Here is a 542,673-nt window from a genome sequence, read left to right on the forward strand (position 1 = left end):
CTAAGACCACAAGGCAAAAAAAAAAAAAAAAAAAGGAGCAAAGCTCACTAACCAGGCTGTTTGTGAGACGTGGGGCCCTCAGAGGACACTGCAGCCCTCCCCGCCTCCTCCTGCTCTAACATGAAGCTCCTGAGATGTGATACCAAGAACCAGATACGACACAATGAGCTCATAGCCCTTTGTGATGTTTTAGCTTACTCGGTCGTCTCTCCGGCCCTTTGAATATGCAAGAAAGGCATCAAAACTCACGTACCGTGGGTCAGGAAACAGGCTCAGCAAGATGGGTGGCAGAAAGACATGGACCAACCCTTGAGTAGCAGATTTGGGATGGCAAACCCACATGTTCACGTTCAAGGTGAGTTTTTGCGTGGTGCCAAGATGCGTCTCCGTGATCCAGGATCTCAGCAGCATGAAGAACTGGTCCCACCCTGGTTAATCTGGATTCAAGTATTACAATTGTCCACACATGGCCCCAAATGGTCTTCGCCTCTCTAGCAGCTACGTGACAGTAGGAGAGAGCGAGGTTCTGTTAGCAAGCGGTCCCCCAAATCTCTATTTTACGGATACCACTGCGACAATTGAGTTTACGTCGCTCCTAGGGAACCTCCCACTTTCTTCCGCCCCACTGAGCCCAACCCTGAGCTCCAGCCTGGGAGGGCCTTTGGAACGATCACCGTGTCATCCGGTGCAGTGGCGACTCCCGGTAGCACCAGGGGCCAAGCACCCTTGAGAAGCACCCGTTTTGGTCATAGACGGGTTGAGGCCACGGGGGAAAACACAAGGCTAAGGACTGAGCCCGAGGGTGTGGGTTCCAAGCGCAGCGCCCAGAGGAAACATGATTGCAGAAGAGGGACATCAATGTGTGTTCAGATGCCACCGTGACACCATCCCTGGGCCAGCTTCGGGTGTGCGGTGGGAGGTAGAGCATGAGGACCAGTCCCCTGGGCACATAGTCCCTCTAGGCAGTGGGGGAGGGGCGAAACTGATGGGTTTGGGGGAAGGAGACACAGGTGGAGACACACCACCCCCCCCGCCCGTCTCATCCTAACATGAAATCATTCTAATTTATTGCAGACCTGCTCAACGTCCCAGTGAAGGTCATTCAATGTCACTGCTTTCCTCCACCTTTGCCCCATTGTGGGATTCTGGTCTAGAAAAATCCCACCCCGGGCCCCTCCTTCTGGAGGCTCCCGGTAAGGGCAGTAGACCCCCTCATACCCACAGCCACCTTTCTCTAACTGCTTAGCCCACTCTCCTCTTCCTAGTACCATTTCTCCCCAACAGATGGTGTTTATAGACAGGGAAAGAACAGGAGTTCTTGAGCTGCAAGGCTGGCAATCAATACCCAGAAACCCACCCTCTGGAGGTGGCCGCCAGAGGAGGGGCTTTCACAGATGTGGCCGCCAAAAGAGCTCAGGGCTGACGCCAGCCCCCACCAAGCCTGGGACGGGATGCATCGGGGACGCGATGACAACCTATTGTGCTTATAGCTGGCCAGGGGCGTAAACACGTGTGTGTCTTGCGGGTTTCTCTTCTTTGGCCTTCAGGGCTGTGTGTGTGCAGGTTTTATATCCTCGCAGCCAGGAGCAAACAGAGACCGGCTTTGCCCTGAGCTGTAGTTCATCCCGCCTCGAGGAGGCATTTATTGAGCCGTAGTCTCTGCGTGTCGCTGTGGGATCCGGGAGGAAGGCCAGCGAGCTTTGGCTGATGAGCCGGCTGTGCTGTCGGGGCGGCCTGCCCTCTGAGAAATGTCCTGGGCGATGGAAGAAATAGGATGGGAGGCAGAGAGGGAGCGGGGCGGGCAGCGTGTTTGTGTTCGTCTGCTGGGAACCACAGGAATAGCCGGTAGATGTGGGATCACACACGTGCAGGGGCGCCTCCGACACCCGGGGGTCTTGGGGGCGGTTGGGAGGGAGGTTTGGGTCGGAGAGGAGAGAGGGGCCTGATTTCGGAACCAGCTGCTGGGGGAGTTTGAACGGAGGGGTGTGGCAGTGAGTAGGGAGTAGAGGTGGCATGGGGGCCACAGGTGCTGAGAGACCATGGGAAAGGACACAGGCCCCCCCATAACCCCAGGACGAGGCATTACTAGCTGCAGACAGGCTTCCTGGTGGGTCAGGGGCCTGTCTGTAAGAGGTCTGGCAACGCGTGGGAGTTTGAGGCGCCCCCCCCCCACACACCTCAGCCGGTAACAATTTCAGAAACCCCTCGATGCCCGCCTCTCCTTCCCCGTGAAAAGGCAATGTCTCTTTTGGTCACCGCCTCAAACGTCCGCGGCAAAGACAGACACCTTTACACTGTAATTTGCGAGAAGGCCTGAGACACAGCAGGTGCCACGGCAGGGACAGCCCACAGGCTTTGGGTTGCAGCGAGGCCTGGAATCCATCCCAGCTTGGCCGTTCGCTTCCTAGGTGACCGCTGTCACTCCCTGACACCGGAGAAGCCTCGTCTTCTCCGATGGGGGACCCCAATGTACACCTTCCTTACGGGATTCCTGTAGGGGTTAAAGGAGCCAACGCGCTTTTTGGTGCGGTCATATTGGTCAGCCACCGACACATAGCAATTGTTGGCAGCCGGCCCATGCCACTGACTGGCAAAGTTCATTGATCGACAGGTACATGACAGGATCTCTATTTATAGAAGAGGACAAGCTAAGAGAGCGTGAGAAGATACCGAGGGGCTCAAAGGGGGAGAAGAAGAAGGGGAAGTTAGCAAAGACGACCACGGCTGGCAACAGAGGGCAGAGATGCGTGGGGTTCCCCACCCCGCCCAGAGGTGCGTCTGGATCCCATGAGCCACTCAGTGAGGGATCTTCGGGTTGTCAGTCACAGAAGCAGGTGGCTCGGCTTCCAGTCTTTTCCGTGGATATTTCACTTGGGTAAAGGAAACTCACTCCCAGGCCAACTGCTAATTAAACAGAGCCCAGGTTGAGACTTGATCTCTGGCCTCAAGCCATATGCAGTCAGAGTGGGGAAGTCAAGTGCCAGCCGAACACGGAGACCAGCAGGTTGAACTGGGAAGGTGCAGTGGACTCTCGCCCCCTGCGTTGGGAGCAGGGGCCCTGTGGCTGGGACAGCGGGAGGCCACCAGGATGAGTGGCATTTCTGGCTGAGCCTTGGAGAGTAGGGTCAGTACCACCGGAGCACATGGAAATAACATTCCTGCGGGCAGAACAGCAAGAATAAGGGGGAGTCTGAACAATGGTGGGGAGACCTGCCCCCGGATGAAGTTGCTTGTGTCTCAGGGTGCTGGGGACACGTCCGTCCCAGCTGAACCTAGCGAAGATTCTGGCAAGGGGCAGCTCAGAGTCAGGTTCCTGGGGGTATGGGGGAGATGCACTTGTCTCCTGAGGGGCGGGGAAAGAGCTGAGAGAATAGAAGGGGCAGGAAGGTCAAAGCAGGGTTCCCCCTGGGCCGAGGTACCACCTCAGAAAACACAAGGACAGGACATGCTCGGGGAGCACGCAGGATGGGGCAGGGGTCTTGTCAGGTGAAAAGGTGGCGCTTGCGTCAAGGAAGGTGGAGGTGGGGAAGGGCCAGGTGCAGTGGAAGGTTTCCTGATTGCTCTTTAAAGTGAGAACAGGGGCGCCTGGGTGGCACAGTCGGTTAAGCGTCCGACTTCAGCCAGGTCACGATCTCGCGGTCCGGGAGTTCGAGCCCCGCGTCGGGCTCTGGGCTGATGGCTCGGAGCCTGGAACCTGTTTCCGATTCTGTGTCTCCCTCTCTCTCTGCCCCTCGCCCGTTCATGCTCTGTCTCTCTCTGTCCCAAAAATAAATAAACGTTGAAAAAAAAAAAGTTTAAAGTGAGAACAAATTCTACAGCTAATAACAACGATAAGGAGGCACCTGGGTGGCTCAGCCGGTTAAGCATCTGACTCTTGATTTCGGCTCAGGTCCTGATCTCACAGTTCATGAGATTGAGCCCCATGCTGGGCTCTGCGCTGACAGTGCAGAGAATGCTTGGGATTCTCTCTCTCCCTCTCTCTCTCTGCCTCTTCCCCACTTGCACTGTCTCTCAAAATAAGTAAATAAACTTAATATATATATAATACATATTTATGTGTTAATATATACATCAATCAACTCTCCATAAAGATCACGAACTTCTGGGAAGTCAGACAATAAGTCTACACAAGGAAAAAAAAAAAAAGACTTTGACCTGGTATGTTGTCTGACTCTATTTTGTGGCTCTTTCCCTCCATTGCATCAAGCGGGTGTAGACGACTGTGTCCATTAACGCATATTCAGTTCGTATCATCCCAGTCCTTTGGAAGTCACTGTAGCTACGATGTTGTAAGTTGAATGACGACAAACACGTGGCAGTTTTCCTCTTTTGTTTTTGTCATCTCCCCACATACCACTTTAATGGCAAAGCAATGAAATTGCCAGCATGAAAGCCATTGATGTCCCCAAGCTCCCTCCTGGATCATTTTGCCTGAGGTTGGAAAAAACAAAAACAAAAACAGTAAAGCATCTTCCTTCAACCTCGGGGGACGTATTCCTTGATATTCCTACTCTTAATTCAACTGAAACTGGTTTATCTGGTTTCTCCAGACTATAGGAAAGTTAAGAGGTCGTGAATTTTTTGGGCTCCAATTGAAGAATTTCCTCATGAACCAACTCTACTGTTAATTCAACCTGCTTCTCTAGGATATGTAAGCCTCAGATGAAGAATGAAAGCTCAACACCAAGGAGACTTAGAGTCTGAGTTGTGATTACATTTACGCCTCGATTCAAAAATTATAGAAGGTGCCTGGGAGCCCCTCCAGCCAAGCTGAAGCTGGGTCTATAACCCCCACTCCATTCATCAGGATTAACAGTTAATTTCAATTCAAAATCAGGACAAGCAGGCATTCCAGAGAGCCTCCCCAGGCACCCTGGACCCAGCACGCTAATTTCCTGACAGTCAGCAACAAGCTGTTGTCCCTGAGAAGTCCTTAAATGGTGAGAGGCCCAATTATTTCAGGTAGAAGTGAAGCCGGTGAGGCAGTCCCAGGTCCCAGTGACACAGCGCTATATACAGGCGGGTTCTGGGATTTGGGAAATGACCAGAAAATCCTCAATGCGCACATATTCAGATACAGCAATTCCACTGTCAGGACGGGGCCCCGCAGAAATGTTCATCAATGCCGACGAAGATCATGCTCTCGGATGTTTATCACAGTGGTGTTTGCGACACCAAGGCAGTCACGTAAATGACCACCAAGTGGCAGTAGGTTAAATAAGTGACAGTCCGTTCACACGCAGGGGCAATAGTCCTGCAAAAGGAGAAGACAGGGAAAAAACCTTCGGCATACTGACTAGTGAATAAAGCAAGCTTCGGAATAGAATGTGATCCCCGAGAAAGGACGTGTACCATGGTGGGTGAGAGTATACAGTCTGCAGGCAGACTGCCCGGGCTCGAATCCCAGCTCCATTATTTACCAGCCGGCCACCCCGAGCGTGAGAAGGAGGCCTTGGTCTCCTCATCTGCAAAATGGGGATAATGAAAGTGCCAGCCTCCTAAACACACAACAGGCTTTCAGACAAAGTATCACACTATTAGTAACGAGCAACTCCGGGCAGCTAGACTTGGAAGAAAGGGGGATTGAAATGGTTACTATGTGAGCTTCCAGACTGTTTTACATTCTTTGTAAGAATGCTTAAACAGACTTTTTTTTTTTTTTAATGTTTATTTTTGAGACAGAGACAGAGCATGAACGGGGAGGGGCAGAGAGAGAGGGAGACCCAGAATCCGAAGCGGGCTCCAGGCTCCGAGCTGTCAGCACAGAGCCCGACGTGGGGCTCAAACTCATGAACCGTGAGACCGTGACCTGAGCCGAAGTCAAACGCTTAACTGACTGAGCCACCCAGGCGCTCCCCTTCCCCCCCCCCCTTTTTTTTTAATGTTTCGCTTAAACAGGCTTTTAAAAACATTTCCTCTGAACTAGAGGCCATCTATTAACAGACAACTGCTCCTGCCACAGACTCAGTTGACTGAGGATTAACGAAGGGTGAAGATGTTTATCCGGGACCTGGAGACACTGAGCTGCTCCTAGGTGACGGAGGCCCTGGTCCTGGGGAAAGCCAGGCCCATTGAAAAGCGCAAAATTCGCAGCACAAAGGACTCTCTCCAGCCCCTGCTCCCCTCCCCCCACTTCGAGGCATGACCAAACTCTGGGAGCTTTCTATCAGCCCCTAACCATGTCCCTAGGATGACCCTAGTTCTCTTAAAATGCCAATCTAAGAAAGCTCAACGCTGTCAAAAGAATTTACTATTTGTTCCCACTAAAACATGACCATAGGTCCCCGGCGTTTCTCTTCTGGGAGCAGTTACCTTAGAAACATTGCAATTATAAATCCCTTCTCTGCCCCTTTGAGATGTAAGTCTTCTGCCACCCGGAAATGTGTCCTCCGGGATCTGGGAGTCACCTCCACGAAATGCAGGCGTCCGGGGCTACCCCTTCCTTGACTCCCAGTCTTGACGGGAGAGTAGGAGCCCAACTTTGGTGGGCGCCTTCCAACTTGCAAACTATCTCCGGTCGTAAAGATACAAGAAGCGAGAAGCGTGTTTCTCCACTGGATTAACACCCAATAGCAAACACAGATGGCCTGAGCACACTGACCCCCGCGAGCATGTCCTTCAGTATTTCTCCTTTAGCACAACCCAGTGTTGAAAAACTCTCCCACTTGTTTCTCGGGCTTTTGGCTACGATCAAGCGTAAACATTCTCCCACCTTCTATTTCAGTTCTATACCAAGGGCTCTCCCCTACTGCACTCCCTTTGGCAGCTGTCTGCCTCTGTGTCTCTTTGACACCACTGGTGGTGGTGGGGGGGGGGGGGGACGGTCCAACAGGAAGCCATGACCACAGAGGAAGGAGGACTTGGGAATTACCCAAATGGTATCTACTGAATCTCGGCCTCCCAGTAAACCGCGGAGGAAGAAGAAGGTAGTGAGGGCTCACTATGCAAAAGCCAACTGAAATGTGCAAAAGTTTTCCTCCCCCCCGTGTGAACATTTGAAAAACTCCTTTCCTGAGTACTTTGCAAAGTACTGGGAAATGTGCTCAGCTCTCAATAGACTGCATCTCGCGAAACCCTCAGAGCAATCCTTATGAGGTAGGTGCCATTATTTTCTGGGAATCGAACCCTCGGGAAGATTATGAAATTTGATCAAGGTCACACAGCTGGCGAGTAGCAAACCCGGCTGTCAAACTCAGCGTCCCCTGTCTCGGTAAGCTTTTGCACAGCTAAGACAAAAAACATGAGAGCACGCAGGTGAGGTACAGCTTAAATTCCCTGTTCGTTCTAGACAGTTTTCTCTCCATGGAAGGTGGTCTTGGTATACGTCATCGAAAAATGGCCTTACTACAATGATAGCAACAACACACATCTCTGTAGTGAGATGTTCAGCCTTATTCCCCCCCCCCCAAAACTGGGTTTCAGGCCCCTGAAACGGGAGTGGTCATTGAATAGAGCACAGAACCCTCCCTTCTTTTCTCCATAGAACCTACTGGTCTCTGAAGTGTCACCTCTAGGATCTGACTCTCCAGCTAGAACATCAGCTCCCAAGGGACAGGGGTTTTGTCTCTTTTGTTAACTGTCTACAGTGTCTCAGAAAGCGCTGGGCCCATGGATGGCACCCGGTAAATATTTGTTCACAAAAGGAAGAAAGGAGGGGCGCCTGGGTGGCTCAGTCGGTTAAGCGTCCGACTTCAGCTCAGGTCATGATCTCACGGTTTGTGGGTTCGAGCCCTGCATCGGGCTCTGTGCTGATGGCTCAGAGCCTGGAGCCCGCTTTGGATTCTATGTCTCCCTCTCTCTCTCTCTGCCCCTCCCTTGCTCATGCTCTGTGTCTCTCTGTTTCTTGAAAATAAATAAATGTTAAAAAAATTTTTTTTTAAAGGAAGAAAGGAAGGAGAGGGGGAGGGAAGGAGGAATAAAGGAAGGAATCTGAAATGGGATTTAGAAATACACTATCTCTAATTTCATCCCCACCCTCACCTAAACTGAACGAGGAGGGGCCGTGGTCCAGTCAGGTAAGGGACTAGCCAGTAGGGAGGAGGTCTCTTTACTCCTCAGTCAGGAGGGTGATGGTGATGGTGAAAGAGAGGGCCAACTTCTAGAATAGCCTAGATGGCACAAGGTTTCTCAGCTTCAGCACCATTGACATTTGGGGCCAGAAAATTCTTTGCTGTGGACTTTTCTATGCATTTCAGATAATTAGCCACACCCCTGGCCTCCGGTAGGAGGTGATGACGGTAACACTGCCCCCCCCCCCCCGCCTCACCCCCTACCTCTGAGTTGTGACATCTAAAAGAGTCTCTAGACATTGCCAGATATCTCGGGGTGAGGGGATGGAAGCTGGAGATGGGGGTGGAGGGCAAGATTGGCCAAGGTCCGGAACCACTGGCTTAGAAGATGACCTAACGCCTGGCTGCTAAGCAGGTAAAGAGGGGGTAATTAAGCTCCGGTGCTTAAACAGAAGTGGGGGACACTTCAGGCTTTTGGGGGGTACTCAAAGCCACTGCACCCACTGTGAGGAGAACAGGAACCTTGGCACCTGGTAGGGTTCCAAACTCCAGAAGCAGAGGAATATTCATCAACATGATGACTCAGGAAATGAATGTTCTCATGAACTGCCTGCTGTTCCAGGTAAGAATTTAAGACATTTAATAAGAAAATTGATCTGTCCACACATGGTGAAAGAGAATCGAACGAGCAACAAGCTAGGCGGATTCAAAAGCCTCAAATCATTCTCTCTAATACCGGCACAGCCATTTCTGAACACAATTACGGCCTTGAAACCCCGCAGGGGAATTCAGTGGAAATCATTTAAATATTTATTTGATAGGAAACCTCTGCCCCAGGCAATTCATCGAGCAATTAAAGAAGGAGAGCCTGGAAGTTTTGACGGAACGTGGTCTTGAGTTCTGCTGACAAATGGTCAGGGCAAGTAACGATCAGTGGCATCTTAAATTAGATCTGAGTGTGACTGAAGAGTCAAGGGTCCCATTCGCCTCCGTACAGGAAGCTGCATCATCCAATACACCGGGCTCATTAACAACCAGGAGGAGAGAGGAAATCTGACTTTCAATTTAGATTAAATTTGCAGATAATGCAAAATGAGTGACACTCATGGCAAGTACAAAAGATACATCCAAGTCAAAATTACCAGAGGAACTGGACATTTGAGAACCCTGGTCGGAGCTAAATAAGACAGCGGCGCACGAGAAAAGGGAAAGCATGTCACCGTGGGGTCTGATTACATTTGACGGTCTGAGTAATCAGCGCCCGCGAGGGACGGGTCGGGGCGATGCTGGACAAGCTGAAGGGACACTTGGCTTTCCTCCAAGGTACCTTGGAAGGCTGGCTTCATAACAGCATATTGTGGTTTGTTTGTGTTTTGAGAGACAGAGAGAGAGAGATGGGGGAGGGTCATAGAGAGAGGGAGACACAGAATCCGAAGCAGGCTCCAGGCTCCCAGCTGTCAGCACAGACCCGGACGCGGGGCTCGAACTCACAAACCGCGAGATCATGACCTGAGCAGAAGTCGGACGCTTAACCGACTGAGCCACCCGGGCACCCCTAGTGTATCGTGATTTAAGATTTTGCAGCAGAGGACGTGGGAATGGCAGATACAAACCCGCTGTCCCCGCAATCTACACTCAGGGGTGCAGAGTTTTCCTAAAGGCAAATGGAACTCTGGTGAGGTCCAGACCCTCATCTGGCTACAAGGGGATCCGGTGCTTTCAAACCATCATTCTGTCTCTATCATCGCCATCATCAATACCACCACCTCCTGAGTCCCTACAGAGAGCCCAGCCTCCGTTGGAAGAGCTTGATTTAGCTTCACAAAAATCTGTAACAGAGGCTGGTGAACATCTATTTGCTACTTTGACACGTGCTTTAACACAGGCATACTGAAGAAAAGAGCACTCGAGAGAACATACGAGACAGGAAACTAAAGATTGGCATAACGGAAGAGATTTCTCTTTTCCTGATAGCTGAATAATCTAAAAAGCACTTTAAAATGCTTAAGTCGTAGAGGACACTTATCTTGATGAGCACGGAGAAATGTATAGAATTGTTCGATCATTACATTGTACCCCTGAACCTGTTGTACACCTGTAACACTGCATGTTAATTAAGCTTCATAAAATAAAATAAAATAGGGGCGCCTGGGTGGCGCAGTCGGTTAAGCGTCCGGCTTCCGCCAGGTCACGATCTCGCGGTCCGTGAGTTCCAGCCCCGCGTCAGGCTCTGGGCTGATGGCTCGGAGCCTGGAGCCTGTTTCCGATTCTGTGTCTCCCTCTCTCTGCCCCTCCCCCGTTCATGCTCTGTCTCTCTCTGTCCCAAAAAAAATAAATAAACGTTGAAAAAAAAAATTTTTTTTAAATAAATAAAATAAAATAAAATAAAATGCTTAAGTCGGTTTTTTTTTTAGTTGGCTTGTTTTTGTTTTTGTCTTTTTAATGCTCACAACAACGCTTACAAAAGAGAAAACAGATGCTGAGCAGATAAGTGCTTTGGCCAAAGTCACATGTAAATGGGGAAGAAGGGATTAACAACCCATATTCCTTGGGGAACAAACTGCACCAGGAGGAAATCAGTGAGAAAACCTAGAAGATTCCCAGTAAATTTGAGAAAAGAATGCGATCCTAGTTGTAGGTAAATTCTATTTGTTGGCTGTGGTCAAAGAGACATGACATTTGCCTTTGATATGCTCCTATGTCGTTTTTCAGAATCTGGCTGTATTGCCGAGGGATTTGTTTGGCGGTCGGAAAAACCTTATTAACAGTGGCTTAAACAGGGGTTTATTCGTTACACGTGACAAGGAAATGGAGGTGGACAGATGCTAGCGATGATGTCTCGTTTCAGCCATGTCGGGGCTGACGTCTCTGTGTCTTTCTGGGCCTTCCTGCCATGGTTGCAAGATGGCTGGTAGAACTGGGTGGAACGAGGCAGGAAGAAGGTGGAAGGTTAGTGCTATCCGTATCCATTCCCTTTCTCATGATGGCAGAAGACCTCCTACAGCCACAAGCTGACTTCCACGTAAGTCCCAGTGGCCAAAATAGGTTACACAGCCCCTCCTGCCCCCGGAGAGACTAGGAAAGTAGGAAGCAGGACTGCCATGATTGAGTTGAAGCGGCCACGCTCCATCACGGGAGGCTGGGGATAGCAAGACAGAAGGAAATGGCCATTGGGAAGCAACTCAATGGATCTACAACAGCCTCCTCGTCTCCTCTCTTCCCTTCAGCCAAACAACCTGATTCCTGCAGTGCCTTGATCTGAGTAGCTGACGTGCGGTAGCTAAAATGGGAGTCAGGAGGGCGCTCAGACGTGCCTGTTCACAATAGTTCACTTCCAGTAGAGTTTTTCGAAGGAACTTAAATCACAAATCTGTAGAAATGGCTTCTGGAAAGCCATCCCCTTGCAGGGGCAAACATCCATGAAGAAGTCTGAATGTTCACGGGAATAAAGGTCTGGCAGGCATTTATTTCTGGGCAGTAGATAAAGTAGAATCAGAGGCCCTCCAAACATAGAGGAATAACTTGATGGATCACTTAAATGGGGAGGATTGGCTTCTGTACCAGGAGATGATGGTGGGCGGTGTTTTAGAACCTTAAACACATACTTACCTAGTTACCATACGACCAAGCAATTCCACTCCCAGGTACTTACCCCAGAGACATGAGAACATATGCCTGCTACACAAAGATATAAGTGTTCACAGCAGCTTTGTTAATTATAGTTAAAAAAAACAAACAAAGAACAGAGCAAAACAAAACAACCCCCCACCCCGCCCCGTTGGAAACAATCCAAATATCCGTCAGCTGAGGAATAAGGAAACAAATGGAAAGACAGCCAGAAATGAAAGACTATTTATCAGGAGAGACGAACATCCGATACATGCAACCGTGTGTCTAAATCTCAAAAGCATTACGGTAAATGAAAGATACCAGATGCAAAAGATTATCGACTGTAGAATGCCAGTGATACGAAATTCTAGAGAAGACAAACTGATCTGTGGTAACAGAAACTGCAACAGTGATTTACTGATGCTGGGGGTACGCTCGGAGGGGACGGAAAAGTTCTTGATCGGGGTGGTCGTACACACTTGTCAAAACTCAACAAAGTGTATCCTTAAAACAGGTGCCTTTTAATGTGTCAATGATACGTCAGTAAAGTTGGTCTAGGGGCGCCTGGGTGGCTCAGTTTGTTGAGGGTCCAAATCTTGATTTCGGCTCGGGTCATGGTCCTAGCGTCTTGGGATTGAGCCCCGCCTCTGGGTTCTTGCTGAGCATGGAGACTGCTTAAGATATTCTCTCTGTCTCCCTCTGCCCCCTTCCCCCACTCATGTGCTCTCTCTCTCTCTCTCTCTAAAAGTTAAAAAAAAAGTTGGTTTATATTTTTAAAAAGTTGGTTTATATTAAAAAAAATCTCCATTTTCAAATCAGTAGACTTTAAAGCAAAACAGATCGCTCTCCATAATACGGATGGGTCTTAGCTAATCAGTTGAAGGCCTTAGTAGAAAAGGACTGATCTCCCTTCAGCCAAAGGAATTCTACCTGCAGTCGGCCTTTGGACCCTGCAACTCTGCCCTGAGTCTCTAGCCTGCTGGCCGAGGCCATCAGATTTGGGACTTTTTAAAAATTTTATTAAAAAAAATTTTTTTACATTTATTTAGTTTTGAGAAACAGAGTGAGACAAAACATGAGCGGGGGAGGGGCAGAGAGAGAAGGAGACCCAGAATCTGAAGCAAGCGGTCAGCACAGAGCCCAACGCGGGGCTCGAACTCACGGACCGTGAGATCATGACCTGAGCCGAAGTCGGACGCTCAACAGACTGAGCCACCCAGGTGCCCCAGATTTGGGACTTTTAAGCCTCCAGTACTGCTTGAGCTAATTCTTTAAAATCTATAGATGGATAGATAGATGATAGATAGATAGATAGATAGATAGATAATAGGGAATCTGTATATATTCATATATATACATATCCTGTTGGTTCATCCCGCTGGAGAACCATGACTAATGCAGACAGGTAGAAATTAGGCGTGAAATTAGATAAAGCTCTGGAACCTTAACGTACAGCTTGCTACACCAGGGTCAGCAATGAAGAGTTGTGTTTTAACAGGGAGGGCCTGTACCATATCCAGGGTTCTAATGCCAGCTGCTTGACCATGGACGCTTGTCTGCATTTTCTAAGGCTCTCCCTCCCGAAGAAAGGGAAAAATAAAACCATCTACTTGTTAATAAGAGTTAAATGAGATATCAATACAAAGCAACGCTCGCTTTATCGGAAATACCATGACTACAAGAGGGTCACACAGAGTTAAGCCTCCTGACTTCCGGAGCACTTCTCTTTTCTTTGTCTCTGGATACCTACGTAGTGTCCCCTCCTTTGTCTTAAGTGATGACCAAAGTGGCCCCAATTTGAACCTGAAGAGGACCAACACTAGTTTAAACTTGAATTAGAATTCTGATTTGGGCCGAAAGGACCCTCACGCTATTATAATATTAGGCGCTGTGATCAATCATTTTAAGTAGCTTCCACCTAATTCATTTGAGTTGATGTTATTCTCCTCACCACTGTGGTCAGCAGGCTTCCAGAAACGCCATGCGAGCCACAAGACATGGTTCTGCGCCAGGCCCCACTCCTTCGCCGGCGTTCCCAAGAGGCCGTGTGGGTAGGCTCCGTGTGTGCACTTGACCCACCAGGCACCCTCGTTCCCATCATACTGTGATGTATTGGTCTGAATACCTGGGTGCCACAGAGCTAGGCGCCGTTGAGGAGGAGCATAAGAGAGACAGATAGATGTACCTTGATTTGATAAGTCAAATCAGATTAAGCTAATAGCATTTCAGAGACTGTCCCGAATAATATTTTTCTTAGGAACTCACTACTAAACTCAGTTGCAACTTTGCCTGGCTAGAGTTGGAAGACCATGACCAGGAGAAGCCAGCTGGTGGGGGAGAGGGGAGTGGCAGGGGGGATGATGGTTCGGAGAGAACTATGCTCTACGTTGACGCGGTCAGCTTCTCACATTGTCTAGAAAGCGCTTTCACATTCACGGTCTTTTTTATTGTTGTCCTTACAAATATCCCAGGAGAGAGACAGGGTGGGGAGCATAGCCTCTGCGGATAGATGCTTAGAAGGAAGAGCCGGAGTTGCTCAGGCTCAGAACTTTCCCTCCTAAGGCCTCAGTGCTCACCTCTACACGGTCTGCGGTGTGTGGGGGGAGGTAACGTCTGAAGCCCCCCAGCCTTCCAGCCAGAGTTGGCCCGAAACGGGCAGCATCTCATACTCCGGCTTTCATTTCCCTAGGAGGCCAAGTGACGTAAGCATATATCTATGGAAAGTTCTGGAAAAGAGTGCCTCTTGCCCGCCACATCCCTTGACCGGTGCTCAGCTCCCTCTGGGGCTGATCTAAGCAAGTGATTCCTTCGTGGGTACCCTCAGCAGCACCTCTGTCTGGCGCTCTCTTACGTTTAAAGGGGACACAGTCACACTGGAGGTTGTCCAGGTCAGTGAGGATTGGGGAGGGGAGGAGCAACCGTTGCATTTGGGGCCTATGGATGGCACAGGGAATATCCCCTGTGGGGAAGAGTTAGGGCAGGCCTGATGAGCTTGGGAAGCGCGCAAGGGTGCGTCGGAAGGACTGGGCAGGGCAGAATAGGACCACGTGATGGGGGGGTGGGTGGAGCCGGAAACCCTCACGATAAGGAAGAGTTTTCCAACGTCAGTGTTGTCCCAAGAGGAGATCGCGTGAGTTCTCCAGCATTGGAGGTGTTCAAGTGGGAACACGAGGCGTACCAGATGAGGGAGCAGTTAAGTTAGACCCGAGGTTCTCAGCTGACGATGATTATCGCCTGTGATGGGCCTATTTGCAATGTCTACAGGTACCTTGGTTGTCACAACCGAGGGATGGTACTCGCATCTCATGGGCATCTTACCAGGCCCAGGTCGGCCCACACAACAAAGAGTTATCCGGCCCCGAGTCTGAAGAGTGCCAAGGTTGAGAAACCCTGGAGCAAATAAACTGCCAGTCTGGAGTCTAGGGTAAGGGCCCCATCTGTCCGGGGGCCTGGAAGACCGCGGAAGGTAACCAGTGAAATGCCAGGAATATCTGGATTTCAAGGAGGATCGCCCAGTAGTATGTATGTTCAAGTAGAAAAATCTCAGAAACATATTTTCGGTTTCAGACGTGGTGGGCTAGATTTTTGAGACTCCGGCCGTCCCTGCTGTAGCCAAAACTCCGAGCCTCTCCAGAAAGCAAGTGTGTATGCTCCCACCACTTCTGCCTACTTCCCCGCGTAAGTTGGAAGGCGATGTGCAAAAATCTAGAAGCAGGGTGTGGGGAGGGAGGGCGGGTAGCTGACAAGCAAACAGAGGAGTCTGCGGTGAGATTTCACCCAAAGGCCTCTCAAAACTATCCCCAGCGTCTCTTCTAAAATTATTTTTAGGATGCTGTTTATGCCTTCTGGGTGATGAAATTTGTCAAAGCCCAGAAAAGTTCTGGAACTACAAAGAAATCCATTTTTACCAGACTTAGCACACTTAGAGCTTGGGAATCAGATGGATCTGAAGTCGACTCTTGGCTCTGCTAATTACCATCTGGTCATTGGACAAGTCATTTCATTCTGCTGGCCCTCACTTTCCTCATTTGTAAGACGGGGTAAGTGACATCTGTGTCACAGGACAGCTGTGAAGGCCACACGAGTGAAGGTACACACAACCAGGCACAACGCCTGGTCCATCAGAGGTGTCCACTAAGTGGCAGCTATCACTTCTATGATTGCCTGCCCCCTCAAGGGATCTAAATAGCACGGGATATCGGGTGAGGCCCTGAACAAGGAAGTTAATGCTTCCTTGAAGCTCACGACGTAAGATAAAAATTAGCTTGCCCTAATTATATTTCTCCATGATTAAAATAAATCAGCAGCTGCCCGTCGATAGATACACATGACCTCATTTGACCCCCTTAACAAGAACTCAGTTTACAGATGAAGAACGCTAGGTGACTGGCCCGAGGTCACATAGTGGCTCCTGCGTGGCTGAGGCTGAATGAGAACCCACGCGCACGGGGCACACAACTGCCCTGTTGCCGGCCATCTCGCCTCTCAGCCTTCTTCCGTCGTTCGGCCCTGGGCCTGGAAATCCTGGGGTATCTCACTGCAGCAAGAGCTGCCCTCAAAGCCTGCCACAGACACCAATATGTACATGACCCGTTACAGCGAACGTAGCCCCTACCCCTTAAGAAGAGACTCCCAACCTGGACAGTGGGGGGGGGGGGGCAATGAAAGAGATGGGACCTGTTTCCGTATTTCAAAAAGTCGCCCTAAAAACACACCTTGACTCTTGACGAAGGTGAAAAGATGAACTAACTAACGTTGCACCGATTTAAGCTGGAATTTCGTTGATTCCGTGTGGTAATACTGCTTATGTCAATCAACGTGGTTAGAAATTCCGATGGACAGTTCCTATGCCCTCGATGAGTGAAAATGGGAGATCTTGACAATGTAATCTGCTTCGAAATCTGAATTCGATGGGAGGAATTAAGAAAAAATGCCCATGGCGGTGAAATATCTGGGAGTCACTAAGCTGAAAGGAAAAATACAAATCATGGAATATTAGGCACAAGACAACGTGGACCTGAGGACCTGGGGACAAGGGTCATGGCGTATGACATGCTGGGTGCTAATCTTCCCTTCTTTTCAGGGAACACTGCCCTGCTCCACGCAGACCCTGCCACCGATGTCCCCGTGTGTTCCTAGCCCCTGACAGGAGTTGCCTGGACATTCTGGACACACTCCTCTAGAAGCGGTGTGGCTGGGTCAAATAATAAGCCAAGTTGATCACATTTCTCTCTTGGAAACGGGGAATCAGGAAACTGAGAGGTGGAGTCAGTTTCTAGCAGAGGTGGAAGACAGGAGGCCGTGTGAAAAGTTGTCCCCTGTAGCAGGTGCTGGGTCGGGGTGGGGGGTGGTGGCGGATAACTCTCTCGTAGCGGGTGGAAGCTGCGTGGGAATGGTGACCCGTGAGTGGGCAGGAATGTCAGTCCACAGCATGGAGAATGGAACAGAAGTGGCGAGGAGGGAATACTTCATGGGCAGCGGCTCTAGGATTGGGGTTAGTCCTAGCTCCCATAAAACCTAGACGTATGTTTCACCCCCTGTGGAGTAGCGAGCCCACTGGGGGAAAACAGCCATGGGATTCCTTGGAAAATGCCAGCTGGGGGTGGACAGAAGAGCACCCAGGGGTGTGGCCCTGCCCGTCTCCCCCAGGAATGCCAGGGCTTGAACTCACAAACCATGAGATCGTGACCCGAGCCGAAACCGAGAGTTGGAGGCTTAACCGACTGAGCCACCGGGCAGCCCTGGTCCCACTCTTTACATCCACACTCACACCGCTGCCTCATGGGACTTGCTCTGGCCCATGGCGTGCCGGGTAGACAGATGACTGTGTGAGTTGTAAGTCTAGACATTAAGAGAGCTCGTATGTTGTCTCTGCCACTGCCAGAAAAATATACTCTGGCTAGCCCACTGGTTTCAGAGGGTGAGAGAAACGCGGAGAAGAATTAAATCAAACCTTGGCCAGGAGCCAAGACCAGCAGGGCCGACGCGGGATCAACGGAGCTGCCCTGGCCCACCGGCACACACGTGAAAAGTTAATGCCACTGAAACGCTGTGCCTGTTTTGTTGCACAAAACTTCCGTGCAAGTAGCTACATGGTAAGATCCCTTTGCAAAGATTAGATTGAATGTTCCTAATTTGGGCCCCAGTGATGAGTGAGAGTATCGCGCCCCATTGAGCCTCCAGGGTGCTGATCATAGTAGATAGTAAGAGATTCCCTAAGGGATCTAGATCCTTGGGGCAGAGGAGCTGGGCGACAGGTCCAGTCTTTCCTGTCCATGGAGAGATTCCCCTTTTTGCCAGCCTTGTAGGATTTTGTTTTACTTTATTAAATACAATTTGCAAGGCTCTCCTCACACCTGAGGTCCACTAGGCTGGTTCTGGCAGCTGTCCACCGAGGTGCCATCGGGGCCAAGCAGCTGACCATCACAACTCCCAGTCTCTGTTACGCTTCCCCGCGACCCTGGGGCTGCATTTTTGCCAATGAAAGAGGACAGGAAGAGGGAATCGCTGCGTGTGGGCTGGCGTATCGGGAGAGGGCCATGCCTCCTCACTTTCCCCTTCCTGCCGCCTTGCAGCCCAGGCCACGGAGTCAAGGAGAGCATGCTAGACCGGTACTAATGAAGTGTGGTCCATGCCCCAGCGGCTCATCCCTGACTCGTTTGTTACTCATCTACAGCACGATAGAGAGCTCGTGCCGGAACGCAATGCAATTCCATCACTAACACACCGTTCAGCTCAGCTGACATTTTTCCCCCGTGATAAGATGTTCTCGATGAAGGAAGCAGTGCATTGATTTACATCTTGGTGCCGGCTCCTCTGCCTCCTCGCAGAACAGCCCTGTGAGCAGCGCCACACCGGGGAATGGTACAGGTACAAGATGGAACGCACCCGGGTTCCCGAACATCCACGTGGAACGGAGTGGCTTCCCAACCGAGAACACCCGCTCCGGGCTATAACGAAAAAGACAAACAGACCCGTCTTATCAATGTGGCATCGCGCGGTGAGATGTCGTTCTCGTAGCATTTTAGCTTTTCCCTAAGTCAGCAGAGTTAACCATCTCTACCTGGCAGGGCTGTGGTGAGGATTTTAAAAGGCATCAGAGAAGGTACTCAGCCAGGATCTGTTAGGTCGCATTCACGATCCTCGCTGAACCAAACATGCTATGGTTTCCTTCTCTAACTGGATCTGTCGGATCTGTTCTTGCGCCCAGGAGTGGGCCAGACACTGTGGACACAGCCCTGAGCAGGACGGACACGGTCGCTGCCCTTATCACTCATAAGGGCAAAGCAACTCACGAGTCCAGGCCCAAGACCGGGTGTAGACGGCCTGTGCGCTGGGATGCTTAGAGGAAGGCCGGAAGTGAATGGGGGTACCCAGGTACTTCCTGGCCTGCAAACGACACAAGAAACAGTAGTTGGCCTGAAGTTGAAGAGTCGCACTTTCGGTACAATTGTCCCTCACGTTCATGTATCTACAGCCTTTTTCCATGATCTCATGGGAGAAAAGCATCATTTAAAGATCTCAAAATAGGAGCGCCTGCGTGGTCAGTGGGTTGAGCGTCCGACTTCGGCTCAGGTCACGACCTCACAGCTCATGAGTCCGAGCCCCGCTTTGGGCTCTGGGCTGACAGCTCGGAGCCTGGAGCCTGCTTCGGATTCTGTGTCTCCCTCTCTCTCTCTGTCCCTGACCCACTCGCAGTCTGTCTCTGTGTCTCTCAAAAATAAATAAACATTAAAAAAACTGTAAAGATCTGAAAATAATCTTGATTAAACTAAGAAAGGGACATTTTTCTACAACCTAATCTGGAAAGATGAAAGTTTCACGCTCCCCCACCAAAGACCCAGGGTTGTCGAGGGCGTTTAGACCTGAACGGTTCTTAGGTTAGTCGTTCGTGAACCAAGTACGCATCGAACACCACTATGATTCAAGTTCTCTTCAGGAACACAGGCGGACAAAGCCAAGTCCCTGTGTTTATAGTAAAGGTCATGGCCAAGTGGGAGGTAGCCAGCCTATGGATGACCACCTGACGGTCGGTCGTACCTCTGCTTACTGATGGGATGAAGAGACTGGGGACCCAGGAGAGACGGGAGTCCAGGCCAAGACCAAGCGTGGGCTTTTCCTCAGAATTTTCACTGGGTCATTCTCTCAGGATGGTGGTACTGTCTTTCCTTGGCTGATCACTGCGATCGTAAAATTAGCATTTTTTAAAATCTCATAGCCAGACACGGGCATGGAACTACTCGCCCAAGCCCAAGGATAGTCAGTGGTGCCACGTGCACGTGAAGCCCTCTAAGAACCGCACAGATACAGCGAATCACCAGTGGAGGAAAATGTAGGATTTCGACTTCATCGGCGCCCACACCAGAGGCCCGGCGAGGAACACCCGCACTTGGTGCAGGAGCACGCAAACGAACCCCCCGCTCTGGCAGCCCGAACGTGGAACAGCATCCTACCAGCTTCTGTTTCTTGTGACATTGCTAGGGCGTTCGCCCCCTCTGGGTCCGGGGCATCGGGACGGGAGTCCCGCCCTTAACCATTCTTCAGAGCTGAGAACACAAGGAGCAGAGGGGAGTTGAGCTACTCTGGAGAGGTGTGTGCCTCGCGGGTTAGGGACAGCTCGAGCTTTCTGGTGGACGCAGCCTAGGGACCTCGGCATAAAAGCAGCTTCTTCACGAAAGCAATATGCTTATGAGAGGGGCCAGGTGCATAATAACATTTCCGTTAGCTGGGTTCCCACAACCTACCCGTCCCCGCTCGTCCTGCAGTTCATCATACAAGCCGGCAAGGGCGGCTCTGAAACCCCAGGCGGGGTGAGGCTGTTGCTGGTGGCGGTGGTGAGAAGGGGGGTCCGTAAGAGGGAGACGAGGGTCCTTGGACTGGGGCCGCCACGAGGGAGCTGGTCCACGGAGGGGGAAAGGCGTGAGAATCAGAAGTCCCTCGCTCTCCTGGAGCCCCGCCCCCCCCCACCCCCAGTAAAGCCCAGCCTGGAAGCGTCCATCCTCGGGGGGGGGGGGGGGGCCTTACCCCCTCCTCCCCGCCCCACCCCTGCGATCCGGCCTGGGGTCGCGGCTCCCCCCTCGCAGGATCCGAAGGCAGCTAACAGGGCAGACCCCTTCTCACCCCCCCCCCCACCCCCGCCCCGGTGGCGCCGGGGAGGAGTTTGGGAAATCGTGTCGGAGCGGAGGCGTCGAGGGTGGGCAGAATGAATCCCGCGTGGGCCGGGCGGACGCGACTCCGGGTCGGGGCGCTGGGGGAGGCGGCGAGGGGCAGGGTGGACACAGCCTTGCCCTCCCCCTCGGCGGGAAGACGGATGGTCCCTGGAGACGCCTGCCCCCACCGCCCCGCTCGGCTCGCCGCGCGGAGACGTCAGAGCGCTCGGGGCCCCGGCGCGGGAGCCCCCCGCCCCGCCCCCGTCCGCGCCGCCGTATAAAGTCGGGGCCTGGCGGCGGCGGCGGCGGCGGCGGCGGCGGCGACGCTCTGCGAGTCCAGGTCCTCGGCCGCCGCTCCGTGCCGAGCGCGCACTCCAGCCTCCCCGCCCGCACCATGCGCCGCCGCCAGCTCCCCCTCGTCCTGCTGGCGCTGGTCCTCTGCCAGGCGCCCCGGGGCCCCGCCGCCCCGCTGCCGGCGGGCACGGGCACCGCGCTGGACAAGATGTACCCGCGCGGCAACCACTGGGCCGTGGGTGAGTGTCCCGCGCGCCGCAGCCCTCGGCGGGACCGTGGCCGCCCGGGCCCCGTCTCCCCAAGCCCTCGGCGTTTCTGGGGCGCCGGCTTTGGGCGGCGGGGAGGGGGGGAGGGAGGATCTGCCCCGACCTTTCCAGCCCGGCACCCCCCTCCCGCCCCCCACCGCCTTCCGCGTCCCGGGAAGACGTCCCCGAGCGGCCTCAGGCCGGGCGGGTGGTCCTTTCCCGCTCTGTTCCCGCTCCCCCGCGGGGACCCGGGCCGGCGCGCGGCGCCCCAACAGCCCAGCCTTCCCTCCGCGCCGACCCCACGCCTCCTTTGACCCGCGCCGTCGCAGCCTGTCCTTGAACGACGTGGGGAGCCGGGTCCCCGAGCGCGTCCCGGGGCCTTGGGGACCCCGGCCGCCGGGAGCGGGACGCGGGCTGCGCGCCGGAGCCCAGCGAAGCCACAGGTGTGGGAGCGCGTCCTGGGGTCCCTGGCCGCTCAGCGCGCGGGGTTGGAACGCCGCCGCGTGTCCGTGGCTCTCTCCAGTTCCCTCGGTCCTCCTGTCGCGGCGGCCGCTTCCTCTCCCCTGCCCTTTTGGCCGGCCCTCCCTCCCTCCCTTCTCGAAGGCTCGGGGCGCCCGCTCCCCGCGCCGATCCCGGCCTCTCCGTCCCCCGAGACCCCGCTGTCCTCCGCCTCCCCAGACCTGCCACCTCGCCCTGCCCCCTAGCTCCTTCCTCCTTCCCGCTGCCCACTCGTCCCGGCCTCCGGGTCCGGGCCAGGAGGTGCGCTGTCCCGGCCCCGAACCCCGGCGGCGAGGACCGGGCGCGGCGGTGGGGCCGGCGACGTCCGGGGGGCGGGCGGCGGGGCGCGCACCCACAGATCCCGCAGCCTCGCGCTGGCCCGGCGTCGCCCCGGGGGTCTCCGCCGCGCCAACCGCAGGCTCCGTCTGGCCAATACGTAACGTCCAGCTTCCTCAGACACCTCCCCATAGGGCCACCTCCGACAGCCCCAACACTTCCCGGGAAGCTGGTCCATCCCGAAGAGGTTTAAGGGGTGGCGGTGGTGGTGTGTGTGTGTTTCCCTATTTCTCTAGCCATCTACTCAGAGTGTGGGAGGGTGTGTTGGAAAGACACTTGCTAATCCAAGTATCGGGCGGTTCACAGATGGTGTGAGGACCAGGACGGATTTCTGGGAAGAGGTGAGGCTGGAACTGTCACGCCCTCAGCTCCACTGCTGGGTGTGCCGGCAGAGAAATCCAGAGCTCGGTGGGGGGTGGGTGGGGGGGATGTGCAACGGGGTAGTTAGTTTCCATCGTCGCTACAAGAACTGTCTGCCAAGTTTGGGCAGCCCCGAGGTGAAGGTGTTTGTGATCTCGGAGGGACACCCGGAACCCAGCAGGCATGGAGAGGAGAGGCCGGGATGGGTGAAGGTGAAAAACCCCTACCCTTGAAGAGAGAAGGATATTTGCAAGGCATTACAGAAGCCAAGCCTAGAATTGATACTTGAAAGGGGCTTTTGGGAATTTAGAGGGAGTGGCCACCGTCCAGTCCAGCCATCAGCCAGTGCGCTCTCAGATTTCCAATCTCCTTTTGCTCCTCCATATTTTTGTACTAAAAAAAGGCTTATTATTAGGTAACCCTTGCAGGCTAAAAGCAGAACAAGAGAGTTATTTGGGAAGCTAGAGTCAGGTCGTTTCTGATGCAAGCCAACCTCCATGGCTGTAGTCCCACAGCACATCTGTCCCCCCACCCCACCCCACCCCCCACCCCCCAGGACTTAGGGTGTCTGGCATTTAAACACCCTTCCTTCCTGATGGTGCTTGGACTTTCCTAGAACACACCGACCAGCGGCCACCCCAAATTTTCTTATTTTCCTATTTGTTCTCGAATGCACTCTTTTTCTCTCTTGGCTGGCTGCGCAGAGCTGATTAGAACAAGAGACAGAGGGAGGTGAAGTAGAAAATCACAGTTGGGTCTAAAATAACATTGGGATTGAGAGAAAGTTTGCTTTGGACAGACATGCTCTCCGTGGGAATCTGAGCACTCATAAGCATGAATGGTGTTGTTAGGTTTTAAATTTAGCCCTCCACTACCATAAGTAAATGTCTGTCCTCCTCAATCCCTGAAGACTTGCAGTTTCATGTTAATTACATCAAAACGAAAGCTACATATTGCTGTCCATGAGGAAGCTGTCAGCACCAATTTGCAGGTTTGTTAAGGGAATTGCTTCTTGCAGCTGAGAGAGACATGGTGTGGCAACGGAAAGCAAGTTAGCAGATGGAAAACTTAAATTCTTATGTGGCTTGATGTTTATGGAAATGTTTTGTTTGTGCGATGAAAATAGAGGTCCACACCGACGCTGGTAACTCTCCCCTCCGCTCCCATGAAATGCTCCTGGCAGTGCCTCTAACTTTGATGCCCAAGCGTGTCCTGGCAGGCTGCGTTCGGAAACACCGGGGTTCAGCTGCAGGTGCCTTTCCATTGTAGGGCTGCCCCCAGAAACTGTGAGATGTAGTTTAAGGATCACTCCAGAAAAAAACCCAGCTCTTAGAAGTGCTCAACACTTTGTGTCTTAATGGATATTTTCCTAAGTTGAGGTGATCGTCAGATTTGGAGCTCAGGAAAATTGCTTTATGTTTCAAACCTGCTATTTTAGTGGTATTTTTAAGCGATTATAAGGGACAAAAGTTGTTTTTTGGTTTCTTTTTTTACTTCTGGCCAAGGTTTTATTGTTTTCAAGGGCCTGTCTTTTGTCTATGCTGAGGTCTCTATTACTATGATATGGACACGTAACAAACGGTGATGGGAGAAATAGAGGTGGACGGGTCATCCATATCCACGTTGCCATGGAGACGGTTATTTCGTTGGTAGTTGCCAGCTCCAAAGTGAAATAGGACCCAAGGAGTGTGTGCATCCCTGGGACGTTGTGGATGGTGCACTTCCAGTCCTCATAAGCAGACCGTGGATCTGGGGGTAGGAGTCTGAACACCACCCACCAAACGTGCAAATATGCACACTGTCACAAGGTCCTATGTTCAATCAGCCACAGAAGGGAGGATTGCTTTATCTTCCCGTTTCAGAAAAGTCCACCAAATTATTCGGGCATGACAACAATGTAGTTCCTATTTGTAAAAACATCTCCGTTGCCCCCCCCCCACCCCCCGCTTCATTGGCAGTAACACCTTTCTCAGTTCTAGCATCCTGATGAGAGCAATGAGGGAGAGCAAGAGGGACCGAGGTCATCACTGGAGCATCAGGTTCTAATCCTGCCTTCCCATTATCGTGATTCAATTTCCTCCATGTAAATAAAGCCAAATGCTTCGCTGCTTCCTGAGCAGTTGTGCCCCGTAATCACTGTTAGGGCTAAGAGCAAGGTTATTTCGTGGCTACCCGGCCCCCCCCCCCCCCCCCGGTGACCAAGCAGATAGGTGAGGTGCCAGGCCTTCAGGATTCCACTCGTTCGGTCGGGAGCACGTCCCAACTGTGTGGGGTGGCATGTCCTAAGTGGGCTGGCAAGTGTTCAGACGGCAGTTCAGTAAAACCCCTTGTGAAGGCTCCCCGATACCCACCGAATTAACGTCTCCGAGTCACCTAAGGAGTCACGATCGACCGATATATGATCCCCGGTTCCTCGTTCTAACATCAGCCTTTTGTAGGCCTTACCCTTCTCTCCAGACCCCAGACTGATTTCTTCCTGCCTTGTATTTTCAGGAAGTTCAAAGACGCTTCGAAGCAGAGTCACGGGGTAGAGTCTAGACTGTGAGCTGATTTTAATCCTAGGGTCTTCGCTTACGCGTGGGTGACCTTTGACAAGTCTCGTTTGCGTCCAACTTATTGTGGGGTAGATCGAGCGAAACGTCCTGTAAACACCCGCCTGCCGTAAAGTCACAGCAAGGCCGTCGCTGTTGGCGGACAGAGCTCTCGTCAGGTTCACTGACTGGGGTCTGTTACATATTATTCCCACGCCGTTTACCTTAGATGCTTCTAAGGCCGGGCAGCATCGGAACCGCAAAGAGCTTTCCTTGCGACCTTTCAGTCAAAGGCATCGTTGGTCTCCTAGTCTCAGGAGTTTAAGAGTCCGATAAGTTCCAACTGCAGAGAGACGGGGGTAGGGGAGCACTGACGAAAGTCAGATAATGTGAGTATTATCAGCACGGGGCTAAGGTGTTAGCAAGCAGAGCAGACCTTGGATTCCATACCCACATCTGACGCTATGGCTATCCCCACTTGCCTACATGAATTGCCACGTTTCTAGTGGCCTGGCCTCCCGCACAGCAACCTTTATTCATTTATGTGGCGGGAACGCATCCCTGGAGCCATCGGTAGACTTTCACGGAGTCTTGTAGACATCTGCACGTACGGGGCTGCTCCGTGTTGCTCGGAACCTGTGTCGAATCGGTTTTTTTCATCACATACCCAACAAGTGAGAATTTCTGAGCGACCTTTCTTGGATTCAATCTCAGCCCGAATTCTAAGAAAGTTGAGATGAAAACTTCCTTTGGTGCAGTTGTGTTAGAGGTAAGAGGAGAGTAACTTGTTTCATCACAAGGCTTTTCTTTTCTTTTTTAAAAAAAAATTTTTTTTCAACATTTATTTATTTTTGGGACAGAGAGAGACAGAGCATGAACGGGGAAGGGGCAGAGAGAGAGGGAGACACAGAATCGGAAACCCGCTCCAGGCTCTGAGCCGTCAGCCCAGAGCCCGACGCGGGGCTCGAACTCCCGGACCGCGAGATCGTGACCTGGCTGAAGTCGGACGCTTAACCGACTGCGCCACCCAGGCGCCCCAAGGCTTTTCTTTTCGGTAGTCCACAACTGACCGAGGAAGATGTTGAACCTCCGTCACGCGGGTGGGAACAGGAGGCGGCGCGCCCAGAATCGGCGGTGGCATTTTAGATATGGAAGGTTCCTCAGGCCTCATCTAGTCCCACCTGTTCATTCGATAGTTGAGGAAATTGAGCCCCGGGGATGCTCAGTAACTTGGCAGAGGTGACCTAGCCCGTTAGCCGAGGTGCTGGGGCCAAACCAAGGTCCCCTGAGTTGCAGTTTTCAATTTCGTCCAGCTGATCGCACATGTCGAACAGGGAACAGAAGACGCCAGACGTTTGCCAGAACTAACTTCTGATAATAAAACGCTGTTTATTCTGCACCTAGGAGGAAGCAGTACCAAGCTAGAGGGGGCTCCTTTGAAATTTCTGGTTTCTCCGTTCCCCTGGGCTCAGTCGGTGGCATTCTGTTTTTGTGTTTCTTTTTACAGGGCACCTGATGGGGAAAAAGAGCACGAGAGAGTCCCCGTATGTTTACGAAGGGGGGCGTCTGAAGCAGCAGCTGCAGTATATTCTTTGGGAAGAAGCTGCAAGGAATTTGCTCAGCCTCATGGGAGGAAAGGGGACCGGAAACTATCAGCCGCCTCAAAGGGAGCTCCTGGCCATCCGCCAGTCCCCTTGGGATTCCCAGGATGGCAGCGCCTTTAAAGTTGTAGGTTCAAAACATAAAGGTACAATGTGCTGGGGAAGTGGGGTGGGGTGGGGGTGTTTGGGGAGAGTCACGGGGAGGTTAGGTGTGAGCAGAGAAGAATAAAATTGTTTAGATGCAGGCCTCCGCAGCCACTTAATTAGGCAGACATCCATGCACGCCGAGAAACGAACAGACCCTTCCTTGTTCTTTCTTTCCACCAGAATAGGCGATGTTTCCTCCTTGCATCTCAGAAGGGTATTGGTTCCATACTCCAGTTTAGGAGGTTTATGAATCACTGCGTTTAATAGCGATTGCGCCCTGATGAGATTTGTTTTTTTCAGCCCGCCGGGCCCTCCCAGAATATTTTGATGGTGGGGCCAGAAATTATTTGAGTCAATTCCGATGTTTGTTTTGGGTGAGCACTAGTGGGAGGGGCGCTTCACACAGGCTTTTAGAAGAGAGCATTCTGGTTTGCGACCTTCTACGCAAAGTGGCACTCTTGTAGAAGGGAAGCGAAAACAATCATACCAAATGGGCGTTGCTTAGATACAAAGGCAGGAAATGGGATGGGAAGGAGAAGAAGATGTAAAGAGAGGAAGCAAGGCAACGGCAAATGAGGTGATTCTCATCGCCCTTGAAGAAGTGTCCGTGAAATTTATATAAACGGCAAAAATAATAAAACTGAAATTCTTGCAATCCTAGTGATGGGCAACTTGTACCTTAAACTAAGTACTGGCCTGAGCAGTTTGCCCGCATTTTCTCTGTGAATGCTCACAGCAGCCTTCGGAGGAAGATTCGAGAAAATCCTACAGTTCTCTCCATTTTAAAGGTGAGGAAACAGAGAGTAGGCACATAGCTCTTCAGCGGCGAGAGCAGGGCAGGGGCCGGCGCTGTGTCCCTTGGATGGTATGCTGCCCTGTGAGACGTCTCCTGGGGACCGGCTGGTCCTCGCTGACCTCAAATATGAAGGATGCAGGCTACAGAAGTAGCGTGAAGGACCTCGGGAGGAAGACTCTAGTAGCCTTCATTCACAAAGAAAATCTGGATTCAATCAACGGATACAGAAATAAGTAGCAACTTTGCACAAAGTCCTGAGTGATGCTCTCGCTCACATCTGCGGTCTAGGTGTCACGACCGGCTCCCTTCTTTGTTGGGGGGGTGACATGGCCCCGAGGGCTTGGGGGGGGTTTGTGACTGACTTCTCAGCCCCTGGCTGAGGCCTTTTCTTGGTCAGCTGACTTTATGGACTTCCTGTGGCTGGACGTCCAACAGCAGTGCCTTCTCCTTTGAAGACTAATGACAATTGCCATCACAAAACCCTACAAAGCAATTTCACAGACGCTGAAATGGACGTACACTCACAGCTCATGCGTTTTGTTTAAATTTGATTTTAATGTTTATTTATTTTTGAGAGAGAGAGAGAGACAGAGCGTGAGTGGGGGAAGGGCAGAGAGAGAGAGGGAGACACAGAATCCGAAGCAGGCTCCAGGCTCCGAGCTGTCAGCACACCGCCCGACGCGGGGCTCGAACCCACGAACCGCGAGATCGTGACCTGAGCCGAAGTCGGGCGCTTCACCGACAGAGCCACCCAGGGGCCCCCCCGGCTCATTCATTTTTGAACGAAACTACAACATCCCTTTGAGTTGCTTTATTCCTCCAAACCCGGCCCTGCATAACTTTGGAGGGTTTTCAAAACAAATTCAGCTCTGTCCTTAAAGATCAAAATTTTCCTGCCATATTCAGAAGAACATTCTGTAAGCAGCGAAGCCAATTATGAAAGAATAGGTCTAGAGAGATCTCTGAGTGGTCGTAGTACAGGGTGGGTTGAGTGGGCAGTCACAGACAGTGAGTGTTTCAGGGGGACAATGTTTATCAGCATTCATGTGACCGGAGGGGAAAAAAATCATCTTTTTTATAATCAGGCCTCGCTTTCCTACTATATCTTTTTATGTTTTGGTCTTCTTTACAAGTTTAGAAAGCCCATTCCATTTCATTCCACCTTAGGTTGAATAATTAACTATTGCACACGTGGGTACCATTCTTTTGGATACATTTCCCGGCGATATGAAAAAAGTCAATGGCTGGAGTCGTTGTTGCCTAGACCAAAAGAGTCTGTTACCCTCCTTGCTTTGGAAATTCCATCTTCGTGAAAGAATGTGGATGTGCAAATTGAAAACACCTTACAGTTATCTTAGTCACCAAGAGGGAGTACCACGAGAATAGATCTATTAGAAATCCATACATCGCTCAGTGTTAGAAAGAGGTTTAATAACTTAGCCAAGCATTGCCAGAAGGTGGCAGCCGGAATTTTCAGGGACTGAAGGACTTTTCTTAAAATTAAATTCTACTTGGGGCGCCTGGGTGGCGCAGTCGGTTAAGCGTCCGACTTCAGCCAGGTCACGATCTCACGGTCCGGGAGTTCGAGCCCCGCGTCCGGCTCTGGGCTGATGGCTCAGAGCCTGGAGCCTGTTTCCGATTCTGTGTCTCCCTCTCTCTCTGCCCCTCCCCCGTTCATGCTCTGTCTCTCTCTGTCCCAAAAATAAATAAACGTTGAAAAAAAATTAAATTCTACCCACATATGCTCTCCTCACCCATTTCGGTAATAAAGCATCAAGTCCTCTTGCCAAGTCTCCCAGAGCTGTAGTCAGAAACTCTGAGCATCTTCCTATGTTTTGGTGACAAAGTTATTTACTTAGTTCAGCAAAGATTTATGTAAATGTGCACTGAATCTAGACCACTCTATCCTGGCAAATAAGCTCCAGAACTTTATTAGTAGCTATGGCCAATCATTTTCAAGGTTAAGCTTAATCTTTTTTTTTTTTTTAATGTTTATTTATTCTTGAGAGAGAGAGAGAGAGAACGGGGTAAGGGCAGAGAGAGAGGGAGACCCAGAATCCGAAGCAGGCTCCAGGCTCTGAGCTGTCAACACAGAGCCCAACCTGAGGCTCGAACTCATGAACCGAGCGATCATGACCTGAGCCGAAGTTGGACGCTTAACCGACGGAGCCACCCAGGTGCCCCAACCTTAATCTTTTAACTGTACCCTATCTCAAAAAAAAATTAATGGAACGTTTACCCTATGGTTTCTAGCACACGAAGCAATGTTCAGGTCAGCCCGAGGGCCTGATCCATAGCCCTGGATGTGGCCGTGGAATGTCTTGAGTTTCAATGAAGGTTGAAGCTGGCCTGTGGGTTGCCGGACCTACAGCAATGTTCCCTGCAGCCTTAGTTTTTTTCTCTTCTTTGGTGGACCTGAAAGGGCCTGTGAGTGCATTGCAGAGGGTGTTACGGAAAGGAAGGAAACTTTTTGAAGGCAAGTCTGCCCTCACTTTTAAGGGATGACTCCCACTGCCCCATCAAATCAACATAGAGAATTGAAAGGTTTTATTTTGTAACATGTGAAACGCTCCAAGGGAAGTTCCAGATACAGGAGAAGCAGCAACATGTCCTGAAGAATAACTAAAAATTCTCCGATTGCCCCGACAGTTGCTCTGAGGCAGCAGAGTGAAGTTACCCCCCACCTCAAAGAGAGCTCCTCCCGCCCCAATAACGGGCAACCCCCCCCCCGCCCCGCCTCCAGGCGTTGATCTTCCTAGGTTACTAATTCCTCTTTTCCTTGTAGCTTTACTTCCATTCCCTTGAGCCAGACAGCTCAGATTCAATATTTTGAGCCAATGCAGGGGCTTCCTGGATTCTTCCCCTCACCCTCCCCTGGCCCCTTTTATGACCCGTGGCTCATATTGCGAGATGGATGGTAGCATCGTCAGGCAGACTGGCGAACCCTTAATAGTGCAGCCTGGGCTTGTGGAGAAGAGCAAAACTAATTGGTCGGTGTGGGAATTGAACCCCAGGCCCTGGCCTCATTAGCACCTGGTCAAAACAGTTGAGCCACAGAGCAGGTAATAACTGGTCTGAGAATATCAGTAATTCCTTTATTAGAAACAAATGGCTGGTCTAACCATTGGGGAGCCTGAACTGTCTGAGAATCTTGGCAAGTGTAATAAGCTCTTTTTGAAAAGCGTTTTCTCATCTCAGCGTATAGAGGGTGCTCTATGGGAACAAAGACGTATTTCAAAATTAAAAAGAGCCAAAAGAGGTAGGGGGCTCCAGAAAAAGAGGAAGTGAGTTTCTCTCTCTTGGGGGGGCGGGCGGGGGGACGGCTGTGGTTCTCCAGCGTGAATGTACTCAGCATCATTTGGAGGATTTCGGAAAGCCCGGATCGCTGGGCTCCACCCTGAGTTTCCAATTCAGTAGATCTGGCGTAGGCCTAGGAAGTTGCTTTTCTACGAAGCTCCGAGTGACGCTGATGGTTTGTTTGTTGGGAATGCGTTTGCTTCTAGCATTAGAACTTGAGTATCGCGAACGATGTTTGCTTAACCCTTTCTCGTATTTTTCAAGCTGGTGGACTCTCCTCCAGATTCTCAACGTGACGGAAGGGACCCCCAGCTGAACTGACAGACAACAACAGCCTCTCTCAAAGAAGCAAAGCAAAACCCTTAAGAGACTGTGTTCTACACGCATCAATTCCACTGGATCGCCAACCAGATTTCCTGTGTGCAAAAACACTTAACCATTCCTGTATCTTTCAACCTGGACTACATTCACAATTTTCGAGTGGCATCTTCTGCTCTGAACTTGTTTGCTGTGCATAATTAATTGTCCATTAAGAGTCTTCCAGTGAATGCTCTTTACATCTGGGCTATTTGTCCATTAGCGTCTAGCCCCCGACCTGTTAGCACTCACAATAAAAACGTAAGCACGATGTCCAAAGGGCCGGTCGTGCTCTTATTTCAATTCCAAATGAAAAGCTGTGGCAGAGATTAATGAACAATTTGATAATGAACTTGGGTGCGCACTGATGAAGGCAGGCTGCATTTTTAACTCTCCCCTCCGAAGGTCGCTTACTGCATCCTTGTAGTTGGCTTATAACCTTTCTAGAGGCTTCAACTAGAAGCTCATATTCCCTTATCCTTGCCATTACATGGGTTAGGCTGAAGGTAGAGGCCTGTTTTTCACTTAATTCCCAATTTTTCAGCCTTTACCATGACTGGGTATTTGGCCAATGTTATCAATATTCTCCTCATAACAGTTTTATAAGCTGAGAAGGAGCATTCTCATGTAATAGATGAGGAAACAGCATTAGAGAGGTCCAGTGACTCAGCCAAGGTCACATAGTAGATGGAAGTAGGATTCAAACATCCAAAGGCACCAGATTTTCCGCAGCATTTAACTTTGCCCACATTGTCTCGTTTTTAACCTCCCCTTCAGTATACTTAAGCCTAGCAAATAGGGCTCTTTCCTCAAAACTTCATGGCCAATCTGGGAGGAAAGTGGTCGCCACCGACAGATTTAGCCAGCTCCACAGCAAGAGGAGAAGATGAATTCGGGAGATTCCCTTCCATTTCCAGAGGACACGGCCTGGTGGTTGGTAACACTCACCGGTTCCAAATTTATCATGACATTCACACATGAACAGATTTTAAAGCTTTGTGCCGTATGTTTAGATTTCCTTCATTTAGGGAAATCACATTTGAAACAGGAGAGGGGTTTGTCTCGCTCTTGTTTTGATTGTCAAAGAACCACGTAAGATGCGATGTTTTCGTTCTAATTTCTTTTAAAACCATGTTGACTCACAACTTACAACAGAGCCAGATCTGGGGAGCTACGTGCAATGTGTTGTCAACATCCTGCCACCTTCCTCTTCCTGAGGCTTTTCTGGTGTCTTTCCCAAGAACTGGGTCAGCTAAAGTCTGCCATGCAGCTGTTGATCAAGGGGGTAAGCCCGATCACAAGGACTCGCCCTCCGACAGGACACTCGTGAAGATGGAAACAGTGTTCCAGACCTAGGGGGAGCTTTCTCTAACGGTGACCTTTCAGGAAGGGAGGGAAAGGCAAAACTCCTGGAACCACTCCGTCTAGACTGTCCCTTCTTTGCTTGTGTCGTGAAAGTAGATGGGGTCCTGTGTTTGGGCTGCAATTATTTTTTCTCTATGTGTTCCAAGACACAAGAACAGCTCCCTCAAATCTCCTGACCCTTGCAGGGCTCCTCTGTACCAAGGCAAGTTAGCATTAGAATCCGTTTATTTAAGAGATACACGTTTCCCTACTAGAAAAGCTTTCTCTTCCTCCTCCTCCTTCTTCTTTTTCTTCTTCTTCAAGTTTATTTATTTATTTTGAGGGAGAGAGAGAGAGAGAGAGAGCAGGAGAGAGGAGCAGAGAGAGAGAGAGAGAGGGAGAGAGTCTCCCAAGCAGGCTCTATGCCATTAGCTCGGAGCCGGACTGGGGGCTCCCTCCCATGAACCATGAGGTCATGACCTGAGCCAAAATCAAATCAAGAGTCACTTAACAGAATGAGCCACCCGGGGGCCTCCAGAAGAGCTTTCTTGAACACTCCTCTGCAAGCGCAATCCTATCCCATATCATAGTGTGTTCCCCGCTGGGTAGGGTTAAGTTTTAGCTGCAAATAACATCCTCCCCGGTTCGTCTTAGTAGAAAAGGAAATTTTCGGAGAACATACTAGGCAGGGAAGACGGAGAAATGGGCTTAAGGCTAAACCAGCAGCTTCCAGGATCAAAGCCACGCCCCCGCCCCGGGCGATGAGGTGGTTCGCGCATGCCCCGCTAGCCCTAAAGCATTCTGCAGAACTGCCTGAGCGGATACTCTCTTCCCACTGGCTCTGTCGCCCCTTGTGCCCGAAGTGATAGGTGCCCCCTGGGAAAGCTCCTTCAAAGCTTTTTGGCTGACTTCCACATTAGAGTTTTGAACGTCTGTGTCTGATTGGTGGACCCCAGATCACGTGTCTGGATTGAGCCGCAAGGGAAACTGGGAAATGTAGTTTTGAGGCTTCTAGCTTGGGAAAACGGGACTAAAATCATGGGACGCTATCAAAGAAAGGAGCGGGGGTTCACACGATATGGTCAGAGACAGATAACATGTCCCCCCTCTCCTTTTTTTCTCAAAAAAAAAAAAAAAAAGAATTCCCTCTTTGATTTCTGCCCATCCTCTTTTAGAGAACAGTTAACATCCATCCGGGAGACTCTAGGGACACAAGAGCCCGGTGGCTGTTTTCTATGGCACACAGACCAGGTGTGTGTGCATAGAGCAAGAAGAGAAGATCGCTTTTAAGAGGTGACAATATTTAGAAGCCCTTGCGGCCAAGCAGGATAAATAGAAGGAAGAATCCAGAAGGGAAGAAAGCAACAATCACCTTCAAATTCGTTCTTTTGGAAACACAGTCTTTTTTTTTTTTTTTTTTTTTAAGTGGTACAGGGTAGATTGCTCAGGGTAATTTGGCAGTCTTTGCTTGCCATCAGAGGTTCGGTAACACACCAAGCAGGCATTTCGAGCTGTGCAGTACAATTTCCAGCCCCGCAATGCCCACCTTTCAGTTCCTCCTGGGGCTACTTGCTCATCGCAAAGCATTTTAACCCAGCTCAGATGAGGAGGCAGTCATTTAAGTAAATTGTGGAATTTACGTTATTTATCGCCTCGACCAAAGGCCGCTTCATTCAGACACCGTGGAAGAGCTTCTTCAAGGGAAACCCACGGTGACAAACGATTGCCATCCCCAAAGCAGAAGCACCATGGTCATCACGGAAAGGGTTCTCACCTTTGCCTCTTGGGGCCTTGTGTTTTCCAATTAATCACTTCCTTAATTAGACCCACATAAAACACAGAAACATCTCTCTGTTTCCCCTCTGGCTTTCCTTCCACTCTCCCCAGCCCACATAATTTACAGAACATATACCAACAGAGGTGGCTCTAACCACGGGTGGATTGAGACAGTCTCCAAGGAGAGAATGAGAATGTTCTTGGTCCTTCCACTCAGCTGCGGTAATCATGCCCTGCTCTTGCCTCACTCCTCCACTAGAGAACATTCTGGTGGCTCTCCCCCAGCTCTGTCTCCAGAGACCCGGGAGAGTCCATCCCTCCCGGATGGACTCTCCTCTCTGGGTAGGACTACGATCTCGCTCCTTGGGGGAACGGATGTTACCTTTCCACACTTCTGCAGGGGCCATGATATTCGGGCACAAAACACGCCCGCCCTGCTATTTGAAATCTTCAGCCTTTGTCTTTGAGTGAGAACTGGCCAGTTCCAGCCACAAAGGAGGCTGAGAAATGTAGTTTTTCCAGCTGGGGACATTGCTACCACCCGTCCTTCCCACACCCTCCCCCCACCCCAACAGCCACGTTCCCCTTCATACTAATAAAGAAAAGAAGAGGGAGGATGTTGGGTAGGCAGTATTTGCCATGTCAGACTATGACAGGATTGAATTCCAGGATGGAGTTAGTGGGTCGTGACACGGACACGACCGGAAGACTTCTAGACAGTATACTTTCTCTGTGGCCCGACCTATATATCCTTCATCTTTGAAAACAAGGGACTGAAATAGACATGATGTTTTGTGGGTTGGATGTTATCTTTAATCGCTAAAAGTAAACCTAAGATGTGATCCTTTCCAAATACCTATTAGCATGGAAAAGCCCCTTCCGACTGCGTCACACCTGTCTTTGTACGTGGATGCGTGTGTGTGTGTTTGTGTGTGTGAGAGAGAGAGGGAGAGAGAGAAAGAGAGAGAGGTAGATTTGCACTCTTTCGCGCACATTCCTTCAGGAACGGGAGGACTTGGTAAACAAACGGGAAGAAGGGAGCCCAGAGCCTCGTTTTTTGGTCCGTTTGCCTTTTTGTTTGTTTTGTGTTTCAGCTTTTGGGGGGTATAACGGACGGACGAAAATTGTGTCTATTTAAGGTATACAATATGGTATGCTGATACACATACACATTGTGAAATGTTTGCCACAATCAAGCTAGTTAATACAGCCCTGACTTCACATCACCTTTCCTTTTCTTTTTCTTTTCTTTTCTTTTCTTTTTTTTTTTTTTTGATGCAAAGAGTTAAGATCTCCTTTCAGCAAATCTCAAATATCCAATACAGAATTATTAACCACAGTCACCACGCTGTGCATTAGATCTCCAGAATGTATTCATCCTGCACAACTGAATGCTGTGCCCTTTGACCAACGCCTCCCCTTTCCCCCTGTCCCTGAGCCCTAACAGCCACCATTCCACTCTGCTGCTTTGAGTTCAACTTTTTTGGGTCCTACTTATAAGTGACTCCACGCAGTTTGTGTCTTTCTGCGTCTGGCTTATCTCACTTAGCTTACGGACCCCCGGTTTCACCCGCATCATCCCAAGCGATAGGGTTTCCTTCTTTCTAAGGCTGAAACATATTCTACCGCCTCTAAACACTGCGTTTTCTTTATCCATTCAACCATCCACAGACATTTCAGTCTTGGCAATTGTGAGTAATGCCACAGTGAACATGAGAGTGTAGATATCCCTTCGAGACGCTGATTTCATTTCCTTTGGGGGCGCAGAGGTGGGATTGCTGGATCATGTGGTGGGTCTACCTGTGGCCAGGCTTTTCTTTGCCCTGTGATCAGATTCATTAAACTAACTAAGGGGTGATGAATGAACGATTCCACCTGACTCTAGATGCAAAAGAGACTTTACCGTAGACCTTCGAGAATGAACATTGTGCCAGTCGGGACACCTTGGCTGTTAGTAACAGAAACCCTTTAATTCAGATTTGCATAGAAGATAAAAAGACTTATTTTCTCACATACAAGAACTCCACAGGGAGGTGGGATTCAAGGTTGTCTAGTTCAATTTAATGTAGGGACTCAGGGGCGCCTGGGTGGCGCAGTCGGTTGAGCGTCCGACTTCAGCCAGGTCACGATCTCGCGGTCCGTGATTTCGAGCCCCACGTCGGGCTCTGGGTTGATGGCTCAGAGCCTGGAGCCTGTTTCCGATTCTGTGTCTCCCTCTCTCTCTGCCCCTTCCCCGTTCATGCTCTGTCTCTCTCTGTCCCAAAAATAAATAAACGTTGAAAAAAAAATTTTAATGTAGGGACTCAAACAGATCCCAAGGATGTGGGTTTTTCCATCTTGACCTCTGCCACTGGCAGTTCGGCTTTGCCCTTAAGCTGCCTTCTCTCATGGTCACAGGATGGCTGCTGGAGTTCCGGGTGTCACATCCAGACATGACAACCTCCAAAGGAAGAAGAGAGGCCATCTCTTTTTAGGCGGCACATTATTAATAGTGATAAATCCTTTCCCGGAGGTCTCTCATCCCTCACCTCAGTGACCAACGGGGCCACAGGCTTGCTCTAACCCTGCCACTGATGAAGGGAATCTGACCACTAGGGTTGACCTCCCCTGATTAGGATTTACCGATGAGTCACGCGGCGGGAGGGGCAGGACGCTTAACAAAATCAAGACTCTCTCGGTGAGGAAGGAGGATGGAATTGAGTTGGGATGGATGGCAGAAGTGAGTTGGGATGGATGGCGGAAGTGAGTTGGGATGGATGGCGGAAGTGAGTTGGGATGGATGGCGGAAGTGAGTTGGGATGGATGGCGGAAGTGTGTTGGGATGGATGGCGGAAGTGAGTTGGGATGGATGGCGGAAGTGAGTTGGGATGGATGTCCAACGCGCGGCAAGCACGAACCTCACTCCTCGCGACTTCACCCAACCCCGGTTGGATCCGTACAGCGATTTCAAAAGGCAGTCCCTCCTAGTAAGGACAGACTCGCTGGGTTTTAGTCCGCTCTCAAAATGCTCACGCCAAGGCCTCCCATTCGTTAGAAGACCGCGAGTCTTTACGAGCGGGCAATAGTCCGTTGCTGTTGCTTGAAGCACTGATGTTGGACTGCAGTCGACAGGCCGCCCCTGGCTTCAGTCCAGGCGTCCCTCAGCCTGTACCGCGTTCTTTGCCCCCCAAGACAGATGGCCACCACGGTAACAACATAAATGCCCCTCTGACTCCACCACCGAAATAAACAGAAATGAAAAGGAAATAGGGAGCTTCAAACTGGTTCTCCCCCCCAGCAATTTCCCGAGATGCCCCAGCTAGAAGCAGCCTAAATGGGCAGGCTGGGGGTTGGTCTCGAATTAAAACAAAAACCAAAACAGAACAAAAAAAACCCTGGAAAGTCCAGACAAGATTGTAGAGACGGCTCCTTTCTTCGCGCTTAATTCCTGGGGTCGGCAGGAGAAAAGAAAAGGGACTAATGTGGAAAACAATTTAGTTAGTCGTCGGGAACTGGAACTGGCCACCTGCTGGTCAGATGCTACTATAGACATGCTATTCACCGGAACAGTGTCTTCAAAAATTAGGATCTGTAGCACAGATTTAAAAATCTATCCAGGTCGCAAGCTCTTGCAAAATCCCGCTCTCCCTAAAGGCCATCGCTGCCTGGGGCTGTCCCCGGGGACAGGGCTCACCTTGTCCACTTGGCCACAGTCCTCACCACACGTTAATGTCCACCCCTCTCTGCTTACCTGGGTGTGTTACCTGCCTACCCACTCTAGGCATGGAGGTTATGATCCCGGTTTAAGGTATGTGGGGGGCAGGGGGACTACTCCACGCCTTTTTCAACAATATCGTTTAAATTCCTGTCCCTGCTTGTGATTCTCTAGTTGTGTGAGCAATGTTTTGAAAGGGTTTTACCGCATACCATTTGCTGTCCCGACTGATTCTGAAGACTCACTCCCTTCCTAGCCGGTGGCCGGAAAAAGTAAGAAAGTCTGTTTAAGGAGAGGCAAAATCGGGGCACCTGGATGGCTCAGTCGGTTGAGCGTCCAAGTCTTGGTTTTGGCTCAGGTGGTGATCGCACGGTTCATGAGATCGAGCCCCGCGTGGGGCTCTGTGTTGTCAGTGAGGAGCCTGCTTGGGATTCTCTCTCTCCCTCTCTCTCTCTGCTCCTCCCCTGCTCACATTCCCTCTCTCTCTCTCTCTCAAAATAAATAAATAAACATTAAAAAAAAAAGAGGAAAAATCACTAGACAATGCCATTCACTCTGAAATGCTGCTGGTAAAAAACGTCCTTGGTGAGTGAACCGAGCTGGAATCGAATCTCGTGGGGAACTCAGGACCAGACCATGTAACCCCAGAGATTCTTCTGTGAGGCTCTCACTGTATCTGGAAACAAACCAAACAGCAAGACCCTACGTGGAATCCTGATGAAGAACTCTGGTCTGTGCGGCACCCACCCCGTCTGACCTCCCCCTGCTTCAAATAGTCTTGTGGCTCTTCGTGTGTGTGCGTGTGTGTGCGTGTGAGAAAGAGAGAGAGAGAGAGAGAGAGAGAGTCGTGTGAAGTGAGAACCTCTCTCAAAATTTGAAGATGTCAAGAGGCGTCTACGTCCGTCTTCAACCCCGGCGGGGCAGTGGCGCCCCCTCCCCTCCACCCTCCTCACTCGCGCAGGGGCCGAGGCCTGGGCCCCGCCTTTGACTTATTCTCTCGCCTTGGGGCTGACCTTCTTCCTTTTGGGTTGGCCGAAAGCCCAACGATGCGATCTCAACCACCTGCCCCTTAAACGAGAAGCCATTCATCGGTTGACACTTAAAGGAAATGGGTCACAGGCGTCCTAGCCGAGGCGGGTGGCAGGAGGATGCCGCCTGTGGCCCCGGTGCACGACCAGAGTGACTCCGAGGTGGCCGCGTTTCTGGCATCGCTGGGTAAGCCTGTGGCTTCCAGAGTAATCGAGGGAAGGAAATCTCTGGCCTCACGTGGTGGCTGGGGTGACTTATGGCTTTAGTTTCTAGTAGACCCCCACCAGGATCCGTCCGTAGGTTTTAGATTTCCTGCTCAACCAGAAGGCCGACACCCCAAACTCTTTATTAAGAAGTCCCACCGTGAGGCCCAGTATTCGTCCGCACGTGGCCTCTCCGTCCATCTCCTTCTCGATGGATGTTCAAATGGTTTTCCTGTTGCCCCATGGCCCCGGTGGTCTCTCTGTGTGCAGAGAGCTCACCTGGGTGAGCTTTCCCAAGTTCATGACAAATCATGGAACTCTGCTGCTCAAAACTTCCCATAGTCTCTCTCTATTCTCAGGTGGAAGGTCAAATCTCTAGAACAGTCTGTTGCCCTGCCTGGTCTGGCTGCTGCCTCCAGCCTCGCTTCTCCCCACTTGGGTCTCACTGGTCTCCTTTTTAGTTCCATGGATTTACCAAGCTCTCGGCGACTGCAGGACCTTTGCACATTCTGCTGCCCCCCCTTTTACATTCATGTCTTGACTTAAATGTCACTTCCTCAGAGAACCCATCCCTTTCATCGCCACTCCTCCCAAGTAGGTGAAACGTCCTTTTTTAATTGAAAACCCTGAGATAATTATAGATTCACATGTAGTTGCAAGAAATAATTCAGAGAGATACCTTGTACACTTTGCCCAGTTTCTCTTAATGGTAATACTTTGCAAAGTTGTAGTACGATATTGCAACCCGGATGCTGACATTGAAATGGTCATGTGATTTTATTCAGATATCCCAGTTACCCCTGCACCCATTTGTGCTTGTGTGTGTGTGTGTGTGTGTGTGTGTGTGCATTTTGGGCTCCACACACTTTTAGCACTTTGCAGGTTCGTGTATCCACTGCCACCATCAAGATACGGAATGGTTTGGGGACACCTGGATGGCTCGGTTGAGCACCTGACTCTTGATTTTGGTTCGGGTCATGATCTCAGGGTTGTGGGATTGAGCCCCACATCAGGCTCTACGCTGTGCATGGAGTCTGTTTGAGATTCTCTCTCTCTCTCTCTCTCTCTCTCTCTCTGCCCCTCTCCCCTGCTCACGCATGCTCTGTCTCTAAAAAAAAAAAAAAGATACTGAGCAGTTTCAACACTGTGCTGTCCCTCTTGACGCCCTTTTGTACTTCATTCTCTGCCCTGCCATCACCCTCCGCCTGGCAAGCACTCATCTGTCCTCCATTTCTCAAATTTGTCATTTCAAAAGTATATAAATGGGAGTGCAGAGAACACAAGTCTTTTGGAATTAGCCTTCTTCCCTTAACATGATTCCCCGGGGATGCGTTTGAATTGCCACATGTGTCCCTGGTTGACTCTATTTTGCTGAACAGGATTCTGTGGTTTGTGAGTCACTTTGTTCAGCCACTCACCTGCGGGGCGGGGGGGGGGGGGATTTGTGGGCTGACTCTGGTTCTGAGCCTCCACGACCATTCTTGGGCGGGTTTTTGTGTGAACATGTTTCCAAGTTTCCAACTCACGTGGCAGCCCTCGGTACCGTATCCCGTCCCTCAAGCACAGCCCAGCTGTGTGTGTCATCGGATCCCTTTCGGGGCCAAGTCACTTGGGGTTGGTTATCAGATACTACCCAGCCTTGGGTCTCCATACGGCTCCTTACTAGCCAGTGTATAAATACACGAAACAATAGCAAGTCCCCAACGCTGTTACCTTTCACGTAGTGAAGTCCTGAACCCCCCACCCCCTGCCTGAGAATGTGACCTTATTTGGAAATCATGTTCATTATTAATGAGGGAACTTAAAGTCTTACTGAAGTGGGGCAGGCCCCTAATCCAATAGGACTGTGTCCTTATGAAAAGGGGACATTTGGGGGGCACACACGCATGGAGAGTGGCTCTCACAAGCCAATGAATTGCCAGAAGCTAGAGGGGCGCCTGGGTGGCTCAGATGGTTAAGAGTCGGACTCTTGATTTCAGCTCAGGTCATGATCTCACGGTTCGTGAGTTCAAGCCCCGCGTCAGGCTCTGTGCTGACAGCTCAGAACCCAGAGCCTGCCTCGAATTCTGTGTCTCCCTCCCTCTCTGCCCCTCCTCCAATCACACTCTCTCTGTCTCTCTGTCTCTCTCAAAAATTAATAAACATTAAAAAAAATTTAAAAATAAATTCAAGTTAATTAACGTATAACGTATAGAGTAGTATTGATTTCGGGAGTGCACAACAGTATTTAAAATTTGTAATTTTGACCCTGCGGTGCAAATAACAAATAATGAAACATTTTAAAATAGCCCTTATTGCCGGCCCTGCTGGAAAGGAAGCATTCCAGTATAAGGAAGCTTCTAGTGCGCGATCAGCAGGTGAAGTTCTCAAAATGGCCATCAGATGGCACCCTCAGCCAAATTACTGAAAATAAGTGCATTAGCTGGGCACAACTTTGCAGCTGGGAGGACAGTAGAGGCCCTGAGGTCTAGCCCCCTTTGTTTCACAGCCCAGGAACTCCAGCCAGACAGACTACTTTGCCTGAAGCCACATATCAAGTTGGTGGCGGAAATGAGGTTCCCGTGCCCTCCTAACAAGAAATCCAGTCATCTCTCTGTGATGGTACTTTTAAAGGGGCGCTTCTCACCCCGAATGAAACAAAATCCACAAAAGACAGAGGAGAGTCCTTTGAATCCTCACACAGCCCTGTGAGCTGAGTACAAAGCCTTGCAGGCGAACCCCGGAGCCTGGAACAGAGGCTTTGTTTGGTCAAATGCTAGGCAGTCACATTAACAGGGGGCTCGTTGGCTTTCACAGGGGAGTGGGGGAGGACCAAGGAGGGGAATTCACGGATGCAACAAGACGGACTGATCCTGGGGAAGTAAGAAGACTGTGGCCAGGGAAACCAAAGAGAGATCCCTGGGGGAGATGAGCTTTGAACTAGGGTTAGACACAGAGGAAAAGGCGACAGACACGGGACAGTTAGCATGCGCCCAGGTGAGACAGCAGGAGCAATCCTACATGTCAGCAGGCCTGGCCCTGTGCAAATGGCACCCTGGTTCCCTTGGGCTTCGGGCCTCCCTCTTTTCATGCTCCCTCCTCGCAGGCACCCCCAGCCCCATCTCTACCTCTCTGAACGGCCCCGGGCAGAAAAGGTCCTCTCTGGCCAAGCTTTGGCATCACAGAATAAAGTTAAGGGACTGCTCTGTTTTCAAGAGAGCTGGCATTTTCGGCTGGTCTGTCATTTGGGACGAAAGGGTATTGCCCACCTTGAGTAATAAAATGGAGACGGAATTGGGGGCAACAAGATGCCGTCCAGGTTGCTTGTTTAGAGCCGAGGGTCTCTGCCACCAAGAGGGGTCGACGGGGAAGGAAATGGGTGAGTGAGGCATGCAGGGTGAGCCTGGAAGGGCAAAGACGAGCTGAGAGTTGAAACTTGCAGGAGAAGCGCCAGGGGCCAGGCTCACCTGGCAAGGGGACAGCAAAATGAAGACGCTTTTTAGGGAAATTATTCCAACACAAGTGCCTAAGGGGATGGAAGAGGCAAGAGCTCGGCGGAAAGACCGTGCTGTGTTTTTTAGACGACTTGGGGGTATAATTCACATACGCTAGGATTTCACCCACTGACGGTAGGCTGTTCAATGGTTTTCAGCATATCCAAAGATACGTGCCGTAATCCATAATCACAGCCCATCTTAGAACATTTCCATCATCTCAAGAAGAAATCCTTTATCCATCCCCCCCCCCTCTGTCCCCATGCCCGTGTCCGCCAGCACGAAGCAGCAGCAAATCGATTTTCTGTCTATGTGGATTTCCCCATTCTGGACTTTCATATGAATTTCCACGTGTGTGGTATGGGGTCTTTTGTGACTGGCTTCTTTCACTTCACATCATGCCCTCCAAGCCGCACGGGCGTTCTGACCCCTCCACATGCTCACCAACGCCTCTGGCTGCTGAGTTTTTGATCCTAGCCATGCTGATAGGCGTGGAGGGATGTCTCGTGGCACTTTTGTCTTCCATTCCCCTGGTGACCCTGCGTATCAGGTATTTTTCGTGTAATTTTCTCTCTTGCTTGTCGATTCTCCGTTTCATTGATTTCCCCTCTGATGCCTGTTACTTTCTCCCTTCTGCTCACCTCAGGTTCCGTCCGACCTTCTTTTTTAGTGTCTTAAGGCGGAAGCTTAGGTTGTAGATTTCAGGCCTTCTCAGAGCGGGCAATTTGCTGCTCAACATCGCTCTAAGCCCTGCTCTAGCTACATCCCAGAAATGCGGGTATACTGCACCTTAATTTTCCTTCACCTGAAAGCATTTTCTACGGGGGAAGACACTCCAGGTGGAGGGAAGAGCTTGGGGGAAGGCATAGGGGTGCGAGAGCTCAGGACAAGTTCAAGGGCGAGCCGAGGTGGGCAAAAGCAGAGGGCGTGTGGAGCAGAGTGCGTGACGGAGACAGGGAAGTTGGAGCCTTAGGGTAGAAAGGACTGAAAAGTTTATACTAAACGAGTTTCAGATCATCGGGTGCCACAGTTAGGACGCTGTGTTGTTTCACTTTCTTCCTAGGTGTGGAACGAGAGGAGGTGCCGGTGGGGGCTGGGCTGCCACCGATTAGTTTCCAGGCAGCAGGAGATACTGGCAGCATCTGCGAAACAGCTGCATCCCGGCCCCCTGTAGGAAGCAAGAATGCGGTCTTGTGCTTTTCATCCCTGGCTAATTTTTCAGTTTTAAAAATGACAGCAATCTCTTAAAGTGTATTTATTTTTGAGGGAGAGAGAGAATGCGAGTGAGGGAGGGGCAGAGAGAGAGGGAGACAGGGAATCCCAAGCAGGCTGTGCACCGTCAGCACAGAGCCCGACTTGGGGCTTGAACTCATGAACTGCAAGATTAAGAGCGGAGCGGAAATCGAGATTTAGACGCTTAACCCCCCCAGGTGCCCCAATAATGGCGACTTTTGTTACCGATTCTTTCTCTTTTGAAACCCTCTTTCCTCAGTTTCCGAGCCCCCACACTTCCCCGGTTTCCTCCTGTCACTCCCCTGGTTCCTCCAACACTGGCCACCAAATGCTGGCGTTTCTCAAGGCTCTGACCTCGGTGTCCTCCCGCTACCCTGGGCCCCCTCCCCCTGAAGGGCCCCCTCCCTCCTCCTCCCTCCTGTATGCCCATGGCTTCAATTACCTTCTGTTGCCCGAGCTCAGCGCCCGGATCCTTCCCCTGAGCCCCAAACCAGTACTTGGAGTTGTCTTCAGTCAAACGCATTTGACCAACACTGAACTAAAAACAAAAATCATTTCTCAGCCTTTTGGCCAAGTTCGAGCCAAAGTAGTATCTGTTCTTAGCAGTTTAAGATCTGATAGGTCCTGGAGCTGAAGACAATACGCTCAATGGATTTGGGGAGCAGGGAGAGGGAATACGGGTTGTTGTGTTCACTCTGTGCATGACCCCATATTGCAGGAATGGTGCACACACACACACACACCCCACACACACACATACACCAGGGGCAGCAGCAACAACAAAAAACTGAACTGACAATCTCCTCATTCAATCTCCAACCTGGCCACCTTGTCGCCACACGAGGCCAAGCTTCCATTTTCCCTCAGTTACTGCAATAGCTTTCTGATTGGTCTTCTAGAACCTTCTCTTCCCTCTTTCCAAGCTCTTCTCCACGCTATATAGGCAGGATGATCTATAGGGCATGACCATGTCACCACCTGCCGCAGACGTGAGTTGGTTTTGGGTTCTCCTATGTTGGGAAATCCCCCGCCTTATGAGTCTTGGCAAGCCACACACTTCTCGAAGTTGTCCTATGGATCCCGCCAGACCAGCCTAGTTTGAGAGCCTTAGACAAGCCCTGTTCCCTCTTCCTTTGCCAATGCGGTGACCTCCTGTACCCCTCAACTCCTCCCTGTTTTCTTCTGTTTCCCCTTCAGGGTTCAGTCTGTCACTTCCTCGGGGAAGTCTGCCGTGATTTCGCGACTTCACAGGCTAAGGCAGCTTTCCTTGTGATAAGGTGTCATAGAATGTGGCGCTTTCTCTGGGATCACACACTCCTTGTGTTAGTTATTGCTCATCAATTACTGGGTGCTTCCATGGGGTCAGGCACTGAATATTCTGAGAAGAATCTGACAGCGGCCTTTAAGGATCCTACAGTTTCGCCGGGGACCATAGACAACACTACGGGATAAGTACTAGAAGAGCTTCAAGTGGACATCGACAAAGTGCTCTCGGGTGTGTGCTGAAGAGGGAACAAGGAACTGACCGCTGCAGGAATGCAGGCCAGGGGCACAGAGGGCAGTGGCATCTGAGTCAGGTCCTGACGGAGGTTGCCGGGAGCGGGAGGGTGGGAAGTCCTTCCAGGCAGAAGGACCATTTGTGCTCAGAGCCACAAAGTGAAAAAGCACATGGCGGGCCAGTGAGCTGCCGCGTACTCTGGTGTCACTTGAACGGAGGGCAAGAAAGGAAAGAGGGAAAGAGGAAGGCAAGGAAAGAGGGAAAGTGCCAGAGACAAACCTGGAAAGATGGGTCGGGTCAGATTCAAAAGAGCCTCAGAGGCCATACTCACCAGGAGCTCAGCTTTTGTCCCGTTGGCCTTAAGGAATTGTTTCAAGCAGAGGAATTGTTTGAGATACTAATTCTGGCTATAGTGTGAAGGGTTGATTGAAGATTGATTGCCAAGCAGATCCATATGGAAGCCACATCTTTATAGCTCCAGAGCCTAGCGGAGAAAGAGAAAGAGAAAGAGAAAGAGAAAGAGAAAGAGAAAGAGAAAGAGAAAAAGAGAAAGAGAGAGAACTCAATAAATGGTTGTAAATGAATCATGAAGAAACCACCATAACATCGGAGCATATGTGGTAAGTGCCGCAAGAGAAACGCTGCCTGGGGGAGAGAGAATGAAGCCCCGAACTCGAGAACTGGCAGAGAACGTCAAGGACAGATGAATGTGGAAGTGTTCTGTCTGAAGTAAGAGCAACGCAGCTAAGTAATTAACTGCAGGTAGGCGTTAAAGGAATGGGTGAATTAGGTCTGGGTGTGGCTGACAGTGACACAAAATAGACTTCAAATCGCCCTGATAGCAATCCAGAGCCACTAATGGTGCTCCGGTGTCAGGGACTTAGCACATATGGTCCCTTCTGTCCTGTTACTCAACCCCCTCAACACATGGCTTCATGACATGGTCCAAGATGGGTTCTCCGGCACCGGCCTTTCACACCTGCCTGGGGGCAGCAGACTCAGGAACGGGGCAGGGGCAGGGCGGGCTGGTCACCTTTAAGAACGTGCTTCCTAGAAGTGTCTTCCTTCTAGGACACTGGTATAGATTTAATCATATCTAATTGGCAGGAAGGCCAGGAGGTGTCTTGCTTCTGGGCAGCTAAGATTTGGAGGCTATATGGCTGGGAAAAGTAAGAGATGGAAAGGACATGGAAAATAACTTGTCCCAAGGCTTCAAGAATGATTCTCATATCCCTTGGGTGGCTAGGAATGAAGACAGAAGGGTTTTAAGGAGGTTTATTGGAAGCCACAGAGCACAGATGAGTTAAGTTTTGTTTGGAACGTAATCTATTTTGGATGGCCTCTGGAACATCACATGGAGGAAAACAGTAGGTACTTGAAAACATATGAGGAAATGGGTCCGTTCCACGACTGAGACCATGCTCCTTGAGGATGCAGATCCTTTTCAAAAAAAATTTTAGGGGCGCCTGGGTGGCGCAGTCGGTTAAGCGTCCGACTTCAACCAGGTCACGATCTCGCGGTCCGGGAGTTCGAGCCCCGCGTCGGGCTCTGGGCTGATGGCTCAGAGCCTGGAGCCTGTTTCCGATTCTGTGTCTCCCTCTCTCTCTGCCCCTCCCCTGTTCATGCTCTGTCTCTCTCTGTCCCAAAAAATAAATAAACGTTGAAAAAAAAAATTAAAAAAAAAAAAAATTTTTATTTATCTATTTTTATTTATCAGAGAGAAAGAGTGTGAGTGGGAGAGGGGGGCAGAAGGAGAGGAAGAGAGAGCATCTCAAAGAGGCTCTGCACTCAGTGGGGAGTCCTATGTGGGGCTCGACCCCGGACCCTGGGACCAGGACCTGAGCGGAAATCAAGAGTCAGATGCTCAAGTGACTGAGTCCCCCCCAGCGGGCATTGTCCGGGAGGGTGGAGATTCTTATTGTCCATCACTACATGCCTGCCTTGCCTTACGGGTCTCCAGAAGGGATCAAGATTGCAGGACAATTCAGAGGGTGAAAAAAATTCAAGGTCCATTTTTTTTAAATATATAAAAGTACCAATGGAGAGACTATATCTAGACTCCAGCTACTGTTAGCCCTGGAAAGAACTTTCTCAGGGAACTTTTGAAGAAAGGCACCATTGTATACCATCCATTCAAAACCTACTGTGAACACACACCCACGCCAAGTACTGAGCAGAGGAAAACTTCTTCTAAAATGAGGTGTTACATCTCAGGCGTGTTAGGGAAGGTGCTGAGGGAGGAGGGGACATCTTGGAGATCCAGCTCTGGTGTGTGGGGGGCGGGGGGGGGGGAGGGACGGAGGTTGAAGGTCACGACCAGGCAATGTCACAGCTACGCTGACCCACAGATCGCCCCACTTTCAGGCTGAGGGGCGGCGCCGCTGCACCTGCTTTTAGGAAGCCGACCCGCCGAAGTTGGGGGGAACTTGGCGTTCTCCAAGGGTCTTCCAGAGCTGTGAGAGACGTGGCCAAGGATCCAGACGATTTAATCCAGTTTTACGAAAGGGGGGTTACAGTGAGTAATTAAGGCACAGTTAAAGAATTAATCACTAATGAGTCATTAACTCTGCCCACTATTGTACAGTTAACAAGCTGAGGCCAGATTATTAGAGCCAGTTCCCAATTAAGGGGACGACTTTGGCCACAAAGCACACCATCCGCCTCTTGAACGGTCCGGCGCGCCCGCCGGGCGCTGCGGGGCCGCGCCTTTCCCAGGCCAGTTAGGACGCAGGCCGAGCCCCGAGGGCTGGTGCGCAGCTCGCGCTTGCTGTGCAGAGAGGAAGTGCAGGCTTTTTCATTAATTTTATCTTCCCCGGAAATCTTTTCCTGCTGGGCTCCTGGAGGCTTGGATGCTATTCGTGTATTAAGGTTCTGTTGGTGAAAAGGAGCGCTCGGATGGAGACTGGGAAGCGCAAGCGGCGAGGCTGGCGGGCGGGGAGGTGGCGGGAGCCGCGAGGCAGGACGTCCAAAGTTAGAGTCGCTGGGACGGCTGAGTCCGCACTCCTGATGTTCCCACCAGACACCGCCCGCGGGACGGACGAGGCTCCCGGGGAGCGGGGTCCTGGGCGGCCCCCGCTTCCAGAATCTGGCCGCAAAGCCTTTCAATTAACCGATGAACTTGGCCGAGAGAGGGGAGGATTAGGATTCCCTGTCTCCGCTTTTTGGATTCTGGATTAACTGGAGACGGGAGTGGGGGGCGGAAGGGATTGCCCATCTCCCACACTTGAAGGATCTGTTTAAAATAAGTCAATACATCGGGGCCACCCCAGGCCAATTGCTGACCGCTGGCCGAAGCCTGCCCCTCTCAGGGGGTCTCTCCCAGTCCTCCCATCCTGTGTCACCCACACCGTTCCCGACCACCCTCCCGGGCGGCAGGGGTGAAAACTCGGGCCCGCAGGGCGCAAAGCGGCACACCCAAGCCACCCAATCCCGGATGAAAGCCTGGACGGGCCCGGGGCCGCAGCATGGAGGACACGGAGCAAGGAGGGCCCCGTGGCCGCCCCGGGACTCCGTGGCTCCAGAAACGGGTGACCCTCGGTCCCCTGCGTCCCCGCGGGAGAGAAAAATCGCCACCCAGAAGCCGGAGCCCACGCACGCAGTATGATCACGACCCTCCCACGGGCAAGAAGAGACGCCTCCAAAATGGGGAAAACGGGAAAAGTGAAACGCCCCGCGACGCTGGGGCGGTGGCCTGGGCGGCAAGGCTCGGCGCGTCGGGGATCTCCGGGCCCTGGGTCCCCGCGGCGCACACGCCCGGGAGCGCCCCAGCTCCCCAGGCTGCTCCCGACTCCGCCCTTCTCTCGGAGTGGCCCAATCCGAGGCGTCCTTCCCCGCCCCGCCCCCCGGCCTGGAGCCCCGCCCCGCGCGGCTCGGAGCCAGGGAGCGATTCTGCAGCAGACTCACCTGCTTTCCTCCCGCGGCGGGTCACGGCCCAGGTCGTCTTCTGGGGAGGAAGCTCCCAAGGCCTCCCTCTTAGATTGACTGAATGCAGTCAGCCCGAATGAGCATCTGCCTCGAGACCCAGGCCGCTGTGCTTGGGCGGCAGTGTCTTTCCTCCCCAAACCCTGTAGACCCACTCCCACCTGGTTCTCGCTCCCCTTCGGGGGACACTGGAAGCTCTCCGCAGCCAAACCCGCAGCCTCATCACGGAAGGCTCAGGAACCATTTTTCGAGCGCAGGAGACCCCTTCCCCGGAGTCCCGGAGGGACTCGTGCCCGCCCCAAATCAGAGCCCGCACGATCTAGCTTCGGAAGCCCGCGCTCCACCTTGGCCAGCGCCTGCGCAAAGTGCTTTCTGCAGCCGGGAACTCGAGCAGCTTCCCGTGTTTCGGGGTCGTCTGGGGCTTAATGTTCTTTAGCGACGAAAGTCATTCTCACCTCCAGCCTGAGTTAAGTCCTGGCTTCCCACTTCTTCTGCACCTCTACTGCTGGAGCTCCTAGGCAGCCCCCAGGAATGGGGTGGAGAGGGGCGCTGGGGCTGATGGAAGCCCAGGAACGACCCCTCACACCTCAGGACCTTAATTCCCCAAGTGGCCTAATGAGTTGTTCCCGGGAATCGAAATAGGAGCGCTCACTCAGCAAGTGTGTCCGGAACAAGTGCGCTGTGGTCGTGAACTGACCAGAGCTTCGGGCCTTTCTACTCACAAGCAGTATTCACTGACGCTACCTCCCTGTGCCTCAGTTTCCTCATTTATAAGATGAGGCTAATTGTATCTTCCTGGCATGGTCCCTGTGAGGCTTAAATGAGTCAATCGACGTAAGCTGCTTGCGGGAATGCCGGCCTATGGTAAGCTTTCAACAATCATTAGCTGTTAGTATTTTGATCATTTTCCAAGGACGTGTCCCTGACGTCCAGGCAGGGCTCACTCCGTTGGTGTCCAAAGAGAGGGTTTAGAATATTCATTCTCACACTAAGTAGTATAAAAGAGGAGAAAGAAGTGATGGAAAGGTGCCGATGAAAAAAAGAATAGGAAGAAACATGGCATTTATGCGTCCGGTGGCTCAGTCAGTTAAGCGGCGGACTTTGGCTCAGGTCGTGATCTCGTGGCTTGTGGGTTCGAGACCCGCGTCAGGCTCTGTGCTGACGGCTCTGAGCCTGGAGCCTGCTTCGGATTCTGTCTCTCTCTTTCCCCCCCTCTCTCTCTCTCTCTGCCCTTTCCTTGCTTGCTCTGTCTCTCTGCCTCTCTCAAAAAAAAAAAAAAAAAGACGCAAAATGAATAATCATGGAAGTGATTTAAGGGAACCAAGGAAGATTTTGGTGATAGGATGGACTGGATCAGGGGTGCCCAGGACCCGGGAAGGAGAAGGGAGGCAGAGCAGGTACTCACCAGGAAAGGTGGGAGTACTCTGAATAAATCATTCCCGGTTAAACGAGGGCATTAAAGGATGAAAGAGAATAGTCCACCTTGAAAGAAATTTACTTACACATTCATCCTGTTCACTTTTTTTTTTTTCATGCCAATGGCTGGTATCACTTGGCCAATCCATTCATTTCCCCCACGACGTGCAGGTGTTACTTCCTACCTCTTGGGCCAAATGACCTCACCGAGCGGCCTGCTATACGCAAGGCACCGCAGGAGGGCCTAGGGGTACACACTCCTGATGGTGCTATAGCCTCGCGGGACCCTCCTGGCAAGGCCTGAATCCCGCGACGACACCCCCTCTACCCCCAGCCCCAGGACAGTCATCCGCTCTCCAAGTTGGTTTCAGGAACGCCAGAGCAGGGATACCGTGGGATCGGAGAGGCGGGATCACACTGTGTAGCGCCTTGTGTGGGGTTCGGTAGTTCACACAAAGCCTTACAGTCTTTGCATGTTTCCCACCTCCCAGGGAAGTAGGTTCATTTCGACAAGGAAAGGGGGCTGGGGTGGCTCACGAACGTGCTAACGAACGACAAACAGTAGTGGGTTGATGAAGCCAAGGCTCCGGCCGCGTCTTTTCGGGTGCGCTCGGAGCAAGGAGGCCCAGAGGACCTGCGCTCGGGGAATCTGGGTCATTCCCGAGGCGGCCCAGCTTCCAGGATCAACTGCGGATACCGCGGCTGCTCAGGCTGGGAGTCCCCGACCTTCCTTCACCGGGGACCCCCCCGAGTACCGCGGATGCTCCGGAAGCTGGGGGGAGACCTCCGGCTTCCCTCCCGCCCAGAGCCGGCGCCAGAGAACAGCGGACCTAGCCCGGGATGTGCCGGGGACACAGTACTTGAGCGCCGCCGCTCATCGGACGAGCATTAAACAGGACCGCGGGGGTTGGGGGTTAGGAGCGACTTGGGGAAGCGAGAGAGGCGCCCGGATGAGAAGAGGAAAAGTCGCTTTGCCCCAGTCTTTGAAGGACTAATGTCATCAGTCCTGGCACCGAGCCCGTGACCCGGACAGCGATCCTAGAGGGGTCCCGGGCGGTGGCGCGCCGAAAAGAGGGGCGGGGCCGACAGGGGCTTTGGGTCTTGCACCTCTCACCCTGGGGAAGGTGATGTAGACGCTTCCTCTTGGGGTCGAGCGTTCAAAGTAGCAGCCGCGGCTGGGCTGCTGGGCTACATAGAGAGGGCCTGGGAACGCGCAGCGGGGTGAGCCTGGGGCTCCTGACTCCCCGAGCCCCACACACTCGCCGCTCCCGCACGCGCCGGGGCAGGGGAGCCCTGGTGAAGGGCGCCGAGTCTCCGCCACAGCACAGCGCCCCCCGCAGGGGACGCAGGAGGGAGACCCAGCTCCTGCGCAGTCCTCCGCTCCCCGCGAGCCACCCCGCGCGTCCCCGCGGCCCTTCCCGTACCCCCACTCGGGCACACGCGTCTCCCTCCCCGCCACCGAGGCCTGAGCGCCCTTAACCAGAGTCAAACCAAAACAAGGCAACCTTTAATTCTCCTCCCCAGGACTTCAAACTACGCGTACAAACAGTCCCTCGAACTCTATTTCTCGGCCTCCCCGTCCTCCCAGCTGTCGTTTTCTGGGGGATAGCCACGCCGAGGTCAGGCTGAACCCCGAGGGGCCCGGCCGCCTCTCCCCCTCCGGCACCAGGGCCGGGGTGGCCGGAGGGCCTCGGCAGGCCGGGTGGTCAGCCCTCCCCGGCGCGCCGGGGACAGACGCGCGCGTCCTAGAGCCCCGCCCGGCTGCAGCTTCAGACGGCTCGGGAGAGTGACAGTGGGGGGCCCCAAGGAGGGAGGGAGGCGCGCGTGCGGCTCCGGGGCGGCTCCCGGGGCGGTGGTCCGGCCCGATGTGGTCCCCGGTGGCCCTAGAGGGCCTGCCACGGCTTCCCGATGGCCTGGATGTGCTCCTTGGCCTTGAGGCGCAGGGCCGCGATGCTGCTGTTGCGCGGGTCCGCCTCGTCCAGCGGGAACTTGTCCCCGAAGCCGGGCGCGCACGGGTAGGCGGGCGGCGGCGGCCCGAGAGGCTGCAGGCCGGGGCCCAGCGGCGGGGAGTTGAGGAAGGGCGGCGGCGGCGGCGTGTAGCTGGCGGGCAGGCTCTGCGCCGGCGGCCCGAAGCCCGGCAGGCTCTGCAGCGCCGTGGCGCCCCCGCCCGGCAGCGGCGACCCGAGCCACGACTCGAGCGGCAGGGCGCCCCCCGCCGGCCCGCCGCCGCCGCCCGGGCCCGTCCCGAGGGGCGCCAGGGCCGCCGAGGGCGGCGAGCGGCTGAAGGACAGGAGGGGCGAGTCTTGCAGCTTCATGGACGACACCTCCAGCTTCTCCTGCCGCCGCCACTTGGCCCGTCGGTTCTGGAACCACACCTGCGGAGGGCAGCACAGCGGCCGTCGGGCTGCGGCGGCGGCGTGGGGACGCGTCCCCGCCCTGCGCCAGGCTGGACGATCCCCTCGCCCCCCGCCCAGGAAAACCCCACCCCTACGCTCTCCTTCCTTTTGCGTCCCGTTTTCCCCTTTTTGCCTCCTCCCTCCTCTCAGAGTCTTTGTCTCATCCGTGTCCCACCCGGGGCCCTGTTTTACCTCACCCACAGCTGTGGCTGTATCTGTTTCCCACTCGCGGCACACAGCAGGTGCTCAGGAAAAGAAAGTGAAGTTAACCTTGGGGATCGGACCCAGGATTTCGGAAACCACATGGCACCAGATTTCGGTGACCTGGTGGCTGGCAGCCCCCCTTGGCACTCTGGTTTAGACGTTGCTTCCTCCCTCGATGGTACTGCTCTCGGTGGCTGGTTTCGGCTCAGGCTTTCTGTGCTTGGCCTACCTTTCGGCTCGATTATAAACATACGCATACGCAAATACTCTAAGTACCCTAACTGGCCACACTGGGTGTTAAATTCCATTTCCAGGAATTACTGGTTGTGGTGACTGGTGGAAGCAAGAGGGGGTGTTTTATCCCGAGCTTGAGTTGCTGCTTTAAAAAGATCTTCGTTCTTATTTAATTAGTATCCCTTTAGTATTTCTGATGTTTCTTATAAATGGCTTCCAATGATTACAACAGCTCAAGTTTATTATATTTACGTTGACTTTTCCGAGTCAACTTTGACATTACTCTAAGATGAGTTCAGTGAGTTCAAGCCTGTCTTTCTTTTTCTTTCTTTCTTTCTTTCTTTCTTTCTTTCTTTCTTTCTTTCTTTCTTTCTTTCTTTCTTTCTTTCTTTCTTTCTCTTTCTTTCTTTCTTTCTTTCTTTTCTTTCCTTTCTTCCTTTTTCTTTCTTTTCTTCCTTTCTTTCTTTCTTTCTTTCTTTTCTTTCTTTCCTTCTTTCTCTTCCTTCCTTCCCTCCCTCCTTCCTTTTTTTTTTTTTTTTACATATAGAAAGTCCACACCAAGAGTGAAGTCTGATCTCTTAATGATAAAATGTCTATTTCTGATTAGCTAAAGGCACAAGAAAAGGTGTGACGAAGGTGTCACCACCAAGTTACCACCCTTGGACACAGAACAGAGAGTTCGTTGGTCTAGTTTAGTAGAGAATCAGAAAGAACTTTGGCCGCACTGGTGGCCTCAGTGATATATTTCTAGAGGGAAATAGGAGAATAGCTGTGACCTCAGAAGGGAGAAGGCAGCTTTGAGTCAGTGGGGGAGGGGACCTCCTAGAAGCACTAAGGAAACAGTCCCCCAGCACCTAGGCAGAACAGGGCAAGTGTCTGCAAAGTTAGGATTGGGGGTGGGGCGGGGGAGAGAAAAAGAACAAACCCGTAAGTAACCTCGTCCTCTTCCCACAAAAGATTCATCTACGTAGCCGAGGCCCTAATTTCCCCCAGAAACATGAGATAGTTGCTGATAATAGAAGAGAAACATCGACATGGGAAGGGCTCTCATCCCACGGCTTCCTCTAATTCCCTGCAGGCCCCACTCTAGCCCCGGAAACATCAGCTCTAGTCTCCCACCCAGTATTCAAAGTCAGAGAACTAAGGACCGGGACGTCCTTTCTTCTAGGGCTGAGCTGCTGCCCTCCACACAGCTGGAGGCCTACAGTAGACTTCCCCCCCCCCCCATCTGATTACATCATAGCCATGTGTTAAGAACCCGCCATATGTTGGGCACTGTGCTGGCCCTGTGGTCACAGAGAAGTCGCAGACACCATTCTCAACAAGCTGATGACTTAAAGGAAGAGCCCAAATCCCTAAACGAATAAAGAAGGGAGGAAGGAAGGCAGGACAGAGGTGATGTCAGGTGTGAAGGCGCCCCTGGTTGGAAGACTGTCTCTCCTCTCCTTCATCTTTCACTTGTGTTCTTTTCCTCCCCCTCCCCCACCCTCTTCCCCCCACCCCCACCCCCACCCCGAAAAGCAGGTGCAAAATGTCCACATCTTCAATGAAACCATTGCAGCTCGACTGTCCCCAAATTAAGAGAAACAGAAGGGCCCTTGCCATCCCGAGTCACGTGAGGGAACTAGTTTTGAAAACCATGATATTTACTCATGACTTGAAACTCCTAAATGAGCAGAAGGAACAAAAGGCAAAAGCTTGGCCCCTTTTACTCTTAAGGTAAGGCGAGAAGCCCCCGAAGGTCTGAATATCTTCACTCCCTGGAAATCTAATTCATCAGACACACGCACAAACCTCATCTTAGTTCCACCGCCTTTCAGATGCAGTGAAATTTGCTCCCAATGACTCCCTTTCAGGCCTCTGCAAAGTCTCCTAATTTGGAAATCCTCCCAGATTTTTCACAGATGACTAGCAAATATTTAAGGCTTTCAAATATTTTAATGATCAGGGATTAAAGATAATTCAGCTTTAATTAAAGCGAAAACCCCTTTACGAGAGAGAGAGAGAGAGAGAGAGAGAGAGAGAGAGAGAGAGAGAGAGAGAAAGGCCTCTGCAGCAGCGGGAAGTTTGGTTGGATGTACACCAAAGAAGCAAAAGTCAGTTTCTGAAACAAATCCACCAAAACCTTCAACTGCAGGCGCCAGGGTCCTTGCAGGCAGACGGGGGCTTTCGTTTCTCAGCAGGGTGAGCGCAGTTACTGAGGAGGTGGCATTCGGGGCCCCAATCCGTCCCCCCTTCCCCCCCCCCCCCCCACGCTGCCTACATCCCCTCTCTACTCACCGCCGCCCGCCCCAATCCCGGCTGCGTCTACGGAACTGTCGCCCTTCATCTTGCCAGCCATTTCTGATACCTCTCTTTAGGTTAGAAGAGGGAGACCCCCCCCCCCCGGCCCAGGGAGGTGCTACCACAAACTGGAACAGAATGACCCGGAGGCGGTCGTGGGGCACAAGGAAGATCTGCGACGCTCCTTCGAGGCTCTGCGCGCGCGGAGCCGAGGAAGACCAATGGGAAGCGTCCCGCGTGACATGCGTAGACGCCGGGATTCAAGGGAGCATTTGGCTGCGGCTTGGGCCTGGGACCCTCCCGGGGACCGATCGGGGGCGCTTTACCTGGACCCGGACTTCGGGTAGGTTGACCTTGCCCGCCAGCTCCTCGCGGCTGTACACGTCGGGGTAGTGAGACTTCTCGAACGCGCGCTCCAGCTCGTGCAGCTGGTACGTGGTGAAGGTCGTGCGGTTCCTCCGGTGCTTCTTCTTGGGCTGCTCCTCGTCCGACAGCTTCGCGTCGCTGGTGGCGGGACCGATCGGCAGCCCTGGGCTCGGCCGCGCCTCCCCAGGCTCCTTGGGGCAATAGGGTCGAGGGGCTGGGACGAAGAAGCCCCAGAAGGTCAGGGACACTCCCCGGAGTATCCCTGGGCCCAGTCGGCCTACCCTGGGATGCCGACAGCGGGACGCGGGCTCCTCCCGGGCGTTGGACCGGGAGGTCGGGGATAAGGCCGCGGGGGGCCTCTAAGCTTTCTCTGAACGCAAACTGGAAGCTTATATACACCCCCAAACCCAATCCCGCGCCCAAATGCCTCAATAAAAGTCGAGGCAGGGGCTCCGTCCTCTTGCAGAGCTCCTACGTTTGGGCACGCCTCAGGGCCCCGCCGCGGCCGGGGGTGCGCACTCACCTTCGTACTCGGGAGCGGGCACCGGGGCAGGCTGCGCGGAGGGCTCGGCGCCTCCCCCCGGCGCCTTGGGGCAAGCGGCCCGCGCGCCGGGCCTCCTATCCCGCTCCTTCGCTCCCCGAGCGCCCGGCTCCGCCGAGAAGGAACCGAGGATCCCGTCGTCCTTGGTAAATCCCAGGATAGCCTCGATGCTGTGCAGCCGCGAGGTGCTCCCTCCCGGGCTGCGGAGCAGGTGGCCGGCCAGCGAGAAGCTGCCGTCGGCCATGGCGGGGGCGCAGCCGGGCAGGTGCATGGGGAGCGCCAGGAGGCGGGAGGGCGCGGCCCGCGCTCTCGCAGCGCAGCCTGCTCGGGAGACCGAGAGAAGAGGCTCGAAGTCGCCGCTTCCCGGGCACGGCGGTCCCACCCGCGGGGGCCCGACCCAAGGTCAAGCTCGGCGGGCGACGCGGGCCCCGGCTGCGCGCGCTGGAGGCGGGCGAGCGCTCGGCCGGCGGCCGCCGGGGTCTCTGCAGGAGTCTGAAGTTCGGACTCGGGGCAGCCGGGGCTCCGGGTGCTAAAGGCGGCGAGCCCGCTCGCCCTGGCTCCTCCCCTCCCGCCCCGGCCCCGGCCTCTTCCCTCGGCCCCTCCCCCCGCAGCGAGGCGGGTCCTTCCCTCGCCCGCCTCGGGGTCCTCGTTCCGCCGCCCCGGGCGGGGCCGCCGCGCCGAACTTTCCACCCTCCACCTCTCGATCCGCTCCAAACGCTCCACACACAACCCCGAGGGAAGTGCGGTGGGATGTTTGACAGGCCTGGGGACCCGGCTCTGGGGCCCGCTCCCCACCCCCCGGTCTGGCCTCAACGGGGCCGACGCCCTTTGCCTCACCTTCCCCCACCACCCGGTGGGCTTGCCTCGCTGCTCGGGCTTCCCTCCCCCTTCCCTCCCCCGACCCCAGACTCGCCTCTGCCTTCAGGCACACTTTCCTCCGCCCGGGCAGAGTGCCCGGGGCGACCTTTGGAAAGACGGAGCGCACCGCTTCCAGGCTCTGGGGCGTAGGGAGTCAGTCCACGCACGCTACTTCTCAGTTTGAGTTTTCCCTTCGCCCCCTTTTTATTCCCAAGGGCACTCCTCTTTCGGCTCCGTAGGCCCAAGCCTCGGTCTTCGGGTTTATTTTGTTTGTCTCTGTATTTTTAACTACTCCTTCCTGTCTCCTCGGACTCGCGCGGCGGCCGGCAGGCCCCCTCACTCCAGGGCCGAGCCCCAGGAGGCGGTGGGGCCATCTGTGCCTGCACGCCCGGTGACCTCAAGTGCCCCACCGCCCAGCAGGAGGCTGGGAGGCCCCGAGTCGGACACGCCGCCAGGCTCAGGCCCAGTGGAAGACCCGACAGGGGTCCCTCACCCTCGTAGACGGTTCCTGGAGAACCCTCTCCCCACCAAACAATCTGTAGGCCAAGGAGAAGGCCCGGCCTCAGGCTGGCTGGGGAAGGACCCTCCTCTGGGGTGAAGGCCTCTCACGTCCTGGGAGGCGGGGGTGGGGTGGAGGGTGCGGTTATAGGCGGAATCTGTTGCATGCATGTCTTTCCACTTGGGGAGCCCCACGGGGCCTCCGTGGCGCAAAGTGGAATGATGGTTACTGCAGGCAAGTGTTTTTTCACATCCGCCATCGCCGCGGTCGCCACTGATAACCTTGTCACCTCTCAAACCTGATGCCAGACCCGGCACGCCCGTCCGCCTTCGCCAAACTATTGGCAGGAAACGTGAACCCAAATGTTTTCCCAAGAATCTCAGGAACTCGAGATCCTTAATTCTTTTTCATTTCCCCAGTTTTATTGCGATATAATTGACGTACAGCGCTGTGTAAGTTTAAGGTGGCCAGTATCATGATGTGACTTACGTTTGTTGTGAAACGTTTGCCACAATAAGTTTAATTAGCATCCGTCGCCTCATACAGACACAAAATAGAGTTTCTTAAAATCTCCTCTGTGATGGGGGCTCCGATCTCCACGCAGGGGCGTCTCCCCCCACCCCCATGCCCACCGCTAGTTTATTTCTGCTTGCGTTCGGATGAGGGGTTACCGCCTCCCTTCCGAGGGTCCCCCACTGACGTGGGCCATGCCAGAACCTCAAAAGAAAAGAAAGGCCAGCCAGGCGCTGGCCTTGAGGAGTTTAACGTCCAGCCTGGGAGACAAGACAAAGGAAGAAACAAGGGAGAAAAAAAAACCCACCTATTTTCCAATCCTCACCTTTATTTTATTTTTTTAAGTTTATTTATGTAAGCAACCTCTATACCAACGGGAGCTGCTCGCTGGTCAGCCAGGCGCCCCCAAAGTCACAAAAGAACATGTGACTATATTAAGGAGCATGGAATGATGCATTGTCTGCGATGGGCATATGGGGTGGTCATTACACAAATCGCTCTATTTTTTTAGTAGGCCTATAAAAAGGTAAATTAAAATAGCAAGCAGGTGAGTTTGCAGTAGATAGAAATTGAGCTTCGGATTCAAGTGAGAAATTGTGGTTTAAGAGAAAGCTACATTAATGATAATTAATATGCACTTTATAGTTTCTGCACGATTCTTTATAGTTGTCAGAGCCTTTTCACGTTCTCCACATCACAGGATCCTCGAAACCAAGCGAGGTGAGGGGGACAAATATGTTTGCCCCGTTTTATATTATTTTATTATTAACAATATTTTTAAAATTTTTTTTCAACGTTTATTTATTTTTGGGACAGAGAGAGACAGAGCATGAACGGGCGAGGGGCAGAGAGAGAGGGAGACACAGAATCGGAAACAGGCTCCAGGCTCTGAGCCATCAGCCCAGAGCCTGATGCGGGGCTCGAACTCACGGACCGCGAGATCGTGACTGAAGTCGGACGCTTAACCGACTGCGCCACCCAGGCGCCCCTTAACAATATTTTTTAATGTTTATTTATTTTTGAGAGAGAGAGAGACAGAGTGCGAGTGGGGAAGGGGCAAAGTGAGAGGGAGACACAGGACCCAAAGCAGGCTCCAGGTTCTGAGCTGTCAGCACAGAGCCTGACACAGAACTCGAACCTACAAACCGAGAGACCATGACTGAAAGTCAGACACTTAAATCGACTGAACCATCCGGGTGCCCCCGTCCCCATTTTATAGAAGAGGAAACTGAGGCTCAACCTGATACAGCTGTTAAGCGGAGGGGTCAGGACTAGAACTCAGACCACCTGACTCTTTGTCCAGTGTTTTCTGCCTACAGCTCACTTGTAATACATGGTGGAGGGTGTGATGTTTATGAGAAGAATAAAAGCACATGTGAGCCCGCAGTCTCCATCTTTAATCCTTCCCGGAGACCGAATGCTGCATCTAAGAGGCTGAGATGGTGACGGCTTAGCCTCCCAGAGAAACGAAGTCAGAGACTGTGGACAGTGGCCTTTGGGCGCTGGTGTCCAGGACTAGCGAACAAATCCTTGAAAGGTTCCCACCACAGTCCAGGCAAAGCCTGCCCCTGGGGCCCTCAGGCTTTCTAGGCTGTCCAAGGCAGTGTTCTCCTAACAGCCTGGTGGCACCCCACAATGTCCCACAGGCCAATTACATAGACCGGGTGACTGAGGTTCTGATGCCTTGGTGACCAGAGGACAGCCACAGGGATAGGAGATTGGTGTTTGCCGGTTCCTCTATGACCAAGAATCCTTTTTTATGTAAACTTCCCCAATATTAAATTGATTTCTATAATCGCTGCTAAACAAAGATTGGCAGTGTTTTCTTAAGCTTCTGCCCACACGCTAAGGGGCTTATAGCCTTGTTTTCCAAAGTTAATTCTATCTGGGACTGCCCAGCTCCCCCGAATAGGTCCAGGTGAGGTTAACTTTTATTTACTGTTTATTTCAGAGTCTTGAGAGAAAAGCAGAAAAGACTTCAAGAGCCAGGACTTCGGAGAAACAGGGCAAAGCAGGACAAGGGGAACTTGGGGCTTCCTTTGTGCAGGACATAAAGAGCTAGTCAATACCCTTGTGGGCACGATGGAGGAGTACTCCAAGCAATCAGCCGGGGGTCATTGTTAGGGGCTAATCTACATGTGTATTTCCCAAGAACTCGATTAGGGAAGATGAATGGACTCGGCCATGTCCCTAATTCTTCTAGCATGAAGCAGCATTTTTTCCAGCAGTTAGGCCCGCTTAAAATCAGCCCAACTTCAGCAAAAGTAAGGAGCCTGCCTTCTGAACTCCACCTCTGTTTAATTCATTAATTCATTAGGTGGATCAAAGAAAAATCCCTCCTCCCAGCCCGCATGGGCTTACGCACAGATAAAGCCCCTTTAAACTTGGCGTGGCCCAGAGAAACATTTCCAGAAGTGAGGAGAGTGAGGGTGGTCGGGGGCTTGGGAGGGTCTTCAGAGTGGGAGGTTCCGGGTGATGTGGGAAGGACAATATCGAACAATAATTGGAGGAGGAGGGGGGAGATTTTGAGGAGAAAGGGAATGGGGACAGGCCAGCGGGAAGACAATGAAAGCTAAATGTAACCAGCAATTATGGGAAGTTGCAGGCCAAAGTGACTCCTTTATCTTGGATGCATGCGCGGGGACCCATGTCTGGAAGCATTCTAGGCGGACTGCCTCCCCCAAAACACTCTTTCGAGCAATGCACATTTGAGGAGTGAGTTCCCTGGGCACTGGGTGAGCAGGTGGCCTGTGCGCACGGCGAGCTAATGGCATTGGACCATAGCCTCTAGTAATTTCACCTTGAAGCGATGTTTGAGGTTGCACTTCATAAAGTGCATGAAACCACCTCTATCATCTGAATACTGACTGTTCCCTTAGTGGATGTATTTTTATCCTGGAATAATTCCACTTGTCTTGGACCACACTGGAGGACCACCTCCTCTGCTAGCTCATACACGGTCTTTCAGGGAAGGCAACTTCACTTTAGTTGTAGCCCAAACTCATATAAACATGAAACACACACACACACACACACACACACACACACACACACACACACTGAAATTCAACACTGAATTCACACACACACTGAAATTCAACAAATTATATACATATATATGAAATTCACTGAAATTCAACACTGAATTCACACACACTGAAATTCAACAAATTATATACATATATATGAAATTCACTGAAATTCAACACTGAATTCACACACACACTGAAATTCAACAAATTATATACATATATATGAAATTCACTGAAATTCAACACTGAATTCACACACACACTGAAATTCAACAAATTATATACATATATATGAAATTCACTGAAATTCAACACTGAATTCACACACACACTGAAATTCAACAAATTATATACATATATATATGAAATTCACTGAAATTCAACACTGAATTCACACACACACTGAAATTCAACAAATTATATACATATATATGAAATTCACTGAAATTCAACACTGAATTCACACACACACTGAAATTCAACAAATTATATACATATATATGAAATTCACTGAAATTCAACACTGAATTCACACACACACTGAAATTCAACAAATTATATACATATATATGAAATTCACTGAAATTCAACACTGAATTCACACACACACTGAAATTCAACAAATTATATACATATATATGACAAATCATATATATATATATATATATATATATATAACAGTTATTATTTTTTGAATACTATATGCCTGTGGGCACTCTTCTGAGTACTTTATGTGGATTACCTAATTAGTCCTCACAATAACCCTATGAGGTAGACAATATTATTATTTCCATTTTATAGGCAAGGCGTCTGAAATACAGGTTAAATCACTCGCCAAGTTTGCACAACTGGTTTCGGGTGGAATCAGGACGTAGGCGTTTTTTCAGTAACGTGCCCATCTAACCACCTCCCAATATGGTCAGCTTAGATGACATGCGTTGTGAATTTTCCCGTGGCTATAAGAGAACTAGCAGATAAAAAAAAAGAACACTTGGTAGTCAGAGGATATAGGAACGTTGCGGTTCAGGGTTTGGAGGACGTGTGAGTGAAAAAGTTGTGATGGGCAATTTACAATTTATTTGGTCAATTATAATGATGACAGGTATGCTAAAAAAAAAATTAAAGGATACCGCTCAACTTCTCACGGTTGTCCCATAAAGCTGGGGAAATTTTCGCTCCGTTTCCAGAGTTCCAACTCACTCCCAGTGTTTAATGTAAAAATATATTTGTAAGCATCAACCCCTGTGCCATTTACTTTGTCTGCCTTTGATGTCGTGGATTCTCCGCTATGCTATACTGTACGTTGTATGTCATGGGCACAGGACACAAGCTGCTGAAAATTGTGGAGAAGACAATCACCCAACTCTCTCTTCAGCTCGGTGCTGGTTCCTCTCTCACTGCCAAATCTTCTACTCAGTGAAATAGTTTCCTACCTGAAGCACAACAGAAGGAAAGTCAGGAAAATGTTCTTAGAGATGCTTGTCGGAAAACCCATCTTTCCAAGTAGACAACCAATAATGACTATCGTTGGACACTTTTATCACATCGGCACGGATGATAAACACATCCCATACGTCAGTTTACCACTCAGTGTGGCACTCTGAATATTTTCTACGATCTTCAGACTGAATTGAAGCAAATGTTGATAGAAGGATCCTGCGGCGAATAATAACTCCCTCATATACTTGTAGCTAAAAGACACATACCAACGAAACGACGGGCATCATCTAGGCATTTCTGGCTGAACTGAGATGGGCAGACGGTAACAGACATGTAACCCAATCGCAAGGTGAAACCAAGGGGCAGCTGGGAGCTGCTGAGTTTCCCGGGGGTAACAGGCTGTTTGAAAGACTTCCTTTTGTGAAGGAACAGAGACCACAGCTCTCTGGAGATCATCCGTTAATTAGCAAGAAGGCTGTCCTTTACCCTTTCTGTTGTTTCCCAATCACGATATTTTTAGGAACACCAGCACTTAAGATTAGTTTCTGATTTAGTTTTCTCGTATTTCAGAAGATCGTATGTTTCAGACTTAGGAGGAAAAACTCAGTGATTACCTTGTCTGCCCTCCCAGTCCTCGCCCCAAACTTTCCTTTGGAGATGTGGAAATCAGGGCCTAGAGACGGGAAGTGATCTGCCCATGATGAGACAGAAAGGCTGTGGCAAGGCTTGGACTGGGGGCCAGTCTCCAGACTCCCTGACCCTCTGTGACTCTCCGGCACGCTAAGCTCTCAGGATCCCGCACCTGGAAGTCCCACACTTACAGTCGAGTGAGCCCGCGCATGAATCCTGGAGGAGCGTGCTTAGTGAACAAACGCGATGAAGTTACTTTTCATACTACTCCCTAATCACTTGCCAACCCAACTGCCTCGGCCTGGGTCCTCAGTTTCCTTTTGCAGCTGATGCTAATCCAAGTAGCCTCTACGTAAGAGAGAGAAAAAAATTCCCTTGGCAATAGATTTGCAGGCCATTTGGGCAAACAACTGTCCACTGGTGTGCTAGCCTCAGGCTCCAGTGGCTTGTGAGAGCAGATGATTAGTATTCCCTCCCAGCTCTGAGTTCACTGATGTCATATTAGTGGCTTGAAATGAGTCATAGTGGGAATATTTTCACCACAGAAATTGGCAAACGCTGAAAATCCAGGCGTTCTCCCTCTTCCCCCAGCCCCCATTAGTGGGTTCAAAATATTCGCTCACATACCAATGTTCTTACTTCATTAAAGAGCGAAGAAGTCAGAGAGTATTATTATGATTAAAGCTAATGTATGATCTATTGGGTAAGAGATGTCCACCTTTCTTGCCAGCAAAATGGAACATCTGCATCATTATCTCAGAATATGTAAATAAGAGAGGGAAACTTGGATTTCTGCCGGAGAAATGGGCTTTTCTGGAGTTGTTAGGCGCAAAGCTATATTAGGATAATTCCTCTTTATACTTGTTTTCTAATTAAACTAATTGAATTCAGAGTGTCTAGGGGAAGCACAGAGACATTTATCTCAAGGGGATGATGGTCTTGAAACCCATCAATCCTCTTTAGAGTGCTAAGAAGGCAAATCCAAGGATGCCCATTCTGCAGCAGCCTTAACCTGCGCACTCAGTTTGGCCATCTCCGGGATTCTCCTCCCCTCTTCTTTTTGAAAGGACAGTTTATCAGGAAGGCAATTCTGATTTCATTTTCACAGCACCCTATGAGGTCAAGACTCCCCCCTTCCCCACTTCTTACGTGACACCTCTCATAGAACACTTCTGGCCACTCTCCTGTCTGTTCCAACTTGCTCACGGAACGACAGTCGCATGGGTCTTTGCCTCCTCTTGAAATTCTCCAAGCCCCCTTCCTGCCCCAGGACCCTTGCACTGACTATTCTCGCTGTCTGAAATATTCTCCCCCAAATGTTCACATGGCCCTTCTTGTCATTTTATTTTTGCTCATAGCACCTTCCACTCTCCAAAACTATCTTATTTATTATCTGCTTAGTTGTTCGTTACCAGTCTCCCCTCGTTAGAAATGTAAGCTGCGGGAGACTAGGGACCTCGTCTGTTGGATCCCTAGCATTTGCACACGTGCGACACATGGCGGTGGTTGATTTAATGAAGAGCAGCAAGGAACTAGATTTTACAGATGAGGAAACAGGTTAAGAAACTTGTCTGATTGCACCCAGCTATTAATTGGCACAAGTAGATATTTCTGCACGTTCCGAGGATCAGTCATCGGAAACTTTTTGAAAGAGTAATTATTTCCCAGGTGTTTGGGAAACGTCAGACTGCTTTGCTTTCCTTCCTAAATAGCCAGCAGAGACCATTTGATCGCTTTCAAAAGTCAGTTCAGGCCACTCCAGTCTTGTTAGCATCAGCGCGGCCTGGGGTTTCCTCCCCTGTCTTTGATGTGAGTGTTCATCGAATGAGGAGACAGGCTCCATGCAAGGCCACAGCCACCGCAGCCACCAGGCTCAGGCCCACCCCAACCCCACCCCCGGCTTCTCTGTTAGCGGGGTGCCCCATCCTAAGGATGCCATTCTTTTTCCAAAGTGGCTCCTGCAATGGTCCCGCGGACTATTAGCTGTGCTCTACAGCCCCCCGCAACGTCATAGACATTTGTTTGCAAATTTTTATTGTACTTTCTCCTCTGACCCCTTAAGCCTTAAAAATGCTGATCTTATATATCCTGACCAATCTAATTAGCCCCTTTGAACCACCAGATGCTTTCCATAGGGTTTTCAAGACGCTCCCCGGAAGTGTGTTCATTCAGCTGTCGGGAACTTACCGCACTTACTAAAGGACATGTGCATTGTCACTCAGAGGAATGAGCTTTAAAGAAAGACAACTGGGAGATCTTTAAAGTTTTCTGGAATGACTTGAGAAAGCAAGCAAGCATCACGTTGCGCGTGTACGCTATCTTTCTACAGCTCTAGGAATTTGACACCATCGAAGAATGAGGTCTTCAGTTTATAGACGGGGTTGACAACACAGTTTTTCCAGGAGAGCAGCAGTTTAGAGTAGGGTAAAGAAGCTGAACTCGGATACCCGCGCACTTAGCATACTTGCAATGCTGCTTTTGGTTAGGTTTGAACTTCTTCCGTGATACAAGTTTTTTACTTTTTATTATTTTTAATTTTTAAAACATGTTTATTTGAGAAAGAGAGCGGGCTGGGGAGGGGGAGAGAGAGAGAGAGAGAGAGAGAGAGAGATTGAGAGAGAGAGAGAATCACAAGCAGGCTCCGTGCTATCAGTGCAAAGCCCAACCCGGGGCTCGATCCCCATGAACCATGATGTCTTGACCCAAGCCGAAATCCAGAGTGGGAGGCTTAACAGACTGAGCCACTCAGGCAGCCCTGCGTCCGTTTCATTTTTATTGCTTGGTGTTTCATTGTATGTTTCATTCAACTCATGTATTGCTTGGTGTTTCATTCATTCTGTGGTTGTGTGTCCATCCCCCTGATGAGGGACACCTGGGCTGATTCTACATTCTTGGACACATCTTTTTGAGGACGTGTGCTTTCAAATCCTAAGGGTGAAATGCTAAGTCAGAGGGTAGTGTAGTTGCTTAGTCTGTTACTCGCATATGAAACTGACAGAACTTTTCCCCAAACTGGTTGTGCTATTTTGCATTCTCTCCAGCGGCACAGGAGAGCTCCGACTGCCCCACATCCTCGCCAACACTTGTCAGTTTTTAAAATGGTAAACAATCGGGGCGCCTGGGTGACTCAGTCGGTTGGGTGTCTGACTCCGGCTCCGGGCATGATCTCGTGGTCCGTGAGTTCGAGCCCCGCGTCGGGCTCTGTGCTGACAGCTCAGAGCCTGGAGCCTGCTTTGCATTCTGTGTCTCCCTCTCTTTCTGCCCCTCCGTCATGTTCTCTCTCTCTCTCTCTCTCACTCAAAAATAAATAAATGAACGTTTAAAAACTTTTTAAACGTTACACAATCTAGTGGGTCTGTGGTAGTATGTCGTTTTGAAATTGCTTTTAATTTTCATTTCCCTGACAATTACACCGAGCACCTTTTCATATGCTTCCCTTGTTAGATATCTGCTCACATCTTTTCTTTCTTTATGTATTTGTTTTTGACAATTTTTACTATTGAGCGGTGAAAGTTTTAAATGTATATTTACGTAAATTCTAGACATGTATTTGTACCTGGCAAAAGACTGGAATTTGGGATATATATATATATAAATTTATATATATTTTTTGTGAATAGGATTTTGAGAATTATTTGTTTCTTCAGTAAACAGGGGGTTATTCTATTCATCTGGTGTCAGGATTTGTAAGTGTATTTTCTTCCGAGAATTTGTCAAGTTCAAACTGAGACCACTGAGTCGTCAAATGTTTGGGCAGGTAGTTCTCTAGAACACTCCCTTATTAAAATGTTAACATCTGTAGGAATCTGCAGGTGTATGCCGTGTTTTGGTTTTGATGTTGATAATTTGTGTTCTTTCCTTCTTTTCTCGAGTGATCTGTCTAGCACCTATCAATTTTGTTGATCCCCTTAAAGAACTCACTTTTGGGCTTTCTTAAAAAAAATAATCGTCTGCTTTCCTTGCTTTATTTCATTGATTTGTGCTGTAGTTAGCGTTTCCTCCCTTCTACTTACTCTGCTGTGTTATGTTTTCACGAAGAGTATCTTGGGTTGTTTGTTCAACCTTCAGCAAACTTGGCTAGATGCAAACCCCAGACTGTTTCCCCTAGGTGGGCAGGAATAGAATTCTTAGTTCAGTTGTTTGACCTTAACTGGGCTGCCTGGAGTCTGCTAATGCACGCACAAATCGGGGATTAGCCAGGATCTTGAATAGACTTTACATACAGAATTAGGACCATCCTCCCATGATGCTTCTGTCCCTTCTAGGAATTGCTCCTTCACTTTATGGCTACTGCGGGTCACCCCAGATTCTGCCGGCTTTTTGAGGCAATACAGTTGCAGGTTTTCAGAGTCTGAGGGGTCTTCCCTGGCTCCACCATAGTCTGCCTTCCGGATGAAACCGGTAAACAAAGGAAAACTCACTGGCGCTTTTTCCTTCTTCCAAGTGTAGAGTCAATTCCCTTCCAGTGTGGCCCCGCTCTCGGCTGCTCTCCGGTGCCTTCAGGCTGTTGTTTCTTTGTATTTGGTCAAGAGTTTAAAGTTGTTATCTGCAGGGGGGGTTAATCCACGAGGAGCTAATCCTTCGTTATCACAAGCTGCAAGCACACAGTTTGTTCCTTTTTAATCTCACTCCTCTCCCTGTCTCTCTGATGGCTCTGTTTGTAAGAAGAGGTGGTTTGGCCAGATTTCTAGCTTCAGGAGGGGCACTGAAGTGCTTCTAGAGCTCACAAACTGGATTACTTGGTCCCCGAATAACCAAGATTGCTATGTCAATATTTTTTTCAAAAGAACACCTATTTCCTTCTGCTATACGGGTGTCTGACTAATTGAGGACTGGAGTAATTCTACACAAAATTGGGAAGTCCATTGAATTTGTCTTCTTGGAATTCATTCTTCAGCCCTTCTCCCAAGGGGTCATTACAGTCCCTTCTACCTGGCTAGACATGCTCCCTGGGCCTCTAGACTTTTCTTCATGGACAGCCCTCTAGGTGTCTGACTCTTCTCCCTTCTAGAACCTACCAAAAGCCTCTCTCCCCTCTTTACCCCTGGGGCCTGTTGTCTCTTTGCTCAGCTGGAGTTAGTAAAGGGACAGAAACCTAGTTCTGTGACAGAAACAATGGGCTAATGTGCTCTCTTTCACGAGGAAGACAGATCGTTGAGACTGACCACCCTGAAGCCATAGAGTAAATCGCAGAAGGTAAAGTAATCCAGCCTCTTCATTTTCACTATTGAGAAAATGAATTTCCAGGGAAGATAAATGACTTGTTCGAGGTCACACACTAGCAGGATTGGAACTCGAATCTTACTTCTCGACTACCAGTTGGCACCAAGGAATGGCTGCGAGCATCGAGTCCGGTGGCCGCAGAGGGTAGAAGGTGACAGAGTCCGTTTTGTGCACGGCTGGCTTCAGTCGTGGACAGTGACCGAGCAGGATTACCTGGTGGGTTAACAGTGTCAACGCCGTGTGGTGTGAGTTGATGAAAAGAACCAAAGATGTCTTAACCTGGAAGAAAGAAAACTGAGGGGGGACATCATCAAAGGCCCCGAGTGGGGATTCAGGCATATTTGTGCAGCTCTGTACAACAGAACCTTGACAACTGGGTCCAAGATGGCGGCCAATTTCATCGTAAGACAAGGAAGGGTTTTCTAACAATTAAGAGTGTCCACAAATGGAAGGGTTAGTGGCTGAATTCTCTTGGGGAGGTAGGCAGTAAATTCTGTACACTGGAGCTTCCAGATAAGACTCAGTTTGGGCTTTAGGGAAGAGGCTCCGTTGTTCCTTTACTTATGGGAGTTTAGAACAGATTCCCTCCTAGTCCTTTACAATTATTGGATTCTCTGGTGACAGGAGACCCTTTGGTGACCATCACAAGGCACAGATACCACCTACATCTAGAGGGGGAAAAGGCCGTCCGAACGCGCCAACACAGGCCCTCCCAGCCCCCACCCCATACGTATGTGGTCTGCATTTTAAGTTTATTTGTTTACTTTGAGAGAAAGAGTGAGAGTGGGGGAGTGGCAGAGAGAGAGAGGAGAGAGAGCTCCACACTGTCAGCGTAGAGCCTGAGGCTAGGCTTAAACTCACAAACTGTGAGATCGTGACCTGGGCCAAAATCAAGAGTCAGACGCTTCAACGACTAAGTCACCCAGGCACCCCTGTGGTTTGTATTTTTCTTTTTACGGAATCAGACAACCACGGTGGAGTCTTCTAGTGGTTACGCAGCTCCGCTGAGACACGCACGGGAGGGCACTAGAGCAATTTTGATGGTCAAGGTGAAATGCCAATTTAGCGATTTCCCTGTCGGCATTGGCTGCATTTTACGAGAAAGCAGAATGGTCTTCTGTGCCCCTCTGTAGCTAGTCTGTGGACTGATTTGGCAACCACAATGAAGCAGATAAACACAGGGCCACATGCGTCACTCGTCCGTCTCACTCACTCCATGAGTTATGGGGCGAAGTCGGGCCCTGGACTGAAAACACATTTTATCCATTATCTTGGAGCTTTACAAATGGTGAATATTTTAAAGTTTCTGCTATAACACAAATCACAACTCACATGCCAGTGCTGATGAACGACAAGCATGGTTTTGTTTCGTTTTGAGGGAGAGAGAAAAAGAGAGAGCCAGCGGGGAAGGGCGCTGAGGGAGAGGGAGAGAGAGCATCTCAAGCAGGCACCACGCCCAGCCGGGAGCCCCCTGCGGGGCTCGAACTCACGATGCCGCGGCCTGAATTTGTGCCCCCTCAAAATGCACATGCTGAATTCTAACCTCCAAGGTGATATTGTTAGTGGGGTCTTTGAGAGGTGATTAGGTCATGAGCAGAGCCCCCCCCAAATGGGATTAGTGTTGTTATAAAAGAGAACCCACAGACCTCCCTTGCCCCTTTCATAGCGTGAGGATAAAATGAGAATTCTAGGATCTAGAAAAGGGTCCTCATCTGTCTCCCAGCCTCCAGAACTATGAGAAACAAACGTGGTTTTGTTTTTTGTTTTTTGTTTTTTTGGCTTATAAGTCACCCAATCTATAGTATTATTGCAGCAGCCAGGATGGACTATGACAGTGGACTTCAAGACTAATCAACCTCCAACATTGCACCAGTGTTCTCCCAGGGACTTTCAAGAGGGGCTAAACTTTGCCAAGGATCATAGGTCCTGAAACCCTAATGCCTTGTTTTATTTGCATATTTCTGTGACATGAAACTTTGTCTTCCACAGCACGTTCAGGAGCTCCGGTTATAGAAGAGGTTAGTCCCTAACTTTGTGGTCCTAGTTCCCCTTCCCTCTGGTGGAGCAGTTCCTCTTGATAGACGCTGTCTTTGAGCATTATTTCTTCAATGAACGGATTCCTTGAAAGGCTAGTATTTTGTTTTGGTTTGGTTGGCTTTAGTTAAAGAGCGCTAAGTGTTTCCGAGGTAAATATTCTAAGTCTTTCGAGCACTTCCCTTTGAAAGGGAGCAAGCGTTAAGAGAAAGGAACCCGTGTACGCCCTGGAAGACTGTGGCACAGCATGACAGCATGATTTGTTGGAAGCTAGTCTGTGGGGGAGGGATGGGAGTGACAGGAGAGGAAGACGAAGGAGGAGACTCAGGGGAGGCAAGAAAAAAGAGGACACACACACACACACACACACACACACACACAGATTGATTGAATGTCTCAAGGCTCTTTATTCATCCACCACTTTGTTCCCATGACATCACCAAGTTCAGGCAAAGGGTGATGATGGCGAACGTGGAAATAGCCACAGCCTTCCCAGTTGCCCCCCTGCCTCTCACGTCACCCCCTCAAGTCCATTCTTCACGTGGCCTCTAGAATGATGCAAAGGGCTGGTGAAGTCTATTCTCCACCTTCCTGTCTCATTTCGTCCCTGCCACTGCCCCTTGGCCTTGAAGTGTCCAAAGGCCAAAGTCGATGGGGAGCATCAACAGTGTCCGGCTGCCCGGGAGTGAGAGGTTACGAGGTCTTTGCTTGCTCCTGAGCCTGAAGCCTGGGATCCCAGGGGGCTCCCTGACCTCCCACATCTTTTCCCAAGGGGCCTGGAGCCATGCTAGTGGTGGGAGAGGGCGAGACCCTCCCCTCTAAGAAAGGAAAGAGGAGAGGAAGTACCATTTGCGTTGTTTCCTCCTGGCTGTCCCAAAGACCTTTAAGCAGATCTGTGTCCGGCGCCGCTCACGGATGAAACGTCACCCTGGGCCACACTTCATAACTTAAAAGGAAAGTATGTTCCCTCCTGGAAGGTGCTAGCTAAGCGCTCTACAGGGAACATTCAGAACATCGGGTTTTTCTCTATGGGTCTGTGGAGGGTGTATCGACATGGATTTTTCTGTGTTCGCTACACGTAAGTATATGTTCTCGAAACGCTCCATAGGACACTGGTCACCGCCCCCTCGACCCGGGTCCCTCCCGTCCCCTGCCTCGCCCCTTACATCACAGAACACTTCTGCTCTGCTGTCTGCTTCATTTCCGTGAAGGTGGCCTGGGCTTTTTCTTTTATGGTGTCCAAGTCCATGTTCTGGAGATTCTGGAGCTGCCCGAGAATAGAATCCTTGTCCTCTTCCTCCTCCTGGTCTTCGTCTACCATTTTCCGGAGATCTTCGGGCAAATCCACGTCATCTCCAGCCATCTGGATTTGGTTCTCATCCATCTCACTCTGTGCAAAAAACACAAACGCGGGGCTCGAGAAACCAGGCGGAAGCAACCGCACCACCGAACGAACAGTAAAAGCAGCAGGAAGACCCTCCGCTGGGGATGAATGACGCGAATGGCACGCTCAGCTGTGTCTCCGCGGAGCCTGGGCTCCGTAGCAATCGTGGGGGCTGGGGGGGGAGGGGGGGGCCTGGTCGCCGCGCCCCTCCCTCTTTCGCTGCACCTTGGGCCGATCACGCGTCCCACAGCAGCGGTCCCCGGGCCCCGCAGCATCAGCATCATCTAGGAACCTGTTAGAAAGCCAAACTCTGGGGTCCCGCCCCAGACCCCACCGAATCAGGAGCTCGTGGGTGGAGCCCAGCCTTGCGGGTTTTAAGAAGCCCTCCTTGTCCTGCGGTGCCAGCAAAGCCGGGGAATCACAGACCGACTCGTAGACTCTGCCTCGGGGCGGCTTTGCGAGCTTAAGCAGTCTGTGACTCAGTGGCCCTGGCTGTTCCCACCCTGGAGGATGGGGGCTGGGCTCACCGCGGCCTGACCCGGCTCCGTCACCGTAGCAACTTCTGCTTGACCTTTGACCCTTCCCTCTCTTTTGCTAGGCACAGAATCATGTCAAATTCAACCCCCCCCCCCTTCGCACCCGGAAGTACGTCTGCCACATAGCCCTTGGTTATTAAGTGAATCGGCTGTGTCACGGCCGGTACTCACATCCCATTGTGCTAACTGCGACCGTCACAGTTTGCCTTACATGGTTCCTTTTGTGACTCCACGAGGGGCCGTTCCGCAGCGACGTATAGTGCGTGCCCCCCCCCCCCCCCGTCGTAGACATTCCTTTACCCCTTTGGCTGTGGGGCCTTTGTGTCTTAAGTAGAGAGAAAAATCCAAAGAAGAAGTTTCCCTGGGAAAGGTGAGGGTACTTTCTATGCCCAGAGGGCTGTATCCGATGATTTCTGAGATCAGGTTGTAACAGGAGGCACACAGGGCGCCAGGGGCCCAGAAGATTACAGAGCATTAGAAAAGCAAAGGATGGGAAAGAGCTCAGCGGACTTTGGGGCTCTCCCACCTTGTCGGGCGGTGACCAAAGAGCATGCAAATTCACACAAAGATGAAATGATCGCTTAGGCCTTTTTTTTTTAAAGGATGTATCTCTTTATTTGAGAGAGAGAGCGAGACAGCGTGAGCAAGTGGGGGAGGGGCAGAGAAAGAGGGAGGGAGAGAGTCCCAAGCGGGCTCTGCACCGTCGGTGGGTAGAGCCCGATGGGGGGCTCGAACTCACGAACCGCAAGATTGTGACCCGAGCCAACCTCAAGAGTCAGCCGCTTCACTGAGCCACCCAGGCGCCCCAGGAACGCTTAGTCTTCATCAGACCTCACCGATGTGATTTTAGAAAGATTTTGACACCTGCAGCTCTCCCGGGTGGCGTGAAGGTCCACACCTGCAGGAGACTATGAATTCCCCTCGCCTGGGTGCTGAGAATAAACGACTGTAAACAGACATCGGTTGTCTCCGGGTACAAAGAGCGAGCCAGAGCGAGGTGTATGCTCTGTGCTCCAACGGTAAAGTGGATTTCCCGGGCCTTCTCCAGCTCTAGGGCCCCGTGGCTCCCTCCGAGTTCCTTCTTCTGGTTGGGTCTCTGGGCAGAGAGACGGCAAGCCGGGTTTGCAGAGACGCTTGAGAGGCCGACTTGGGGTGCAGAAAGGACGTGCCCTTTGGGGGTACACCCTGAGGGCCTCTGGGAAGAGCCGCTCTCGGCCGCAGCCTCCCAAGGGCGAGAAGCCTCTCCCTGCACTTGGCCAGGCCTTGGCCCCTCAAAGCGCTTTAATGGATTAATTAGTTCCTCGTCAAACTGTTGTGGGGATTAATTAGTTAGTTAATCCGCAGGGGCTCCCAGCCAGTCCTCCATTTCTATTTATTTTTTATTTACCTACTCTAGAAGTTGCCTTTCTTGCCAATTACCCTCTGGGCGTTTTTTTTGCGGGGAGGAGAGGAAAGGCAGGACTTCAGCCTGGCCGTTCTCAGTTCGTGGAAATGCACGACCTCTCCCGTCTCTTACGCACCCCGAAATAAAATAGGGTGATTTGAAAAGGCTTTCCTGGGAATGCTGGCACGCCCCGCCCCTCTGGTTGGGCATGAGATCTCTGCGGATGTCACCAGAGTCAAAACTGGCTGGAGAAGCCGCTGTGGCCTGGAGGGACAGGTAGCTAGAGGGGGGACAGGGACAGGTAGCTAGAGGGACCAAAGCGGGGTGGGCTGGCCAGTGGGTGCTCAGAGAGCCGGCCCGTGCATGAGGGCGGTGTTCCCTGCCTTACTTTCACCCGGCGACTTCGTCATGCTGCCTCGGGGCGGGGGGGGGGGGGGAAGCTTTGGAACAGATTTTCCTTCAGGGAGGACTTTCAGGTTTATTCTCTCTTCATTCCTCTTGCCTGGGGCAGGCGGAGCAGTGGCGTTCGACTTTGCCTCACAACTCACAGAGGGGCTCTTGATTGGCACCTTCTACCAAAACGTTTCTCAAAAGTGGGGTCTCCAGGCCAGCAGCCTCGGCAGCTCCCCGGACCTTGTTAGAAATGTACATCCCCTGGGGCGCCTGGGTGGCTCAGTCGGTTAAGCATCGGACTTCGGCTCATGATCTCGCGGTGCGTGAGTTCGAGCCCCGCATTGGGCTCTCTGCTGTCAGCACAGAGCCCACTTCGGATCCTCTGTCCCCCTGTCTCTGCACCTCCCAAACTTGCTCGCTCGCTCTCTCTCAAAAATAAATAACCATTGAAAAAAAGAGAGAAAGAAATGCACATCTCAAGCCTCACCCAGACCTGCTGTGGGGGCGGGCCCAGCAATCTTCAACTTAGCAATTGCCCTCCCAGTGATTCTGGTGCATTGCTTAAGTTGAAGAACTCTCCTTCCCTTGAAGATAGGACTGTGACTCACTCATCTACACGTCTCAGAACCTAGCAGAGTGTCTGGCATGTAGACACAGACAGTAAATGTTTATTGAATGATTCAAGGAGCCTGTGGTCAGGGACTACAACAGCGTTAACAATCCTTAAACGCACAGGTCTGCCTTGCCGTAAAGAGCTCTGTTTTCATAGCTGCTGACTGGCCTTTCCGGTCCGTTGGGCCAGTGTGCCGGGAGGTCCACTGTTGGCTTGAGGATCAGATTGCCTGAGCGTGAGGGTTACCACCACCACTTATAGGCTGTGTGACCTTGGGCACCTTACACAACCTCTCTGAGCTTTAACTTTCTTACCTGTAAATTGGGATTCTGTTATTTGCCTTAGAATTGTAGAGGATTAATGAGATGACATCTGAATTATTAAGCAGTCGACCGGGGGTGGCTGTTCATAAACAGGATAACTCCCAGGGGTGGGCTGCAGATTCGCATCGGATAACCGTGACTCCTGCCTATGGCGGTCAGCCTTATCAGAGCCCTTGTTCTCTTCGCACCTTCCCTCTGGCCTAGAAATGCCCCCCCCCCCCCTTCCACAGTCACGTTCCTGGAAGGCTGGGCCTATTTGTTTCCCTTTCTGCACGATGTCTTCCGTTCTGGGAAAAAGCTGCCGGGCTTCGTCACCCTTTGCCAGACCCATGGGGATGTTTGTGGGAGCCGGCGGATGAGCACTGAAAGAGGTTCCAGGCTCCCGACCAGCCCTCCGTTCCCCCCATCCCTGGCTCCGTCCCTCCCTGGGAACCTTGTGCCATCAGGTTCCCAGTACTGGACCTCCTCATCAGGCTTAGCAGGACCCAGCCCAGGAGCTCACTGCTCTCCGGGGCACAGGCCTGGTGAAGGGGCCTGAGAGGATCCAGAATACATTTAGGCCGGGAATGGGGGTCCCGGGCAGCCCGAGTGTGGTCTAAAAGAGGGCCGTGGGCTCTGGGCGGGCCTCTTTGGCCCTAGAGACTTTTCACCCCATGTGAAAGAATGAAGTCCAAGGGACAGAGGGGAGCCCTCTAAAGCATGGCGCCCAAGGCCGGTGGCTCCGATTGTCCAGTCTAAAGGGAGTATTCGGTGTCGTCAACGGCTACCGTCACCATCCTTCTAGAAGGACAATGCTATTGACCGTCTATTAGCGGCACGGTTGCTTCAGGTGACGATTCCAGCGCTGGGATTGATTTCCTTGGGTAATCGACTAAGGGTAGGACAACCAGGTGGGGCCGGCAGGGGCTAGAGGACAAAACGAAGCCCTTGGGAACCAAGCCTGGGCCCCAGCCTCATTAGTGCTGGGTCCTAACCACGTGAGCTGGCCCCAGACCTAGGACAGGCCAAGGGCGAGGGTCCTGTGTGTGAAAAGGGGTCTCCTGTGGCAGAATGACACGATTCCCCCCACCGCGGCCACCTATGGCAGTGAAAGACCTGGCTTCGAGTTCCTGCTTTGTCACTTGCCGGCCCCATGACCTTTCACAAGTCACCTTACCGCTTCCGATGCCCGGGGGAAGGGCCCTAGAGGATTACTGAGCAGATCGAAGGAGACGTGCCGTGACACGGTCCCCTAAGCTTTCAAAGCCCTGGACGAGGGCGGCCGTGGTTATCAATATTTTTGAGAAAAAGGACAGTTTGCTCTCACAATCCCTGCTGAAAGGGTCCCCACGATAAAGAAGGCACGGACAGTGACGCAGAGCGGGGAGAGTATCGGCCCTGGAGAGAAAGATCCGGGCCAGAGCAAGCTAAGAAGAATAAATGAAATTTATACGGCGGCCCCTGTGCGGCCTTGTCTGCTGGCCTAATGAACCTCCCTGGTGACGGGGCCTTGTCTGTAATCCAGGCAACGAATGGCTTCCACAGACTTTCTGCTGCCCACTGACAAATCAGCCTGGGGAGACCAGGGATATTTTGACACATCAAGGAAAGACAGTAACGCCTCCGCACACCCCCAGATGCAAGTGATAGACGGGATGAATCAGCTCCAGGCAGGGAAGGAGGCTGAGCCTGAGAACCACAGTGTGAACGAGTGAGCGAGCGAGTGAGTGAGTGAACCAGCCGACCGTTAGGGGCCAGACAAACTATACTCCCAGAGGTTCTCAGAGGTCTTCTCATTTCTAGAAATCTTATCAATTTGGGATATCGTTTAATGCAGTTAAAAGCTAATTATTTTTATGCCGGCTGGCCAGAAGCAGTTTTAATCTCTTGGTTTTTAACCAGATTTATAATCTTAATTGCCAGCGCTGAATGCCCCGTTATTTAAATAGCCCCACACCCTGTGACTGATTTCTGACCTTTCCCTGAAGGCTCAGCACCACCCTGGATTCACGCTGCGCCCTAGATTTTGACAAACTGGCCTTCACCTTGTACCAAACTGGAGATACGTTGACAAACGATCGTATCTTCAACAGTTAACCGTCAAAAAGCTGAGCGTTCACCACATTTTTCCAATCTAGTCAATCAGGGGCGCCTGGGTGGCTCAGTTGGTTAAGGGTCTGACTGTTGATTTTTGGCTCCCGTCATGATCTCACGGTTTGTGAGTTCGAGCCCCACGTCCAGCTGTGTGCTGGCCGTGTAGAGCCTGCCTGGGATTCATTCTCTCTGCCCCTCCTCCACTCACTTTCTCTCTCTCTCTCTCTCTCTCTCAAAATAAATAAATAAACATTAAAAAATAATCTAGTCAATCAAACCTGGGTGTATAGCAAATACCTGTTTGATTCTAGCCAGGTTTTATTTTGGTTTCGGTTTGCTTCTTTCTCTTTGGTCTACACAATTCCAAACAGCTAAGATTAATGGATTTCTTTGTCGAGTTGATCTAACACTAGATATTTCCATCTCTGTGAGGACCACTGGCTGCCAGTCTTTACAAACCTCCTCTTACTGGCCTAGGTATGAGTAGAGGGGCTGTACTGGCTTCTAGGCAAGGAGACAGCCACCCCTCGTTCCTGTCCTGCCGGAACCTGAGACCCTGGGGGAGCGGGGAATAGATTAAAGAGCACAGCCAGTCCACAAACACCTCCATGGAAAATTAAAGTGACCATGGCCTGCTTTGCCAAAGGTAAAGGGGTATTCGGGCCGGACCAGGAGGGAGGGAGGCGTGAGGCCCGGGGGGCCAGACTCTAGCAGACCCACTCACTCATCCTTGTTCTGAGCATTTGCCGCTGAAGGTCAGAGCCAAGTGTATGTTCTATCCCTTAGAACAGTGGTTCTCAACCCTTCCTGGGCCCCTGAATCCCGTGTGACGCCTAGAAAAATGGCTAGCACCCACCCCCAGAGGATTGGCTCCAATGGTCCGTGGCAGGGGCTTTGACGATATCATTTGTTAAATAATTTTTTTAAATGCTTATTTTTGAGAGAGAGACAGAGTGCGAGTGGGGGAGGGGCAGAGAGAGAGGAAGACACAGGAGCAGGCTCGGAAGCAGGCTCCAGGGCTCCGAGCTGTCAGCACAGAGCCCGACGCGGGGCTGGAACCCACGAACCGAGAGATCATGACCTGAGCTGAAGTCAGATGTTTAACTGACCGAGCCACCCAGGTACTTCTAGGCGATATCATTTTTAAAACGTTTACCAGGGGCGCCTGGGTGGCGCAGTCGGTTAAGCGTCCGACTTCAGCCGGGTCACGATCTCGCGGTCCGTGGGTTCGAGCCCCGCGTCAGGCTCTGGGCTGATGGCTCAGAGCCTGGAGCCTGTTTCCGATTCTGTGTCTCCCTCTCTCTCTGCCCCTCCCCCGTTCATGCTCTGTCTCTCTCTGTCCCAAAAATAAATAAAACGTTTACCGGGTGATTCTCGTATCTGAGCAGCGTGGGGGATCTTGTCTGGGGTTTGCTAGCTGCTACGTCCGTTGCACCAACATCTTCCCTCCTCAGCCACTTGCACAGAGGGTGTGGATCTGACTTCTTCGGTCGAAAGTGTGCACACATATGGGACCCATACAGAATGGGAATTTCTAGACACCAACTGTGTGCATCTTCCACTTCTATCCCTTACAAGGGCATTGCCGAGGGGCTCAAGGACCTCCTGAAGGTCACCATCCAAGTCTCTCATTTTACAGAGGAGGAAACTGAGGTCCGGAGGGATAAAGAAACTTGCAGAAATGTCATTCAGCTGGTTAGGGCTTAGCAGCCTGCACTGCTGTGGCCGGTGGGGTCACATCGGCCTGGGGTCTTATCTTGCTTCGCCATTTATAGGCTGTGTGACCTTGGGAAACCCCTCTTCCTCTCCGCCCACCGCCCTCCCCACCAGGGCTCCCATCCGTGAAGGGGAAATAACATCTACCTCCCTTACAGGGGTGGGGGCTGTCAGGATCACTGGAGAATGCCGGCATGGCAGAGTGGGGTGTCCCACATTGCCGCTGTACCCATGTCCCCTGGCTCTTTCTCGCCTTCCCCATGTCCCCGCAAGACATTCAGTCCATGGCTCTTTCAAGGGCAAGAGTAGACGGAGCAAACTGAGCTGGGACAGGATGGGGAGGAGAAGGAAGGGAGGGCCCCTGGCCGGCCTCGATGGCCTCCAGCCCCGCCCCCAGAAACAGCTGCTGGGGAAGGGGGGGGGGTGGTTTCCGTGTCTCAGACCCTGCTGGGCAGCCCAAGGGCTCCGGATCTGGAGGAGGCAGACAAAGGAAGGTCCACAGAATCCTCTCTTTTTTTAAGAGGCAAATTTTAAATTCCGTTCCAAGGGAGCCTCCAACGTGACATTAGTCTAAAGACAACTCCACCGATAGATTTTCTCCTATCTTCACCTTTATTCAAAATGAATGATGCCCTGAATAGAGCAGACCAACACCAGGTGTAACCAAATCATATAGCTCAGCAGGGGGCACAACATTATTTTTCAATGACTAACCTAGATTGACAATTCCGTTAATAGGATTAGGGTTCATTGTGGAACTGTTTTCTCTTATTAATTTGGCTTGACTTACATATACATTTTGAATTGGCTAGGGAGAGGGGCGCATTTGTTTTTAGAAAGCATCGTGTGGCTTTCTTTCAAACGCGTTACTTCCTCTCTTTGCAGACGTGGGGCATTTGAATTATAAGACAGACTTTGTACTTTATACGGTTAGAATGTCTAACCCAGACTTGTTCTTTTCAGGAATTTTATTTTTAATGTAACTCTTACAGCAGATAAATTCTTTCTGCTGTTTTCGATACTTGGTTCTCTGTATTTTTTCCCCCCTTGTTCCCAATAACATCCGACATTCGGCAAACATTTCGTGTGTGTAGGTGTGTGTGCACGCGCACGCGTGCACAATTTCTACACGGCAGGCACCGTGCGAGGCGCTGCAGACAGAGACGAACAGCTCAGCCCCTTTGTTAAAGGGCACACAGTCCAGCAGGGGAGACTACCCAGGGTGGTAAGATCGCGTAAGAGACGTGCACTCGGGGATGATGGGAGCGCGACAGGAAGGGCAGTGGGGAGAAGAGGGTCACAGAAGTTTCTAGAAGAAGTGGCACTAAGACCAAAGTCTTACACGGGAAGGAAAGGGGTCGTGGAGAGCAGAGTGGAGGGAGCAAAGCAGGAGGAAAGTCCAGTCCGAGCAGGGAGTTGCAAGAGACGAGACTGGAAAGACAGGAGCCACTTAATGGCCTACAGGACAAGGGATTGGGACTTGATTCTCGGAAGTTAGGATAAGGCTTTTTTTTTTTTTAACCAGGGGAGAAACAGGGTCAGATCTGCATCTTGGAAACCTCACTCTGCCATTTTGAGGGGAAGGGCCACTGGTGAGCTGTTGTAGTAAGAGAGGTGAGAAATGCTGGGGCGCCTGGGTGGTTCAGTCGGTTGAGCGTCCGACTCTTGGTTTTGGCTCAGGTCGTGGTCTGGCGGTTGGTGGGTTTGAGCCTCGCATCGGGCTCAGTGCTGACAGAGTGGAGCCTGCTTGGGATTCTCTGTCTCCCCCCCCCTCTCTCTCTCTCTCTGCCCCTCTCCCACTTATGCTGTCTCTCCGAGGGTCTCAAAATACAAAGAAAGAAGAAAAGAAAGGACGAGGCCTGCCCTTGGGGATGAGCTGAACCTGGGGAATTGGCTGGAAGTGGGGGGCGGGGGGTGGCGAGGGGGGCGTCGGTGGAGATGGGGCCTCCAGGAGGAGCAGCTCTGGGGGAGAGCTGGCTGGTCTGTTCTGGATATGAGCCACGGGCAGACGCGGCAGTGAAATGTAGAGACAAGAGGTAGGCTACAGGAATGGCTTTGAGAGTCGTCCCACACAGACAGCTGGTAGCTGAAGGCCACAGCAAGACGCCGTCCCCTGGCCAGAGTGTGCAGATTCAGTGGGAAAAAGAGCAGACCTGGAATCTTCCAAAACTGGGGGGGCGGGGGGGGGGCGGCAGACAGGGGAAGGCTAAGCCACGAAGAAGACACAGGAGACACAGTTGCAGCGCAAGGCCTGGAAGCTGAGGAGAGAGAGGGCTTCCGGAGGAAGCGCTGGCCGAGGCAGCAGGAAGGGAGGAGAAACGCAGAGGTGTCCCGAGAAAACGGTAGAGCCGCCTGCTGCGTCCAGACGGGCTACCCAGCATCCGAAGGAGGAAGGTTTCAGCGGAGCTGAGGGAACCAGTGACTCGGGGAAGGTACCTAGAAAGGACTGTTTGCTCAGCAGGTGCTAGCTGCTTGTTTTCCTTGGGAGAGATTTGCCCTTCTTTCTAAAGGAGAGACAGCAGACATGGAAAGAGGACACCCCCTGAAGATACAGGACAGGGGGTGATCAGCCAAGCGAGACCCAAACCTAACGGGAGCATCATGGATTCCTGTGGGCGCCAGGAGTCCTCGGGGTACCTGTGATTTGAAAGCCGGAGGACGTGTCTACAGAGTGCACATGCGGGCAGTTTCTTTTTTTTTTTTTTTTTTTTTAATTTTTTTTTCAACGTTTTTATTTATTTTTGGGACAGAGAGAGACAGAGCATGAACGGGGGAGGGGCAGAGAGAGAGGGAGACACAGAATCGGAAACAGGCTCCAGGCTCCGAGCCATCAGCCCAGAGCCTGACGCGGGGCTTGAACCCCCGGATGGTGAGATCGTGACCTGGCTGAAGTCGGATGCTTAACCGACTGCGCCACCCAGGCGCTCCATTGGGCAGTTTCTTATGAATACCTCGGATTCCTGCAGTTTGATCACTGCACTTATTTGCTTCTGTGATTCCTGCAATCATCGTCCAGGGCGCCGGGGTGGCTCAGTGGGTTAAGCGTCCGACTTCGGCTCAGGTCACGATCTCACATCTCATGAGATCGAGCCCCGCGTCGGGCTCTGTGCTGACAGCTCGGAGCCTGGAGGCTGCTTTGGATCCTGTGCCTCCCTCTCTCTCTCTCTGCCCCCTGTCCCACTCACTCTCTGTCCCTCTCTCTGAGAAATAAATAAACATTAAAAAAGTAATAATAATAAAAGGGGTCGTCCCAAGACCCGGGCGCAATAAATGGCATTGTCATTAGCAGTGACCGATGAGCTGGGAGAGGAGGCTTTTTACTGTGCCCTGGGGGGCTGGGCCCACATTCCTCCTTTTCCCAGTCCACATTTCCTCCCCCCACCAGTCAGCAACCAGTGAAACTCTTTCACGGGAAACGCCAGCCAAATAGTTGCTTTAGAAAATACGGTTCTAATTCCAAAATGTGACATAGTTATCCTCATTAGATCTGACAGCTCCCGGGAAGACATTTTCCTCAAATCTGCTCTCCGTTGGGCCTTGGTGAGGGGAAGGGCCCAGAACCGCCTCCTGCTGGCTGTGTGACTCCTGTGCCGGTGACCCTGGGGAATTGTGAATGAGGCACCCAGGGGGCATCCCTCGTTAGCTGGAAGACCTAGTGAATGTATCCAGCTCCCCGTGGACCGCTAATACCATTAGAATGGCTGCTTACCCAATATGGACTTTATAAGACAACACGGGGCTTAGCAGTTTGCAGCTCGAGGGGAGGGAAAGGTTGTTATTAGGAGCTCAGGAAGGTCCTGGTGCCTCTTGCTTTCTGGCCAGCACTGCTTTCTTGTTGGACGGTTGTGTTCGTTCTCAAGGCCACCCTCCCGGGCAGAGATACGGTTTCGAGACGGTGGAGGGAGCATGGGACACAGAGAGCACTGGGTAGAAGAATCAGGAGGCTGGAGGTCTGTGTGGCACAGTAAGAGGTGTGACCTTGGGCAAGTCCCTTGATTCAAATGAGCTTTATGATTATGCAGCGACACGGGCTTTTTCAGATATGTGAAAAATAAGTTTAATGAACATAGAAATACCATGCAGACACTGGGGTCAAGGAGCCGAGTACCAGGGGCGGTCCAGGAGCCCACACCTGCTCCAGAAGGAGAGCTTGGACAGGCGGGAGGTGTCCCACACCCGGAGGTTATGGCTGATTGTTACCAACAGTGAGTAAAATCCTACAATTGGTAGGATTTGTCCTTACCAATGTCTTTTGATGACCTTTTTTTTACAGTCGCCATGCCCTGCCTTCCATCCCCAGGACTCGTAACTGGGAAGTCTGTACCCTTTGACCACCCTCACCCATTTCGCCCCACCCCCACCTCCGCCCACCTCTGGCAACCACCAATCTCTTCTCTGTATGAGTTCTTCTTCTTTTTTTTTTTTTTAGTTTTATTAAAAAAGTTTTTTTTAATGTTCATTCATTTTTCAGAGAGACAGAGACAGGCAGAGCGTGAGTGGGGGAGGGGCAGAGAGAGAGGGAGACACAGAATCCGAAGCAGGCTCCAGGCTCCCAGCTGTCAGCACAGAGCCCGACGCGGGGCTCGAACTCATGAACTGCGAGATCATGACCTGACTGAGTCACTCAGGCGCCCTCGAGTTCTTCTTTTTTTAAAAGATTCCACATACAAGTGAGATCATACAGTACTGTCTTTGTCTGACTTATTTCACTTAGGATAACACCCTCCAGGCCTATCTAGGTGGTTGTAAATGGAAAGATTTCCATTTTTTAGAGCTGAATGATATATATGTACACACACACACACACACAGCAAGATGGCTGGTTTTAATTCAGTACTCGGATAAGTAATTAATTAAGTGAAGTAATCAAGATGCCAAGCCCCGCGAAGAGGATGTACATAACGATTACGGGGTCTGTTGCCCCGTCTCTAGCCTGGCAGCTCCCGGCCGGGCCTCCCCTGCGGCTCCAAGGGTGTGGCGCTGGCCACCGGCCCCTCATTCCTTTCCCTGGGTCACTGGACACACTGCCGTGGCCTGGAGCTTTCCCAATCACAGCGATGCCCGGGGGCACCGCCGGAGGTTCCAGAGCCTCCTTGCTCCTCATGGGAACATCCAGGAGATAAAGACCTGAAACTTCAAGCCCCATTATGGTTTTGGGTGGCATTCTAAAGGTTCCAGGAGTCCTTCTGCACAATCATGGAACACCTAAGAGTTACATCCAGCTCCAAATATGGAGCAGCCCGGGCCCCTCCAGATAAGTTGGCCTGGTCCGGTAGGAGAATCCAAGCGTGGCTTTCAAGGCCCAGGGAAGGACTGCCCCCCACAGTGGTCATTCCCCCCGACGTCAGGGCTGAATATTCCAATTCCTTCTCCTCGCCCTCAGTCACTGGCATTTCAAAACGCCTCTCCATCCTGCTGACCGTGGAGACGGCTAACACCAGTTTGTCTTCTGGCTCTCTGTCCTGGCGCACCACGGGAGGATCCCGCTGCTCGGACACTCCCCTCCCCGCCTGTCCCCACACGGGGCCCCTCACGGGCGCTTGCCACCTCCTGTTTTGTGACAGCTGCTCCTTGGAGAGCCCACCAGGCCCTTCCACGGGCGCCAGCACAGCAACCGCTTCACAATACAATGCACAATCTGGTCCTTAGCAGCAACCGAATAGATTCCCCCCGCCCCCCCCCAAAAAAAGTTCACGTCCATATATGTATTTCTGTCCCCCACCGCCAGAGTCCCTGCTACAACCCACAGACCGCGCGGAAGAACTGATCAGAGCGGCGGGGCCGGTCCCTGCGGCTGCGCGCGCGCTGAGTTAGGGACACCAGGGGGCGCGCGGGGCCCGGCTCCTGTCACCATAGGCTTGGCCGCTCTGCACGGACAGGAAGCTGCCGGCCAGGGGCTGATCTCAGCCTGGCAAACGCGTCTGTCCCCCAGCGCATCCTTCTAACCCTGGGCAGGGGATCGGGTCCAGAAGGCCCGCTGCGCCCCGAGCCCGGATGGGGCGGGTGCGAGGGGAACGTGTGACCTGTAACAGCCACGGGGAGACGGAGGGGGTGTCCAAGGGTGGGGCTGGACTTCACGGGGTAAGGTGCCGCACCGACGTGGGGGCGTTTGTCACACCTGGCGACAACGGGACAAAGCGGAAGAGGACAGCGGCGGGGTTGTATGATACACTTTCTATTGATTACTATTTTATGGGCAGTGTAATTGGGTTGGAATTTCCACGTGCTGTGTGAAAAGCTATTTCTTTGGATTGTATTTGGAATTTAGTAGCGGCTCCCAGGTCCCGGGTGAAGCCATCTCAGACGACCCAGGAGGGGGAGAGGCCGGGTGTGTGCCGGGCTTTGGGTGGGATTCACTGAACTCCTGAGCAGTACAGGCCGCCCCCAAAGCCTTCACGCAGGTTTAAGCCACAAAACTGCGCTTAAACTTTGGGGACACCTCGAACGCTGAGAGTAGCGATCGCAGAGACCTTGGGGGGCCAGAGGGAGCTGTGCTCAAACCCTTTGGTAAGGCACGCTTTTTCGTGGCTGAGAGGCCGACGTTCCCATCCCGGTTCGGTCGGTCAGTAGCTGTGGGTTTTTTGCCAAGCAACCTGACCCCCCCGGGGGCTGCAGTTCCCTCATGTCTAAAAAGAGACAGTGACATTAGATTCTTAGGTGAGCTCCAAGGTCTTTCTCGGGGTCGAAGAACAAAAATCAGGTGGGGTCTCACACGCATTATACATTTGAAGCAGCTATGGGAAAGGGGGGTATATGAGCCTTGGTAAATCACTCAATGAAAGATCCTGGGCTCCACTGTTGACAATTTGGTGACTTCTTCTCGCTCCCGCCTCCCACCCCCAGCTGGTTTCAGGGAGCAGAAGCCTGTGCAGATATAGTCACTGCCGCTCCCCTGGGCCTGATTCTCTCCAGAGAGGATATGAACGTGCACATTTCGTGGCTTATAATTCTGTCCTCTTTTTATAGCTTTTGTTGGGAGAGGCTCTTGTCCCAAGGGATAGCGTGACTCAGGGATCTGGGAATTATTTTTTCTTTGAAGACCGTCAGGGCCATGCTGCTGAGCCTTGCGTGAGGTGCTCATCCCTGAGGCTCTGGAAATGAGCAAGGCCGTTGAGACCTCCGTGGGGAGAGAGCAAGCAGAAGCTCAGATTCTTGACCTCGAGTTGTCGCCCCGTTTGCACATATCAGCGTGCTTCCGCGAGGTCTTTGAGACCCCCAGCTCTTATTAGGAAGACATGAGACTTCTGGGCATAGAGATGATTACAGCGAAATAAGATTTACAGATGAGGAAACTGAGGCCCAGATATTTTAAAAAGCCATCTGAGGTTGCACCGGACTTGAAACCCGGTTCTCCTCAAGACGGCCAGTGCTGTCCCTGGAGCTTTGGATAGTCCACTAGACAATGGGAGTGGCGGGGACCGTGTCTAGTGCCCCACTCTTCCAAGATGCAAGCACAACGCAAAAAACCATGAGGCCGGAATCAGGGAGGCAAAAAGCAAAGACGTGCTTTTCAAAATCCGATGGTTGCTGTGAAAATGTTTAAATCTCACTGTGAGTTTTCCTTCCCTCTGTGAGAGCAGAGCATGGTTCCTAGGGCATCTAAGGGGCCAGTCTCCCCCACAAGTTGGGGCTAAATTTAACTCTTGGGTGACTTCAGCACTGACCTTGCAGGGTCTTGACCAAGCTCTCTCTCCCCCTTCGATTAGTGCTTGTAGCTTCTGAAGTCAGTTTTCGGGGGACCCGCAGGGGACCCATGGGAGCCGTGCATCTGAGCCTGCCGTAACATGGCCACACATTCTCTTCCCATCCGTAAACCAGGACTTGACCAGAATCTACAGGCGTTCGTTCTCACCGCCAGCACCGAGATGGATAGACGCCTAGTGCGGGGTGATGACATCACCTCCATAAAGAAGGAACAGACCGTTCCTTTGAAATACAGGCAGAATATGGTAGAAGGTCTTGGGCTCTGCCTTTCCCGCCTGTGTGTGGCCTTTGGCAGGATGGACTGACCTCCTCCATGCTTCTGCTTCCTCTACCATAAAACGGAGGTGATAATAGAACCGCCCCAGAGGACTGTTGGAGGATTAAATGGGTTGATATGCACGCAGCCCATAGAACATTATCATGTGACACATTATTTTGTATTATCAAATACCAGCGATATTAAATACCAGTGATGATTTCCTCCTTGTGTATTTACACAGAGAAGTCCTATAATCTTTACATAAATTTACACAAAAATAGCATTTGTGGCTTTTAGCTCCATTTGGTTGAGACAAAATGGAAGTTTATAGAGGTGAAATGACTGGAATCTACTTTTCATGAACTCCAAGTTCAATGCTCTTTCACGACATCAAACACCTCAACGAAGACAAACAAGTGTGCGTGCGTGTGTGTGTGTGTGTGTGTGTGTTCATGAACGCGACCCTTTGCCGATAATCAAACATTCTCCATGTGCTAGTATCTCAGAAATTATTGGATGCTTACTGTGTATAGAGCGTCTCACCTTTGGGAGCCTGTACTTTTCTCTGAGATGGACTCTGAGGCATGCCCTCTCTGCCTTTTTTTGTGTGAATGCGGCATCTCTTTCCATCCTAAAAGTAAAAGAATAGAATAAGCCATCAAAGGATAGACAGAGCTACGGACATTCCCACCAGACGCGGAGATAAACCTTCCTACGCCCCCAAACATCTGCCTCTCTTTCTATCATCATTCTGCTGTCATAACTCACTGCGGACCCCTAAATCCCAACGGCAGCTTGGTTCTGGGAATCTCTTTAGGATGCAGCCCAGAGAGGGGCAGAGTGGTTATGCCTAGTGTATGGTTGACCTCAAGGTGCTGCTCTAGATACGACTTGGGACCACGAACATCAGAATCACCTGAGTGCCTGTTAAGAATGCAGCTTCCTGGGTCTGATCTCACACTGACTCCTCAGAATCCCTGGGGGCGCAGATGAGGGGAATGTATGTTTTTTAACAAGCTCCCTGAATGATCCTTCTTCAAGTGAAAACAGCGTCGCAGAATCCTGGGCTGGGGGGTCCTTAGAGGCACATGGGATTTAGGGATCTATAGAAAGCCATTTCCCTTCATTGTCACCCCTTCTGGACCCCAATTTTTGTACAGCGTTCCCTTCCCTGTTTGGAAGGAGGCGTCCCCAAATAAGGTAGGGTAGATTTCCATAATGCTCTGGGGACCACCTACTTGGACTTGGGCTTATGCTGGTTTGAAATGGACTCCCTTGCTCAGGATGACCTCGACAGAAGCAGCCAGCTTTGGGGATGTCTCCAAAGCTCACAGTGACTGCCTCCCCTCCCAGCTGCCCAGGGACGGGCATCACTAGGGGCTAGATTTACACGCCGGCCCTGCTCTCTGACCGTATTGAATTGGCCCAAGCTGAGTGAAATCTTTTCTCCGGAATCTCTGGGACTGAGAAAGACACATTCGCAGTGTGGCTGGAACAGGTGAACTTGGAGGCCGTGGGCCACCATTGTCCCCAGTCCACCCGGTCTGGGTGGCCCAGGGGGAGCTGACCACTGAGAAGAAAGAACAGAGCAGCCAGGCAGCCACAGGAGCAACGGCAGGAGCCACGAAAGAGCTCGTGGCTGGCTTCCCACCGTATTCTGGTTCCTAGGTTAGGCCCGTGTGAGGCCTGGCGGGGTAAGGCATTATTTGCACGAAAAGGAATTGTTTTCCTTTTCAGGTGGCTAAATTGGCTTCTATTTCTTCCCTTCACGTTCGGAAATCATCTTAACCATCACACAGAAGGCGGCCTGAAGGAGGGGCTGATCTGAAGCCATCCGATTAAATGACTGACCCCCGGGCCCTGGGCGCAGGCCCTCCCTGAGCTCACTGCCCGTCTCCAAAGGTCGGGCCCAGGGTGGGCACCCGACAACACAGGCTTCCATATTCTGCCTTTGGAGGGGGAAACAGGATAAGTGACTTGCCCGAGAGATCCGCGAGCCGGGGCTTGGGCAGAAGCAGATCTTTTCCCCCCCAGTATTTCACTATGAAAATTTTCAAGCGTACAGAAAAGTCGAAAGCGTTTTACGGCGAAACGCGTATATTCGCCATCTATAGTCTACAGTTAGCATCTTACTATACATGTTTTATGACATACTCATCCCTGTCTCTACCCGGTCATTTACCCATTTTATTTTTTGGTACATTTCAAAGCTGTAGACATCGGTACTCTTTCTTGCAAACACTTCAGCACGCAGCTGTGCTTTTGTTGGTAGTTCTTTTTTTTTTTTCCTTTAAGTAAAATTTGTCTACAATTAAGTGCACAGACCTTGATTGCTGGTGAATTTTATGTGGCAACTTGACTCGAGACACAAGGTGCCCAGATTAAACGTGGTGTCTGGGGGTGTCTGGGAGGGTGTTTCCAAAAGAGATCAGCACTCGAATTGATGGACTGAATAAAGCAGATTGGCCCTCCTTGGCGTGGGGGGGGATAGCATCCAATCCATGGAGGGCTTGACTAAAACGAAAAGGCAGAGGAAGGGAGAGTTCTCTCCTTCTCCGTCCGTCTGCTTGGGCCGAGATCTCAATCTTCTCCTGCCCTTGATTAGGACTTACACCATCAGAGTTCGCAACTTTCCCAGGCCTCCAGCTTGCAGACAGCAGATGGTGGGACTTCTCAACCTCCGTAATCACGTGAGCCAATCCTGATAATCAATCTCACGTACCCACATATACCTGTGCGTGTATGCGTATGTATATTTCTCCTGTTGGTTCCGTTTCTGTGTGTAACCCAAGCCCCTATTAAGACATGAAAAACGTTGCTATCACCTGAGAAATTTCTCTCATCCCCAGCGAATACCTGCTCCCCAGTCACTGTCCTTTATCCACCATAGATTGGTTTTGCCTGTTCTAGAACTTTTTATAAATGGAGCCATATACTATGCCTTCTTTGGCAGAGCATAAAAAACTTTTGAGATCCATCCAGGTGGTGGTATTTAGCGGTGGATTGTTCCTTTTCATTCCTGAGTGCATTTGTCCTATATGAATATGTCATGTTTGTTTATTCATTCTCCCGTGAACGGACTTGCAGTTTGGCCAACATTTGGTATTGTGTCTTCTTAATTTTAGCCATTCTGATGTGTGTCGTGGTACTTTAGTGTGATTTTCATTTTCATTTTCATGATGACTAATGAGATCAGGTGGGTTTTTTTTTTTTTATGTACTATTTGGCCATTTGTGAATCTTTGTGAAGTGTTTGTTCTTTTGCCCATTTTGTTTTGTTTTTATCACTGAGTTGTAGAAATTCTTTATGTATTTTCGATCCCAGTCCTCTGTCAGATATGTTTTGCAAATATTTTCTCTCCATCTGTGACTTGCCTATAAATATTTTCTTAATGGGGTCTTTTGATGTACAAGAATTTTCAATTTTTTTTTAAATTTTTTTTTAACGTTTATTTATTTTTGGGACAGAGAGAGACAGAGCATGAACGGGGGAGGGGCAGAGAGAGGGGGAGACACAGAATCGGAAACAGGCTCCAGGCTCCGAGCCATCAGCCCAGAGCCTGACGCGGGGCTCGAACTCACGGACCGCGAGATCGTGACCTGGCTGAAGTCGGACGCTTAACCGACTGTGCCACCCAGGCGCCCCAAGAATTTTCAATTTTGATAAAGCCCACATCATTTTAAAATTTTATGGCTACTGCTTTCAGAGTCCTGTTTAAGAAATCTTTGCCTACTTTCAAGTTGCAAAGATATTGTTTTTCTCCTAAGTGCTTTATGATTTTAGCTGTTATATTTAGTTCTGTGATGCCTACCAAAGTTCGAGTAACAAATGGTTGCACAGAAATGACTGTACCACAACAAAGGTAAAGGGACATTTTACTATTGAGAGAGATGGTGGGGGGTTGCGGGGGGTAAATGGACTGTTGTTGCGTTCTAGGTGATGAAGCTATTGAAAACTCAAGCAACAGGGGCGCCTGGGTGGCTCAGTCTGTTGGGTGTCTGACTTCGGTTCAGGTCATGATCTCACAGTCTGTGAGTTCAAGCCCCGTGTCGGGCTCTGTGCTGATAGCTCAGAGCCTGCAGCCTGCTTCAGATTCTGTGTCTCCCTCCCTCTCTCTCTGCCTCTCCCCTGCTCATGCTCTGTCTCTCTCTATCTCAAAAATAAATTTAAAAATTTAAAAAAAGAAAAAAAAAAAAGAAAACTCAAGCAACAGACCGGAAGCCGTGCCTCTTGCCAGAGGGAAGCAGGCTGGCCCCATGGGCCTGCTACCATTTCTTAAACTGGGCGACTACATAAATGGATGATATTCACACACACACACACACACACACACACACACACACACAGCCACATAGTTGGCAAATAACCCAACCCACGGGATTGACCACACCATTCGGGCATTCTGGCCTTTTCTCTATCCAGATAACTTAGGGACACCGGGACATGAGTTAACGCACAAATGCCGAGTCTGTGACCAGGCCTGTTGCTTGGACGTCTTAAATGATTATTTCCATGATCAGATGTCTAGTCTAAGTTTCTGACAGGTTGCTTTGTATTAGCTCACTTGAGCTGAGAACATTAGGTGCGACTGTTCTACTTCTGTTTCTTCATTATCCTTGTGTCATGTTTGTCTGTCTCCACACCCCCCCACCCCCCGCCGCAGGCGAATCTAGCCTACACTCTAGGGATGCTTTTCTTTGGTCCGAGCTTCATCTCAGTGCCAACACCGTGGTGGCAGTGGCGTTTATTATTATTTCTTTGACTTTAATTAACTGCAGACCCCAGCATAATACATTCTAGGTAGTTTATAAGCTACGATTTCTTTCAAAAAAGAATTCAGTAGACAAGGTTTCCATTAAATGTAGGCCTTTAGGGGCGCCTGGGTGGCTCAGTCAGTTAAGCGTCCCACTTCGGCTCAGGTCATGATCTCGCGGTCCGTGAGTTCGAGCCCCGCGTCGGGCTCCGGGCTGACAGCTCGGAGCCTGGAGCCTGCTTCCGATTCTGTGTCTCCCTCTCTCTCTGCTCCTCCCCTGCTCACACTCTCTTTCTCTCTCTCAAAAATAAACATTAAAAATAATAATAAATAAATGTAGGCCTTTGTCCTTGTTAGTCAGGTTCCTCTAAGTCATTAACCTTTCACCTATAATCACCTTAGCAAAAGGACTTAGGCAACTATTACGTAAGGGATCGTTAGCAAAAGGGCCAGGATGGCAGCAAGAGATACTCTTATTAAATGAGAAATTCTTTTTTTTTTTTTTTTAAATAGGCTCCATGCCCGATGTGGGGGCTTGAACTCACGACCCCGAGATCAAGAGTTGCATGCTCTACTGACTGAGCCAGCCAGGCGCCTGAGAAATACTTTTACTAAATATTTTTTTTTTTAAATGGCATTTAACTTCAAGCTCGGGCTTTAATTCTTTGTTGTTGTTGAGAGTCTTAAATGGACTCTACCTTAAATTCTAAAAAAATTACATACAGATTATGCTTAAAGACCAGTCTGCAGCAGTGAAAAATTGGTGGTGGGATTCACATTCCATAACGCCCAGCTAAAATGTTACTGATGTTTTATTTTTACTTTTTTATTTTTATTTTATATAGCCAGGGGAATGCCATGTTCTGGAGGTACATGGCTGAAGTATTTAGGGGTAAAGCATCATGATGTTGGCAATTTACTTTAAAAATGGTTCTGTCTAGGGGCACCTGGGTGGCTCAGTCGGTTGAGCGCCCGACTTCGGCTCAGGTAATGATCTCACGGTCTGTGATTCGAGCCTTGCGTCAGGCTCTGTGCTGACAGCTCAGAGCCTGGAGCCTGCTTCGGCTTCTGTGTCTCCCTCTCTGTCTGTCCCTCTCCCACTTGCGCTCTGTCTCTCTCTGTCTCTCAAAAGATAAATAAACATTAAAAGCATTCAAAAATTAAAAACACCAAAACCATTAAAAAATGGTTCTATCCATCCAACGAATCATCTATAAGCAAACATAACAAAATGTTAACTGTTGACTTTTTTCAGAGGTTTATATGGATATTCATCATTCTGTTCTACTTTTCTGTAGCTTTAAAATCTTCATAATAAACAGTCCGCAAAGTTACCCACAGTCTTTGGGAAGCCAAGTCTTAGGACGTAATCACCATGTTGTGCTTTCTAGCGTTTAAAAAAAGATAAAAAAAAAAAAAAAGATTGTGCTGCGTGTGCCTCTTCCAGCAGCAAAGCTTTCTTACAGTTTGAAAGCTTTCTACGCGCTAGGAGGGCGAGTTTGGGCAAGACCGTAGAGACAGGCTCACAGTTCGTCATCTGAGCACTTCGGCTGAGGCTAATTAAAACGAACCTTGACCAGAGCAAACGTTAAGCCGCTTTAAGAACGACACATAGATTCATTTATTATTGTTCACTGCCATCCCTATGGGTAGGACACAGTAACCGCTGAGGCTGGGAAATCGGTCCCCGAACAGAACATTCCTTCCTAAGGCTAGAGGCAAACAGCACGAGAAAAGGCGTCTAAAAAAGCAAAGACAAAGAAACCGGGAAGCCCGAAGAAGGTATGGCCAGAATTCATCGCTTTAGGCTCTTAAAGGGAAACGAAGCCACGCGTACTCACTTCTCCTCAATCATTTGCTTTTGGTACTCCTCATATTCCTCTCTAGTCATGCCTTGAGCTGCTGCAGGATCAGAGGTCCCTCCTTCTTCTTTTTTTTCTTCAGACCCGCCACCAAATCCTAAGTTCTTTACCTGGTTGCTGATCATAGTTTTCATAAAGAAAGCCATCGTTTCTGCTCCAGAAAAATCAAGCCAAAACTCAGGCAGAACCCGAAGGCAAACGAACAAGCAAACGAAGACAAAACTCTCCAAATCTCAACGACGGCAACACGTTCAAGAGCGAGGGACTCTGCACAGCCTCATCTGCTCAAGGGCATGATGGCAGGGAAGAGCGGTACTTGGGCGGTAAGCTGGATTAAAGAGATGAACTCCTTAATACAGGGAGGCAGATGGTTCAGATTACTAAAGCACACCATCGGATGCAACCGACCACTTTCTGAATTAATACACGAGGCTAATTCCAGAAGCAAAAAAAAAAAAAAAAAAAAAAAAAAAAAAAATCCTTCACGCTATCTACCCATTTCTCAATTTGAAATCATTGAGCGCAGCAGGGCTGGGGCGAGAGTCTCGTTCCGATTAATCAGAGCTGACCGATGACGCGCCTGCAATGAAATTTCCAAATTCCAGCCCCGGAGCACCACATCCTGTTGAAAACGGAGTCCGGTGAGACTCAAAACCCAAAATGCTTCATTAAGCAAAAATAATCCTTTGATCCGTCATTTTATCTCATCGGACTCTAAGTACTATGCGAGGATTTGCCTTTTGGTTTGCCTGAATTCTGTGCTGCCTCGGTGGTTACCGGGTCCCGTACAGAAACACCCAGGCGAGGCGAGTCTAAAGGGCGAGCGGGCGGGTCCTTCACTGGAAGGAAGACCCGGGACATCACCTTAGCCTTCTCCTGCCCGGAGGTGTTACTCTTCTGCTTGGAAACGGCACCACTTTCAGGGCTTGAGCCCAGAAGGTGAGCACAGTGCGAGTTAAATCATCCCCGTGTGACGGGGCCACCTTTCCGCCTTACATACAGCCCACTCCCTGGACGCTCGCTCTGTTTACACTCGCTGGTGGACTTGGGTAAAACGTTTGACACGGTTTTCTAACACGCAGCAGATTCTCAATGGCCGTGGTTTTCTTCAGGTCAAGGGAGGAATCGAATACGGCTAAGGCTTTAATCTGTTAGTATCTTTCTAATTAAAGCACTCCAGGAGGAGGTGGGACGGCGAAGAGGTGGGGACTCTTTGTAACCTGTGCTGATTATTTTATCTGTGGGCATGAGCCCTCTCGGGAAATGGGTCCCCTACATTGTATACAGAACTGTAGGATCTGGATTTTGGCCTAAAATGCTCGCTTTTATATATTCTAAGATGGGTTGTCTTTTACTGACCTATTTAAAGATGTTGCCAGAAGGGGCTCAATCTGGAAGACTGACAAAAGGTTCGGAATGAAACAGGAACCGTACTGAGTGCCCGGCTTGAGAACGTGCATTCGTACCGGCTCCTTTCACTTAAAAAATTTTTTAGAATGTTAATGTGATTTTTGAGAGAGAGAGACAGAGAGTGAACAGAGGAGGGGCGGAGAGAGCGGGAGGCACAGAATCGGAAGCAGGCTCCAGGCTCCGAGCCGTCAGCCCAGAGCCCGACGCGGGGCTCGAACCCACGAACCGCGAGATCGTGACCTGAGCCGAAGTCGGACGCTCAGCCGACTGAGCCACCCAGGCGCCCCCACTTTCACTTTTAGATGCACTGCTTGGAGCTCAATGCATTCGGACCACTGCCTCTCCATTTCCATTTCTAACCCGTTTCCTCAGTGGAGGGGGGTATTGGACACTTCAGCTGACGGGGTAAATAAAAGCCACTGCCTGGGATTCCGTCTCTTTTCCCAGTCCAGCGCAGCTCTCCTTTAGACAACATGGCAGTGTTTCAGATTAAAAACCACTTCTATTTCCCAAAGAAAAGTGACCATCTGTTGCAGATCTGGCCTATGTTAACAGTTTGGTTCACAAAGTGAAATCCCCCAAGTTCTACTTTCGTGTGGGAGGGGTAATCGAGCAGCACGGAGAGACCTTCAGGTGGCAGCTACAACCCGTGGCAACTACTCGGGACTCACGCCCTGGTATTGCGTTTTACCAAATCAAATCTCTCATTGTCTCCCCAGTCGAGAATTCCACCGAAAAAATGGGATGTCTTTAAAATCCTTTTATTCCTCAGTTTGGTACACTGGCCCTTCCACTTGGACATCTGGGAAACTCTTCGCTGCTGTGTCAAATCTTTTGATTCCTCCAGAAACATCCCAAGATTTGTGACATGGGACAGCCGGGTGTAGGCCTACCGATTTCTCATCACACCTGAATAAAATCCCAAATCTTTACGATGGCAAGGCGGGCAAGGACTCTCCCCAACGCCCCGAGCGGACTCTTCAGCCTCTAACTGGCGCCCAGGGTCTATCTGTGCATAGCCTGCTCTCGACCACCCCCTCCCAGCAGGCATACCGATCGGGCGTGACTGTCGTCTTTCAAACCCATCGAATTGATTTACATCTCTTATTCTATCCAGCATTTCTGCATGTTCTAGCAGAAGAGGGTCTACCATTTTCTGAGACCACTTCAGAAGACTCTTTTGCAACGCTCCCAACCCGGGGAGCCAAGTATAGAGAAAGTGAAGGTCATGCTTCGTAAGCGGCAGAGCCAAGATTTAAACCCAGTTCTGACACCAAAGCCCTGTTCTTTCCTTTTAATACTACACGGGCTCTCAAAATTGGAATTACTTGGCTAAATAAATGGTGCTTGCCAAAGGAGATTAAAGTACTTTTTAAAACTGCCATTAGTAACGATTAAGAGTTCCAGCTTAACTACACTTTTACCAGTATTTGGTTATTAAAGGTGAAAGCATCAAATGCACTGTTTTAATTAGTTTGTGTTTTTCATTACCAGCAAGGGTAAGCTGTACCCATTTTCATTTCCACTTCTCTTTTCACGCTTCCGTGCGTTGATTCTGCATGAGGGAGGCCGCCTAGGGTACAGCACAGAGCAACAGATAAACACGATCACAACCAGGGCCTACTTGGAAAAGAAGTAACTCCTTATTACCCGAGATCAAGGAAGGAGAAAAGTAAATTTACTAAAATATTTCTTTATTTGAATAAGGTCAATGTCATTTCTCGAATTTCAGCTAGCATCAAGTAACAATCAGAAAAAAAACACTTGACAAAATGTTATCCAATCGAAATTAACAGTGGATAGAAAACCCCTTTAAACTTTAAAAGAAATATATTAAACAGGCAAACATACAGGTCTAAAAAGTTGCAAGTGGTGATTTTACATTAGATCTTATAAATAAAAAAACCCCCCATATAGTCGTTTGTTCACTATCTCCCTGCAGTAAGCACATGAACAGGAAAAGATAATCACATCTTAATATTCACAACTGTTATTGAAACTCTTTACAAAGATTGTTATCTCTGCAACGCATCGGGTCAGGCAATCCCTTATTCAAGTAATTTCTGTTTTCCCCAAGTTATCAAAAAGTACAATTGTCTGAGATAAAATGCCACGAAAATTGCAATCAGGAAAGCGAAAGGCTTTAGCGGGCGGACTCTGAGATGGGAGTTTTCACGGCTTGACCATGATCTGGTGATTCTGGAAGTTTAAAAGCCATCAACCAAAGTGCCGAGAGCTACAGGCAACAACCTGGGTTTGGCGTGTGGCTATTGATAAACCAAGAGTTTTAGCAAAGAGAACATTACTTGTTAATTATAACAGAATCAGTGCACGTTTGCTAATGTCATTGATGATGACGGTGTTATATTATGCTCTCCGCTCAGCTTTAAACCGACAGAACGAAAGACTTCTTTTTTTGCATTCCTCATCCTGGTGCTTCTCAGACATTAGCGTGCTCAGAATCAGCTGAGGTGCTTGTGGAACACGACAGCCTGAAGCCCCGCCCCTGAATTGTGATGCAGGTGCCCCAGAACGGAGCCCCGGAATCTGCATTCTGCACAAGCACACCTTGACCCAGATGGTCCACGGACCACACTCTGAGAGGCGCTGACGAATACCTCCTTGAATACCTCCAAACCATCGTTTACTGTCCGAGGCTTCACAGGGAAGTTTCAAGCTGAGTAAGACATTCGAACAGTCAGAGCACAAGTACGTACATTAAATAAAAGCACTAGCCACGGTGTAATTGGATTTCTTTTTAAAAGTGGCATCGCAAGCACAATGAGTTGCGCTAAAAATTTAAAATCAATTTTGTTTTAATCCAAGGCACCTGTAAAATACTTGCTGGTGTGAGAGAAGTCAACGAATTCAATTATACAAAATAGTACAGAAATGAAAGGATCCTGGCAGTGACTGATTTCTCCACAGAGCGAATATTTTTCTTCAGAAAGGAAGCTACCTAAAGTCTGTGATTTGGAGGAAAAGAAACCGAATTTCAAATGATATGACGAAGAGCCTGTGCGAACTGCTTTACTGATTTTCAAGTACATGAAATTACTAAGTAAAGGAGAAAAAGGTGCACGCGCTCTCATAGACGCAGCCGCCCCCCCCCCCCCCCCCCCCCCCGGGTCAGGAGCGGCCGCACGGCCCCTCCGCACGCGGCGGATGCGGGGCACACATGTCCGGTTTTCCTGCCGGACGTCCGGGCACGTGTGACCGCGGTTTTGTAACACTGGACAGTGTGCGTGCAGCCTTTCATCTCAAGAGGACCTCCCAACTGTCACAGCCCGCAACCTCAACATGCTTCGGAAGGGTTTTGTCTTTTTGTTTTTCTACAAATTAAAAGCAAATTCTGTGATGATGTCTCTGAAACGTGAATTTCAGAATGTTACTGCTACCAAGGACACGCATCAGAGAAGCATGTTCTCTGTGAAAGTGACCCAAGCGGAGCGGGCAGTCACCAGAATATTCTCGTTCAGCGTTCCAGGACGAACGTTAATCTAGAAAGCAAGGCTAGGACTGTGTGCGTATACAGTATGGAGTAGGTACTGCTGAAATGCAGAGTTCCCCACAGCCTTCGTAGAGACTTTAGGCAGTTAGCCCAATCTGTGGATGACATTTGAGAACAAATTCAGGAAGGTCCGGAAGAGTGAAACAGTACTGTTTTGTAACACAATATTATTTTGGCTTCTGTGACAAAGGACAGATAACTACTGAAGAGTATTTTGCAGTAAAATAGTAAAAAATAGGTCTACATCAGCTGTGAAAACATGAGGTCTGCATTTTAAAATGTTCTTTACCGACCGTTTCTAGAATACCTGGAACAACTATGTACAAAGACTACAATAACCCCTTCCAGTCTGACATTTCAAGGTCAAGCTTCCTCACAAGTGCTTCACAATATCCTTAGTTCTGGCATTAAAAAAAAAAAAGAAATCGGAACTATTAATTCTATTTTTCAGATGTTGCCTTCAAAATCTTAACACTGCTTATACTACAGACTCCTTGATTTAAATGACACCAGATGATATGGAGTCACATTAACCAAAACGTAGTGCTAGGTTTTGTGGACTTGACCCTCAGGACATGCCATCAGAGCTGAATTTACACACTGTACAACATGCCAGAAATAAGTTCCTTAAATTACAAACAACCTGAAAATCATTTTCATAATATTGAACGGACACTGTTGGAATGCAGGCTTCCGAGAACGTGAGCAGCCGTGAAGTGAACGTTACCAGGCAGAAGACCTATAAAAACCATAATCAGAGGAACGTTTTCACCTAAACGGTTTTTCAGGCAAAGAGCAGCTATTAACTTTCTTCCGAAATTCCCCTTAAAAGTGAAATGTATCATGGATAATCGGAGGGAAAAATACCTCAACACTCTGAAGCCTATTCTCTAGATCCTAAAGCTCTCAGACAAAATATTCTTTGATTTCAAAGGGAACTGCATTTAAAGGCCTGCAGGACTGGGTCACAGAGTGGGAAACTCTGATCTCTAACAAAAGACTCTGGTTACAAAATGAACATGATGGGGAGCTCTTAGACCACAGAGTTGGTGGGGGGGGGGGGCAGGAGGGCAAGTGTATTTATGTTAAATAAAGAAACCTCCAACACTGGAGACGTAGGGGTAACTTTCCCATCTGGAGGGTGCCCCCAGTTTCTATTATTTACCATCTTCTTTATCAATATGCTGTTCAGTGGCTGTATTCTACTGGCCAGAAATTCACTGAAATTTAAATAGATTTATGTACTATGCACAAATTTACATGTGGTTGTCTTTGTTTTAAGGTTTATTCTTACCGCAAATCAAGGTTTAAACAGTTATTTTATACAAAATTTAATAATTTAGACTATGAAGCAATTTAAATACTTAAATTCCCTCAAAAAGACAACATTTTGTACACACATACATGATGAACACATAGGAAAATGGTGGTCAAAAGAATTTTTTGGCAGCTGCTTCTTGCTGAGTCCTAAGGAAAAAGAGAAAGAAAAAAAAAACCTGAAAGTTCTGTATGTTTTACTTTAGAAAGAACAGGACTGTTTAAAGTTGAAATACACATTGTCTTTTGGAGTAGAAGATGCACTAAGATAAACATACGAATATTCTATACGTGCACTCCCACGTGCCTGAAATAGACTAGAAACAACATCTGCTTTGTGTAAACTGAATTCTGTAAGTACTGAAAGCTCTGTATTGAGCACTGAGGACTCTGAGCACATAAACTTAAACAAGCACAGAAAAACGTTCAGTTACATGTTAGAGACTTACCTATACATGATATAACCCACGAATAACACCGTTTGTACCACTACAAATATAACAAAGTGCATCGTAGATAAACACGATGGAAATGGTGGTAGTTCTGGGCATTTCGGCCTTTCATTTGATGGCTGTAAGGCAAAGGACTCTGTGTTATGGTTAGTCAAATTGGTATTTTAGAAAAAGAAGTAAATGTGCGATCTTTACAAAATTCATGGTGAACTACATAAACTAAAGCATTTCATTTATTCATCCCATAAATATCTTCCACCCTCGTAACTTTTACCACCTTTTAAAGTTTATTTATTTATTTTTTTAGTAATCTCTACACCCAACGTGGGGCTCAAACTCATGACCCCAAGATCAAGAGTCTTGTGCTCTTCAGAGTGAGCCAGCCAGGCGCCCCTACCACCTGACTTTCTGAGAGAGTAGATGATACTGGAAGGCCTCCACCTTCGCGGCCCAGTCACTAACTTGTTGCCATCTGGCCCGAATCGTCATCACAGTGACGATGAATATTTTGTGCTCCTGACGGTCACAAACCACGAATTCCCTGGACACATCCGGTTTATACTTGCTGTACTAGAGTAATTATCAACAGTATCCCCTTCTCAAAAGTGTTCTGGTTCAGGCAATTACATGGTTACATTCTTCGGCACCAACATTGTGGTTGGTCATGTGGTTGCCAACATTCTTCCGTACGTATGTATCCACAGCATCAACCTGGTCATTGCAACACAGGCTGAAGTTGGCAGAAAATAACCTCAAACGGAGCTAAGGGAATAGGCGATAATGCCTTGGATGAGAGGTAATGGCCAGTAAGAAAACTATTAAGTCATATTTGAAAAACATGTATATGCCAGACATATATAAAAAAATAGTTAAGAAAGACAGTTTCTAAAAATATAAAGGAGAGAAGATTACATGTTAAAGATCTAAGTTCTTCCCTTCTACCACATACTAGCTAATGACCTCAGGAAAGTTATTTAACATATTAATTTTCTTTCCTAAAAAACAATAGATATTTTTTAAAAATGTGGTATTAGGACTTCCAGGAAGGTAGACTACATAATATGGACCAACTCACAGAAGACAACTGGCAGACCTAGAAACAAATCCAATCTAAAACGAACACCTGTCTGGAGGCGCCTAGGTTGAGCGTCCAACTCTTGATTTCAGCTTAGGTCACGATCCCAGGATTGGGCGATCGAGCCCCGAGTCAGGCTCCATGTGGAGTATAGAGCCTGCCTGAGATTCTCTTTCTTTCCCTCTGCCCCTCTCTCCTGCTCATACGCGCGCGCCCTCTCTTAAGTACAAAAACAAAACAAAAGACACCTGTCTGCAGGCAAAGGCAGCAAACAAAATAGCAAGAAATTAAGGGATCAGCATTTTAGGGGGGAAAAAAGGCCAAAGGAAGACAACTTTAAGTCCACGGATCAGGGCTCAGTGGCTCAGTCGGTTAAGCACTGGACTTTGGCTCAGGTCACGATCTCTTGGTTTGCTGAGTTCAAACCCCACATCAGGGTCTGTGCTGACAGCTCAGAGCCTGGAGCCTGCTTCAGATTCTGTGTCTCCCTCTCTCTGCCCCTCCCCTGATTATGCTCTTTCTCTCTCTCTCTCAAAAACAGACATTAAAAAATTTTTTTTAATAAAAAAAAAAAAACCATGGGTCAGAGAAGAAATTAAAATGTTAGTTAAAAAAACGTTTATCGAAAGATTAATATAAATACTCCATATAAAAAATTATGGGATAGGAAGAACATTTTCTGCTTCCACCTCTGAAGGGCTGACTAGGAACAGCTCTGTCACCTTGACAACAAGACAAAATATACGAAACACCTGTCTACAAACACCGGCCACAGGCAGTGGCCCGGAGGTAGATTCTGCATACAGGGAGGGCCCCCAGAGAGAAGCGAGTGGTCCTACTGAGCTAAGTCAGATACTGTATTTTAGGGAGGCTAAGGCGGCTGTATGTGACCGAATATGAAAAAGGGTAACAGCAGAGACAGAAGTCTCTGAAGTTCGCAGAAGAGTCCTTCAAATCTTTGGATGAATCTAATCTGCACATGCGTGGTGCAAAACTCCACATGGCCAGGGAAGAACTACTCCAAGCAAGAAGCCAGACAACTCCCAGAGCTCACGGGAAGGGCCGGGAACAGTCTGTTTTCCCACCAGCCAGCCAGAGACACCACTATAGTGGGGAGAAATGAACTCTTAGACTGGCGGTTCTCAACCAGGGGCAGTTCATTTGGCCAGAGGACAGACAGCTGGCCACGTCTGAAGACATCTGGATTGTCACGACTGGGAAGTGCCACTGGCACCCAGTGGGTAGAGGCCAGTAACACACAGGACGGTTTCCCACACAAAAAAAGTTTGTGGTGCAAAATATCAACGGTGCTGAGAAATCCTAACCAGACCCATCCTAAAAGGTATGCTTAAAACACATACCTTGAAGAGATCAAACTAACCCCCCAAACTTAAGTGTAGACCACAACAAAGTCGAATACTATTTAAAGGAATACAACAAAATCCAACAACCAGTAACATAAAAGTAGCAAGGTTCAGCATCCAATGAAAAATTACCAGGTATGCAAAGAAGGAAACTTGACCCAGTCTTAGGAGAAAAATTAATCAGTAAAAATAGACCCAGAAATGACACAGATGATGGAATTACCCAAGAAAGACATTAAAACATACTGTAAACATGTCTGGGCTTACGAATGTAGAGAAAAATACAAACATGATGAGGAAATGGAAGATATAAAAAAGGGACCCAAATGGAATTTCCAGAGACTAACACACAAAAAGATACTTTGGAGGAGATTAGCAGGACATTAGACACTGCAGAAGAAAACATCAAGAAACCCGAAGACGTGGCAATAGAAGTGATCCACAACTAAAAAAGTCCAACAGAGGTGCATTTGAGCAGCTCAGTTGGTTCAACATCTGACTCTCAATTTTGATTCCTGCGTCGGGCTCGGAGCTGACAGCAGGGAGCCTGCTTGGAATTCTCTCTCCCTCTCAAAGTAAACAAACACACATTAGAAGAAAAGAAAAGAAAAAGTCTAACAGGAAAAAAAAAAAAACCTGAAAGAAACATGGCTAAAAATTTTCCAAATTAAAGACGGCTATAAATGCATAGAACCAAGATATCAAGCCCCAAGCAGAAGAAAAACAAAAGCAAAGCATATCATAATGAAACTGTTGAAAATCAGTATTACATTAAAATCTTAAAAGCAGAAAAAAACACACTGGGCACAGAAAAACAAAAGACTGACAGCCTTCTCGTTAGAAATTATCGTATAAACTATGATACAATCACACGATGGGGCTCACGCGGCTACAAAAGCAGTAAGGAAGCTCTGCACACTCCTGTGGCCGCGTGGAGAAGGGAAGAAAGCAGGGAGAAGACAGACGCACAGTATATGCTACCATCCGTAAGAGTAGGGGAAGATTTGACAGTGGTTTCTGCTTATCTTAGGAAAAGAAACAATGGAGGGATAAACTACAGACCGCCCCCCCGCCAATTCATTTCTCTCATTATACAAGTAGCTTGAGCATCTTTTCATACATGTACATGCTTTTCCTTTTTTTTTTTTTAATGATTAAAAAAAACTGTTTATTTAGTGTGAGAGAGAGGGCGAGAGCATGAGCAGGGAGGGGGTAGAGAGAGGGAGAGAGAGAGGATCCCGAGCAGGTTCTGCACTGTCAGAGTGCAGAGCGCAGAGTCCGATGCGGGGCTCGAACTCGCCAACTGTGAGATCACGACCGGAGCCGAAATCAGAATCAGATGGTTAAGTGACTGAGGCACCCACGTGCCCCAGTACAAGCTTTTCCCATGAACACCATTCATTTCTCCAGCATTTTTAATTGGGTTGTTTCACACTGAATTTTTAGTGTCGGTCATTTTGAGGAGACTGGATCACAAGAGGAAGCGGCAAGTGCTACAAGCACTTGTGAATTTGATAAGGGGTTTGAAGCGCAGTAAGGAAGTTAAGGAAAAACTTCCAAGCGAAAGACTTACGAGCACCACAGGCCCACCGTCCAGTGTCGTCTCTGATGCACATCCAACTTGGAAAACTGTTACCTATTTTTATCGTTATGGCCAATCTCTAAAAACGTACCTGGGGCTTATACTTAAAAAACAGGCCTAAGAAAGTAAAATACCCCTCCCCCCCCGAAAAAACCAGAAGAACTTTTAAAAAGTGCACGAAGTAAGACAGGAAAAGCTGTTGGAAAAAAGGAGTCTGGCCTCAAGAAAGGCCACAGTCAGCCAGCGTCAGGCCTGTGCTTCCCACAGCCCAGGCAGAGACACGGGGGCTACTCGGCAGCCGTGAGTCTCGCTGCGTCTCAGTGAAGGGTCAAGAGATACCACTGTTTTTAAGCTGTTTATCTGACACCACTGCTGAAAATAAGACCTTTTTTTTTTTAAAGGAAAATTGACGGAAAGAATCTAGGAAAATAAGTCAGAAACTGCGACAGCTCCAATGATAGGAATAACAAGTTTTTTTAAAAATTCTATTCAGTAGGGTGTGGGAGCATGGAACATGTAGACATTTGGATCGTATGGAATAATTTCACCTTAAATATTAAAAATGAACATTAGTACTCAGTAAAAAGTTCAAATATTTTCAGCAGAATACGTGTTCTCCCTGGGGCTCCTGGGTGGCTCAGTCGGTAAAGCATCCGACTTCAGCTCAGGTCATGATCCTGCAGTTTGTGGGTTCAAGCCCCACGTCGGGCTCAGAGCATGGAGTCTGTTTCAGATTCTGTCTCCCTCTCTCTCTGCCCCTCCCCTGCTTGTGCTCTCTCTCAAAAATAAATAAACTTTTTTTAAAAAAAGACTTAATAAAAAGAAAAGAGAAGAAAAGAGAAGAGGAGAAAAGAAAAGAAAAAAGAATATGCGCTCTTCCCTTTCTAACTAAGGACGGCTGACAATTCTAAAAGCAGAAGGAAGAGAGCTTACCGTATTTCGCTGCACCAAGTGATCTATGTCCCTCTTCACTATGTGGAGGTGTTCTTTGATGTCATTGAAGTGCTGGGTCGACTCATAAACTCCCCCTGCAGATCCCGGATGCTGGAGGCCACTGACCAGTCTGACGGTGTCACTCATGGAATTCCTGAAACAGAAAATCCTCTTAAACAAGAGAAGTGCTAGAAAAATAATTTTTTCAGTCACATATTTCAAGTGGCTGGATGTATTTCTAAGCCCAATATGGTAGATTAAAAAAATCAGTATTTAGAAATACTGAATTGTCTTCAAGATTGGAAAATAATTTACAAAACTACAACTTAACGTTGCATCTTTCTTTTACTACACAGATCACCTAAAAATAGCCACACAGGGAACACCGCTAAATAATTTGTGTTAAAACCAGTATCGTAAATGGATACTGAATGATATAACAGCCGATACTTTTTTTTAAATGTTATTTTGAGAGAGAATGCGTGAGCAGGGGGAGGGGCAGAGAGAGAGAGGGAGGGAGAGCGTCCCAAGCAGGCTCTGTCTGCACTGTCAGCGCAGAGCCCGACGCGGGGCTCGATCCCGTGAACCATGAGATCACGACCTGAGCCGAAACCAGAGAGTCACATGCTTAACTGACAGAGCCACCCAGGCGCCCCAATAATGGGTGATACTCTTAATGGACTCAGATCTAAGTGTTTAGTGTTGTGCAATAAAGGATTAACTCATCAGGTCTGGACTGCACAAACCCTGCATATTCCAAAGGTTTTTAGGACCGGCCCTTGAAATATCTTGCCTAATAAGGGCCTCCTTCTCTACCAGGAGCCTTGGGCCATGCCAGATGGTTTATGCTAACAATGTGATTTACGTTTTTGTTTGCATGCGGCCCATGTGGTATCAGTTTGACCTCTAGGGGGACTGGAGACTGAGCAGTTAAGGTCAGTTACATGCGTGCTCCACGCCTATGTGACTGACCCCTAAACCCTGGACACTAAGGCTTGGGTGAGTTCCGTTGGTTGGCAAAGCTTTGTGCGTGTCACTCATCGCTGCTGGGAGGAATAAGCACTGTTCATGCAACTCTACTGGGGAGGACAACGGGGGAGGACAGCTTGTGCCTGGTTTCTCCTGGACTCCACACCAGGCATACGCCTTCCATCTTTGCTGGGTTTATTTTATATCCTTTCATTATAATAAATCACAACTGTGCGTACTTCTAGGAAATCACAGAACCTGGGGGTAGTCTCAGGGACCCCTTAGACAAACGTATTTCTACCTATTTTTCTATGCAGTTCCCTCATATAGCTCTTTATACAAACCTAAAACTTCAACTAGAACCCAACTAAAGCAGCACCTGTTTCAAATACGAAGGGAAAGCTGGCTGTTTGGCATACTGGTGTGTCAGTCTCTGATGTGGTGTCTTTTTGGAGAGTAATTTTGACCTTATAGAACATTTTACTTTATGCACGACTTCAAATACAATTTCCCTGTAAGACGTGCTTCCACTATTAGATGTAAGACAAAGAATTCTAACACTGAGTGTGACCTTTGGTTACGAGTTTGAACACGATAGTAAGAGACTACAAAGGGTTTTTTTGTTTGTTTTAAGTAATGGCAGAAATGTAACAAAACTATTTACTAAGAAAGAAAGGAAGATTCATGAATTTCAAGTTACCCGAAAACGTCATTTTACTTAAAAAGCTCTATAAATGCAAGCAGTTTATGTTATTAACATTTGTATTATGATATATCTCCAAGCGTAGGGATTTTTTGGTGAGGTAGATAAAATACGAGTGGATGGGCAAACTGATGGATATGCAGGGGGTCGCCACGCTAATCTCTCTACTTGTGTGTATGTTTGAAAACGGCCATAGTCTCTAAAAACCCTTACGGGTCTCCATAACCTCTTGGTGGCTCATCTTTCTGACTCTGTTTCCTAATGCTCTACTTTATGTCTAGACTCCTGTTGTCCCTGAAGACATCTTTCCCTTGAAGCCTCTGGTCCATGTTGCTTTTCCTGGTTCTGACCCTTCCCTCCAAGAGCAACATCCTAAAATGGAAAGCCTAGTTCAAGTGGCTGCCTTCCTCTAGTCTCCTTCCCCTGAACCTTCAATGCCAAATGCAGCCATACCCTAAACACACACACACACACACACACACACACACACACACACACACACACTTTCTTCTAACTATAAATGGATTTTCTTCCTCATGGAGCACATGCTCCCCCAGAAAAGGGGGCATGTCTCTGATTTCCTGACAATGCCTTTGACAGTTATAGTTCAATTTGGATAAATGAATAAATAAGTTATCTAACTTATTTCCCTGGAGTAAAATGTAGTTTAAAAACTAAAAGCTTTTCCAGTTAAAAAATGGGCAGAAGGCACGAACAGACATTTTTCCGAAGAAGACATCGAGATGGCCAACAGACACATGAAAAGATGCTCAACATCACTCATCATCAGGGAGATGCAAATCAAAACCACAGTGAGATATCACCTCACACCTGCCAGAAGGGCTAAAATTAACAACACGGGAAACAACAGATGTCGGTGAGGATGCAGAGAAAGGGGAACACTCTTACACCGTTGGTGGGAATGCAAACTGGTGCAGCCACTCTGGAAAAGAGTACGGAGGTTCCTCAGAAACTTAAAAACAGAACTACCCTACGACCCAGCGGTTGCACTACTAGGTATTTGTAGTGCAAAACATACCGATTTGAAGGGATACACGTACCCCGAGTTTACAGCAGCATTACCAACAATAGCCAAGTTACGGAAACAGCCCAAATATCCATGGACTGATGAATGGATAAAGATGATGTGGTGTACGTGTATACATATGTGTATACAAACATAGACACACACGCTGGAATATTAGCTATAAAAAAGAATGAAATCTTGCCATCTGCAATGATGTGGATGAAGCTAGAGTATTATGCTAAGTGAAAGAAGTCAGAGAAAGACAAATACCATATAATTTCACTCATATGTGGAATTAAGAAACAAAACATAGATGGGAGAAAAAAAAGAGAAGGAAGCAAAACATAAGAAACTGAACTATAGCGAACAAACTGAGGGTTACTGGAAGGGATGGGCTGGATGCATGATGGGTATTCAGGGGGGCACTCGTAATGAGCACTGGGTGTTGTACGTAAGGGATGCATCACTAAATCCTACTCCTGAAACCAACATTACACTATACGTTAACTAACTAGAATTTAAATAAACTTTGGAGAAAGAAAAAAATTTTTAATAAAAAAACAGAGAAATACTTACACATGTAAGTAAAAGTTCAAAAAAAATTAAAAAAGTAAAAAACAAGAAAAAGTAAAAGCTCTGCCGGAAGAAAACAAAAAAAGAGGAACTCAAATGTCAGAATTACTTAGAAAGAACAGTCTATCAGGCCGAATGTTAAGTATAGTCAATCTCCAAAAATTACATTTGAGTTATATGAACAAGACTTTAAAACTTGCTACAAAATATCTCAAGTGCTTTCTGAATAAATGGCACATGTTGATTAAAATTTCCTAATGGCACACATGCTCAAGAAAACTCACGGGAGTCTAAGCTCTTTCATTAAAACTCAAATTAAGGATTATATTTTAATATGCCTAAATACTTAGCAAGAACAAAGTATCCCAAAATATAGAACTTCCTCACAAATCTGCATTTAAGAATATTGCTTCCCAGAAGCATGCAATTGCTTACACATAAATGTCTCTTTAATACAGAGACTGAGTCACTTAATGTGTTCCCATTCAATCATTCATTCATTCATTCGCCTGTTGACCGTGCCAACATAGATTTGGTACGTGTTATGAGCCAGGCAAGTTTTAGGGACAGAAATGGAGAGAAAAGTGGAGTTCCCGCCCTGCTGACACTGGTGGTCTGGCAGGAGAGCAACGTGACGGAGGCACGTCTAGAGCTCCACGAAGAAGGGGCGTTCATCTCGGCGGGGCCCTGAGAGTGGAGTGTTGAAGGATGAGAAGGTTTCCATGGAGGTGGGACTGGTGGAAGGAGGGGACAGGTCAAGTGAGAGAGAGAGAGAGGGCTGGAGAACCCTAGAGAAAAACACCCTTTGAGGGATGTAAGGAGGAGCCACAAGTGAAGAAGGCCGAACTGAAGCAGAGGGGCCAGAGAGCGAGTGCTACCCGGGGACGTCTTAAAACGTCCCCAGTGAAAGGGGTGGGAAAGCGCCGGCTGCCCCAGGAAGCCCTTCCCAGTGAAGATGGGACGGAAGGTGATCAGTAGGGGTACGATGGCAAATCACTGTGGTTTGGAAGTGAAGACAGGTAGTTTGGTCTACTCTTTTAGAAACTCAGATAAAAGGGAAGAAAAAAGAAAAGCAACAGTTAAAAAGGTCAATTAAATTAGTTTAAAATTAGTTTTAAATACCGGAAAAGCAAACCCTGTTACAAATGGAAGCCGCAGCACTGAAGGAAAGTTAAAGGGAGAAGACACAGAGAATGGGTGTGTCCCTGATGGGACAAGGGTCAGCAGTGGTAGAAAGAAGGGGATCCAGAGCTAAGGATGGGTCTGGTCTACCCTATGTGTCGAGGGGTGGAGCAGAGAAAAGGGACGTGGAGGGGGCGAAGGAGGGCCTGGGTTACAGGGCCTGAGGACAGGATGAGTATCCTGGGTGAGATAATGTGATGATCAGGAAGGAATAAAGGTTGTTAAGCACTTAAGTATTGCATTACAGGGCCAGGTTGAAGGTACAGAAACGGGTAACCAAGAGCAAGGTCCCAGAAGAATATGTGAAAGTATTTATGCAAGGGGTGCGTGGGTGGCTCAGTCTGCCAAACATCTGACTCTTGATCTCCTCGGCTCGGGTCACCATCTCACAGTTCGCAAGTTCAAGCCCCACACAGGGCTCCGCGTTGACAGTACAGAGACCCTGCTTGGGATTCTTTCTCTCCATCTCTCTCTGCCCCTCCCCAGGTCGTGCTCTTTCTCAAAAAAAAAAAAAAAAATTAAAAATGCCTAGCACAGTACCTAGAATGCAAAAGGCACTCAATAAATTAGGTGAAAGTAAACATGAAATGTTCAACACTCCCTACTCACCGAAAAGGGCATTTATACTTTGAATTCAATATTTAAAAAAATATAACTAATTAACAGATGACACAAACCAACACACAAATAGTAGAGCTTCAAAAGCATTTGTAACTCTGTTCATTGAAAAGGCCTAGAAGTGGGGCACCTGGCTGGCTGAGTCAGTAAAGCATGTGACTCTTGACATATGAGCTGTGAGTGTGAGCCCACATTTTTTAGTTTACCACTAAAAAAGATAGATAACATAACATAACATATAAAATAAAACGGTCTAGAAGCAATGACAACCCAGTAGCAGTAAGCACTAGACTGTCTATACAATATACTCCATTTCCTATTAAAAGAAAAGGGATCCAGGGGCTCCTGGGTGCTTCAATCAGTTAAACATCCGACTCTTGATTTTAGCTCAGGTCATGACCTCACAGTTTGTGAGTTCAAGCCCGGCGGAGCCTGCTTGGGATTCTCTCTCTCTGCCCCTCCCCTGTTCACGTGAGCACTCTCTTTCTCTAAATAAACAAACTTAAAAAGAAGACAAGGGATCCAAAGAAAAATGCCTTTTGCCACGTGCGGGATGGAAATGTACAAAAGAAACATGGAAAAGTCTTTTTTTTTTTTTTTTTTTTTTTTTAAGTAGGCTCCATGCCCAATGAGGGGCTTGAACCCATGATCCTGAGATCATGAGTCTCAAGCTCTACTGACGGAGCCAGCCGGGTGCCCTGAAACCTGGAAAGTCTTACACCTTAAAGAAAAGAAGCTATCAAACACTACTAAGTTCTGGGGTTATCTCAAAATGACACAGGAGCTAACGGGCTGCTAGTGACCAAAGACGAGCCTCTCTGAATATCCCTTGTAAAGACTAAGAATCGTAAGGGCAAAATATGTTAAAATCCAGGGGTTGAAAAGAAAGAAAACCACCCCTCACTACCTCATCATTTAACCTTGCACGGTGCCGGGACACCAACTCATGATTTTGAAAAATGGTAAGGAAAAAAGAGTCAAGTATTTATTCTGCCTTTCTTGGACTGTTTCAGAATAACAAACAAGTGATGGGAGAAATTCTTTTTAACCGGACAGGGAACCTGAGAAGAGAGTGCCACCTTTCAACGACCTCGAAGGAAATGAGGGATTTAGGCGCCAGCCATCACGGTCACTAAAATTTGGAGAAATTGACGAGGGTAATTCATAATGAATAGCTCAGGCTGACACCAACCAGTTAGTAATAACTGTTGAACCTGGGGACATGGGGATACGAGGGAAGGCTTTCATGCTCAACTTCTCTGTATGTTTGAAAATTTCTAAAGTGAAAATAACGATTGGCAAGGCTTTCCGGTATGCTAGAAAATAGCACTTCAAAGTAAGGAGATAAGGAAACTAGTTCTGACTGTTGTGACCTTCTCTCACTCAGAGCTTTTTTTCCTTTTTCTGTAAATTGAAGGGGACTGTACCTCATGCCTCTGCTCAGAAAATTCTATGATTCTCTCTAAGGATATGAAAATCCATAAAGATACAAATTACCCTTTCCATAAAAGGCAAGTATTTCCTGTCTCTTTACAGTTTTTCTCTGAAGCTGAATCCGGAAGGAAAAAACTCTAGAGGACAAATTTAGAAACTCGAGTTCAGATTTTACACTAACTTATGGTAGGCATGACACTTGTTCTCAATCGGCAAGTGGGAATTTACAAGGATTGCTAACTACCCTAAATAAGTCCTTCGTGGATAATACAGTCGGATGGCTAGGATGACCACTAATTGAATCTTAAGATGTTTTAGTACTACTGTTAAGGGAAACAAGCAAAGCACAAAAGGGTATCTAGAAGATGCCACCATTCACATAAGAAAGAAGGGGATCTAAGGAAACACACATGTGCAGAAGAAACACAGGATGAACAAACTAGAAGTTAATGGGACAGGTGACCAACAGGGGGTGGGTGGGAAAAGGCTAGAAAGAAGGGGAGAAGTGGGGATGGGTGCTAGTGGTGAAGAGGGAGCTATACTTCAGTGAACACATACATTTCAATTCTTAGAACCTTGCAGAACATAGTATTTACATTCCCTTCACATACCCAAAATACACACACTGAAAATCAACCAGGATGTAGGAAGAACACAAACACTACCAAAGAAATCTAACTGTATTCTAAATGCATATCCTAGCCACACTGAAGAGAATGGGGAAGAGGAGTAATGAACTAAGTAACTGTCTGGAAAACAGGGTCTGCATTACAAACTGTAAGTCTAGAGGCAAAAGGAACTTTACATAAATCCATCAGTAAATATGTTTCTCACAGTGATAGAAGTTGACAATTTGAAACCACTTTATGGGTACGTTACGTGCACACTAAAATTAGTAAAAAAAAAATCATAGGTAAGAACCAGGTTTCTCCCTCTCAGAGAAAGAATTTTCAAATCAGGAAGGACGAGGTAAAAAACGCTGTAATGTTCAGTCCAGTCTGGTCCAACCAGAATCCAAAGTGTGTGGTTAATCTTGGGTTTTTTTTTTTTTAATGCAAATGTAGAGTGATGGGTACAAAAATAAAGATGATCGTATACATGTGGGTTATTACACATTCATATATTCCAGAGCTCTGTCTACTGAGATATCTAGAAGCAGTGGCACCACAGTGCTAACGAGCACACCTAGTGCCCAGATCTAGGGTTTCTAAATACTTTTCTCCAATAAAAGGAACCAGGGCTCACTGAAGAAGTGGTTGATTCTAGAGCTGGGACAGAGAAAATACAAGATGTGCCTGAAACACAGTGTAACACCAGAAAGTAAAGAAATGCTTTAAAAAAAAGATGGGGCTTGTTGAAAGAACACAGAAGCCAACCTGAAGGAGTTCTTAATTACCAGAGTTGAACAGTGTGGGCAACAAATAATGATCGTATTGGATCGCAATCCACAGAATATCCATGGGTCCATATGAAATAAATGATTGACTGAATAAATAAATGGGGGAGAACAGAAAGCTGGTCCTTACAGAATTCCAAAAAATACGTGGGAAGGAATGATGAAAATAGGAAAAAAATAGCATTTGGGAAACATCTCGTTCTTGTCTCAGGCACAACATCAATGGAGGCTACAATTAGCAAGCAAAAGTTTAAACTAAAACAGGACATTACAAAGTTACATAGTCTCAAAGTATCTTTTCTGAAATATAATTAATCACCAAGGGAAAAACAGTAACTTTAAAGTAGAGAAAGCAGGAAGAAACCACCGTAATCAGGTGATCACAGCCAATGTCAACAGGAGCGAGACATACTGACATCATGAACATGATACGATGTTGCATTCTTCTCAAAAGTGCAGACCCTCCATCCAATCGTGAGTAAACACCAGACAAACCCAAACTGAGAGGCAGTGGACCAAAAAAGCGCTCACTGCAGAAACTGTCATGGGCATGAAAGACAAGGAAGGAAGGACTATCTCAGACTGGCGAAGTCTAAAGGGAAGTAACTAAACACAATGTGTGTTGCTGGACAGGATTCTGGAACAGAAAACAAGGCATTCGTGGAAAACAGGCAAAATCTGAGTAAGATCATTAGTTAACAGTACTGTACCGATGTTAATTTCTTAGTTCTGACTGTGCTATGGTTATGTAAGGTGTCAACATTAGGGGAAGGTGGGTGAGGGATATATGGAAATTATACTATTTTTGCAATGTTCAAAGTCTAAAATTATATGAAACTAAAGACTTTTAAAAATAATGCCACATGATCCAGTCTATTTCTGAAAGAATTTAACTATTCGTTTAGAGTCATAAATATTTTAATCATGAGTTCGCAACTTTTAAAGATTTTTTAAAATGCCAAGGGGCGCCTGGGTGGCGCAGTCGGTTAAGCGTCCGACTTCAGCCAGGTCACGATCTCACGGTCCGTGAGTTCGACCCCCACGTCGGGCTCTGGGCTGATGGCTCAGAGCCTGGAGCCTGTTTCCGATTCTGTGTCTCCCTCTCTCTCTGCCCCTCCCCCGTTCATGCTCTGTCTCTCTCTGTCCCAAAAATAAATAAACGTTGAAAAAAAAAATTTTTTAAATGCCAAATAGCACAAGGGAAAGAAGTACCAGTTTGCAGTTACAAGTTGGGTTGCCTCTAATCTCTAGGTGTAGATATTATCACCTTCTGTTTAACCTAATACTGTTTAGTTTTCCAGGGCTAAAGAACTCACCTCGACATTCTTGTTTGTCAAGGGTTGCATTGGTCCGGGCAGTGCTCTGAAGTGTTAGCTTATGAAATGTAACATTTTGGCTGTTTCTCTACATTAGGCATCAAAAGCTGTTAATTATCTGCCTAAGTGAATACTTTTTAGAAACTTATCAAAGTTCCACAGACACAGTACCTCCTCTCTGCTCCAACTCTTTGTTGGGTACAACTCTCAGGGTACAAGATGGAGTGAAAGAGAGGTAGTCACGTACACATATTTCCTTCCATATGGTTTTTATTCCATCAAAAAGTTCCTGCATGAGGTATGTTTGTATTGTCGCCCTACAATACTATGCATGTTTACTCTTCTAGCATTTTTTCATAGAATTGCTATACATTACATATATTCTTGTTATTTTAGAAATGTATGAATATTCCTGGCTGTCAAGCAGCTGTGACAAACATATTTTCTTGTAAGATGCTAAAGCAATTTTTCTGGTGTTCACTTTGGCACAAAGCACAAAAGTACTAAAGCATTTTTTTCTTTTCTGCCTTAGAACAATTTGAAAATTTAGGGATGTTGGTAGCTTTTAAATATCAAAGTTCTTGTACTTTACATTCCCCTATTTCAAAATGAATCAAAAAAAAAAAAAAAAAAACCTAGGGGCACCTGGGTGGCTCAGTTGGTTAGGCGACTGACTTTGGCTCAGGTCATGATCTCATGGTCCATGAGTTCGAGCCCCGAGTCGGGCTCTGTGCTGACAGCTCAGAGCCTGGAGCCTGCTTTAGATTCTGTGTCTCCCCCTCTCTCTGCCCCTCCCCTGCTCATGCTTTGTGTTTCTCTGTCTGTCAATAGTAAATAAACGTTAAAGAAAATTTAAAAAAAAAATCTAAAACATGATTCTTATCCCTACGCAGAATTCTTACAATAGTAATGTGCTTGCATATATACAGAGAGAAGTCATGAATTTTGGATAAATTTATCACTTAACACTCGGCGATTACTTTTGTTGACTTACTTCATTTCATTGACTTGTCTCAGAATCTCATGCTGAGTGTTCACAACAGTATCCATCTCTTGCTGAGTGATCTGGAGGGAAAACAAAAGAATCCAGTTCTGTACAAACACACTGCATAGCAAGCAACCTTTCTTTTCTACTTCTCCATCAGAGGCCACCTACGGCTCATACGTATATTTGGAAAGCTTACCTGTCCATGCTGCCCTGGGATTCCTGCTCCTCTTTTAGAGATCTCCTCGGTCAAGGAAGAGACATATCTTCTCTGTTCATCAAGAATCATATCTAATTGTCGGTTCAGTTGCTTGATTTCAAGATGGATACGATTCTGTCCTTCAAAGATTTGTCTCAGCTCACGATCTCCTACACTCTCAAATATTTCATCTGCTGAAATGGAAATTGCAACTTAAAATTATTAAACTCACCAACACATGTAGTTTTTGAAATACCGTAAGTTACTAAAGTATCAATATATAATAAAATTAGGGGTGCCTGGGTGGTTCAGTCGGTTGAGCGTCCGACTCATGATTTCGGCTCAGGTACTGCACGATCCCAGGGTCGTGGGATCGAGCCACATGTCAGGCTCTGCACTGAGCATGGAGGCTGTTTGAGATTCTCTCCCTCTATCACTCCCCCTGCTTCCATCTCTCTCTCTAAAATAAATAATAGTAATAAAAAAACATATACGTCACCATTTTTGCCATCTCTGCTGGTTGAATACTCACTATAAATTAGTTCCGAATTTTCACCTAAAAATAATTCTTTCAAATATCCTGCATAATTCTACTTATATGAAGAGGGTAAAACTCATCTACGTTAACGGATATCAGAACAGTGGTTTCGCCTCCGTGAAGAGGGCGCTGGCTTGAAAGAGGCACGGCGAGAAACATATTCTGCGTGCTGATCTGAGTGACAGTTACACATGTATACGTTTGTCAAAATTCGGCAAACTACGCTCTTAAAATCTGTGCACTAAAATTATTTTTAAATTATTACTTATGTAATTAATTAAAAAACGGAGTTGAAAACAGCACATTTTCCTTTCGTACCTATGCCGAAAATAAGATTACTTCATTTGAACCCTTATTACAATAAGCTTCAGGACACAGTCACAAACCATATGTTATACTTAAAACAAATCCAAGAAAAGAATTAAATTTACCTTTCATTTTTACCTGCATGAAGTCTGATTCATAGTATTTAGAGGATTTAGAGAATCACATGCTATCTGGAGTACAAAAGCTAGCTGTGAGCTTTATTATACGGCTTTGATCATCTGTGCTGGTGGGAACAATCCAAATAAAAGCTAGCAGATACTCTAAAGCCACTCTATTTGGACTTCTCATGTTTTGTTTCTGACAGCTAGCACACCCGAGTTCTTACTTACACTGGCTTAAGACTAATTATTTTAAGATTCGCCAATGTCAAAGTCCAGAGTTCTGTCAAGCAGTACACGGGAAGGAGAGCCAGAGAATCACTTCTCATTACTTCCACAAGCCTTCTGACATTTTTCCAGTGGTATCCCTCTATTAATAAGGTAATGTGTGCCACTCAAAAATGAAAGACATACACCTTAGATGATTTCATCCCATAAATATTTACTGAGTCGCAACTACCAGGTCAGCAATGGGGCTCTTTTTTTTTTAGGTTTAGGGGGCAGAGCAGTAAGCACACAAACAGAACCCCTGTCCTCACAGACCCTGCCCCGCGGTGGATCGCCGTCCGTCCGCATCACCTGGTATCCCCCGCTGCACGCTCTCCTAAGCCACGCTCTTACTGGCGGGAACGTCAACCTCCAAGCCTCGTGATGGCAGAAGATGCGCTCGTATACTGCTTCCGGAAACTATTTGGACGTGCCAGACAAGAGCTCAATGATGAGATGCACGCACGCGCCACAAGCCCCGTGCGGTTCTGAGCACAGCTTTCTCCAACTCACCAGGATGCCCTTGAAGGTCAGGGTGGCCCTTCTGGAATTCCTCCTTTTTTTTATCCAACTCTTGTTGAAAGTGCTCAAATTCCTCCTGATACTTTTCTTTTTCTTTTTCTGAAATTTCTTTATCTGGTGTAGGCTTTTTTGGAATTTAGAATCATTAAAAAAAAAAAAAAATTAGAAGGGTAAGAAAATACTAAACCTCCATATACTTTTCTGCCCTTCATTTCAACTACTCTACCACTAGTCGAAAGGCTAACGTAAAAATGTCATTTCTTATTTAGATCATAGCCAACTGACTCTTGCTGCTAATAATTATAACAGAACGATAATGCTAGGCACTTCCATTTACCGCGTGCCTGCCAGCAGTCCAACGGTCTGATTTAATGCTCACGACACCATAAGGTGACCAGTACAAATGTCTCAGTTTTACTAGGAAGAAACGGGGTGGTAACGGAAGTTGAGTAACGTTTACAAGGTTATATGGCAGTAATAGGCAGGAGGAAGACCCAAACCTAAGCTGGGCTTCCCGTTTTCAGCTACAAGGAGCTACCAATAAAGCGAAAATAGGGGCGCCTGGGTGGCGCAGTAGGTTAAGCGTCCGACTTCAGCCAGGTCACGATCTTGCGGTCCGTGAGTTCGAGCCCCGCGTTGGGCTCTGGGCTGATGGCTCAGAGCCTGGAGCCTGTTTCCGATTCTGTGTCTCCCTCTCTCTCTGACCCTCCCCCGTTCATGCTCTGTCTCTCTCTATCCCAAAAATAAAAAATAAACGTTGAAAAAAAATTTAAAAAAAAAAAAAAAAAGCGAGAATAAACTTTTTGAGAAAATTATACTTACCGGCTCTTTCCCAGGCTCAGTCAATTGGAAAGTCAGGAAAGAAAGGACATCGTGGTCATCTACAAATTAAAAAAAACAGAAACAAAAAACAATGAGAAAGTTCCATAACAGGTTATTTTTATGGTTGTGAAGTTACCTTAGAGAGAGCTATTGCTTTAAAAATAATCAGTATGAAAAATAACAAATATTAGCTCTAATCTGGTAAAGGCAATGGTGCTCTGTGAGCTTAGAGATAAAAATTCACCAGAAAGATTTACGTCAGAAATAAACTAAAATTCATGTTCTTTTATTCTAAACTAGAATATTTAACATTGCCTAATAAATAACACGTTTAATAAACAAGGGGAGAGGGGTGCCTGGGTGGCTCAGTCGGTTAAGTGACTTCAGCTCAGGTCATGATCTCACAGTTCGTGGGTTCAGGCTCCACATCAGGCTCTGTGCTGACAGCTCAGAGCCTGGAGCCTACTTCAGATTCTGTGTCTCCTTCGCTCTCTGCCCCTCCCCCACTCATACTCGGTCTCTCTCTCTCAAAATAAAAATAAACATTAGAAAAACAAGATAAAATAAGGGGATAAAGGATCATAATGAATAAGGGATAAGGGAACGAACAAACGAACGAAGGGTCAAAACAAGCCCAAACTCCTAAAACTGGCACCAAGATCCTCCCATATTTTCCCACAAATCTCCTTCACAGGCTGTGCCCCAGTCAAATGATACGATTTTCTGTCCTTCGTGTATTTCCACAGCTGTCACTGAACCCTTCCTACGGTACTTACCACTTCTCGCCTCACTTTCTTGTTATCAACTTGACACTGCTTTGTCCTGGCCTACTAGGACAGCCCTGATTTATCCATGTTGTCCTGGCATTACTATAATAGCATCTTCTTTTACTCTCAGAGCTTTCCAATTTAGATAATATGATCACTCTATCTAAATATCACTCATATTTGTTTCCCTCACATAGCAGATATTAACAATTTTACTTTATCTAAAATCGTATTTTAAAAATCAAATTAATCTCAGGCTGTGTAAGCTGAAAACAGGGACTTAGCAGATCATACCTCGTAACGTTGACCTAAATTACCAATCCTGGCTAGGATACCAGTCACGTCCACAAAGCAAGAGCAATTAATTTCAACTGGCAACCTCTATGCTTTCTGCCATTATTACGGAGATCTCGATATGCAGCCAGATTAAAGAGAATACTGTACCACCGTGGTGTAAGTTACATCATTTGGGGAGAAGATGTACAGTGGGATACAGCACTGCACACAGGAGTCAGAAATCCAAACCAAGTCTTGCCTTGGTCTGGCCATTACTGGCCATGTATATTTATAATGTCCTTTAATCCAAGGTTTGGCAAACTTAAGTAAAAACAGAGTAAATACAATCTATCCACTCCCTCCTTCCCTGTGATGAGGAGAGGAACAATCATATATTTGAAAATAATAGAAAATCATACAATGTACCATGTGAACACAAGATGGTATTAATGTCAAATAAGAAGTTCATTTATCACCAAAATGTAGGGGAAAAAAGTGGTAAAAGTGATAAATATACCTTGATGAAAGTTTAGTCCCCAATATTTCCTCAGGCTACCAAATTCACTTAAATGTGCCGGGACAACTTTCAGGATCGTAAACCACTTGACAATGAACCTTTTACAGGCCTGGCTTTAAGCACGCCTCCCTCACTATAAAACGGATGGTCTCTGTACCTCCCTGGATGCAGCCCCAGCCAGCTGTACACCTACAGAGCGGGAGCAGGACCCCGGCTCCATGGCCCACGTAAAGGTCACAGCCAGTCTTAAAAGGCTGAAAGGACACGAGTCCATGTGTCTCTACAGCACACTATTCCCAAGGAAACTCACAAACTTTCAACACTAGAAGACAGCGAGAGTTACCTGCGAGCCCTCCAGTTGCAGCAGATATTCCAAAATGTCCTTGAGGAGGGATAACCATATTATCCACTTTGGCGCAAAATTCATAATCATTTTTATCTGGTGTGAAGCCATTATTGACCATCACCTAAAAAGAGAGACTACAGCTATAGCTTTTATAACAGGCATTGTAAAATGAATGTCAAATAGTCAATGTGTGACTAACTGTCTTATATTTGGTCTAATAACCAACTGTCAAAAAGCTACCAGTTTTCTCTCACTACTAAAAAGGGTCATCTGCTGTCCATTAACTAACCTCACTTACTTGGAATCATTATACAAGACACTTCAATTTATTCTAACTCTACTATGTGTCAAAGGTTTAAAGAGAAATATTTGGTAACATTCCACGAAAAACTTACTGAAATAGAAGACTTAGGGAAGCATGACTACTTTCTTCGAACGGTTCGTACAGAAGAGGGATCAGACTTACTCTGAAACCCCAGTGACAGAGCCAAAACGAATAGGAGGAATTTACAATTTTTACTACAGCTGGTTGAGAATTAAATAGATTCACTTAGCAAGTCGTGAGCTTCTCTTCATTAAACTGGGGAGGGGGGTGTGACTGGACAGTCATAAGTTAGCAGAGACACCAGAAGTGACAGAAGTTGTACTGACAAAAAGGCAGAAGATGAAAATACTAAAAGGACGCCTAAGTTTCTATTTTGCAGAATGTATTTTTTTAAGTTTATTTATTTTTGAAAGAGAGAGAGAATGAATGCAAGTGGGGGCGGGGCAGAGAGAGAGAGAGAGAGAGAGAGAGAGAGAGAGAGAGACAATCCCCAGCAGGCTCCAAGCTGACAATCCTCAGCACAGAGCCCAACATGAGGCTTGAACCCACAAACTGTGAGATCATGACCTGAGCTGAAATCAAGAGTTGGACGCTTAACCAACTGAGTCACTCAGACGTCCCTGTGCAGAAGCTATTTTGGAAGTAATAACCCATAATGTCTTCAAAGAATCTTGGAATCCCAAGAAAGCGAAGAACCCAGCTGACACACAGATACTGATCTCCTGATCCCAATCAAGCAGTGGCCGAGCCTTTCACTCCCAGCAACCCAACGTAAGAGGGGCTGAGAGCGGGAGGAGGAGGAAGAGAGATGTCGTACTAGCATGGGGCACTTCTATTATTACTGCCAGAGGCCAGCATCACTTGTGACAGTGAAGATTTACTTACACAGGTAAAATGTTAGAGTGTTCTGCCCACATTTTTTAGCAAGAAAGGAAGACACTTGTCAATATGAAAGGCAAATCCTATATCATATAGTATGGAAACGTCAACTCCTACCAATTTTTCAAAACCACCTGCCGTCTATAGTTGACTAATAGTAGTATTCTGTTCCCCCTGATCAGTAACGCTATTTCAGTTTCCACCACTTGCAAACAGTGCTCCTCTACAGTGTTTTAAATCGGAATCAAGACCCGGTAAGACATTTGTCTTTGAGAGATAAAGAAAACAAAGGTGTCAGTTAATCACATTCTAGTTCTAATCCTAAAAACTTTCAACTCTTCAATATTTTTTCCTTGAACCTCAACAACCTGAAAATCCACTAGGAGTCTTTATTGTCTAGTGCTATTTCTTAAAAAAAAAAAAAAGAGAGAGAGAATAATAAACTCATCGTACTATGAGTTTGGAGGAACGTCAGGTCTGTGACTATACAGGTACCATTCATATGCTTTATTCATCTTACAGTTTCAACCCACTGTTAACTACTACACTAGCCGTACTTAGTTTTCAACTGGCAACAATCGTGCCTCAGATAAACCTCATCGGCTACGGTACTGCTGCTGCACAAATCTGTACTTGTTTTGACTATGTTCCTCCGCTAACAACATTTCTTGCTCCCCTTACTGTTTTTCCCTCTGAAGTTCAAACAAGTGGGACAAGATAAATGGATAAGTACCAATTCAATAAACATCCCCTGAGTTACTAAAAGGAGCAAAATATGAGGGACTATAAAGAATACAGGGTATAATGTCTGTACTGACAAATTTACAATCATATTGATGAGAAAAAAGACATACAGACCACAGTTGACTAGTAATTCAAGACAACATACTTTAAAGGCCACATACGCACTAGAAAAAAAAAAAACAGAGTTTTGGGGAGAAAGATCATTATCTTTATTATCTTTATTATTTATTATCACTTATTATCATATATTTATTATCATTATTATTATCTTTATCATTACCTGATAATGATGGAACAGGGATGTGACCTAGTGTGTTCAAGGAGCACGACTCTGCCACATAGAGAGAAGAGGGAGTGCATTACAGGAAGAGAGAAGAGACTGAGCAAACATAAAGGCTAGGACCGTTCAATCAGTCACGTGCCTTGCCAAGTCTCTCTCAGATGTATTCTTCACAGCACTAGCTCTACAGACATTCACGGATGTTAGGTGAACAAGTAATTCTGAAGAACGTAGAGTTTACTCACAGTTTGTTTCAAGACTTCCTAGAATGTGCTTTAATGAGCTAATATGCACAGTCGTGCCCCATCTCTTCTGAATGTGGAACTCTCTCGGGAGGACGTTTTGTAGGACGATTTTGGGTACTGTCGGTGGGGTTCGGTGCACTGTGTCTGTGGGCAGCCCCCCGGGGCAATCTGTGAACTAAAGTGTGGGTCTGCCCCCCCCCACCCCCCCAAGGTTGGTGGCTGGGCTGTACCACATGAAGGTGAGCACGACTTACTGATGACCCTAATGAAACTGTACCGGATGTGTAACAATTACAGTGGAACTCAGGTCCAAGTCCATCGTGACAGACCGGACACCTCATCTGCTCTGAGATCTCTAAACTAGTCTGGAATTTAAGACTGAGCCAATACAAAGTTCTCCAAAGAACAGCCAGTGCAAGCCTACCTCATGATTTAGGAGAAAGCAAAATTTAAGCCGGAATTTTTTCTTTATTTACAAGTATGCTATAACCAGGTATTGATGACACCTTTATCAAGCAAAGTTCACACGATATTAGTAATCATGGAACTGCTAACTAGATATGTCCACTTTAAATAGTACCCTGGACTCAATGTGTCTACAGCTAAACTCTCACCACCCCTCTGTCTTCCACTCCTTACTCAAACACAAACAAGGTGCTGCTTCTCGGCTTAGTTGTACAACTGGCCAGAAATCCGGGAACTAGCTTTGACTCCCCAGAGCCTCCCACCCCCAAGCAAACTAGTATTAAGTCCTGAGGTCTCTCCCTCCTAATCGCTTCCCCTCTCTTCTTCCCTCTCCCTCGGTTCAGACCACAAGTGGAGTCTTACACTAAGAGAGCACTCGGTTCATATCACAGTTGTGTTACTTACTGGGTATGACTCTAAGTTACTTAAAATTTCGCATATTCGTGGGGCGCCTGGGTGGCGCAGTCGGTTAAGCGTCCGACTTCAGCCAGGTCACGATCTCGCGGTCCGGGAGTTGGAGCCCCGCGTCAGGCTCTGGGCTGATGGCTCGGAGCCTGGAGCCTGTTTCCGATTCTGTGTCTCCCTCTCTCTCTGCCCCTCCCCCGTTCATGCTCTGTCTCTCTCTGTCCCAAAAATAAATAAACGTTGAAAAAAAAAATTAAAAAAAAAAAATTTCGCATATTCGATTGCCCCGTGTATGAGATGGGGATACCTACCCCACAGGGTTGCTGGAAAGAATAAGTGGGAAACTGCATGGAAAGGACCGAGCACAGGGAGTGACCCCTAAGAGTCGGAGTCTCCTTTCACAGATACCATTAAAGAACACAGCTGCTAAGTCATCTTCCCAAACTGCAAATCTAATCATTTCACTTTCCTGCTTAGAACTTGAAACAGTTGCCTACAGGACAAACCACCTGAGGCCTACAAGACGGGCTACTGCCGCCATTTTGACCCCACTTCCCACAGTCTCCTCTATCCTCCAGCCAAATTACGTGCTTTTCCCAAATCTTTCAAGAGTCCCTGTGCCTGTTTTCTCTGCCTGGTATATGCACCCCATTTAGGAAATTTCTATTTCCCCTTCCGGGTGCAGCTCAACTCTGAGCAACTATTCCTGACCCTCCCCGCTCCGACCCGGCAGTGTGGAAAATTCTATGCCCTTGATTACTTAATGGCATGCGTGTTGCAGCACGTGTCACATAGTGTAAGCAATGTTACAGAAGTGTCTCCACTCCACTAGACTAAATGCTCTTTGGAGAAAATGGCCTTTATCTTACTCATATTTCTATCTTGCTGGCTTGCGTATGTATATGATGTGTGAGACACAATAAGTTGGATGCTTAAGCATATGCTGATGGCAAACCCACTGGCAAGGTTTTACAACACGTCGCCACTTATACCGAACTTTGAAGCCACTTCCGCCCTCTCACAGTGACTCTGAGTGTATAAACAATATCCAAATTTACATGCCTTTGATTTCTACCAAAGATTCAACCTGAAAGGTCACGCTGGAATACTGTCCGTTCGATTATCTCCAAGTGCATGCTACGTACCGTCAGTGTTTTCTGGTAATATGTGATCTTTGCCCGGACAGGATAGGGTTTATTACGAAAGTCCCTCTGGCAACTCGCTAAAGCTTGACTGGCGCCATCACTGCAGTATGAAGAAAAGGAAAACAGACAAAAAACGTAACAAAGCTTCCCGATATTTAAAAACTCACTATTTAAAATGACCAACGTCCAGAGAGATAAAACAACAGTAAGTTATGACAAAGTCTTGGGATACTTGAAGTTATTTATTCAGAAGACACAAAGTTAAGGCACGAGTTTTTTTTCCCGTGATTCTTGTTGGAACCACGGAGAGTGTCAGAAGCCAGTGTTCCCATGTGCTGACCCTAAGAGGAAAGTTACCCCTCCCACGCGAGACTAGAGCCACAGTCCTTTACGGCCCAATCGAATACGTGTGGAGCTTTCAAAACTGCCGATTCCTAGACACCCCCCCCCAAGTGAACTGAAGCAGACTCACAAGGAGTGGCCTTGGCACCCTCTACTTTAAATAGCTCCACGGGTGGTCATGATGAACCAGGAGGATTAAAAATCACTAAGGTAGGAAACAGTAAAAAAAAAAAGTGCAGATAAGTTAATTTTTCTTATAGTTTACTGACTGGCTCAAAGGTAATTCCTCCCACAACAAACATGTAAAAATAAAAAAGTCCATACCTAATTCATACACAGCATAAATATACTAAACACAAGTTTTGTAGCCTGCTGAGAATCTTTAAATACAGCAACATGAAGGATGAATAAGGTGGCATAAATTGCTTGGCCACTAGTCTGGTCAAGACTTTGAACTTTATTTTCGAGAGATAAAGATGAAAGAAACATGACTAATGGCATTACTGAGAACCAGGAACCTTTTACAAACCTTTCAACGTATTACATAACTTTAGGTTGAATAAAACAACACATTTTTATGTTTGAAATCTGAGGTGGTCCATAGAATGAACTTTAAAACAGGACCAAATTAAAATAAGACCTTTCCACCAAGTTACAAAATATATCAAGAAAAGGAACAATCTTATTTCATCCGGAAAATATTCAGTCTATGGCCATACCACCCCGAACGCACCCGATCTCGGAAGCTAAGCAGGGTCGGGCCTGGTTAGTACTTGGATGGAAAATGTTCAGATTTGAAACCGTGTATTTTCCAAGGTTTTCAAAAAGAAGCTGAAATCAAATAATATATAAAGCACACACTTACTTTTGATGGTCATAATGGATTTGTCCGTTGTTGCCTATGATTACTATAGCAGGATTATTTTTCTAAAAACAAAAAGAACGCATTTGTTTTAAAGAATCCTTAGGTCGAAGAATGCTAGATCATTCTAGAAGTGCTATAAGGCCTCTTACATCTCTAAAAATTCTAGGGCTCAAAATGTTAAAATAATTAATAGGAAAGATTTCTACATATTTAGAAAAATTTTAGTAAACTCTTCTAATCATTCAAAAACAGAGTCACTGAACACTTCAAGAAAGACTGATGATGTGCCCTGTGTGAATAATCAACTACAACACAGATGTGAGGAACCACTGTGAGCGTGGGAGAAGTGTGGGACCCAAGGGAGCTTACTAGCCAGAGGACTAACACACCTCAGCGTTCAAGAAGTTATTAAAGTTCTCCTTTAAAAGTGCTAATAATGACTTCTGACAATCAGCAGAGAAACTACCAGCTGAAACAAAGATCATCAATCTTAAGGCGGCTAACACATAAGTTAATGTTTCCAATTCACAAGTAGACTTTGCTCTTACTGTTTTAGGCTCTCCTAAGGACAGCACCAGAGAACTTGATCAAAAAGTGAAGTGACTCACATATGAGAAAGTATTAACATGAAAAAGTATTAATATGTGAGCTAGTAGTAGTAATGCACATGGGTATTTTCATGAAAATAGACTGTAACAGTCTTCTAAACACTATTGGTTTCACTGCCTATGTCTAAATGATCCATGCTTATCATCAAAATTACTAAGCATACACAGGGGGCTGGGGAGGGAGGTCATTGCAAAGTTCTCAGAGTTAGAGCTCCATTATGACCTCCAGTTGATGTACAACAAATCATGAACTCATAGCTTTAAATTTCTAAACTCCTGGCTACATAAAGACTAATCATCATAATTTAAAATATAGTTTGGAGAGTTCTCTACTACTAACCTGACAAAAGTGTTAAATAAACTAATTCCTCACAGCCTAACTTTGTTAGCAGGTACACTCAAGCAGGTAACGGTCCTGACAACAAGCATACCTTTCCGTCGTTGTCAAAAGAATCGAAAAATATTCCAACGCCATTCCACATATCAGCTGATCCAAACACAGGACCCTCCAAGCCTTGATTTTCTGTATACCAAACTGCCTGTAAATATAAATAACAGGAGGCATTTAGAGGCTAGTGGTATATGCATTGATACACATTTTAGATGTTAAATTCTCATACCAGGCCATCAGCTCCAATTCGACCTCTTCCAGTCACTCGAAATGTCACCTCAACTTCCCAGTTTTCAAAGGCTGCTTTTGTCTTTGTCCACACTGATCCTCTTTGGCTTTTTAAAGAGGGTGCTATTCGAATTTGATCTGAACTTGGAATAGCATCTAAAACAAAAATCAGGGAAGGAAAGCTTTAAGTTATAATTAGGTAAAACTCAATGAACCATCACCAAACTGTTCCATATACCTATAGAGATCGAAGTTTAACACAGTAAGCTGTACAAAAATTTTGTTAGGAAAAAATTACACATTGACAGTTTCAACTTTAAAATTTTAGATGCTTCTAACAGCTCCCTTGCCATCTTTTGAACAGTGACATACCTCTGGAAAGAGAAAGAAAGACAGAAAGAAAGAAAGACAGACAGACAGAAAGAAGAAAGAAAGAAAGAAAGAAAGAAAGAAAGAAAGAAAGAAAGAAAGAAAGAAAGAAAAAGGATGGAAGGAAGAAAGAAAGATTAAAGCTGCAACCATACACTAAAAATTCAAGGGGCAGGAGGGAAGAAATTATGGCTTAAAAAGCAAACCTACTATTTGATTCCCAGAATATTCTTTTCCAAGTACCTCAAAAACTTGCATACTTTTTTTTTTTTTTAACTGCGAAGGATTTTACCAATTTACAAATGTAGGACGCTCAAACGGTGTGAAAGGAACATACTACTAGGAATCAAGACTTATTCCTAGTCTCAGTTCCGCTGTGTGACTTTGAGCAAATAATTCTCTTACTGTCTTGGGTTCACCATATGTTCACCTGTAAAATGAAGGGGCTGGGCTCAATCACTTCCAGAAACACCCCAAAAGTTATATGCAAAATTCTGTGCATATATACATTCTTCTAGGGAGAGGGTCAATTGAATTTCAAGGCAATGAACAGTTTTTTAGCAACAGCAGATTCTCAAAGAGAATTGTGATCCCCAAAACAGTGGTCTGCATCTCCAAGCTAGGCTCAAGTCCCAGCTGCACCACTTGCTAGCTATTTGTACGAAAGTTACTCCATTTCTCTAACAACCTCACGGGCACAGAAGTATTTCAATAAATGTTAGCTAGTCCTGTTAATAGAACTAGATATTATGAAAGCACCTATCGGGCCTAAGTTCAAACAATTCTAACACACCCTCCTAGATATTAACCAGTTCTGACATCCATGCTTGGAAATACCTGTATTATGTCTTTACAGCTAGGAGAAACTGACAAAAAGACAAGTCGAGATGTTTTAGTAAGATCAGTAACTATCTGTCACCATGACTTTCAAATGCTTAAAAGGGTGGGGAAGACATCATGGAAAGAGTACTGGACAGAGTATCAGAAGACCTTGATTTGTGTTCTATTCTACTGACACTAGCTATGTAACCTTTTCCAAGAACGTTAACCTTTCTGAACAGTTTTTTTTCATCTATAAAGCAGCTAACACCTGCCTTGCTTACAAATGATCAAATCAGAGAATGAAGGGGAAAGAGCCCTGAGACCTAGCTACAAAGGGTTACAAATTGTCGTGATCATTTTTGTGCCCTTATGAACCCAGGATGTGTGCTAACAGTACAAAAGGACATTAGAGTTAAGAAAAGAAACACTGTCGATTTGGCCTTCATTTGGGGATGAATGTAATGGGCCATGTTTAAACTAAATCTTAAATTTCTCTATTTGAAAAAAACTGCTTTAAATAATGGCTCTCCGGGTAAGGAAAAAAATGATCAATGGAGTTAAGAAGACAGTGAGACTGTAAAAATTACAGTGATAATGAAAACAAGAAGTATTCACAGCAGGGATTCCTTGAGTCAGTATGTAGAAAAATCATGACTAAAATATTAATCCCCTTATTTCACATTCAGTCTAGTCATCAACTTTAATTCACCCAGGTACTCTCTAGGACATTTTTGCAGCAGACAAGTTTGGTTGAGTACAGACTGTAGAGAAAGTCAAGGTAACTAATTTGAGTAGTTGGTTAACATTCCCAATTGGCTGATGTATGTGGTGTTAGGTGGCAAAGACAGAGCAAGCAGGCAAGGGACAGATGCAGAAGTGAAAAAGTGGGAACAAATCCATCACCACTACTGAAAACTTTATCGTCGTTCCAAAACAAAAACAAAAACTCCAAAAACCTGTGTTTGGCGCATCCGCATCATCTTTACGTATTAGGACCGATATCACCTTGATTAACAAAAGCCCAGCAATATACCCTTGATGAGTGGGCACACAGTGAATACCTGCTGAGTAACAAGTACTCAGCACTCCACTTCAAATACTTAATGACTTGGTCATTAAGTCAAATTGAAATTTTATACCTTTGAGTTTATACATTAATTTCAGTGAACCGGCTCTTACTAACAGTGTTTCCAATTCAGTCATTACTTTCTAGAAATGGGATATTTTATTTCAAGCACTGGACAATCTAACACAAAGCATACAAACACCTTCTATAAATAATTGTTTCATGACACATAAAGATGGAACTCAAACTGCCAGACTTTTCACCCCGTATCAAGGCATCTGCCACTTGGTTCAAAGGGTACATCTGATGGTCACTGAACAGAGCTTACAGCATGCCAAGTGTTATGGCTGGTTCCTTAGTCAGCAGTGACACATCAGCACTAGAAAGTACAGATTCCTTTTCTTCCACACATGTCAATGTGTAGCAAGCCTCTCTTATCTACTAACAGTGACAAACACACAGAGTGAATAAAACTCGGGGCACAGATTACTTTCAATTTTCAAAAAAAATAAAAATATCTTTTAAAAGGCTGCATCTGTTATTCTCCAGTGTCAAGTGCAGAAACAATCAATACGAAAAAAAAAAATCCCTGTTACTAAAGGGACGAGCGTGACTCTTGCTACATAAGACGAGAGAAAAGCTCAAAGACCACACCAAGTCACTATGAGGCAAATTCAAGGTATTCCAGTAACATAACAATGTTCTCAGACGTAAAAAAAAGACTCAAAAACTACTCTAAAACTAACGTATGCCATCTCCGGAGGCGTCAGTAGGTACTGGGTACAACCTGGAGCATTCAACATTGCTGACACCGGAGAAAAGACAGCAGGGGAGGCCCAGGAGAAGCGGGAAAGGAGGGAGGGAAGCTGCCTAACAGGTCTCAGGTTGGGATGGCCGGGGGTGGGGCTGCGGGACGTTCCCGGCGAGACGTGGCATCAGGGTGAAACGCGATGCTTACAAGAGAGTTGGAGTGCCTGCAAGTGTAGGAAAGTAACAAAACACCTCTACGCCGAACGGAAAGAACGGACGACATCACGGAAAAGAGGACAGGAGGACGAGGGGTGGCAGAATGGGGTTGGGGGGAGCCTTAGGGGGCAGGCGAAGAGAACCCTGCGGACCAGAGCCGACCTGCAGGAGGGGCTGCTGAGAAGGGTCCACCGCGCCAGCGGAGTGCAGCCGGGAGAGGGTGAAGAGGAGGAGACGCAAGGCGAGGAGGGGACCCTGGCCCCCCGCCCTCTTTCCCGGCTTACTCCCCGCGTGGGCCCAGAAGGGCACTGTCCCGTCGCTTTGCACCAGGTGCGGCCCCTTGAAGCTGTATTTGTACTCGAAACGGCGGTGTGGCGGTGCGGCTGCGGTGCCCGCGGCACCAGCGGCCGCGGGGTCGCCTCCCATGCCGTCGCCCTCGGCGAAACGACTAAGCGACAGCAGCAGGGCGCAGAAAAGAGACCGAACTCTGGCCTGGGGACCCCTATGCCTGGATCCCGCCATCTTGGATTCTGGGAAGCGGAGGCCGGCGGGAGGAGGAGGGGCGCGGGAGCTACGGACGGCCAACAGGGCGCTCGCTGATTGGCGGAGCCCGAGGGACCCCGAGGGCAAGGGTGAGCCCCGCCCCCGGCCTCCGCCAGCCCGGCGGCCGCAGGACTCGGGGCATCTGTGGGCGGGGCCCCGCGGGAGGGGGCGGGGCCTGGAGGCGGCGCTGTCTACGCGCCCCGCCCGTCCTCTCCCGGGCGGGAAAGGGTCTCCTACATTCCCTTCCCAGGCGACGGGGAGCGTTGGGGGAGCGCCACACACGCTTCCCCGCAAGAAGCTTTCTCCTGCCTCCTAACACACGTTAGAGGTGGAATTTGCGAGCCCTAACGCCTGTGGACTCCCCACATCTGTCTTCCCTGCCTACAATAAACCGTTCCAGTACTAGAAAAAAGTCTTTTTTCTTTTTTTCTTTTTGATGTGATACCAGTTGTTCAGTAGCTGGTTTTCATTAGGTGGACTTTGCAGAAACAAGTCTTTCCAGAAACAAGGCATAGGTACCAATATGATGGTCCCAGCTCGCTGGGCTCCATCAGCCTGTGTTAGGGCCATGAAGATTAACCTAGGGAGTTTGGATATTGCCATTGAAAGTAGGAAGTGTCTGTAATGGCCTTAAAGGAGAAAAAACGGGCAGGTTTTTGTTGAAAGAGAACACCTAGACGAGAGGTGACTAGTGTCTGGAGTGAAACGTGAGTGGGATAATAGAAACAAGAAGCAAGGGAGAGAACTTGACGGCGAATAACTTCAAAACCTAAGACTACCGGTTTCTCCCCTGATCCCACCTCAACAGGCCCTCCACCTTGTATTTCTTTAGGTTTGGCTTTCAGTTGAGGTAATGATAGCCTGGCTGGATATTACTAAATACTAAATACCTGCACACTATTCGTTCCTCCTTCTGGCCTGATTAACACATTTTGTTCAGGGTGGCAATATATCCAGCTGAAATACTCATTTCTCCAGCCTGCAGGGCATCTAATGAAAGGTCTGAGGGAGTCACTTACCAAATCAAAAGGTAAAACCTCACTAGATGAAGGGGGTCCCTTTCCCTGTTTGTCCTTCTTCCTGCTTAAAATGTGTATGCAATGTCTGGAGAGCAGCAGCCATCTTGTGACCGCTAAAAATGATGGCACAAGAAGCCAGGAGGGCCCCTATCTTTAATGATTGTCCTGAGCTCCCAAGTCTGCCTATTCCAGACTTCTGTCTTCTGAGATAAGACCCTCACTCATTTAAGCTATTATCTCCGGGTTTTGTCACCTGCAATCCTAACTGATAATCATAGCTCACATGTACCGTGTATCAGGCACTATTCAGGGTGATAAACATACATTTACTCATTTAGGAGGAAATTAACCCAATATTTTCATCTAACATCAAGGCCTTGCCCTAGCTATTTCATTGATAAGAAATAGACCTCTTGCTCAAACTATCTGACTGTCGTCCCTAAATAGTATGTGGAACATGTGAAAAGCCCTTTTTCAAGTTTCACCAATTATAAATCAGTCATGGAATGGGAAGGCTTGTTTACAATAGGATGATGTTTTATATTAAGGTCAATCCCATATTATAAGTCGTTTTTTTTAATATATAAGTTTTGTAAAATACAACAAGAAGGGATTATCCACTACTCTCCAATGCCTGAGGAAATTTCAATTTTTAAGTCAAACTTGGGGAAGTCCCTCCCCAGCCTACTGAGCCCAGCACAAGGCTGAGAAATGAACTCACTTTGGTAACTGATTCTTTGTAACTCTTTCCTGGTAAGAGCCAGCCAGAGGAGTCTAGTTGTATGCCTCTTCTATGAGAGCAAAAAGTATCTTAGATGACAGAAGATTGATAGGACTATCCCATTTAAAAAACCTATGGTAAGACTAGGGGCGCCTGAGTGGCTCAGTTGGTTATGCAGCCTGCCGACTCTTGATTCCGGCTCAGATCTTGATCTCACGGTTTGTGAGTTCCAGCCCTGCCTCAGGCTCTGTGCTGATAGTGCTGAGCTTGCTTGCGAGTCTCTCTCTGCCCCTCCCCCACTCGCTCACTGTGTCTCTCTCAAAAGTAGAATAAACTTCAAACCTATGGTGATGTTTTGCTTTCAAATGACTGAAGAGAGTAGGAGCAGATTGGGAGTGTTTCTTCCTCCTGGTCTTTCCACTCACTGAGGTAGCCTTGTGGATCAATGTGGTGTTTTCCATAATTGGTGATCAATTCATCTACATTCCCCTTACCAGTGACATTCATTCTTGTTGTCTGGAGTCGGGGATAAAAAAATCTATGGGCCATAAAAAAAAAAAAAAATCTTTGGGGCGCCTGGGTGGCGCAGTTGGTTAAGCGTCCAACTTCAGCCAGGTCACGATCTCGCAGTCCGGGAGTTCGAGCCCCGTGTCAGGCTCTGGGCTGATGGCTCAGAGCCTGGAGGCTGTTTCTGATTCTGTGTCTCCCTCTCTCTCTGCCCCTCCCCCGTTCATGCTCTGTCTCTCTCTGTCCCAAAAATAAATAAACGTTGAAAAAAAAATTAAAAAAAAAAATCTTCTATGCCCATGAGACACTTCAGTGACCTTATAATAGACCCTCATTTTCATTTAAGCTCGCTGGAAAAAATTTCACGTAGTTGTAGCAAATATAGTGTTAAAACTAAGGTTACGTGACAATTCATTAGTTGCGTTAATGGCTTAACCAACTTGGGGGCCGCATAATGACTTTAAATCAATCATACTTGATAAGAGTAATGAACATGAGGCTATTATCTGCTTGATCCTTCAATGTGTGATCATTCATTCATGCATGTGTTCATTTGTATTCACTCATTAAGCATAACTGAGTACTCCACTATCCTAAAGGCCAGGTAGTAAGCATACAGCCTCAATAGAGAATTCAGATTTAATCTTTTGTACATATATATTTTTTTAAGATTTTATTTTTAAGTAGCCTCTACAACCAACATGGGGCTCAAGCTTACAACCTTGAGATCAAGAGTCACACGCTCTACTGACTGAGCTAGCCAGGTACCCCCATAATATATTGTACTAAAGGGGATGCTTTGGGCTACAGAAACAAACAAAACTCCATTGAAAGTGGCTGAAACAGTAAGGAAAACTATTATCTCATGGAACTGTAAGTTAGAGGTAGGACTGAGTGCAGGAAGTTACATGGCTCTGTTGTGCATCTTTTTTTTTTAATTTTTTTTGAATGTTTATTATTTTTGAGAGAGACAGAGACAGAGAACAAGCAGGGTAGGGGCAGAGAGAGAGCGAGACACAGAACTGGAAGCAGGCTCCAGGTTCTGAGCTGTCAGCACAGAGCCCGATGTGGGACTCAAACTCACAGACCATGAGATCATGACCTGAGCTGAAGCCGGTCACTTAACTAACTGAGCCACCCAGGTGCCCCTGTGCATTTTTGAAAGTTCCTTGGCTCTACTTTGTATTGACTTTATCCTTGGGCTTCTCTCCAGCTTCTAAGATGGCAGTTTCTTCTTCATATTCCATGGGAGAGAGAAAAAAAATCTCTCTTCCAACGTTGGAATCAAACGTCTGTTCTTTATTCAACTTAGGTTACATGCCTGTCTTTGGAACATTAACAGTAGCCAAGGGAAAACCACTCACTGAGTCAATTACTGATTAGAGGATGGGATTACTAGATTTGGTTAAGAACAGTGGCCCCCCCCTTGGGGCGCCTGGGTGGCTCAGCCCGTTGAGCATGCGACTTTGGCTCAGGTCGTGATCTCGCAGTCTGTGAGTTCAAGCCCCGTGTCAGGCTCTGTGCTGACAGCTCGGAGTCTGGAGCCTGTTTCAGACTCTGTGTCTCCCTCTCTCTCTGACCCTCCCCTGTTCATGCTCTGTCTCTCTCTGTCTCAAAAAATAAATAAACGTTAAAAAAAATTAAAAAAAAAAAAAAGAACAGTGGCCCTCAAATCTCACTGTGATTCAGGGTTACCTGTGGAACTCCGCCCCCAACATTCACAGTTTAGTAGGTCAAGGATGGGGCCTAAATGCTGTGTGTTTGGGAACCCTACTGTGAGAATCACCGGCTTAGACAGACGTCATGATCTACCTCAGGAACTGGGGAAGGAGTCAGCTCCGCTGGGCCACCTGGGCTACGTGTGGGAGGGGTGACTCTTTGACCAAAGCTGGGGTTCTGTTTAGAAAGAAGGTTGACATGAAAGACCGAAAGACAAGAAGTAGCATCTCCTATACACGTTTCGGCAAAAACATGATAATGTCCTAGCTTTTATAGACGATTAAGGCTGCAAATGAAACAGGGATCTACATTAGGGGGACATGACAACTGATTATAAGAAAGAGTTTTCAAGGTTACACCATAGTTCAAATAATCAGATCCTTTTAATCAACAGGGATACAAGATGCAACATTTCTAAGGAAGGTGGACACCGAGTCGTATCTAGCCTCTGCATAGAACAGTTTCTCCCCTCTTTGGATCGCCTTGTGGAGTCTCCATAAGCAACTTGCTGACATCCTTTTCAGGATGGTTTTTAATTAGGATACCTTTTTACTTTTTACCTTTGAGGGTGTGATAATGGGATGTTTTGAGTGGTCAGTCTTTTTAATCAGCTGTCTCTGAACCCATTTGCCAAAGCAGAGTAAGAGAGACAAAAAGGGGTTTCCCAGAGCGTGCTCCTTAAAACTCCCCGGGTACCAAGAGATGCTATGAGATACTTGGAGCATAAGAGTTTTATAAGTAAGTGTAGAAGACGCGAATGTTCCTATGCACAGTAAAGTGTTAAAAATGCATAGAAATACTCTAGGGGTGAAACCCAATTGATGTCGTTTTAGGACATTTCCCCAAGTTATTTGATTACAGGAGCCTTTTTGCACAACACTTGTTAACGTACTGCAGGACTTCTGTCTTGTGGAACACACTTTTGGAAATGCTGAACAAAAGGACTTTACCACACCATCGAGTCAAGGAAAATCTCAGTTTGTTTCCATTAATAACCACTCCAAGTTTTACCAGACTTCTCTCTAAAAGCAATTCACTCTGATGGCTAATCTGAGGATACCATAGACAAAATCAATATCTGAATGCTTCACACACACCATGAGTAAGCTATGATCAAATGTAATAAAATGATTTTCATAGAATTTCGCTACTAATTTCTCCTTTGACCACTTCAGGTGGACAAGATGAGGGCTTCTGATGCCTTATACACAACAGATTCTTAAATATTTTTAAAGGTGGTACATAGCTGAGAAATATAGTCACGAACACGCAAAGCTTTATGTGTAATGAGTTGAGCATTCTGATTGAATAGGATTTTAGCAATTTGCCGACAACTCCTTCAAAAGTCTGAACGAATATGAGGTGTCCAGTCGCAAATGGTGTTTATTTCTAACACATTCAATTCAGTTGAGTTTCCTAAACACTTCCTGGATGGATACCTGTGAGATTCCAGGGTCTCTACCGTTTCTAGTCTGTTCCTTTCACAGAGAACTATTTATAATATTTAAAATTTTAAGACAGTTCCTTTTCTAGAAGTTAAGCTTCTAGAACTACACTCAATGGTGTCATTATAGTCTAGATGAATAAACACCTAGTAATGCTTGAGTGTATGCTCTCATGATCATTCTCATTCCATACTTGAATTTTCTCGTATTTTGCTTCCGAAAACCGTCTGAAGAGGCATCTTATTAGGTGCATTCTAAAGATCCCTCCTTCCACTAATCTCCCTTTGAGACCTACATAATGTAAGGGAGGATATGCCAATGCCCCATCTTTTTTTTCCCCAAAGGGTTTACTTTCTGTTTTTTTTAAATAGTTTCTTCTGTTCCCTTGCTCGTCCCAAACTGGGCACCTGAAGCTTGGTAATTGCACAGGTTAAATGCATAGAGAACCCTGCAGTTATGGTAAAAATATGTGCTTAAATTTAAAGCAGTTAGTTGCCAATGGATGCAGGATCCTGCACCAGAATGAGTCTGCTCAATATTGACACAGTGAATTGTCCTGAGAAGATTAAACCACAACTAGAAAAGCAGGCGGAGGAACAGTGAGTGACAGGGGCTTTATGGGGGGGCAGGGCCTCCCAGGGGGAGAGTTCATCTTCTTGCTCAAAGAGACGCCTTCAGGGATCATGTAACTTGAATTCCCTGTGAATTCACTGTCATCTTAGCTTGACCAGCTCTGGAAGAACATATTAACCTCCGCTTGTGATTTTCAGAGAACCATTCTAATTTAGCAAGTAATTAAGGGTCACATGCGGGATAAAGAGCTGGATAATCTTGGATTACCCACAGGAAGCTTTGTCTCCAAGGCAACCCCCGGGGAGGGGCCGTTAATGCAAAGGCCAGCCGGTTAATGAACTGGGAATGGTAACTGGCTCCCAGAGCCGGTTGAGCCAGGGAAATAGAAATAACAATCATATTGCTAGTGAATGATTCCCTGATAGAAAACCAACGTTTCAAAAGCCATCGCGGGCTGAACATGTAGAGAAAGGATGTAATTGTCACTATTCCGCTAGATCAAGCCTATGGATCTAAAATTAGCTTCTCTCGAATTCAAGCTACACTGGTCTTTATTTATGAATTCTAGCCTCGTCTCCAGCTGAATCCTCCCGTTTCAGGGCTTCCTATGACCTAATTACCCCACAGCCTAGTTTCTCCAGAGGGGCAGCCTCAGTAACCACACCAAGGCTGGGAGATTGGCCCAAGGGACCTTTGGAAGAGGAGACAAAGGTGGCATTGTCCAACAGAGGCTTTGATATCTCACGCTGGGCTAAAAACTAAGATAAGGTTGCACAGATAAGCACCCTAAGATTTCTGGCCAGGTTAGTAGAGGTGGAAGGGGAGGGTACCAAGGACCTAATGCGGAAGTCAAAGGCAACCCCACAAGGAAACCCAAGCGGGACAGAGCCGAGACCTCGAGCACCTGGCTGGCTCCTTCAGGAACCTCTTTCTCCCCGGTGGCCAAGGCTGAGTCTCACGCGAACTCATGAACTTCATGAGTTCACAACTTCGTGAACGCTCGTTCACTGCCCTCCTTTAAAAGCTTACTGAAACGCATCTCACACTCAGCTGTCTGTCCTGTGTCAGTGTTCACGAGCAGTCTCTCCTGCCTTGCTTTTGGGTCCCTTTTGCTTGTGAGTCATGGTGTATTCGGTCAATATTCTATAAACATTTACTAAGAATCAATTGTGAGGTGGGCACCGTGTTGGGTGCCGGAGACAAAAAAGATACAGTATCTGACGGCAGGGGTTCACAGACCAGGGAAAGTGCCGGGTGAGCAAAGCAGAAGTGTGCCATAAACTCCAAGATAAATGCAGCCAGGCATACACAGGATGCTGTACATTCTTGGATATTCAGTCATTTAAAAAAAATTTTTTTTAATCTTTATTTATTTTTGAGAGAGACAGAGACAGAATGGGTTAGGGGCAGAGAGAGAGGGAGACACAGAATCCGAAGCAGGCTCCAGGCTCTGAGCTGTCAGCACGGAGCCCGACGCGGGGCTCGAACTCACGAACCATGAGATCGTGACTTGAGCCGAAGTCGGTCGCCCAACGTACTGAGCGCCCGGGCACCCTTGGATAATCAGTAATAAGAGAGCTAGTAACAAGAAAGATGATTTATCACTAAGGCCAATGGGGTGGTTGACGAAACCACAGCACTTGAGGATAGGCTTTTGGGAAATGTTGGCATTGAAAGTATCAGCTCGTAATCACTACCTCAAGGCACAGATGAGAAGCAGGGGTGATGAACTTCTGGGTTAAGGAAGAGAAGGCTGAAGAGCAGGGAAGATGTTTTGGCAGATTGACTCCAGCCTCCTTACCAGGAACATCCGCCCAGGATGATGTGTTTTCAGCCTCTGCTGGGGTATGCACGCCTTTGAGCAAATTCTTCCATCGGGACAGATTTGAGTACGGGAGAGAAGAAAGCGATCCAAAACTTACCAGGCTTAGATGACAGGAAATGGAAAGAGACAATTCGGTTTAACATGACGGTAAATTGGACCAGGACCGATATCACGGTCTTCGGGAACCAGTCTTAAGATTCCATGACACAGAGATACAAAGGCTGGTGGGATTTGTGAAGGTTGTGCGTTTATTTAGGAAACTGCTCTCCTGATAAGGGAATGAATGCCCAGCGTTGGCCAAAAGATGAGAAAGACGAAAGGAAACCCATGCTCTGGGCAGTTGAAACCCAAATAAGACCACTCCATGAGAGGCAGGGCCCCGAAGAAGGTCCAAAGAAATTCAAAGTCTTTAGGCCCAAAGGCAAAAGAGAATAAAGGGATACCAGGTCCTACCAAGGGAAAGTGAAAACACTGTTGTTTAGTGGAGACACTCAGATGAGGAAGATGGGGCTGGGGAAATCTCCTAGTGGAGGCAGAGGACTCTAGGGGAGATGTTCGCCCGCCACATGGGATGGGCTGAGGTAAGGGGGCATCGTATTTTCCATTCTGTATTTGTAAACAGATATAAAAGCACTGGGGTGGGGAGGGAAGTAGATTTGAGAGCAGAAACAATGAGCCAACTGGGAGGTAGAAATAAACTGAAGCCATTTGTCTGATGACTGTTTAAATGGTCTAGCAGCACGCAGGCAGGTGCTCTGCACCTATGATTATGGTCATGATTTATAACCTTCTCTGGGTTAGATTTCAGACATGCGCGGCCACATCTGAAAACCACAACAAGGGCCTAAAACCGCAATCAACTCAGTAACTCATTTAATTAGCATCTGTAGTTCTCATCTATGTGCTGCGTCCCGCTCCAAGCAAGGATAGAACAATGAGCCGGGCAGAGGAGGCCTAGGGCTCAGTGTTTTACATGCTCATAACGGGAGACAGACAATAAAACTATCAACAGGTTTAAAAAAAATTTTTTTTAATGTTTATTTATTTTTGAGAGACAGAGAGAGACAGAGCGCGAGCAGGGGAGGGACAGAGAGAGAGGGAGACGCAGAATCCGAAGCAGGCTCCAGGCTCCGAGCTGTCAGCGCAGAGCCCGACGCGGGGCTCGAACCCACAAGCTGTGAGATCATGACCTGAGCTGAAGTCAGGTGCTCAACTGACTGAGCCATCCAGGCGCCCCTCAACAGATTTTTTAAAAAGGAAATTTCAAATTGTGATATCGATAAATGCCGCAACACCCACCAACAACAATACCAAAAACAAACGGAAAGGGATCGAGAGTGAGTGGCAGGATTGGGTGAGCTGGTGAGGGCTGTGAGAAGGCCTCACCATGGGGAGACATTTGATCTGAGGACTGAGGGAGGCAGCTAAGTGAGGATCAGGGGACAGAGTGTCCCAGGCAGAAGGGACAGATAGTGCAAAGTCCATGGGACAGGAAAGCTGTGCCTTGTTCAGGGAGCAGAAGAGAAACCAAGAATGACTGGAGTATGGTCAGAAGTTGGAAGGGGCGCCTGGGTGGCGCAGTCGGTTAAGCGTCCGACTTCAGCCAGGTCACGATCTCGCGGTCCGTGAGTTCGAGCCCCGCGTCAGGCTCTGGGCTGATGGCTCGGAGCCTGGAGCCTGTTTCCGATTCTGTGTCTCCCTCTCTCTCTCTGCCCCTCCCCCGTTCATGCTCTGTCTCTCTCTGTCCCAAAAATAAATAAAAACGTTGAAAAAAAAAAAAAGAAGTTGGAAAAGGGTACAAGATGCTGGAAGATTGCAGGGGCTTTCTGAACACGGTGAGGAATTTGAATCTTATTCAAATTGTTGCTGGAAGCTACTGACGTGTTTCCAGAAAGGGACTACCATCATCTTCCTCTGTGATCTGTGCCAATAAATGAATCTCATGGACCAGTGGCACCAGTATCGTCTGGAAGTTTGTTAGACACGCAGATCGCGGACCCCACCCCAAAACAAGGGCATCGGAATCCATCTACCTACCCCCTATCTATATTTTAAAGTTCTATTTATTTATTTCGAAAGACAGAGAGTGCGTGCACGCCGTGTGGCGGAGGGGCAGAGAGAGAGAGAGAGAGAGAGAAAGAATGCCAAGCAGACTCCGTGCTGACAGCCCAGGGCTCTCTCTCATGAACCATGAGGTCATGACCCGAACCGAAATCAAGAGCTGGACGCTCAACCAACTGAGCCACCCAGGGGCCCCCCACACTGTCTATTTTCACAAGATCACCGGGCACCGCACGTGTAGGTAAAACTTTGAGGAGAAGCACGGCTGTGATCGTATTTGTGATTTTAAAAGACCCCGAGGCACACCTCCTGAGGGGACGATAATTGAAAAAAAAGAAAAAAAAAGGTGTCGGTGAGCTTGTAGAGAAGTGGGCAGGCTAGTTCATTGCTGGTGGGAATGTGAAATGCTGCGGTCGTCATGGAAACCGTTTTGGCTGCCGTTCAATAACGCAAACATAAGTTAGCATATGACCCAGCAACTCCACTCCTGAGTGCACATACCCAAAAGAATTGCAAACAGGTGTTCAAAGGAAAACTTGTCCGTGAATGTTGGTAATGGCACTTAGTCACAAGAGCCAAAAGGTGGAAACAACTCAAATATCCATTGACTGGCCAAGGGGAAACAAAAGGTGGTTAATCCATGCAATGGGTTATTATTACCCAGCCATGAAACAAATGAAGAGCTGATATGGGCCATAATACAATCGACCTTTGAAAATGTCATGCATGCTACATGAAAGAAGCCAGGCACGCTAGGTCATATACTATGTGACTCCATTTATATGAAGCATTCAAAATAGGCAAATCTACAGGGACAGAAAGCAGACAGGTGGTTACCAGGGGCCAGGCGGGGGTGGGGGAAGGCCGTGGTGGAGAATGGAGACCGACTGCTTAATGGGTCTAGGATTCCAGCTAGGGGTGGTGACAATGTTCAGGAACTAGATAGTGGGGATGGTCATACGACCCTCTAAGTGTACTAACTGTCACTAATAGCAAATGTTATGTTACGTGCGTTGTACCGTAATTAAAAAAAAAAAAAGATGGGGCGCCTGGGTGGCGCAGTCGGTTAAGCGTCCGACTTCAACCAGGTCACGATCTCGCGGTCCGTGAGTTCGAGCCCTGTGTCGGGCTCTGGGCTGATGGCTCAGAGCCTGGAGCCTGTTTCCGATTCTGTGTCTCTCTCTCTCTCTGCCCCTCCCCCGTTCATGCTCTGTCTCTCTCTGTCCCAAAAATAAATAAACGTTGGGAAAAAAAAATTAAAAAAAAAAAAGAACTGTAAAGGATAAGAGTGGAAGACACATCAGATCATATTTCCTCAAGGGCCACTCGTGGGTGTAGTGTGTGGTTGCGAAACTATATTTTGATTTTGTAACAGTTCATGAATGATCGGGATAGTAAAACTTTATTTTTTTAACAATAAACTTAAAACTTTATTTATTTATTTTGAGAGAGAGAGAGAGAGAGAGAGAGCAAGTGGGGGCAGGGCCGAGAGCAAGGGAGAGAGAGAGAGAATCCCAAGCAGGTTCCATACTGTCACTGCAGAGCCGGCTGTGGGGTTCGAACTCACAGACCGTGAGGTCATGACCTGAGCCAAAATCAAGGGTCAGTTGCTTAACCCCTTAACCGACTGAGCCACCCAGGTGCCCCAGGATAGTGAAACTTCAAAATGCACATACATTGCTTTGAGAAAACACACGCTACCAGACCTGGTAGTAACTTGCTGGAAGCTAAAATTAGAATGTTCTTGCCTAAATTAGATCTGAATCAAGTAGCATGCAGTTCAACAAGGTCCAGCAGAGGAACTGAAAAAAGGTAAAAGAGATAAAAAAAAATCAGGGAGTTAGAAGCCATGGCCAGAGGGAGCTCTGGGGACAGAAAGTCAATTTTGGTAACTGGATTCATGTAGGGGTGGGTAGACTACAGATCACACAGAAACCATCCGGTTGGATCATCATTCCATTCAACATGGCTCAGACACATTCTCGAACTGCGTTTCCAATGCTGGGGTTGGTAACGTGGGAAGCACAGGAGAACCATGCATTGGTTAGATTTAGATTATGAACACCCGTGAAGAGAAGTTTGGCAAATCCATTCACTTACTGGTCCTCCACCCTCGTCCAGTCTCCTGGTCACCTGCCACGGCTCCGTGTCCTGAGAGGGAGTAGAGTATGAGAGCTCTGGGTCTAGAGTGGTCTTGAATAATGCCACCACCGTTTATCGGGTGTGATAACGGGGCAAGTCACTTAACCCTCTGTTTTCTCAACTGTAAAACACGGGATTCCGATTCAGAGTTGTGAGAAGGAATTGAGTCAATGCATGGAAAAGACTCGGAGAAATGCTTGGAACCCCGGAGTCACTCGGTCCCATTAGCTGCCAGTTACCCCTACTCGGCAGAGCACTGGGATCATGGAGAGAGTAAGATGTTCTCCCTGTGATGGCAGAGCTCACATCTGGTAGGGAAACAGCTGCAGTGCCCCCTGCCAAACACAAAGGAAGAGGTGGGCACAAGGTGCTCTGGGGTCCCAGAGGGACTTTAGTTTTGCCCGGGAGGAAATGTGAGGGTTCCAAGACCGGGGGACATCCGAGTAGATCAGGAGAGGGATGGCAGTCGTTGTAGCCAGAGGGGACAGTATGTGCAGAGGTCAGAGGTGTGCAAGACCTAGCTTCCTTGGGGAGTTGTGATTGGTTTAGTGCAGCTGACACAGGGTGTGAGGGGGTCATCCCTGCAGATGAGCGGGAAAGCCGGCCCTCCCAGCTTCTGGTGGTTGCCAGTGGGTTTTTTTTTTTTGGCATTTCTTGTGGTAATATCTGTCCGTTTTAGTCTCTGTTCACATGGCCCGCTTCTCTGTGTGTTTCTGTGTCTCAATTGGATTCTTTTTTATAAGGGGACTAGTCATTGGCGTCCACCCTGGGGCACCTGGGTGGCTCAGTCGGTCGAGCATCCCACTCTTGATTTCCGCTCAGGTCGGGATCTCATGGTTTCGTGAGTTCGAGCCCCGCATGGGCTCTGTGCTGACAGAATGGAGCCTGCTTGAGATTCTCCCTCCTTCTCTGCCCCTCCCCCACTTGCACTCCCTCAGTCACTCTCAAAATAAATAAATAAACTTAGGGGCGCCTGGGTGGCTCAGTGGGTTAAGCGGCCAATTTTGGCTCGGGTCATTGTCCCGTGGTTTGTGAGTTTGAGCCCCACGTCAGGCTCTGTGCCGACAGCTCAGAGCCTGGGGTCTACTTCTGATTCTGTGTCTCCCCCTCTCTACTCCTCCCCTGCTCATGCACTGTCTCCCTCTCAAAAATAAAATAAACATTAAAAAAGTGTTTTTTTAAAAATAAACAAAAGTCCACCCTAACCCAGGATAGCCTCATTTTAACTTGTATACATCTGAAAACACCCTATTTCCAAATGAGGTCTCATTCAAAGGTACGGGGCTGGGGGGTGGGACTAGAACATGTCTTTCGTTGTAGGTGGGGGAGATACAATTCAACCTAAGGCAGGGACTGGCCTTTTAAGACCAGGGGAGAGACGCACGTAAATACATATTTTACGTGGATTGCTCTGGGGGTTTGAGATGGGGAAATGGGAGGACCACGAGATGTTAGAGGGCCACTTAGGGGTTTATTGCAAAACAGTGAGAACTCCTGAGACCTGCACAAAGGTCACCTTTAAGAACGCTGAGCCATCAGAAGCACCAGCCGGTCTCATTGGAATTTGGGGCAAGGACAGTTCATAGGCAGTGAGGAATGTGTCCTTTTCCCAGGAGACGAATAGGGTCTGGTTCTGAGAAGGCACTGACGATTCTTTCTGCCATCCCATCCAGTATTTCATCGGGTGTGATAAGCTGGTGATATTTTTTTTCTTTTTTTTTTTCTTTTTTAAAATTTTTTTTTAACGTTTATTTATTTTTGAGACAGAGAGAGACACAGCATGAACGGGGGAGGGGCAGAGAGAGAGGGAAACACAGAATCGGAAGCAGGCTCCAGGCTCCGAGCCATCAGCCCAGAGCCCGACGCGGGGCTCGAACTCGCGGACCGCAAGATTGTGACCTGGCTGAAGTCGGACGCCTAACCGACTGCGCCACCCAGGCGCCCCAAGCTGGTGATATTTTTGTTGGCACATAGAACGTGTTTAGTAAATATTTTGATCACAATTAAGAAAAAACCCCAACCCACAAGTAAATGGTAAGTAATGCTGTCGAAACCATCTAGAGGCAAAATGAAATATGACAAAAGCAAGAACGTGAAAACTATGCCCAGGCAGGATGGCCTCTGTCTATCCAAACCTACCACTTAACCTCGCGAACTTGCCCAAGTTCTGTGGTCCCCAGGAAGCTGGCCCCTTCCCGGTGTGCACCGGGTTCACCTCTGAACTCTGAAGCTTCTCTTCTCCAGAAAATCGTCAGTTCCTTCTACCACTGCCCACAGGCCTCCTGTAGACCCTTGGGCCTTGGGATTCTCCTCCTTCTGTTTAATTCTGGCCTGGAATTCTGGCCTGGCTCCACAAAGCTTTTCTCTGATCAGGAGGTTTCAGGAGCACCTCCCACGGTGCTCCTCTTGTATACTCTGTGATTCCCCTGATCACGGGGTCCTCCCCCTTCCAGCACCGCCCCCTGTAGACCAGGACTGCAGGACTGGACTTCTCACATGCCCCCAGCACCCACCACAGAGCAGGAAAACAGTCTGCTCTCAAGAGGTACTGGGAGCAGGAGTGAGCAATGAAGGGGGACCATCGGTGTCCTTTTCTTTGGCAGCAAATGTCTCACATTTGGTACATTCTGAGAGATGGCGATATTCTAACTCCATCACTAGGTCCTTTATTAGTTGGATAGTTCTATGAAAACCAACTTCTCATCAACCATTTAATTTGATCTTCTGTTCTTACAAGGGCAGGAAAACTCTTGATTCTTTCCTTTCTTTTTTTTTTTAAGGTTTATTTAAGAGAGAGAGAGAGAGAGATGGCAGAGAGAGAGGGAGAGAATCTCAAGCAGGCGTCATGCTGTCAGCACAGAGCCCAACGTGGGGCTGGATCCCACGAACTGTGAGGTCGTGACTTGAGCTGAAATTGAGTTGGACGCTTAACCAGCTAAGCCACCCAGGCGCCTCTCCTCCTCCTCCTCTTCCCTTTCCTTCTCCCTCTTCTTCTCCCTCTCCTCCAACAGTTCCAAACTAAGGAGTTAGTTCCCAGGCATCATCCAGGAGTGACCTATGGGTTTTTGTTGTTGTTGGCATTCTGTTGGATGATGTCATTTTGAACTCATGGCTTTATTGTATTTGATGCACTTTGTTCCACTTCCATTATTATCCAGGAGCCCTGTTCTCTCATCTTGCCATTGGCATGATCGGTGAGGCAGTCACTTGCCTTTCTGGATCTTCCTTTCTTCCTTATCAAATTGGGAGACGTGTCTCTACTTTCTGGCCCTCCTGTGTCTCAGACCTCAGGGCTATTTTTTTCCGATGGAGTCCATTAAATAATTATATAACTAGGTTCAATTTCATTTTTGTCCGTGCACCTGAGTTTATGAAATTCATTTGTAAAACATAAACATCGTTAGATACACGTTCGGGGTTTTTTTTTTTTTTAATATTAAAAAATATGGCCACCGAACTAACAGAGGCCACATTGACTGACCCTTCCGCTTGTTCTTTCAGAAGCTGCAATCAACTGGCAAATAGCGTCCCCCGCCTCCTGCTGAAGCATCTGCGAAGGCTCTGCAGATCGCGGTGTGGCCTCGCTCTCCCCCCACCCCGCCCCTGCCTACTCGACCCCCATCCCCAGGCTGCTCATTAACTCATTAGAAGCTGCTTTGAGGGCAGCTGAGGGGAGGTTTTGCTGTCCGCTGACTGTAGCTCCAAGCACCTGCCTCAGTGTCACCTGGAGACCTTTGGGAAACGTGTCCCACGAGATCCATCAGGAATCAGGACAATCCTTGCATCGATCTTTGTGCAATGCCTGCCTCCCGTCCTGGACAAGAAGCTCCATGAGGGCAGGCGGTGTTGGGTTTTGCTCACCTTCATAGCCCCTGTGCTCAGCTCAGGGCATGGGGCTCTGCAGGCATCCCAGGACTTGTTCGACGCTGAATGCACAGGTGCGCGAGGGACCAGATGCAGGGGTTTGATGGCGAGCCACCCGGACACACAGAGACCTTCTTTTTGATGTTCCAATTGTCCACGTACAATTAAAGAAGGATTTTGCCCCTGGGGGCGGGGCTGACACATCCGGGTCTAAGTATCCGACTGTGTGTGCAGATCCACGTGTGTGTGTGTATGCAACAGACAGCAGGGCCCTCCTGTTCGAATCTAACATACCCAGGGACTTCACAGGAGGAGACTGGCCCGTTTCTGGTCCTCTGGGGCTGCGTGTTATTAGGGAAAAAACAAACAAACAAACAAACATTGACCCGCCAGGTTGAAGATCTAGAATCTGGGGCAGGCTCAGCCCTGGGTGATTGTAAGCTCATCACTTCACCCGCAGAACAGTGGCACCTGTAGGGATCTTCCCAGCCTTACAATCCTAAGGGTCTCCACGCGCGGAGTGTGGTCTCACCGATGCAGGGCCAGGGTACCGGCAGGCTGCCTGCCTTCTCGGCCCACAGTTGACATAAATGAGGTTCATTCCGAGTGTCTCCCCCTAAACCAAACTCTTCCTTAGATTTACAGTTTTCAGACCCGATGCTGCACAACCATTGTTGCCTTTTACGACCCTGTCTACTCCCTGGGTTCCTGTCCGTCTCTCACTTGGTCCCCTTGCGTTGGCTTTCAGTTATCGACACCTAACGTCTGCGCCAGGCACTATTCCAAGCACTTGACACGTGTCGACTCATTTCACAAGGATAAAGTACAGTCGCCCCAGGGTTTGCTCCCGTCCGGGGCTCGTATTACCAGCTGAGCTGTGGCAGTCGACTTATTTCTTTGACTGATGGCCCTGGGGTGGCTAGATTTAACATTAAGGCGGCATGGAAAGGTAACTTAAGCACTTGAATCCTTAGGTGGGAACGGAAGACGGAGGGCAGGGTCAGCGCCCTAAAGGAAGTTACAATGTGTCGGGAAATTAACCTGAAAGCTGCAAGAAGTGTTTGAGAATAGTGCGAGATAATATATAAAGTGCTAAATCCCTTGGCATACTTTCTAAATCCTCCAAGAGGGCAGGGAAGGGAGAGGTGAACCGCAGCCTGTGTAGCCACGTGCTCGATGCTTATCTCCGGGTCCACCTGGCATCCTTTCTACGGGGTCCTGTTACACAGCGAGAGCGGGCAAGCCAGGCGCCCCGCCCGCCAGAAGGTGTTTCTGGAAGCCCCCTGCTCCACAGCACGCCTCTCCTGCCAGCAACACCCTCTTCGTTGCTACTTACAACTTTAAACAGTCACCTTGACTGAAGGGATTAAGATGCTGTTTTGCTGTTGATAACAGTCACACGGGCTCATGCTAAAGATTTGGGAAGCATAGAAAAGTATAAAGAAGAAGCAAAAAAAAACCCAACAACAACAGATCAACACATTCAACCCTCAGAAGCAGCATTGGCAAGTCACTTCTCCCTTCTTTTCACTAGTTCATATTCCTTGAAGGCAAATTTTCGTGACCGCGTATCACTCCGTTCCTGGGCAGGTCTGAGATGGAGACTCCTTCGCAGCAAGAAGAAATGGCAAATCACATCCAAAAACTTTTTTCTCTGAGAAGAGGGACAGAGGTCGGGATGACGCATGCCTGTCTCCATACAGTCTCTCCCTGCGGGGTTGAAGGGGAGCCAGGGAGTTGGAACACAAAGGTTTTAGCCCGGATTCAGCCCAATATGGGAATTAAGGGGGTGGGGGGTGGGGGACACAGCCCGACTAACCAGATGATTCCCGTCCTGGCTAACCTGGGAATATGCTCTGGAAAGATCTGGAAATCCAATCTCTCCGACGCGCCCCTGTCTCCCCCACCGAACCTTCCCCTTTCACCCCTCCTCCTGGACACACACACAAATGACAGCTTTATTCATTGTCAGGCTACACTTCATAGTTCTCTCTCTTTTTTTTCTTTTTTGGTCTCATTAACTCCACTCCCTCAGTCTCCCCAGATTTTCCAATGATTAAAGTAGTGGGCTTTTAAAAAAGGCCTCCAATTAGCACCTCATCAGCTCCAATTAGAGGAGACAAAAGCAGTGTAAAGATAACTCAATGAGAGAGGCCGGCACAACCTCCTGTAATCACTTAAGACAAGCATTGACCATTCTCTTTGCTAACCACTCTGGGCCTATTCACCTTTCTTTCTTCCTTTTGGATGCATTTAAGACTGTTTTGCTGGGAAGACAGGCCTCCTGGGAGTCTCATAATTCCTTATTCAGAGGCTACCTGTTTACAGCTCCCGGAGCCCGGACCTAAACAATCCTATATTGTCCGCCTGGTGCTTCCCTAAACTTCAGCCTCCCTAATGGCGAGCTCCCTGGGAGCAGCCGACTCAGTTAAAGCCTGGCTTTATCCTCACAGAGGGTTCTCCTTGTAGTGTCTTCTAATTACACAGGAGGGCAACAATGTATTTTTTTTTCAATGAGCGTTCTTTGGAGCAGTTAATTTGGTGCCTGTACTAAATGCCCCCAAACATTAATTAGGGTGGAAGGAACCCTAATTTCCTCCGCCGCTTTCCCCTCCACTTACTTCCCTCGCTTTCACATAGGCCTGGATGAGTCTCCATAATGAAATTACCTCATTAATGCCTTTATTCTCCACAGTAACTCATTCAAAACCGACCATTTAGCTTTAATTTAACGCTGTCAAAAGGAAAAAGGTGCATTCATGGCTTTGATTAGCAAAAAATTTTCCCCCCTAAGGGGCGGACAGATTTAAATTATGAAGACGGTAAGTAGTGAGTTATAATTGGGCACAAGAAGCACTTCAGAGAAGCTTAAATGCTTTCAAAGCCGGGCCTGGCCGGTCTGCAGACTATTAACTGTGTCCAGTGCCTTGTTCCCTCTATTTGAATTGATGGCAAGTTAACTATAAAAAAAGAAAATGGGGTTTAATTTTTGTTTAATACACAGTGGGGTTGTATTTACCCACAGAGCAATAGCTTTTCGATGAGCTCAGTCTTTGTCCTCTTAATAATTTATTATCCGTGCTTTCTAGCAGGAGTCCTGAGGGGCGCCATGCATGCCTCTGTTTCCAGGGAAAAACAAACCCTTAAGTGTGTGGACCGAGCAAGCGGGTGGTTGACCTAACACCTCAGCGCGGGGAGCACCAGATATGGGAGCTCCACTGGCGTGTTTCATAATGATTTTTAAAGTTATAGCACTGCGGGGATTTAACCTTTAGAAACCTCTTTCCTTGACATTTTCTCATCCGAGACAACAATCCTAGGAAGGAAGGCTTAGATATTAAGTGCCTGGTGAAAAAGCAGAGGTTCAGGGAGTCTGAGGGATTTACTAAAAAAAAAAAAAAAAAAAAATCACGGCTAGTGGCAAACGTAGGACCAGAAGCTACTACGCTACAAGCTGGGGGGAGCGCCCTTATACTTCAGTTTTGAGGACAGAGCTGCCTTTTTGTAACATCCAGAGTTTCAAGTGGGTTTACATTGGCTCAATCTGAATGTGTAAATAAAGGAAAGTTTACATTGCCAGGTAATACTAAATACTCTCCTATCTGAAATATATTGCCCAGTGAGATACACACACACACACACACACACACACACACACACACAATATATATATATATATATATATATATACACATATGTATATATAATCATGTAGCACATGGGTTATTACATGTCACATATGCAAATCACAAGTGGATGGAGTAGGTCATTTTTTTTTTAAATCTGAATTTATGGCCATAACCATCAAAACCATAACCGACTATCTGGTTCAGTCGGTGGAGCGTGGGATTCTTGATCTCAGGGTTGTGAGTTGGAGCCCCGCACTGGGTGTAGAGATTACTTAAAAATAAAATCTTTAAAAAAAAAGATTCTAAACAACATCTAACCATCTAAACAATATCCACCATCTAAACAACAAAGGGCCTCCATAGAAAGAGTATGGGACTTGGGTCAGATAGATCTGCTTTAAAAATCCCACCTCTACCACGAAGAGATTACTTCCGTTTTCTTAGTCTCAGCCACCTCATTTGTCCAAGGGGAATAACAAAACCAATTTGTAAGGATGAGATGACATATGAAAAGAGTACACAAATAAACAGGGCCTTACAAGTTTCAGAGAGTAAATGTTGGGGAGAAAATATTTTCCCTCTACTCTCTTAGGTTCTATACTTGAGGCCTGCCAGTGAAACTGACAAAAGACAGGTTCTCAAGAGAAAAGACAGATTTTTATTCACGGAAAAATGTGACTTAAAGAGGAATCTGGGACTACACATACCATTTTAATAGGAGATGGGGAGGGGCAGAGGGGCACCTCTGGGAGAACACATGGCTTCTTAGAAACAGGGTGGAGAAGAGGAAGAAAGGGCATTTAAAAACAAATGGCCCTTGGGAGACTAGACCGCAGATATGATAGTTTTGTGGCCGTGTAGGTTTGGGTGTGGTGTAGACTTCCCCTCCAAGTAGAGATTAGAGTTGCTCTAGGGGGAAAGGATTTATGACAACTGACTCCTTTTTAGGAGACCCTGCTTTTAGGCAGATAAGGGGTTTCAGGAACTTAAATGCTTTCAGCTTAACAAAATTTTTATGCCACCATGGCTTAGTCTGGACCCCTTCATAAGGAAAAGAAGGTATTAAAAATAACCATTTATTGAATCTAGCTAAACGGCTTCCATATCTTGGAAAGATGCATCAATTCACATGTTTTTGTATTAATTCATATACTCTAATCTGTATGGTTTGCAAGATCATATTTTAAGTAATAACTCTCTTAAAACTACCAGATATTAATCATGTCACTATAAAAATCATGCCACTATAGACTTTATACATTTCTGAGCCCTTGAGATTAAAAAAAATCCTGACGATGGGGAAAATGTGTTTTTTTTTTTTTTACATCAAATCCACGTAATTCCATCAGATAATTTACAAATTTTAACCTCTTCTTTGTTGTCACAGCCAAGCATATTACTTGAAAAAAGAAATAAAGAACTATTTATTTGCAAAACAAACTATCTCCCTTCATTAATATAATATTAGTTGTTTCGGCAAATAATCCTTCATGCCAGTGTAAGCACCAATATTTTTCTGGTCTTTGGTTAGAATTTACTGGACTTGCTCATTGTTGAAATGGCCACTGTGTGTTTTGGATCAAGGCCCTTATTTTGTTGACTTGGAAACATGAAGCATACTCGGGTTTGGGAGAGCTGGGAATGCCGGATCTTCTCAGGGAAATCTTCCTTCATGTTGGCTGGTGTTTTACTTAAATCAGCTTCCCGCTTTTTCCCTGTTTATGGTCAGTGTGTGTGTGTGTGTGTGCGCGCGTGTGTGTGAGTGTGTGCGTGTGTGTGTGTGTGCGCGAGACATTGAGAAAGGTTAAAACCTCGGCTGGCTTGGATTGTGAGCCTTCTGGTCTTCCTGACATGTCAGGCACAGCGATGTGGACAACACACCTCATTAAATGTAATGTTCTACACAATGGTGTCTCCAGCCGTGCTGCTCCCCTTCCCCTTACTCCATCAGTGCAATCTTTAGACATGACCTCAGGCTTCTGGTACCAAAAGAGAAGGGTTTGGGAAGCACCTTTTTGTGCGCTTCCCCTTAACTCAGGATTTTCTGTTGGCACATCCCTGATATCAATAAATCATTAGACCACTGTGATTCAGTTCTAGAATTAGAAACATATTGTATTGTATTGGCCGTGCATTCCACATAAGATACCAAGTTGCTTCAAGGCCATTGGCAAATAGGTGCTGTTGGGGGTTGACTTGTGTTCCCCGCAAAAAGAGAGTTTGAAGTCCTAACCCCCAATATCTGGAAATGTGACCTTATTTAAAAAGAAGGTCACTACAGATGTAACTAGTCAAGATGAGGTCCTATTAGGATAGGGTGGACTTAACCCATGGAGCCTCCCCCAGAGTCCTCACAGGGACCATGCCTCTGCCAACACCTTGATTTTGACTTCTAGCCTCTAGAACTGTGAGATAGTAAGTTTCTGCGTTCGAAGCCACCCCTTTTATGGTACTTTGTTTGGCAGCCCTCCAGAATGACAGGTGCAATACAAATGTTTCTAGAAGCTATTATTTAGGGGCGCCTGGGTGGCTCAGCTGGTTAAGCATCCAACTTCAGCTCAGGTCATGAGGCCTTGTGCTGACAGCTCAGAGCCTGGAGCCTGCTTCGGATTCTGTGTCTCCCTCTCTCTCTGCCCCTCCCCTACATGCGCGCGTGTGCATGTGTGTGCACATGGTCTCTCTGTCTCTCTGTCTCTCTCTCAAAAATAAATAAACATTAAAAAAAGGAAGCTATTATTTAACCTCATTATAAGTGATGGGCCTTACTCTTCTGTCATCACAATTATTAGTAATATAGTGATTTATTATCTAAATCATGTTCGTACGCTCTTATTAGCACAATATTTATTTATTCATCTTTTGTTCATATGATCCTTTTCCTTCCAAAGACCGTCAAGCAGTAACAGTTTGATCACTGGTGGATATTTATCAGAAAAAAAAAACAATTCTGAGTCACTTCTCTGATACCGTCCCTTTCCCCACCCCCTAAATAAAAGACCATATGTACGGGCCACTTCAATGTCTCGCCCTTGCTCTTGGTGTTCTTGACCACAGAGCAACACCGGATGTCAAGGTGAGTTTCTCGTTAAGGGAAGTCACTTGCATCTCTCATTGTTAAGATGAAGATAATATGTACGTTTCAAAAGTCAGAGGAGAAATGATGTAAGTACGGCATTGACAGAATCAAGAACAAAGGAGTAAGTGAAAATCTTTCACATAAGTAAATGAGAAACAAAGTTGAAACTGTCTAGTTCAACGGCTGGTGCGCAGTAAGTGCTTAAGAGACATCCGTTTCTGTCCATCCCGCTCCTCTTTTATAAAACAGGGCATTAGGGGCGCCTGGGTGGCTCAGTCGGTTAAGCGTCCGACCTCGGCTCGGGTTCATGATCTCAAGGTTTGTGAGTTTGAGCCCCACATCAGGCTCTGCGCTGACAGCTCGGAGCCTGGAGCCTGCTTCCGATTCTCTGTCTCTCTGTCTCTCTCTCTCTCTCTGCCCCTCCCTGGCTTGTGCTCTCTTTCTCTCTCTCAGAAATAAATAAGATGCTAAAAGAAATAAAACAGGGCATTAGTATAAAAGAAACAGGGAGGTCGGGCAGCCAAGTCCACTTTTTTTTTAAAGTTTTATTTTTATTCTATTTTGAAAGAGAGAGAGAGAGAGAGAGAGAGAGAGAGAGAGAGAGAGAGAGAGCAAGTGGGGGAGGGGCAGAGAGAGAGGGAGACTCCCAAGCAGGCTCCACACTGCCAGCACAGAGCCCGACGTGGGGCTCGAACTCACAAACAGCGAGATCATGACCTGAGCCCAAGTCAAGAGTCGGACGCTTAACCGACGGAGCCACCCAGGTGCACCTAGCAAACCCACTTTTAATCAAAGCGCTATGTGGGACATACTCAAAGAATCCTGTAAACTCTTCAGACAAATGTAAAATATGCACGGTGTGAACTTCCGGGTATGGCGGAGCCATGGGCTTCAAGCAAGGCTTTAAAAAACATAGGTTAGACATACCCAGCGTACTTGGATGTGACTTCTCGTGGCTCTGAATAGCCACGTTGCCTTGTCATCTTTTAAAACACAGTCTGCCTGGGATACTGTTTGTTTGTGTCTGTGAATGATCTCCTCTAACGGACTCCTGGAGGACCCGAGTCCTTTCATGCACACTTTGGTTGGGTCCGTAATTACCTCACTTTGTATGTTGCCCCATTGACAATGTATATTGTCATTCCTGCCTTTTCTGCACCCTTTGCGGGTCTGCCTCCTCCAACCGGCTGTGATCTCCTCGAGGGCAAGTGCAAACACACAGGTACCTTCTTACTACCACTTCCTGCTCTGGGGTGCTGGCCAAATTGACGTCTCTTTCAAAGCCACTCTTGTTTCTGGCAAAATCCTCGGGGACCTGTGCTGGTTTCCTCCGTTAGGTCGGGGCCAAGAATTTTAACTCCGGTTTCTTTCACGCCAAGTGTTTCTGCAACACAACTCAGTCCTGGGCACGTTGCAGGTGGATACGTAACTGTGGGAATAGTGCTTTAGCGTATTACAGCGGGAAAGCGTGCCGTCCTGCGGATTTTCACAAAAGGTCAGCCGGTGCGGGGGGCAAAATGCCACGCTCGTGCGGCGTTGCAGGGACGGGTGGTGACGGAAGGCAAGTGGGGTGGAAAGCTCGATTTCATTCTTTGTGTCCTCAGCTGACCGATGGAAATTAGCACGCCGGCCACCACGAAAAATACCATGTTCGTTTTCCGGGGGACGGTTTGCCAAGGAGCAAATACAACCGTGAGCCTTCAGGGGTTTTCATCCCCTTTGGTTGCTGGCTCGTGTGATTCACGCTGGACTCCGAGTCTGTTCCGAAGAGCAAGGAGACAGTTGGCAATCCCGCCCCGGAAAGCACACAATTTCATTCTCTGCCCCGTGGCTGCGCTGGGAGGAAACCCGAACGTGAACCCCTTCTTCTCTCTCCTTCTTCCCTTGTGGCGTCTCGTCAGCGCGAACAAATACTACTAATGACCAGGCTGTATCGGCATTACCTAGTCAAGTAGCCCATTCAGTGTGCTCAAAAGAGCACAGACGTAATCAAGCGTTTGGCTGAATGCACAATTCACGCTGAATGGGGCAAATATTTGGATTCAAGTATAGGTCAGCGGCGACCAATTGAAATATTGATAAAGGAAGCCTGTGGGAACCAAATGTACATAAAGGAAGGGGAGCAGGGAAGAGAGAGAAAGGAGGTTCTCAAGGGGTGAGCCAGGGCAACGAGACCACGGGGGTGATTTGTCTCTTCCGCGAGGAGACAGGTGGTGAGCAAAGCCAGCGCGGGCGGCCTGTCCTTCCAGCTTCAGAGAGCGGTAATGTTCAAGCCCGTTCTGTTTGGTTCCTAAGAGGAATTCATAATTTGCCACAAAAGGCCCCCGAAACTTTCTAATAGGAACCCCCCGCCCCCGCCCACCCGATTTTATTTAAAAAGACAACGAGGCTGGAGTCTCTCTGCGGGTTTTTTTATACTGTCCCATGCGGCCACCACCAGATCACCCCGGGGGAGTTTTATTGACGTGCAAACACTCCAGAGCCCTGAGGAGTCTGGTTACCTCCTGGCTCCGACACCCATCATCCACTCACCCGTGACGCTTAGCAAATCCAGACCTCTGTGGCCCAACGTAAATGTTTGCCACAGTCACAGCCCATTTATAACGCCTTCCCTTATGGATGGTTTAATTCTCAACCGCGCGCGCTCTGCGTGTGGGCCTTAATGTGCCCCAGGGCCGCACGGCCACATCCTTTTCTGCACACAAGGGTCAGAAATCCCAGTCTCCGGCTTTACCAGAATACTCAGCTTTCTTACATTCTCCCACCTGCCTCGCCTCCCTGCCCTTCGAATTGCAGTGGCAACAGTAAGGCTGGGCCCCACTTGTGCCCCAGCGCCAAGAGCTCCCCTGCATGGGGGGCGGGTTCTAGACAATCATTGGGCATCCAGGGTTCACTCCTTGGAAATCAGATTCTGCCTCCAGCCCGCAACGCTGGAGATGGCAATGTGCTTCTGAGGGGAGGGGAATGTGGATGTTCTAAGCTGTTCAGCTTCACGAACAGCTTCAGGGAAATGACTTCTGTCCTTGTCATTTTAATTTCATTTTTTACATTTATTTATTTTTATTTTAGAGAGAGAGAAAAAAAAAACAAGCGGGGAAGAGGGCAGAGGGAGAGAGAGAGAGAGAGAGGGAGAATCCCAAGGAGGCTCCACACTCAGCACAGAGCCTAATGTGGGGCTCGATCCCATGACCCTGGATCATGACCTGAGCAGAAATCAAGGGGCGCCTGGGAGGCTCAGTCAGCCAAGCGTCCCACTTCAGCTCAGATCATGATCTCGCAGTTTGTGAGTTTGAGCCCCACATCAGGCTGTCTGCTCTCAGCACAGAGCCTGCTTGGGATCCTCCGTCCCCTTCTCTCTCTCTGTCCCTCCCCCGCTCATGCTGTCTCTCTCAACAATAAATAAACATTAAAAAAAAAAGTCAGATGCTCAGTGGACTGAGGCACCCAGGCGCCGCTGTCCTTATCATTTTTAGAGGAGACATAAAACTTGAAACTAATGAAAGGCACACTGAATATACAACTAACTTCTCAGAAGTTTCTTCTAAAACCCAGACAGGAAATGTTGATTTAGCATTCTATTAATCAGGCCTCTTTATTGAACCTGGAGTTTCAACCCTACAGGATGAAGACAGTTGATATTTACAACAAAGAACCATAACATCTCGCAATGTTCAATTGTGCTCAGAATAAAGCGTTCTGTTATCGTTCTTTGTATTTTTTTTTAAATTTTTTTTCAACGTTTTTTATTTTATTTTTGGGACAGAGAGAGACAGAGCATGAACAGGGGAGGGGCAGAGAGAGAGGGAGACACAGAATCGGAAACAGGCTCCAGGCTCTGAGCCGTCAGCCCAGAGCCTGACGCGGGGCTCGAACTCCCGGACCGCGAGATCGTGACCTGGCTGAAGTCGGACGCTTAACCGACTGCGCCACCCAGGCGCCCCTCGTTCTTTGTATTTTTATTTGCTTATGGAGTATGTGATATTTATCTAATAATCAGAACATTTATCTAAGTAGGCCACGCCACACTCGGTCACTTCAGATAACTAATTTTTCTGCCCTATATTAAATGGTTATTTAAACGCTTAATGTTAACTATCTTACCCCAAACCATAGGCCAACCTGCCGGGAGAGTCAGGGTGGTTGTGGTGGTGATCTCTCAGTCAGAAGATTCTCACTTCCTCCGGATCACCACCTGCGCATCTTGGGCTGTCCGGAGTCTAAACAAGGGAGTGGGTGAGTCCGTAGAACTCACGATCACTCCTTGAGAAAGAGGAATCCAAACTGGGGACGCAGACTAATGGGTGAGGGTAGGTAGCAGGACTCATGCCTCAGCAAGACTCTCATGACCGCAGGAGAAGAACCCAGCCAATGAGGAAAGTGAAGAAGGTAGAGTGAGTTCCATCTACAAGGATGAAAGGGTGTCTCAGAGCCGGAAGCGCAGCTGGGCCTTGCGAGGAGGAGGAATCATGAAGGGCAAAGCCATCAGGAGGGAAGGCAGAGGTCCCTCCCCTACCGCCACTCCTGGGGCCAGCAGGGTCCACCGCTCTGGCGCCCCTGTCGTCTCTGGATCCCAGTGCGACTTCAGACCAGAGACGGTACTCGCATTATGCTGATTTTACTTATTTTCTTTCCAAAAGGGAGAACGCTACGCCTTATCAAGTCTAAGAGACCTTGGACGGTAAGACCCGTCATTAGCTGGACTATCTCCAAAAAAGAAATCCCACCGCCCCTTAAACCCTGACCCCATCTTGACAACAGTCCTTTGCGACGCACGTAGTGATTCTCACTGGTCTCTCGTTGCTTTGACATCTCTCATCCTGAGAGATCTCATCCTGAGGGATCTGGCCTGTTCTTCTTCCTTCGGTTGGTTGCGTTTCTTGGTAAGCAAGCCTTAGCTCAGTAAACAAAAGGTGACCAGCCTTCACTTGCTTGTGGGTACCCACAAGTCTTGGGTCTTTTGAAGCGATCGGCAAGAAAATACAGAAACGCAGTCTACTTACTGAAGAATATTTCCTTTACTGATGGCAAATTCACGCCCAGTTGCTCCGTTCGGTGCCTCTTTGTGGACCCAGTAACGTTTCGTTTCAACGTTGAGGCACGGTGGAATGCTCTTGAGGCCATCTCAAAGGGTGCGTGAGTACCAAGAACGCATATGACTCAATGGAAGTGATGATGGTAACACGAACAGCTGTGGGTAACTGGAAGATGCACGGGTGGTGACAGATACGGGCAGACTGTCGCCCGGTTGACAGCAATTATGAAATGGCTTTGATCGGTAAGATGCGTTCGATTCTGTAGATGTTAAAATGGGAAATAACGTGCCTGTCATTTCAGAGGTAATTAAATCCACCATGCACTGTTTGCACCGTGGATGTTGAGGATGGAAGTCCTCGGAGGGGACGATGACCAAAGTGCTTCCAGAACAGAACTTTCCAGCGCTGTGAGGACGCAGCTAGCTGGGAGAGAGCATCCATTCGTGGTGTCCTGTGCGGGTGAGGAGCTGTAACACCCTGTCCCCTGTGAGCCTCATGATAAGAGCTTGGAGCAGGCGTTAGTGAAGAGGGAGCACGAGGCAGGCTGAGGGGTACAACACAAGCTAGCACCCCCCGCCCCCCACGCCGCGTGGGATCGGTGTGATCTTCCTCGGACGCTGGGGTTTAAGTGCTTGCCATGGTGACGTGGGAAACTAAGGTAAATGAAAAAGTAACCTCCCTTACTGCCTATAGCCCCCTGACAGGTCCTTGAGACCGGCCGAGTGACCTCCCTCTAGGAGCTCAGCTGCCTCCAGGAGGACACTTTGCCAGGGGCAGAAGAGAACGTTAGCTTAACATTGTCCCAACTTCGAGGATCCTGTAAGTCAACTTTATCTCAACTGCCCCAAGATATATGAGGGCAATCCTACTCCGAGTTTAGGGCTCCCTGATCGATATATATCTAAAGGGTCTCATGACTGAGGTTTTATTAAATGGTAATAAATGGCATTTTCCTAGCAACAGCTAGCCCCTCAAGGTCCTGGAAACCTTGCTTCCAAAGTACCTTGGGGACTTACTCTATCCCTGACCCCCTCCCAACCTGAGGGTATATAATGAGTTACCCATCACGACCCCAGTGTCGCTCTTCCTGCCCATGGGTCCTGTCCCCATGCTTTAATAAAATCACCTTTTTGCACCAAGGACGTCTTTAAGAATTCTTTCTTGGTCGTCGGCTCCGGACCACCCCACTATCACCCACAAACTTTATCCTTAGGACCTTCCTTTAGAGGTGGGAACTGGAGCCTCATGGAGGCAGAGGGCCTGCTCCGATCCCTGTGGGAGGCAGGGAGAGCTGGGGCGGAGACCGTGTGGCTCCAGAGCGGGTGATTTCCCGGACCACCGGCTGGGGCTGGGGCAGTTAAGGGTTTGCAGGCAATTCTGCATGATGGATTAACCACATGGAACGGCCCGGGATTGGAGATGGGCTTGGACAAATTAAATTTTAAAACACATGCTTCCTTCAGCGGAAATACAATGTGGGCGATAGCTGAATATTCCCTAGCATGTCTTGGACAGAAAACCAAAACCCTTTGGCTGATCTTCTTCCTTTGGGATCTAGAAAATTATTCCATGTATAACTGTATATATAGCTATATGTATATAGTTATAAAATATAGTCACATCGTCATAAAATATACGTATAACATGTTGATATCTTTGCCAAATACAGATGAAGTCAAAATAGACCATTTATGATTTCAACAAGGTTCTGAAACCATTCTTAAAAAATATTTCTGAGGGGCACCTGGGTGGCTCAGTGGGTTAAACATCTGACTTTGGCTCAGGTCACGATCTCACGGTTCATGGCTCAGGCCCCACATTGGGCTCTGCACTGATGGTATGGAGCCTGCTTGGGATTCTCTCTCTCTCTCTCTCTCTCTCTCTCTCTCTCTCTCTCTTTCTCTCTCTCTCTCTCTGCCTCTCTCCCACTCATGCTCACTCTTGCCCTCTCTCTCAAAACAAATAAACTTAAAAAAATATTTATGAAATGAAAGGACCTAACCGGGACCCTAAATTGACCTTCACAAATGCTTTCCATCCCAGACACATCTTGGTGTTTTCATTATTATCCCACATGACAAATTAGTGGCCAATGCAGTTGTATCGTGTGCAACAAATGTAGAAGCCTCCCATGGTCAGCAGTCGGTTGGCTAATTGAGAAAGCCCACCAAATCAGAGACCCTGATTTGCAGAGACCCTGTAACACAATGAAAGTGTAGAATTCTATTAAATATTAATAAATTTCCCCTAAAGTTCTTTTTTTTTTTGACGTTTATTTATTTTTGAGACAGAGAGAGACAGAGCATGAACAGGGGAGGAGCAGAGAGGGAGACACAGAATCCGAAACAGGCTCCAGGCTCTGAGCAGTCAGCACAGAGCCCAATGCGGGGCTCGAACTCATGGACCGCGAGATCATGACCTGAGCCGAAGTCGGCCGCTTAACCGACCAAGCCACCCAGGTGCCTCAGTTCTTTTTTTTTTTTTTTTAAGAAATCTCTACCCCCGACATGGGGCTCAAACTCACAACCCCGATGCATGTTTCACTGACTGAGCCGGCCAGCCCCCCCCCCCCCCCCGCTTCCCCTGAACCTGTAGAGCAATCTTAACCATAACAGATTTGATTAAAAAAAAATTTTTTTTTAAATTTTTTTTTCAACTTTTTTAAAATTTATTTTTGGGACAGAGAGAGACAGAGCATGAACGGGGAAGGGGCAGAGAGAGAGAGGGAGACACAGAATCGGAAACAGGCTCCAGGCTCCGAGCCATCAGCCCAGAGCCTGACGCGGGGCTCGAACTCATGGACCGCGAGATCGTGACCCGGCTGAAGTCGGACGCTTAACCGACTGCGCCATCCAGGCGCCCCTAAAAAATTTTTTTTAATGATCGTTTTTGCCAAGTCTCTTCACCGTATCCAATTTTGTTGTCTTTCTCGTGTATTCACTTGTTCATAGATCTAGCTAATATTTTACCAGCGACGTAAGTATCCTGACAGGCACTCCAGGTAATACTTGCATTGCAGCCTGACAGCTTCCAGCCCGTCCTGGTTCCTTCCACGCTGTCCAACACAGGCCTTTCCTCTAATAGAATCCATTGCATATGGGATTCCACCTTTGTCTGCTTCTCAGAAGACCCTCTCCCCCCCCCCCCCCACCCCAGCCTTCCAAGGGACACAGCGCACACACTCCATTTACTGTAGAAAAGTTTGCAGAAACCAGAAAAGTCAACGAAGTTTTCAGGACATTTCCTGAGATCTGACTCCACATGAAACCCAGTCTTTGAGGCCTGCACAGGCACCGGGGCAAGGCAGGAGGAGCCCCAAATGTGGCAGTCGTCTTAAAACAGAAGCTCAGTTCTCTGCAATGTGCTTTCGGGAAGCCAGGGAACTGGGCTTGTGTGTTTACTAAATGCATTTCTACTAAGACAAAAATATTACGATTCCACTTCGGGAAACTGGAAAAGAGATGAAAGGAGAAGGAATCTTGCCTGCTGACTAAGCCAGTGGTGTTTGGGTACAGGGTGAATTCACGAGTTTTAGAAAACCTTCACAAGCATCGAAGCAAATAGTATGGTGGATTAACCGTCAAGGAATTAGAATGTTTAATTAATGAGAGTCCGAACCGGGAGCGTCTTGACACCCCCGATTGCCAGATAATCCCAGGGGGCTGGTACAAAGCTGGGCCGGCCCTGCTCCGTGAGGATCTGCTGTGGGCTTAGCCTCCTTTGCTCCGTGGCCTGGCAAGGCGGGTCGGGTGGAGGCTGGCACAGGAGAACGGGCCAGGGGCCAGGGGTCCCTTTTTGCCTGCCTCTCCCAGGCTGACTGTGGTGGGCTGCACGATTGTTTGATCTGAGGTCAGAGCTAATAGGCACGTTGTCACGCAGGAATCCAGGGCAGAGCCACCTGCCACGGGCCTCTACCTTATTGCCATCCAATCTGGCTACCAGGTATGCAGGTCTTGGATTTTGCGGTTGGGGAGGCGTTAGGTAATTACCTGGAGAAGCTGATGCTTTCTAGAAGTACTAGAAGGCAGCGAGAGGCACTCCCCATGTTTTGGGGGGCACTTCCCTGATCACCAAGCCAGTGGTTCTCAACAGTGGCAATACTGCCTCCTAGGGGTTGTTTAGGAAATGATGTGTGTGTGTGTGTGTGTGTGTGTGTGTGTGTGTGTGTGTTCGCGCAGGAATTTATCAGCGGGGTTGCTGTCACAACGAATGAAGAGTCAAGAGCCTCACTCTGTTCTACATATAAACACAATTTATCTTTTACAACTTGATACTTCTATGTAAATGAAGGGAAGATTACACTTACGCTTGGTTGGAATCTTACAGAGAATTATTCACCAGTACAATGCCGCTCGGGGATCTGAGTCACCAACACTCAATTCCGCTTGGCGGTTGTCCTATTTGGGTGAATGCGTGACCAGGCACAAGCATCAGACTACTCCCTTGGGTCTTCTAGCTGCTGAAATACGTATGAATTTATTATAACCACTTCTCTTTTATTTATCCTTTATCTATTGTGAGGACATTAGAGTGGGCCAGATCAACTCTGGGCTGGGCAGACACTTGTGCATGTCCTTTTAGGAGGCTGTAGGGGAGAATTGCACAATATTTGTCATCAAAGGGGAGGGCATTGGGTCTGATAGGGTCGGATAGTGCTGTTCAAACTGAACCTGTGACCCTCAGCAATTCTATTACGCCGCCACGCTCTGGAGATCAATCGTGCTCTGGAATATTACTGCTCTGGGCTCTGCCCCCGACACCCCAGCAGTGACTGTTCCCGTGGCTGCTGTGACACAGACGCCCTGACTCAGTCCTCCACACATCGTGTTTGGTCCCGCGCTAACCTGGCTTCTTGGAGCAGAGCAGACCAGGCGATAGGTGTCGAATCCTAGAAAGTTAGGGGCTGGGCAGGAACTTCTGAGGACAGATGTAGGGAAGGCGGCCGGATAGAAGGGGCTGCCTTTCTTTAGCTTGTTTCAGTCTCTTGTCCAAACTGGAACATCCGCTTCCCTTCACCCAAGCAGATGAAACAGCGGAGAGCCAACGCGTTCGTTCTCCTTGACGCCAAACACTTAAAAAAAACCAAAAACCGAGCACTTCATTAAAGCCAGGCAACTAACAAAGCCTTCCTTACAGACAAGAGTATGAATCTGATGAGGAGTTGGACCCTGAAGAAGGTTCTCCGTAGCACGCCTTCAGGAAACAACAGACACCCGGCTTAGCTGCGTGCGGTTAGCCTGAAAAACCAGTTTGCAACGCCTGGGGCCTCCCGGCAGCTCAGCTGGGTGTTTAAGGTGGAACCTCAGACCTTGTAGCGACACTGCTGTTGCCGCCTCCGGCCAGGACCGCTGCCCTCCTCTGAGGAGCAGTCAAGAAGGAATATAGGTTTGTCCCCAATGGAAGCAGCTCAGGACAGCTGCTTTGAGGACGAGTCTCAGGCGAGGCTCACCGGGCGACTCAACTACCCCATCTGCCGACTCAGCCAGGAAATGCAGAAGGTTGTGAGTTTGGGGCGGTGGGAGGTGGGGGGCGGGGGGAGGAAAGGAGGCTGATCTGACAGCTAGTACCGTCCACAGACCGAGCCGGTCGGCAGTGACATTTATGATCCAGAGAAACCCGCACGAGGACGACGCTATTAGCCTCATTTCACAGATGAGGAAACCCCACCGCCCAGCCTCTACCAGGCCTTCCTTGTCCGATTGGACCAGGCCTCTGCAGAGCCCCCTCCAAAGGGCCCTCTGCCTCCTGCACTTCCGGCTTCCAGAGAGATCATTCTGAAGGACTCTTCCTTTTCACTCACCACCCTCTTCTCCAGTTCTGCTTTTGGGCCCAGTACCTTGGCCTCGGTTAGTTATTTTTGTCTGGTTACACTTCCCCTGGTCAAAGAGGAGACCGAGACGGAAAGGATATTATATTTGTTTCTATATATAATCTGATCTGAAAGTGCGGTTCATTCATGGAACTCGTCGCAAATGCAAATGTTCCGCCTCACCCCAGACCTGCTGAATCATAAGCTGTGGGCTTCTGGTACCAAGAGCCGCTTTAACAAGCCCTCCAGGGGACTCTGATGCACACTCAGGCTTGAGAACCACGGGGTGAATGTCGCTCTCTGGTGCTCCTGGAGGTGCTGACAAGCACCGGGGTCTTGCCGGGGCTGGGAAAGCAAATTTCCAAAAAGCGAGCATGCAAACACACTGACCTGGTAGCTTTCAACCACCTCCCTTCCAAGGTTAGGGCCTGCGTGGGAAGGAAAGCAAGTCTGAGAGCGAGCAGCCTCTTCAAGTTACCCAGGGCCACAGCCAGAGAAACGAGGACAGTCCCCATCATTTCGGAGTTAACGTCACCAACCCTGGGGGGAGGGGCTGAACGCCTCTCTCATCGGCTCTGAAACACATCATATCACGCTGTCCGTTCCAGACCTGCGGCAGAGTTTTGGAGGGTCTCCTACTTGGGTTTGTGGATTTGCTAATTTTCACTTGCAGAGAATTTGTCTCTCGGGGGTTTTATCGGATCAGATTCGGCTTGACCGCCCATCACAGAAAACTAAAAAATATCCCTAATTCCAGGAGTTTAAAGAGACGGAAACCCATGTTTCTCTCACAGGCAAGGCCAGATGCAGGCGGCCAAGGTTTATGATGTCTCCACGATTATCAGGGACCCTGGCTCCATTTTCTTCCCACTTTCCCATCCTTAACGGTTTAATTCATGGTATGACACGGCTACTCATGATCTCAACCTCACATCTAAATTCCAGCCAGAGGGAGGAAAAGAGCAAGTCCCCTTTCTCTGAGGGCACATGCTGGAAGTTAAACACGACATCCATTGCCTGGTCCCTAGTCACATGGGGTCTCTAGTTGTAAGGGGGGAGGGGGGCTGGGAAATGTACCCTTTATTTTGGACGGTCACAAGCCCAGTGAAAAATCAGGAGTTTTATTACTAAGTGGGAGGGTTGAGGATTAGTAGTCTGTCTCAGAGGTCCAATTTTAAGGACTGTGCGTCAACCTACATCACTTCTGGCTTCCCAGGTCCACCCCAGAGTCTCTTGCCTGAGTTTCTGGGGCCGGTTCTGCCGGAAGACTAACCTCTCTGTTTTTCTCAGTCCTGATGAACTTCACCAACAGCAAGAAATTGTGTAGGTCTTTTGGGAAGCGAGGGAGTTCCAAACTGCTCATTTATTCTCTACATTATTTCACGCAACTTGCTTGGGAGACTCCCGAGGCCGCGAGGGTCCTTCTGTGATTCTCTGGAAAACAGCACAGTGTTGTGGGGTTTTTTTTGTTTTTTGTTTTCTGTCAGAACATAAGGCAAAGCGGCCTTTGCTGGGTCATAAGTCATGAATTTGGCACGGATTCCAGCCACCGTCAAGCGTGTTCTAGGGAACTGAGGTGGTCCTGCCCAGAAGCTTCCATTTGTGTGCCTTAAGCACCAAACAACTCTTAATGTTGAGGCCTTGGGAGCCTTCATGTACGTAGTTTAGCGTCATCACTGCCCCTGAGCCTATCTATTCTTGAAATGCCTCTGGGGTATATTCTAGAATACTCTAGAATATTCTAGAATATCTTAATATTCTGGGGTATACTCTAATATAAAGGCTATATTGTAGCCTTTTTTTCTGGACCGTTATGTCTCACAAATACCGTATCTCACATTTCTGAAATTTCTGATGGCGGTTAGCTCCTATGGGAGGTTCTAGAAACTGCTTCACTGTGTGCTCCACGGCCATATGGACCCATCGTTACTGAGCACCCAGGCCTGTGAGAAAGAGCACGGTGAGGGATCACCCTCTCCAGCCTAAGCAGGGCTGCCGCAAGCGACGACGCTAACAGAAATCCAACCTACCCGGGGCTCACGCACCTGAAAAATGCCGGGGTAGGTCTCACTTTGCACATGCTCCAAGTGGTCAGATCGTGGCGTGTGGGTTCTTTATTCTCGGCCCCTTGGCTGTGCTTTCTTGGTCGGGCTTCATCCTCAGGCAGCCTTTCTCCAGGCGGCAGAAAAGATGACTTAATCCCTGAGGGTAACTCCCTGGGGTCCTCCGCGGTATGGACAGCACAAAGAGCTGCCGGGATAAAAACACTTGAGAACTGCTGGGCTGCACACGGTGTTCTAGGCTTTGCTTGGCGGCCGGGCTACCATGCAGACGGGCCCGCATTATGCATGTGCCCCACCCGTGCGGTACAAGCGGGGTCAGCCGCGCCCCAGACTTACCAGAGTGTTCCCCGAAGGAAAGCAGATTTTGTGGCCAGGGGAGGAAGACTCACGGCTTAACCAACAGCAGAGATACCCCTTGACCGCCCCAGATGCCGTGTTTGTTTACAGGAAACCAAAGTTTCACATGCATTTGCCCAATGGCACAGAGAGAGAGAAAAAAAAAAAGGAAATCCCTGGAATCTTTTCCCACGAGACCCAGATTTCCACTCTCCCCACGTCCCTTTGGTCCGGGGCCAAGGGAAGTGGAGACAAGCTGGTGTAAATGCGTGGGGGCTGGTCCTGTGGAAGGAGGCCCGCAGAAAATGCCACGTAAAGATTTTTCGTTGCTTGGGGTTTGGAGAACTCTTTTCACTAGGGACCAAAATCTCATTCTAGTGCTTTTTGCCTGTGGCCATGGGGATGGTCAGGAAATGACTGTGACAGGTCCCCAAACGGGCTAGCCCACTAGACAATTTACGAGGAAAAACCTTGTTCAGAAAGGGCAGTGAAGGGCGCATGACTCAGCTTTTTCCATAGACACTGCCCATTCTGTCGGGAAGGAAAACAAAGAGGGAAAAACAGAGAGATGGGATGTTACGTCATCCAAAAGGTATGGCTACGATTTCTCCAGGACAGAGCCGATTCTGTAATATGGGGACTGTTGCAGAAAGGGAGGCTCAAAGCTTCCCCCCCCCGCCGGGGACAGGCTCCCGTGGCCCAGGTGGACACCAGACTGTGATCTCTACCTTAGGACGGGAATGCTTCCACTTGATAACCAGCCAATGAGCTTTTTAAGCCTCTAAATCTTCACGCATTTTTTGAAGGGCCTTTTATTAAAGACGTTTTCATGGGAACATTATAATGAACATCCACCACTCAGCTTTCAGTTATCAACCCACCCATCTTGTTTTATCTATATATTCCCACCCACTCCCTCCGCCCCCATGGGATTATTTTGCGGCTGTCGCTTAACACATCACAATATTTTAAGTAACTATTTTTTTAAAAGATTAAAAAAAAATCACAGAATTATAAAACGTTTTAATGGTGTCGCGGACTGACTTCTACAAACTCAGCAATCAGAATTAGATACACAAGCCCCTCCCAATTCTGTTTTTCTGCCCCCCCCCCATCTGCCTTCCTCCCGGGTGAATCACTGCAATCGAGAATAATTACGGAGATATTTGGACATCCCCTGTGCCAACAGCATCATCTCAATTATGCGCCCCAGGTCCAAGAACTGTGAATCTTTGTAGGCAAATCTGCACATGCTTGCATTTTTCCCTCCCATTTTGAGACCAAATAGCCTCAACATTTGGTTTGCCATGCGCGTCCTTCATCCCAGGCCCCCCTCTTCCCCCCAGCATTTCAAGGAAATCTCTGCCTATGTCTGGATTTCCTCACATGCGTTCCCCGAGGCAGCGTGAGTTGCGAAATACCAGAATGGTTATAGCAGAGATGTCTGTTCTGAAAACCAGAGGGCAGAGTCTGACCGACGGTGCCAATGGCAGGATGCCGTATCCCAACCAGGATGCAGGGACGCGTCTAAATATGCGGGTCCACAGCTTCTCGGGCACTTGCAGTGGATTGTGATTGGACCCCTGCAGCCTTGAAAAGATTTAGAAAAGACGATCTTTGTGTATAAATAAAAATAAACGACGTGGAACTCCGGAGTAAGTTAACTATAAAGTGGATTCCGAAGTGCTAATAAAAAAAAAAAATGCAACTCATCTTGCTTATTGAGTCTAAATTTGAACTCCCCCACTCCTCTTTTTTGGGGGGGGGGTTGTGATTCCTCTCATGAAATTTTGGCCAAATTCTAGTCACCTTTGGAATTTAAGACCAAGTCCCTGTTCATTTAAAACGCTTTAACCTTGAACTTGATTTAAATCTTGGCTCTTCCGTGCTCCCCAACTCCAGTGGAGGCCGGGGCTGTGGGCCTGGCTACTTGGAAGGGAGCCGGGGTCTGGGGCTGACAGTCCTCTACCCCCTGCCTCTACGGATTCAAGCTTCTGGAGGGTTGGAGAGAGGCCGGGGGTGTGCCGACTGGCTTCGGTGACCACGTGTCAGAGTGGGGAGGGACTCCCAGCACCCCAGCTCTTACCTCCGGGCTCCTTCACATGCGGGCAGGCCCCTTGCAAATAACTCCAGGGTCTGTCCCCATTGTCCCCATCTTCTTCCCAGGGAAGAGGCACCAGAGTCTCTCAGGCTCCGCGGGAGAGGCTATTCCCACCGGGCCTCTGACTTCAGCACAGATGTTAGACTTTCGGTAGGAGTATGTCCCCCTCTCTGGGGGGCACACGTGCTAAGGACCCCTCTCTCCTTCCCCATGGCGGTGGGGGGTGGGGGTGGAAAAGGAAAGCAAGTTACACTCCTAGACTCTCAGAGCATCCTTCCAAGAATGCTTGTTCCTGGGCCTTGCTTGCGAGGCAGGAAGCACGCACACCCGTGAGTCCTGCAGCTCAGACCCACCTGGCCGGAGAACGGTTGCCCTTTTTCATTCCTACGAGCCCCCCCACATTGGCATGGGGGCTCCTTGCCGGGCTCCCTCTCGCTGGCTTTAGGGATGGGGAGCTCTTCTCCTCATCCCCGTACGCAGGGCATCCCCGGCCATCCAGAACAGTCTCCTCCAACGGCTGTCTACACCTCCTTCTCCCACAGCCTGGGGTTGGGTGGGGAGGCAGCGGGGGGGACACCCAGTTCTGAGCAGGAGCTGCTCACTCGGCCCTGTGGGGAGGTGGCTGCTCCCTAGATACTTGGAGGTACTCACTCTAGAATGTGGGGGTTCCGGATGCATTTTGTCTTCAGCCTTGGGCCAAAACACAATCTTGGCCCAATGGGAAAATCTCATTTCCTGGGCAGGACCGGCAGCGTGCCAAAGCCACCTGTAAATGCACGCTTAGTGCACAAGAGGCGGCAGAGAGTTTGTGAGAGGGCTTGCTTTGTCGGCTAGTCTGTAGGTGGTTGCTCTCCCTTAAGAGGGGCGTGAGAGTCAGCATAGGTGGTGTTACCTAGTATGAATCCAGTTTTGGCTTGGAGAACAAAGACCCTCGGGACAATTCGGTACAGAAAGACATTTAAAAAAGGCGATGGGGCTTCAGCGTGTGTCCACACAGGCCTGAGATTTCATTCACTAGACTATCAGCCCAGACCCCAGGGACCAGGAGCGGTCTTGAGACCTAATGGATTTGCAGCGCTCGCCACAGTGTATGTCACATAGGGGGCAGCCAATGCATATTTTCTGAATGACTGGAGGAAGAGAAGTAATTGGGGGCCACCAGTGGCTGTATCCTTAGCAACTGATTGTTTCCTGCGAACGTTTTCTGAACTCTAACCGCCCCAAGCACTCTTCTAGGTTCTCCGGGACCTATGAAGATAGTTAAACTCCTGTCCTTGAGAAGCTTACGACTAAGAGTGGGAGACAGATGGACGCGCCTACCTGCCCAATAAAGTCTCCAGATTCTATTCGGGAGAATGCAAGGACCCCGTCTTTGAAGGCAACAAGGGGTAGGGGGTGAAGCCCCTGGTGTGGCTCCTACCAGGACACAGCCCTGATCCGAATTGTTCCAAGTGAAGCCAGATCCCTTCCTTCATGTTTCCCTAGGATGACATGGGGGTCACCTAGCTGGTAATGGGAGTAGCTCAGGAACCCTCACAGTCACAATGATGGGGGAGACAACATTCACAGAACTGGAAGAGGTGATGCATTTGAGATCACAAAGTTCATGGGTTGTCTTGACTTCTCCCCTTCTCCTTCCCTGGGGACTAACTATGCCCACATTTAGCTTTCAGGTTAGATTTTTTTTTTTCCTCCTCGTTCTATCTCACCAAGTCTCTCAAACTTGCTCTCTGTTGAGTCTTAGCATGGAATCAGGTGACTAATGTCTCCACGTACCTGCTGGTTGATGAATAAATCAGCTCTCATCACCGGAAACTATAGCCTAAGTGCATGGTACTTAGGAAGGGAAGTCACTGGGGAGAATTTCAGGCTTGACACAGACTCATGACGGTGGGGCGCTTGGTATTTCAGGTTGTCAGTTGCATATTCCCCGTTCCCTCAGAGGGTGGCCCTTCGCTCCTCTGACGTCCCTTCCATGCACCTGGATCTCGTTAGCCTTGAGTGACCCCGGGGCAACTTAGAACAGAATCAGACTCCTTGGTCTCACGAGGGGACTTTGGGAATCAAGTAAAAGGCACAAAAGAGCCGGAATTGGGGCGCCTGGGTGGCGCAGTCGGTTAAGCGTCCGACTTCAGCCAGGTCAGGATCTCGCGGTCCGGGAGTTCGAGCCCTGCATCAGGCTCTGGGCTGATGGCTCAGAGCCTGGAGCCTGTTTCCGATTCTGTGTCTCCCTCTCTCTCTGCCCCTCCCCCGTTCATGCTCTGTCTCTCTCTGTCCCAAAATAAATAAACGTTGAAAAAAAAATTAAAAAAAAAAAAAAAGCTGGAACGCTCGAGAAAGGGATGTTTGGGAGATGACTACGCACCTCTCTGCAAAACAGGCGCGGCCTTCCAGTGCATCTGACCATGAGGAGGCCACCGAATGGAACGTCAAGTCCAGTGGTCAGGGAACAGAGCAGAGAAAGACCCACGTGCCACCAAGTGGGTGTTGATTCTCCAAGAAAGACTCACTAAGAGAAAATGCTCCCCTATACCAAGCACGGATTTTATCTTCCGTAGAAGGATGCCCACGTAGCTACGAAAGCCAGTTCCCTGGGGCTACCTTTGTTTGTTTGGAACAACCAAATCACATCGTATCAACCCAATGGCTTTCATCCCACGTCGCGTGAATATTCATAGATAAAGTGTATACCAATCGGGCGAGCGGTATTGGACCTCAGCGGCCAACAGCGCCATAGACTAAGCCCTGGAAGAAAAATGTACTTGGCTCCCGTCCTAGGAAGGCTGTTTCGAAGGGACCTCTTTTTGAAATGTTTTCCAGCTGTTATTTCCTTTCTGAATAATCCGAGCCTAATTCAATTTGTGGCACCTTTCTCTTTTCCAGATTTTTTTTTTTTTCAGAAGGCAAATTATCCACATCTGGCTCTCTATAATCATATATATGTTCTGCTGGTTTTGGCTGAGACTTTTACTGAATTGTAGATAAATGACCCCGCTGGAACACTGGAGAAGTATTCCACATTCCACAGCACGATGGCTGCCTAACTGCTGTGCGTTATCTCCGGAATGCTGGGGGTAAAAAGGTCGCAACCTTCCCTGAGCGCTGACTCAGGGCATATCCAGCACGTCGTCATGTTACTGTGGGGGGAGAAGGCAGGGCAGAGAGAGCCAAGAATGCCCACGGATTACAGTTAAAAACAAAAACAAGGGGCACCTGGGTGGCGCAGTCGGTTAAGCGTCCGACTTCAGCCAGGTCACGATCTCGCGGTCCGTGAGTTCGAGCCCCGCGTCGGGCTCTGGGCTGATGGCTCAGAGCCTGGAGCCTGTTTCCGATTCTGTGTCTCTCTCTCTCTCTGCCCCTCCCCCGTTCATGCTCTGTCTCTCTCTGTCCCAAAAATAAATAAACATTGAAAAAAAATTAAAAAAAACCCAAAATATTAGCAACCTGTGCCAGGGCCCACGAAGGGAGGGAGGCAACAGAGTGGGCAAAGCTTGTGTCTGCCGCCCTTCCTCACACCCTTCCAGGGGCATCCCCGTCCCCCTCCAGATATTTCCTTTCCCCTTCAGCTGGCCATCGACTGGATTCCTGATGAAATGTGAACGGAGAGAGAAGTTTTCCTGGACGCTATCTCAGGATGTGCCAGCTTCCAGGGAAACCACATTATGCATCAGGCACAAAGGATTGAATAATTGAATATACTGAATATAAAGGATTGACTATAGTGTCTGCATTCCCAACTCTTGGTGGAGTCCTAAATCGATCTGCTTCTCTGCTGCTCCCATCAAAGTCCGGAGCAGAGTCCACTCGTCCTGTATGACAAATGAGTCTTTGCTAGTCACGGTGCGATTCACGGAGCCGTAGCAGTGACATCAGTGCGTCCGAACGCGAATTCAGACCCCACATGGCCCACGTGCGCTGAAGCGGAGGCCTCACTTTCAAAAGCCCTCAGATGATCCATCCGCACGATGAGGTCTGAGAATCACCGGTTAAGCAGGTGGCTTTCAAACTATGGGCTGCCACCTAGTAGGAAGTCATGAAATCAACTTCGTGGTTGGGACCGTGATGAAAAGAAAAGAAAAGAAAAGAAAAGAAAAGAAAAGAAAAGAAAAGAAAAGAAAAGAAAAGAAAAGAAAAGAAAAGAAAAGAAAAGAAAAGAAAAGAAAAGAAAAGAAAAGAAAAGAAAAGAAAAAAGAAAAGAAAAGAAATCCTCTAGGGAACGTGTAAGAGCACATCCTGCGGAGGAAGGGTAAATATGGCGGAACTTCTGTTTCCATCGCTGTGAATATTGGGTCAGTGTGTAAAATGGCCCAATGGTGGCTTCTCCCCTCCCTCACTCCCATGGGTCATTGTCAAAAGTGTGTGGAAAGCACCGATCTTGAGGTCTGGTTGGTTACGTAGGCAGTGTAAGCTTTCCCCTCCCATCAAGGTCGCACACCAGATGGATGCCTGCGGCTCACGAATTTACCCTCTCTGCAGATACACCTGAATGAAAACCATGAAGAAATAAGGTCATATGTGTTGATCAGTGACTATTTAATAAGGACTCATTGGACATGCTCCTTCTAGAAAAAAAAAAAAAAAAAAACTCCTGAACGACAGCGTGTTTCCTTCGATTGTGTTATTTAACCTATTATATATATAGTATCTTTTATTGAGAGCGACAGCACGTGCAAGCACGTGCCCGTGAGCAGGGGAGAGGGGCAGAGGGAGAGAGACTCTTAAGCAGGCTCCACACTCAGCTGTGGAGCCTGATTGGGGCGCGATCCCACAACCCTGGGATTATGACCTGAGCCAAAAGTCAAGAGTCAGACGCTCAACCAACTGGGCCACCCAGGCACCCCATGTTATATATTTTTTTGAGTCTTGGCTTCCACTTTTCCTTAGGCCATAGCTAGCACTAAACAACTATAATATTTTGCTATTCTTTCATCATTTCCTTGAGAATAGATCATATATATTCTGTGAAGTCACACATGATTCCAACATGGCAGGAGAGTGTGAGGCTGGGGGGCTGAGCTGTGTGTATCCTACAGGATTAATCTGACAGTGAATTGATGTTTGCTTTGAAATATGCCTGTGTTTGTTACGAATGTTCTAGCTTTGTGACCTTGGGCAAGCTGTTTTACCTCACAGTATATGTATACAATAGGGATAATAAAAGTACCCGCCCTGGGGGGGGGGTTGTGAAGACAAAATGGGTGAATTCTATCAAATTCATTATGAAAAATATTGACTGGACTCCCACTGTATACTGGGCATGGTGGGAGATGCTGGGAATACAATAGAGACAGACAGAGAGATCCTGCCCCTGTGGGGTTTCCAGTCTCTCAAGGAAGCAAACAGGCAAGCAGCAAACTCTCACAGAGGCAGGCAGGCAGTCAAGAAACAAGGCACTCACTTCTACAGTCTCCCTCGGGGTTGCCCTTCTGTCCTCCCCCCTTCAAGAACCTTCCATGGTCCAGAAGGAGATACAGGGTCCTGACAGACGGCCTTAAGGCTTTTTCTGGGCTGTGGCTGCTTCTCTAAGACATTTCCTACCACCCCCTGCTTGTGTATTTCGTTCCAGCCACAATGACCTCATTGCTACTTTCTGAGCATAACCAGGCAGGTCTGCCTCGGCGTCTTGCTCAAATCTCTATGTGGATCATTTCTCCCCCAGATCTCCTTATGGCTCACCTCTCCCTTCGTTCAGGTCTCTGCTCACAACCCCTCTGTTGGGGAGGTCCTTCCAGAAGATCACACCTAAAGTAGGCCCTCCTACTCTCACTCTCCCTCTATTCCTCTGCTCTATTTTCCCCCATAGCTCTTTTTATGTATTTTTTACTTATTTTTGTAAAAGTTTTTTTTTTATTATTATTTGAGAGAGAGAGAGAGAGAGAGCGTGCATGTGAATAGGGGAGGGGTTGAGAGAGAGGGAGAGAGAGAATCCCAAGCAGGGATTTGATGACGGGGGCTCGAACTCACAAACCGCGAGATCATGACCTGAGCTGAAATCAAGACTCAGTTGCTTAACCGACTGAGCCACCCAGGCGCCCCCATAGCTCTTTTTAACGTGGACATATACCATAATGGTAAATTTTATGTGTAAACTTGGCTACGCCCCAGTACCTAGATATTTGGTCAAAAGTTATCCTAGATGATCCCATGAAGTTTTTTTTTTTAATATGAGATTACGTGTAAATTGGTAGACTTTGCATAAAGCAGACTGTCTTCCATAACGTGGGTGGGCCTCACCCCATCAGTTGAAGACCTTAACAGAAAACCACTGACTTACCCCAAAGAAGGAATTCAGCTAGCAGGTTGCCTTTGGGTTCTAACTACAATATCAACCGTCAACTTTTCTTGAGGTCTCCAGCCTGCCAGCCTATCCTTCTGATTTTGGACTTGCGAGCCTTTACAATCACATAAGCCAATTCTTTTTTTTTTTTTAATGTTTATTTATTTTTGAGAGACAGAGCGTGAGTGGGGGAGGGGCAGAGAGAGGGAGACACAGAATCCGAAGCAGGATCCAGGCTCTGAGCCGTCAGCACAGAGCCCGACGCAGGGTTCAAACTCACAAATGCGAGATCATGACCTGAGCCGAAGTTGGACGCTTAACCAACTGAGCCACCCAGGTGCCTGTCACATAAGCCAATTCTTAAAGTAACTCTCTCTGTATAAATATATATATATATATTACACACACACACACACACACACACACACACATCAATATATCTACCTATCTGTACACACACATGCATCCTGTTGGTTCTGTTTCTCTGGCGAACCCTAACACATACATTTGTTTCTTGCCTGCACCAAAAGGCATACTCCAGGAGAGAAGGGCTGTGTCTTACCACTATTCTGTCCTTGGTCCTCAATGAATTTTTACTGAAGGGGGCAAGAATTTCAGATTCGAAAAGATGGATAAGCAGGGTGATGAATGCCAAAGGGTAGGTTGGAAATTTCCTTCTTGTACTAGGTGGAGTGGTATTCCTTCCCACTTCCCCAAAATTCACGTGTACCTTAGACCTGAGAACGAGACCTTCTTTGGAAGCAGGGTCTTCCCACATCATTACACTGAGGTGAGGTCACACTGGATTAGGGTGAGCCCTCGTCCAATAAGCAGCGTCTTTGTGAGAAGAGAAAATAGCGACGTAGAACGCACAGAAAGATCACGTGAAGGCAGGACAGCAGGTGACGTCCGAGGCAGTAACACCAAGGACCGCCGGCAACCTCCAGCAATGGGAGAGATGCGTGGATGGCTTCTCTCGCAGAGCCTCCAGAAGGTACGACACCTCTCAGATGCCCAGCCACCACAACTGTTACGAAATGCTGTTGTTCAAGCCCCCGGTTGTGGTGCTCTGCTTTGGAGGCCCGAGGAAGTGAAGACACCCCAGTCTCACGTCTCTGTTTCCCAGAACCTTGCAATTCAACTGCAGCTGCCCCCATAGACCCCCTGAGTTGCCTTCCCCCCCCCCCCCCCCCAATGCTGAGTGCAGGCTCCCACCTGGCCACTCTGGAACCTTGTATCTGCAAGTGAACAGGTGATTAAAATCTGCACAGAGAGCTGAGGGTGCTTCAAAAGGACAGCAAGCCTCTTCAAAGCTTGAGGGTCCGGGCTGGGAGGAAATCAGCTTCCGGTTCTGCCGAATCAAGACCTGAGCCCATGGGGTGACAGCCAACCCCACAGATGGGACGTCTGGAGGCGACGAGAAGGAGCGTTCACCCAGCTCTTGGTTCACAAGCTTTTAATTTTTTTGATGTTTATTTTTGAGAGAGACAGAGTGCGAGCAGGGGAGGGGCAGAGAGGGAGACACAGAATCCGAAGCAGGCTCCGGGCTCTGAGCTGTCAGCACAGAGCCCGACGCAGGGCTCGAACTCACGGATCGTGAGATCGTGGCCCGAGCCGAAGTTGGACGCTTAACCGATTGAGCCACCCAGGCGCCCCTACAAGCTGCTTCTTGAATTAAGAAGGCTGGAGGAATTATACGTGGAGTAGTCTCCCAGATTTCCAGGGACAGTGATTTCACCCAGAGGATTCTGTGCCGGAGGCCTTGCGTGGCCGTCGTGTGGGTGCTGCTGGGTGCGGGGTGCTGGGTGGGGGAGGAGGGGCGGGGGATCGCTCCTGCTGGTGCGAGCTGGGACTGGCTCTCAAAGCACTTTTCCTTCCCAGCACTTATCGGTTTGTAATTGCAGATTTTTGTACTCGATTGATTTTGCCTGGGAGGATCCTTGTCTGTTTTGCCGGAGTCCCAGGAGGAAGGGGATTAGGACTTTGTTGCTCCCTGTTGTGTCTGCTGTGCATAGCAGTGTGCAGCTTACAACAAGCATTTGATAAATATTTGAAGGAAAGTGAGATGTATAGATATAGGCCCACTATCAGGGTGTTAAAGGCCCCCTGCGGAAGTGTGCTTAAAATCTTGGAGGTATCCTCCCTTTATGAAACTCCCCCATCTTCCCCATGGCCTAACTGGTAACAATTCCCCTGTTCTTGTCTTCACATAGGGGACTTCAGCTACCAATTCATGAGGCTTCCTGCCCATCCTGACTTTTTTTTTTTTTTTTTAGGTAGTCAACCTTTTCCTTCCTCCAAAGGCAGCCTTGTTTGGAATTCTAATCCAGAATCAATTGAAAATGGAGTTGATCGCAGTGGAATGGGAGTATGGGGTGAAACTCTCACAGGCCTCCCCGCTTTGTGAGCCCCTAAGGCCTCTCCAATGGTCCCCAGAGATTTCTGGTTTGACAAGCCCACGCTGGGGGTCCTAGAGGGTCCTCCCCAGCTGGAGACATGGGCCTTTGAGACTCAGATTCAATGGAACCCGGGCCTTTAGACCTTGACTCAGACTCAAACGTTGGGTCCACACTCAGACCCCAACAGGCGGCCTGCCCAGCATGCAGGGTCCAGCTCTTGGGAGAAATGTCTCGATCTCCTTGTATTCACCTTGTAAAAAGACAGCTCAGTTCCACGAGACGGGGAGTCAGTACAAAACACAGCACAACCACGTAAGAAAAATAACTTTGTTATTAAGCATATATAATCTTATCAAAAGTACTTCATAGTATCACATCCATAACTGTTCCAATACGAGCTCAGCTGTTATATAGACCTGTTATAAATAATGAACATGGCTACTGAAGTACAGGAGTAATCACTAGGAAATAAAGAACCATCGTGACACATTAAATCCCCAGGGCACAGGCTTCAGGATCTAATAATGTTCAAGTCTCAGGCGGATGCGTGAAAGGGTCTTTCCTTCTTCTCTGATTTCCCTAAAGCAGTAATATTTTTTGAAGGAGGAGATGAAGTCCAAGATTTTATGCTTTAGCAATCAGTCATGGTTTTTTTTTTTTTTTCCAAATGGAAATTGTTTTTTGATTTGTTGTGAAATACACATGCTGACCATGCCAGGAAAAATTTCATCTATTTCCCTGAATTCATTATTAATAACTTGAGACGGCTCTATTCTATTAGTTGTTTGGCCTGGATTCCCATATATAAATTTCCTTTTCAGGAAGGTTATCGGAAAGATGTCAAGGTTGCACAATGAGGCGGCTGTGTCTCTGACAGGCTGGAGTTGGGGAGAGGAGGAGGGGCAGTGACCCCCAAAGTATGGTGAGGGATTTGCTCTCAGCCCAAGGAGATGCCTGGTGCTTAGTTACGGAGAATATCTCCTTCCCCTGCCTGCCTGGAAAAGCAAACAGTTGTGAACCCTGGAAAGGGAGCATGACCAGTGTCCCCTTCACCCGATATTTGGTGGGGTAATACTCCTCCCTCCACGCCAAGGTGTATTTATTATTTACCTGTATGAACCCACCTGAGTTCATAGAGTAGAAATGACTTCAGTTGGTCAGTTCACTCTGCAGCAGGTGTTGGACTTAACACAGGACAGAGAAGGCAGCATTGCCCGTGTGCCCCCATACTCTTTGGCCTGGGAAAGCATGTAATTTCTCCTTCTGGAATTGAGGAAGGGAGGAGGATTTTCCTAAACTAAAATGGTGCCTTCTGTGCACTATTTTCAACGGCATTATTTTTATTCCCACTGCTTTCCAAAAAGAAAAGCAATTCTTAGGTCCTATTCTAAGTTCTAGTCATCAGGGTGCAAAAAATGAAAGTCAGTATTTCTGCTAAGGGGTTGAGGAGGAGCAGTCCATGGTTTTGAAAACCTGAGGATGAACAATTATTTTATAAACTGATCTAGCAGACTGAGATCATACGACACAGGTTATTGTGTGTTGGGCTAGAGAATATTATCTAGTCTCATGAATCCCAACGATTACGTCCTTCAGTTCATTTTTTAAATGAATCATCCTAGCCTCCCGTCAAACATGCTCTTCGGTTGTATATTACGAACATTTGACGATAAAAGAGACATATTTCCAAACACAAATCCTCATTTAAAAAAAAAAAAAATCAAAGATGGCCCTAATCATTTCTCATGGAGCCTGTGCAGAATTTTCTTTAGCACTCATCCATCCACACCCTTTAAATATTGTGTTCCACGAGCCGGCAACGTTAAATGCTTTCCAGATGGGAATCCATGGCCGCTCAGTCCAGCTCTTAGTGAACCCGAGGTTGGCGAGGCCTTCCGCGGTGAAGATGGGACTCCGGAGAGACTGGGGAGCGACGGAAAATGCTAGAGAAGGCGCACTGAGAACGTGTTTGCTTGTCGCTGTAACTTTCTGATGGACTGTCACTGGGGATTTTGCAGGAGAAAGGAATAGTGGTGTTGAGGGTCCGTGGAAACTCCAGCCACCAGCTGACCGAACTGGAATCCCAGGGTTTTAACTTGATGGCAACAGGGGGAGGGAGGCTCTTGTCACTTGCGATTCGCACCCAGAAGCCCTGCCTATCGTTCTGGAGGAAGGAGACGGAAAGATGGGACGACAAACACCAACGGTGGCTTTTAAAGAAGCTTTCTCAGGAAGATAGTTATGTGATGGGTGAAAAGGCGATGGAAGAAGTAAGCACACCCTTCCCAGAAATACAGGGACAAACTGCAGGGTGGGGAACAGGAACCCCAACATGAGCAGGCGTGCGTGTGACAGCGAGCATCTGTGCGGGTCCACGCCGGGGCGAAGGGCCCCGAGCAGGTGGCCGCCTTTCCACGTGGTAGATGTGAACATGGACTCGAGGAGCCCCGCGTGCTCCCCATCAAAACCAAGACGTTCCCCAATGATGTTCCCAAGCAGAAAATGCTCCTGGTCTCTTCAGCACCGCTCTCGCTCCTGTCTCTATGGAACCAGAGGAGGCCTTTTTCTGGAAAGGCTCGCGGCTGTGCGAGCAAACACAGACTCAATGGCGGGTTTGAGAATACGCCACTTTCCCAACTGCTTCCCGCATTTGCTGAGGAAGGGGAATCAAGAAGGCCTGTGAGAACTGGAACCTGGACTAAGTTATGGAAAATTAAGGAAAAATGGGAAGAGCGGGAAGCAAATTTCTGCCAAACAAGAAAAACCGTTATTTCCCTCTGCATCCAAGAGAACTCCTAACAGCGTATCTGCGTTGGCAAGCTTCACCCGCCCCAGACAAGGACTTCCAGTTCCCAACGATGGCAAATTTACTTGCCTTTGCAGATTCAGTGGGGTCCCTGCCTGAGGCTATCCTTCTCCTTCCCCCACAACCCCAGTGAGCGACCTCCTTGCAGCCTCCAGCCCCAGTGCACACCGATCCAACAAGGATCAGGGCGTAATGGCACCTTCTGGGCACCCAGTCTGAGCCTGGCCGTTCAGTGCGTCTCCCTAAGGGTCAGCCACCCTCGTTTAATACCTGTGATTTACTGAGCAAGCTCACTCATTTGATCAAGCAGCTTTAAAATGTCCTGGCAAAGCCCATTGTTCTAATGGGAATAAGGGTTCTTCATTTGTTTACTTGGTTTTGAGAAGAGTTTTTACTCCTATTGCTACAGGCAACTTGCAGACATGCAGGGCATGAACCCTTAATGGTCATATTTGAACTTAGAATGTGGCAACTTATAGGACAGTAAACACAGTGCTAATTTTTCTCCATTTTCCCTAATATCCGTTCCTACTCCATTCCCTCCTTTCTTTAATCAAAATTGGGAAACGAGGCTGGATAAGAGAGGAGAACATTTAAAATATATTAGACTGTTAGATTGACAAGGACAAAGAATTATCTGCCAAGGTAAATATACATTATTGCCTTCCCGTTTTAATTGAAGAAGCCTAATTTTGATACCGAGTGGTTACCGATTTTGGACACATATCCATCTATATAGTTTTAATAAGTAACCTCACATTTTCTCAGAACTGACCTTGCCACTTTTTCCGTTTGGATATTCTGCCAAACTTTAAGATACCATGAGAGTACTTAACTCAGAAATCCAGAAATTCCTCAGTATGAAGGAGGGAAAGTTCCAATGTACAACAGCCAACCCCCAGCACCCCCCCCCCCCCCCCCCCCACTGGCTCTTGGAAGGAAACATGTAATTAGCGACTTACTCCCTCATGTCTCCCAGCAGGGGGACTGTGAGAACAGTATTTGGAAGGAGAGGAGGAAGGAGGAGGCAGGAAAAGAGCTCAAGAAATTAAGAATGTATCTTTTCTAGGTCTCCAGTGTTTTTTTTTTGTTTTTTTTTTTCTGTATATGACTTAACTGCAGGTGAAAACACTCTTTGCTCCTCCTTTGGCATGAAGATGTTAGGATGTGCTAAGGATAAAAGTCTCTGGTGGGTCCCAAGTCTCTTGTCTCAGTTGTTTTTGGGTACTCGTCTCCAGAGCTGAAGTCCATGGCTTCCGGAGAGCTGGAAAATTCCTGAGGTAAAGGGAACTCCTCCGTTGGAGAGTGCGTCCGGTGCCCAAACACCTTCTCCTGCAGCTCAGCGATGTCGTTGCGAATGTCGGCCAGCAGCAGCAGCAGGAAGTCAAAAGAACCAGGGGGTCCCTGTGCACGGGGGAGGAATCAGAGCCAGAAAACCACACACTCGATCCTGTGCCAAGCCATGGCTTCCGTGGGCTCCGTGACTCGCCACTCCCCCTGCTCGGTGGCAGCTATGTGGCACATGACTCTGTGTCCCAAATGGAGCAGACGTAACAGCTCCCACAGTAGCCGGGTAGGGGGCAGGGGGAGTTCTTAAGATGGTCTTCTAATCCCTTCATCTCCCCGATGAGCCGTGGCGACACGCTCACCTCTCCTCTCAACTCTCGGCTACCTCAAATCAAGGAACAGAAGAACTCTCCTATGTTGCTTTCCAAAGAAAACTGGGAGATGCTTATGGAAGGGTAGAGCAGCGGTTAAGGGGCTGGGGTTCCGTTGGGTCTGAATCTCGGCTCTGCGGCCCGCTAGCTGGTCTCGGGCAAGTCACCCCATTTCTTCGGGTTTTCGCCTCCCTATCTGTAACATGGGGATGATAACTGTCCCAGTGTCACGGGGCTTCGTAGGGTTCGTGAGGATTCACAGGAGTCAATACACGTAAAGGGCTTAGAGCATCACAAATGCTCAAAATGTTATTTTTTAATTTTTTTTTCAACGTTTATTTATTTTTTTGGGACAGAGAGAGACAGAGCATGAACGGGGGAGGGGCAGAGAGAGAGGGAGACACAGAATCGGAAACAGGCTCCAGGCTCTGAGCCATCAGCCCAGAGCCCGACGCGGGGCTTGAACTCCCGGACCGCGAGATCGTGACCTGGCTGAAGTCGGACGCTTAACCGACTGCGCCACCCAGGCGCCCCTCAAAATGTTATCTTTTAAGTAAATGAAACCATTAGAACGTCTCTAAGGATCGTTGACTATAATGCCACCGGACTGAAGGTGAAAGTATGTTTGTAAAGGCACCCCTTCCCCATTGACCAGGAAAGGTCCAAGGACTTCCTAATCTTTCTATCGGTTGGACTTTTATCGTTATGTATAGCGTTTGTTAAGACTCAATTTCTACATAGCGCTGTGTGGGGCACAGCAAGATAACGTGTGGACAAGCAAGGTCTGGGCTTGTTAGCGGCTTGCAGTACAATCTTTATTACCCCGCAACGTCTGCTGCCGGAGCTCCCAGAGAGAGCAATTTCATCTGCAGAGCACTTGGTGGAGGAGAGTATTTTGCCATTAACCGATGCTCGCTCGAAGGGTCACAGCTCAGACACCGCTTGGCAGTGCACAGGGGAGGGGAGGGACATCCGGGGGTGCTAAGGATGGCCAGGATTGGACAGTTAAGAGGTGGAGGGGTTGGCATGGGAAGCCAGACCTCCCGCATCCAAGCCAAAGTCTGTGACACTGATCTTTCCACTAGCACTGGAGTTGCCTGAATTTTCTGTCCTTTGGATACTGACTTTCATTTCTCATTTCCCGGACACCACGTGTATATCCCAGCTCATTTACTCTCAAGAGATCCCCAGCAGCCCTGCGTATCTCTGTACTTTTCTGGGAAGGGATGGTCCTCCGATCTGCTCGAGTTGCAGCGGTGGCTAAACTCTTACGTGTTCAGGGTTATGACGGCACCATCAGATGTTTTAGGACATACTGGGAAACAGGCTCGTGGCATGCTGGTTTTTGTTTGTAACCTTAAAAGAACACCTTCCGGATAAAGATTAGCCACGATAAAAGAAAACTAAAACAGAAGACCGGTTTCAAAAATAAAGGCCAACCAGCTGTTAAAGTCCTCCGTGATCGCCCTCCTAACCACCGAGTTCTGTTTAGGTAGGCTCAGTAAAGGCTGGAAGGGGCTGGCTTCGGCTGGTAAGACCAACCTGTAGTCCCCCCTGAGCTACGTCCCTGAGGACATTCCCCCTGGGGGAGCGGGACAGGTAGGGCTACTTACTGGCGACCCTCTGGGTCCGGGTGCTCCTCTCTCTCCCTGCAAGCAAGAAGGTCAGATTAGCTTTGTGGACAGAGACCACGTGGATGCCACCAGCACCGGTCTTCTACTTAGACCCTCAGCGTAACCATTGCCCTGCACAAATGACAAGTGTCCCCTATCAGAAACGAATGGGAGCTTGAAGCTCGGCTCCCGGGACCGCTCATTGGAACAGATCTGCTTGGGGCAAGTGTCTCTCATCCCCATGTCCCCCCCGGGGCTGTGTATTTCCAGACCAGATCTGACACGAGGAATGCCTGTGTTCCAGGCAGTGTGTGTGTGTGACAACTTAGAAACTTTCTAAAGTAACACACCCTGCCTTATTTGCGAGGCAGGCGGCTCTTGAAGTGAAACCCCCACTTGCACAAAATGCGGCTTTTCCTGTTCTTGACTGTGTCAAAGAATGGGGACACACCGCAGAGCCCCATGAAAGAACACTGGCTAAAGAGTAAGACATGTGCTACTATGGCAACCCAGCAGCTTGTTTAAAATTTATAGGGGTGATCTTCCTTTTTTTTATTAAAAATTTATAGGGGTGATCTTCCTTTTTTTTTATTAAAAAATTTTTTTTAACTTTTTTTTTTGAGACAGAGACCGAGCGTGAGTGGGGGAGGGGCAGAGAGAGAGGGGGACACAGAATCCGAAGCAGGCTCCAGGCTCCGAGCTGTCAGCACAGAGCCCGACGCGGGGCTCGAACTCACGAACTGTGATATCACGACCCGAAGCCGGACGCTTAACCCACTGAGCCACCCAGGTGCCCCGGGGTAATCTTTCGCAGGGATGGTTTTGGTGGTTGTTTTTGTTATCACAGGTGTTTGCTTTTTAGATGTCCTTTCCAGCTTTGGGGGGGGGGGGCGGGGAGAGATGTGTCTCGATTTTGCTACATGCACAATGGGGACGATAAATAGTGCTTGAGCTTTACTTGGTGCCTGCCCAATAGGTTGAAAATGGGAAATCTTAAGCTTGTAAGGACCACTCATCAGACTTACCTTAGAGCCGTCTCTTCCTGGTGCACCTGGCGGACCCTACAAGACACGGGGATCTAGTTGAAGGGGAGGAAAAAAAGCACGGGACAAGAACACGCTTTCCCCAACAGCAGCAAATGGATGTCTGATAAAGTACTGACCACAGGGCCCCTCCGGCCTTGCTTAATGTGGGACAGATCAGGAGATGGTCCCATGGGTCCCATGGAGCCCCGTGGGCCGGGCTGCCCGGGAGGGCCTGGCATACCGGGGAAGCCTGGGCTCCCCTTAGGTCCTGGTGAGCCTGTAATCAGAGAACATCTCATTAGCTCCATATCCCACGAAAAGGACAAGGGCTCTGGCCGACAGGAGGGTCTGGGAGCCCTTTACAGCCATTTCTCTTTGCAGTCTGCCCTGCGCCTTCTGACATCTCCACTAAGGTGCCCTATCGGCATTTTAAACTTGACGTGATCAGAATTCTCCACCCCTTATGTAATCGTTGTAGACCTCATTTCTCCGGGGGCATCTCAACGCCTCTTCTCTGCAAGAGAATTGACAGGTTACATCGTTGTGTACCATCACAGTATAAACATAAGGTGTATGTATATATCATAGATATATACATTGGCTATATATCAGATATAGACGTACATGACTGTATCCATATATGCAAATGCACAACACGTATACTCCATACGGGTGTGTGTAGTTGTTTACGGATACCATTATCCTCTGAATGTCCTAAGGTTTAAAAACTGGGAGATTTCCGGGATCTGTCTGAAAACAGGGAGAAGTAAAGCCTGGACGGCGATTCTCCCACCGGCACACCTGACCAGGGGCTGCCCCTTCAAAGTGGGGCTCTGCCCTCTCTGGTTTAGTTTCCTCCCCACCGCTCACACCCTGGCCCTGCATTCACCTGTGCCTACCTGCCTCGTCCCTGTAGACACTGAGGGTTTTGCTTTGTTTTCTAATTCTTTTCTGAGGCCTAAATCGACAGAGCGCTGGGAGTATATGGAGTTGAAGAGCAAGCTACAGGACTGCTTTTGTGTCTGCTTGATAGTAATTGTATGAGGACCAGAATGTGGCCTTACTTATCATGGAAGCTGACGGGGACGTGACCTATAGGCCTCATCTGTCTGTAACTGCAGACACAGAGTTGTAAACAGCCACTCCGGCTTGGGCGGGGCTTGTGGGGGGGTGGGGGTGGCCAGTGTCTGTGACACAGTGAGGGAGAGCCTCACTGGCTCCTGGGGAGCGTGGTTGCTAAGTTGTAGGGCAGCGCTTGGTGCAGACTTCACCTCTGCCCCGGATGTCAGCTGGGGTGGAGGGAGGGGGAGAAAGGGTGTAAGCTCTAGGAGAACCTTTTTTTTTTTTTTTAAATTGCAGTAAATGCCACAAGGTATGACAGTTACCATTTTAACTACTTTAAGATGTACACTTTAGTAATGTTAAGTACATTCGCATTGTCTTGCAACAGATCGGCAGAACTTTGCATCTTGCAAAGCTAAAACTCTGTGCCTATTGCCAGCCCCTGGAAACCACTATTCTTTTTTTTTTTCTTTTACATTTATTTACGAGAGACAGAGTGAGACAGAGCGTGAGTGGGGGAGGGGCAGAGAGAGGAGACAGAGTCTGAAGCAGGCTCCAGGCTCTGAGCAAGCGTTCGGCACAGAGCCCGACGCAGGGCTCGAACCCACTAACCGTGAGATCACGATCTGAGCCGAGGTCAAAGTCGGATGCTCCACCAACTGAGCCACCCAGGCGCCCTGGCAACCACTATTCTGTTTTTGTTTTTGTTTTTTTTTAAATTTTTTTTTCAACGTTTATTTATTTTTGGGACAGAGAGAGACAGAGCATGAACGGGGGAGGGGCAGAGAGAGAGGGAGACACAGAATCGGAAACAGGCTCCAGGCTCTGAGCCATCAGCCCAGAGCCCGACGCGGGGCTCGAACTCATGGACCACGAGATCGTGACCTGGCTGAAGTCGGACGCTTAACCGACTGCGCCACCCAGGCGCCCCTGTTTTTGTTTTTTAAGTTTATTTATTTTGAGAGAAAGAGATGGAAACAGAGCGAGAGAGCAGCAGAGCTCAATGTGGGGATCGAACCCACAAACGGTGAGATCATAACTTGAGCTGAAAGCCAAGAGTCGGATGCTCAACCGACTGAGCCACCCACGCGCCCCCACCATTTTACTGTCTGTCTCTCTGAACATGACCACTTTGGATACCTCGTATTAGTAGAATCATACGGCATTTGTCTTTTTGTGACTGGTTTATTTCCCTTAGCCTAATGTCCTCAAAGTTTATCTATGTCATAGCATGCAGCGGGATTTCATTCTTTTTAAGGCTGAATAATACTCCCTTCCTGTGTATACCACATGTTTGTTTCCACACTCATCCACTGATGGACGCTTGGGTAGCCTGGTTATTGTGAATAGTGTTGTCCTGTATTCAGGCAAGCAAACATCTCTTTGGGATCTTGCTTTTGATTCTTTTGGATGTTATACCCAGATGTGGGATTGCTGGGTCATATTAGTTTTTTAATTTTGGGGGGAACCCTGTGTTCCGCAGAGGCTGCATCATTTTACGGTTTCCACCAACAGTGCACAAGACTCCCCTCTTCACAGCCTCACCTACGCCTGTTCTCTTCTCTTCTTGATAGTGGCTACCCTAAGGGAGATCCTAATGGATGTGAAGCGATACCCTGCAGTTTGGTTTGCATTTCTCTACGATTAGGGATGTTGAGCATCTTTTCATATGCCTGTTGGTCGTCTGTACATCAAATGTCTATTCAAGTCCTTTGTCCATTTTTATATCGAGTTCTTTGATTTTTTTGTTGTTGAGTTGCAGGTTTTTTTCTCTTCTGGATATTAACCCCTTATCAGGTGAATGATTTGCAAACATCTTCTCCCATTCTGTCGACTGCCTTTCACTCTGCTGGTTGTACCCTGTGACGCACAGCTTTTAAGTATGATGTAGACCCCTGTGTCTATTATCCCTTTTGTCGTCTGTGTCACACCCAAGAAAGCTGTGCCAAATCCATCATCATGAGGCGTTTCTCCTATAATGCCTTCTAGGAATTTTATAATTTCAGATCTCACATCGGGATCTAGGATCCATTTTGAGTTAATTTCTGTATATGGCGCGAGATAAGGGTCAAACTCCATTCTTTTGCATACGGAACAACAGGAGTTTTAACCTGTTTTCAGCTGTAGACTTTGTGAGGCCATGGGCCATGTCCGAATCGCCAGCACACTCGCAGAGTCCTGGGTACACACAGGCTGCTTAGTAAATGTTTCACATCAAGTGAGCACACTGAAGAGGGTGGGCTGATTGCTGTGCGATAATTATTCACCGGCGATGTCTATCTCAAATGCATACAGTAATACTTTTGGAAGATACCTAGCTAGCTCCTACTATTGACAGACCACAGGGACAGGATGGAATAATTTTCATGCACCGGAAAACAGAGCAAGTCAAATGTTAGAGAAACGAAGACCAGGCTTTTCATATTTGGGGAAGTCTTTTCTAGCTCATAGGCTAAGCCAAAGTTAAAGACAGTTAATGTTCTATCCAAACACGTTTCACCCCCTTACTCTCAACGCTGGTTCTAAGCACATCCTGAAAGAGTTTATCTGAGAAATGGACCAGATTCCTCCTGTAACTAAATTCTTCAACTCCAGTAGCACAAGGAAAGGCCAGAGATAACGTTTTGCCTTCATTTTCCCAATCAATGAACTTCAGAGATCACTGTATGTCAAGGGTCCTTAGGATGTGGGGCTTTGATGTGCAAATGGAAGCACCTTATGCATAACTGTGGGGGCCACAGAGCAGCAGCCATCAAAGTCAAAGGTTTCCAATCCACCGTAGTTTCCAATGTTGGCGGCCCAGACTGCGATTTATCGTTAGCCTCGGGACTGGACTTCTAGTTATGGGTAGGAGAAACCTTATAATCTCTCTGGCTGCCCTGATACATTTCAACGAAGGGCATCACAAACTGATGCTGGAATTAAGGGGTGAGCAAGAACTGGAGGCACACAGCAAGGGCATAGTCCATTGCTAAAGTCACTCCTCGGTTTACTCACTGCTCCATCAAGGACCCTGGACAGCTCAAACTGTGTTAGAAATCAGATGGCAGAACTGGAAAGGAGGGCTAGTAAGTCATTCATGGAGAAGAAAGCCAGCCAACGGTTCTCTTGTTTCTACTTCATTTGTCCTTGTTGGACTGATACATTGACTGGTCTGGAGATGAACTTCCTCCAGGGAAGCAGAGCAAGAGCACTGTCTTAGAGAAGGGTGGAGAGCTCTGTGCTAGGAATCAGTTCGTAAGGAGACCCACATCTACTTAGACTCAGCAAGAGGCTGCCTGTGGGAGGCCTCTGGAGAAAACTCCACCATGGCCCAGAGTACCTCAGGCCAATGGGATGAACAAGAGGGTAAACCACAGTCCTGAACCAGTTCTTACTCCTTGTACAGACTGAGGCCCAGGGTACGTCTGTTTGGTAGAAACCAGGCGATTAAGATATAAGTGGAAAGGAAAACACGTAAACGGTTTGGAAGGAATTTTGAGCCTTTGTTCTTGCTGAGATTCCAACCTATAATCTGCCCACGTCCTTCCGGATTGAACAAACCTTACGAGGCCTTTCATGTCCAGGTCAAACCCAAGTCCTGGAGTCACGGGAGGCCACAGTGGTCTCCTCCCTTCCATAAGCTCCCACGGTGGGAAGCCCCTGTTCACTTACTCAGGGGCATGCGGATACTGTTTTGTTCTATTGGCTTTTGCTCTTTGTGTCTCGTCTTTCTCATTAGAATGCCAGGTCGCTCCTAACATCTAGCACACTACTAAGTGAGGATAATCAGGGATAAGACCCTCCATGGTTTAGAATCATCTGCTAACACTAATGTCATTTCCTTTATTGGTGCGGAAAAAATTCTGTTGATCTGTCTATGGAGGGACTCGCGATAAAATACAAAACGCGATGTAACTATTTTTTGAAAGTTCTCGTTGTGTATTTCCTGATGGAATGATAGGACGTTTAGGGTTTTCTTCAAGTATAAGGGTGAATCTCCAAAACAATACGCTGAATGCAAGAAGCCAGACAACAAGCACACCCGTGATGAGATTCCACTGCTCTGAAGTTCTAGAACAGACAAAACTAGTGATAAAAGCAGGTCAGTGGTTGCCTACAGTTGGGGACATGGGAGTAAACTACAAAGGGACACAAGGGAACTTTGTGGGGTGATGGAAATGATCTATGTCTTGATACAGTGATAGGGTGCTGATCAGTAAGGGCTTGATATAGGACGTATACATTTGTCACGACTCGTTGAACTGTGATTACCGGGGTACGTTTTACTGTATATAACTGTACCTCAAGGAGTTGACTTACAAAAAATATATAGATACAAAAAGAAATACAGATGTGCACGTGTTCACAAATAACAGGGGAAAGAGGAAGAACGAGGTTAAGCTTAAGATGTGGCCCTAGGGGTTCCTTACCCGATTCTATTCTTGTACGTTAACATGAGAAATAATTCTTCCTTTTGTTTCTCTGTAACTTAACATGATCTCTAAGGATCTTACCCAAGCCCAGGACAATGACCTTTTTCTCCCAGATTTCTCCCGGCTGTGAGGGTTTCTCAGGCTCGAGGACCCAATCCCCCCCCCCCCCCCCCCCCACAAGGCTTCTTATCACACTGGTGTGGGAGCTCCCTGGACTCCTGCCGGGGCCCTCACCCATGGAGTCCGATCTGTGTCCAGCCCTCATTCGTGGTAGGTTCTGGCAGGTCTTGGCTGGTGGCTCCCTCACCCTCCCTGATCCTCCCCCCCAAAACTCACCAGGAGGGCCCTGGCCCCCAGGCAGCCCAGGAGGTCCTGGAAGGTAGGCATTTGAGGCCAGCACTTTGTTGCCAGTGATGTACTTGCCCAGGTCGGCAGCACTGTTGGGGAGCAGGGCAATCTGTAAAAAGAAGACGATCCTCGGTCAGGAAGCCATGGCCCCACTGCCAGGGAGACTGTTCGCATTTGTGTGTTCACAGAGGCTGCAAATCCTTTTTGCGGTAACTCCCCTCCACGAGTTAGAGCTCCTGGATTCCCCCCGCTTTGAGTCAGAGCTCAGACGGGCTGTAGAGATCCCTTTCTAACCCAGAGGCCTTCCCGTGAAAATTACTCGTACGAGATCACTTGGCTGGTTAGTGGATAAACCTGGACAGGCTCCAGATAGCCGAGATGTGATCCTGAGACTCATTACTTGAGTCTTCAATTTGTTAATTACTTCATTTAGTACCTACCACGTGCCAGGCCCTGTGCTTGGTTCTAATGGTGACAATGGCGATTGAGAAGGGTCCCCGCTCTGAGAGACCCCTCAGCCTAGGGAGCCAGGACCGAGAAGGTGGCTTAAGGTTCACCTGCACGCTCAGGTGTTTGGGAACCAGTGGCCAACAGTGACTGTGATGGGAAAAATAGGTCCACAAAGGTTTTGGCACGCCCACCTTCGAAAGGTGGAAGCTAATTTCCACCCTCGGAGCGTGCGCTGTGCTTAGAAACTCATGTCCAATGACTAGAAAATGGCAGAAGGGATGGTGTGTAACTTCTGAGATGAGGGCATAAGATGCACCATGGCTTCCTCTACGTTTTCCCTCCTGGATTTCAGGCAGCTCATTCCAGGGGGAAGCCAGAGGGGTCACCCAGACAAATGACCTTCACGTTCCTTGAGATCAGGTAGGCTGCGTGAATCCGTGAGACCCTTGGGGAGAACTGGATGCTCTGATTCTCCATTTCCTCACATAAAAGGGAACACCACCACCCACCTTGAGAGCTGTGGGGATTGAACAGGAAATGTAGGTTAGGTGTCCACCACAGGACCTGGACCATACTAAGTGCTTGATAGATGTTAGTTCCAGTCTCTCTTTTTCAAGAAGCTAATTTTGGGGTGCCAAGTCAGGTGGAGAAAGGCTCATTTATGAGGGTCAGAGCTATTCCTTCCAGAAGACTTACTCTGGAGTCCCGTAGAAACCAGGTATTTCTGAGATTTTTCTAGAACATGTTACATTTGTCCCCATGTCCTCCCGGAGGAGGCTCTGCTTGGAAACCCCGTGCGCAGAGCACAACACAGGCCAGGAGAAGGCGCATGGCAGGGCTCATCGCTAGCCTTGGAATGCTCTAGACGCCCTACATCCATCTTTGGATCTGAGCTTTTGAGAGAGGTACCGAGCATCGCTGCATAGTCAGAGGTGGCCAGCTCTGTGCCCTGTGAGGTCCAACATCAGCACAGCGAATGAAATGAAAAATTGTACAACGTTCTTCCTCTGAGGCTTGTTATCAACCCTGAACTATGACTTCTGGGCGCACAAAACAAGGTGCTCGGCCAGTTGCTGCCTCCTGGTCTGTGTTGCCCTCTGGGCACAGGCTTTCCATGTAGGGAGAGGATTCGGATGACCTCGATCTTGGGAGTCTTTTCCCTTTCCACCTTCATGGGCAAGTCACCCTTTCTCACCTCCTATTTCCTTCCTCAGGGATTTCCACCCATTTCCAAGAGACTACAGCCCTCTCTCTGGTCAAGTTCTGATGCAGCAGAGTGAAACCCTCTCTTGGTGAGGCCACACAAACCACCCTAAGATTTCAGGGCCTGCACGTGTCTTTAATAGTAAGGAATGAGGGCGCCTGGGTGGCTCAGATGGTTAAGTATCCGACTTCAGCTCGGGTCCTGATCTCGCGGTTCACGGGTTCGAGTCCCGCCTCGGGCTCTGTGCCGACAGCTCGGAGCCTGGAGTCTGCTTCGGATTCTGTGTCTCCCTCTCTCTCCACCCCTCCCCTGCTCACGCTCTGCTTCTCTGTCTCAAAAATAAACATTCAAAAAGTCAAAAAAAAAAAAAAAAAGGAATTCACTATCAGGGGTTAGGGCACCTGGCTCAACAGTAACGGAATAAAAGATGATCATGAGATATTGAGCCCCGAAGCCTAGGCCTGCGGGGAAAGTAGGAGCTACAAAATGCATCTACTAAATCACCACTGAGAGATCAGGAGGTGGATGGTAGGCCTGGGAAAGGTTTGCTGTCCAAGATGACCTCATCTGGCTTCAGAAGGTCCTTGGTCTCCTGCACTCGTGTCCACTTCTGAGCATGGAGGCTTGGGAATACTTAGCGCGTCCGTGATGAAAGAGGACTCTGATGGGGACCCCTGGCCAAGGTCCCCTTCTCCCGCCGGAGAGCCGCTGGGTGGGGGGCTGGCTCGATCCAGTTTTAGAAACTGAGGATTCTTCTTAGTCATGGAGACGGATGTTCTTGCCCATGGAGGAATCCAGCATCAGTGAAAAGCAAACGTCCCAACATAAGGTTTTTACTTGTATCCGGTACGTCTCATGGAGAACAAATTCTTTTGGCTCCTTTGCAGGGCGACTCCCTAATACCGCATCCTAATAGCTTCTTAATAGAAGCATGTGCAATTTTTCTAAAAGGCAAGTTCACGGGAAACCCCTGGAAGGTTTCGGCTGTATCCCTGCAGCCTGGTGTGAAGAACAAGCGGAGCCAAGAGGTTCAAGGTGTTGCTCCCGCTCAGCGTCCCTCACGGCGCGGGGCAGGCTCTCCCGCGGTCAAGGTCCTGTTCTGCTTCAGTTGCCTTAGGGGACCCATGTGAATCCGGGATGCTCCCCCGTCTGGAACTTCCCCAAAGAACTCGAGGTTCTTACTGAAATCTATCCAGCTCTGGGCAGGAGGATGTTTGGAGGACAGGAAGTTCCAAGAAGCATCAACAACGTCTTTCAAAGAGTCCCCTCGATATCCTTAGCATTTCTGAGTGCATCCCAGGATGCTTGGCAGTCCCCTACCTAGTATCCACATCCTTGGGTAAGGACAGCCGTTAAGGGTCCACGAGCTAGGAGATTCCTGACCACTCACTGCCCTCCTCCATGCCTTGAGAAGACCCAGGGTTCCCTGAAAAATGCAAACAATGACCCCCGTGATCATCACTCAGAAGCCAGTGGGGCCAACCTTAAGAATTAGAATATTGTGCACTCTGAAAGTCAGTGTTTTGTTTTTTTTTTTTTTTTTTATCAGGACTCGTGATTCAAAGCCCTCACCAGGACGCTACTGGGATCTAGGGGTTTACAACGGTGCTGGTGTCACTGGGTCATGGCAAGATACCACTCCAACCTGCAAACGTGGGCCTGTCACCCTGGCGTGGAACGGGAGGGAACCAACGAGCGAGGGGAATTTAGAAGCAAATCTACCGTAACTAGGGAACAGCCAACACTGGCAGCTGAAGGCTGGTGCAATGTTATTATCTGCTTCCGAGAGGAAAACTGAAACGTGGATCACATCTGTGGGCTTTGGCATTAGGCAGAGTTAGGTCTCGGTCTCAGCCCTGCTACTATTTTTCCCCGGGGGATCTCCCCATCTACCAAATGAAGATTGTTAACATCCACCTGAAAGGCCTGCTGGGCACGCGAAGGGGACGATGTCTGGCTGTGTGACTTTGGGTGAGTCCTTTCTCCCTTCCACGTTCGCACCTTCACGCCCACAAATCGAGAGGCCTGGGCCAGATGATCACACCTTTGGATTTACAGTGTTGTAAGCAAGCCTGGAGGACGAGATCTGTACGTCCAGCTCTCTCTGCTCCCTTGTAGAAGTTGTGAGTTGATCCAATAAATGTCAACCTCCGCTTCCTGGCTGATCTCCGGCTGGGTAATTACATTCTGGCTCCCTCAGTTCCCCTCCACGTCCGCAGGATGAGTGGTAAAGTAAGGGTGCTAGAGTTTTGGAGGCAGATGTCCAGGGTCCCTGGTGTGACTTGCTGCAAAAACACAGCGGAGGACTGGCTTGTGGGATGCAGGTATGTGTGAAGGTCATGGTAATGACAGAGGAGTGTACATGTCTCCTAGATTCCAACCAACGGAATCGTGAATATCGTTATCTTGTATTAGCCTTTGTGATAAGGTATCTACACTTCATAGATGCTGTCTGTGCAGCACTTCGTGAGGATATACAATTAATATTGTTTACTTGGTAACCATTTATAAAGCTCTGAGTGCAAATGCCATTTTAAGTCCTTTATAAATGTTAACTTATTTGATCATCGTGAAAACAGAAACATTGTTGTCCCTTTTTAACAAATTTTTTAATGTTTTTATTTTGGGGAGAGAGAGAGAGAGAAAGCACGAGTGGGGGAGGGCAGAGAGAGAGACACACACACAATCTGAAGCAGGCTCCAGGGTCTGAGCCGTCAGCACAGAGCCTGACGCGGGGCTCAAACTCACAAACTGTGAGATCGTGACCCGAACCAAAGTCAGATGCTTAACCGACTGAACCACCCAAGTGCCCCTGCTGTCCCCTTTTAATAGAAGTGAGGCACAGAGACGTTAGGTAACTTACCTAGGGTCACACATCCGGCATGTAGCAGGGCTAGGATTTAACTTAGCCAACGTGGTTCTGGAATCTGTGCTCCTAACCACTACACCAAGCCGCCTCTCTCAATATTACCAGTGATATTCTGCAAAGCAATCTACAGTCACTTTAGTATGGATTAGTCTTCTCAATATCCTGAGAAGACCCATTTTGCAGAGCAACTAGGTCAAGGTAGCAGAGGAAGTCACAACTGACCGAGAAGCCAGTTAGTCCCCCAGCACCAAGGGCAGCGCTAGGATGAGCACACGCAGACCTCGGGCTGCAAATGTGCGCACGCCTCTGAAACCGCACGGACCTGTAACTTCTGAGGCTCTGACCGGCTGCCCCCCTCCGCCTGGCAACTGGGGTTTGACCTGTGCCACTGGCTTGATTGCCCAGAGGAAACACTTTACAGAGGCAGGATTTCATTCCACGCCGTCTCGTATTTCCTCACTTCCCAGCCCACCCTAGGGCACAGCAGGTGCTCACCAACCCTTCCTGAGCTCACGATTCACGTTTTTCTCAACTGCCCTGCCGCAGCGTGGATCTCCAATCAAATAGTCCCTGCAGCAGGAACACAAGGGGCTTCTAAAAACCCGACTCCTTGCTGCGGATTTTCCCTCAGAGCTCTGACGGGCCTGGCACCCCCTCCACGAGTTAAATGATGGATATTTTACTTCATCCCTACTCTCCCTTTTTTTAGCCAAAATCAGCTTTTTCCTTTTTCTCCCAAACCGAAGAAGAAATGAGGAAGCTGGGGGCACTGGTGTCTGCACACAATTTGGAAAACCTCTTAAGGGGAAAATAAAAGCACAGAATCTGGAAAACCCACGAATCTGTATCTTAGCAAGTTATTATAAGGCAAGCACCTTTTTCTTTATAAATTTTTTTTTAACGTTTATTTATTTTTGAGACAGAGAGAGACAGAGCATGAACGGGGGAGGGGCAGAGAGAGAGGGAGACACAGAATCGGAAGCAGGCTCCAGGCTTCGAGCCATCAGCCCAGAGCCTGACGCGGGGCTCGAACTCCCGGACCGCGAGATCGTGACCTGGCTGAAGTCGGACGCTTAACCGACTGCGCCACCCAGGCGCCCCTCTGATGGGTAAATTGTAAAGAAAAGAAAGAGGTGGGGCGACGACCTGAAGGTTAAAAGAAACCGAAAAGACGTGTCATTTTGGTAAAATGAACAAGACTAAACCGTAGCAGGTGGACATGCGTGGGTAGGCGAGAGGTTATTTTTAAGACACAGGAAGTGATTACGATAAGGAATAGCGGTTACTTGGGGCGGAGGGGAATGAAACTGATTGGGTCGGAGCACATGAAGGGTGACTTCTGGTGACTGGCCAAGTTCTGTTTTTTTGACTTAGGGTTTCATTAAAAAGGTGCTTGCCTTGGGGCGCCTGGGTGGCGCAGTCGGTTAAGCGTCCGACTTCAGCCAGGTCACGATCTCGCGGTCCGGGAGTTCGAGCCCCGCGTCAGGCTCTGGGCTGATGGCTCGGAGCCTGGAACCTGTTTCCGATTCTGTGTCTCCCTCTCTCTCTGCCCCTCCCCCGTTCATGCTCTGTCTCTCTCTGTCCCACAAATAAATAAACGTTGAAAAAAAAAACAATTTACCCATCAGAGAACCCAGGGCACTCCCCCTGGCGAGTCTCTGCAGCTGGGGTTTGGCTGACTACACCCACGGGGCAGTTCGGCACGTCTGCATCCTATTTTCTACCGTGGCGTTGACACCCCGTACCTACCTCCCGGCCAGCTGATTTGGGGAGAGGTCCTACGCTCTTTCTGAAAGAACACGCGGCATCGGGAGTAGTGAGATGAAGTGAAAACCAACCGACGATCCCGCCACCGGTGCAGGAGCAGGAGTCTGGCCTGCCTCTCGGGCAGTGACTTCACCTATCTGCGGTTAGCCGCATCTTTCTTGCACAGGCACAAATGGCGCCCTGGATGGAAGACTGCCTTGGAAACTGCAGGATGCAGCCCCTTCCAACAGGCGCCTTTTAAAAGGAGTTGCTCCTCTGACGTTCTTTGAATGTCGGCGTTGGCTTCGACTTGTCACAATGTGTGTGTGGAGTTCAGCATGAGATGGATCAACTGCAGTCCAACCAACTGCACGTGAGTTACCGGAGCGCTAAGTGTGCGTGAGTTCCTGGAGTACTAAGTGCGTGAGAGTTACCACGTGAGTTCCTGGAGTACTAAGTGCGTGAGAGTTACCACGTGAGTTCCTGGAGTACTAAGTGAGTGAGAGTTACCACGTGAGTTACTGGAGTACTAAGTGAGTGAGAATCACCACATGAGTTCCTAGAGTACTAAGTGCACAAGAGTTCCTGGAGTACTAAGTGCAGGAGAGTTACTGGGGTACTAAGTGTGTGAGACTTACTACATGAGTTCCTGGAGTACTAAGTGCCTGAGACTTACCACGTGAGTTACTGGAGTATTAAGTGTGTGAGAGTTACCATGTGAGTTCCTGGAGTACTAAGTGCACAAGAGTTCCTGGAGTACTAAGTGCAAGAGAGTTACTGGGGTACTAAGTGTGTGAGAGTTACCACATGAGTTACTGGAGTACTAAGTGAGTGAGAATCACCACATGAGTTCCTAGAGTACTAGGTGCACAAGAGTTCCTGGAGTACTAAGTGCAAGAGAGTTACTGGAGTACTAAGTGCATGAGAGCTACCATGTGAGTTCCTAGAGTACTAAGTGCATGAGAGTTACCACGTGAGTTACTAGAGTACTAGGTGCACAAGAGTTCCTGGAGTACTAAGTGCGTGAGTTACTACACGAGTTCCTGGAGTACTAAGTGCATGAGAGTTATCACATGAGTTCCTGGAGTACTAAGTGCAAGAGAGTTACTGGGGTACTAAGTGCATGAGTTACTACACGAGTTCCTGGAGTACTAAGTGCGTGAGAGTTACCACACGAGTTCCTGGAGTACTAAGTGCGTGAGAGTTACCACGTGAGTTACCAGAGCACTGAGTGCGTGAGAGTTGCCACATGAGAGTCCCTGGAGTACTAAGTGCATGCAAATTATTGCATGAGTTACTGGACTACTAAGTGTATGAGTTACCACGAGTTACTGGCGTACTAAGTATTTGAGAGCTAACCTGTGAGTTATCAGAATACTAAGTGCATGCGAGTTACTGGAGTATTAAGTGTGTGAGAGGTACCATGTGAGTTACCAAAGCACTAGGAAGTACTTGCTATTGGATTTGTATGAGCTCTACAACAAGGTCTTTAAAGGTGGTGGGTATCGTGACACAAAATTTTCAACTGTTTAGATATTTCTTTCACAGAACGTACATTTCATGAAAGCCACGGAGCCTGAGGGAAAGCCGGATATTGATTTAGCAACTGCGTTTCTGAACAACTTGGGAGATTTAGTCGCGCACTGTTCTCAAGATCGTCCAGGCTGGAAAACAAATTTCCCTATGGTTCTTGGATTTTTTAACTACCCGGGACAGGAAGTGGAGTGTAGCTTTAGGTCTTGAGATGCTGAGCAACTCCTCCCCGCAAGCCCAGTCCTCTGTGCAACACAAAGTTTCTTCCGTGAGCCCTTTTTTGGATTTGCTCGGTAAATATTAACATCAATCCAGGTTTACCCTGAGGATGTGTGGGGGATGCATTTCTATCTCTGTGTTTACGTTGCTACGCTTACAAAGTGTTCTGCTGGTTCTCCCTATTGGGTCAGAGGCCACTTGGGATCGTGATTACAGGATATGTAAACAGATCCTCGTCTGTTTCAGCAGCATTAGAGCGATTTCTGAGCCGCTGACAAGTTGGAGAAATCGACCGACCTCAGATGTAATAAATAGCATTGATCTGGGTCCAGGACAGTTGTTCGAGAAATCAGGTCACTAGATCCATCACGGGGCCATTACTCACAGCATAACAACGTTACTAGAAACCTGATATTCTCTGAGGCACGTGTGGCAGCCTTTTGCAAAATGACTCAATCCTCATTCTTGTTGACACGAGGCACCCAAACAGCTATTTTCCAAGGTGACGCAGCCCAGACAAAGCACGGGCCATAGCTTTTAAATGTGAAAAAATAAAGCTGCTACAGAAATTCGTCGTCAGCTCGTGGAAGTTTCTAGACAGAACGTTCTCTATCGTAAAACGTAGTCGACACGTTAGACAGAGTAAAGCTGGGCGAGTCTGTCCCAGGACCATGTGTCTGGACGTGGTCCGTCTGACCCAAAGCTGCAACAATCCTAGCTCTTCCTGCCTACGTCTTCGCCACGTGCCCCTTCCTCGCGGCCTGCTGTACCGGTCACCTCATCAATCCCTTCCTTGCCTTTGGGAAGGGATTGATGTCCTGTCGCGTCCTGTCGCCCTCTAGCTGTCAGCCCTGAGGGTGGGCGGGCAAAGCTAAGCCCAAGTTCAAACCTAGCTGGCACCAGCCTCAGCGAATGCTCAAGGCAGTTGGGGGGGGCGACACCTTATTTGCTTACTGTTTCTAAACATTCTTCGTCTTCACCTGCCCGGAGTCCTCCTCTTATGCGGCTGCTTCTACCGTTAACAGGCACGTACCTTCTCCTTCAGCTGCAGCACCGTCTGCTTCATCTGGTGAAACTCAGTGCACGTAGCACAGCAGGTTTTGGCCTCCACCGCGTTCTCAGACTTCTCGTCGTGCCCTGTGGGAGGAGGCGGGCTCAGGTCGGCTCGGGAGGCTGGAGGACACCCAGACCCAGAGAGACGGCCTCGCAAAGGGCAGTCCCAGGGGGATCGGCTGGCAGCGGGGGCGTGCGAGGGAGAGAGGCTGGCGATTTTACAGCGCTCAGGTCACTGACCGCGCATTCGGGTCAGGGGAGAGACAGAGACACCCCTCCGCCCCGCCCCCCCCCCAAAAAAAAACCCCTCTGGATTCAGCCCTTCTCATTCAGGCAGCCCAGCATCTGCCTCTTTCACGCGTGAACGTGGGAACCACGGCCCTTTTATCAGTGCCTTTCAGGAGGTGGGATCTGCCAACGTGACATGAGTCACATTCCCACCCCATCCAAGGGCCAACATTTCACCCGCTGTAAGTTATCCTCCAAGCTCAGGCAATGGGACTCTCGTGCAGGGCTCACAAAACTGGTCTCTGACAACCCTGACAGTCCAGCTGTTTGAACTGGGCACAGGCCAGGTGCGCGCGCGTGTCAGTCACAGATCAGGGCTGAGCACCCACCCCAGGGAGATGTGAGGCCAGGATGGAAAACGTGCCAGGTGCTCTGGACACACGTGCCTGGGGTAAAATGGGACAGGCACCGGGGAAGGCAGTCTGGCTGTCCACTGGAAGGGTCCCAGTGCTGTCTCATAGAGCATTAGCAGCTCCAAGAGCTCTTTGTGAAATTGTATTTGGGAAAGAAAGAATGGGTGACTTGAACAGTGACGTGGTCAACCATTCACCCTCAAATTCACCCAACTCTCAGCTTACGGGCATTGAAATGGGCTGCACAAGCCTGCGTGGTGGGGGGGGGGGGGGGGGAGACTGGCTACCAGAGGTCATCTCGCTGAGATGAGTGGGTGCAGACCACCAAGCTGTGTGTGAAAGGTGTCTGTGGGACGAGAGGCTGTGTGAATATGTCGTTGGGGTCGGGTAGGGCACTTTGACACCCAGGGACAGGCAAACGTGCCGAGCTCAGAAAGCCTTTGGGGTTGGGCTGGGGGTGCAGAGAACCACCATGGCGATCTAGAACGCAGCTGGGGTCCCTCTAAGTCCCTTCTCGTCCTTCTAGGCTCGTGTACTTTTATTATTCCCCTCTTCTGGGAAGCCCTCTTTGCTGCCTCCGTTCACGGAGACCCATCAGCTATCAAGACCCAGTTCAGATGTTCCATGAAGCCTGTCCTCCCTCTCTACAGAGATACCACAGTCCTGAGGTCAGGCAGCATGTTCTAGACTTCTCTGCAGAGTGGTTCCCAGCACCAGAGTGTAAGCCACCTGAGGACTGGAATTGCCCATAGCTCACACAGTGGCTGCTCAAAAAATATTTGTGGGGGCGCCTGGGTGGCGCAGTCGGTTAAGCGTCCGACTTCAGCCAGGTCACGATCTCGCGGTCCGGGAGTTCGAGCCCCGCGTCCGGCTCTGGGCTGATGGCTCGGAGCCTGGAGCCTGCTTCCGATTCTGTGTCTCCCTCTCTCTCTGCCCCTCCCCCGTTCATGCTCTGTCTCTCTCTGTCCCAAAAATAAATAAACGTTAAAAAAAAAATTAAAAAAAAAATTTGTGAAATAGCGTGCCATAGGCTGAACTGTTTTTCTGCCAAACTTCGTATGTTGAAGCCCTGATCCCCAGTGCCTCAGAATGTGACCTTATTCAGAAACAGGGTCATTGCTGACGTAATTAGTTAGGATGACATCATATGGTCACAGGCCGGGCCTGGAATCAATGTGACTGGTATTTTTTTAAGTTTATTTTTGAGAGAGAGAGAGAGGGGCAGACAGACAGATGCTGGTATTCTTATAAAAAGGACGACTCAGGACATCGAGGCACACCCGGGGGCAGCACCACGTGAAGGTGAAGGCAGAGATCAGGTAGGTTCAGCAGGAGCCAAGGAATGCCAACGACCGCGGGCAAACCCCAGAAGCGAGGAGAGGGGCACGGGGCAGGGAAACAGCCCCGCCGACACCTTGATCCCAGACTGGTAGCCTGCAGAACAGACATCATACATCTCTGCCCTTTAAGCCACCTAGTTGGTGGCTCTGTATGGCAAACCTGGGAAACAGATGGCCGCCCTGGGTGTCAGGAGAGCCCCACGCTCACACGAACCTTGCTCACCAAGCCCAGCGGCTTTCTCCAACGGGGTCAGTCCCCTGCTCGGTGATCTACGTGGTGGCGGGCGTTTCTGCTCTTTGGGAGGTGGGGTGGGCCTTGGGGTGGGGGGCAACATGGCAACTAGCACAGGCAGCATAGCCGGGGGAGGCTCGGAGCTCACCCGTCACCCCCCCTAGGTCCCTGCCCCTCACAGAAGCCTGAGGCTTGGAGCGCCCCTGCTTGGAACACACTTCTCAAGCCAGCGAAGCAGTGCTCAGTCTCTAAGTTACCAAAAGCAGCAGGGCCGACCTCTAGCTTAGGTTTTGAAAGACTGGGAAATGCACGTGAATCCACAGGAACGTGGCAGTCTTTTTTAATGTCATTTTTTTAATGTTTATTTTTGAGAGAGGGTGCCTGGGGGGGGGAGGGGCAGAGGGAGGGGGACAGGTGATCCGAAGCGGGCTTGGCACGGACAGCAGGGAGCCCGATGTGGGGGCTCGAATTCATCACCCGCAAGATCGTGACCTGAGCCGAAGTCGGCCACTCAACCGACTGAGCCACCCAGGTGCCCCTGGCAGTCTCTTTTTAAATCCACCTACGTGTATGTGATGTAATGGGGCCACCTCGTCAATTCCCATGTCCCATGCTAACCGTCCCCACCCGCACGGCCAGTTCGTACGCTTGGGGAATGATGTGGACCCACATTAGAGCTGTGTAATAAGTGAGTTAGGAGGAGGACAGAGGTCTTTGCTTGGAGGTGGCAAAATGGAATGGTTAAGAGCAAGGCCTCCACGGCGCTACTGTCCTGGCTCCACAGCCCAGCTCTGTCGAGGAGTAGCTGAGGAATCCTGGGCAAGTCATCCGGCCTCGGTGAGCCCCAGTTTCCTGAACCACAGCATTGGAAGGATACTACGGTGGTGAGCGAGGGGAGGTCTGTGGACGAGCTGGCACAGAAACTGTAAGAAACAGGAGAGGGTGCCTGGCTCAGTCTTCGGACCCCTCCAGCCCTTTGCTTGAAGGATCCTTGAAGGACAGAAATTAACGCAAACAGGACGAGGGAAAACCGACATCCGGTGACTTTCTGGAAGCCATCTCGCAAGTCCGCTGACGTAGGCTACTGGAATTGAGGTATCCCGAATCGGAGCCCAAGGCCTTTTCTACAAATCAGGCAATTTCCTCTGGGCTCTTTAGCCACGTTTAATGTACCCATTTACAGTCCTACTTGCTTGCAGAACTTGAACTCATGTGAGGACAGCCAGTTACTGAGATCAGTCTTCAGCATAAAAGAGCGACACAAGGGCATTTCCACGCAAGAGAGCACTTGGTGGTGAAGGCCTGAAGCCTGACCAGCTCTGGGCGTGCTGATGGCCGAGAAGGGTGGACCCCGGCATAAAGAGATGACCCCAGCTGCAGGTTTATTAGGTCTGTTAGTACGGAAGGACGGCTGGAGGACATCCTCTCTGCCTACCTAGCATCCATCCATTCCAGCCCTTCTACTGGTCAATTCATACAGTCCCATCCCTGCTTCCCATCCATTTCTCTCTCCCATCCACCTGTCTGTTCATCCATCCATTTATCCATCCCTCCCCTCTCTCCCTCTTATCCACTTCCGGAGCATCTGCTACTCGCCAGGCCGTGTGACGCCGTGAGGATGCAAAGCAATCGAAGATGCCCAGTTAACAATTTGTGATCCGCCTCTGTAAGGAACCAGCCCTGCTGGAGAGCCAGGCCGCCGCGAACAAGAGTTAGAAGCCCGTCTTTCCATTTCTGCTTCCATATACTCGGCTGAATTTTCCAAGTGCCGGTGTGATGAAGGCGACTTGGTATTTTCACAAGAAGAGTAAGCCTCCCTACCAGGTTCTAGACTCTATTTAGATCACAGAGTGTTAGAAGCGATGTATCTTTGGTTCGATCTTTCCTTTCCAGATAAGGAAGCGTAACTTGCTTCAGGTCTCCCTGTGTACACAGGCTGGGGACTTGCAGGTTCCGAATGTGGCATCGGGGGATGCGGTGAGCCTGGTGTTGGGAGTTGCGTTTAGAACATCCGAGAGCTCTCTGCCAGGAGGAGCCCAGGACAGTGGTCGTCGTGTGACTGCTGGGCCAGCAGCAGCATGTAACCTGCTCTCAGAAATCCGCAATCCTGGGAGCGGGTCCTAGTGCATAGCTCCACCAGAGTCCTCCGAGGGACCCTGAAGCACTTGCCTGTTCAACCATCACCACTCCTGGGGATAAGCTCTGCTGAGGGACTTTCACCTGGAAAACGCCTGGTCTGTTCTCTGTCCCTTTGTGTAATTATCAGAACACAGACCTCAAGACGGACTGTGTCCAAAGGATTTGTCAATCTTCTACAGACAGGGACTGACACAGTAGCAAGGAACCCAGGCTCTGGTGGAGGCAGATGATCAGAATTTGGATCCCGATGCTGCCACTTAGTACCCAGTGGGTTGGTGGCCACAGCTTCCGGGCACATTCCTCAAATAATAAAATGACAAAAGCCTCGATCACCTCGGTTGCTTTGGCATCAATGAAGTGACACCTGTAAGTTCCTAGAACAGGGCCCAGTACAGGGCAAGTGCTCCATAAATGTTATTATCGGTAGGAAGTTCCTTACAAAATAACAGTTCCTTACATCACCCTTTGGAAGGAGCTCTCAGATGGTCTGAAGATAAATTAATTCCGTGTGTAGGCCCGGAGCATGCAGTCTGTTCTGAATTGGGGCTCATCTGTCCCGCAATTTGTCAAATGTGGAGCTAAAACCATCCTGTGCGTGCGTTAACGATTCATTTAGAAGTCTGCGTAGACCTCTTCGATTCTGCATGTTTTCAGACCTCTCAATTCACGCTCTGGTCACCGAACATTCCCAACTGTGAGCAGCCCCTGTTAAGGGAGGGGTTACTTAACATTTTGCTCCTACCAGTTCAGATTCTAAAGGTGCATTATTATTGATTAGCCACATGGGGGCATGTAGCTCTAATTTTTACTACTGTCGGCGATACACATCGTAAGCAGTAGAAAGAAGAAGATCTCAAGAAACTCAAGGGAAACTAGAGAATGTTCCCAGTATGTCTCATGTGGGCAATGTCACAAGCCAACGGAGGTTTGTTTTGAAAAGCTGATGGTGCAGATTTGGGCCCTGGGCAGCCGGTCTCCACCCTGCTGGCAGGTGATAACCACCTGGGGGAGGGGGAGGGGTTAAAAAAAATACCACTGTGTTGCACCCCACCCATCTGGGGGTTGCAGCAAGGGAACAGGATCGGCAATGTTTAAAGCTCCCCGGGTGGAACCACTGATCTATGGATTAGTGGAGCTTGAAAGTTACATGAAACACCTGGCCGTCCCTGACACTTTGAACTGTAATAAGGGACGCCGGGGGTCCCGCAGTCAGTCTATCAGAAAGTAAACACAAGTGGAAAAACAGAGCAGTAAGCTAATTACCACGGAGCCACTGTGTCCTTAAATTTGTCTCCCCATCGGTGCTACACAGACTCCCTGGAGTGTCTGAACCGGCCCGCCATTCTTGTCTGGTAGCCAGACGGCTTGTGTCACCGTGCCTGTGTGTACACGGCCACCCTTCAACCGGCAGGGGCAGTTTCGAGGCCGCCCCTTCTGCTCTCCACACGCTTTTCTAAGAGTGAGCTGAGGCTGTGTTTGACTTTTAAATTCCTCCGGCTATAACATCACAGACATGGGACGAGGTGAAGGAAAAAAAAAGGGGGGGGGATGGGGAAAGGAGATTTTTAGATCACATGTGTTTATACCCAATGATCATTATCTCTTCATGAAAAAAACTTAACCATGATGAAATATTCGTTTTGTGAATTAGTCCACAGCAGATGAAGCTGCTTAGACTGGCTGTGCTGTCCCAGACGCAGGGCTCATCCGGCTAACTTTCCCCGTCGCTGGGCCAAATATCTGGATGTTCGTTATTCATCTTTTAGATACTGTAAGGAAAGTTCTCGGTTGAGGTGTCGAAGCTGGCCACGCCGCTGAGCTTTGGCACTCGCACAGATGGAGGGCAAAGCGGTGAGGACTGAAGGGCTCACCGGGCCGGTCGGGCTCCGATTACTTATGCTGCATCGCAGCAAGTTATGGAAAAGGTGAGGGAGGGCAAGAGGGGCTTCGGGGCTCACCCAGTCCCACTCTCTTGTCTTCCTACACAGCAGGAAGCCGAGGCCCGGGGCCTGCCCCGCGACACTCCGCGGTTGATACTGAAGCAGCTCCGGGCCAGCTCTCCCGGCTTCCAAGCCAAGGAACTTTCCACGGCATCGCGGTTGTCAAAGAGACACAACCGGGGCGCTTGTTTTCGCTGCCAGGGCCAGCAGGGCCCCACCTTCTCCGTGGCCCGTCACTCGGGTTAGGACCCTAACAGTCAGGGCACACGACACGCCTGTCCTCTCTCACAGTTTTCATTATGAGAGTTCTTCCTCTCCGTCCCTACCCTCCTGACGTTCTCGGTTACTGCCGTTGGAATGTTTTTCTTAGTAAAATACGAAAACCAAATGCTAGTCCCGTGTTGCGTGTGTGGTGAATCCAACAGGCACCGGTGACTGCAAATTAAACCCTGAGAAATTCTTTTCTAATGCGGCAGCCCGCGGCAGGGGACTGTGATTCAACAGACAGTGAGGTTGAAGCTTTGGTATTTTGTGTGTGTGTGTGTGTGTGTGTGTGTGTGTGTGTGTGTGTGTGTGTGTGTTTGTTTTTAAAGTATTGGTAGCTGTTATATCTGGAGGAGGAAGAGCGAGGAGAGAGAATTTGCAGCCTAGGCTTATCTGTGCAACGAGTTTTATGTCCCGATAAAGCTCAATGGTATACCCTCCAGACGGTTCTCACTAATTGCACGGAAAGTCAGCTCCCATTTAAGGTCACCGTAAACAGGAACAAACGTTCTCTCCGTAGGCTAGGACAGAGGAGTCCCGCCCTGGCTCATCAGATGCTCTGTAGTCTGCAGCAAGAGGCTTCCCTCTGGACTTTGGCCGCTTCGTCTAGCGATGAAGACGTCCTTGCCTAAAAGTCAACCAGATGACCTACCAAGCTCAACCCCCGAGCTTAGGCCTTTGATGTTAACGAGTTAGGATTTTCCAAATGGTAATCTCCAGGACCCTATCATCTGTGAGATGCTCATAGGGATTATCTTAAGAAAATAACTTGGGGAGGGGCACCTGGGTGGCTCAGTAGGGTTAAGCATCCACTCCTGATTTCGGCTCAGGTCACGCGCTCACGGTTCGTGAGGCTGAGCCCCACATCAGACTCTGGGCTGACAGTGCAGAGCCTGCTTGGGATTCTCTCTCTACACTCCCCCCCCCCGCCCCCCTCTCTCTGCCCCTCCCCTGCTGGTGCTCTTTCTCTCAAAACAAACTTAAATAATTTGGGGGACATTCAGGCTTCATCAAAATTGACATTTCTGAAAAAGGCAATCTCCGAGCTTTTCGTGCACAAGCACCATGAACCCTTAAGTGGGTGTAGTAACGTGTTCTTCCCCAAACATCCGAACGCAGACATTTCTAAAGAAAGAGAATACAACGTGGGGGAACCGGGGCAGCAGATGGTCAGAAGAGGTCCGCCTTTAAATCAAAGGAATCTTAGAGACGGTGCACGAAACGTAGCACGTGTCCATCCCTTACGATTGCGACCGCTTCAGTTTCTCCCTGAATTCTCAGCCGCAGAAGCCAAACTGCTCACCGCTTTAGAATTCTTGATCTCTTGAACTTGACCTCTCACACTAACACTTCTTGGGTGCCACGCAAAAAATGTTCAAGTGGTACAATTCGCACCTCGGGGAAGAAGACAGAGGACTACCTACGGTCTGAAGACAAAACGTAAGCTCCGTAGACTGCCAACGGCAAAGACACAATGGTGACGTTCCTGTGCCTCCGCCCTGCTCTTGCTGGTCTGGGTCTACACGAGGTGGGAGGAGGTGAGCGTCTCCCACCAGTCCCACCTGGTCCCTGCACTCTGGCAAGAGCTCTCCCTAGGGTGCTGCACAGGGAGGGAGCCCGAGACCAGAGAAGAAGTTCATGTCCGCATAAAGTCCTGCCCTGCCTCTGGATGTTCCGTCCAGCTTCTCTGGTTAATTTTCTGTTAATTAAGGCCGGGTCTCTGGGAGGGAACCCTCACAGGTGAGGCCAGGTCCTGTTCTTTGGAGATCCGCCCCCCCCCCCCCCCCCCCCCCCCCCCGCATCGAATCCCACCCTGGCACGCAGCAGTAAACGTCTACTGTTGCAACTTCTGATAGGAAAGCTCTAGACTGCGTTGCTCAGCGCTGCCCGTCATGCCCAAGTAAACAGATTCCACCCGGATATAAATTAAGGCAAGGAGGCAATGGAGTTGCCAGGTTCCTGGCTCACAGGCCCCGGCTCCCTGGCTCAGAGCATAGCTGGAAACCCAATTCCAAAAAGAGAAATTAGAAAGCGGCTTTCTTGTTGCTAGCTTTCAAGATGGCCCTAGAACTGACATGTCAGCGGCTGAAAGGCCGCATCTCATTTTCCAAAGGATTCCTTCCTTCCAGTAAAGGAGATAATCAAACAGGTAAGTGACACACTGTGCCCCTCCCCCACCGCCTTCACCGTGGGACAAAAAGGAAGTGATTTTTATTTTGACTTAAACAAACAAACAAAAAAGCCCCACCAACACCTTCCCTCAATCAACCCTTAGGCCAAAAAGGCTGCTTACCCCTGCTTTTAAGCACCTCTGGGCACCCCGGCCCCACATGCCTTAGGCTTTCCAAAGTGTCACCAAGCCCAAATTATTCCACATTGCCCAATCCTGGGCTGGCCCCAAAGAGACTTTGCATCTACTTCTAGTATACGGTGGCCTCCTCGTGACTCAAGCCGGTTGTTCTCAGAATTTCCCTTTGTAGTTCTTCCATGCGAGGCAGCTGCTTGCTGTTTGCTGTTTGCTGCCCTCAGTGGATGGCGACGGTCCTCTACCCGTTTGTGAATTTCAGGCTACACCCAAGGATCACGACCTCCCGAGCGCCCAGACTGTTTGGCCTTTTCGCCCCCCTGCATGTCCCGGTACGTGGGTTTTGCCCAGGAGCCCCTCCCTGCTCCGAGATGCCCATGGCCCAGCCAGCCTCCCCGGACAGACAGACAGGGTCCTGTCACCTCCCTTTCCGAGGGGGCCCGGGGAGAGCTGGGCCCTGAGCACAGGACTACGGGAGCGGCTTCCAGGCCTAGGAGTGTTGGATACAGCAGCACAGGGGCTCCTTTCCTCCAAACTTAAAGGAGCGACCCAACATCCGGGCTGATCGGATCCCCGAGTGACAGGTCAGTGGGACGGGGTTGACATAACATACACGAGCCTCTCAAACCTTGAAGGCCGGCTTCTCACACTGCAGCGCTACGTCGTGGACTGTATTTGCAAAACACGATCAAAACTCGGATTTTTTTTTCTAGAAAACTACAATTACTAGGAAAATTAGACCACCTGCCAGCCTAGATCTTTGGATTCAGACACAACGTCTAGTGAATGGGTACAAAAACGTCTCAACGCTCTCACTTCTCTTTTTATCCAGTGATGAACCAGGTGACAAATGCATCTGGGCAGGTACGGGGCACGGACTGCACTTCAGGCGGCATTGATGTGCGTGGTTCCTGGGCATGGGAAGGTTTCCTGTCGATCTTCCACCCTTTCTCTGAGAGAACACAGGGTTTCTGGCCCCTTCGCTGCCCATCTGAGGTGGGTCCAAGCACGTAGCTAAGTTCTACTGACTGGGGCCCAGAGCCTCCACTTGGTGGGGAGCTTCCTCAAATACACCCCGGCTCGCAACCCTCACTGCTGGCAGGCTTTGCTCTGCTGGGGCTCGACCTGATGTCCTCCTCCTCTCTCACCCAGATGCCACCTGCCAGTCGCGTAAATGCCCCTTCCTGCCCGCCGCTCCTGGAGGGATGCTAGTGGTCTCCCGGGGGGCCTGCCCACCTCCTGGGGTGGCTTCGTTTGGAGTACTCACCAGTGTCGTTGGGGTATTTGTCTCCCTTGGTGCACGTCCTCCCGTCGTCCTCCCGGATGTAACCCTCCCGGCATTCACAGCGGTAGCTGCCCACGGTGTTGACACAGATGTGGGCGCACAGTGTCTCGTTGCTGGTGGCACACTCGTCGATATCTGGGTTTGGACCAAAGGCAGAGAAGGCTCTGCTTCAGAGAACTCTCTTCCAAGGACAGGGGGACATTGGGCTTGGCCTTCCTGTGAACGTCTGCAGGGGACCCTTTGCCAGCCTCCCTCCGAGAATGCTGGAATGAAGCAGGACGCTAGAAACAGGAGCCATCTCGAGGGAGTGCCTCAGGCAGGGTCACCATGGTGACAAGCCGATCAGTAATGGGGATCCATTGTGGTCCTGCCACCACCAAGTCATGAGACCTGGTTCCCGCCCCCCCCCCCCCCCCCCACCGGTGCCTAGCCTTCAAAATTCCCACCTACAAAACACGAACGATGCCTGCCCGAAATACTTCACCGGGAAAATCAGGAGAGAAAATGAGATGATGGAGAGCAATGTACATGGAAAAGCAGGCATCAGAGACATGAATTTCTACAAGGACCCATGTGTGCCGAGGGCTTTTACGTTCCCCTTTACGGCTCCGGGTTCTGAGCAGCAGGATGGTGACCCAAGGTCAAGTTTGGGTCAATGGCTCCTTCCCAGTTAAGAGATGTAACGAAACCGGAGAAGAAAAGCCACTTCGGGTGAAAGAAAATAGTCACGATGGGTCTAACGGAGAGAATTTTCCCCAGGAAATTTCGGTGTCATCAATGACCCAGACAGACCGCCCGTGAGCTGCGGAAACGAGCCATGAGCCCATCAAACAAGCCCTTCTCTGCCCTTGACCTAAGCGTGAAGCTGCCTCTACTGTCCAGGGGAGGGAGGGCAAGGTTGAAAGGAGAGAAACAGATGGAATTCTGAGCAGAATGCCCTTTTGCTGACCCCCATACGGGAAGCACAGGGTACCGTGGCTATCACAAACTCAAAGAAGAGCCCTCGCGCCTGGGACCGCGGAAGGACAGAATGGCACATCGCACTCTCTGTAAGAGGCACCAGTGGTCCCGGCTGCACTCACTTGGTGGTCTCCATCCTCCTCTTTGTCAGCGTGGGGTGCCACTGGGGACAAGCCAGGAGGCTACTGTCTACAGCTTCTCTTAAATGGTACTTGCTAGAGTCCCCGCTGGGGCAGAGGAGGAGGGGCCGCTCATCACAGTTCATTTATTCTCCACTTGGGATCGTCTGCCTGGCTCCTCAGTTCATCCTCCAGCTGATTCTCGGACTTGATGTGCACGTGAGTCACTCGAGGCATTTGTGTAAAATGCAGAATCCGGCCCCGCCCCTCAGGCTCTGGAGGCGAGGCCAGGATCGTTGTTTTTTGCAAAAGCAAGAACCCCAGATGTTTCCGAGACAGGTTAGCCACAGGCTGACCGCACTCTGAAACACGTGGCTTCAGGGAACAATTCCCATCAACCTGTCTCCGGGACTCGCAAAGTGCGCGGCTGGAAAGCCAAGCCAATGGGGGAAGGAGCCCGCTGGTGGCGAGGGGTGGCGCTGAGTCCTCTCAGCTGGGCTCCAGGTGGCTGGCTTCAGCTCCCTCGGACTCACTTGAACCTGCCTGCCACGTGGTCTCTTCCTGACTCCCAGTCCTCTCTTCCTAGTCTTCCGAGAGAACGTGGATTCTTACCTGTCTGTGCTTTTAACATTTCTGGCCGCTTACACTCTGCGTGACATCGCTCTGCTTTTCACTTGACGATGGTCCCCTTCTCCTGCTCTAATGTCTCACCGCCTGTTAGGACCTGACTGGTACTGGCTCCCTGAAGAATTCCTTGGCCGTGGTTGGTTTAAACAACCACAACGAGGGGCGCCTGGGTGGCTCAGTCGGTTAAGCGTCCGACTTCGGCTCAGGTCATGATCTCGCGGTCCGGGAGTTCGAGCCCCGCGTCGGGCTCCGTGCCGACAGCTCGGAGCCTGGAGCCTGTTTCAGATTCTGTGTCCCCCTGCTCATGCTCTCTCTCCCTTCTCAAAAATAAATAAATAAATAAACATTTTTAAAAAATGAAAAAAAACCACCACAACGAAAGCCGGTGCCCGCTAGCTTTGGTACTAACACAACTCCATCTGGGTATCGGGACACAAGGGAAGAAACAAAGATCAAAGCGGCTCCTGGGGGCTGGTCCCACCCACGAAGAGTGTCCAGCAGAGGACAGAATCATCCCCCCAGGAGCTGGAAGATAACGTGTGGCGGCAACGCACCCAGGCAGTACGGCTTCTCCCGCTTCCGGTGTCTCTCCCGGTCGTACCGGTATCCCGGGTAACAGGTACACAGCACTCGGCCAAAGTTATCCGTGCACTGCTGTTCACAGGGAGCCTCGGCACACACATCGTAATCTGAAATAGACAAGCGTGAGCGCACATCAGCCTCAGTCATTCAGCAGATGGGGGCGGGGCCACCGCGCCCGGGGTCTGGAGCAGACCTTCCGGGCTGCATTCCGCTCGGGACCCGGGAAGCGTGGCCAGCCATGTGTGGGAGGGCACGAACTCTTTGTGTAGCACAACAGGTAACTTAGTGCCCAGCACGGCCACTTAAATGCCAACGTCACCTGTGATCCTCCCCTGGGTCACCTCTTCGCCCTCTGGTGTCTGTCCCTCATCTAGAGAGCAAAGACGTTCTAGACGGCCGGGCCCCCGCGGCATTACCTGGGGGCCTGTTTTGTCTCTTTCGCCAGCTGCGGTAGAGACAGGGGATTCCTTCCGGATGCACACTAAAAGAGAGGCCGGGCCTGGTGAGGGGCGTGGGCATCACAGTGTGAGGAGGGCAGGGGCTGGCAGTCAGGCGGGGGCAGGAGGAGTGTGAGTGGGGCTTGGGAACAGAGACGGTGTGGGCGCTGCAGAGCTGGGCCCCCCAAGTGTGTTGTAGCCGTGTGTGCCCAGGACGGACCCCACGTGCCGAGAAGGGGCTGGGTGGGGTCGAGTGGCTGGAGATCTCCGAGCAAACTGGCGTGGATGCCCTCCTAACTTGAAAAGAATTAAAGCATCTCTTCCGCGCAGTCCTTACAGACGTATTTAATGAGCCTCTGAAGGGACTCCGGCTGGGAGTCGGGCGCTCAGGCTGCATTTTCACCTCCAGACTAGATCCAGCATCTCAATCACTGCGCTCTCTTCCCCGGGCGCTGACATAGATAAACGATATTTGGATGCGGAGCAAGCCTGGCTTTGCTCGCCCGCCACACAGGAAGGCGGGATGGGTGGGTCTGTCAGCCCGATGTTTTGTGCTCTGCCTTGTTTGCTGAATGCCTACACCCTGTAGCAGGCCCCACTGTAGGGGCCATGCAGCCTCGTGGTGGAGGGTCCAGGTTCTGGAGCCAGACCCCCCCCCCCCCCCCCCAGCTCTGCTACTGTCTCTGTGACCTCGGGTCCTTTAAGCCTCAAGTCGCTTACCTGTAAAAGAGGAGTAACAAGAATACCGACTTCAGGGTGCTTTTCTGAAGGTAAACCCGGATGACGCATGAAGCACCGTGCCTGACCCACGGCAAAAGCTTCGCCCTGTTCTTCTACTTCCTTTATGGCTTCGCTCTGATGATTGTTTGGGTATCTGGGAAGGACTGTGTCCCCTAGAGTAACTGGCACTACTCTCTTTCTACAGTTTATGCTCAATTAATAACGGTTGGACTCGAACAATCACTCTGGCCAATCAAAATAACACAGCAGGGCGTAGCAAAGCACATCTGGTTGGCCAGCATTCCTCAACTCTGCTGTGGTAGGGCAGAAGCGGCCACAAATACTCAAGTGCGTGAGTGTGGTTGTGTCTCAATAAAACTTTATGTACGAAAATAAGCAGTGGGTCAGGTTTGGCCCACAGGTCGTTGACTTTTGACTTAGAGCAACAAATAGGAGACAACTTTTAAATTGCAGCTTCTACTCAGCAGATTTGGTTAAACATTCTAGTCTCTTTACCACCTGTGATGGTTCATTTTATGTGTCAAATGTGGGTAGGCCACAGTACCCAGATATTTGGTCAAACACACTCTAAATGTTTCCGTGCAGATGTTTTTTTTTTGTTTTTTTGTTAATAGATGGGATTGACATTTAAATCAGTAGACTCTGGGGGCGCCTGGGTGGCGCAGTCGGTTAAGCGTCCGACTTCAGCCAGGTCACGATCTCGCGGTCCGGGAGTTCGAGCCCCGCGTCAGGCTCTGGGCTGATGGCTCGGAGCCTGGAGCCTGGTTCCGATTCTGTGTCTCCCTCTCTCTCTCTGCCCCTCCCCCGTTCATGCTCTGTCTCTCTCTGTCCCAAAAATAAATAAAAAACGTTGAAAAAAAAAATTAAAAAAAAAATAAATAAATCAGTAGACTCTGAATAAGGCAGATTGCCCTCCAAAAGGTGGGTGGGGCCATTCAATCAGTTCACAGCCTTACTAGAAAAAAAGACTTCCCCCACGGAAGAGGGAATTTTGGTGGCCGAAGGCCTTCTGATTCAAACCGTAACTTTCTGCTGGGTCTCCGGTCGACCCTACGGACATTTGATTTGCCAGCCTCCAAGTAAATCCTTAAAATGAACCTGTTTCTCTGGAGAATCCTAACTGATACACGTATCTTTTCTGAAATTCTACATTTATACTTTGCATTCTTGGTGACAGAAACCTTGATGACTCAAGAGATCTTTAGTAAGACAGACAGAGACAGACACACACACACACACACACACACACACACACACACACACACACACACAGACTTATTCCCACAGATTAAAACGCTTAAATGTTCTAGTGAAAGCAACAGAACAGAGTGTTATTATGGTGAGGCTACGTTAATCACAGGTGTCACAGACTCACTTGAGGGTGAGGGGCGCTGCTTGTAGGCTCTGATGTTTGAAACCACAAGACCTAACATTTAAAGAAGATCTAAGTCTGTGGTGCCCACATAACCTGCTTTTAATCAGGTTGGGCAAGGTCTTTAGCTGAGATCTTAAAGTGATGGGTCCAAACTTAATTTTCTTAGTATCTGCCCAATTGCAACATAAAGGACACAGCTGGGGACTGGGACAAGCTGGCTGATACAAGAATGCAATTATTTGGACCTTTGTTGTTGTTGCTTTCCACCACGCTCTAACCCACAGAACTGGCTGGCAGTGAGACAAGTCTGTCTCGGGAAGACCCAAGGCCACATACACCATCGTTACGTTAAGTGACTTCCTAACCACTCTTCCTAAAGCAGCTTTCTCCCCTGCTATGGTTTAGTGAATTCTTCCGCCCTTTCACCGAAGAGAGCAATACACGGGAGGGATTCACTTATTTCTGACAAAGAGCCTGCTCTCTAGGAGATAATGCAGCATGAATTGGCTCGGCTGGGCTTCTGGTCTTCCAGAAGCCCTCTTCCAGAGATCTGGCTTCCTGGGTGACAGTGAAGAAACCTCTTTCTCATTACCCTCCCACCTCTCCCCAGCCCCAGGCACACTAATCTCGCGCTCTCCAGACAGGGCTTAGTGTTTCCTGGATCAGCGCGGGAATCCTTTGCAGCTCTCTTCCTCCTATTCGTGTAGGCCCCGGGGGAAGCCTTCCTTGGGAAGCCGGCTCCCCCTCCTTCTGGAGACCACCTCGAACTGCTCTGGTTTTCTGTGCTGTGCGCCTGCTCCAACCACTTGCAGCCCCGAATGCCTCGACCGCCCATATTACAGTTATTATTAAACACAACAGCAGCAACCGTTATTTATCAAGCACTTAATGAGAGCCAGCCTCCGTTCCAAGTACTTAACATGTGGTAATATTCTTAAAACAACCATGAGCCAAGTACAAATACTTTCCCACAAAAACTAAGGTAGGATTTGTATTGTGGACTGAACGTTTGCGTCCTCTTGACATTCGTATGTTGAAATCTTAACCTCCAAGGTGACGGTATTGGGAGGTGGGGGGGGGCCTTCGGGAGGTGCTTAGATCATGAGGGTAGAGCCCTCACCAATGGGATTGATGCTTTTATAAAAGAACCCCCCAGAAATCTCCCTTGCCCCTTCTGCCGCGTAAGGACACAGCAAGGAGATGGCAGTCAGTGAACGAGGAAGCTCTCACCCGACGTGGAGTTTTCCAGCACCTTGGTCTTTGGCTTAGCCTCCAGAACTAAGAGATGAGCGTTTGCTGTGTAAGGCACCAGACTATGGCATTTTTGTTACAGCAGCCAGAATGGGCTAAGGCAATACGGAAACTGGAATTAGAATTCAGGTCTGACTCCATGCAATCTATACCCCATCTCACCAGCTTGAGGGTGTGTATGCCCTGAGAGCCGGGCACCTGCTGCTCCCACTGCTCTACGCCTTTAGTGCTGGGCTGAGCAGAGTGTTTGGAGGGGCTTTGAGTTCAGCATGTGAAAAACACAGAGGTCAGGAGGACGTGTGTGCTCTGTGTATGAAATGCTGATGACGGGATCATAGCCTCTTCAGCTTAAAAAAACCTGAAATATGAGAATTACTCAATATAGGTGTACCTGTCGGGTAACGATGTAGCTGGAGCACGCTACGTGTACTAGAAGAATCCAATGCCAGAAGAAAACTGAAATCACACGCAGATAATCCACGTACATTCTACGTACATCGGAACTCTACAGACACCTAGCGATTAGTCACAAACAAGGTGAGAAGACATAATCTTTTACATTACGTACCTTCTGGGATGCATTGTCCAAGAACAAATTTATACCCCTTGCAGCATTTTTTCCTAAGAAACAAACAAAAGTGTGTTTTAAATGTGACGTCAGATTAAGGATATAATTCTTTTCAGGGGTGCCTGGGTGGCTCAGTCGGGTAAGCATCTGACTCGATTCTGGCTCAGGTCATGATCTCATGGTTTGTGAGATGGAGCCCCACGTTGGGCTCTGGGCTGACAGTGCAGAGCCTGCTTGGGATTCTCTCTCTCTCTCTTTCTCTCTCTCTCTCGCTCTCGCTCTCTGCCCCTCCACCACTCACACGCATGCTTGCTCTCTCAAATAAACTTAAAATATATGTATAATATATAATTCTTTTCAGTTAGTGATTTGTGCCCAGGAAAAAGTGAGGTATAAGGGAAAGAAGGGGTTGGGTATTTTTTTTTAATGTTTATTTATTTTTGAGAGAGAGAGACAGAGACAGAGCTCGAGAGGGAAGGGCCAGAGAGAAAGGGAGACGCAGAATCCGAAACAGGCTCCAGGCTCTGAGCTGTCAGCACAGAGCCTGATGCGGGGCTCGAACTCACGGACCACGAGATCATGAGCCAAGCCGAAGTTGGACGCTCAACAGACGGAGCCACCCAGGCGCCCCTAGGGGTTGCGTATTTTTAAGGAACGCTGAGATAGAGATATAAAGGGAAAATATAATCAACAGCACATGACCACATGTTCCAGGAGCAGAAGGTCCTTTTTTACCATATAATATATGGAATTAATCACTTGAATTCTATGAAGTGGATTAATTCAGAGACTTCAAGCTACTTGTAGCAGATGACCAGAGGCCTACAGGATATAAAGAACTTTTACATAAAGGATATAAAGAAACTTTGTATCCTGAAAAGGAACTCTGGGGCTGGCCAGGCCCCTCAGGCTACAAGCCAAGGATTCACGTGACTTGCTAATTATAACAATTTGCTAATAATAAATAACTAGGTAATTGTAACCTAATGATTGCAAATTATAATTAGGTAGCTGAGGCTGAAGCCCAAGCGGTCCCCCATTTGAAGGCTGGCTTCACCTGGACCACGTAGGTACTAAAAGCTATCTAAATTATCTGAATTAAACAGACAAACAAACAACAAACAGGTAATTCTAGCAAAAGTTTCCAAGACGTCCATCTCTGCCTGAGGTAGAGACATGGCACCATTAGTTCAAAATGCAAATCTCCACGGGAAAGATGAGGTCTCTGGTCTGGGGTTTCAAGCTCTTAACAGACCGACCCCCCTGCAGATAGAGAATATAAACTCAGGACAAAACAGAAGCAAACAACCCCTGGCAGGTTCTGGAGAGCAAAGAAAGGCGGGCAGGATTTAAGAGGAGAGCTGACATTTGGAACGAGGGACTAACCCAGGCTAACTTTCCTGCTTTTCAGGACTTTGGCCCGAGCGCCCATCACAGTTGCTATGTGGTGGGGAAAGTGAACACACAGAGAACCTGTGAGAGGTTTCGGCCCGATCAAATGGAGGGCAAAACGGGGGTAACCAGAGGTGTGAAAAATTCAGGGGAAATCCTGAAATGAGAGTGCTGGAGGACAGGAGCCTTAAGTTCTGTGTATTAACTCTGCCCAGTCGCTGGGAAACCCTCACCCGGGCATGCGGGGAGAAGCCTCGAAGCACCCCAGCTAAACGCCACACGGGCTGGACTAGGGTTGGGCTGACCAACACCGACTGCGAGGCCGTTTGCACATTCCATCCATCTGAGTTGCTTGCCTGCTCCAAGTATCAACGCTTTTTGGATGAATAAAGCAAGATCCAGGATCTCCGCAACAGAACTTGTATAAATGTGACCCATTCTCAAGGGAAAGACCATCAATGATGCCAACCCCAATTCCAGAGGTCGCCAGTATCAGACATCGCGTTAAAGCGGCTGTTACGATGGTGTTCGATGAGGTAAGGGAAAGGGCACTTGTAATAAATGAAAAGGTAGGAGATCTAAAAGAAATAGCAACTGTGAAAAGAACGAAATAGAAATTCAAGAACTGAATGGGGCGCCTGGGTGGCTTAGTCGGTTGAGCTTCCGACTTTGGCTCAGGTCAAGATCTCACGGTCTGTGAGTTCGAGCCCCGCGTCGGGCTCTGTGCTGACAGCTCGGAGCCTGGAGCCTGTTTCAGATTCTGGGTCTCCCTCTCTCTCTGCCCCTCCCCCACTCATGCTCTGTCTCTGTCTCAAAAATAAATAAACATTAAAAAAATTAAAAAAAAAAAAGAAATTCAAGAACTGGAAAATATACGTATCAAATTAAAAAAAAAACTTGCTGGATGGGTTTAACAACAGAATGGTGATATGAGGTGGGAAAGAATTAGCGAATTGGAAGATACATGCACAGGAATTACCCAATTTAAAGAGAAAAAGTGATTTTAAAAAATGCACCAAAAACATTAGGGACTGGGGGCGAGGCGGGGGGACAACCTCAAAAGGTCTAAGGTATGGTATGTGGAGTTCCAGAAGGCAAACAGAGAGAGAATGGAGAAGAAAACAAATGTGAAAATGGCTGAAACATCCCGAATTTAGTGGAAAACATGAATTTACACGCTGAAGATGTTTAGCAAAAGCCAAACAGGTTGAAGACACACACCCATGCACGCGTACGTCTAGAGATGTCATAGTCCTACTGCTGAAAACAAACAAAACAAACAAACAAACAAACAAACAAACAAACAAAAAGAGGAAATCTTGAAAGCCAGCAGTGAAAAACTGCACATTCCATACCGGGAAAGAATGATCTGAATGTCCATGCGCTTCTCATCAAATACCAGGGCAACCACAAACAATGGCATGACATCTTTGAAGTGCTGAGAAAACAAACCGACCTGTCAATCCAGAATCCTCTATGCAGTGAAAAATATCCTTCGAGAATGAAGAGGAAATCAAGACGTTTCAGAAAAAAGAAAACCAAGCATTCAACACCAGCAGATCTGGGCTATGAGAAATGCTACAGGGAGCTGTTCAGAATAAAAACACAGGGACCAGGGAGAAAAAGCTGAATTTTTAGGAAGGGCTGAAATGCCTCGTAAATGGTAAATGTCTTGGTACCTATATAAAACGTGATTTTTTTTCACGCTTAATTATTTCAAAGCAAAAACTGTATGTCCTTGTCTTGCAGGATTCATAACGCAAGTAAATGCAATCAACAGAAGAATGGACCCACATGGTCCATAATGTAAACGGACCCACATGGTCACAAAATTTCTACACCACGTATAAAACGGTACAATTCTGACACTTCCCTTGCGGCAAACATTCCCCTTTGTTCTGGGTTTCTCAGGCCTCCTTACTTTTCCCTTCCCTTCCCCCTACCCCATCCTCCCCTACCCCCAACCCCGCTCCCCCGCTGGGCTCCTAGAGAACTTCCCTTTACCACTTCCAAAATCAGTATGTTCATTCAGAGGCCAAGAATTAAGCTGGGGGCAGTGAATTTGCAAGTCTCAAGAATACAGCCCGGGATCTTTTGCTCTTTTTCCTTGACTGTCAAAGTCAAACTATCATTAAGAAACACCCAAAACTATTCCTGAGCCTGGGTGGCTCAGTTGGTTAAGTAAGCATCCAACCCTTGATTTTGGCTCCAGTCATGATCTCACAGTTCATGGGTCAGGGTCCCATGTTGGGCTCTGACCCGACAGCACAGAACTTGCTTAGGATCCTCTCCCTCCCTCTCTCTCTGGTCCTCCCTCACTCCTGGCTCACTCTATCTCTCTCTCTCAAAAATAAATAAAACTTAAAAAACAAAACAAAACTATTTCTGTGTAACCGTAAGAGAAATGAGATTCAAGGTTATTGCTATCGAAATAGTCTCGGCAATTTGCATTTGGACATGCTTTCTCGGTGGAAGAGAAAGGCAGTTAAATGTGGTCTGCCACCTGGGAAGTGCACATCGCCTGTGGCCTATCTATACCACGCGTGTGAGCCTATCATCTGTATGTTGTATTGAATACAAGGTCCCAAACCACAGATTTGGGAGATGAGGCATTCTCTAGGTCCTAAAGCAAATTCCCACCTTTGTCAAACGGTCAGAACCTTCAACCAGATTAGACAAGACCTTCTGAGAAAAATCTGGTACGCTTAAATGTATTGTTTCCAACACACTTTAGTAAGACGGCAGTTTAACAACATTTATAAGAATTGTATTAAATCCATTAAAAACTTCGCAGATAATGTATTCAACATGCACACAACCGATCTGGTAAGAGAACGTTCTGAGGCCCAGCTGGGCACAGCAACACTGCCTCCTTTCTCCCTGCAACCTTTCTCATGTGCAGTCCAGCTGTGGTAGACGATCTTACTTCAAAAGCATAATAAGTGGGCTTCCTTTGTAAAGGACAGTAGCAGCTGGGACGCTCCCGAATCAGACCCTGAATGAAATAATTCAGGGTCCCGTCCCCTGCAAAGGACGCCTTTGCCTACCTGTGCATGTCCAATCAATATGTTACGTTGAATCTTTCCTCAGCATATTTTGTTACATATATCTGTGTGTGTGTGTGTGTGTGTGTGTGTGAGAGAGAGAGAGAGAGAGAGAGAGAGAGAGATTTCCTGCTATGAATAACGTGTGGCAGTGTTCAGAGTTTTCCTACAATTAGACATAATCTCCCAACATTTCCAACTGAACTGTGATTTTACATGACAAGAGAAACCCATGGTGTACAAATTCATGATGATGATTATTTCTTTTTTATTTTATTAAAATTTTTTTTCAATGTTTATTTATTTTTGGGACAGAGAGAGACAGAGCATGAACGGGGGAGGGGCAGAGAGAGAGGGAGACACAGCATCGGAACCAGGCTCCAGGCTCTGAGCCATCATCAGCCCAGAGCCCGACGCGGGGCTCGAACCCATGGACCGCGAGATCGTGACCTGGCTGAAGTCGGACGCTTAACCGACTGCGCCACCCAGGCGCCCCTCTTTTTTTTTTTTTTAATTTTTTTTTTAACGTTTTTATTTATTTTTGGGACAGAGAGAGACAGAGCATGAATGGGGGAGGGGCAGAGAGAGAGGGAGACACAGAATCGGAAACAGGCTCCAGGCTCTGAGCCATCAGCCCAGAGCCCGACGCGGGGCTCGAACTCCCGGACCGCGAGATCGTGACCTGGCTGAAGTCGGACGCTTCACCGACTGCGCCACCCAGGTGCCCCAATGATGATGATGATTATTTCTAACAGAAGTAGAGGATCTACCTTGACGTTCCATAAAACTCTCATTTTCCATGGTTTAAGAGAGTCCAAGTTCCTAACAACCAGAAAGAAAACTGCTTACTAGGGTATTCGTTAACATTTTACAGTTTACTTACTGTATTACTTGAAGCTGTCCTATGGAAAACTAAGAGGAACAACAGTGCCCTAGATGATCTGAAACTCAAGTGAATCATAAGAAAGTCGGAGTGGAGGGGAGACGTGTGTTTTTGATATATCTTCGGGGCAACGCCGCATTGAAACATACGGTTCTATTTGTCTCTTTCTATGTAAATGGCGCACCTAACACACAGCCGCTGAGAACTTTGATGGCATTTCAAAGTTCACGCACACGGATAACAACCCTTACAATCTCTCTCTCTTCATCCAAGACATCCTACTTGGGCATTCTGATCTTTCTGAGCATGGCAAGAGCTTGGGGTTGTCCATTTAGTGGAGCCAAAAGTAACCTGTCATTTGCCTTGCTACAAAATTAAATAACACAGTGATTTGATAATGCTTTCAAAAGGCTACAGAGCTCTGTCGGGGGATCTACGCTTCGGGATGGCCATGCTTCCTTTAAATACCTGCTCAGCCCAGAATTAACTTCCCCTGGGCTTTTTTCTTAATTGCATACCTAACGCCATCGCTCTGCTCGAGGGGAGGGGGTCTGAGACTTCACTGCACCCTCTTGCTTTTCGAGAGTTCCTGAAGACGGCATTATTTTGCAGGTCAAACACCCATCCAGCAGAAGTCACGATTTAAAATAAACGACGGAATATTCCAAAGTATAAAAAAATAAACACCGGCTGCACATCTTACCCCGTTTCAAAGATTACTTACAACACAACTTACGTATAATGAAGTTGAAATGGCCTAAGTGAGACCTCCTTCTCGTTATGCAACCGGACCTAAGTACAAGCATGGCCGGGCGGTTTTTATCTTTAAGAAAAACAAACGAAGATGGGGAAAGCTCATGTGGACTTCGGGGGAGACAGCCCTTCGTGAGCCGCTTCATGTGCCAGAGCTCGGTTTTCCAAACGCAAAATGCCTTTCCCATTTCTTGGCGAGGGGAAGTGGCGATTAGGTGGTTGTCACATAGAAAGGGCGACATCTGCTCATCAGGAAAGTCTGTGCAGGTTTCCCCTGGGTGCCCCAGAGCATTCACACACACACACACACACACACACACACACACACACAAACATTGTAAACAAAAACAGTGCGGCCAGAAATACATCCCAGCGACCGAGCGTGTGTGAGAGCTTTTGGAAGGAAAAACCGAGATATCAACAGCGGACTGTCTGCTGTTAGTTATCAGATTCTAGAGAAGAATTAAAACAACAACAAAAAAAAACCTCCCTGCGGAATTAGAAGGACAAGAAGGAACCTTGAAAGGTCAAGTGAGCTAGTAGGCAAGAGATATTTCAACACTCGTCCCACTGCAACAGTTAAGTTTTCCTAAGAGTTATTTGGGGTTTCCTCTGCATCGCTTGCCTACACATGCACCAGACAGCTCAGATGTTTTGTTTGTAATGAGAGAATAAAACTGCACTTTTTAGAGTATTTTGCCCAGCTACAGGTAGGGGATGGAACGGTGGCTCTGGGGTCAAGCACATCTGCTGTACAATTCTGGCTCCGTCATTTAAAGAGCTTGTGATGATGAGGCACCTGGGTGGCTCAGTCAAGTTGAGTGTCTGACTTCGGCTCAGGTCATGATCTTGTGGTTCGTGGGTTGGAGCCTCGCGTTGGGCTCTGCGCCGACGGGGGGGGGGGGGGGGGGAGCCTGGTGCCTGCTTCAGATTCTGTGTCTCCCCCTCTCTCTCTCTGCCTCTCCCACCCTGTGTGCTCGCTCTCTCTCAAAAATACACATAAAAAATTAAAAAAAAAAATAAAGAGCCTGTGATAGGACTTTGGGCTTGTGTCTTAAACTTGTTGAGGTTTTAGATTCCTCGTGGATAAGACATGAGTAATAGTATTTGCTTTCTTTTTCCAAAAATGGAAGAGAGGGGGAGGGGGAGAAAGGAGGGAGGGAGAAAATTTTGATTTCAACATGATGAAAAAGTAACATTTTTGTCCTTTTCTTTCCCAAGCTAATGCCAAATAACGGGAATAGGAAATATAAATTCAAGCTGATAGTCCATAGTTTTAGGAGTATATTTCTAATATGAGTTAGTTTATTTATTAAAGTTTATCTACTTTAGATGGTGTGAGTAGGGGAGGGATAGGCAGAGGGAGGGAGAGAGAGAATCCCAAGCAGGCTCCGCATTGTCAGCACAGAGCCAGACATGGGGCTCGAACCCATGAAACTGCAAAGTCATGACCACAGCCAAATCCAAGGGTCGGACACTTAACCGACTGAGCCACCCAGGTGCCCCTGTAATATGGAGTTAATGTGAACACGGCCAGTGGACGGGAGAATGGGAAGTGATTTCGCAGAGCAGAGTGACTTCAAACCTACGTGCCTCCAGGGGCAGTTATCGTGGAGAAGCCAACTGGCCCCGCGGAGGCTCAGCCCCGCTCAGGAATCGGAGACGCCAGGTACGGAGGAAGGTGGAGGCCAACAGACAGCAGGCCAACCTGAAGGTCTGGTGAGAAGGTGGACTTCTGGTCTCCTGACCCCGGGCTCCCTTTGTCGGATACCCTTCGTCCACCACCGCGAGAGGCAGAAGGTACGTTCCTTGGGGAGAATTGTACCCGAGGAGATCGACTGTCACACCAAGTCAGAGGCCCACGTGGAATATACCCATGAGTAGATACTCCTGCCCACGCACAGAGTTTCCAAATATTTTTAAAGAGTCCCTTCAATGGAATATCTCATTGCACAACAACGGAAGCCTCCCGGTGATGGCTCTGAAGGCCCCGATGGCGGCTTCCGCGCATCTCCAACCAGTTAGTCCTAAATGAAGACAGAGGAGGCTGGGAAGGTGCAGAGCCCAGTCAGCGTGGTTCTTTTTCACCATCTAACTACTAACTGCACTGCGACACGCCAGACGAGGGGTCCATAAGAGACTGATGCCAGGAACAGCACACAACTCCTGGGACTAAATTAAAAGCCTGGGGATTTCAAAGTGGTCCTGAATTTCTTTGTCAAACTCCTTGGAGTGAGGAAGTTTTCCTCTTTAACCTTCTTCTCTTGGAGAAACTTTGATTGAGCTTCGCATGACTTCACATGAACTTCTAGAATGCCTCTTACACCAGATGCCCTGAGAACGGAACCCAGTAAAATGATTCATCTCCCATCGAGACCTGCCTGGATCCAGCCCTGTAACCAGAAAGTGCTCCTCCCGGGAAAATGGAATCAGATCATGTTTACCGTAGCAATCAGTGAAGATTAAAAAAACAAAACAAAACAAAACAAACCCATTTATTCATCTACATATAAACTTGCTCCTGCCAAATCTCAGTGACAATATGAAGAGACTCATAAGCAGTATGTTACATATCACGTGGTCTTATATGCACAATTACCGACGGCCAAGATCAAAGGCAGAACACGCATGGCAAGTCCGCAAAAATTTAAACACAGAGTAACCACAGGATCCTACAAATGTACTGCTGAGTATATACCCAGAAGAATTGAAAGCAGACTCAAAAGACACATTTGTTCATGGCAACATCATTCACAATAGCCAAAGGTACAAACAACCCAAATGTCCCTTGGCAGATGGGTAAAGACAACGTGGAGAATGGATTATTCATCCTTTAAAGGATCTTCTGACACATGCTCTAACACGGATGAAACTTGGAAACATTATGCTAAGTGAAACCATACCAAAGAAATATTGGAGAGAGAGTTACAAATATCGTAGGCCTCCACTTATATGAGGTGCCTGAGGCAGTCAAATTCTCAGGCAGAGAGTCGAACCGTGATGGCCAGGGGCTGGTGAGGAGGGAATGGGGAGCTGCTCAATGGGTACACAGTCTCAGTTTGGGACGATGAGGAAGTTCCGGAGACGAATGCTGATGGTTGCACAACAATGTGAATGTGCTTACTGGCACTGAAATACACACCTAAGAATGGTTAACGTGGTAAATTTTACGTTGGATGTATCTTCCCACACATACACGAAAGACTAGAGGAGGAGGGGAAAGCTGTTGAAGCCGTTCCTCTCACCATTAATACCTGGGGCATGGGATCATCTGGGTTTTAGCTGTGTGAATTACAGAAAAAATATTTTTTAGGCATGTGAGGGTTATCGTTAGATGGGGCTAAGGTAACAACCAGAAGGTAGTTATTCCTACAAGGCTTCAAGTGATAATAATGTATTCATCCAACAACATGTTCATCAGGCATCTTCCAGGAAGACAGAAGAGCCGGTGGTTGGGGCCCTGGCCCCTGGGGATGTACCTCCCAGGTTTGAATCCCCGCTCTCTACTTTCCAGCTGTGGGGACCTTAGACAAGTGACTTAAAGTCCCCCTAACTCCATTTCCCCATCTGTAAAGAGGAATGACAATAGTGTCCACCTTGCTGGCTTGGTGCGCGGGTTCGATGCGTTAAGACGCATATGGAGTTCAATACAACGCTTCCTGTATGAAGTCCAACAGGGAACATGCAAAGAAATGTGGTTTTCCTGTTGTGTCCCACTCTAATGTTCACCTTCAAGGACCCTGGTGTGTTTTAGAGGAGGGAGCATGAGGGAGTCAGCGGCTGAGCCATGGTCTGGCTGCCCATCGGCTTGGCTTTGAGAAGAAGCCAGGGCTGACTGACAGCAGTACCGAAGCCAGTGTCTCGGCCGTTTCATTGCCACGGTCGTGCCTACACAAAGATGATCTTATCAGCTAGCAGGAGAACCCTCTGAGGCCACTAACACATTGCACTCCCCTCTATGTGATCAGTGTAATATCTGTTCTCCATGATGAGAGGCACGTGACCGGATCTCGTCTTGTTTGCTCAAAGCTGGCTCAGCAGCACTTGGGAAGCGTGGACAACTGCCCGGGCTGCGGGGCTGAGAACACGTGTAGCCACTTCGGTATATTGTTTCCGCCACCTCCCTATCTCCCTGCCATATCAGCCATTCTCACAGGGTCAGGGACCTCCGCAGAGGGCATCCCTGAGTCTACGCGGGTCCCGGAGACAAGAACCTGGGGCTGCCTGCCTGCCTCTTCACCACGATGTCACCGCTACATATCTAGCTCTCTTTTCACACACTTTTCCCTCCTTCCCCACCTCCTCAAGTGAGTTTTCTACCCCACGAACCCTCATCATCTTGCTCCCTGGCTGTCTTTTCCCTGACTCAATAGAGAAGTTGGCCGTTTTTGAAACGTAAGGAAAAATGGTAACACATTGAAAAAGGTAGTTTGGCATTACCTTTGTATAAAAAAGATAAAGATAAAAACTATATGCATCTGTATATTTATATACACATAGGCAAGAGACCTTTTCATTAAAAAAATAAAGATTAGGTTGGATATTCATGGATCTCTTTACGTAAGATTTTTTTTTTTTTTGAGATGTAATTGACCTATAACATTGTACCAGCTTCAGGTGCATGACATATCGATGTGATATTTGTATGCGCTGTGAAATGATCACCACAGTAAGTCAGGTTTTTTTTTAATGTGTTTTCTGATTTTCCTTCAATGAACAGGTGCTAATTTTGTAATAAGAGAAAATAAAGGAAATAAACGAGAGGGATTTTTTAGGGTGTTTTGGTACATACGTTTTGAATTTTTTTAATTTATTTGAGAGAGAGAGAGGTGTGCGTGTGGGGTGGGGGGGGGAGAGGGAGAGAGAGAGGATATGAATCAATCTCAAGCAGGCTCCACACTCAGCAGGGAGCCAGAGGTGGGGCTCGATCCCACAACCCTGTTCATGAACTGAGCCGAAATCAAAAGTCAGACGCTCAACCGAGCCACCCAAGTGCCCCTGTTTTGGTACATTTCTAATGCCAGGCTTGGCAACAGTTTTGGAAACTGCTAGTTTTGAAAGTTGGCCAAGGAGTAGCAGTCATGAGCGCGTTTGAGAATGGTGCATACAGGCACCCGCCATGATTTACTTCGCCCGGAAACTCAAGACTTACATTTTGGACAACTAGGTTTCAGCCGAACCGATTCTGACCCAAGTCACCTGGAACTGATATATGGCATTTATTAAGGCCATAAAATTACTTCTGGGACTTAGGGCATCGTTTAGTAGGATGTTTGTCCTTTTTTCACATCAGAAAAACGGTTTAATAGAGGTTCGTCTGAAGGGAGGATTTTAAGAGAATGATTTTCCCCATTCATAAGACCTGTTGAAACCAACGAATCTCTGCCGACGTTTATTCCCAGGGTTGCTAATTTTCAGAAGCACTGATAGCTGTGAATTGTGTCACACTCTCTGCTCCGTTGGACACGGACAGCGCGTGGAAAGTGGAGACCATTCCTTGCAGGGATATAGTTCACCATATGCAGTGACACTGGGGGGGCCCAAAGGCCTAGTCCCAGATGTATTTTTATCCTATCAACCCTCTGAGCATCCAAGGGATGCCTGAATGGTTATTAATAATCTGTTCCAATGGCATTCACCAAGAAAACCAGATCTTCAAGCAATGAATTGTTCACGATCAGCCGAGCAATACAAGAAGTCATCCACGGTGGTTCCCAAAGCATTCCTGAAGTCTTCTGAAGTTTCCTGACGACTCCTCCACCTTCTCCTCCCACCCTGGGCTCCCTGTGCAGCTCAGCCAGCGTTTTCTCGCTGCTCTCTCTTCTTCAAAGGCTGGGTTCAGCTTCAGGATTTCAACTCTGACCTCTGTTTACGACTCCTGAACTGGTGACCCCCCAGGCCCCCTAGTTGCGATCATTTTGCTTGCCTGTATTTTCCAGGTTTCCTGTAATTATCAGGTCTTAACTTTCATAGTGAGAAAAGGTTATATTTTAAAACTAATAGAAGAAAATGAACTTCTCGCTGCCACCGTGGAAGGGAACAGCATCCCCGATGGGGCCAGAGCTCGGAGGCCAATAACCCACAAGACCGTTTTTATATATTGCCTTCGGTTTTTCTCCCCAGTAAGAGACCCAAATTACCCGTAACAGCCACACTTCCAAAGGTCATGGCCGTGGCAGAGATAACTAGCTGTTTCTCCATAACTATTTCCTTTTTCCCCCCGTTGTAACAAAAGCCCAGATTATAGCTGGGTACGTTAACCTCCCAGAAGAAAGGGAAGGATTCTGCAGCCTCGCACCCACCAGGCACTGCCTTGCGAATAAGCCCGGCAACAGGCTGTGAGTAGCCGTGACACCTTAAATGGAAGGGGCACGTAAGCTGTCCTTTTCACCTTCCCGTGAGTGACGGCAAGAACACGGTAGTGAGCGATCTTGGAACGTAGCGATGGGTGGGTCAACACACAAGGAGCTCGGTCAATGTTGCTGTCCAGCCACCACAGAAGATAAGGACTCCTGACAGTTTTGTGTAAGAGAACAAACTTCCACCTGGTTTAAACTGTTATTTTTGGTTTCAGCTTATAGGAGCCTAATACACCCAGAAAACTAAAATAACTAAAGGGAATGAGTCTAGGGGAGCAAGGCTACTGCAATGCACGGTTAGCAAGCCAGAAGGGGCCTGGAGAAGAACAGACTTTTATTCCACTTCAGGAACAACTGTGCAGGGAGCCCTTGAGCCTTGTGAAACGCTGACCCTTGAAATATAAGTGTCTGGAGCCGTCCTTGCAAATTAACCAAAGCTAAAGACCTCTCTGCTTTGACAGGGCCGCGATCCTTCTTTCCATGCCGTGGGCAGAGTTTCGCTGGCACTCGGCCCCCTTTCCTGTACTTCACCTTGGTAAGTGAGGCATTTCCCGAGAGCTCTCGTAACGACAATTTCCCGATTCAGAATTCTGCCCACGGGTCGGTCAGCTGGGAATTAAATGCGGCAGTCTGAAAGGAGGCAGCTTTACTTGTAATGACTCTCAAAGACAGAGGGAGCCCGATCGGAGATCTTTCTTCCATCACTCGTGTGACATATGCCATTCCTCATGTGCATCAAATTCTTACGGAAAATGAAATGAAACACAACTGGTGCTAATTCAGGTCGAAATTCATAGGCTACTCTAAATGACTCGCAGAATAGAGCAGGAATCTTCTACGTTAGATGCTGAATTATATAATGATCCGGTATCACAGTAAGAGCTTTAATTCGGATTAACCAGCAACTGGAAACATCAAATGTGAATTCAACCAACACTTAATTGAAACCTTCCTATACACCAAGCCAAGCATCTTCCATAGATTATTTCATTAAATACTCGTAACCATGCTTCTTACAGATGGGAAAACTAAAGCACAGAACTTGTTAAATAACAAATTCGTAGCTGAGCTGAACATGAACCGAGGCTGCAGGATTCCAGGGGCCACCTCTTCCCGGAAGTGGGTGTTACAGGCGATAGGGAGATGAGTGCGATTTGCATTTGGTCCTTGAAAACAATCAGTGTGGGAGAAACACATGGGCACAGCCACAGAGACCACAAGAGAGGGCATTATTGGCATCAAAATGCCGGGACAGTGTGCTTCCTCAGGACAGAAGGGAAGAGTCATAACTCAGTTTCAGAGGCTGCAGGAATGTGCCACCCGTGGGGGTTGCTCCAGTCCAGGAAGCTAGATCAGGGCCCCTATAAAGGGACCCTCCCTCTTGCTACATCCCAGCCGTGACTCTCTAGCTTGGCCCCAAATCCACCTTCTCTGTCTTGCAACCTCGGCTCACTCTGGGGGAAAATCCCCTGTCCTTGATTCAGGATTCAGATCACTTTTAGGATGTGCCTCCGAAGCCTGAAACTCACGTAATCGGTAAGTCAGAGAGTTACAGTACAGGCCCAGAGGAGAGGTCGGGTAGAAGAGACTGCAGACTGAGAGCACTCAAAAAGGCTACCGAAATATTTCAGGCAAGAGGTTAAGAGGGTGTCAACAGGGTAGTGGGAATTGAGAAATAAGGATAGATTTTAAAGAAATTGTGGAGGCAGAATCGATAGGATTTCCCAACACACTGGATGCAGAGAATAAGAAAAACAGAGAAGTCCAAGACTGGAGAATTATTTCAGGGGAGCTGCCTGGAGGATGAGGTCACCTTTAGCTGGTGCAGGTTACACGGGAAAAGAGCGAAATACAAAAGACTGTTACAGTACAGATTTGGGGATGACTAGAAGGTATTAATTACCCTCAGTTTTGTAACAGCGTTTAGGATGTTTGAGGCCTCAGGCAACTCATGGGCAAGGCAGGGGCTTTAGAGGAACAGGTGATGCTAAGTGTCGGATAAACACACCCAGGGAAGGTATGGGCCAAGGACAAAGTTTGGGGAGATGTCCTCCCGCAAGAACTGGGCCCAGTAAGGAAGCCAGTCTTACTCTGAGTCTCTGCTTCCCATTCCGCGAAAAAAGGGCCTTGGACTAGGGTGGTCTTTAAGATCTCCCCCCAACTCCCAAATTCCCTGGCTCTTAAAGTGATGAAAATGTTCTATATCTTCACTGTGGTGGTAGTTACACGGCCATATACTCTGTCAAAACTCACTGAACTGTTCACTTAAAATTGGTGCATTTTATCAGCTGTAAATTATACTTAAGTTGATTTAAAAAAATTTCTGGCTCCGAGTAATTACCATTCCATGCAAAATTAAAAAAAATTTTTTTTTTTAACATTTATTCATTTTTGAGAGACAGAGGGAGACACAGAATCAGAAGCAGGCTCCAGGTTCTGAGCTGTCAATGCAGAGCCCGATGCGGGGCTCGAACTCACGGACCCTGAGATCATGACCTGGGCTGAAGTCGGACGCTTAGCCGACGGAGCCCCCCAGGCGCCCCACCATGCAAAATTATTAACGACAGTATGAAACAGTCCAGTTATGGGTATTTTTTTCACCAGAGAAAAGAGAAATACAGGTCAAAAAATGTATACCCGCAACCCCCAGGGGGAGAAAACAGGCATGCGTTCGAAGGAATTCTTTTAAGATATCAGTTTCCGATCATTCCAGACATTGGTATGCGATGTCTTGAAAATGTTTTACAAACACGTGCAAAAGGAACAAGAACCTGTGGATGACCCCCTGATGTGTCATGTGCAGGTTTTTTAGGAGAGCCTGGCTTCCCTGGCACCTGTAGCTCACAGGTGCTAGTCACTTCTAGACAAGTTTGCTCAAGTGGTGGTTCTCAGGAGTTCCTCACACGTCAGTCATCATGTGGATCAAAACTTAAGAGTTTCTAAGGCGCAGGAATGATGTTCCTGATGCAAGCAATACCCACTTTCGATACAACTTCGGATCACTGATATCTCAAGTATCAGTTAGAAGGGAGAGGCTGCCCACATCTCTGTATTAATATTGAGTCCACTAGGGAGTTTCTCATTTATCGTATCTTTCCTTTTTGCAGATTTTGAGGGGGGGAGAGAGAGAGAGCGCGCATGCGCACCTAAGAGTAGGAGGTCTGATCCCCAACAACAGAGCTTAATTTGGGGCTCTATGATGAAGGTGGCTCTACAGAGAATCTTCTAGGCCATGAGAGTACACGCAAATCCCTACCATTGTACCTGCTGTAATCGGGCTCTGCTAATTGACCAGGAACTCCTCCAGGGCAGGGATCGGCTCTCGGTTATCCTGAGTACCTAGCCCCACGTCTGAAGATCACAGGTGCTCAGCACACTCTGGCTGAAATGAACGTGGCTCCAACTTTCGTTGGGAAGACGCTATCCAAGGGGCTATTTACATGATAAGAGTAATACCTTTATCTTCTTTTTTCCTTTTGGTTTATCTTCTCTGGCCTCCTGTGGGCTCTTTCTTCTTCCTTTTCTAGATCACAAGATGCAGAAGGAATTCGGGACTGGCAGGAGTAATGGACAGGGAGGAGTGAAGGAGGGTGTAGCCCCAGTAATGTTTCCTGCCATGGACTAATGACAAATCCCAGGACTAAAAATAGCTTTATCTGGACCGCGCGCTCTGAGAAGCAGCACTGGGACGCCCAGGTAATCCAAGCGAGCTGTCCACGACTGGAGAAACAATCCAGGGGCTGCCTGGCAACTGAGCCGCTCCGTCCAGGGCACCAGGATGTCTCAGGATGCCAATTTTGGATCTCTGCCCGGTGACAACATAGGCCTCTGTGTTTAGGCGGCCTGAATGAATCAACACCATGAAACACAAGAATGTGGAGACACTGCACGCTATCACTTTATGGGCAGCTGTTTTAAAGTCGGGCAGACCTGAGCTTGAGACCCGACTCCACCACCTACTGGGTTGGCCAACTGACGTAACTTACATAGAAGCTTATATTCTACAGTTTCTTCTGAAAAACGCAGTATTACTGATACGTGCCTTGTTAGGGCTTGAATGAGATGGATAAAACGCTTGGTATAGTTCCTGTTATGTGAGAAATATCCAATAAAAGGGTAGTAATAATGATAGCAGTAACAATTACTGTTTAGACTCTTTCCTCTTCTTCAGTGTAGGGGTTACAGTATATATTTTATGAATGCTTATAACAATTAAATTCTTTTTAAATGTTTATTCATTTTTGAGAGACAGAGAGAGACAGAGTGTGAGTGGGGGAGGGGCAGAGAGGGAGGGAGACACAGAATCCGGAGCAGGCTCCAGGCTCTGAGCTGTCAGCACAGAGCCCCATGCGGGGCTCGGACCCACGGACCGCAAGATCACGACCTAAGCCAAAGTTGGACACTTAACCGAGTGAGCCACCCAGGCTCCCCTATACCAATTGTGATGAACAGCTGTAAAATATTGGAAGGCACGAAGGCTAAACAGTATATTAACTTACATTGGATCAAAAACTAATTGAATCCTGACCCTGGGCAAGTCACTGATGGATGCCTTGGGAAACAAAGAATCCTAAGATTAAAAAGAGCTGATACAATCACGGACGGTGCGGGACATAAGAACCGTTCAACTACAACGCAACCTTTGAAAATAATAAAATACTCAAGACATTAAAAGACACCCAATCCATCAGAAACTGCCGCAGAATAGGGCAGGCCCGGACCGGAATGGCCTGGGAATTCTCTGTGAGTTAGATTTGGATTTTGCAGGAGGGATAAGATCTATCTAGACAGCGAAGAGAATGGAAGGCCACTCAGGGCAAAGACGGGGCACGCGGGGCATTCCGCCTCGAGGTGCTGACCATCCTGGCGTGAGGGACACAGCACTGTTGGAGTTTTGTCATGTGGTGAGAGAGAGCAGTGCCTCATTAATGAGAACCGCAAATCACCCGGGTATCTCTTGAACCGGAAACGTCAGTCACTGTACCTGCCTGTCCATGGCTACTTCCCAGGGAGAACTGCCCAGCCCACTGCTGTGTCCCCCTGGGTAGACCGCCCGGTCCTACTTCGTACCAAGAGGCAACACTGCTGTCCCGCTAGGTTCAGGAGACTGGGAATGGGCATGTGGATCCAAGGCGGCCAACCTAGCCATCTCTCCGGGGACAAAACAGTGGGCCAGACCGATCTCATGCTGTCGTCCAAGGCTCTACATTAACAGACGCCCCGAGAGCAGGCTAGCTAGCCGAGGCGGTACGGCGGGGGCTCCCGCAGCTGGGAAAGGTCTGGAGAGACCGGTGAGCTGAAACCCTGAGTTGGGGGAGGAAACTGGGCATTGGCCAGACTCCTAAGAGAAGCAGATACTTCATGAGGGAGAGGTGGGGGGAGCCCCCAGGGCTGCCCTGTTTTCTAAGGCCACTACCTCCCCCTCACCCCCATTTCAACACCAAGTAACGTAACCACAGCTCCGTTTACTCCTGAGGCACTTCTGTTCTTTGCCACCCCAAGATCTTGTTCTTTTCCAGTTATCCCGCGAACATGGATGATCCCATTTGGGGAAGCAAGAGTACAAAAGGCTTTTCGATTTGGGGATGAGTCGCAAGTAAGGCTTCTGTGATTGCTGTGGGTTTTATCAAGAGCCCAGATATTTGTTTCGGGTACAGAAATCACTCACAGGTAGTTCAAATATACACGTTCTTATTAACCTGTAGACACGGCCCTTATCACACAGAGAACTGGACTCTGTCAATAACAGACGAACGTCCAGGTGCTTTCGGCAGTAGTAAATTATTTACTGGTGACCTTGAGAAAGACTTGTGGCTTGAGTGGAAACAAGAAACCAGTGGTACCAGGCAGAGCAGAGCAAACCAAGGAGGAAACACGTTTCTCGAACGTGCGCCTGCTTTAAAGAACAAGGGAAGTTCTCGTGTCTCTGGCAACGTTAAGTGCGTTAGTCGCTGGCAGAGCTTCGGTGCCTTCTGACTTCTGTTTGGCTTTCCCCAGGGTCTGGTTCCTTACTCCCCGCCAAAAACACCCTTCTGTGGGTTGCACTAGAAAGAAGTGGCAAGACTGACAAATCAACGCACTGCCATTTCATGCAGGTGACCATTCCTCGCTGTTATATTAACGGGTGCCCCTCCTCCAGATCTCTGAAATGCTTCCTGATCTGGTCTCCTGATACAACCTCAGGCCAAGTGGTTCTCAGAAGTCGGAGAGAGCAGTTTTTCTTCTCCCCCCCCCCCCAAGTATAGCATTTCCGATAATGAGCAAACAGTGCCGTGGGATCGAGCAGTAACTGTAACCTTGAACGCTTGCCCTAGGGACTTCAGTGTTCACTCCAACATCCCAAGCAAGGACTGCTAGAAAGTCTAGTGACAGAGGACTCCTTTAACTGGAGGCGAGAGTCAAACCAGAGTCCCTAAAAAGAACTGGATACTATAAGACACCAATCTCTCAAGGCATCAACTTTTCAAAAGGACGGTGTTCAACTCAGAGGAATATGCCTTGTTCGACTTCTGGGCACCGTGACCAAGTGAAGAACCCCAGATACCGTGGGGCTGGGGGGTGGGGGTGGGGAGTGATGTCCTGTGGCAAGGGACGAACCGGGGGTTGCTTTCTGAGTTCTAATAAGTGACACTAGGGAAGCAATTGTCTTCTCATGCTCAACAGTGGCCCACTGAACTTCCACACTGAGGAGAGCTGATGTCGCTCAGGGGCTGAAGTGTGTTTATATGGGGTGGCAAGACGGGGCAACGGCTGGGGAGCAGGTGTAGGCAGGAGGGGCCTTCCCACACAGCCCCAACTGCTCTAGCCATTTCCTGTCTGAGCCGCTATCTTCCAGGGACTGATGCTCTAGGGACTTTGGACAGCTGTGAAGGCGGCTATCTCGGGTGCGTATCATGGAATGAGGGTCCGCTTCTAGAAAGCCCAGGGCTACGAGGCAGAACTCCAGCAGAGGCTGTCTTCAGTGGAGAGAGAACTCACAGGAAAGCGGGGTAGGACTATGCCAGGTACCACCCAGACCACGCTCCGGCCCGAGGATGCCCCGTCAGCGCTGGCCAGAGCGCAGCCCTAGCCCACAGCGGTGCCGGCCGGCGGGACCCAGAATGAGGTGCTTTTCCACAGATTCCAGAAGACCACCTGAATCACCAGTTTCTCCCTGTGCGGCTCACCCTGGGGGACAACCACGGCCACACCCTGCCCACCCTTTCTGTATTTCCACTGGGACAGCTCTGCCAGCAGTGGGGACCTTCGGAAGGAGGTGGGGCGCGTCTCAGGTATGTGACTTCCCTTTGGTTTGTTGGTTTCTTTCTACTGAAAGAGGCCATGGTCTCCTGAGTGTCCTTCTCGGAGCCTCTCAGCAGGTGCAGGCCCAGAGAGAACAGCTGACTCCATCTAGCAAACTCAACATACCCTTCTAGACCCCGGGCCCCCTTTCTAAGGAGGCTACTCTGCTTAGACCCACTGCGTGATAAAACCTGGAAGTCGGACACGTAAGGAGGGACAACAGTGGTGGGAACAGCACAGCAATGTCCCTCTCTGTACGTGGCCTTGTGCCATCACACCCTGTAGCATAAGCCAACGGAGCAAGGGCAAGTCACATGCCCAGGGCCTGCCTCTACACCTCCAAAGACTGTATTCTCACCATTGGCATGGATTCCATCCCTGTGGTGACAGAAATCCAAGAAGGGTAAGGAAGGGCTTCCCAGGGTGGGTCACAGGTAAGAAGCTGCCACCTCCTATGGAGTCGCATCAAATCCTCATGAGGAACCATGAGACGGTCTGTGATCACCCCCATCTTACAGGTGAAGAAACCGAGTGCCAGCCAGACAGCTTAAGAATTGTGGCCGAGGTCATACCGTGAAGGAGGGTTAGAGCCAGGATTTCAGTCCTCAACGTACAAAGTACCGTGTCTGGCTCAGAACAGTCACTCGCTAAAAAGATCTGAAAACAAAACAAAACAAAAGAAACCTGCAGACATGGAAATAACCATGCCATCACCAGCAGAGCCTCGTCCTGAGCCCAGGAGGGCCTGGGCTGCTCGACGGGATCATCGGCCCGAGGAGTCCGAGTGCTGGGGCTGTCCTCTCCTCCCTGGGAACACCACCTCGCCTTTTATCTCCTGGCTCTAGAGGGTAGCTCTGGACCCAGGCTCACTGATTTAGGACACAAGGGTGGGTAAGGCCCATTTATCCTTCCTGAGACCCAGGCCAGGACTGTGGGCAGTGAGCAAAGCTGAGTGAGTCCCAGGTTGAAGGCAAGGGCTGAATTGCTAGAAAACCCGCCGAGGTGCAGAGGAAACCCTCGAAGTCTACCGGAAGTGTGAGTAGTCTTCCCCCGCCTGGCCTCAAATACACCTAACCTGCCCTTCGACGTTCAGCTCAACTCCCTCCTCCTCCAGAAGCCTTCTCTGAAGTCCCGCCCACTAGGAGCGGTTTCCAGTTCCTGTGAACATCCACATTTCACCGGGGCTCATCCCAGGAGATCTAGGGGGAAAAAAAAAACCCCAAACAACAGTGGTTCTCAATCCTGGCTGCACGCTGGAATTCACTGGGGAACTTTTCCTCTTCAATGAAGGAGCGCCTGGGTAGCACAGCCGGTTAAGTGTCTGACTTCGGCTCCGGTCATGATCTCACAGCTTGTGAGTTTTTTGAGCCCTGCATCGGGCTCTGTGCTCATAGCTCAGAGCCTGGAGCCTGCTTCGGATTCTGGCTCTCCCTCTCTCTCTCAAAAACAAACATTAAAAAAAAAAATGATGAAAATACTTATGCCCAGGCCCAACTTCTGAATAATCGAATCAGAGCTTCTGGGATTGGCACCAGGGAATCAGTATTTTTATTTCATTTTTTAAGTTTGAGAGAGAGACATAGTGATCAGGGGAGGGCCAGAGAGAGTTGAGGGAGAACCCCAAACAGACTCTGTGCTGTCAGCACGGAGCCTGACGTGGGCTCGAACTCATGAACTGTGAGATCATGACCCGAGCCAAAACCAAGAGTCAGACGCTTAACCGATGGAGCCACCCAGACGCCCGTGGGAATCAGTATTTTAAAAATCAGCCAGGACTGGGGACCAGGGCTACTGCACCCTGAAATCTGACTGTGGCCTTTTTGTCCCCCTCCCCCCCCCCCCCCCCACTGCCATCTAGCTGGGAGCTCCTCAGGGCAAAGCCCCAGCCCCACGTGGCTCTGTTCTGGACACCAAGCCCGGGCTTCCCCATCACCCGTGCTCATTGGATGCTTGCTGAGCGATGGCAGCCTCGACTGAAAATGCCAACAGCCCAAAGCACATTTTGCTTTGTCTTGTAAGGAGTCCTATGTGTTCATCCTCTGATACAGGCAGCCTAAGAACACGGATTCCAAAGAAAATAAATCCCCCACTCCCCTCACCCCGTGAACATCCCAGGGGAGGAACAGGCTATGCTGTTGGTTATCTCCTGCTTTCAATTAAGGAGGCTTCAGCCAGATTCCTTGTGTGCCTCTGAGGCCCCAGCCTTGTAAATGGCACACTTTCAATTATTTATCTAAACAAAGGTGAGCCAGAGGGCAGCGCTAAACGCTTGTCTGGCGAACTTGAGCCCAACTCTGCGCCCTTGGAATTCTCAAGCTTATAGGACTTGGCTTTGTGACTCCAATTTCCTTAACCCCCCCCCCCCCCAAAAAAAAAGGAAGAAGAAGAAAGAAAAAAATGGAAAAAAGGCACATTAGCTACAAGGCCATAAATTCCATTCCAGAGGTGAGAGGCGTGCCAGAGGGGAGCTGCGGGGACCCGAGCTCTGTGGCCGCCACGATTGCGATTTCGTTGCTAGGCTGCTGAACTCAAACAGTCGTAACTCACTGGCGAGGAGGTGGGGACCGCAGACTCCCTTCCAGTTTTGCGCTCTCTCCTGTCGGAGGACGCGTAACGTTCTATGCCACCGATGAATAATAAATCCCCTTAAAAAAAAGGAACAGAGACCAACGGCGATCTGCAGATGGAAGTGGAGGAAAGGCTGCCTCTCGCCTGTGAAGACAGGCTCCTGGCTCCTTGGCAGCAAGACGAGCGTTCTGAGCTGTTCTTTTTGGGGACGGGTCGGTGCCCCCTCCCTCCGAGGACCAGCCTGTGATGTGCACGTGACACAGCCTGCTGTCCTACGGGTACACTGGTGGCCGTGGGGGGAGCAGTGAGAACTGTCTCTGCGGAGATCAAGCACCTTCGTGGGCCATGAGACGTCAGCTACAGTGAAAGAGTGATTCGAGAACAAAGCGGCTGGAAGTCAGGATTCCTGGGCATCGGCAGTAGAGACAGCAGCCAATGTTTATGGAGCACGCGACCATCTTCTCGGTCCGCTAGCAGCAGGGAGAGGCGTTATCCGGCCGTAGAGAGGTCCACAGGGGTTAGGCGACTTGCTCTGGTCACACCACAAGGGACGGGGCTGGAATCGGTACCAGAATCGGCCGGACTCGAAAGCCTGGGTTCTGAATCTCGCTGTTATACAACCCTCCCGGGTCCCAGGACGGACACTCGAAAATGTTTCTGGAATCCACTTCTCTCTGTCCCCGCTGCCAACTACCTTAGCTCAGACCTAAAATCCCTCAGTCTTACCTTTTTTTATAGTCTCTTAATTCATCTTCCTGCTTCCAACCTTTCCCACATCCCATCAAGCGCAAACATTTTAAAGTGTATCTATTTTACGACCCTGTGCAAGAATGTCCCTTGGCGCCCGGTGCATACTGCTCCAGTCCGATCCTTGGTGAGGCCCAAGTGGCCTCACCTCACCCTCTATCTTTATCATTCCCCACCGTGATCAGCCACACCAAATGTCCTGCTCAGAAGAGCCCTCTGTAAAAATTCTCTGCCTCCTTCAGTTCGCCTGTTTATGTGTTTGTCCTTCCGCCCAGACCGTGTGCTCCTAGGAGGCAGGAGGCTGGTCTTGTTCATCGTTGTAATTTCCCCAGGATCTGGCAGAAGGGAGATGCTCACGGATGTTACAAAGCTGACTCACTCACTGATCGAAGGAACAGAATCTCTAAGTTGGGGCAGTGGAGGGAGGGGGGAGAGGGGGAAGCAAAGATCACCGAATTTTTTTTTTTTTTAATAAGCTTCATCTCAATGTGACTGGGTGCTAAGGACACATCAACTCTCTTAATTTTTTTAATGTTTGTTTATTTTTGAGAGACAGACACAGGGCATGAGCAGAGGAGGGGCAGAGGGAGAGGGAGCCACAGAATCTGAAGCAGGCTCCAGGCTCCGAGCTGTCAGCACAGAGCCCGACGCGGGGCTCGAACCCACGAGCCGTGAGATCATGACCCGAGCCGAAATCGGATGCTCAACCGACTGACCTACCCAGGTGCCCCGATCACTGAATTTCTGACAACTGACCATACATGCATGGGGGTCTCAGTATCATCAGTCTTAACAGTTCCTATGTTATAGTGTCCTAGATTTCGCTAAATTTCGGGAGTAGCCACAAGAACCTAAGACATTAAATTCTAGCTAAAAACGTTGGACACTTCAGTCCAGACTTACTCCGCTCAAAAGTGTTTTCCTCAGGGACGCCTAGCTACTCACAGTAGCATCTGATCCTAGAACGTCTACCTTTCTCTTCGCTTGGCCAAAGCACAATTGTCTCGCTTCATCAAGAATTCTGGTTGACTGCTGCTGTCCTCACTTGATGAAATAAAAAGCCAGCGCCTGGGGATTACCCGGAGTCTGCAGGGTCTTCCCGCCTTCCCCGTGAGAAGTGGAAGTTAGCCTGGGCAGAGGTTAGCTTCAAGGTTTATCTCAACCTCCTCTGCTCTGACACCGTCCCTGGCTCTTAGAGCCAAGCAGAAAGTGACTTCCTCTCCCCCTGAACGTTCACGGCACCTGTTCTGTGGGTCACTAGGGCCCTGTAAAAAGTCACATGCAGCCAATCACAGTGGACAGGGCACAGCGCTGGGACCGTCATCCCGGCTGAATTACAAATGCATCCTGGGGCCCCCGGTGGTGGACTCCCCTCGCCGGACCTCTGTTTACTCGGCTGCAAAATGAGCGAGTTACACGAGTTGAATTACATGGCCTCCTTCCAGCTTCTTTCCAGATCTATAACTCTATGAAAAAGGCCAGATACTTTGACACTATTTGAAAGCTCCCTTGTGGGGTAGAAGGTGAAGGGTAAAAAGTACAGAACTCAGGGTCACAAATGACTGAAGAGTTGAAAACAATGAGTTGGAGACGTTCCTCATTTTCCACCAGGCCACACGATGGCAACCTCAAACTAAACACGCAACCAGGAGATGGCCCAGCAGGGTAAGAGTGAGTGTCCACTGGGCCTGATGCCGTAGGTTGTATTGACTCTGCTGTGACACGTTCATCGTGATAACGATGGGTGCCCGCAATCATACGCAAACTCAGACTTCACACACACGGGAAAAGCGACTTAAATGTTCCTTTCGGTCACGATCAACCAGGGTGAATTCAAAACATACCGCTGTGGATGAGCCAAATCTACATCCCTTGAAACGCACGAAATAGAGGTACAAGTGGATTCCTCTGGGGATGAGCTTTGAGTTGTAAGGGACTTGGCAAGGGACAGGGAGACCTGGAGAACCAGCATTTTCTTATTAAATTACATAATTCCGTATCTGAAAAAATAATTTATAAAGACATGTGAAAATGAGAACAAGATCACGTTCAAAGGAAGAGATAAAGATAGCAGAAAGTCAGGCTAAGGAGAGCTTCTACAGTTGAGCACTGTGCTTGGAGCTGATTTTCCTGGCCGTGGAGCCTAAAAAGGGACCCATGAGGAGTTAGTTCTAACACGTATAGGTTTGTCCAAAAGGTGGGAAATTTACCAAAGGGATGTTCATCACTCAGAGTCCCAAGTGGAAACAGACGGCACATTACCATTAGGATAGGGGCGCCAGGGTGGCTCGGTCGGTTAAGCGTCCGACTTCGGCTCAGGTCAGGATCTCGCGGTTTCGTGAGTTCGAACCCCCCATCTGGCTGTCTGCTGTTAGTGTAGAGCTGCTTCGGATCCTCGGTGCCCCCCCCCCCCGCCCCTCCCCCGCTCATGCTCGCTCACTCTCTCTCAAAAAATAAACTTAAAGAATAAAATAAAATCAGGATAACCCAAAGAGGGATTGTTTACAGAGAGGCTAAAGTACAAATATGTGGTCAGGGTGCAGGGAAACCACAAGGCCAAGTGCAGGAACTCAGGGTTGGCCACAGAGGAGCTGTTGTCGCCCGTAGGGGGTTGGATACTGGTCCTCCACCCAGGAACCTTAGAGCGTGATCTTATTTGGAACTAAAGCCTCTACAGATGTAAATCGGGTAATGATAGATCATACTGGATTGGGGTGGGCCCTCAATTCAACGGTAGTGTCCTCGTATGAGACAGAAAATGATACACAGAGACAGAGAAGGCAACCATGTAAAGACGGAGGCAGGGATTGGAGTGATATGTCTGCAAACCAAGGAATGCGAAACACTGTTGGCAAGCACCACAAGCTCTCAGAAGAGCACAGGCTAGCTTCTCCTTAAGAACCCGCAGAAGGAACCAGCCCTGATGACACCTTCATTTCAGACTTCTGGCCTCCGGAACCGTAAGAGAATACATTTCTGGTGTGCGAACCCACGCGGTTTCCGGTGATTTGTCATGGCGGCCCCAGGAAACTAATATACCCCTGTGCTTCCTAAAGGGATGAAGAGATGGCAAGGAACTGAGCCCAGTGGGAGACTGTGTGCCAAGCGGGCCCCTGGGTGGGGCGGCGACCCTTCAGTGGCAGGAGAGCACCGGGCTGGGACAGCCTTATAAGAAGGGAGCCGGAGGAATAAATGTCCCAGCCTCACCCTCTTTCTTCCATCCCTCCCACCTCCACCTGGGGCTTCTCACGGGTTATACCTAACAGCTATACCCAAACAGAGGGTGTGAGAGGCCTGCAGACATGGGCCACACAGGCCAGCCCCCGGGCACAGAGCGGGAGGTCACAGGGTGGACAGTGTATCTGGAGGGGTGGACAAAACCGTAACTCAAGCTTCTCTCTTTGGCCCCTTTGTTCTCCGGTCTCCACACTCGGCCTTCACGGCGGCTTTTGTTGTAACAGGGATTCCAGTATCCGCACCATCAGCCCAGCCTCCCTCTCCGGCTCCAGTCCGGGAAATCTTTACCAAGACAGCTCATCAGCCCTTCGGAGTCAAAACATTCGAGGATCAACCATATCATCTTCTTTCCAAAACCAACATCCTCTTTGGAATTCCTTATCTTACCTCTCCAACCCATTTAGGCTCAAACGCTCTGATTCGTTCTCTTTGCCCCAAAATATCCAGGCTTGTTGGTTTTCATAAAGACGCTGTGCCTCCGTTCACCCTTTCTCTCCATTTCTACAACTGCCACTACTTGAGTTGAAGTCACATCCGTCTGCACTGGGTAACGGCTGGCAAGCTCTGAGCTGGTTTCCACCAGGTTCCCAGGTCCTCCGATTTTTCCATGGCCAGGCAATGCCACCTTCCTTGTGCCACACCCGTGTTCGAATTCTCCATGACCCTTTCGGCCGCAGGCCCTCATTTGTCAGATGCTGAATCTGTCCCCTGGCTGCTGAGGATTCCAATTCCTTCACGTTCCAATTCCGTTCAACCTTTCCAACTGTATTTCCGGCCATCTGTCCAGGAGAACCCTGCTGTGGCCAAGCTGCTTCCTTTGCTGTCCTGCCCTCACGCCGTGCTCACGCTTGTCCCTTTATCACCTGATGAGAACAGTCACCTACACTCCGTATGCCAGGGTCTGCCATGAATCCAACTGAAAGCATTTGCCGAAACTCTTATAAATCTCATTTTCTCGGTGATTAATTAGTAGTAGGTATACACCTGCACCTTTCCCTAGGTCTTTATCTTCCAGATTAACCCGCAGGCCACGTGCGATGGTAGTTCGTGTTTCTCTGGGTCAAAGAAGGTATTACAGCACAGTGATCAAGGGCTTGAGCTTTGGTATCAGACAGACTGGAGTCAGAGTTTGAGTCCGTCCATTTCTACTTGTGTGACCTTGGACAGGTTACGTATCTCCTCTTTGCGTGTCCGTTTTCTCAGCTGTTAAACGGCAATTTGAAACTCGCCTCACAGAGTCATAGGGAGGGTGAGAAGAGCTAACGTACGTAAAAGACTTCACGCTCTACAGGCCTAAAGTTAGCCTCTTCACGTAAAGAGTGAACGGCACAGTCACGCGACTTCTACTCAAGGGCAGTAAGTGTGTCATTTCTGACCACACGCAGCCCAGACACGGAGACTTGGTTGCTGGGGTACATCGCACGGTCCCCATTCTCATTCTCCTTGTCCCTTGAAGCCAGCAATCTTGCCCAGCCATTCTAGGGCTAAGAAAAAGCAGACATGAACTTCCAGACCACGGTTTTTCCAAACCACCAAACCTATAATCAGTGCTTGTACAGATCCCAAACTGTTTTTGCGTCCTCGGTAGACTGAGAAGCTGGCCACAGCAGGCCGATGCTGGTCTTGTCTGTATTTATCAATGCTGTTAGCCACCTTGTGGGCATTGCTTAAGGTCCAAATCAAAAGCTCATCAAAAAGTTACCTATGTAAAGGCACAAACCTGAGTGAAAAATTATGTGCACGCTCCGCGAGAGCTGCAGTGGGTAGTAACCTAGTGTGATCAAGAATTTTAATGATACGATCTATAAATTATTTGCTATCACCTAACATACTCTGGAAAATTCAGCTATTTTATTGCTGCGCATTCATAGATGCATGGTTAATACTCACAAAACGCTAACGTGCTTACATTGAATGCAATACAAGGGGATAAAAAAGGAAAAGCAACAAAGACTTTGGTCCTGAACCGGCACCCCTCATGGACACACACTGAAACCGTGAGATCTTGGACACATGCTATCTGGCGCGTTTCTTAAGTTTACAGAAGAATGCCACACAAAAAGGGGAACTTTAGTGGAAACACGCCAGATTCATACAGGAGGGGATGGCAAAAAATTATTTCATGTGTACTTTCTAATGACCTTTCTGAAATCCAGATGGTTCCGTTGCTCTCAGAGTATTCTTAGATAGGGCTGATTTATGGGATGTCACTATTAACGAGCTGGGTGAGAAAAGAAATAATTAACTGACCCAACATGTTTCCCAAGCCCTGGAATGGTGGTTTTCTAAGGGGCAGGTTGGGGAAGGGAGGAAGTGTGTGAACCGTGTTGTCCAAGGGCGCTCAGCTGCCAGTGGCAGGAGCCAGCAGAAAAATCCATGAACCCAGATGTCAGGCCACAGCGCTGCTGGAGTTCACGCTGTGAAATGTGAGCCGCCCTCATCAAGGACTTTTGGATTATGAAAGGCACCAATATCTGGGAAGCGATGCCACTTACGTTGCAGAGGGACAACCGTATGTTCTTCCGAGTGACCATCGGTTCTCGCTGCTGAGTGAATGGTACCAGAACTGTGTGCCCTACATGTGATAGGTTCATTAAGATTTAATTCTGTTTGCTCCAACCCTCTCCCCACCCCGATCTTTAGTCCCCGACACTTTTATAAGCCTCAGATCTCTCTGCTTTCTCTCCTTACTACCTATAGGCCATTGCTTTCCTAGCAAATAGGATGACCTTTAAAAATGTGTCAGCCCCCTGCTCAAACTCCGCCACTGTCGTCCCACTGCATACAGGATAAATTCAAAACTCCCTGCTCTGGTCTATAGATTCCTATGTGATCAGATCCTTGGCTTCCTGGCCACACGAAGGTCCTCCCTGGTTGTCTGGGCTGGAGCTACACGGACCTGCTTGCTGCCCCCCTCCGCCCCCCATCTCACAGCACACCCCTTCTTTTCTGGTGTTTTTCCCACACCTAGAGGGCTGATGTGTTGGCATTCTCACATGAAGCACGAATACAAGGATTCCTCAAGAACACTGCTATATTTATGGGCTGGCCACGTACAATTGACGTGAAGATACGTTCGCTATGCAAACCCTAATGCAAGGAAGGTCCCCCAAGATTTCTCTCCCCGCACACCAGATCCCTACCTCTACGCGCCTGCCGGTCAGAGTTCTGCACCCCCTTCTGTTGATGACATCGCTATGTTTCACTGAGTGGCAAGACTTAAGCAGTCGTAAGCCACACCATTATTTCGAGGCAACGGTTTAAGTTGCCAGTTAAACTCTGACACAATGCTTCATCACTGAAATTCTTCTAGGCTTGCTAAAATCGTTCTTTTAATCCTAGACACAGATTGTCATAGGTCACGTGTGGTAACGAGAGACTGGTGAAGATGGTCTTAAAACATCTTCTCATTTGAAGTCTGACTCTTCAGCGTCAGTCTATCAACGGAGGCTCCCCAATTCCTCCGTTTTGTGGAGGAACGTCCTTTGTGCCATGGGACCATGGGTGATGAGACATTTTTAGATTAGTCTGAGTACTGAGAGCCTACTTTGGACTCCTGCTCCAGGAATGCTGGAGACATCGGATTCACCTCCCCCCCCCCCCCCCAGTAACCTTTTGGTTCTAAGGAATTACAGGTCAACTGTGTCCACTGACTAATGCTTTGCTGTGTCCCCAGGGCTTTTTCCCAAGCAGCAACTGTGATGCCAGCACGTTTGCGGTTAGAGAGCTTGCAGACGTTACAAAAAAAAAAAAAATCCTCTGTGCTGCCTGGATACAATGAGCGAAAGCTACCTCCCCTATCTTAAAATTGATGACATTTGGTCATCGTCACTGCCCTCCTACTCATGACAAACGTGGTCACATCCTAGTTCTGGGAACCTGGCCTTCTTACAGCTCCTGACTGCTCATCACAGTTCAGAACCCCGCCCGGCCCATGTCAGTGCACACTGGCTTTGAAGAGTGGCCATAAACTGGGCTGAGCCAATCAAATTTGCCGAGGGGTTTCAACTCCGAGATAGGGGATCCATGCCAGTAGTCAGCTGTGGAGAGCAGAGCATTCGTTGACTCTAAGGTTGGGGTAGCCCCTTGCTGGGGGTGGGTGGGGTGGGTGCTTATGTATAGCGAACAAGCCCAGGAAGAGAATCAAATGGAAAAGGTAAGATGTGCAGACCAAGAAGCCACACTGAGAGCGAACAGACATTTACTGAGAAAGTAACGTTAGTCTTTGACTTTCCAACTCTCGATCACACAAGGCTCATGCAGACTTCATTTTCTGTCCTTGGCTTTGGTGCTTCTTCGGTAGCCTTACCATTAATTCTGACTCCCCCCGCCCCCCGCCGAGGTAGAGTTCTGCCTCTGGCAGTCAAAGGAGCTGTGGCCGTAGGAACTGGAAACTTCCCTACCCTCAAACCACCCACCAGAGAGATGGGAGTAAAGAACGCGTGAGCACCGTGATGTTGCCCTGTGAGACGGGCAGAGTGGGCATCCTTGTGTGATTCTGGAAGGCCCAGGCAGGAAAGATCCCGCAGCTCCTCAGCCTATATGGGGGTCCCCTTTCCCAGAGTCCTGCTCCTAGGAACAGCATGCTTTCTGCTGGATGAGATATGGCCCGGTTGTGGATGGGGGGGTGGGGTGGGGGGTGGGGAATCAACCTTAACAAGAGATGTGCTTGGGGAACAGGTCCCCTGGCAGGAAGTACAGGTCCACAGCCCTCGCTGGAGGGGGGAAGGAGCCAGAACACAAATACTCACCTCCCCCCATCACCTCCCGGGGATCCCCTGCCTTCCTCCTGATGACAGAAGACTGAGGGGGCAAAATGACCACCTCCTTCTTTTGAGAGTATGCCATTTCCTGGAGGGAGAGGTTGAGGTTTTTGAGTTGAAGGGAGCTGGAAAGTGACACCGATGTAGGCACCAGGGAGAATCTGACGGGATGTCCAGCCTGAACATCAGTCAGCAACGCCTGACATCGCAGTCAGGTATGTGGAGCCTGGTGGCGGGACAGGTGGCCAGCACTCCGTGCCATGAGGGACATGGGAGGGGGGGCGGTCTTCTGGGCAGACCGAGCATCGAGCCAGCGGGAGCTTCTGGTGGCAGAAGCAGGCCCGTCAGCCCGGAGGTGGCAGACCGGAGACCCCGGACTACCTCGCGCCTCGGTAAGGGCTACGCTTTTGAGTGACAACAGAGGGGAGAGGCCGCACGACACCTACATGAAACAGGTCAGAGAGCCTCACCTCAGAGTTACGAGCCCTGCGGGAAGGAGACTGAGGCTCAGAGCTGGAACCCAGACCCATGTCTGACTGGCTCCAACCTGTGCTCCTGCCATCCACACCATCCATCTCAGGAAGCAAGGAGCGGGCAGACCATTCCTGTTCTGGGTGGGGGGGGAAGTACGCCAGGCTTGGACCACCACGGGCTGGCTGCCGGGGGCATGAGGGACTTGAACGGCCGTGCTGACCTCCATCAGACAGATGCAGCTTGGAGTTCTGGGACACTAGAAACACGAGAACAGCAGCACGACCACCACCTGGCACGGGGCCATCACTTCCTTATCCTTTTCAAAAAACTTTCACACACACACCCCACTTGCCTGTGTCAAATTCGTGACATCAATGAGGGACCGCTTCTGCATGTTTCAGAGCATCTAGCAGACTGCTGCTAGGTAGTATACAGTGGCACTTAATAAGTGCCGATTACCATGCCTGGACTCTTGGAGCTCCCCTTACCTAGCTCAATGGACACACGGCGCCCCCCCCCCCCCCCCCACTGCCCCCACCAAGTTGACTTGAGAGCCACGGTCTCACTGCTTTGATTTGGCGCTTTGTTTTCCCAAAGTTCAGCCTTCAGTGCAGACAAGACCAGTGACCCAACAGGCTAGTCTGACTTGGAAAGCCACGGGTGACATTTTCAGCTGGCTCAGACGCTGAGGCTGAAGCATGTAAGGGTAGCTTCTGGCTGGGGTTTTGTTTGCTATGGAATATAGACTTCCCTTGGGGGAATTCAGGCATGTTTTCTTTTTCTTTTTTTTCCTTTTCTTAAAAAAATAAAATAAGGCTGTAACTCTAATCTAAGTGGCATCTGCTGACTTGAAAGAATACACACTTAATCCCTACTCCAGAGCACCCTTGCCACGACGCGGAATGCCTTCTGGTTTTCAACCACTGAAACACAAAGGAAGAGTCATCTACTTTAGTAGAGCCGTTTTAAGTTGTTTTAGCCACAGTTCCCTAGGTCGATAAATCTCTATAATTTCAATTTCTGACCCCCATTTTAGCTCAACTGTGCTCGTGGACGACACCTGGCATTACCATAACCAGGGGGCCAGGTTCAGATACACATGGTTTTCCTTTTATGTTTGCAAAGCTGAGAAGCAGGAAGTTCTGATATTTATTTTACTTTTTAAATTTATGCACGTCCTCGCTTCCTCTGAAGAGGGTATAAAGTAGCATAAGGTGATACATGAACAAGGGCAAAAGGTGGGGGGGGGGTTCAAGAAAAAGAAGGGTGGGGAGAGGAAGCCGGGCTAGAATCGGGCCCAAGGGAAGAAAGACACAACCATCACAACGTGCCTGCGGGCCACTGTGAGCCACATGCTTGCTTCCAAAGTTTCCCGCTGGCGTTCTAGTTATGCCAAGAACAGCTACGTTTTATTTAAAGACCGGTTTTTCAGGAATCCAGACAATCGATCTTGGTAACAGGTCTGTAACAGATCTTCCTAAGAAGGACCCTGAGCTGCAATTTTCCCATAAATGGTATCATTTCCAAGAACGAGGCTGTTAAGATTCTCTCCTCCACCCGTGTCTTTTTTTAGGTCTTCTCAGAGCTACCGTGTTCCGAGTTTCTGAGCCCAGAAACTCACGGGGTCTCATTCTCTGAGCAGTAGTTCATTTGGATCGTCAACACAGACCCTCCGGAAAGCCTGTCTTGGACACAATTTCAGGTTGGAAGGCCAACGTAATCTTTAAGTGTGTTGAGCAGTAATTAAATAGTAAGAAAACTGATCCTTCGGGAAAATATTACCTTAAAAATCGCGTCGGCCCTACGTCGCTCTTCTCTAGGCCTTGTACAATCCTCTCCGGAGAGAGGCAGGAGAAAGGAAGCTGAGGTGACAGGCTGCCTGAGTTCAAATCTGCCTCCGCCACCTGTGCCTCAGACAAGTTAATGACCCGGAGCCTCGGTTTCCTCATCTGCAAAACGGGCAGAACAGGAAGATCTATTTTATAGGCTTGAGGGGAGACTGAGGAGATTGTGCTAGCAATGCTCAAACATGTGCTCGCCTTTGAAACACTGGCATTTTTTCTTCTCGTTCGCTTTGTAGAGCCCAACTGCTCTTATGTATAGGAGCCACGTTGCCAAGGAAAGAGAACAAGGGCAAACATTTTCCTCTTCGGAAAGACCTCTACTTTTCCTCTCTCTGGCTAGGAAGGCAAACATCTATAAGTCTTCATTAAGGCGGAGGGGGAAGAGCCAGTGAAAATGAGAAGGGCCAGCGAAACACGTCAAGCGGCTGATAGCTGCTGCCTGTGTTTGTTGTTGCAACGGCACCGAGGGGATGGATGTAAGTCATTAACATTCCACTGATAGGGGGTAAAATGATTTGGGCCGAAAAGGAAAGTCGGGAGGGGTGGTCACCAAGGTTTATCTTTGTTTACTCTTCTGTGAGGACTCATCTTCAGGGTCTGTTTCTCTTCTTAGGAGATGATTTGGCTCATGACCACAGACCTTCCCGGCTTGCGAACCAAATTTCTGCTTAATTGGTTTCCACGTTGTGACCTGGTTCCCGAGACGCCAGATGCCCTGGAGGCCAGTCCTCGGCCCTCTTGGGTAGCGTTATAGCGAAATGTAGCGGCAGCAGGCAGTAACCTGCAAGATGGCTGCCGGAACTATCGCAGTAAACACAGAGAATGTACTGGAATCTGCAATGGCTGTCCACACCACTATATGCCAGGAGAGAAGCTCTCTCCAAACTCAACTCTTTCACTTGGATCTTCCTTAGAAAGCACGGCAGGCCCTTTTCTCCTACCAATATCTCATATCCAGGACATCTTGAAATAAACCAAGTACCAATTAAGCTTCCTAGTGCCAGCCAGCTCACCTGACCACCATGGTTTCCGTGGCACTATCGCCCATAACAAAAACTACACAAGACAGAAGTGTCTAAACCAAGACGACACATGTTTCTCGTGGCAGGTGAGACAGGCCACTGGAGTAGAGGAGTTTCCAGTACTACCCAAGTTACTGGTCATCTATGTTTCTATTTCCTCACTTTTGCAAAAATGGGAGATGAGGTTGCTAGGGCCCTTCTGAGCACAGGATGCGGAGAATGGGGCACCCAACTGAACTGTATCACTACCATTAACTGGTTCACTCAAACAAGCTGTCCTTTTCCAGTGTTGCTAATTGTAAGGAATCCCAGGCATGTGGAATTTCTGGATCAATGTGGCTTCATTAGGGGCAGGGTTTCCTTCTGGGATAAGAAGAGTTTTCATCTGTTTGTGTTAAGAAGGGTAAGCGTTGGTGATGATTACGTGGGCTCTGCTTTAGGTTGAAAAAAAAGTTGTTTATTTACATATAAAGAACATAGTGTCATAGAGGCATTATGTATCACCTACAAACACCTTAAACCAAAACTCACGGGCTCCCCTATAATGCACATTGTCTTATTCTTGGCCTGTCGAGTATCTTGAACCCTGTAGTGCCTGGTTGTATGGAAGCCCCATTTTAAGACTGAGGATGTGTGCCCTGAGTATGTGAAAACATCTGGAAAGTTCTCCTTTCTTCCTAGAGTTATTTATACATTGCACTTAAAACCGGATACTCCTGGGGCGCCTGGGTGGCGCAGTCGGTTAAGCGTCCGACTTCAGCTCAGGTCACGATCTCGCGGTCTGTGAGTTCGAGCCCCGCGTCGGGGTCTGGGCTGACAGCTCAGAGCCTGGAGCCTGCTTCCGATTCTGTGTCTCCTTCTCTCTCTGCCCCTCCCCCGTTCATGCTCTGTTTCTCTCTGTCTCAAAAAATAAATAAAACGTTAAAAAAAATTAAAAAAAAAAAAAAAAAGAAAACTGGATACTCCTAACAGCAAACACGTGAAGAAGTGGCCTTTTGGAGCATTTGGTTTTTCTCTTGAGCCAACAGTAGTTAGGCTGGCAGGGGGTGAGAGCCACAGTCACTGAAAGGCACAGGTCTTGACTTTGGCCGAGATGGATACTTTCTTGACAACACAACATACATAGTCAAGAGGGTGAGGGAGTTTCAAAGGTTAGAAAAGATGTCACAGCATCAGCATGTGTAAGATCCTTGGGTGGCAGGGGACTATCCCTGCCCATGACACTGTCCATGGTTCTGAACCAGGAAGGGCACTTCTCTGGGGAAGGTGGGTGGGACAGAGGGAACTTGCACCTCTGTTGCTAGGCTGTGATCAGCATCATAAGAAAGGAGACGTTGTTTCAACATAAGACAGTAGGTTCAAAAAAGCCCTCGGACCTCCCGGTGGTTGCCAACGTTTTTCTGAGGATACACTCATGGTAGCTCTAAAAAACACAAATTCCTCAATGGTATGATAAGCTTCCCCTTTAGGGACCTTCTCAGGATCCTGGATGAGAGTCATTATGCTAGAACACAATAATAGCCAACACATCTAGTGCTTACTCTGTTCCATTCACTGTTCTTTCTCTCTCTCTCTCTCTCTCTCTCACGTATCTGTCAAGAACTTAGGGAGTTTTCAACCTCTGTTGCTTCCTTGACATGCAGAATTCCTCCTTGGGGAATATCAGATTTCAAAATATCAAAGATATTTTTAAAAAGGTTCTCTCTTCAGGATCATTAACATCTCTTTGGTGGGAATCTTCCAAAGTTCTTTTGCATGATTTAAGGGCTTAATTTGAATATGTTTGTATGTCGGAAACCCGCAACCATAAAACTCCTAGAAGAGGACATAGGCAGTAATTTCTTTGACATCAGCTGAAGCAATACTTGTCTAGATAGTTCTTTTAAGGCACGGGAAACCAAAGGAAAAATACACTATATCAAAATAAAACATTTCTGCACAGTGAAGGAAACCATCAACAAAACAAAAAGGCAACCAACCTACTGAATGGGAGAAGAGATTTTCAAATGATGTATCCAATAAGGGGTTAAAATCCAAAATATATAAAGGACTTCTACAACACTCCCCAAAACCAGTAATCTGATTAAAACGGTAGCGGCTAGATATTTTTCTAAAGACCTGTAGACACATGGGAAGATGCTCATCACTAATTATCAGGGAAATGCAAATCAAAACCACAATACGATATTGACCTTACACCTGTCAAAATGGCTAGACTCAAAAATACAAGAAGAAAGAAGTGTTGCTGAGAATGTGGAGAAAAAGGAACCCTCATGCACTGTTGATGTGAATGTAAATTGCCATAGCCACTGTGGAAAATGGTATGGAGATTCCTCAAAATTAAAAATGGAAATACCATGTAACCCATTAATTTCACTACAGAGTATTTACCCTGAAAACATGGAAACACTAATTCCAAAAGATATATGCACCCCCTATGTTTACCGCAACATTATTTACAATAGCTGAGTTATGGAAACAAAGGTCAACTGACAGATGAATGCATAAAGAAGATATGGTACACGTACATACACCAACACACAGGAATATCATGCTGCTATAAAAAGGTGGGAGCTTTTGCTATTTGCAACAATGTGGATAAACTTAGAGGATATTATGCTAAGTGAATTAAGTTCAACAAAATCAAATATCACAGGATTTTGCTTATATGTGGAAGCTAAAAAGAAAGGACTCAACAAAGAGCAGAATCAGACCTATAAATACAGAGAACCAATGGTTGCCAGAGGAGAGAGGGGTAGGGGGATGGGCATGATGGGTTAAGAGGAGTGGGAGATACAGGCTTCCAGTTATGGAATGAGGAAGTCACAGGAGGCTCTCTGATCCTCCCTCTTCTGACAGCTGCACCTTCTCGTGCAGTGCCAGCTGTATCTCTGAGACTCTAGGGTAAAGGTCAAAGTAAATGGATTTGACCGTATTGGGTGCCTATCACCAGGGCTGCTTTTAACTCTGGCAACGTGTTTACAGTCATCAATAACCCCTTCATTGGCCTCAACCACATGGTCTATATTTCCCAGTATGATTCCACCCACAGCCAATTCAGCGGCACAGTCAAGGCCGAGAATGAGAAACTGGTCATCAATGGAAAATCCATCTCCACCTTCCAGAAGTGAGATCCTGCCACCATCAGATAGGGTGATGCTAGTGCTGAGCATCCCGTGGGGTCCACTGGGGTCTTCAGCACCGTGGAAAAGACTGGGCTCACTTGAGGGTGGGGCCAAGAGGGTCATCATCTCTGCCTCTTCTGCTAATGCCCCTATGTTTATGATGGGTGTGAACCATGAAATGCCAACTCCCTTGACATCATGAGCAATGCCTCTTGCACCACCAGCTTCTTGGTTCTTGTGGTCATGGCCATCTGTGACAACTATGGCCTGGTGGAGGGGCTCATGACCACATGGCTACCAGAAGACTGTGGATGGCCCTCCAGGGAAGCTGCGGCATGATGGCCAAGAGGCTCTCCAAAACATCATCCCTGCTTCTACTAGCACCACCAAGGCTGTGGGCAAGGTCATTCCTGAGCTGCATGGGAAGCTCACTGGTGTGGCCTTCTGTGGCCCCACCCCCAACGTGTCAGTCATGGATCTGGCCTGCTGCCTGGAGATACAATGACATCAAGAAGGTCATGCGGCAGGCATTGGAGGGCCAAGGGCATACTCGACTCTCCACTGAGGACCAGGCTGTCTCTTGCTTCTTCAGTAGTGACATCCACTCTTCCACCTTCCATCCTGGGGCTGGCATTGCCCTCAGAGACCATTGTGTCAAGCTCATTTCCTGGTATGACAATGAATTTGGCTACAGCAATCGGTGGTAGGCCGTATGGTTCAAACGGTCTCCAAGGAGTAGGAGCCCCCTGGGCCACCAGCCCCAGCAAAGGCAAGAGGAAGAGAGAGGCCCTCAGCGGCTGGGAAGTCCTTGCCCCAACTTATCCTGCCATACATTGAGAGTCTCCTGACTTCTACGGAGTTTCCATCCCAGACCCCTTGCAGAAGAGAAGGGGCTTGGGGACCCCTACACCTTGTCACGTACCATCAATAAAGTACACCATACCCAGCCAAAAAAAAAAAAAAAAAGTCACAGGAAAGAAAGTGAGTATATTTGAATGTTTGTAGGTCATGAGACCTGAAACCATAAAAATCCTAAAAGAGAACATAGGCAGTCATCTCTTTGACAACAGCTGTAGCATTGTTTTTTTCCAGATGTGTCTCCTAAGGCAAGGGAAACCAAAGCAAAAATACAGAGGGACATACAGCACAGGGAGTGTAGTCAAGGATATCGTAATAGTGTTGCATGGTGACAGGAGGGACACTAGTGGTGAGCACAGCATACAGTACAGAGTTGTGGAATCACTAAGCTGCACACTTAAAACTGATGGAACATCGGGTCAGCTATGCCAAAAAAACAAACCATCACACAGGCTGGAAGAGAAGAAATCCATGAATTATTAGTATAGAGAGATCTTTTGGGGGTGGGAGAAGGACACTAATAGTACCTTATTGGCCAGCTAGTCCAATCCCTGCAAATTTACTAATTAGGAGAAGAAGAAAAAAAAAGCTCAACTCTGAGGAGTTGCTGATAGGCTGGGATTCCAGTGCGGCTGACCAGATCTCCGTCTGGGAGGCTTTCTCTTTCTGTATTTATCATCTCTCGGTTCTCAACCAGTAGCAGGCACATTATTCAGTCAGTGCTTACGCACATTTGGTTATAGGGTCACGATTAAGAAAACAAACCATTCATAACGCAACTATAAACAGAAGTCCAACTCATTTGCCAATGGGTCTTCCCTCTTTGGCCACCATGCTCACTCTGTCTTTATTCTTCCTGTAGTTTAAGGCCGATGTGTGAAAACTGCCTATTTGCCAGTAGGTAGACCAGGATGAGGTGGTCATTACTCTCCCACAAACGGCACAGGCGTGGTGTGGGCGTGAGGTTACAGGGAGACACATTGAGCAGATACCACGGGGCACCCGCTCAAAGCCTACACCCCGCTCCCCCCCCGCTCCCCCCCCCCAACTTGCAACACCTGGCATTTGTATCACTTTGCTTCTGCGCCTTCTCTGACTCCCAGAACCCACATGCCTGCTGGCAGGGCCACCCAAAGGGAGGAGGAGGAGCTTCTGGGCAATTAACAGCTCCCTGGGAACAGCCCTCAACCTGGATCAGTCTCTAACTTTATACTATTCCCAGAGTTCCCAGCAGGCTCAAGCTTCAGAGCCCCAGAGTGGGAACTTACTTTAAGCACACCCTCCATTGTCCACCTTCCTTACAAGTGCCCCCCCCGCCCCAACCCTCACATCGCCTCCCAGATATACCACACATACATAAGTCTCGGCCTCAGGGTTGGCTTCTGAGGGAACCCAAACCAAACCCCATACCACACCCACCTCCATGCTATTATCGAACAGTTCTCCAAGCAGGCCAAATGAACCTGGATTAGACAGGTTGTGTTGAAGTGGCTTCTCCCTGGGTGTCAGTCACCGGCTAGCTCTTTGTCCCCCTACCAAGAACCTCACCTCAGATCAGCACCAGCTCTGAGGTCCTTGGACATACTTGAAGAGGAACACACTAAGAGGAACGAAGTAAAAGACACCACGGAGTTGCAGAGCAATCGATACGTGAAATACAAGAACGGAGGCACGCACCACGGTCTCTGCGAACAACTCTGAACAAGCTAGAAAACGTATGGCTTCCCAGAGTCTTGGTCTCAAATTAAAAACAATTCTGAATGTTTAAATTTCGTAAGATGAAAATAAAAACCCACGTTCTTCTGCTTGTAGGATTGTTGGCACGGTGTGGTAGGGCGACGAGGGGACAAAAGAAAGTAGACGCGGTACTTTATAATCAGGCCTGGTTTTAGCGCACAGCAGCAAAAGCTGAGCAGTTACGACAGGGACAGTCGATCACGTGTCGCATTTGTGATGGAGATGGGCTTACTTCTAGTTTCATGTAGTCAGTCCTCGGAAGTTTCTGGGAGTTTATCAACAGCACGAAGTTTTAGGCTCACTGAAACGCAAACCCAAAGTGATACACACACACGCATATATGTACGCGCGTCTTCATCGATCCATCAACGATTTACTGAGAGTCAATTTACTGAGATTCGCTGTTGTGTGGCAGGCATCGTGGAAGGTACCAGCAGAAGAGAAGCTGACACTGTGCTCACAAAGCTTACAGTCCCGGTGGGGGAGAGTGATGTTAAATCTCACACGTGTCAACTCTGCAAGGGTGAGCAAGGATTTTTTTTCAAATGATAAGGCGTGAGAATATGAAGAAAGCGGCCTTCTCCTACTATGCTTCTGGAAAGGTAAACTGGTATAAACTTCCTGGCGGACAACGTAAGAGAAAAATCCTTAAGATGTGGTTCTCCCTATGACCCAGGAAACCTTGATATCTAGGAACTTACTCTAATAGCGATCGAGTACACACATTCAAGGATGTTCTTTGTACTGTCGAAGAACAGAAACGTTAGAAGCAAACTAAATACCTAACGATAAGTGACAATACATTTAATGGAGCACCAGGATTTTTTTTTTTTAATTTTTTTTTTTTCAACGTTTATTTATTTTTGGGACAGAGAGAGACAGAGCATGAACGGGGGAGGGGCAGAGAGAGAGGGAGACACAGAATCGGAAACAGGCTCCAGGCTCCGAGCCATCAGCCCAGAGCCTGACGCGGGGCTCGAACTCACGGACCGCGAGATCGTGACCTGGCTGAAGTCGGACGCTTAACCGACTGTGCCACCCAGGCGCCCCGCACCAGGATTTTTTAAAATGTCATTGTAAAATGTGTAATGAATTGGGAAGAGGTCAACTTAGTAATGGAAAAAAAGAGACCGACAGAAATTACTACATAATCCTATTTTCTCCCAGTCTAAAAGCCACAAAACTTCCCAGTCTAAATGTCAATTGATGTTTTGTGTAATAGGATCATGGTGATTTCCACTTTTGAATTTTGGATTGATCAGTGTTTCCTAATTTCTGTGCCAAGTTTCCCATTTGGTTTCTGTACCGTTTAGGACAGTAGGGGGTCGTGTCCGTTTAGTTGAAAGAAAATTTAACCCAGGCAAGAATAAGTAGCAAGGGAACTTACTGGCTCAGACCATTGGAAAGATTCACTTCAAGGGATTGTCTAATTCCGGGGTGTGAGAAGTGCCCTCACAGGATCCCTCTCTCAGTCCTGCCGCTCCTGGGTCTGCTGGGTGGTTCCGAGGCGTACATCTTCATACGCCAGGTTCAAGGGTCTTACGTTTCATAGGACAACACTGCCATGCAAGTCCCGGGATTTACTCTCTCCCACTGGCCCAAAGTGGGTCACGTGCCTCTCTCTGCACCGAGCATTGTGACTCTGGGGCTAATGCTTTGGCTCACATCTCAGCCACGCACTCCAACCAGCATGGGAGGTCTGCTCCACTTGAGTGGGAAAGAACAATTTCTCCAAAACAAAATTAGGACCGCATTACTAGGAAGAGAGAGTAGGTGCCAGGCAGTGGAAGGACATGTTGTTCGCTAAATTGATACGATTTGGGGGGAAAAATATATAGGTCTGCTTAAACATTCTCTTTGGTTATTTCTAAATTAGGTTGACAGGCTTGTGCATCAATCCAGAAATCTCCCTTTCCTTAAGACTTCTAAAAGATTTATATTTAAAAATTTTTATTACTATTCTGAAACAGTTAAGAACTTGGTAATTTCTTATCACCATTTTATGATTGTAAATTAATATGCCTAAGTATCTAAAGATGTGAATCCCAGAAATTATGAAAAGATACAAAGAACAAAATAATCGCTCATAATTCTACAACCCAGAACATCAAGTTTTTCACAACTATCCTTCTGCTTTTATACATATTTGACATTTTGAATAGGTGACGTCATACTGATATCCCATTGTGTATGCTTCCCTCACATCATATTACAGAATAAGCATTTTATTCTCAAACTTTAATTTCGGATGGCTACAAAATTTTGTTATTTTGAGCGTTTTACCACCAACCTATATGCTATATTTAATGGAGCTTTTGATAACCTTTGGCCTCGTTTTAAGATTTCCTTAAATTTTTTTAATTTTTTTTTTCAACGTTTATTTATTTTTGGGACAGAGAGAGACAGAGCATGAACGGGGGAGGGGCAGAGAGAGAGGGAGATACAGAATCGGAAACAGGCTCCAGGCTCTGAGCCATCAGCCCAGAGCCTGACGCGGGGCTCGAACTCACGGACCGCGAGATCATGACCTGGCTGAAGTCGGACGCTTAACCGACTGCGCCACCCAGGCGCCCCAAGATTTCCTTAAATTTAAAAACAACAAACAACAAAACCAAAAAAACTAAAGTGAGTCAAACAAAAAAAAAAGATTTCCTTCAATTCAATTAATTGATCTGAGTTTTCGGATATTCTCAAGTCTCTCATCATAGCAGAATAATTTTAATTAATTAGAAAATCAGCTTATTCTCCACATTTCAACTTAAAGTAACACCCAAATCTCATCAACTTTCACCTAAAATAGTCTTGTTTTGTTTAGTTTTGTTTTTTTAAATGAACTATCCAAGGATAAATGGCTTCTATAGGTAAGCTCTGGTTTCTTCCAAGGAAACGTGCCCTAAATTATTTAGGACTCGTACCACTACCAAAATTTAGATGTTAAATATAAACTTTGGTCCCACTCACGAGTTTTGGATTAAGCAGAATTCAACACAGGTTACACTGACCTGCATGACTGCACAATGGATCAATGGCAGTTAAGGGAGAATGTGTGTTTGAACTTTCTCCAAGTAACTTCTTGCAATGGGAACATTTCAGATAAATGTCCCAGTATCCATACAAGGAGGGTCAACGTGTTGCAATCTTGCAGACCTCTGCATGCAAAGCACCCGACCGAGACCCACAGAAGGAAACAAGGTTGACTCTAAGCTTCACAATATTCGATTTCATTTTGCCAGATAGGGTGAGCGTCTACCAGAACCGTATGTATCCAATTTTCCATAACGATTTTCAGTTGAGCTGAACGTGGCTGATTGCCAAATGAGCCTCCGGCTTACCATCGTTTCCTTCTCTAAAAAAAAATGTGCGTTCAAAGCCTTCAGATCCTGACATGCTAAACACAAATAGAAATTAATCCAATCTGGCATAATGCCTCTTAACTGTAGCAGAGCACACAGTTGGGTGTTTTGTTGAAATAGTGTTTTCAAAAGTAATAGATTTTTGTTGGTTTTCATCCATCACAAAAGGACTATAAAGCTATTTTTCTGGAACAATATTCTCTGAATGCTGAACTTCTGCTGTTGCTCAACCCATCTGTCTTCCTCTCTCAGCCAGTGGTGCGGATTTTACAGTCCAAAGTGGAATCTTCAGCCCTCCCTGCCAGCAACAGCTAAACCCCATGTGTTATACTCGCATACAAGTGTTGCTCCAGAAGAGCTATTTTAAGCAAACAAGAATTTTACTAAGTTGAAAATGAAGAGCCAAATTCCAAGAAGCATTACACACATAAAAATCCCCCAGCTTTCTGATCCATCGGAATTGGGATCTTTGGATTTCATGATTTCAACACAACTGTGTTCGTTTCCGTGCAGATCTCCCTGGCTCTTGGTTACGGCGACAAGAAACGTATTCATGAGTTACGTGGGTGAGTCTGAGTGAACACATCCTTCCAGAGAAACCGTTGCTTTCTTTTCTTTTTTTCGGGAAGCATTTCCCCCCAGGACACAGCTCGGCAGGGAATTTGGGGAACAGCGCAGCCTTTATCGTCAGTAGTGGGTCCAAGTGTGGCGTCTGTTCCTGCTTTCTACCTGATACCTGTGGGTGCTGCGGCCAGCCAAGAATGCTTTTCCTGTGTTTCCCTCACTCCAGACTCAGGCGAAGAAATGGGGGATTTAACAAGGAATCAGAGGTCACCACTGGCCTGTGGTCACCGGTCATCATGTCACTACAGGAAATCTGTAGGCTTTGCAGAATGGAAAAAATTGTGAGCAATTCTACTTTTAAAAGACGAAATTCATCGGACTTAGTGAACGTTTTGAGAAAAAATTGTAAAGCAATGCTATTTGAAAAACTAACAAAATTCTACACGGGGGTTATATAAAGTTGCAAAACATACAGCATGAATAAAAAGATTCCAGAACCCTACTTCTCATCATCTGTAAAGACTGTGTACGTCTTACTGTATAATACACGTATGTTAAGCACCTATATTAAAGCCTTTACCCTATGTGGTTTTGTTCCTGGCTTTCGTTTGAAAGTCCCGTATTTTCTGTCATTAAACCCTTTGTGAACACAAGACGTTTATTAGCTACATGATATTCTGTATTATGGATAAACCATGATTTAACTTTTCTCTAGTTACCGTATGTTTATATAGCTTGAAATTCTACGCTAAGATACATAATCCTTTAATAGACACCTTTTACACTCTGGATTCAGACCCTGGCTTTGTTCCTTACCAGCTGGGCGGTCTGCGACAAGAAACCTCACCTTCCTGTGTGTCCATTTCTTCCTCCGTATGATGGGGATTTTAACAATATCGATCTCAAGGGCTGTGAAAGTTTCCATCAGATAATGCACGTAAGGTGACCGGCTTAGCTACCGTTCTGCCACAGTTGTTACGAAACTATAACCTGTAATAATTAGAACACTGTTTTGTAACTCATTAGCACATAAGGGTTGTCGAGGTGATTTCACACGCCCTTACTGAACTTTAGTTTTGAAGACACATTGTGAATGGTAGTCAGGGCTGGGTGGTGAATTTTTTTTTTTTTAATTTTTTTTTTCAATGTTTATTTATTTTTTTGGACAGAGAGAGACAGAGCATGAATGGGGGAGGGGCAGAGAGAGAGGGAGACACAGCATCGGAAACAGGCTCCAGGCTCCGAGCCATCAGCCCAGAGCCCGACGCGGGGCTCGAACTCCCGGACCGCGAGATCGTGACCTGGCTGAAGTCGGACGCTTAACCGACTGCACCACCCAGGCGCCCCTGTTTTTTTTTTTTTTTTTAAGTGAGAAGCCAGAAAGGAACGGAGTGGAGAGGACCAAGAGGACAAGTTCCTTGAGGAAGTAGGAGGGAATGGGGTCAAGGTCAGGTTGGCCCTGAATAGGAGGCCGGACGTGCCATCCTCTGATGCTAATTTTCAATTTCTCTCCTATCGGCTGGCATTCGTGAAAGTGACATGGCTTCTGTAATTCTCTGGAAAATCTGGCTTGAGCTATGGTCCACGGCATAAAACAAAGGAAGGGAACAGTGATACACACACCATTTCCATAAAGCACCACTTTCCCGTTGTTCTAAAAAGAGCTTTCTTCTCAAATACCATGGTAATCAATAGCACTAGGTGTTATTATAACCAGCTGTTTTCTTAAGCACAATATTTTAATCAGATGCTTCATTACAGTGGGGAAAGCTCTTCCATCCTCTGTCACCAAAGTGATGGCTATGAATTGATGGGTTCAAGACTGTTAAAGTTGAATACCAAAAAGCCCAGCTGGAACGTCCTCTAGAGAGGGCTGTCTCGTTAAATACATCTGAGAACTCACTGTTCTTCAAGCATAATAAGGGATCAGGGTAAACCGAATGATTTGATACCCTTCAAATCAACTTGCTGGCCACACAATTACTGAACAAAAAGAACTCCCAACATTAAAAAAGAAATGACCCAGACACTGGAAACAGTGCCTCATCAGTGCCCCCGCCAGAATGAAAGACAAGAAGAGACACATTCAAGATAAAAGTAAAAAGCACATTCCCTTTCAACCACATGTGATCTTTTTCCTTTTCATGTCCAAGAATCTCATGTGCTATCAAATCAGGCCTCTCGTTAGAATAAAAGAAAAATGAGAGAGAAACAAAAGAAGATGTCCTCAGGAATGAAAAAAGCTTACTACATACTTACTATGTATTTAGGAGACTATGCATATAGGAAGGGGGTACCTTCAAGTGGCAATTCATTTGGGGAGCCAAAGCACACAAGCATGAAAGAAAAAGAAGCCGTCCAAGTTAGTATCCGGCCAGGATAAATGAGTGGCAGAGATCTGAGAGGTGCAGGCTTTCTGACAACGGGGATTCAACTTGGGGCAGCATCCCAGGAAGGGTTCTCAGATGACGTGAGATCAGAACTGGGTGATTACTAAGCCACGTCTTTGACATTTCACCAAAGGACAGTGGGGGAACAAAGGGATACGTTCAAGACCGTAAAGAGCTTCTCCAGGGCTAGGTGAGAGTTGAAGATGCCCAAAGAAGAGTGACGAAGATACACCTAGACAGGGGAACTGGGGGCCCCATGGTCGAAGGGTCTCGGGGACAACACGTCAGAGCTCTAGTGCGAGGAGCATACGGGTACAGTAGTTATGAGCGGTAGTTAACCAACGCTCACTTTAGCGTGGGGCGAAACCCCATTTTTTGTCCCAAAGAGGGTCCCAGAAATATAGAAGTTAATTAAGGAGAGGGAGAACGTAAAGATCATCTTAAGGACAATGCAGAACAGAAAGAACACAGGTCAAGACAGGCTCTCTGAATCCCAGCCCCATCAGTTTACTGTCCTGACTTCAGACAACTCTCCCGGGCCATCTGCCCACTGATGTCTTCATTATGGCCGTGTGGAGTCAGCTGACCATAAATTCTTTACCCCACAGTTTTAACATCTGGATTTCATGTAATAGCATTTACCTCATAGGGTGGTTGTGAGTACAAAGTGACATAAAACATAACATGCTCATCACAATGCCTGGTGCAGAACAAGCACTCAAAAAAATGTCGGTTGCTTTTGATTCGTTGAGAATTACTTCAGCATTTAGCAGCTTCATACGCTTATATATGACCCAGGTTAACACGGAATTCACTAGACTACCTGTCCATTCGGGGAACAGAGTTACAAAGTTTAATGGTTGACAGCCTACCTTACAAAGATCTCATGATAATACATGTTCCAGCTTAAAACTAGAGCATGTGGATTAGAGGCTATTCTATCTTACACATTCTAAGGTTTCACTGTTCTCCTTAACACCCGAGAAAAGCCCAGATGCTCCAAAAAACGTTAAGGCCCTTAGCGGCATGCCTGACTTAGCAACAAACACTCCTGCAGTGTTAACTATCATTCCTGTCCGGTCACGGCTTTGAAACAACCCTCTGGTTGATCGCAAAGGTGCTGCCCGTCTCCAGTAAAGGCAAGGTACAAAGATACACCACGAGTCCTCGTACTCTAACTGAAAAACAAAAGCCTCAGTAAATTAAAAACAAAGTAGGCCAGGACCCGGAACGCTGTTGCTTTGGAGAGTTCCAGTCCCTCACTGAATCTCCAGAAACCCGACCCTGCTGAGAGTCATTATCAAGACATGGGAACATAAACACGCTCACTGGGGCCAACCTACGAACCTCAAATTTGAACCTCATTTGTTCAAATGCTGGTGATTCATTCATCCAACTGACAGGTGCTGGGCATGTTGAGCACGAGCGAGATCTGGGCTCTAGGGAGGAAGGGGGCACCCACCAGGGAAAGACACAGACCCATCAACTGCCATGCTGGCTAGCCCCGGACGACCTCTGAAAGGGACCCAGTGGAAGTGACACTGCTCCTCACTTCGGCGCCCAAGACGAGCATGTGCCACACCAGTTGAGTCATTTCCACGTCATGTTCATCTACCAGGCACCGAATGAACACTCGTGGCCACGTGTAGCTCTCTTCGCTTAATGTTCTTACGTTGTTGTGTTTTTAGGGGTTGGAGGTCTAGAAGGCAACACCTGCCTTCTGCTAAACATGGTCGGCAGCCCATTAAATCCATGTCTCCCAGTGACGGGGCCATAGCCTGCTTAAGCCTCCAAAGCTGCTGGTGCTGCTGCTTTGCTGGGCAGGGAGAAGAGGGGCACAGTATCTACGAAGTCCCAGCAACCTGTCTCACATCTTCCCGTAGGTTGTCTCGTGTCACCCTCCAAATCCTGCGACACATTAGGATACCCACTCCACAGACTGAGGCAGCATGCTTGCAGATTTATGATTCACTTGAATCGTAAACAGCTAGCAATGGGGTGGGGGGGAGGGGAGTGCGACTACCAGATCACAAAGCTCACGTTCTTTCTACCAGTGTTAGGCCACCGTCAGACTCAGCAGGTAGCGATCCATGTCTGATGAAACTTTCCTCGAGACAACAATTGTATAAAACAGAAAAGTGGGCGCCTGGGTGGCGCAGTCGGTTAAGCGTCCGACTTCAGCCAGGTCACGATCTCGCGGTCCGGGAGTTCGAGCCCCGCATCAGGCTCTGGGCGGATGGCTCGGAGCCTGGAGCCTGTTTCCGATTCTGTGTCTCCCTCTCTCTCTCTGCCCCTCCCCCGTTCATGCTCTGTCTCTCTCTGTCCCAAAAATAAATAAATAACGTTGAGAAAAAAAAATTTTTAAAACAGAAACGTGACGCTGGCCTCATCCATTTTTCTGCTAGCCCGGCCTCATCCTCTTCCGCAAAATGCCATCCGTGGGGCACAGGACTGCTGCCTGTGACTGCTAATGGTAACCTCCTGTCTGGCGGTCACCAACGCCTGCAGGCCTCAGAGAGTTCAGCCCGGGGCGGGGGGTGGGGAGCCAGAAAGAGAAGATCAACATGAAAGGGAAGTATTGCATTTGATCGTTTCCCTTTCATAATATTTTGAAACCCTGATCCTCGCTTCCCGCCCCCCCCCCCCCGTGCTATTCTTGGTTCCCATTCCGTTGTAACATACACGTACATTCAAACAAAATCTTCAGAGACAAAAACCACAAAGATTACAATTAGAAATTACCTTTTCTTCTGAGCAAAGTTCAAAAGAAATTGCCTAGGAGAACAGTCAGGTTACAATGAAATGCTAGTGGTATCTGAAGTACAGGTCTAGGACTTCTCATTACTTCCCTTATGGATCCGTAATTTGTCTTTTGAAATAGAAAATAAAAATTGAAACTCAAACCCCACTTGTTTAAAGTATTTAAAATAGCTAAATCATCCCAAATAAGACCACTTACAAAGATAGACATTAGAAGTAAATAATACTTTCTCATATTGCTTTTGGTCCATACTTTTCAAATTTTACATTCACACAGGCACATATAAAAATAAACTACAATTAAATATGCATTAACTGTTCTTTTTTTTTTTTCAACGTTTATTTATTTTTGGGACAGAGAGAGACAGAGCATGAACGGGGGAGGGACAGAGAGAGAGGGAGACACAGAATCGGAAGCAGGCTCCAGGCTCTGAGCCATCAGCCCAGAGCCCGACGCGGGGCTCGAACTCACGGACCGCGAGATCGTGACCTGAAGTCGGACGCTTAACCGACTGTGCCACCCAGGCGCCCCAGCATTAACTGTTCTAAAAAAAACATAAGCACGATGGAAAGGATTTAAAGAATTGGATCTTCACTTTATTCATACTTAAAGCATTTTATTGTGAAACATACGGAGATTGGCACGAAAATTATAGATTCCGTTGAAACAAAGGTTTTTCAAAGACCCGTGTAAATATCCTCCAAGTTAAAACACAGACCTTTACCAACACCCTAAAATTCCTCTTCCATGTCATGTGTCTGCTAATTGTTATTTTTTTTAAGACAAAGTTATTTTGCTTTTTCATGCACAGAAATGTTACATCACCTTGGTTGCAATGTCCAAGTTATTCAGGTGATGTTACATATACAGGTTATATATATGTGCATGTGTCCATGCATATATGGAAGGGCAAAAATACGTTAATCCGTTTACCTAAATAAGTCATAACTTTTCATTTGTAACGGCAGTCACCAAGTGACTATCATCCCATGTCCTGGGCATCCATGAACTTGGGCCGATTCATCTTGTTGGGAGAGCTCCAACAACAGAAAACATGTGTTCCTCTTAAAAACTGCATAATTCAGCCTTTATAACCTGGCACACAGAAGATGACTAAACAGGGGCTGATGATAAATGAATGCATGGCTATTACCATCTTAGAAATCGTTTGCCCAGCCATACATTCCTAAAAGTCTTAAACTAAACACAACATACTTGTCATAGTCATATCATGAATTCAAACTTCTGCTTGAATTTTCAAAATGCAAGTTCCAAATAAGAACCATCTGTTATTTATCGAATCCCTAATCTGCGTGAGGCCCCTCGGCCCCCCTTCGTTTCAGTCTTGCCCTTAATATTTAAAAACCCATTCTTACATAGGATATGCCCAAAGCCACCGAGAGTAAAACAGAAATCACTCGCACACCTAACTAGCCACACCTCTACGTTCTAATGTCACGTATTAACGCTGGGGCTGGATCTGACCCGCAGTCTGAGAGCTCCACCCTGGTCCAGTCCCACCCCAGCTTTGGGGTAAATTGCTCCAGAGCAGGGATTCTCAAAGGGTGGCCCCCAGCATCAGGGAAACTTGTTGCCCAAGTCCATTTTCAGTTCCATCCCAGACCTACTGAACCAGGAAATCTGAGGACGGAGCCAGGCCATCCGTAGATCGACAAGTCTGCCAGTTCGTTCCAGATGCTCACAGACATCTGAGAACCACTGGTCTAAAGAAGATGTTCTACCCAGACTCTGGTTCCAGAGACCTCCCTGCACTCCCTTGAAAATGCCTCCCAGAACTTCTGGCCTGGAACCTAGACCTGTATAACCCGGAGTTCACGGCCTGTTTATCTCACAAGTCACCCAACTGACCATGCACACGAAGGAGAAAAGTCGTAAGTCGTGGTGCTAAGGTGTAGAAAGAAAAAAAAAAACACACACCACCACCTAGTATTTAGGAAGGCTACACCACAGTTTCTACCAACAATTCCTTAGGTCTGCATGACAGACTGATGAAGAACGTTGTCGTTTCGTCTTCAGTAACAACAAAATCAGTAGCGTCGTTAAATCTTGATGCTGGAAAGGTGCTAAGAAAGGTGGAGACCGTCAGTGTTGGTGAACGGAGTCTTGAGATCTGTCACCATGAGGGTCCTCATTCAGCCTCGGCTCTCTTTTGTAAAAGGTAAGGTTTTCATCCGTGGCAATTACAGCTGTTCAGATTAAATTTATTTCACACCCATCAGACTGGCAGAAACCGCAAAGCCTGACAGAAACAGGTACTGATAAGCATGATAAGCATGGAGAGCAACAGAAACTCTCAAACACGAGTTACTATTGTAAGTGAAAATCAGCACGTTTTGGAGAGCAACGTGCATGCCCGGGGAAGCAAGTGCACGGACTGCCACACTGACAAACTGGTGCACGTGAGCACAAGGGTGCACACAGGGGCATGTTCGCTGTGGCACCGTTTTTTGGGTTTTTTTTCCAACGTTTATTTTTGAGAGAGAGACAGAGCGTGAGCAGGGCAGGGGCAGAGACAGAGGGAGACACAGACTCCGAAGCAGGCTCCAGGCTCCGAGCTGTCAGCCCAGAGCCTGATGCGGGGCTCGAACTCATGAACCGCGAGATGACCTGAGCCGAAGTCAGATGCTTAACCAACTGAGCCACCCAGGCGCCCCGTGGCGCTGTTTTTAATAACTAAAATTTTTGGAAATGATCCAAAAGTCCGTCAAGAGAATGGACATATAAACTGGTTTAACATACAGAAAAGCATCCTGTGTTTTGATACGGCAAAATACAAAAAGCAAGCTATGAAAAGATAGGTCATGATACCGTTTCTAAGTTTACATACTTGAAAATAGTAAGTATTTATTACTAAGGAATACAGACATATATCAGCATAAAGACATCTCAGAGAAATAATACAATCCAGATTTGGGATAGCGTGAACTTCTCTTCCAGGGGGAGAAGGATACATGGAGTTTCACTTGTGTTTGTCATGTTTTAATTTTTTTCCAGGTGAATACAAAATGTTATCATGACATTCTTGTTTATTTTAGATTGAGGGACAGAGAGCGCATGCACAAGCGGGGGGGGGGAAGGAGGGGGGAGAGAGAGAGAGAGAGAGAGAGAGAGAGAGAGAGAGAGAATGAGAATGAATCCCAAGCATGCTCCGCACTATCAGAGTCCGATGTGGGGCTCGATCCCACAAACCCCGAGATCACGACCTGAGCCCAAGAAAGAAATCAGACGCCCAACACACTGAGCCACCCAGGTGCCCCATTCTCTAGCGTTTGCAAAGGTCAAATTGTTCATTTTAAAAATATGTTCTGAATCTAGAGAGATGGGAATAGCAACTCTAGCCCTTACTAACAGGAAGACTTTGGTCAAATTAACCCCCATGAGTCTTCATTTTCTTATCTGGTGTGGGAGAATATTGAGGGTCCACTGACCCTCAATAACTTATTTAGTCCCCCTAAGACCCCCTCCGAAGCAAGCACTATTATCTGGCACACAGCAGGCAGGTACTCAAGAAATCTTTGTGTCTTTCTGTTGGGCTTCCCATCTTCCCCTCCTCCTTCCCCTCCCTCTCCTGCAACGTGACCATCGTCATCTCTAGCTCTCCTCTCTTGCCAGCTAGATTCCTTCAAGCGCTTTAGCACATGCGAGCCACAGCTCTGGGTTTGAAAATATCCAAGACCATGCGAGAGGAATATTTTTATGTATAAAGCGATGGTTATCCCAGACTGGGAAAGTATCAACTTTCCCCGGAAAATGGAGGGGAGAAAAAGTGCCGGGAGAACCACAACTTGGCAATGGTGATAGAGAAACAAATGAGAAGGACCGACCGAAACAAACTCAGGGAGCAAAATCGTGTGAAATGGGCAGCCTCATTTCTTGAAACTAAACAAGGAAGATAAAAGAACATCTTGAGCTTTTCTTGTTTTTGGCTAGCCAACTTTCATCTTTTATCAAGAAAGTACACACACACACACACAGAGAAAATAAAGTACACAACCTTCAATGTATCTACGCATAAGGAATCTGTCGTCAATACGTTTTTCATCTCATCCATCAAAACCGGAGTTCAACTACATGATGGGCCTCGACAGAATCGCATTCACAGCCGCACGCCTTTCTGTGTGCCACTGAGTAAGTCGCTTAACCTCTTCTAGGTCGCTTTCCCCATCTGGAAAATGCAGATGGTATTAGTGCTTACTTACAGGGGTATTATGATGACTAAATGAGTTATTTGAAAACACCCTGGAGAGTACATGGACCACAGTAATTGCAAGGTGTATTTCTAAAGGAAAATGGTTGTAAATAAGCTACATTTGCAAGACAACGTGATTATCCAACACAACATCTTGCTTTTCGTTAAGTATAGCCAATAGACAATACATCGAAAGATTCATGGTCCCATATAGCGAAGACGAAGACAGATATAAACACATTTTAACACAGTATAGAATAGCTGGAGCAGAAGCTGGGAAATGGAGGAGTCCATTCTAAAAAAACTCCACACTAATTTTCAGAGAATTCCCAAACTTCAAACAACTTCAGAGAAATGTTCATCTTCAGTTGCCAAAATATACATGTACGTTTGTTTTCTCTTCATTTCCATCCATGAATCTCTCTGATAAAGCCGTTATTTTTTTAGTACAACTTAGACCCATGAAACATAATCATAAACAGGTTTGTATCTACTATTGCAATACTTTCAAAAAGAACAAGGCTAACACCCAAATATTTCTGTGGACCGCTCTCAAACCTGTCGCTCCCGCGTTCTCTGTGTAGAACACAGATATTTTCTTGGGTATGTTATTATAGAACCCAAATTCTCGAAAAGATAACTTAAGGGCATTGAAATATTTGTATTTAGGGGCGCCTGGGTGGCGCAGTCGGTTAAGCGTCCGACTTCAGCCAGGTCACGATCTCGCGGTCCGTGAGTTCGAGCCACGCGTCAGGCTCTGAGCTGATGGCTCAGAGCCTGGAGCCTGTTTCCGATTCTGTGTCTCCCTCTCTCTCTGTCCCAAAAATAAATAAACGTTGGAAAAAAAAAAGAAATATTTGTATTTAATTATGGGAATTACTAGTCAAAGGTGCTACCTATGACAACTCACAAAATCAATGTCTAACATAAGGGGGAACGAGAGAAAACAGCCAAAAGTAAATCACATGTGGTAGACACTGGTGACAGTTACGGGCTCTCTCTTTATTCAAGGACTGGATGAGCCAGGAAAGAATTCAGAAGTCTGAGGGTACTTCTCCGATGACCCCAATGACACCTGGCATTCATCTCTGTCATCCCCTCTCCTTGAGGGTAGGCTCAACGTAGCGACTTGTTTCTAACCAATAGATGTGGCACAGGTGATAGGATGTCACTTCTGTGACGAGGTTAGAAAAGACTGGCATCCATCTTGCTGGCTGTCTCCAGTGTCTCCTTGGTCAGTCTGCTTGATGGAGAGCATGGAAAAGGCCCACTTGGCGAGGAATGGAGGGTAGCCTCTGGCCAACAGTCAGTGAAAAGCTGAGGCCCTTCATCCAACCTCCCCTGAGCGACTAAATCCTGCTACCAATCACGTGATCTTGGAAGTTCTTCCCCCAATGAAACTTCCAATAGTCCAGCTGACATTTGATGAAATAAAGAACCCAGCTAAGCAGGGCCTGAATAACTCACCAACAGAAACTAAGATAATAAACAGTGTATTAAGCTGCCAAGTTCTGGGGTATTTGGATAGGTAGCGACTCATACAGAGTCCATCAACTCGTGAAAGATCAGAGGAGGGGTAAAGCCGTTTGCATTAATATCACCCTAATTCTCCAGAGCTAGATGGATCTGACTGGATCTTCTGGGTCCTCAAAGCCTTTAAACTTCCATTCATCAGTTTGGAAACGAAGAAATTCTCTCAAAGTTGCTTTAAAACCTACATAATAGTCAAATAGCTGTGATCTTCGACTTCTTTTAAAATTACGTAATACCCTGGGAGTGCTATTAATTGTACTTCTATAGTCTTTTTTTTGTTTTTGAAAGGTTATCTTATAATAATAGGCTTTTCAAGGTTCTCCAGGACCTTGTCCCATGGGGAATTCTATTTGGTAAATTCTCCCTAGGGGTCATGCCTCACTCCCCACCTCCTGAATCCTCTTTAATGCACTCGGTTGACTTTAAAGATCCATACAGGGGCGCCTGCGTGGCTCAGTTGGTTGAGCGTCCGACTTCAGCTCGGGTCATGATCTCACGGTCTGTGGGTTCACGCCCCGCGTCGGGCTCTGTGCTGACAGCTCGGAGCCTGGGGCCTGCTTCGGATTCTCCGTCTCCCTCTCTCTTTCTGCCCCTCCCCCGCTCACACTCTCTGTCTCAAAAAAAAAAAAAAAACAAAAAAAAACAAAAAAACCAAAAACAGATCCATAATCTTGAGCCCATAAAAATTTGAAATTCACACACACACCTATTTTGAACTCTACATAGTCCTCTCATTTCTCATGACGAATAGAAGAAAAGGAATTAGGAGGCCTTTGTTAATAATTAACATACACTTAACCCACTGCTGCTATCTTTGAGAAATTGATGTACTTACTAGAAACACTCCTTAACGTTTCCTCCGTAGAGGAAGGTAGTTAAATGTTAGGATCGTATTTGCTTTTGGGTTTTGTGTTCTTCATACTGCCTCCAATCCAAAGGAGTCGACATCTCAATTTTTGTCAATTATCTGAAAAATTTTATACAGGACCCACAAAGGCAGTACATTTTAGGTCTCTTATAAATGTATTAGAATAATTCAGGGTCGACTAATGTTCCAATGAAGTTGAATGCCAATTTTTGCCATTTTATAGGTGGACGGTGGCCAACCCTGGTATTAAGTGGGTGGTAATGGAGAGAAAGGGTAAAGGGAGGTGTTGCTGTCATTTTTTTGGGGGGGGGAGGCAGGTTGGGGAGGTTCCTTTTTGACTTCTTATAGTTTCAAACGGTAATGGTTTAGGTTAAAGTACCAATATAACCCTTTTCCCTCATCAATTTTTAAGAAATGTTTATTATTTTGAGAGAGTGAGAGGCTAAGAGAAAAATTAGCAGGTGTACTCACAACTGCAAAGAAAAGATCTTTCCCCTCCCCCCACCGTTCCCGAAACCAGCCAGGGTGCGCCCGGTTGTAGTCTGACCTAAAGGCGGGAACCAATCAAGTTCTGCTGAGCGTTCAAATTTAAATGTCAACCAATAACAGCTCTGTAACCTCAAAAAAATCCCTAACTTGTTTGTGCCTGTCTATAAAAGAAGCTGTAAGATCCTTGCTCGGGGCCTCTTAGCGTCACCGGCGACGAGTGCGCGGAGGACCGGGTTCGAACCTGCAATAAACGACCCTTGCCGCTTGGCTTTGGCTCTGGACTCTGGTGGTTTGTTTTACGGGGGGGGGGGGGGGGGGGTCTCTCGAATCGGGGCATATCAAGAGAACACGAGTGGGGGAGAGCCAGAGAAGGGGAGAGGGAATCCTCAATCTCACCAACCATGAGATCATGACCTGAGCCAAAATCAAGAATTGGGTGCTCAACCAAATGAGCCACCCAAATCCCCCCCACCAATGGATTTTCTTAACATAACCACTTTCACAAAGGAGCCCAATCTATGTTGCAAAGTTTTATTTCTAAATGAATTCAAGTTCTAAAAGAGGTGTCACAGCATCAAACAATGGCCCTCTGTTTTTGTAAATAAAGTTTTACTGGGACACAGCCAAACCCTTCACGTACATGTTGTCTATAGGCTACTTTTGTGCTGCAAAAAAAGAATTAAGTAGTTGCAAGAGACCACAAGGCCCGCAAAGCCTGAAGTCTGAACATCTGGTTCTTTGCAGAAAAGGTTTGCAGACTCCCATTCTAAAAAATGATAGAAATAAAGGAACAGTGTTTGTCCAGCCAGTGCTTTATAGTAAATTAGGTAGAACTGTTAGAAAAATAAACCAACGACGGGCTAGTTACTTCTTCCCTTAGAGGCAGTGCTGAATTTGGAATCTAAGGAATCACACTTGAGTCTGTACATAACGTCTTCAGACGTGGCAATCTTGGACAACGCTAAGTTAAGACCGTTCCTCGCTACACGTGACATTAATATCTGAGCTCTCTCTCACGGCTGCTTAAGGACGTGGTATAATTTATATGGGGTAACTCTGCACTTGTCTCTTTTCAGTGTTTACTAATATGAGGTCTGCTATTCAATTTAAGGAATTAAGTAGCCTTGAGAATTTATTTGCTTAAATTCCGTTCTGTATTCTTTGAAAGTTAGAAAAGAAAAAGAATGAAAAATGTGATGACTAGAAACCAAAAACATAGAAGATGATGTCCATAACCATACATCAGGGAGCTTTATGACGAATCACAGGCAAACATCCAGATTAATGTAAGGGGAGCTTTGCAATAATAAGAGGGGGTGTAGGGATCCTTTGAAATCAAGATAGATTTCCTAAGAACACGCACTTCCAAATATTCTCATTACTTTCTTGGACAAGGGCAAGTGTAAGTACATGCAAAATGTTGTGGGCATATCTGGATTTCAACAAGGTATTTAACAAGGTCTTATCAACGTTTTTTTATTTTATTTTATTTTTTATTTATTTTTGGGTCAGAGAGAGACAGAGCATGAACGGGGGAGGGGCAGAGAGAGAGGGAGACACAGAATCGGAAACAGGCTCCAGGCTCTGAGCCATCAGCCCAGAGCCCGACGCGGGGCTCGAACCCACGGACCGTGAGATCGTGACCTGGCTGAAGTCGGACGCTTAACCGACTGCGCCACCCAGGCGCCCCTTAACAAGGTCTTATAATCTCATCGAGGCCGAGCTGAAGAAATGTATCGAAAATGGAGAGTACTATCAAATCAAGATACCAATGGATTGGTATCTATCCTTGGCCTGGAATTGTTCTACATACTAATTAATGACTTGGATAAGATTTTTGACAAAAACTTGCCTATGTGTGCAGGTGACCTGAAAACGGGGTGGGTGGCAAACGTAAAATTCTCTATAGTAGTTCACGGTCTAAATAGATTCTCATGTCCGTTTTGTATGCTCTGCACCTCAGTAAACCACCTGTTAAATAATCTGGGCTTGGCTAATTGGGTATCATTACCCCCTTCATTTTACAAGGGAGGAAACGAAGTTCAGCTGATGGGTGACAGCATTGGGACTTAACCTGTGTTCTAGTGGTAAGTCCACATGCTCTCCACCATGTATGTAAGGGAGGAGTCAGGACCCCAAAGTATCAACAGGCTGTAAAGAAGAAGCCAGAATTAGGTTTGCGCTAAGGTAGTACGTATAATGAATTCTAAACACCAACTTCAGAAGGTTAGAATGGGAAAGAGGCTCCAGAGCAGTCAGCCTGTAAAAAGGTCTAATTTCTTAGTTAACCAGAAGTTCAATGTGCGGTGCTCTTGTGGTACAGCTGCTGTAAGAAAGGAGTCAAGATAAGGCTACTTAAAATACTCTTCAGCCATAAAAAAAAGGAGGAAACCCCACCATTTGCAACAACATGATGGACCTTGAGGGCATTATGCTAAGCGGAAAGGCAAAGACTTATATGTGGAAACTATAACAAAAAACAAAGACAAACTCAGAGCAACAGATCAGATTGGTGGTTGCCAGAGGCAGAGGGGGTGGGGTGAAGAAGTTGGTCAGTAAGTACAAAATCCCAGTTATTAAGATGAATAAATTCTAGGGATGTAACGTACAGCATGGTGAATAGGGTTAACGATACTGTATTGTGTCTTTGCAAGCGGTGAAGAAACTAGATCTTAAAAGATCTCATCACAAGATAAAATTTATAACTAGGTGAGGTGAGGGATGTTAACTCGCTGTGCTAATCATTTCTCAATATCGGCAGAGACCAAATCACGATGCTCTATGTCTTGAACTTGTATAATGCTTTCCCTCAATTGTACCTCCATAAAACCAGGGGAAAGGGTAAGGCTTCCGGACATGTGGTATCTGGAAAGGGCTAACAGTCCTGCTGAATGCTGCTGTTCGGACTTCCCAGACCCTGAGTTCAGTCCCAGGCATCCAGATTTAAGGGTCCCTGGTAACTGGAGCCACCAGCAGGGATGAGCAGGTGGAGCGAGGGCCAGGATACTGGGCCATGGGAGGAAGCGTTCAAGGGTACGTGGTCTGAGAGGGAAGACACAGGATGATACACTCACTGTATTCAAACAGGTGAAGGGATGTGATGGAGAAGACATTGGACTTCGTCCAGCTCTTCTCACCAAGTAAGGTCACAATGAAAGAGTCAAGATGCCAGGAGACAGATATCTGCTTAGTCAAAAAAATAAATCTTTCTTACGATGAGAGTTGTCCCTAAAAGAATCGTACTGTCTTGGTGCATCTGGGTCCCCCTGCTGCTGAATAGTGCCTTGTATGTGCTCCCACTGAAAGTAGGGGGTATATTTTGTACAGTATGAGGTCTGACAACCCCTCCAGGCAGGAGGTTCTAGAAGGTCTATGAACGAGCTGTTCACATAACACGATAAATTATTAGTTCTCGTACAAATGCAGGATGCTAAGCACTACGGAGGAGTTACATAAACCGAAAACGACAGAGTTTTAAAAATTCATACACCTAGATATTTAGAAAGAACACCATCAAGGAGAAGAGACGATACTCTCACTTTAATAGGACTGATAAATCATTCCTAATGTTCTGGAGCTCTGTGCTCGTCTCAGAAATGAAATATGCTAAAAGAGGCAAGCACTTTTGAAAAATCTATGTAGCGTTGCTGGGATGGTAGCACTGGCCAAGCTAGTCCAAGAAAGGCAGACCTGAAGAGTGCCTGGGAGCGGTGAAGTGTCACCGACCCCACAGCCCTTCCTCTCCTGGTGCCCCCAAGGGCCACTGGGGCAGTGCCTCACGTAACTGAACCTCCTCCGAAGCTCTGACCTGCCAACGTCTCTCTTCTCTTGGCCACAGTTGGTTTCCCCATCCCTCCTAACCTCTTGAACCCCACCAGGGAGGAAGACTGATTCCTCCAAGATCCAGCCAAACCCAGGCCACCCAGAAGTGACCTCCCTCCCTCTTTTTGAAAAGTCCTTCTAAATTTTTTACAGAACAAACCAACAAGCCCAACTAGAATCCTCCTCAGAATCTTGGCTTCCTTCTCAGGAAGTCCTAGACTTTTCTAGTTCATTTTTAAATGTTTCATACGTCACTATATATTAAACACTGCCTGGGGAGTAGTTTAACATACAGACTCCAGGACCTTGTCTTTGACTTGATGGGATGCGGCGGGGGGAGGTGCTAGGATCCTGTACAAGTCCTCCTCTCTCCCCCAGAGCCTGGGGAGCACACCTGGAGAAACCCGGCTACAGAATCTAGAACTCTGTGCCAATATTCATTCAACATTATTTAGGGAATAAGGTTCACAAGAGAGATGCGGTCATTTTTTTCTTTTTTTTTTTTCCCCTCACCCAGAGAAAGACTTCATTTCTCCTCTGGCAAACAGTTTAGGTTGTAAAAAGAAAACAGTTTCATTATGCATATATGATTTTCAGATAAGTTAGAAAACACATGTTAAAAAAAGACCTTAGCCATCACGTTTACCTCAGACTGTTACAAGGCTTCTACGAAACCAATATGTGGGAATCTGAAAGCAAGTTCAGATTTCTCATAGTTCTGGGGTTCTCAGTTTGTGTTTCTTTTTTGTTTACTCGTTTATTTTATTTTTTTAAAAAAATTTTTTTTCAACGTTTATTTATTTTTGGGACAGAGAGAGACAGAGCATGAACGGGGGAGGGGCAGAGAGAGAGGGAGACACAGAATCGGAAACAGGCTCCAGGCTCTGAGCCATCAGCCCAGAGCCTGACACGGGGCTCGAACTCAGGGACCGCGAGATCGTGACCTGGCTGAAGTCGGACGCTTAACCGACTGCGCCACCCAGGCGCCCCACTCGTTTATTTTTTAAAGTCTTTTCTCAATAGGCTCCATGCCCAACGAGGGGTTTGAACTCACGACCCTGAGCTCGAGTCACGCGCTCTACCAACTAAGCCAGCCGGCCGCGCCCTCAGTGTGTGTTGATGTGAGCATCACCTTCGCTGCCAAACGTTGAAGATGCAACACAGGTATTCTGGAAGCAGCACATTTTTTTTTTCCAGTGTATAAAAATACTCTTAGAAATTAACGCATCGCGTGCTCTATTTAAGGATTCCTTCCTTTGTGTAACTTCCAAAAAATTAAAACGGTATCTAAAATATCTAGCACAATAGAGAGAACATATAAGCAGCTGATCGAGGCATAAAAGAAACAGTTGCTTTAAGAAACTGTAACATTGATGTATTGAGCACTTTTCCTAACTGCCAGGAAGAAGTGTCAACGATTACCTGGTGTGACGTTTGATCCTTCTTGAAACTTCATGGGTCCCCCTCCATGTAACTAGAAACCAAGATGTAAGAGTTCGAAACATATTTGTCAGCAACCATGTTGCCTTGGGCGCCTGGGCGGCTCAGTTGGTTAAGCATCTGATTCCTGATTTCAGCTCTGGTCACGGTCTTGCAGTTCGCGAGATTGAACTCCGAGCTGGGCTCTGGGCTGCCAGTATGGAGCCTGCTTGGGATCGTTCTCCCTTTCTGCCCTGCTTGTGCTCACATACACACTCTCAACAAAAAAAAATTAAAAAAAATAAGAAACATAAAAAAAAAAACCCGTGTTGCTTTAAGATGGTTTTTATCGATAAAAGGAAATGAACCCCTGTTATGAAATAAAAGCTCTCGTATATTTCTACACCACTGCTTTATCCTTGCAAAAACCGTCAGATTCGGTAACATCTGATAAATGATCTTTTCAAACTAAACAAGACTTCCTCTCGGGTCTCACACATGCCTGACCTTGCGGCAGCTCTGACCTGGAAGAGAACAAGGCTTCCTCCTGGGCCCAGCTCTCTTCCACATGTGGGGCTTAAAGAGCTTCACCGCACAGTAGCTAACGGCGTGTGTTCTTTTTCTTGCGAAGGACACGAGGCAAGAAGAGGGAGGAAAGCGAGGATTTGTTCAGGGATCAGCAGGAGGAAACACAGAAGGGAAATGCCAGCTCTGACCACCGCAGAAGTGAGTCTGGACATTTCCCCGTTATGCCTTCCACGGAGAAGCCTGATTTGAACTGTACCCATTCCATGTGGGCATCAGAAGACGTCAGGAGCTTATGCGGAAATTGGACATCTCACTGAATGGGTACGCTGAGTCACCTTTTCTAACAATCCCTCGTTCTTAATGTGTAGCTTGGTTCTAGATGCGGAAAAAACAAAATAGTGTATTTTTTCGGTTAATACAATCAACGTGCAATTTAAAAAGCTCAGAAGTAAATCATACAAAAATGTGCCTCTTATCAGGAATTACAAGTGACTCACAGACCTCTATTTTTCCAGAAGAGAGAACGAGCTTGAGGGCACTGAAGAGGGCAAGAGAGGCTCACTGGCAGAACTTCGGGTATCCAAGGAACCTTCCCCTAAGATCTCTTATGCTGTACCTCTACGTACATTTGCACATGCGTGTGTGGGTATACACGTAGACGTGCAAATTTTAAGGGAGCCTCCACTTTTCCCCGTCATGAGAGCCATGCGTCCTCATCAGAAAAGATTCCAAATAATCAGGCATTCGTACAAAACTAAAAAGCAAAAATAAACTCCCAGCCCGTTTCTACACTTTATTCTAGACCCCTTTCTCCCTCTGGTGTGTATTTACTCCAAATTTTGTTCCCATGAAAGTGTTGACACAGAATACCCAGAGTGCCTGTTTTCCCACTCAACAACCTCTCTGGGGATCATTCCACACTAGCAGACTCTTACCCAACCTTAACGTGGCTGCTCGATATTCCATACTATAGCTTTATTATAATTCACACACTCTCTAATAGGCTTTCATGTTCTACTTCATTGCCATTACAAGTGGTGATATATAAACATCCCTCTAATATTCCGGGGAACTTACAGAAATATTTTTACGCATAGAAGTATGTTCACCTGCAGAAGCGGAAGGTGCCAAGTTACGCATTTTATACTTTGATACCCGCTGCCAAATAACTTTAAAAAGGTCACCCTAATTGACACTCCCACCAAAGTGTAGAAGATTCTCCCGTAAAGCTTGTTAACACTAGATGTTTTTGTTTAATGATTTAAAAAAATATTTTTTAATGTTTATTTTTGGGAGAGACAGAGTGTGAGCGGGGAAGGGGCAGAGAGAGAGAGAGAGAAAGAGACAGGGAGACACAGAATCCGAAACAGGCTCCAGCTCTGAGCTGTCAGCACAAAGCCCGAGGCGGGGCTCGAACCCACAAACCGCGAGATCATGACCTGAGCCGAAGTCAGACGCTTAACCGACTGAGCCACCAGGCACCCCAAACACTAGATATTAACTAGATACTGTGTACTGTCAATTTCCTAATGAAAACAGCCTGTCACCATTTTCACTTGCATTACTTTGACTGCTAACAAAACTGTGCATTTTTCTTGTTTATGACTCATTCCTATTTCTTTAGTGAACTGCCTCTCATATGGGTAGCAGGCTGTTACACCGATGTTCCACAGTAAATCACACCTCATGTTCACGGTCTTGGGTTAACACCTCCACCATTGGCAATGGACTTGGCCAAGTCACTTGCTCGACCAAAAAAGTTATTAGCAAGCATGACCCAAACAGAGGCTTGCCGGTAAGTGCTTACACGGTGGGGCTGTTCCCTCGGACAGCTCACTCTTAGAACCCTAAGTCACCACATAAAGGTCCAGCTTCTTTGCAAGCAGGACCTCACGGAGGACGAGATGCCTGGCTGTTCTCCTCACTCCAGCTGAGGCCCCAGACAGGCCACTGAAGAAGCCACCTCGGACACGCCAGCCCCGGTGCACACCCTATGGAGAAGAACGGTCTACGGCCACACCACCCTGAACGCGCCCGATCTCATCTGATCTCGGAAGCTAAGCAGGGTCGGGCCTGGTTAGTACTTGGATGGGAGACCCTATGGAGGAGAACCACCCGGTGGAGCCAGCCCCAGACTGCAAAGCCATGAGGCACACCGAGTCAGTGCTCACTCAACCCAGTGCATTTTGGGTAGTTCGTTCACTAGCAATAGATAGCAAACAATCCTTCACCCATTTTTATACTGATTTATAGAAACTTGTTCTATTTGGGGAGTATTAATCCTTTGTCCCATTACATAGCCTGTAAGTATTCCTCCCAGTCAGCATTTCAAACGTGCTAATCTTCTGTATGGTAAAGGTTATGCAGTCAAATCTGTTAATCTTCCAGCTGTTGTCTATGGAAATTTTAAGGCAATATCTAAACTGACAGAACTTTGAGTTTTCTATAGTAATCTCATTTTGTCTAATCTGTAGAGCTTCCTCCTTCCCTCTTCTTCCAAGAAGGAAAATGTTTTGATAGGGTTTACTTTATACTCACTGAGGGGGAAACATGTTGTGTCACTCTAAGTTATTTTGAACTCTCGCGTTTATATTTTCTGGCTTACAGCAATCATTAGCTTGTGGACAGTTCTAGACATAAGAGCATCTATAAGTGGCATAAAAGGTTTTTAACGCACATTTAAGACAACTTTTATTGAATAAGACACAACCTAAGCTCATTAACTGACCTACCGTAGCAACGATTATCAATCGGATGCTCATTTGGGGATGATGCTCTGGGGTAGCTAGATTCAGAGCCTGAAAGCACGGTCTATGGCCACAGCGTGTGTACAACGCAGATGGGCTACGACGCAATGACAAAAGATCATAACTCAAGGTTGGAAGTGTGGGTGGTCAAAGGACAAACTGGGATGAAGAGTGGGGAAGAGGAGAAAGATCCAGGTCTGTGGAGGCAGTGCCATGCGGGCTGAGTCTCCAGGACGGATGGAACTTGGATGTGAAGGGGATACATATATGAGTCATCAGGCAAAGGGAATTGCCAGCACATGGCCCCCCAGTGAAGGGGTGTGCGCTACAGCAAGCGGTTTACCTTGAACCTTGGAAAGGTCATTGCGGGCCAGGTCAAGGGTAACATCCAACGCCAAGTTAGAGCGGGACTTAAGTTGGGAGTAGCCTAATGAGATCCGGTTTATGGAGATTATTCTGGAAGTAAGAATGGATTAAGGGCAAGAAGGTAGGCAAAACTGTTAATAAAATATTATACATTCGCAGGTGAGAGCTGTGTGGAGTTTGACGTGAGATCACTCAAATTGTGGGTAGAAGGGAGGCGGGGGAGGGAGGCGTTTTCACGACAGAATCAAAAGGGCTGGTGATGACTAATTACTCGTGACCTCTGAAATACCTGACCAGAACAGCAGATAGAAATCTCAGGCCTTTCCATCCACGACAAGACATCACAGCCCTTGTTGAGACCATGGTTTCTATACCTGCAGGAAACTGGGTAGCTTTGATTCCTAAAACTTGGCCACCGGAATCATTTCATGCTCTTTTAAAATTCTGGCACTGAAATGTTAACGCTGGGGGCTCTGTACAAATTTTGACCATCTGCCTATGCAACTCTCTCATTTCTTTCAATTCCCCGAGGAGAACGGGAGGCAGGATGCCTCACAAAAGAAACCTGGGGAAGCCCAATCTGTGTTCAGGGACACCCTGCAAACCCAGCCACCTAGTTAAGGACAGCCAGTGTGGTTTCCGACAAAGAATCCAGCTGGGATGGGAACAGACCATCCTCACTAGTCTCCCACCTCAGTCAACAAGTTCATTTCTGGAGAACTAAATAAGCCAAGGGGACACCTCTCGCTTCCTTCGCCTCCTGAGAGAGCACTCCCTCAGGAGACTTATTCCTCTGATACTCGGAGGCATTTCCTGATCATAAACCTACATTCTCCTCCCTCATGTGTAGCCCTGTCCTCCTACCAACCTCTCTCTGGTAAATATTTAGGTCTAAAAGGTTGGCTAGGTCCACAGGAGAGAGAGCGAAGCCACAAGCAAGGGGAGGTGGTCCACACGTGGACGTTAAATCCCTAGATGGGGACACACACAATATGTCCTTCTATGGGGCTTTCCTTGGGAACATTTGGTAAAGGTAAGGAATGGCCAAGATTCTTCGATCAGCTCTTCCTGACCAGGGGGAACTTATTCATCAGTTCATGTTCATCTCCAAGAAACCTTTCAGGTTCGTGAAGCATCCTAAGTGGCAGCTAGCCACTCTCTGCATAGAGCTCGGAGAATCACAAAGAAGAGTCAGACCCAAGTGTGGGGGCCAACTGAGGGCGCTGCTCTCTTCGCTGCCCTTCTCCCACCCATCACTCCTTGGGCTCTTCATCGTCAGGCCCCGGGAAGGACAGGACTCTTCTATTTATTACCTCAATTCAGCATTCATTTCTAGCCTGAGCACACGGGACTATTCAAGTATCCCTCACACTCTCCGATCGGGGGGGGTGGGGGAAGACCCCTTTGTCAAGGGTACACTCTAAGCCCAAGGCACAAAAGGGACTTGGGGTATCAGCTTTAAAGACGACAGAAAGAGGCTAGCTGGGGACCTCTGACCAGCAGAAAATCTGTGGTTCTGTGTCTGGAAACCAAGATCAGCATAATCCACTTTCAAGGTTCCTGCAGGGCATGAAAGAGAAAATGGCTCTGCAGGTGGAGTTGGGAATGACATTCTTGAAGGAGGGAAATGGACAGCAACCTCTGCATGAGGAAACGGCTGCCAAGCTCGGCAGGTAGGGCCACTGGCTACTCAACTCAGCTCAGCTCGGGGGGGTGGGGGGCAGTTTGCTATTGTCTCAGCCTGTGGCACCCAGGCGAGGTGCCCGACCGCCAGGGTTTTTTATTGTAACGTAGCGCCTGACATCAAGTTTTTGCTGCGGAATCCATTTCAAATGAACACGCCGCCAGCTGCACAACGAGACAAAGAGCCAGGCCACCCCACCCATGGCCTCCTTTTAGAAAACCCTGGGTGACCTAGATTACTGACCGCTGGAGCGACCCCGCTCTTCCCTTCCCAGGCTTGAATTCCCACTGTTACGATGTTTTACATTCGCCAATAAAGAGTGAACCCATAGAAACCCCAGTCCCCCACCCTCGACCCCAACAAAGGCAGAATGCCAGGTCTGTGCTTTCTCTCTTGCTGTGTGGCCCTGGGCATGCTGCGTACCCTCCAGGACTTGTAATAAACCTTGTTTTTTCAAAGTTCCCTGATGATTGTTGCTAAGGTACGCCTTGAAATCCCAAGAACCACAGGGGCCGGTGCAGCCACAACGTCGGCTCCGGGCGGGGAGATGTCTGGGAGGCTCCCCCCGAGCAGTACAGCCCAGGTCGGCGCCCCACAGCATTCCCGGCCAACAGCATCACTATCCGTAAGCAGAGACCAACACGAAACAGCGTTGCCATGACAGCTACTGGGTTACAGCCTAACGAGGGAGAGAAAACGCATCCATGTGACATGATGAACAACAGGGCCAGGCAAAGTGGGGTTCATACGAGATGATAGACCTAGAAGAGATTGCAAAGAACAGCAAAATTAGGGAGGGCTTGAGGGAGTGAAACATCAAGTGAATGGGTGGGGGTGGGGGACACTGGAGGGCAGTTCAGATGAAGGATCCCCATGAGGGTAGGACAGAAGCAACAGTGAACGGCAATGTTTTGGCAACGGGCCTGAGCACAAACAATCATCTTTCCATACCAGACCAGGAGGATGGAAGCATCCAGGACTTTAGAAACCCAACACAGAGGTTCAGATTTCCACTGGACATGAGAAAATCACACTGATTTTTTGGGTGGAAAGGCCGGGGGAGGTTGACCAAGTGGAGCCATGGACCGCTGTTGTACTTTGGGCATGTGGTAATGAGAAGAGGGCAGAAGGGAGAAGGACAGAATATTCTGGAAGAAACAAGACCTACCTTGGGCTGGCAATGGTGGTAGGGGGAGGACGGCAGTATAAACAAGCCAGCATCACAGATCTGAAGCTTAGACTTTACCTTGAGAAAATGGCGGAGCCCCTGGAAGAAATTAACACTGGGAAGGGCAAGCTCGTGTTGGGGGAGAAGAGGAGGAACTTGGTTTTCAAGATGTCAACCAAAGCTCCCAGTTGATGTGTCCAGCAGGCAATCCTAGCAGGAATGGCCCCAGTGGGAAAGACAGGTTTGAAGGTGATGCTAAGGTGTCACCAGCAGAGCCACAAGAACAGAGCCGCTTAGAGTAACGACATCGGCAGGGCATCGTCTCACAGCTCCCTAAAAGCGCTAATACAATGGGGGTCACCCACCTGATAAACATTTCCATGCATGGAAGATATCGGCTTCCAGCTAAAGACAATTTTGGGCTAGGCGCTGGAAATAGTTGCGGCTATGATTCCCAATGTGGCTGAGACGGAAAAAGTGAACGTGAACACGTACAGTGAGATATCCAGCCACCTCCGCCACCCCGAAACTGCACAGGCTGGGTGTGGAGTGCCCAGAAATATGCCAGCAGGGCTCTGGGGCCCCTGGCAAGGCTCTCCTTGGTTACAGCAAGAGAGACCTCGGGTCATTCTGCTCCTGCAGGGAAGGATGACCCAACCGAAATACAAGCATTGGACATCTCAGCTGAGATTTTGAAGACTTTTACTTCAATACGCTTTTTTTTTTTTTTTTTTTTTTTTTTAATATTTGAGAGAGGGCACGAGGATACCTGCACACAGGAGGGAGAGAGAATCTCAAGCAAGCTCCGTGCCGGGTGTGGAGTGGGGCTCCGTCCCATGACCTTGGGATCGTGACCTGAGCCAAAAATCAAGAGTCAGACATTCAACCTCCTGAGCCACCCAGGGGCCCCAATACCCTGTACGTTTACTCTCCCCGTGACGAAGAAAGCTGCCTTCTCGTTGCGCCCTTACACGGCAGAGAGCAGAGTGTGTGTGCAAGCAAGCTCTCTGGTCTCTTTTCACGAGGGCGTTAATCTCATTCATGAGGGCTCTACCATACCAACACCACCTAAGGCCATCCCACTGGGGGCTAGGATTTCAACCCATCAGCTTCGGGGAGAACACGACCATTCAGTTCTGTAACAACATCGAGAAAACTTCTATAGGCTTCCAGTTACGGAATAAATCACAGGAATAAAAGGCACAGCATAAAGAATATAATCAGTGACCTCCAAATAGCCATCTATCAGGACAGAGGGCAGCTATGCTTGAACACAGCATAACGTATAAACTTGTTGACTCACTATGTTGTATGCCTGAAACTAACATAATACTGTGTGTCTGCTACGCTCAACAGAAAACCAAACAGAAACAACAGAACACTTGAGGGGGAATGCTTTGATTTTTCCAGTTTAGAAGAGGAGGAGGGATAGGGACTACAGGGCATGGCTAGGTAGCCACTAAGATTCCCTTCAGATCTAGCAAGGAACAATTATAGAAGAAAAAACAAACCGGGAAACTCTTTCGATTAATCTCAGAGCAAATCAGCTGCTGCCCAACAAGTGGAATCATGGACCAACTATTGGCAGAATGCCCTTAAAACTCAGAACATGACCAAAAGAAATACACTGTGCCCTGGGAAGCTCTCCGTTGCCCTCGTAAATCTAGACCAGACTGTTTCATGCACACTTTTAAAATCTAAAATAACCCGCACTTTAAAGCGGCAGCATCTTGATTCGAATACGGCAGCATGCTAGAAATGGAACACCGGTGAAAATAACCATGGCGGATGTAGACTGGTAAGTAAGCTATTCTTATTATTCTACCATCCCCCAGAAGAATTCCAGCCAGACAAAACTGCAGTTGGAAGCAGCAAACAGTATCACGGGCATCCCTGGAGGGACACAAGGGCAAACCGATTTAAGGGAAGGTATTATTTGATCTCATTGATCCAGGCTGACGTTAAAAAACAGACACCCTGGGGCGCCTGGGTGGCACAGTCGGTTAAGTGTCTGACTTCAGCCAGGTCACGATCTCGCGGTCCGTGAGTTCGAGCCCCGCGTCGGGCTCTGGGCTGATGGCTCGGAGCCTGGAGCCTGTTTCTGATTCTGTGTCTCCCTTTCTCTCTGCCCCTCCCCCGTTCATGCTCTGTCTCTCTCTGTCCCAAAAATAAATAAACGTTGAAAAAAAAAAAACTTAAAAAAAAAAAAAAACAGACACCCTCCGATGCACCTGGGCCCAAGGTAACCACCTCTGCCAACCAGCAGCTTAAACCCTTGGGAACACCAGGCACCAAACCCCTGTCTGCCCTGCCGCCTCCGTCACCAGTGAGGTCAAAACAATGATGGAGAGGTCAAATCTCAGACCAGGGGACGAACAAGCAAGACCAGGGGCCAACAACGCTTCAGAGACGTAGTGTCTGGTCGGGCAATTAGCGTGCCTCTCGCCAAGCTCATGGGCAATAATCAATGATCCGCGGCTGTTCTCCACACTGGGTAAAGAGAGCACAGAACCTGACCCCTCCCCCGTGAGCATGACACCACCACCGTGACATAAGAGCCCACCCATTTTGCACAGTCTGTTCCTCATTACCCTCCCCATTGTACAGATAAGCAGGCTAAGCCTCAAAGATAATTTGCCCGAGGACACTACTGAGGAACTTTGCGTGCCAGATGGCTGTCAGCCACCGGGCTTCCTCGGGAGTCTGCTGGGATGAGGGGGCTATTCCTTAAAAAGCATCTCTTGCTCTGATCCTGTTGGCTTGGGCACTCCTAGCTTTAGCCCCTCTCCGTAACAGCCACCTGGAAGCTATGTAATCACTCAAACCCTGCAGACACCCGGGCCAGCAGTTCAGCTATAGGCGGCCTTCCTCTAATTGGCGGGCGGTCTTCCTCTAATTCAGGGGTCGTGGAAACAACTATGATCCACGGATAAAATCTGGCCTGCCATTTTTGTCAATAAAATTTTACCAGAACACAGCTCCGCTCACTTGTTTACATATTGCCTACAGCCGATTTCAAGTTACAAAGGCAGAACTGAGTTTAGTTTTGACCGAGGCCGTATGGGTCGCAAAGCTCAAAACACTATCCGGTCCTTTCTGGAAAAAATGTCCTGCCCCCTCTTCGGCGGCCCCACGCTTTAGAAGGACCCTCACTTGTAAGACTTCACAAGCTTCAGACAGCCAAGTTCTACAGCAGGCTGATCCTTTAGTGAACCTTTTCATCAAGTGCATTGGACTAGAAAGCCCCTACGAAAGGACCCGTATTTCAGAGGAATTGTGCCTACCCAAGCCCCAGGTCAGAACATTAGCTGAAGAACCCTATAAGCTCAAGAATCCTGCTCCTAAAAAGAGAGGCGATACATTCTCTGAAGCCATTTTGGAAAACACTTCCTAACGAATAAAAGCAGAAAACTACTAAAAAAATTATATTTTAACTAATCTTTACCATCATCTGCTTATAAGAAGCCGCTCCTTCGCATTTCCTGAAATTCAGGCCTTTTTCCGCTTAGGTGGAATAGTTTTGACACGGACAAGCAAAGGAGAATGTGATATCACAAAGACCTAGGTCAAATCATGACTGCGCCCACCTACTACTGCCTCTATAGCCCTTGGCCAAGTTACTTCACATTCCTGATCCCGATTCACGTTTCTCCGTCTGCACTGCAGAGCTATGTGGCCTCTCTCTACTGCTAGGTAACCGTTCACCCCGAAACTGGGGCTCAGAACAAGGATCGCTTATTTGGTCATCACTGTCCACTGGGGCTGGGCTCAGCTGGGCAGTTCTGGTCTTGACTCACGTGTCTGGCTGCAGCCATTTGGCAGCGGGCCCAGAGCTGGAGGCTAGAAGATGGCCTCACTCATATGGCTAGCGTCCCCACGCTGGCTGTCATCTGGGCCCACCTCTCTCTGGGGCCTGTCATCATTTAGTAAGGAAGACTGGACTTCCTCACATGGGGGCAGGAGCATTCCAAGACAGAGGCAAAAGCCGGCCCGCCTCTTGTAGCGAAGGCCATGGAACTTGCACATTATGGCTCTGTCACATCCTATTGTCCAGAGGACGCCGTGAGAGACGGCGACAGGGACTCCACCCCTTGATGAAACGAGCAAAATGCCATAGCCATGGTTCCTCCAGGATGTTTGTATCTTGCTGCCTGTTGTGATGAGGAGGGAACACACGTAGTGGGTTTCATGGGGGGGGGGTCGGTTCACGAACTCGCAGGGCCACAGGGAAAGAACCTCTCTTCATCCGGTTTTTGGCAAGATGGCCTCAAAAACATTCCTATTACTGTGCGTCCTGGTGCTGTGTCTGGAGGCAATCTGACAACTCCTCAGGCTTCCGCTATCCCGAGTACCCATTTGCTCACTTAATTTGAAAGGAACGTTCGTCAAAGTTGGCGACGGGTCCAGCGGAGTTTTCCTAGCAGGAAACCTCATTTAGAAAGAGGACTTTGTTCTGGGAAGTTGTCACCATCAAAACAGAAGATACCTGGTCAAACTCGTTTAGTATCACAATAAATAATTCTAGGCGACAGGCTACAGCAAACGTAGAGTATTTTCACTTCTCTAGTGAAAGAACCCACGTAATCATTTGATGGGGGAGGGGGGGGCAACATCACTGGAGATGCTCTTTTCTTTTCCTAAGGTGTTTTTTTGTTTGTTTTTTTTAGGAGCATGCAAGTGTAAGCAGAGAGGGGAGAGAGAATCTTCAGCAGGTTCCAACACTCAGCGTGGAGCCAACGCAGGACTCAATCTCAGGACCATGAGATCACAACCTAAGCCGAAATCAGAGTCGGACGTTCAACCACCCCATAGACGCTCTTACGATGAGCGTTTAGGCTGTATTAAAGGTGGAGTTTTCCTCCCTTGAACCGAAGCTGACCTTCCTCTGATCATGTAGTTGACTCAGCTGTCCAGCTGTACAAAGATAAAAACAGTAACATCAGGGAGATACATCAGGAGTAGCATCGGTCCCACGGGAGTACGGGCACTCAGGACAATAGACCCTCAGAGGCACAGGGGACCCCGCTTACTTGGCAGGTGAGGCAACTGAGGCCCAGAGAGGTTCTTACACTCAAGTAGAGCGACTGTTACACACAGTTACTGCACAAACCAGGCATATGTAACCCAGACACAGTGATGGCGCCACTTGGAATCAACAGACTGGCTGCCGGGCCCTGGATGGGTATGGTGTCACAGCCACGGAGAAACGCTGTTGTGCCTTTTCGGTAGCACCAACTCAAGCCATGAAAATCCTTTCTGTCCCAGGGGTGAAGTCAAAGGGATAAAGTTTGGGGCACAATCCCAACCCGCCGCGACACTTTCTGGTTGGGAATAGCACATTTTTTAGGTGGGCAGGGCCTGCCTCGTAAACAGTCTCCTGTTACGGAGCCCAGATCCCTGAAAGGTGGAAGGGACCTGTCACCACTCTGACTTCCGTAACCTGGGTTGGCCACAGATGCCACGCCGCTCTTCCTGCCCTGCAGCCCATCACCACTCGGTGACTTGGAGGCCTGAGGAGGGATGACCCCTCTGGCTCTGGAAGTGGAAATAAAATACGTCTGTGGTGTTGCAAGGCACAGCCGAGGACGGAGGAACTTTCTACCCCCTTCCAGACTCTAGAGGGGACGCTGCTGTAGACAGCTCCCATCTAGAAGAGAATCTGGTTATTGCCCAGCATTCAATGAGAAGAGAGGACATTTCTTTCCACATCACAAGCTTGACCCGGGGTACAAAAATTAGGGAGAGATGCTGGCTCATTATTTTAAAAATGTAAGGCCAGTTTGCCACTTTTGATCCATGGCTGCGTGTGGACCCTGCTGCATAGGACCTGCCCACACGGTCATCTGGCTTAAAACAGATCATCCAGCATGAAGAACTTCATGATTTCACGGAGGACCAGAGGGCCTTCGAGCAACGATCGTGTTCAGGTCGTTGCCAACTCCCTGTGGGTCACTAGGAGGACAGGCCAACGTGGCCAACTCACGAGGACTCCAAAGTTAGATGTGCCAGGTAACCACAGGCGACTGGGATCTCTTCTCTCCCTATCACATTGCAGATTTTATGCGAGAAGGTGGTTCACAGTCCAGCAGGGGGGACAGTCTCATGGAGGCGGATGAGAGAGATTCCAGGGGTGCAGGCTGCGGCCCTTCCAGCCTGGCCCAGTCGCTACCTGGAAACGGGCTCATATGAAGTGGGACCACAGGTCTCCAATGGCACGCCCCAGTGTCTGGAGAGAATAAAGCAGCTTTGAGGTATAGAAAGAGGCTGGCATGGGAAATCACAGGGCCAAATTCTGCCGGTAACTAGCGGAGACCTTGATTAAGCCAGGCATGGATTTGAAGCTATTTGTATAATAAAACAGTTGGAGAACAGGATTCCTTAAGATTCCTCTGGCCGTGACATTCATGTTCTCTCAGAGCCCAACTTAACAGACAAATGGAAAATGTTACCCATTCAGCTCTAGTGGGAAATACAGCGATAAGTGGTTTCAGAATCTACGCCATTTTTTTGAAATCATGCATTTGAATAGTCCTTCAGCGAGAATTATCGATTACCCAATACTCAAAAAATGAAGTTTAAACAACCACAGGGATCCCTGGCTTTTTTTCTCTTGGGAGGGAGAGCTGAATTTGACAGTAAATTTTTATTTTTATACATTTTTAAAAAAATGTTTATTTTTGAGAGAGCATGGCTGACAGCTCTGAGCTGTCAGCACAGAGGCTGACACGGGGCTCAAACTCACGAACCGCGAGATCAGGTCCCGAGCTGAAGCTGGATGCTTAACCGACTGAGCCACCCGGGCGCCCCTGATAAATTTTAAAAGGTATGTTCCAGTCTCTCTAAACCATATAAGCACCCCATGACCCACGGCCTCAGCTCTTATGGTCTCTCCTGTTACGTCTGCCCAAACCAGTGGTGATGTTCAGCCTCTGCTCCAAAAGTCCGGGTCCAGTGTTAGAACTCACGAGTCTGGTCCCCGCGCCAGCTCTTTGGGTTTCTAGTCCGGCAAGATTAAAGGGACTGAAGTCACTTTATTGGCCTGGGGGAGCAGGTGCTGTGCTAAATTACCGTGGGAGTCTCTGCTTCCACTCCGAACCTTCAGAAGTTGAAAGAAATGCCGCCCTATCTGTGCAAATGCCAGCGACCTGGAGTCATTCTTTATTTTCTATCACATGGAGGGAAGTCGGTGTCGCGGTCACAGCTCACACATCCTAAAGCAACAGACCGACTCCATCTGTTACAGATGAAGTCCTGTCTGGGCAGTCAAACCGTAGCTCAGGAGCTGGGGGTGTGACAGAGCTCGCCAGAGGGAAACTCTGCTGCCTGCAGCCTTGACGAGGACACGCTCGTTCGACGCACAGGATATTCAGATTCTCTTCATCTCCAGGGCTCGCTCAGAAGCAGGGGACACCCAGGTCTCAGCTATGCAAGCTCCCCGGTTGGCTCTTCTGTCCCAGGACCTCTGCCCCTCCCCTAGACACCCAGCCTCTTGTTTGGTGACCGCCTTGAAGGACACCTCGGTGGCCCTACCTGCTGCGGCTTCGGCGTGGGCTGCTTTGGGAAATGCAGGAGAGACAGACAAGGCGTCTTGCCCTCGGAGCCCCTGAGATCGCGGCAGGGCCAAATCCCAGCTGTGGCCAAGTCCCGGGCGTGTTCAGGGTCCAGCTGTGTTCTGTCTTCCAGGAACGATTAATGTGGGGGACGTGATGGAGCGCAGAGCAGGAGTCGTCCTCGGAGCAGCAAGACAGAAGAAAGTGACCTGCAGTCACATTGCCTCCCCAGCATTCCTTCCTGGAGATGATTCATGGAAGCCCCGGGACTGACCTTAATCAGATGTGCTGTAAGCACTTACTGAATGTGACCCAGCTGCAGAAGACAGAGGTTTATGCAGCGTTAAAGGCAGCTGGAGCAAGAGCCACGACAGTGACCTCGTGTGTTGGGATTTAACGAGAAGGTTCCTTTCTGCTCAGAGCACCAACCGTTTTTAGCAGGTTTTAAGGATCGGGTGGGTCAGTTCTGAAATTATTTGAAGAATACATCATCCTAACTTCAACCCGGATGTTTCCCCCGCTTTTCCTTGGTTCCCCTGAAGTGACAGCATTCAAGGAAAGAGGTACTCCCTGGAAACCCATCTTATGGATAGCTTAAGACAAAGATAAAATGGTCCGCATCGTTGATGGGAATGTTTATACATCTTCAGACTCGGCTGCGTTCAGGCTGCACCGGCTCAGCTAAGCTGGGGCTTCCTGGCCCTGGAGAGTTTTACGTGAACGCTGGTACGTTTACGTGAACACCAGTTAAGAGGGAGGTGCGACAGCAACCAGGCCTCGCTATGTTCCTGAGGTCATCAGAGGGCAGCAGGTGCCGCCACGCCTCCTGGGGCAGCAGCTGGGCCCGCCCTCCCTTCAGCCTCTGAGCATCCTGGACCAGCTTTCCCCGCAGGCTGCCCACGGTGTACGAGCCAGAGGCCTAGAGGCAGCGGGACACAGGTTCCAGCTCGTCCTCGCTCTTCTCCGTTTCCGTCTTTCCTTCCAATGCCAGCCCCACAGACTTCAGGGTCAGCATCAGATACAGACATGAGGGACTGTTGAACTGGGCACAGTTGTGGGCACTCGTAATAAGTCTCATTTTATCAGTGTTTCTGCTCCTCTAAGTCCCTAATACACGTATCTTTACTAAACTGTATCGGGATATGTAACTGAGGGTTTTTTAACAACCATATCATGGTCATGACCACCCTGTGTCGAAGATGAGAAAGTCCTAGGAAGAAAAATCCCCAAGACTCTCTCCCAAATAAGAGCACAAGGCAACTCTATGTTTGGCGACTCAGGCAGATCTGTGGTTCACTTTTTTATCTGATATTTTTGTATCTTGAGAGCACACGAGCAAGCATGAGCAGACAGAGGTTGCAGGGGGAGGAGAGGGAGACAGAGACCATCTCAAGAACTGCCCCTGTATTTCACTTTCTAGGTGACTTAGCACGCACCTTTAAAAAGCCAAAGCTGTATATAATACGAATGTATATATTACGTATGTAATTTATTACCGTAGGCAGAATACAGGAGCTGTTCCCGCTGAAAATTTTAAGTACACAGCACAGTACCGTTAACTGTCGGCACTGGTACACAGATCTCTCGAACTTAATCTTGCGTAACCGTAACTTTTACCTGTTGAACCACTCCATTTGCCTTACCACCACTTGCCTGTTTTCTAGCTGAAGGAAGTACTGCCTGGTTCATGAGATCAGGAAACTTACGCAAAAATCCAAGGCCACTTTGCAACAAGGTGGGGACAGTTTTCCCCGATTCAGCGTCCGTGTAGATTATTTACAGTCTATAGATGAAGATGAAGCACAGGGCTCCTCGTACAGGGCCATTCATCTGCAGGAGAGTCGGAAATCAAAGTCCCAGGACAAAAGCAGTATACATGGTCATAGGCTCACCTGTAAATTCTCAGATCTGTAAAATACATAGGCCTGTGTGCGGACACACAGGCTGATCGGCTTGGCATGAACACATGACCTACAGGAAACTAACCCATGAGGAGACCAAGTAGCGATCCAAATCTCCTTTTTTAGAATACTAAGAAATTTAGAGACATAAATCTGGCAGAACTGGGGAGCAGAGTAGACTTTTCCCATCACGGGCAAATTGGTGCATTTGGACAGCCCCCCGATCCTGGCAATACGACTTTGCCTCCCTGGATCTGTTTCTTAAAACCAGGTAAACTCCGACCAGGACCCAGGCGTTGGTTCCCCAACCACACCATGTACTCTCGCTACTGATCAGCCCCTGGCCCTCTGACACTGCAGAGAACTCCACTGTCTCTACTGCAAGAGCCTTCACCCTGAGGGGCGTGGAAAGAGGTCACACATCTCTGGGTACAGTTGTCCGTGGCGCCACCGGGCCTGTAGTGAATTTCTCTTGGACTCTTCAATCTAGTCTCAGCCATGCTGTTTCTGCTTCCTTAACTGAGCAGCAATGTTCCGTATACATCAAGTTTACGGATTACTTAAGCTTAAAACAAGAACTGTTGGCACGTCTACGGGAACGTTTGCCTATTTTTTTTTTAATTTTTTTTAACGTTTATTTATTTTTGAGACAGGGAGAGACAGAGCATGAACAGGGGAGGGTCAGAGAGAGGGAGACACAGAATATGAAGCAGACTCCAGGCTCCGAGCTGTCAGCACAGAGCCTGACGCGGGGCTAGAACTCACAGACCATGAGATCATGACCTGAGCCGAAGTCGGCCGCCCAACCGACTGAGCCACCCAGGCGCCCCACGTTTGCCTATTTTTAAGTGTTTATGTGTTTATTTTGAGAGAGAAAGAGAGAAGCATGGGAGAAGCAGAAAGAGAAAGGGAAAGAGAATCCCAAACAGGCTTCGAGCTCAGGGCTCCATCTCAGGACTGTGAGATCATGACTTGAGCCAAAATCAAGAGTCAGAGGCTTAACCGACTGAGCCACCCAGGCGCCCCATGCTTACATATTTTTATTCTCTGGTGCATTTGTGTCCATGATTAGATTGGGGGGGGTGTGGAGACGAGTGCAGCCCGAGCCCCACTAGGCGGTATGGTACCAGTGCCAATGCCATGGCAGGGATGCATCCCGGACAGAACACAGGATGCTTCTCTGTCCTGTGTCCAACACAAAACCTCAACCACACTTGAGTGTGTGTGTTGGGAGGAAGGGGACGACAAATCTGCTAAGACATGATCAGCTGTTCCTAATTTTTTTCCGATGTTTGTCCACTACTTGTGCATTCATTTGGCCATCTGGCCAATACTCATAAGCAAACAATCGGCAGCAAATATCAAGGGTTTCTAAAAAATATACGGGAAATGTATAAAATGAAGAAAATTCTGCTTTACCCTTTTTCCTCCTGTGAGCTAGGAAAGTGATGCTACGATTTGATTTTGGCCATGGACCTCCTCTGACCGGCTCAAAGGACACAGAGTTTTGAGCATCACTGGATCTCACAGGGTAAGGCCCTCTCTGCTAAAAGCGAGTCAATGTCGATGGGTGGTTGGAAACGAAGCTCCCTGGGCTTCAATTCAGCCACTGAGTCTCTGCTGAACGCCTACTAGGTACACAGAATTCTCATGCTTCTGAGATTAGAAGACAATTCTCATCAATAAAAAGGTTTAAGAGTGAGGAGTTGGTAAGACGTGTGCACCAGCTGCACAAGGTACAAGACTGTTCATGACCATAACTCCAAATCGGTGGTAGCTCAGTGTGTGTACTGATGTGGGAAAACGTATAGAGTAAGTGAAAAGAATACAGGGTGTATGCACACAGTAACTCATTTTTGTATTTATAAACTACCTCCCTTTGTGCATTGAAAATATAAAGTTAAGGGGCGCCTGGGTGGCTCAGTTGGTTCAGCGTCTGACTTTGGCTCAGGTCATGATCTTGCCGTTCGTGAGTTCGAACCCTGCGTCGGGCTCCATGCTGACAGCTCAGAGCCTGCTTCAGATTCTGTGTCTCGCTCTCTCTCTCTGCCCCTCCCCCTCTTATGCTCAGCCTCTGTCGAAAATAAGCATTAAAAAGAGAATATAAAGTTAAAGCTAGTAAATCATAGTCTCTACTGGGTAGGATCCAGAGGAATTTAACTTTTTCCATTATGCCTTTCTATAAAGTTTGAATTTTTAGATGACTTTGTACTTTACTTGTAATTCAAAATGTTTTCAGAAGGCAAGTGTTCTAAGAATTCAGAGTAAATGATGACCCGACCTGCTAATTATTAGAAAGATGGTTTCCCTGAATGGCTCCTGCAGTTGGAATGCTCTGACAGGACCATCCAACCAGGTTTGGTGTTGGCACACGCCTGCTTACCCCACCTTCTGGAACTTTCCACGTGAGCCAGTGGTTTCTTCGCTCCAGGAGCTCTAATTCCTTCTTCACTGACTGAGACCTGTTCACGTTTTCTGCCCCCAATCCCCAGTCAATGCTATTTCTTCTGCGGACACGGGGTACTCAAAATGGCTGCATAGTATTCATTGGTACAGATCGATCATGATTTAACCATCTCTACACAATGATATGTATCCGGCTCATTTCAAATTTTCTCATTATATAGGACAATGCTTCCAGCACTTCCTCTGTAGCTATTATTAACTGTCTTTTATTTCACCAACAGTCCCAACGACTATATCATGACAGCGTGCTTCCTCCATAGCACTCAGCTTCCTGCATGGCGAGCATGTTCAAATTCTGCAGTTGGAACGACGGCCAGTGAATGCTGAGGCCGTATGAGGTTGATGGAGGAGAAACCAAAGACAACTACAGAAAGCCCTTGCCTTCAAGAAGCCAAGAACAAAGTGACAAAGACCTGGGCTAGGTCCGTGGTGCTGAAAGTAGGACACAAAGAACGGACCTAGGAGTGATTTAAAGGCAGATCACAAGTGGACTTCAAAATATGTATTCGGGCATTGGTCACATGAATCCCCGCTAAAACCAGCAAACGTGATGGCCTCAATAATCCAGCCTGACCACTGCAACAGAACTGAAAAATTGGCTTTGTTCCCATGTTCACGACAGGGCTGGCCGACAGGCCTCTACAGAGGAGGGGGAGCCAGGTCAGGGGCTAGGGAGATCCACTGGGAGGAGAAGCAAGGCTCTACGCATTTGGTTCAGGTGGTGGCCTTCTCGGGGTGATTCAGCCTGTCAAAATGCAGGGAAGGGGGAGGGGAGTGAGCAAGAGGGGGGCTGAGGTCGGGACTTTGTCAGGTAAGAGGTATGTCAGATTGGGGCGCCTGGGTGGCTCAGTCGGTTGAGTGTCTGGCTTTGGCTCGGGTCACCATCTCACAGTTCGTGGGCTTGAGCCCCATGTCGGGCTCTGGGCTGACAGCTCAGAGCCTGGAACTTACTTCAGATTCTGTGTCTCCCTCTCTCCCTGCCTCCTCCTCTGTTTGCGCTCTCAAAAATAAACGTTTAAAAAAAAAAAGAAAAACGAAGAGGTAGGTCAGATTTCCAGGAAGTCTGTCTGCTTTGTTCAAAACAGGAACAGGATCCCAGCCAATGGCACAGGCTGAGGACAAGGGATCCAGCCCCCAAGGAGAATAGCTGACAAATTCTGTCAAGGGCTGCTTCACAGCAGACGGGGCTGCAGGATTTAGGACACACTCTATGCCCCAGACCTGAGCCAGGCTAGAGCACGAAGACTTCAGGGCCCGAAATCAGGGTTAGGCTGAGACCGTATAGGCAGGCCAACTACATAATCTGTCTGACCCAGCACGAGCTGCAAATGTGGGGCCCATGGGGCGCCTGGAGGGGGGGCTCAGTCAGTTTTGTTGATCTTCTCTTGATTTCAGCTCAGGTCATGATGCCAGGGTCGTGGGATTGAGTCCCAGTCAGGCTCTGAGTGTGGAAACTGCTTAAGATATTCATTCTCATATTCTCTCTCTCTCCCCCCTGCCCCACGGCCCCTGCCTCTGCCCCTTTCCTTCTCTCTAAAAGAACATGTGGGGTCCTTGTTCAAAAATTATAAAAACTTCTCTTGGGGCGCCTGGGTGGCGCAGTCGGTTAAGCGTCCGACTTCAGCCAGGTCACGATCTCGCGGTCCGTGAGTTCGAGCCCCGCGTCAGGCTCTGGGCTGATGGCTCAGAGCCTGGAGCCTGTTTCCGATTCTGTGTCTCCCTCTCTCTCTGCCCCCCCCCCCGCCCCGTTCATGCTCTGTCTCTCTCTGTCCCAAAAATAAATAAACGTTGAAAAAAAAATTATAAAAACTTCTCAAAATGGTGACAGAAGGGCATTAAGCTACATGCAGGGCCCTTCTGAGCACGGGGTCCTGGGCATCTGCAGAGGCCATGTGGCCATGAAGCCAGCCCCGCCTGCACAGGAAGGACAAACCCAGACCCCGCGGCAAAGAGGGCAAGATGAGTTGTCAACTTTTTTGTTTTAAACAGCACAAGTATCCTGTTAGATTCTTAAGCACCCTGTTGAGTTTTCAAACTGTTTTCTCCCCAAAGTCACGTGCGAAGCCCAACTGAACGCCTCAGATACTCTAAGGCGTGCCTGGGTGGCTCAGTCGGTTAAGCGTCCCACTCTTAATTTCGGCTCAGGTCATGATCTCATGGTTTCGTGGGTTCAAGCCTCACGTCGGGCTCTGTGCACCGACCATGTGTAGCCGGCTTGGGACTCTCCCTCTCCTCTCTCTCTCTGCCCCTCCCCTGCTTGCACTCTCTTGGTCTCTCTCAAACTTAAAAAAAAGCTAGGTGAAGGCAGAACTTTTCAGTCTACTTCAGGACTCCTGTCCACAGCACCCGGCCCCGTCTCCGGTCATCACTCCCCCCACGACTCCTGAGTCACCACCTCTGGCCTCTGCACTCCAGGAGGCACCGTCCAGACCACAGGAGGCTCTACTGTACTCCCTGAAAGAACACACCCAAGAGGACTTTGATAGCGAAATGCCAGGACCCGCAACAAGGGGCTCCGGCGACAGCAAAGCGAATCAGCCAATCATTTCATCCACAGGGTATAGCTTTCCCTCTTACACGGTAGCACAAAACGCCTCTTCCGGGACCACTCATAATGCATCTGTTTCCGTTATAAACAACTATTCATTGGACTCTTATGACCACCTTGAGGACAAATTTCTGGGGTGAGGTAGGGGGAGCAGGGGAACACTTTAATACTGAACGTGTCTACTTCCGGCTCATGTGCATAACCTACAAGTATTCCCTAATTAAACGTGTCTTCAGAAACGCTGTAAGATTTAAGCAAAAACATAGAAGATTAACCTAAAAGGGCGGGGGTACCATCCTTCAACGACCGTAACTTTAGAGAGTCAGTAAAATCCTCAAGTACGGGCTCTTCAGACACGTGTTTGAAAAAAGCCCCCTAACAAAGTAGGCAAGAAATGCCCAACGATGATGCTGAGAAAGAACTTTCTGCTCTTCTGTGCACTGCCAAAGATCCGACTTGCTGATGCTAATCTTATCTGAACATATTAATAAGATCCCTAAGTTCCCTTAGTAAGAAACACCACCAGGGACACGACGACTGGGTAACAGTGGTCTCTTAAGAAATATCGCTCCCCACCACGTTTTTCCTCCAAGGGTGGGGGGGAATGATGGATGCTTCCTGGAATGTCTAGCTACCAAAAAAAAATCCGTAAAGCCTAAGACACTAAAGATGAAAGTCGTGGTGAAATGAGCAATTAAGATAAACTAAACGGATTCTTCTTTTTAAGACCAGCTTCCGAGGCCTACCACATGACCGCCACAAGTCACATTGCAAACTGTTTCCTGTCTGTAACGCGAACAGCCATTCTGCCTTTACCGAGAGAGATAATCAGACGCAGGTTCTTGCATCTGCTACTTTATTTCGTGAGACCTCCCTCGCTCCTGTGACTCTTGGAGGACACGGAGACACTTCAGTTAGCTGATGGAAAACGAACGTAGGAAGAGATAGGGAAGCAAAAGGACACTCTTTGTTCCCTGGATTTCACCTTCTGACCATCATTTATTTATTTTTGAGAGAGACAGAACACATTTGAGCAAGGGACGGGGGCAGAGAGAGAATCCTAAGCAGCCTCCACACACTCAGCAAGGAGCCTGACTGGGGGCTCGATCTCATGACCCTGGGATTACGGCCTGAGCTGAAATCAAGAGTCAGACACCCATCTGACTGAGCCCCGCCCCCCCCACCCCCCGGGCACCCCTTCCTTCTCTCAGACCATTCTAAGCTGCTAAGTGGATCCTGTGATAATATAGTGATTCTGCTGGTGACCAAGGCCTCTGTTGGTAACCGATGTCCTTCCTGGGTGTGTTTTCCAGGGCTGAGGTCCTATGTTCTGCCTAGAACGGTCTGAACTGTAAGATCGGCCAACAATGCGACTCTGCACAACAAAACTCTGCTCCGACACGAATAGAAGTCATTGTCCATAATGTGCAGATTTAAAGCAGACCCCACTCACTCTAGGTTTGAGCAGGAGACTCGTATTTCATGCACCAGAACACGGATGCAAGACATCCCTTTCCTGATGCTATTTTTAAATTGCACAGTTTTCAAAAACGCGTAACTTGTTTTGAAGTTTTAATTTTGCCTATTTATTCACAGGCTATAAAAATACTGCTGTCGTGGCTATTTTTCTAATTTTTGAAATCTGAATTCACACAGGAACAGAACCGCAGGAAAGAAAATCCCTCGTGGGGGTCGAAGCGGGTCTCTACAGGGGTCCTTCCAGCACTTTCCAAGCCTGAACCTTCCTGAATTCATCAGCTCAGGCAGCCACAACAAAATACCACGGGCTGGGTGGCTTAAACAACAGATTTATTTTCTGCAAGTCCAAGATAGGGAGCCGGCTGGGTTGGTGTCCAGTGAGGAGTCTGGCCGTGGGCTGCAGATGCAGCCATGTGTGTCCTCGCGTGGCTTTTCTTTGTGCCCACGGGGGCAGAGCGAGCACACACAACTGAGCTCTCTGGGGTCTCTTCCCACAAAGACAGTAATCCCGCCGATCAGAACTTCACCTTTAGGACTTCGCGTAACCTTAATTATCCCCCATGAAGACCCTGTCTCCGAATACAGTCATGGGGGGGGGGGTTTGGGCTTCAACACATGAATTTTGGGGGTGTGGGGCAGACACAATCAGTCCATAACACCTCCCAGTCCTGACATCTCCAATGATGTGGTAGAAACAAAAGGCCAAGATTTTGCTGCGGAATAAACGTTCAATTCTGCTTTGCTGTCCCGGTGCCGTCGGCACACAGCTGTTCGGTTGGTTTACAAAGAGATCTGACCCCGAATTCTAACTCTACTCTGTCCAATGACTGATCACTGCCAGGCTGTGCAAGTGAGGCGGTACAGCCAGAGAGGTGGGTGCGTATTGCAACAGAGGTGTGAATGGACACAAACAGCCTTCCTCGGCTCCCCCAAAAGACTTCTTGGAGGGAACTAGCACAGAATGTCTGTGAGGAGTCTCCTGAGCTTTTTCCTGGCTGCCCTCCACAGTACTAACCGACGGACTATTTTCTTCTCAGAAGGGTTTCGAGAGAACCTTTAGGAACGTAAGCCTTCCGATTTCTCCCTCTCTTGACCACGAGAACTAAGGAGATTGCTAAACTGAAAAGGCCAGAAGCTCGTCTTCTAGAAGCCGGGCAACACCTGGTTTACGTGCCCGGAAAACTGAAGTAGGAAGCTGTGTGCCCACCATCACCACAATCTGGCGTGAACCACGGAGTCTGCCGGGGGACACGAGCCCTCACCAAGGCGGGACGAAACGTTACGTGAGGCCAAGCAGAGCCGCTCCCTGAAACAGGCTACGTGCCGGGTGGGGAGGGCTTTGGAAAGTCAGGCTTCTGAGCCAGAATTTAACACCATCCGCAGTGAGTTTCTGATCAGGGATGCACAATGACGCTTAAGGAAGGTGCCTCATGGTCCCGGATCTGCCCGCTCTAACATTTCTGGCTTCTGCAAGCGCTCAGCGTAGATTCTCTTGGATTTGACTTGAGCCCCAAATAGCCATGAGCAAGTATAGTTGCTAGGGCAGGGACCCCGAGATCACAGCCAAGGAAGAAGAGCCCTGTGTGACGGGGCCAGGACAATGACCTCCCAGAATATGAAAAGGAAACTGCCTTCACGTAAAGTGCTGTGGGAGGCCTCCCGGAAGGACACAGGGCAGAACCTCTGCTGGGCAGAAGAATCGGGGCAGAATCCCAGCACAGGGGCTCCGAGAGAGCTGGATGCCCCACGGCTGCCCACCAACCAGGATGACAACTGAGGCATCGGGGCCCCCGTCATTCATGTGGTCCCCAGCAGTGCCTTGGGCCCAGATCCAACAGAGCAGGTCCTTCAGCGGGGGGGGGGGGGGGGGGGGGGGGACGCATATTGCTTTGATTTCATGCTCCATCCGAGGGGGTAAAAAATGACCGCTGGGTTGGAATGTAGGAGCTTGCCTCAGAAATTCACCCTACCACTTCTGATTAGAGTAATAGTCATCAACCCCCCCAAAGTAAAACATGTTTTTCTGTTTTTGCTCAAAAGTGGAACAAGCCCAAGATGAACTTCTTTCCTTTTAGAGGTGGGCTTGCTAAGGGCATCAGGAAAGGCTGAGACGTTCGGCACATCATCTATTGTTTTGCTGCATTATGACATGACTCTTGTGTGTGTTTTTTAAAATAGATTATAGGGGTGCCTGGCTGGCTCAGTTAAGCATCCGACTTTGGCTCAGGTCATGATCTCACAGTTCGTGGGTTCGAGCCCCACATCGGGCTCTGCACTGACAGCTCAGAACCTGGAGGCTGCTTCAGATTCTGGGTCTCCCTCTCTCTCTGCCCTTCCTCTGCTTGCATGCAATCTCTCAAAAATAAAAAAATTTCAGAAAACAGATTACATGGCCTATAATGGGGTTTTTCCTTTATCTGTACAGCAGTCCCACTAAATACTAAAATAAAGGAACAGAGGACGTGGGCAATTGGTAGAAATATCTGCATCTTATAACAAGACTGATTTATTCTAGTTTATCTCTGACACACAGAAGAGTGATTCTCAACGTATGATCCAGACTTGGGAATTTGCTGGAAATGTCATTTTCTAAGGCCCCACTCTAGACCTACTGAATCAAACTCTGGGGGAGGGGCCCAGCAACCTGAGCCAGTTTTCAGTGTTGCCCAGACACTGGACAGAGCTTAGCCTTTAGCCTACTGGAGGGTCTAGTCTTCAGTCACTGGAGAAACCTAGTGACACCCTGCCTACTTTCCAGAACAATCTAAGCCGGGCACCAACATGGATCTTCGTGGTGCTTGTTTTGGTAGAGGTGGCCGCTGGGGGAAGAAAACAAAAATGAAAAGAACATATTACCTGGCATCACCTTGGAGTTCACTAGCATTTTCATAGTCATGGAGCATAAAGAGAAATAAACCATGAAAACCCGTAACAGTGAGGGTTTTTAAAAAATGTCTTGTAGCCTCAAATCAATTCCCTGATCAGCTTGCTGTTGAGTTTAATCCAGCCAAGCCAGTATTATTGTAGGTGTCACAGATTTTGTTTCCTTTGCCCTGTGAAGCTGGAACCAATTGTTGTTATAGGGAGACTAAATAAAAAGAGGTCCCGAACTTCCTGTTATCACAGTTCGATTTTTTGAGATACTAAAATAATATCGTATGGGTGATTTGGGTGGTTTTTTTTTTTTTTTTTAAACATAATTAAACCCACATGAAATGGCACCACACAGACCTTGTCACAGACTGTTTTGACCATGTTTCCAAATGAAATACTTCAAGGAAGAAAAATGACTATACAGCAATTTTTTCCTTTCTCTTCATGTTCTCGATCATGACTTGGTAACACATTGTTTAGGGGAAAAAAAAACCCTACTTTATGTGGAACGTCAAAATATGTAAATCAGTCAAGATAATTTATATTGCTTGGGCAAGCTTGGCTGGCTTAACTTTACTTTCAAACTTCAGCAAATACAGATAAGCAGGGTGAGCTATAGTTCTTGAGACAGCCTTGTGTATAGCAGGAAGCAGAAGCCAAATCCCGGCACAAGGCTCAAGAAAATCAACTATTAACTCTTCGAACATGGGTGCTTCGTTCACGATGCAAAGTCCTGAGGAGCGTGAAGACTATACCGATGTATGTCCCCGAAACGGTCAATTTTGTGTGTCAACTTAGACTATGCCGACGGGCGGGTTGGTCAAACACTTCATCTAGATGTGCCTGTAAAGTTACTTTCTAGATGTGATTAACATTGGACTCTGGAGACTCTGAATAAAGCAGATTACCCCTCATAATGAGGGGGAGCTTCTTCTATTTGAAGATCTTACAAGCCAAGACATAGGGTTCCAAAAAGAGCAATTTGCCTCCAGACCACAACACAGAAAATCCGCCTAAGCATCCAGCCGTCAGACTGGAGATTGCTACAGCAACTCTTACCCAAAACTCCAGCCCGCAGGCCTGCCTTACAGATTTCAGACTTTCTGGCCTCACGACTGCAGGGGTCCATCCCTTGAAATCAAGTTCTGTCCAGATATAGATCTTATTGGTTCTGTTTATCTGGGGAAACTCCAACACAGCCCCCCAACCCTAACTTTTGACCCACAGTCTCCATAACATGTTTACTGCTCTTCTGTTCTCATTTTAACTGACACACTGTAGTCAAAACGGGGGGGGGGGGAAATCGGGGAACTTTCCAGAGTTCTTTGAAACCCAAGTGTCCCCACTTTCCAGGCAGAAATGAAATTATGGCTTACTAGGGTTACCGCAAACTGGAGTAACTTCCATTGACATTGGAAACCCTACAGAACTTTGTCTACACTTCATTATTCACTGTAGAAGGTCATTCTAGTGTCAATGCTTGGCTTCCCCAGTCCACTGTGAGCATCCTGATGACAGAGAATGCCTGAAATTTCACATGATGTGCAGAGTCGTGGAGTCACCAGGTTGTATACCTGAAACTCACGTCACACAGCATGGGTGTTAAATGTACTTCTTGCTGAATGAATGAGGGCTGCAATCTTCAGAGTAAATGCTATCCTAAGGTTCTTCCGCTCCTTCACACCTTCCCCCTCCCCTCAGGTGGGCTCATGCTCCATCTGTACAGCTGGCTTCGAAAAGCTGCACACTGGCCTAGCAACTTCCGAATGACCTCAGTTTAGTCTTCCCTGGTTCACACCAGGGCCGCCCCTGCGACCTGATTAATGTCAGGTGAGACTGCTTCAATCCTTCCAGAAGGTTAATTGAGGGCCACTGATGATTTGAAATCGAAGCTGATGGTCATCCCACGGACTATCTTCTCAAACTACACTGACAGGAAATGATTTGGTAACGCCGTGCATTTGAGAAATGGGGCCTGTGTTGAAAACATCATGGGAGGAAGGCCACTGCCCAGGGAGCGCTTGTTAAGAATTGGGCCAAAACGGCTAATAGGTTTCACCAACTTCCTTGCATACGGTATTTTCGTTGAGTTCCAGGCATAAATTCCATGAAAACGTACCTTCAAAGTTCTAGGCTCTATTCTGGAAGAAAAGGTTCAATCAAAAAGCCTGCTTCTGGATGTAGCTTTCAGGAAATAAATGTATAGGGATCATCTCTATTTCGCTGCAGCCTGGGCAAGGTGTTTAGCTTTGATACATAAGTCTTGTGGGCACCTGTGTGTTTGCCAAATTTGGGGTGAGGCGAGACCATCCTAACTCCCAGTATCTCCAAATGTGACCTTGGAAAGGGGGGTCACTGCAGATATGATTAACATGAGGCCATACCGGAGTAAGGTGAGCCCCTAACCCATTATATATTGGTGCCCGTATAAAAAGAGAAAATTAGGACACAGGTGCACACACAGGGAGAAAGCCGTGCGAAGATGAAGGCAGAGATCGGGGTGATGTGGCAGGAGCTCAGGAATGTCAAAGACTGCCACGAACCCCCAGAAGCTACGGGAGAGGCAAGGGACAGATTCTCCCTCACATCACCCCACGGACGCCCTCATCTCGGACTTCTACCTTTGAGAAATGAGAAATTACCTCATCTGTGGGACCAGCAGCCCTCGCCAACTAACCCACACCAATCCACAAAGTCCACGCAGAACCACAAAGGGGCAACCGAACACATTACAGGGCAATGCCAATGATAACTCTCGTAGTAGGAATGAATATCTAATGTGGGTCAGCACAAGATGATCCACATGGACAAAAGAATTTGAAGGCAAAGAGAACGGGAACAAGACCAGAGGCCTCCGAGTTTGGCCGAGTTTTGCCCACGCCATACCTAATTGCATAGTTCCGGTTTCTCTGGTGTGCCTGCGTCTGGATGTCCTGATGCCCTTCCAATCATTCATAAAGTCCTAAGTGGCCAGAGATAATCATCTAGAAGACTGGACCCAATCTACTCTGGCCACCACAGTTCTGATGCCTTACATTGGCAATACTGGGTAAGAGCCCCCCCCAACTTACACAGGGGATTTCATCTCCCCACGCTGTTTTCATATATATATATATATATATATATATATATATATATATATATATATATATAGGCATGAATCACATAGTAACATTCACTTTTTTTTTTTTGAGAGAGAGCAAGAGAAGGGGAGAGGTAGAGAGACAGACAGAAGCAGGCTCCATGCCCCGACCCCACGACCATGAGATCATGACCTGAGCTGAAATCAAGAGTCAGACACTCAACCAACTGAGCCACCCAGGCACCCACGTTTTGAGTAGGCTTCATGCTCAGTGCGGAGCCCAACATGGGGCTTGAACTCACGACCCTGAGATTAAGACCCGAGCAGAGATCAAAAGTCAGATGCTTAACTGAGCCACCCAAGCACCCTAAAATTCACTTTTTCAAGCGTATGGTGCTGCAAGATTTGGTACACGTGTAGTCCGTAACCCATCAAGATCTCGAACAGTTCCCCCCCCCCCCCAATCCTGTCCCCGAAACCCCTCCAGCCCTAGGCAACCATTGATCTGTTTCCTGTTCCTGTAACTCTTCCTCGGCAAGAATGTCACCTAAAAAAGAAATCACACAGGAGGTCACAGCCTTTTTGTATTTGGCCTTTTCCACTTAGCATGATGCATTTGAAAGCTGTTCACGTTCTCACATGTCTGAGCAGTTCCTTCCTGTTTATTGCTGAGTAGTACTCTGTGCTCGGGATGCACCGTGGCCGTGCACAACCCCCAGATGCAAGGCATTTGGCTGGTTTCCAGTTTTTGGCAATCACAAAATAAGAGCCACTGTAAATATTATTTGCATACACATTTTTGTGTGGACATAAGCTTTCGTCTCACTTGGGTAAATACTTAACTTTATAAAAAAAAAAAAAAAAAAAGTCAAACTGTTTTCCAGAAATGGCCGTGCCATTCAGACAGTTGTTTCTAAAGTAGCTTTTTCCGCCACCTATGACACGGGCTCCATATGACACTCGACATTCAGGAAAAGATTAGTCAGTAAATGTTTTTGTTAGCGAGCAGGGCGTTACAAATAGTGTTATTTTAAATGGAAAGATGTCTAACACTCGTCGAAACCCTCGGTATTTAGGACTAGGCCAACAAACAAAGATTCAATATGGGATTAGATTGCTTTTGCCATCCCCCTCCCCAACACAGTGACCAGCTGTGAGCAGAGCCAGGCTGTGGCTTTGACCCTGCCACTCCCCGCTGGCCCACCCTTCTTCCACCTGTAGTTCCTACCACGGCATTTATGTGCCAATCAGATGAACGGTCACCTCCAACGCATTGAGGAGGTGAAGTGCACCCGTTTGAGAATCTGTGCAGGTCTCACCCAGAGTGCATCCTCCCCAAAAACCTGTCTGCCATCTTCTTAAGCAAAGATGCCAGCACGCCTGCAGACTGGGTTTGCGGACCCCCGGTTTTCTGACCACTTCCTACCCCCCCCTTTTCTCTCTGAACTCCATGCCAGGTGTGTGGATGCCCCCCCTATACGCGGGACCAAGAGAAATCCCGGTGGGAAGTCCAAGAGCCAGCTGGTTCACGTATAAAAAATCCAACGCCCCAGTGTCTTCTCCAAAAGGTCTTCCTGCAGACTTGTGTTTGCAAGGGAGCAGGGGTGCCTGGGAACGTATGGCCCTCCCGGATCCGGACACAGATGGGAAAGGGATGGCGGAGTTGGAGAGGGAAAGGCAGGAGCACAAACTATACACTTCGGCAAATGCACACGTAGGGGGAGAGACTCTCACGGGGTCACCGGTGGTCGGGGGGTGGGGGTGCAGCCTCCATGAGGCTGCTTTTCAGTTTCCAGGCCACAGCTCCAGCTGGATCTTGTTTTCTTAACAAAAGCCAAGTCTGGCAGTGCAGTGGAGGTTCGAAGATTAATTTAATAAAAGGAAAGCCCCCTGGAAAGACACAAGGGACCAGCTTAAGCTGCCCTTGACTGACGCCACTTCTTTCCCAAGTTCTAAACCTAAGTCATAAGGCACCGCACCCCAAACATCGTAGACTTGATAAAAATAGGCTCACGTTCATTCGCCACGTAGAAAGAAGTGCTAGTAAGGTTTGTGGATTTTTTGTCAATTCTGTAGGTATCTATGAATAAATCCGTGCACAGGGCGCTCAGTCGGTTGGCTCAGAGGGTTAAGCGTCCGACTCTTGGTTTTGGCTCCGGTCATGATCTCGCGGCTTTCGGGGGGTTCGCACTCCGCATCAGGCTCTAATCCCTCTCGCTTTCTGCCCCTCCCCCACCTGCGTTGTCTCAAAAGACACTTAAAAAAAATCAGTGCATGAGTTATACAGAATACAGCCTGTACCCACACGCATACATCTATCTTATGGTGAATGCACACAAAGGAGTTGGGGTAGAACTGTATCTCATTTTGAAGAAAAAAATCAGTATGATTTATTTGACCCAAGTGAATTGGTTACACAGGAAAAGGGCCAACCTACAGAACTGAAACAGTTTAAATTCAAGATACTTGCCTTCATCATGAAGAACACAGGAAAAAAAAAAAAAAAACAACAAACAACACAGGGTTAACGTGGACATCTGTCATTTTGCCTCACTGACCAAAGCCTCATCACTAGGAGCTCAGGCTATTAGAGATTCTCTATCCGACTTCTCTCAAAGCACAGGAATCCCCTTGCCAAAACGAATCCCTGTCAGGCTTTTTTCAACTTTTGAATTACAAAAACGTTTAATGTTTTTTAGAGAGACAGAGCATGAATGAGCGAGCACCAACTGGGGAAGGGCAGGGAGAGAGGGAGACACAGGATCCCAAGCAGGCTCCAGGCTCTGAGCTGCCAGCACAGAGCCCCACGTGGGGTTCAAGCTTGTGAATTAGGAGATCATGACCTGGGCTGAAGTCAGATGCTCAACCGACTGAGCCACCCAGATGCCCCTGAATCTTTTCTGACAACTGGCATCGCTACGTTTTTGGCAAACGTGCTTGTCATTGGCTCCTTAGCTGTTAAAGTTAGTTGGAAAAGCCAAAGGAAACACAGCAGGAAGAAACCAAAAACAGCTGTCCGTGCCATAGATGCACAAAGAGGACAGAGATCATACACCTGATACACGCTTCCCGACAAGTGTCCTCAACCCCGGCTGCCCACTGGAATCCTATGGTATCTTAAAAAAAAAAAAAAAAAAAAAAAAAAAAAAAAAGGGCAGACATCCTAGCTCCAGCTCTGAGATGCTAATTTAAATGCTCTGGGGAGGGGACGCCTGGGTGGCTCAGTCGGTTAAGCATCTGACTTCAGCTCAGGTCACGATCTCACCATTCTTGAGTTCGAGCCCCGCGTCGGGCTCTGTGCCGACAGCTCAGAGCGTGCAGCCTGCTTCTAATTGCGTGTCTCCCTCCCTGTCTCTGCCTCTCAAAAATAAATTCATGTTAAAAAATTTAAGGAGAAATAAAACAAATGCTCTGGGGAGCCTCTGGGCACTGAGTGCCTCAAAAAGCTCTCAGCGTTCAGTGGAGGTTGAAAACTAGTATCGTGGTTCCCGCAGAGAACAGTTGTTTAATTCACTGTTCACGGATTTCTAGCAATTTCACCAGCACGCGTGGACCTGACTTGACAGGAGCACGTGCCCAGAGTATGCCGGGCTACCAGCATCCAGCCTTCATGGAATTTACTAGAACTGGTAGGCTGAACCCACCAGAGAAAGAGGCCTCTGGGATCCGGAAACAGGGGAATGACAGCGTAAGAAAATCTTCCCGAAGCTCCCATCTTTTCCTTAACTCAAGGAGAGCAAGTCACGTCTGATTGAAGCGAAGTTTGTTTTCTAGGGAAAACAGAAAACCCTACTGAGAGCCTGAGAGGGTGAAGCCAGTTGTCGGGCTATTACAAGAAGTCTTAGGGCGAAGACAACCCTGGGAGTAATTTAGTCCAACAGGGTCATCCGTGAGATTCGGCCACGGAGTCCTAAATGTAGTGACTCCCCCAAGGTAGGGGCTGGGGACTGGGCCAGGATGGCCATGCTTCTCCCACCGGACGATTTACTTGCTTCCAAGGCAAGACTCAGGGGCCCGAGACCACGGGAGGCGTTCACTACATGCTGGCCAGACTCGGCGCCTTTGATTCTAATCCACCTTTACGTGCTGTTCATTCGAAGCCGCCTTAGGGTAGATGAGAAAAGGCACCAGAGCTCTGCGCGGTCTCCTCTGGTTTTATTTACCGCCTTTCGCTTGGGCCACCGTTGCCAGCACGTTTGAAACCAATGGCACGGCTTCTTGTACCACGCAGAACACTGAGAAGCAGCCAAGCAGAATGTATGTTGACAGGAGAAATATAAACTTACCAGGCAGGCTAAGCTCTTGGGGAAAATGTTTCAGGCACTCCTAAGTCCTGTCTCTTCAGCTTTCTCGAAAGTAGGAACAGACGCGTTCCTACCCAGGATAGGGGGCAGGAGAGTTAGAGACCCCAGCTTGGGGGTTCCCAGATTCACCGGGTAACGAAGCACACCCTCGGCTTCCCATACGGAGAAACGGGCCACGGTCGCTACCCTTTTTGGCAAACCTAAGGGGCAAGAGGAATGGAAGGGGTTTTTTTTTGGTCCCTCCAACACTCCCACCACGAGTGCATTCTCAGCGTCGGCACTACTGACCTCTGGGGCTGCAGATTTCTTTGTTGGGGGGCAGGGAGGGCAGCCGGCCTGTGCTTTGTAGGATGTTTAGTGGCATCCCTGGCCTCTGCCCCTTAGACGCCGGGAGCGACGACCAGAAAGGTCTCCGGACGCTGCTAACGGTCCCCACTACGTGGCGGCGAACCCGTGCCCTCAAGCGTCTCGCTCAGCCCCAGCGGCAGCTCCATTGAAGGTTTTGGGTTTTCTATCCTGGTCTTATCGCTAATAACCCTCCCTTGTCACAGGCGCCAATCGTGAAGATGCAATGCTAGGGTGGGGAAAATCGGGGATTACCCTCCGACCCTAACACACCCATGGGGTTTAGGGTTCCCCTTCCCTCCCACAAAACCGCTTACTACTTAACCTACCTGCCTCTGTTCCTCCTGCTAGGATTCCTCCCTTGTCTCCACCAGGAGAAATCCTACTGGATTTTGAAGGTCCAAGTCACCAACAGTTCCCATGAGGCTTTTTTTTTTTTAACCATTTCTTCCTTTACCTTTCTTACACTCTTGGCTCAACTTACCGGAAGGAAGGAAGGAAGGAAGGAAGGAAGGAAGGAAGGAAGGAAGGAAGGAAGCAAGCAAACTGCAGGGGTGCCTGGGTGGCTCAGCGGGCTAAGCCTCCAACTTCGGCTCAGATCATGATCTCACAGTTCGTGGGTTCGAGCCCTGCATTGGGCTCTGTGCTGTCAGCTCGGAGCCTGGAGCCCGCTTCGGATTCTGTGTCTCTCTCTGCCTCTCCCCTGCTCACGGTCTCTCTCCCCCTCCCTCTCAAAAATAAACATTAAAAAAAAAATATATATATATATATATATATTTTTTTTTTTTTTTAAAAGAAAGTAAACTGCATTGTGACCCAACACAGCGCAGGCTCCATTGATGTGTTCTAAGACCTTAGGGTGTTAGAACCCAGTCTGTGTTGTCCAAGCCTGAGGCTTTATTCAGCTGAGTGGATACCAACCACCAGACGACCGCTAATGCCAAGTGCTTGGTAAGAAAAGGCTGGAATGTGCATGTGCAAACAGACGTCGGGAGTCCGCCCGGAGGTTCTTAGTGGGGACTGGGGCAAGAGGGACTAGTGGCTTACAACGTCACTCTCTTTCACTTGGTATCGTGTGCGCCCTAGAGTGGAGACAGTGGGGCCCCACTGGTCCCCCACCGAGGGTGGCCACCAGCCCCAGAGACGGATGCCTTCGCATCCAGGCCCCGGATCAGGACTCTCCTCAGGTTTATTTTCTATCTTGTTCACCAGAGAGAGTGAATTCATTTTTTTTTTTTTTTACAACCAGATTAAAAATGCTAAACTTGCCAGCTATAAAGTGGTTATTTTTATGAAGGAAAAAAAAAAAAGCCAAGCTTTAAGGAGCATACAAACCATTTTTGAGCTAAATTCTAACCCCACACAGGGTTCGTCACCTGAACTCAGGACATGGGTGGGGTCTCCTGACAAAATACCTTTGCTAAATTGAAATGCACACTTTTAGCTTTAAGTTCATGTGGGGAAAAAAATCAAACACATGAGGAACTTCTGCTAAACCTGAAAAAAAAAAAACTAGATTCTCATGGATGGAAGGGAACTTCAAGATAACTCTCTAGCTCTCCATTTTAATGCTTACTACTTGATTTTCTTCCATATCTATGGCCCAACCTTGTCTCCTGTGGGGGTGGAGGGCAAAACCGTCCCCAGATGAAAAGCGCATGACGACAAGAACGTGCTCGGTTCTTTGCTTTGGTTTCTCGTTATCCAAACACAGCCAGTGCCCTTTTTCTAGAGAGGCACGTGACAAATTTCCCTTAGGATTTACTGCTAGGGGGAAAAGTTTCTCCCCCCGCAGATAACAGCCAAAGGCTTCACTCCTTCACTGTGCTCCGTGGATCTTGGATCACAGAGTCGAGGTAGAGATCTCCCCGCACGAGGGCAATTCTTTGGTCCCAAGGGGGTGACTAGCCTCGTGTTCGTTTGCAGCCTTTTACAAACTCCAGGCCTTCTGCACGTACCCTCAGAGAATCCCCCCAAAACACAATTTTGATTCTGTCACTTGCCTGCCTGAAACTGGCCAAAGCTAGTGGCTTCCTGTCCCTGCAAAGGATCAAAATCACAGACACGCCCCGCCCTCAGCCTGTCTCCTGAAGACGCACCAGGGACCACGCCTCTCCTGGCGGTCTGCGTGTGAGCCACGCTAGCCTTCTTTCAGCTTCTCCAGCACGCCACATTCCTTCCTGCCGAATGGAGTTTCGACAAGCTATTCCCTGCACATGGAGTACCCCCTCCTACCCTGCATATCCCCTAAAATGTCCCCTCCTCCAGGAAGCCTTCTCTGACGCCCCCTCCACTCCTGCGGTACCCAGGTCTCTTCTCATCAACACGCTCATCGGCTTCCTACCACTTCCCCACGTTGGCAACTTCACATTTCCTCTGTGGTTCCTTGGTCACTACTGGGCCCCGGCCTGCACTCTTGAAAACAAAGAGCCACAACCACCACGTTGAAAACAAGGACCGTGCCGGGTTTTGCTGCCGCTAAGCCCTCAACGCCAAGGTCAGAGCCTGACACATCAGAGCAGCTCAGGAAGGAACCGGTGGGTGCGGGAACTCGGAATGAAACCCATCGAAATTCGCAGAGCGCCACTCTCAGGGGCATCAAACTCTCGTTTCTCCAGAGGTAGAAAAGGGGCAAAGCGTCTTACGTTATTCAAGATCAGCACAGTTTTTTTTTTTTTTTTTTTTTAAAGCTGTCACAAGCCCATGTGGAGGTAAAACCATAGACACTAAAGAGGCTCGGCACCTTAATCTACTTGGCACCCAAGACTCCCAGCTCCTCTTCGTGGGTGTCCTGCTCATACCTTTTTCTTCAGTTTGTACAAATAGCTTACACCGCACTTGCAAGCACTGATTTTTTTTTTTTTTTTTTTTTTTAATTGAGGCAATTGGGACACTTGGGTGGCTCGGTCAGTTAAGCATCCGACTCCGGCTCAGGTCACGATCTCCCGGTTTATGAGTTCGAGCCCCAGATCGGGCTCTGTGCTGACAGCTCAGAGCCTGGAACCTGCTTCAGATTCTGTGTCTCCCTCTCCCTCTCTGCCCCCCCGCCCTCTCTCCCCAAAACATTTTTAAAAAATTTTAAAAAAAATCGTGGCAAGAGAAGCCACTTAGTGAGAGCAGCATATACTAATACCAACTTTAACTGCACACCTGTATTTCAACCATTACTTTCTAAGCCCACTGCCTTGCTTTTCAATCTATAGATTTTTTATTTTAAATAAAAATTTTAATAAGTTTAAAGTGTGTGAAATAGAATTATACGGAAAAGTAGGAAGCTTCAGATCTTAAAAATATTTGCTACAAAATTATTACCAAAATGGAAGAAATACGGTCTCTCGATATTGAGACTTAAGATTTGATATGCTGTTTATTATCTCAAAGTGGCACACAAATGCTAACTTCACGGACAAGGAAGTGCTCAACCTAACTTTAGAGTAATGTTCTACTTCAACCCTAAGAGGTTTTTTTCATCAGTTTTGAGTCCAAAAAAGAACTAGGAAGTTTAAAAGGAAGAGTCACATGGTAACCCTTGGGAAGAGGGAGTGAGCTCCGAATTATTTTTCTCCTTCCATGTCAAACACACAGGGAGGCCAGAGAGCGCATCAATATTTGGGAGGTAGGGAAACGCGATCTGCACAGGCACACTCGAGAACAATAAGAAAAACCTCCGTGTCTGGGAAGAGAGAAAAAGCAGTGAAGAGTGGCTGAAACACTCTGGTTTCTGGGAGTGGTCCCCACTGAATTTAGGAAATGTAGCCAAATAGCCCTCACAAACACGCTTTGGGACACAACCAGAACCAAGTTCCCTGGAAAAGTAATGAGCTATGATTAGGCTGACATTAGACCTAATGTGCGTCCACAGCAACCCCTCTACAGAGGCAGAAATGTAACGTTCTTCCATCGGCAAGGAGGAAGGTGCGTCGGCCACGTCCGAGAGCACCTGTCAGACCGCGAGTGAGCACAGCATCCAGGATGATCTCCTTGTATGACAAACCCCACACTTCATTTGGGGACCCATCCGCTGCTTTGCAACCTTAGTGGACCAGGCTGAGACAGGCGTGGAACCCGTAAGGTGGGTTTGCCTCCCAATTACAAAACTTAGCAGGAAGCTCAGAGAGAAACACGTTGCAGACCCACGACTGGGAGAATTCAGCTGAAAAAAAAAACCAGATGAAAACGAAATCGTGAAGCAGCCTAAACGTGACCTCAAATTTATTCCTTAAAGGGACAAGGAATAGAAAATTTCCAAGAAGTCTGGAGATTAGGGGGAAAAAAAGCAGGTATGAGACAGAGCCAAGTACAAAGCATGAACATTAAAATCTTAAAAAAAAAAAAAAAAAAAAAAAGGATTATTTCATCAGAAATGAAAACTGGTGAACTTGAACAAAGAATTGAAGACCACTTCACTGGCAGATTCTACCAAATATGGACTGAATAATTCCAATTTTGTAAACTCTGACAGAGACCAGAAGATATACTTCCTAATTCACTTTATAAACCTTAATAAAGCCCTGTAAAAATGTACGAGAAAGGACGCTAACCTCCATCATGAACGTCAACATGAAAATCCCAAACAAAATATTAGCATTCCAAATCCAGCAACAAATGAAAAATAATACATTATGACCACTATGGGTTTATCTCAGGAATACAAGTTTGTCCTAACATTGGAAAAAAATGAATATAGCTCGCTGCGTAAAGACACCAGATCACAGAATCAACACAATAGATGCCAAAAAAGCATTTGCTAGGATTAAACACTCACGTAGGATAAAAACCTTTCAGCAAACTAGGAATTGAAAAGAATCTGATTTAGTTAGGACAAGATATGCTGTAGGAACAAGCCCAAAATTTTCAACAGCTTAATATATAAGAGCGTATTTCTTGCTCACATAAGAAATACAGACTCACAGGGGGTGCCTGGGGGGCTCAGTCGGTTGAGCATTGGACTCTTCATTCGGCTCAGGTCACCATTTCATGTTCATGAGTTTGAGCCCCGCATCGGGCTCTTCTGCACTGACAGTGTGGACCCTGTCTCTGCCCCTCCCCCTGCTCATGCTCTAAGTGACTTCTCTGGGCGGTTTGTCTTATGGCTCTTATCACCGCTTCTATTAGCATTTTCCTGGAAGCCTGAACTACTGAGATGGTCAAGAAAAATAAAAGACGAGAGGATTAAAAAAGAAATAAAACTTGTATTTATCGCTGATAAGATTACAAGACAAAATCCAAACCTTCAGATAAAGTCTTAGCATAGGAAGTTATTAACTTTGCTAGATAGAATTTTACAAATGAAATCAATTTTATTTTATAAAGAGGTAACGAAGTATTTAAAGATATCACTTTAAAGCATTAAAATGTCAAGTCACTAGCAATAAATTGAAGAATTCCAAAAACACAAAAACTGTGAGATACATCTTAAAAGGCCAAAGGCAACAGACTCGTAATAATGAACTGCAAGACTTATAAAGACATCAGTTCTTGAAATCCCCAGATTTTTTTTTTTTTTTTTTTTTTGGTGGAACCGGACACTGGTTCTAAAATTGACATAGAATAACCAAAGGGCCAAGAACAGCCCTGGTTAACTTTTGAGGTATGATATACATAGTAAATTCTGTAATTCACAAAAATCTATGCGGATAGCGTGATTGTCTACATAGGTAGAGCTCACGGGACTACCACTCACATTAAGATGTGAACACTTCCTGCACCACTCAGTAAGGTTCCCTCATGCCCTTTCCAGGTTCTAGTTCCCCCAGGAGGGGGCCAACCACTATTCTGACTCTTTTTTTTTTAAATTTTTTTTTTCAACGTTTTATTTTTATTTTTGGGACAGAGAGAGACAGAGCATGAACGGAGGAGGGGCAGAGAGAGAGGGAGACACAGAATCGGAAACAGGCTCCAGGCTCCGAGCCATCAGCCCAGAGCCTGACGCGGGGCTCGAACTCACGGACCGCGAGATCGTGACCTGGCTGAAGTCGGACGCTTAACCAACTGAGCCACCCAGGCGCCCCTATTCTGACTCTTAACACTAGCAATTAGCTTGGTCTCGTCTTGCTCATATAATTGGAATCAAACAGAACGTTTCCTTTTCAAGCGGTTTACAGCACGTGAAGAACAACACGCAATCATTCCACCAGAGAGCAAGAAGCACTCCTCCACTCAGTTCCGCAGAACAAGAAATTTGCGAAGCCTACCTAAAGGATATTTTCTTAAACGCTCTCGGAAGACAAAGTCGTCCACTAGAAAGACACCACCTGTCCCTGGATAGGATGACTCAGCATCATAAAGATGTCGGTTCTCCCTAAGTTAATTTATAAATTCTAATAAAATTACCGACTTCAATAAAAAGATCAACAAAACTTTTCGCTTTTTATGGAGCTAGACAAGAGGATACCGAAGTTCATATGGAAAGGCCAAGTGCAAGAAAAGTTAAGACGACACTACAAAAGGAAACTCTGGAGCCAGCAAAGGGGGGGGGGGGGGATTGCCCTGCCAGACGGGAAACATACGGCAAAGCCTTTCAGAATTAAAAAGTGGTACACGGTGGGGACAGAGCAACCAACGGAATAGGACAGAAAATCCAGAAACCAACCCAGCTACTTTGGAAATTTCGTACGTAAAATGAGGCATCTCAGGTCACGGGATAAAGACAGACTTAGTAATAAATGGCACGAGGACAACTGGACAGCCGTGTGCAAAAAGACTCAGATCCAGACCTCAATCTGCACATGAGAATCAGCTTCAAATGAATCTGGTTATAAATGCAAAAACAAACGTGCTAGAAGAAAACATGGGCTGGGGGAGGGGGAGGAATGCCTCTATAAACTGAGAGCAAAAAGCAGCTAAGTATAAGCAAATTCCACATGCAATTTTTAAAAACACGGATAAATTTGACTACACAGGAATTAAAAACTTTTGCATCACCAAAAATACCGTAGGTCCGATGACAAACTGGCGGGAAAGGCTTGTAGCGCATGCCACAACTAAAAGGCTGATATTTATATGGTTTTATATATTAAATGCAATTATATATTAAATCTATTTTGCACGTACGTATTTAAAAATAGGGTGGGGCAAAAGCCCAATGGAAAAGTGGACTAAATTCATGGACAGTGAAGATGTAAAAATGCCCCTTAAATGAAAAGATTTACCCATGTTACCCAGGTTTACCCATAAGAAAAGCCATTTAAAAGTACATGAAGATATCCTCTTTTTATCTATCAGATCAGCAAAAATTAAAGACCTTGAATACACTGTCGTCCAGGCTTGGGGAAACACACATGCTCAGAAATTGCTGGTGGGCAGGCAAACTGGTCCACCCCTTACGGAGGGGAATCAGGAAACACCTAAAACAACAGACAAAAACCTACGAAAAATTTACTGCTGGATTTTAGCCACATCGCTTTTAGGAATTTGTGTCTCAAAGTGAAAATACATGTGCACAAGCCTATTCACTGGATTACGGGTCACCACAAAATAGTGGGAAAAGCACCCGAATAGGAGAGACAAGTTGAATGAACTATGGTATAGCCACAGAATGGGATATTCTGCGGCTGAAGAAAAGTCAAATGAAGATCCCTATAAACGGACACGGAGGGAGAGCTCCACAAAATAATGCCAAGTGAAGAAAGTTAAAATGCATCAGGATGTATACGGCACAGCACTTTAGTACCATAAAGGGATGCCACTATTTTTATATATATGTATCGATTTTTGCTAACAGAAACCTAAGGAGAAATGAACGAGATCACTGGGCAAAAATGGAACACACAGATTAACGTAGGGAATAGTACTTCCGAGCATTCGCTTTTGGGTAGCTTTGCATTCTGGAATCACGCTGTCTCACATCCTCAGGACTTGCCTCAGTAAGGACAAGCGCTCCGTCAGCGGAAGCCAGACCACAGAAAACTCTACAGACCAAAGGGCCCAGGATCTTCAACAAACAACTGTCAAGGCAAGAAGGGGAACATCTGTAGATTTAAAAACCATTGTAAAAGACAGTCTGAATTAAAAATGGGCAAACCCTGGGGCCACCTGGGTGGCTCAGTGGGTTAAGCGTCTGACTTCGGCTCAAGTCACGATCTCACGGTTTGTGAGTTCGAGCTCCATGTCGGGCTCTGTGTAGACAGCTCAGGGCCTGGAGCCTGTTTCAGATTCTGTGTCTCCCTCTCTCTCTCTGCCCCTCCCCTGCTCACACTCTCTCTCTGTGTCTCAAAAATAAGATAATAAAAATAAAATGGGCAAACCCTAGACTTCAGGGATGCACGTGGGGGAGACAGAACCACAGAGAAGCACAAGGAAGTATTAGGAGAGCAGCGATTTTCAGAGGGAGAGAAGGCTTGTGCTTGGGGACACGGTACACGGAGACACGTCTGCTGGCTATTTCTTGACCTGGGTGCTGGCTACAAAGGTGTCCGCCTTGTATCAAGCGGCGCAGTTGTTTTAAGCGCTATTCTATTTGTGTGTTGCAGTTTACAACACAAAGCTTTTTGAGAAAAGCCCAAACGGCCACTCGTCGATGGTCCGCGTGATGCCGATCTGCGGACATCCTTACGCCTTCGGCGTTTTTCTAGCTGAGGTTAGTGCAACGCTGCAACCCCTGCCTTCCATCAGATGCTGCACGGTCAGAGAACATATCCTCGTCCTTCAGATTAGCTTAAGACAAACAGAAGAGACTAAGTATCGCCAACAGTAACTGTTGCATCGCATTCTAGTACCAACTGTAAATGCTGAAGTGTGTGTGTTCCATCAGCTGTTTGGGATTATCGACACTGCTCTCCTCCCTCAACAGCACAGACAACGAAAACCAGAAAGAAAATTTTAATTCCTTTTCTCAAGAAGAACGGAAGAAAAAGTAAAACGGGCCCAGGGTTCTCACAGAAGACAAGGCCTGAAATTCCGTGAACTCGCCAGACACGTTTATAAGCTTTAGAACCCTGGCTGCAGGCGGTGCTGGCTTGAGTATTCCCGAGGTTCTTAATTTATGCTGACATTTGAACCTTTTGTGGATCGCGTGGCAGTTCTATTTCTTATTTTTTGAGGACCTTCCCTAGCAGCTGTCCCAATTTACAATTCCACTAGTGCACTAGGACTCCCTCTTCTCCACACCCACACATCTCTGGTCTTTCTGATGCTGGCCATTGTGATTTTCATTTGTACCTCCCTAATGACTAGTGACGGTAAGCGTCTTTTCAGGCACCGTTATCATCCAAGAATTCCACTCTGGGGAATAGATCTTTTCCTCACTGGAAAAGAGATCTGCACCCCCCCCCCATGTTCATGACAACATTATTTACAATAGCCAAGACCAAAGTATCCATCGACAGATAAATGGATAAAGAAGTTGTAACAGGTGTGCATACACACACACACACACACACACACACACACACACACACACACACACACACAGGAAGATTACTCAGCCATAAAAAAAAAGAGGAAATCCTACCATTTGTAACAACATGGATGGACCCTAAAGGCACCACGCTAAGTGAAATAAGTCACAGAAGGACAAATACTGTATGATCTGACGTGAAATCTTAATAAAAAACTCAGAAAAATAAGACATGGTTACCAGAAGCAGAGGGTGGGCAGGAGGGCAATTGGAGGAAGGTAGTCGAAAGGCAAAAATTTCTAGTTACGACAGATAAAATCAACTCCCACTTACAAGACAGTGATTCATATAATCATGATACCTCCGGCCAGCACTGCTGTGTGATATACAGGAAAGCTGTTGAAGAGTCAATCTTGAATCATCCTGACAAAAAGTTGTACTGTATCTACAGGGGATAACAGATGTTAGCTGAACTTATTGAGAGAATTATTTCACAGGGTACGTAAACCAAGCCATCAGGCTGTACGCCTTAAACGTAAGCAGCGATGTATTCAATTGTTTCTCAGAACTAGGAAACATCAGGGGAGCTCGTGTTGAGCGAGTGCAGAGTTTCAGTTGGGGACGATGAGGCTCCAGAGACGGACGGTGGGGATGGTCACACGACAACGTGAACGTACTTAACGTCCTTGAACCTTCCAGTTAAAAATGGTGACGATGGCGAATTTTAGGTTATGTGTGTTTTGCCACAATTTTTTTTTTTTTTTAAGAAGCAAAAGACCTGCAGGTTACTCTGGAGCAAAACACAATTCTACCGTAAAGTTGATTGTTCTGTTTAGAAAGTCTGAATTTTTCTCGAAAGGGAACAGACCTGCAAGGAGTGAGCCTACCAGCAAATTCACTCCAGCTCTGCCTCCATTTGGTAACTTTTTTTTTTTTATTTTATTTTGTTATTTTTTTTTTCTCAACGTTTTTATTTATTTTTGGGACAGAGAGAGACAGAGCATGAACGGGGGAGGGGCAGAGAGAGAGGGAGACACAGAATCGGAAACAGGCTCCAGGCTCCGAGCCATCAGCCCAGAGCCTGACGCGGGGCTTGAACTCCCGGACCGCGAGATCGTGACCTGGCTGAAGTCGGACGCTTAACCGACTGTGCCACCCAGGCGCCCCTGTTGTTTATTTTTGAGAGAGACAGAGACAGAATGCGAGTGGGTTGGGGCAGAGAGAGAGGGAGACACAGAATCCGAAGCAGGCTCCAGGCTCCAAGCTGTCAGCACAGAGCCTGACACGGGGCTCGAACTCATGAGCTGTCAGATCATGACCTGAGTCGAAGTCGGACGCTCAACCACAGGCGCCCCCTCATTGGTAACTTTTGAAGCTGAGCCTCCACCCGTGGGGCTTGGGAGGCTGCCTATTACACACCCAGAAAGTGAGTAAGGACATCCGCTCTCAAACGTGGCTCCCCAGGAAGCCTAAGGAGACTAACGTTCCAGGGTCCCCTCACCTAAGCACTGCAACACGTGATATTTCACATTAAACTTTGCATTTTTCTTAAAAGCCCACTCCTGCCCCCAATCTCCTACTTCCACATAACAGGCTCTCCCCTGTGCACCCCAGCATCACAGTTTTTTATCCCCACCCTGCCCTTTACGAGCTGCAAAATCACTGTCAACATACCTTTTTTCCCCCGTCATATTTGTAAACTTTTCCCAAATACCTTCTGCCCAGAAACACGTGTCACCTCCCCCCATTCTCCACACCCCCCACCAGAGTGGCACAGGTGTGCAACTGGCGAACCTCCATGGATAGGTAGCACCTTCTAAGTCCACGGTTGACGGTTCACTCTTTCGCACATTGTTTGCACAAGCATATTGACACGTGTGTCCGCAATTGTCGTATCACACAGAGTGGTTCCGCTGCCCTCAAAATTCCCCTGTCCTGCCTCTTCATCCGTCCCTCCCCACCCCCCAACCCTTGACAGGCACTCATGTTTTCACGGTCTCCAGAGTTTTAGCTGCTTCCAGAATGCCAGACAGTTGGGATCATACAGGATGTAGCCTTTTCGGACTGGCTTCTTCCACTTAGTAACACGCACGTAAGGCTTCCCGATGTTTTTTCGTGGCTCGCCAGCTCATTTCTTTTTAGCACCGAATCATATTCTATTGTCTGGATGTACCCCAGTTTATTTTACCCATTCACCTACTGCAGGGCATCTTGGGTGCTTCCCAGTCTCGGCAATTAGGAATGAAGCTTCTATAAACCATCAGTGAGGTTTTTGTTCTCAAGCCCTTTGGGTAAACGCCAAGGAACATGACTGCTGGATCTCACAGTGAGAGTATGTTTACTTTTCCAAGAAACCACCAAACTGTCCTCCAAAGTGGCTACACTATTTTGCATTCCACAGCAACGAATGACAGTTTTTATTACTCCATTGGTGCCAGCATACGGTGTGGTTACTGTTAGGGATTGGGGGCCATTCTAATAGGTGTGCAGTGGCACCTCGAGGTTCAATACTTTTATTCCTTTCCCTCAGTTACCTTATCTGAATAACGGAAACAATTCTAGAGCCAACCCTGTCACGTCATTAGGAGAACCAACCGGAACGACGCAAGAAAAATCACTGGGCAGTGAACCTGATCACTGTAAGTTCTCAGGATGTTTTACATTTGTATCATCACCTGAACTCATCCAGAAACTAGGGTTAAGTTCCCTCGGCCAAGATAGTGCCTTAAATTCCTACCACTGGTGACTGCCCTTGGCTCTCAAATTTTATAGCATTAAGAAATAGTCTGAAAAGTAATATGTGTATAAACATAGCATTACATGTGTATAAACAAGCTACCAGGCATAACTTACCAGTGGGGTCCCACAGTGACAGCCCTCCCCAAGGGCTACCCCAAAGGCTTTGCCACCTCCAAGAAATGCCTGAAAAGTGAAATTTAGGTGTTACAGATTTCCTGGAAATGTTATCCATGGAAACCTACATAATTTAAAAATGTCTACAGGGAACTGGTATGGCCTATTCTGTGGGGCTTTTAATTCTTCAATTCCCAAGTGAATTTTTTTTTTTTTACATAAATGGCAGAAGAAGGGGGTAAATAAATGAAAGTTCTGAATATAATAGCTGTTTACTTCCCTTATAAGAAATGGAGAGAAATGGACAGGATCTCATTTCTCAAAAGTATAGCTTAAAACATTTCAGTGGTTTCTAGCAAAGAAGAGGGGAGTGGGCAGGGACGAAGATTGGGCAGAAGGTCCAAACATCAGAGTCTACGATCCTGATCCACGCCAGCTGAGAACAGATCACAACGACAGACTTTTTGAAACAATTTCTCCACGTAATTGTTTTCCTGGTTTAACACCAAAGATTAGGTGTGCATGGAAATTTTTATGGGAGTGGACCCTTTTTGGAATGTTTCATTTCCAGTATCTGGATTACCTTCAAGAGTCTTAGATGACTAATATTTCAGAAACATGCTAGATCTAAGTTGACAGGAATTCATTCTTGGCTGTAATATAGGACAAAGGAGGAAGAAAGCCCTACAATAAGAAACTAGTTTTACAACAGAAGCTAAACTCCCATGTGCGGCGGTCCCTCCTGCACCCAGATTTCAGTGGCGTCCAGATTCTCACAGTTGACAGGTGAGGAGCGAGCTCACAACCCATCTTGTTATATTGAGACAGCAACGGTTCACAGAAGACTCTGGTCTGTTTTGTTGTGTATTTGAGCGGGATCCAACCATCAATAAAAGCAGGGCTGTTCATTTGGTTAAAACAGGACTCCTCTGGAAACAAAGTGATGGGTTTGACCTTTAAGGAGGCCACCCCGTCTCAGATGAGTAAAACCTCTTCCATAATCAAAGGACACATGTCCTTTTAAAGCTTGGAACCAGAAGCTAGTCGTCCCAAAGATGGCCACAGAAGAACACGTTGATGCCCCAATGCAAACAGTTCAACACAGCCAGAAACAAAAATTCTGAAGAGATGTTAATCAGATCATCTTCGAGGAGGAATCACAGTACATTTTCTCCAGTTATTAAAGGCTTTAAAGTTCACTTAATGTTTTTGGTTGGCCAAGATACTAGGAATAAAATAATACTATGGTCAGTGGTGACGAGCTTGGGCTCTGGAGTTAGACTGGTGGGTTTAAACCTTAGACTTCTCACTAGCTGTGTAAACTTACTCAAGTTACATAATCCCTCCACGCCTTTTTCTCAACTGTAAAGTCAGGATAATCTCAGTATCTATCCCAAGAGGTTGTTGTAAAGATTCAAGGAGATAAACCCTGTAACATGGCGGGACACATAAGTGTTCAACTAATATCACTCAGCGTAATGTGGAGTCAGAAAAGGAACAGACAGAAAAGATTAAGGCTTAAGGAGGAAAAAGGCATTTTCTGGAGCATTCGCTGTATGTATAGTATACTACGTAATCCTCACAAGCAAACCCATGAGGCCTTATTAATAAGTATCCACTTATAGACAAGAGAACTGAGCCTCAGAGACACTGCATGGTTTCCCTAGGTCACACAACCAGTAAACAGAGGAGCGGGGGATACGAACCCAAGTCTGACCTCAAAATCCCTCATATTTCCATGAACATGGTCTTTCCTTAGGAAATGTCCACGAGGACGTAAATACATACACTTAGAAAGGACCTTAAGAGCTTTGCTAGTCCGACTTCGTCTCCGCATTAATTTCGTTCAAGCCCCTTACCAGTCAACTACCCTTTGCTTCAAGGTTGTTGGGAAGGATCGTATTTTGGAGCCTCTCAAGGAACGCAACTTGGAACCTCATTCATGGTCTGAATTTTAAGGGAACGAAGAAGAGAAAGGGAAGGAAAAGGCAGGATGGAAATGGAGGGTCAGGGGCCCCGGTGGACGCTGTGTGCTGTTCACCCAGTACCCACACTCGTCTCCCAAAAAAGGTGCTATGAAGTAGGGGTCAGCAAAGAGGAGCAGGAACCACGCTATGTAGTTTTAGCATAAAAAAATTATCAGATGTCAAGTGATTTACAAAGCCTGGAGCAGGAGACTCTAGGTCAAGCAGTCAAAAAAAAAAAAAAAAAAGTCCCCACAGAATGACACTGCGTGTGTCATGATACAGAAAGTCACCCACCACCACGGGGTGCCACCAAAGTATGAAGTTGCTGAATCACACTGCCACAGACTGGTCCACGCCAGCGAAACGTGCTGCTTATTTACCTGTTAACCCAGTTCTGAACCCAGGTCTCACTTGGGTACCAGAGACTGGCAAGGTCTAAATCCTAGCCACAAGGAGGGAGGGAATGCGGTTTCTAGATCTCTACCCTCCGAAGTGTGCCAAGGTACAGCAGGTGGCGGCTGGGAGGGCTGTTGAGGTAACCTCCTCACAGAACCACCTCTGTGGACCATCACCCTTCCTACTGTTTACTTGCGTGGGCTGAGGTAGGGACGACCCCCCATCCCACCAAGGGTAGCATGTGAACCAGACCCGGCCTCAGTGATGGGTTCTCCGATGGGCACACAACCCAAGCCGGGGAGGAGGCTCCATTCCATGGTCTTTCTGGATCCCCTAAGACCATCTCTTTCTGACGGATCTAGGGCCACAAGGACGTGAGGCTGGCATTTCTGGAGGCTGTCGCACCAGCACACGGCAAAGTGTGCCTGAGAACGAAGCCAACGCGGAGGGGAGCGGAACCGAAAGATGGAGCAGTCTCAAATCCTGGCGTCACGGACTGGGGCCCTGAGTCCGGCCGTAGTTGATTTCAGACCCACGTCTGATAGTCCACTACTATTTCCTATTAGTCCACCTACTCTTCTCCTTTCATTCTTCTCTTGGTCTTGGGTTCTTTTTTCTTCTTTCACTCTTTTAAAGTTCTGCTACTTCCCCCCTGCAACCACAGTCTGGAGTCCTACAGGGGATGGAAGGAGGGAAGAGAGGAGGAAAAGCCAAGGGCAGATGAGGGCAAGGTGGGTGAAGGAGGATTGGTCAGTTACATTATGCAGATTTAGAAGTTCGACTACGTGCCAGGCACCACGCCGGATGCTATTAATTCCATTAGCTCATTTGGAGCCAATCTGCGAGCTGATGTGTGTGACAAGTGCTGCATTGAGACACTGTGCAGTTTGGGACGCGGCAGGTATCTAAAACTCAGAGTTACCACGCCTGGATAGAACAGTCGCAGCGCCGAATGAAATCAAGACTAAAATGGAAATAACTACTCTGTTGCAGCCCATTTCCTTAATTCTGGTCACCGCGCTGTAGTAAACAGAGTGACCGGCTACATTTGGTTTCTTCGCAGAAGTCACACGTTGTCCCAGGGGCACTACTGACGTACCATTAACTTGGTGACGGTATGCCTTACGGCTTGGTGGCTACGAGCACAAATACGGAGTCAGGTCTGGGTTCAAACGTCAGCTCTGCTTCCTCCTGAGATCCGAGCAGATTACACTCGGTGCCTGAACTCTTTCATCTGTACCACTGGGATGTTAATTCCCGTCTGGAGAGTTATCGTAAGCAACCTACACAGTCTGGGGTCTTACAGATAGATTCAGAGACCCGAGAGGCTTCAAGTGGAAGGCGGCACGTCTAGAAAATGGAACCCGTAGTTAGTGGCAATTAAATGCTCATTCGAGTCCTGTCCCTGCATTTTACGAAAGGAAAATATCACGTGACCTCGCACACCTGTTGGTTTAAAAGGGGGCCCCGGTGTCACCCCTGGTTCATTCCTATCCCACCCATCATTTGAGGGCAAAACTCTCATCGCTGAAGGTCAAAAATTCATCCTAACCCCCCAGAGCTACGGTGCTTCTGAATGAAACAGGTCATTCCAGAGGGACAGCAAGAACCCCCACCAGTCTCCCAGCAGTTGTAAGGTCAGAAGAAATGCCAAACGTTTTTAAGGGAGTAAAGTGGGTTTCCCTAAGGGATATGCTGGGAGACCAGTCAGCAGAGCCTCCTTCGTGTTCTAGCTGCCTCCCACCCCACGCACCCCACAGCTGGTTACCGCCAACTCCTCGGCACACAGATTCGCCCCTCAGAACAGCTCGCCCCTTTTCTTAGAAGGGCCAGTTGAGTCCTCAGACTTCTCCAGTTGGCATCCTCAGCCCTGACCCCACCCCCGAGCCTCGGGATCGATATTCCTTTAAAGATCTCAAGGCTGGTGCGGGGAGACAGGGAAAAACACGTCATTTCCCATTCCTGTAATTCACCGAGTCCATTTCCCCTGCTTGCAGGAAAGGGGGCCTATGTTCTGCTTTAAACAAGGACCCCTCTTAGCTATCCCTGTTTCCTTTTCATTGCTTTCGTTACGTATCTAACAGAACTTGCACTGAGGAAGCATGTGGAGCCCAGAACACTACGGAATTGGGAGAGAGGACGTTCTGCGCTTGTCAAACCAGTCAGTGTAATCCCATCTTTTGAAATTGTAGAAGAAACCGCGCCTTCTCCGTCCCCATGTACATACCCTTCATCCCCTCTCTGTACTGTTCATTTTTCCGGAAGGACTTTTCAATTTTGCCCATCTTTAAATAACCAGCAAATTCAACATCTGATCTTCTTGCTTACGCAGCAAAGTCCAAACATCCGCAAGCTTGAAACATGTAAAAAATAGAGAAATTAAAAAAAAAAAAAAAAATCGACTGCAAGTGATGCGAGCGCATTACTTAGGAGATCGCTTGTTAGTACGATAGTACAACTGAACCCTACCCACTGTCCTTTACTAAACACCACAGCTGGGTTTCATGGGGCCCAAAGTACAAGAATTTGGTACCAGGATCCATCTTCAGAGCGATGAAAGGGCAGAGAGAGACTGGAGTAGGAAAACAAGCTAAATCTTTTCATGATTTTCTTACCGCGGTCTTTTCTTATTCTGCTTTTGCCTTTCGACAAGCATGTTGAGAAAGACAGATTACAAGCATTATCTTCATGCGATCCTTTATTTCTCCCTCCTTCCATCAAGATTTATTAGTATTGCCTTCACGACTCAAAGCACAGACTTTCTCATTTTTCATTAGTATCCCTGATGCTTCTGCACAGAGTACAAACTCAACATAAAACCTCTGGATAAACACATTTTCCCACTGACAATGACCTCACTAGGAAAACACCACGCTGTGAAACAGGAAATACCGAAAGGGGGCATGTGTATAGCACACACAGGGAGAAATCTCTAGAAGGAGTGATCACAATAAGCTTGAACAACCACAAAGGCTTTGGGGGAAGCCTTGAGGCACGAGCAGGACTTGGAATAGGGGCAGGGACCGAAGGGAAAAGGAGAGTCTATGGAGAAGTGAGGGGGTAAATCCTGAAGACCTAGGAATTGTGGGCCACAAATTATCTTACCCAATAGCAGTACGACCCTAACATCGTTGTGAGAAGGATTACACGATGGTCAGTTTCCAATTCCAACTCGGAACGTGCGATCTGACGGGAGAGACTTTGTAGTCAAAAATGGTAAAGAGGTCAAGTTTGAAGTCAGATGGACTTGAGATCAAAACCTAGCCTTCACACTGGCAGGTTCGGCACCCTTGGACAACTTGCTGAACCTCTGCGTCTTACTGTCGTGAACTATGAAGTGATAATACCTATCCCTGTAAGGTGGTTGCGGGACTAGGAGACTGCTTGAATTGCGCTCACGTGCTCCCAGGAGCACAATACTCCATTTGTTTGCTATTACACATTTTAAGTGTCCTTGGAAAGAAATTCAAGAGTGTGTGTGCGCCATAGCCAAATGCTAACCGCTCAGAAGATCCTGGAATAAACCACTGGAGGCTAAGCAGCCACGGCTCCTACAGCCTCAAGTATCAGGGCACAGGATTTCGTTCCTGGGGCTTGAAACTCTTCTGGAAGACGCTGAAGAAATGGGAGACGCTACGTTTCGCAAGGATTCATCAATTAATGTCAGCCAGGCCCTTCGGGTCCTTGGATGAAAGGTTTCTGTAAATAAAGTTTTTATTATTATTTCTAAAACAGTCTTTCTCTACTGCTGCGAAGAGGCAGAATGTGGCCTTTCTAGATAAGGACGGCTCATCTCTCCATAAAACATCTGATTTAAATATAGTCTTTGGCTTTCTCCAGGGAGCACAGCTCCTGACTTCAAAACCTTTCACATCCTGGGTCATTTTCAAGTTTTTGCTCATCTTTAAGTAATTACAGAATTATCTACTAAGTGATTCTATGTTCCTATGTTGTTGAATCTAATGAGAACACGAAGTGAAATTAGCACCCTTCTCCTTACAGGATAGTAGTCTTTTTTCCTCTCAACCCAGAAAACGCTCTCCTCTGTCTTTTATAAAGAAACATACCAATTTTCTCTTAGGAGAAGGAGAACCTCCTGTCCTTGTTAAAATACTGGAGACCGAGCAAATAAGTCAAGAAAAATAAAAAGCAGCTCAGACACGATAAAGGGGATCCAAAGGAGCACCTAGAGCTTGACGTGGACTTCCCCGGGCTGCAAGGTGTTCAACCGCTTTACGTCTCAGATTCCACATCCAAACAGGAAGGACTCTGTAGGGCCAGTATAGGACCACGTGGGAAGCCTGATGCTCGATGAGCGGAAACACCGATGCTACCTATCACTTTTTAAAAACCGAAAGCGGGGAGGGCGCCTGAGTGGATCAGTCGGTTGAGCGTCCAGCTCAGGTCATGATCCTGGGGTCACAGGATCGAGCTCCACGTCGGGTTCTGAGCTGAGCGGGGAGCCTGCTTAAGGCTCTCTCTCTTGGGGCGCTAGGTAGCTTAGTCGGCTGAACGTCTGACTCTTGAGTTTGGCTCAGGTCATGATCCTACAGTTCGTGGGATTGAGCCCTGCATCGGGTTCTGTGCTGACAGTGCGGAGGCCTGCTTGGAATTCCTCCTCTCCTGCTCATTCTCTCTCTCTCTCTCAAAATAAATAAATAAAAGGATTCTCTCCTTCTGCCCCTCTCCCCTGCGCACACTAAAATAAAATGTGAAGACAGAAAACATTAAAAAAAAAAAGAAAAAAGAAAGGGGGGAAAGGTACTTTATCTCATCTCAGACAGACCAGTGAGGAAGAACCCAGTGGAGAAAGTAGTCACAAGACATCGGGGGGCGGGGGGTGGCCTTCGCTTCAAGAGGTTCAGCGCTACACAGACCCGCAAGGCCAAAGAGTCACTGGACAGAGACCCATGGCGCCACCAGTCAGGGGTCTGTGAGCCCTCTTTTCAGAGCAGGGGTTAATGTCATGCAACACAGACACGCCTCCAGTAAAAGCAAGAGGGGTTTCAAACCGACCTTCTCTAGAGTCCACTCTAACAGATATAAAACACACATTTCACTCCCTCCCTCTCAAAAAAAAAAAAAAAGATGAAGACTATATATGGACTCTTAGACACCATGCTCACAGATACAGAGAGCAGAGGGAGGGGTGGGTGAAGTGGGTCAAAAGGTATAAACTTCCGGTTATAAAAGATGTCGACATAACATACGTCATGGTTCCTATAGTTAGTACAGTATTGCATATTGAAGGCAGCTAAGAGAGTAGACCTTAAGAGTTCTTATCACAAATAAATTCTATATGTATGGTGATAGATTCTAACTAGACTATGGTAATCATTTCTCAAATATATACAAACATCGATTCATTCTGTTGTAGACCTTAAGCTATTATATTGTATGTCCATTACAGCTCAATTTTTTTTTTTTAATTCGAGAAAATTTTAAAACCAAAGAAGAGTGAAGCCTGATCATGCCTTCATTTCCTGAAAGCCAGTCGCTGTGCTAGGCACAGAGGAGCCACAAGGAAAAAGACACATCCTATCCTTCGAGAACAGACGGTCAGAGGATTGGAATAAGGCGTGAATTGGGATCTATCTGGCATGGCCTGAGGAGAGCTCCTCACTGCCGGGGAGGGATGGGGAGGGCTTCGCGGAGAAAGCATTACTCGAACTGAGCATTGAAGGACCAAAAAAAAAAAGTTAGCCAGGTAGATGCTGAGAGGGTGGCAAATGGAGGCAACTCTGGGCAGAGGAAACCATGTCCTATGACTAGGTCCTCTGCACCCCCATTTGCAGCCATTAGGATCACTGCCCAGGAGAGAGTTCCTGACTGCCTCCCACGTGCTAAGACCTTGCTGAGAAACCATGGACCTAAAGGTGACAGGGCCTCTCACTCCAGTGACATTTTCCTAGGTGGATGAAACACTTTCTACTCCCTGGAGACCCCTGAGTTAACATACACTCCTGTCGTCAGACAGGAAAATCCAGAGAAGGGCCCAACGGCCCAGAGCCCCTGGGACCACTGCCTGGTGAGGTAGCCTTGGGAGAACCGGTTGTCCTCCTGACAATTTCCGTGGGAAAAGCCGAACGAGCGACCTGTTCCACTTGAAAACGGCTTAGGCCGGGCCCCAGGAAACGGGGTTGGGACAGGAATCTGAATGCCTGAACTTCCCAGCCACAGCTTCTTGCCCAGAACACATTACCCTTCCAGAGCCACGGTGATGATCTCAGCTCCTGCTGTGCTCCGGGACAAAGTCCAATCGATCCCAGACTTAAAGTCGGACAAATATAGTTTTCCTAGTAATACAAAATTAGTCCTTATCTGTTAACCATTTCAGAAAAAAAAAACCAATGCTTTGTGGAGCTCCCAGAGGGCGGGGATCACACTGGCATCTCTTTTGTGTGCTCCATGACCGCACTAAAGGCATCAGAACCCCCCCCCCAGAATTGTTTAGTTACTTGGGATGAAATTCCTCAGATGGGATAGGGATGCAGTGACCCTTTCAGGGAAATCAGAAAGGCATCCGTGAGGAGGAAAACGTCCACAGAGCAAACCACAAAGCACACAAGTGAAATGCTGACTTTCTATGTGCCTTGTTTATAAACCAAACTTTGTTTTAATTATCTACATGCTTAACAAGCCTGTTATGACATCCCATTCCAAAGGGTCAAAAAAAAAAAAAAAAAAAGACGTAGTAAACATGACTTTTTGCCTTCAAAGATAACGTCCATATGTGAATCCCTGTCATCTTTGGGTCCCCTCTTGGGACCAGCTCAGCATCTGTATGTCAAGCATCTCCAAGTGGCCACAGAGGGGTGTCAAGAAACACAGCAAGTATCATCTCTGGAGGCTGCATTTTATTTTGGCTCTTTTGTCCCTCTGGCTATGTTACAATGAAAAGAGAACCTAATGAAGTCTTCTTTTTTAGCCAAGACATCGGACTTTGAGCATAACTGCTTTCTTAACCGAACTGTGTGACCTTACACCGATAAACACAAATGCAAGTTCTCACTTGACATTTTACTAGCTCCTCAGAGAAGGGCTTTTTTAATGGCCGTCCACACTCTAAATGAAACCCCCGAAGCAATAAGCCCACGCATGCCTTAGACTGATTAAAGGCCAAAGTGGTCCTCTTTGAAAACCAAGGTCAACCCCCAAATCCTGTCCACCTGGAAATGCTCAGCCTTTTTGCAGTTGTGGATTTGGTCCTCTAATTTTGTGTGGTTTGGGTTGATCTTTATATAAAAGCATGTGCCAGTCAGCATGGTAGATGGTGGTTCATGAGCTTGGATATACTGTGAAGATCCCCCTCTTAATGTCGAGTCTGACAGTCTGTGAATTAAAAAGGATGAATTATTTACATGGATGCAGATTACTACACTGGAGACCCACCACCATTTAGGATATTGTTCCGACTGGACAATCATCCCAAATTCCAAAGGACTTACAATGAGCTATGGGGGCACAACTCCTCTAGGAGTTGGTGATTGCCTACGAAGGCTAAAAGGGAAGCATGATTGCTACATTCATTTTGGTTTCTTTGGCTGCTCTCCCTCTAACGCCCTTCAGCTGTCCTCGACAGACTTGGGTTTCATCCCAGAGCACCATTGCGGGGCTTGGGAGTAAGTATAGCACAGTGGTGAAACACAGGTTCTGGAACCTACCTAAATTCAAATTCTAACCACTTACTGTGTGATACTAACAAGGTTATTTTAATCTCTTCAAACCTCAGGTTGTTGGTTTACCATCTACAAAATGGGGGCAATAAAAGCATATATGTGAGGGGCTTATATGAAAAATTAAAATATAACAAGCTACTCAATACAGTGTTTGGCCCACACGTACTCAATAAGCATTAGCTAATATTGTTGTTGCATCATTTACAAAACTCCTTTTTCCAGGACTTTAAATCTTTTTTGACTCCTCATAGGTCAATATGACAATGAATTTTCCTTTGTTCCAGATCCCCAGACCCCTACTTTTAGCTTGTGCTAAACAGACTACTTACACTTAGGCCAAGATGTTAATGCAGACAAAATTATTTAGCAGTCATCCTACCAAATGCTCTCTTTGCTTTTCAAAGGAGAGGAGCTGTCCTCGGTCTTTACTTCCTACCTTTCAGGAGAAACATAGGACTAAAGCCCAGTTTTAATTTTATATCAGCAATGGAATAATCTGGAGAAGGTTCTTTGAAGTAGAATTTGTCAACTACTCAAGAAAGGTAAAGATTTCTGAGAAGCTCAAGACTTGCCGGTGAGCATTTCAAGTGGAACTTTAATACAAAGAAGGTGTTTATTGTGAATGAACGATTATCCAATCACTATGGAGCCCCAAGCTTCACTGCCACAAGGCCCAAAGACTTAGGCCAACGCACCCATTCATTCACATTCACTCTTTAGTTTGTTCCTTTGAGTTTTCAATGACTATCCATTCACCATTCCTTATGAACCGTACACTGATCTAGCTACTGGGATGTAAACTTTTATAGATTGTTGAATTGATCTAGCAATAGGATACAAAGTTTTATAGATGGTTGAATTGCCTTTTAAGTAGTTGACACTGAGGTGAATAGAGGACTCAGAGAAAGCAGGTCTAATACAGAAGGCAGGCTTACAGAAGGGGGAGTTGTCAGGGAGAACTCTACACGTATTCTATAGCTCTGACGTCCAATATGGTGGCCACTATGTGGTTACTGTATCTTTGAAATGTGGCTTATTTAGAAATGGAGTTAAAATTAAAGACGATTTAAAAAATTAAGTTTAAATAGCCTTAGGTGGCTAGCGGTTGCTATGTTGGACAGGACAGCTCTTGAGAAAGTGCTGCTGAATGACTCCTGTAAGACAACCAGAAATTCCTCAGGATCGGTGGTGGTGGTGGATGAAAGGCATCTGCAGAGGTAAAGCAGAAGTATTCTCAACTTCCCAAGCTCCCAATTACAAATGCATCCCCCTCCCCACCAGCCTCTTCCTTCTGCCATTCCTCCTCAGTGGGAACCCAAGGTTGAGCCTTCTCCTTCTGATATGGATTCCATTCCTTCCTCAGTCACCTCCTATCTCCTTTATCAAGTCTTCTATACTGGATCTCTCCCTTGGGCATGTAACTATGCTCATGCCTCCTCTCAGGTCAGAACAAGTTACTCTCTTGCTGCCATCTTTCTCCCAGGCGCAGTCAAATCTCCTGAAACAGTATTCAACATCTGTTGTCTCTTTTGTCTCATTACCCAGTGTTCCCTGACTCAGAATCTGGTTCCCATCCAGATTCCCTTCCACTGACACAGCTCTCCTGAAGATCACCAATGTTCTCTTTGAGGCTACATCCAACAGCCTTGAGTTCTTGCCTAGCTTTTCTGTCACATCTGGTCTGTTGACCGACTCCTCCTTCTCGAAACGTCTCCCTTCGTCTTCGGGACAGCACTTTTCTCTCTCCTTTCTTAGGCAGCCACCCTCCACTCTGCTTTACAGGCTCCTCTCGGTGTTCTGATGAGTTTGGTCTTCAGCCATTTCCCCCTTCTCATTGTGCACCCTCCTTCGTGGCGCCTCATCTGTTTCTGTGGGCTTCATCCACCATTCGTACGCCAGAAGTCTAACTCCAGCTCATCTCTCTCCTGTTCCCAGACGCATACATACAGCTGCTTACTGGACATCTCTCACATGTTATAGGCAGCTCAAATTCAACAAGTCCAAGACTAATCAATCATCATTACCCAGCCTCATTACCACTAATACGGCTACCTCCTTAGGAATTCTACATGCTAAAGAATGGTTCCATTATTCACCTAATAGACCAAAGCCAGACAAGCCATTCTGATCTCCTCCCTGTACTACACCACCAAGTACTACAGGTTCCACACTCTTACTAGTTCTCCAGCCCTCATAGATCTTTCCATCCCTGCTGCCACGGTTTAGTCAAGGGCTTCCTACTTCCTGGCCTCATTAACCCTGAAGGTATCTTTACCTCCTATCACTTTCACTCTCCTCCTATCCATCCTCCATGTCATCAGATTTGATGGAGTAGATTGGCAAAGGCTTTTTCTGAAAGTCTTCTAATATGAAACATTGCCAAAGCATGAATATTCCAAAGCAGAAGTCACGCCAATCTACCCATAGAGGCAATGATCCAGTTATGGGGGGAGGGAGTAGGCATAATATTTCAGCATGAATGGACAAGATTTCCACTTACTACCAAGAAAATATGAATGAGGGGCACCTGGGTGGCTCAGTTGGTTAGGCATCTGACAACAGTTCAGGTCACGATCTCCCGGTTCGTGAGTTTGAGCCCCGCGTCGGGCTCTGTGCTGACAGCTCAGAGCCTGGAGCCTACTTTGGATTCTATGTCCTGCACACTCTCTCTGCCCCTCCCCTGCTGCACTCTTTCAAAAATAAACGTTAAAAAGATTTTTTTAAAATATATTTCCGCACAGTATTCTTTCTCCAACTTTGGGACATGGATACAATGGGATATCACAGGAAAGTGAAAGTAGGCTAAGTATCCGGGTCAACATGGATATAGCACATAAACCTAATGTGGGGGGGGGGGGGAGGGGACAAAAGTCACATGATGATTTATGTGAAACTTAAAGACATGAAAAATAGTACTGTCACTTACGGGATACACACATAAGCGACAAAAGTATAAGGAATGTGTGGGAATAACAAATAACAAGGTTCAGGATCGTGGCTCCGTGTGGCTGGAATAGAGAGGGCTGAAATCAGGGAGGTGACCAAGGGGTGTGTTAACCACTGAAATATTTCATATCTTAACCTGAGTGCTGGAAGGGCCTTCACTGTAGTATTGTTCTATACTTTTATATATATTAAGCAACGTATATAATACATATAATGTGTGTATGTATACACATGTAGTGTTTAGTAAATTGTGTGTGTATATATATTATTCAGAAAATTATTTAAAGGTAATTTCTAAGAACAGACCTTTTTAGGCAAAGACCATCTAACACCGTCCTAAGCTCTGTTGCTCCCCACCCCTTCCTCTCAAAAAAAAAAAAAAAAAGCCACCCCGTAATCACGTTACAGACCAACATACCCCTAGAACAGAAAAGGATTTCCTAGACTCTGGCCGTAGGAAATCTCCTCCTCCAGCACTCGCTGATAAAATTTAGAAGCTAGAAGCACTCCCAGAATTGGGATACTGTGCTTTAACGGGATCGTTAGTGTTCATTTTCAGAAGGGCTTTTGTTTCATACGCACGTTACATAACTGCACTGGTCTGACCTGCCTGGGAACCGGGAAAGCAGCATTGGCGCCTCCAGCCGCTTCCTGAGAGGGCTCCAGGGCTCGCTCAGAAAATAATCCCACCGACCCCTAGAGGTGGACACACGAGCTGAGCCTCAGACGGAGACCGGAGGTGACAGGGCTCGTTCTCTGCAGAGCCAGCTAGCAAAGCGAATTCCGGCACACCGCTCCCCTTCCTCCCTACCGAAGTCCCTGGGGCAGGGGGGAGGGGGATTCATGAGCCGCCCGCAAGTGTTCAACACCAGCCAACCCAAAGGGCCTCTTTATGCACAACAATCAACTTCTCACGTGCTCCCGAGCCAATGTTCTTTGACTCAGATTCACTCGGCTTTCTGAGTTTGCTTTTTACTGTATAGGCCTCATGCTTTAGCACAAAGAGGAGGAGGAAACGAAACCGTCTGCGACAGCAGACTTGTTTTCAGAGAACTGGAAGGTACCGAGACATCGACTGGTTGATCTCACAGCTGGCTCTGGCGCTTTCAACAGAACAAGGTAGTCTTACACTCAGGCCATCAATGTGTGTCCTTTGTCATTCATTAGGTGTCGCTCAGCTGGCGTACTCAGCATCAACACTCCCTCCTTCCGGTGGAGGACTGGTGAGGACTCAGAACTTGAGTGATAACCCAGGAAAGGACCCCTAGGACACCTGCTTGAGGGTGACTGCTCTCTCGCGGCCCCTCCCCTCCGGGCACAGCTCAGAAGGAAACGCACAGCGACCAGACTTTTTCAGAAAGCAGAAAAACGATTCAAAATGCTCTCCAGCAGACACCCACGCTTGGGCAAAGCAGAAGGTTGCCAAAAAGCGTTTCTCCGAACGCAGAAAGGTGGCCTTCATGACACTGACCTAAAAGCTTCAAAAGTGAGCCTAGATCTTAAGCATCAAGTTCAGGCTCAAGTAGATGCTGACTCAAGTACACAGTCAACGGAGAAAACAGAGGTCTAAAAAGTCTTAGGAGCAGGACAAGGTCTACCCGCTTGGCTGACTTAAAGCTATTCAGTCCGTGCGCTTTCGACACCTGCTGGGATGTGGCAGACTGCCGGGGCTCCGCGATTATTCGCATTCCTGGGTCTGCGGAGTCCTCCCCCCTGAGAGTTCCTGCAATTCACAGAAAGCGGGGGCTGAACGAACACATATTTTTGCTCACCTTTACGTTAAGAGCGACGGGGGGCAAATCTCAAGCGTCGAGTGAGAGCTTAGTCGACCTTTTGGCGGAAGCAACGGTCCTTCAGACCACCTAATCCTCCCTCCATCAGTGTGCCGTGGACGTGCTCCAGAGGGGACCCTGGCCTTCCCTCCCGCCTCCTCCAGGCAGCAACCCCAGGGCTCTCAGAGAGGGTACAAGGGCCACCCAGCTGCCCTCCCTCTCCACCCTGGTCTGCCCAGAGGAGAGCCACCTAGCTGGCAATGCTGCCATCCCGTTCTTCCTGGGAATACAGAGGAAGGAAGGAAGGAAGGGAGGGAGGGAGGGAGGGAGGGAGGAAGGGAGACTCATGGAGCTTGATTATTTGGCAGGCGCTGGGCTAAGGGGCCGAAGAAATGGAGGCCTGGACTGCCCTGATAAATTAGCCAAGTTCACACAGCCAACAAGTCATGGAGCCAAGACAGGAGCCCTGGTATTCTGAAGCCTTCTCCGCTGGGCCGTAGGAGCCACTGATGTAAAGGATTCTGAAAATGCACATCCTGTGGTTTCCCTATAGAGGACGGTGGTTCAGGGCAAAGAACTCAAACCCAGTCAACCCAAGAGGTGGGCTTTTTCTTCCGTGTTTGTTTTTTGTTTTTTTTTTTTGTTTTTTTTGTTTTTTTTTTTTTTAACCTATCTGGGTGGGAAAACAAGACTTACCCAAAGAATTCGAGACTGTGGCAAGAGGGCATATAATTAAGTAAAATTATGCGGTATGGACTTTAAACCCTAAAGGAAGTCAGAGCAGACAGACCTCAAGGAAGCTTCCTGACTGGGGCCTGAGGCGAGGGGGTACGGGGGGCAGGGGGTGGTGAACGACAGGAACAAACACCAGAGGCTGCACATACACACGCAATCACATGACCCAGCGGCCAGCAGGACACAGCTGTCATTAGTCGCCATCCACAGCGTCAAAATACAAACTTGTCGAGTATACCGGCTGTCAGTGCGTTTCATGTTCTCCAGAGTGGTTTCTGGAACACTTGAAAATTCCAAAGTTACTTCTGAACTGGTCACTTTTAAAAGTTCACATTCAGGGCACCTGTGTGGCTCAGCTGTTCAGGCGTCTGACTTGATTTCCACTCGGGTCATGAGCTCCCACTCGCGCTTGCCCTCGCTCAAAGTCAACTTACAAAAAAGTGAATATTCAACGCATTCAAGTTCACAAATTCAAAGTTCTCCTTACAAATCCATACAGTGACGCTAACCATTCTTTTAAAGAGGAAGTTCACAAATTACGCTCTCTGAATGTTTTTAACCGCATTCAGAAATTTTCAATCATCCGTTTTTAGAGTACGTCAACCACCTAACTCAGACTTTTCATTTAAAATTTCAATATAATCAGTACTTAATGTCTCTCGTTTATCCGCTAATTTATCAGTTTCCATGCTTGTAAACATGAGTCTAAAACCTTTCACTCGATTACCTATTTTAAATAGAAGCAAAATAATTTTTCTCTCATAGGCAGCACTTTTATAATGTTAAATACCAACAATATTTGAGATAGCAAACGTATTTTTTGGTTTTGAACCAAAAAATAATGTGATTTGCCTTTACTTAGCTCTTACTTGAACCTAAAACACACTTAATCCACTCACGAAACAATCATGCCTTCCCAAATAATTGGAGTTTCCTTCCACACTAGCTTTGGGGGATTTTTTTTTTTTTTTTTAAACTGGCTGGGTTTGCACCCTGGCCACAATCTGGAGCAGCAGATGCCCGGGGCAATTTTCCTCAGCATCCCGTGTTATGGTTGTTAAGTCAACACAACCCAGAAGGAATGGCCTCACAGCCCACATCCCTAGCCTTAAGTACCGGTTGCCGACGTCTTAATCCTGGAAGTCTGGACACCGGGATTGTAGCTAACTTCCTTCAAGCCGAGGCTGGAGGTTTCAGCTCTTTGGCTCTTACCCAGTCTTTCTCAAGGCTTTGTTGGCCTCTGCGGTCACAGTTCCAAAGTTGAGCGGATGACCATTTTTCCTGACTTCTATTAACCTGATATAAAACGGGGTGACATCATCCCACCTAGGGGTCTCAGGGTTGCTCTCAGAACAAACGTTAATATGCGAGTCATGGGTCTTAAGCACAGCACTGTCATATTCTGTTCCTAGCGAACGGCACAGCCAGATGTTCCAGCCAGAAACCCCCGTCTTCAGTGACTCCTCTCCTCGGCACATCTAATTACAAACATCTGACAACCGTGCGTCCAGTCTTCTTTGCCTCCTGCCCTAACCCGTCTCCCCCGTAGATGTCCCCCACTCCGCCAAAGGGACCTCTGAACACACGGCTCTGCTGGGATCAACCACTGAGCTGTAAAACCCGACGTAGTTTCCTACTATCTACAGGGTCCTCCCTTTGGGACGTGCAAGGCTGTTCACGGCTTTGCTTGCAGTTTCGTTCCCAGAATCCCTTGTTCTTGTTCCCCGACACCATGCTCACTCATGTCCTGCACTTTGGCCCACCCAACTCCTCCTGAATAGAACAGCCTTCTCTCTCCTCTCTTCCTCATTCCAGGCTCATTTCTAATGTCACCTGCACTAGTCAAGCCTTTCAAGATCAATTGTCAGAAAACCACAAAACACACACACACACACACTCCCCTCTTACATGTGTTTTCATTGCACTTGATCTACACGTTGGCCACATTAAGCTATAAATTTCCTAAGTAGGTACGAGCACATAGTCAGGAGCTGTTTTATTCTTTATCGACACAACACTCAGCGTATTTAACCTGCCGCTTGTTCCACGGAGGAGGAGGTTATTGTTGGCACAAAGTAGATGCTAAATAAACGTCCTCCCCAACCCCACAGAGGTCACCTTAGAAGGCAAGATCCACACGGGAACTTTGTTTTGTTCACCGGCATAGCTACAACAGTACACGTAAGCATTTGATATATGAAAAGGAAGAAACAAGAAGAAAGTTCCTTCAGAAGAAGGGGGATAGCTTCTAAGGGGACTTTGGCAGTAAAAGGTTACTTCCAAACAACTACCACCTCGGCCACATCAGGATCAAGAGAAGATTCTGAAGTCACAGAAACCAGACACAACCAAGCCCTGCTGTGGTCCAACGAGGTAGAGATCACGTGAATGGGTGGCCTGGCCTGCCCCCACCCCGGCTAGCACACACCTGGCGCCTCCCTCACAACCCGAGGATCCTCGTGAGGGCCAGCGAGAGACCAGCTCTCAAGAATCTTCCAGAGCTGGACAACGTGGGCAGCCTTGGCCAACCAGCGAGGGCTGCTGTGGGGTCAGGGGAGCACGTGGTTAGACGGAGGAAGGGAAGAACATCGAGAGGACAGACTCGAGGAATGCCTGCCTTTGATGAAAAGTTGGCAACAATGGCGGGGGGCGGGTGGTGGTGAGCCAGAAGAGGCTCTGAGAAGTGATGGCTGAAGCATTTATGGGAAACCCCAAATGTGGTCAACACGGGCTCTGAGGTGAGGGACTGGGGTTAAGTTAAGCAGCACTAAGATATTTGCAGAGTTGGATCCGTTTCAAGTCTAGACATTAAGAACATGAGAAAGGGAAGGGCTGCCCCTTTCCCCCTTCTTTGGGATTATGGCTCCCCAGGGAGGAAACAGGACATCCCCCACCCCTACCCCCGGGCTACAGGGAGGTAGTGCCATGTTGGCTGGAGCTGACCTCTTGTGAAACTCCCTCCGAGGCTCCCAGCCAAATCCACTGCGTCAGTCCTGGCTCTTCCAAGGGCCCGGTGGCCTTCATCTTTCTCCCGCCTAGCACTAGACGCCTGGTGCATGGGAGACGGTCCGTTAAGGTTGGAGGGAGTCCAGCCTTGAACAAGTTGCATTCCATTTCCCAGAAACGGATTCTTAACGTAATACCCGAAGAATTTCACACAATGGCCACAGCGTGATGAAGGCGCTGCCGAATTTCATTTCGAAGTCCACTCAGAGAGGCGGCTTGGGTTTTCACCCCAACCCTGCCACGAATTGGGTAAGGCTGGGCAGGTCAGTACACCTCAGCCCAGGCTTTAAAAGCCTCTGATCCTCAAATGTGGCTGCACAAACCTAGCTGTCCAGTTTCCCCCAGACCCAGACGTTAAGGACCTTTGGGGGTGGAGCCCGGGCATCGGCATTCCTAAAAGCCGCCCCGGTGATTGTAACACACACAGCCAGAGTCAGAATTTACAACACAACGGCAGCGATGCCCAAGATAATTCCCGGAGCGTTGCTTCATGCGATTGGGGGGGGGGGGAGGGGGAGTGAAAGAATGGCTCTGGCACCTCCTTAGAATCAGGAACCACTGGTTTCTCGCGCACTTCCCATCGCTCCCCGCACACTTTTAACACCAGAGGAGGAGTTACTGGATGCCTCAGGTACACTTCTGAAACGCTTCCGGGTTTTGGTCTGAGATTCTTTGTTTAGCAAAACGACCTGTGAAGGTGGCACGCGCGTTACCGTAAGCCCAGCCTTTGGCAAGGACATCACCTGAACACGTGCTGCTCAGACCGAAGGTCGGGGGCTGAGAAAGAACAGGAAACCTGAGAAGGGTGATTTAAAATGAAGAGAAATGCAATTTTCCATCAGAGCTGACCGCCTTTGTCTGACCAAGAGCAGGTCACAGGGCAGAGGGAGGGAGGATGAAAGGCAGAGGCAAACACCACTCCGAGGGATTTCTTCTAGAGACCTTCCCCACCCCCCGAGCTGAAAAGCAATGCCCGTGTTGCCCTGGCCGGTGTCTGACTCCCACCAACATCTTTCCCTGGAAAATTCGGCCATCAGGTTTTTCGTTTTTAGGCTCACAAGGCATCCATGTTAGCAGACACATTTTTCAAGACAATACTTCTGACTTGGGGATTAGTCTGCTCCGATCTGAGCCACGCTGACGTTGGGGCCTCCACGTGTGAACGTGCTCTTATTTGATCCATTGCCCCCACCCCCCACCCCGCCCGCCGAGAAGGTTCCAAGGCACCGTGCCTGCAGTAATCAAATCAGTATGTGACTTCCACGTCATGCAGAATTAATCAGACATGATAAATTAACAGATGGATCGTATTTTATAACTTACCTCAAAGAGAGAAAGTGGATCTAGGATCCTTAATTAAAAATCTAAGATAACCGGGCGCCTGGGCGGCTGAGCCGGTTAAGCGTCCGACTTCGGCTCAGGTCATGATCTCACGGTTCATGGGTTTGAGCCCCACATCGGGCTCTGTGCTGACAGCTCAGAGCCAGGAGCCTGCTTCAGATTGTGTCTCCCTCTCTCTTTGCCCTTCCCCCACTCCCACTCTGTCTCCCTCCATCTCAAAAATAAACATTAAAAATTAAAAAAAAAAAAATCTAAGATAACCAATTTGAACCATGATTCTGTATTGAAGTTAAATGTCCCCATAAACGAGGATTGGTTTCTTACATTAGGTTTGTGGTGGTTTATGTGCAATTTAAAGATATCAAATTTGGTGCAGCCAACTCCTGGCCCCCCAAGTCTAACTGTGTGACTTTCAGAAATCTACATCCATGATGTCCTTAGAAAAGTCCCCCTTTGAACTAGACCTTGAGGGATATTAAATGGTGTCTTTCCTTGAAGATGAAAGAAAGGGCTGAGAATCATCACGTGCCTATGAACTACTGATGTTTTTAAAGCAATAGTTTAATTTCAGATGGAAGCTTTTTGGATTTTATGCGAGGCAGAGAGTCAGAATGAACAAACACTACCCCAGCTATTATCGTGTGAAAGTTACTTGATTTCAATGTTACAGGACTATTAAATATTCATAATTACATGTAAGGGTTTTATCCTGTTAGCATTAAAATTTTTTTTCCAATAGTAAAGGATGGAAAATACTTGAAAATCCTAAATATGTATCAGCCCCAAAGAATCTGTTTACCTCAAAAGCATAAATGATTTAAATCATACTAGAAATGATGTCACCATCATGTAGTACATGTTTTTCTAAATCCTAAAGTTTCAAAAATATTTTACTTTTTCTCAATGTCTAGTTATTTAGACTATCACATGAGAATGGGTACTAATTTTCCAAACTGCCAGCCAGTTGTTCCAAAACTACACATTAATTCTGCATTAATTTGGGATAATTGCTACTAAAGGATCAAGTATCTCCGATTTGTCCTGCTCAAGTTTTAGGAACTATTTTTAATATAATTTGTTGACAAGTTAGCTAACATACAGCATACACAGCGTGTTCAGGGCTTTGGGAGTAGATTCCCATGATTCACTGCTTACATTCAACACCCAGTGTTCATCCCAACAAGTGCCCCCCCCCCCCCCCGGTGCCCATCACCCATTTCCCCTCTTCACTTCTCCCATCAACCCTTAGTCTGTTCTATTTAAGAGTCTCCTATGATTTGCCTGCCTCCCTCTCTGTTTGAAACTATTTTTTCCCCTTCCCTTCCCCCATGGTCTTCTGTTAAGATTCTCAAATTCCCCATGAGTGAAAACACAGGATATTTGTCTTTCTCAGACTTCTTTCACTTAGCATAATATCCTCCAGTTCCATCCATGTTGTTGCAAATGGCAAGATTTCATTCTTCCTTATGGCGGAGCAAGATTTCATTGGGTGAAACACATCTTTATACATTCATCTACTGATGGACACTTGGGCTGCTTCTGTTATTTGATTCTTGTAAATAACGCTGCAATAAACACAGGGATGCACATAGCTTTTCAAATTCATGTTTTCGTTTGTCTTTGGGTAAATAGTCGTGGAGTTACTGGATCATAGAGTAGTTCTATTTTTAATTTTTTGAGGAACCTCCATACTGTTTTTCATAGTGGCTACACCAGTTTACATTCTCACCAACAGTTCAAGAGGTTTTTCTTCCCACAACCTGGCCAACATTTTTCTTTAATTTTAGTCATTCTGACAGGCACGAGGAGCTATTTTGCGATTCAGATTTGCAATTCCCTGATGAACGACGATGAGTATCTTTTCATGTGTCTGTTGGCTATCTGGAAAAGTGGCTACCTAGGTCTTCTGCCCATTTTTAAATTGGATTGTTTTTTGGTGTTGAGTTACAGAAGTTCTTTATGTATTTTGGATACTAACCATCGGATAGGTCATTTGCAGATATCTCCTATTCAGTTGTCTTAGTTTTGTCGACAGTTTCCTTTGCTGTGAAAAAGCTTTTTACTTTGATGTAGTCCCAGTTTTTTGCTTTTGTTTCTCCTGCCTCAGGAGACGTATCTAGAAAAATGTTGCTATGGCCAACGCCAGAAAAATTACTGCCTGTATTCTCTTCTGGGATTGTTATGGTTTCAGGTCTCACATTTAGGTCTTTAACCCATCCAAATACTAACCAGGCCTGACCTTGCTTAGCTTCTGAGAGCAGATGAGATCAAGGGTGTTCAGAGTGGGAGGGTTATAGACCAGGTCTTTAATCTGTTTTGAGTTTTTGTGTATGGCTTAAGAAAGTTTTACCCAACACCGTTTGCCGAAGAGACCGTCTTTTTCCCCACTGCTATCCTCGCCTCCTTTGTCGAAGATGGACCACGTAATCATGAGCTTATTTCTGGGCGCTCTATTCTGCTCCATTGGTCTATGCATCTTTTTCTGCCAGTACTATACTGTTTTGATTACTACAGCTTTGTAGTATATCTTCCATCTGGAACTGTGCTATCTCCAAGTTTTGTTCTGGACCGCATGGATCCTGGAGATTGCTTTAGGGAGTACGGACGTTATAACCATATCGATTCTCCCAATCCACAAACATGGAATATTTTTCCATTTGAATAAAGAAATTGAAAATGATATAACCAATGTTTTATAGTTGTCAGATGACAGCCCTTTCACCTCTTTGGTTCAGTTTATTCCTAAGTATTTTTTTTTTTTCCTTTGGTGCAACTGTGAACAGGACTGTTTTTCTCTGTCACTTCATGATTAGCCTATAGAAAGGCATCACATTTCTGTATATTGGTTTTGTATCCTGCATTCTTAGGAGTTCCTTTACCAGGTCTAGTAGTTTTTGGGTGGAGTCTGGAGGATTTTCTATATATGGTATCAAGTCATCTGAAAACAGTGAAAGTTTTACTTCTTCTTTACCTATTTGGATGCCTTTTCTTTTTCTCGCCTGACTGCTGTGGCTAGGATTTCCAACACGATGTTAAATAAAAGTGTCGAGAATGGACATCCTTGTCTTGTTCCTGATCTTAGGCGGAAAGAGCTCAGTTTTCCACCATTGAGTATGATGTCAGCAGTGGTTTTTCATATATGGCCTTTACGTTGAAGTGTGTTCCCTCTAAATCCTTCTTGGAGGGTTTTTATCATGAATGGAAATTGTATTTTATCAAATGCTTTTTTCTGTCTCTACTGAAATGATCACGTCATCTCTTCTCTTGCTGTGATGTATCCTATTGATCTGCAAATATTGAACCAGCTTGCATCACAGGAATCATTCCCACCTGATTGCGATGAATGATTTACTGTGTTGTTGGATTCAGTTTGCTAGTATTTTGTTGAGAATTTTTGCATCTATGTTCAGAGACAATGGCCTATAGGTCTTTTTGTAGTGTGTCAGGTTTTAGGTAGAAGGGTAATGCTGGTTCTGGAATAGTTTGAGAATAAAACAGGTGTTAACTCTTTAAATGTTTGGCAGAAACAGATGGCTATGAAGCCATCTGGTCCTGGACTTTTGCTTTTTGGGAGTCTTTTTGATTACCAGCCACAAAACTGAATCAGTAATCCGTCTGTTCAAATTTTCTATTTCTTCCTCACACCAGTTTTGGGAAGTTGTTTCTAGGAATTTACCCATTTCTTCTAGGTCGTCCAGTTTGTTGGCCTACAATTTTTCATGATTTTCTCATAATACTTTGTAGCTCTCTATGGTTTCGGTGGTTCTTTCCATTGGACTTTTTGAAGAGTCTGACTAGAGGTTTATCAATTTTGTTGATCAAAGAATCAGCTCCTGGTTTCACTGATCTATGGTTTTTTAAGCTTCTATTTCATTTATTTCTACTGTAGTCCTTATTTACTTCTACTTTGTTCTTTCTCTAGCTCCCCTAGGTAGAAGGTTAGGTTGACTGGGATTTTTCTTGCTTCTTCAGGTAGGCCTCTATTGCTATAAACCTCTATCTTCAAACCACTTTTGCTGCATCCCAAAGATTTTGAACCACTCATTGTGTTTTGTCTCCATGTATTTTTTATTCCCTCCAATTTCTTGGTTGACCCACTGTTTACTAGCATGTTATTTAACCTCCAAGTATTTATGTTCTTTCAAGATTCTTTCCTACAGTTGATGTCTAGTTGATAGCATGGTGATTGGAAAAGATGCCTAGTACGACCTCAATTTTTTTTTTTTTTAATTTATTGAGACTGGTGTTGTAGCCTAACCTGGGATCTATTCTGGAGACTATTCTGTGTGCATTTGAGAACATGTATTCTGTTTTAGAATGGAATGTTCTGAATATTTCTGTTAAATCCAGCTGGTCTCGTGTGCCATTCAAAGCCACAGTTTCCTTTGTTGATTTTGTTTGACGACCCATGTAAGTAGGATGTTAAAGTCCCCCACTATTATTGTATTACTATTGATTTCTTCATGTTTGTTATTAGCTACTTTGTGCATGTGGGTGCATAAATATTTACAATTATTATACCTCACTGGATTGTTCCCTTTAGGATTATACAGTGTAAAGGGATACCAGTTCCTTTAAAACAAGCCAACTAAGCTGGAAGGGAATTTATGGTAGAAAGCTGATGAGGGAAAGCCCTTGTTCACTATCCCATTATACGTTTGTACAGCTTTTAGCTTTTATCCTTGTAAGCTACGCCTCGAGAGGGGCAGGGGAAAGAGGAAGGACGACACCCTCGCAGAGAGAGAGATATGCACCTGCACTTGTGCACGCACATGAACCCTCCCCCCCACCACCCACATTGGGCACTGTGAGAACCTTGACACCAGCCTTCCCACGTGACTTAAAGGTCTCCCCCTCCCCCTTCACTTCTGGCCTTGGTGCTTCTACATTCTTTACTCTCTTCCAGCGTCCTGTTGCTAAAAGGAGAAATCCACTTCTCCTAGGACTTTCTGGGGGGGGGGGGGGGATACAGCTGGCTGGAGCAAAAGAACTTCCGAGGGGCTGGAAAGGCTTCAATTTGCAGGGCTAGATCTCCCCCCTCTGCAGTGTGGCCAGCGCCCTGACGATTTCCAAAGAAAAAGCCGAGCCCCTTATGACTTTAAATGGATGCTCTTTTGGTTTTTCATCTTCAGAGGACTGTGCAAACCCGGACACCGTATTTGGCAGGATCCCAGCTTGGTTGCAAATGGGAAGGGTTTCTAGAATAGCGTTCCTGCCATCGGCCAGGCCCCGTCGGGGCAAACAAACCTCAATGCACTGGGTAAAACAGAAATCAAGCAGGAATGAGGCGGCAGTGAGAGTCTACCAGTTCAGCAGCTCAAGGCGTGGCAAAATGGTCACACGTAGAAAATGATCCGAAAGGTCACACTTTCCTCAGACGGGCATCCCAGGATTCTGGAACAATACACCCTGGTGCCGGGGACCCACGGGCTGCCGAGAAATGACGCATCACTCAACAGCGCACCTGTCCTGCTACTTAGCTCTGAAAAGAGCAGCCAAACACAGACCCCACGCACGCGCAGATCAAGCTGCGCTAACCGGAAAAGGGGGCTTCTCGAGGCTACACTTGGTCTGAAGGTGTTGAGGTGAACAGCCCATCGGGGCAAGCTGCATCAGCCACTCATTCCTCTGGGGCTCGGGCCTGGACAGTCCTCTCTCTGGAGGTCACCACCACCTGACAAAGTGCCTTGGGGCTGCTGGAGTCACAGGTTTGCCTTCAAGACTTCTCAGGGGAGCGGCTCAGAGAACACGCCAGTGCGTGTAGAGACAGAGGCGCGGTACGTCCAGGTCAAGCATCTTCCGCACGCCTCACGTTACACAGGTCGTGACCAGATCCGAACCAGGAAACGGGGGTTCTGTCCATCTTCCAGGGGAGCAAAGAGGCTCAGAAAAGCGAGAAACCTGTCAAAGCCACGGTGCTGGTGAGTGAACTCCCACGTCCCACTCTCCAAATCTCCTCCGTCCTGTTGTCACTTGCACGGCCCAAGCCCCCAGATCAAAGAGGACACGGCCGCTGCCCCTTTGTTTTTCGCCTTTACCGTCAGAACCGTCAGCTGAACCCGTGGGCAAACGGCCACGTTAGATGACCGGCAGGAGGCAACTTGGACGTCACCCTTGATTACGGAGTCCAGCTCTGGACTTCACAGCCCATGGACGCGAGCCTCTGGCACGACTCAGAAGGCTTCTCTCCACCTCCTCTGTACCTGCCCACCTGTTTCCCAGGTCAGGCCTTCACCCGTTGTGCTGTCTTCCATGGCCAGCTGCGGGGGCACCTCCTGCCCATTACCCAAGAGGGCCTTCCCAGGCCGGGCCCCCACAAGGCCACCCACGTCGAGTCCCGGACAGATGAAACGGCGTGCACGTCCCTCTCGTCCGATCGGCCCAAACGTGCAACCACGCCACGCAGCTGCGGAAGTTCAACACTCCTCACACGTCTGTCACAACTTCGGGGGAGCTCATCCGCAGAAATTATCTTCCCAGGCTGCAACGTGCTAAGCGTTCTCACGAGGCACAACTCTTGGGTTAGGTTTCTGTTAAGAGTCCAACGTTATTCCGAAGGCCAAAACTGATCAAAGAGCAAGCAAGCAAGACCGTCCGGGAGGCGAAAGGCAGCACACACGCAGGAGGCAAGCTCACTGCCTTTGCGGGTCACGGCTTCCGCTGCCCGTTAACAGCTGCCATTTGGTGGGCACTCAGCTCTACTCCTGAGCAGGGGACACTGCCGCCGCTCTCCCGTTTTGCAGAAGGGAACGGAGTCACGGCAGGTGGGCGAGGCACAAAACTAAGATGGCAGAACAAATGGTCCAAGTCAGCTGTCTTTTATCCCACCAGCCGTGCTCTCTGCACGGGTCACCCCGCTTCCTACTGAGCAAACTCTGCATAAGGACAGGATGGTCATCCTGGGCCACGACTCCGAGGGACCACGCGAAGCCACCTAGCACACAGACAGCAGCGGGCTCTAAGCTCCAGGGTTCCTCCTGTGCGTGCTAGGAGCCCATCGACAACAGGAAAGCAGCACTCTCGCCTGTGTTGTCGTTGTGTTGCCTTCAAGCAGTAGGACCCCGGAAGGCTGTTTACCAGTGATTGTTTATGATTCCCTCCACAGCCACCAGCAGCCACACAGAGGGGTGAGCCTGAGCTCAGGAAGACATGGCCGGCTTTTAAGGACACACATAAATTCAAAGGAATGCCTGATTGTGCAATAAAAAAAAAAAAAAACACAACCCCAAAAACTGAAAATAGAAGAAAGTCACGAGCAGCTCCTCACTTTGGGGGAGAGGAGCCAAGGCTGTCAAAATGAATTGTGCGGTTTTCATTAAACATGTTCCCTCGTACACAAAGACCCAAACCACAAGGCCGATAGGAATAACTGGTTCCAAATGACAGGGGCTGACGGACTGAACTTAGTAGCAGAATTACCTTTCTGCACAAAAAGGAGGGTGGTCCGGCCAGAGCTGCTAGAATTGCAATTCAAGACGACGTTTCTCAGAGCTCCTGGTCAAGAAGCGCTTTGCAACTCTAGCTGCCCTCACCCTCCACTGCAAGGCTGGAAGAGAACATTATTGCTATTTCCTTTTTCACTGGCCAGACTTTAACCTCTCAGCCCCAAATTCTCTCCAGCCTGCAACAGGACCATTCCAAGGCCATGGTAGAACATTTGGGGCTCAGCTACAAGGCCATCTTGGCGTGGAGACGGGGCGGTGGGGTTGGAAGCCGAGGAGTAAGAACGTAGGCATCACTCCTGAAACCTGCAGATTTGAGTCGTCGTCTAAGGTTTTGAGAGAGAGGTTTGGGATTGTTGGAATATCAACATCTAGTGAGCACAAGTTCCCAACCTCCACATACTCCGGGGACTATGAATAAAATAACGAAGTTTGGCTTCCTGATGCCAACGCAGGCGGCCAAGTCCAGTCAGTAAATACGGTCACGGAGGGGTCGGTCCCACGCGAAAACAGGATGACGAAGGACAGAGTGGCGCTCAGCCTCTCAGGAGCACGGGCACACGGCCACAGTGGTTTCAAGCCCGCCAGGCTGTTTGAACATAGCTAAGCAGCAAAAAAAAAAAAAAAAAAAAAAAAACCAAGGAGCCTCAGACAAGCTCAGACTCGCTCCCAGCCCGTGGCAACGTCGGCCGGGTCGCCACCTTCCCAGGCTTCATCAGTGTTGAGCAAACCTCGGTCATTCCTGTAACCGCCCACACTACTAGGCAGTTAACTTTATCATCCACTGAACTTAGGAATCGTGGGTAAAGAAAAGAGTATGTGGTTCTAGGCTGATGGTTCTTACCCACGGCCATATGCTGGGTACACAGGTACCATCCACACAGCAGAATCTCTGTGGGGGGCAGGGGCCTCGGGACAAAGGCATCCGTGATTTCATCCCCCAGGTTGAACACCAGTGTCACCAACTGAAAAGTGTGCTATTAATAGAGAAGAAGAGCAACACGGGGGCAGGGGGGGAGTCAAACTGCAGCCAGATGCCAGCATCTACGGGGGGCTTTGGAGACTCACAGCTTTGCAAAGGAAAAGAACGTCTGGAGAGTGAACCACCTTGCCATCTGAGTCAACATCCTTGAACCGGCGGGGGGGGGGGGGGGGGGGACGATTTGGGAATTTCTGAAGCACCTTCCAACAGAGATCTGAAGTTAGTCATTGTGGCTGACGGCGAGTTAACAAGGAAACGAGCTCGCTTTGGCAGCACATTTACTAAAAAAAAAAAAAAAAAAAGGGGGGGGGTTAAGAAAATAGCAGGGGGCTAAAATGTTGTGTCCAAGTGTCAAAGCCCAGAACTGGACACCCCTAAGGATGCCCCCACGGACAAAGGAACTGGGGACATTTAGTTTATCCAATCTTAGTATCTATTCCACACCCAAGCAGTCAGTTCCTGAAAAGATGGTCCTATAGAGAAGTTAATTCTAAAAGCGCCCCCTCAAAGTACATTTGAAGAATCCCAGGGTAAATCCTGGAGTAAAAGTTAGGCCATTTCTCCACGCGTTCCTTTTGAAAGTTCGAGCCGTCCTTGAGGTAAAATGCCCCTATGGAAGCATTTTTTTTTTTTTTTTTCAGGACTCAGAGGAGAAATGAAGGTGGCTGACGCTCCATTTCTAGGGACAGGATAAGGAGGAGGAGGGGACAATGACAATAGGGACACTTAACATTTACTGAGCTTACACTAGTATCCAGGCACTCTGAACACTTAATATTTTTTTCTTTAACATTTTTTTTTTTTTTAATTTTTTTTCAACGTTTTTTTTTATTTTTGGGACAGAGAGAGAGGGAGACACAGAATCGGAAACAGGCTCCAGGCTCCGAGCCATCAGCCCAGAGCCTGACACGGGGCTCGAACTCACGGACCGCGAGATCGTGACCTGGCTGAAGGCGGCCGCTTAACCGACTGCGCCACCCAGGCGCCCCAACATTTACTTACTTTTGAGAGAGAGACCGAACATGAGCAGGGGAAGGGCAGAGAGAGGGGGAGACACAGAAGCTAAAGCAGGCTCCAGGCTCTGAGCTGTCAGCACACAGCCCAACGCGGGGCTCAAACTCACAAACCGCGGGATCATGACCTGAGCCAAAGTCGGGCGCTTAACCAACTGAGCCACCCAGGCGCCCCTACAAACACTTTTAATACGGAAAACACTGCAAGAGGACGGATCTGTTCTGGGCGTGGTCCTAAGAATTTCACGCGTATCGACTCTTAACGAGGTAGCCGTTATCCCCATTTTATAGAAGACGCAACTGAGGCCCAGGGAGGCTGAGCAACTTGGTCAAGGTCACAGAGGGAGGGAGCAGTGGAGCAGGACTCGCTCTCCGATCATCTGACTCCAGAATCCGTGCTCTTACCTGCTGCCACCTGCACATGAATCTCAACTCACGTCCTCAAAAGAACCCTGTAAGTGCAGTCAATGAGCCCATTCTACAGACGGGAAATTTAAGAGCCACGGGGCTTACGGGCTGGGGTTCTGTACTGTGCTGGTCTGCAATCTGCACTTTTATTTTTTTCTTAGAGACTGAGAGGGAGTGTGCTCGATGCCACAACCCTAGGATCATGACCTGAACCGAAATCAAGAGTCAAACGCTCAACCTACGGAGCCACCCGGGGTGGTGGGAGGGAATGGAAGCTGCACTCGCCACACGCTCCTGCCTCTCCTCCTGCTTCGCAACCACTCATCCTGTTCCTACAGAGCAACCCTCGCATCGTCCTCCTTTTGAAGAATCCCCGTTTCAGAGAAGCCCAGAGCAGACATCCGTCACTGATTAAGTTCAGCAGTCCGTGCTCGTTCGGGGTGAAGACGGCGGATTTCGGTCCATTCCTGGTCACGTTGATGTGAATACGTTTCCCAGAATGCCAGACGTACCACGACACGTTGTCCCTGCTTGGAGTGGATGCACGCATAATCCATCTCGAGCTCTTGAAATCTCAGGAACTAGGAGGGGAAAAGTTCCAAACTTCTCTGAAGCGGTCGAGGTTTTTACAAAAGGAATCCGAAAGGTTACTAAAGCAGCTAAGTTATTTTGAGAAAAGGGTTATTTCCTTAGCTTATGTAGCATTCTACGGCCTATTCTGTTGTCCTTCTGTTGTCAGAGCAGGTATCCTCGGCTCCTCCCCCAAGAGAGGTGTTCAAGCCTTCATCCCCCAGAGCCGGGAATAGGACCTTACTTGGAAATGAGGTCTCCGTAGACACAATCAAGTTGAGGTCACGCGAGATCCAGGTGGGCCCTGATCCAATGCCTGCTGTGCCTCGAAGAGGGACATTTGCACTCAGCCACCAAGACCCACGAGGCGGCCAGGTGACAAAACAGGCAGATGGGAGTACCACAGCCGCAGCCACCAGGGATCCACGACCGCCAGCAGAGGCTACAAGCGGTGAGGACAGACCCTTCCCTGCAGACACCTTGCCTTCACACTTCAGGTCCCCGGAACAGGAGGGGAAGTTTCTGTTGTTTTTAAGCCGCCCCGTTTAGGACATTACAGCAACTCTAGGAAATGGATACAGGTATATACTGGAAACTATACCTGAAAGTGGATTAAAATGCCAGACTTGGACCTCTATCTCTGGGGGAGGATATTTTCAATTATCACCACAAAGGGGAGTCAAGTGGAAGCCGGGATTTTTCACTGGAAAAGGAGACAGGAATAAGAACCCAGTGCTAGGAATTTACCCAAGGGCTACAGGAGTACTGATGCGTAGGGGCACTTGTACCCCAATGTTTGTAGCAGCACTCTCAACAATAGCCAAATTGTGGAAAGAGCCTAAATGTCCATCAACTGATGAATGGATAAATTGTGGTTTATATACACAATGGAGTACTACGTGGCAATGAGAAAGAATGAAATATGGCCCCTTGCAGCATCGTGGATGGAACTGGAGAGTGTGATGCTAAGTGAAATAAGCCATACAGAGAAAGATAGCATAGGTTTTCACTCTTATATGGATCCTGAGAAACTTAACAGAAACCCATGGAGGAGGGGAAGGAAAAAAAGAAAAAGAAAAAGAGGTTAGACTGGGAGAGCACCAAAGCATAAGAGACTCTTAAAACCCGAGAACAAACTGAGGGTTGATGGGGGGGATGGGAGGGAGGGAAGGGTAGGTGATGGGCATTGAAGAGGGCATCTTTTAGGAATGAGCACTGGGTGTTGTATGGAAAGCAATTTGACAATAAATTTCATATATTAAAAAAGAAAACAACCCGGTGCTTTTTCTTTTCTTGGCTTACACATAAAATGTATTTTTCTATACAGTTTTTCTTCCACTCCCGATTCCCCTACCCTCAAGTGACATGAGGTGATGGGAGAAAAAAAAAGAAAAAACAACTGCCTTCAGGCTCTTCAAACTTAAGTACACACAGTTCCCGGGAAGACTGCTCTGTATCTGCCCACGTCAACAGTCCAATCCACGCTCTGGGCCAACAGCGCTGTCGTGGCCAATCCCGGAGCGTGTCGTGAGCATCCTGTTTTCCTGTCAAGTCCACAACTTTGCAGAAGAGATGGCCATCACAAGACCGGATGGGCTGAAGCGCGTTCCGAGACACAGGGACGAGCCCTGGGCCAGCTCTGCTCTGAGACCTAATCTAACTGGAGACAGCTTGGTGGGAAAGCCCTTCATCCGGACACCCGGTCCTCACCCCAACCCCCATGTGACCAAGTGCCTACTCACCTCCGCGCAGGTGTCCAACAGCCCTCCCTCCCGAACCCAGCGTGGTCTTCGTTTCGGTTCAGGTCACAATCTCGGGGTCTGGGGGAGCAAGCCCCGTGTTGGGGTCTGTGCTAACAGGACAGAGCTTGCTTGGGATTCTCTCCCAATCTCTCTGCCCCTCCCCTTGCTTGTGCACTCTCGAAATAAACTTACAAAAAAAAAAAACCCTCTCCAGTGGCTCCCGTCTCTCTCAGACATGGCTCACGTGGCCCTCTGACATCATTTCCCACCTGCTCACGACGCTCAGGCCGCCCTTCCAAATTTCACCTGCTCCTCTCCCTGCCTAGTCGTTAATAAGGTTCTGGGCCAAAGGATAGGCTGTTGGTCTGAAAGGGGGTGGGGGATAGAAGAAAACTCCATCGAAATTCCAGAAAGGAAGCCTACTTTCTATTTTGCGATGCCACGGATGGAACTCACTCCACCTGCCCGCCAAGATCCATCTGTAGGAGGAAACAGAAGTTCCCCAAGGCCCCGGGGATGTGTAAGCCAGCCGCCGCGTGCAGCAGATCTGGGACAGCAACTCAGACTCCAGCCTCTGCCTCTTGCTACATGAGGCTCCTGGAGATAAAAGGAGGCAGGCCGCCAACACACTGCTGGCAGGAAGACGACATTTATTCAAATTGATTATTTGAAAGCCTTTTGGGGAAAAGAGTCATTTAATCTTTCTTCATAAACAGTCCTTTTTATAGCACATTTGCGCGGAGATCACAGAGTAACGTGAAATGTGTTTGCTGTTCCCTTTCTCATCGTGAAGGCTGGAGAGATGGCAATTTGTTACGGTCCCGCGCCACTGGAAAACAGACTACACCCAAAGCGTCAAGCTTAAAACCGCCACCATTTACCCGGTCTGACGCTTCGGTGGGTCAGGGAAGTCAGGCAGGGTTCAGCCGGGAGGTTCTTCGGTCCCACCTGGCATGCAGTTCCTTGGATTCACTCCAGGGGTAGATGGTCTGGGCTGAAGGATCCCGAGCCAGCTGCACGATGATACTTTAACAGGAAGGACTGGAAGGGCTGGGCTCATCTGGGACCGTCCACCACAGCCCTTGAAGGTGGCCTCTCCAGCATGGCAGGCAGTCTCATGCTCGACTTCTCATGCGGCAGATCTAGGCTCTACGATCAAGTGTCCCGGTAAATGAGGCTGCGTGGTCTTTTAGGACCTCTCTGCAGAAGCTTCACAGCGTATGGACTGATTCCGTCAGAAACCCTCCCAGATTCAAGGGGAGGGAACGCAGACCCCTCTTCCCAGTAGGCTCTTCATAATATTTCCGAGGATGTTTGAAAACCAGGACACGGCTTTCTGAATTTACCCACACAACACGTATCCTTAATTGTCCACCTTTCCCCCTGGCACCCAGTGGCTCTGGGGTGCTCGGTGGCCTCCCTTCCCACGGATTCCTCATTCGGTCAGTAATTATTAAGCACGTACGAGGGATCTAGCAATGTGCCCACACTGGCAGGTAGTGGGGCAAAGGACAAGCTGACTGCAGTGAGCTAACAGATGCAGCATCTGGTCTAGCATCCAATCCTCCTCCTGGAAATCCTACTTCCACCTTCCTTTAGAAGATAATCCCCTCCCCTTTTCCAGTTCCTGGCATCGGGGTGGGCACATGACGGAGAGCGGGCCAGAGTTCAACTTTTCTCCCCCTCCCCCATGCTAATTGGTTCAAGGATTGATACACAGGCCAAGAAGAGTAAATCTCAGTACTTTTGCAGGATTTGGAGGAGAAGGCAAAAAGCGTGGGGAGAGGCCAACAGGTTGGCACCCAGGGGAAAACAAGTGCCATCAAGTTAAAGCCAAGAGCAGAGCCAAGAGATACCGAGAAAGAGGCTGAATCCAGAGGAAACGTTGCCAACGTGCCTGCAGCCAGCCTACCCTGAGGTTTTCCAGTGACAGGAGGTAAACTCCCTTTGTTAGCTTTAAAGAAAAAAAAAAAAAGTTTGAGTTGGGTTTCTTTCACTTGTAACTGAGAATCCGGATTTCTACCCACGGAACAAGGGCAGAGAAGCAACACAATATTGTGGATCGATGGTTAAGGTACGAAAACCTAAGGTGGATCTTACCGAACGCACTTTTCAAGCTCGCCAGGAAAGGCCTTCCCCTTCCCCAGCACGGTCCAGATCCGCTACCGCCGTATCACACTACACGAGTTCCAGCCAACTGCAGGGCACCAAGGCAGCCACACCACAGCCACTCACTCCCAAGTGCCTACTTCCGTCTTGGACTCGAACTACACAAAGGACCTGGGGGAAAGGGCAGGGCACCGAGCAGCCTACAGTTGCCAGTTGTGCCCACTAGGTGGCACCCATGCATCAGGGAGGCAGAAATCTGGGGGTTTAACAAACGGATTAGAACGAAGACCCTCACGATTAAGTATGGGATGGAAATCTCAGAGAGGACAACAGGGAACGTAAGACAGCAAAAATGTGGGACAACCGCCACTTAGTGCCTTGTGCTCGGCACTAGACTGCCATCTTTTGTCCTACAGATTCAACAAAGACCAGCCAAGGACATCCACAAGAACGTAAAAATAGCAGTGTGAAGTCAAAACCAACTTGCAAAAACTTTAAGGTCCACTCCAAAGAGCATGAGTAGCAAAGCGCTGAATTTAATGCCATCAGCTAAAAGGGCGGTAGGAACCTCCACAGACCCGAGTCAGAAGCACCATTTCAAGCTATTCATGGCACTGATGAAGAAACAGTGGCCCCAAATGGTTGCACAGGATCACAGGGGATCAATGAGGCCTGGTAACTGAAGAGTCCACGGAAGACACATTCTAGGAACTACTGGAACAGAGCGAGCCAAGGAGAGGGTCGGGAGGGTAAGGTTGGGCATTCACGCTGGAGGCTATAGAATTTTTTTGAAACTGGTTTTAAGCATTCTGTGCTTAAATGACTTCATCACTAAGAGGATGATCCAACAGCTTCCTTTCTTACGCATTCCTCTCGATTAATGGATACAGCAGGAGCTCACAGTGAGATCTTGTAAAATTCAATACAGGGCAGGAATCACCTATGGTGACGGATGGAAACCACAGTTTCAAAACAGTACTACTCTGCCAGTATTTACGCTATTACCCAAGGGTGGCATTTTTTTTTTTTTAATTAGAAAACTAAAACTTCCTTACTGCCTGGTGTTAGGTCAATGACCAAGCAGCTGAAATTAACTACAGTGTAGCCGCACCCCCACCCCCATCGCTCTCTAGATCCCATCTTCACTGTAGGAAGTGAATCTAATTCTGATTCTCAGAATCACCCTGAGACTCACCGTAGATCATTTTTCAAGAAACACAATTTTCTCTAGTCAAAATTCAGGCATATGCTCTTGTATCATTATTCGTCGCCTACAGCATTAGTTTTTCCTCTAGGTTATTGAGCCCCTGTCCCCACTGAGAATGGCACCCTGCCCTCTTTTACCATCATCTGCGCATTTCATTAAACTTGGTTTCCAGGCTCCTTTGGATCTTTATGGTCATTATTGGAGGACACTCAGCCAGCAATAGCCCTGGAGGCAAAACACTGAAAGCATGGTCTAAATTCTTAGGAGGTTAAGTAGCCAGGAGAGCAAAGGGCAGCCAACCTGTCCAAAACCAGGCTGTTTCTTGCCGCATTACATACATGTATAAAATTTACTATATGCATAAATGATTTTATGCACGTAATTTTATAGTACAACCTTAGGTTTCTTTTATGGTATCAGCATCCCACTACCTCAGGGCCCAACCATAAATGGATTTTATAACTGGACAAACGCCTAAACAAAGGGTCATATCATCCTGCCTTAAAGAAAAATATTAACCCAGTTGTGGATGAGTAGCTGTAATTTCAAGGGACACATGGCCAACATGAGAAAACCGGCCTGGCAGATGTGCCTGCAAAATTCTAAGAACTGCCGTCAATTTATGAAAAAGAAAGGAAGGACTTCTTGATGGCTGGGGCCTCAACTACCTGAATATACCAATACCAGGGATCTGAAGGCAACTAAAAAGTAAAATCTAGGACAAACTCGGACGCTAAAATAAATAGCAGACTGTTTAAGTCAAAGGCAATCATTTTGCAACATGGTAACAGAACCCTCAAAGGGCCCCACTCTCAGCGGAGGGAGGGAGGGGCCGGGAAGGCCAGCTGCCCCGCGAGGGAAACTTTTCACCTCAGCAGAGCCCCCCAACAGACGAGGTCTTCCCTGATCAAGCTACCTAATTGTAGATCTCTATTCACACAGCCTCAGGGTTTGCATTTATCCCAAGTGCGTGATCTGGGACCCCCCCCCCACGCTGCATAAAAAGGAACTGAAGGTGGTCCCGATTCCCAGACGCTTCAGAGCACTTGGCAGGAGCAAACCCAAGTCTCACTAGAGGAGGACATCCTTAAGCCAACCCTTCTAGGATTCCCACAGATGATAGTGGCTAAATAGGAGTTCACAGTAAAAAAAAAAAAAAAAAAAAAAAAAAATTACAAGACACTGAGGAAGCAAGACTCCCTGAGCTAGAGTCTGCCAAACCAAAAACCATCAAGACTGATAATACTTAAGGCTATCCGTCTGGATCTTCACTTAAAATGTCATTTAAAGAGAACAGGTAGAACTGGAAGGACCAGGGAAATGGGGGGGGGGGCCTGGATTTCTAAATAGGCAAGGGGCACCTGGGTCACTCAGCCGGTTGAGCCTCCAACTCTGGATTTCCGCCTCAGGTCACGATCTCAGTTCCGTGGGTTCAAGAACCGTGTTGGGCTCTGCGCTGACCGAGCAGGAGCCGGCTTTGGATTCTCCTCCTCTCCACCCCGCCCCCCACCCTCTGAAACTTAAAAAATATCTAGGTATGCAAAAGATATAACCACTAACGTCAAAGACCCCCAAAAAGAGTTAAAGTGAGACAGCTGAAGACTGAATTAGTTACTGGAAGGAACTTCCCGGGGCACAGCACAGAAACTAAAAAATGGAAGAGGGATGGAGAGACAGGAGGGCTGAGAGAAGGTCTAACATACATCTAATTACATCTCCAAAAGAAAAAACGATAAGCCAACATTTGAAGAGGTAAGAGCTAAGGAATGCCCAGCATTGACCAAAGACACAAATCCTCAGATTCTGAAGGTGCAACACATTCTAATTAGGGAGAAAGGAAGAAAGCATGGGAGCTAATACGGAATAAAAATACAGAAAGCAAAGACAGTTTACAGGCAGAAAACAGAGATCGATTACTTCAAAGCAAGGACAATTTGACTGTCATCAGATTTTAATAGCTAGAAATAGAAGCCAGATGACCGCGAAATCATAACTTCAAAGTGCTGTTAGGAAATAGCTATCAATCTAGAATCGTGTGGACAGCTAATCTGGCATTCAGTGAAACAATTCTGAGCAAACAAAAAAGGAGAAAGTACGAACAGCACACATCACCAAAGGAACTGTCAAAGGACGTACTTCACAAGAAGGGAAGATTATCTTGAGATGCCCGGGTGGCTCAGTCGGGTAAGCATCCGACTTCAGCTCCAGTCATGATCTCACCGGGAGCGAGTTCGAGCCCCGCATCAGGCTCTGTGCTGACAGCTCAGGGCCTGGAGCCTGCTTCACATTCTGTGTCTCCCTCTCTGCCCTCCCCCGCTTGTTCTTGGTCTCGCTCTCAAAAATAAACTTCACAATTTTTTTTTTAAAAAAGGAAAACCATCTCACAAAAGGGAGATCAGATATGCAGTAAGGAAAAGCAAATAGATAATTTTTTTAGATTTCATCATGTTTATCAACTGTAAAAACCACTAACAAAATGTGCAGCATAGGGGATTAGAACAAAGATCTATCTAAAATACTGATCAAAATTTACAGAAGGTATGATCAAAATTACATTCTAACAAAATACTGTATTATTCAGAAAGAAAAAAGTCAGACTTCAAGGTCAGTGTGCACATGAAACGTGAAACAGTAACCCATTAAATGACTAGAAATGGGAAGTTTAGCTTCCAAAAAAAAAAAAAAAAAAACAAAAAAGAGGGAACATATTTTAAATTAAAAAATCCAACGACAGGAAAATCAAAAGGAAGCAACACCATAGGAAAGAAAACGTACAAAATGATATGGCTGAAATAGTTTTTATAACATCACAAGTCACAATATACTTTTAAAGAGCCAGATTACATAAAAAAAAAAAAAAACTAAGCTAGCTACGTGCTTAGAAAAGACACACTTAAAATGAAGACCTAGAAGAGGGGGGCAGAGTAAAGATGATGGGAGGAAAAAAGCTACATTAAAAACAGACAAAAGAGGGGCACCTGGATGGCCCAGTCGGTTAAGCATCTGACTTTGGCTCAGATCATGATCTCGTAGTTCATGAGTCCGAGGCCCATGTCGGGCTCTGTGCTGACAGCTCAGAGCCTGGAACCTGCCTTCAGATTCTGTGCCCCCCCCCCACCCTCCGCCCCACCCCTGCTCGTGCTGTCTTTCAAAAACGAACATTAAAAAATTTTTTTAAACCAGACGAGACGTTAAGGTAAAAAGCATTTAGATCAGGAGAGTCATTTTGATCTTAGCACTATGTGAGGGGGGAGAAAAAAAAAAAGCACTATTTTAACCCCAGACCCGTTCTCAAGAAGGTTGGGCTGAAAAGCACACAGCAATAAGCGTCTTTTCGAGTGGTCACAGGTATAGGCATCTGGAAATGGGACCACAAATTCTCTTCTGAAGGAAACCTTTACCCCAGGCCTTGAACATTCCCAGATAAAGATTCAAGGGATAGGAGCTCACAGCCAAAAATTACAAAGCACAAAAAGGAACCCAGACCGAGGAAGACTTATCACACTCAGAAAATATTTTAAGAAACAAAAGGTCTCTTTAAAAAATACAATGTCAATATTCACAAACAAAACCGAGAATGTTTACCAACAATGCACATTCTCTGTCCTCATCCCAGATCCACTTAATCAGAAACTGACAATGAAGCCCAGCATTTGTGTGTTAATAAGCCCTCCAAGTGATTCTGATGCATAGTGAAGTTTGAAAATCACCATACTAGAGATTTTCAGTAGAACCAATGAGGCAAGATGAAGGAAAGGAAAAAACAAAACACATTTGGAGATAGGATTGCTCTTGAATGAAAAGAAAAAAAAAGATTCTACAGCTTATCCCTGTTGCAGTACACAAATCTCAAAGGTATTTACAAATATCTCTAAGAAAATGTAATTTTTAAAAAAGGATTCCATTTATAATAAAGATTTTAGAATGAAAGACTTATAAAATTTTCTAATTCTTTAAAAAGTTTGTAGAAGATTAAGGAACCCCTAAAAGGGTTCCTAAAAGGATGCATAAATATACTATGTTCATGAATATGAAGACTCAATTTGGGAATAATGGACTCTCAAATTTTTTTTTTTTTAATTTTTAACGTTTATTTATTTTTGAGACAGAGACAGAGCACAAACGGGGGAGGGGCAGAGAGAGGGAGACACAGAATCCGAAACAGGCTCCAGGCTCCGAGCCGTCAGCACAGAGCCCGACACGGGGCTCGAACCCACAGACTGCAAAATCATGACCCGAGCCGGAGTCGGACACTCAACTGAGCCACCCAGGCGCCCCAAATTTTTTCATTTTTTAATGTTTCTTTTTGGGGGAGGGGGAGAGGGAGAGCCAATAGTTCTGCAGATCCCCTTCCGTTGCTGGTAGGAGTGTAAACTGATACCACCACTGGGGAAAACTGGCATCCTCTAGCAAAGCTGAACATCCCCCTTCCCAATAGTTCCGCGGATCCACTCGTAGGACATCCTCTAGAAGAGCGCCTACAGGTTTACCCCAGGAGACACACCTGAGAACGTTCAGAGCAGTGGTGTTGTAAAGGCAAAAACTTGGGAACGATTCAAATGTCTGCAACAAAATATGGAAATTGTGTTTTCATAAAATGGAAGGCTACACTGCAAGGAAAAATGGACCAACCACGGGGGATGGGGGTGGGAAGGACTCAATGGGTTTTGGGGGTTTTGTTTTCATTTTGTTTTTGCCTTGATCAAACACAATGTTAAAGGAAAAAAGTCAAGAAATATGGAAAACAATGTAAGAAAACGGTTATATCCTTTTATAAAAATCAGTTTATGAATGGATGATTGGGTGACACCATTTATTTATATGCATTTCATATATCTAATACATGCAAATATTTCACATTATTTGCCCTGTCTAGTATTATTCATTCTGTCTCTCTTCATCAGACCTGAAGCATGTGATTCTCTTCAAACCCTCAAGGTAAAGAAAACAAGCCACCAGAGGCTACTTGAGCAAATGCTCCACTGTTTGAAGGCCATTTAACCAGAGCTTCAAAAGCATTTCAAGTCACAGCAGCTGCTTTGGAAGCTTAGTGCCTTCCAAAGCATGGGCCACCCAAGATCCCAAATGCCCAAGTCCTTTGAGTAGAGGGTGCTCCTTGGCCAAGCAATTTAGGAAAACGCTTCCTTAATCCAGCTAAATAAGTTTCTCAATTCCAAGTCTTCTCAGAGTCCTAAATATGCTCAAGTTTACCGTGGATGCCCAAGTGAGAGATCCAAGTACTGCTTCCCAAACATACCTGACCCGAAGATCCTTCCTCTCCCCCCCCTCTGAAACATCCCGCAGGGGTTAGGATTTTGTGGAACACCATTTGAGACCCACTGACCTAGATAATCTCTATGGGCCTCTATTGACTGAATGCATAAAGTCTGGTGTTCCTATGCCCTGTGGCTATGGAAGGTACGCCTCCCAGACTATGCTAGCAAGCCATCTTAATCTGTCCTCAGAGGCTCCCGAACTTTCCCGGGCATTATTTCTACAGAACCACCACCCTCAGAACAATCTGATTATTTAACTGAACGCCAATGTAATCCTTTCAAGAACCACTTGCCATTTCCAAGAACTAGCTAAATAAAAATGAATCTCTAATTCAACATGTGATGAGATGTTTATGTGTATGGATGTCTCCCTAATACCCCTTATCCCTCCCTCCATATTGTAACTCCCAGCTGGAATGGGGGGAGGTGGAGGGAAAAAGATCCTGTATCCACGCCACCTCCCCCCCAATACCCTTGCCAATTCCTAACAGAGTATCCCCGGGCTTTAAAGCCAGAGATCTTCCTGCTTCCCATAAGTTGTCAGTGGAAAAATTCTTGTTCTCATCTGCTTCTTCTACTAGATATAAACAAGGATACAAAATTATGCCCATCAAAATGCTGTATTAGCTCCCAACGTAAGTCATCTGTTGATTTACAGATCCCGGGAACGTCCCAAACTCACGCATGGCTTCTGAGAACCAGGATTTTACATCTAGGTATTTAACACTCGCAGTATGAGGTCATAAAAATTTCATCTGATGTCGGACAAGGCCCTTCTTGGAAGGAGAAGAGCAAGATTTAAAGACTACCTGCTTCCTTCCAGAAGCATCCCAAAGCACCTCCTCCTAATACAAAAGGCACTCCCCCTCCTCTATCCCATTCCACTGAGGTCCCTAACACTTGGCTGTAGGAAGAGCCATCTGGGTTGAGATGTTAAAAATGAAATACTTGGTCTCAGATGGTCCATGAACTAGGACCAGATCTGTGGCCAAGACCCTCCCCCTTATTCCAAAGACACTATAGATACCCCATGTGAGACGTTAACTGGTCCTGAAACCAATTTGGCTAGCCTTTGCTCAGGGTTATAGAAGATAGCTTGAGAGGTATAGGGAATTTCTTGGAAGAAAGCTAAGGATTCCACCCTTCTCTTACCAAGTGGGAGGGGTTCCACGCAATGTGTCCACTGGAGTTTGTAGGGCACAGTGACTGGTGCTGGAATCACACTGTAGATGCCTAAAAGGCTAATGAGACAGATAACCATTCTCAGAATTTGTCAGGGTCAAGGAACTGAGTTTCCTGTGGGTCAGTTACAGACTTCAAGAAGAAACCAGGGACCCACCCAAAAGGCCTACCTGGAGGAAGAGAGGATCCTAACCAAGAAGTGGGTGGCCAAGAACTCACTGGGGAGCCTGCATGGTCACAGAGAAGCTGTGGCCAGTGTTCCGGGAATGCTGGTGAGGAAGCATGGAGGCGTTAGAGCTTACGGTATCGAAAGCAAAACTTCAACTTGGGAACGAGCTAGGGTTTTAGGGGACCATAAATCCTGTGAAATTCATGCAGAAACTTCACGTATACACGGCCAGCTATTCCGACCCTTCACCATACTAGACCACAAACCCATCTAAGAACAGTTGCCCTGGGGGTGGCCTGGTTGACTCAGTTCATGGAGTATGTGACTCTTGATCGTGGGGTTGTGAGTTCGAGTCCCATGTTGGATGTAGAAATTAGTTAAAAGTTAAAAAAAAAAAAAAAGAATGAACCACTGCCCTAAAAGTGTAAATACCCCTTATAACATCTGAGATTTTTTTTTTTTTTTTTTTAGCGGTTTTATGTAGCAAGGAGTTCAAAACTTTACTTCCTGAGGAGGGTCTGGTGTGCGGGGAGTCTGTTACTGATGAAGTGCTGACCCACCAGCTTCAGCCACCAGCCTAGCTGTGAACGGACCACCAGTGCCATATACACTTGGAAGCAGCTAGGATGACGGCCGGGTCCCCAGAGTATTTCCTCCCAGAAAACCATTCTGGATCCAGGTTAACCCCGAAACCCACACTAGGGACTGCCAACCTTAGCAGAACAATGAAATAGGCTTGGATCATTCTGTGCTCCTGAGGACGGGAGCCATGCATTCTCGAAGGAATTCACTGCATTGATTTTACCTAATAGAGCGACTAAAGCAAAAAGTTGATGCTGATGCTAGACTGGAAAAAAAAAAAAAAAAACCACCTTGGTAACAGCTTCCCAGATTTTTTCTTTAATCCTTGTTTACATTTGGTTTCATTTCTGCCTAAAAATATCCACCACGTCTTAACAAATTCAGCCTTAAAATAAAGTGGAGGGTATGAAAAGTCTTCCCCAAATATACCTATTCTGTATTATTTATTTCATGGCTGCAGGACACAGGAAATATTCGCTGTATATGAAAAACTTGTATACATGAGCTCAAGCGTATAGTCAGTCACACATACAGAAAAACACTGGGAAAATATGCAGCAAGACATCAACACTACACCTCTGTTGGACGCAATTTACGGATCAACTGTTTTCCTACTTCTGTAGTTTTCTACAATGACCATTGTGCTTTGCAGTCAGATTACGTAATGATCCAATTTGCTCCACAAGGTTTGCTCTTACCCAGGGCTGGCAGAAAGCTCCTGTGCACGTTAACTTCTGTAAAAAGTCCTGGCACTTCCCAGAAACCCACAGTCATGAAAGGAAACGCTTGTGTTGTGTATAGAATCTGCCCCTCCATCTGTGAATGGTGATCCGATTAAAATATGCAAATTCAACTGGATACTTGGGAGGAAGGAATTTTTTTCACAGTTTTCTATTTGGCACACATTTCCACTGTGTTCGTGTGATAAATTTCGTTAACATAAAGTCACTTTCTATTTTTTTTTTTATGGGGGCTGACATGTATACTTGACGTGGATTAGTTTCAGGCATACAACTGGAAATTTACATACCTGCAAAATGATCAAAATCTAGCTTATACCCATCACCATAGTTACAGATCTTTTTCTTCTTGTGAGAACTTTTAAGATCTACTCTTAGCAATTTTTTTTTTTTTTTAAGTAATCTCTACACCCAACGTGGGGCTGGACCTCACAACCCCGAGGATTAAGAGTTGTAGGCTCTCCTGACTGAGCCAGCCAATACAGTATTAACTGGGGTCACCGTGCTATGGATGACATCCCCGTGACATTTTATAACCGGAAGTCTGTACCTTCTGACCCCCCTTTTGTCATCCACGCCTCAACGGATAGTGGCCCATCAAGACGTTTTATGAAACTTTGTGTGTATTTCTAAAAGCAGACAGGAAGCATCTCATCAAATACTGCATGCTACTGCTGTTTAGTTACTAAGACACAAGAGACTTCAGGCAATTTCCATCCCTCCCCATATCCTGTGGAGAAGAGTGGCCCCCAGGAGATCTGTGCACGGCCATCAAGCCGTGCATCTGGGCTCAGCCCCTTACCAGGACTTCCTCAGTCAGATGAGCCCAGAAAATACGCTCCACGCACTCAGCACCTAGAGGCACAGTTTACCTTCACCCACTGATCTCATGATGTGTAAGACAACCCACACCCCCACCCCTCCATACTTTTACCGAAATGAGTCATTTGTAAGCTAATGCTTCATGCGAAGTAGCAGCTGCTATCAACAGAGCACTTTAATTATACACGGCAGGCCTTTTACACGCACTAGTTGATTTCATCCTCCATCATTTTATAGATGGGGAAACTGGGCCTCTGAGAGGCCAAGGGGTCCCACCGCCCCCACAACTAGGGAGTGGGAGAGTCTGGATACAATTCCCATCTCGCAGATTCCAAAGTACAGTCTTTCAACCATTGCAGCTACTGTTCAGTTGTAATGAAAAACCCCCTTCCGTCCCTTGCTCACTGAAACTTGGGGTGGGGAAGTGGAGATAAAGGGGTCACAAACCTAAGCCTTCACGGGGCACGTGCACGGGGCTACCCCAGTGTAGGTGTGTGAGCTCCAAGAGTGGCCAAGCCAAGGCCATCATCAAGGAGCTCAGAGCTCTGTCTACGGGGAGAAAAGGGCCACGAAAGGGTTGCCTCGAGGAGCACACGGGAAGCACCGGCGGGGGGGGGGGGGGGGGGAGAGAGCTCAGGCAGGCTCCTTCCCCATGCTTCGGTTAACAGTTTGGGAGGAGGGTGTGAGCCATGGTTCATGCCAACTCCGCCACCCTCTTCCTCTGCACAGAGTGTCCCGGCTTCAGGACCACAGGGAGAATTTGAAATACGGCAGAAGCCGCAGAACTACTACTCAGAGAAAGGCTTTGGCCACAGAATCATCATCCCCATGGACCTATCTAAGAGAACCCATTTAAAAAGCAAAAACAAACAGACCCACAGAGGCACAGGCTAGTGTCCTCAGTCCGCCCTTTCCTGGACGCCAGACTGAGGGGATTGGGAGCGACCATCAGAGCAGAGGCCCAGCTCTCCACTCAAACCAAAGGCTCCAAACCTCTGCAGAGTGACCCTTTCCTCCCCAGGCTCCTACCACTGAAGGACACTTAACCTCCTGGTCCCTTCAACTTGTAGCTTTCATGGGAAACCTCCTAATGGGATCGGGTTTGGAAAGCCTCTGCCACACTAAAAAGGTACCTAATCCTTTTAGCGTAAGGGATAATCTTTTGGCTTACGTTAAGCGCAATTTCCTCTGAAGTTCTCATCCCAGCCGGAATTTGCACATTCAAGCATTTTCTGATGCCCTGGGAATGCTCCCCACACATTCCAGAGCCACACGTCTCCCTCTGCCTTTCACGTTCCACCTCAGCACCCAAACTGCGCCAGGGAAAGTCACTGGAGTCGGAAACCGGGTTAGCGTTCCATGGTCAATGGGCAGCAGGGACAAGTCAAATAGAAGGAAACAAAGGCTCCCTGTCTGTGCACGGGGAGCAGCCCCAGAACCTCGAGAAACAGACCCTAGCGCAGCTTGAGAGACGACGACCCGGAAGGGGCAACGGTGAATTTCCCAAGAGCGGACCATTTCCAGGCTATGACAGCTAAGGAATCTGAACATCGTGCGGGATGTTTTAAGTTTGAGAGCGAGAGAGCACAGGCAAGGGAGGAACGGGGGCAGGGAGAGAATCCCAAGCAGGCTCCGCACCGCCAACGCAGAGCCTGACTCGGGGCTCAGACTCACAAACCTGAGCCGCAATCAAGAGTCGGATGCTTAACCCGCCGAGCTGCCCAGGCGGCCCCATATCACGTGGGATTTCTTAACCTCACCCCTGGACTGTGAGGACTTTCTACCCTATTCCATTTCTCCAGAGGCATAAACGGGAGAAGCCACACCCAGACTACAGAAAGAAAAGGACCCCCACAATCGCACCAAGTGCAGTATTGTTTGATCGCAACTGGGGCGAGGGATGTTCACACCATTTACGTAATTCTTTGGACAACAAAGCAAATCTAAAAAGATGGGCTGCTGGCGCTGGGGTTTGCTGCAGGTATCCAAAAATACGTGTACGTACTGCCTTGCTAGGAAACAAAACGAGGCATTTTTAAGACAAAACCCACCGCTCCCCTTTCTGGGACAGGTATTGCCCAGAGTGCACACTAAGTACCGTTTTCCCATTTAGACTGAGTTTAGGTTCTTTCTGCCAGTGAGGAGGCTGGCAGTCATTCCTACAACTAACCTGATTTCTCTGCAGTGTTAATGTTTTTCTTCTGGGAACCAATCTGTTAGCCATGGCCCAGCACATCTTAGAGCAAGGATCTTTCCCGAGATGGAGTGATTGACAGGAACTTAATCTTCTGCAGCTGTATGCGTGGCTTTTTTTTTTCCCCCCTAGGCAAGACCCTCCGAGAAAGGGAGGTGGGTAGGAGGCACGCACAGCTGGTGACGTCGCCGTGTGCCTTCAGACTCGAGACCCACACACAGGACCTCTTTCCTGTCACTGATGAAAATGTCAGCTTTGGGAAAACAAGGGGGAGAATCCAGGGCTATCGTTTTAGAATACGCCTTTCTCCCAGGAGTCTCAAACTCAGAATCAAAGAATCAAGGAAAACTCCGCCCTCTTCTCTCACTGATGGGTGAACAAGTTACGAGAGCCTGATGGATAACTAGGCTTGCTCGGCATCCTTTTGAGGCTAAGGACAACACACAAATCGACTTCCTTTTGACTTTAAGATGGGAGATCCCTAGCCCAGACTAAAATGCTATAGCCCTTAACAAAGCTTAGGTCCATAAAAATTTTTTGACAATAAAATAAAAAAATAAATAAAATAAATTAAAAAAAAAAACAATAAAAAAAAAAAAAAAAAAAAAAAAGGAAACAGAGGCAGCTGCCATTGCCCTCCCGTTTGGACTTGAAACCAACTGAGAAAGCTAGTTCTTCACTCGCTGAAGGCATTTCAGTTCCATTATTGTTTGACACAGTCCCACTGCAAAGGTGCTTTTATAGAAAACTCTGAAAAGGAGATGGGGTCAGACTGTTCTAACCATTTCACTTCTCAGTCCCTCCCCGCCCCCCCCCCCCCCCACATTCCGCAAAAATCATCATGTAGGTTTGCGGCCTGAGCCTGGACAAAACGTTCCCACTAACACGGTCTTCCCCTTTCCTCCAGCTCTCTCAAAGAACGACATTGTTCTTGCCCCACAATCCCTGCAGAGCTGGCAATCGTCCCTCTTGTCCCCAGGAGCCCAGTAAGAACCAGTCTAGGCCTTTCATAGACACCCTGAACACAGCTGAGGGTCACTCCGTCAGGGAGGGAGACACCAAAACTTTTCATACCCAATTTAGGGGAAATGCAAGCTGGTCACTTTTTTTTTTTTTTTAATCCACCCGCTTAACAAAACTGATATATTTGAAGTCTCATCGCTGTATCTAGACAGAAAACATTTTAACCAATGATAGTTTTAAAGGCTTCCATTCAGAGTGTAAGCACTGTGAACACAGGGCTATACTTTTCACTCATTGTGCCATTTTTCTCACAACATTCCTATTAGCACATTAGTTCTACTTTATGGATAAGGAGTCTAAAGCTTGGAGGAGTTAAGATTGCCCAAAGTCTTCCCATAAAGCCCCCAAATTCATTCTCAACATCAATGCCGCTTTATACTCCCAACAGAATAAAAGATCCCACGCGGACAGCAAAGGGTGCAAGAATTTGAAACTATGTAGCACCGCTTTCCCCTGGGTTCATCTTAGTGTAATTCAAAATCAAAAGTAAATATTAGTTGCTATTTGATTTAAAGATTTTTTTTTCAATGTTTATTTTTGGGACAGAGAGAGACAGAGCATGAACGGGGGAGGGGCAGAGAGAGAGGGAGACACAGAACCGGAAACAGGCTCCAGGCTCTGAGCCATCAGCCCAGAGCCTGACGCGGGGCTCGAACTCACAGAGTGCGAGATCGTGACCTGGCTGAAGTCGGACGCTTAACCGACTGCGCCACCCAGGTGCCCCAGTTGCTATTCGATTTAATACGGATCTTCCTGAGGAGAAAACGGAATCCCATCAGAAGTGGATTGAGGACTTCCAGGTTATTTACAAAACTTGCATGCCTATAATACAGAAGCAAACATATCAGGCTCCGTAAGAAATATTAATACAGGATACTGCTGATTCCAGAGGTTATAGATGTAGCCAGAAGGCGTTCGGCATCGCTAAAATAGTACAGAGAGAAAGAGGCACAATTCAATGGTTTAAAACCAGGCTGGAAAAAGTAGTTAGAATTATAATTACTGACGAAAGATTTAAAAATGCTCCATTCTGTTTAATGGCCAAGTACCGCCCTGATCAACAGTGAAGGAAAAGTCTACATATATCCAGCATTAACAGGATTTTCGCTTATTTTGAGCACAGCTCTCTTGCCAACTTGGTATAAAGTCACATACAGCAGAAATGAAGAAAATGTTCACATGACACACGCACAGCACATGTTCTGTGTGGGCGTGGCAACATGGTGGTAGAAAGGGAACTGGAACAAGGGCAGAGAGACCCAGAGTGGATGGTGACGGCCACCACCACGACATGGGACCTTGGGCAGTCCCTCAGCCTCTGGGATTCTGGACATGGTCCTCCAAACACAAAGGGAGCTTGACCATGAGGTGCGGTCTCCAGTTCTAAAATTCACTTTCATACTCTTAGAGGTTAGTTTGTTTTTTTTGTTTTTTTTTTTTTTTTAACATTCATTTTTGAGACAGAGAGAGACAGAGCATGAACGGGGGAGGGGCAGAGAGAGAGGGAGACACAGAATCGGAAGCAGGCTCCAGGCTCCAAGCCATCAGCCCAGAGCCCGACGCAGGGCTCGAACTCATGGACTCACGGACCGTGAGATCGTGACCTGAGCTGAAGTCGGACGCTTAACCGACTGAGCCACCCAGGCGCCCCACTTAGAGGTTAGTTTGTGACTAACGTTGACGGGCTCCATTCAACATAGAAATCCAAGGGCAAAGTCTGTGACCACAGGTCAGTAGGAGAGCCAGCCCCCAATCACCCAGCTCCACAAGACTAATCACCCATCGGGAGTTAGCAATGGAGGGAAAAATCAAGAGAACACAAGAGCCACCGAGCAGAAAGGCTGCGAGTGTCATAAGGAGACCAGCTTCAAGGACTTGCTACATCTAATATGTTTTTTAATGTCTCTTGGCAACTTCTCAGTAAAGGGCCAGATACTAAATCTCGTAGGCTTTATGAGCCATATGGTCTCTCCCCCGCAACTACTCAAATTCTGCCTTTGTAGCAAGAAAGAAACCATAAACAACATGTAAAGAAATAGGTATGCATATGTCCCAGTAAAACTTTATTTACAAAACCCTGCAGCAGCCAGATTCATCAGCTGAACCGTGGCCAGCCCCGGGACAGAACAGGTTTCCTCGGAGTCCAAACATCCACGAAAGGCTGGCAGGCTGCAGGGCGCCCACCGGCCACAGCTGTTGGCCACAGTCCGGCTTCCCAAGAGGCCACTGTGCCTGGCTCTTCAGGACTGCCACTCAGCCATCAGACATTAAAGCCCCATGTGAATACACCAAATACACTATCACTCAGAAAGCAAAGAACCCATGTTCACTTTTTTTTTTTTTTTTTATGAAGCCTGATATAGCAAGTCTGGGATATTTTCACAAACCTGTAAGCAATCTGGTCCAGTGATTTATTCCAAATGTTGACTCTACTTTGAATGTGGTGCCCAGGATTACAGAACACAAGAGGGCGGCTGGAGGAAAAGGCAGGGACAACGAGGTATCCTAAACAGAATTTCTACTTTGGAGTCTTAAAAAAAACCAAAAAACAAAAAACAAAAACCCAGAGGACCATCCCCACAGAAGTGAACTTGCACACTATAATTTTACAATCAGATCTCCAAGAAGTAGGTCCGTGTCAAGCGAAAGAAGAGTGTTCGTCTCAACAGGACGGGGCAGGATCTCAAGGGGGGCACAAGAGTTCACCGAAACGTTCTCCTACTTCATGAAAAAAAAGCAAGCCAATTATATTTTGTACTATTTTTAAACAGAATTTTTTAAAAACCTACAAAGCATTCATGGCTGTGGCTCATTTAACTGTCGAATGTCTGAAGGAGTCTTTTAAGTTCTATTAAATCTTGGGAGAGCAGCGACTTCAACACTAAATTATTTTCTCGGGTGTTTGGTAATTGCTGGTCTGCAATATAGGAAAGGAGGTTAATTTACCTTCCAGTGAGCCATGGCTTTAAATTAGTTGTACAAAGGGAGAATTTAAGGACTCCGCTCAGAGGACATGAATTCCAGGCCATTAGTTTTTGTTCCTGGTGGTCAGGAATGGCATCTGGGCCTAATTATTCGCATGTGTATCTAGCGGGGCAATTGTCTGGCTAACTAATATATTTTAAGAGGTCGGCATTTTCAGTGATGGAGTTGTAAACACAAGGCTTATTATTTGGTCTGAAGCATAAAGTTTCCTAGATACCAAATGCTAATTTCACAGGCTTCCTCTACTAAAGAAACTACTAGGGGTTCAGCATTCCTTTATACCACCACCAAGTCTCAGTTGGGAGTGTGGAGGGGGGGCCCCCAAAGCCTCTATCCTCTGGGTGCTTCACACCGGGAGGCCACTGTAATTTGCCATTAGTCAAGCCCAGAAACCCTGAAAGGGACAAGAAACCGTGACAGCTGGGAAGGGGAGTCATCTAGGGTCTCACGTGGTTCACAGGCTTCACGGAGTATACCCTAGGGTCAGGGACAGGCCAGGCCCCCCAAATGTCTCCACTCCTGGTCTTTCACAGCCTGAAAGTCTACCTCGAGCCTCTCATTTCCTTGGTCCCGTTATCTCTAGCAGTCCTGTGTAGACGTTGTCGAAAGCCACGAACCACTTATCTGTGTCGCAACACCAAGTGGTTCACATCGCAGAGGACTAACCACCATACGATCACGGCTACACCAAGTGGTTCAGATCTAGCCGAGCTACTCAGCAAAGCTTGCAGGGAACAAGACCTAAGACAGGAGGGAGTTCAAGGGACACCCGGAACAGGGGGGAGGAAGCTCTGCAGTGAGGAGTGAGCAGCCAAGGAACACCAAGAACGGAGCAGCATTAAAAGGGAGAAACAGAGACCCCAAGACAAAGGCTATTCCTTCATTCACATCCAACCCGAGTGGGGCAGGGCACCGCACAGCAATTGTCCTTCCACACAAGGGACACCAAACTCAGATCCTCCGTAACAAAAAGGATGTTCTTCACGGACCCTTCGGGTTATCTGGGTTTCAAGACTGTTGATGACACCAATCTATAAGGCTTAACATGATCGGTCATAAAATTGTAGTTAAAAAGTCTGATGAAGGGGGGCACCTGGGTGGCTCAGTGGGTCAAGCGTCCGACTTCAGCTCAGGTCACGATCTCACGGGGTTCAAGGGTTCGAGCCTTGCGTCAGGCTCTACAGGCCAACGGCTCAGAGCCTGCCTCGGGTTCTGTGTCTCCCTCTCTCTCTGGCCCTCCCCTGCCCATACGTGCTCTCTCAAAAACATTAAAAAAAAAAAAAAAAAAAAAAGGTGTGATGCTCAGCACTGTATCATCAGAAAGTCTCAGCCAATTTATCTTTCCAGCCGCACCCAGATCAGTGCCTACGATGCCACAAGTAATCATCTTTCAAAAATGGAAAAAGCAAGCTGAGCCAGCACATGCTACACGCTCCTCTGCATGGCTTCCACGCACGTTACAGAGCTGGGCTGGGGGGCAGGAAATAAGAACTCCCAGTCCTCTGATCTCCTTGGAGAAAGGTTCCATGTAAACACTGAGGATTCGGTTACCGCGGAAATTCTATAAGGAAATGGGGCCTCCCACACTGAAGCTGGAACACATTCCGTAAATACTCTTAACATGTTAAGTTTTTTCAAAAACGGTGTTCTTTTAAACAGGAGCCAATTTTGAATAGGAGAAGCCGGTACAGACACCGTTAAATCTAACACAGATTTCTCCCAGGGCTTTCGAATAACCAGCTGGTTCTTGAAAGTACGACTCTCTCTCCGGCACCTAAATAAAATTTAATTTAAAAATGGGGAGGTGGGAAGGCAGAAATTAGCCCCAGCATATCAAAGAGCTTCAACAATTTGGTTGTACTTTTAGCAACTACTGTTTATTGCCTGCTGAAATGAAAGAAAGAAAGGACAGGAGACAAAATCCATGGAGTCTAGTATGTCACCAGAAAGCAGTTCCACGCTAGGGATGTGCCTGACCACAAGGTCAGGATCTCTGGAGACCCGGGATCCCAGGAACCATGGCGGGGCCCGGCCACAGCGCCCACTGACATGTGGCTGTGTTATAGACACGCAGAGGTCCCTTCCGAGGGGACCGAAGCACAAAACTCTCCCCACTGCCAGCAAGGGGCCACACGATCAAACACCCAGATGAAAGTCTCCTAGACGGTTTGCTCACTTGTAAAATGAGAGGTTGTAGAGACGAAACCAGAGCGCAGACATCTTTCCAGTCCTAAGTCCCTGTGGACACGGAGTCCCTTTATCCCCGGTACCGTCCCCGTGGAACATCGTCCTCTTTAGCTACCTCCTCGGCCGGCGATAGACAACGTCCGAGTTTCTCACGAGCCCATGATTATTCTCCGTATGTCCACTTCGGTGGCCTCTCCAGGACTCAGGACCTCTCTGTACAGCAGTACAGCTCTGCCCTGCACATGGGCGCCCAGCGTGGGGGAGCCAATCAGGGCCAAAATCCAGCCTGCACCCCCGGGTCAATCAGCCTAGAGCTCCAGAGATGCCTTTTCCCGATTCAAGCCAAAGCATGCTACATCCTAACGGTAGCCCTGCCTGGAAACACGAACCTCTTCACAGACCCCAGAAGTAGAAACCTAAGTAGGTGAGCAAATGATCATTCAGTCCAACACAGGAGGGAGAAAAAAGTGCCCTTTAGACAGACTGCTTACAGAGCCTGAATCTTCACATTTTAGTCTTTTTTTTTTCCCCCTAAGGAAAATAGAAGCTTAACATTCTCAGTGACCACGCTCCAATTCCCGAATAGTGAAATTACTCTTCAGAGTATGGCCCCTGCAATATTCTGGGGATGTCTGTGCAGAGGGTAGAGACCACAGTACTGTCCTCTTAAGTCAAAGACTCTGTCCCCCATTTCCTGCCTCTACGAATAAGAGAGCACTCAACCTGATCGGTTTTTTTCAAAAATGATAAAGTAATCCAAAAAACCCTCCTGAAAAGCCTAGAAAATTGGACTCTGGGACATCATCAGCTGGAGCTGGTCTCTCATTAAGAATAACTTCACAATCCCGTGGCCAAGAGGCTAACCACGGATTGACAAATGCCTTCTGCTGAGACATCTCATACCCGGCAGACTAAGGGGAAATATAGAAATAAATACATCTTTGTAAACTATTTCCTCCCTTGATGACTTGATCATGAAATGGGGTATTTTTTTTTTAATGTGAATTTTTTCCCCCCTTCACCAAAGCCATTTTCCCCGGAGATGTTCTGACAATATACTGCTAACATACTCTCCCATCGTGGAATTCATCCGGAACATGTTGCAACTTGAAAAAACAACTCGGCCATCTAACGGGCATCTCTATGGACCTGCAGATTGGAGACCAAAAACACAGAGTAAATATTTTTGGTCTAGCTTAAAGGAGTTTGGTGATTTGTGTGACTGAGTTTTTTTGTTTATAATAATTTACTGAAAAAGTCAGGAAACTTTGTTCACATCCATTTGTTTCGGGGGTGAAGGATCTCGAGGGTCAAACGTACACAGTGCCTGACTCAGTAGATGTTTGTTGGATGAGTGAAAGCTTCAGGTCTTGTACTCACTAGCGATTTGCTTCGACGCAAGACACTGAAATTCTCAGAGCTGTAACTTCCCTGAAAAATGGGGCTCCCAGTTTTCATTATTTACCGCAGTTATGGTCTGGAAGGTTGCCACGAACACTAAATTTGCAAATAAACTGCTACTGGGGGAAATACAGCATTAGGTTCCTGCAAGACTCTGGCCACATTTTTGTCAACTGATGGCTACATAATCTTGTTTTATGTTCCTGCTTAAAGGCATCTTATTTAATATTGTTGACTCATGAACAATGGAGCCACAACCAACAGCACGCACTAACTCATGCCTGAACAAGGCTTCCCTAAGGCTTAGGTCTTCTTTGTAAGGCACACCACAGCCTCCTGGGCCATGAAACAAGACAGCACTGCGGCACTATCCTTGGGATCCATTTCAAACAATGGAGTCACCAACAAAAAACACACACAAATATGGAAAACCTGGCACTAAGACCACAAAAAAAGGATACCTGTTTACAGGAGGAGTGTCGAAAGGCACCAGACTGTCACCTTGTTCACCCTCAGCTGGGAAGGTGCACATCAAGACAAAGTTCTCACTACTTTGCACGTGTCTCTGAATGACCACTGAAGCCCCCACGAGCATGGATTTGGGAGAGGTGCAAATAAATGTTGGCAAGCCGGTAAACCTGCCAATACATCATCCACAAGTAACGAGAACTAGCCCTATCCCCACACTCCCTAAATGTTGACTGCCTCCTAAATGCCAGCCACTGTGCTAGGAAGGTGGCCAGGACGGACAGACAGACGGCATTTCTCACTCTAAAAGTCTAGTTGGGGAGGAGGCAGGGAATGAACTAACATAACAGTCGCCCGAGATACAGAATTTACGAAGGGTGAGAACTGCGTGATGTAGAAGATAAGGAGATATGTAAAAGGGAGACCATAATACCACAGTAGGTTCAGGAAGATCAGGACAATAAGTACCAAAGCCCAGGTTGGAGGCTAGAAGGCAGGACAAATGTAAAAGCCTAGAGGCAAGCTTGGGTATAATTACATCAGGTCACGTGATACTCAAGGTATGCAACAGAAGGAAACCTGGCTCCCAAGTTCAACGTACTTCATTTTTTAAAAAATGTTTTTAAACTCAACAGAGATTTAGTATTGCCCAAGTGCCAGGCACCAGGCACGATGCTAGGGCCACAGAGGAGGAGAAACAGCGTTCTTCCCGTTGGTCACGGAGCCCACCGTCACCGGGACTGGGGAGAGACGCTCTGTGGGACACAGCATACACATGCTTTACTTAAGAACAGCATGAAAAAGCAACGCCAAGCCCGAAAGACAAAACTAGCGTTCTTCTCTGGTTACAGAGGGATGTACCGAGCAGGTAATATCGGAGCCGAGTTTGAAGGACAGGGGGAATCTGCTGGCTGAGTGGGAAGGGGGATCCCAAGGGAAGAGGCAACATCGAGTGAACGGATGTCCTGATTTGCCGGGAAAAGTCTCCATGCTTGCCTAGGATATCGGGATAATTATTAATAACCTTTTCGTTCTCGAGTGTCCCGATTTGGATGACCCATCTTCGCTGCTGTGGCAGGGTTCAGTGAGGCTGGGGCTCGAGAAGGGGGAGGGAGGAGGAGACAGGGTTATAGGCTGGCTGGATTGGCCAAGCTAAGGTGGATAGGCTTAGCTTGGCTGGATTGGCCAAGCTAAGAGGCAGTCTCCAGGCAAAGCCAGGCAGAGCTGGGGGACTTCAGACTGGCGGCCTCAACAAGGGGACGCGGCAGCAAGGGAGAAAATCAGGAGGAAGACCCTTCAGAGGCTGAGGCCAGCAGACCATATTTAAGGCAAGAGACAGTGAGCTCAGGAACACTGGAGATGGACAGAGATCTCTTGTGAGACACTCGTGAGATGGAGGCTTTGGGATCAACGGAGTGAGCCTAGAGGATCTTTGAAAGGCAGAGAAAAACGGGTAACTCCCGCGACCGCGGTCTGGGACACCGGGAGGTTGGTGCTGAAAACCGTAAGCCAAGTCTAGAACCCTAGGCTGGGAAAAGGAGCTCTGTTTTTGCACGCACTGTGTGTGCCGAGCCTTCAGCCCCCCCCCCCCCCCCCCCCCCCAGAGAAGGGCTGTTGTGCCACCAGAGGTTTGGAGAAAGAAAAGAACCATCCATGTGCATCTATCTGGCGGGTGAGGATAAACAGAGGAGATAGCTCTGGTTGGTGATGGGGCTGCAGACTCAAAGGAGAGACCCCCCCCCCATTAGAACCCAGAGCACTGGGGCGCCTGGGTGGCTCTGTCGGTTAAGCATCTGACTTCAGCTCAGGTTATGATCTCAGTTTATGAGTTCGAGCCCCAAAGTCAGGCTCTGTGCTGACAATATGGAGCCTGGACCCTGATTCGAATTCTGTGTCCCCCTCTCCCACACTCGCGCTGGTCTCTAAAAGAAGAAAAAAAAAAAAAAACAACACAAACCAGAGCATTAACTCTCCTCCTCTAAGACATGCCCAAGAAACACACAACTCTAGAAAGGATGGGCACACTCCAAATGGGGCTTCAACAGAAATCCTCTACCCACCTCCACCCCTGGCCTTTAAACTACGTCGCCCCGATTAAGTACGTCTTCCCAATTAAGAGCTACCCACCAGCAATCTGAAACACAGTACCAAAGAGGTGAGCTGAGGCAGAAACAAAGCGAAAACGACTGGTAAGAAACAAGAGTAGAGTCTGGCTTCCTCTCTTGGGGATTACATTTACTTACATAAGTCCAGTAGCTAAAGTTAGCCAGGACTTCAAATAGATTCCACTGCAGTTTTCTCACGATTTGATGGGAGAAATCCTACAAAGCCAATGTGGTTGTATGTATTAGCCGACATTCTCCCCTCCGTGTGCATGCAACCATTTGCCCCGTCAACGAGGGTGCGCCTTCCCACACGGAAGCTCACTCATAAGGATCCAGGCAAAAATCCCTACTTTTTTAATTTTTTTTTCAACATTTATTTATTTTTGGGACAGAGAGACAGAGCATGAACAGGGGAGGGGCAGAGAGAGAGGGAGACACAGAATCGGAAACAGGCTCCAGGCTCTGAGCCATCAGCCCAGAGCCTGACGCAGGGCTCGAACTCAGGGACCGCGAGATCGTGACCTGGCTGAAGTCGGACGCTTAACCGACTGCGCCACCCAGGCGCCCCAAAAATCCCTACTTTGTAACCAATAACGATCTTCAAGAGAGACAGAGGATCCTCCCAATCTCAGCACTTTAAACCTGATTTTACCGGTTACGGCACAGAACACGTGTGGACTTCTCAGTTTATTAGCACGAAAGGCTCCTAACGGTGAATGGCAACCAAAACACCAGACTAGGTGGCTTGTAATCACAGAAGGAACCCACAGGACATTTTTTTTTTATCCCAAGTGTCAAATAACCATTATTAGGCTTACCGGTGAAGCAACCTCATACGAAAATTCTTCAAGAAGTAGGAAGATAGCACATCATTTTAACCATTTATCTGGCTATGCTCATTTTATACATCCAGCTGCAAACAACTCAAGCTCATAGAAATATCTGGATGTATCACTTCCCGATGGGTAGACAAGAAAATCTGATTTTCTTCTGAAGGCAAAATAAAAGGAAACCTCTAGACGGCAGGGAGCATTACACTCAAGGGCAGTCATGTTTATAGGTCTGAGTTCATGTATATCCTTCGGGCCAAGCTCTTGCCACTTAAGTGTTTCCCACTGAAAAGCGTACTGCTCACCAGGAGACAGGACGAATGGGTCTAGTGAACATCCGCTTTATGGCTATTACTGTCAGCTGAGGAACACGGCTCTGAGTTAAGAACACCATGGGGGCTGGAGTCAATCCATCAAGTTCACCAACATGTGAAGGCTACAATGTGCAGAAGGCAGTAGTGAAAACCTGGGGGTGATGCCAAGGCAACAGGGAGCAAACGATACAAACTAGCCTGCAAGGCTCACCTCTTTAGAGAGCACAAGCACCCATGTTTTCACGGCCTCCTGGGAAAGTTCCCTCTTTCTGCACAAGCTGGGAGAAAATGGCCTTCTGCTTGAAGACCCAGCCCAGTGGCCTGAGCCAGGAACTGTGATCACGCCAAGTACCCAGGGCCCGCGGAAGCTGCCACGTCCTACCCATTGGAGAGGGTTTACCATTATCCTGAAGGTGACAACCAAGCTAGAAAGCACATCTATGAAGCTACAAGTCACCTTGTCCTCCTCCATCAGGCAAGCTCACCACCGACAGATTAGGAACGGTCCCGTGTATTCCTCCCGAAGGCACATCTTGTTTCACAGCTAGGCACAAAGATGTGCACAGCGTTTGGGGAAACCAGTGCAGGATGTGACGTACAAAGGAGCCAGCAGCTCCGTTTCCCAGCTGCACTGATCTTATTCCAGCTGTCACTGTTCTCCAGCAGAGGATCGTCCACACAATGGTCGCCAACACTGAAGACCGAGGCCTTAGACCATACTCCTGAGTAACAAGGTCCCATCTAGACAGGATGCCGGTGCACCCGACCTCTTAACCATCGCAGGTTCCCCCCCCCAAGAAGTGGGGTTTCTGACCAACAGCTGCCTGCTGCCTTCAAGCCTCGACCCCTGAAAATCTACAGAAGGCAGAGGCAGGACCCTAAGCACTGAAGGATACAGTAACAAGGGGTGTCCTGTGGCTCGGAGGACAGGGTCCGGGAGGGGAGGTGGGGGACGATCGCCCCTCAGGGCCCGTGCACAGCGGTGGCGGCCCGGGCACGTCCCCGCTGCTAGGAGCAAGCTGCCTTTGAAGCCAGGTCTCTAGCAGAGGCTCACAGACCTCCAGGCCGAGGCAGGAGCAAGGCCACACAAGGTGACCTCGTGACCTCTCCCGCAGATTCCACAAAGGGCCAGAAGTGACCCGCCCGGTTATCACTTTGGGCTCCTCCTGTCCATCCACAAACTTCTGCACAGACGTGGGTTGTCAGGCTGGTACGACGAGAAGCTCCTGAGCCCGGGGTCAGGCTGACCTGGACGGAAGCCCAGAGGCAGGGCCACCTCGCGGCTGTGGGATCTCAGGCAAGTTTATCAACCACGTTCAGCCTGTCCGCCTGGGTCAAAGACGGGAGAACCGGCCGCCTCATGAGGCCGTCGTGTAAAAGGCACCCAGCAGAGCGCGGAACAGGCACCCAACACGTAGGAGTCTTGACGTGACATTAACTTGATCTATTCGGCAGCTACAAAGTCCACTAACAATGACTCGAAGATCGATTTCTCCCGCTATGATGTCCGTAAGCAGCACAGGCTGGTAGGATACTGGGCTACAGCTTCCTGCTTTTCAGGGGTTTCTATTTTCACTCCCACACCACGACTGTGCTCCAGGTAGCAAGAAAACAGGACAGAGATAAGAGGCACGGCCTGTGTGTTGGGGGGAGGGTTCCCCCAGTTTTTAAGGCAAGACCCACAAGCATTACACATTTTGGTGACCGTATTCCGGTTAATTTTTTTTTTTTTTTTTTTTTAATCTCACAACTAAAGAAACGGCCACTTTCATAGGAATGACTGCTTGGTCCAGACGGCTAGGCCAGAATACCAGAGACTGGGTGGCTGAAGCCACACACACTCATTTGTCGGGGTTCTGGAGACTAGGAAGTCCAAGGTCAGGGTGCCAGCAGACTCCATGTCTGAGGAGAGCCTGCTTCCTGGTTCACAGACAGCCGTCTTCTCGCTGTGTCATCACATGGCAGAAAGTTTTTGTTTTTTTTAAACAAGGGCCTGAATCCCATACACGAGGGTTCTACTCTCATGACCTAATCACCTCCCCCATGACTTCACCTCCTAATACTATCACATTGGGGGTTCAGTACGGCACATGAATGGCAGGGGGAGGGTGGCACATTCAGTCCCCTGCCATTTTCAATCAACATAAGTGTTAATGGATTCTTTCTTCCTCAAGGGGGGTAAAGCACCAGAAAGTGAAATACAGATAGGCCTGAGATGAGGAAACATGAGCTTAGAATGGAAAGAATGATCCTAAGGGAAGACATATGAAGACGGAGAGCTTATCCACCTCCTTTATAATTAAGGCTTGCCTTGACACTCTCTCTCTCTCTCTCTCTCTCTCTCTCTCTCTCTCACACACACACACACACACACACAGGCGTGGACGGCTCGCATCCTACACAACCACACGACCCCATCTTCTACAACTCCAGCTAAGTATCCGTTTCCAGAATGCCACTATCTCAGAGAAGACCGGTCTCTTCCTTAGCAAAACGTTCTATTGCTACCACGCACCCTATGCACCCCCCCCCCACCCCCGAATCTTCAATCCTGTCAACTCCATGGTACAAAGAGGATCTCGGAAACTCTTCAAAATGAAACCTAAACCCGAGACGTTCAAAGCTACGCCACAATTTGGCCTTGAGCAGAGTTCCACAGAAAGCAGCTGAATGGGCTTTAATGATTACAACAGGGGAAAATCCTCACCTAAGTATTTACTGAGTTTGGGGGGAGAGGGAAGACGATAGCAGCTGAAAGGTCCAGAACAACAGAAAGCAGTTCACGTGTCCAGCAATAAGTAACTGGTGGGATGGAGGGGACAGGATGTAGCCTCATCAATAGCATTTTCCGAAGAGCAGCAGCTGCGGGGAGAACAGTGGAGCAGGGGGAGAGGAGGAGGGAGGAGGACCGCTGGAACGCTGTGTTCTGTGACAGATGAGGTGACGGACGCCTGACCACGAGTGGTGACGGAAGACGTGCATGTCAAGGCTGTTCTTATCTGGTGGATTAGAGGCGCGTGGGGGAGAGGTACGAGAGGGATCTATACTCACTCCAAGATAGGTTATGGAGCCAGGAAACTGTTGGCTCCACTGGCCATAAGGAGAAGGCTGGCAGGATGCTAAGTTTGGAGAGAACACGATAAATCAAGCAAGAGGAGTGAAATGTGCACGGCCTTCAAAGGAATGAGAAAAGCGAGCAGGAAGGTCTTTAGCTGTGGACATGGGACAGTCTTGATTCACACAGACAAGCAAGTGCATGAAGGCAGCCATAATCAAACTAGAACTTGAGGCCAAGGGCCCCAAACGGCTATCGTGTGCGGACACAGAGAAAAGAAAATGGAGCAAAGAAATGGTTGGAGCAGCTGTTCGGAAAGTCCAAGCAGCCGCATGCGACTCTAAGTCAACAGAAAAAAAGACGTCAAGCAAAGGAGGACTCTGGTCCATGGGCTGGTGGTTAGGAACCTACAAGCAAAGCTTCTCTGCAAGAACCACCTCCAACAACCCTCCCATCCATCTGCACAGGCCACCTTCCTACAACCTGGGCTGGCCCTGCCACTTGGTTCGGTCAACAGCACACAGAGACGTCTAGGGAAGATGGCCGAGTATGTAAGCCCACCTCGTCCCAGATACAACAAGGTTAACAGAACGGTGTAAATAACCCAGAAAACCACCGGAGGGCTGGCAGAACGAACCCCACAGCTGAATGCAGGGTAGAGGCCACATCGAAGAGGGTAGGAAGGGAAAAGAGCTGGGAGCTAAACAGACCCACAGGTGCAAAGAAGGGAGAGAAACAGATGCTCACACTGGGGAGGCCCGCACAGGGAAGATGAACCCCACATGTGGCTTTGAAAAACAGAGGAGTCCAATTTCTTGAGCTCTTACAACCAGGCCTTAAAACTTGCAATTTTAAAAATCAGCAGGCTCGACTCTGGGAGAGCCAGGAGGGCAAAAGGAAATGGAGTCCTCATCCTTAGAACAAACCGCCTGGGCAGAAACAGCATAGGAATTTGGGGTTTTTTATTTTTTTAACTTTTTTTTACTGTTTATTTACTATTGAGAGATGGAAAGACACAGAGCATGAGCAGGGGAGGGGCAGAGAGAGGGGGAGACACAGAATCCGAAGCAGGCTCCAGGCTCCGAGCGGTCACCAGAGCCCGACGCGGGACTCGAACTCACAGACTGCGAGATCATGACCTGAGCCGCAGTCGTTCGCTTGACCAACCCAGCCAACCCAGACGCCCCGAAGGAGCAGCTCGAAAAACACCTGGGGCACATAGGAGGGGGAGCAGTTTACCCCAGAGGGACAGAGACTATCGGGAGAGACTGCCAGGACCAAAGGGACTGGCAGGTGCCATTTCCCTCTCCCACTCCCCAGCACACACACACACACACCCACTGCGGGAACCGGCACAGTCCCAACACTCACTACACTTCACTTTATTACACTCGGGGTAAAAACCCCTCCAACGTGCTCTTAGCCAAAACCCACCCAACAAGCGACACCACACACACCCAGCCATGTGCAAGCAGCCCCAACAGGAGCCAGCACCACTCCAAAGTGACTCCTGCCGTGGGGGGCGGGAAAGATAACCGCACACACCATTCAGACTGTGGCCCCAGCACAGGGCTGTGGACAGGCAGCTGGTGTGATCGCAAGCCCTGCCCACCAAAGCTTCCCAGACACAACGCAGGGAAAACACCTTACGGTCTGGTGCTACTACATCTCTAGGGAATGCCGGGTCTGACTCGGCTCAAGCCGAAGACAGCGCCAGACTGGCCCGCGAACGATACAGGGACCAAGCCTTGCCCACGACAGGGAGAGGGCGCCACTGCAAGACAACCGGACTGAAGGGAAAAGGGGCTCGGCCACCCCATGTGGGAGATACCCCGGAAGTGCGAAGTCCTGGTGACCAGGGGCCACTGCACTGCGGGGCACTACGGGACCCCTTGTTCGCAGGGCCACGATCTTCAAGAGCAGGAGACCTAGCGGACTTTCCAAACAGACCAAATGAGGAGACCGAGGAATACCTCCCAAATGAAAGAACAGGACAAAATCGCAAGAAACCTAAGCAAATGTGGATCATATGCCTGATAAAAGAGTTTAAAGTAATGATCATCGGGTACCTGGCTGGCTCGGTCAGCTAAGCATCCAACTCTCGATTTGAGCTCAGGTCATGACCTCACAGGTCGTGAATTCAAGCCCTCTCCCCCCACCCGCGACATTGAGCACCCCTCCCCACCCCACCACATCCCTGCTTGAGATTCTCTACCTCCCCTCTCTCTCTGCCCCTCCTCTGCACAAGCTTTCTCTCTCAAAAATAAACTTCAGGGGCGCCTGGGTGGCGCAGTCGGTTAAGCGGCCGACTTCAGCCAGGTCACGATCTCGCGGTCCGTGAGTTCGAGCCCCGCGTCAGGCTCTGGGCGGATGGCTCAGAGCCTGGAGCCTGTTTCCGATTCTGTGTCTCCCTCTCTCTCTGCCCCTCCCCCGTTCATGCTCTGTCTCTCTCTGTCCCAAAAATAAATAAAAACGTTGAAAAAAAATTATTTAAAAAAAAATAAAAAAAAAAATAATAAACTTTAAAAAAAGTGATCATGAAGATACTCACTGGATTTGAGAAAAGAAGACCTCAGTAAGACCCTTAAAGAGGAAAAAAAAAGAAACTCAGAGATGAACACCACAGTGGATGAATTACAGTAGACGGAATAAACAGCACACTAGAGGAAGAATAAATCTGTGACCTAGAAGAGCAATAGAAAGCAGTCAGGCTGACCAGGAAAGAAAAAAAAAAAATGAAAATCGTGAACTCAGTAGCACCATCAAGCAAAACATTCAATAATAGGGATCCCAGGAGGACAAGAGAGGGAGGCAGAATATTTGCAGAAACAAGCTGAAAATTTTCTCGAATCCGAGGAAGGAAACAAATCCAGATCCAGGAGGCACAGAGAGCCCTGAAAACAAATCAACCCAGGGGGGTCCACCCTGGGATACATGGTAATTAAAATGGAAGAAAGCAGGGATAAAGAAGAATGGCAAAAGCAGCAAAAAGAAAACCGTTACTTGGAAGGGAAACCCCATGAGGCTGTCAGTGGATTTTTCAGCAAAGTCTGCAGGCCAGAAGGGAGTGGCAGGATAGATTCAAAGGGCTAAACAGGAAAAACTGCAGCCGAGAATACTCCACCAAAGCGATCATTCAGGACAGAAGGAGCAAGCGTTTCTCAAACAACAGTTCACGGCCACTAAACCAGCCCTACAAGAAATGTTCAAGGGGCTTCTGAGGGGAAGGAAAGAACATAAGCAGGAGTAAGAAAAGAGGAAGCCTAAGAGCAGTAAACTAAGTGTAAAAATCAGTCGAGGGCCTCAGAAAAGGATGTCAAATTGGACGCCATATTCCTAAAACATGGGGGTGGTGGGAGAGAGTAAAGAATGAGTTCAAAGTGACCCTCAATTTAATATAGATGGCTAGGTGCACAAGAGGCTATATACGAACATAATGGTAACCACAAGTTGAAAGACAGGAATAGATAAGCAATAATAAAGGAATCTAAGTATCACTAAAGAAAGCCAACGTATGAAAGAACAAGTAATAACTACAAAAACCACCATAAGTAACAAATGGCAGTAGGTACATACGTATTATTTGGAATGTAAATGGACTAAACACACCCGTGAAGACACAGGATGGCAGAATGGGTAAAAAAAACAAGACTGTGCTGCCTACCAGAGACTTATTTCAGACCTAGAGACACAGGCAGACCGAAAGTGAAGGGATGAAGAAAGTTTCTCATGCAAACACAGGTGAAAAGAAAGCTGGGGTAGCATTTGCATCACACAAAATAAGACTTTAAAGCGACTCTGAAAAAGGGCACCCGTGTGGCTCGGTCAGTTAAGCATCCAACTCTCGGTTTCAGCTCAGGTCACCATCTCACAGTCGTGAGAGCGAGCCCCATGTTGGGCTCCGCGCTGGGCGTGGAACCCGCTTAAGATTCTCTGCCTCTGCCCCTCCCCCACTCACTCTCCAACACAAAGAAACCTTAACAAAAGACACTATAATAAAAAAGGACAATCCAACAAGATTACTTAACAGTTATATTTATGCACCCAACACGGGATAGCCCAAATTCATAAAAAATATAAAGGACTTTGGCTCAGGTCATGATCTCACGGTCCATGAGTTCGAGCCCTGTGTGAGGCTCTGTGCTGACAGCTCGGAGCCTGGAGCCTGCTTCGGATTCTGTGTCTGTCTCTCTCTGCCCCTTCCCCTGCTCATGCTCTCTCTCGGTCTCAAGAATAAATAACACATTAAAAAATTTTTTTTTAAATAATATAGAGGAACTGATAAAACGGTAACAGCAGGGGACTTTAAAACCCCGGTTACATCAATGGACAGATCATCCAAACAGAAAATCCACAAGGAATCATTGGCTTTGAATGACACATTGGACAAGAGAGATTTAACAGATATGTTCAGAACATACCATCCATAAAAATAGCACACACCTACACATTCTTTTCAAGTGCACACAGGACATTCTCCAGAATAGATCACATATTAGCCCCCACAACAAGTCTAACAAAAAAGACTGAGGTCCTACCGTGCATCTTTTCCAACTACAATGCTATGTAACTAGAAAAATCAACCACAGAAAGTATCTGGAAAGAGCATAAATACATGAAGGTCAAATAACATGCTACTAAACGAATGGGTCAACAAATCAAAACAATGAAAAAATGACAAAAGAAAATGAAAATGTAATGGTCCAGAGTCTTTGGAATGCAGGAAAAGCTGTTCTAAGAGGGAAGTTTACATCAATGCAGGCCTACCTCAAGAAAAATCATCTCAACCTAACCTTACACACCCCTAAAGAAGCTAGAAAAATAGAACCCAAAGCCAGTATAAGAGCAGAAATAAATGACAGAGAAACTAAACAATAGGTCAATGAAACCAGAAGCTGGTTCTTTGAGAAGACCAATAAAATTGATAAACCTTTAAGCCAGACTCAAACCCAGACAACAAACCCTCAAACTCAGAAATGAGAGGTAACTGACACCATAGAAATACAAAAGATTGTAAGAGGTTATGAAAAATTATATACCAACAAAATGAAGAACCTGGAAGAAATGGATAAAATCCTAGAAATCTACAACCTCCCAAAACTGAATCAGGAAGAAACAGAAAATCTGAATGACCAATTCCCAGCAATGAAATTCAATCAGTGATCAAACTCCCAAAAACAAAAGTCCAAGCCCAGATGGCTTCACAGGTAGATTCTACCAGACTTTTGAAGAGTTAATACCTATTTCTTCTCAAAGGATTCCAAAAACAATACGAGAAGAAAGCAAACTTCCAAATTCATTCTATGAGGCCAGCATTACCCTGATACCAAACCCAATAAAAACACTACCCCAAACAAAAACAAACCTGATGAATACAGGTGTAGAAATCCTCAACAGAAGGTTAGCAAACCAAATCCAACAATACATTTAAAATATCATTCCCCATGAATCAAGTGGATTTATTCCTGGAATGCAAGGGTGGTTTAATATTCACAAAATCAATGGGATACATCACATTAAATGAAACCCTTATGATCATTTCAACAGATGCAGGAAAAGCATTTGTAAAGTATAACATCCGTTCATGATAAAAAACAAACAAAAAAGGAGGTCTGGGGGAAACATACTGCAACATAATGAAGGTCATATGTGAAAAACCCACAGCTACCATCCTACTCTATGTAGAAAAACAGCTGTTTCTTAAGGTCAGGAATAAGACGAGCATTCCACTTTCACCACCTTTATTCAACATAGTACCCAAATTCTTAGCCAAAGCAATCAGACAAGAAAAAAGAATAAAAGGCATCCAAACTGGTAAGGAGCTTTCACTATTTGCAGAGGACAGGATACTGTAAGTAGAAAACCCTCAAGATTCCACAAACTAGAACTGATAAATGAATTCAGTAAGAGCACAGAATACAAAAGTCAGTGTACAGAAATCTGCATTTCTTTACGCTAATAATGAAGCAGCAGAAAGAGAAATTAGGAAAACAATCCCATTTACAACTGCACCAAAAATACCTAAACGTAAACTTAACCAAGGAGGCGAAAGCCTGTACTCTGAAAACTATACAACATTGAAGCAATCGAAGACAAATGGAAAGACAATCCATGCTCAAGCATTAGAGACATCGTTAAGGTGTCCACATTACCCAAAGCAATCTTCAGAGTCAACCCAATCCCCACCAAAGTACCCACAACATTTTTCACAGAACTAGAACAATCCTAAAATTTGTATGAAACCACAAAAGATCCTGAATAGCCAAAGTAATCTTGAAAAAGAAAAAAACCGGAGGTAACGATTCCAGATTTCAAGCTAGATCACAAACCTGTACTAATCAAAATAGTATGTACTGGCACAAAAATAGACATCAATGGAGAATAGAGCACTGCAACATAATTTGCAACATGGTCATTTAATCTTCAACAAAGGAGGAAGAATATACAATAGGGACAAAAAGACGGTCTCTGGCAAATGGTGTAGGGAAAACTGGGCTACGTGTAAAAGAATGAAACTGGACTTTTTTGAAAAAGCATGAACAGAAAAGGGTTAAAGAGAATCCCAAATAGGCTCCACACTGTCAGCACAGAGCCCGACGTGGGGCTCAATCTCATGAACTGATTGTGACGTGAGCAGAAATCAAGAGTCAGATACTTAACTGAGCCACCCAGGTGCCCCTGGACCACTTTCTTCCACCACATGCAAAAATAAATTCAAAGCGGATTAAAGACAAATGTGAGACTGAAAGCCATAAAAGTCTGAGAAGAGAGCACAGGCAGTAATTTCTCTGAAAGCAGCCATGACAACTCTCTGGTAGGTTTCCCAAGGCGAACAAAAGCAAAAATAAACTATTGGGACTACATCAAAATAAAAAGCTTCTGAGGAAACGACACAAGACAATGGGAGAAGATGTTTGCAAATGACACATCCAACAGGGGGTTAGTACCCACAATATATGAAGAACTTCTGTAACACCACACAAAAAATAATCCATTAAAATTGGGAACACATTTCTCCAAAGACCTACAGATGGCCAGCAGACACGTGAGAAGTTGCTCACCATCCATCATCAGGAAATGAGATCAAAACCACAGTGAGAGATCACCTCACACCTGTCAGAATGGCAAAGATCAGAAACTCAAGTATTGAAGATGTGGAGAAAAAGGAACTTTCACGCACGACTGGTGGAAATGCAAACTGGCGTAGGCACTGTGGAAGACCGTCGGAAGGTTCCTCAAAAAATTAGAAACAGAACTACCCTATGATCCCAGAATGGCACGTAAGGTATTTACCTAAAGGATACAACACTAATTCGAGAAGATGCATGCATCCTTACATTTATTGCAATGCTACTTGCTACAACTAAATCACGGAAACAGCCTGAGTGTCCATCCGTAGATGAAGAAGTGAAGAAGATGTGGTGTGTGCGGACTATTACTCAGCCACAAAAAAGAAGGAAATCTTGCCATTTGCTCTCTCGTCAGTGAATCTAGAGAGTATAATGCTAAGCAAAATAAGTCAGAGAAACACAAACACCATATGATCTTACTCATATGTGGAATTTAACAAGTGAACCAAGCAGGGGGGGAAAGGAAACAAAACAAAGAGGCTCAAACTAGAAGGACAGATGGTTAGCAGAGGGGAGATGGGGGGGGATGCGTAGAATAGGCGAAGGAGATTAAGAGTACACTTATCTTGATGAGCACGGAGTAATGTACAGAACTGCTGAATCACTATATTGTACACCTGAAACTAATAACGCTTCAGGTTAACTGCACTGCAATTAGAAAAAAAAATTTTTTTTAATACACAACGGGTGCCTGGTTGGCTCAGTCGGTTGAGTCCTACTCTTGATTTCCGCTCAAGTCATGATTCCAGGGTTGTAGGATGGGGCTCTGTGCTGAGCATGGAACATGCTTAAGACACACACACACACACACACACACACACTCTCCCTCTCTGCCCCTCTTTCCCCCACTCGTGTTCTCATGCTCTAAAAATTAAAAAAATACACACACACACACACACACACACACACATAATCAGTATACAGCAAAGTGACCTACACTGGTTCCAGTCTTGAGTAATTTAGACCTTAAAAGCTTCCATCTCAGACAGTTTCCATCTCTGCGCTCCTCGAACGCTCAGACCACCATGAAGAGAGGACCTGCCCAGACTACTGACTAAAGGAACAGGTAGGGAGGTCACTTAGAGAATGGAGGCCTTCCAGCCGGCAGCCAGCACCAAGGCCCCCAACGCCTGACAGAGGCCACCTTGCTTCCTCCAGCCAACACCATCCTTGATGAGCCCTGCCCCAAATGCAAACCCAGAGAACCAGGAGCAAGAAAATCCTGGCTTTGGGTCACCAAGATGTAAGGTGGTTAGTTATGCTGCAAAAGAGGACGGAACAAAATTCTGTGGAAAGAAATGAGTAAGAATCATCACAACTGGAAACCCTGCTCCATCATGGGACTGTCACTAGCTCAAGGACATTAAGTTGTTTGACAGTCCTAAGCCTTAATTCATCTCATTTGTGAATAAAAATTGCCATAAGGTTGCCGAAAGGGTTCAAGAAAATCACGTATAGAGCCTAAGGCAGTGCCTGGGACACGGGAGGTGTGCAATGCATCGTATGATTATTAAAAGCGAAGTCAATATTTCTGGATACAACCAAAATTAATGTGAAGAGCGTATTTGGCAACGTCCAGAAAATTAAACACAATCTCTTCTGTTACACAATATTCGCATTCTTAAGAAATCTTGTATAATCAACAATTGTGTTATGAACGGGAAAAACTGTTCCGCTGGGAAAAGGGGGTTAGGATCTCCAAAGGTTCAGATTTACAACAACAGTTTATTTTCTGCAAGAATTTAATAAATAACAACAGCTTATGGCTCTAAAACCTCAACATCCCTGAGCAAATCCAAGCATTTAATCATATCCAGGTTTTAGCTCAAAGGGCCTTTCACACACCATCTCCACCAAGACTGTCACTTGCACGCCCTTGTACACATTCCTGTCTTCTTCATCCGTGGCTTCTCGTCAGGCACAAAACGGAAATCGTGAACACGACCCCCAATGTTAAGTCGCAACTTGGATTAGAAGAATGTTGAAGGAAAGAACCCAGAACCAGTCAGCTGACCAGACCAAGTGGCACCAGCTTTTGTGGCTATGGACACTTCCCGGTCCCGGTAAGCAAAGCTTCATTACAAACAGCGGCAGCCCGTGCAGCAAACGGTGTTCGGTCATCTGTCGCGTTATACTGCATTTCGGTATTAGAGCCGATCCCGTGGGAGAGGTCTGTAGCCTACCCACGATGCGATAAGATCTATGGACTCGGCTTCCTTTTCATAGTAGCGACTGGAATGTTCAGTGGCTGGTTTCACTTTGAGCGATCTTCGGAGAAGACTAAGCCAAAGTATGAGATCGTCCACTCCTCAGAGCACAGTTTTGCTCCGGGCAGCCTCACTTAAGTGGACAGCTCCCACGTTCAGAGACTTCGTTTACTCTTCCACAAAGCTAAGGAAAATAACATCCTCGTTTATATCCCTTCTCCTTAGAATCTTAGTGACGGCGCACACAGATTAGCCCTAGAAAGCCCCACACACCATCCAGAACATGAAAAGCCAGCTGGTCTATCCAGAGTGGGGGTAAGGTAACCGAGGCTAGAGAAGGCCTTTGGGAAGGAATGTATTCACCCATCCCCCCCATCCTTTTATCCATTCAGGAATACCTTCTGACTGCCTATGTCGTACACGCATTTGCAGGAGTGAGACGGACTCCTTGCTTTCCAGATGGCCGTTTTCAAGTACGAAGATTCACGACATCCTCGCGGTGTTGTCTTGGAGACTAGACCTGTTTAAGCCACGCGACAACTGCTGGAGGAAGTATATACCAGACCTACAGATGGGATGGATGGAAAAAGAAAAAGTCTGGAAGGAAAGCAGGATAGCTAAGATGTTTAACAGGAGCCAGTCAGGAAGAGAAGGCACGCCATGCTAAGAGCCAGTAATGTCTGGTTAGGACAAAGAAAGGAAGTTACAAATAGTTGAAGCCGGAGCGGACACCCCTGTCCCCACCCACATAGGTCCTCTCTCGAAGCAGGCAGCAGCAACCACAGCAGCAACGAACGTCACCACACAGCACGTGTGGCCCGAGCAACGTCCCAGGGGCCCCGAAACAGGCCTCAAGGAAACCGGACGTGGTTGGACAGCGGGAGTCTGCACTTGAAGGTCATGGTTGAGAGTCATTCCCGTGCAACTGACCACGTCCATTATAGGGAAGGCTCCATCACGTTATGCACCGTTCTTTCCACCGTGACCTTCGGGCGAAATCTCTTTGGTCTTCATATCAAGACCAGTTGTAGCTCCCCCCCCCTCCCCCCGGCATTGTTCAGTTTTGACCATATGGACATGGGGAGCGGTATCTCATCGGCTGCCAGGGCGCTGGGAGCCAGCTGGGCCACCCATAGCAGGTCTGTTTGTCTGTATGGTAGACATTCTTACCGTCAATCCTGGCTCCGTTTCTCCAGTCCCAGTCTTCTTTTGGTCTTTTTAATTGACTCTCTCTTCATATTTTATGTATCGTAAACTGCCCTACAGATCTGGAACAGAGCCGAGTACAAACTGAAATCCGCAAACAGTAAACATGGCTCTGTTTCAGAGGATGACCTTATTGCACAAGGACCATGTGTATTCATTCACCTTTCCCCAAACACACATTCTGTGTGGAAAACAGGCAGGGTGCCGTGTTAGGCACGGGGATTCAGAGTAAGATAGGCATGACCCCGCCCTTACATCTAGTCAGGAAAAGATACAAAATAAAGCCACAAATGGACTTAAGTACCTTAACAGGATAAAACAAGGACCTGATATGGAGAACCACAGAGACTGGGGAGAATACTGTGGTGACACTAACTTCTGAAGGACTGGGAGCGAGCGACTACTGGGGTTTTGTGTTCTTAAGCAGGGGAAGACTTTTTAATCCAGGCAGTGGAAACCCAATAGGCAACACCTTGAAACAAGGAAGAGTCTGCCATCTAAAGAAATGAGCTAAACTGAAGAAAGAACATAGGATGAGGGTAGACGGGAAAAGATCAGATCACTAGAGGCCCCACAGACTAAGGTAAGGAGTATAGATTTTGTTTCCAGGGCAGTAAGAGCCCACTGAAGAATTTTAAGCTGGGGTCAGGCATCATCCCTTTTAAGGTTCAGGATCTCACTTTCTGATGCGTGGAAACAGATTCCAAGAGGCAGGACAGGAGACAACGGTTACAACAGTCTAGGCCAAACATACGGGTGGCCTGGACCAGGTTGGTAGCAGCCAACAGAGCCCAAGTTTACATATATTTGATAGGAAGAATCTAAAATCACTTCCAGATCAGTCTAGAGCAACTCATCAGGTATTGAGGTCACAAGTGAGGGCAGCAGTGTTTGTATCGAGAGGGACATGATCACCGTGTCTATTTGGATGGATGATCTTCGAAATGTCTAAAAGACATCCAGTGGAGACCAAATGGACAACTGGATGGGTGAATTGCTGCAACTCAAAAAAAAAAAAAAAAGAAAGAAAAAAATCCCTCCAAAGACTCTCAGGGAAGTACTAAACTGTAGGCTCCACCAAAACAGAGTAAATCAGAAAAGGGGAAAACATGGGGTCCAGGAAACCCAGAATCTGACACAAGAGACCCGGACAGAGCAGACCGTGATGGACAGTGAGTGAAGACCGAGAGAGTAGAGACCGAGAGAGTAGAGACCGAGAGAGTAGAGACCGAGAGAGTAGAGACCGAGAGAGTAGAGACCGAGAGAGTAGAGACCGAGAGAGTAGAGACCGAGAGAGTAGAGACCGAGAGAGTAGAGACCGAGAGAGTAGAGACCGAGAGAGTAGAGACCGAGAGAGAGAGAGAGAGAATTCCCAGGCTGATAGCAAGGGAGATCTCAAAGCCACAGCAGGCTCAGCAAGAAACCAGTTCACACCAGCGCAGGCCTCAAGCTCTGAAAGGAATTTCTCCAAGAAGTCTGAAGTGACAGAATGCTTAATAAGTTTAAATAGGATGGCAGGAAATTTATACAAATGAGGGTGCCTTGGGGGTTGGATTCACGATTCTATTTTTGAAGCTAAAATTTTTTTTGAGCTACAGGAAAGGCACTCCGCATTCAGGACTTAGACATCAATGGCATTTCCACAATCACCCTGAAGACCGTGAAAAACTGGTCCATCCCAAACCAGAAGTCCACTGGCTGCAAAGATGGGAAGCATGTGGACGGTGGCTGAGGACAGCTGAAGTCTCTCCCACAGAAGGAATTTGTCAAGAGACGACACCAGAAATGGACACAAAGTTCTAAGTTACTCGGAGCTACAGACAAAAATCAAAAGGAGTTTTGCAAACTGGAATGTGGTGCTGGGGTGGGAGCAGAGGTCCCGGGAGGGGTCGAGGGCCTACCATCTGTCTTCTCCACTGTGGAGTCACTGGACACTAAAACTCTAATTTAGATAATATTTCAAACTATGGTAGGACATTAACTAAGAAGTTATACTGATTTTCCTTTACTACATAAAACATTGACAATGCACACAAATAAGGCACCACATTAACAATAAAAGGACTGCAGCTGTGGGTTCCTTTCAGTTAAGGATATCTAAGTTGCTTTTTGATATTAGTGAAGCTAATGCGTTCTTTAATACAATTTTGCTATCGGGAAATAGTTGCGAGGCCTGTCCACTTGGTTTAAAAGATCCTAAATATAAAATACAAGTACAAAAATAAGTGAAATAGCATTTTTTTTTTTTTTTTGGAAAGAGAATGAGCAGGGGAGGGGCAGACTCAAGAGAGGGGGAGAGAGAATCCTAAGCAGGCTCAGTACTGACAGCAGAGAGCCCAACACAGGGCTCAGACTCCCAAACCGTGAGATCATGACCTGAGCCAAAGTTGGACGCTCAACCGACTGAGCCACCCAGGCGCCCCATGGAGAACCTTGTTTACTGATATTGGTAGTGGAGTCTATGGGAATTGAGTATCCTACCATAGCATATTTCATATTTTCATCATTTAAAAAATGCAGAGGGAAAATACGGCTGGCTTTTCACTTTCAAAAAGGAGGTAAATTCGTACCTTTTTTTTCCCCTCTCTGTGATTATGATGCAACTACCCTGAAAAGCCAAGGCTGTGGTTTAGAGTCGTTTGTCTAATTATACCCCCAGCCTGGTGAAAACGCTTACAGAAGGAACACAGGTTGAAATGCAAAGAGTCGTGCACAAGAAGATTAACAGAATCAAACTTCAAGCTGACAAGGAACTTGTCCGCCTAATGCAGAGCTCTAGTGGGCTACCGTCTTGTTAAACCAGGATGGACTACCCATGCAGAAGGGGGTTAAGGATATCTGTACCCCAATGTGCACAGTAGTGCTACCATGGATAAAGAGGTGGTATATATACACAACAGACGATTACTCGGCCATCAAAAAGAACGAAATCTTGCCACATGCAAAAACATGGATGGAACTAGAGTGAATTATGCTAAGCGAAATTAAAGAATTATCACATGAATTCACTATGTGGAATTTAAGAAACAAAACATATGGAGAGGAAGGAAAGGAAAAATAAGATAAAAAGAGGGGCAAGCCAGAAGAGACTCTTCCATACAGAGAATAAACTGAGGGTTGCTGGAGGGGGGGATGGGCTAAATGGGTGATGGGCATTACAGAGGGCACTTGTTAAATCATGACACTATATTATGTTCACTAACTTGGAATTAAAAAAATTTTTCCCTGTAAAAAAAAATCTGATAATCATCTGGGTAATTCAAGAGATGCCTCATTCTCTTACGTGGGTAATCTGGCGGAAAACGAAGTTCTCGGTCTAAAGCATGTAGCTGCCTTGTTTCACCACGTTCCCTCCTCCCTGGGCAGCTTTAAACACAGCCAAATATGGAACCAGAAGCACAGCAGAATGGAGACACGGGCAGCGCGGCCGCAGGCCAATTAGCGCTCACGGTCCTCCCAAGGACCCCTCGATAAGTAAACTGAAAAGGACACGCATCAAAACAAATTCGTAATAAAAGTTTCCGTAAACAGAACACACGCCCATTGGGCCCCGTATGTTAGGATAAAAAGAGGTGAAGGACGTTTTATGGGGAAGCCTTCCCATCTGAGGCCCCACTTTGTTAACAGGAGTCTGCCCAAGCGCAACAACGTCTCCCTTCTGGAAAGGAGGGGGTCACGAGGAGGTTTCTCCCCTACGTGGGGAACCGCATACTTCGCCCGCCTTAGCCTGCTCTGTGGGACTGGAGGTCTTGAAAGCAAGCAGACAGGAGCCAGCCGGGAGGGTGGGGTGTGATGGGAAGGGGTGGCCTCAGACACTTCTGCAGAAGATGGGCTCCTGCGCTCACAGCAAAGAGAAGGTTTGCTTTCACGAGTATACACCCGGGGAGTAAAAAGACGGTCTCCTCTTTCGTGATGGGGCGACGGCAACTATCGAAGGCACTCGAGACACTCCGTGCGCAGCTCACGGATGGCGATCCCGCTTTCAAGGCGGATTAGAGAGAAGCATCCAGAACGCTCCACAGCGTCCTCGCCCTTAAGATGTTCTTTAGGTCAAGCAGATCCCCCCGGGCTGTAAACGAAGCCCATTTCTGTTTGTTCTGCGCTCTGTGAAGGAGTGCTCAGTCTCAGATGACCAGACCTGGAAGGAACTCGGTCAAAGCCCCAAGCTCCCACAACGGAGGATCAGAGGGTCAGCCCTGGAGGCTCACGGGGACCGGCACCCACAGCTCTAAGAGGGCAGTGACAGGTCGTCCAGGCTCCAGCCCAGAGTACCCTCTAGCGGTACTAGGTTATCTGCTCCTTCCGATTCATTTCACTTCGGGAAAACTCGACCTACTTGAAATTCGCATCCTAAGTTTAAAACCTGAACCCGAGGCCTCGGGGAGGGCCCCTTGGCACTCAGTTGCCTTACAAGGAGTTCCCCAAGCGAGGAGCTGAATAAGGTGCATCCAGACAATGAAATATGATGCTGTAAAAGTGAGTTAGCGCCCTAGGTGATAAGAGGGGCTCCTCACCAATTACGGGGGGGGGGGGGAAGCAATTCTAGAACAAGCCCATTTCCATAAGAGGCAAACTACAAATATTGTCACACCGGCACAGAGAAGAGCGAGACACACATTCTGGTCCCCTGGCAGTCACTACGCTGGAGAGGGAATTAGGGAGCACCCACGGTGAGAAGTCCCACATCACTAGGATGTGCAACGTGCACAGAGCAAGCATTGCGACTAAGAAGGGAAGATTTCCCCTTTTGTGTGTCCCTTTCCCTGCAGGAGCTTCAAAGCAGGGTTCCCTTTACCTGTTTTTCTACAAGAAGCGTCTTCCCCTCATCACTATGGCGATTTCCTTTTGCAGCATCCTCAGAAGTGGGGGCGAAACCCCCATCCCTTCAGGACACAGGGTGTCACCGTGGCCCCGGGAGCACCGAGGGCTGCACAGAATGCCTGCAGAGATCGCATCAGATACACAGACCGAACGTGTCAGCACAATCCAACCGCCGAGCTGTAGATAAGCGACAGGTTAAGGACACATCCCAAGACGATGCAATCATTTGAAAGGAGGGACGGGGGAAACGGGCTCTTAAGAACAGCCAAGAGCAAATTCACTGAAGACTTCGAACTTGGTGGGGCAGCTTGAACAGAGCCCAATGGCTAAGAGCTATGAGGGTGGGGAGGGGAAGTCTACACTGGAGATGTACCGTGAGCCCCCCACCCCCATCCCCCTCACGGCCCACCAGTGGCTCCAGGTGTAACAAGACCTCCTCCTCCTGCCCTGGGACAGCAGGTGGCAGCTGGACCGCCAGAGCCTCCCAGGCTAGGCACCTCCAGCCCCGAGCAGCCTTTGTTAGTGACCTCAACGTGCCCTCCGCAAATAATTTTCATCTGTGCCGCAACCCAAAAACATGGTTCCCAAACACTAGGGGTCTCTGGGAAAAGACTTGAAAGACTGTGTTGGGGGGGGGGGGGCAGAGTGCTGAGGAAGTTGTCAGGATCCTTTCATGCCTGGAGATTTTAAATATCCGTTCTGATCACATCCTCTCTAATAGGGTGCCACACATTAGGCTGTCAGACTCTGAAAGTGCATTTCAAACTCTGAGGTCATTTATGCACCACTTTACCTTCCCAGCCTCCAATTCAAGGAAAGCCCTCTTTAAAGAGCCTCAGGAGCATATCCCATCCAGGAAATGCAATTTCATTCCCTTTCTTAGTTTATAGTAATTTCTATTTCTAGGATTTAATCAACATGATTGCTGTTACTCAAAAAAAAAAAAAAAAAAGCCATTTTTTGCACATAGCCATGCATTCTATGTAGACCTATTTGGGGACTGCCTGGCTTAAGGCCATATGGTAAATATGGGGCTCGGGTGAGAACCATACAAACTTGACCATGTTTTGTGTTCAAGTTAATTGCAAGCCTACAAAAAGCCTCACGTTTGCTAGGGATGGAGAGGTTCTTTCGGTGATCAGAACGCTGAAGAAAAACCTAAAGATGGAATGCAAGAGACTCTGACGGCACACAGATTTCCTATCACACCATGTGGGGAAAAAAACGGTGCTTGCGTTTGATGCTTGCAAGGAAAGAAAAACACAGCCTGACACTGAAAAGCTTTCATTTATAATACGCTGAGCCATGTTTATATCTTGGGAGAAGGTTCACGCGGTGCGGCAACAAAGCAAAATGTTTCTTTTAAAAAAGCACCAGAGGTCACTAAGTAGCTCCAGACACCAAGCTGCGAGCCCACAAGAGGGAAAGAGCGAGCCGTGGGGTCTGCACAAGAGACTTCGAGGTGCTCAGCTTCAGAAACGCAGACGAGCCCAGGAAGACCCGTCTTACCCTTCCTGACTCACCTGCACCCACACCATCGCTCCCCCCAGCTGCCCTCGAATCACCCCCCCCAGGAGTGGAAAGGAGATGTAGGGAGACAGACTGGGACCTAACAGACAAGGGATGAGGACACCAGGCTGATAGATGGTCCACCAACACAAACTCAAGCTGTAAATTCCCCCGTTGAGGGGCACGGACCCGCAAGGAAAGACAGGAGGACCCAGCTCCAGAAGTAACCATTTATCCTCTGACCAAGAGCCAGGTTGTGCACTCCCTTTTGCCCTTTGCTCCAAGGTTTTCAGCTTTGGCTACAAGTTGGAATCACGCACGGAGCTTTGAACCCCGGTACCAGGTACGCCCACTCCCAGAGTTTCCGACATACCTAGGTCTAGCGTGCTACGTAGACACTAGGGTTTGTTTTTTTCCGAACGCTCACAAAGGGGTTCCAATGTGCAGCCCAGGTTATGAATCCCTGCCCGTGGCTCTACGTCAGAAGCAAAGAGGAGCCACAGGAGAGCGAGCAAACCCTCGAACGACGGATCAGGACCGTGCGTCTCAACGTAACGTGCGTAGGAAACACCTGAGGACCTTGTCTAGATGTAAGATTCTGTTTGAGAAGATCTGGAGTGGGGCCTCAGCACCTGCAGTTCTGATGCCTCTACGTAAGGGTCAGAACAGTCTACGGCCTCCATCTGAGGTCCACCTAGAGAGGTTCCAAAGAAGCGAACATTACAAATAACGTTGTGGTTTATGCGATTTTCGATAGTTTAAGCCTTTTCTTTCTTCAGTGGCATTGAAGGCCCTTAGCTGCATTCGATCACTCAGGATCACCAGGGTGGACAGGGCCACTCGTGGGAATTACAGTACGTACATAAAACATCCCCCCCCCCCAACCACACACACACACACACGGCCCAGTGTGTGCTGTGTTTTATTGGGAGGGCAGGTTACAGGGCTGTATCATGACCTCCCCAAAGCTGAAGCTGGAATGAACTCCAGTCCCTCAGGGTGGGACTGCATTTAGAGACAGGAGCTTTGAAGAGCTCACGACTTAAAATGAGGTCATTAAGAGGGGCCTGATCCGATATGAAGTGCCGTCCTTACAAGAGAGGATCTGGTGAAGACGCCAGGAGGCAGCAGCGGTCTGCAAGCCAAGGAGACGCTTGGAAAGGGATCGGTTCTATCAACACCTTCAGCTCAGACTTCTGGCCTCCGAAATTGTGAGAATGGGGTTTCTGTTAATGCCACCTGAGCCTAGGTCATTTGGGCAGGCCTAGCAAATGGACATGGGGGGGGGGGCTTGGGTTGTTGGGTCTACTTTTGAGAGTCTTACACTTTCAGCCATTCCTGGGGAATAGACATTCCTGTCTCTAGCACTTCCTCTCCCCTCTAAACGCCACTTTTTCATTTGTGGTTGGCAGGAGGAAAGCAAGGTAACCAGAAAATCAGGCCCTTAGGAAGAACCGTGGGTAAGAACATAGGTTCTGGAGTCAGACGGTTTGCCTTAGAAGCCGGGCTCTGCCACGCACCTGCTCTGGGACCTTGAGCGGGAACGGGCACGCAGACTCACAAGGAAAGCAGCCACCCCACTTGTCGCTGTGATTTCGGTTTTGGCATCCGAACTCCCTCTGTCGTCTCCTTTTCCAGCTGTGTTCCGAACAGAAACTGGTGCCCGGGGCACCCGGGTGGCTCAGGCACCAGACTCTCGATTTCGGCTCAGGTCATGATCCCAGGGTCGTGGGATCGAGTCCGTGTCGGGCTCTGCACGCACAGCATGGACCCTGCTTGGGATTCTCTGTCCCTCTCCGGCTTGTGCGCTCACTCTCAAAAAAAAAAATTAAAAAAAAAAAAAAACTGGTGCCTATAGTAACCTCCACAGAAGTACAGGGTTCCTGTATAAAACTTCTTTCCCTGTGTCTGCCCAGCTAGGCCAGAAGGTCCAAGAGTGAGGTCTAGAAAACAAATTAGTATTAAATTCAATTTTTACTGACTTGCAAAAAAAAAAAAAAAAAAAAAAAAAAAAAAGTCCTTCAAATTTTCCTCAGAGATAGAATCTCACCGACATTGGGTTCTACATTCTTCTAACCTTTCAGGGACTACCAGAACTCAATTCCAGTGCCATTTTTTGGAACATCCTTGCCTGCCAAGAAGGTCTTCGTGGATTCCTAGGAAGGCAACCTCTGCCCGGCCATGCGACTTTTCCACCACAAAAATCATGAGCTGTTTCAGTACAGACACCTCCCAAACGAAACCTGGGCCCATTCATGAGAGCAATGCCCAGTGACATCAAGGCAGGGGGGCGCCAAGGTGCCCCATCTGCACCACCATTTAGCCAGCCTCATCTCCACAGCAACAGTGCTGGCTGGGCACACACCACGGGTCACAAAAATTCCAAGTGTAGATCTGTCACACTTCCCACACTCTTTTCACCTCCATTTACTTGAATCCATGAAAATGGCGGTTACCAAGGTCAGAAGCTCCCACGTGACTTTAAGCATTTTCTCCAACTTCACCTCCAGAGGATGCTATTCCCTAGCAAGTTTTTATACCTTTTTGCTCTTTGCCACGCCCCCACGGCATTCCTCTTAATAGGTCAGGTTGTGAGTCCAACCTTTCCCTTTCCTTTCCCCAAAAGGCCATTAGATTTGGCTTCCCCCCCTCAGAATATTGCTTGTAAATAGTTCTTTCCTTTACTTCCCTCACATGCTCAGTGTCAGAAGGCATCACAAGTCTTTGTGATCTTTACAGAAAAGAGGTGACATTTTTAAAAGGCACTTCAGACTTTAAATTCAAAGGTTTAATGGCAGACACTGTGCTTAGTGGAATGGAGAAACAGAAGACTTGTTAGCCACAGAAGGAAAAACGTAATGTTGCAACTCTGATTTAGAGTACCCTCCCCCCATTGAAAGGGTTTTGATGCATGTTCCTCAAGTAGGTACTATCATTTGATTTTTGAAGGCAATGTTTCCCATGGTAGAAATTCAAAACAAATCCACAGAGCAGTGGCTTTGAGTCAACACAACATGGGATCATCAATGTGCAAAGTCGGGAATTAAAGTATGGGGTTAGGGGTGGGGGAGGGGAAGATCAGCCTTGGCAAGCCACGGACTACTCAACTAGCACAGGAAGCCGGGTCTTGAGAACACGCACAAAAGCAGAAATTAGTACTCAACTACCCGCGATAAGGTCAGCTTTACAACACTGACAAGTTACATCCATTTATGGTATCTGGGGATGAGGACTTGGGGCAGGGGTGGTGGGCGCAGGGGTGGCAGGGGGTGGGCAGAGTTCCAGCTTCTTGGAGATCAGGAAACCAGGTCACAAAGATGCACAGGTCAGGAGACCCAAATACAGTAAGGGAACAGAAAAGCAAGGACCTGAAGACAAAGCCGGCCAAAGGTCCCTAAAGTCACCTTCTTGACACACTTCCATCGGTGGACAAGGTTCCAGACGGAGGATCCCACTCCCGGACCTCGTGTGAAGATGGCTCTGGAAGCTGACCAACTTTCTAGAGAGAACCAGATGGTAAAGATCGGAGGCTTAGAGGGCCAAGTGAGGTCTTTGTTGCTTTTTTTTTTTTTTTTTTTTTTTTTTAACTCTTTCAAGACCTACAAAGCATTCTTAGGCCATGAGTTGTGGAAAACGTGCCTTGTGCCCTACTTTGCCGATTCCTGCCCTATACCCAACTCCCAGAGCTATGTCCCAGAGCAGAGGAACCTCTCCTGGCCTCCTTCAGGCTCCCTACCAGCCACTGCTGTGCTGACAACTGCCATCACCATTCCCCAGAGGCTGGGGGGGGGGGGGGGTGCTCACCGTAGTGGGGCAAACGTAGAACGGCCCACAGACACAGCCAAGAAAGAAAGGTTGAGAACAGAGGTAAAGGCAGAGAACAGATGCAGTCCGGGTTCCTGAAATCCTGAAGGGTAGGGAAAAATGATCTCGTCCACACTCCGCCAGACAGAATGAGGCAGTCTATTCACACCTCCAAGCTCCCACACACACTTTGGACTCGAAGCCAGAAAGAGGTGTTTTGCTCAAAGGGGGTTAAATGTGTAGACCTCACACCCCACTCTCCCCTCTCCTCCCCAGAATGGAAATTGTCCAGAAAGTTCAGCTTACGACTACAGTGAACCAGGATGAGTTCGGACAACAAAGGAACGCGGAGGGACATGCCTCCTCGCAACTGTCTGCCTCAAGTTACCGTTGGCAAACAGGAGGGTGGGGAGAGCAGAGGCGAACTGGTTGTTCCCAGCGGGCCCGTTCTGATGCTGGCATCCACCTCACAGGGCAAAGAGCCAGAGAATTCAGTTCCTTAATACCCTCCCATCCCAATAATTCTTGGGAGAGACTTGAGGCACACGCTAACGTCTAACACCCCTGCAGAACTCTGGTTACCACCAGCCTTGGATTCTCAGGTTCCTGCTTGGCAGGGTTCTTGCGCTGAGAGGATACAGGTGGGCCACTGGAATTTGCAAGCTCGTAGGCCCCCCCCCCCCCAGATGTCACCTTAATCAGATGTGCGCCAAAAACGCCCCCAAAGACATTGGACTCGAAATTCCTTTACTGAAAGAGAAATGGAATTAAAATCCCTAAGTCCTAGGAGGATAGAGGTGCTTTTTTTTCCTGCCTTTTACACACACGTGGAGGCCCCAGCAGTGTGCTTGGCCCATAGGGACTCAAGCATTTGCTGAATAAATGAACCAAAATCGTTGGTAAAACTTCACAACTGCCCCACAGCTTCGTGGAAAAGAACCTAGCTTGAGAAACCCACGGATGTTGTAGTTGTGTATGTTTTCATCCCCAAAGAAAAGCAATCAACAGAGATCTCTGTTCTCCAGACAATCAACGGTACTCCAAAGGCAAGCCGCATTAACTCACAAAAGCAGGGAGGGTCCCGCTGGGCAGGCGGTGGTAGGTTTGGGAAAGCCGAACTCACTGACGCGGAAAAGACTGATTGAAATGCAAACTTTCTCCTGAGCAGATAGAGTCTTCTGGAATAAAGAGCGCCTTTGCTTTTTCCGGGTGCACCCACGCAGCTTCACTCAGATGAAGTTAATGTAGGAAGTCAGGCATCAATGACTTCAGGGACAATGAGCATGGCCAACGGAGCCATCTCAAAGGGCACCCCAGGGAAAGCACAGCCTTTTGTGGTGAATTCAATGCTTGGTTGTTTCCTAGCACTTTGTGTTGTTCCTCTGAGAAGGAGTGAAAAGTGATACAGGCCCCTGCCTTGGCCCATACCTTCCACCCTCCCTGCCTCCCACATGGGTCCTTCAGCTGAGGATAGACGTGGAAGGGAGCAGGATCCCCCGTAAAAACGCAACCCCCGACTTCAAAGCCAGGGTCCATGGGACACTTAACTACAGGCAGGAACACCCACATTCTCTTCAGGTGCTATGTGAAGGACCAAGTGCATGGCATTAGTTGTAGCTTCCAGACTCAGCACCTGTAACACGGTAGTTGAAACGGGTCAAGCCAAGAACCAACGAAGGCCATGATAGCATCTCAGCAGTGCAGGAAATCCATTTCTAAAGAACAAAACAAAAAAACAAAAAGCAGCTTCCTGTCCCTCAGGCTAGAAAAGGAGGCATACCTGGATAGAATAGCAACGTGAGTTCTAGAAAGGCTAAGTCAACTTCCATTTGCTTGTCACATTCAGTCACTTGACAAGGTACGGGACACTGTCCAGGCAGGAGACTAGCCTCTGACGACACGGTCGCAGACCAGGGGACGCTCCAATACCCTTGTGAGGGCACCACCCAGTGACAAAGAGGGTCTAACGCGGGGAAACCGAGGCTGCCTGCAACGTGCTCATGATTTAACCAGTTCTGCACAAAGCTACCTCCGTCTCCCACTCTTTTCGTAGCGCGTCCTCACCTTTAGATGGCTGGTCACAAGGATACAAACGCTTTCTGAACAAGGGGCAGCATACCCCGAGTGAGAGAACAATTAGTCGCGGTGTGGCCACCTAGTGCCTGTCCTGAGCTATGCTGGCCACAGAACAGAGGCAAAGAAGGGAGAGGAGCAGGCTGGGAACCGGGAGGTTTGTTTCCTCGTTTAAAGGGAACTAACGATGCCTCCCGCCCACTCATCACGCAAGTAGGGTACCTTACGTAGTCAGGAAGAAGACCCGCTGTCCGTGACTTTTCCCAAGGCACTGGATTTCCGACCTATCCGCACATTTGGAAAGCCATCTAAAAACTGCTGTGTCCGGGGGCATACACCCTTTCTGGATGCGGTCAGAGTTTTTTCTTCCCCAAAACTGCCACCATCCTGTCCAGAACTTAGTGTCCAATCAGCATCTACCACTTGTACTCGATATGCCAAACATAGTTCAGTAGTGTTAAGGTGCAATCGTTAAATACATCAGCTCATTCGATCTTCAGGGGAACCCTGTACCTCCCGTACTAAGAATCATTTTACAAAGGAGACCATTAAAGCAGGTTAAACTGTTCAAGGTCACAATTTAGTCGAGCTGGGATTCAAACCGGGACAGTTCCTGTTACTGCGGTTTTGACCTTCACGTCCTCCTTAGGAGGTCTGTGACCAGATCGTGCACTCTACAGTCTTTCCTTCAACGTAGCCTCAGCTCGAGTCGTCAGCCTAGCAGTACAGCTCTAAGGGACTTTGCTGTCCTCCAAGTCTCCAGTAAACACACTTGCATAAGATCACCTTAACTTCGACCTCTTAACAGGATTTGGCAATGCACACGTTATGGAAAGGTGGGAGTTTTTGCATCCCTAGGTCATGATCTCCCACGGGAGGGACCCCAAAAGCAGTACCTAAGGAGACTCTACGGAAAGACCTACCACAGAGGGGCAGCTACGGGCCACGGAGGGGCAGCTACGGGCCACGGAGGGGCAGCTACGGGCCACGGAGGGGCAGCTACGGGCCACGGAGGGGCAGCTACGGGCCACGGAGGGGCAGCTACGGGCCACGGAGGGGCAGCTACGGGCCACGGAGGGGCAGCTACGGGCCACGGAGGGGCAGCTACGGGCCACGGAGGGGCAGGAATCACAAAACAGTCACACCTAATGCAAATTAAGCACCTAACATTTAGTTTTCTCTTGCCCAGAAAACCATTCCTGCCCACTTCGAATCTCTTCCCCATCCCGGGTAGTCTGAACTGTAGGACTTTGAACTGGATCTATCCTCATGGTTTCAAAGGCCTTGGTCGAAAAATCAGGTCTATAAATGGAGATCAGAGACAGTAAGTTATTCTTTTATGTGCATTTTGTAAGGTTATCCTAAGGTGCTAACAGATTCTCAATGGGTGAGACAAGTTACAATGTTTATCAGACAGCCTCAAAGATCGGATTTTCTGGACCTTTCCTACACCACAGATTTTCATCTTCCAGGAGACTTTAACTTGTCATTTTTATGGATAGACCCAACAAACAAAAGGCAAACATTTTGTTCAAAGCTACGTGGTTGGGAAAGTCAACTTGTGGGAAAACCTTTAACAGCCACAGGAGAGTAACACCATGATAAAAGCATGTGCTTGGTTTCGCTCAACAGTCTGAGGGAAGAGGTCAGAGTTAGGGTGTACTCCTTCACCAGTAGTTAAATCACGCTGCACCAGAGAAGTCTGAACCACCCAACCTGCACTCTACATGAAGCAGTTACCAGCATTCGCTCGAGTGTTTGAACTTGGGGGCACTGGACACAATGCACATTGGGGTGGAGGGTCTCCACAGACCCACCCTGTGGTTAAGAGGAAATCCAAGGAAGGAAAGCTGTACACATATGAACCAATTTTGGGTAGGACAAGGTCGTATGAAGTGCATTGTCTAAGACCAATCTCAAAGGCAGGGCTAATTCAAAAAAGCCATGGTGAGGGGGGTCTTCTATCAGGGTATTCTGAATGCACAACCACCTGAATTTATAGTCTTAGATCCCAGAAAATTCCGCCTCCTCTGTAAGATACGCCCAGGATGATGAAAGGGCCTGGGCCCAGACTTTGAAGTCAGACAAGCCTGGGTTTGGATCTCGGCTCCCACGTGTATTAACTTTGCGACCCCAACCGAGTTTACTTAATCCTGGAGGCTTGGTTCCTCCCCCTGTAAAACTGAGCCACCAATGCAGGCGGCCCGGTGGATTAGATGTGCATGTGACATGCATGGAACAGGGCTGAGTACAAAGTCCTCAAGGTTGTCATTTAACAGAAGGCTAATGTGGAAAAGTACTGCGGAGATGAAACTGTGTAACCCAAGTGGGCACAGGTGGCAGGAAAGGGGTCCAGAATGAACAGTCTGAACCCATCTTTCATTCTCTACACCATTCAGGGTTCCATATACTTTTATGACTAACAGATCCAACCAATACTAAAATGAACATGGCAGAAGAAAGTAAAATCCTTCGTCCCTCTCCCTCGCCGAAGTCACATAAAATCATTTAACAAGTTCAGCAGGGACTTCTACAGTTCACCAGTGCTAAAAACTGTTAGGACAAGTGGTAATGAGTGGGGACCATCCGTCTGCATTCCCTAAGACGCATCTCCAATACTGTACTTAAGCTTAATCCAGGGTCAGCCAAAATGCGAAGAGTCTGGTTTCCCCGAAGGATGGTCCTTTCAGTGTTTGTCCCTCCTACCGCACTAACCAAGGTGTGCACCTGCAGAAGCCTCTGTGCTCCTCGAAGGCTCGGTCTAAGTGGGTTTGCAGCCACCAGGTTGAAGACCGTGGTTTCTCTAGAAGGGCTTAACCCTTTAACGTATATTGCACTAACAGGCTCTGATTTGGGAGGTCAGGGGCAGGCCTCGAGACGAACAAGCTCCTAGAGGATGCTGGTTTGCAGATCCCTTGGAGTAGCAAGGGTCTACGGGGCTCGGCCCATCAATTCACAACCCAAGCACAGTACTCCTGCATCCGTGGGGTTCAAAAGCAAACAGGGGCAGCAGTTGCCAACCTTGGACTTTACTCCCCTGACTTTGCGATTTCCTAGTCCAAAACTAATGCAGTATACACAAAACTCTCGAATTCCATAAAACCAGAAAACAGGCACGGGGACCATTAACCCCACTTTCCCCACTAAAAACCCCCTCCTCCCCATTCCACTCACCACCCCCCTCCAGAACAAAGCTCCTTACTTTTTTGTGACAGAAGAGGGAATTTGTTAACCCTCGAGTGTTTTAACAGCTATCCAAAGGAACAGTTTGTCAAGACACGGATAGGGTCTCTCGAGTTTGTGTAGAAAAAAAAAGCCACGGTTTTTAAATATCTGGGGGAAATGACGGTAACAGCGTCATGAAGTCAACTTAAGACACCTATCAGGGCACCAGTGGTTTCTGAAAATTAGACATGCATTCTGCAAAGGCCACTGCTTTATGTGCAGTCTGACCTTCAGGGACTGAACAAATGAGTAAACCATCTCAGGGACACTTTCCTCGTTAGGTTAGAAGCTTCGTGCTGTGTTGATAGGAAAACCACGTGTCCTAGTACTGCGGTCACGTGGAGGACACAGCGATCCTCGTGCCCACACCCTCTATCGACTGGGCGACCTTGCTTACGCAGTTAACCTCTTCTAGCCTTTACACCTGCACACTGAACGGACTCACCCGCGCCCCTCCCCCCCAACCCCATGTGTTCAGTGTTGACTACTCACGTCCTGGAGACCACCCTTCCCAAGCCCAAGGAGTACGGATTCGCTTCAATAATGGTCCACTGCCAGTGGCAGATTTTAGAGCACAGTACGTAGTATAAGTGATTACCAGCTTTTAGATCATTTAATTTGCCAGCCCTGGAAACACACGCAAGCTTTTGAGCATGCGACATAAGGTTTCTACAGCTGAAAACATGGTAATGCTGTAACCGATGGACCCAAGAGTAAAGCTTTCTTCCAAATTCACTTGTGGGGACTTCCAGGTTATCTTGTAGGATTTATCCTGGCACCCCAGAGTGTAGGACCACCCCCCTGAAGACAGTGTGGCGCGGGTGTGAGATTCCCATCTCGCACAGTACCTTTAAAAGGGAACCTGCGTTCATGGGTACGTGTTTCCATCCAGCCAAAGCACAGAAACAAGCCAGGAACTCGAAGGTGAAAACAAACGGACCCTCACCTGAGATAGCAAGCAGGGAATAGGGATTCTCTCCTTTTGTTACTGAGAACCACCTGGGAAGTACTTCCCAATTTGTAGACCCCCGAACCAGGGGTGATTTTAACAGGCATCCAGGTCATCTGTAGACTGTGGTTTCAGGAAGTCCTCTCCTTGTGGCTCAATCTCCACGTTTTCGCTCAACACAACTACGTCCACAGCCCGCAAAAAACCTCCCCCACCCTCTTGCCCAGAGACCATGACAGTGTCACAAGGCCCCGGTAATTGTCAACGTCTCTAAGCAAAACGCAAACGCCGCCAGCCGTGTTTGCTGTGGCGCACGGTTTGATACCCACGGTCCGATCCCCTTTCCTTAGAAGCTTCCAGCCTCGCCTCTTCTCAGATGGCTACCACGCAAGGTATTCCGGGAAGCGGTAAACAGCTCGGGGTCTCAGGTGCACTTACGTGCAAGCTCCAGGTTCACACTCGGTCGCCCGTCGTTGCTTTAGCCCCGAAGCCACACCAGAAGGGTTGCACCCAAGAACTCCCCGAGCACGTCCCGGCGCAAAGCGAGCGCGCCTCCAAACCCGTCCTCTGCGGAGCCGCCTTTCCAAGCAGCCAGGCAGGGTGCGTCCTGGCGGACTCGGCAAAGCCCCAGGGCTTACCTGAAACACGTGGTGAGCTCACCCGAAGACTTCAGACACGGGTATTTCGTCGTGGCGATCTTATTTTCCGAGCAGATCTCCCTAAAGAGAAAAGGTCGAGGAGCAACTTCGCTCGCTGGCCACGGGAGAGGGGAGGGGCAGGGTGCGCGAGGGTGGCAGGGAGCGGCGTCCCGGAGCGCGGACTCGCAGTGGCCTCGGGGGCTGGGCCTGGCGGGGGGGGGGTCCCCGCGCGCGAACCGAGCCCCCAGGACGGCGGTAACCGGGAACACCGACCCACTGATGAGGGACCCCGGGCGGGGAGCCGAGTTTTATGCCACCTGGGAGAGCCGAGCACCCACAGCCGGCAGAGCGAGGGCATGCGGGTGCCTGGGGGAACCGGGGGTACCGCCCGCACCCCGAGAGCCGGGCGCCCACCAAGCCGGGGCTGGCAGCGCTTACCTGTCGCCGTCCTCGGGTTCCTCTCGGTAGCTCCACGTGTGTCCCAGCGCCAGGAGCAGCAGCAGCGGACCCAGGCTCCTGCCCAGCTGCCCCCTCGCCACTCCTCCCCGACTCGGAGGCGGCGGCACCATCAGGGAAGCTCCCGGTCTCTTCCCGGCGGCGCCGGAGCTCTCTCCCCGCCTGCGCCCGGCTCGTCCGCGGCCGCCGCCTTCCCTCTCCCCGGCAGGGGGCGCCGGAGGACAGGGGCGTCTGCGCCACCTGCGCGAGGCACGGGGCTGGGGGCGTCGCGGGGCCTGGGGTCAGGCCAGGAGCCGGGTGCTGGGTGCAAATTCCGCGGAGGGGTCGTCTGCGGTGCACGGCCGGCGCGAGGGTCGCGGGGCCTAAGCCGGCTCGCCCGGGGCCGTTCACTCGGGATCCACAGACTCACCGGACTCGACTTTGGGCTGCGCCCTCGCCGCTCTCCTCTTCCTGGGCTGGGAGGGAAGGGCAGGGCGCGCAGAGGCGGCGGCTGTGTGCATCTCGCTCCAGGGTCGCTCGACCGCGAGGAGGAGGAGGAGGAGGAGGAGGAGCTGGCTCGCACCCCCCGGAGAGGGAGGGGGAGCCCAAGGGTTAATCAGCCTCCTTCCTGGCGTCAGGTCACTTCTGAAGGCCAGGGCAGGCTTGCGGCTGCCTTTCCCCCTCCAGCGCCTACGCCGTGCTTTCCCGCCACCCCGGGCTTCACCCCGCAGGATTGGGGGAGGGGGGTGGTCGGGGGAAGGAGTCAGAAAGCTACGGCGTCTCTCCGCGCCCGAGACGGCGCAATTTACAGGGCGTAGTAGCCTGTCTTCCCTGGAACCTTAGAAGAAAGGTCTCCCGATCGGTTACACTTGTATCTAAAGCCGCTTTTTTCTTCCCAGCCCGTGGGCCGAGACAAGTGAGGAGCTCCCGGCGGCTCTTCCTGGGGGCTTTTATAGCCTCTCGCCCTAATTGGCTTTCGTGCTGTTTCCACGCCCCGTGGGCCAGCACACGTGAGCGCTGGAAACTCCTGGAAGACCAGGTGAGGCGCGGAGGGGGCGGTTAATCACCGGCCCTGCGCGCCGCTGGTGAACGCGGCGGGGTTCGCGCGGAGCCAAAGCCCCGTGGGGGCGGTAAATCCGCCGGTTTGGTGACGACCCCGCCACCGTAATTCGTTACACCTCTGCATCGTAACGCTTTGCTGAACATCAGGAGTTTTTCTGTGCCTGTTAAGGGAAAAACTCGTGACACAGACGTGCCGGCAAGTGGTCGCGGCCCCGAAGTGCATGGCAAGGGCACGAGGTTGTAATGCCTGGCCTCTTAACAGACGCGTGGTGTTTTGCAGCCGCGGGGCGAGAAGTAGCTTGTTCACAAGTTACCGGTGTGAGATGTTTTGTTTCAGAATGTTCTGGTCAACTGAGAATTGCCAGGCGTATCACCCACACCTTGACATTTTTAATAGCAGTGGCGTCTTCCTCCCTTTGTAGAATGCTTTTAGATTTGCCACGGGGTTTTCACATTCATGAATGCGGATTTTATTGATACGCTATTCCTTGAAACTAGGAGTCTGATTTCTTAGTTCAGTGAGATGTTTTTCCCCGGCAACGCTTACAACGGAGACAGCAGACCACAAAACAGACTCAGTACTAAAATATGGTGCTACACACACAAAGTAAAGTGGAGAGACTTCCCTCATGAATGTTTGTGATTGGTTGATTTACTTTTTATTTTTGAGAGAGACAGAGAGAGAGAGAGCTGGGGAGAGGGGCAGGGGGAGAGAGCGAATCTTAAGCTTCGCACTCAGCTCAGAGCCCATCGCGGGGCTCCATCCCAAGACGGTGGGATCATGACCTGATCAGAAACCAAGAGTGAACGGACTGAATCACTCAGGCACCCCTATGAGTTTTAAATGAGGTAATACATATAAAGTATTTTTCACAGTGCCCAGCATGCATTGTGTGCTCAGCAGACATTCACTGGTAGCGTTTTTAACATAATTATTGCACGGATCTTTCCGTTTTAACATTCTAGTTTTTTCTGCTTTCTAGATAAATAGAAGTTTATTTCACAACAGTTGTTTGGGTTTCCAAGGAGATAACCTCTCTAAGCACATGAAAAATGAAGGCATCCTGGGACTGGTGAAAATTGTATCACTTTAGATTGCACCACAGGCATGTTTAATCTCCATCTCGCAGGGAGGACGCTGTGCTGTAGGAGGTTCTCGTTTTATTTTATTACCAATTATTCTGATATTTTGCTATATTGTTCTCATTTTTACTTGTTTTGTTTTTCTGCTGTTGCACTGTGGATGTCCGTACTACCAATAATAGAATGGCGAGGGAGATTAGTTATTACTTTCATTCAATAGTTAATGAGCCACATATGGAGACATGCAGCTTTGCAGAGAAAGATTTTCAGGCTGCAAAATGCTAAGAGCAAGACCATGCCCATTACACACAGCTGGTGGCAGAAGATTGGGGACAAAGCCAACTTTGCCGCCACCGTATTTTCAGCCCACTGCACTGAGCACATATGACAACGAGGCATCAGAGAATGTGCCGGGGCCAAGCAATCAGCCCAGCTCTGCCTGAAGAGGAAATCCCAGGAGTGGCTGGTCAGAGCGTTTCTGGAAGAGGTGAGCCGGAGCAGAGACCTGGAGAAAACCTTTGCCCGGAGGCCTGGAATTTAAACTCATTGGCAGCTACTGATAGCACGACATGTAGTGTCAGGCTTTGGGGGGCTGGGCTGGAGAACACAACCAAACAGAAGGAGATGAGATGGCCTTGTATGGATACCAGTCCCCCGCAAAAGTTAAACACGCCTGCAAAAAACAAAACCTACATTTGCTCAGGCTGCAGCCTGCATGGGAGCTGTCAGAAGGAGGCTGAGTGCGGTGGAGACCTCCGGGGTCTTAGGTTTTCTTTCGTGACACCCTCATTCCTTCCCCGGCCATGCACGAGCTCCCCCCTCCCCGGCTCGCCCCTACCATCTGCCCCGTTCCTCATTTGTGAGACATTGGATGAGAGCCCTCACCTAGTGCCTCTTTCACAGGAGTGCGGCAAAGATTAATGATAGGGACCTAAAGTCTCCTCAGGGGAGTCTCTGGATGATTCTTTCTTTTCAGCATACCATTCTCCGTCATGTTTTCCATACAGACCTGTCAGCTTCCCTGAAACAAACCAGAGGGTGGACTGTTATACAATTTACCATGTCCCAGGGACATGGGGCTGTGTCTAGGGCATTAATGTACAGACTCAGCTGTGGGTTAGACTCCCTGGTGGACTGGATATTGAGTGTAGGGGGCAGCGTGGAAGGAGACTGCTTAACTGGAGAATCTAGACGCCAGCATATGAAAGCAAAGTGAAAGGAAAAAAGAAAAGTAAAACTAGGCCCTAGGGCCCTTCTAAATGAGACCAGTGGCCTTTTCCACTCTTTTTTTTTTTAATTTTTTTTTAATGTTTATTTATTTTTGAGACAGAGAGAGACAGAGCATGAACGGGGGAGGGGCAGAGGGAGAGGGAGACACAGAATCCGAAGCAGGCTCCAGGCTCTGAGCCATCAGCCCAGAGCCCGACGCGGGGCTCGAACTCACGGACCGTGAGATCGTGACCTGAGCTGAAGTCAGACGCTCAACCGACTGCGCCACCCAGGCGCCCCTTTTTCCACTCATTTTTAAGGGAGCCCAATAACTTATTTGGAGAAAATAGAAAAAAGAGATCGATAAAAAAGATAAATTACTGTAAGAAACAGTTGAGGGCACAAGTCATGTCATTTTGTTTACATTTTTTTTTATAAAAAAAGGATTTGTGGTGGCTAACAAAAACATACTATCTTCCAGTGTGTCTATTTCTCTATATTACATGCATTATGTGTAGGATATTCTATACAGAATCGAGTAAGATTAGGGAAAGCAACTAAGGCAAAGGCAAAGTCAGGATAAATAATAAAATGAAGCTGAAGTTAGTTGGCAGGATCATCATATAGAAAGTCCTGTGCTACGTTCAAAGCAGATCACAAGTCAGTTCTCAGATTCTCAGACGTCAGTTCAAGATAATTCCATAATCAGTTAAAAAATTCAAGGTAGCTTTAAAGGAAAAGCCTATAAATTGCTCAAAAAAATCACAGATTTTTCCTGTTGGTCTCCCTGAAATATGGAAACAACCCTCTGTCAGGTAAAGGTCTTGTCATAGAAACAAGACTCAACAAGTGTGGGTAGAGTTCCTACTGAATTTGAGTGATATGCATACAATATAATTCCCCGAAATAAACAGGTTGCCCTGATACCTTTCCTTCAGTTTCGGTTTTGATCACCCTCCAGCCAGGTTGGCTTAGAGAAACAGGGCTACACCTTGAAAAGTGTTTAAATGTGCCAGTCTCCAAGCCATTGTGAGGAAATGCTTCAGGCAAGAAGACTCAAACATGTCAACACAGTCAAAGGGTTTTAAGGTCCTAGTTTCTGGGGTGTGTATGCTGTCTTTGCACTTGGTCTGCCTTCGTTTTAACTTGCACAAATTCTGAACATATATTGAAGCTACGGATCTCTGGAATTTTCTCCCAGAACAGGGAGAAACATCGGATTCCTACCCCCATGACAGAATCCCAATTGTTGCCAAACTTTGAAATGAAACCAATCTTAAAAGATTAGTTAGCCCATGTGTCTGTAAGCTGCTAAAAGAAAACCGTACAAATGATGAAACTGAGTGAGAACTTACTTGGTTGAATGTCTAAAAACAAAATCAAGAAACATTGTTTATGCAGTTTGGATGTTGTATTCTTACGCGCACACACGCGCGCGCACACACACACACACACACTGAGTCCCTGTCTGGGGTTTCTCCCAAAGGAGGAGCTTGTTGAAACAGTAGAAACTGGCAGCCTCCTCGACCCGTGGAGTTGTAGGATCAGACCCTGGGTTTCTAGAAGTGTGTTCTAACACCACTCAACTTGGCAGCTCCTTCTGGGACACACGGAGACTACAGCATATGCGGCTGAGATGGCCCCATCTCTTGGGTCCCCACAAGCACACACAAGGAAGGATAAGGGCCAGCACGAGAGGTAGGACCAGTGGCTCATACCTCGTGATTGATCTCTGGTCAAGTAAGTGGAATCAGAAGTATCCCAGGATTGGGGCACCTGCGTGGCTCAGTGGGTTAAGCATCCAACTCTTGATTTCGGCTTGCGTCATGATCTCCCCGTTCGTGGGCTCAAGCCCCCATTGGGCTCTGCACTGATAGCACAGAGCCTGCTTGGGATTCTCTCTCTCCTTCTCTCTCTACCCCTCCCCCCCCAGATTAAAAATAAATAAACTTAAAGAATTATCCCAGCATTTATCAGCTGATTACTTTGAGTATCAGCCATTCCAATACACAACTTCTGTGCTTTATTTGTGTAGGGCCAACTCTGTTTATATCCCTTTCCTCCGTGGGGTTAAGAGTTCTTACTTAACATTTATTGAGAACTGGGAGATACTCAGCTCAGTAATATGATACCAAGCCAACTTGACAGGTAATAAGAATGTTGACCTTAAAAGTTTTCCATTAGGAGCCAAAATACCCTTTGGGATATCTTGGTGGAATAAAGATAATTTTATTACCCATTGCTAGCAGATCACAAGTACTTACTGTAATCTATAATTAAAATATATTTTTCCTCGGGATATGAGGTTGACTTTACCTCCCTCTTTAAAAAAATGGACTCATTCAGAAATGGGAAGAAATTAGACTTAAAAAATCAGATTTACCTAGATTTAAAATCTAGCTTACAGCATAAAACCTCTGTGATCCTCATCAAATTGTGAAATCCTTCTGGGGCTCAGTTTACCCATATATAATATAGAAACAACAATCTTCAACTCATAGGATTGTTGAAAAGAGTGAATGAAATATATAACATGCCTACTGCATCGGAGTCATACATGGTACCTAATATTATTTCAATTGTTTCTGTGCAAAAATATTGATGCAAGTATGGTGGGCCATCCATCCTGTCAGCTCTAGTTTGCTTCCATAAGAGATAGTTTGGAGATGGATGGCCAAGGCTAGAGACATCCTGTCACAGAACAGGCTGTCACTACCACCATGCTTGAATTAGATGTTAGAATGACTAGGGCTCTGGGTGAGTCAAATCCACTAACAGTCACTAGAAATGAGAATGTATATGCTTCTCCTTGGAGAATCACTATGCTTCTGAGTGCTGTGCTGACTTTTTTTTTTTTTCAATTTTTAAGTTTATTTATTTTTGAGAGAGAGAGAGAGAGAGAGTGGGGGAGGGGCAGAGAGAGAGGGAGACTGAGACTCTGAATCAGGCTCTGCGCTGTCAGCACAAAGCCTGGCACGGGGCTTGAACCCACAAACCGTGAGATCATGACCAGAGCTGAAGTCAGAAGCTCAACCGACTGAGCCGCCCAGGCGCCCCAAGAAGGTGGGGTACGCTTCTTAACCAAAACAGGGGCCTATTCACTCTATAATACCAAGAAAGCCGCCTTCTTACAAGCTGTTCACGGATGATGACTTTCCAAGGATTTGGCACAAAGAATGACAACACAAATACTGGGCGCGTGTGGGCGTTTTTTAAAGCGCTTCACAAGTATTATCTCATTTAATCCCTAATCCTCTGTCACGGATTCTATTATTAGCTGCATTTTACAGATGAGGAAACCGCAGCCGAGATTTTAATTAACATCTGCCTAAGGTACCGAGTCAGGAGTACTGAGCTGGGTTTGAACTGGGGCATTTTGGGCCCCAGGGCCCATGCTCTCAACATTTACATTAAACTGCCCTTTGGAGCAGTGAGCATCTGGGCGGTCCCAAGAGACAGACTACATCTAGGACGTTTGTCCAGGGACGTGAGAACCTGGAGAGCCCAAGGTCCGCCACCCCAGCCGGTAACCCTGAGACTCCATCATGGTTCATGCGCAGACATGGTCCTTCCTCGGCAGCTCCCCGCCAACCAGCTGGCCCCATACGTTCTCACCTCTGCGTATTAGCCGACCTCTCCCTCCACGGCAAAGCTGAACTATATCCACGGGACCTGTCCTCATGGAGCCACACAGTCTGCTAGTTTACGTGGAATGCTGGCCCAAGAAGAATGAGCTCAGGTTTCAAAACTCTTGGCACTCTGGCATTTTCGCAAACCGTCCTTCCAGTTCTGTCCCTGGCCCCGAGACAGGTCTTTATCAGACCTAGAACTCTTACAGATTATGAAAGTACTCTGGGGGAGCATTCTTGCAGTCACCACAAAGAAATACCTAGGCAAAGTACTTGTAAAACTTCAGAGGCCAGCGTGATCCCGTGGAATCTCCTTCCAACCCGAACCTGGTTCTTTGAGACCCAGAAAGTAGCTGCGACCAAAGTTGTGCTCAAGAAAGGTGGGGTTTGGGGCTCCCCTCCCCACTACCCGGCGCCCTCCCCCCCGCCATTTGTCCCCATGCCCAGCGCTCAGAGGTTGCTGGCTTGTGTGCAATAGATGTTTAAAAGCAGCATGGGTTTGCATTCTTCCGTCCTAATCTTTACCAACAATGCAGGATCCCCAAGGAATGCCAGATAAAGAAGGCTGCCCCGGCTTAGGTTCCCTTAACTCGACACGCGTTTCCTTTCGTTTAGGTGTTTCAGGGCGACTGTCTGCCTTCTTTCTGCTTGATCGGTGATGTTTGGACCTGAGTGTATCTTCGAGTATTGTTCATTTGGTTTGATCGCTGATAAGCGTCCTGATAATTCATCAGAAAGGGAGTTGGGACCTTGCGTATCTTCTTCCAGCTCCAGCATTTATCTGCAGTGTAATTATAATGAGCCGGAAAGTTATGTGTATGCAGTGTGACACGTCTTTGGCTCTCACATCTTCACGTCCTGATGGAAGACTGATGGGCCCTGACCCCTCGTGTCGGTGACCCGCCATTAAACCCCCCCCAAGTGACCCACTTTGAAGTTGATCTCCTCTCAGACCCTCTTGGGTCTTTCTGTCTTGTTTCTGCTTTTTTGCTTGCCTTCTTGTCTGTTCTCTTTCATCCATCATTTCACTGTATCTTCTCCTTTGCTCTGATTCTGCCCTGTTTTTACCCACCCACTTTCACTTTCCAGCCTCTGACTTGACTGTTTCTTCTCTGTTATATTCCTGACTCGATCCTATCTCTTCCTTGAAACCACCGGTTCTCAACTGGGAGGCATCGTTGACAGCCAGCAGAAATTCGGCAGCATCTGGAGAGATTTTTAGTTGTCGTTACTGGGGAGGGTCCTACTGGCATCTAGTGGGTAGAGGCCAGGATGCTGTTCGCCCAACGATGCACAGGTCAGCCCCCGCCCCACCGCACACAACAAAAAATTGTATGGCTCCAGACGTCATTAGTGCCGAGGTTGAGAAATCCTGCGCTACAGACATTTATCCACGTCTCTAATTCTTTTATTTCCTGTTGCCCAATCCCACTGCTTAAACCTTCCCCTCCCCAAGCCTGACCGTTAGCCGGCCCCCCATCTTCTTGTTAGCGTTTCTTCCTTGCCCTGACATCCTTCTTCTTGGCTGGATCTCCTCTACACCTTTAAACTTGGTCGGATCTCATCACTTAGACTCTCTCTCTCTCTCTCTCTCTCTCTCTCTCTCTCTCTCTCTCTCCTCCTGCCTTGGTGTCCACACCTTGGTTCAGCAGTCACCTTATCTCTCAGCTGTCCTGCAATGACTGGAGGATGTGGGGAAATATTTTTCTTAGAATTCTGTTTATTTTGCAAGTTTTCACGAATCCAAGACGGCCCTTGAAGCTTCTGGTTTCAGAGTCTCTCGAGCAGATCACGCGTTCCGGCAGGTGCAGCCTGCCTCCATCTGTTCACCTGCTGCTGGCCAGGGAGGCTGTTCTGTCTTGTCTCGTTACGGTGATGCCTACGTGCTGCTTGCGTTGGTGTGGCATTCTTGGCAGGTCTTCCTTCACCATAAGAGGCGAGAAATAGGCTTCCCTTACCTTCATTCATTAAAACACACACACGCTAGGGCACCTGGGTGGCTCAGTCGGTTCAGCGTCTGACTTCGGCTCAGGTCATGATCTCCTGGTTTGTGGGTTCGAGCTCCGTGTCGGGCTCTGTGCTGACAGCTCGGAGCCCGGAGCCTGCTTCGGATTCTGTGTCTCCCTCTCTCTCTGCCCCTCCCCCGCTCATGCTCTGTCTCTCTCAAAAGTAAATAATAAACATTAAAAAGAATGTAAACACACACACACACACACACACACACACACACACAATCAAATGAATGTTCCCTGTGTGGCCGGCAATGCCGGGTGTGTTAGTGACTAAAGGAAATAAGAGAACAGTGGTCTCCGGGGAGCTCCAACCCTGACGGGGGGACCAGCAAGATAACTAACCACCCCAAACTAGGTGCTGCATGCTGTCCGAGGGTCTGTTAGGGGCTATAGGAGTGGGGGGGGGGGGCGGGGGACACCTGCATCAACTTCCTATGGCTGTTGTAAAAAGTGGCCACCACTTAGTGGCTCAAAACAACACACATTTACTGTCTGGTAGTTCTAGAACCTCCGAGTCCTGTATCAGTCTTGCTGTGCTAAATTCAAGTGTCAGTGGGGCTTCGTGGCTTCTGCAGGATTCGAGAGCAGGTGCCGGTAGGGTGAGGGAAGGAAAGAACCAGAGAGTTTATTCATTTTCTTTAAAGACTAATGTAGAGCTTGCTGGTTACACGTTTGCAGGCAGGGAAACGCAACGCACGCATGAAGGAAGGAAGGAAGGGTGGGGAGCCCTTCATGGACCGTGTACGGTGAAGCAAGGACCGAGGCGTCACTGGCCACCCATCACCAGTTTCCTTTCGGCCATCCTCGTATCTAAGACTCCACTTTGACAGATGAGTGGACCCTGAAGTGCAGGCGTCCAGATGGACCCACATGTGGCTCCGTGGTATACCCACAAGAAGCCGGGCGTGTTACATCACTTTCTCTCCTCTAATACCAGCACTAAAGGCCAGCATTCGGAAAAGGACCATTGTAATTGGAGATGCTTGCGTTTGACCCCAAAGCACAAAGGACCCGTGACCCTCTAAGGAGCTCCTATGCCATTGTGACAGCTCTGTGGCTCTGTATTTATTTAGTTCTCACTTCTTGCAAAAACACTACCCACGTCTAATCAGGTCTCGGAGAAAGGGGTCAGAAGGCAAGTGGCTTAAACTACCTACACTTAACAGCCCCTCCGTACGAAAGCGACTTTCTTCCTCTTCGGGCCAAACTCGTTCCCCACGCGGTGAGCAGTGAATAAATCAAAGCAGGTTGAGATGTGTGGTTTTGCCATAGGAAACTCTACCCTTGGGGAGGCGTTAAAGCCTCATCTCTGGAAATGAAGACATTTTCGCAAACGTGTGGAAGTTACCCTGGTTCACCGATAAGACGCCTTTGCCACACTAGGACACTTGTAGCCAACACTAACTATTTTGAGGCTGGCTTTAGTTTTCTTCTGGCCCGAATTCCCCGCTCTAAGTTTTCAAGGTTACGAAAACTTAGAGCAGCAGTTTAAGGGACCGAAGGAAGTCAGGAAGATTCAGCATGAGCCTTCAAAACACTGTCATTCCTGTGAGAGGTACTCCGGTACAGAAAACTTGGTGTTAAGGAAGAGATTGCTTTCCCCCAGAGATCAAACAGACCACAGTACAGTCAAAGCCCTTTATCCTAAGCACTATCACCTTAAGATTTTCTCACGAGAAGGGCCTTTCCCCTGTGGCTATATGGGTGTCCCTGAAAGGGCCGTAATCCTGCTTGTGATATCCCTATCTATTGCCAGGCTCGGGGGCTGGTGCCAGACGAGGGCTTGTATGCACATTCTTCACTGCTCTGGTGTCCCCATCGAGGTTGACCTTGGATCCTATCACGCTTCAACAACTCTGCCAATCCTTTATCAACTATTCGCTACCTCCCGCACTGTTCTACGTAATTACTGATGTGATGTCACCCAGTCCTCACAGCAAGCCTACCAGGCAAGTGTTATTAGCCCCATTTTATAGATGAGAAAAAAACTGAGGCCTGGAAGGGTCGCTCACTCATCCAGCATCACCTGGCAGTGGGGCCTGGAATCAGACACAGGCTATCTGGTCTGGGAATGCACACACTCAGCCACTACCGTCTCTTGGCCCTGACTCTCGACAAAAAGGCTATTTTGCATCAGGACTCACAGTCCAGCCACCGTCCCTATAGAAACTTCGTTTGGGCCCGTCACCATCGTTTCCCTCAGATCTGGTCTCCACAGAGCCCTTGGGGACCTGTAGTGGCCCGAGTCACCAGACCAGGCAGCCCGGGCTTTGCCTGCAAATAAGATCTGGGGTTCCCTTAAGGACAGAGAAAATGAATCCAACGTTCGTCCTTTACAGTGTCCGGTGGGGAGGTCTCGTTGTTCACGATGAGTTAGCCAGATTGGGTGCTCCACAGTAACAAGGTTCAAAGAGCAGTCCCTGCGTGAGCCAGGCCGCTCTGCTGAGCTCCGTACCCACGGGCAGAGTGCAAAATTCGAAGCAGCCACCGTGCAAAGTCATAAAGAGGGACCTCGCCGGGGTGCCCGTTGGCTCAGTCTATTAAGCATCTGACTCCTGCTTTCAGCTCAGGTCACAACACGGTTCATGAGATCAAGCCCTGCGTTGGGTTCACGCGGACAGTGCTGAGCCTACTCGGGATTCTCTCCTCTCTCTCTGCCTCTCCCTGCTCACCTGCCCTCTGTCTTTCTGTCTCTTTCTCTCAAAATAAATAAACGTTAAAAATAAAAAAAAAAAGGAGGGACCTCGCTGGAGCAATGGATGACTGCAGATGTTACCACAATCAGAAAAATTTCCGGCACGTATGGGGACGAAGGGTGTACGTGCAGACAAGAGGTAGACACGTTACTACGTAATTCACAAGAATACACTCAGAGCCACTTAGGATTTGTCTGGAGCCTGGAACCCAAGTGTAAGATTCAGGACAAGGAGACTTCTACATCTTTGAATGTTTCCTTTAGGCCTTGTGCATAATATGTTCCTAACAAGTGATTACTGAATCAGAAGAAACATGTTTATTTGGTGCATCATTACTTTCTTCATGTAGCACGCCCATCTCCCGTTTGTTAAAGGATTCCACTCTCGTTGAGGAAGGGATCCAATTATCTTCATTTCACATGTCAATTATGCACCATTTGCAAAGTTTCATCACCACCGCCGTCACTGTGCGAACACTGAAGATCAGCATCTCTGGGTGTGAAAACTGACAGCTGGTATCCACTGTCCAGATTGGCCCCGTCTCCCCGGGACCGCATCCTTCCTCCTGCACCCCCCCCCCGCCCCCGCCAAGTTGGGCTGGAGGCTCTAGGAGGGATTGGCTGCCTTGCTCCACCCTCTGTTAATTGGATTTTTCTGGTTCTTTTCTGTCAACCTGGCTTCTGGGGGTTTCCAGCTAGAGCTGGCTTTCTTGAGGAAAAACACAAGTAGCAGAGGAATGACTGGGTGGGTCGGTGCCTTATGAACAAAGGACTTAACAGAACCCCAGGAGACAGAATAGGTGGAAAACAGCCGCCCACCCCAGCAGGGGCCAAACTGGCTCGCCAGGTGGACAGAGGGCTGGAGCGGAGGCATCTAGACAGCAAGGCTCTGTCTGTAGCCAGTGAAGGATGAGACCCAGGATTGGAATCCCATTCCCCTCTCCCCGAATCTGGGTCAACGCTTACGGCTCGCCGGTTATTATCCCTCGTGTACTTAACACGCAGCTGTGGGTTTCGAGACCCTCTACATTCTGGTTCTTTCGGAAGTTCTTTGCTGCTTAGCCAACCCCGCCAGACCTTCCCAGTCTGGAGGAGGGAGAGGGAGTAGAATAGAATTGAAATTCCATCCGAAGCTTTCGCTACTGGCACGGTTCTGCCGGGAAGCAGGGTAGGAGACGTTGGAAGCTGCGGTTTAATGAGGTGTTGTGATGTTTGGAGGTGGCCTGGTCCCCGCTGGGAGGTTCCCGTAATCACGGTGAGGCAGCGGTGAGGAGACAGTGGGAGGACGGGGCGGGGAAGGAGACATCTCTGTGCCCCGCGCGTGCTGGCTATGCACCCCTGCCGGGGACATCACTTCGGCGGGGGGGGGGGGGGGGGGGGGCTGTGGCCTCACTTTTAGGGACCAAAGTAACACAAACGTTTTATGACTATCAGAAAAGAGCAGCGCCTTCCCCCCTTCCCCATGGCCAACAAACCACCGAGACTGAATGGAAACAGCTTTGTCATTCCCCCCCCCTGCGATGTTAGAGGAAAGCCTTGTAAAACAATTTAAGGGCGATGGGGTGAGTCAGCTCTTCCCCATTGCTTGCATTCCCCATCAAGGAAGGCTATCCAAACAGTTTCTCACACCTCATATAATTCGATCACGAGAGCCAGCTGTTTTGGTGGTGACTTTGTTTGGGTTCATTTCACTTTGGGGGGAAGCGTTTCTGTACATAAATGATCTATTTCACAAACAAATCGGGAGCCTGTGGGCCTGGACGCAGCTCCCCGTCGCAGAGTTAACTCACAGCGCTCTGACCTCAAAACGCATGTTTTGGCAACTAGTCAGAGCTGGCCAAGGTTGTTTCTCCTTACTCATCTTCCCCTAGGCTCCCCAAATGTTTTCCTGGAATATGCTCGGGGCGGGGTGGGGGGGGGGGCGGTGGTGGTGTTATTTATAATCCCACAGAATCCGCATTCTCATACTGAACGCATGCGGTGGCGGCTTTCCACGGGAGGAGTAGGAGCTCATGTGACTTGGCAGGAATGCGAAAGAGGTACTTGGGCCCCGTGACACCTCCAGCCTGCACCCAGTTGGGAAGGCACTTGTTCCAGCCTCTACTTCAGCGCACACCCGACCTTCGGCAGGAGCCTCACGCGCAAGCTGTACCCAGGCAAGGACGAGGATTGTGGTTCTGATCAGATGCTCTTGTTACATCTTTGTTCCTTAACTTGCCTGCTCACACCACGAGGTTCACCTTGAATCGGTGATGGATTCTGGAATGAGCGCTGGCTGGAAACACGGGTACAGGATGTCTTCAAAAGAGACAGCTTAAAAGGGGCGCTTGGGCGGCTCAGTCCGTTGAGCGTCTGACTTCGACGTAGGTCATGATCTCGCAGTTCGTGAGTTTCAGCCCCATGTTGGGCTCTGTGCTGACAGCTTGGAGCTTGAAGCTCGGAGCCTGGAGCCTGCTTCACATGCTGTGTCTTACTCTCTTTCTGCCCCTCCCCCACTTATACTCTGTCTCTCTCTCTAAAATAAATAAATATTAAAACAATTTAAAAAAGAGAGAGAGAGAGAGAGACAGCTTAAGGACATTAATGGGAAAAAACCAGACTCAGGATGAAGCCAGGTGTTGGAATTACCCCATGGATTCACATTAGCCTGGGGCCATGGCCAAGTTCTTTAACCTTTCTGGTCTTCAGTTTCCTCATCTTTAAAATGGGGGTGGTGACAATTCCCAATACATAAGGTTACTGTGACGTTAGATACATGGAAGTCCTACAGAGGACTGAGCACAGTAAACATACTGTATACACGTTTCTGTGAGTGTGCACTTAGAAATTGCAGAAATCATAAACTAGCATCCTAATTCTATCTAACACTTAGGATCGTAAGTGAGTCACTTGGTTATTGCTCTGTCTCGAATCTTCCTCCTAAAAAAGGCTGTGCTTACCTCAAGGACAGGGGTGCTTCATTAACATGTAGGGGTGCCTGGGTGGCTCAGTCAGTGAAGCATCTGACTCTTGGTTTCGGCTCAGATCATAATCTCACGGCCGTTGAGTTCCAGCCCCGCGTGGAGCTCTGTACTGACAGCATGGAGACCGCTTGAGGTTCTCTGTCTCTCTGCCCTTGCCCTACTCGTGCTCTCTCTCTCAAAATAAATAAATAAACTTAAAAAAAAATAACATTTAGATAGTGCTTTAAATTCTACTGAGAGGCCTATTATCAACACAAAATGTCATTCCTCTCTCTTTCACCAGTTCTAACGTAAAGCAAAATCATCTTAACCTTTGTAAGTATCTCCGTTGAACTTGTGCTAGGAGTATTTTATAAATCATTCCCCCAGTGAGTTCATTTTATATACTCCGAATTCTTCATACCACGAGTATTCTGTTAGTGCAGTTGCTTAAATAAAATGAACACCATTTGGCTACAGACCGTGTCTGTGTGTAATTAATTTATTACTTGGCAATCAATTAATCAATGGGCTTTGGGGTTTTAAAAAGTGCTTTCTAAAAGATCCCAGTGGCTAATAATTACTTACAAGAGTGATAAAGGGAGCAAAATATGCGGAAAGCCACATTGCAGCACTCTCTTTGGTGATTCAAGATATTGCCAATTGGCCCGCAGTTGGACGATACTGGGGCAGACTTTTCTAATCAAGCCTCATTCTGGGAAATCTTTTTCTCCTTTGGCTCATCTGCAGCGGAGATGGACTGAATTAGCCAAATCACAGACCCTACAAGGAGTTAGGAAAGTGTGTCCTTTCCAGCCGTTATCATCCTGTATCACACAAAGCGGTCACACTGGGTCATGTCGCATGGGCTGAAATTCCGAAAAACCTGGGAAATTCGCAGAAAACACTAGTTAACTCAGGAGGTTCCCTTACTAATGCGGCGGTCATTACACGTGGAGACGTTATGCACTCCGTGCTCACACGTTACTCTTGAAGTTTGGGATTCAACAGAATGTATGTTAGTAATGGCCAAAAGGGAGCTTTTCATTATTCTATTAATTAAAGCCAGTCCACAATTGCAGAAACACATTTTATTATTTATTCCCTGTTTCCAGCTCAGCAATAGGAACAATATTCATATGGGGTCTTTCAATTACTTAGGGCTTTAACTTTCCATTTCCTGGTGTTAAGGATTTAATTGTGTTCTTCAAAAAGATATGAAGTCCTAACCCCAATACTTCAGTCTGTGACCTCATTTGGAAATAGGATCATTGCAGATGTGATCAGTTAAGATGAAGTCATCCTGGAGTAGGATGGCCCTTAATCAATATGACTGATGATCTTAAAAGAGGAGACAAAACATGCGAGGAAAGATGGCTATGTGACATGTCACAGAGGCAGAAATTGTAGCAATGCATCTATAGGCCAAAGAAACCAAGGATTGTTAGAAGACGCCAGAGGTGAAGAAAATTCTCCCCTGTAGGTTTCAGAGGGAACACGGCCCTGCCTATACCTTGATCTTGGACTTCCAGCCCCCAAAACTATGCAGCAATAAATTTGTTGTTTTAAGTCACCCAGTTTGTGGTACTTTGTTAAGGCAGGGCTAGGAAACTAATACACTGGGTTTGTACATTTTCTTAAACTGTCGGATGTCATTTTCTAGTATATAAAGGGATAAATATTCGGAACTTGATCCTTCAACCATTTAGATCTGCTAACACTTCAAGCCTCATCAATATGTATTGCCACACCCTAAATGGTCAACCAAAGGGCTACCCATCCTTAGAATACACACACAGCTCTAAAAGTCCTTACTTACGATGAAAAGCAATCAATATTGTGAACTGTCAGAATTCTGTGATTTAAAGCCTTACTGTTTCTTTGTCTAGAAGAAAATCATTAGAAAGTGTCACCAGGAAAGCATATGTTACTGTTAGATCCAAGATAATAAATAAGCCAGATATTAACTTTTAAAGAATGTTTGTGACTTTTGTTGGCACTGGTGAATTTTGGCTCCTGTCCTGGTTAGCCTTGCTGGAAATAGTTGAATCATTTTAATCACTATGTCTACTAAAAAAAAAGTTGTAAAGTTGTATAAAACCAAAATTTGACCAACATCTGGGATACATTCCCTTTTGCCTTTCGTTGTTTTTCAAAGATGTGCCTTATAAATTATGTGGAGAACACTACATTAAGAGGATTGACAGATGATGATAAAAATAATTTATGGATTTCAACCTATATTACAAAGCTGTATTCATCAAGACAGTATGGTACTGGCACAGTATCAGACACATGGATCAATGGAACAGAATAGAAAACCCAGAAATGGACCCACAACTATATGGTCAACCCATCTTCAACAAAGCAGGAAAGAATACCTAATGGAAAAAAACCAGTCTCTTCAAAAAATGGTGCTGGGGGGGCGCCTGGGTGGCTCAGTCGGTTGAGCGTCCGACTTCAGCTCAGGTCACGATCTCGCGATCTCGCGGTCCGTGAGTTCGAGCCCTGCGTCGGGCTCTGGGCTGATGGCTCAGAGCCTGGAGCCTGCTTCCGATTCTGTGTCTCCCTCTCTCTCTGCTCCTCCCCCATTCATGCTCTGTCTCTCTCTCTGTCTCAAAAATAAATAAAACGTTAAAAAAATATGGTGCTGGGAAAACTGGATGGCAACATGCAGAAGAATGAAACTGGACCACTTTCCTGCACCATACACAAAAATAAATTCAAATGAATGAAAGACCTAAATGTGAAACAGGAAACCATCAAAATCCTACAGATCCTACACAGGCAGCAACCTCTTTGACCTCAGCCATAACAACTTCTTATTAGACATGTCACTGAAGGCAAGGGAAGCAAAAGCAAACCTGAACTATTGGGACCTCATCAAGATAAAAAGCTTCTGCACAGTGAAGGAAACGTCAACACAACGAAAAGGCAGCCTACGGAATGGGAGAAGATACTTGCAAATGACATAGCTGAATAAGGGAATAGTATCCAAAATCGATGAAGAACTTATCAAAGTCAACACGCCAAAAACAAACAACCCGGTTAAGAAATGGGCAGAAGACATGAACAGACATTTTTCCAAAGAAGACATTCAGTAGCTAACAGACACATGAAAAGACGTTCAACATGACTCATCAGGCAAATGCAAACCAAACCATGATGAGATACCACCTCAAACCTGTCAGAATTGCCTAAATTAACAACACAAGAAACAACAGGTGTTGGCAAGGATGTGGAGAAAGGGGGAACCCTCTTGCACTGTTGGTGGAAATGCATACTGGTGTAGCCGCTCTGGAAAACAGTATGGAGGTTCCTCAAAAAACTAAAAATAGAACTACCCTACAATCCAGCAATTGCACTATTAGGTATTTACCCAAAGGATACAAAAATACAGATTTTAAGGGGTACATATACCCCAATGTTTATTGCAGCATTATCAACAATAGCCAAACTATGGAGAGAGCCCAAAGGTCCACTGACTGATGAATGGATAAAGAAGATATGGTATATATCCAATGGAATATTACTCAACCATCAAAAAGAATCAAATCTCGCCATTTGCAGCAACATGGATGGAGCTAGAATGTATCATGCTAAAGAATAACGAGTCAATCAGAGAAAGACAAATACCATATGATTTCACTCATATTTGCAATTGAAGAAACAAAACAGATAAGCACATGGGAAGTGGGGAGCAAAGGTAAGAGAGGGAAACAAACCACAAAAGACTCTTAATGACAGAGAACAAAGTGAGGGTTGATGGAGGGAGGTGGGTGGGAGAGGGGTGATGGGTATTAAAAAGGGCACTTGCTGTGATGGGCACTGGGTATTATATGTAAGTAATGAATCACTGAATTCTATTCCTGAAATCGATATTGCACTGTATGTTAACTAAAATGTAAATTTAAAAATTTTAATCAAAATCTAAATTAAAAATAAATAGCTTAAGTAAGTGAGTGGATACAGGACAGTTATGTATGGGCATATTTGACTGGTACTAAAGTTTTGTCTGCAAAGTACATTTAATGACATAGAAAATGCTTAATATACATTTTGGTGAGAAAAATTAGCATGAGAAATTCATATAGTTTGATACCAATTAAGTAAAACAAAATCTGTGCATAGAAAAATGTTAACAATGTTATAGAGTGGGATTTCAATTTCTTTGTGATTTTTGTCCTTTCTGCAATTCTCCAAACTTTCAACAGAGGCAAACATTACTTCCCTAATTTAAAAGCAATTTAATGTTAAAACTAATTACACCAGGACATTAATAGTCATTTTCTGTGGATTATAATATTGTCAATGATTTTTTCATTTCAAAATAAGTTTTTTATTTATTTCACAATGAAAGAAAATTGAGCTTTTAAAAAATTATATGTTTAAAAAATTATATGTTTATGGATGATCTGGCCACAGTGAATGTCTGTAAGATGTCAGCTGCTTTACAATGACCCAAGAAACTTTTGAGATGATGCCATGAGGAATTACCATAATGCATGGTGTGGATTCGATAAGACTTCTTGACTCTTCTGTTTCCATACTCTTTGTCATGTGACTTTGCAGTCCTCCCACTGGTGGCAGAGAACATTCCTCTACCCCCACTGATGCCAGGCGAGGCCTTGTGATTTGCTTTGGCCAATAGAATGTGCCAATGTGCCAGTTTTGAGCCCAGATCTTAAGATACATCGCATTTCTGCTTCCCGATTTGCACCTCTGCCATCACCATGAAAGGATCTTCCCAGGAGCTCCTGCTGCTCCTTTGGCCTGGGTAAAAGAACACACACGGAGCAAATCCAAGTGCAACCCACGATGAAGAGCTGAGCCCAAACTTCCCAGCTGAGCCCAACCTAGGTCAGCCATTCAATCAACCTATAGACCCAAGTGCACAAAAGTAAATGTCTATCGGTGACGGCTGGTTGAGTTTGGGGGTGGTTTGTTATACAGCAAAGACTAATCGATAAAATCTCACTGATGAAAATACAATATTGGCCTGCATGATTAATGGCCCAGAATGTGGGGACCGACAAAGTATGTCAACCCAATATGATGAAAGGTCCTTACGCTATAGCTTAAAAATATAAATGGCCCCACATCTCAATGAAATAGGTTTCTGTGTATTTGTGAGTTTCCAACGTACGTCTATACGTATGTATGTGACAAAACTATTGCATATACGATAGTCCACTGTGTTCATATTTAGTTGTCTTTCCTAGCTTTCAGCTCAATTCATTAAATATATATTTTTCACTTTGTCATAGTCTAGTTCCCATTGAAGAATGCATTTGGGGTTATAATTCTTGATGTATATTGCGCAGCGTATGCCAAGAATTGTAAGAATATTAACCATATTGCACTAATATTCGGTATGCAGACTGGAATTATCCCTCTTTTTTTAGAGCAAAGTTTTCCAACCTTGGCACTGTTGGCAGAGCACACAAATGAGGGGGAAAAACAAAGGGAGAGAAAGAGAGAATCTGAAGCAGGTTCCACACTCGGGGCAGAGCTCAATCCCACAACCCTGGGATCACGACCTGAGCCACCCAGGCGCCCCTCGCTGGCCATTGTTTCAAGTCTAGGTTTGTAATAATTCAGACTGTAAAAAAAGAATCCAAAGCTCTCGAACTTCTGATTCTTAGGGTCACCGTGAATATATTTTTGTCGGATGGGGGAAATCCAAAAACGTGTTAATGGCCTCACAGGTAGGTTTCTCTGAACCTTTCTGCACCTACTCTGAAGTCAGGCTAAAACGTTCCCATTACACACACCGACAGGCAGCTTGATGGGACCAACAATACCCTGGGCATGGTTTTTAGGGTATCCACCCGTGACCCGCTGAACACCTCATAAAAATGAACACGGAACGGCAAAATTCTAACTATCCATGAGGAACTTCGCATACCACCTTATTCAAAGATTCCATTTCTATCAGACAAAGGATGAAGCAAAATTTAATTTCCTGACAGTTTCTATGCTTCAGCAGGAACGTGTAGAAGCGCCGGTTAGGCACTAACCCTGACTGTGGGACATGTGGTTAAAATTAACATCAAAACCGGGCGTCTCTTCATGATTATATCCTTTTTGGAGGAACTCGGATGAGTTTGAACTACACCTTAAAATGGGGCCCTCTGATAGAAGATCTTCAAACTCTCCACTGGGAGGCTGACTTTGGCTCACTCATTAAGCCTCTCTGAATCTCAGTCGCCTTGCACGCAGCATAAGTTTGAGTCAAATAGGGTCTGCGACCCCTTTCAGCTAAAACATTCTTGGAGTTACATAATAGCTCATTTGTCACTGTGATAGTCCACACAACACAGCAATTGGGCTGAGTTGGGGAGTTTCTCACAAGATTTGCCTTATGCTTCAAGCAATTTGCCCAAGAAGATTCTTTTTTTTTTTTTTTTTTAATCTTTATTTTTGGGAGAGAGACAGCATGTGAGCAGGGAAGGAGCAGAAAGAGAGAGAGATACACAGAATCCGAAGCAGGCTCCAGGCTCTGAGCTATCAGCACAGAGCCCGACGTGGGGCTCGAACTCACGAGCTGTGAGATCATGACCTGAGCCAAAGCGGGACGCTCAACCCGCTGAGCCACCCAGGCACCCCTGGCGCCCAAGAAGATTCTTACCCAAAGCAGCAAAACATGCTCAAAAACAGTAGGGTGAATCTTTCTATTTTCATCTGAGGCCCACCAAGAGATCCAGGAAGTAGGGGGGAAAAAAAAGATTCATTGATTTGTCACCGGGAACTCAACAGTTTTTTTTTAATTTTTTTTTTTTAACGTTTATTTATTTTTGAGACAGAGACAGAGCATGAATGGGGGAGGGTCAGAGAGAGGGAAACACAGAATCTGAAACAGGCTCCAGGCTCTGAGCTGTCAGCACAGAGCCTGACGTGGGGCTCGAACTCACGGACCGTGAGATCACGACCTGAGCCAAAGTCGGACGCTTAACCGACTGAGCCACCCAGGCGCCTCTCAACAGTTTTTGAGAACATTATGCCAAAAAGACTGGTGCTTTTAGGACAGAGTAGAGGATTGCACATGTATTTATGTCACTAAGTCACTAAGTAAAATGAGAAAGGAATCCCAAGGCATTATGATGGGTGGTCAGGACTGGTTTCTAAAACCACCAACCCATCCATTGAACTTACTGAATGTGAAAATGTGTGATCAGGCTAAAGAAAGAAATTTCCGTAACATGTACAGAAAAAATGGTGGAAGAAATACATTTCTATTCAGAGGCATTCTTATTGGTTCTGGTGTATGCTGGGAAGAGAGGATCCTCTAGAATGGTGAAGAGAGAGAAAAAGATCACTTCCTCCCTGGCCATTCACCAGCTAAAAGCCAGGGAGGTTCATTGGAGCCTGGAAGACTTGGTCCTCTTATAATATGCCTACATCCGTATCTTAATGTGTGGGCTTTTTAATGAAATGATAGCAAAAATAAGTCGTCCTTGTTTTTAAAAGAAGAGAACATAATAAAACACGGTTCTCTTGAGAGAGGGGAAGGTTCCTTCATTTTCTAAGCTTATGGCCTCACTATGCTTACACCCTCATCCGGGATGTCAGCGACAGATGCTTTTATCGCTATGGGCCACTGACAGGCCACAGCACGCGAGTGTCCACAAAACATCCTCACCTCTTCTGTTTGCTCATTTTTGAAGTATCTTCCAATTTTACCGGAAGGGAATCAGAATTTGTATCCGACCTGTATCTGCAAAGATTTAAAAAGAAAACAAGACGCAAGCAGGCGGTTCATGGGGAAGTGACCCGCAAGAGACATCGCGAGTCCTTTTGCAAATGCAGGCTCTCCGGTTGTACATTCTTGCCTCTTATGGGCATACCAGGAATACTTTATTTAGTTAAAGTGAATAGAAAGATCCAGCACTTGGAAAGAATTGTTCCCAGCCTTGTTTGTTCCAATAAACAACTAAACTTCTTATTGCTCAATAAAAATCAAAACTGACAGTTTGTAAAAACCAGAAAACCTAAACTCTTGGACTGTGTTTAGGGCTGATTGATATTTCCAGACTCTTACGATGATCCTGAGGGAGAAGTCTATTTAGGTTTCCACAATGTCAGTGAAAAACACTTCTCTGGAAAACCTGCTACAAATTGGCCGAAAGTTTTTCCAATTCCAATTCCAATTTGTACGCATTGAAAGATTTGGGGCCCGTGGAACGGCATTAGTTGGGAAGTTAGCTGACATCATTGTGAGCTCAGACTCATTCTGCATCATTCTGCGAGTGACAACAAGATGGGGTAAAACAGCGAGAATCTGAAATTGAATCATGATTTCAAGTCTCTTAACGCTGGGTCTGGAGTGCATTTTAAAGACTCATTTGAGTGAAATAGACTTGAGGTATGTCTGTGTAGGCCAAATGAAGGAGAGAATTGAACTAAGCAGTTGTCTGAACGTGGCAAGCCAAAAGAACTTCCCCTTTGAACAGGATTCTCTGCGGAAGATACTGGTCTAGGCGCGTGGAGAGAGATCAATGATTATGGGTCACGGATAACAATGAAGGCTAGTGGTAGACAGGATTCCATAATGGACTTCAAGACGACCTGCCCTCATCCCTGGATCTGTGAATCTGACGAGATCTCACACGTCCAAGGCCCCCAATGGGTATGAAGGTAATATCGCTAACACTTGTCCTCTTGACCTGCTAGCCAAATACACTTGTTTTTTGCAGTCAGATGCTACATGAACTATTCCAGGTGCATGTCCAGAGTCAGATTTAAACTCCAATTCACTTACGTTACAATAAACTAACGAACGGAATTCAATATCAAATTGATTCTTTTCTTGGCTATTATAACTAATCATAATTGCATGGGGCATTGTTTATCGGTAAAAACAACAACAAAAAAAATACTCTTCTTGAAATTGTACCATAGCTCTGTCTATTGTATGCCTAAACAAAGTAGCTAGGGTTTTTACATAATGGACAGAGATCTTTGTTGTTTTTCTACAGAGAAACCTGAACGCCCGCTGAACTTTTACAAATGAATCATTGGATTTATTTGAACATGATAATGTTACCATAGATAATTCCTTCGGATAATCCTCTTTTTAATTGTGATGCCATCAGTGAGATATCAGGTTCTTCGGGTTTTGTTTGTTTGCGTTTCCCATGACTGAAGGAGGAAATACCCACGAGGAGGAATTTCTATCTAAGTAAATGTGACAACTGGTTTAAAGAAGCTTGGTACCCTTCTTGGTGACGTGATTATGAGTTATGTTCACTTGGGTTACTCTGCTCTTTCGGATCTTTTGTTCATTCATTTGCATTATTTATATGTAAATATGTATATTTTATACATATTTAAACATACACATATTGCAACCTAAATGTTTATATTATTTATATATGTATATATTTCAATACTCACTTATTCCAGAACATGTGTTGCCAGTTCATTATGTGCTGCGTTAGGAAACAATGACAGACAGAGTCCCTACTCTCATGGAGACTAAAAACACCTAAGAGCTAATCTTTGTTGCCAGCTTGCCCATCCAGGCACTGAACATGGGTTTTCTCTTCAGATCCTCACGACCTGATGGGGCGAACGGCACCATCTCACAGGTGAGGAAGAAATTGAGACTCCGAAGTTGAGATAACTTGATGAAGGTCACACAGCTACAAGGAAATCCATCTGGGATTCAAATTGGTCTCCAAACCCATGTTCTTTTTTTTTTTTTTTTTTAAAGTTCATCTCTTTATTTTTGAGGGGGGAGAGAGGCAGAGAGGGAACAAGAGAGAGAATCCCAAGCAGGCTCTGTGCCAACAGGGCGACATGGGGCTCGAACTCACGAACCATGAGATCATGACCCGAGCCAAAATCGAGAGTCAGACACTCAACCAACTGAGCCACCAAATCATGTTCTTGACCTCTCTACTTGGCTTCTCTTTTTTCCAATGACTCCTCCATACTGAACCTTCTATATTTATTAGGTGAATTGCTCTATACTCCCCACACAAAATGCCCCTGCCTTCGGCCTTGCCAGATAACCAGGTCCCAAACACAACCGAACCTTGTATGTCTGACCTGAGCTTCTTCTGTATCTTCACTGGGCCCCTAACCCACCTTGCTTCTCCAGCCCCTAATGCTCTATCACGTCCCCACCTCACTCCCCAGGTACCAAGCCATTTTGTCTATTCATCTGATGTTCCAAACTAGATCGTAAGTTCCAAATTGTAATATATAGTTCCCCAAAGCCGGTAGTTTCTTTTCTCTCATCCTAGCCACAGAACTTAGGCAGAGAGTCAGGTAATAAGTTACAATGGTCTTTTCCATTGCTAAACGGTTCTATGGTCCTAAAAACATTAATAAAATCAGAGAGAAAAGGCAGGTGACCTATTTAAGAATCAGTAAATAGGATGTGCTTGCTTGGCTCATTCCCTTCTCCCTCAGTCAATCACTGCCATTGTCAGAATGCTGCCCACATCCTACAACTGTAGATCCCGCATGACTGGTTTTGCAGTGACCGCACAATCCTGGTTTATATACTATTGACTGGGTTTGTATCTCTACCGTAAGCCTTTGGGACACAGCCAAAGCTAGAGGTCACCGGAGTACCCACTTAGCTTGGAATTGAACGACAGAAGCTCAAGAGGCTGTCATCGGCTGTCTCTGGCTCTGAAAACTCACAGGCCTTTGTACTGTCTCTGTGACACTGAACACCTACAGCCTCGAGATGTCATTTTTCATAGCTGTGTATTCTGCCAGCTCCTGGTAACACAGCCTAGCCCAGCAACTGGGGGCAAGTGCTCTCGGAACGACGGTTGCCTGGGCCTGGATTTGCAGATGGGATTATTGCTGGGACCTCTAGTATGGAAGCTGCCAGAGTGTCACGAGGTGTTGATAATCACTGGCTCCTCAAAATGGTTTGGGGAAGCCAGGTAGGCCTTCTCGCTTTTGGATGTTGGGGCTGAACTCTGGACTCCCACGCTCTACTTTTCCATTTCTTCCCTTTTGGAGTAGCGGATGCTGAGCGTTTCTAGTCATGACATCATCGTATTGCCTTGCAGGCTTATGGGAGGACCAAAGTCTTAAGACAGAAGAATTCTCTGGGACTTCACCCATTCTCAATCCATCTCTATATTCCTTGCCATGTCTTAGCCTCAGCTTGGAGAACTTGGATTTCTCTTCCTTCTGGGGAAGAGTAGGAGTGAGCTCTGGGAAAGGGCTGGAGCACTGGCTGCAGACTAAAGCAGTGCTCCCAGAGATTCCTTCCTTAGGTGGCCTCTGGAAGCCATTTGCCACTGGGAGACCAATTGGGAGCTTAAAGCTTGTTTTTTATTGACATTTTTTTTCTCCTCCTTGCCTCTGCCAAGACTGTCCAACGTCATGGGCAGACTGCTTTAGGATGATGTAGAAGCAAGGCCTGCAAGCCTCACACAGGTAGGTGATAAAGTATATCTCCATGCCGTCAGGAAGGCCGTCATAATCAATTTCTTTCTCTCATCTGCCTCTCCATCCCTCAGACACTCTCAGAAAATGCCGTGTTTCTGGAGGCAGATTCCAAGCGATCATGTATGAGGTGGGTTAGGATTCCCTCTGCACGATTTACTTTATTTAAGTGAATATTCCCTATTTCTTCATTCTGTTTTTTCATAGATTTGGGTCCCTTGAATAGTCTTTTTAACTTTTTTTAACGTTTATCTTTATTTTTGAGGCAGAGAGACAGAGCATGAGTGGGGGAAGAGGCAGAGAGAGAGGGAGACGCAGAATCAGAAGCAGGCTCCAGGCCCTGAGCTGTCAGCACAGAGCCCGACACGGGGCTCGAACTCGTCAACTGCGAGATCATGACCCAAGCCGAAGTCGGACGCTCAACTGACCGAGCCACCCAGGCGCCCCTCCTTGAATAGTCTTAAACCACTTCCTGACCACATATTTCCTCCTTGGAAAGTATTAACGAAGCCTCCCGTAATTCTCTTCCTTATTTACCAACTCTTCTCACTCCTCTTGGCTTCAGTCCTGGGGCTTTTTCTTGGATTTCGCCAGTCGGTGGTCGTTATTTCCTGAACAACAGGGTTTCTTATATGTCTCTGGGGTTCTTTCCTTTCCTGTTCTCTCTGTATTTAAAGTTGTTGCATCTAAAGAGCCCTCCTGAATCATTTTTAGCAGCTTGGCCTCATACTCAAGGGGTCAGACAGGACGTTGGGTCACACTCATAACTGCTATCAGAATAAAAACCTGTTGAAGATTTATTTTTTTTTAATCTTTATTTATTTTTGAGAGACAGACAGAGTGTGAGCAGGGGAGGAGCAGAGAGAGGGAGACACAGAATCCGAAGCAGGCTCCAGGCCCTGAGCCGTCAGCACAGAGCCCGACGCGGGGCTCGAACTCACGGACCGTGAGATCATGACCTGAGCCGAAGTCGGACGCTCAACCGACTGAGCCACCCAGGCGCCCCAAAAACCTGTTGAAGATTTAACGAAGACCACCACCAACTCTGCTTGCCTTGCCAAGAAAGACAGGCTCTTCTAGGTAAGCCAAAAGTTATCCAGCAGACCATCGAGGAGCAAGAGTTTGAAATTTTAAGTTAGACCAAAAAAACCTGGCCTCAATATAAATGAGATGTCATTTCCCTCCAAAATGCCCCCAGTTGAGTCATTCTGAGTGTACTCATCATTCTGTGGTAAATGTGAACTGTTTGCAGGACAAGGTTGGTGACACATAGGTTACTTGACGGTGAATAAAGCTGAGAAAATTAAAAACACTTCCGGCACCGAAGTGTGTGCTAATGTTTTGTACCACATGTCCAAAATGCATGCTATTTGCTTGACAATGCACATGTGCAAGGCTGCAGAACTCAAGAGTTGGGATAGTCTAACAAGTGTCACATGCTGAGCTTTCTGTAGGATGCTTTCTTGGTCCGTGGGTCCATCTGGCACTGAGCCAGATGCTCTAAGTGATGTAGGTGATGAGCTGCTTTCTTCTCTGTCACGCAGATAATTTCCACAGTCACCCTCTGTGGGGGATTCTGTGTCTCCCTCTCTCTGCTCCTTCCCTGCTCACACTCTCTCCATCTCGCTCTCTCTCAAAAATAAAAAAAGAATTTAAAAAAAAAAAACCTCTTTTTCTCATACGTTAGTTCATTTGTAAATAAGATAATCAAGATACACAAAGAATTAGAATTTCCAGGTTGAAGACAAGCTTAATGTTTTCCAATTGCACTTCCCACTTGAAGCCTGATGTACTTATAACGTAAGTGGTCATTTGTTTTCTATCACAATTCTCTAGTGATAGGAAATTCACCGTCATGCCATTAGATCACAAAATAGCTCTGTTGAAAAAAATCTTCCTTGATAGGATTCTTGTCCCTTTCACCCCCTGGCCCAGGTTTTAAAATTTATTATTACTGGGGCGCCTGGGTGGCTCAGTCGGTTAAGCAGCCAACTTCGGCTCAGGTCATGATCTCGTGGTCCATGAGTTCGAGCCCCGCGTCGGGCTCTGTGCTGACAGCTCAGAGCCTGGAGTCTGTTTCAGATTCTGTGTCTCCCTCTCTCTGACCCTCCCCCATTCATGCTCTGTCTCTCTCTGTCTCAAAAATAAATAAACGTTAAAAAATTTTTTTTAATTTATTATTATTTTTTTCCATAGAATAGCTTTTGGAAGAGTCAAAGACAGTTATCTTGCCACGCAAAGTATTTTTATATTTGGTTAACTATGCCCATTTTCTTCAAACACGTGTGGATTTCCACCCTTCTCACCATCCTGGCCACTCTCCTCAGTTCCATTTGTCCGGTGTCCCTTACGGTGTCATGAAGAGAGCCTATTATGTTTCAGCTACGATCATCACCTCCTTATCATTTCCCTTTCATAGATGAGAAAACTGAGACCACCCAGTAAACGGCTTACCTAAGGTCATACACTAGACCTTGCATTTGGATCTCTACTCTGTTTAGTAGAGAAAAGGAATCCCCTACATTTAATTTTGGTCTGCATTTCCTGATCTCTCCCCCAAGTCTGGCCAGAGACCCATTTTATAGTGAGGTGAAACGCCCCAGGAGTCTACTGGTTTCCACTGCGACGAAATTGTGACAAAGAAGCTGAACCAAGACTCTCTGGAAATATCAGTTGGTTAGTCAACCTGAGACAACAGTCTCGAAGGTGCCTGCTTGGGTTTTGAGGATATATTATATATCCTACTGGTTTTATTCTCTGAAGGACCCTGACTAACACAGTCATTAATCAACCTTTTGTGATCTTTAAGGACGGTTTTTTGGAAGACAGCATGATTATTCTTTTTTTTTTTGGGGGGGGGGGAGGTAGGGAGGGAGAGAGAGAGAAAGAGAGAGTATCTTAAGCAGACTCCACACAGGGCTCCATCTCACCACCGTGAGATCATGACCTGAGCGGAAATCAAGTCAGACACTTCACCAACTGAGCCACCCAGGCTCCCCAGCACGATCAGTCTCTTAATACAAAAGTCTTTAATTGTTGGTGATGCTGCTCCTTGAGTCCCTTTATTGAGTTCCAGGACAATGTCTTTTACCTTGAACCTTTTCCCAAGCCTAAAGCAATACTGCATTTCATGATACGCCCAAGAAAACTCGCAATCATTTCGCATCTGTATGACCAACGCATAGGCTCATTCTTCTACCTCATTACTAGCCACTGACGGCATGGCCAGCTCCCACCGGCGGCATGCCATGGTCCTCCGGTGTATTTTGAAAAGCAACACATTCTTTAATATACCAGATTTACACGTGTTCCAGCTGAAGTCTGTCAACGCACTCAAGCCCACTGCTGTTGGTCAAAGTCAATTATTATGCCTTTGTTGCTTCTTTGGTTCTTAGTCTAATTCTGATTTTCTTAACGTGTGTCCCGATGGCACTTGGCCCCCTTGCTTGTCAGCTGGCCCCCGAGAAAGGAATTCTACAGAAAAATGGGTTTGGGAAGCACTATGTGCTGTGTGTCACAAGATCCGTAATACACACAGCATATTAAAGGTTTGGGAGGTCCTAAAGTGAAAAAAACCTGTTTACGTTACTTTAATCCAATGTTTCCCAAGTGTATTTAACCACAGAAAATTTCTTTTTTTCTCAAAACAACTATTGGAACACATTTTGGAAAAAAAGTTGATGTCATGGTGTAACGTACTGTCCTTGTGAAGGGTCATAAAAAGGCCAGAAAGAATATTCCCTGAAGTAAAGGATAAGGAAAAGCACAAATTAGTTTAGGAAGCCTACTAAAACAATCAAGGTCCTAATAAGCCTGACAAAAAGAATAGAGTCCATTAAATAAGCTGTTTGGTTACATCCCAGTTGTTCGTATTTAAATACGACGTCTCTTCTTTAGGCTATTACCAGAGAACAGTCACTTCCTCCCTTTGGATAGGTAAGCATCTTATATTTGATTCCAAGTCTATAAAAAGGGAAGGTGACATTTCTCCCTTTTGCCTGTGTTACAAATATCTAGTAACCATACCAGTAATTGGGCCACCTAGATGAGGAGGGCATAGGTCCAAATCTTCCAAAGATAGAGGAAATAAAATCAATTGCTTAGTTTGGGCCTTCAGCTGCTTCTTTTTCTCTCTCTCTCTGTCTCTCTCTCTCCAGCTTTATTGAAACACGATTGGCGTATAACATTGTGTAAGTTTAAGATGCAGTACAATGTGATATCCGTATCTTTGTCAAATGATTACCGCAATTAGGCTCGTTAGCACATCCGTCACCTCACATCGTGGTCTCTTCAAAGGCTTGTAATGCTCTCATTCTAATGAACTGTCTTGTAATAGATGTTTTTTTTTTTCTTAACATCCTCAAAATATCCATCTAGGCAACAAACAGGCTCATCCTTCAAACATTGTAGGTGTTATGAATAAAATCAGGAATAATACAAAAGGTATTATTGTTACTTAACATCATTCTCTAAGTTTGGGTCACTATGTGGTTTGTGGTTATAACTCTGAAAATACGGATACAGAGCAAGAGGCTACTTCTTCTTGAAGTTTTTAAGATTTAAAAAAATTTTTTAAGTTTATTCATTTATTTTAGGAGAGAAAGAGTTGGGGGGGAGGAACAGAGAGAGAGAGGAGGAGCTAGAATCCCAAGCGGGCTCCACACCGTCAGCACAGAACCTACCGCGGGCCTCAAACTCAAGAACCGTGAGATCATGACCTGAGCCAAAATCAAGAGTGGACGCTTAACAGACTGAGCCACCCAGGTGCTCCCAAACTTTTTATGTTTTAGAGATAGCGCCAGAGAGGCAGCAAGTAGGGGAGAGGGTCAGAGAGAGAGAGAAGAGAGAGAGAGAGAGAGAGAGAATCTTAAGCAGGCTCCACCCTGAGCCCAAAGCCCAACACGGGGCTCGATCCCACAACCCTGGGATCATGACCTGAGCCAAAATCAAGAGTTGGACGCTCAACCAGTTGAGGCTACTTTTGATTGAGCCATCATCCACTTAGGCCTCAGAAATGTCTGCGAACTTCTCAGCCTCGTTTTCGCTTTTACAACACTAGGGGATTAATTAGACTAAATCACGAAGTTTAATGTTATTTTTTCTGTTTCTTAGCATTGGACACTTTTCCTTCAAAAATTTTTTTTTTCTATAAAAGACCACAAGATGAAATCGGTAAAACAGCAGTTGCTGTGATGGAAACAGTGGCAGGGCACCCAAAAGCTGGTCAATCCTGATCCTTCCCGCCACCTCTGCCCTGCCCCCAGCCCGTCTGCCTTCGAGAAGCAAGCCCCTCATAAACACGGAACCGGACAGAGGTCCTTCTCCTGTCCCAGGCAGTGCAAACGTGCGAGGGAGCATGCATCTTTGAAGCTATGCCAGGCGAGCTGAGTTTTGAAATTGGGAACGGAACACAGTGTGACAAAGAAGCAAAAGAAGTCAGTCTAGTCTCCGGCCGAGAACTTGATTCTCTACCTGGCACAAGTCTTGCTGTGTGACCCGAGTGAGGGTGCTCGCCTCTCCCAGCTTCGGTTCTTTATCTGCATTGTGGGGAGGGCACCTGACTTCCATCCATCCAACAGGAATCATGTGACTGTGGTCTTGTTCTGCCGGTGGGTGGGTTCCTTGGTCACGGGGTCACCTCTGTCAGTGGGTGCAGACCTCCTCCAGCTATGGGGAGCACAGGTAAAGCTAACTCACGCGGCACACCTCAACCCTGGCTGCCTGTAGAACCACCAGAAGGCGATTTTAAGATGAACAGATACTCAGGTCCCCCTCGGTCCAGCTAAGTCAGAAGTCTGCCCCTGCCACCTGGGGAATCACTGTACCTGTCTTCCAGGTTATCCTAATGGGCAGGCAAGAGGGAAAACCATTGTCCTAGCACAACCATAGGATGTGTTTTGGGTGAGTTCACTAAAAATCAGACAGCCTTCAAGATCCCATGGCGATCTTTTCATTGCGTGGGTGGCTAACCGGTAACACTCGCCTTTAAATATTTTCAGATCAAACTTGTCTGTATCTTGCTTCACAGCACAGAACCCCGTGCTGATTGAAAGCCCGCCTGCTCTCCCTCCCTTCCTTCCTCCCGCCTGCCCATCCTTCCTTCCTTCCCTTCTCTCTCTCTCTCTCTCTAAGTAATTTCTACGTCCAACATGGAGTTTGAACACCCAACACTGAGATCAAGAGTCACAGGTTAGCGGTGCCTGGGTGGCTCAGTCGGTTAAGTGTCTGACTCTTGGTTTCAGCTCAGGTCACGATCTCATGGTTCATGGGTTCAAGTCCCACATCAGGCTCTTTGCTGACAGTGATTGCTTGGGATTCTCTCTCTCCCTCTCCTTCTCTCTCTCTCTGCCCCTCCCCCACTAGCTTTCTCTGTCTCTCTGCCAAATAAGTAAACTTAAAAAAAAAAAAGAGTCACCTGCTCTTCTGACTGAACCAGCCAGACACCCTCCAAAGCCCTTCCCTGAGAACTATTTCGACCTGCCAGAGAGACTGGCATCATCAATTGGGACTCGAATCCCTTTCATTTCATTTACAGGGGCCATGCCCTGATTCCCCTCCCCGTTGGAATAGTCAAGAGGCAAATCCTCCCGAAAATAGTGATTGATTTTTCCCCCCTCAGAGGATGTTACGGCTACCATATTTGAATGTAGTAAGCATATGTGTGATTTCGTCTAGTAACTGAGGAACACTGCCTTGCTAATGGAGTTGGGAGTGTTTGGCTTCCTGTCAACATTTATTGCATGATGAGCTGGGATGACCTATTTCCATGGCGGGGCGGCTGGTTCTAGCCTGTCTGCAGCCTGCGGGTGTTGAAGGAGGAAGGCAGTTTTCAGTGAATTGCTACAAACCACTTAGACCTTTGAAGGCAGTCCACAGGTTTTGGAGCAACCCTCCATCTACCTTGGCTTTCTTATCCCCACTATCTGCACCGTTCTGGTTTCATATCGGCTAAGCTTCAGGAAGCAGCACTGGAGTCTAGAGTAAGTTGCATAATCCCTAAAAAGAAGAGAATTGAGGGACGCCTGGGTGGCTCAGTCAGTTAAGCGTCCAATTCTCGATTTCAGCTCTGGTCATGATCTCACGGTTCAGGAGTTCCAGCCCCATGTCAGGCTCTGCACTGTCAGCTTGGGATTCTCTCTCTCCCCTTCTCTCTGTCCCTCCCCCGCTTGTGTTCTCTCTCTCTCCCAAAAAATAAATAGAGAAGCGAATTGAACAGAGGATTTTTAGGGCAGTGAAACTACTCTGTGTGATACTATAATGGTGGATGCACGTCATTACGTATTTGTCATAAGCCCATAGAGCGCACACTTTGGGTGATAATAGGTCACCGTAGTTGGCCAGTTGTAACAAATGTCCCACCACAGTAGGGGATGTTGATGGTGAGGTTGTGCATGTGTGTGGGCAGGGAGAAGAGGGGAACTCTCCGTAGTTTCTGCTCAACTGGCTGTGAACCCAAAATTATTCCCCCCAAAAAAGTCTATTTGGAACATAAAAAAAGGATGTTTGACACTTTGCTTACAAGATTTTTTTAGGGGTCCCCTGGGGGGATCAGTCGGTTAAGCGTCCGACTTCGACTCGGATCATATCTTGGGGTCCATGAGTTCGAGCCCCACATCCAGCTCTGTGCTGTCAGCACGGAACCCACTTTGGACCCTCTATCCCCCACCTCTCTGCCCCTCCCCTGCTTGCTCTCTCTCTCTCTCTTTTTTTTTTTTAATTTTTTTTTTCAACGTTTATTTATTTTTGGGACAGAGAGAGACAGAGCATGCACAGGGGAGGGGCAGAGAGAGAGGGAGACACAGAATCGGAAACAGGCTCCAGGCTCTGAGCCATCATCAGCACAGAGCCCGACGCGGGGCTCGAACTCCCAGACCGCGAGATCGTGACCTGGCTGAAGTCGGACGCTTAACCGACTGCGCCACCCAGGCGCCCCTCTCTCTCTCTCTCTTAAGAGTAAATAAACATTAAAAAACATTTTTTTTAAGATTTTTTTTTTTTAAATCTCAGAAACTGGGGAGTAGCAAAACAAAACAAGAGCCCGGGTCGTAATCTAATCCTTACAAAATGCTGTCATCTGTTTGACCCTTACTGATATTCTGTCCTCCATCCACTGCTGTCCCCACACGTTCTCACTGTCCCCTCCCTCCTGAAGCCTGCATACATCCTTATCTAACCTGGAACTCTCTCCTGAGCTCCAGGCTCTTCTAGCCAAAGGTCTCTGAGAAATCTCAATCTGAATGTCCCTTGGGAACTTTAACATCAACTTGTCCCACATGGAAATCCTTAACTTCCCACCCCAACTCTTCCTTTAAATAAAAGAGGTAACCCTCTGGATGGATGAGAACACCAGCCACGCCTCCCAATTTTCATGTGAAGATAATGACAGTCCTTACTTCTGGTCCAAGATAGTGGGTGGAATATTTGTGGGTATCTGTGTTCCCGCTAAAACCCCCACAGCACTGCATTACAATAAAAAGATGTAGAAAGAAGCATAAACCCACAGGACAAAGAGACTATGGAGAGAGAACAGCCACACGCACACTCTCAGAAGGCAGCAAAGCACTCAGATAAATAGTGCTGCACTCGATGAACCAAAGAAAATCAGCCTAAGTTGGTAGAAAAATCCAGAAACAAGCTGATTAACATGGATGAACCGTGAAGAGGTCAGAAAGAGGAGGCTCTAAGTGCCTCTTAAGGAAGCATTCAAATAAATAAAACAGCAGACACGTGAGGTCTCCCGAACACAGGCTTCTGGCTCATGTTTACTTTCTCAGAAAGCATCTGGAACATGTGTTCCACCGGAATAAAAGAGTAAGCCAAGAACCAGGATGACGCGGGATTTAAAACAAAAGGGAGGCACCGGGCACCCTGGCGTGTGGAGGAGGGAGCATCGCAGGACCACAGGCAGGCTCGTGACTTGTTAGCTATTTTCACTCTCTAGTTTCATAGGCTATTTTCATTCTCGTACAGGTAGGTTTAGAAAAGTTAAATAATGCGTTCAAGGTCACACAGCTAGTCTAGTGAGTTTTAGGGCTAGGAATCAAACCCAGGTATATCTGTTGCAAAGGCATGATAGAGCATTGCTATAATTATGGAATTCTGAGCCAAAGAATGACTAATGCGGATAATAACAGTTCCAAGACATAAGCTTATAATAAGGATTAAATGAGATAATCACCCAGAGCATTTGCCCAGCACCTGGCACGTGGGAACCTAAATAATACTGACTTCTAGTTAAAAATATAATCTATCATTTTGATTACTGCCTCTGTCAACCGTTGGGTGAAGGATTAGCGTTGGAGCCGGACCTATGACGACAGGAAGGATTCTGACTGTTGGAGAAGGGGTCGTTCCAAGCTGCAGAGACAATATTCACAAGAGAGGAGGAAACAGAGAAGACGCACACACTTCAGGCGTTTGTCAGAGAAGTTCGCTGTAAACACCTGGGATTTGAAGGAAATACGTTAATTCTCCATTTCTCTAGGTTCTGTAAGCCATATCCCTGAAGTAAATTAGATCGCCAGCCAGCCACAAACCTGAAGGCCGGTATCTTAACTTCCCACAGATAAGCTCACACAGAATTAAATGTGATGAGTCCGACTTTGGATAAAGAGAAATGAGGTATTCATTTGAAGAATGTTTCCGTATCGTTTGCAAAATCACGCATACGATAGACACTGGGCACCCATCCTTACAGAGTCTGAAAAAGATTTTTTTCCCTAGATGAGTCTGTATACTTGCCGTTATCAACCAGTGACAACTTTGTAACCCAAGGCCGAGAGCTGATTGGATGTGCAGCAGGTATTAATTTCACCCATATCAGATGTTTCAAGGGCAGCTCTCGTCTTCCTATAAATATGGGAAAACAAATGTCTCTTTCATATGTTTAAAAATATCGTGGGGGGCGCCTGGGTGGCTCAGTCTGTTGAGCGTCCGACTTCAGCTCAGGTCATGATCTCACCGCTCGTGGGTTCGAGCCCCGCATGGAGCTCTGAGCTGACAGCTCAGAGGCTGGAGCCTGCTTCGGATTCTGTGTCTCCCTCTCTGTCTCTGTCCCTCTCCCACTAACGCTCTGTCTCTTTCCCCTCAAAAATAAATAAACGTTAAAAAAAATTTTTTTAAATATATTATCATGTACCATATTGTGAACAGGTGAATTTTAAACAAGTAAAATTGAATATATTATTAAACACTGGCATAATACAAGCGTCAAGAAATTTGGGGTGCCTGGGGGGGGGGCTCAGTCCGTTAAGCATCCGACTCTTGATTTCGGCTCAGGTCATGATCTCACGGTTTGTGGGATTGAGCCTCGTGTCGGGCTCTGCACTGATAGCATGGAGCCTACTTAGGATTCTCTCTCTCCCTCTCTCTCTCTCTGCCCCTCCCTTGCTCACTCTCTCTCTCTCAAAAACAAATAAACGTAAAAAGAAAAAAAAGAAATTAGCAAAAACATGTTACCTGACAGGGCATGTATAACTGAATCTATGGTATTCTTATAAGGAGGTGATTTAAAACAGTAGATCATTTGTTTCACTAAAAATCTCAACAGAAATATATGAGAACCAACAAGCATAAGTGCTCAGTAAAAAGCAAGTTTACCTGTGAAGGGACACTGGCTTTTATCCACGAGGAAAGCCTTTTCAGATTAAAACTTTTTTTAATGTTTATTTATTTTTGAGAGAGAGAGCGTGAGCCGGGGAGGGGCGGAGAGAGACGGAGACACAGAATCCGAAACAGGCTCCAGGCTCCGAGCTGTCAGCACGGAGCCCGACGCGGAGCTTGAACTCACAGACCCCGAGATCATGACCTGAGCCAAAGTCGGACGCTCAGTCGACTGAACCACCCAGACGCCCCAGTCTTTCCAGATTTTAATATTCAATTTAAACACGTTCACCTGTATTAGTCAACCTCAGCTAAATTAGACTGCAGTAACAAACAATGAAGATTTATTTTTCATTGGTGCTGTATGTCCATGTTGGGGGGGCAAGACTCTCTACTCTGCGTTGTCCTCACTTGGGAACCGAGGCTTCCAGAGCCTCCACCTTCTGGAACTTCGCTGGTTGCCATGGCAGGGGAAAGGGAAAAAGGCAAGTCAAATACTGCGACTGAAAGTCTTCTGCCTGAAAACGATGCAGATCACTTCGCTTGTGTTTCATTGGCCAGAGCAAGTCACACGGCCTGCTGAACGTCAAGGTGTCAAGATGGCTATATTCCTTTTAAGCTTAGAAAGAGAAAAAACCAAGAAATATCGAACAATCCCAACGGCTGCCAAAGTCTGCCCTTTTTTGCCACTGAACGCTCAGCTCACTTTTCTTTCTGCCCGTAAAATACACCCGTCTCTTCCTCCAAGGAATACCGACAGCAAGTTTCATCCCGACGTGGCTTTTGGTTCTACACCCAGGACTTGGGGAGATGCAGAGCCATTTTTACAACAGGTCCGGATATGGTGCCTACTGCTTCAGGGACCCACGAAGGAGAAAGTCAAGTTTTCTGCCCTCCCCACAACCACCCTTCAACGATAGAACAAGTACACGTGAACTACAGTTAAGTGCCTCCATTCACACATAGCGGGGACGAGAGAGGCAGTGGGGGACACTGGTCCACAGCAATTCTAACGCCCACGGGGCAGGCACATTTGAGGGCTCTTCCCAGGGTGAGGGAAAGTTCCTCGATTGTGTTCCCCTATTGCTTCCTGGGAAAAGGTGTCTCGGCCAGTCGTCCTCCTGAAGTCTGGCTACAACTTCTGAAAGTTTTCCTTTTTCGTTCTTCTCTGGCCGCATTTGAAGTGGGCGACGAGAATACGTCCTCCCTGGGAAGAGCAGCTCTCTCAGCCCACTTCCTGCTTTTAGTTGATTACAGACCCAAAGTCATGTTCTTTTTTTTAAGTGTGTTTATTTTGAGAGAGAGCGCACACACACACACACACACACACACACACACGTGTGCGAGGGAGGGGCAAAGAGAGAGAGGGAGAGAGAATCTTAAGCAGGCTCCAGGCTGTCAGCACAGAGCCCAACGTGGGGTTCAAACTCACAAACCATGAGATCGTGACCTGAGTCAAAATAGTCAGACGCTCAACTGACTGAGCCACCCAGGTGCCCCTCAAAGTCATAGTCTTAAATAACCACCACCTGCTTTGTCCAGGCTGATTAATACTTCTTTTTTTTAATTTTTTTTTTTTTACATTTATTTATTTTTGAGAAACAGAGTGAGACAAAGCGTGAGCGGGGGAGAGGCAGAGAGAGGAGACACAGAATCCGAAGCAGGCTCCAGGCTCTGAGCAAGTGGTCAGCACAGAGCCTGATGCAGGGCTTGAACCCACAAACTGTGAGATCATGACCTGAGCCGAAGTTGGACGCTCAACCGACTGAGCCACCCAGGTACCCTTGATTAATACTTCTTTTGTCAAAAACAGCTTCTCATGTATCGTCTTCCCGTCAGCTCCACATGGCAATAGCCACAGTTCTTTTTGAGACAGAATTCTCGTGTTTACTGTATCTCTTTGCTTTCTTGCTGCCATGACTCTGTTTATCAGTTTAATTTCAACTCCCCGAGGCCATCAGGCTTCAATGAGAGAGCTGAGTATGTACTTCGTCTCTTTTCCCCAAGCCATTCTGTGCAAGTGAGAAGATTTTTTTGGACCCCACACCATTAATGGAACTTTGCTCAAAGACACCTTAATTCATCGACGGGTGTTAACAAGGAGTATGATGGCCATACCCTTCATGGGTCCCCTGATGCAGGGTTGGGTTTTCACTGGCTCCTGCTGCTGGAGTAAAATGTACGTCCCAAATTACTGCAGGCATAGTGTCCTTGCCACCCCCTACCTGACCCTTAGGTCATTTGTTTTAGGTCTTTGCTACAGCAGTGGCCCACTTCTATAGACCGATTTTTGTATTATTCAGCATATGCAAAGCTATGCTAGAGGAAAAACAACCCTGATATTTCAGTGGCCTAGAATACATTATTTCCCTCTCTTGCTACATGTCCATTTCAGGTCAGTGGGGGACCCTTCTTTATTTTATTCTCTCCCCTGGATGCATGCTGATAAAATCTCTACCGGCTAGAACATTACCAATTATCATGGAAGATGGAAGGGAACATGAGAAGTTGACCACCTACCAAAAGGGGCACCTCTCAGTTGTGCTCACATTTCACTGGCCGAAGCAGTCAGCTGGCCTACCACCCTAACTTCAAGTGGGCAGACGACTGACGTCTTTTCACATCCCCAAAAAGAGGAGACGCGGAAATACTGCTGAATAGCACTCGTGACTCTACACCCATTTAGCAAAAAACATAAGGGTGTATATACTCGCCTTCCGACACACACATCATTTATGTTGGACTTACAGTCTCTAGGGATGTATTCCTATAGTAAATTAAGGAAACCAGAATTTAATTCTGAAAACTTCCAGCTTTAAAGGATGTCATGGCATGGTCCACATATTACAGAGAAAACCTCTAGAATGGAGAGAAACATGTATAAATAGATACTAGAACAGGGCGACGGAATCTGCGAATATTTTGTTTGCCAAAAGTCATGGGAATGTATTTGCTTCTGCATGGATACTTCTCTTTTTCCAAATGGATCCTTTTCTAAGCTCCCAAAAAAAGAGATGACCATTAGTGAGCACAACTGCCTTAAGACTTTAAGACATGGGGTGCCTGGGTGGCGCAGTCGGTTAGGTGTCCGACTTCGGCCAGGTCACGATCTTGCAGTCCGTGGGTTCGAGCCCTGCGTCGGGCTCCGGGCTGATGGTTCAGAGCCTGGAGCCTGTTTCCGATTCTGTGTCTCCCTCTCTCTCTGCCCCTCCCCCGTTCATGCTCCATCTCTCTCTGTCCCAAAAATAAATAAACGTTGAAAAAAAAAAAAGACTTTAAGGCAGATAGTATGATCTGTACAATATGATCCAAGTCTAGTGTTTCCATTGGTTGTCTGGTTACTCAATAAATATCTGATTGATTGAGTAATCCCATGGCCCAGACAAATACTGTGGCCACAGAAGGAAACAACAATAAGCCAGACGACAAAAAAAAAAAAAAAGTTTCCATTCCAAATCCATTTGGCCACAGGCACACAAACTCAGTCATAAAGCTGGAAGCACTTCTCCGAGGTTGATGCTGGAACTGATGGCTAGGCGCTATTTATAACTTTGGGAAGATTTTTCTAGATAAAATATTTAAACACGCTTTTGGAAAGCAAATGTCTTTGTTCACTTTATTGCCCAAGCTCTCTTTGATTGGTTAATTTCGCTCTTTTATTTTCTCCAAACTCTCAAAAGAGAAAGTTCATTTTTTTCATGGGGCGAGGAGCAAGTAATTTGCTCATGATTGAGAAAATTTGTGGGCATATAAACATGGTGCTTTTCTTAGCGCTAGACCTAGCTGGCGTTCTGTAGAAAAAAGGCATTGCCAAAAATGTCTGCTTCACGTAGGTGCATAAAACAAAGATGCCCTAATCATAGCACAGACTCAGGAAAGGTGTTCCTGGGAACCTCGGCATCTTCTTTCAGAGACTTTCCTGGATCTCCCGTGATGAGAACTCCTGCTAAGTCAGGGCTCCAGTGGGTAGGGATATGCCAGGGCAGGAGCCTCTCCCTGCCAGGTTGAAGTGGTTTAGCTGTGTTGATCTTTTCAGAAGTCAAAATTTAGGAAAGAAGGGGGCAGGTCGGTCAGAGGTCCAGAGGTTCATGCGGGCTCCGTGGAGCGGGGACTCAGCATGTGCTCATCTACAAGATCAAGGGTCAAACAAGAAAGCAATCAGTGGGCGGCAAACTGGGGGGTCGTGCAGGCTGGGACTCCTTCGGGACACAGATGGGGAGAAGCAGAATCAGGCTCCATAATAAGCAAAGCTGAGTGGGGAGCCATATAGAGACTAGTCCACGGGGAGAGATTCCCGCCAAGATTTCTTCCAGCGAGGCCCTTACAGCAACTTGGGCTGGTGAGCAAAAGCTACATTTACCAGGGTTCCTCCAGGCTCCCTGGGATGGCTGTCTGGAGGAGATCTTTCTCCAATCCTAATGGGGCACAAATATTTTGGGGCAGTCATGTAAGAAAGAAGAAGTTTTTGTTCAGATGAGGATCATGCCATTTGGTCCAAGAATGCTCTGAGTCTGACTTGGGAAAACAGTTTATTGAGGCCTTAGAGAGAGATGTACTGAGAGATCGTAAGGGGGCATGATTCTTTTTACATTTTTTTAAAATGTTTATTTAGTTGAGAGAGAGAGAGAGAGAGAGAGAGAGAGAGAGACCAAGTGTGAGCTGGGGAGAGACAGAGAGAGAGGGAGACACAGAATCTGAAGCAGGCTCCACCCTCTGAGCTGCCAGCACAGAGCCTGATGCAGGGCTCTAACTCGTGAACTGAGAGATCATGACCTGAGCCAAAGTTGGACGCTCAACCAACTGAGCCATCCAGGTACCCCAAGGGGACATGATTCTTAATGGGGGCGGGGTGGGGTCCTGTGTCCCTGGAGGCACCTGGAATGACTTTAGGTGATACAGAGCGAGGCCAGTGGTTGTGACTAGAGACGCTTGGGAGGCTAGGGAGGGGCAGGAGGGAGGCAGGAAGGGACATCAGACAGAGCGAGGCCAGGTAAGTGGGTACCATAATTCTTCTGGCCCCATAGTTTTGAAAAGACTCTCCCCATTTCAGAACCTACCACATCCATCCCTCTGACCCAAGACTTGGGATCAACCAATTGCCAAGCCAAGGACTTTCTAGAAGAGAGTGATCAAAGATGGATGGGGAAACAGTGGGGTCCCAGAGCCAGTGTGTGAAGCCTTCCCTCACTCACTTCACTGACCAGATCCATTCAGGGAGCCTGAGATCCAGTTCTCTGGGAAGATTATGGAGGAGATACGGCTCTCGATTCTTGTTCAGCCCCCACTGAGGCAGTGGAGCTCTGTAATTAAGAATGGCTGTGATTCACAGAAAATGAAGAATGTTCTGGAATAAAAAGGTGAGGGAAGACCGTATTCTTCAAAAGTGTCAATGCCATAAAAGGGAAACAATTCTAGCTTAAAGGAAGCCAAAGAGACACGACAAGTAAATCCAATGCTTGACCATAAACTGGATCTGACCATAAACTTGGTGGGGTGGCAGGGACAGAGGCGCTTGGGGAGGCACAGGGATGCTATAAGGGGGATGATTAGGGCAACTGACAAAATTGTAATATGACAGTAGATTAGATAAAAATACTGCTTCAAGGAAAATACCGAGGCTATGAAAGAGACTATTCCTACTCTTAAGAAATATAGGAGGGGTGGGGGGCGCCCTGGGTGGCTCAGTCAGTTAAGCATCTGACTTCGGCTCAGGTCATGATCTCGAGTTCTGTGAGTTCAAGCCCCCTCTGTGCTGACAGCTCAGGGCCTGGGGCTTGCTTTGGATTCTGTGTCTCCTACCCCCACCACCACCCCCATCTCTGCCCCTCCCCAGCTCGTGCTCTGTCTTGCTCTCTTAAAAATAAATAAATGTTAAAAAAATAATAATAGAAAAAAGAAATATAGGGAGAGAGCACAAACAAGTAAGCCAGTGGGGTAAAATTTAACCACGGGTCAATTTTGGTCAAGTGTACTGTATTCGTTTATCATGAGTAGGAAGGTAAACGTGTAATGTATTATTCAAACCAGGCCACACTGGAGAATGAAAGAGAACACAATTCAAAACTATGCCAGGACAACAAGTAAAAACCAGGATAGTCCTGGGCAAAGCAGAACCCAAGTGACAGGTGACATTTAAAGTACATTATTGAATAAATGATGTTTGGACAATCAGCAACTGACAAATTAAACTGAGAACACTATTTCACAGACTCTAGGTTGATCATATGCTTAAGTAAAAGTACTAAAAGAAAACCATGCAATAATTTTCTTTTATAGTCCTGAGAGAAGGGAATGTCTTTATAACACAAAAACCCAAACGATAAGAAAATTTTACATGGCAAAAACCATCAAAAGCAAGGTAAAAAGACACCGGAAATAATATTTGCGATTCATATCTCAGCTAAAGAGCCAATTACCCTAATATATAAAGAGTTCCTACAAATCAATTTTTAAAATGTCATTAGCTCCATAGAGAAATGGGCAAAATATAAGGGCACAATTCACCAAAAAAATAAAATCAGATGAAAAGTTACTCAATCTCAGGCATCATATGAGAAAGGCAAAATAAAATTTTTTTTTTAAATTTTTTTTTTCAACGTTTATTTATTTTTGGGACAGAGAGAGACAGAGCATGAACGGGGGAGGGGCAGAGAGAGAGGGAGACACAGAATCGGAAACAGGCTCCAGGCTCCGAGCCATCAGCCCAGAGCCCGACGCGGGGCTCGAACTGCCGGACCGCGAGGTCGTGACCGGGCTGAAGTCGGACGCTTAACCGACTGCGCCACCCAGGCGCCCCTAAAATTTTTGATTAACAGGAACAAAAAGTCTGATAACATGCTTTGCTCATGTGGAAGTGAGAACATAACATGAGAACATGACTTGCACATTCTTCATTGTGATATAAATTGTCCAAACTTATAATAATTATTAAACTATTCCTTAATCTTATATTTTAAAGCTTGCTGTTAGGGGCACCTGGGTTAAGCATCTGACTCTTGATTTCAGATCAAGAGCAAAATTTGCTAATTTCTTCCAGCTGAGCCCACCTAATGACCAAAATTTTACTTTTCTTCCGAATTAGTACCACCACTTGGTGACAGCATGCACTAATTTCATGTTCCTATCACCTTAAAAAAATTTTTTTTTAAATGTGTATTTTTGAGGGAGAGACAGAGCGTGAGCAGAGGGAGGTACAGAGGGAGAGAGGGAGACACAGAATCTGAAGCAGGCTCCAGGCTCTGAGCTGTCAGCACAGCTTGAACCCACGGACTATGAGATCATGACCTGTGCTGAGGTCGGGCGTTTAACCGACTGAGCCACCCAGGCGCCCCTCGATTTTGAGTGATAAACCAACCTCTTGAAAAATGAACTTGTAGCAGCTTAAGCTATCCCACACAACAAATTCTCTCATTTTTTCATATTTAGGCTTGTCCTCTATGCTCCATCCCCAACATGCATAGTGAAACCTAAATCTTCAGATATCCTTAACCCATCAATGGCCACATCATCAACAGAAATCTCACTGGATTCTCCAGACCTCACTAGAGCATCTATCCAGGAATCAGGGTGGAGTTTTGCTGTTCGTGGCTGATGTTTGTTTGGCCCTCCTTTGATCTTTAGAGCTTTTAGCTCCGACTGTCATTAGTGATCCACTAGATGTCACTGTCACGTAAATTAACAGTCAGTGCTCTAAAATCCAAACTCCCCTCTTTAAAAGACTGGACATTGAAGGTACACCCGGTTGGTTCCAAAGAGCAAAGTATTCATCAGCGTTTCACACACACGTGTACCCTGCGGGGGTGGGAAACAGAGAAAGGAAGGCTCTCAGAAATCTGGCGGGAAAGGAAGGCTCCAAACGATGAAAGAATTGCTGTGGCTTGGAATCTGAGATTATCTTTCGGTTTGTAATTAAACGTACCTGAATAAAATGAGGGCACATGACAAGCAATGATCGGGATGAAGAGCATACCAGGAAGTAGTACCAGCAAGTGCAAAGGGCCTGAGGCAGAGAGAGAGAGCCAAGGATCAGTATTGAGGAAGCAAGGCCTTGTAGGGCTTGGTAAATGTGTAAATTTCATCCTCAATGAGACGGAAGGCACTGGAAGAGTTTTTCCTTTCCGCCTGTCTTTCCTTTTGAGGTATAATCGACATAACATTATATTAGTTTCAACCATACAAATAATGATTTGATATTTGTGTATATTGTGAAATAATAAGTCCAGTTAACATCAACCTGCATAGTTACACATTTTTTTCTCATGATGAGAAATTTCAAGATCCACTCCCCCAGCAAGTTTCTTTTTTTTTTAAGTTTATGTATTTATTTTGAGAGGGGGTGGGGAGGGACAGAGAGAGAGAGAGAGAGAGAAAGAGAGAGACAGAATCCCAAGCAGGCTCCAAACTGTCTGTGCAGAGCCTGATGGAGGGCTCGAACCCACGAACCGGGAGATCACGACCGGAGCCGAAATCGAGAATCAGATACTTAACCGACTGAGCCACCCCAGTGCCCCGCCCGCTATTTTCAAATATGCAATACGACACTATTAACTATAGTCACCATGCTGTGCACTACATGATTTCTAACTTTCCATGGAGAAGCCCTCAACATCTATTTGATGTAATCATGAGGAAACACTAGATATACCCAAACTGAGAAACTTTCTATAAAATACGTAGGCTGGGGGCACCTGATTGGCTCCATTGGTAGAGTGGGCAACTCTTGATCTCAGGGTTAAGAGTTCAAGTCCCACATTGGGTGTAGAGTTTACTTAAAAATAAAGTTAAAAAAACATATAAGTAGTCTTCTTAGAAATGTCAATGTCGTAAAAGGCATAGAGCAGTTGCGAAAGCGTTCGGAGTAAAGGAGAATAAATGACAACTGAATGCACACCGTGATCCGGGCTGCATCCCGGACTGAATGCACGGAGGCCGTTCCTGGGACAATGGACGGTATTGGAACATGGGTTAGAGGTTAGCTAAAACTATGGTATTGATATTAAGTTCCTGCAGTTGATAACTGTGCTGTGGCCATGTAAGAGGGTATCTTGGTTTTAGAGGAAGCCCCATGAAGTGGCAAAGGGTGTGGTTTGGGAGTCCTGAACCCAGTTAGAAAGTGGGTAGCCTGCAAAGGGCTCCCCTCACAAGTGAGTCTGTATGAAGTTGTGCAGGGATTTGACCACTGAACCATCCCCCCAAGGGAGCAAGGACCTCAGTAAGGGGACTGCACATCTACAACCTTGATCCTTCTAACCCTCATTTTTACGCAACAGGGTTATATGTTCTTTGTTTTACCCCATCTCCAAAGCAGTTTCTGTGGTGGATGTGTGTGTGTGTGTGTGCACAGCAGGTGTGGGCTGCACCTGCTGTTGGTGTTCCAAAGGAAACCACAGGTGGTGCAGGTAGGCACCGCCCCTGCAATTTAGAAGTTATGTGGGAAAGTGGAGCAAACCCAGGAAAAGGGGATATGCTAAAGCAGGTGCAAAAGGACTTCCTATTAAAAGAAGTCTAGAAAAATTGAGGTCATATTGTTCAGAACGGATGACACTTAATTCCTGTCTTCACATACATAAAAGATGGCTTAGGGGCGCTTGGGCGGCTCAGTCAGTTAAGCGACGGACTCCTGATTCCCGCTCAGGTCATAATCCCACGGTTTGTGAGTTCGAGCTCCGCACTGTGCTCCATGCTGACAGTGTGGAGCCTGCTTGGGATTCTCTGTCTCTCTCTCTGCCCCTCCCCTGCTTATGCACTCTCTCTCTCTCTCTCTCAAGAATAAATTAATTAAAATAACTTTTTTATTTTTTTTTATTTAAAAAAAATTTTTTTTTCAACGTTTATTTATTTTTGGGACAGAGAGAGACAGAGCATGAATGGGGGAGGGGCAGAGAGAGAGGGAGACACAGAATCGGAAACAGGCTCCAGGCTCTGAGCCATCAGCCCAGAGCCTGACGCGGGGCTCGAACTCCCGGACCACGAGATCGTGACCTGGCTGAAGTCGGACGCTTAACCGACTGCGCCACCCAGGCGCCCCTAAAATAACTTTTTTAAATAAAGAAGATAAAAGAAGGCTTGGCGAGGAGGGTTATTCCCCAGTTGCCCTCCACCTTCCCTGAGATAGAAACAAGAAAACGAGTTCAAATTTTAAAAGACTTTTTCATTAAACATTTGGATTTATTGCTCTTGGAAAATCAAACTTGAGCTACCGTGGGTTCCCAGAGGACCTTCAAAAGAATACCCAACTGCCCACTTTGGAACACTCAGATATATCTGCGCCCGAGGAGAGGACAGCTGCCCTTGGCGGATGTGATAAAAATGTCAGTGGAAGCTCATGACCACGTCCCAGAGCTTTTCCAAGGCCCCCCGCTGAGCCGGAGGCTCCTGGTAGCTGTTCTTACCTCTCTAGGATTACTACTGCCGGCATTCAAGGCCACAATCAAATGTAAATGTCGCCCGATGGGGACAACACATGCTGTTATGATCAGCCACTAACACCTCATCTCCTTAAGTTGTCACAGTAGCCGGTCAGGGGCCCTTCGTAAATAAGGAACAAACAAGTTAAGTTTTGATGGTAGGCAAGGAATTGGAGGAACTTTAGAATTTAGGGAGAGGAAAAGTCCCAGCGGGGCGGGCATTGCCACTGTTAACGATCTGAGGGATTCACAGGAGGGACTGAGCATGCGGGGGGGGGGGGGGGGGGGGGGGGGGGGTTCTTGCTGTGCTTCTCTCCCTCCTCCCCCATCCTCTTCTCTCTCCCCTCCCCAGTCTCTCCCCTCCTTCCTTCTGCAATTATTTCTGCACTTATCATGAGGCATCACACTGGACGTTAGAGGCATCGTCCTAGGTTCTGAGCATGCCTTGTCTACATTTTAATGCCTTTTACTTTTCCAAGGGGAACACTGTTCTTCATGCCCCGTGCACAGAATAAACGTGATGATTTAATCTGTTTTGTTCCCTGGGACTCTCAATACTGGAGAGAAGGGCACACGGCAGGAAAAGCCTCATCTCGGAGACTCGCACACCAGCTGCAGCACTGACTTCCAACATCCTGCAGAGTCCTGTCCCTTATAAACCAGGTGCACGTAACTCGTGTAGACAGACACTTACCTACCCTGTAGCTGTTACGGCTGTGTGCGAAAAATCCCTACTTTGTTTGCTTCACCCAGTTGTAGTTGCATTTTGTTTTGGTTTTTCTTTTTTGAGAGAGTGAGGGAGGGGCACAGAGAGAGGGAGAGAGAGAGATCCCAAGCAAGGTCCTCACACTCAGTGCAGAGCCCGCTGCGGGGCTCGAACTCACGAACTATGAGATCAAGACCTGAGCGGAAGTCGAGAGTCAGATGCTTAACTGACTGAGCCACCCAGGCGCCCCCGTTGTTGCATTTTTTTTTTTAAGTCTAAAGGGTCTATTGTTTGTTCTATCAATTTGATGATGGGATTTGAGATTCTTTCTACTGTTTTCTAAGTACTTGATGTGCCATTAATAGGTGAGGTCACACAGTGACTGTTCAGCCTCCCCTGTAGCTTTTTCCCTAAAGAAAAAAAACTTCCCCGTGGGTGCATTGCACTCAGAGAGCTCAGCTTTCAGCCATTTAATTTTGTACATTTTTTTTCCCAAAGTAAAGCTTAATGCAATAGCATCATGCTTCAAATACTAAAACCACTTTAGTATTAGGAACCATATCCGAAATGATATTTAGCAAAACATAAAGGATTAGACACCACATTTACCATTTGAAAGGTTTCCTCTCTAATTCCTTATTATTACAATGTGTTCATTCCACACATTTTACGGGGCGCCAGCTCAGTGCAGGCTTTGGGCCGGGCAATACAAGCACAAATACACTTACTGCCAAGGTCTAGCTCTCCTCTCGGCCCCGGGGCACTTCTCTCCCGAGCTTAACCAAAACCAGACCCCTGAGACCACTGGGTTGTATACTAAAGGCTTGAATATGGGATTGGCTACTGGAAAGCCACGCCCTAACTACTGCCCTGAAGAACGATGTCAGGGGGCAGGTAGACAGACCCCAGTCCTGCCACCAAACGGGACGTATTCGTTCATCTGCCCCAACTCGCCCTAGGGTGAAAACATCCGTTTTCAGGGACACGGTGAGACCCAGGAGGGGAGGAACACATGTGTCGCCGGGATCCTCCGAACAAGGGCTGAAACCCCGAGCACAACAAATAGTTTCCGTTTCTCCACTGGCACGAGAGCAGGCATCTCCAAAAAAGCAAGCGGTCCTCATCTGTTCCCACTTGTGGATCAAAAGGCAGCTGCACCCAGGGGAGGGGAGAAGCGTGAGATCATTCATAAATGCGTGCTTACTGCCCGCGGACTGGAAGTCTCTGAGGCTGTCGTGCAAGTGCCTGGCACGGGGCTCCACGGGGAGCAGCGAATGCAAGGCTCGAGGGTCGGGCCCAACCACGCGCGCCGTGTGCCCTTCCTGAATCCCCCACAAGGACGTCCCCGTCCCTCCCCCCACCCCCCCACCCCCACCACCTTGGCGGCTGCGGTCATTGTCCACTCACTGCTGTTTCCTCGGCTGCACTGGTCCGTCAGCCCCCTGCCCGACTGCAGGATGGAGAAGTTGGCCGAATCTCCACCGGATTTTGTCGGATGCCTCCGACAGTGTAATCCCACTCCCCGCCCTGCGCTTCACCTGCCTCGGGGCCAAGCTGGGAGCCCGAACTTCCTCTTCCGCTGGCCTGTTGTCCGGACTCTTCCCCTCCACCCTGCTCCCAGCCTATCCTCCCACCCACCCGGCCTGGCCCCTCCCCACTGCGGGCCAACCTTGCTGGTGCGGCCCATTGCCAAGTACCTCCGAGTCTCCCACGCTTGTCCCTACGCTTCCTTCCCCCACGCGATTACGTGGGCGTTGAGGACTGGGCCCATCGCTTCCCTTACCTTTGAGGTGGCCGTCGAATATCGTGGCCGGCACTCCAACACTGTTTGATGACCCAGTGAATACGTCCATGACCATGCTTGGTTCCCCAAATAGAGGAGGGGACTCACGGCACTGGTTTCACCCCAAACTGCTCCCCTGACAAAATGCCAACACACGCTGGCAAGGCATGTGATTTGACTTAGGTGCGTATTCGGTTTTTTTTCTCTACCTCCCCTGAACAGGTAAGAATCATATAATATTGTTCTCAATATGGAATGTCTTCTCAAAAAATTTTGGAATGGGGGTGCCTGGGTGGCTCAGTGTGTTGAGCCTCCCACTCTTTTCTTTTTAATGTTTTTAAATTATATTTTGAGAGAGAGAGAGAGAGAGAGAGAGAGCGCGAGCATGCGCGCACGAGTGGGGGAGGGGCAGAGAGATGTGGGGCTGGATCCCGACAGACTGCAGAGATCGTGACCTGAGCCAGTGTCGGAGGCTTAACCAACTGAGCCACCCAGGCACCCCGAGCCTCCCACTCTTGATTTCTGCTCAGGTCATAAACTCACAGGTTGGTGGGATCAAGTCCCAGGTGGGGCTCTGCTCTGAGAGCCCAGAGCCTGCTTGGGATTCTCTCTCTCTCTCTCTCTCTCTCTCTCTCTCTCTCCCTCTCTCCCTCTCTCTGCGCCTGTCTCACTTGAATACACACACACACACTCTCTCTCTCTCTCTCTCTCTCTCTCTCTCTCTCTCTGTCTCAAAAATAAGCAAATAAACTTAAAAAGAGAGAGATACAAATCGATTTCTCCACAAACTTTAGAGCACCATTCTAAATAGTATTCAGTAAATAACCATCTTCGTAACATTCAAATTCCAAAGCCAATGTTAATAGGCGTTCTACTCTTCATTTTTTGTTTTTCTGGCTACAGAGTGTTATCTATACTGAATCTGGATATCACTTGCTCGTGTGCCACAGTATTCAGTGTCAATTGTATGTGTGTTAATCATATAAACCACGTAAGAATTTGCATTATTTTAATGCTTTATATGCATTTGCTCTGAGTATTAGTTTCCCTGAAATGGACCTTTTCTCTTTGTGCTAAAAAAGTTGTCTTGGATACAGAAATTCAAAATTAATAGTAGCAAACTATATTAGGTATGTTTATCGTGCATAACAACACATGTGAGGACTGGACTAAGTTCTATATTAAAACATATTAATGAAATACCTGATATACCTAATGCTTTATAAAAGCCTCCAACATACAGCCCTTTATCATTTTGGCAATACTGAGTTCAGGTAAGGACTCCTTCACACTGGATGTGAGGAAAAAGGAGCCCTCACTCACTGTTGGTGGGAATTCGAACGGCAGCCACTGTGGAAACCAGTATGATGGTTCCCTCCAAAAGTTAAAAATAGAACTACCCTATGATCCAGGAATCACAGTACTGGGTATTTATCCTAACAATACAAAAACACTAACGCAGGGGTACCTGGCTGGCTCAGTCAGTAAAGCACACGACTCTTGATCTCGGGGTTATAAGTTCAAGCCCCACATTGGATGTAGAGCTTACTTAAAAATAAAATCTTAAAAAAAAACATTAATTCAAAAGGATATACGCGTCCCTATGTTCATAGCAGCATTATTTACGTAGCCAAATTATGGGAGCAGCCCAAGTGTCCACTGATTAAGGAACGGTATGATAAAGGAGATGTGGTGCATACACACACACACACACACACACACACACACACACACTGGAATATTATTCGGCCACAAAAAAGAATGAAACCTTGCCATTTGCAACAACATGGATGGAGCTAGAGAGTATAATGCTAAGTGAAATAAGTCACTCAGAGAAAGACAAATAGCATATGATTTCACTTACATGCGGAATGTAAGAATCGAAACAAACAAAGGAGGGGAAGAGAGAGAAACAAACCAAGAAACAGACCATTAATACAGGGAACAAACTGATGGTTTCCAGAGAGGAGATGGGTGGGGGAGGGGCATGAAAAAGGAGATGGGGATGAAGGAGTGCACTTGCCCTGATGAGCACTTGGTGTGGAATCATTATATTGTACACCTGAAACTATTATAACACGTATGTTTACCATACTGGAGTTAAAAACAAAACAAAACAAACGTAAAAGCCTTAAGAACAAACAAATAAATAACCTCAACTACGTTTTCCCATGCGTATGGGGCAATTTATTCTGCAAAACAATACAATTTTTTATTTTGGGAAAAAAAAAAAGACTCCTCCATGATTTCATAATCATTCGGTACACGTTCACACTTTGGTAAGTTCAGGAACAATTTGTGGTTTCGAAACACAGCCTTTGCAGCACTACCCGCAGATAAATGGGTAGGGTAGACGGATCCCACAGATGGGAATGGTGAGGAAACTGACAGAGAGAAAATGAGCAATGTCGTATTTTCTCTGCTGCGCCGAAATGGTCTTCTAAATAAATTATACAGCAGTTGATACAGAGACAATGAGAAGATCAGTCACACACCTTTCAACTCCTTGAAACACGCACGTCAATCCAGATTTATGCTGAATGAAAGGCTGTATCTTCTGCCCATATTTTCCTTTTTCTTTGCAGAGCGAATGTCAGAGAAATAATTCATTACACAGCATGGGGATTGCCCTCAAATTGTTGGTGGAGGGGGGAACGCCTCCCCCGCCACAGGGGGGTGGCTAGATGCCATTCCTACTCTTTCCTACATCCCGTTCCTGCTTGCCAGCAGCCGGCACACGTAGGAGCTTAGCACATATGCCCTGAACTGATGTGTAACACATAAAAGCAAATAGGAACTTTCAATTTGCCCCCTTAGTACTTGGCATTATCAGCCACTTAGGTAGTAAAACTCTAATACGTGTTCGTAATATATGTAATGTACATATTTCTGCCTTTTCCAAGTTTTCTACTGTCAGCATGTGTTATTTTGATAATTAGGAAAAAAATTTTATAAAGAATTGAGGGGAAGAGGTGTGGGGAGGCAGTTTTCCTCCAAGCACCTGAAGCCACAATGAAAAATAAAGGAATCACTCTTCTTCGTCCTTGTAGAAGCTAGTGAAGGACGGGTGTGAGGACGGAGGAGGAACCAGAGAGGTTTCAATCAGAGAGGAACAGAGCATACGGGCGTTGGGGGGGAGGGTGGGGAGGGAGCCCCAGTCTGATGAAGGTCTTTCTCCTCTGTAATTGAAACCTCTTATGCTTCAGCCTTCAGCCATTATGTCTTTTTCTGAGCGCAGTAAAGATGAAAAACATTTGGCTCATTTCCTTACCTTTACGTTTATTTATTTTCGAGAGAGAGGGAGAGACAGAGCGTGAGCAGGGGAGGGGCAGAGAGAGAGGGAGACACAGAATCCGAAGCAGGCTCCAGGCTCCGAGCTGTCAGCACAGAGCCCGTCGCGGGGCTCGAACCCACGAACCGTGGGATCATGACCTGAGCTGAAGTCATACGCTCAGCCGACTGAGCCACCCAGACGCCCCTACTTACCTACCTTGTAAAAGGGACCTGTACACTATCAACCATAGCCAAATTATGGAAAGACCCCAAATGTCCATCAACTGATGAATGGATAAAGAAGATGTGGTATGGGGCCCCTGGGTGGCTCAGTTGGTTAAGCATCTGACTCTTGGTTTTGGCTCAGGTCGTGATTTCGCGGTTCGTGAGTTCGAGCCCGCGTCGGGCTCTGTGCTGACAGCTCGGAGCCTGGAGCCTGCTTCGGATTCTGTGTCTCCCTCTCTCTCTGCCCCTCCCCTGCTCATGCTCTGTCTCTCTCTGTCTCTCAAAAAATAAATAAATGTTACAAAAATTTTAAGAAAAACTGAATAAACATTAAAAAATAAATACAAACATTATAAAATTTTTAAAAAGATGTGGCATATACACACACAATGGAATATTACTTGACAATCAAAGAGAATGAACTCTTGCCATTTCCAACAGCATGGATGGAACTAGAATGTATTATGCAAAGCGAAATAAGTCAGCCAGAGAAAGACAAGTATCAGATGATTTCACTCATATGTGGAATTTAAGAAACAAAACAGATGAACATAGGGGAAGGGAAGGAAAAATAAAAAGAGAGTGAGGAAAGCCAAATGAGCCCTTATGTACAGAGAATAAACTGAGGGTTGCTGGGGGGGGGGTGCAGGGTGACAGGTGGGGGGATGGGCTAGATGGGTGATGGGCATTCAGGAGGGCCCTTGCTGGGATGAGCACTGGGTGTTATATGTAAGTGATGAATCACTGAATTCACTAACTTAGCGATTATGACATTATTACAGTAACTTGGACTTAAATAAAAATTTTAAAAAATGGACCTGCACAGTTCCCTTTGAGATGCCTCTTCAGGATGGGCGGTGCTTATCGTCCGGCAGACCCTGCCGTGGGGTTGGAGTGGGCTCTTTGGGAGCTAGATCAGAAAATGTGATGAGATCAGGAGCCTGCATTCTCACCAGAAAAGGACTGATGGGCCGGGGAATGGCCTCGTCCTGCTCAGGTCACCAGGTCACCACTGTCTTGGGAGCAAGTGACTGTGGAGTACCGCTTCCGTATGTGGGTAGATTTGAAGACCTACAAGGTCGGGGGCAGGCAGGTGCAGAGAGAGGGTGGGAAAGACAGTCCGAGAGATAAGAAGGGAGCCACAGTGTAGACTGAGAAATGGGTGACCGGGGACCCGCGGTCCCAGGACAACTCTGAGAATGGCCACTTCAGCCCTTCATTCCCAGTGGTTTTCCGTGCCCTGTTCCCATTTTTCCTGAGGTCCAGCCATGCTCCTGTCCTTGGAGTCTGTGAGATACTCCTGTATCCCTATCCCTGTTCCTTTTCTTCTGTTTGTCATGCACTAGCTCGAGTGGACTGCTTGCAACCAAAGGGAAACTGACGAGACTTTTGCCCACGTCCTTTTGGTTTGCCTCTGTTTATGGTGCTTTCATCCTGAGTAAAAAGTTTTTTAACTTGAATAAAAACAAAGCTACCTCTCATTTCCTTTACAATGTTTGCTGTTGGTTTGTCTTCACGTAGCCACTCGTACCTCAAGATTATATCAATATTCGACTGTATTTTTTGTTGTTTTTGCTTTTCTCCATTTATTGTTTGTATTTTCCTTTGGTTCTTATGTGGTTTTATATTTTACATTAAAACCTCAGATCAGTCTGGGATTTATTTTAGCACAAGGTGTATGGTATAAGAAAGGTATCAATCTTTTAAAACAAGTTTTTGAATGTATGTTTATTTTTGAGAGAGAGAGAGAGAGAGAGCGAGAGAGAGACAGAGCACGAGCAGGGAAGGGGCAGAGAGAGAGGGAGACACAGAATCCGAAGCAGGCTCCAGGCTCCGAGCTGTCAGCACAGAGCCCGACGTGGGGCTCGAACTCACGGACCATGAGATCGTGACCTGAGCTGAAGTCGGACTCTTAACTAACTGAGCCACCCAGGTGCCCCAAAGGGTATCCATCTTCACTTTTTTTTTCAATGGTTAAAGAAAAAGAAGCCCGAGTTTGAGCCAAGACCCTGAGAATGCTGTTTCATACCCAGCTTTGTTCGGATTCCTTTATAACTGAGCTTATGGTTTCTAAAAACCTTGACTCTGTCACACTTCTGAAGTTGGTCCTTTCCTCTTGGCTTGTTCTAGTTTCATGAATACTGAACATGAACAAAAAAAAGGCATAGTGACTGATTTCCTTCTGAGAATTTGTTCCGTGAATATTGGTACCTGAGAAAGCAGCCTACAGCTTCTCTCTTCCGAATCTATCCATCTATCTATATAAATGTCTCCCAGCCTCTCATGCCTGAAATCAATTCACCGTAATCAGTTCACCCCCATCCCTACTGTCTTACTATATTCCTGGCACATAGCACCATAAAGTCTGCTTCTCTTGAGAATAACTAAACCAAAGACACTGCGTTCCATTTTTATGATGAGACACATATTTCCCAACAAGAGACAAATCCTTTATTTCAAAGGATTGAAGGGATAATACTTCTAAAACTTTCCATCTGGTTGAATGAAAGGCACTGACAAAAGTCGGCTCAAACTTTTAGTTGGCTCTGAACCCAGAGCATGCTTGTTTGACTGTGAATTGGATTAGCTTTTCCTCATTTGACGCTCTTGCCTGTCATTACGTTGCTCTAAATAGAGGAAAACGAGGGGCGTCTGGGTGGCTCAGCGGGTTGACCATCTGACTCTTGATTTCGGCTCAGGGCAAAAATCTCTTGGTTTGCAGGATCGAGCCCTTCCCCGACTCACACACGTGCTCTCTCTCTCAAGATAAATAAAGAGGGGCGCCTGGGTGGCGCAGTCGGTTAAGCGTCCGACTTCAGCCAGGTCACGATCTCGCCGTCTGTGAGCTCGAGCCCCGCGTCGGGCTCTGGGCTGATGGCTCAGAGCCTGGAGCCTGTTTCCGATTCTGTGTCTCCCTCTCTCTCTGCCCCTCCCCCGTTCATGCTCTGTCTCTCTCTGTCCCAAAAATAAATAAACGTTGAAAAAAAAATTTAAAAAAAATAAATAAAGAAAGAAACATAAAAAAAAAATAAAGAAACAAGTCAACCTTCTGTCAGCTTGGGTCATATCAGTTAAACTGAGTTATCTTTTCAATCGAGACATCAAAACTATTTTGCGAATCAAACAAACCCAAATTTAATTTTCCCTTGTTAAAAAAATTTGTAAACCTTTGGTTGAAACTTTTGCAAAACCCAAAAAACAAAACAAAGACAAAGAAAAAAGTCAAGTAATGTGTGATGAAGAGAAGAAGAGGATGACCAGAAATTTTAGACCCAAGGAGCTACCGGAGAGAAATGGCAGCACGATAGGGATGCGACCTACGTTGTAATTTGAATTCCTCCATAATTATATGGCCCTACTGCTGATATGCCTGTGGTTTTTGTTTTCTTTTTCATTTTAAACTTTCTGTCAAAAAATAGGAATAACAATAAAGTTTCCATAAGACGTTGCTTTAACGTTTGATTTAAAAAAAGGTTGGGTTGCTTCTGTAAGCTGCAAGGGTCCGCAACGGTATACAAATTCTAATAGCAATAAGAACCCAAAAAAGGAAACGGAGATTGGAGAAGTGAGCAGTTACATGGAAACACCTCAGGTTGAGCTGGAGACACCCGCGACCACCACGGAGAACAGAAGTCACCAAAGAAAGCTGAAAAACAAGACTAAAGTGTAGACAATGACGATGGTTTCATGTAACCTTTAAACAATGCATTTGTTTCGGTTTCATAATCAAAGTTTTATACGTTTTTAGGACTATATAGCCCCTAATGATTGGGAAAAACTAGACATTTGGTAAATATTTGTTGAATGAATGAAAAAAAATCTTCAATAACGGATCGTCTTTGCCAAATTTAAAACTCACGAACCTGGCCCAGTTTGGAGATTGGGTGGGTGGGAGTTATCTACAAAAAATAAAAGTTGGGGCGCCTGGGTGGCTCGGTCGGTTGGGCATCTGACTCAGCTTTGGCTCAGGTCATGAGCTCGTGGTTCATGAGATTGAGCCCAGCAACAGGCTCTGTGCTGACCGTGTAGAGTCTGCTTGGGATTCTGCCTCTACCTCTGTCTCTGCCCCTGCTCTACTTGTGTGCTCTCTCTCACTCTCTCTCTCTCTTTCAAAATAAATAAATACACTTGAAAAAAAATTTAAAAATAAAAGTCACATGGGTGGATGGACTGTATCGTAGATGGTTGTGAAAGTCCAATGGAGTAGGTTAGCATTTCCAGGGTAGTTAATGGGACCTATGGTTGTGTAAATGCACAGAACTAGCCTCGTGAAGTTGACTAGACCCCTCAGGGATGGGGTCTATACAGAGCCAAGCTTAGCAGGCAGCAGGTGCTCAACATGCAGTGGTAGAATAAATGTTGAAGCCGGGGATGAAAGGAGATTGGTCTGCATGTGATATACAAAATGGACTCAGATAAGAGATGGCAGATGTAGGCAGACCAGGTGGAGATGTGACATGGTGATCCCAACGTGGCATAAGGAAGCAAACTGGTGATAGGAATGCACAGGTGGATTTAAGATAGAATGCGGAGTTAATAGGATACGGTGACTAACCCCACGGAGATGCCAGTTCCCAGGTAGGGAGGTAAGGCAATGTGGAACAGTAGTTAAGAGCTCAGGCTTTAAATCCAAACAAAGCAAGGTTTGAATCCCGTATCTACTTGTATGACCTTGAGAAGGGGGTTTAATCTCTCCAAGCCTAATTTTGTCTTCTATAAATAAATGGATTATCATGGGGCACCTGGGTGGCTCCGTCGGTTAGGCATCTGACTTCGGCTCAGGTCATGACCTTGTGGTCTGTGAGTTCGGGCCCCACCTCGGGCTCTGTGCTGGCAGCTCAGAGCCGGGAGCCTGCTTCGGATTCTGTGTCTCCCTCTCTCTCTGCCCCTCTCCCACTCGTGCTCTGTCTCTCTTTCTCTCTCAAAAATATTTTTTTTAATTATTAAATTACTAAAATTATTATAATTTTAAAATAATGAAAATAATTTGTAAAAGCTTAAAAAATAAATGAATTATGAGAAAGAAATGAAATAATGCATATAAAGTACTTATAATGGTGCATGGAAGAGTATACATGTTCAGTGAAAGTCAGGTATCATCATTTTCCCTCTGTTCTACCTACTCATCAAAAATTTTCCAGAAGGAATATGGTGCTCCATTTTCCCATGGCCAAATGACCGTTGGTTCTCCAAATAGTCCAAGCCAAAAAGAATGTAATAGGGTGTTTCAGTGGTTACCATGGTCACAGTTGCTGGTCATGACACTTCTCATGCCGATAAATCAGGCCGACCTTAGCTGACATATGGTAATCACTATTGACAACAAGGAAACCAGATTTGTGTCACAGCATAATTTATTTGCCCTTAGTGGGAAACTATCACTGCCAAATTACTTTCTTTTTGGAAACCATAAATGGAAACCTTAAATTCATCGCCTCATGTTTGATGCAAAACAAAACAAGTTCAATAACAAAAACAATTGTTTATTATCGCTGTCAAGAATCCTGGCATACGTATACCTCATCATATTATATTTTCAACAGTGTAAGTTGATACCTACATTGGCATTTCTGTAAAAGTCCTTCACTCCTCACATCACTAACCAAAGTCCATGCTTTCCTTTGTGTCTTACCATCAGCACCACCTCCAATCGCACACCCGCACACTCACACACACACACACACACACACACACACACACACACTCACTCACTACTCCTGTTGTGAAAACTACAACTCTGTCCTTTTCTGAAATTTTGCCTCCTGGTTTTGATTAACTGTAAAGGGTCAAGACAAAGTTTTGATAAATGGCAGGAGGCAGATCGTGCAGAAACGCACTACTCTGGCCAAGGAATGTCCTCAATTTGAGAGCATAAGATAAGAAACAGGAAATGAAAAAGAAAATAAAAATCTCCCCCAATTGTAAAGTGTATTAATGGTCAATAACCTTCTGGAGATTGTTTCTCTTTAAACATCCGGAAATAGGCTCTTGGTGACTTCCTGGCTAGTTGAGCATTACTTTTTATGAGACACGAAACCAAGAGCCACACAACTTTAGAACAAAGTTAAATAAGCCACATTTTCCCATTGGGTGTTAGTTCTCTTTTTTTCTCTTGTTAGTCTTCCTAAATTAATAGACACTATATCGCCATAAAAAATAATTTGCCAACTACACTTTCTTTGATTTGTTTATGCATTTATTCATTCAGCAAACATCTATTTAAAAAAATTTTTTTTCAACGTTTATTTATTTTTGGAACAGAGAGAGACAGAGCATGAACGGAGGAGGGGCAGAGAGAGAGGGAGACACAGAATTGGAAACAGGCTCCAGGCTCTGAGCCATCAGCCCAGAGCCTGACGCGGGGCTCGAACTCACGGACCGCGAGATCGTGACCTGGCTGAAGTCGGACGCTTAACCGACTGCGCCACCCAGGCGCCCCAAACATCTATTTTTAAATACCTATTATATTTCAAATGAATGAAACATGTTCTTTTTTTTTTTTTTTTTGCCATCTTTTTTTTCCCCCCCTCAGGGTCACAAACTTATGACCCTGAGATTAAGACCTGAGCTGAGACTGGGAGTCAGACGCTTAGCCGACTGAGCCACCCAGGCTCAGTTTTATCTTTGTCTGTTCTCCTTATGAGATGACTAGGGAATATATAAAGAGCCTGTGGATCTTGTGACTGTGCTTATGTTTCAGAGCCGGGTTGGATAAATTGGACTAATTTGTCTGGGGACAGATGTCAATAAGCTTATTAGGCCTCAGATCTGATATCACATTCTTCAATCAGCTTAATCAGTAACATATTGACATTTTGATCATTTGTTTGCCTCCTATGTTTCATTTCTCATGTGGTTCCAAATTTGGAATGTTTGAATGGAGCTGTTTATTGACTTCCCAAACCCCAGCGTCTTGGTGCTTTAGCTAGGAAACAGGCACAGGTGCAAAGTTGACCTTGAAGACTGAAAAATGTGGCGAGTGATGCTTCTGTTCTGAAAAAGGCAGGAAGTTCATTCCTTTAGTGAGCTGCAACTTGCCTTACATGACAGAGGCATACCTTGACCTCGTATTCTAGATAGGTTAAGGTAGGGATTAGTTCATCAAAAAAGACTTTTTGAGCCCAATAAGGGCTCAGTGAAATACAGTTATCAGTATCACTATACAGATCTTTTAGACAATATTCTTCCAAGAAAGTACATTAAGGTTTACTGTCCACTGTAGGTTAAGATTTACAGGCATGCTTTGCCTGTGTGAAAGAGACCTGAAATTTTCCATCTGCATTGTAGGGAATGCATTGTGACTTGGTCTAATTAAGGGATACCTCTTGGAGCATCTGGTACTTCAGTTGGTTAAGCTTCTGACTCTTGATTTTTGGGTCAGGTCATGATCTCATGATTGTGAGATGGAGTCCTGCGTGGGTCTCCTGCCTAAGAGTCTCCCTCTTCCTATGCCTCTCCCACAGTCTCAAGAGAGTTGAGAGTACACTCACATGTGTGTGTGCTCTCTCTCTCTCTCAAAAAAAAGTTTTTTTAAAAAGGGATACATCTAAAACCACATTCTCCAATCAGCATTATCAGAAATAAACCTCTTGCTTTGATCTCCATTTGTGTGCCTCCATTGGTTTCAAGCTCACTTGGGGAATAAAAGAATATTATTTATTGATTCCCCCATTCTATTACCAATAACTCAGACATCCAAACGTATACACCAGGAGCCTATCATTTAGAATAAAAAGGATTCATTGTAGATTGAAACACAGAGTTCCCAGTCATCTTGTCACTGCCTCACTAGCTATGAAAGAAGAGGTCACTAGAAATGTGAATAAATTATCTAATATGAAAGGATGAGGATAAAACCAAACAAATAAAGGAAATCAGAGAAAGAAAAGCAATGTAGAAATGGGAAACAATTTTTTAAAACCATTAAAATACACAAAGACAAAAGAGAGGACGTTGCATTTGTGGACAAAAATAGGAAGCCATAAAAAAAAGGACTTTTGGGGGCACCTGGATGGCTCAGTCAGAAGAACACACAACTCTTGATCTCTGGGTTGTGAGTTCAAGCCCCTCATTGTTTTTAGAGATTACTTAAATAGATCTTAAAAAAAAAAAAGAAACAAAGAGAAAGAAAAAGAACTTTTGAAATACCCCCCCAAAAAAAGCTTTTGTAAGTTGAAACTATTGGGCAAAAATAAAAATTCATGAAAAATATTGGAAAAGAGACTGAAAAAACCTCCCAGTTAAAAAAATATGAATCTAAATAAGTGGACAATAGGAGAGGATGAAAAGTTTAGACCATTCTAGCAGTCCAACATCTCGATCGTAGGGGATCCAGAAAAAGAGAATAGAAAAAATGTAGAGGAGGAAGGCAGCAAAGAATGAATTCAAGGAAACTCCCCAGAACTGAAGGACATGAGTTTACGGGTTGAAAGAACCTCCTGAGTGACTTGGCCAATAATTTTTTTAAGAAACCCATCAGAAAGAGGCACCTGGGTGACTCGGTTGAGTGTCCAACTCTTGATTTCGTCTCAGGTTATGATTTCACAAGTTTGTGGGATCAAGCCCTGTGTCAGGCACTGCACTAACAGCATGGAACTTGCTTGGGATTCTCTCTCTCCTCTTCTTTATCAGAGGGAGGAAAACACACACACACATGCACACACACACGCACACACACATACATGTGCGCGTGCACATACACACACACATCTCACATAAAAGACAGAGAACTGAACATATATTAGGTTTCACAAAATGACTCTGGGAACTAACAGAATTCCTTCAAAATTATGAAAAAGAATGATTTCCAACTAAGAATTTTATACCCTTTTAAAATATCGATCAAGTTGGGGTGCCTGGGTGGCTCAGTTGGTTGAGTGTCCGACTTCGGCTCAGGTCATGATCTCCCAGTCTGTGGGTTCAAGCCCTGCATCGGGCTCTGTGCTGACAGCTCAGAGCCTGGAGGCTGCTTCGGATTCTGTGTCTCCCTCTCTCTGCCCCTCCCCTGTTTGTGCTCTCTCTCTCAAAAATTAATAAACATTAAAAAAATTAAAAAAATAACACAATGTCAATCAAGGATAAGAATAGAATGAAAACATTTTCATATATGCAAAGTCCCAATATATTTACCTCCCACTCATTTCTCAGGAAGCTGCTTGAGTATGAATTTCATCAGAATGACTGAATAAATCAAGAAAGAAGATGACGTGGGATCCAGGAAATGGGAGAACCAAAGAGGGAGATTAAGACAATTCTAAAAGTGATAGCAGAGGGAGATCCTAGGATAACAACTTAGTGCGGACCTTGAGAGCAACCAATGTAGGTTGGAGTCACAGGATGAAAGGCTTGAAAGGGATGTTTCAAAAACAAAAAAAGAAAGAAAGAAATTGAGAGATGTGTTTGAAATTACTGGAAGATTTATTCTGTTGGGACAGAGTTTGGGGATAGATTAATGATACAAAGAAAACTAAGCAAATTGGAAAAAAAACCCAAGGCAATTATTATCTCCAAGGAAAATAGAAAGCTGTACAAAAAGTATATTACATGACTCTTCTGTGCATATAAATGTTGGTTTAACCAAAACCTATGACATATTTATAGTGGTAAGCATAGTGGGGTAGGGAAAAGAAATGTTGGAGAGAGGAAACCATTGAAGAGCAATAAATTCTCATCTTCCAAATAAGAAAGCCATTAGAGAATATCTAAAAAAATATTACATATAAATCAGTTATATAAAAATATATAAGAAATATGAGGATAAATACCAAGAAAAATAGGTAAAATCAGTGAAAATGCTTTTACCTAAAGACTGAAAAATCAAGATTAGGAAGGATAGGGCAGGGCTATGCTGGTTCTCATTTTAAGCAACGTAACTGTTTGACTTTTAAAACTGTGCAGGTGCGTAAATATTTTAAAATATAAATTAAATGAAAAGTCTGCTTTCCTGGACTATTTAGAGAACAAATTGTCTTATAAGAGATTGGTTTCCATCCAATTTATCAAATGTTCCCTATACCCTTGTCCCTCTAAAATTGATCCAAACTGCCTAGCGAGAAATGAATGAGCGGGGGGGGGGGGGGCTAATTTCATTCACTCATTTATGCAACACAAATATTTGTGGGGAGTTTTACCGTTTGGGTCATCTGGCACACAAAAGTGAACAACACTGAAAAAGGCCCTATCCTTTACATTCTCACGGGAAAGGGAGCGTGGAGAGCTTGCCTGTGCTAATGGGAGGGAAAGCAGAATATTGGGGTACAGATGCCAGTGGGATGGGGTGGGGAGCCCTAGTGCCAGGGAAACATGAAACTCTTTTCTAGCTGCTTCCTCTGATTCAAGGTTGTTAGCTACAAGTGCAGATAGCTGAGGTGGCTTTGAAGGTTTGAAGAGAGAGCAGAAGGTGTGAAGTAGTCGCCAGGAAGAAAGTGTGAACAGACTAGGGGAAGACCGCAAAATTGACACTCGGCCTATAAGGCCCAGTGAAGTTCATGGCCATTGCCCTTCCCCTTCATCAAACACCACTTGGTACCTTTGTGACCTGCTTTGAGAATCAACAAGGAAGCCCCGGTCCCACAGGAGGAAAAAAATAAATTCAGTTGGAAACAGTATGCAAATTTATGTGATTTTATTAGGAGAAACACAACAGAATTGAGATGCTTTCACTACCCTCCACTCCAGGTCAGCTGTCATAAAGGGAGCAAGGGCGTAACTCAGTGAAGCTTTGAGAATTCTAGTCAAGAGCACTGGGTGGAGAGAGAGAAGGGAGGGGGGAGAAAGAGAGAGAGAGAGAAGGAAGAGAGAAAACTCTTCTTTACAGAACAATACCAGCTAATAATTGGAAGAAATTATAAAAATGGAAAATCACCATTTTGCAGCCCCTTGTCTTGATTCAGGCAAAGATCAACAACGGACAATAAGACCACCAGGTATAAGATTAGCAGAGAACATGCCATTCGGACTCAAGTATCACACGTACACTTGGGAAAATATGTCTTCACCTTAGACTTGGCAGACATCACCTTAGGAAAGCGATCAACTTAGCATCATCCTTCTGAGCCTCCTGATGCGATGTGAAAAGAAGTATACAGTATCACCAGTGTGGCATTCTTGGCAAAAATGTTTAACTCGAATGTAATCATAAGGAAACAATCAGACAATTTCAGAATATGGGACATTCTGCGAGACCAGTTGGCCTGGATCCTACACAAAAGTCAATGTCATGAAAAACATAGAAAGTGAGGAGACTGTTCTTGATTAGAAGGAGACTCCAGAGACTGGACACCAATGCCATGTGGGCCCAGATTGGACCTGGACCAGAAAGTACAACAGCCAGGAAAAAGATGTTTTGGAGACAGTTGTGGAAATCTGAATATGGATTGTGCATTAGATGATGTTCTGGAATTAATATCCATTTTCTTAGGAGTCGGCTGAAGCTCTTAGAGGTGAAGTCTTATGGTGTCAGCAACTGATTTGCTTTCTTTTTTTTTTAATATGAAATTTATTGTCAAATTGGTTTCCATACAACACCCAGTGCTCATCCCAACAGGTGCCTCCTCCATGCCCATCACCTACCCTCCCTTCCCTTCCATCCCCCATCAACCCTCAGTTTATTCTCAGTTCTTAAAAGAGTCTCTTATGGTTTGGCTCCTTCCCTCTCTAACTTTTTTTTTGGGGGGGGGGGAGGAAGCAACTGATTTTCAAACGTTTCAGTCAAAACAAGAAAGTGGTGTGTGTATGTGTGTGTGTATGTAAGTGTTTGTGTGTGTGTGTGAATGTGTGAAGAGAGAGAACAATAAAGCAATATGGGGAAATGCTAACAACTAGTGAATGTAGATGAAGAGTCTATGCGTGTTCAACTTCACTGTTGATTTGAGATTTTTCCAAATAAAAGTTGGGTGAAAATGGGACACTAACCATGACAAGCTGCTGAAAGTACCCTTCATGCAAGAACTGGAAAGGGAGAGGAGACTAGGGTCATTTAAATGCCAATGTTTTCTGGGGTTTTTTTAAGCAACAATTGCGACATTGTTTTTCATCCTAAAAATTTCCTAATTCCAGCACAGCAAATAATTCTACAGGAGTTCCAAAAATGCCTGTTTCCATATTCCAGGCAAATATTTTCTGGGTACCAAAACACCCCCAAAGCCAAAACAACAACAACAACAACAACAACCAAACACAAATATCCCCTGCCCTTTGAGAGAAGGACATGAGCTTCTGATGGTTGAAAGAGAATGAGGACCTTCTTCCAAGAAGTAAACAGGATCTCAGCTCTCTGGTTTCCCCCACGATACTCCCAGAGTGTGGCTCATACCAGAAAGGATCACCATTAAGTAACCAGAGGCCCCGCCAACCCAATAGAAGAAAGCACAACTTACTCTTCTAAAATTCTTCTTTTAGAAGTCAAAGCTCACCAGTGGACTGAGCCCATTCTAAATCCATGCAGTTTAAGAGGGTGTGGGCAGCTTGGAGGAGGCTCCAGACCCATAAAAATGACTTCAGAATTAAAGCCCTGGAGGACAAGTTTTCTGAGAAAATGCTAAGAGTCTGCTGCTTTGCCAAGAGAAGAGCAACTATGTCGCACTTTAAGGATGGTCCTTTAGGGGCGCCTGGGTGGCGCAGTCGGTTAAGCGTCCGACTTCAGCCAGGTCACGATCTCGCGGTCCGTGAGTTCGAGCCCCGCGTCCGGCTCTGGGCTGATGGCTCAGAGCCTGGAGCCTGTTTCCGATTCTGTGTCTCCCTCTCTCTCTGCCCCTCCCCCGTTCATGCTCTGTCTCTCTCTCTCTGTCCCAAAAAAAATAAATAAAATGTTGAAAAAAAAAAAAAAAAGGATGGTCCTTTAGATGTACAAAGAAAATGGCTACCAGATGCTCCCTGCTACTAGGAGAACAGGACAAGAGAAACTTGGCCTGTTGTAATGAAGGAATTTGTTTCTAGGACGGTTGTTTAAAAGGGGTCGGGAAGATAAAAGGGGTCGGGAAGATTAAAAGGTTGTTTAAAAGGGGGTTGGTTGTTTAGAAAGACGTGTCCAGAGAACTAGATATCCTCTCAAGGTGATTCATGACTTGGTCACAAAACGTTGACTCACCATGTTGTGCACCTGAAACTGATAAAATGTTGTATGTCAACCACACTTCAATAAAAACAAAAGAAAATAAGAAATAATCGGTTTTGTCAAGAGGTTAAGTGTTGCATCAGATGAAGGTTCTGGCGACATCTGTTGCTAAGTAACTCTGTGAAAGCACCGCGTGTTTAACAACTTCCGATGGCTTTTGGGAACTTTGTACCTCTAGAATTACCTGGCCACCGTGAAGCTCACAAATTAGAGATAAAGTACCGCTGTGATGATCAAACACATAAATTTTAGGAAACGTTACACCGTCAGAGGGCGCGGTTGTATAAGAAATAAAATGGGAAGCCCATTAGATTTTAAATACTAGATTCAGAAAATTTTATATTAGATTTCAAGTTCGAATTCTTCATTCTATTCTATTCTATTCTATTCTATTCTAATCCAAACTAGTTAACATATAGTGTAGTAATAGTTCCAGGAGTAGAATTTAGTCATCACTTACGTATCACACCCAGCGCTCATCCCAACAAGTGCCCTCCTTAATGCCCGTCACCCATTTAGCCCATCCCCCCAACCAACACCCCATCAGCAACTCAGTCTCTTCTCTGTATTTAAAGTCTCTTGAGGTTTTCAAGTCTGAATTCTTTTTTTTTTTTTAATTTTTTTTCAACGTTTTTATTTATTTTTGGGACAGAGAGAGACAGAGCATGAACAGGGGAGGGGCAGAGAGAGAGGGAGACACAGAATCGGAAACAGGCTCCAGGCTCTGAGCCATCAGCCCAGAGCCTGACGCGGGGCTCGAACTCCCGGACCGCGAGATCGTGACCTGGCTGAAGTCGGACGCTTAACCGACTGCGCCACCCAGGCGCCCCTCAAGTCTGAATTCTTAAGTGAAAAACTGAGATAGGGAGATGCCAGTTATTTTAAATACTCCCTTTTAAAAGAAAGCCACATCGTTTTTGAAAACTGACTTGGTCACAAATAAGTTTAAAAGAACATTTTTAAAACAGTTTGAGCTGTGACAATTTTAGTTGACCCAGAACATTTTTAGGTTTTGCTTAACATAAGCAGTGGATTCTTCATTCATATATATATATATGTATATATGTGTATATATATGTGTGTGTATATGTGTGTGTGTGCGTGTGTGTGTGTGTGTGTATATATATATATATATATATATATATTTGTAAGGGGTATACACATTTCCTCATCATGAGAGTCTCTGACCACAAGAGGCATGACAGAACATTTGTTCCAAAACAGTGAACCGACCATGCTGGGTCTATATTCAAGGTAGGAGCATGAGGTACGGTGGTAAAGGAAGCATTGTTCTAGGGGCCCAGGGATCTGGGCTTGGCTGGGTCACTAACCTCAGCCTCGGCAAGGGTCTTCACCCGTAAAATGAAACAGCGGTCGTTAAACTTCAGTGCCTGGCCTGCTTTTGTAAATAAAGTTTTATTGGAACACAGCCACGCCCATCACTGACACACAGTCAATGGCTGCTTTCGCTCCTTACGGAGCAGGTGTGACCGAGATGGCACGGTCCCCAGAGCCTTAAATATGTGCTATTTGGTCCTTTACTGGACTATTGAACCTGATCATTTCTTAGATACTGTTTCCTAAGCTTCTTCATGATAAAAATCACCGGGGGGATTATTGAAACTGTAGATCAGGACGGCCTGCCCCTAGGAATTGTGATTCAGAAGCTCTGGAGCGGTCCAGCCATCTCTATTTTTACCCAGCACTCTGTCACCTTCAGGCAGCGGCGTGCTAAGGGCCTTCCCAGCTCTAAACCTTATCAGTGTGTTACTGGATGTGTTTTTCCCTATGGCTTTAATCTTTCTCATTATGTTTAGTTTGACAAGCACACCCAGGATGAAGGTGGAAATGAGGACAATGGCTCAAATATGCTTGAGGGGGAGGGAGAGTCTCTTTGGAGTAAACATCTTCCCCACAGGATTCACGAAGCACGAGGTGCACATGTAGCTAATCAAGAACTTGGCACCACCTCAGCTATGAGGCTAGCCCCGTGCCTTCTTAATTACCGTGCTTTCTGTAACCGAGCTCAAAAACAGTCCTCTCTTTCTTTTTTGTGAGAGAGCGTATCTTGTCCCCACGTGGCAGGTGACACGCGAGGAGGAGAATGCGGCGCAGAGAAACCCACGGAAAGATGGAGGCCGCGTGGCCGGGAGAAGACTTTCCGAGGGACTGAGCCACAGCCGAAGCGACTTGACTTTCCGGGGGCAGCTGGACGAAGTGAGGCCAAAATGTGTTCATCGCATGAAAGCAGATTTATGTCATCCCAGCAATGATTTACGATCCAATTACTTTTGCTGGCGCTTCGGTTCCTCTGTTTTTTCTCTCGTTCACCCGGCCCTGATTTTGTGACTTTGTCCTTATGCCAGGGTGTCTCTCGGGGACAGCCCCGGTTTCCCAAGAGCACTCACAAGCTCCCCCTCCCACCCCCTGCCAGATCCCCTTTTCAGCAGGACTAGAAACTCCCCAGGAGGCTGGCTCAGCTTTAGGTCACGTATGTCTGGGAGCTCAGGCCTTCCTCAGGGTGAGGAGAAATGACTCCTATGTGGCCCGGCATGGGCAGTTATTTGGGGTTTGAGGGAGCCACTGAGGCCAAGGAGAAAGCAAATCTGAAAAATCCCAGGCTGTGCATTTGGGTGGCCCGTCATCCTGGGGAGGGGGGGGAGCAGGGGAGCTGGCTCTCTCTGCTGGGCCGATAGTGCCATCTCTTGGCCTCAGGCTAACATTGCTCTAGGCTCTGGCAGTGTGAAGAGATTCCAGAATGTCATGTGATCTCTCGTGCTGCTGCAGGAGCTCTGATTGCCACCTGTAAACCACATCCCGAAAGCAAATCTTTAATTAAGCGCGCCTCCTGGCTCGCGCTTGACTTTTGGATCTTGACCCCAGCAGGACCCCCCCCCCCTCCCCACCGGTAGCCGCTGCGGTTAGGGTCCGTCCTTACAGCACCAGAAGCCGCCTTGCTCCCCTTAATGGCTTCCTTTCCTTCCACACAGCCCCCCAAAACAAAGCGTTGCAAAACATCATTTTTAAAAAGTCATTTTAGGAGCGCCTGGCTGGCTCAGTTGGTAGAACATGTGACTCTTGATCCTGGGGTCGTGAGTTCAAGCCCTACATTGGGCACGAAGATTGTTTACTATAAAAAAAATAGTGGGGCACCTGGGTGGCACAGTCGGTTGAGCGTCCGACTTCAGCCAGGTCATGATCTTGCGGTCCGTGAGTTCGAGCCCCGCGTCAGGCTCTGGGCTGATGGCTCAGAACCTGGAGCCTGTTTCCGATTCTGTGTCTCCCTCTCCCTCTGCCCCTCCCCCGTTCATGCTCTGTCTCTCTCTGTCCCAAAAATGAATAAACGTTGAAAAAAAAATTTTTTAAAGAGAAAAAAAAAAAGAGAGAAAAAAATAAAAAAAATAGTCATTTTATGGGGTGCTTGGGTGGCTCAGTCAGTTAAGCGTCTGACTCTTGGAATCGGCTCAGGTCACGATCTCGCGGTTTGTGAGTTCAAGCCCTGCGTTGGGCTCCACATGGAGTCTGCTTGAGATGCTCTCTCTGCCCCTCCCCTGCTTTTGCTTGCTCTCTCTCTCTCTCTCAAAATAAATAAATAAACTTAAAACATAAAAAGTTATTGCAGTCCCCGCACACTGAAGTAACTTTGAGGCACCTTCTGGCTGCTTTTTGGTGAACTCCAAATAGCAACAACTGAACACACAAAAATTGATTTGTAGCAGGAACTGGGAGTCTAGTCAGACAAAAGCTGTTGAAGACATTTGTTCTGAGACGTTTCAGAGACCAACAAAACAGAAAGACGAGGAAGGATAAAGGAGCAGGGAAGTAGAAAAGAAAATGGGTAATGTTACCACCGCCCCCCCCCCCCACCCCGGCCCAAACAAGCAATTTCCATTTTTCTAAAGAACATTTTTGTTGACTGTTCTTTCTGATGCTTCTTTAAGAGTGGGAATTGGGGCGCCTGGGTGGCGCAGTCGGTTAAGCGTCCGACTTCAGCCAGGTCACAATCTCGCGGTCCGGGAGTTCGAGCCCCGCGTCAGGCTCTGGCTGATGGCTCAGAGCCTGGAGCCTGCTTCCGATTCTGTGTCTCCCTCTCTCTCTGACCCTCCCCCGTTCATGCTCTGTCTCTCTCTGTCTCAAAAATAAATAAACGTTAAAAAAAAAAGAGTGGGAATAAATAATGCTCCACAGAAAAAAAGAATAAAAATAAGCACAAGCCATAAAGCCACAACTTAATTTTATAAACAGTAAAATAAAAAATCAGTTTGGGTCGTTTGGGGGTCCAATGTTCTATTTTTCCAAGACAACTACTGTATGTTTATGGATAGATAAATGAGCACAATTATTCTGTTATTAAAAACAGGTAACCCGATGGGTATTGAGGAGGGCACCTGTTGGGATGAGCACTGGGTGTTGTATCGAAACCAATTTGACAGTAAATTTCATATTATAAGTAAATTAATTAATTAATTAATTAATAAAAACAGGTAACCCCCAGGGCACCTGGGTGGCTCAGTTGGTTAAGCGATGGAAATCCGAAGATGAATGTCATAAGCTCCATCAATGAGGCGCAGATAATAAAATGGCTGCTGGAGACAAGGGACAGATAATCGCAATAATGATGGGGCAGATGTGCTGTGGCACGTCCAGACTGGAGATGTGTCTGGCTGATGCTGAATGTGGGGGTTAAGGGAAGGCTTTCTGGAAGATGGCACCTGGTCAAATCTTGAAGGAAGAATTCAGTCAGAGGAAGATAGACTGTGCCCAGGCACGTGGGGGAGGGAACGCCCTGGAGCCGTCCGTTCACGTCTCAGTGAGGACCACCTATGACCTTGGGTAACTTAAGGGAGAAACGTAGGACATTGTTTGAACCAGCACTTTAAAAAAAACTTTTTTTTTTAATGTTTATTTATTTTTGACAGAGACAGACTGCGAGTGATTTAGGGCAGAGAGAGAAGGAGACACAGAAGCAGAAGCAGGCTCCAGGCTCCAAGCTGTCAGCACAGAGCCCGACGTGGGGCTCGAACTCACGAGCTGTGAGATCATGACCTGAGCCGAAATCGGATGGTCAACTGACTGAGCCACCCAGGCGCCCCTGAACCAGCACTTTTACTCATTAATAAGCAACTTAAAACACACCTTTTATGTACTAAGTTGTCTTGGCCAGGTCAGAACTCAAGAGTCATTGGCTGCCTCTCCCTTCCACTCCAAGACTAGCTTTGTCTTTATGTTCTGTGTGAAACTTTCTTGCCTTTTTTTTTTTTAATGTTTACTTACTTATTCTGAGAGAGAGAGAGGGAGAGGGAGAGAGAGAGCGAGCAGGGGAGGGACGGGGCGGGGGGGGGGGGAGTCCCAAGAAGGCTCCATGCCATCAGCACAGAGCCCGGTGCAGGACTCAATCTCACAAACCGAACCGTGAGATCATGACCTGAGCCAAAATCAAGAGTCCAACACTTAACCACCTGAGCCACCCAGGTGCCCCCTGTGTGGCACTTTCTGAATGGACACCATGTGTTTGGGAGATGTTAACAGGGGTTGGGATTAGAATGGGACCCCGGGAACTCCCATGGGAAAGAATTTGAACCTTGTTCACAGAGTTCATTAGGGATATATCTACAGGGCTGAGACCCCAGTGACAGCCAGACTGTGGAGGAGGAGAACACCTGAGATTAAAAAAAAAAAAAAAAGGCACCACATGAACGAATCTGGTGGGGTGGGTCAAATTCAGTAGGAGGCTGTTTAAGTCAGGAAAAGGCAGTGATTCTAGATAGTGTGGGCTCACCTTCCTATGACCGACCCAAGCTTGGAGAGCCTGACTGCTCTAAGGGGAGGACTGTGGTGTGGAGCCTTCCACTAGGAGCCTCCTGCAGCAGGAGCTGAAGAACAGGACACAACGACAGAAAGACCTTTCCCCAAGGTCCAGGAGAGAGGGGTCAGCAGGGCAGAAAGGGACCGATGGCCAGCAGAGGGATCAGAGATAGTGGAACACAGGGTTTATGGAGCTACGAGACATGGAGATGATTTAGTGACGGCAGCCTCTTTCTTTTCTGGCTCCTAAGGAAACACAGAAGCGAAAGGGGTGTTGTCAGGACCCTCATGGGGCTGTTGATTCAGTGAACCTGGGGACAAATGTGAGAGGACCCATGAGCTTGTGGGAAAAGAAGCATTAGGTACACATGTCAAATCCCTCAGGGTTTCCACAAGAACACAGGGCAAGAAAGCCTGGACAAGACGAGGCAACAGATGAGGGATGGGCAGGGCTTGGGGTTCTGATCCTTTCTGCAAATATGAGCACGGTTCTCAGTGTGTGGTGACATTTGGGGCCTAGCGGTCACATGTGGCCAACGACACGTGTGAGGTGTCTTGCTGTAGAAATGCAAATGTTGGGGGTGCCTGGGTGGTTCAGTGGGTTAAGCATCGGACTCTTGATTTTGGCTCAAGTTATGATCTCATGGTTCGTAGGTTCTAGCCCCACATCAGGCTCTGCCCTGCCAGTGCAGAGCCTGCTTAGGATTCTCTTTCCCTCTCTCTCTTCCCCTCCCCTGATTGCTCTCTCTCTCTCTCTCTCTCTCTCTCTCTCTCTCTCTCAAAATAAATAAACATTGAAAAAAAGAAATGTAAATTTTTGCAATGGAAATAGATGGTTTCAAAAATTTCTAGAGCTAACTAGAGTGTGTTTTCACTCTCCTCTGGACGAGAAAGGTTAGTGAAATAATTTTAGCAACTTGACCCTCAGGGAGCCATGCATCCTTCCGGTAGAGTTGAATGCACAGGTGGGGAGGGCGGGACATGAAAGGTGAGTGGAGAAGTGTGGGGCAGGCCGCCCAGGCCCTCCCTCTCTTCAGGAGTCGCCCTCCAGGGAAGTTTCCTCCCTGCCTCTGGGTGTCCCCTGCTCGCTCCCTGTTGTACCATAGCAACGGCCCCCACCAACACCAAGGTGACCTCAGTTTGTCTCTCCCTTCACTTGTCACAACTTACCTAACTTGTGTTCTATCCCAGAATATCGGGTACAGATTTGATTCACAGCGACAATGTTAATGCATGCAAATAGATCACACGTTGACCTTTCGACAGTGATGTCTCAGATGTCAAAGATTGATTCTTTGAGGCATTTGAAGCATTTCCAGGCATGCAAACTACCTGTGGGTGCTCACCTGGGGCATAAGCCTATTACAAGTTTAACTTTGATACTGTCTTCTACCGGGGTCTGGAAACCACACCTTCCATTACAGTGGGTACAAGACCAGTGGGTACAAGTGGGTACAAGACTCAGGTCTCACAGACCTGAGTTCAAGTCTGGACGACAACCTTGTCTGGAGCATGTAACGGGAGCCCCCGGAGGAACAATTTCCAGATTGCAAAGGGGGGCAATATGGCATCTTATAGGGCTCTGGCAGAAATGTCAATGAAAACACCGAGCTTAAGTTGTGGCAGACACACTGTATCTGTCCAAGAGCCCCTCCCTTCCCCTTCCTTCTCCCGAGAGAGCCCATTTCCCATACAGCTGCTGTGCTTGGAAAACTTCTTTCCAATCACAGAAAGGAGACTCCGTGGTGGCTCCCAAGCCACGAGTATCCCCAGATACTGTTTACCTGCCCCTGAGTCCCTGGGGGTGCGGAACTGTGGCGGTCCTCTGGAAATCCTGAAGGGCTCCCCTTATGCTGACAAAGCCTGGGGGGGAAGACGAAAGAGCCCGTGGCCCAGAAGACACCATGCAGTTGCCTCTCTAACTAGTCCTGGACTCGATGACCCACGAAGTTCTTACCATGTGAGATCATGAAACCGCCAGTTCAAACCATGTTCTGATGCTTGCTATCAAATCTCTCTGCCACAAAAGCATTTAGCAAAATTCCCTTCTAAGAACTTGGTGATAGAAACCAAGATGGCGGCTCCCATGGATCCGGAGTTGAAGGTCTTCACAGAACTTCAAGCCAAAGTTGTTGACACTCAACAGAAGGTGAAGCTTGCAGACGTACAGACTGAATAGCTAAACAGAACGAAAAAGCATGCCCATCTGACAGGTACAGAGATTATGACTTTGACAGATGAGACTAACACGTATGAAGGTGTAGGAAGAATGTTTATTCTTCAGTCCAAGGAGGTAATTCGCAATCAACTGTTAGAGAAACAGAAAATAGCAGAAAAAAAAAATTAAAGAATTGGAATAGCAAAAAATCCTACAACATCCCGGGGATGCTGATGGCACGAAGGACACAGTAGGAAATCTTTAGTGGAAGCTTCCTGCCCCCTTCCATTCCTGGCAAGGGCAGAGGGGCCAGTGTGGGGAAACATCCTCTCTTCTGCCCTGATGGACTTTTTACTTGAATGATCTGGTAACCCTATGTTTTCTATTTCACCCTGATCGCTTTCCCAATCCTGGATCTGCCTGCCACCCCCTGCCCAGGACATTCTTCGTCCCTGGAGGTTAGTCAAGAACCCCCAGAAGAGGAAAGATGGGAGCCAGGACAGATAGGGGAGCTCTGCCCACACCCACTACTAGTTATGCTGGTTAGACCAATAAAAGGTATTTGTTCCCCCACCCACTCTAATAAGTCTGCCTTTAAAAAAAATTTTTTTTTAAATATTTATTTATTTTTGAGAGAGAGAAAGAGACAGAACATGAACAGGGGAGGGGCAGAGAGAGACGGAGACACAGAATCGAAAGCAGGCTCCAAGCTCCGAGCCATCAGCACAGAGCCTGACGCGGAGCTCGAACCCACGGACCTTGCGAGATCATGACCTGAGCCGAAGTCGGACGCTCTGTCGACGGAGCCACCTGGGCGCCCCCCTACGTCTGCCTTTCTTGAGCCAAAGGATGAGAACCGAGGGCCAGAGAAGCTTTCCAACCTCAGCTCCTCCCTGACCTGCCCCCCTTCCAGAGCTTTGGGTCTGTTCCTTCTGCATTGAAGCCTTTCCTGCTTCTTCTCTTTCCTTTCTATTCCTTTGAGTAAATCCTTCTACTTCCGAGCCTCTGTGCAGATCAGGAAGAAGGGAGACCAGGGCATAGCTGAGTCTAAGTGAACCTTGTGGCCTTCTGCCTAAAGATTCCTCCCCTGCTTCCTCCCACACGATCCATAAGAAAATGCAATCATAAACCATCAGCACGTCCATGGCTGTCTCCGGTGGACAGCTCAATGCCAAGGCCTCCTAGAGGCTTCAGGGCTGCTGAAGCTGGCTTGTACTGGCTCGGGAGAGCCGATTATTAAAAATCAAGTGATGCGAATATGTAATTATATTTAAAACAAGGGCAATACATATTCAGAACTTGAGAAAAAAAAAAGAACCTGGTGATATTAACTATCTTTCTTTTCACTGGTCACTCAGATGAGCCACTTCCGGGCATCCTGCTGATTTATGAAAAAAAAAATTTTTTTTAACATTTATTTATTTATTTGAGAGAGAGAGAACATTGGTTGTTTTCAAATTTTTACTTTTTAACTGTAATTATTCCCCCCAATACCTCTTTGACCCTTCATATGTCCTTCGAAAACCTCCCAGGGATAGAATTCCCCGAGGTCAAACAGTATTAACACATCACGTTTGGAAAACTGCCGAAGAACTTTCCTGAAAGGTTATAGCACCTATATCATCAGCATGTTCATTTTTCATGTATTTCCTGGGTTTGGGCAATATTTTACATTTTGCCAGTAAGTCCAAACCACCAACAAAAACCCTCATCACTTGTGAGGTTCTTGTTTCGTATCTCTGAATTGAGTGATCTTCTAATTATTTCCACCAGATTTTTAGGAGACTAGATATCTTTTTTTGCAGCCCTGATTTTACACCTTGGAGTGGGTACAAATTGATTGCAGAATCTATTTCACGAAAGCCTACTTTTCCCCACTTTTCCCACTGCCACTCTTTTGCCACTAGAGGGCGCAGACGCTGCAGAAACATAATCTTCAACAGAGACACTCCTGGGAACGACAGGAGGCACTGGTGATAATTAGGTTAGGACAACAGACCTAATCCAGAATGGCCATTAGCACCCCCAGCTCAGAATCAGCACATCAGCATGGCTGTCTTGCTTGGAGATGTCATTTAGAATGATAACCAGGGACAACTAGGTGTAGATTTATGATACCTGGGTTATGTTTAGAGCTGTTCTAACCACCTCAAATTTTTTTCTCAAAACAGAATTTTAAAGCTTGAATTCATTATACCGCATATAGCACATTATGCCTACGTCACGTCCAAATTAGCCGTGCTGTCAGGGTGGAGCCCGCTTCATATCCTCTGTCCCCCTCTCTCTCCACCCCTGCCCTCCTCAAAAATAAACATTAAAAGAAAAGGAAAAAAAAAAAAAAGAATTCCCTCTGACCCTAAATCCCCACCCACCTGTCCCCACCCCTGTTCGCACTCTCTTTCCCTCACTCCCTGCAAAACAAACTCTGAGTGAATTAGCCAGCCTTGGTGGAGGCTGATAATTACTCCTTTGCTCCATGGTGAGTGACACTCTGCCCTGTCCCCAGTAGGTACAGATGGTGTTTCCCCAAAGTCACCAGTGTCTTCCTTAAAGACATCCACACAGATGTGGCAAATTCAGTACTGAGCATTTTACAAGCTTGTTTGTAAGAACATATAGCAGCCTCGTTAGAATGGACGTAAATCCACTTGGGAGCCCTCAGTGAGATGTCTGACTCTTGGTTTTGGCTCTCGTGGTTCGTGGGTTCTAGCTCTGTTCTGACCTCACGGAGCTTGCTTGGGATTCTCCCTCTCCCTCTCTGCCTCAGCCCCCAACTCATGCTCTCTCTGTCTCTCTCAAAATAAATAAACTTAAAAGATATATATACATATATAGAGAGAGATATATATGTATATATATCTCTATACATATATATCTATATATCTATATATCTATATATCTATCTAGATATCTATATATATCTATAGATATAGATATATATCGATATATATAACCACTGGGGTGGCTGTGTGGCTAAAAGGAGAAAAAGAAACAAATTTGCTTTGCGTAACTCATGTTGACAGTGAGCTGTGAATGAGGAGTACGGTGAACTCAATTCTGCACGTGAAGTCCATGAAGGAAGGAAGGGAAGAAAGAAAGAAGGACCAGAATTTATTCCAATGGCCTACTTTTCAGTCCCATGAGATCACTGTCCATTCTCTCTATGGATTTTCCCAGACCCTTCAAAACGTTGCTCATCCCCGGCTGCTGCACTGTGTCTGGTAATTTCTCCAGTGAGCCTCAGTGGTCCCATGGCATTAACTTTCTCCAAGGTGCTTCCTAATCCTCAAACGTTGGCGACTGTAAGGTTCTTAAGGATCAGCCAGTGCCATCTCGTGACACAGGACTTCCCTGGCTCACTCCAGAGTCTCTGGATACAAAACCAGTAGGACAATTTCAATTCAGAGCCAAACAAAAAGTCGGGGCTGCCTTTTTCCATTTAGGTGCGAATTTAAGTCATATGAACTGATGGGCACCTGGGTATCTCAGTCGGTTGAGCGTCTGACTTCAGCTTGGGTCACGATCTCGAGGTTGGTGGGTTCGAGCCCCGCAGTGAGCTCTGGGCTGACAGCTCGGAGCCTGGAGCCTGCTTCGGATTCTGTGTCTCCCCCTCTCTCTGTCCCTCTCCCAGTAACACTCTGTCTCTCTCTCTCTCTCTCTCTCTCAAAGATAAATAAACTTAAAAAAACTTAAGTTAAATGAATGGAAAAAATATATCAATATATCGGGATGATATATCAAGGACAATATATCAGGACGATAGTGTCAAGAGACTCCAGGATTGAGGGACAATGGTTTCGCTGACATTTGCTGGCTTATCTCCTACTTTCCATTGCCAGATGGATCAGGGCCTGCCCAAATGTAGATGGAATCAGGGTGGCCTCCCCTGTGTTGTGAAAAGGATCTCAGGCAGGGTCTCTAAAAGACTGAGGGCGACTTACGCAATTCCATTTTTTAAGGCTCAGGCATATTTTTAAATGGGGAGATTTTGAAAATATGTGTGTACGGTAAATATCCTGATATTGCCAGGAACTCGAGCTCTCACTGTGGGAGAAGGAATATAGAGAGATGAAATGAAGGAAAATTCTAGAGTGTTGGATTTGGGTTTGAATTGGAAGTGTCACTAAAAGCTCATTATGTAGATATGATGAGTTCTGTCCACTGAACGGGCTGTGAAGCAAAGCAAAACGAAGCGAAGAACCACCTAGCAAACTAAACACCCTGATCTTGTTCTCTAAATATAATAATCTCTAATCTCTAAAATGAATAATAATTCTCTACTAAAAGGAATCAGGGATCGTTGAAGATCTGGCTAAGTTTATGCCTGAGACAAAGCCCAGGTGAGTCTAGAATATCTTCTTGTGCCAAAAGCAATGAGATGCTCAAAGATGGGGGGGGAGGTGTGAAAGGGGACAGCTTGGAGGGATCCCACCGGCCACATCTGGGGCAACGAAAGCATCAGAAAGAATAATGGCAGAAACGGATACAGACATTAGAAGTTTTTTCCCCCCTTGACTCTAGAGAGTGAGAGAGCATGCACACGGGGGTGAGGGAGGGGCAGAGGGAGAGTGAGAATCCCACGCAGAATCCCAACAGTCCCAATCTCAGGCTCAGCTCGGAGCCCGACACGGGGCTTGATCCCACAACCCTAGGACGGTGACCTGAGACGGATTTCAGAGTCAGAGGCTTAACCGACTTGAGTCGCCCAGGCGCCCCTAGAATTTTTTTGTGAGCCAATGAACAGTCAAGTAGATGGCAGATGGCAGGGGCCAGGTTTGTCACTGTTGGAATGAGAGGTTACAGATAAGCAAGGGGAGGAGGCTGGAACCATCCATGTGGTAATGGATTAGAGTTGGAAACATCAGCATGTTTGTGCTTGATGTTTAGCTTCACGTCCACACAGCTGACTACATATAGAAATATTTATAGAGCGGTGCATGTGCCCGGGTTAGTATACACACACCTATTTCCTTGCTCTGTCAACGGAGGGGGCGTAGGAACAACACCTCAGTAGCAACGCCACGAGCACATCTGGTGCCCAAGTCTTGGTTTCTCATCTCCTTTTCCCGTAAAAGGAAGCAAAGCGCCTTGGAGGAAAGGCTGACCCTAGGACTGAGGCAGAATATATACCAGATGAGCCAGAGAGTCAACATCTTCTTTTTAAAAAATTTTTAAAATGTTTTTTATTTATTTTTGAGACAGAGAGAGGCAGAGCATGAGCGGGGGAGGGGCAGAGAGAGAGGGAGACACAGAATCCGAAGCAGGCTCCGGGCTCCGAGCTGTCAGCACAGAGCCCGACGCGGGGCTCGAACCCACCACCCATGAGATCATGACCTGAGCCGGAATCCGATGCTTAGCCGGCTGAGCCCCCCAGGCGCCTCCAGAGCTGCTCCTTGTGCCAGAAAGCAAGAAAGTGCTCAGAACAAAATAAAACCTAACCGCAAAACCCATGATGAGCTAGGGTGGCCAGAAGAGTGGCAGCGGCCAGGCGGCCCCAGCTTCGAGAAGGCTCTGGGTGCACCTGCCCTGCCACCCTGATGCCCAAGAAGAAGGTGAGCTCCACAGAAGGGGCCGCAAAGCAGGAGCCCAAGAGGAGGCGGTCCGCTAACCCTGCTCCTGCAAATGTGGAAACAAAGGCAAAAAAAAAAAAAAAAATGGTGGCAGGAAAGGATAAATCTTCAGACAAAAAAGTGCAAACAAAGGGAAGAAGGGAAACAAAAGGAAAACCGGCTGAAGTGGTGAACCAAGAAAGAAAGAAGAATTACCTGCAGAAAACCGAGAACAGCCTCTGATGACGTCAAGTCTGATGAATATCATAGCCCGTGTCTTACCAGTGGTCCCTGGCTCCCTTCTTGTCCAATCCGGAGGAATATGTGTATCAACTCTTTTGTAAATGCAAGTTTCTGTAGTAGCTCTGGAAACATTTTCAAGGAGGAGGGACTCCCACTTCATCCTATTTTTAAAGTGTAAACGTTAGGGGCGCCTGGAGGGCTCGGTCGGTGAAGCGTCTGACTCTTGATTTCAGCTCAGGTCATGAATTCGCAGTTCATGGGTCGGAGCCCCGTGTCTACAGTGTGGACCCTTCTTGGGATCCTCTCTCTCCCTCTCTCTCTTGCCCTCTCCTGCTTGCTCTCTCTCTCAAAATGAGTAGACTTGAAAGAGGTGTAAATGTTATTTTTTTAAGAGGTACAATCGTTTGCTGGTTGTTTATTTTTTGGTACAACCAGAAAATAGTGGGATACTGAGTATGGGAGGGTGTTGTTTTTCCCCCTTAAGATTTCATTTTTAAGTAATCTCTACACCCAACATGGGGCTTGAACTTACAACTCAAAGACCAAGAGTCTCACACTTTACCTACTGAGCCAGACAGGCACCCCACATGTGGAGGGCTTTGGCTGCCTTGGGCATTAGCTTCACAGTCCATAGCGGGCGTGGCTTTTATATCCTATAATACCAAGCAGACTAAATGGCAATTTGCAGTTGACGGTGCATTTAATATGTCTTGAACATTTTAAGTTACTTTGATTCCCCGTTGTTTTTTGGTAGAATTGTTTCCTAAATTTTTTTTTTTAATTTTTTTTTTCAACGTTTTTTATTTATTTTTGGGACAGAGAGAAACAGAGCATGAACGGGGGAGGGGCAGAGAGAGAGGGAGACACAGAATCGGAAACAGGCTCCAGGCTCCGAGCCATCAGCCCAGAGCCCGACGCGGGGCTCGAACTCCCGGACCGCGAGATCGTGACCTGGCTGAAGTCGGACGCTTAACCGACTGCGCCACTCAGGCGCCCCCGAATTGTTTCCTAAATTAAATCACCCCTTGACCTTGGCCCTCTCTGTCAGAATTTTGTACACTCTGTAACATCTTGGCCGCGGTAATCCAGTTGTCCTATTAACACTGTTGATGTGCTGTGCAAGACTGAAATCTGAGCATGCAGGGTGTATGATGTTAAATTGTGAATTAATGGGACCTAACAACGTAACAGCCTATCGACATTTGAAAATATTCGTACTCGATATCCTGTTAAGGAAAATTGGCCTCCAAATTCTAAGCTGGAAGGTCGCTGGAGTGACTTTGAGAGAAGAATCACAACCACGTGATTTTTTTAGGTTTTTGGTGTGTTTGTTAGGAATGATGCACGAATTGAAATGTACGGATCCTGAGAACAATCAATGAAAGCTGAAAGCATTTCTTACAGCACTTAAAAAAAAAAAAAACACCGTAAAATTGTCAGTGCGCTCTGTTGTACATCCAAATTAATACAACGTTGTATGTCAACTATATTTTAATATTTAAAAAAATTTTTTTTTCAACGTTTGTTTATTTTTTTGGGGACAGAGAGAGACAGAGCATGAACGGGGGAGGGGCAGAGAGAGAGGGAGACACAGAATCCGAAACAGGCTCCAGGCTCTGAGCCATCAGCCCAGAGCCTGACGCGGGGCTCAAACTCACGGACCGCGAGATCGTGACCTGGCTGAAGTCAGACGCTTAACCGGCTGCGCCACCCAGGCGCCCCTATATTTTAATAATTTTAAAAAATTATTCTATTTTTCAGATTTTACAATTTGTATGTACAAAGTGACATTATTGTTTAAATAATGAAACAGCCTTCAGGCGCCTAAGTGGCTCAGTTGGTTGGGCATCTGACACTTGATTTTGGCGGGGGTGGGGGGTGGTGGTGGTGATCCCAGGGTCATAGGATAGAGCCCCCCCACCTCCCAGCCCCCACCCCCCACCCGCACTGAGTGTGGAGCCTACTTGGGATTTTCTCCCTACCTCTGCCCCTCTCCCTCCCTCATGCATGCACATTCTCTCTCTCTCTAAAAAAGAAAAAAATTGGGGCACCCGGGTGGCTCATTCAAGTTAAGCCTCGGACTTCGGCTCACGTCATGATCTCCCGGTTTGTGAGTTTGAGCCCTGAGTGGGGCTCTGTACTGACAGCTCAGAGCCTGGAGCCTGTTTTAAATTCTGTGTCTCCCTCTCTCTCTGCCCCTCCCCTGCTCGTGCTCTGTCTTTCTCAAAAATAAACATTAAAAAAAAAGTTCATTTGAACTAAAATCAATTTGAGAGGTGCTTGGGTGGCTCAATCGGTTAAGTGTCCAATTTCAGGCCATGATGTCTCGGTTCATGAGTTCAAGCCCCACACTGGGCTCCATGCTGACAGCTCAGAGCCTGGAGCCTGCTTTGGATTCTGTGTGTCCCTCTCTCTCTGCCCCTCCCTGCTCGCACTTGGTTTCTCTCTCTCTCTCTCTCTCAAAAATAAAGACACAATTAAAAAAAAAAATCTATTTGAATCAGTCAGGCAGCACCTAAATGGTGGAAATAGTCAGGAGTGCTCTACCCACAGGAGCTCTGGAGGAAACAAAGGCAGGAAATTATTGATTGGCTCTAGCTTAAGGCCTACTTGGCTGTGATTAATTGGTCATTCTTAGGTTTCAATTTTGTAACGTTGAGGTATTTACAGGCTTCGATTTTGGGGTGGCTTCCATAAGCCACCGCGACAATAGAGTCTCCTCAGTCCAATGGTCTCCTTGCTTAATTAATTTAGCACGACACAAATAAATGGGCGAGAAAAGACAAATTCTGAGCAGAGAATTTGGAATCATTTTCATGGATACTCCACCTCCAGGGGGTGGAGCGTAATCCCCATTTGTTGATGATCTGTACCTTTGGTATGGGATGGTGAAGCATGGTCATTATTAGGAAAATAATAATTCTTATTCTCCAGTGTTACACACTGAAGTATTTAGGGATGAAGTGCCATGATTTCTGCAACTTAATTTATGATTTAGTAAGAAGGAGAATGCAAATACATGGGCCTGTGTGTGTATGGAAAAGGCGACAGAGAAGACAACAGCAAACGGTTACCCACTGATGAATTTGATGAAGGGTGTGGGCTCGTTGCATTGTCTTTCAACTCTTCCAGAAAATGTCAATATTTCAAAATAAAAAATTGGGAAAAATTAATTCCACGAACACTTCGTATTTTTGGTTTGTTGTTTTCCTAGTCATGTATTTACCTATTTAAGAGATCTCCACACTCAACACGGGGCTTGAACTCAGGACCTCGAGATGAAGAATCATATGCTCCTCTGACTGAGCCAGCCATTGGGGGCCATTCTGTGGAGAGTACATCAAGGAGGCAAATTTGAGGCTCCTCAATAAGTGTGCATCCTGAGCCATATTCCCTCTCTTGTGAACCGAGATCCTGAGGCACTGTTTCCCCGATGGAAGCTCTCTCCCACCCACCCCCATACCTTCAAGCTATTTTCTCTAAGCTAGGCTGGGAAACTCCCTCCCCTTAAAACATTCCTGCAAGGCCCGGATGGCCAAGGCAGTGAACCACTGTTCTCATGGTCAGAACACTCCTTTTATGGCGTGTCCCCAATCCCTTCCCTTCACCACAGCTCAGTTAACAAAATTATCACTTTGAAAGACACGGCAGGAGTCACAGCTGGTCATGTCCGGTGGGGGCAAAAACCAACCAAACAAACAACAAAACAAAACAAAACAAAAGCCTGGCGGGCTCATGGGGAGAGAGAGAGAGCCTCCTCTGGGCAGATGGGCATGGAAGGGTGGGCAGCGGGGGCACTCGGGTCGCCTGTGGGATAGGTGGAGCGGTGATACCAGAGTAGGGAAGGGAACAAGATGGCGGAAGTGAGAAGAGGCTCCCTGGCCTCACCTACCTGACTCTCCTCAGTAGAGCCTTTTGGGAAAGAATGAAACTGGGGTGCCGGGGGGGGGCAACCTTCAGTTTGGTGCTTGGGGTTGGGGAGGGCAGAATTTCCCTCTCCCCTTTGCTCTCCTACCTGGTCAACACTGAAGAGCGTTAACTCACCTCAGTGCACTTAGTTGGGTCACTGCACGGTGCAAGACCTCAAGGCTCCTCTCACCCCCCCCATCCCCAGTCCCAGTCAATCCACAAAGGGGGCAGGTGATCACAGGTCCAAGTGTCAGAGAAGGCCCTTTACCCCTTAAGATTCATGCTGCCAAGGACCAAGCAAATTGTCTTCAAGTAGAAAGTACCCCGCAAATGATCCCCCCGCAGAGGGGCTACTCCTGGGGAAGCAGACAGGCGAGGTGGGGAAGGGGTGGAAACTTCAATTCTAGCGTAAACAGTTTCATTGTTCAGCCGGAGGGTACACGAACAGATATCCGTTGTGCGAATATGCATAGTTCAGGTTTCCTTAAAATATTTCATAATAAATGATGTTTTAAGTGGGCCTCATATATGATTTTTTTCCGTTGCCGGCTTTGGAATGCCTGGTCCTGTGCTGACGTTAACTCAACTCCGGGTGCGTCCTGCCACGAAAGACCTTAGGTTTGGGCTTAATTAGATGCAAAGTCTGAAATCTGTATCAGCAGCTAACTAGTCCTGCAATTTTGTGCAAAGCACTCCATCCTCTGTGCTTCAATATCTCTATATTTTTTATTTATTTTGAGAGGAGAGAGAGAGAGAGAGAGAGAGAGAGAGAGAGAGAAGGTGCACGTGCACATACACGTGTGTATGAGTGGGGGAGGGGCAGAGAGAGAGAGAGAAGGAGGGAGAGAATCCCAAGCAGGCTGCACTGTCAGCGCAGAGCCTGATGCGAGGCTCAAACTCACAAACTAAGATCTCTGAGCTGAGATCAAGAGTCGGACATTTAACCGACTGAACCACCCAGGCACCCCCAGCATCCCTATCTTTAAAAGGGGGAAGTTACCTGCTCTGTCCACCTCTCGGGACGACCGTGCAAGAAAGGCCTATAAAAACCATAGAGCAACATATAAATACAAGCCACTCTAAGTGGTATTTGGGATCCGGACCATCCAGGATGCTAAATTCGTAATTGCGGGATATGGGGGGTTATTAGCATGATTGCTTTTGCAAGTGTAAGTGATGGCGAGGAAGGAGGCCATTGTTCCAGAACCATAAACTGGGTGAGCACTGTCCCTGCTCACCACAAGGCATGCGGTTTTTCTCCTTATTTCTATTCTCCTCTCAGCTCTGAGTCTCTGCAAAATAGCCCTGGGGGCAACGAAACAGTTCTCAACTCTCATCTTTTGTGCGCGCTGGGGAAGGCAATCAGACTGTTTTCTCCCTAAGCAAGAATAAAACATTTACTTTAAAAAGTAAAACACTTAAAAATTGTCTTTGTCTTCCTTTAAAGCACTTCGCCTTCACAAAGTGTGTGTGTTTGAAGCATGGCTGTAAATTCACACGAATTCATTTTTAAAAATGCATTGTGATTTCTAGCCAGATTAATGTCACTCTGAAACAGCCATGCTGGGAAGACGTACTTCCTGCCTAGGATCTTAACTTTGTTTGAAACACCTATAAAACGCTTCTGAGATTGCTTTCAGAATTGATTTACAAATCACACAAGAAAATCCATCCCATGAGTCCAAATGGGATATTAGACCCAAATAGTGTTACCCAACAGACCACCCGCATTACTCAAAAAATAAGTTTTATGTTGTTTCTGGAAATCAAAGCTCCAAACAAAGGCAAAAAGACTTGGAGCCTCGGGGAGTATTCAAAGAATCGACCTTGGCTTCTGAAAAGTTTCCAGAACTTTCTCAGCAGTAACACCAAATGAGGACAACCTTGAAAGCAACTACTCTTATCTGGATGTAAAAATTTCCATCCAGATTCCTTTAAAATTAGGCTTTTAAACTTTGTAGCTATTAAAGTAGTTTTTTGAAGCATAATCTAATGAGTGCTTTTTACAGCTCCGAGATGGAATCAGTGACAAAATGATTCTGGAATTTGCTTTGGGGGCAAATAAACCGTGAGATGAATCAGATGGGTAGATAAGAGGGAAAATGAAAACTTGGGAGTTTGGGCACAGACATCATGTTTTTAATGTGAGAAACTAATTCTGGATGGGACTTTTGATCAGGGCACCGCGATGGTTTTTGGATCCCACTACCTCACTGAAGGACTCATGGATTGGTTTTTTTCTTTTGGTCAGAATTCCTTCTTGTCATTTTCGACCATCCATTCTAGATTTCTGTGGACCCTGTTGAGTCATTGAAATACCACAACGCAAGTTGAGAATCTCTCTTTCACGAACAGAATTTTCGCTGGGAAAATGATTGCCATTGTGATTGAAATAATCCCCAATCATGGCTCCATTTACTTCCAGAAATAGCATTAAGTATTTGTTTTGAGTTCTTATGTTCTTCTGTACTAACTGAATTATTGAGTACTAATAACTAAATTATTTGTTATTTTCTGGGGCTTAGTAGATATTTCTAAACAATTATTTACATTTTAAGCAATTTGAACATACTTAAATGGCATTTCTATGGAAGAACAAATAAATTGAAGACAAGTCGAATACTAATTAGTAACAATAAAAAACTATTTCAGAGAAATGAGAAAATACTATCTCTAAGTTTACCACCCTAAAGTGAAATCGAAAACGACAGTGGAAGAGGGTGCCTCAGTTGGCTAAATGTCTGACTCTTGACTTTGGCTCAGGTCACGATCTCACGGATCCTGAGTTCAAGCCCCGCATGGGGCTCTGGCTGACAGTGCGGAGCCTGCTTGGGATTCTCTCTCTCCCTCTCTCTGCTCCTCCCCCACTCATGCTCTGTCTCTCTCTCTCTCAAAATAAAATAAATAAACTTAAAAAAAATGACTAGGGGCGCCTGGGTGTCTCATTCAGTTGAGCATTTGACTTTAGTTCGGGTGGTGATCTCACAGCCCATGAGTTGGAGCCCCTCATCGGGCTCTGTGCTGACAACTCAGAGCCTGGAGCCTGCTTCGGATTCTGTGTCTTGCTCTCTTTCTTCCCCTCCCCCCCTCATGCTTTCTCTCTCTCTCTCTCTCTCTCTCTCTCTCTCTCTCGAAAGTAAATAAACATTAAAAAACACACACACAAAAACCGCAACGGTAAAAACAATAGCAATAACAAAAGACCAAGCAATCAGAGTCTTTATAATTGCACTTCTTATAAGAAGGCTAAGTGTGTGCGTGCACATAAATGTACATGAAGGCAACGGCACTTCACTAGACTTGCATGAGAAATCTATTCAGATTCAACGGGATAACCTCAGCCTACCCACTTGGGGCATCAGGGCAGGGCTGGGTGATCTAGTCTGACCTTGAGTGCTACCAGGGAAAATTTCTTCCAGGATAAAGCCTGGTTCAGAGGTTTGCTTGTTAAACTACACCATAAAACTTTACTGTTCCTTTTGGAGACCTGGCTAAGCCAACCAGATAATCAAAGACAGATTTATAAGCCTGGTGCCTGTTGGCACCCCAGTAATTCAGAGTTAAGTACTGGGATTGGCTCCTAGATGTTTTATTGGTTTGAGGCACTCTTCACGGGCCAATCCACAGTAACGAAAGGGCACACGGGAAGGCTCTCGTCCTGTGCCCCTTGACCACCTGGGCTTTGTCAACTCTCAGCTCCTGTTAGAGTGCTCACATTTCACCAGACTGCATTTCTAAGTCTCATTCCCTCCCCCCTGCCCCGGGCCCTCCAAGACTTCTCTTTGCAGCTCCCATAGAACCTTCTAGATTTAGTGAAACCTGCCATAGATGCAGAAGCGGACTACTTCCCTTTCAGTTAGAACCAAACTAGAATATTTGGTTCAGTTCTTATAGACTGGAGGGAATTTAGGAAACCGTGCCCTTCAAGGATCCCTCCTTCCTCCCCTCCCTTCCCCTTGGCTTCCTTTCTTCCTTCCTCACTGGGACACCAGATCTGGCTCTGAAAACTCATGTGTGTGCCAGGTCTGTGGGGTTTCTGTCCGAACCCCAAGAGGTGGTCCCATCTTTCTTCTTCTTCAATCCTAGCAATTGGGTCTCCACCTTTCTATCTTGACAGGCTGCCCATGAATCAGACTCTGAAAGTCGGTCTGCCCGGCTTGCTCGGCTCTAGCCGGTCCCCATTCTGAGAACGGAAGTCCTGTTCCTGATACCCGGAGGGTGACCCTGCCACCTGCCATATACTCCAGGTGTTGCCCACTGGCTCTGTTGGCCTCCTGAGTACTGACTACTCTTTGTCGGTGATCACTGCACTCTGCTGAGCCCAGCAGGTGGCCCTGGTTTGGACCTTCCAGATGGTGGCTCATGTACAGAACCCCCTCCTGCCATCTCCTCTACTAATAGCTGGCCTGCACGGTCATAACAAGAAATGAGCAAATGTGTCACGATTACTAGGTGGTAAGTTCCTCCAGGTCAGGGACTGAGTCCTCCTCAGCATTTTATGCCCAGGGCCGGCGTGTTGACCTGGCCCAAAATGGATGCGCTAAATTTGGGTTCAAAGGTGGGTGAATACTACAATTAGCGTGTCCTCCCCAAGGCCCACAGCTGGATCTTCCGTGCGGGAGCTCCCACCAAATCTCACTGCTCTGCTTGGATAACTACATACAGCCTTGCTTCTATATACGAACAAATCAAATCACTCAAGTTGACAGGAATAAACATTCAGTGTGGTCGTGGGCATGCATTCATGTTGCAAATATTTACTTAGCGTTTTACCGTGTGTCAGGTTGTGCTGGGTGCAATCGATGTAAAAGTGAGATTCCATGGTTCCTAAGAGAGGAATTTACTGTCTGGGGCAGTGATCCCCGAATCCCTAATGTGCACATGAATCATCCCGGGATCTCGTTAAAATCAGATTCTGTTCTGTGGGACCGGGCTGCGTTGCGAACACCCCCCACTGCAGATTCTGAGGTTAGTGGAGTAGAAGGAGCCACTGATGGTCCTTAAGGTGCGACCCCAGGACCAGCAGCTCCTGGGACCGTCTGGGAGTATGTCAGAAATGCAATTCTCGGACCTCCCCTCCAAACAACTTTGGATGTGGCCCAGTGAACAGGCCGTCCAGGTGATCCCGATGCGGGCTAAAGTTTGGAAACCACTGGCCTTGAGCAGCATCCTCAGTCCTGGCCTTGTGTTAACGTTACCTGGGGGAGCTTTTAAAAAACACAGGGCCCCAGGGGCACCTGGCTGGCTCGGTCAGAGGAGCATGTGACTCTTGACCTCAGGTGGGGGGTTTGAGTCCCACACTGGGTGTAGAGGTTACCTCAAAAAATTAACTAATTAAAACTTTAAAAAACAAAAACAAGGGGCACCTGGCTGGCTCAGTCTGGGTGGCTCAGTCGGTTAAGCATCCGACTCTTGATTTCGGCTCAGGTCGTGATTTTATAGTTTGTGAGTTCAAGTCCCGCTTTGGGCTCTGAGATTCTCTCTCTCTCCCAAAATAAATACTTAAACTTGAAACAAACAAAAAACACAGGGCCGTAACCCAAATCAATGGCGTCAGAATCTATATAGGTGGGGCCCTGGCATCAGGAGTATTTGCTTGCTTATCTATCTATCTATCTATCTACCTGTCATCTATCTATCTATCATCTATCTCTCCAGGTGACATAAAAGAACAGCCAGTCTGAGAACCATGAGCTAGAAGCAAGCTGCCACATCAGCAGACAAGTACAACCCAATGTCGTAAGAGCTACTACTACTGTCAAGAAAGTTGACCTGGGGAAGTCAGGGGGCTTCTCGGAGGAGGGAACCGATGTGAGCCGCCTCTTGAATTTAGCCCAAGGGTTTGCCAGGGACACAAACAGGGACAAAGCATTCAGGCAGAGGGCTGTGTAGACTCACAGAGGCAGAAAGCAGCAAGGTGAGTCTCCGACCTCTCCAGAACCCGGTCGGTAGGGGCAGAGCAGGTGACAGGAAGTTGGCTGGATGGGCAGTAGGATGGGGGTGACCCGGAGAGGTGGGCAGGAGGCGACTGTGTTCTGTGTCATTGAAGGCACTGGCCTCATTTAATCTAGAGCATGAATGGCCAAAAGAGAAAGAAGGTAAGTACCTTCAAAAATTTGAACGCTGTCCCTCATCAGCTGTGCCCAGATGATAGCAAAGTATCTTCTCGCTGACCCCTCACTTGGCTTTCTAGTCCATCTCCCACAACGCTGGCCTGTGACACTTTTGTGACCACAGCCCTCTCAGATTGAAAGCTTTCGTGCTCCCCAGGGAGAATCAAGGCCTTTCCAGCTTTGGGTGTTCCTCTCCTCTCCCATCTCCCTCTTTGGGCTCTCTGCCTGATGGGTCTACACAATCAATGACACACAAGTCCTCAGGCGCTCCCCCCCCCCCCCCGCCACACTCCCTTACATCCACCACCAGCTCACTCCTCCCCAGTCACGGTTGCCTACCATTGTGGGTTGAATTGTGTCTTCCCCAAAAAGATATGTTGGAGTCTTGACCCCTAGTATCTCAGAATGTGACCTTATTTGGAAAGAGGGTCTTCACAGAGGTAACCAAATTAAAATGAGACCATGTGTGGGCTCTAATCCCATACGGTTAGGTCCTCATAAAAAGGGGAAATTTGGACGCAAAGACAGACACACACACACACACACGGGAGGAACACACCACATGAAGGTGAAAGCAGAAGTCAGAGTGACACTTCTACAGGCCAAGGAGCACCTAAGATCACCAGGAAGTCACCAGAAGCCAAGGGAGCACGTGAGGGAGCCCAAACAGATTCTCCCCCACAGCTCCCAGAGGGAAGTAGCATTGCTGACATCTTGGCCTTGGACCTGTAACCTCCAGAACTGAGAGACGATAGATATCCGTTGTTTATGTCGCCAGCATGGGGCACTTGGCTGTGGCAGCCCTAGGACATTGGCACGGCAACCCTGCATCCTATTCCCAAAGCACCCTGCTACCTCTGTGCCACTGGGGGGATGTTATCTGCTCCCCAGCCCCTGCTTGAGCAAAGGGCTCCATCTTTCGTCTCTACGTCCCCAATACCTAACGGAGGCCAGTCGATGGGCCATGAGGGATGGGGGGAGGTAGAAGGTGCTATTCCAAAGAAGGGTAATAGGAGTGTTCTGGGGGGCTTCCCAAGGTTCCATGAGACCAAAGGGTGGATGCTTCAGTACAGCAAATGTAATTCCAGAGAGGAAAACATCCTTAACGTCTCTCTTGAGCCGAATGGTTGAAATGTGTTAACAATTTTATTTGTTTACTTTTATTTTATTATTTTGAGAGAGAGAGAGAGAGAGAGAGAGAGTGCACGTGAGCAGGGGAGAGGGGCAGAGGGACAGAGAGAATCTTAAGCAGGCTCCACGCTCAGCACAGAGCTGGAGCAGGGCTCAGTCCCATGACCCCGGGATCATGGCCTGAGCCGAAATCAAGAGTAGGACGCTCAACCCACTGAGCCGCCCAAGTGCCCCAACACTTTTCTTATAACGTGCGTTTCTCCTACAAGAAAGATGCCACATTTGTTATTGTTCTGTTTCGTTTTTTAAACTACTGGGAGGTAGGGTTACAGGTGGGCTTATTGTCTTTTTATATCTTTCTGTATTTCTTTAAATTCTTGAGAATCCTTATTTTTATAATTGGAAAGACAGCAGCAGAACAGCCAAATGGGCTTTTGGCTAGAATTGGGGTGTTTGCCCTCCTCCCGACTCCCTTGCCTCTCTACCTTCCCCCGACCCCGGTACTCCCTGCTTCCAAGGCGGGCTCCAGGCAAAAGTCAGTCCTCTTCCTTTGGATGCCTCTGACACCTCCCGAAGCTCCGAGAAGCCGCCGTCCCCCTCACCAGTTTACCTGTAACTCATTTCTTCAGCCCCTTCGTCCGCCAGCTGGACAGAAGCACCCACCTCTCCAAAGCCCCCCCGGCACCTTCTTCCGGGTGCCCACCGATGAAAATGAGCCGAATGAAACCAAGAGGACACACGAGCCTCCCAATCGCAAATCCTCGGTGTCCCCTGTAGGCAAGGGCTGACACTGTCCCCCACCTTGGAAATTTCCCCTTCTGTCTCATCCAAGTGGGCTGCGGCCTCCCACACTGGATGGTGGAAATCCCCGCCTGGAAAAGAGCCAGATAAATCAGATCAGGAAACTCATGCAGCTCAGAGCTGCGTGTCTGTGTCTGGAGACCGCGGAAGGTGCCAGGGGCACCGTGGTTCCGGGTTCCTTTAAAGGCAGGGCTTGGGTGGATGAGTCAGCTCAGATTTTCCAGGAAATAATCCCGGTATATTATTGTTGCCCAGGACAATCGTCTTTATTTATTTTATTTATTTATTTTTTCAACGTTTATTTATTTTTGGGACAGAGAGAGACAGAGCATGAACGGGGGAGGGGCAGAGAGAGAGGGAGACACAGCATCGGAAACAGGCTCCAGGCTCCGAGCCATCAGCCCAGAGCCCGACGCGGGGCTCGAACTCCCGGACCGCGAGATTGTGACCTGGCTGAAGTCGGACGCTCAACCGACTGCGCCACCCAGGCGCCCGGCCTATCGTCTTTAAAAAGCAGCGGGTGATGCATAATGTGCCACCACTGAGGCAAAGTGCTTGAAGGACATAGGGAATTTCTCAGGAGTATCTTTGCGACTTCCTATGGATCTCTAATTACTCCAAAATAAAAAGTTAAAAAAAAAAAAAGAAAGAAAAAAAAAAAAAACCCTCCAGGTGGCTGGCCATAATGCGAAATCTTGATACAGGTCACTATTTTGGATTCTAGTCTCAAAATAAAAGACACACACAAGTGCCTGTATGAATTAGGCATTTGGTGGACTTCTAATGTAACCATTTCTCTCTCTCTCTTTTTAAAAAAATTTTTTTAATGTGTATTGATTTTTGAGAGACAGAGAGAGAGAGAGAGAGAGAGACAGATTGTGAGTGGGGGATGGTCAGAGAGAGAGGGAGACACAGAATCTGAAGCGGGCTCCAGGCTCCGAGCTGTCAGCACAGAACCCGATGCAGGGCTCGAACCCACGAACTGTGAGATCATGACCTGAGCTGAAGTTGGATGCCTAACCAACCGAGCCGCCCAGGCGCCCCTCTCTCTCTCTCTTTTGATAGGTTTTTTATTTTTCTCTGTCTTTTCCAGCCGTTTACCGCACTACAGTAGAGACAATACGATACGTCACTGAGTTGCTAGAATGCAACCCTGTCACAGAAATAAAGAATCCAAACTTTCTAAAGCACAGGGGAAAAAAAACAATTCCCCGGGGAATCCTTAATTCGTATTTATTTTGCAGGTGCCTCTGTTCCTCGGAAGTTTTTGCTATTAAAAAGCAAACAAACAGAGGCGCCTGGGTGGTGCAGTCGGTTAAGCGTCCGACTTCAGCCAGGTCACGATCTCGCGGTCCGTGAGTTCGAGCCCTGCGTCGGGCTCTGGGCTGATGGCTCAGAGTCTGGAGCCTGTTTCCGATTCTGTGTCTCCCTCTCTCTCTGTCCCTCCCCCGTTCATGCTCTGTCTCTCTCTGTCCCAAAAATAAATAAAAAACGTTGAAAAAAAAATTTTTTTTTAAATAAAAAAATAAAAAAAAAAGCAAACAAACAAAAAATATTAGAGCTGATTCTGGAGACCGGAGAAGCCAAGATATTAGGAGCCTGAATAGCAACAAGTTTATATTAACTCGGGTTAAGTGACTGGGATCTCCACAGATGAGGTCATTAGGGTGGGCCCTAATCCAATGTGACTTGTGTCCTTATACAAAGGGGTAATTTGGTCCTATAGGCAGACATACACAGAGAGCAGCGCCATGGGAAGATGAAGGCAGAGACTGGGGTGATGCTTCTAGAATCCAAGAAGGCCAAAGATGGCCAGCAAATCACCAGAAGCTAGGGCAGAGGCATGAACAGAATCTCCCCACAGCCCTTAGAAGGAATCAACCCTGCGATACCTCGATCCCGGACTTCCAGCCCCTAGAACGGTGAGACAACAAATTTCTGTTATTTTAAGCCATCCAGTGTGTGGTACTTGGTTATGGCAGCCGTAGCAAATTAATAAAGCCCAGCCTCAGGGCGCCTGGGTGGCTCGGTCAGCTAAGCTTCCCAGTTCAGCTCAGGTCATGATCTCAGGGTTCGTGAGTTTGAGCCACAGAGCATGCTCTGAATCCTGTGTTTCCCTTCTCCCCTCGGCCCTACCCACCTCAGAAGTAAATAAACATTTTGGATAGATAGATAGATAGATATAGATAGCTGATATAGATACAGATATAGATATAGCTATAGCTATAGCTATAGCTATAGATATAGATATAGATATAGATATAGATATAGGTATAGATATACATATAGGTATAGATATATAGCCCACCCTCAACTGTGAGCCCTTGGCGGATTCCTTTATGAGATCTTTTACCCTAGCAGAGTCATAGCAAAGAAATGGATGGAAGATATCGATGGGTTAGGAGTTAGGGGCAAGTTCTAGCCTTTACAGGACAAGACTTTACGAGATCTTTTACCCTAGTGGTGTCAGAGCAAAGAAATGAATGGAAGATGTCGATGGGTTAGGAGTTAGGGGCAAGTTCTAGCCTTTACAGGACAAGACTTTACGAGATCTTTTACCCTAGTGGAGTCAGAGCAAAGAAATGGATGGAAGATGTCGATGGGTTAGGAGTTAGGGGCAAGTTCTAGTCTTTACAGGACAAGACTTTTTCCAGTACTCGCTGTAATAATAATAATACCAGGAGCTACTGAGCACTTAGTATGGACTAAACGCTTTATGTCATGATCTCATTTAATACATACAGGTACCCAGGGAGGTGGGTATTATTCTGGCTTTGGAGACAAAAGAAATTAGGATTAAGTACCCTGTCCGAGTTTATGGGACTAGGTCATGGTTGAACCGCAGCCTAAACCCTTGGCTCTGAGCTCACCTGATTGACCGCTGCAGAGTTACCCATCTCCCTTCACACCTTAGCCGCTGCTTGTCCAACAGCCTTGCTTCTCCAGCAACGAAGCAGCTATAGACGAGAAGAAACAGGTAACGTGGCTAATAGACTGTGGTCGGATTGTCAAGGTAGAGTTTTTAAAGGAAGCTACAGACATTGTTATCAGTTCCTATAACTCATCTGGTGCCTGTGACAGCACAGAAGGGGACAAGAAACACTTCTTCCTAGAAGGAGAGGCTTTTCCCAGGTGAAACACATGCTCTGGTGCAGGAGTGACACCACTGGTCAGGTTTGGGGATTTGAAGATGAGATAGGAGAGCACTCGGGCACTCTGGACTCTAGCAGAGAAGGGCAAGAGTGAGAGATCATTCTAGGGGCAGAGCAAAGACCACCACTCCTCCCAGTGATTCACTGGTGGAAGATCGAGGCCTGTCATGGGGTCTAACCAAAACCTTTTGATCATCCTGCTGTCTTTGAGGGGAAGTGAGATTGAGGCAGAGCTGGGGGAGGGAACTGGCTGTCTCAATTTCTTTTTTTCTTTTTTAAAATTTTTTAATGTTTATTTTTGAGAGAGAGAGAGACATAGCGTGAGCAGGGGAAGGGCAGAGAGACAGAGAGGGAGACATAGAATCTGAAGCAGGCTCTAGGCTCTGAGCTGTCAGCACGGAGCTTGACGCGGGGCTCGAACCCACAAAACGTGAGATCATGACCTGAGCCGAAGTCGGAGGCTTAACCGACTGAGCCACCCAGGCGCCCCATCAAACACATTTCTATCGGTATTTTTCCTGTCTCAGAAGGACTGGCTTTGAGTTTCAGCGAGGAAATGCAGGTTGATTTTTACCCACTTAACACGGATACTTGATTAGTCTGCTTGCCTTTGGGAGCTCCTGGGCAAGAGGCAGGCAGTGCGAATGGCTGGTGGCCCGTGTGACTCCCCCCTTCAACGTGGTGCCAAGGCTCTGATCTGATCCCAACGCAGCCGCCATGCTCCAGGAAGACAGCCAGCCAAGGCCTTTGCTCTTCACCAGCCTCATAGGACCGCACAGCAACCTTAGGGAGACGGAGGGCCCACTCTCCAGTACTCTCCAGCACCACCTGATTTACTTGGCCTGATTTACTCGATTGTGCAGTCGTAGCTCCGGTCTCACTCGGTGCATCTCCAGCAGGGAGATGGCGCAGAGCAGTGGCTCAATGCAGGGGGAGTTCCCAGGGGCCTTGGAGGCCAAGGAACCCACTTGCTCTAGCCACTCACTCGGCTGTGTGGTTTCAGGCAAGTTGCCTCATTTCTCTGAGCATCTGTCTTCTTCCTGGATTAAAAGAGGATTTTACAACTATTTTTGCAAGGTGGTGGCTTTGACTAGAAATATGTTGTCTCTCCTAGGACGTCTCGCTGGAGATCAATAGATGGTAACAATTACACAAGAACTGGAGAGACTGTGTCAGCTCTGTTTGACCATGTTCTACCGCCTCATGATGTTTCTGTAACTATAACCACATTTCACTGTATCCGTTCAATAAACATTGAATACCTTCTCTTTCCCAGGTGCAGCGCTGGGCACTGGATTCCCTCTGCAAGAAGTTTAAGTCGGTAGCAGGAAATCTGTCAGTTGAACTTAGAGGGCTATAAATCAAGGCAGAAAGAGACGAGTCTCTGTTCTAAATAGATACAATTGGTTGATAAACAATACCTCCAGGTCTGGCTCACGCAGGGACAACATCCTAAAGGACCAGTAATTAGTGAAACAGAGACAGGGCAAGGGGGCCTGTTCCAGTTATCTCCGGGGCGCCGACAGACATCTGACATTCGTAAAGAAGCCTAGAGTTCCTCTAGTCCCGGGGGGCACATTCGCCGGGAGCTGGGCTTGTGTAATTAGCGTCAGGAGCAGACCTCTCTGGCTATAAGCACAGTGGTTATGGCAGATTCTGTTCACGTCTCCTCAGCTGGTGGATCATCACCCTCGCCGCCTCCAAATATACCAGGAAGAGCCTCCTTTTCTCCTTGTGAAAGGATGCACCACCCAGTGAAGCATCCCCTTCCCGGTACCAACCCTTGGCACTCTCCTTCAAAAAGTTTCAGACCTCCTTGGGGGGCAGGAAGAGACATCCAAAATGGAGATCCCTGAATGGAAGTTCACCGTAGAAAGTCCCAACCAGCTGGAGGCAACCAACACAAAGCCAAGAGTATTTCTGCCTATTCCAAAGACTCCCGCACCTGCTGAGATCCTTAACACGAGGACAATGAACCAAGGCCGTGGGAAGTTTGGGCACCGTGGTCTTCGGTATTCACCTTCAGTGGTATGGGAAGTGTTTTCCTACAGGACCGACCCTCTGGCAAACAAAATTTGCATGACAGATAGGATTACTCCCTCCCTGCTGGGGGGGGGGGGGGGGGGGGGCGGGAGGGAGAGAGTACTTTTCCAGCCAAGACTTACTGCCTTTACGACACACATCTGAACAAAGGCCAAGGCAAAAGTTAAAAATAAGTATGTCAGTAGGTGGAAGAAATTCCAAACCGAATGTTGGATTTCTAAGAAGTTCTAGGAAAAACACTCAATTTAAAAACCATGCAAGTGTGATAAGGCAGATAAAAACCCTGGTCATGTGTTATTTGTAAAGTGATTATATGGCTTCATAGTTGCCAGTGAGTAAGAGGAACTTGAGAAACTATTAGTAAACACAGTTATTATGACCTCATGTGGTTGTCAGAAAAAGAAATGAACGTTTGGAGTAGGAGTTCAGGTTAAAGAATAAAATGAAACATCACTGAGAGCCTGAAATTACAGAAAATCGCCCGCACGGGTTAAATTCCATAGAGCTTCACAGATTAAGAACTGTCAGAAATGGGTTAGTGGGTGGTTGCCTTTTACACTGAGGAAAGTGTAACAGACCTGAATTCTCCTGATTATACCCTAGGCTGCCAGACCAAAAAAAAAAAGAGCTGTTTTACCATCAGCAATACAGACTGTCACAATCCTCTCCTTCCCCTACCACTTGTGGAGTCCCAATTGCTTCCCCCAGCTTCTCCCACCCCTGTTGCCCCAGCTATGGAACAATTCAGGGTCAGGCCAGTAACACTAAGCGAGGCCAGGGTTCTCCCTACACGCGCAGCTGGAGAGCTCCTTTTATGACTTTATCCTCACCGTGGGTTATAACTCAGACTACGCCATGATGTTCTTCTATCAGAAGCCCTGCATAAAGGAACGAAGACGCCTGTCACCTAAGTCGCCTTAGGTACAGGTAGAGATTTTCAGAGTGTTCCAAGAAGGTCATTCCGTGTCGACACCATCCCGAGGCTCCTATGCACTCCTGCCAGACCACCTCTGCCTGTTTGTCTCCATTCCCTCCCACCCCTCTGTGCTTATCTTCCTTCCCTTGACTTAACCTCATCTTGAGATAAGACGGGTCGCCCTTCAGTGCCAGGGACACAATGGCGGGGGAGACAGACAACCAAAGGGAAGACATACAGGTTCTTCTGCCATAGCTGCGTAGACGCTCCACCACGCTTTCCTAGAATTACAGGAGTTGATGAAGTCGCCCTTCCCTTTCAAGGAACTCATCACAGCCTTTTCAGGAAGGTTACAAGCAGCAGAGAGTGTTTTGTTTACCCAGTTCTGTTCAGCACATATTGGAGTATTAGTCGTAGGTCCAAGGTTCAGCAACAAGGAAAGAGTCCTCACCTGTGACCATTGCACTCCGCTTCATTTGTTGGTGCTGGTTGGGGAGGCTTCGGGCTCAGATTGAAAGCAGGGATGCACAGAAGCTTAGTGACCATGACGGTGAATGGACGTGTTTGATGGCCGTGGAGAAACGTTCCTGCGCATCCCACCATACTCATCAGGAAACGGTCAATGAAAGCATTATTAGCAGGCTCAGGACGAGCAAAAGTGCAGCAAATAATGACAAAGACTGAACAGGGACACTTTATCTGGCATTATCGAGGATATGTACTCGCAGCGAGTTTAAAGGGGAGACATTTCCAGGTATGGCTGCCTAACAACTAGGTAATGTGCAGACGCCAGTGGAAACTTGTACGTCGGGCGTGGACCACATCAAGCCCCTGTTACTTACGTGCCTCCATTATTCTTTTTCTTTTTTAATATACGAAATTTATTGTCAAATTGGTTTCCATACGACACCCAGTGCTCATCCCAACAGGTGCCCTCCTCAATACCCATCACCCACCCTCCCCTCCCTCCCACCCCCAACAACCCTCAGTTTGTTCTCAGTTTTTAGGAGTTTCTTATGCTTTGGCTCTCTCCCACTCTAACCTCTTTTTTTTTCCCTTCCCCTCCCCCATGGGTTCCTGTTAAGTTTCTCAGGATCCACATAAGAATGAAACCATATGGTATCTGTCTTTCTCTGTATGGCTTATTTCACTTAGCATCACACTCTCCAGTTCCATCCACGTTGCTACAAAGGGCCATACTTCATTCTTTCTCATTGCCACATAGTACTCCATTGTGTATACAAACCACAATTTCTTTATCCATTCATCAGTTGATGGACATTTAGGCTCTTTCCATAATTTGGCTATTGTTGACAGTGCTGCTATAAACATTGGGGTACAAGTGCCCCTATGCATCAGTACTCCTGTATCCCTTGGGTAAATTCCTAGCAGTGCTACTGCTGGGTCCTAGGGTAGATCTATTTTTAATTTTTTGAGGAACCTCCACACTGTTTTCCAGAGTGGCTACACCAATTTGCATTCCCACCAACAGTGCAAGAGGGTTCCTGTTTCTCCATATCCTCGCCAGCATCTATAGTCTCCTGATTTGTTCGTTTTGGCCACTCTGACTGGCGTGAGGTGATATCTGAGTGTGGTTTTGACTTGTATTTCCCTGATGAGGAGCGACATTGAACATCTTTTCATGTGCCTGTTGGCCATCCGGATGTCTTCTTTAGAGAAGTGTCTATTCATGTTTTCTGCCCACTTCTTCACTGGATTATTTGTTTTTCGGGTGTGGAGTTTGGTGGGCTCTTTGTAGATTTTGGATACTAGCCCTTTGTCCGATATGTCACCTGCAGATATCTTTTCCCATTCCGTTGGTTGCCTTTTAGTTTTGTCGATCATTTCCTTTGCTGTGCAGAAGCTTTTTATCTTCATGAGGTCCCAATAGTTCATTTTTGCTTTTAATTCCCTTGCCTTTGGGGATGTGTCAAGTAAGAAATTGCTCCGGCTGAGGTCGTGCCTCCATTATTCTAATGAAACAGAAAAGTAGGAATGGTGGCCTCCCAAGAGCCAGGTGAAGCTGTGACAGGGCCGGGATTCCAAATCCAGAGCTGTGACAAAGGAAGATGCAACATTACGGGGTTTTGAGACTTGGAGCATCCCAGGCAAGGTTTAGCGTAAGAATAATTTGTTCTCTGTGTTGACCTGATGGCCCTGGTTCGTGAAAAGCACTGATCTATAATTACTAGGGCTAGGGTTGAGGGGAGTGGGGTTGCAATTGGGAGCCCAAACATCTATAACTCTGGAGCTCTGGCTTAAGGGAAAAAGTACATTTCTGTTCTGGGGCACAGTATTTTATGCGTGTTCTGTGCATATTTTATGTATGTATCACAAGGGTAAATCTAAGCAGAGACAAAATCATCTTGCCCACGGCAATCTCCAAGTGTTCTGCAAGATCATCCTTGTGGAGTGTTAGAGGCTGAGCGCTGAGCCTCTCCCCTCCCGGCTGGCCACTCCTCCCTTCTAACAGTTTCCCCTGTGGCCCTTTTTGGGGAGCCCAGACTCACACACCTGAGGCCACCATCAATGGATGCGTGTTAGCATGAAAATGGGTCAAGCTTTGTTGTTGTTTGTTGTTGGGGAGGGTCGGTTTTGTCCTGGCATTCCCCACAAGCTGTTTGGGAAGTTTTCTCTCCTCCCCCTCCCCCCACCCAGCCCAGGCCCCCACCCAGGAGGTTACCTTCCGACAGCAACTCAGATTGCGCAATCTGAGGCTTTATCGGTGTCCCAGAGTTTAAAATACAATTCAAAATATTTGCAACGGACATCATGAAAAAAGGGTCACGGCCGTCATCTTCTCCCTCCGGATCTTGTTGTAAACGTGTACGAAAATATAAAGAGCTCGTGCAAATCCATTAAAAAAAGAGGGAAGCCCGCCGAAAAATAGAACAAGCACATAACCGAACAAGTGTTGACTGAAAAAAAAAAATTGTAAATAGACCGATGTTGCCGATGGTTTCATGGCAAATAAGGGAAATGTGAAATCACATCAGAAGGATGTGATTTTCTTTACAAATCGATAAATATCAAAATGAAAGTATGCGGTGCGGCCCTGACACGATGAAAATGCTTATTTTCCTTCACTACTGGCAGGAATGTAAGTGGGCAGAACCTTTCTGGAGGGCAGTTTATTTTCCCGTTTTGGGGAGCGGGGTGGAAGAAAGAAATTCCTTCATGGCTGACCTAATGAAGCAAAAGAAAACACTGGTAGAAAACAGTAGAGGGTGGGGCACCTGGATGGTTCAGTTGGTTAAGCGTCTGACTTAGGCTCAGGTCTGGATCTCACAGTTTGTGAGCTGGAGCCCTGCATGGGGGGCTCTGTGCTGACAGCTCAGAGCCTGGAGCCTGCTGTGGATTCTGTGTCTCCCTCTCTCTCTGCCGCTCCCCTGTTTGTGCTCTGTCTTTCTCTCTCTCTCTCTCTCTCTCTCTCTGTCTCTCTCTCTCTCTCTCTCAAAGATAAATAAACATTAAAAAGAAAAAAAAGAAAGAAAACAGTGGACGATAATTTTATAAGCTTCCTGGGGTAGGACCCTCTAAGAATAGAACCAATACCAAAGCCTATAAAGGGAAAGATAGAAGTCATCTGGACCTCACCTTCCTCAGTGGAATTGAGAAGATAATCTGTTATCCACCATCAAGAACTTGAACCTTTCCCCATCCACCCAGAATATACCAATCACATGTCAGCCTTTACTGTTGCTATTCAAGTTAAGATGTAGACGTCTCTTTAACTCCTACCCAAGACAGTAGACATGAATAGACACTTTTCCAAAGAAGACATCCAGGTGGCTAACAGACACATGAAAAGGTGTTCAACGTCACTCATTATCAGGGAAACACAAAGCAAACCCATGATGAGATACCACCTCACCCCTGTCAGAACGGCTAAAACTCACAACTCGGAGACAACAGGTGCTGGCGAGGATGCAGAGAAAGGGGAACCCTCTAGCACAGTTGGTGGGAATGCAAACTGGTGCAGCCACTCTGGAGAACACTATGAAGGTTCCTCAAAAAGTTAAAAATAGAATTGCCCTATGACCCAGCAATTGCACTACTAGGTATTTACCCAAAGAATACAAAAATACAGATTCAAAGAGGTACATGCACCCCAAATGTTTATTGTAGCATTATCAACAATAGGCAAACCATGGAGAGAGCCCAAACGTTCATCAAGTGATAAAGGGATAAAGAAGATGTGAGATAGATAGATTGATTGGTTTTTGTGCCATTTCTCTCTCTCTCTCTCTCAAAAACAACAACAAAAAGCGAACTAAAAACATGTTTGACTCCCAACTCCGCCCCATTTCACTAGCTATGTAGTCAACGGCAATTTTTATATCTTGAGAAATGGAAACAACACTTATGTTTTTACACTGTGACAGTGACAACTGGATGAGGAACTATGAGATTTATGCCCATTTCCATTATCTAACCCACTTCCATTATCTTAGATATCTAGGAGCCGGCGGGTACAAAAAGCAAAAACAGGAGACATAATTGCTGAATAACAATATAGAACTGAAAAGTTACGACTTAAAAACAAAAACAAACCCTCAGCTGAAAGTAATATCTCAGAGAACTTCCCCTCCCACTGGAAAGTGACATCAGAAACCACAGCCGCAAAGAATGTTCTCAAGATGGAGGGCAGGGGGGAGTCTGGATATCTCAAGGAGTGTCTTATGCAAGCCATCACATTTCAGCGCCAGGTGGTCAGAATTTTGTGCTTTAGTCCCCAAAGTCCTTTTCAGATAGTAGAGTGTCCTTCATTCAGCTCCATCAGAAATATTCAGCACACATACAGGTTATGACATTACGGTAAAAAAAAAAAAAAGTCTATAATCAGAGAAATCACGAAAAGAGCGTATTTATTTTACTAACTTGTCCTAAGATACAACCCACACTTTTTGCTGGTGGGGGCAGGGTGGAGGAGAAGGTTTTTTTTCTCTTCCTCTTTTACATAGATGGATATCCAAGGAACTAAGAATAGAGCATTTCCTCTTTTCACTCAGGAGATCTTACCCAAGTCAGAAACCATTTGATTACACAAACATTCCTAGTCCTTCCAGATGTCATTTTTCTCTTTATTTTGTCTCTTTCTACTATTTTTATTACATTACCTTACACATTTTGTTTCATTAGAAATGCATTGATTTGTTGAAAATTATTTCTAGGCTCCCAAGAAACCCCGGAAATATGGATATTTCTCTTCTCATTTACAAGATATTCTTTAACTCAGAAATTAGAAATCTTTGGGGGCGCCTGGGTGGCTCCGTTTGTTAAGCGTCTGACTTCCATTTAGGTCATGATCTCACCATCCGTGAGTTCGAGCCCCACGTCGGGCTCTGTGCTGACAGCTCAGAGCCTGGAGCCTGCTTCGGATTCTGGGTCTCCCTCTCTCTCTCTCTGCCCCTCCCCCACTCATTCTCTCTCTCTCTCTCTCTCTCTCTCAAAAAGAAAGAAAACATTTAAAAAAACTGTGCTAACTTAAAAAAAACAGAAATTAGAAATCCTTGCCTTTCATGACTATTTTCACTTGCCCTGGCTGTTGTGCCTGTGTGTGTGTGTGTGCGTGTGTGTGTGTGCGCGCGCACGTGTGTGTGTGTGTGTGTGTGTGTGTGTGTATCTGTACTGGAGTGTGTCAGTAGAATAGTAGAATGATCTTGGACATTGTGACCAAATTGTCATGCAAAGCCATGGCTTCTGTTGAGAATTGAGTAAGAGACCTCTTATCAATTAAAAGTTGTAACGATCCTTTTTCAGTTTTAAGATAAATAAATTTTGGGGATCTAATGTGCAGTATGGTGATGACAGTAAACAATACTGTATTATATACTTGAAGGTTGCTAAGAAAATAGATCTGAAATGTTCTCACCACAAAAAGGAAAGGAAATTATGTGAGAGGCTGGAAATGTTACCTAATGCTATGGTGGTATTCATTTTGCAACATAGAAATGTTGACCTGAATCAGGTCAACACCTTGTGCACCTTAAACTTATACAATGTTACATGGTGATTTTATCTCAATAAAGCTGGGGGTGGGAGATTGTGGTCTTGAGACTGGAAGTTTATGAAGAGAATCTAGGTGAGAAGGACAGCACACTTATATATTTTAAGATCCAAAGAAATACAAAATCAATTAAGAGACAACAGCATGGTGGGCGGGGTGGGGGTGCGCGTAGGTGGCTCAGTCAATTAAGCATCTGACTCCTGATTTTGGCTCAGGGCATGCGTTTGTGAATTCAAGCCCCACTTTTGGGCCCTGCACTGACAGTTCGGAGCCTGCTTGGGATTCTCTTTCTTTCTCCCTCTTTCTGCACCTTCCCTGCTCATGCTTTCTCTCAAAATAAGTAAACAAAACTTAAGGAAAAAAAAAAGAGAGCGACAATAGGATATGAATTGTAGGAGCCCATGAGTAGAAGAGGATTGTGTCAAGGGATGAGGTCCATGTTCTAGACCATAAATAAGGCTCAGGGTGTTTCATCAGGGTGTCTGATGAAAATCCAATGAACATGTCAACCCCCAGAATGATATAGGAACATAATTCCCACATTTGTTTAGTTTGAAAAGATCGTTTCCTCTTAAAGTAGTATCTTTCAACCTGGAGAAGAATTTGAACTGGTATAGAAGTGTTTAAAAGAATCAAATCTTTAGGATTAACGTTTGGGAGGAGACTTTGCATGTTTAGTATTCTATGTATGTTCATGTTTAAGAAAATATGATGTGGGGGCACCTGGGTGGCTCAATCAGTTGAGCATCTGACTTTGATTCAGGTCATGATCTCACGGTTTGTGAGTTCAAGCCCCACATGGGCTCATTGCTGTCAGTGTGGAGCCTGCTTCGGATCCTCTTCCCTGCCGCCCCCCCCTGCCCCGCCCCTGCACCTCCCTCACTCATGTTCTCTTTCTCAAAAATTAATAAACATGAAAAAAATATGATGTGTTCCGGGGTGCCTGGCTGGCTCAGTCAGTGGAGCATGTGACTCTTGATCTCGGGGTTGTGAGTTCAAGCCCCATGTTGGGCGTAAAGTTTACTCTCAAAAAAGGAGAGGGGTGCCTGGGTGGCTCAGCCGGTTGAGCGTCCGACTTTGGCTCAGGTCATGATCTCACAGTTCCTGAATTCGAGCCCCACGCCGGACTCTGCGCTGACAGAGCTCAGAGCCTGGAGCCTGCTTTGGAGTCTGTGTCTCCCTTTGTCTCTGCCCCTTCCCTGCTCGTGCTGTCTCTCTCTCTGTCTCTCTCTCTCGAAAATAAACATTAGTAAAATAAAATAAATAAAAATAAATTAAAAAGGAGAAAAAAGAAAATATGATTTGTACTGATTTTTGACCTAGATGTTATTCTGTGTAGTTAGTGTTTAAGAAAATGAGGCTTAAATTTAAATGGAGTTACCCAGCCAGCTCCTCCCCTACTGGACCCCTCCTCAGTGTCCTGTTCAGCTGACTCTTTCCAGAACCCTTTTCCCTGTCTGTGCCCACTCCTCAAGTATAAAAGTAATCTAAACAGTCCACCGTTAACTTACTCAGGATCTAGTCAAAGGGGCGCCACTCAAGCCCCCACCACATGACAATACAATGGTGGTCATTTTAAAGGTCCATCGACGCCCCATAATTAGCAAGGAACCAGCTCCCAGCAGCCCTCTCGGCCCCTCCTCTCAAAGCCCGATTAATCAGCATTGCTCCCTCACAGAGGCAACTAATTCGAAACATCCCATTTGCTTGCTTATTTCACAAAAGCTCTTAAAGCATTTAAAATTGATCAGCTTCCGTTTCTACCAGTTGTGTGTGGCTTTTGTTAGGATGGAGATCAAGTCAGGCTTCCTGCTCAGTCTTCCACAAAAAATGGCAAAAACAAACCCAAACCCACATCTTCTTTTTACGAACAAATCACACAAGAAAAGGACGGGCGCGTCGACTGTTTACACGCGCCATCAGGTGTCAGAAGTTTGGTTTGCGTTTGTTTTCCAAACTGCTAAATGCACGGAAATGATAATGGTTTCTCTTCTTTCCGATTGTTCTATAAATGTCCTGACCTCTCGTTTTACGGGCACACGGACATCACATAGGGTCTCTTAGAGTGCATGGTGCTAGTTAAAATAAAGGTACCAGTGAGTGAGGCTAGACAGTGCTTCTCAAACTCTGAGGACTGTAAGAACCCCCATGCAGAGTCTGACTCTGTTGGTCTGAAGTGGCCCGGATATTCTGCATTTCTAGGTCTCAGGAGCTGCCAGTGTTCTTTGTCCCCTCATCCCATACCCAGCAGTCAGGATGGTAACAGTGAGATAGATTTGCCTGGAAATCGAGGGTTTAGTTTTGCTCAGGGGGCAAAACCTTTACAAGGCACGCCCTGCCAAGAAAGATAAGTTGGTTGTGTCCGTGGCATTTTCCTTTCCTAGAAAACATTGGGGGAGGAGTGCCTTTTTTTTCAGATGTCATAGTAACACTGACTACTAGCCTCTCTTATATCTGAATTTCCGCCCCCCCCCTTTCCTTGCATTCGGTGTAATAACAGTGAGTCCATTGGAAATTGCCCAGCTCCCTTAAAATTCCGGACCTATGAAGGAAAGAAAGCAATTCTACTGGCCGGGGTGGGAGCCAGCGAGTTGGGGCTTAGCGGCTATTTATTTCAATAAACCCCTCTGGTAATAATAAAGCTTCAGGGCAGGGGGGCTGAGTTCGAGGGGGGGGGGCAGAGATGAAAGAAAGCACTGGCTGAAGAAACAATGACCAAAGTCATCCAACTGTCACTTCAACGCTGGTGAGTTGTGGATACAGGTGCCCAGCAAGGCCTGATAGCAACATCCCTCGGGGTTGGTTGTGACCCAGGCATCAAAGAAGGCCACCTCGAAGCCCAGAGGAAAACGGCAGCCAGAGGAAAAAACAAGGGTGGGGCCCCTGTGAAGAGATTAAATGTACCCTCACTTTCATCAGGAGCTCCGATCAGCGGGGCAGATTACCGAGCCCCTGGCCAGAGCCCTGGAGGACTCAGATTAGAGACAGCACGCGTGTGCGCATGCGTGTGCACCTGCACGTGTGTCTGTGCGAAAGGATAGTGACAGGAAAGGAAGCCCCCGCCGCTCCAGATTCTCTCACAGCTGGATCAAAACAGCTCCAGAAAAGACTGTGGACAGAGCCGCCCCCGGGCACATTCTAATTTTTGTCCCCGTAAGCTATGTTGTTATCACGGTCCAGGGCTTCCTCTCTGTTCATCTGGGACAACCTTTGCCCCCCACCTTGTCCAGGCACTAATTTTCCTAGTAGGATACTTTCAGTTCCAGAAAGACAATAAGATAACTGAAGGCTCGGCAAGAGATGATTAATACCCCGTGTACAAAACCACCATGCCTGCCCGCTGACCGAACTACACAGTTGGGAACAGAGAGGAGAAATCCTGAGGCTTCTAGAGGTCAGACCTCCCTGGGGCCATAGGCCTTCAGAGGGCCTGCTGCCTTCCCGGAAAGGGGAAGCGCAGGAATGATTTTTAAGATCCCTGTGCTTTTGGAGCCTGTGTTGAAATAAGGAGAAGGGAAAAAGATGAAACCAGGCAAAGCAGGAGCTATTAGGGCAGCTGACTCCCAGAGGGCGGACTTTTCAGGTTCAATGGCCCTCTGCGCAGAAAGTTACGTGTCTCCAATCAGTTATGCTGTCATCACCTATCATGCTGCCCGAGGGCCTAAAATAGACACTAATGTGCAACTTTTATCCTTGTGACATGCAACCCTATCTGGAAATAGAACCAGGCCGATGGCCTGTGGTTGTGAATTCGTTTAATTTAGAGCTGGGAATTAGAACAGAGAAAATTTAGACAGCAAGGAATCAAACCTTCCTTGGACACTCGAGGAAAGCTCGGCCCTGAGAAAGGAAGGTGAAGGGCAGGGGCAGGGCACAGCCACTACGCCTGGTCTGTGCCACCAGACTATCCATGTCTCCCCGGCCCAAGTTAAGATGGGTTTATCTAAAATAGTCATCTGTCGAGCCTCTCCTTTGTGCCAGCTGCAGCAAGGAGAGGTGGAGACACGGCGGACATGGCCTTCAGCCCGTGGAGCTGACGGTCTAGTTCCGGAGACCGATAAGCGAATACGATGTCAAGTACGGCCACCCAAGAAATTAAGCTGCTACCGCTTTGGCTATGTTACGAAGGAAGAAAGCCAGGGATGGAGACCAAGAGGGATCAAGAGGGACGGCTATTTCGGGTTAGGTGCACAGAAGGTCTCAGCGGCATTTCAGCCGGGATCTGGAGGATTGGAGAATCATCCTCGGCAGAGTCTAGGGCAAGTACAAGTAAGCACAACAACATTGAGGAAGGAGAGCTTCCTGTGATTCAAGAACCTGAGAAGACAAGATGCTCGGATGTTGGATTTCAAAGATCTGGGTCCAAACCAGTTGACTCTACCAACTGCCAGCCTTGTGCCCTACACACATTAGAGCGCTGGGACTTTGAGGTCGTAAGACTCAGTGGTTAGACATATTGTCGTCACCTTGATGGCCACTGAGATCAGAAGTCACTGATTCCACGTTTCACGTGACTTCTACTTAGGATATATGTACATGTATATTTTTTAGGTTTATTCATTTATGTCGAGAGAGAGAGAGAGAGAATGTGAGCAAGTTGGGGAGGGGCAGAGAGAGAGAGAGGGAAAGAAAGAAAATCCCAGGCAGGCTCCAAATCCGCAGCACGGAGCCCGATGGGGGGCTCCACCTCACGAACCTGAGATCATGACCTGAGCCGAAGTCAGATGCTTAACCCACTGAGTCACTCAGGTGTCCCTCTACCTTGGACATTTATTGTTGTTTCCTACACTATATAGAATGTTTGCCATTTCTGAGGAATATAAAATTATCTTTTGCTCCCACGCTGACTTTCTTAACTCTAATGTCTTAGTATTGCTACCTCTGTGACCTTATGTCACAGGTTTCCCTATCGTATATCGTATCTTTATTTCATTGTTTTGTGACTTGGTAGGACTGAATGAGACACCAATGAACCGGACTCCGATTTTAATAGCAGATTTTGCTCTGTACTGTGACTTCTAACTAACAAATGCTAGCATCTGTGAATTTCCTAAACTGCCACTGAGAGACTGAACAAAAACATTAAGCACATTGTAACACAAACGTTTAAAAATTCAGCATGTATTAAATGATCGCAGAGGAAACGTGGCTAAGTAAGGGCTCAATACTTAGGCTATCTACTCAGCTGTTCTTCCTCTGTTTTAAAGTGTTCAGTCAATGCAACAGAAACATCGACCCAACTTCGAGAAGAAAACAAAAAGTATAGGTCCACAGCCCTAATTACAACGTCTGTCACCTACATCCTGAGCCCTCGTGAACTGTCTCTGCCCTGCATTGTGATGATGTTGGTGACGACTGATAGTAACGAATATGGACCTAGGGCTTACCACGTGCCAGGTGCTGTTCTCATTGCTTTATTTACTTCCTGACCCTCACAGCAATCCTCCGAAAGGGGATATAGTGCTATGTCCCTATTTTATGGATGAGGAAGCTGAAGCCCAAGAAAGAAACTTTAGAAAGTTAGCTTCAGTTGTGACAGTATTAAAGCCCGGAAGGGCTTCACACTTCCTGTCTTAGCCATGCCTCACTGATCCAGCTGTGGAGGATTCCTGAAGTTCTCCTGAAGCATTTGTCCACAACGATTATTAGGGAACAAAGTAGACTCTTCTGACAGTTTTGACAGGGAGACGAGGAAGAGCTTATGCTATGCGCAAACAATCTAAAAATACAAATCGGATGTTGATGTTCCCTGAAATCCCTTCTTGGCCATCCCATGCCCTCTAGGGCTTTTCTCGGTGTCGGTCCCACCCCCACAGCTCTCATTTGTCAATCGTCTGCACATTCTGAGTCCCCCTGCAAACATCTGGTCCTCACCTCAGTTGTACAAAACGTTCAAGGTCTTCTCAGTCCTTGCTCCCCCCCCCCCCCCCCTGCAGCCTACAAAAAAAAAAAAAAAAAAAAATCCACATACTCAGCTACAACCTGCCTTTCCCCAGAACAAATTCCACATCCTCAGAAAGTACTAATGGTAGGTAGTAAGACAAATTGTGTTTCTAGTAGAATTTGTTTCTGTGTAGCTACAGAGTAGCTCTTGTAATTCTCATTTTAATGACTCATCAAGTTACCTCCTGCTGATGTTGTACACTTAATATACCATCCTTTTCCTGTTGGGTATTTTGGTAGTTTTCGGTGGGTTTTGTTGCTGTCGTTGGTTTGTTTGTTTCTGTTTTGTTTTATATAATACTGCAACAAACATTTTTATTCGTTTGGGAAAAAAATAAAAGTTTAGCATTTAGTGATTACTGAAAAATTCTAATGTTCTGTTATTTCTTTGTGAGTCTCATTAGCATGGCTCCAAACCGCTGATTTCATGGCCATTTATTTCTTTTTACCTTGAATTGATGTGTAACATCCAGGCAGAAAAGAACGGGACACATTTTCACAAAGTGAACTTGCCTCCTCCCGTCGGCCCCCAGCACCCAGATCAAGAAATGGAATGTTCTCAACACCCAGAAGCCCTCCTATGATCCTTCGGTCACTAACTCCTCTAAGGGTAACCCCTATCATGACTTCAACGTCATAGGTAGTTTTGCTGCTTTGGAGTATTTTGCCTATAGGTCAATCATTCTCGTCACCACATAGTATTCTACTATGTGAACGGACTGCAATGTAGCTATCCATTCCACTCTTACAGGTTATTCTTTGCAAAGCTTCCAAGTTTGAGGTCACTCTAAATAGCGCTGCTCGGGGTGCCTGGGTGGCTCAGTCGGTTAAGCGGCTGACTTCGGCTCAGGTCATGATCTCACGGTCCGTGAGTTCGAGCCCCGCGTCGGGCTCTGTGCTGACAGCTCAGAGCCTGGAGCCTGTTTCAGATTCTGTGTCTCCCTCTCTCTGACCCTCCCCCGTTCACGCTCTGTCTCTCTCTGTCTCAAAAATAAATAAACATTAAAAAAAATAAAAAAAATAAATAGCGCTGCTGTGAACATTCTTGTACATATATACATACATTTCTATTCCCTGTATACCTAGGAGGAAAACTGGTCCGCGTCCATTTGAACTTCATTGGCATATTCTTTGAGCAATGACTATAAACGCGTTTTTGGATACGAGTTACGAAAGAGCATACAGTGAAAACTAGCTATTCCTCATTCCTCTGCCTGCCAACCACTCAATCTTGCTCTAATAAGCACAGTTACTAGTTTCTGGTGAAGTCACTTCTTTTCTTTTTTTTTTTTTTTGGGAACTGCCCCGTATAACCAATGTTACATTACAGCTTAATGACTGCCTCCTGATTGGTTGAACTGCTGTCCTGATAAATCCCAAGGTACATCACCCCCCAGTTTATATACCATGTGTTCTTTTCAAAGATTTTCTTTTTAAGTAATCTCTACACCCAACATAAGGCTCGAGCTCACAACCCCAAGATCTCTCAGTTTATACCATATTTTAAAATCTACTATCTCGGGGCGCCTGGGTGGCTCAGTCGGTTAAGCGTCCGACTTCAGCTCAGGTCACGATCTCGCGGTCTGTGAGTTCGAGCCCCGGGTCGGGCTCTGGGCTGATGGCTCAGAGCCTGGAGCCTGCTTCCGATTCTGTGTCTCCCTTTCTCTCTGCCCCTCCCCCGTTCATGCTCTGTCTCTCTCTGTCTCAAAAATAAATAAGCGTTAAAAAAAAAATAAAAAAAAAAAAAAATCTACTGTCTCACTCATTGAATCATTCCCAAAACTCATGAGGTGGGGCAAGGTCACGACTGCCAGCCAGTTAACAGCCCAGGCCCTGGAGGAAGTCAGTCCTTTTCCAACAAAGACATTGGGTTTTAAGTGGCAAAGCTGGGAGTAAATCCAGGATTTCTGTCTCTAAAACTTGGCATTGTTCCTGCATAAAGGATCAGAGTTAATATCTGACGGCAGTGACAGAACCCTGCACCCAGGGCTTGTCCGCGAGCTGAGGCCCCAGCCTGAGGACGGCTGTGAGCCTGCATCTGGGAGCAGGGAGACCCCCACGTGCACCCCCAAGAGCAGGTGCGGACCCCACGCTCCTTTTCCTGCCGGGATTTTATTTAGAAAGATAAATTTGGATATTTGCTCCTGCATATCTCCCCCAGGACAGCTCAAAAACAAACACGCAAACAAACCTAAGCAAACCACAAGTCACCTGCTGATGCACTGGGGTCCCCGGTCCCCCGCCTGTGGGGCCTCTAGGCTCTAAGACTGAGAAAGTGATTCATTTCCTCTTTTTCTTTTAGTTTCCTTTCTCTGCCTGTCACCTCTTTCCATTCTCTGAGGAACTCGACAAAGTGGGTCATGTTTACAATCCTTGCATTCTGGTTGGAATTCGGCCCATCATGCTGACGCTTTGGGTTTTCCCCGGGCAGAGCCCCTCTGTGTGCTTGGGATGGGGAAGGCACCCACTGGGAATTGTGCTGGGGGGGGGGAGGGTTCCTGGTGGGAGGGCTGCTACTTTCTTGCCCTGCCCTCCTCATTCTGGGAAGGGTGATGGGGGGAGGCAGACGGGGAAGGAACCTTCCCCATGTGGCACCCACAGCTGCTATCTGACTTGCCTTCATTATCCCTTTTCATTCTCAGGACAAAGCCCTGGGTGGGAGGTATCATTATTAGTCTCCCTTTCCAGAATAGGAAACCTTGGCTCAGAGAAGTGAAGCAACTTGCTCAAGTACACGGAGCAAGTAAACAGTGATGCTGGAATATCAATACAATGAAATAGCAAAAAAGGGTGTCAGAGAACTAAGTCCCCCACTAACCTAAGTTGTACCTAGCATCGTCCTTCTTTGGGAGTCCCATCTTTTTTCGGGTACTTCCCGTCAGCAAAAATACAGATAAACCCATTATGAGTTGAAAATATCCTAAGTCGCTGGGCTCCTGGGTGGCTCAGTAGGTTGAACGTCCGACTTCAGCTCAGGTCACGATTTCATGGTTGGTTGAGTTCGAGCCCCGCGTCGGGCTCTGTGCTGACAGCTCAGAGCCCGGAACCCGCTTCAGATTCTGTGTCTCCCTCTCTTTGTCTGCCCCTCCCCTGCTTGCACTCTGTCTTTCTCTCTCTCTCAAAAATACACAAACATTAAAAAAAAAAATTAAAAGGAAAAAAACAAGATCTTTTCCCTGCTTAAAGCTTTTGGGGGTCTGTGTCTCCTCTCTCTCTCTCTCTCTCTCTGCCCCTCCCCCGTGCGCACTCTGTCTCTCTCTCTCTCAGATAAACATTAAATAAAATAAATAAAATAAGGGGCACCTGGGTAGCTCAGTAGGTTAAGCGTCCGACTTCGGCTCAGGTCATGATCTCCAGGTCTGTGAGTTCGATCCCCGCGTCAGGCTCTGTGCTGACAGCTCAGAGCTTGGAGGCAGTTTCAGATTCTGTGTCTCCCTCTCTCTCTGCCCCTCCCCTGCTCACACTCTGTGTCTCTCTCTCCCTCTCTCAAAATAATAAATAAACATTTAAAAAAATTAATAAAATAAAATAAAATAAAATAAAATAAAATATCCTAAGTTGAAAATGCATTTACTACACTGACATCAGAGCTCGGCCGCACCTCCCTCACCTGAGCTCCGACCACTGACATGAGCCCGCCGTGGTGCAAAATCCTGTCACACAAAGCCTGTTTGAGAACCAGGTGTTGACTGTCGTGTGTGAAGAACAGGACGGCGTGTGGGCACAGGTTGTCAGCGACCCCACGATCAGAAGTGGCACAATCTACGGACCGAGCCAGCCAGGCATCCCATTAATGGGTATTTTTTAAACATTATATTTTCTAAGTGGTTGTTGCTGGACTGTAAGACTATTTTAATTTTTTTTAACGTTTATTTATTTTTGAGACAGAGAGAGACAGGGCATGAACGGGGGAGGGTCAGAGAGAGAGGGAGACACAGAATCTGAAACAGGCTCCAGGCTCTGAGCTGTCAGCCCAGAGCCCGACGCGGGGCTCGAACTCACGGACTGCGAGATCATGACCTGAGCCGAAGTCGGCTGCTTAACCGACTGAGCCAACCAGGCGCCCCTGTAAGACTATTTTAGAATACCGATGTGGTATCTGACTTGACATCTTTTGTAATTTCTCGTGGCTTTTCTTTCTCACTTTGTGTCTCCTGCTAGAAATGCCAGAGTGCTGGGGCTGCTGATTTCACACCGGCCACCTCTCTCTCCCTCCTCCCTCCCTCCCTCCCTCCTCCCTTTCCTCCCTCCCTCCCTCTCCTTCTCCAGCATTGTCCACCTGTCCTCTCCCCCACATGGATAGCTGGGGGTGGGGGATTCCTCCCGGGCACTACCCCCTCCCTTGTCCTGTCTGGGAATAAGAATAAGCAAGAATAAACTCTCCATTTTTTCCCTTCAGCTCTGGCAGGTGGTTTTTTCATATTTGCTTTGACTCCAGGGACGATCAGAGATCCCCAAAAGCTTTAAGCAGAGAAGGGATCTTGTTTTGATTAAAAAAAATTTTTTTTTAAAGTTTATTTATTTTTGAGAGAGAGAGATTGAGAGAGAGAGAGTGCAAGCAGGGGAGGGGCAGAGAAGGAGAGGGAGACACAGACTCGGAAGCAGGCTCCAGGCTCTGAACTGTCAGCACAGAGCCGGATGTGGGGCTCGAACTCACAAACCAGGAGATCGTGACCTGAGCTGAAGTCGACGCTTAACCGATGGAGCCACCCTGGTGCCCCAGATCTTGTTTTTTAAAAATAAAAATCTGCTCCACTCTGGAAGCAGTGTGGACAATGGGTAGAAAGCCTCGAAGAAGGGGCAGGGGAAATTAGCATTAGAGAAAATCAAGCTGGCTGCCTTGTGAAGAGCAGACAGAAGAGGGGTAGGGTGCGGGGGGTGGGGGTGGGGGTGGGGTGCAGGGAGCCCCTGGAGGGGCCCAGGTGAGAGGATGAACCGGTGTAGAGCGAGCCAACAGGTGTCCAGGATGAAAACAGAACGCTTCAGACAGTGCCCGGCTAAGTGTGTTCATCATCATCACCTCTTCCTCTGAGCATCTCAACTTTTAAATCTGGAGGTTTGTTGCTGAAGAGAAATACTTTTATAGGAAAAAAAAAAAAAAAAAGAGGCAGATTGCAAATGCCCAGCATCTGTGATCTCTTCTGATTACTGTCAACCTTTCTTTCTTTTTTTTTTTTTTTAAAGTTTTTATTTATTTTTGAGACAGAGAGAGACAGAGCATGAACAGGGGAGGGTCAGAGAGTGGGAGACACAGAATCTGAAACAGGCTCCAGGCTCTGAGCTGTCGGCACGGAGCCCGACACGGGGCTCGAACTCACGGACCGCGAGATCATGACCTGAGCCGAAGTCGGACGCTTAACCGACTGAGCCACCCAGATGCCCCTTTCTTATCAACCAATAACTAGGTATAATGAACTAAGCGTAGAGTAAGAAGTTTTGGATTATCATGGCCACTGGCTTACTTCTTAGCGCTGCAAATTCAGGCAAATGATAGTAATCTTCAGTTTTGGTTTTCTCCTCTGTGTGTGGAAAAGTGAAAACCTAGTCCACAAAGTTGTTTTAGAGTGGAAGGTCCTTCCCAACATCCCATTAATGGCCAGGGATTTTACTCAACAAATATTTGCTGAGGTCTGCTCATGTGCCTGGTACCATAGGTCTAGGTGCTGGGACCAGGAGAGAACACGCCATATAAGGTGTGAGCTCATGTCAAGTTTGAGTTCAGAAGGGGAACCAGACAATAAACAAGTCGGACAACTAAAGAAAATAGATCTCACGGTAGAGAGTCATATGGAGGGTAGGGGTGGGCAATTTTAGACAGGATTGTCCGCAGCAGGGGGGGGGGGGGGGGGGGGGCTTACCAAGAGAATAGCACTTGTTCTGAGACCTGAATGGCCAGAAGTATCTAGTTATGGAAAAATCAGGAGAAAGCATTCTAGGCAGAGTCCAGGGCGAGGGTAAAGGCTCAGAACCAGGAAGGGATTCGGTGAGTTGGAAGAAGGCTCAACGAGGTGGGTATCAGTGAGATGCATTGGCGGCCCCCTGTTATTCCCAAGGCTCACAAGTCCACTAGGTCAGTGACACAGAGTCCCCCCTGGGGTGCTGTCGGCCGATGGAATTAGGCATGGCTGAGGGTAAGCAAGAATTCCGCCTCCATTTCCACGTCAGTGTGCCGGAGTTGACGTTGTACCTTCTACTAAAGGCAGCAACTATCCCTACAGCCGGCTAAGAATTCTGCTCAAAGTTGTAACACTCAAAGCTTCTGGACACTCCGAACATCTTCTGATTTCTAGTTCCCCTCTCGTTTATCGATCGTGCCGTGTTTTGCCCCTTCTGCCTCTTGTCGACCATGAGGACCAAGAATTTCAGCCCTGCCTCCTCCCATTCCACTGGGCAAATGCTATGGGCCGGATTGTGAATGTGTTATCACTGTTTTTATCCTTTTTTCCTAAGACTGTTTATCCTGAAGGTCCAGGCTTCTTTTGTCTCCTGAGGATAATTAACAAGTCTTTTTTTTTTTTTTTTTTTTTTTTTGCCCCTTTCCCTACTTTTTTTTTTTATAAAGTTTATTTATTTATCGAGAGAGAGAGAGAGAGAGAGAGAGCAGGGAGGGGCAGAGAAGGAGAGAATTCTAAGCAGACTCTGCAGGTCAGCACAGAGTCCAGCTCGGGGCTCGAACCCACCACCTGTGAGATCATGATCAGAGCCAAAACCAAGAGTCGGCCGTTTAACTGAGCCAACCAGGCGCCCCCCCCCACATAATTTTTTTTAATTGCGAAATATAACGCTCATCCAATAAAAGCAATGTACAAATTATTTGCACTTAACTATCTTGTAAAAATATTTCCATGTGTCATAATTTCATAACAAATGAGATTCCATTTTTAATTATTTGCTAATTCATATATATTTTATTTCTTTAACTAGACTGTACACTATTTGAGGTCAGGTATCATCTTTTGAAATTAACTTATTTTTGAGAGAGAGAGAGAGAGAGAGAGAGAGAGAGGCAGAGCACATGAGCAGGGAAGGGGCAGAGAGAGAGAGAGGAGAAAGAGAGAATCCCAAGCAGGCTCTGTACTGACTGCCACTGTGGAACCTGGTGTGGGGCTTGAACTCATGAACCGAGAGACCCTGAGTCAGAAGCTTAACTGACTGAGCCACCCAGGCGCCCCAGGTATCATTTCTTTTTTTTTTTTTTTAATTTTTTTTTAACGTTTATTTATTTTTGAGACAGAGAGAGACACAGCATGAATGGGGGAGGGGCAGAGAGAGAGGGAAACACAGAATCGGAAGCAGGCTCCAGGCTCCGAGCCATCAGCCCAGAGCCCGACGCGGGGCTCGAACTCGCGGACCGCGAGATCATGACCTGGCTGAAGTCAGACGCTTAACCGACTGCGCCACCCAGGCGCCCCAGGTATCATTTCTTAAGTGTTTTTTCATCCTCTCCATTAGTGTAGAAGCTTGTGAAAATGAGGATTTTCAGGCCAGGGCCCCATGGATTGTGAAGCACACTAATAATGTGAGATCAGGTCTGCATTTTAAATCGATCCTGAGGTCATAGTTACACAGATTACACTTAAACAATCATTGTTTTCTACTCACACAAGACTGAATCGCCTTGCTAGCAGTTATTCAATAACCACCTAAAAATCATTTTATCATCAGACGCTCTGGATTCTAATAAACACAGCATTTCCTAATCGTGTCTTGATTAAATCCTCTAAGTCAGTTGAACTTACCAGTTGTTGAAAATCAACAACACAGCGATCCCGACTGATTTCCACTGTCCAATGGATGCTTGTTGAGCCATAACACTGCCTACTTCTCTTCTGGAATCTTCACAGATGAATAAAGCACAAACATGCTTGATGATCGTTATTTGTGATTATCCAGCAAGAACACAGAAAAAAATATATTAATTGGGGGAGGGGGGGAGAGCACGCATCACCATGTGTGCAAACGGGGGAGGAGCAGAGGTAGAGAGAATCCCAAGCAGGCTCCACGCTCAGCACGGGGGAAAGAGGGCTCGATCCCACGACCGTGGGGTCATGACCTGAGCCGAAATCAAGAGTCAGACGCTCAATGGACTGCGCCACCCCGGTCCCCCAAACATAACAACATTTGTAAACCAGAGAGAAGAAAACGAAGCATAGAAACTTTGGGGGATTAAACAAATTTAAAACGCGGTCCAAATTTTACAATGTGCTTATACGTTGCACTAACGAAAATTAAATTTGCTTTTAAGCTCCACCCAAGAATTTATCAAAAACTCATTTGGCCTTGTGAGTGGCAAGCCTGGGGGTGGGACGAAGGGAAGGCATCATACCACAGTCTCCAACTAAGATGTGCATGCCTTCTGTGGCTGACAGGTGTCCTAAACCTGTTCCCTTAGAGGCCATCTCATTTCTTATCTTAACCACACTACCCTGGAGCTTTATTTCTGGCCGCTTGAACCCACTGTCAAGTTTACTAAGGGCCTTTTGGTTTACAAATTGTGCAAATTGCAAATAGGATGAAAGAAAATGTATATACAGAAATTTTTAAAAGGCCCTCGATAAGGGAGATGTGATGGCTTGAGCTGCGTCCCTCAAAAAGATATGCTGAAGTATACGGCCCCCCCATCTCATCATCCCCTACCTCCATCTATGAACGCAAACTTATTGGAAAACAGGGTCTTTGTCGATGGAGTCTCATTAAAATGAGATCTTATTGGAGCGGGGAGGACCCTCAAACAATGACTGATGTCTTTGGAAGAAATTTGGAAAGAAGGCCATGTGAAGACTGAGGCGGAGATTGGAGCGATGTATCTACAAGTAAAGGAAGGTCATTACTGCAGGCGACCACCGGAAGCTGAAAAGACAAGGGAGATTTCCTCCCGTTGAGACCCCAGAGAGAGCACAGCCCTGCCCGTACCAAACCTTGATGTCAGCCTCCAGAATTGTGCGGGGATGAACTATTGTTTTAAGATTTTATTTTATTTGTTTAAAGTAATCTCTACGCTCTGTTCCCAAGACGGTGCTTGGACTCGCGACTCTGAGACCAAGAGCTGCCCGCTCCACTGACAGAGCCCTCCGGGTGCCCATGCTCCCATTGTTTTAAACCCCTCAGTTTGTGGGTGCCACTTTGTCGTGGCAGCCTTAGGACCCTAATATAGGAGAAAATTATAATCGTGCTGAAAAATATCAAGTCTTGCTCCAATAGAATGTGGTCCTATCCTAATCAGGAAATGCGGGAATTTTATTTTTGTATTTTTTTTTATTGGCGGGAGGTTGGCGGGTGGAGAAGGGCAGAGGGAGGGAGGGAGAGAATCTTAAGCAGGCTCCACGCTCAGCACAGAGCCCAACACGGGGCTCGATCCCACGACGCTGGGATCACGGTCTGGGCCGAAATCAAGAGTCAGACACTCAGCGGACTGAGCCACCCGGGCGCCCCATGGAAATGTGGGGATTTTGATGAGACAGGGGTTAATACTGTGACTGTCCTTGTGGACACTACCATCTTGGAGGAGGATGACCACAGCACATATCTTCATGAGTCACAGCGTCACCCCTCTTAGCTCATCTAGTAACAGTGCAGCCAGAGTGAACTGTCTAGAATCTGATCCTATCACCCACGTGCCTAAAACCTTCAGTGGTTCCCCCGTGGCCCCCCCCCCCCCAAATAATACACAGACTCCTGAGGTGGCTTCCGTCTCCACTCGCCTCTCACCCCTTCCTCCTCACACTGTCCTGCAGTCTTTGCCCAGAACATACTTCTTTTCTTTGGCCTCATTGCTTAGCCCATCCCATTTATGCCTCAGTCCCTTTCTACGCAGATGTCCTTTCCGGCCCCATGGCCCTCCGGGGCCGTCCCATAGTCCCCCATAATTTCCGTGGGACCGCCCTGACGCACATCTCGTTGTACCCGCCTGTGTCCTTACCTGTATCACCCTCTAGCCTTTGCTACTCAAAGCGAGGTCCGGGGGACAGGCACTAGGGCATCACCAGAGTTTGTGGAGCTCAGGTAGATTTTCACCATCCGATGTGCATTTTCACCAGAGACTTGGGTGGTTCTCATGCACGTTGGCTTTGTGAGGTGTTGGTTTCTTCAGCATAACCTCCACGGGGGTAGGGAACACTGTCTCCCAGAGCCCAGCACAGTGGCTGTTTAAAGAGAGATGTAACTGATGAATGCATCGGGCCCATTTCCTGTTAACAAGCGTGCCTCGCAGGAAAAAAACAACGACCAAACTAGAAAAAAGCAAGTCTCCTTTTATCGGAATACAGAGACTCAGGTCCTTAGCCTGTATGTATTTGTCACAGCTCTCTTGAAATTCCCCCTCACATCTGTCATATTCTTTGTTTTCCTGTCAAATCCTATTTTCTGCACGAAACACGCGAATGACTGTTCGATTACTAATCATGTTTTCTGTTCTGTTTTGTGTTTTTTTCTTTTTTCTTTTTTCTTTTTTTTTTTAGTAATTAAAAAAAAAAACGCTCTCATGACAACACAGGCATAGCCAGGTTTACACTGTTATTTTTGAACTTGGTCCATGAAAACTGATACCTGGTAATAGCTTTAAAAATGGTCCTCACCGTTCTTTTTTTCCTCCTTCTCCCTCTCCCCTCCCTACCCCAGCCCCTCCCCTCTCCGCCTTTTCTCCCATTCAACAGATAACTGGGTATTCTAATGCTTCCTGATAAGTCTTTGTGATGTCAGTCCCGGGGGTCAAAATACGCTGATATGTTTCTATTTCTCACAAGCTCTCAGTAAATGATACTTCACTTTTCCAGGGAAGTATACAGGTAAGAGAGCCTTGCCACACTCAGCTTCTAATTCCCTTAATAGAATGTTAAATCTGACAGTTTATGAACCATCTCAAATTCAGAATCTTTTTTTTAATGATTTATTTTTGAGAGAGAGAGAGAGACAGCAGGGAAGGGGCAGAGACAGAGGTCGACAGAGGATCTGAAGTGGGCTCTATGTAGATAGCAGAGAGCCAGATGAGGGACTTGAACCCACTAACCCTGAGATCATGATCTGAGCCAAAGTCAGACGCTTGACCAACTGATCCACACACGCGCCCCCAAATCCAGAATCTTGAAAATCCTCCATAAATTGCTGACTTGACCCACCTCTGAAGCCTGTCTCCTCTTAGCTTCTCTCCTCCCTTCCCCTCCCAGCAAGCTGAATTTGCAATTCGCTGAAAGGCACCACTTGCCTAAGGTTTGTACCTAGTAGGGGTCACGTGGCCAACAACCTTTTGTAATGATAATGTTCCAGGACGAGATTGGCACCCTCTCTGTAGGTAAACAACCGTAGGACTGCCTTTTCTTTCGTTGAATGTATTCTCTGCATCTCAGGGTGCACGATGTGGCCAGAAGTTTCCTAATTCATCCAGCCAGAAAGTTAATGGTGTTCCTTAAGTATTCAGACAGTCAAAATGAGCCCTGCGAGAGTCCCCGTGGCTTTGGGCGGTGACAAAACATTTGGAGGCCGCATCTCTGCGGCGCTTCCCAGGTCGGGGGGTAACTCCTCAGTGCGGCCCCCTCTTAACCCTCTGAGTGTTTACCACACTCAAAACTACGTTGTTTAAACTCAGGAGGAGTCTGGTTCCACGATGATAGCCTTGTCTATACTTCTGTAGGACCAAGCCTTGAATAACTAAATACTTGCAGCTTTGCGTTGATCGGGTGATCTCAGGTAAATAAACCAGCTCAAACGCCTACTGGGGCCACATAATGTAAATGGCAAACGCAACAGGGGGGAGCGTGGCGGATGGGAGCTCCCGCCCCAGGTCCAAGGGGGAGAGGCTCCCACACTTCCAGCCAGCTCTGCTCTGCTCTGCTCTGCTGGGAAACGGAGCCCGGGGTTGTCAGAGCTTCGCCTTTTACAAAGGACGCCAGAGATCGGGGATTTTAATGTAATCTCTCAATTTTTAAATGTTGGTAACCACTTCAAATCTTCAGAAGACATTTTGCAAGTCAATACCCTGAACCAAAAGCAAACACTCCTGGGAGCCAGAGAGCCCTAAGTGGCCAATTTGTAACCTCGCCACTGAACAGTGCAGATAATGAAGACCATTCACTTTCAAAACAATAACAACAACAACAACAACAACAACAACCCAAACAACAACAACAACAACCACAACCACCCCAAACCCCCCTCCCGTTCTGGGAAGGCCACCGTGGGTACGAACTCCTGCTCCGTAGGGCCCGGCCCAGGTTCAGATCCTGGCACGACTCTCGGCCAATGTTTTCACGCCTGTAAAGCGGCTTTTCTGGTTAAGAACGACAGTTTCGTAGGGTTGTTCCGGGGACAGAATGAGAAATGGTCTACCGAAGCCCTTATCGTGAATTGGCCCCCAGTACCCTCTCTCCACCCCAAATTACCACTTCTCTTGATAAGAATGGAGTTAACTCCTGGCCCGGGCAAGCATCGTGCAAACAACTTCCTATTCCCCAGATACCTCGTTCCCCCGTCCACAAGGGCACTTGACGGTCTACTCTCCGTGTGTTTCTACGCAGCATCCAGGTGGGAGAAACATGGACCTATCCGGGGGCAATGTGCTCCACACAGACCTGATCCGGGCCGAGAGCTCGTCCCTTTGTCGCCCTACATCGCATCCACACACACCAGCACCCCCACTCAAACCAAAACAGCGTTGGCTTGCTGGCTCCGGGGTTTCAAGCTGGTGCTTTCTCGCACGCCTCTGCCATCCTCTCCCCTGCTATGAAGGTTGTCTCCCTTCCCCTGCCCCGCAACTACCACCCCCCCCCCCCGCCAGTTCCAGCTTTCCTCCCCCCCTCCCCCAACCCCCCGCACTCCTTCCAGGGTTGGCCCGGAGTCTCTAACTGCGGGTTTACGGGAAGCGCCGAGCGCCCGGCCTCCCCACCCCCAGCCTTCCCGCCACGAGAACTTTCCCCTCTCGCGACTCCCGGACTCCCGCCACGACCGCGACCTCGGGCGGGCGCAGCCTCTCGGCCCCGACCCCCCCCCCCCCCCCGCCGGCCCCCGGACCCCGTTCGCGACCGGAGCGATCTGGGGGCGGGGCAGGGTCTCCGCGCCGGGAGCGCTGAGCCCCCCGCCGCGGACCGGCGCCGCCGCGGACCGCGAGCGAGTCCGGGCAGGTCCTCCCCACGCGGCTGCCCTCGGTGGGGGGGGGGGGGGGGGGCGGGGACAGGGGCGGGCGCAGAGTCAAGTTTCGCTACGTCACCGTCCCCGGGAAGTCCCCATAAGAGGAGAGCGCGGGAGCCGGCCGGCGCTCAGACCTGAGAGGTGCGCGCGCCTGTCGTCGCTGGTAGAGTTGGGTCCCGTCGCCCCGGTCCGGCCCGTCCCCCCCCCGCGCGTGCAGCTCGCGTGCCGCCGCCCCGAGGTGTTCGGGGTGGGGGACCGAGAACCCCGGGCTCCTGCGGCACGGTGGCCGGAGGCCGCCGGCGGAGATGCCTGGGAAGAGGACGCGTAAGAGCGCGCAGCCGAGCCCCGCGCGGGCCCCGGCAGGTAGGGAGCAGCTGGGTCCCGCTGAGAACCCGGCCGGGGCCGGGGCCGGGGCGGGGGCCGGGGCCGGGGTCTCGGTCGCGGCGGGCTCAGTCCGTCGGCACGCGGCCTCCGGGTCGGGCAGGTCTGCGCCCCTGCATGTGCTTTGGGGGCGCCTCCAGGAAGCCCTGCGGGGTTTCCCCCGGGACCGTGGAGACGGCGCGGGAGGAAACCCGATTTGGGATGCAGATGGCGGTTTGGGCGGAGGCAGAAAGCCTCTTCTTCGCTTGCTTCGCTTGCTTCGCTTGCTTTGCATCCCCAGTTGCTCAGCCCTGGGGCCGCGGGGAGGAAAAGTGCAAGTGCGGGCGACCATCACGAGGAGAAAGTCATTGTCACGGCAGGTGGGGGCGGGAGAGAGACTCGGGGAGCCTCCAGCGCTTCCTGAGACTAGCCCTCTTCCTCCTGAGGCGAGGACCCTGGAGGTCCCCACTCTGAGTGTGGCCACTCTCCGGCCCCCCAACACAAAACAGCAGTACTTGGCTTGGTACCTTCACGCTCTCCCACAAAGGACTGATGGAGCGCTACAGAGGCCCTGCGAGGACCACTGCGGCCAGGAGCCTAGAAAGTTTTGCTGCTTTGTTAAAAGTGCAACATTTTAACAATCGTTATTATTGCGGGGATGGGATAGGAGAAGAACAGGAGTTGGTCTGCAGTGGTTTTTTATCCATCCACTTTCCCCTCCTCCCCACATATAGCCCCATCAAATAACTTTTCAGAACCCCCCCTACCCCCTCCCCTTCTAAATCTTACCAAACAAGGCAGTCATCTGCCAAGGGGCTGTAGCGAAGAAGGCAGAAAGGCTCTGGGCTCGAAATCCGTCCTACTGCTATTGCATCAGACAATAATGGCCCCCTTTTAAAGTTGGTTTCGCTTTATAGAGCCCCTGAGGCGTGCAAGGGAAGTGGTGATTGACGATACGGCCAAGGCTAACTTGGTACCTTGTTGCTGCCTCTCGGGTCTTGCTTGGGAGGGAAAAAGCTTGGCCTACCCTTTGGGAAGTCCAAGAATTCTCCTGTTTTGGGAAGGCCTAACCTGAGAATAACCTGCCTGCCATTTAACTTCGTTCCCAGTAATAAGGGCCCTCTTAAACTTAATTAGATAGTAATACATTGTTTAATTGAGATATAAGTGACCTGTGACATTGTATTAGCTTTGATGTGGTATATGCATATATCAGATGATGATTTGACATATGTATACATTGTGAAATGATTCCCATAATAGGTTTAGTGAAGATCGCCACTCCACCTAGTTACAATTTTTTTTGTTACTACATTTATAGAAGTGTAATTAATAAAGATTTAGGAAACAACTAGCAGCTATTTCTGCCCCCTTTTTTGGTGAAAGGGATCATTTTTTTTAAACTCTCCTGGTAATCCTTTTTCTTCAATTAATATTTGTTTAATTATAATATCTCACGTTTCAAACGTAGTACACATGTGAGTTAAACGTTATATTTTCTGCTTCACTCATAAAGGCAACAGATTGGTACAAATTTGGTTTGTCAAAAGCACACTTTACACCAATTTATGTATTGGTGTTATTGTATGTTAGCCAATTTGACGATAAATTATATTAAAAAAAATAAGAGATTATTGGCCCCCAAAGAAAAAAAAAGTATAGGAAGATTGTATGAAAAAAAATTGGTTTGTAGGAAGAATTTGATTTACAGTAGAATATAAATTTCTAAGTTATTTTAGAGAATGTGGGCTTAATTTGGATACAAGATTTTATGAGACTTACTAGATTTCAAAGAGTTTTTTTAAATGGGGATGAGAACTCATTTGGATTTGCCTATTAATGAAGGCATAATATGAGCTGTGAATTACTGCCATTTATAAAATAAATCCTACTTGAAAACAACATAAAAAAGTTTAGAATTCCGACTTCTGTTCCCCCAACCAGCCTTAAATGAGAGAGAAAAGGATGACATCATCTGAGGCTGGCAAAGGCTCACTAAACTGCGGTGTGTGACATAAATGTCCCTATTGAAAGAAAGATGACATTTACCTCATCCGGTATGCGTTAAAAAAAAAAAAAGACTTCAAAGTAAAAGTCTTCATTCTTACTGTAACTGTTGTTTTTTTGTTTATGAGTCACACCGTGTTAACATATGTCGCGTGTGTTCTAAGTAACCTTTCTCACGTTCAGAAAATGGGTGTGCTTCGAGCTAAAGTTGACATAAACGCTTCACTGGATGCACACTCAGCTCGCCCCTCGGATGGGGCTCTTGCCGGTTACAGTTTGTCATGTCAGCATGAGTTTGATGGTTTGCTTTCCTTTTCAGAGCCCGAAGTGGAATGTGCCATGCAGCTCCGGAGATTTGGAGACAAACTGAATTTCCGACAGAAGCTTATGAATCTGATATCCAAACTCTTCCGCTCGGGAACCTGACTGCTTTGGGAGCTTTCGAATGAGGAGATGGCTTTGAGATGGAAGGTTCCCCAGTGGATGCAAATTTCATCAGTTAGAAGAGACTGCCTTGTAAGGGAGGTTGTGAGGGAGATCTCACTTGCTTTGGATGCCCTTGGAAACCAGGATGGGATACATCCAAGAGGATTTCTGTCGGGGATTTCCCAGAAGTCATTTTTCTGGGGCTCGGGAGAACGTTATAAGACCACTTTGTTTATTTGTAAAGCAAGAATGGAGGAACTGTGCAACATAAGGAATGAATTACTTATACCTTGAGTTTTTACTTCGAAAATTATTCTGGTATGTGTGCTGAAGGTTGCTGCCCAGGGGTGCTGGCAAACGGATAACGGTGGGCAGGGGCAAGAAAGAGCAATGTTCAGTGTTGGTTTTCACTTTTGGAAGACCGAAAAGTGCTGTATAGTCTTCGGTTTATATATTACCTTGTTAAAAGTAAAGATTTCATTCTGGAAACACGATGTCATGGCGAATGTTGATCCCGTAGGTCACTACAAAATATAGGGTAATTTGAAAGCTTTTTCCTTTTGACTCGAAATGTATTGCTTCTGTTCGGATGACCCTTCATTGAATTATGTTCCTCTGAATCTTCACTGGAAAGTCTGTACTTGGGAAGAAACGTGATAGAGATGTTATATGGTGCCAGTAAGATTCTTACCGGTTAGAATGTTACAACATTGGGGCGCCTGGGTGGCGCAGTCGGTTAAGCGTCCGACTTCAGCCAGGTCACGATCTCGCGGTCCGTGAGTTCGAGCCCCGCGTCGGGCTCTGGGCTGATGGCTCAGAGCCTGGAGCCTGTTTCCGATTCTGTGTCTCCCTCTCTCTCTGCCCCTCCCCCATTCATGCTCTGTCTCTCTCTGTCCCAAAAATAAATACAAAAACGTTGAAAAAAAAATTCAATTAGAATGTTACAACATAAAGAACGTGGGAATTTGCATACTGAGAAATAATGGGGGAGAAAAGCAATTTAGGCTTTCTACTGCTGTAATTAAAACTTAGTGAAACAAAAATTCTCAAGTAACTTGATAGGAAAATGAATGTATTTCTAAAGAAGTTTTGAAAATCTGTAAGTTGCCTTTTCTCATACTAGTCAGTGTACCTCTTGCAAGAAGTGGTCCTTTAAAAGAAATTAAGCATGTTTTACATAGGATATACTTTTTTAAAAAAAGAATGGATTGCTCATCCAGAATGGAAATTTCATCTATATGTGTAATTTGCATTATAATAATATGTAAGTTCATGAAATATGAAATAATATGTAGGTTCATCTATATGTGAAATTTGCATTATAATAATATGTAGGTTCATGAAAGGTATCATGAATTCCCCCCTTTTATCGTTAGAAGGCCAGACTACCGACAAAGCCCCCAAATACATAAAAAAGAAATAATAATGTCATGATTGAATTTCAGCAAGAATGATCTTATTTATTTTACCTATTTATAATTAAAATATTTTGTTCCGTTTCAAAGCGTATTCGTTAAAGTTACATTTTTAGATTATGAGACCAGGCTTTCCATAAGTACTTGAACAGTAAGAATGTTTTCATGATAGGCTGTAGTCACTTTAGATGAAAAATTACCTCAGTATCTGTTTTTCTGCAGTGTTACTTAAGGCTGTTAGTTTATTTCGTGGCAACGATGTTTTTTGATCTGTCTGGAGGCAGATCTTTTGCCCTATGGATATTTATGGTCTGTAATTGTATTTATACAGGTAAAACTTTATACTGTAGCTGTAAACTATTAAAGATTATCACCAGTCTTGGCTGCGTGTTTACTTCGGTCACGTAAGCTGCCGAATGTTCGTTACGAAACCAAAATCGTTTCACCGATTTCCGTCTGCAGGCACATGGCTGATCACCGCCTCCTGGGTTCCAGCTCTGGGGCAGGAGTGGAAAACACGGGGACGTTTAGCATGACTTCTGCTGTCAAGGGACTTACGGTTTAACTGGCAGAGGAGATAGCGGAAAAAGAAGATATTCGTGCCAGGCGCGGGTCTCGAGTGCCCTCGCAGTACTGCCTGGAGAGTGATTTATTTAAAGGAGCCTTCAGAGATGTGGGACCTCATTAGAGACCCGGGGAGCCCTCCTTGGCCGCCCTGGGGCCTCTGCCTTGGCAGTTTCCTTTTAGATGGCCTCACGCTTCACCCTTCCTCCGCCCCCACCCCGAGCAGCAAGTATTGCTTCATCCGAAGCCAGTCGTGTGCAGAAGTAGGTGTCACTCGAGTGCCCTTCCAGTGTGAGTGAGAACTCCAAAGATCCTCCTAATTTGTAGCTTCCAACTGGATGGCGTCTTCCTGCTGAAAGTGTGGAATGTGTATGGCCTCCCTGAGCTGGGGAGGGAGAGAGGAGGGGCTTCAGGAGGAGGGTGACCACGGGAGAGGGAGAGGGTGACAGCCAGCCGGGGACCTGGGGGGGGGGGGATGAAGGGCTGCCCCCGGGGCATCTCAGGAGGAGGGCTTGGGGGCAGGGGGGCGATTGGCTCTGTAAAGGGTGGGGGATCTGCAGGATTTGGTTTGAGCCTCTCTGGAAGAGTGACTCCTGTCCCTTTGCCTCTTTGGAGAGCCGGAATCGAACCCTTGGTGTTAATTAGGTTTGCTACGAGCTGCCTTGCCGCTCTTTTATACAGGGAGTAGCAGGAAAGCCTTGAACAGTTCACAATCTTCAGGTTTGAGAACTATGTATGTTCTGAGAACTCTTTTTTTTTTTAATTTTTAAAATGTTGTATTCATTTTCTGAGAGAGACGGAGCATGAGCGGGGGAGGGGCAGAGAGAGGGAGACACAGAATCTGAAGCAGGTTCCAGGCCCTGAGCTGGGACACGGGGCGCAAACTCAACAAACCATGAAATCGTGACCTGAGCTGAAGTTGGATACTTAACTAACTGAGCCATCCAGGTGCCCTGAAAGGAAGGTATCAATCTTTACTCTTTTTTAATGGTTAAAGAAAAAGAAGCCTGAGTTTGAGCAGAGGCCCTGAGAATGCTGTTTCATACCTAGCCTAGTCTGGATTCCTTTTCAACTGAGCTTATGGTTTCTATGGGGCTTGAACCCCTGAACGGGGAGATCATGACCTGAACAGAAGTCAGTCGCTTAACTGACTTGAGCCACCCAGAAGCCCCCCTCCCCCCCTCAGGACTCTGAATGTAAAAAAATTCCCACGATGCCCACATCATTGTAATTGTAAATGCTGACTAACAAAAAGCTACCAGGAATTAAAAAAAACAGTTTGACTTGCATTTATATATTTATTATTATTTTTTTAAGTTTATATATTTTGAGAGACAGAGCAGAGGAGGGGCAGAGAGAGAGAGAAAATGCCAAGCAGGCTCCATGCTGTCAGTGCAGAGCCTGATGCGGGGCTCAAACTCATGAACCATGAGATCATGACCTGAGCAAAAACCAAGAGACAGACGCCTAACCGACTGAGCCACCCAGGTACCCCTGACTTGCATTTATATCTAAGAGAAAACCATAACTCGTATATTTGAAAAGTCACCTAGAAATGGCAAAGTGCTATTCGCAAAATGGCTACATAAAAGTATAATTTTGCTTCTGAATTGCTTCTAGTTAGTTTAAAATTGAGCAAGAAGGGGCACCTGGGTGGCTCAGTCGGTTAAGCGTCTGACTTCGGCTCAGGTCATGATCTCACGGTCCGCGAGTTCGAGCCCCGCGTCGGGCTCTGTGCTGACAGCTCAGAGCCTGGAGCCTGTTTCCGATTCTGTGTCTCCCTTTCTCTCTGACCCTCCCCCATTCATGCTCTGTCTCAATAAATAAACGTTAAAAAAATAAAAAAATGAATAAAATAAAATCGAGCAAGAAAAAATTCACTGCCTTTTGCACAAACACGTTCACAATCCTTCACGTTAACAAAGTTACTGTCATTCCCTCCACAGCAAGTATAAGTGAAGCCTTCCCAGGCTTTGCGTCTTGGATTAAAGCAAGAGCGAATCACATGAGCAGAGCGCAGCCCCTCACCCTTTAGACTGTGGCAAAAACTGATGGACCTTTGCGGGGGGGGAAAAATCAGAAATGCAATAATACCAGAATTAAGAAGCTGTGACCATCACTGAGGGAGCTGAAGAAGATCGAATCCCACAGAAACTTCATTCTGAATCCTAAATGTACTAAACCGCTGAAAAATTAGTGCCTCTGGGACACCTGGGTGGCTCAGCCAGGTAAGCATCTGACTCTTGATTCCCGCTCAGGACATGATCTCACAGCTGGGGAGTTCGAGCCCCGCATTGTGCTCTGTGATGCCACTGCAGAGACTGCTTGGGATTCTCTCTCACGCACTCTCTGTCCCTCCCCTGCCCGCATGCTTTCTCTCTCGCTCAAAACAAAAATAAAACAAACAAACAAAAAACCCCAAACACAACAAAAACAAAACCACAAACACCAAAAACCAAAACCAAGCCAAAAAGCAAAAAACCCTTAAAAAATAAAAAGTGTGCTTCAAATGTCAAGAAAGCTAGCACCTATAGGGACGGAATTTCTTCTGAAGTTATGTCCTTGTATCATTTGAATGGGTCATCAGGTAAAAATGGGCTATACTTCGAGGGATAACATGACATGCTTTGGTAAACTTTCTTATGTTGATAGTTTTTTTTTTTTTAATTTATTTACGTATTTAAGTAATCTGTACACTCCGCGTGGGTCTCAAATGCACGACCCCAGGATCAAGAGTTGCACGGTCCCCGGACTGAGCCCACTAGGCACCCCCTCCTATGCTGATAGT

General features: G+C 47.6%; 6 protein-coding genes, 3 long non-coding RNA genes, 2 other non-coding genes and 1 pseudogene across 24 annotated transcripts; 5 read left to right on the top strand and 7 right to left on the bottom strand.

Annotated features, from left to right (window-relative positions):
* The first annotated feature begins 21,063 nt into the window (after positions 1–21,063).
* On the top strand, positions 21,064–31,500 carry LOC109493482 (gastrin releasing peptide). Of its 3 annotated transcripts, none has more exons than XM_045042429.1 (3): positions 21,064–21,300; positions 26,539–26,778; positions 27,441–28,127. In XM_045042429.1, exons 1-3 carry the CDS (start codon positions 21,162–21,164, stop codon positions 27,503–27,505), a joined length of 444 nt encoding a protein of 147 aa, XP_044898364.1. In that variant the 5' UTR covers positions 21,064–21,161; the 3' UTR covers positions 27,506–28,127. The 3 variants fall into 3 exon arrangements, with proteins under 3 accessions (XP_044898364.1, XP_023097816.2, XP_023097815.2); XM_023242048.2 differs by lacking the exon at positions 27,441–28,127 and adding an exon at positions 31,137–31,500 and having other exon boundaries at positions 21,067–21,300; XM_023242047.2 differs by lacking the exon at positions 27,441–28,127 and adding an exon at positions 31,137–31,500 and having other exon boundaries at positions 21,068–21,300; positions 26,539–26,759.
* Positions 31,501–44,531: 13,031 nt separating this feature from the next.
* On the top strand, positions 44,532–44,722 carry LOC111557412. Its single transcript, XR_002737457.1, has one exon. It is a non-coding gene; the product is annotated as a U2 spliceosomal RNA (small nuclear RNA).
* A 7,579-nt stretch (positions 44,723–52,301) lies between these two features.
* RAX (retina and anterior neural fold homeobox) lies at positions 52,302–57,320 on the bottom strand. The gene is made up of 3 exons (XM_023242049.2): positions 56,823–57,320; positions 56,260–56,513; positions 52,302–53,191 (listed from the first exon to the last, which is right to left on the bottom strand). Exons 1-3 carry the CDS (start codon positions 57,109–57,111, stop codon positions 52,700–52,702), a joined length of 1,035 nt encoding a protein of 344 aa, XP_023097817.1. The 5' UTR covers positions 57,112–57,320; the 3' UTR covers positions 52,302–52,699.
* Positions 57,321–63,154: 5,834 nt separating this feature from the next.
* On the bottom strand, positions 63,155–94,490 carry CPLX4 (complexin 4). Of its 2 annotated transcripts, XM_045042430.1 has the most exons (4): positions 94,049–94,490; positions 87,998–88,085; positions 72,236–72,459; positions 63,155–63,175 (listed from the first exon to the last, which is right to left on the bottom strand). In XM_045042430.1, the coding sequence occupies exons 1-4, from the start codon at positions 94,213–94,215 to the stop codon at positions 63,172–63,174; spliced, it is 483 nt and encodes a 160-aa protein (XP_044898365.1). In that variant the 5' UTR covers positions 94,216–94,490; the 3' UTR covers positions 63,155–63,171. The 2 variants fall into 2 exon arrangements, with proteins under 2 accessions (XP_044898365.1, XP_003995278.1); XM_003995229.5 differs by lacking the exon at positions 63,155–63,175 and having other exon boundaries at positions 71,457–72,459; positions 94,049–94,488.
* A 2,666-nt stretch (positions 94,491–97,156) lies between these two features.
* On the bottom strand, positions 97,157–131,299 carry LMAN1 (lectin, mannose binding 1). Of its 3 annotated transcripts, XM_023242050.2 has the most exons (14): positions 131,025–131,299; positions 127,519–127,673; positions 127,330–127,437; positions 126,291–126,352; positions 125,084–125,183; positions 120,593–120,716; positions 118,690–118,748; positions 117,859–117,991; positions 116,116–116,309; positions 115,926–115,996; positions 105,714–105,867; positions 100,757–100,878; positions 100,395–100,457; positions 97,157–99,729 (listed from the first exon to the last, which is right to left on the bottom strand). In XM_023242050.2, the coding sequence occupies exons 1-13, from the start codon at positions 131,260–131,262 to the stop codon at positions 100,421–100,423; spliced, it is 1,557 nt and encodes a 518-aa protein (XP_023097818.1). In that variant the 5' UTR covers positions 131,263–131,299; the 3' UTR covers positions 97,157–99,729; positions 100,395–100,420. The 3 variants fall into 3 exon arrangements, with proteins under 3 accessions (XP_023097818.1, XP_023097819.1, XP_003995279.3); XM_023242051.2 differs by having other exon boundaries at positions 97,157–100,457; positions 116,116–116,306; XM_003995230.6 differs by having other exon boundaries at positions 97,157–100,457; positions 131,025–131,298.
* On the bottom strand, positions 122,285–122,428 carry LOC123381460. The gene has a single exon (XR_006588472.1). It is a non-coding gene; the product is annotated as a U4 spliceosomal RNA (small nuclear RNA).
* Positions 131,300–163,127: 31,828 nt separating the features above from the next.
* Positions 163,128–413,255, bottom strand: CCBE1 (collagen and calcium binding EGF domains 1). 7 transcript variants are annotated; one of them, XR_002737365.2, is made up of 14 exons: positions 412,066–413,238; positions 411,628–411,708; positions 216,690–216,742; positions 212,290–212,424; positions 210,012–210,164; positions 199,864–199,967; positions 190,798–190,918; positions 185,122–185,261; positions 184,985–185,020; positions 183,960–183,995; positions 166,752–166,956; positions 165,980–166,140; positions 165,097–165,134; positions 163,128–163,968 (listed from the first exon to the last, which is right to left on the bottom strand). XR_002737365.2 is itself a non-coding variant. In XM_045042432.1 (12 exons), the coding sequence occupies exons 2-12, from the start codon at positions 412,194–412,196 to the stop codon at positions 181,859–181,861; spliced, it is 1,224 nt and encodes a 407-aa protein (XP_044898367.1). In that variant the 5' UTR covers positions 412,197–412,323; positions 412,493–413,225; the 3' UTR covers positions 178,196–181,858. The 7 variants fall into 7 exon arrangements, 5 of the variants coding, with proteins under 5 accessions (XP_044898369.1, XP_044898367.1, XP_044898366.1 ...); XR_002737366.2 differs by lacking the exon at positions 165,097–165,134; XM_045042432.1 differs by lacking the exons at positions 163,128–163,968; positions 165,097–165,134; positions 165,980–166,140; positions 166,752–166,956 and adding an exon at positions 178,196–182,092 and having other exon boundaries at positions 412,066–412,323; positions 412,493–413,225.
* On the top strand, positions 163,964–164,825 carry LOC109493485. The gene is made up of 2 exons (XR_002147753.3): positions 163,964–164,395; positions 164,474–164,825. It is a non-coding gene; the product is annotated as an uncharacterized LOC109493485 (long non-coding RNA).
* On the top strand, positions 280,720–280,840 carry LOC111557379 (annotated as a pseudogene).
* Positions 413,256–452,316: 39,061 nt separating the features above from the next.
* LOC102902010 lies at positions 452,317–461,372 on the bottom strand. 3 transcript variants are annotated; one of them, XR_006588463.1, is made up of 4 exons: positions 461,234–461,372; positions 459,106–459,241; positions 456,633–456,713; positions 455,395–456,505 (listed from the first exon to the last, which is right to left on the bottom strand). It is a non-coding gene; the product is annotated as an uncharacterized LOC102902010 (long non-coding RNA). The 3 variants fall into 3 exon arrangements; XR_002147754.3 differs by lacking the exons at positions 455,395–456,505; positions 459,106–459,241 and adding an exon at positions 452,317–452,841; XR_441603.4 differs by lacking the exon at positions 459,106–459,241.
* A 65,273-nt stretch (positions 461,373–526,645) lies between these two features.
* Positions 526,646–536,376, bottom strand: LOC109493486. Its single transcript, XR_006588464.1, has 4 exons — positions 536,263–536,376; positions 531,914–532,136; positions 529,734–529,858; positions 526,646–527,071 (listed from the first exon to the last, which is right to left on the bottom strand). It is a non-coding gene; the product is annotated as an uncharacterized LOC109493486 (long non-coding RNA).
* PMAIP1 (phorbol-12-myristate-13-acetate-induced protein 1) lies at positions 535,223–539,700 on the top strand. The gene is made up of 2 exons (XM_023242053.2): positions 535,223–535,476; positions 537,800–539,700. The coding sequence occupies exons 1-2, from the start codon at positions 535,419–535,421 to the stop codon at positions 537,904–537,906; spliced, it is 165 nt and encodes a 54-aa protein (XP_023097821.1). The 5' UTR covers positions 535,223–535,418; the 3' UTR covers positions 537,907–539,700.
* Positions 539,701–542,673: the final 2,973 nt, after the last annotated feature.

The sequence above is a fragment of the Felis catus genome, chromosome D3, assembly GCF_018350175.1.
Source record: "Felis catus isolate Fca126 chromosome D3, F.catus_Fca126_mat1.0, whole genome shotgun sequence".
Classification (NCBI taxonomy): Eukaryota; Metazoa; Chordata; class Mammalia; order Carnivora; family Felidae; genus Felis; species Felis catus.

Excerpts from the sequence above, each read along its gene's own strand:
- LMAN1 (XM_023242050.2), bottom strand. The coding sequence starts at position 131,262 with ATGGCGGGATCCAGGCATAGGGGTCCCCAGGCCAGAGTTCGGTCTCTT. Across the intron at positions 126,353-127,329 it reads CTTTTGACAACGACGGAAAG|AAAAATAATCCTGCTATAGT; the intron begins GTATGCTTGTTG and ends TTTTGTTTTTAG. Across the intron at positions 117,992-118,689 it reads CTGAGCCTGGGAAAGAGCCG|CCTACACCAGATAAAGAAAT; the intron begins GTAAGTATAATT and ends ATTCCAAAAAAG.
- PMAIP1 (XM_023242053.2), top strand. The coding sequence starts at position 535,419 with ATGCCTGGGAAGAGGACGCGTAAGAGCGCGCAGCCGAGCCCCGCGCGG. Across the intron at positions 535,477-537,799 it reads CCCCGCGCGGGCCCCGGCAG|AGCCCGAAGTGGAATGTGCC; the intron begins GTAGGGAGCAGC and ends TTTCCTTTTCAG.
- LOC109493482 (XM_045042429.1), top strand. The coding sequence starts at position 21,162 with ATGCGCCGCCGCCAGCTCCCCCTCGTCCTGCTGGCGCTGGTCCTCTGC. Across the intron at positions 21,301-26,538 it reads CGGCAACCACTGGGCCGTGG|GGCACCTGATGGGGAAAAAG; the intron begins GTGAGTGTCCCG and ends TTCTTTTTACAG. Across the intron at positions 26,779-27,440 it reads TGTAGGTTCAAAACATAAAG|TGATGGGCAACTTGTACCTT; the intron begins GTACAATGTGCT and ends TTGCAATCCTAG.
- RAX (XM_023242049.2), bottom strand. The coding sequence starts at position 57,111 with ATGCACCTGCCCGGCTGCGCCCCCGCCATGGCCGACGGCAGCTTCTCG. Across the intron at positions 56,514-56,822 it reads GCCCGCTCCCGAGTACGAAG|CCCCTCGACCCTATTGCCCC; the intron begins GTGAGTGCGCAC and ends TCTTCGTCCCAG. Across the intron at positions 53,192-56,259 it reads TACCCGAAGTCCGGGTCCAG|GTGTGGTTCCAGAACCGACG; the intron begins GTAAAGCGCCCC and ends TGCCCTCCGCAG.
- CCBE1 (XM_045042432.1), bottom strand. The coding sequence starts at position 412,196 with ATGGTGCCGCCGCCTCCGAGTCGGGGAGGAGTGGCGAGGGGGCAGCTG. Across the intron at positions 411,709-412,065 it reads GAACCCGAGGACGGCGACAG|GGAGATCTGCTCGGAAAATA; the intron begins GTAAGCGCTGCC and ends TTTTCTCTTTAG. Across the intron at positions 190,919-199,863 it reads TGCTGCAGCTGAAGGAGAAG|ATTGCCCTGCTCCCCAACAG; the intron begins GTACGTGCCTGT and ends TTCTTTTTACAG.
- CPLX4 (XM_045042430.1), bottom strand. The coding sequence starts at position 94,215 with ATGGCTTTCTTTATGAAAACTATGATCAGCAACCAGGTAAAGAACTTA. Across the intron at positions 88,086-94,048 it reads AAGCAAATGATTGAGGAGAA|GATGGAAAGAGATGCCGCAT; the intron begins GTGAGTACGCGT and ends TTTTACTTTTAG. Across the intron at positions 72,460-87,997 it reads AAAAGTACAGGCTCCCAAAG|AGTGAGATGGATGAGAACCA; the intron begins GTGAGACGCTCT and ends TTTTTTGCACAG.